The 560,856-nt window shown below is 40.6% G+C and overlaps 2 protein-coding genes across 5 annotated transcripts; one reads left to right on the top strand and one right to left on the bottom strand.

Moving 5' to 3' along the window:
• Nucleotides 1-114,241: 114,241 nt before the first annotated feature.
• On the top strand, nt 114,242-448,134 carry AFF2 (ALF transcription elongation factor 2). 3 transcript variants are annotated; one of them, XM_065643139.1, is made up of 21 exons: nt 114,242-114,378; nt 201,062-201,182; nt 207,877-208,767; nt 296,655-296,699; nt 319,085-319,171; nt 321,947-321,983; nt 322,271-322,322; nt 358,549-358,600; nt 372,963-373,000; nt 411,521-411,683; nt 412,215-413,234; nt 415,367-415,488; nt 422,245-422,479; nt 425,016-425,155; nt 425,718-425,781; nt 429,188-429,324; nt 432,297-432,368; nt 432,725-432,818; nt 436,259-436,308; nt 440,191-440,405; nt 444,916-448,134. In XM_065643139.1, exons 1-21 carry the CDS (start codon nt 114,332-114,334, stop codon nt 445,035-445,037), a joined length of 3,804 nt encoding a protein of 1,267 aa, XP_065499211.1. In that variant the 5' UTR covers nt 114,242-114,331; the 3' UTR covers nt 445,038-448,134. The 3 variants fall into 3 exon arrangements, with proteins under 3 accessions (XP_065499211.1, XP_065499209.1, XP_065499212.1); XM_065643137.1 differs by having other exon boundaries at nt 415,364-415,488; XM_065643140.1 differs by lacking the exons at nt 436,259-436,308; nt 440,191-440,405; nt 444,916-448,134 and adding an exon at nt 433,590-433,636 and having other exon boundaries at nt 415,364-415,488.
• A 102,329-nt stretch (nt 448,135-550,463) lies between these two features.
• IDS (iduronate 2-sulfatase) lies at nt 550,464-560,064 on the bottom strand. Of its 2 annotated transcripts, XM_065643462.1 has the most exons (9): nt 559,926-560,064; nt 558,915-559,051; nt 557,699-557,876; nt 556,742-556,830; nt 555,272-555,472; nt 554,502-554,672; nt 553,404-553,530; nt 551,727-551,900; nt 550,464-551,026 (listed from the first exon to the last, which is right to left on the bottom strand). In XM_065643462.1, the coding sequence occupies exons 1-9, from the start codon at nt 560,062-560,064 to the stop codon at nt 550,539-550,541; spliced, it is 1,704 nt and encodes a 567-aa protein (XP_065499534.1). In that variant the 3' UTR covers nt 550,464-550,538. The 2 variants fall into 2 exon arrangements, with proteins under 2 accessions (XP_065499534.1, XP_065499535.1); XM_065643463.1 differs by lacking the exons at nt 551,727-551,900; nt 559,926-560,064 and having other exon boundaries at nt 558,915-559,121.
• Nucleotides 560,065-560,856: the final 792 nt, after the last annotated feature.

The raw sequence follows: 560,856 nt of genomic DNA, 5'->3' as shown, positions 1-560,856 counted from the left end.
CTACAACAGCTTTCCCAGTTTTTGAAAACTTCCAGTCAAGTTTTGAATATGTCTGAGGACAGAGACTGGACAACCTCTCTGGGCAACCTGTTCCAGAGTTTACTGTTTGAACCCTCGCAGTTAAATAAATAGATAGTATCATGTTCAGGTGGGATTTTGCATCTTGGTTTGTTTCCCCTGCCTCATACCCTGACACTAGACACGTATCTCATGGTTTTCTCTTAAGAAAATGTCAAGTTATTAGAGTGACATTTGGAGATTCATCATAGACTTAAATAGGGAAAAAGCCAAATATTACCATGTTTTGTCTAAAACAGCAACTCCTGTTACATTGCACCCTCTTTTTTCACCAACAATTAAGACGGAATTGTTCTCGGACACATGCAATCGTGCCAAAAGTGGATGTTAAGTTAGCAAAAAGAAACCATAATCTAGAGCTTAATGGTTTAGGTCTTCCTGGTATAACTCAGCATACTTCCTTTGCTTTCAGAGACTATATCCCATTTCAGAAGAGCTGAATTAATACCGATATGAAACCCCAGAGGGAATACTTGTAAGCCACCATGAATTCACTTTCTGCTTGTTTGTGCTTGCTCGGAAGCAAGCAGGGCTCAGGATCAAGCTTTGAAATTTTTCTTGTAGCCGAGCAGCTCCCCATTCCAGTGCTAGGGCAGCTGTAATTCCTACGAGCTAGATAACTTTTGATAGACAAAATTACTGTTCAGCATGGGGCCATCAGAATCTGTTTATTATTAATGTCTAAATAATATTCCTTACTTGGGCCTATACATAATATATATATAAAAGACATTTCACTATAGCGAGAGGAAAAGCCGTACAGTGAAAATTATAGCTCTTCTGCACATTTTTAGGACAGATACTCAAGCAAATGTTAAAATTAAGTATTCAGCCGTAACTGCTTGTTTTCTCATCCCACTTGAGCTTTTATTATTTGGACACTAATATCAAGTGCTGACGATTTTACAGAATTATTTGTTCATAGATTAATTAGCTACTTGAATGCTCCTGGATGTACAACATATGTCTAAAGAAAATGCAAACACTGCCCTGGGAGCACATGCTGTTTACCTTGTAGGAATCTGTTGACAAAATAGGAGCACTTAGCAGATATCAGACTCATGGCACCTGTGTTTCTGGAAGGCAGTCACAGGCTGCATGCTTGAATGGTTCTTATCTGGGAGTTTTATCTTGAATTTCACTGGGAATAAAATGAGGCTTTAAGGAAATGCTGCAAAACTTATGAACCAAAATAGATAAATATCACTGATTTGCATTATTTTGTCTCCATTCTTAAAGAAGCTTCTAAGGGACTTTGAATTTTATTTTTTTTCCCCATGCCCTGGGCCCACTCAAACTCCAGTTCCTTCTTTAAGTAACCAAGTACTTGGGCTATTTGAACTCAGGTCGAATTTGAGACTTGGTCTTTCTCACCTGAGCTCATTTCTAACACCTACTTTTCTCCATTGTATTGCTGGCTGACATACATACCTGCCTCTTAGAGGCCAATCTCTGTCATCTTTACCTCGCTATATGTCTCAGAATGATTCATAACTAATGCAAACTTCTGCTGACTCTACAGATATACAACTGATATTTCGAGTGCTTGTGCTTGCAGCAGGAGGATTTTTGACTTTGGGGTGTCTGCCATTCTGTTGCTTTGCCTGTTTGCAGAGAAGGTAAGCATCAGAGCACGACCAGCCCCAGCTTATGATGTGCTGCTTCTAAATGGAGAAAATACAGGCAACTGACATATTTGCAGTCAGTGAGGGGAGAAAAGACTAGAAAAAAGGTAAGAAACTAATGTGCAAACATAAAAAATGAGTCTTTCTATTTTGAAGCTACATAAAACAGAGAATCGATTTGACTTATGGGAAAAAAAAGCTTATTAACGCCCCCGTATTCTTTCTAAAGACATAGTTAGAAAGGACTTGGACTTAATTTTATTTCCCTTGCTTGGGAAGCTCCATGTAAAACCTGAAGCTGTCCTGTCTGGGGATTAAAAAAGAAAGTCTGTGCATAAAGCCCTGAGCAGGGCTTGAGCAGGGGTGCCTGAACTTGAGCCCAGCTCCGCAGGACACGAATCCTCTCCTGGGCAGATATACCGAGGAAGGGAAAATCAGGCTTTTCTCCCTCGACTCTGTGGTTATATTCCGCTACTTTCTGTCCCTGCTCCCCACCGAAGGCTACTATATCCATATGAGTTAAAAGAACTTGGTTTGCATTCTTCTCCTCTTTGGCAGGAAAGCAATGCCAGCAACTGCCAATAAGGAGCAAAAAAGGTGGCAAATGAGATTTAGGTGCAACCAAGCTATCAGGCAGGTTCCAACACTGCACACAGCCCATCCTGGTCAACCCAGAACAGGTTTTTAGGACTCAAGGTCCTGAGTGGAAAGAAAACCCAGAGCATCAATAAAAAAAAGAAAAGTTTTGAGGAAAACTTGATTTCACTTTGTAACATAAATTAAATAGAAACAAGTGAGGAAACTTCCTCCCACTTGCCTTAGCTCTCAAAAATCACAGGGAAAACGGAGACAAAACTGGTTCTTTTACCATTGTCTTCAAAGACACTTCTACCACAAAGTGATGTTCCCTACAGTAAACAACTGACTGCCGCACTGGAAATTATACCTATGAGCAGAAATGAATTATCTGAAAGATAATAGGGAATAAATGAATGAGAAAAAGCAGATTGTAAAGAAGAACAAGTAGAAATGTGTTTGTGTGGGACAGACCTGGAGTTATGCAGTAAGACACAGACAGAACGAACTAAGTAGTAGGTCTGAAGAGAATGAGAGATGGGCTGGGAGTGTGGTTGGGAGAAAAGTGAATTAATTATTTCTAATACTTCTGAAGTGCAGTGCATTTTTTTTAATGTATAGGCCACATTACAGCTATGCAAGTGGTTTAGCATTTGATGTTGTGAAGAGTTTCAGCATATGTGTATGTTTTTATGGTGATGGGAAAATGTTAGCTTCACAACATCAAAATCATTAAACTAAGATGGAATGCGTTAACTGCACTTTATTTTTCTAAGGTGGTAGTTCATATCTAATGGCTAATGCTATAGCTTGGTTAATGTGACAGAATTGTCTTTTTGTGAGGATTTTTTTTCCCCCATGTGTTAAACTTTTGCATTACTAAGATGATAGTAGTCTGTGTGGGATCATATACATGCACGTACACGCACACATAGATGTTACCAATGCAGCTGCTCAGCAGATGGCTATTTGCTGTGGAGTTTCACATTTAGACAAAACCTGCTGTGAAAATCTCCACATTGCATCTTACACTGTGCACAACAGCTGACGTTCAGCATACAGATAGCTGTACTGAGTCATCAGTGACTCTGAGAACAGGAGGCAAAGAATTAACATAGAATTATCATAAATTTTCTTGAAAATGAATTAATATGCGTTCATTTTGAGAGAATTCACATTAATGTTTAAATTATAATTTCTGTGTTTTTTCACAGCCAGTGAAATTAGGAGTGTTGCTATCCTACTATGAATTGTTTTTTGTTTCGTTTTTTTATGAAGTGATTAACCAGATGCTAAATGGCTTTAATTTCCAACATCATATATTTGAGTTCTAGGAAAGGAGTAATCCTATAACATTGTAACTTTGAGTTTTACCAGTTTTTAGAGACAGTCAACAGAGGATATGGCTTTGAAAAGCATTCCTTTAATGAACCTAAACCATGCACTCTGGCTGGAAATTCGTTTGTTTTCAAAGTTATACGGTCATTGTTTCTCTTGTGTGCTACCAACATAGCACCTCTTTTCTCGAGCTGTGTTCTCTGATGCTTTTGCTACGTCTATAACTCTGCTATCTTACCTTATTTCTCTGTTTTGTTAGTCTTCATTAATAACAACATGCAATGACAAGTAGGTTAAGATACTAAAGGTTAGGAAAACACAGGTGCAATTAACTAGTGCTATGTTTGAATAATATTGTGTAGGTTTTTAAAATAGAGTAAGAATTAGAAAAGTCTTCTTTCTGCTGAAATTCTAGTACAGCTGTGGGAAGCAGGGCATAGAATTTGGTTGACTAGTTACTGGGAAATTTCTGGTCATGGTTGCATTATATGAATCAAACGGTGAGCTGAAATTCATGAAGAAAATGTAAGAGATGGGAAAAGCTTATTGTAATGCTTTTCCTGACCTCAAGCTGATGATGACGAACTCTTGTGATGGTCCTTGAAATCAACTGTCGCTTTGCGTGTCTTTTTCACTGGAGCTGGGATTTCATGGCTGAAATCCAGGTGATCTTCTCTAAATTCCTTCTCTGGAAATCAGCCGATTTCACCTGTCGTTTTAATATGTTGCAGTCCATGTGTCAATCCTTTACGAAGTGCAAACAAGGAAATAGCTGAAACTATGCAGAAGAAAAGAGCACGTAAGGATGACCTTACAAGACGTTTACTGGAATGACTTAAGAAAGACTCTTAAGGAGCATAAGAACAAAAAAAAGGTAAACTAACCTTGGAGTTTTCTTTTGTTCTTCCAGTTTAGGATTGCTATCTTATATCAATTCTGTATAGAATACTAAACATATGCAGTACTAAATGCCTGTTGCTTCTCAGTCCAGTAGACTTTGTCAAAAGGCACTGTTTATCAGGGATGACCTTCAGTTTCTCTTGTGGGACAAGTAATGAGTCTGCAAGAATTTGATCGCTGTCCAGGGATGCTAAATGACAGCAGAGCAAGCCATGGACACTACTACAGTCCGAAGTTTAAGCCCTCTGCTATTTCAGTGTTCCTAATCCCATGTGCAAACTGTGTTGGATGGGAAAGTGGAAAAGCAAAGTAGGGTTTTGTTGCTTTTTAGGAAATGCAGATCCATTTATAGGCACTGAGAAATCTGTCCTCCTGTAGGGATAGGGGTGTTTCACAGCTGACATGTTCACATACCTCCACATCTTGGCATTCTTCCTTAATGCTGAAGAGCAGTCGAGTACTGAAATAAATGTAATCTGAGAGGGAAATGCTATAGCTCCATGAGCCAGAAGACAGGGATGGGGAGCAGAATGAAGCCCCAGCAATCCAAGGGGACATGGTTAGCGACCTGCTACCCCACTTGTACACCCACAAGTCTATGAGGCCAGATGGGATACACCCAAGGGCGCTGAGGGAGCTGGCGGAGTTGATGACTAAGCCACTTTCCATTATCTGTCAGCAATCTTGGCTAACTGGGGAGGTCCTAGTTGACTGGAAGATGACTAATGTGACGTCCATCTACACGAAGGGCTGGAAGGATGATCTGGGGAACTACAGGCCTGTCGGTCTAACCTCGGTGCTGGGGAAGGTCATGGAGCAGATGATCTTGAGTAACATCACACGGCACATACAAGAGAACCATGTGATCAGGCCCAGTCAACATGGGTTTATGAAAGGCAGGTCCTGTTTGACCAACCTGATCTCCTTCTACAACAAGGTGACCCACCTAGTAGATGAGGGAAAGGCTGTGGATGTTGTGTACTTAGACTTCAGTAATGCCTTTGAGACCATATCCCACAGCATTCTCCTGGAGAAGCTGCAGCTCATGGCCTGGATGGGTGTATTTGCGATGGATAAAGAACTGGCTGGAGGGCCGGGCCCAAAGAGTTGTGGTGAACCGAGTCAAATCCAGTTGGTGGCCGGTCATAAGTGGTGTCCCCAGGGCTCAGTATAGGGGCCAGTTCTGTTTAATCTCTTTATCAATGATCTGGATGAAGTGACTGAGTGCACCCTTAGTAAATTTGCAGATGACACCAAATTGGGTGGGAGTGTTGATCTGCTGGAGGGTAGGATGGCCATACAAAGGGATCTGGACCGGCTGGATCACTGGGCTGAGGCCAATTGTATGAGGTTCAACGAGGCCAAGTGCTGGGTCCCGCACTCGGGTCACAACAACCCCAGGCAGCGCTACAGGCTCGGGGAAGAGTGGCTGGAAAGTGCCTGGCAGAGAGGGATCTGGGGGTGTTGGTGACAGCCGGCTGAACGTGAGCCAGTGTGTGCCCAGGTGGCCAAAAAGGCCAACAGCATCCTGGCTTGTATCAGGAATAGTGTGGCCAGCAGGACTAGGGAAGCGATTGTGCCGCTGTACTTGGTGCTGGTGAGGCCCCACCTTAAATTCTGTGTTCAGTTTTGGGCCCTTCATCATAAGAAGGACATTGAGGAACTACAGAGAGCGCAGAGGAGTCAATGAAGCTGGTGAGGGGCTGGAGCACAAGTCTGATGAGGAGCAGCTGAGGGAACTGGGGCTGTTCAGCCTGGAGAACAGGAGCTGAGGGGAGACCTGATCGCTGTCTGCAACTGCCTGAAAGGAGGTTGGAGCATGGAGGGGGTTGGTCACTTCTCCCAAGTAGCAAGTGACAGGACAAGAGGAAATGGCCTCGAGTTGTGCCAGGGGAGGTTCAGACTGGATATTGGGAAAAAATTCTTCATGGAAAGGGCTGTCAGGCATTGGAACAGGCTGCCCAGGGCAGTGGTGGAGTCACCGTCCCTGGACGTGTTTAAAAGGCCTTTAGATGAGATTCTTAGGGACATGGTTTAGTGCCAGAGTTAGGTTAGGTTATGGTTGGACTCGATGATCCTGAGGGTCTCTTTCAACTGAAATGATTCTATGATTCTATTTACTCCACGAGTGTGTCAATCTATAGCCTACTAAAGGTGACAACAAAATCAAGTGTCAGTGAGGTCATTAAACAATAAGGAAATACTAGAGGGAGGGCATTGATTTGGCAAATTAGTAAAGATGTGCCTAAATCTGGTTATACTGATGTTTAGTATTATTTTTTTCCCTTTTTGTGTAGAGGAAGATCCATCTGATCTTGAAGACCTTGAGCAGAAGGCCACCAGGATTACTTGAGTATGCCCTAGGAAATGAGATGTTTTGTTTTAGTATCAGTAATACAATGTTGTCAACCCTTGATAATGCTACTGATTTTGCGATGGAAGTTCTTCACTTCTGGTTTCTCATGCTCGTTCCTTATCTCCTGTACAAAAAATCTGGTAACACTGAAAGGCAAAACTGCTCATTGCAACTCCTGAGTAATAAAGCCAGTCTTCTCTTATTAATATGGCATCTCTGTGGAGGGACATAAAGATAGCAGATAAATGTCCGTCTCAGTTTAGAGGTCAGTCTTAGAATATTATCTGGATTAAGAAGAGAGTGTTGTCACTCATTAAATTGATAGCAAGCTTTAAAGATAAGCTTGGCAGAAGTACAAAGTACTTGAGGAAACTGTGGTAGTGTTTTCTCTGGCATTGTTTCTCTCCACGATATATTGCTGCACCACAGAACTTTCTTTGTTCTTAAGATGACCTGTCTCCCAAGGTAGATGATTTCAAAATGAAATTTCTTTCTGTTTTTCTGTAGAGTAACAAAAATAAAAGAAACAAACATGTAATGGTTTTCAGCATCTGACTGCAAAGTAAGAGTGGGCACCTGAAAGAATGTCAGTAGAAATCAGTATCACACATAACAATGCAGTCACCAGTCATTTTTCTTTAGATCTGTAAAGTCCATGTAACAGAATTTCCAAGAGCTACAACTGGGATTAATGGAGCTTTGCTCCTAAACTGGCAAACAAGTATTATGAGTGATTCTTATAAACTCTGTGTACTTTCAGGATTCTCCATTTAATGTATTTTTCTTAGTTTCATCAGTCATAAAAAAGGCATTATTTAAAATCCAAGTGTAATAGGGGTGGAATATGTATACGTGCAATCTCATGAAGTTGTGGGGGTACTTACTGATAGACATAACTATATGCAGGAGCTTTAAAACCTGGTATTGCAACCATTGCCAGTAGCATTGTATTAATATTACAGATTATTTCATTATAATTTTTTAAGCAAAAGTATTACGTTTTTGTTGTGGAGCAGCAGAATGTGGACATTGAATAGGGCTCTGTTTGCCTTCCAAATCTGATATGTACTTGCTGTTTCTCCACATTATTGTTATGAATGGTGAAGTATGTATACAGACATTTTGACAAAGATAAAAACAGTTTCCTGCTACATCGAATTTAGGGGCACTGTCACAGCTGAAATGTGCATGTGACAAACCACATAGATCTTCATGGCTGATGGTGATTATGGAGAGAGCTGTGCTCTGGAGAAAGTTAGGCTTTCATATGGTGCTTCATGATTTTGATTTGAAGGGTATTGATTTCGATTTGAAGGGTGAAATTCTTTCTGGTTCTATGTTATTGGCAGCACAACTACCTTCAGTGTCATATAACATTCTGACAAAAGGACACATACTGATGAAAAAACTGTATTTAATAGTAAGCAATCAGTGCATCTACAGTAACTGTATCTGGCAGCACCAGAACAAGATGAGCATAAGCAAAATATATGCGCTATAAGAGGAGGAGGTGAGCTGAAAAAGACACAGCAAGGGTTATATTCCCCCGGTGAGACAGTGGTCAAGAGCATAGCACACGTCCCTTTTCCATGTAGCAGCTTTGTTCTAAAGATGTTCTAAAAAGCTGGAAGTTTTGTTTTTCGGTTAGAGAAAACAGAACCTCTGATTTTAAGTTGTAATTTTTGTAGTATCTTGACAGTTCATTGAATCAATAACTGTCAAGCATGGATATTGCATAAATAGCTGCAATCTGTGCTTAAAATGTCATAATAGCTATTTCGTTATTATTGCAGGTCAAGATTATCACCTTAGGGTCAAATCACCGACATTCATTCACAGGCCTGCGTGTGATGCTAACTTTGCTGACATTGTCACATAAATGTGCATGTTTTGCTCAGCTGATTGCCTGCTTACTTCCACTGGCAGATATTTAGATCCCTCTGACAACATTTGCTTGTTTTTGTATTCCTGGACCTTAGCATACTATGGAACAATTTCAACAGGGGGTTACCCCAGATCTACCTGGAACATGTGTCTTCCCCAGTGCCTAAACTTCTGGAGTGTATCTTGTACACCAAGCTGCACGTTGCTGAGCCAAACTCATTTTTTCTTTCCACTTTCTGTCACTTCAAAGACCTCGATTAGCGCCCAGGTCAGCTAGAAGAAGGCATAAGCATTTCTTACAAGGCTCCTCACAGGGCCTTTGTGGCCAGCAAAAGAAGCTGCTCAGGGCAGCAGAGCAGACAGACCTTCCACTTGCCAGGCCAGGAGAGGAACAGACGTCGTGGTAAAATCAGGGACCACGAGATGGTGCTGCAGGAAAACATTTTTCCCTTGGTGGTTTTGCTCACCGGAGAACTTCATTGATTTCTCCCTTTTACAGGGTGGTTCATCAAGTCACAAAAAGGCAGATAGTGTACAATAGAGCAATGGTCACTCAGTAAAAAAGACAACATAATACAGCATATGATGACAAGGCTTTAGAGGAATTACAAGATACTCAAACCATTGCTTGTGGCTTTAGATCTGCTCGCTCTGTATTGAACTGATACAGAGTGAAACAAAAGAGCGCTCAGTGGAACATCCCTCTTTATCTTCACAAAGATTAAATAAATACAAGGATAAACAACCCGCCCAATGCACAACAGCTGTGTCCAAGAGTGGATGCTGCTACCCTAGAGACAGGAGCTACGATAGGGCTTCCACAGGAGTACAGCTCTTTTATCACATTGCTCGGAGCCTGCACCATGTCTAATGGCAAAGGATTTGTCTCGCTTTCTGAAACATAACCCACACCTTTAACCACATGCTGTAAGATGAAGAGAAAGAGTTGAAATGATTTTTGGAAAGCTTTAAAGCAATATGAAATGGCTGCATTACACTGTAGGCAATTGTGGCAATATCTGGCACTTCTCTCCATCTGACCTTTAGAAAGCTTTCAAAGTCATAAGAATTAAACTTAAAAAATAAGTACAATGAAATGAAACCCAGGCTTCTCAGAGTTATAGTGAGAGAACAGGTTTGAACCAGAAAGCTCAAAAATCCAAAGCCAAATACAAATTTGTATTTAAGCAAAATCCCCGTGACTGGGGAACTGGTCTCATATTTTTGAAGACTTGAGGTTCAGTTCTGAGGCCTATTGTTCCCAGCTGAGATTCATGTAATGCCAGGTAGTGCAGATATAGCAGGAGAATGTACTTCATCTCTCAACAAATATTTTCCCAGCTTGTCTCCATGTAAGGGGTGCAATTTCGAAATGTTATGGTTCTTCTGATCCTTTGTCGACCTGGGCTTGGGTGCACAGCTAAAATAAAATGCAAAGGTCTTCCTGGAAACCGTATTTCATGTTCAGCTGCAAGGTCCCAGTGGAGCAACTGCCTCTGTCCAACTCAGTTTTGCTTCTGATCTTTGTACTCCAAAACTTTTTTGTTCTCACAAAACACTGGAAAAAAAAATTTTTTTAAAAAAAGGTTTCTGCCAGATGAAAGTGAAAAACTGTCCACAGCTGTACTATTGTAGCCTTCTAAGTTTCATTGTACTGCTTCCAAGTCCGTTCACAAAAGGCATGTTTCTTACTGCACTGCTTCCTCACAGAATCCAGTATCCTACGTCCACCTCCCATCCAAGTGTATAAATCTTTGAGCATGTGTGTGTGTTCTATTCAGTGTGCAAGTGGAATAGAGCTTCACTCTCGTGCTGGTATGGGGCTGTGTTTTGGATTTGTGTTGGAAACAGTGTTGATAACACAGGGATGTTTTGGTTCCTGCTGAGCAGAGCTTACATGGAGTCAGGGCTTTTCTGCTTCTCACACCGACCCACTGGTGAGTGGGGGGGGGGCACAAGAAGCTGGGAGGGGACACAGCCGGGACAGCTGAGCCCGACTGACCAAAGGGATATTCCACATCGTATGACAGCATGCTCAGCATACAAAGCTATGAGAAGAAGGAAGGGAGGAGTGTTCGGAGTGATGGAGTTTGTCTTCCCAAGTCGCCGTTACCCGTGACGCAGCCCTGCTGTCCTGGGGATGGCTGAGCACCTGCCTGAGATGGGAAGTGGTGAATGAATCCCTTGTTTTGCTTTGCTTGCATATGCAGCTTTTGCTTTACCTGCTAAACTCTCTTTATCTCAACCTTCAAGTTTTCTCACTTTTACCCTTCTGATTCTCTCTCCCCTCGTTCCAGGGGAAGGGAGTGAGTTGGCGGCTGTGTGGGGCTGAGTTACCAGTTGAGGTTAAACCATGACAACTCTGCAACAGCTTGTTTCTCTGTAGTATCAGCCACTAGCGCTATCCTGGTAGCTTTGCACGTTTGCTAGTGTCAGCAGCCATTCAGGCAATGTGGGAAATATGATGGCACTTCTACAAAGAGCTGCCCTCTAAAAGGGAGCATGGCTACGGATGCTATAGAACTGCTGCATCTTACTTATCTCCCTGATTTTCAAGTATGTGATTTTTTTCAGTCTGTAAGACTAGAGCTGTTCAATATTCTGCCTAGTGCATATCATCGGCTGAGTTGAAATGAAATAACGAGAACAACCTTTCTTTAGAAAAGGAATTTTCTGATTCATCTGCTTGGCCTGCCATTTAGCACTGCACTCCTGTCCAGGCTCCTGTTAAGGTTTTTACTGACTCTCCAAGCTTTTACTGTTTTCTTAAAGGTGCCTGATCCAGCACTAACATGCATGATCTAAATGTGAGATGGAGGAACTACGCCAGCTAAAACAACAGATAACATCCTGTGCTTAGGACTTACTGCACAGAGAGGAGATCTGGGGGGCAATACACAGGTATAAAATGCTCTTACGTACATTTCGAAATAGAAAGCTGTACCTCAGTTAAATGTACCACGTAGGTAGCAGCATTACTGAAAAGCAATTTCTTCAGTAAAACATGGCCTTATGAATTGCAGCAGCTAAACATATAGGAGTCATCATTGGCTTTGTGATGCATCTTTTCCCATCATCTTCAATGAAGGGCAGGAAAAAGTTCATTCCAATTCCTAACATTGGGTGCATTGTTAGCTGATATTTCAAGTTTTTTGAAGTTATGTTTCTCAGATACTAAACTGATAACTTCAAAGAACGGTGGAGTTCAGTTTGAAGGAGAGGATCTATATAAACAACTATCAGAAGCAAAGAAACCTGAGAGCCTGGAGAAAAAACAGCTATTGGGATGGTGTTGACCAGTTGTTTTGATGACACAGTAGGTGACTGAGATCTAGCTTTTGAATAGTAGATAAGTGTGGCAAATTACTGTTATGGTCTTACTCATTCATAACAGCCCTAGAATGCTATAAAACGACTGTGGTTAAACTGTGAAACATCTGGGATTGGGGCCCATCAACTAAAGACCAAACTGTGCAAGCCTGAAAGAAACAAAAGGAAGATCATGGGAAAAATGGCCTTGTGAAAAATGACATGGAATCTTTTACCAGAATGCAACAGAATCTTATTCCCATTTGGGTTTTGCAATTTATTTTTGTTAGCATGGTCACATATAAAAGTCTGTCAAAGCAGCTCCTACAAGCATTTGTCTTTTTTTTAATCGATAGGCTTTTTTTTCAAAAAACAAAAAGAGCATAACTACAATTAATCATAACTCATCAGTGCAGCTAGCTAGGAAGCAAAAGGTTAACAGCAAATTCTGTTTTACTGGTTAAAGATGCTGCTATAGCAGCATTTGCTCAAACGGTTGTTTTACACATGCAGTGGCGTCATCCAGTTTAAATCCTGCTGTGTTTCTTTCCCGACAACTGCCAGTGAACATTTGCCCACCTTCCCTGCTGCTGAGTAGTATCAGGATTAGATGCAGGGAGGCGAGCAGGCTTACAACTTCATCTGTTGGCACCACAGGAATGCAGGAGCAGAACAGCATGGCAATAGGGAAAACTTTCAAAATCATCAGTTTTAAGGTCTTACCTCAAAATGGCTATTTCCTGGCTGAGGGAAGGGTATCTTTCCCCAAATGTGCAAGGAAAATGAAAAAAAACCCAAAACAGCAAGAAGAAAATCTTTTTTCAAATAAAGACATGATGGACATTTATTTATTATCCAGCCTAGCAGGTGGGTTGATGTCTGCAAAACTGTACTGAGAAGCAGATTTTGACATGGGAGGAGTGCCTGTCAAGAAAACACTGGTCTTATCTGGTTCTGTTGGGAATAAAAATTTGGGAGTTTCAGTACATCTTGGGCTTTTTTCAAGATGATAGATAGCTTGCAGCAACGGGCATTTTGCTCCCTTCACCAAAGGAAGCCACTTTTCCCTCAGTACTTAGCAAAAGTCTCTTTAAATTATGTGGCTATAGAGAACAGCATTCTGAGCAAAGAGACCATTAGGAACAGAGCTGGGTTTTCTGAGCATTTATATTAGCTTTTGCCTGCACTCGAGAACAGCTGAAATCTGCTTTCTGAACTCCATACATTCCTTACCTGCAAAGTTATGCACTTGTATCTGACCTTCTCAACCACTTGTCTGTACTTTGGGGGCAGAGGAGAGGAAATGTGATGTGCCGACGAGCCAAAACACAGGAAAAAGTGGCATCACTCTTTCCATTGAGTTCCTGTGCTGGCAGCACTCAATGTACTGGTTAGGTCCACACTTGTTGCTACAATGGATGAGCTGGACGGCACCCCCTACCCAGCAAAGATTTAACTGGCAGCTGACACTTGAGCTGGGAAGTGGGGATAGCAAGCAGATATTGCTTTTTAACTGCAAACATAGCATTAATGGTTTCATGTAGGTTTTTCGAGTAGCTGAGTACAGAGTGAAACAGAGAAATAATGTCTCCCATCCTCTCTTTTCTCATCGTTTGTCGTCCGTAAACACATGGCAAGCATCTCCGTTATTAACTTTGAATTTGAGTCCCCTGTGATTTATCTGATGATAGTGATGCCTGTTCTGCTTAGTTGCTTTAGTATCTCACCTCCCATGCTCAGACAATGCTCAATTATGGCACCAAACAATCAGCTTAAATTGCACATTGGCAACTACAAAGTAATTGAGGTTTTTTTCAGATTTAAAGAGGTTGTGACAAACTAAACTGACATCTCCAAAGCAGCTGTTATGGTCTATAGTGACAGTGGTGTGCATTAAAGAGCTCTTGACCAGATATTTGTGCAATAGACCTAAGAGCTCTAAATGAGTTATGATTTATCAATTAAGTAATATATACTGTTAAGAATGCACAGAGAAATCCAAAGGAATTATTGTTATCAACTGCAGAAGTTTTCATATTCTTATAATTCAACAAACTTTTTTTTGTAGAACAATTGCTTTTCTGTTTGCTTAATGCCTTTAATGAGAAGCATACAGCCAATACTGAATGACATGCTTAGGATTTGCAAAGTCTGCACAAAATACTGTGGTGAGTTTAAAACATCACCTGTAGCTCATCCTAACAGGTTAGAGTTGTTACGGCACGAATCTCACATTTATGCAATTATTTGGAAGAGTAGAAAGAGGTGCAACAAGTAACTAAATTTTCCTTATTTTATGGGCATATCTTTACCATCCGGAGGACTGTTCACTTTACTGTGTTCTCCACGTGGGTTGATGTTCAGGGCAGGATATTCAGGTCCTAGCACTAGTTTTGTGAGGATAATAGCTACTTTAACACCTGCTCCAGCTGTTTTGCTGTTTCAACACTACTTCTAGTTTAAGAGCTGACTTGGTGCGACCTGCAACACCAGTCCTTTGGGTTTCCAAACTTTTTGATCACGTGCCCCCATCAGTAAAATATTTTTAAGTATGTACCCCTACTACTGCTCTAATATATTATGTACACTATAAAACATATACAAAAAAACAAATTAAAAAAGGATGAAAGATGGAATAAGCATTGCTTTTCATTCTTTTTTGTTTTATTAATGGAATGAAAAATATTTTCTCCCTTCGAATGGATTGTCTTGTGTACCTCTTTGTGTGCACACACCCCACTTAGGAAACCACTGCTTTAGCATAGTCCAAGGACAGACCTCACTTCCCCCTTCCTTAAATATAATCTTCTGTGCTTTAATTCTCTTTCCATTACTTGGTTCTCCCCACATAGACCTCCTAGTCATACGGGAAACAATGACCAATGGGACAGGTATATGACTTTTTCTTTCCCATTCACTCTTCACCTTGTTATTTAAACATGTAACAGATATAGCAACTTAATGACTACTGTGGGTAGATCATAATTATTCCTAGTAGCTCATGTGGTCAGGCTGCTTTAGTAAGCCCCTATAATCTGTAATAAAATTTGCTTTGACTCATCATTACAGGGTAGGGGAGGTATTCTCTAGTCCTGGCCCGAAGTTACGTATGCAGTCAGCTGCAGAGTCTTGTCGTTTGCTCCTCCACTACTTTATTTTAAGGAGAATTTGCTCATACTTCCCCGTGAATGGGAACAACACTTGCCTGAAACAAGTAGTGTGCTGGCAGGTGTTATACATCCCTCCAACCAGTGTCTTTCTCATCCACACCTGGCTGTTAATTGTCTTCTAAGGCATGAACTAGTTCATCTACACAGATGATCACTGAACATTAGCCTCCTCCTAGCTGTCACCTTCCTGAGCTCAGTGACTCTGGTTAAATGAAAATTCTCAGGCATTTAAGAGAGCAGTGGCTTATGTCACAGGCTAAAGTGAAGAGAGGTAGAGCTTCCTCTATGGCCAAGGCACCTGAAGTGGCAAAGAGCTGCTCAAATCTGTTTTATTCATATTTGCTTCTACTGAGCAAGAGTAGAATTCTGCCAATCTGGCTAAGTTTAACCTCAGAGGAAAGAACAATTATTTCTTGATTCATTCAGACAACCAGCTGAAAAAGGTTTTGTCTCCCTTCAGATTTGATTGCCTCTTTACAAATGCTGTGGACCTGTTGAAAGCAGTGTTGGCAAACCTGCTATTAATACATTTCCCTGGGTTTGTGATAGCCTCCTCCTTCTATGTCAGTCATGGTTTGATGTATTGGAAGAGTACAGTTTGAAACTGAGTGATGCTTTGGAGGAAAAGAAACCACATGCTAGCTCCAGAAAAGGGCAGTACTGAATTAAGGTTTTATGGAATTCTGTGGAATTTGTGGATACTATATACAATCTTAGGTTACTCAGTATATTCTTACATTTTGCATTTTGTTCAAACGTATCAGGTTATGGGGTTTCTCTATTAATTCTTGGTACCTTGTCTTTGAAGGTACGTTAATTATGTAAAAGTATTCTTGAAATAAGAGTTTTAAGAAATAGTTTAAGAGATTGACATTGCTGCATAGACAACATTTGCCAGCAGCCATTTACCACTTAGTGGCTGATGCAGGTGATGATGATGAACCTGATGATTAGGCCACTGCACCTGAGTGAAAAGCAAGTAAAGAACAAGGTAGCAGAGCAAAACCAGGATGGATTGTGCAGAACTGGTAAGCAAGACAAATAATATAAGGTGGCGGTCAAGGTAAGGCTGTTGATAACAATATGTTTTTCTGTCTCTTCTAAAGTTTGAAAACTATGTTTAGGATCTGTGAGACTGGATATAGCATAGTTGATGAAGAAAGGAGAGGACAGGGCTGTTCTTTCTGCTCAAGACTGTGAGAAGGAAGAGGAGAGTAGACAGAATGAGCCTGTTTTGCCTGGTTTAGCCATGTGCTTCCCTATTTTTGTTTTTTTGTTTTGGTTTGGTTTTTTTGTGGTGTAGTTTGTTACTTGCTTTATCCTGTTACTGTTTCACAAAGATGAAAGAGCAGCTTGGTCAGCATTAGCTAGGTGGTGTGACTGGCCTCCTTGACAGAGCAAGTAACAGTGGGAAGAAAATTAAGCCTTGCTGGGAAGAGTGAGAGAATCCTCCTTGCTGGAAGATGTGACCAGGGAAGAAGTGTACCAGAAAATACAGAGGTTGGACTGTTGTGGTGTCAGCTCCGGTATGTGGTAGAGTCCTGGGAGGAGCAATCTGTTGGTTTGCCACTGTGGAAAGGTGGAGTGTTAGATCTGTGTTACTGAGGGCTCTTTTTCTCATGGGGAAAAGCAGAACACTGGTTGTGTATCTAGAGAAGAATGAGCAGACTTGAGGCGGCTTGGAGTCTGCTCTTGGTTCCCTGGTGTCAGTTAGCAAGCTCTGTGGTGCAATGCAAACCAATTTGTGACTACAGCAAACAGAAAGTGGGAAAGTCAGCTGTTCTCATCTGTAATTCAGGATTTCTTACCATTTCGGTAAGTGGCCTTCTAAGATACCTGATACTTTCTGGATTGTGACGTGTAACTGTGAGACTAAAGCCAATTAAGAGGAAATCTGAGAAGGGATGATATGAGGAGGGAAAAAAGTATTTGCATTTCTATCATAATGCAAGCAAAAAAATAATGGAATGTTGGTAAAGGTTTGTGAATATCTATTTTTTGCTGTTAGTCATTATCATTTGCCCCTTTGTTTAAAAAGATGGGGCCTGGACTCTAAGACTGCAGGGTCTGTGTTCAAACCATGCAAACAAGTTGACTGGTATCATCCTGAAGTATAAAATCCTGCAACAACATATGTCATTCATATAACTGGGAGAGGGTTTCATAAAGACTATTTTTGCATATGATTTCTCTGGAAAAAAAACCCATAAGTGTAGACCATCAAAGCTGTTGCAATTAGGGTTTGGCTCTAGATCCAAAATATTTATGAATTGACACTGATGTTGCAAGTCTCTTACGAAACATTTATTCACAAGTTTGATTACTAAAAAATGTAATTTACAGAAGAAATAAGTTATGAAGGAATCAAATTTCATACAAGAAACCCTGGAAAACAAGACCACAAATGACAAAACATACTATTTAGAGCCCAGATGGCTGCATAAAATAAATAGCCATTTCCTCGGTGGAAGCATAGGCAATTTGGCTGTGTGAAGCTACAATTCCAGCAGCGATTCTTGAAACAGATGTTGATATTGCTTGTGCATGGAAACTTTAGTAAAAAGCAAGATGTTGAGGTAACGTGAATGTAATGACTGACAGCCTCAGATTTCTTTCTCTGTAGGAGATATGCACTTAAAACCATAATGTGACTGTTACAGAGCCTGGAACATAAATATCTGTGTGCACGTTATGATGAGCTAACGCATGTGGCTGCCTAGAATACTAGAGACATTTTGGTAATTTTTCTTTTGCCGTAACTGGTAGTCCAGTGAAATATTTTTAAACAAAGAAGAAAAATTCAAGCTGAACCTAAATATAGATAGATAGGGATATGTAGATATAAGAATAAATATCAAGGTATAATGTCTTTACCTGTATAGAGCAGAAACAATAGGTTAATCAATTACCTTCTTTGTGTTGGATTAATTTAAAAACTGTTTTGTGTTAATGTGTTTGTCTTTAAAAGTCTGTGTTGTTATTTCTGATATACCTGGTCACACCAAGTAACCCCCTAATTTTAGAAGGAGCAAGCCCTACTCCTCTTTTCCTTAGATGCTTACATTCTTGATTCAACTCTTATCCTAAGAAATGTGAATGGCAGAAGTATGTGTTCTGGAGACAATTCCAAGAGTTTCTCAGCGGAATGTGCTTTCTCCATATAGTGAGTGGCAATTTTGGGGGGGCGGGGGGGGGGAAAGTTGGTCTTTGAAAGTTCTCCTGATTTCCATGTATTAAGTGTGGTACAACAGTCTCCTGATTGACAGCAGCACAGTTTTTATGGCTTGCACTTATGTAACATTTTGTTGGTTGTTCCAGTTGAATCCCATTTCAGGAGACCCTAAATACAGAATTTGCACAATGTCTTAATGTGTCCTTGCATACAAGACCAGGTGGCAAGGTCCTTGTTTTGAATCAGGAATGAGCTGCAGAGCTTACACCACCTACCAAACAAGCAAAAACTTAACATAGCTATGTTAATACTGCTGGACTAAGGGAAAGACTGCCATTTACTCCATTAATTTTGAGTGAGCTGTTTGGACATCAGAGAGTAGGGGTGAAGTCTGACAACAGGTTGTTTTACCCTTTCCCCTGTTTGAAAATACATTTAGGAGGAGAGATTATAAGGAGAAGCCTTTACACAACAGCTGGTGGTCAGAGCACATACCTGGACTATGAGAGATTTGCATTCAGTTTCTTGGTCAGCCTGAGGTGGTTCAGCCCTCAGCAGCCTATTCTGAACCATGGGTGTTCTGAGGAAACCTGTCATCTGCACAGCTGTGTTCACAATTTGATGAAGAAACATTGGAGTTCATGGCAGTAGGGTCAGCATTCATGCTAGTGTTGATAGAATGTGGCCTATCCCAAGGTTTAGTCAGTAAGAATTTAGTATTCTTGGATGTGAAGAAGACAGTGGTTCTGCAGGAAGCCATGGTATCCGTGTCAGTAGCTCAGTATTCTCGTTGTCATGGATGTCTGAGGTTTTCTGGTAACCTCCCAAGGTTTGGGCTGATCTCAAGAGGTCCCCAAGGCAAAGCAAATGCAAAGCATTTAGCAGTTCTCTGGGTAAGACAGGAGATTCCACTCTTCCTCTCCCCTCGTAAGGAATATGAAATTCTAGATCCAAATTTTCATTCACCTATACTGGAACAATTTCAGTAGAATACAATTTTGTCTTCACTACATGGTTCAGAGCAGCAGATTTGCTACTCAACTGTGTTTACTGAGTTCAAGATACCCTAGTAATCTCCCACATCAGACTAAGTTAACTTATAAAAAGGCAAAAGAGAAAATACTCTGTAAAAAATGAAGGGTGGAAGGACCTTAATACTTGAAGACAGATGAACAGAGTATGTAAGCCATTGCAAGAGATTTGATAACATAGTTGGCAGAGAGCTACTGTTATCTTTGCTGGATGGTGTTGAAACTGCTCGACTTGAAACCATATCCTCAATTGTTTGTGCTGAGCAGCCTCCCCCCTGAACAAGCAGTAGACATATGCTCTCATGATAAAGGAGGTTCTGGAATTCTCCCCATCCTTACAGCCTGGTCCTGAGTCATGTTGTTCAGCTCAGTGACAACAAGCAAGCTCTGAAAGGATACTGCTCATTGCAACAGTAAAAAGCCTTTGTCTTCCAAGGATGAGCGTGTCTTGGTTAGAGCAGAGGAACGGGAGTAGAACATCGTAATTCAGAATCCTAAATCATTCACTTGGCTGCTTTCCTTCTGAGTAGCTCCATCTCTGCTACATTTTTCCCATCTGTAATAACAGACATATGCCTGTGCAGGAAACTGATATCTTCAGCTAAAAGTCTAGTATAAAATATACATTTTCTGAGAAAGCACCAGAAATCTTTCCAAAAAGAAATAGCTTTACTTTATGCTAAATTGCAGTGCCTCTACTGTCATATGACACTGCTTCCCTAACACACCTAAGTCAGCTGAGTCAACGAGCTAAACACCACACATCCCAGTATTAATTTCAGCAATCTTGACACCTCTGTATCACAGCGTTACATTTCTGAACTTGCCTGTCAGCATGCAGTAAATGTGGTGGTACTGTCAGCCCACACAGACCAGAACTTTGTATCACAAGGAGAGTGTTTTGTACACTCACTCTGATAAATTCCATTTTTATATTCTTTCTACAATTACAATAACAGTGAACCAGATTTGCCACTCTTCTTAATTAATGCCTGTAATAAACTGTGATAAACAAACGTTTGTTTACTGATTCTTCCTCTCTAAAGAACCCTTTTGTTGAAATAGAACCAAAGAGGTCTGAAGTCATTCCTTCAGTTTCAGAGGCAATGCGCATCTACTGGTAACTCTTGCAACTGGGACACCTGTTAGTCTGACCGATGAGACAATAAAATCAGACTCAAATTGCTTTATTCAGTGAAGATAAGTAGATAAAATCACAGAAAATAAAGTCACAGTAAAGTAAATTCTTGAACCATTCACAGCTGTTAGCTTAATGGAATTGCCTCTCTCATGAAGAGCACAGCTGCTCCAGCCCTGCCTGCAGCATGCACGGCTGCATGGCTGGGAGAGGGCTCTGGAGCTGCAGCAAGACTTGTCCTATGCACCAAGGTCTGCCTCTAAAAGTGACCTTCGTTAAAATGTGCATCTAGAACTAGAGCAAGCTGCTGAGCATTTTGACCAAACCACGCTGGTGCCCATTTGGTTGGAAGCTTCGCCGAGGGCTTGTTTTTTTTAATTGCTCAGCACATGTTTGCTGGCAGACCAGTGTCTATCAGGCTGGAGTAGATCTTGTGCAATTTGCTGTATTCTGCCCCTTAGTAACATCAATACGTTTCCTTGCTACAAGTGAGAATGTGTCCTCGCAAGCTGGTAGAGCTTTGCAAACCAGACTGTCAGCCTTGGTGCACAAGTGTCATTGGCATCTTGTGTTTGCAGATAATGGGGCCCACATCTTTGCGGATTCTATTAATTGTGTGTAGAAATGCAGTGTTAGACATGGACCCAATTCTTCAATTTGTGAGCGTGGTCGGTAGTTAAACATGTAGGGCTTTTTTTCTCCCCTGTACTCACTTGGCTTTTACTTTAGAACTCCTTCTACGGCTTATGCCAGTCACACGATAGGACTCCATGCCTTAGTTTGCCATTTCCAAATGAGAATAAGAAACCCCCTTATCTCACAGGGAAATTGTGAAAATAAGTCAATTAGTGTATTGGAAATGGTCTGATACTGCACTGGCAAGCACAGAAACAGTGCTGGTTTCAGAACCTGGACTAAATAGTATGCAAAGAACAAGTTTCTAGACCACTAATGAACAGTGACAGAAGGACAAATTATTGGATTGTTGCTCATTTAGTGAATGTGACTCCTGCTGTGCACTGGATGAAATTGGCCCTGTGGGTGAAATAGAAAGACTAAGATAATTCTTACAAAAAGAGAAATGACTTATGTGTGCAGAGACAAGCTTAAATTTAGTATTTCCTCACTTTTGAGTGATAAGCATGGCCATCCAAAGACATTTTGGAAAATAGTGTGTGAGTATTTGATTTGGGTGATTTTCTAGCTTTTGAAAAGAGCGCTGAATATATAGCAATTCTGTCCCGAGGCATTGTCCTAATGTCTACTGGAGGTATTGGTTGATTGAAAGTGCTGAAATGCCTAAATCCACTGAGATCTCCCTCACTTCAGCTAAGAGAAGCTGCCCGGATGCTATTCTGTCACCCTCTGCATGGGGAAATCATCTTGAGGGGATGTTGGAGCTTTGTCATGAGCAAATGGAACTTCCAACCTGGTGGAAGAGGGAGCTTATGGTGGAAGTCATTGTACCTGGGGGGACAGCCAACAGTATCTACATCTGGTTCTTCCTTACTTTTCACCTTCATTCCCTGGCTGCACCAAGCTAAGACTTAGACCACCTTTGACGAATAAATTTGTTTGTGAAAACTAGAATGCCTGATAACTTCCTAAATGCCAATTGATTTTCATAGGGGCAGCATGAAGCAGCCTTCTCTTAGATTTCAAACCTTTTCCAAGATGTGTTTTCTGGAATGTACTAACTTGCATTCTTTTTAACGTTCAAGAAGAATTGCTAGAATTTCTTGACACAGATGAAATACTTGACTTCCCTTATCCCTGGAAAAGGCAGAAATGCTTTGGCTGAAATTCTCTAAAATGACCACTGTGAAAACTTCTGTCCAAATAGTTATAATCAAGATAAATTATAAACAATTGAATGCAGGATCTTTTAATGAGAGATGCCAAGGAATATTAATAATAGATGTATTTTCCAGCTATGCCTGTAATAATACATGATAGGATATTTAAGGTAAAGAGATGCAAGCGCAAAGTGAGGCAAATTCATGTGCTCATCTTTTACATTTTAATGGAACTAATTAATGAGGCTGGCATGCTTTTGAAAATGCTTTAATTTATTCTTTGATTAAAAAGTAGAAGTCTCTCATTAGTACAAAAATATCTTTTCTGAGTTATACTTCTGGAGTGTATAAAACAGATCACTGCTGATATAAACTGGGAATTTCAAAATTATTGTTTACATTGCATACTATTTCTGCATCATTCATTGTGGATTTACATCATAATTAGTTTGCTCTGTTTTCCCTGCAGTGAGCTTGACTTGAAATGGGAAACTTCTCTGGATTTAACTGTTGCACCTGATTGCTTTTTTACTTTCAGACGTCGCCTTTAAGGCGCCTTTTTTTTTTTTCCTATGAGAAGGAGAAAAAAATCTGCTTCTGTATTTGATTTATCAAATGACGACTTTTCAGTTTTGCTCAGTTTTCTGTAAGGTGACCTTTGCCTTTGTGGAATGGTATTTTGATTATAAAATGCTGCTTTGGCTAGCTCAGAATTTTATGTATATACCTTAATTTGCATTATTCCCCTGCAGACCTCATTTGGGGAAAAAGGGATCTAGTGTAGCAGTTATTCTTTAATGCCAGGTTGCGTATTAGTATCCTCCTTCTACTTACAATTTTGACAAGGATATTAATTGAAATTAAATAGAGTGAGTGCATTGGGGAGGATGGGGAGTGTTCCCCAGCTGAAGCTGGGGCGATGGTTCCAGAGGTGAATGTACTTGCACCTTTGGGTAAATGCATGATTCTGATAGTCTCTGCTTCACTTTGATGGATGAAATTGTCCCCATGCTGGCGAGTTTATGAGGTCTTTACATTACTAAAACATCCCGGAGGTAAAGCTAAAATCCTGCCAGCTTTCAAGAATTTTGTCTAGCTAGTGAAGAATTTGAATGTGTTACATGGGCATGGAGCAGTCCTGTAGCTCCCACACCGGCCCCCTGCAGGTTGTCCTTGTCCCGCAGGTGGAGCAGGGCTGTCCCTGCTCACGGCTCACTGTCACAGACCTTCTGCTCAGCAGCCTTCACCTTTCTTCTCTGCGTGGGTGAGGGAAATTGGGGTGTAGACCGAAGGGTTCCTGCTTTGCGCCAACCTGCTCACGTTCTGCCTGTCATCCTTTCTTGTATCCCTTCAAATCGGCAGAGAAGTGAGGAGGATAATGGTGTGGTTACCCCTTCTGGAGCACCGAGCTCAACCTCAAAACGGCTGACACCACTGCAAACCAAACAGTGGTTTATTGCTTTTAAGTTGTCCCTTTTTCAGCTTTCTGCTACAAAAGGTTCAGGCTCTCAAGTAGTTGCAGCCTTCCCCAGCCTTGCTTACCCCTGTTGTGTGGCTGGGAAGATGGATGCGACAAAGGTGGAAGATTTTCCTTCTCGAAAGGCAAGATAAGATCCAGACCATCTTGTTGGCTAAGTGGAACAGATGGGAACCATACCGCTTTGCCCTCCTCAGCAGGTTAGAATCTGGCGGCTTGTATATGAGAGTTAATGTGGATATGAATAAATAATAGAGAGAAGGGAAAGGAATACTTGCTCAAAACAGAGTTTACAGAATGATATGCTCTACTGATAAATTAATCCAAAAATACTTCCTTGTCAAGACCCATTTTTCAGCTCCTTTGACAGAAGCTAATGTCCTAGTTTGAAGGGCTCTCTGTGGATTTCACTCCCAGTATTCCTCCTTTTCCCAGCAATGTTACACCTCCCAGTTTTACTAACACAGAGCTCTTGTGTAAGGAAAATAAATTAGCAATTTAGAAAGCTTGACCAGAGACAACTCCTCAAAGAGTCCAGAGCTGTGTGAGTGGCAGCACTATCTTACAAGTTCTATAAATACTTGGTGTCACTCCATGCACGTCTTCCCTGGATTTTGCATTTATTTCTCCCTGCATTATACACCAACGTGGGTAGCAAAATATGAAAAGGAGGCGACAGAGCGGAGATTAGGGGCTGGAAACATTTTCACAGCAGTATCTTGTCAGCTTTCCAGCACACTCTGACTTATCGAGATCCAAACACTCACAGCTGGTGCATATTTTAATGCCAAATGACTGGCATGGCTGAAATTGGAATTCACAGTCTCTCAATGCACCGTACTAGTGCATTTAGTCAGCACATTGCTTTTGTGTGACTCTTTTAAAGTTAAGTTACATTTCAATGAGGTATTTTTATGGAGGCACTGTGAACTTCCACGGAAGAATGCGTGGCTTGGTGTGCCAAGTGGCTGTATGTCTGATTAAAATTAGAAGTAAAACAACATGAAAAGCCCTGCTAATTTACTGCCTTAAAATTGTCAATTAGAGGAGTGCCAAGCAGTCTGGCAAGAGCTCCAGTTCTTCCAAAAGGCAGAAGAGCAGTGCCAACTCTGAGGCAAACGAAAGCGGAGGAAATATTTGTCAACTCTATCCAATAACTGGTCATGTAATAATTGGGCAGTAAATTCTCCAACCTGAGTTTTTTGGCTCATGGTTGGAACAATGCCTGCTTTTATGTTTGTTTTTTGTTTCATTGGGTTTAATTTTTAAAAGTTACCCATCAATGCATTCTTTTTCATTGGTATTGTGATGGTTTGCCATGTAACTCTGTGCTGAGCTGCATGTTCTACATTGCCATGTTTCCTGAACATCTCAGTATATAATGTTATGTTGTCTGTGAAATTAGAAATAATCATCAATTTCTTACAGTGACCCTAGAGGGAAGAAGTGTTTCGAGATAAGCTGCTTCAACAGGGTGATAGCTGGTGTATATCAGTCCTCTGAAATTCAGCGGCCAGAAAGGTGAAGGCCACTTACCATTTGGGAAGTGCAGTTCAGTTCTGTGGAAAGATCTTGCCTTGATTTTGTTTCCCTGAACATGGCTAAAAGTACCACTGTGGGATGAGGGTCCACTCGAGAAAGGGCCTCTAGCACAGCTAGTGAGACTGTCAGCTCCACGGGGGCACCTTTGTGATCATCCTTCCAATGATATTGCTGGAAAGGGTTGTGTCATGCAATACTGCGGTGTTTGGGGGTAGGCTCTCACAGCTTTAGAAGGTCCCAAACACTGTCCAGATCAGTCTAGAGTCATGGAGCAACTCAGATTTAATTCATTAAAATACTTACTAAACTGTGAAATGAAATGAATTGAATCCAATTCAATTCAATGGAAGCAAGATCCCATGTTGAGAGATGCTTTTGAACTCTCCAGACCTACAAGAGTTTTCAATTTTTTTCATGTGATCCATATGTTCACAAACAATTATCACACTGGATTAATTTTGCTCAGAGGGAGGCAACAAATCAGCCAGTACTTCTATTATAACCCAGGTTTTGTGGGGCTTTATTTTGTGACCTGCTTTCTCTGCTTTTTCGTTATTTTGAATTCTAGTTTCTGGGTTACTTTAATGACTGCAATAGACTCAGACTTCAAGGATGGACAAAACAATATATAGTATATGTGCCAGCATTAAAAATTGGTTAATCAAACATAGCAAAAAAAAAGCTAGGGAGAGGAACAATATAGAAGGTAAGTTAAGTCTCTGTCAAGAAGCAGAGCCAAGTCTGGGCAGTTATTGATGAACAAAATGAGCAACAGGTGGGATAGGACACCAAGTGGAACAACAGAGTTATCCAGACCAACACTCTGACATGCTGCACTGGACAGGGTGAATAATTCCTGCTATTAACTTCTTTCTCTCCTCATGTAAATGTGCCAGGGCAGAAGGAGATGTTTCAAAGGGTGATGGGAAGACATGGTCAAACACTGAAGTAGGAAGGGGAGACAAAGGGAAAGAACATGAAGGGGTTTTTTTGGTTTTGTTTTTTTATTTTTTTTTTTTTTTACTTAGCCTACATTACAGGTTTGGGCTGGTGTTTTCTGATATTATCAAACAATTTGTTAAGGTACAAAATTGTGAGAAGAAACTGATGAATTATTTTGCACCCACTAGTTGTAATTTTAAAAAAAAAAATTAAGAACAAGTTCTAGTTCTTTCACAAAGACATCTCTGGTAGTCAAGAAAAGCTGAAGTAGCACAAGGACCAAATGGTCCATCTTCTCCACTTGCAGCCAGCATGTTTAGTCTTGCAGGTCTCATCCTGGTTAAATGCAGAAGGAATTATTTAGGTTCAAAAGACCAGGCCCCTACCAAATAATAAGAGACAGCTGCGTCTCTTATTCCTGAGAAGGAATAGGGCCCTGGTGGGTCAAAATAAAGTGAAATCATCTTTGGCTTAATCGTTTGCATTTTACTCTTTATTTCAAATTCATGTTGCTTTCTCAAGGCTCTCATTCCTGCACTGATTCAAAGACAGGATATAGGCCAACTCTAGTTCTTTACATGTTTCTGGTATTGCAGATATTTAATGAGTTTTAACATAATTTATTACCAGTAGAGAGCAGCCTGAGATTAGAATTAATATTGGGCATTGCATGAGAAAAATATCATAGTTGAGCCATACATACAATACACACTGCAGACTTAAACTGATCAACTTTTAAGCATACATCGTATGTACTGGCAAAAGTAGCTCATTTTTGCTAGTTGGCTCTTTAAAGAGCACATACTTGAAACTTTTGAATATAGCCTAAAATGAAAGAAAACACGGTAGTGTTCTTTACAGTTTAAATATTAAAGGTGTTGCTGCTGGAGATCATATTTTTGTTTTTCCCTTGCCTGCTTTAAAAACAGATCTGCTGTAAGTAATATTTACAGTTCATGATTTTTCTTAGTTTCTAGGCTTGAAACTTGCCTTGATGAATGGTGAGAAGAATATTGCATTGTTGCCTTCATTCCAGTTTGCTTGAATTATTTTTATTAATTTTCAAATTACAAACATGAAGCCTGTTTTTCATCAGTAACTTCATAGAGTGTTTCATTCATACTGTTGAAAGATGTAAGAAATACAAACCATTGCTAAAATCAATAAGCTGAAGTATTGACTTTCAATCCTGTCCTGTTCAGAAGACATTAACCTACATACTAAATCATGTCTTCATTACAATTCTGTCCATCTTGTAGTTTTCATAATTTTTTGTACCATGTCTTCTAATTATACTACTTTTTTTTCTTTTAACTTGGGGGGCTTGTTTTCAAATGCTGTTTTGTTTGTTGTTTCACCCTGTAGCATAGTCAGTGCTCTAATCTTACTGCATGATCTAGCAGACCGATGGGGCTGTTAAGGGTAAATCTCCAAGATCTTTACCTCCCAATGTTAGTTTTTCTGGAGGTAAGAGCAGCATCTTACCTAGCCATATCCAAAGAAAGGTATGTTTGTGCTGTATGTTAAGCCTCAGGGCCAGGATCCGAACATATATTTATTATTATTTTATATCTTTTTTCTTAGACTCCTGCTCTCTTATGACTACACCTCGCCTCTTGTGCACTTTTCTTATGGTTGCGTGGCTGGACATCCATGCAGCTCCCTGTGCCAGGATGCCCTGTCATCCTCTTCCAGTTGGGCAAGAACTCTCCTGCTCTATGCAATGAAATGCTGGGGAAGGAACTGCAGGGCTCTGATTAAACCACCTCTTCCCTGCACAGGGCAGAAATATTAAATGAGTGTAAAGCACAGCTAGGACTTACTCCTGTAACCTAAGACAGGTTCAATACAGGAATAAGTGCATGGCTGAGAGGTTTATATATGGATAGTCAGGTGGCTTGGGCAAAAGAAAGTACATAGGAACAGAGCTGAATCAAGTGTGTTTGAAGAGGTGAAACAGTAGGTGTGTACTGTATATTTTCATTAAGGTAGGAACAAATAAGCATGTGACCCATCCCTCCGAATGTCTAATCCAATTCCTTTCATCATTGAAGAGCCTTTTAAGACCTCTCCCACAAAGTTCAACTTGTTTTCAACTTCACTGGGCATCAACAGAGCAGTGTGGGTCTACAGGAATCTGAGTGTAAAAACTTACTAATAATGACAACTTCATTAAAATGGGATCATTTAATCCTAAAAGCCAAAGAAGGTGTGCATGGCCTGCCAAGCACTAGTGCACAGCTCTCTTTGGAGGACTCTGGTGGAGAAAAGGAGGATGAGGGTGGTTAATTTGTGTACTTGATGATGTTGAAATGGTAAGGGAAAGCAATTTGAAATGTGAATTTGATTCATGCTGTGGTTGTCTATAGAACCCCAGTACACTAGTTAGAGAAATAGCACATCTTAGAGACATGTCGAATCGTATTATTTTATTTTACTTTTTGTTCATGCTTTTAGGAAAAACAATCAGGAAACAGCATAATGTTAAGGGGGCAATGAAGTTCTAAAGGAGCACAGTTACAAAAAAAAGAAAACCCTAATGTTAAGGGAACTAACAAGGCTTTGGTTTCAGGCTGAATTGAAATTCAGCGTTTGGTCCTACCATCATTTTGGACTTTGCTGCTGCACACCAAAGATGTACTGTACTGGGTTTTTTTGTCTCTGTTAAACTTGCACATATGCAAACACAAGCTTGAGATGCCAAGATCTTTTTGCCTTACTGCCAAAAGTACTGGTGGGCCAGAGACACCAAGACTGAAAATTTTGCACATCTTAACTGTGCCCATAGTCTTGTGCTAATATGCTTGTTAGCCTTTAGTCAGAAACTGAGTTTGTCACAGTCTAAACTTTCCTTACACAATGTGCTTGGTATGCTATTTTTTAAATCTATACAGAGTATTAAATAGATATTTGCTAACCACTTTTGATTCCAGACTTCTTGTCTATGTATTAATAGGTTTTCCTATTTGAATGATACAAATAACCAAGGCAGAGACCCAGCTTGCAAGAACCTATCTGGGTCTCTATCACTGAGCAGACGCTGTCACTTCATGGGTGCGGTTCACTTATTTCTTTCATGTATTTCTTGTTCTAGCGTCAGCCAAGCCTCATCCCATGAGAACTTGTCGTTGCTGTTTTTCTCAGTGCTTCCTTATCTCAGGTTCCAGGGTTGTCTTTTTTTAGCTCTCTTGTTGTGTTGCAATCTCTCCATAGACTCCCTGAAAAAGAGTGCAATAGGACAGTTGGGGGGCATTGTTTGGCTCAGTTATGTTTTACTTCTCTGTTTTTGTGGGGGAATTGATAATTAAAGATGAGAGTCGTCTTGCTGTAGCATAATGCAGGAATACTTTAGAATCAGAAAGCAAACATCACAGTACTCAAGAGGAAATGAAAGTTCAAGAATGTCCGCATTATTTATCACTCACATTGTTTCTCTCTGTGACAAAAATAATCTGTATTTTCTATGGCTCTGCATGAATATTTACATTAAAAAAAACCAAACCAGTGTATTCTTTTAACACAGTTTCGTCTTAATAGCATTGTTGTTCTCTGGACACCTATAGGAATCTCACTTGAGGAAAAAAGATTTATATCTGAATTCTCCATCAATAAAATATCTGTTTGAAAAGATTTGCCTTAATTTGATGTGTAGTCTATAGATTATAAATTCTTGGAGATAGAGATTGCCTTTTATTCTGTGCTAGTAGGGTACCTAGAACAATAGTGTTATTGTAAGTGACTGTAGGTAAATAGATATTGAAACCTAATATTTCAACAGCAACAGTACGCAAAATGTGTTTTGAAAGATGATATATAAAGGCTCTATTGCAAGTCTGTAGTTTGTAAACAATATAAAAATAAAAAATATGACACTTCTCTTGCCTCTTCTGTGCCCACACAGTCAAAGAAAACATAAACCACTAAACCTAGGGAAACCAGTGTTGCAAAATACTCTGCTAACAAGAAATAGTGTGTAGTAATTTAGCTTTACCCTTGTGTATGCGCATCTTAATCCAGCCTTCAGTTAAGGCTGAATGTGATATTTCCTCACTTTTAAAACAACGGTGAAGCATGTTTAGCATAGTTTTATTTAAATATGGAATAAAATAGTGCACATAAACCCAAGGTTAATGGCAGGAATTGCTGTTCAGAGGGCTGGGTAACAGAAACTGTTCTGGAGATGAGGTAGTGAATTTGTTTCTCCAGCCTATGCTAGGAGGCAAATATTGCATCTAGTAGCTGGACACAGCTAATTCCTCTGCTGCCTTTGCTCCTTTTTTTGTCAGCAGCTCATTTGCAGATTGCTAACATATAAGCTTGGAGGAAAGCAGAGAAGGAGGAAGGGGAAGCAGGTTACAAAGTTGCTTCCATGGAAAAAGCTCCTTTCCCGCTGTGTACCCACCTAAGCATCATGAGCAGAAGCACTGGGAAGCTCAAGACATCATGTCAGGGCTGAGCTGAAGAGCAGCTGCTACGTGCAGCCTGCTCCTCGGGCAGCGTGGAGAAAACCCAGGAAGAAACATGTGCCAGATTTATTGTAGCAGTTCCCCCACTTCCCTTCTGTAGTATCTGTCCTTGTCAAAGATGGCCAGCCCCTTTCATGGTCCATTGGCCTCAAGGGAACTACTTGTCTCTGGAGAATTGCGTCTGTCTCCTCCATCTCTCTCCAACTCACACTCATCTATTAGCATGCCAATAAGTTGAGTTTTTTTCTTTGTGGGATATTATCTTTATGGACTGCCCTTTTGTGTATGGCCCTTCCTCTGGCCATACCCCCTCCCCCCCATGCATACTTTCTCCTTCCTTCCTAAGGACTTTCCCTAAACAATGAATAGAAACAGGAAGCCACTTGTGGCCTCTTTTCCCTTCCCTTTCACTGACAAGCATTAGGGCTTTTTACACAGTGACTTTGAAGTAGCCTTCCTTTCCCAGCTCAGGCTGGTAGTGGTGATGCACGTACCTTTGAGGGAGGACAAAGACAAAAAGGAGGAGAAACAATAAAAATGAAAAAAAATAAAGAAAAAGAGAAGAAAAAAAAATCTACCCCAGGCTGAGGAATTCAGAGATGAAAAAGAAAAAAATAAAAAACACAACCCAAAAAAGCAAGGAACCCAGTTCACCTGTGTAGGCTCAGCTGTCTCTGAACAGCTGCCCCATGGAGATGCGATTGCTCTGTATTATGCTCTATAGGTCAGAGTCACTGGGTGACTGAGAGCTTGCAGTCAGATGCCTGGGGCTTCCTCTTCCCACAAGAGCAGTAGGGAAAGAAACAAGGGGGTTTTTTTTTTAAACCCAGAAAATTACAGTTTTTTTCGATGGGCTTATCTTAAAATGTTACTCCTATCAGTATCAATGGAAGAGGCTTGAGTAAATTATGGCCATTTTCAGGAGTGCACACTTATCCAAAGGTGTTCAGCTTCACTTTTTCGTTGAGTTCCTGCTGACAAAACTGCTCTGTGTAATGGCTGAGTGTCAATCACCAGCGGACGCTGTTGTGTTCTGTGGAAAGTACTGAGCAGCTCTAAGAGGGGGTGTTTAAAACACGAGCAGCCTCAAGGAATAACCACTGTGTGTTCCTTATTGTGATCTTGACTTTGCTTTTCTATTTTATTTGCTTATTAATTCCACCCTCTAAACTGCACCATTTAAAAACACATTTGATAAAATACCTTTTCAAAGGTTATGATAATGAGCAAATTATACGGTCTCAGAGCACGTCAAGTACCAACATGTAAGGAAGGTACTTCACTGTGTCTTTGACACACTAAAAGATTATTTTCCTTGGACAGGCGAGGACAATGTTGACTGAATGACTTGACAAAGTTGTCAGGTGTGTCCAACAGAACTGTCTTAGGAACTTGTCTCATAATCGGTTCATACCCTGGCAGGAATATCAATTAAATACAGTCTTTTCCATTTCTTACAAACGATGTTATTTGAACTTTTCTGATTTCATGGAGTTGGGCTCATTTATCTTTTTTCAGTTCTATGGTAGTGTGCTTTGCTGGGTCTGTGATGGCTTCCATCTTCTTTCATGCAAACAGCTGCATTCAGGAAGCAAGCAAGGTAGGAATGATCCTTTTTGCCTCCCAAACCACAGAGATACAAAATCAACTGCCCCAAAAAGTTTGCAAGTGAAGTGAAACACTTTTAATTTCTCCTCCTTGCCTTTGGTGTTCTTGACCTGACTCCATACTGATTTTATTAATTTACTCTGTTTTCTTGATTCCCCTGTCGTAGCTCTTCTATAAAGGAACTGTGGCTGATCCTACCGAGCTCTTGCTGGAGATGGTTGTCTGCAAGACTCAGCCCCGCACCCTGGATTTAAAAGCATGCAGGACAAGACCTCTGATTATCTGATCTTAAATACAATCTGGGCTGTTCACATGCCTGTTACCCAGTGTGAAGAATTTATTTGTATTCCTGAAAGTGTCTCCTTTTGAAATGCAAGGAACATTCATGTTTTCCATGAGGCACTCTCTTCTCTTCCCAGCAAAGCTTGCATTTTTGAAACCGGCTTCTTTATGCGTGTGCTATGGAGAACCTGTTGAAGAACAATTATATGTTATCTAAGGTATCATTGCAATAACTTCTAACCCACAAAAAGCATGAATGCCTCCTTTCTTGATGCCTTGTGTTTCTTTCAGCTTTACATCCAATGGATTTCCTCATTGTCACTGCACATTAAGTTCAAACCTGTAGTGATTTTTTCCATTAGAATCTTAACTTTTTCTGCGTCAGTTTAGCAAGTATTTCCCTCCCTCAGCTTTTCCAATTCCACCAGAGGTCTTTGTCCTTCACCATTCCTGTTAATTCAGATTTCTTATGTGGGATCCAAACAAAACAATTTTTGCTCTTTCCATTCTAGCCAATCTGCTCTCATGGTGATACTTTTCTGAAACCAGTGGTGAGCAGACCTCTTGGCATTTCACAGAAATTAATGAGTTTGTCATCTCAGCGTTCCCCAGAGGCAAGAAAACTTTGTGCAAAAAAAAGGAAACTGGGAATCCAGAGAGATTAATGGATTTGGTGAAGATTACAAAAGAGGTAGCGGCACAGAGGTGACAAGCTCTGATTTAGCTCGCAGTCCCATCCTCACACCATGAGTCATCTTGCCAGGAAAACTGCGAGTGCTTAGTAGTTGGGTTTTTTTTAACATGGACTATAGCTCATGTGGCTTCTTATAGAGGAAAATAAGAAGCTATTTATCCATTCCTGAAGAAATGGATAATTTAAGGAAATAGCAAATACAGAACACAAGAGGAGTTGTCTTTATATTTACAGGTGTCCAGGGAGAGAAGACAGGGCAAAAAAGCCCCAGTTGATGAGTTCATCTTGCAAGCTGACTCATAATAATGGACAAACCCTGATAACTATTGCTGATGTTGAGGCGAAGGCCAAATTCTGCTGTGCACTTACATACCCTGGAGATACTGGAAAACAGGAGATTTCTCTCTCAGTGCATCAGGTTTGTCCCAAGGTAGATGTTCAAGTAAATCAGAAAAGATTCTTGTAGTAATACAGAGAAGCACAATGGTTATTTGTACATCACTGAGCATGTTTTACTCTTACTGATTAGAAAGTATTTCTTCACAAAAAGAGATTCTGTGTTTCATCCTTTCTCAGCTACCACTGTGGTGAATACAATTGAGTGACCCATATAGAAAAGGAATGTGGGGTTGAAACTTATCTCTGGTTATAATCTGTTCTGACCTATCAGTACATATTGTGACCCTTCTTATTTACACAACATTTTTTCTTTTTAAGAGCTTGAGACAGTTTAGGAACACCATTGCTTTCTGTGAAGGTAGGATTAGGCACAAGTGATGCAGTCTACTTTGTGGTGATTTTTAAATGACCTTTTCAAATATATCCAATTAATAAAATTAATTTTAACTTATCCTGTATCACTGATTGAAGTGAAGAACTTCATTTTTGCCTTGAAGGTGGAAAATGTACTGAATAGCCCTTGCTGAAAGCTTTAATCAAATTTGGGTGGGATTGCCTTTTACTTCTGTACTGGCACAAAAAAACCTTCCAAATGTCCTTAACTATTACCTTTCTGTGACTGTCTTTTTCTGGGTCTTCCTGGAAATTCTTGATGTAGAGTGGCAAGTTTCTGTGACATCCCCTGGGCCATCTTTGTGAAGACAGAAGTCTGTCAAGCAAATTAAAGACCTTCACTGAATTAAAATACAGAATTTAGGAATTAGTTATGTAACATTCAATTCCTCCTTAGCCATTGAACAATTACAAAGTAGTAACATTTCTCTATACTTATACTATGAAATAAGTGACATTTGCTCTCTAGGCTTGACAGGTGACTACTCTAGTCTGGTTTATATAGTAGTAAATATTAAGTCTGTTAACTTTCCTGGAATGTAGATGTGGAGTAGGTGTTCTCATTTGAAAATACCATTAAGTAAGTTCCCCTGTTTTGTCCACCTCATTAAGATTTGTCAAAAACAAATGAGGCCTGTGTTCAGAGAGAATTGCTTTATTTCCTATGCCAGAGGCAGCTTCTCTGATGCTAGATGAGGTCACTCATGATGTTGTTCGTATCATGGTCCCACACAGCTTTGCATGAGCAACTTCTGCAATATTAAACTGTTTTGGAATTCTGTCAAAATTTAGATTTTGGGTACTTTTATGCATAATGAATTCTTCCTCCATTTAAGCAATTCCTATACTGCTTCTTACAACAGGGATGCAAATCATCATCACACCCACTGACTCCATACTGCCCAAGTTTTCTAATTCTTATACTATTTTGTTCTTCTCGGATTTTTTTTATTTTGCGGGGGGTGGAGGGGTAGTTTTGGACAGCTTACTCAACTTGCCAGACTTTATTGCAGCCTATTTTAGTGTTTAGTCTGATCCAGATGGAGCTTTCATTTACAAGCTCTGCTGTCCAGAACAGTTAATTTCTCAACTAGAATTCACCGTTTGCAACTGAGATGATAGACTTTTTTTTTTTTTTCCAGCAAGTGCATGTTGCCATGAAGTAGTGCTCTACCTTCCCTCTGTCTGTCTTGTGGTTTGCCCTCATGCCCTATTGTTGCTCCCTCTGAAAAAGGCACAAGCAAACTGTGTTGTGGTCCTTGTGCCAGAGTGAGAAGAAAAAAAACCCACCCAAATATCAACTTTGATTTTATGTTTTCCTTCAGTTTTGCCTCCCTGACGTTTCTCTTTGTTCATTTATCACCTGTGTTGTTTGGTATTTTAGTTTTTCAAATGCGTCTCATGGCAGGAATGAAAAATGTGTTTTTCTGAGCGAGGCCGCAGCTGAAACTGGCTGTGCAGATCCTGCCTAAACCACTGAACACGCGGGTGCAAGGCAAAATTATCACCCATCCTCTCCCCCTCCTGCTTGCTTTGTGCCCCTTGCAGAGAAACTCGTGGGGGGTGGAGAGAGGCTGCCGGCACGGGAAAAGCTGTCATGGTCGTGGCGGGACTTGTGGCTCGCTGCTGACCGCTGGCACCCACCCCCGCGTGTGCGCGCACCCCCGCGTGTTCGCGGCCGCCCCGCGGAGCTGGCCGAGGTGCTGAAGCGCGGCAGCGGGTCCCCGGGAAAGGGACTGCTCGGGGAGTTGTGTTCATCCCGTGTGACATGCCGGGCCAGGCAGAGGTTTGGTGCTGTGCTGCAGAGGCCCGGCTGTAACGTTAAATTAGTTCATGTGATAGAAAAATGTACATCTGAGATGCTAGAGATATTAAGATATTGGCACGTTTTAATTATATTCAACTCTTTAGAGAGACTCTTTGTGCAGAAAAAAAGAATAGATTATGTATTAGATGTTTTACTTCAAAATATTTCTCATAAATAGTTTTCAGACTTAATGAAATCACAGTTGTTGGGTGGTTTGTGCATGGTGGTTTTTTTGTTTGTTTTTTAAAAAGGATAAATGTTTAAAAAATTCTAAGCATATAAGGATATTCAGAACATGTAGCACCTTAACTGACTATGAAATGGATCTAAGCAGCTGCTTTCAGAAAATATTTATTGTGTATTTGGTGCCCTATTTTTTTCAAGTATTAGGAGACTGTTCATACTAATATAATCTATCTGTAGGAAGCAGAAACCTAGCAGTAGGAAGTGTTATACTAATCTGGATCTTCTCTTGCCCTGCGAGGTAGTCCTGCTATTGCAGCTAAGCAGAATGCTGTGATCCTGTAAACACTTAGGGTCACAAAATAGTTCCATAATACTTTGGAACAAGAACTTAACATTCTAAAGTATGTTGAATATTCAGAGGAATATTGATACATCATTCCTGTATCTCCTGTATAACTGGGCTTTTCAATAGAAGAAGTTAAAAATCAGATTGCCAACGTTCCATTCATACACCTCTCAGCCAACCTGAGAGATGGTTATTTATTACACTGATCTTGCATGGAGTCATGATGGTGACCGAAGGGGGATGCAATGACCTCCTTGTCAAACAATGGTGCTGGCAGAGCTAGAACACCTCTATTTCACCCCCATCTTAGGTAATCTTGCCCAATTACTTATAAATATACCACCTGTGACCACAGTGCATCAGTAGCAGAATGGGAAATAGAAGCCTGACTGAGATTCTTCTACTTTACTAATTGCATTTTCGCTTCACAATAAAGAATGTACATGAGGGAGCTGTAACTTCCCTGGTCCAGCCAATGATTTTTTAATCTTGATGAGTGTATTTATTCACCTATGATTCTGTCCTGAGCTTTTGTAATTTTATTTATTGCTATGCTTATTTGTAAAAATGAGAAAATCAATACAGTATTGGGGGAAGGGAGGGAAAGGAAAAAAAATCACACAGAAGCACTACAATAAATTTACTGCAGGATAGAAAACTCCAGAGACAAAAAGTAGATAAATGCCTGATGATAAAGACTGAAGGAAAATCTGAATCATTCATTGATTCATTATGTCTTTTCTTCAGTATTTATAGAGAGCCAAACAAATAAGATAAAGGCAAGAGATAATCCCAGTTGCCTAATGAGAATTTTACAGTCACCATAAAGACCAACCTTCTGAGAACTGAACACAGCAATGTGCTCTATAGATTTGTATTTAATAAGGAGCTAGAGGATGTTGTGGACTCATCTGAGCATTAGATTAGCTCAGCTATCTTGGGAAACCTCACTGGTTGTAGCCTGAATTAACTCTACAACCTTGGGGTATTTTTAGGATTTTTAAGCCTTATTTGTTTCAGAAATGAGGTCATGTGACCATGTCATAGAAACCTGCTTTTTATTGCCTTCCTATTAGCTGGGTGTTTTGACTATTTTTATGAAACATAATAGAAAAGCAGAGGCCTCTATGAAGTATGGTTACAAATTTCATTGATCTACATGGTGAGGAAGACCATGATGATTATCCCACTTAAAATAAAATCTGGATTCTGAAGCTCAATGACACATCGTCCAGAAATAAGAAGTATGTGAATCCCCCATTCCTTGATGAGACAGTTTTAGTTAAAGTCTACATCCATCTAAAGACGACAAATCCACAGGAAGTCAGTCAGTTCCACTAAACTAACAGTTACAGTACTATTTGGGAAGATTGTGTGTGTGTTATTTTTGTTTGTTGTGTTAAGAGAGGAACTTGTGTATTTTCATTTTTTTAGGACTAGTGTGTCATTTAGGGAACCATACTTTTCAAGAAGGCCAAAAGTCAATATTTATTTGTACACATAGCTTTGCATTCCTTTTCGCTGAGGTGGCATATGTGGTCAACAAAGCAGTAGACAATCCTTGGCCTGAATAGCTTGCAGACTGCAGAGACAGCCAAAGTAAAGAGGAAAGGACAGGCTCCAAGATGTATAACCACTATGGTAACTGGCAAAGTTCTCTTGGTGTTTATTGTTTGCAATGGACCTCTGCCAAGTTACAGTTTTTGCCTGTGAACAAAACAAGAAATGAATTTTTTTTTCCTGGCTGGTGCAGAAGTGGGACTTTCCAAGATGACAAAGGCTGAGAATACTTGACTGAAGTCCTCTGCACTGCAAATCTTTTCTTAGCTCTTCTATTGCTGTTCTGCTGGTTTCACTCTCTTGCAGTGCATTCTCTTTTCCCAAGTCCTCACAGAGGATTTCTTAGGTGCTTGAAAAGTTGTGATGGGTTCTGCTGAGCAACATCAGTAAACAGAAATGTCTTCTGATGTTACCATGCTGGCTTCACTGTGAACTGCTGCCTCTGTGGAGGCCCTGGCCCAAAGGAGTGTGAGCGGAAGGCGTATCAGTTTCTCTAGAAAGGCTGCTGTTTTGCATGGAATATTTGGCAGCATTGAGCAAACTTTTGGGTCTCCCAAGGATTTCTTTTTTTCTTTATTCTTAACATATTCTTTTTCTCATTATCTGTGCTTGGCTTTTATATAATAAACAGTTACTAGTTTAGGGACTGGATCTAAAAGACTGCTTATTTTCTTTGCTTATGCACTCTGATTCTACAGCTGAACCAAAGCTCTTACTTTCCACAAGATTTAAATTGGATTTTTATTCAACAGCCAAATAATTTAGAGAGTTTCTCTAATCTCTGCTATTCTGTCTCATTAAGAGCAAAAGAATTGTCACTTCCACTCACCCTCATTGAGAAAACAGCCTGTAGTAACTTTGCATGTAGCTTGAAGGCTGCTTTTGTTCCCCAAAATTAGTTTACGTTTAGCCTATATTAGTTATTCCCCTAGATACCGTGTCCCAGAGAGCCCAGTATTCAAGAGTCCTTGCAAATACAGAAGAATAACACCAAAGATTCTCTACAAAGACCTCATTGTAAGACTAAAAGGATTTCCTGTGAATAAGGGCTACAAATGGACTTAACACTGCTGGGAGCAAGAACATACAAGGAGAAACCAACTACATAGTGAAGCCAAGATATTACTGGTTTTTAATGATTTCTTGCTAGATAGGGAGAAGAGGTCTTTTCCCAAGGAGCTCATGACAATACAGTGTAGCCAAGAACACAAGGGAGAATGTTGTATGGAAGGAAAAAAGGGAGCCTTGAAGGAAGAGAGGAAGCTCTGAGCTTTCTCCTTCTTTCTGTTCTATTTTACTCATTTAGATGAGGTGTGAATATAACTGATAGGCAATGCACACTGCCTCATCTGAGGATGCCTACTTCTTCTCTGTCAGGTTAAAGGTAGGACTGTCAGGCCTTCTCATATCTTTTTGTTCTTTTCTGTTTTATCTAATGACACCTTGTTTATGTTTTCTCTTCCCTAAAGCTTTAGTGATGAATCTTGTAGCTGTTGCTCCAAAACGATTACGTGCTGAACTGCACTGATGTAATCTGATTCTTTCTCTTTCCTTGACCTTTTCACCTCTTTCCTCTATGCATTCAGCCTCTCATTTTTATAAGAAAAATTCATACTCGAATCATAGCGACCTCAGAGCCTCAGTTGGTGAGAAGCTACCTCGTTTTGCATTCTAAGCCATAATTAGTGTCAGTCAGTGTCAATGGCATGAGAAACAGTTACATGCAGGAGAGGTTAGAGACTGACTGTTCTTTAGGCTGACCACTAACTGAAATTAGGTGTAGATGAGTAATCTAACAGGGTACTCGACCTCAGCACGTAGTTGCCAGGTACAATTTCAGATCATAGTTTTTTTCATGTTACAGTATTAGTTTTGATAACCATGCCGAGACAGATGGCTTTTTGTTGGCTTTCCAAAGCAGAGGAATAATTTGCCGAGCTGTAGCTAGTGTAATGAGAAGCCAAGTAAGTTGAAGATGAGGTAAAACCAAAGCATCTGTCAGTCCTTGTGTGCCAACTTTTAGATGCCGCAGACAAACTAATATTTCCACACACACACAAAAAAATAGTGACTGATATAGATTTGTGTAAAAAAGATGGCATTTGATAACAATGCCACAACAGATGTCATTGAGTCCATGCTTGATTTTTACTACTGCTCTGTGCATTTTTGGAAGAAATACTTGCTCTGCACAGCTTGTATGGAGTATGTTCATTATAAAATTTTATTTTTCAGGAAACAATGAGATGGAAAATTTGTAGCTAATCTGATATTGTCCTTCTTTATCATGCTTCCTTAGTGGTTAGGGAGAAAGAGTTGATTCTTATTTGATTCCTTTTCAATCCTTTTTATTTGAGAGAAGTGTCTATACATATAACTATATACTGTATATAATATAAAAATCTTAAAAGAGAGCTCTCTATTAAAATACAATGAAAAATTTGAGGTTACTTGCATTATCCAATATTACATTTTCTTGCATGTGTCAGGGAAAATGTGTAATTATATCTTCCCTATTCAAAGAAATCCTTCTCTTCACCTTAATCCTATTCTTTCTCATCATCTTTGATGAGAGAGAACAATGTTTCAAAAGTTCCCCTTTAAGAGCAAAGCTTGTAAAAAGAAACCCATGGAATACTATAGCCTACTTGACTCGTTCTCCTTAGTAACAGCTGTGGTAACTTAATAAAAGCAGCTTCTATCTAGGTCAAAATTATTTGAGGCATGCATACTTCACCTAAAATATATATTTTTATTAAATACCTGCTATGATGTGGCATTGTCTGCTTAGTTTGCATTGTGTGTTGAGAGTGCGAGGGGCCCAGTGAGAGTTGGTGAAGGGGAACACTTATTCCTCAAAGGTGTGGACCTGGCAAAATCTAAACCTTTATGTCCAAGTCCTCAGAAATAGAAAAAACAGGTCCACAGGTCAGTGAGAGGGAGGCTGAGGAGAGAAAAACAGCACTTGGGAGAGAGTAGAGAAGGGAAGAAGGTTCCCCCAGGTATAAGAGCATCCCACTACAGGCCTGTGTGCAGCTGGCTGTAAATTTCAAACAAAGGGATTCAATGCTAAGTAGCTGCTTATTTTTATTGTGCTCCTGCTGCTTTTTGTTTGTTGGTTGTGAACAGCAGTGCAAATGTTGTTTTGCTGGGTGCAGGGGTGGGGAGGAGGGAACGCAGGTGAAGCTTCGTGTTCAGTGGGCTGCCAGGGAGCAGCACTGGCCTGCTCTTGCCAAAGTCTATTGGTAGGACTGAACCATAGCCAAGAGTCAGAAGTCCAGTTTGAGGCAAAAAATGGTAACTGGTAAACTGTATAGAGGTTGAATATGAGGGGCAAAGGCACAACCTGTTGATTAGAGAAACAAATAGTGATGTTTGATTGATTCTTTTTGCTACCTGAAGCCCAGAAGCAAGGAAGAGCAAAACTCTGAGGTTATAAAATGCTTGCACCGTGGGTTAGCAGATGCTCGCAGCCAAGGGAGTACTCTTAGACCTTGCCAATTCTTCAAAACACTTTTGTTTGCCAACCAGCATTACTTCTGCCTTGTCCATGCTGAACTGAAGTCTAACATGCTTTCATCCAGTACCAGATTTTTGCCAAGTATTGTAAGAGCAGACATTTTTCTCGCAGTAGATTTAATTCACTGTTTTTCTCTCCATTTCATAGCATTCAAAAGGGTGCTTAAAACACGGAGTTAGAGACTAAAATTACCATATTTTGTACAATTATCATTGAGTTTAAATTGACTATCCTAATGGAGATCAGTTATTTTCAAAATTCTGCTGTCTCTCTGGTTTTACAGTGCATTTTGTAGATTGCTAATGCCTTATAGCTCTACACAGTATTTTAATTGTATGTGTTTCCTTATGAATGTGAAACGCTATCTCATGGTTTTGAGTATTTAAACCAAACCCTCTTAAGGACTGTGTTCAGTAGCAAATATTAGTACACAGAAAGTCCACTAGTGTGCAAGAATGGAATAAACAGACTTGAGCTAGAGAGAGAGAGATAGAGACAAACACCATCTAACTTCTTGCTTCTGCACCTCTGCAGGAAAATCTGGCTCATTCAATGTTCTTTATTGTGCTTGAATGTTCATTTATCCAATATAACTTCTACCTGAACTTTGCTTTCTCCCAGATACTCCACCCCAAACCTTCATTTAATAAAATCAATGCTGATAATATCTTTGGATGTTATCCTTGGAGACAGTTTGGGTTTCTTTATATGAAATAGCCTTAAATGTTTGCATAAGGCTAGAAATCATGACAGCCTAGAATATGTATGTCTTTGCAATGTGGAAACTGAAATTAAACGGGAAGATAAGTAGGGGTGTTCATGATGGTCTGGAAGAAAAATTGGTGCTGTGTGTTGAGACACAACAAACTTGTGTTCCGTTCCCAAGCTGTCCAAAGACTTCTTGCAGAATATTCAACATTTTTTTCTCTTTGATTTTACCGTGTGTGTGTTTAATTGGAAAATGTTTTTTATTTTTCTTTATGACACAACGAGAGGCTTAAAACCCTGAAAGTTCTGAAAGCCTTGGATCCAACAAGAAAGACCAAGCCTGTACTATAGCAAAATGTACTGCAACATCTGTCTTCAGCATTGCAGGTTAGTTTTAAAAACAAATAACCGAAGACATAAAGGCAAAGGCAGCAAAATTAGCTCATCATGCTGGGAATAAGTGATAATAATTGGAATCTTGAATACAAAAATTCTAGGAAATCAAAATACAGATTTAAAATTTGCAAGTTTAATCGGTATAAGAATATTTTTAGAAAATAAGAAGATGAGCACATAAATATCATACTTTAAACTTGATATCATTAAAGATGATCCAAGAAGCTAACATAATTTTGTTCTGTATCACTTTCCTTAAGTACTATTTTGCTTTAATACTGAGCATAATAGATGACTACACTTTTGGTATATCATAGATTACATTTGTTAAAATAATATTCTGATGAGCCACTTGTACGGTGCCAGCCTGAAGTAGATTTAATCCTTTTTCTTGAACTCTCTATCATTCTTTTGCTTATTCTCTGTGTTGTGGTTTCCACTGGCCCCTGTTTGTTAATGATACATTTTATTAGTACCAGTTAGAATAAATTGATCTGTTAGGTTTAGAGCTAAGATATTAATAATGTTTTCAACCTTAACACAATGAATATATCATGCACATTGCTGTGCGTACACTTCAAAATACAGAGTCACTTCAATCTATGCAGTTTCTGTGATTTGTGAGTTTGATGTAATGTTTTATTAGAATACCACTCATAAACCACTTTGTCATCCAGAATGCACTGTTTCCTCTTTCAGGTGATGAATTTCAATCAGAAAAGTGTTCTTTACACCAAAGATTAGGGGGAAAAAAAAAAAAAGCCCACAACAACAACAAACAAACAAAAACAAAAAAAGCCCAACCAAACAAAAACCAAACAAATGGAAACAAGCCACCACCACCACCAAACACACACAAAACCCCCACCATGGACAAAAAACCCAAAACAAACAAACAAACCTCCACAAAGATAATATTTATGGGCATCAATGGTTTTCCCTTTGCTTCAGCAGGTGCTTGCACTGTGACCAAAGCAAACACTGACACAAGGAAAAAGAGTAAAATGTAGCTCCCTCTACTCACATATTCATGAAGTCGAGCAGGAATATATGAAGATGAGGACTAGGCTCACATCTTGTATCACTCTACTTAACGCAGTGAAGTTATTGTCAGTTGATAAAAATGCATATACAGCATGAAAATTCTGTCCATAAATTCAGAGTTTTAAAATTAAATGAAGAGTTATGGTTTTACTTAAATATATGTATGTCTACTATAAAGTATTAATTCAGTTTTAAACTCTTCCCCACAAGATAGTATTTAACTCATATCTGGTAATTCTTGTCTCTAAATTGGATTAATGGCACTACAGGGAGGTTCCATTGCACCTGACAGTTAATCAGTTAATGATCTGAAGGACCAGAGGAAAGCATTAGGGTGTTTCAAATACTGGACCTAGCTGCAAGCTGTTGTAAACTGGCATCAGCTGTGCTATTTTTGTTCAGTGATGTCTTCATGGGTTGCTCTTCTACTGTTTAGAAATGTTTGTTATCTTTTTTCAGTTTGAAGTGCAGTTTATGGCTTTCATATCAATTGTATTTAGCTGGGAAGAAGGCAAAGTTCTAGCATCTCTTCACCTCCTGCTGTATCCTTCTGGGGACTGTGCTAGGTGTACTGTCTCTCTGGCTCACCCTTCTTTCCCTGATCATCTCCTCTCATGATAGGACCATGATCTCCCAAGCATAGAGGATACTTTTAGATTTTCAGGGTTATTTTATGCCTAAGAATTGTGTAGGTGTGCACTTTGTGTTCATTACTCTGAGATGACTCAGAAGTATGCCCTCACGGCAAAGAAGGCCAACAGCCTCCTGGACTGCCCAAGGAAGAGCAATGCCAGCCCCTCAAGGGCGATGATCTTCCCATCTACTCAGCACTGGTGAGGCCCCATCTGGTGTGCTGCATCCAGGTCTGAGCTCCCCAGTACGAGACATGCACTTACTGGAGAGAGTACAGCAAAGAACCGTGAAGATGATTAAGGGATCGGAACATCTGTTATAGGAGGAGAGGTGGAGAGAGCTGGGACTGCAGCTTAGAGAAGAGGAAGCTCAGGAGGACCTTATCAGTCTGTATGAATACCTGATGAGGGTGTAAAGAAGACAGTGGTGCCCCATGACAGGACAAGAGGGAATGGGCTCAAACTGAAATACAGGAGATTCCATTCAAGCATAAGAAAAAACTTTTTTATTGTGAGGGTGGTCAGACACAGAGCAGATTGCTTGGAGAGGCTGTGGAGTCTCCATCCTTGGAGATACTCAAAACCAACTGCATGCAGCTGGCTCTAGCTGATCCTGCTCTGAACAGGGGATGGGACTGGTTGATCTCCAGATGTGTCTTCCCACCTCAACTGTCCTGTGATGAGACCCCAGACCCTGGTACTTTAAGTAGTAAATGCAATACTAGATCTCTGGCATCCTATCTGCTCTTATGCTCATCTGCTAGAATGGCATTATGCCCACTCAGAAGGTGCTATGCCAGTTTCAACAAGGCACAGGTGCCAACCAAACATAGATTTAGAAAGATACCCTGCATAAGATCCTCCTGGTAGTCAGTAATGCCAAATTAGGCCCACATGCTTCATTATGAGGGACCACATCTGTTGAGGCTTGTGGGTATTGTACCATCAATTACAGCCTTTATCCTCTCTTTCTCTTTCCTGAAAGGTTTAGTGAATGGAAAGCAAAATTTATGAGCCAATCAAGTGCCTTGAGAAAATCTGGGTTTTTCCCTAGTGATGTCTATCGTGAAATCTCAAATTTCAATCTGCTTGTATTTATATGTGTCTGTTAAACATACTTCACTATACACTAGATTTGTTCCTGAAGACAACAAAAGAAAAGATACTGAAAAAGATATTCTTTCTTGCCATTTAATTCCACAAGAGAAGGATTATGTGCAATTTTTTTGATACCTGTTAGACCCTGAAGCGTTATTTGCACTGGTACCTTCTTTCAGTAGAATAAAACACACTTCAAGAAAATTTGGCCTCATAGATAAAGACGAGTGGCAAAGTGCTGACTTAGGGCTACCCAGCTCACTCAGGAGCAATTATCTGTGCCTGGGGTAGTCTGTAGAATATCTATCCTTCCTGTCACATAGGCTAACTTGGAAGTCTGCTGTGCGAGGAAGATACCTCCTGAGTCTTTTCACTGTTGGCTCTGAGTTATCTTGACCTCTGCTCAGTGGGTTTCCTTCAGGATCTCCCTAAACTAGAGCTTGTGATTTAGCATGAATTAAATAATTTAAGCAGGACTGAGAAATGCTAGAGTGGGGGGTGAAGAATGCGATGCAGGAAACTGTCTAGAGCAGAGGAGTCTAGATGACATGATTAGGACTGACAGCCTGGACTCTCCGTAGTGTTTCATGATTTACCTCAGGGTGTAGCTGAGGGGAGGGCGGCACTGCTTTATACCTGCCTACACCTTATAGTTACCCCGATGGGAACTGGCTTGCATTAATTAGCAGTCAGCTTAATTTGAGTTGCACCAGCCATTAAAGCACAAGCCCAAACAAAGCCCTGCGATCCGTCGGTGTGTGCTGGTTCCTCGTTCAGCTCGTGAGGAAAGGCAGCGCTGCCTCCCACCCCTGCCTGCGCAGGCAGCGTGGGGCCGGGGGCCGCTGGAGGTTCAGGCGCTGAGCTCCAAGTGGTGCCACGTTGCTCCGACTGTGCCTCATGCCGCTCCAGCTGATGGGCAAACCAGCTGTAGTGCGGGCTGATAACATAAAGCATCATAATTTTGATGGTGTTTATTCCATGCTTACATCATTAAGAGAAATATGTTTTAAAATATTGGCGATTCCTACAGACTGAATTTTATTCTCGTAATGATACAAATATTGATATCCGAACACTTCATTATTTATGCACCATTAGGTATTCTGCTCGTGGCCTTTCCCCGCGTCTTTCCATCTGAACCTGGAGAACATGCTGTCATATGGTTTGCCTATCCTTAAGAGTTAAAGCAATAAAAATAGCACAGCAGGGTCTTGTCCATAAACAATGGAAACATTGCTCTAAATTCAGTACTATTTCTGTTTTTATTATGTGATCACTTCTTTGTTGTTAATCACTTGCCCTACTTAATTCATTCATTATACTCAAAAGCTTTGAGATTAAACCCCCAGGCAGGATAGCTTCATATGAATCCTTTCTTTTTTATCTGTTCCAAGTTAGATTAAGTCTAGGTCCTGTTTAATGAGGTGCCACTTGCTGGCTTTTCATGCAGAAAGAATTCCTCATACTCAGCGGTATGTATATACCATATAAATTATAAAATATTTTACATTTTTTCTGAATTTCTAACTAATATGTCCTGCAGAAAACACTGTTATTACAAGTTCCCTGGGATATGGGTGGTTGGTTACTTCTGATGTGATTTTTTTTTTTCTTTTAGTGATGAATCTTGCTGTTTATTTTTCAATTATTTCATTTATTTTTGTATTTAAATTATGTCATCTCATAGCAATTTTGTTATTAATGGGAGTGATAAGACTTCTTATTTGTCTGTGCCTGCAACTCAGTAAGTCAATTACTGGAACGTCTTCACCAGCCATACAATGTCAGCAGCCTGCCTATGCCTAATGATGCTTTGGTGTTTATGGTCTAGGAGGGCAAATGTGGCTTAGGCTTGGCAAGTTTATGGTCAACAGTAGCTCAGGTGATGGGGCTCTCACTTCACAGTCTGAGAGATGAAATACTTGACTGGAGTTAGGCTTCAGCATGGGTCTAAGGCTGGAACTTGTACCTCTGCATCTTCACTGAGATGCCTTTTGTCGTGGCTTAACCCAACCTAGCAATACAATCACGATAGCTGCTCATTCCCACCCCCGCCAAATAGGGGAGAAAATTGAAGGAGAAGGGAGAAAGTTGGATTGAGGTAGACACAGTTTAATACAATAACAAAATACTAATAAACTACTATTAAATATATATAACTTAAAAATAGAATATGAAGTAAAACATACTCAATGCAATTCCTCACGAACTCCGCCCACACCGAGCAGCCAGTCCCAGGAAGCAGTACCTGGTCCTGAACAGACGATCCCAAAGACAGAAAAGGGGAAAAAGGCAGAAAAGCCCAAAGGCCTCTGCAAAATGGCAGGGTGGCAAAAAGGCCAAACTAAACACCCCAAACAGAGCTCCCCTGGCTCCGACCAAAATAGCAAAGAAAAGATAACGCACAAGAGATTGACCAGAAGATCCTGACTCTCCTTAAACATGAAGCGTGATGCTAACGGGATGGAATACTCTTACTGATCAGTCTAGTGCTCCATCCTTGCCCTGCCTCCTCAATGCCTCACAGCTGTGGGCAGAGCGCTCAGAACATCCTTGGCTCTCAGACCAGAGCAATTCAAAACATTAACTCTGTTCTGGGTTGTTATCTCTTGTTCTCAAACTATGCCCAAATAATGACTGTGCTAGCTATGAAAAAGAAAGGTTTCTAACGGCATGAAGAAAATTAACTCATTTTCAGTCAAACCACCACACCTTTGTTGCACTGCTGTTGGGCTCCTTTGCAGTCTCACTCATGTGGTTAACGAATCTGTTCTACATTGGCAGATTCCTGTTTCTAATGGTACTTCTTCTAGGTGCATCTAACTGTTTGTACTGATCCAGCTTTGACTGGTGATTCCATGCTGGACCTGTATCCGTCTTTTTCACTTTTGTACATTCTTTCCAAAACCAAAAAACTGGTTGAAAATGCCCTGCACAGCACTAATGTCATCCCCTACATGTATCTTTACACATGTTGCAGGTGGCTTGTTTCTGTATGCTAACCATGAGTGTTGAGATATATATATAGAGAGATATATATATATATATATATATGTATATACAAGGAGAGTCTGGCTATACTGCCAAATCGCACCTTTCTGAAAATTTAAGATATATCTGTTTTCACATGTTTTTATTTCAAGACAGGGAATCAGAAAACAAAACCAGAGTTCAACTATTTTTGTAAAAGCCTGTTACAGATAAATGGTAGGTTATGTTAGCCATGAAAGAGCAGCTTTCTCCTGCTGAGAGAAAGTAATCATAAATACTCTCTCTCGTGAAATGGCTTCTGAAAACCTTCTTTTCAGAATTTAAGACTGAACACCTCACAGAAATGGAAGGTGGCAATGATGTCCATCCAGGACGAATCATGTTCCACAGTCTCTGGAGAGTTCTTATCCTGGTTTGCATGCTGAGTTTAGGAGCTTGGTTACCTTATTTCAAAATAAAGCTGCTTTCCTCAGTACTGGATAACTTTCTTCTGTTGCGAAGCTATTGCAAGACCTCTTTTGGACAACTTTAAGTGGAAATTGTGACTTGCTCTGTGTGCCTCCTGGGCTCTTCTATCTTGTTGTACTCCTTGATGCAAAGTTTTTGGTTATTTCACCTTAAGGACAGTTGAGAGTCGGGTGTTAAGGAATTTGCATACAGCAAAATAATAACTAATGAACTGGTAGCACTTGCATTTGACTGTGACCTGGATTAGTTCTACAGACAGGAAATGTTTTTCTTGTTACCGGTACTACTATTGATATTCAAAGTCAGAATCAAGATAAAGCTTCGTATTGAAGATTAACATTCAGGAGAAACAGGAGAAGGACATTACATTTTTTTTCAGTTCTTAACCTGTTGGTAACCCATTTTGAGAACACTGATGGAGACTTAGATGGGAGACAATGGAAAAGGAGTCTATCTACACCTAAATACTTGGTGTAAGAAATGACTTACAGTTTATTCTTTCTTCCGAAGCAGTTGCCAGTCAAAAAGAGTCAATATTAATCACAGTAGAAAGGATATTTAACTTGGACAGAATAGTAGACTTAAGTATATTTTTGATAATGCTTAACAGAATCTAAGGTTGAAAACTTCTTAATACTTTTCTTTATATACATGAAGAATATGCAGAAGAAGCAGATGGCTCAACATAGTTAAAAATTGAATAATTTCACTTTTCTGAAATGCCTATGGGTATTCAAACATTATGAATGCAAGTACTGGTACATAAATATAATTTCCGAATAGGTGATAGACAGTGCTCCCACTTGTTAATCAATAAAAAAACCTGTCTATGTTCATGACCTTTAAAAAGTTGGAAGTAAAAAACAAGTTAACCATTTGTTTTCCTTCCTTCTGCCCTCCATCGCTAGTTTGTACCACTTGTCACCTGTGAGACATCCAGACCTGGAACAGAAATACCAAAGGCAATCGCAATGCTTTCAGTTCAAGGGGCTGGTGATGTTTCACAGTGGGTTTGCCCCCCACAGCCAGCTTTAGAGAAGAGATCGGTAGCTTTTCAACTGCTTAGTGTGATGTTATCAAATATTTTGAGCTGTAATCTTGCAATTACTATTAATGTTGCATTAAAAGATTATTTAATGAAGGAGCTCATGCAGAGAACAAGCAATATAATGGCTCCAAGGAGCTTGCCTCCCACATACCTGGAAAAATTCCCTGCTGCTACAGAGGGAGGAAGAACAGTTAGTGCCGGTTCTAAACAATAGGTTTCGCACTATATCTGTTAAGACCTGTTGCTTTTGGCAGCAAAAACTGACTCAAAGGCATGAATTTAAATATTAAAAAGTGGTGCTCGATGATTAAAGACAAACACGGAATATTCTAGTTCTGCTGTGCATTGTTTAGTATTCAAAGGCAGTTGTGGAGGTGTTGGCTGTCTGGGCGTTCCCTTCCACCGTGTATTGTTTAACCCCTCTATGCATTTCAGGGCCGGATCGTGTTCTGACAAAAGTGCGGGTAACTCAGAAGCAGATGCAGTTGCTCTAGTGCAAAACTTGTTGGACTAACAGAAGAACTAAGGCTTTAGTTCTGCTTTCGAATTGAAATGTGTCTCATGTTGCGAATTTACACGTCTGTTGCTTTAGCGCTCAGTTGGCAGGACTCTAGTATAGCATAACTCACTTTGGTATCTGTGACGATGGCTGCTGGGCATTTCCTTAAGCTTTCACTTCACATATCTGTTTTTTTCTTTGCAACACGCTGAAAGCTGGGTAAAGTGTGGTGACGTTAACACACGGCTAAAATCTAGACGTCAGTAGTTGCACAGGGGGTTCTAGATTACAGACACTTTCAGAAATTGGTCCACATTAAAGAAAATGTGAAACGTGGGCACATTATAAACCAAATAACACACTTGCACCCATTAAAAAAATTATAATCAAAATAAAATGTTACTGGGCCTGGTGAAATTACAGCTATGATGGTCTGAGATTGCAGGCAAAGCAAGCCTTGTAGGAAAATGACTATTTCTTTATGTTTGTTTTTTTTTTAATCTTCCAACACAGAAAAACTGGAGAAATGTTCCATGCGAACTCTTCGTTGTGTCACACTTTGCTGATGTGCTTTGGGCAAATCCTCCATGCTGTTCCATTCTCCAATTAAGCAGGTGTTAGAGCACAACACCATGTTTCTGGCTTTGCAGTAATGTTACAGAGGGCTGTGCGTGAAACAATGTCATGCTCTAACACCAGGTGTCAGAGTTTTTTTCTGTGAACTAAATAACATACCAGGTTGTGACAATGTGAACATTTTAATATACTGGTTGAATTCTTACTGTCTTGTATGTCAGTACCTCACTCTATAAATATCTGCAAAATGGTGCGATAACTACATAGTTGAGAGTCTACTTAGTTTTGGATATCCATCCCTTTGTGTTTTACATCAGTCGGGTTTGGGGTGGTTAATATCTGGAATTTCTCCATCTTAACAATTGTAGGTTGATCTTTCCTGGCTTTGTTTTTTCTTCGCATAAGAGAATTCAGACACAGGATGACCAAAATGGCACATTTCAATCTATACACAAGAAAGGCCAGGGATTTAATGAGCCATTAATTCTTCACACGGAGGGAAGTTGGACCTGCTCTGCTCGTGTCCAAATACCCCCAGTAGTAGCTGTAACCCAAGAACTAGCCTGGACTTCACCCTCACAGATCTCAGTGGGGTTGCTGGGCAGCACTCATCCTGTACAGAATTAATAGGAAAAGTCAATTAACAAAACACACCTTCACCTCAATTTTTCACAGCTTTTTTCTTTTTTACCTTGTATTCTGCTCACTGTGAGTAAAGATACTATGTGTAAAGCTATTTATACAAATTTATTACTAAGCAAAAGAAAATCCTATCTCTGACAAAATCTAATTGTTAGACTGGATATATGAGCGTTCATATCCATTTCTTCACATGTTTAAAGTTCAGTGTTTCCATGCAATTCATTAAACAGTAAGCCTGCTTTCCTCTCATCTTTGTTTGCAATTTCATTTACAAACCATGAACAATTAGAAGTAATATTTGAAACAAAAGCCTTTGGGGCTATATTAATCAAGGAAGAAAGTGTTACTTCTGAAATTTATGGGATAAGCACAACTATCAATAGAAGATTGTTTCTGCTGCACTCTTCTTTTTTTCTAGGACTCCTAGTCACATTAGAAATGCAAAATTTTGCAGGAAAAGTACAACATTTTTTCAAAGTATGGTGTATTTTTTAAATGAAAATAATATTGTGTTTAACCTCACAATGTTTTGGGGGGAAAGACTGGTTTAATTCAACTCCTTTTACATATGAGAAAATTGCTTAAGTGATTTTCAGGGCATATGGCCTGGAAAAGGAACTGCATGTCTTGAATGAGTTCCAGCAAATTTCATGTACTCTTCTTTCACTGCAACTTTGTTGATACAGAGGATAAATTAATTCAGTCTTCCAAGTAAGTAACCCTGAGCAGATTGAAAGACTGCCTGTCTCTTCCTCTATAGTCATAATTTTCCATGGTATCTATATTCCACTGGGTACCGAAATCTTCAAAAATAACCATAAATTCCAAGCTATAACCCAATTTCTTTTTGAGTGTTCTTTTCTATGATACATTTTTCTCAGCAAACCACTGCTGGCCATGTGTGGTCTCTTCTCCTTCCTTCCCTCACCATTATAGATAAAACAAATGGAACAGAATAAACAAGTGGAAGAGAACAGCATACTGAAGAAAAAAAATCATAGAAATACTTAGGGAAAGAGAAGATTGCAGAAGAAACCTGTAGCACAACACCAGTTTTCACCATCTGTTTATTAATTTCCAAACTTAAGCAGAACACATAAAGTACATAGCAAAAAACAGAGTAGTCCATTGTGGGAGGTGCTACTGAACTTACTCAACATCAGCCTTTCAAATACAATCCTGTTCACTTTCTTCATGAGCTTTGGAAGGTAAGCATTTGGGTTTACAAGTCTAGAACCACAGTTTTATGACTCTATGATACTGCAGTATTTCCTTCTCTTATCAGTGCAACTAGGAGGAAGAGCTGAGCTTTTAAAATTACTGTCTGCAATGCATTCAGCTTCCGGACACTGATGTATTTTGCCTTTGTTTTTAAGTACCATCCAGTCTCTTAAATGCTTTTACAAATCGAGCTTGAATGCTAGCTTTAACCACTATCTGCAGTGCAACTTATTATTTCTAACAATCCCTCCTCCTCTTTGAAATGCCACTCAACTTCTCTTTACTGTAACCATTAAATATAGCTAGACAAAATAAATAAATGAGAAGATTATTTCTAGTGTGCAGACCTTGACAAATGTATCAGTTATATTTCAACAATTTTTCAGTTGGTAATGAAATACTTATCTCTGTTTTCTTTATGCTACTATGCTGTATCTCATGATGAAGCTTCCGGAAGTTTCTTTTAACACTGTTGGTGGTGCTGTTACTGGGAATCTGTGTTAACTAATGAGTTTTACATTTATAATTTATTCTAAGCAATCTAAACTGTTGTTGGAAAATAGTCAGTGCCTACTGAAGCTTTATGAATATAGTTGCAGGTATATGAATAATTTGTAACTATATATTCACTGATTAGACAAAAGTAATGGAAGTCTTGATGCTAGTTCTTGCTGGAGTGACACCTATTTAAAACATCACTTTCTTTTTGACCTAGTTATTGTGTAGACAGTCAGTGTTTTTCTATGAACATTCGACAGAAATCCTGTTTCATAGTAAAGCGTCTCTTCTACAAATCCAAAAGAAGCAAAACGTAACCTTTCTTCCATTCCTTAAATTGAAATATGCTAATCATATGTTAATTAATTTCATTAAAAATTAAGAGGAAACATGCAATTATAGTACACAGGTGCAAAATTATTAGCCAAGTTTTCAGTATTATATGCAACTTGAAAACGGCGCCTCTTTTCATTATTTATTATTGGCAACCATGCAGTTCCTGGATGCTTACAGTTTGCGTAATGCAGTAATGAATAAGGAAAAGCTTTATATTCTGTTGATGTTTTAATCGCTTTTCTTTATTTTAGTCTGTGATCTGGCTATGTCCTCTGTTTTACACAGAGGCTTTGTTCTGAGTTTTTATTCTGAAGAGTTATGGAGCTGAGCTGCATAACTTCCAGCTATTACCGAGAAGCATAACTTGGAAAGTGAGTTTCTCAAAGTTCAGTACTGTGTTGTTATGCCAAAAGAAAGTATTTCACACCAATTAAGTTTGGGCACACTGAATCAAGAATCTGATATTTGTACAGGCGTTTACATATACAGGTTTAATGGACGCTGCTCTCACTTCTACCCTAAGGTCAAAAGCAATAATCACAAATACTGTACTCAGATCACCAGTCTGACAGTCAGTGATGTGGAACCGAGTAGGAATGTTTTATGAATTATGTAAAACTAAGAGCCGCTGAAGTTTAGGTACACATGTTGTCACTATTGCCCTCGTCCCATGTCTGTAGAAGATTCAAGTAGGTAAGAGGACATGAATGTCATAGAAATTGTACAGTTCCATTACCTGCTTTTAGCATTCTCTGAAATCCACAGATAGGGTTCTTTTGCAAAGAGCTGAAATTAATTCAGGTATAGTCATTAAAAATAATGACTGTAAAATAGGTTTGCTTCAAAACCTGTATCTATCTGGACTCAGACTGATCTTGACACAACTCTGAAGTGATGCTATTTATGCAGTTTTTGAGGATTTTGTACCCATGCAACAGAATGGAGAATCACAGGCAAGCTTATTTTTCTTGGCTTAGCCTGTCTTGAACCTTTCTGTAGAACAGTAAGAATCTGGACAGTCACTGGCTAAGTGTGGGCAAGTTTGCATATGTGCATATTTAAACTGAAACCTGAAACCTTCATTTCTTCCAATAAGACTTTTGGGAAGATCTGCAGAATTCTAAGTAGACTTTATTGTAGTCTTTTTAAATGTAAATGTGATTGGTTTTCCCTTTGTGAATGTGTAGGTAGCTGGAAGAGTCAGATATTGTGGTTCTGTTTTCCATTGTCACGCTCTGTGCAGCTTTTGTTTTCTATAGACTCTTACAACCTTTTCTGCCAATCTTTGAGATTTACATGAGGGAGTACAGACCTGAGTGGTATTGCAGCCAGGGTCCCCCTCTAAACAGCATTCCAGTATGAAAGATTTGATTTTCCTAAGAAAATGGGTCAAATTTTGCATGAGAAGAGTTGTTATAATGTCAGCCTACAACTGGACTTCAGCCTCTTCTCAGTAGTCCTAGAAGAAATTGTGAGAGTGTAGTTTACACTTTTGGAAACAATATTGACCAGCCTGTTTGCTGGTGTTTAACTCACCGCTTTGTTCTTCCAGAACCTGAGGTCTGCGATGTGTCTGTGCTTTCTGATCTGCCTTGTTAGGTGTCTCATAAAAAATTAAGAGCTGCTTTTTTGCCCCTCTCATAGCTCACTTATGAGATTTCTTTTATGTTTCTCCTACTCTTTCTTCATCACTTCAATAGCCTAAGGTGCATTTAATTGCAACCTAAGTAGGTGGCATTCCCCTTGCATGCATTGAAGAGTAAATTCTGAATGACTGGACATAAGTAGTACTTGTCATAGTAAATAGCATATTCATCTCCTCCACAGTCAGACAATTTCATACTGTGCAACTTTTCTGGTTTCTGAAATGTCATCACTTAAACTGTGGCATGATTTTCCCATGAGGACACATTGAAAAGGCCTTTCCTGAAACACAGGTTGGAAATGTAACCTGCACGTTACATTTAAACCAATTTTATGGCACTCAAAAATTGGATGAATGTGTACAATAGCCACAGAGTAAGAAAGTGTGCTTGCTTTTTTTTTTTTTTTTTTTTTTTTCTCCTAGGAACTGGTCCTGGGTTTAATGAGTTTCTCCAGTTTGGAGTTTGATTTTTATTTTGAAGTCACTTGCCTGTTTTGTGAAAGCACTTCTCTATTATTAGGCTTCACAAGTGCAAAAAGAGTTACTTTTAGTTATCTCTCTGAGGTGATATACATCATAACGAAAATTTAGGTTCTGCATGTTTCATTTCCTAAGCTTGAACTGAATGGCACCAAAGTCGTTCTGAAGTTTAATAGTTTCTTGGATCACGACTTTGCAGGGGAAAGCTCTTCTTTTGCTGATGAAAGATGATGAGGTGTTCTTTTTAGAAAGGACTCTATGAATATGGAGAAAGGGGGAAATGAATAATCATATTTAATCTGAAATGTGTTGATGTTTGTTTCAGTTTTTAAACGAACCATACAGCAGTGTGTCTGCAGGTAGACAGATGCACTACGATACACAGCAGAGATGTCACAGAATTACAGGATGTTAGGGATTGGAAGGGACCTCGAAAAGTCATCTAGTCCAATCCCCCTGCCGGAGCAGGAACACCCAGATAAAAAGCCTCCTTTCATTCTTAGTGCAGTATTTCATAAATCCCAGAGAAACTACTTGAAAGAGTTTTGAAAAACTCACCCGGAGGAAAAAAAAATCTGAATTAATTAAAAACTACAGATTGAGTTAAAAATACAAATTGGTCAATTACTCTCAGCTTCGACCGTGGCTGTTAGAACTATTGGCACCAGAGCCCCCAGCACGGCCAGTGCCCTTTCCTGGGGATGCCCAGGGAAAGCTGGCACAACTTGGACAAAACGTGACCTCAGTCACTGCCAAGTAAGACCAGCATGGAATTTCTCTTGAAATGCCTAGTGAATGTCAGATTGTGCCAATAAAGAATTTCAGTCCAGAACTATTCATCATAGGCAGGGCTTCTTGATGCATTTGAGTATATTTCTCCTGTATAATAAAATGCAGAAAACACACACTTTTCAATGTTTGGTGTTTGTTTGTTTTTTGTTTGTTTGGTTTGTTTTTTGGGTTTTTTTGGTAATTAATGAAATTGAGCCACCATATTATTTTTCTATAGCACTAAAAAGGAAGACTGAACATGCTTTCTCTGCAGTATTTATAAATTTTCAACTAAATTAATGATTAACGACCAATTGTTGCACACAAATATATGTTGGTTTGGATTCTGTTTTGGTTTTGAGGGTCGGTGTCAGGCAAAGGAAAAGTGTTATTTTGTAAAACTATATATGAAGTTGCTATTATTCCATATTTGAAGATGAGTATCATGTCATGTTACATGAAAGCAAAAAAGGAACACATTGTGTGTTTGTATTATGTATAAGTTACGAAGGCATAGTTAAATAAGTAACGGTCTTTAATTAAGGCTAAATTCCACCTGACATTTGGAGGCCTACAAAGGACGAAACTGTATGTGGTTTAGATTAACAGTAGTCCTAAACTGCTGCAAGTCAATATGCTAAAACTGGCTGTTGGCTTGTGCCTCCGAACCCAGCGCTGCACAGAAAAGCCTGCCCGGGCGGCTGGGCTGCACCGAGGGGCTGCGAGGTGGGGACACTAGTGGGGCCTGACCCAAATAGTCACTGAAAGACTATTACAGTGTCGCCTGGGGGTGTAGCTTGAATAGCACCCTGGGCAGTGGGTGCCCTGCCAGGCTGGGGCACCCTGTGTCCTCTGGAGCCAGCTCTTGTTTTGCCCGTTTCCTTGGGTAGCTTGGGGTGCTTCATGCTTGACCTCCAACGTTAAGTTCCTGTCTCCTCGGTAAAACCGAGGGAGAAGTCAGATTAATGACTTTTGCCTGTTTGTCCATTTTTGACAGGAAGCAGTTACAGCTGGTGAATAATACATGGTGTCCTGTGTGTGCTTTTACTTTGTGTTTATGGTTACCAGAGGAGATTTCCTCTCAGCACACTTCCTTTCACTGGAGGAAGAACAGTCTGACATGCAGTTAGTCCTTGCTAGTTTAGTCATTTAACCGCTATGGTATAACACTTATTCATTTTCTCTGGATTTATTTCTTCTCTCCTTTGTGCCGATAGCCGAATACCACCAGTTACGTGGTTATGTTTCATTAGCTGGAGTTTAAGGCGCTAGTGTTCCTGGCTTTAATGGAGAATCCAGTACTAAAAACAAAGGGGCTCGTGATCTTCTTAGGAGCCTGGAGCTGGGAGGATTCAGAGGTAGCAAGGAGCTTCAGGCAGGAATTTTTAGGAGCTGTTGTCTAGCCACAGGTTTGGAAGCAGGTCGATAGCCCATGAAGTAGAAATTAGGGGTGTGGTTTCCAGAATCGCTAAATCCTACTCAAAGCAAAAGGTACTTATACTTCTAAGATTCTATCTGACATGAAAACAATGTAGCTATTGCCAACAATGAACCTGAGTTAGTGTCCTTGGGCTGACACCGAACACCCACAACTATATAGCTTCTGCAAGAGGTTGGGATGACACACAGTATGTTATCTTGCACCCTTGGGAATCTTACTCTGCTCTTGCAAAGTCCATGGAAACTTGGCAAACCAAAATTTCCAAAGATTCCTACAATTGCCAAAGCCTCCATCCCACGCTCCAGAAAATGTGCAATCAGATGAGAAGAGGTTTGCACTGTATTATTCTTTGATATTAACTACGCTACTCACCCAATAATGTCAATAACCATCTTGGAGACATAGTGCTGAATTGAATCAAGGACACTGCTTCTTTCTTTACCTTCTCAAACCCTCTCAGGAAGCATATTCTCCACTTGTATGTGTGCCACATGCCACATACTGCAGCTGAACCAGGTCTGCAGAGTTCAGGACCTATTGCCTGCAAAACATATATGGATGTATATTCACAATGCATGAGCTGGTTTTGCAGTGCAGACAGCCGAGCCAGAATTTCAGTGATAGCATCAATGGTTGTAATCTAAGCAACAAGCTCCACTGTTTCAGTTTCCGTTGTATTTTTGTTTCCCCGCCTATGCATAGGTCAGCTAACCTGTGATAAAAGTGGTAGTTTCATGCGGTTTTTATTTTCCCCTTGTCTTGCCTGAATGCTATAAACAGTACTGAAAACGGCAGTGAGACTTCCAGTTTACTGTGGTTGCAAATCCACTTCTGCATATTACTGGGAGTCTTTTAAACAGAAAAAAAATAATTTTACTCTTAACTGCAAATCTGCACTCGGGAGACAAAAAAGAAAAAGGGTGGAAATATGTGGGTCTGATTCTGCTTTCAGTGTCACCCTTAGCAAAATTTGTGCAAAATCCTAAAGGAGCTTGATGCCGACATCCTGCATAAAGTGCACTGTATTTGAAGCAATTAAGTTAATGTTTGAGACTCTGATAATCGGAAAAGTAGGTTGGTATAATTATGTTAAGATATCTCAGAGTGTCATGTACTTTGCAAGACTGAATTTTAAACTGTTGATTTAAATTAATAAAGAGTCAAGAGTTTATAATTTGTTTATTTATTGAAATCAAATGCAGTTCATGTTTCTAACTAATTGAAAAGTATACTTGTGATAGAAAAAGTATTTAATTTGGGCAGGCAAGCTACCAGACTTCCAAATAAAGATGATGAATTGCAAATTCTCAATCTTAATCCCTGTAGGCTGACAGTTACCCGTTTAAAAGCAGCATTTGAGTGATATACTATAGCTGGTAATAGCACACAGCTGCAGAGTAGGAAATCCCATTGCTGTTTTGCAAAGCTTTTCTTTTGCCTCATTCATTTATTTTTCAAAATCATGCTTTCCTTATTTAGAATAAAGAACTTTTTGCCATTGCAATTGGACTGAACCTTTAACAAACAATTGCCCATTTGTTTGCCATATGTAAAAATGCCTGGAGATCAGTTCAGAATCTACTTCACTTGCATGTAGCATTTTCATGAGCATAAATGCATTTGCAATTTTGCAACCTGTTCCCCCTCCAAGCATTGAGGACACATTTCTGTTATATATCTTAACAGTCAGCATACAAGATCAAATGCAAAGAGGTTTTTTCTGTCTTTAATGTATAAAGCATGTGTCCAACAGCAGAAACAAAATCCATGCCAGAAGAAGCAGTCCATAGGGAAGCAGTAATTTGTGTGTCTGCACATTATTCTGTGTCTATGCACATATTAACCCTGGTATACAGTAAATTGTGTTACCATGGCAGCCCTCACATGCAAAGTTATAGACTAGTAGAGTATCTCTAACAACCACCGACAGGGAGTATGCATGTTCTGGCAAATGCAGAAGGGTGTAGGCTTTTTCTGGGAGGAAACAATGCACAATAATTAAGGATGGGAAAACCAGGTTGCAGAAAGGAAGAAGCAACTCAGTATTTACCCCAAATGTAAGAGTTGAAAAAAAAAAAAGCCCTCAGAAGAACTCCCGCTCTCCTTTTTCCCATGCATCAGCACCACCATGACTCCCAAGGGCTGGAATGCTGTAGCCTTTATTCAGACAAAGATGCCATTAAAATCCTGTCTTATGGTTTTCATTTTGTATACTTTTCATTGAGGGTTTTACAGGGCACTTTGCTTACATTAGCTTTTGTGTCCGGTTTTGTGATTGAACTTCTTTATAATGACGCTAGTTTGTCAAGGGTGAGATGTTATCAGCGATGCTTACAGTTCCTCAACACTGCATGTTATCATATGCTGTGTTATATTTATAGTTGTATATACAACTTTGCCAAACTTCAGCTTTGCAGCTGACATTTTGAAACAGATGCTATTTGCCTGAGATATTTCTCTCTTTTTTTATGTTTAAACAAAAAGGCTTCAACTATTTAGAGGAGTCAGATTAGAGGAAAAATATTTTTTTAACCCGGTTAGAAATTTTGCTGACAGTTCTCCTGGAATGTTTAGGACCTGCTGGTTTGAATTGAAGTCTTAACATTAGTGATACGTAGATGATAGCATCACTCAAAGAGAAAGTACAATAGAAAAAAGAGACCATGTCAGTGTTTTACAACACAAAATCCAACACTGAGTAGAGTGAACGCAGGGTCAGGACTTTGGGTGAGTCATCAGTGGTTTAGAAAGAAAAAGAAAAGAAGAAAGACATGACAAGATAGACTCTCCCAAGAGCTACAGGCTTCTTGTGGTGGCTGAAGCTTAATGGAAAAGCGATGCTCCTGTCAGCTGTTGTACTACATAATAATGTTAACACCACTACAAACAGGTAGCAGTTTATTGCTTCAATTTCTTATACACTAGCAGGAGAATTAACAAGATTGATGCATTAGGATCTTAGATCTCAGTCAAATTAGGTGACTAAGAGGGTGATGAAAAAAATGCTTGTTCTTTGAAGGAGCACAACTCCATCAGAAACTTGTTACATCCTAGCATCAGACCATTTGATGAGCTGCCGATTTAACAGCACACTTAGCAGGCAGTAGTTACATTGATGGGGCAACTACTTAATCAGTGCTTTAAAGATATTATGTTCAGAGTGATTTAAAGGGGTATTGTGCTTTAGTAAGTGTGCCGTGAGTATGAATACGTTCTGCATGAAGCGAATGCAAAAATGAAGTCACAAGTGTCATTTATACTGTGAAAAAAAAAAAGAAAAAGCGAGTAAGTACAAAACAAATACTAGCATTTTGAAGATGTTACTTACTGGAAAGAAATAACAATTAGTGGAGGAGAACAGGGAAAGAAAATAGAAGCTATCACATTGTCTGGATTTGCACGGTAGAGAGAGAAAATAATGGTTCTGTAAAATATAGGAGAGGGGATTTTTGAAGATGTAACAGCGAGTGAAGTGACTTGCAGGATTTCTCTCATCATCATGAATGTATTAATAACTAGGAATGCTGACTAACTGTCAATACCTGCCTTGTATAACGGGTGGCTCAAAGAATAAATCTTGCACCCCTTACCAAACAAGGGCAAACCAGCTTTGTACAGAGAGCTCTGTAGTGCTTGTAGATCCGATACTGCATTTTGTATCTGATAAATATCTGTGGAGAATCAGCATGAGAATTGCTTTCTGAAGTCTCATAGCCAGCATTTAAAATAACAGACAACAGAAAAAGTGAGGAGGCAGTATCAATGTATTTGAAATAGCTGATGTTGGAGGATGGCTGAGGTAGAGACTGTTTCATGCCAAGTGACTGATCCAAGTCTGAAATGACGGTGACTCTCACACAGACTTTGTCTTTACTTTTGGGCTGGTGACTGTTCTCTAGTTTACTTGCCTCAGTTTACAGGGGTCTGCAGATCAGTTCCCTTTCTTGCCCTGGGGTCCACATGATGCTCTGCTTAAAACCCCCACAACATGCTGCAATTAGGGAAAGGGGCCAGAAATTAGACACCCTCATGCTGGCTGGTTCTTCCCAGTAATATCCAGTCACTGCTGGGGCAATGCAGTGCAGGCAGCAGAGCCTGAAGCCCAGGATTCTGTGGATGGCTGCAGCATTGCAGCATCCCAGGCTGATGGCGCGGAGCTTTTCCTCAGTGTTGAATTCATTAACTTTTGAAAATGGCCAGATCTTTAAGATCCATCACAGCAAGCACAAAAATAAAGGAGGGAAAATAAAAACAGGCTTTGCTTAGGGCAGGGGAGCTATTCATTTTGTTGAGGAGAAAATGAGGCAAGGCAGAGTCATTAGGAGGGCACCTTATGAAAGCAGGAGTTGCTTGGGAAATTACGGTGTCATTTGCTAGAATACATCGAGTACAAAAGGGAGATATAATAAGAGGAAAGTAGTTATGCACCTAAGCCCTGAAATGTAGCATTACATCCATCCTGAGAGGTAATCATTCCTGTCATTACTAAGCTGTAAGATCACTCAGTCCTATCATGGTAGAAATCCAGCAGCTCAACACATCAGTCAAGTAACTTTTCATAACCCCCTGCTTCTGAGGCTCAGCTAGAGTTCAAAAAACCCCATGTAGTGGCATTGACTCTTCTGGCTGCAAGCAAACCTTGTAAGTGATAACTCATAAACCTCTCTAATTGAAATAAACTAATCTTTCTCTTCATTACTGTTTTGCAGAGCCATTTGAAAGTGTAGTGGTTCTTGATCAGGAGCTGATCCATTGGTACTTGCAATAGTGGCTCTGGAACAGAAATTTTGGGGACAAGTGATATATGTTATAACACAGATTTCTATCTTCTTTAAAGTCACCACAGGTGTTCCCCTTAATTGCTACAGCTGTGTTTTGTTTGTTTGTATATGATCTGTATCACATAACTGAACCGTGTGTGTAATTGGTATAACAGAAGTGGCAGGTATCACACAACCCGAATGGTGATAAAAGTAGCCAGGGGTGATGACAGCGTACAGAGATGTGACATACTGTCTACACTAGAGATTGGCAGTAGAATAGAAATCCTGAGCACAGAATGACTGTTTGACCACCATATCGCTCATGTGCAGCCACTAATGACTTTACCAGCCTTACTCATTGAAATTATGTTCATTGCTGTAGAAACCATTGAAACTGTTCCTAGTACTGCCTCACAGATGCAGAACATGATATACTGACTTGGAGAAAAGGTCCTGCACTCTATCTGCGAAGCAGCCAGAGAAATAGGAAAGTAAATGTTTGAGGTATTTACCACAAAGTTTGACAAAATACAGAAACTTCTGACATCCTTAGAGAATTAAAAAACTCTGACAATCCCTGCCAAAAAGACAGTCTTGGAGAATGAGATGGAAAATCATATGTTTCGTTGAAAGATCCAAAGTAACACTGTGACAGAAAAGATACTGCGTAGTAGTGCAAATAATTGAGGATTTCTCCCAAAAGATGCCGAGGCTCTTAAAATAGCTTGAACCATTCCGATGACCTTCAGATTACTGGCACCACAGAGCCATAGACTTGCCCCCATTCATTTCTGTGTCCAGTCTTTGCCCTCATGTTGTCCAAGAGCACATCCTGGAAAACACACAATCTATTTTTAAAGAACTCAAGTGCTGAGGAATTCATTCCAACTGTTGATATATAGTTGTATCACTCCATTTATTGTCACTATTTATTACCAGAAATATAAAAGCTTCTTTCCTCTTGACACAACAACCTAATTTCTGTGTTTTCACTAATGCCTCTTTCCTAATAAGGATTATTCTTACTTATGGATCATGAGTGAATCACCCGTTGACCTCCTCTGGCACAACCTAATTGGCTGGAGTTTTTCGAGTGTCCAACTGCAGGATGGCTTCTGTGGTCTTGAAATCTTTGGAAAAGTGTTTCTGGATCATTTCCAGCTTGTCAACAAGCTCCTAACATTTGTGCATTGAATACTTAACACTATGTCAGAGAGTAATTTACTAATTTCCTATTTTATGTCATTTTCTTGGGGGAAGTGTTAATGAATATCCTGGCTGTATCTGTCCTTATCTGCTGGGATGCATGCAGTATAGTTGGGTTTCCCAGTCACCAGAACCTATAGATCAGGCAGGTGTCTGCTCAAAACGTTTTGGACTTTCTGTTCAGTCCTTGCACCCCAAAGCATCTTTACTCAGGAACCAGACGTGCCTGCCCATCTGGTGATCAAAACATAGTGCTCATTGTTTTCAAGTGAGACTCCTCTCCATCTTGTGCCATGTACTAGGGAGAGAGAGAACATTTACATTTTGCTTTCTGATGTATACATTGAAAACATTGAAAAGATTGCTCACCCAGAGAAGGAAACTGTACCGAGGCTTAGCTCTATAAACGATATCAGTCTTGGATACTTGTCATCACTGCACCTCGCTTTTAAGGGCCTGACTATCTTTTGAAGCTGTGAATATGAATTAAAGTCTTTAAACTGCTTTCTACGGGCAAAGAAGGGTGTTCACTGAGCAAAAGCTACTTCTGCCAGCTGTCAGCAAGGCTGCAAAGACTGCATCTTAGCTCCCCAAGGTGACAGGACACACTCCGTGCTTCAGGCAACTCCTAGATAATTTTTTCTCTATCCTTTCCAAATATAACCTAATGTAAAATGTCTGAAGAATGTTGGGAGTGTAGACCAAAAGTCCTACCCCGCTAGTGTACCCGAGTCACGCATTTTGTAGTTTCCTTCGTCTGGAACAGGGAATTGGAAACATTTTCCCACAAAGAGCTGCAACTTCAGTTTTAAGAGTGGTGAGTCCCAGAGCCTAGAAGAGCCACTGGTACTCTTACAAGACGTGAGAGAGGATTTTAAATTCCCTTTCCTGAAAGTCTGTTTAGGAATGAAGCTCTTCTGTGTAAGTGTCTAAATTCCACCCATGTTCCACTTCAGGCTTATTAGTCCCTCTGTGGTTTCAGGTCTGGGAAAATAAGAGCCAGGATGCAAGAAGCACTGGACTGTACTTAATAATGAATCTCCGAGCAGAGAACACACGGGCTTTGGTTTGAGGTCCAGCCAAAACTGGAGTCAAATAAGAAGAGAAAACACATCTTTGGGGATTGCAAATCAGCAAATAGGTGCTGAATAGAAAGAGAGCAATAGAGAAGAGGCTGAGAGAGAAGGAAAACCTGGGACTTAGAGAAATTTGTCCATTCTCTCAAAAACATTGCCAACATTTTCTACAAGTGTGGGCTATTAAAATACACACACTCAAAGATGTTCTGTTTTGTTTGGTTTGGAAGCGATCTCAAAATTGCAATTTTTATGTATGATGAATGCTTAGTTAGAAACTGCCTTATTACACTGAAATCTTTCACACCTGTATTTCATATATATTTCTTTATGCAGCTGCTTTCCACCAAAATGGCTAATGAGGTGAAAACTTGGAACCTCCTATCAGGTTAGTTTTATATTGTGCAAAGAAGAGAGGTTCCCATTTCAATGGAAGGAGCAGTCACGGTCACAGCAAGGTCACAGGCAATGTTTACCCAGTGTTTGGCACAAAGCAGATATAGACCAACCACAAATGCCCAGCTGATGTTTTCCAGCTGGAAATCGCCATCCAACATGTACTTCTACCCCCTCTGTACTGTTCCTGAACATTGTTGCCTGCAGTTACAGCAGTAGCCTGCTTGTGTTGAATTGAGGCTAGGAACATCTAGATCAAAAGTGACCTTTCCACAACCCCAACTCCCTTTGCCTTTTTAATATAGTGAAATAAAAATAATAATAGTAACGGTATTAATTACTATGTAATCACCAAACTAAGAACTCTGTTCATCGCTATGTGGAAGCTCAGACTGACGTTCTAGCTCACGCTGAACAACACTTTAAGCTACAAATGAACTTGAATGAGGGTAATTGTACAGAAAGCAATTACTCAGCCTGCAAACCCTGTGGGACAGCCACCATCTCTGCTCTGTGTTTGCATAACGCGTAGGTGCACCAAGGTCCACGTCTCCTCTGGGGGTTTGCCATCTGTGCTGAGATAAACTCTAACTAATCTCTGCGGCTTAATGCCATCAGCACTATAGAGTCTGTTTTCTCTCTTGATTTCTCCTCCACCATTTATTCAAAGACCTTAAGCAGAAGAAGTGAGATTAACAAACGTATAAGGTTATGTAGAAGAACTCTTTATGTTGTGGGTTTTTTTGGGGGTGGTTGGCACAAAGGGGCAATCATCTTCATCACTATGCTTTCCATCCTCATCAATTTTCTGCCATTGGCAGAAACCTGATTGAACCTAGGATAGCTGGGCATCTCTTTCACTCCACGATTATGAAATTTAACAGATCAGAAAAAGATTAGAGAAATTATTTCATGACTAAGTTCTAAAAAACAAGCAGAAATGTCAAAGGTGTTTTGGGAAATAAAATGCTAGTTGTCTTGGTCACTGGAGAATAATTTAAAAGCTATTCTGTTTTATGATGGCTGACTGTCATGTGTTTTTCAGTGACTGATAGAATGACTCTTTATGAGAAATACTGCACTTTTTTTCCAACAACAATGCCACACTCTATTCCATTTAACCAATGAAGAGGAGCATGAATATTGGAGGCATTGGGTCCTTTCACTATTTGGGTACTTCTACTTTTTGCTTTGTAACTCTTCTATTATGGTCGTAGATCCATGCCATAATTCCAGGATACTGTGAAATTCAAATTCATAGCAGTTTCGTAGTTGTCTTCATAAATTCAAGTTATGGCAGCATGCACATGTTATGGGGAGGATTGGAACTAAATTGCTCTGGGTGCTGAACAAACACAAGAAAGGTGATTCCTCATTCTCAGTATGAGTCTATCTAAAGAGGGGATGGAAATACTTTCCTATGATTAAAATGACCAATCGACCAACAGAGTTTAAAACTCGAATATGGTGTTTTGCAACTGATCCTCACAATAAAAGAATGTAAACAAGTTAATATATGTACGTATTGTCAAGTTAATTCAATTGAATAATTGGAGAAAATCACAACCTGTTTACGTATACTTTATGAACAGAAAGTGAAGCTATATTAAATCATGTAGATTATTCTCTGTGAGCTGTTTACTCTTTTCCAGTAATGATGTTATTTGTCACCCCAAGCTCCTGTATGTGCATGTAAACCAAAGCACTTGTTAGGAAAAGGCAATAACTACACACAACATGAGCTTTTTCTCTCTAGAGAAGTCTAGTGCTGTCCATTTACCTTGTGGCCTTAATTAAGCAGTGATTGATGTTTATTTAGAGAGCTAAAGATAATTACCACCTTTTCCAATGTGAGCTGGCTATCCACTTAACCTCAGTATTTCAGTCAAAGGACCTTGTGGGGATTACATTTCTTTTTTAATGCAAAAGAAAAAGTGCTCTTTTGTGTTCTCATCTTTGGTAAGTTTTGCTCCTCAGAGCAAGACTCCTTCCACCTGCCAGGGAGGTTTCCTGGCTCCTATGGGACACAACAGGAGGAAAAGGTACTTCAGGATGATACCTTCTTAAGATGAAGGAAGATCTGCCTACAGCCTGCTCTCCTTTCATGGGAGGAGAGAAGGAACATCCCAGTCATTGCCTGTTGCTTCTGGCACTTGTTAGAGTGGCTACAAGGGCAGACACAGATTACATATGCAATTTCTTCATAGGCGGCTTTCAAATTTTTTAAAAGCTGGAGCATTATCACTATTTCCTTCAAAAGAGCCTTGTTAAGCTTCTTTACCATCATTGAAAATTTTTCGCATTAATACACAGGTGTGTTATGTCCCAATTTTATGGGAAAAAGAGAATTAGAAAAAGATTAGGAGCATGATTTCTGTCATCCATCTCTGTCCATCTGATTGCTTGCTGACAGCAAAAACATAAACTCCTCTCAGATACAAGCTTTTCTTTTTCCTTGTTCTTTTCCTTTGTTGTTTTCCATGCTGACATGATGTGAGGCCCTACAGTGACAATCTCCAAAACTGTTGAGCTCCCTGCCTTATCTTGATTTACATCACATGCAGCTAGATGGGCTTTATTTTAAAACAGCCATCTGGAGAGATTTAACCACCTCCAGCAGGCTTCATGCTTCAAATAAAATATGGCGGATACCTGGGCAATGATCTGATGACACATTTTATCATTCCAGTGGAAGTTTCCCATTCTGATAATGACAACTTTGCAAATGCCATCATGCCACCAAGAGTGAAGAAACAATTAATTTCCATTCTGTCCAAGACGGTGGATTGTTTTTTGTACAACAAGCTATAAGCAGGTTAATTGACTTCTGCGTATCTTACAGAGACATAAGAAATCTTTGTGCAAGATATTTTACTCCAGTGGGTGGTTCACATGCTCCCCTCCATGGCAGCACCTGCTTGCTTTTCTGAAGTGCTGCACTGACAGTCTAAGAAAACACCTCTTTTCAAAACCACCTTGGGAGATTTCAAATGGTGTGATAAAACAACTGTGTGATAGAAATTAGAAATCATACAGTAAGTACTCAACTGGGGGTGTTTAAAAAAGCGTCGAAGTACATGTGTATGCATATGGCATCCTTAGGAACTATCTGAGTCCCTTTCTGATTTTCCTATCTTTTTCTTAAGTTCTTAATTCCTCTGTGTATGCCTGAAACAAATATATGGGAGCAAGAGCAGCAGATCCCAAAGACAGTTAGGAAAATGCCAGTCGCAGCCCCATCTCCTGTAAGTAGAGAATGGCAATTGCATTTTACAAGCAATTAGAGAAACTTCTGAAGTTTCCACATGCACTCTGTGATTTGGCAGCATGGCAGAATTGGAGAGATTTTAATGTTCGTGCTGAAAGATTGTAAAATCATGCCTTGCGATGTAGAAAATGGAAATTCCTTTGAAAGCTGCATTAATGAGCTCATTTTACTAAACTTCATTAAACCAGCCATATAATCTGTGCAAACTTAGTCTGCTTCTCAATTACATGGAAATGGAGTGCACTCTGACGAGTTAGGAGCCAGTGGCCATTACTGATTGTGTCACGCCGGGGAAGCTAAACTATTGCAGATGTCTTCTTTTATGATTTTTTGAAGCTGTAGGTGAAGAAGAATTTGGCTGAGAAATGCAACGCTTGGTTGTGGGTTGATAAAAGACCTGCGCTGTGCATCCATTTGCAGGAGAACTGTGGTCTCACCAACACTGTTCTCTGCTTTACGGGGAGCCGTATGGTGTAGATGTTCTCTATAAAATGTTTCATTTCATGTCCTTGAGAGATGCCAGTATATCAAATCCAAAATGTTTTGGAAATAAATTAGTTTTTATGGAATTTCAGAACTCAAAATGTTCCTGTCAAAATATGCCCCTACCGCTAATGATCTTCTATTGGGAAATTTAGGAGATTAACTTAGAAGTCGAATGGAGGAAAGAAAAAGAAAGGACTGAAATAAAAATATTGAATTAACCTGAACTGCTTTACAGTTTTCTGTTTTCAGTTGGCAAACAATTCCGACAACTTAATTTTTCATCCCATTTCAGGGATTTATTTGAAACCTGTGACATGGGAGACATCAGTAAGAAAACACTGGAAAGAACAGATGCCTTATGATGTGTTCTAGACCTGTCTCCATTGATGAGGAAGACTAAATTTGTGCCTTGTACCTTTTGATGGACTTCTGTTTAATTACCTGTTTATTTAAACTCTATTCCAAGCCTAGTATATATATTATTGTTAATCAAAGAGTCCACTTGTCAGAAGCAGATGTGACTCACTTGCCTCCTTTCCTTTTTATGCTATCAACCTGTCCTTCGAGTGTCCCAGTGTTTTTCTTTTAATTGTGTGCCATATTGTGTCTTGTGGGACACTGTATCAATTAACACCAGAACATCACAGCTGACTCAGCTTTTATTGTTGAGGAAAATAGTGTAAGTCATAAACCAGCAGTTCTGGGATACCACTGACCTCCTCTAACCACAGTCAGTGGAATCAGGATATAAAAGAGCTGGTGACTTTTTCCAATGTTTTTTGATGTGACTTAAATTAGATTTTTAAATACGATAAAAGTGCTTCAAAAATACATTTAAAAAGTCACTCAACATGTATAAATCAGCTATTGGTTTAGAGATCCTAACCTGAGGCATTCAAAAGGGAGGCAATTTTTAGAAAGTTTTAAGTACTTGTCCATCAAAACAACTTGCCATCACTACAGTGCTGAAACAATGTGTGCCCTGACTGTGGTTAGAAATACTGAAGAGTGGCAGATGATTTACAGCCCTGGTGGCCACCACTCCACCAAATCATGGGCAGATATACCAGAACATCACCAGCCAAGACAGACTGCATATTCAGACTGGCCATGCTATCCGGATAGTGTATGTATTATAGAACATCCCTATTAAGGCTTATAGTTCCTATGCTGCATATGGTCCCTCATTATATCATAAAAACTTGCTGTAAATGTAGTTTGATCTGATGCAAATGTTTGAAAAGGGGCTTGTGGTGGGGTTATGTAAACGAACCGGCTATGCCTGTTTTGCCTGCATGTGAGATGATGGGTTTGAGGCGGCATTATTTCCAGAGGAAAGGTCACATCTTGCAGAAAGTTTGTGAACAAAGATGTGTTTAAGGCCTACCTATAAAATTGTGTGTGTTGTTCTACAGGCTGGGGAGATGCATAACAATATAGTCTAATGTTGTGGCATGAATCATAATATTAACGTTAGGACAGTGACAGCAAAACTGATTTTGGAAACACCACGATGCCAACAGGACAAGAGGAACCACGTAATGTATGGACAGGAGCAGTTTAAAATCCTTTTGTAACTGAGTTCTTGCACATGGTTCTTTGCATGGAGAGGGTTTTAGGAAGACTGTTTGGGGGAAAGTGATGGAACAGAAAGACTGAGAGGTGGCTCTCAGGGTAGCATGGCAGAAATGAGGCAACAGAGAATCTTCCTTAAATCATTCCAAGGTTTGCGTTGGGCCTGGCACAGACTGGTGTGTGAAATGGGGAAACTGTAACTGGTTGCTGCTATTCCTCCAGCCCCCCAGGCTGAGCAGATCTTGTTCAGAAAAGGTTCTCGTTGAAGGCAGTAATTATATGGTAATTAAATGATGCTGTTGCATATGGTAGATTTCCAAAGTGGGATTGTCCTGGCTTAATATAAGCCTGTATATGAAGAAGGTGAGCAAAATCTTGCCCTAAGTCTTCCATCCATGCTTTTGCTGTGTGCTTTTCGTAATATAAAGCCAATGTTAAATGAAACTATAAAGTGAAACTAATCAGCTATTTGGCAGTGGTTCAGGCAAGAAATACTTTTTAAAAACAAATTATATTATAAGCATGAAACATCTTTTCTGAGCTGTTGTGTTCAAGGAAAAACAATAGTCGTAAAGCTAGTAGCAAGTGCATAAGAGGTAATCCAGCATGTATAGCTAAGGGTTCAGTGTGAGTAAACTTTGGAATCTGATATGTTAGATCTAGTGGTTGAGGAGTGTGAATAAGATATTAAGAACCATCAGAAAACTTCTCCATCTGCAATTTTTCCAGTGCCCTCCTGGAATAATTTTTTTTTGAGCAAAAATAGCAGAAGCACATGCATAGGTTAGTCTACAGACCAAGACATGTTAAGAGTCAAGCTAGCAATTATTTTTGAACACAGAGTGTAAATTTTCTCAAGGCAACGAGATGTTCAAAGGCTGGCCTCAACCTGCCATTAGAGCATTTTTGGTGGTTTCTAATTTTTGCTTATTGCAGAAAGCAAGTAAAATTTACATTAAGGATCCATATTATATTTCCCTTTGTGTACCTTTTGCATTAATAGTGCATCTGACAGAAACTTCTTTTTTTTTAGCATTTGCATCTATGTTTCTTTTGTCACTTTGAAATAGTGACAGGATTTTCATCATTGTTGGATCATTTTTTTTACCTTTGAGAAAATCCGTGTGTGCAGTGAGGGGCAGGGTGTGATCAGGAGGTTTAAAGTATTGTCCTGGTGGGGTCTGAATCAGTGTGTGGAAAATTCTGTTACAATCTGAGGATTCAGATAAAATGTTTTGCTTGAGGCCAAAAGCCTTTCAGGGATGGGTCAGTTCTAAAGATGAGTCACTGGGGTTGAGAAAAGGCTGACCAAAGAACAGCCAAATCATGCTGCTGATGCAAAAGTGCGTAGGGAGTGATGACAGTTTGGGTTAAGAAATTAGGAGCGTATTTTTCTCCAGTCCAATTTTATTCCCAAAAAGCAACACTAAAAATAAAAGTTTTCTCAAGAGTTTTATTCTACTGTTCCTATCCAAAACAAAGTAGATATGTTGCTACTGAATAAAACCTATCTTTTTCCTACATTCTGCAGTGCAGTTTTAGTTTCCCAATCAATACAACCCATGTTCAGAAAAGGTATAATTTCTTCAGGTGTTGGCCATAGTTGTTTTGTTCCTTATCACCTGTGGAGCACAATACTACTTCAAAGAGACAAAAACAGTCCTGCAAGCCATGGGCTGCATTCTTGCAGTTTGCTCTCCTTTGCCATGCAGGATTTATGAAGGCCTGGGTTTTTTTGTACTCTGATGTGATAGGATATGGAATACGGCCGGGTTCTCAGAGTATTCTACAAAGCTGTGCCCATGGCCCCCAACCTGCAAGGTGTCTGTTGATAACCCATGTTGACTGCACCAAAGGGGAAATGGGGTGAGGGCAGGAGAAGGCCTGAGCTCTGTTCCCTGTTGACAACAAAACTCCATCAAAACTCTAAAATAAGATTATATACACCTCGCATTTATATTGAAATTGTCGTTCACTTGGATTGCAATGGCAGTTGATTGGTTCTCACTGAAAGCCTTCCTTTCACTCAACCATCTTCTTACAAGTCAAAATACTTGTCTTACGGATCAGAAAAGCTTAAAGTTGGATTTTCATCAAGGCGTACCTGCACAGCTCTGGTAGGAGCAGAGGTCAGAGGACTCCAGAAGAGCTTCTCTGACCGTCCAGAGGGCTGGATAGAAGAGGGTGGGATGTGGATTGTAAAGAGAAGGGGGGTCTGAGTCTTGCTCAGCCCTCTGTCAGAGAAACAATGGTTTCCCTGGAGATTTAGGGAGATAAATTAAACTCTCTGTATTTTGAACTTCATTTTAAGACTACTTCCTGATAGTCTATTTTTGCTTGAAGAGTGAATCTGTACAATTAATTCTGGTGCAATATTTTTTGTTGCTCTATTTTCACTTGTGTAGCTTAAAAAATGTAGCCTCGTAATAAATAACAGCTCAGTAAGCCCTGAGCTCCCTGTCAGTGAATCTCTTTTAGTGCCATCTGATTCATTTCTAAGGCTCCAGTTTCTCATTGTGGCTTATTATTACATTTTACTGTTCTGAAAGATGGTGTAGGTAATTGCACTGGTCCTTTAGCTAACTATAGATTCTTTTTAGTTTCTTAATAATAATGAAATTGCCATAGATGTCTTATAATATTTTTCTTCAGAAATAAACATTTGAGTAGAGGTTCACACAAAGTAATTCTGGGCTGCCCTGTGGCAACAATTATAATTAAAATATAACTGTTTGATTATATAATTGAAATTGCTTCCATTTGATTAGCTTGGATCCCTTCCATGGCCATACCCCTCTTTTTGAATAACTCAGCCTTTGTACTCTGTGCTGCAGGAACATTATGTAGATGCAGTCATGGGCTTAAAAATACATGCCTGTTTCAGTCCACAGGTGAAGAAAACACTTGATTGTAATACTAATTGAAAAAATCTGGTTTGTGTCTAATTAGATGGCTGCACATTCCTGCTAGAAATACAGGGCCAGTGCTTATAATAAAAAAAAAATCCACCAGAAAGCGAAGAGCACTCCCTCGATGATCAGTCTAACAACGAGCTCATGGAGTCACGCTCACCCTTGCTCATGGGTGTTTTTTACTCTTGTGCATATTTTTCATCAAAGTAGGTCTAGAGATAACCCTGAGACCTTGTCCATTACTCAGTGCAAATAGCAGAAAATGTATGTGGTCTGCCTGGATTTCTTTCAGGTCTGCCTCAAGAACACTGGTATGATACAGTATGGCACAGCTTGGCATGGCATGGGGTGTCCCCTGCAAGGGAGTCAGAGACAGACATCTGCTTTGTGCATCCCAGGGAGGTTTAGGGAAGAGAGAAACACAAAAATGTGCACTTTTGGGAAGACTGAGGCATTGCTGGCAGTGGAGACCTTCCCCAGGGAAGCCCAAGTGGACGTCACGTTTTTCCTCAGCAGCTGTGTGGTGAAATGTGGTGATGAAAACATGCAAGGTTTAGATATAAGGGCCTGAAATGGCAATTTGGCATATATAACTCACCCAAAATCATCCCTGGGAATAGCACCAAAGGGCAATTGGTATTCTTTTACTGCAATACAAGTGAGTTCAGAAGCTGTGAAAGGGCACAGCATGTAGAGAGTAGCTGATTATTTAATTTACACAGTTTGCAATCAAGTTGGGTTTATCTGGTAGCAGAAACATAAAGCAGCCCTAAATATTGCTAGAAATGCACAGAAGAAATAAAATAAATTTGACAGTATAATTACAGCTTCCTTTTATGACTCCATCATGATTTAAGTGCACACGAACCTGTGCTTTTACAAAAAAGCTTTATGGAAATCCCAAATTGTATTGAAATTTGGGAGAACAAGGGAAGAAAAGTCAAATTCCACATGTTTATTGTTTTATAGTTAATATGCAGAGTCCTATTGTAGTGTACTGCATAGAAAGCATGACATTCAATTAAAGTGTTGGTTAATGATTTTTTCGTTTAGTGACAATCATGTAAGCAGCAAAGTTGGAACATAACAAATTAAGGAAAGGACTGTGGAATAAATTTCAATTCAAGTTGAAAGCTAATAAATTGAAATGTCAAGTCAATCATTTAAAAAATTAGAATTCAATAGTTTAAAATCATTTAATCATTTTTATAATTATTTTGTGACATGGAAAGAGCAAAGGGTCAAAATACAAAACTGTGAGCATATTTTGGCTAATGTGAATATTGAAATGAATGGTTTGGTTGCATTTCACCTGGAGTACATTAGCAACTTTCACAATGATTATTTTTCTTGCTTTCAAGGAAATTAAATAACCAACTAGCCAAGACAGTTCTAAAATAAGCAATTGACCTGTCACGGAATAGAGGGATTGATTATTCTATAGTCTTCATTTTGCTTTACTAAATACACATCAGAGCAGACTTCAGGGGTGTCTAAAGGTTAGTTCAGCCATTTAGAGCCCCAGCCTCAAGGATGTGAGTACATTCAGTTTCCACTGAACTTTATAAGAGTGAACCATGGCTGATTAAGCATCAACCTTTAATCACCTTCAGACAGTGGATGCAATGTAGCACAGCTGTCTTTGTTGAGGTGGGACAGGAAGAGTGTGTCAGAAGCACTGAAGTCCTTTGCTCTAGAAACAAATATTAACAGTTTACAGCCATGCTATGAAATCCGAAGATGCCGAACCACTACGGGAGTCACCAGGTTGCTTATTTTGTGGTTATTATCTTCTAAATATGACAGGTGACTAATGGAGGAATGAAAGGCTTGGCTAATCTTCAGCATGAGAGCATGAGAGAAACACCATGTCAGCAGGTTGAACACCTATTACGTGATGACGGTTTCCTAATGTTACGCTCAGTAAGAGCTGAAGATCTATTTTTAGAGAGGACATTGATATCACTGCAAAACTTCTGGAAGCTTATTTGTGCTTTCGCAAAAGCATGGGGACAATTTATTTTTGGTAGGTGCCTGTACGAGAGGGTCAACCACAGTGGGATCTGCTGGGTCTGTGCTCTGTGTGCAGGACGTCCAGGGAATCCAGAGAGAGCTCCGTGAGGGGCTGATTGTCCAGCTGAGATTTTTCCCTGCTAGGGCTTTCTGTGTCCTACAGTATTTACAGAATAAATACCAGAGAACATCAAAATCATGCTTTGGTTTTATTCTGTTTGGTTGGTTGGTTATGTTTTTTCTGTTGTTGTTGGTTTGTTGTTGTTTGTTTGGGGGTTTTTTGGTGTGCTTTTTTGTTTGGTTTTAGGTGGGTTGTTGTTTTTGTTGTTTGGTTTGGTTTGGGTTTTTTTGGTTTTGTTTTGCTTGGTTTTGTTTTTAAAGAAAACGAGATTGTTTTCCAAGTAATATGATTTCTGACTACAGTATTGAGTGCTGGTGGTGATACTGGGTTTTTGTTAATAGTAGACAGCAGGAAAAATAGTCTGCTTGCTTCCTGGGTACTGTGTGATATAATTTAGGATATAACCACAAAAAATAACTGTCCTTAAGGGCAATTGTCTAAAGCCAGACTGGTGACATCAGTACCCAAGCACAGGAAAGCAGAAATGACCAACTGAGACAATAAGGTGAACAACCTGAGAAAGTCTATCAGATACTACTCCACATGCCATCCTCGAGCCCAAGACAGTCTCTAGCATCCCAGAAGAAAATTAAATTCTGTTGTACAAACCCACACTGACCAATAGTCTCAGAAAGGCTTGTGTTTGTCTTGCTGTGGTCAGCTTTTGGTAATTCACGTATCTTCTACAAATGCTTGCTAAGTGTGACAGCTTGCAGTCTGCACCCAGGAATGACAGGATTTAGAGGTGGAAATGAACTGTTAACCTTGCCCCCACGGGACTGCTCTCCACTTCATATTTTAATGCAATGTGCATTTGGCCCATTCCAGATGATCTGATATAGATGTTACTGTCACTTTCCCTCTTAGAAGAGCTCATCAGTGACAAAGGAATAGATTATGTTGCTGCCAATAGGAGAAATCCCTGCTGAAAATCCGAGCCATGACTCTATAGGTTCTTTTGAAGGAAAACAACTTAATTATAAGGCTAGAAAATTGCCATGGAATAATTAATATGCTCGGTATTTACACTTAGAAAAGTGATTGTAAGGCATAAAATACAGTATTAAATTGGAATTAGCTACACTTATTTCAGTTACTAATACAGCCGCCCTCCACACCACCTCTTGTGGGACCTCTCCAACATCTGTTTGGAAAAATGAAACCAAATCAGCCCACAGTTTCTGCATGATCTAATTGTAAATCTCCAGTAACTTCTTGGGCTCTGTCCAAAACAACATGAGTTCCAATTTTTCCAGTTTTTCCTTATGCTGGGAAGTAAACTACCCATGTTATTACTGGGAAACATGACCCTGTGTTATGTTCCCTCACTGAGGTCCTTGAGTTAATAATCCTAGCAGTGCCTCAGCTTTTTTAGAAGTCCTGTTCTCTTATTTCAACACACTTTACTCTTGACACAGTGCCAAATGTTACAAGTTTTTAGAGGTGCCAGAGTTATGATAATTAATGCTAAGAGAGTTGTAGAAAGGATGTAAAAGCTCATACCTCAGGGTTTCAAACATTTTCCCACTCTTAGAGATTAAGATCAAGGGGGATAGATTGTTTCCTTTTTGCCAAAACTGAGATTTCTTGTGCTTTTGTCCAAGGCATCTGGGTCTGGCTGCTATCAGAGACAGGAAACCGGACTAGGTGGACTCTAGCTCTAATCTAGTCTGGCAATTCAGATGCTGGAAAACAAACAAACAAACGAAAACCAGGGACAAACTTGTTCTGTCCCTTTGTCCCTAGCTTGTGGGGTTTTTATGTATATTAGCATGGAGATGGCCATGGCAGCTGCTTCCACAGAAAGGAAACTAAACAGAGCAAGGCTCTGCCCCATCGAGATTTCCAAAATGAAACTTCCAGTTTCACATCAGAGCGTGCAGATCAGTACTTTTCAATTCCCATTCTAGCCACATGTTTTGCATGTTTACAAGGTTTCGCTCAGAAGACAGCAACCAGAAGTAATTCTGTGAAAAAACAAACCCTGATTGAATTTTACGCAAGTCAAGATCCTGTACCCCTTTTCCTCAGCCGTAGTTGTGAAACTCTTTCTCTGAAACTCCCAGTGCCTGCCAGGACAGGAGCTGGAGCAATATTCCCTCACCAGGAGTTTGCTGCCTTCAGGAACAGGGTTAACAGACATTTTGTGTTTCTGTTTCCACTTTGTGCCTGTCTTGCCGAGTGTTGAGCCCTGGAGCAAGTCCTGGTGAGGATGCCATCCTTCGCAAGGTTTTGGTGACGAAGGACCCTGGGGTGCTGTGCTGGCCTGGCCCGCTCATGCCCCAGCCCCGGGCATCGTGCGGTGAGGATGGACCCTCCATCGTGGGCTGAGGGGGGTTAATCTCTTTGGAAGACTTTCATTTTATGAGAGGTTGAGTTCCAACAGTTTTTCAGCATTGAGAAAGAGGTTGTGACCCTCTCACAAAATTTTGGCTGCAAAATGAAATTTCCTTTCCATGCAGGAAACCACTGGAGAGAATATTTCTATAATACTTCCATTCAAATAAATCCAGGTATTCCAGTAATTGTATGGTCTCCAATAAAAATATCAAATAAACCTGTCATAGACTTTTCTCCCAGATGCTTAGATACTGTCTGCTTTCACTGCTTACCCATGTAACACAGCCTGAAATGCTAACGGACATCCAAGGTTACGCTCCTGTGGTTCAGGCTCTGTGGCTTGTCCTGGGAGGAGACAATGGTCTCACTATGCTTCGGGGTCTGCAGCTCCTGCTTGCCCAGTAAATGAGGTCAGAACAGCACTCGCTGCTAATATCTTGGGTAACAGGGCCTCTTGGAGAGAGCAGTTTGAACATGATGCAATCAAAGCTCATAACTATATAATTTATTAACTTGCTTTGTAAGGCAAAAATGGCACCACATAGAAAAGGCGTACTCTGTAAGGAATGTACAGCAGCCACGACAGTGTAACTGTCTAATAAAATGTTTGTGCTGTTGGAAAGGTTTGCTGCAGAGGAAGATAAAAGACAAAGATCAATAAAATGTAAAAACCTTTACTTGGAAGCCTTCTGTCTTAAGAGGAGACAGGACTGCTTAGCCAGTGTGCGGAGGGCACGTATTCTCACGGCTGCCTTTGTTCTCAGCCTCAGATCTGACTGCTTCTGCTCCTTTCCGGTCCACAAAAGCTTGTCTTCACCCATGCCAAGACCTTCCAATGTCACCCCTTGATAGAGCTGTCGTCCGATATAGAAACATTTGAATGGCTGTTGGTCATTTACTTCAATTTGCCTCCGCAGCAGACCCCTCCGCTCATCGCCCAGCTGCAGAAGGGCATTTTCAGCCTTTTATATGTGGCTCACAGCCTCAGCACAGCACCATAGACTCAAGCCCCCCAAACATTTTAAACAAACCAGAGATGAAACGCTAACACGAGTAGTAAATCTCACAGACAGCTCAGTGATAGCATGTGCCGCTTTAGCTATGACATACAGTAGCTTAAAAAATTAGAATTAGTTACGAATAGTAGATTTCTCACACTGCCAGACTGCATCATTTATCTTGCATAATTTACTATATCATTTTCTGACTTATAAACAGCTCAGAAGCCCACAAATTGGTTAAAACAAAACAAAACAAAAACCAGAAATGGATTTAATATTTAACTGTTCCCAGGGGACCAAACTTGTTCCTGGTAGAAGTGAATGAGTTTGACCCAGTCTGGGCAATTCCCATCACCTTCAATACGCTTTTCTCAGGGCTGGGCTCCACCCAATCTGCTTTTTAGCTCTTCTCTGGATGGCGCTTTATTAAAATTAGAGTACCTTGACCTCCACTGGCAAGAGACAAAAAACCAATGTATTTTTCTTACTAATTGGCATATCTATGATGACTTTCATTTAAATGCAAGCACACTGGAAATATGAATTGATGAGTAGAAAAGTTCATTGATTAGAGCTTGTGTGCAGGCACCTCTCCTCCTGGTACAATTTTTGCACATAATCACTCAGCGGTAGCCAGTACTTACTTATCAAAGACACATCCAGAAACATATGGCTGAACATCTACATGCAGGAAACATTTATCTGACCACATATTTGAGCATTAATTTTACATACAGGAAGAGGGATTTTTTTCCTTTTGATGGTGATAGTTCCTGTAACAAAGAGATGGAACGGTCTGAACAGTTTATACTATTTATTATTACGAAATGGGCAGAAGAAATTGAGTGACCTTCTGGGTTAATAAGAATTTTGAGCAATGGTTTCATTGAGATATAATTCAGTGTTCAGGAGGCATAAGTCTTATATCTTAATTAATAATATATAGATATTTTAAAATAACATTTTAGAAGTATTAAATCTATTATCACAATAAGACACTTCAGAGTGTGAACTGGTGTGAATTAATTCACACCTAGCTGTATGGATGGTTCTTAGCCCTTTGGCCCCATACTTGACAATATGCTAGGCTTGAATTAATGCACTGTAATTCACAGCTTGTCATGTCTTATTGCTGAAGTGTATCCCTGAAGTGGCTTCACCAATATATAGGCTGGCTTCACACTTTCTCAGAGAAGAATGGCTTCAGCTCTTCACAGTCACAGCTACTCTCCAATGCTGTGACCTCTGAGAAAGGTGTCACAGTCCCCACTGCCATCAGCTGGCATTCCCCATTCACTGACCTATTACTACTGCCTCGATAGCCTCAATGTCTGATGCACAACACACGGCTCAGGAGCAGATCTTCCTGGAAAAAAAGAAAAAAAAAAAAAAAAGTACATTCGGCTTCCTTGCTTCCAAACATGGATATGTTTGTTTGGAAAACCTCGGACTTACTGAAAGACACCTTACAACAGCTTGAGTTTGACTGCGGAGTGAAAAGCTGGGTTGCGTCAGCACAGTAGTGGCAAATATGAGGGCTCACATACAGTGGGGAATAAGATTTCTCCTCCATTCTTGCTGAACAGAAATAATTCTGAATAAACCAGGCAAGACAGACAGTGACTCATCCACTGCAGGAATTGCTCAAGAGAACTCTATTTCAGCGCGTGGGAAAATACTACCCCTGTAATATTGCTACAGACTGCACCATCTTGATTTATCCTCCTTATAGAAGTGGAAACATTATTTGTTGCATCCACCTGGATGGTGGCCTCACATAACCTGCTTAGTTTTTTGCTTATTCATTTGTTTGGTCAGTTAGCTGTTTGTTTTTCAGGTGTTTTTGATCCCAGTCAACATTTCTGATTTGGAGCTTTATGTGGGAATACCAGAGCTGCTCCAGCAATCCAAAAGAATAGAAACAGCCTCAGTTTTGTAGTGAGCCCTCAGAAAAACAGCCAAAGTGATGAAGTTTGGGAAGTAAAAAAAAAGAAGGAAAAAAGACATGTAAAAGCGAAGAGCCTGATAGGTGTGGTGATAAATCTGAATAAATAAATGAGAGTTGCTGCAAGACATAGAGGTAGCAGTTTTGCTGAGCTATGTTGGAAGAAAGCCCTGATTGTGTGCCAAAGCAAGAGAGCAGCTGTGAGACGCTGGGTGTGGGTACTCAGCAGTAATCTGGTTTAACCCTGTACATAATGATATAATGCAATGTCCAGCCCATGCTCAGTAAGTGGTAAAGCACACTAAGAAGGTGCCACACAGGCATAAAATATGCATAACCTGTGTCTTTTGTTCTGCAATAATCCACATGAAGACAGTACTCATTCTTCTGTCCATCTCAGGAACCATGAAAAGATGAAGCTGAAGTCCTAGTGTGATTAAAACTTCTCTCTAGACCAGGTCACAGGGCTGTATTCCTTCCCGGTGTCATCTTAGTGCTCTTTTCAGCATTTCCCTTGCATGAATCACCAAAGCTACCCTTCATTGTCAGAGTGAAGACAACTAGAAAGTTGTAAAATACAACTACAACAACAGCTTATTGAGCTGCAAATTCTACAGAAATGTATGTTTCCCCAGAAAAAAAAAAAAATCTAGAAGATCTCAGTGGAATTATCCATATTTAAGGGCATTCCCATGGTTGTCAGCTCTGGTGTTTTTTCACAGTTGTTAAGATCTTTTTTCAGATGTGGCTCTCCAAAGTAATTTATCAGCACCTTAGTATAGATGGCATTTTTTTTCCTCACCTGCCACAGATATCACCTATTCAGAAAACAAAGGCCTATTTTGTTAACAAAATTAACTGTGTATTTAGGAAGATGGTATCAGGTATTTCAGTTTGAAAATGTTGTCAACGTTGTTTTGGTTTCAAGACACATCTCTCGTAATACAGCATGCATATACAAATCTGATAAGTGACTATATACATCATGTCTGAATATATAGAGAAGTTCAATATTTCTATTTACAGGGTAAAGTAATGGAGTCAGTCTGATCTGAGATAGGTTCTGCATGCAATTTGAGGGAACCTATGTTTAATTTAATAGGTCATGTATCTGTCTCAAGTGGGGATTACAGTATCTGCTTTAAAGTGATCTACAGTATCAGGCTTATTATGTAGCTTTTATTTTTAGCAAGGAATGGATTTAACAGTTGACACTCCTCCTTAAGTATGAAATACATCAAATTTACAACCCAGGCCAGCCTGCTGGCTGTACTAGACATACCAGTTTGCAAACAACCTTGGGACTTCCACTCGCCAGGTAGCTGGGGCAGTGTGAAGCGACAGGCTGGAGGCATAAAACCATCACGATCCTGCAGCAACCAGGGATTATCTATGGAGCAGTATTGTGGTGAGGTTGTAAAGCTGATAGGAGGATGGGTTGATCACTGCACTGGGAAAAGTTATGGAGCAAAACAGGGTAGATGGAATCCAGAGTGAGAAGTAGTTCATGCTCAAATGCCCCGAAAAAGTGTATCGCATGCTCTGCTCTATACTTGATGAGTGCTAATGCAGCCAGATAGTGGGACCAGCAGAGCTAGTCTGCAGTGAAGGAGGGGAAAACAAATAAGCAATAAAGAAATAACACGAGCATCAGATTTCTGAGGACTGAACAGGAATATATAAATGGTCGCAACGCACACTGAGGCAGAATGAGATTTTTCACATGATACTGTTGTTGCCGGTTGCAACGTTTAAATGATTTGGATACAGCAAGAGATCAAAAGATTGTCATCTTTCCTGTGATGATTGGCTGCTCCGTTGATCTCTCCTTGTCTGTACCTGCCTGGTCTTCACTGCATCCATCACTGGAGCTGGTTTCCAGCTAGAAACCAGTAGCAGGAAGCTGAGTGCTGGTACAGTTTCTAGCATAATGACTTTCATTTTGCTTGTGTAATAGGAGTGGCAAAACAGAGGTAAGTCATAAGGAGCTTATCTGTATTCTAATTAACTCAACTTTAGCTTCTGGCCTGGTCTGTAGGTTTTCTTGGCACAGGAATGAATCCTCTCAGGTGCAGAGAAAGAGGAGTGTAATATCTAGTCATCATAATTGCACCAGTGAAAGCTGCTATATAAACAGAATTATTCTGCTAAAATTGCACTTTTCCTAGGAAGCCAATTCTACTTATGCAAGTGGCTTTACTGGAGTGATACAAAACTTTCCTTGTATGGCCTGGCTGCACAAAGGCTGCTGTGCCAGGACTGAGCAATACCAGCATGCCTATTTGAGCAAAGGCTTCTATAGCAGACATCACTTGGGTCACTGAGCTAAAGCTTAGGATTTTTTTCCCTTTATTTCAACTCATTTATATCTAGCTGTAAAATCAATATCATGACCAGAAGTACAGCTATAAAAATTCCAATAAATCTATTTTCAAGTGCAAGTTTTGCGCCTGAAAACGATGCTGTAACAGAGTCATCACACAGTTCTGTGTCCGTCACTGAGCAAATCTGCTTCGTTTGCAATTAAAAGTTAGGCTTTCTAATTGCCAGCTCTAGTAGCTCTCTACCTGAGCTCTGGCAGCCCAGCCAGGGTCAGCCTTCCTCACACACCCTTACCAGCCGCAATGACTTTGCAAGCTGGATTCTGTCCTGCGCCGGATTCCCACACAGATGCATTGAAACAGCGAGAATGGACCGGAGCATAATTTTGCCTTTCGCATCAGTTTTGTAGAAAAGGGAGGGAACCTGGTTCAGGCGGCAGAATACGTGCTGAGTTTGCTTCTCTGGCCTTTAAGATTTATTCACTTACACGTTCATGCGGGCACAGTCTCTCCCTGGCGTTGACGCTTTGGCATATCACAGACAAGGAGGCCAGGCTGTTTCCACAGGGTGGTCATTTTGACAAGGTCAGTAATGTAACCAACAGGAATATTTTTTCTTTTGTGTTCGTCTTTTGCTCTCCCAAAGGATACAGCCCTCAACTAAACTCTGCCTTCCAAGCCACTGCACAGCAAGTTGGTTACCTCCGTAGGCAAGGTGGCAGGTTAGTGGCAGGAGGACACTGCCAAGCCGATGATGTCCAGGAAAGTTTAATTGGCTCCCCACAGGTCCTATACTTCCAATATTGCTTTTGTAATAAATCTAAAACGTCACTTGTTAAATAACCTGAGACCTTACTTGTAATCACACAGGATTACATTAGAACATTAAATCAGACATAATTGGACTGTCTCATATAGACATAATTTTAAGGTAAAAATAAAAAAAAAAATTCAGACAGTAGTCTATTATATGTAATGAGAAATTTATTGCAGTTCCAAAAATATCTTCACTGAAAGTATAAAAGAATTTATGGGCTAATTTTTTTTCCTGAACATAAAAAGGACTAACTAGAGTGTTTTAATCTGCAGCCAGTGAAGGAAGCACTCTTCTGACACAAAGGGTTTGCTTTTACTAACGTAATTAGATCTTTAGTCACCTGTAGAAGAAAATATTCAAACGCTCTGTTCTTCACTGGTCTTATCTCTTTAAATTACACTTTCTACTTGGTCTTGAAATAGCATCAACATAACTTCATTGGCTTGGATATTTTGACAATACAATCAACCTCACAACTGGTTTCTCAAATGAAGGGCTTAGAATTAAACCAGAGTCTGTTGAACCAAGATGTATAAAAATATTAATTTCCTTTCTGTTAAGTTTATTATTATTTATAGTCAAATACGTTCACTATCAGAACGCTTTGCTGCAAAAGGCACCGAGAAAAGGCAGAGTTACTATCAGCATTGCCATTTCCCTGGAAATTTATGTTCTGCAGCTATGTTCAGAGAAGTTTTTACAGAGAATTCCCACCCCAGAAAAAGAGGAAAATGATCAGGCAGTAGGAAACTACCCGGGCTGCACAGACCTCCTGCCTATAAGGCAACCCCAGCAGCTCGTGTGCGTGGGATGTGGGCGAGTAAATAAACACGCGGGATGAACGCAGGGTCTCACCCCAGGGACGCCGCTTCCTTGTGAGGCTGCTGTGTGCCCCAGAGCTCTCCCCTGCCACGCAGCCACTGCCAGAGCAGGGCGGGCAATGGGTGCCCGAGGCGGTTCACGCTCCTTTGCAGCGCGTTTCCCCACCCTGCTGGGCTTATGCCTTTTTACAACTGTAAAACTAATATATGTGCAGGAGGTTTTGCTTAAGATCTGATTGAAAATAAACATGATCTTGGCATGTTTGTATAGTGGCCAGTCTCAGCCTTCAAACAGTTTTTGTGGTAATATCCTGCTCAGAGAAAATTTGTGCTTCAGGAAGTGTTCAGAGACTTCAACCTTTATTTCTCATGCTCTGTCTTTTGGTGTGCTTTGCACGTGTTTTAAATGAGATGGTTTGGAACTTATGGATGGTGTGCTTCCATCTGTGTTTTATAGTCTTAAGATTTCTAAATGCAGACACTTCATATTCATATCATAAAGATCTCTAATAACCTTGTGTTATTTTCATTTATTCCAGCTTGACATAAATCAGGAGGCAAACAAAAGGGAGGACAGGTTTTTCTGTGTTTAACTAGGTTGCTTCACGTTGCTTGACATTCTCCATGACTTTATTCAAAAGCTTCCCTCCAGCTTCATTAAACTGTCTTTCACAGGCAGCAGCTTGATATACACATGCACACACAAATACGTATACATGTATTCATTTGAATTTGGTCTCTTTCCCTCCAGTCTCTGGTAATTATGATTTGTGTCTGGAGGGTTAAACTGTCTGAAAAAATAATAAATAAGAGGCTATGAGAATTGAAAGGTAGCGTTCAGGTTCATCTAGAAAGAAATTAAGCAAATCAAGTTCAGGTTTATAAAGGGAAGGAAATTACCCTGGGGTCTCCACACACTGGATCAGAACTGACTTGACATATTTAATTATATTGTAGGTTCCTGCCCTTCTACAGAAAATTGCAGCACTCTTACTACAGCCACCTAGGGAGGTGATAAGGAGGTTATCAGGCAGTCTAGAACTGCTGCAACAGCTCCTTAAATACACCCAGCCAGGGAGGGCTCCTCTTGCTAACAACAGCTCCTTATACCAACAAATTAATGCCCAGCTGGCCACTAAGCATCTCCAGCAGCTGATTGAAAGCTTCAGCCCTTCACAGGTGTGGGTGGGAGGGAAGGGCTTTCTGGGGAGATAAAGGAAGGGGAGAAGCTTGGGAGCTGGTGGGTGAGAGGTTGTTCATCATATGGAATGTGCCCTCAAAGCAGTGCTGGGTCTGGTGTGGAGGTCGCTTGTGCTGGGTCTGGGCAGCAGCAGCAGCTGCTGGATTCACAGTCTGCTTGCAGATGCAGCTCTTGGCATGCCTGGAATGTTGTGTGCCACAGAGGTATGCAAAAGAGATGACTCAACACCACTCTGATCATGATCCTACAAGCAACTTGGGGATTTGGTCTTGATGGTGAGCTGATTATTATTTTATCTCTTACCAAACTGCATAACTCATAGCAGTCTAATGTTTGCATGTTTTCTTTGTAAGTCACTCTTGCTATTTCATTAGTAGCTGTGTTAAAAGAGAAAAATGCCTTTCCTGTCCACAGAACTACTTACTGTCTTTCATGCAGACTCCTCCCATCTCTTCTACCTCTCCACAGAACCCTGAGCCCACTTGAAAGGTTATATTTGTGTAATCACTAAAGAATCTATTTCAGTTGAATGCAGAAAACCATCTTTGATTTCCATTTCCCTTCAAGTGATTTAAGTAGGCTCCTGGTTGAGAACAGACTTTGCGAAGGGTCTGGAGTGGTTTCTGAATTCAGCCACCCAGATGAGAAAACCACATTTAAAGATGTTTATGAGTGTGCACAATGCCCCCTTGCACACCTGCAGCCACAGGCTGCAGCGAGGAGTTGATTGCCAACCTGTGTGCACATGTGTTGCTGCTGGGGGGCTCAGGAGCTCTGTAGTGTTTCCACCACTGGCTATTGAGGTTTTGACCCTGCTTTGCTGAGAACTTGACTGAAGTAAATAAATTATTGATATGGTAGGTCTTTGCACAGTTACCTGGAATGAAATCCAGATTCTGACTATTTAAGAGTTTGATTCTTGTATAGTTGTTTTGGGTTTTTTTTTTTGGGGGGGGTGGGGTATGTTTTCAAATTATGATCTGATGTGTTAACTGAAACATTGCAAATATGACCACTCAGGTAGAGACTCACTTGTCTTGCTTCAAGGAGAGGAAGGGATCAGACAAGTTATGAACCTGCATGTTCTAAAGCTATCCAGGCTGGATTGTTGTGTTTCTCCTTCTTTCTGTTAGTGATTATGATAATCTGATGACACCTTCTTTAAGCTGTGAATGTCTGCATTGATAAACAGCAACTGATAGTTATTTCAGCAGTATTTACCAGCAGCCAAGGATGTGTAATACTCAGCAGGAAGGTCCCTGTCCTGCAAGGTGCTTTGCTACAAGACAGAGTGGGGTTTTTGCTGAAGTTGTTGCTTGTTGTATTGTTTCTATAGTGTAAGCAATAGCAGTTAATAATTTTCCATCCAAAAAGCTGTTGGCTGCAGTACAGGTGACAGGGTCTGTACAAAGGGAGGAATGGTGAAGAAGTGTCGTCACCAGCTGTAAGCACAACTTTTGGATCATAGTTGCTTTGGCGGGGCTTTCAGACAAACTGTGTCTTGATACCACATGTGCTTTGGGATGAACTGTACTTTTCTCAGCCTTCTTGGCTTCTGGATCTTAAAGTCACCTTTAAAAGGTGTGCAAAACCTCTCAGCCAACCTATCCAATGGTTATTCAATCTGTTTATACAAGAATATACATGGAAATACTTTGTCTAAAGCAGAATGGTAGTATACATACAGAACCAGCGGTCTCAAACAACCTTAAATATCTCAGGGGAGTCCTCAAAAGTTTAACTCCATTACAGAATAGAAGCTGCCTTCAGCTCGGAGCTTGGGTCTTGGCAAGCCATGGGGTTTTCTCTTGAACCCAGTGAAGGCTGCAGTTTGAAGAGACTGACCCAAGTGTTCACAGTGAGGCCATGCAGGTACAACACGCTCAGAAAATTGTGAGCAGGATCACCAGGTTAGCTAAGTGCACGCAAGAGGATGAACAGGTATATTCAACAGGGATGCTCATTTTAGGCCATGTACAGCAGTTACAGCAAAACTAGGAATCGTGGCCTACAGAACTCTTTTGTTATTTTAATAATGATAATCTATTATATTGGTAGTGCTGGAGTACTTGTACCTGTGGAAGTATGAACAGATGCCTTTACAGATTCACTTAGAAACATGCGAGTTGATGCTGCCTCCACAACCTGTGCAGTCTATTCCTGTGGCAACATGCAGCAATAAAGATGATTTCCACACTGTGCAACCTGGCAATGAATAAAACAGCAAAGTGCCAACCAGTAGGTGATACTGATAGCGTATCAGATAAGAGGCTGGAGGAAAAAAGGGAAGGGAGAGGGGTGCTTGGGGAGACTGCTGCTTGAGCAGCACGTGCTGAGACACAGCTTGTATGATGTGGTCCTGAGGACAGGCCAAATCCTGTTTACCCTCATCCTGTGGTTAGGAGCAATAACTGATAGCAGAAGAAGAGGCATGGGACTTAGCCTGGTATGCGTTGCTTTCTTAATGGGAAAGTCATTTGGCTGAATGACAATCAGCTGCTACCGAAGGATTTGGAAAGCGATGCTGTGAATGCTCTGCGTGCTGGTGAGAGGGGAAATAGGAAGCTCCTTCTGAAAACTGTGTTGCTTTTTGCTGCCTTCTTCAAAATTGTCTCATTTCATTTGTTCATAGAGAAGTATTTCTCCATTTTTTCTTTAGAAATAATACCAAAAAAGGAGTAAAATACTTGAATCTCATCAGTAAGAACCATGTTCTGTTCAACTTAGTCTTTCATCCTTTAAACATCACGTTTACTGTGTCCCCTATAAAATGTGTTTAAACTATTCCTTTGGGTTTGGAGGGGTTTTTGTTCTGAACACTTCATGTTTTTTCAGCCACAGCTTGTGACAGTTACTAGGCGTTCCTACTTTACTAACAAACAAGACTTTCACTTTAAAATTCCTTACCAAATTGTGCAAGACACATTCCTTGAGACACTGAGTTAGCATTTAAAAAAAAAAAAAAAAGGCAGTGGAAAGACTGTTATAGTTGTGTGGAAAAAAAAAAAATCAGGTTGGGAGGAAATAACTCACAAAAGCATGAACTAAACATCTAATTAAAAGTGTTAAGTCTCATTTTAATATTCTTTAAAACACCCAAGACAGAAAAGCATCTGCATGCCTGAAGAATGCAGTATGATAGGATCCAGTTGGGTATGAACACAGAGCTGATACAGAGAGCTCAAGGAAACATATTTACGAAAAATGTGGTTTTTCGGGATCCTTGATGACATGATTTACCACAGAATAGATGTTTGTAAGGACTGCTAATGAAATGGGTTCTGAAATGGCTGTGGTAGAATGGTGTTTTTACCTAATTTCTGGCGAGCAAATATATATTAGCTTCATTTTTTTCAATTAGCAGGCAATACTCTTAGGCATAATCTTGTGCCGTGTTTCTAGTTCTGGACTGATGGGTTCACAGGGGTCTGACATAAAGGGTTTGTATTTTTTAAGTGACTACTTTGAAGATATGCAGTTGCAGTGTCCAGCAAGCAGTGGTTTGAAAATATTAAGAAATAATTTTGATCCTTCTCCAATTAGAATTACAATTCTAAGCCATAAAAAAATTATACAAAAAAACCCTTGTAATTTTAGAATACTTTTTTTAATCTTCAGTGTTACATATCTACTTTAAAAGAACATACAGCGTGACCTACCATTGTTATCTATTGTCCAATAATGTAACTGGACAGTCTAATATTTGCTCTATGAATATGAAAATTGGAATGCTAAATTGCTTGGGCCATTTCCTGTGATTATGGGGAAAAAAGCTCTTTGCCTAATTACAATTGTAATTCAAAATGTATTTTAAAATATTAAAAAGTTATCTGCACTTGCAAAACTCAATCTAACCAGAAAGAAATGTGTTGTACTTGTATCCCTCCCTGTGGGCTGTATTATGTCCAATGCTGTTCAGAGACATAACCAGTGGAACTGTATGAAATGCAATTCTCTCCTTATTTCAGCCCTGAACCATGCAAAAAGCCTACCTGTCCAGGTGTTTCTGCAAGTTGAAAGACTAGACTTGGATCTGCCCTCTAAATTAGTGGTTTTACATCGGAGCAGCTGGAATGGAGCTGCTGATTTACACCAGTTGCTCAGAATTAAGAAATGGGCTTTTGAAATCAAATATTTCTTTTTGTGTCTGCCCTGCAGTTGAGATGGCCCCTGTGCAGAGATTCCTGCTGAAATAATTGATGCTTCTAAGGAAGCAACAGCAGCAAGAGGCTGTGTACAGCTTTGCTGAGAGCCAAAGCACACATGCAGACTCACATGGGTGCTGCTGCAGTTGTGTGTGGTCTTTCAGTGCAGTAAGAAGCTTTTTTCTTTTATTTGAAAACGCTCGTGTTTTGCTATTTCCATTTGGGAGAGACTAAAGAAGTTTGTCACTAAATTTCTGGGCAGGTGGTTGGGCACATCTGGGGGAAGCAGTTTGATCTCAGCTTGGAAGAATGCATAAGCTTATTTTTCTTTTATGTGATGAGAAGTTATAGGGCTTTATTTTTTTTATCCCCAGAAAATATCTGAGGTCTGACAAAATGCACATAAATTGGTACACAATTACCACAGTAGCTCTAGGTGTATTTTATTCCAGGCTTGCAGGCACTGAAACCTAATGGGCCAGGTTTTTGGGTTTATGCCTTGCATGTCTGAAAAGCTGAGACTAACAGTGAAACTGCAGAGTGGAACAGTTCTGCCCCAGTTCTTCCTTCTCCCCGAGACGGTGATGCAGCCGCCTATGGCTGAGTGTTCCCGTGCGTGGCTTGGGGAATCGAGCAGAGCAATACATGAATTTCAATAAGTATGCCCCACTCTCCATCCACAATCCCACATGCCTTTCTCTATTTTGTTCCTGGATGGAACAATTAATGTGCACGGACAATGTGAAGCCATGGGCAGCTAGAATATGGGTGTAATTTAGCACTGCAGATGCAGTACTCATAGACAAGCGTGTTCTTTTGTTACAAAGTTCCTGAGCACTAGTCTATACAGGTACAATATGTGCATTAAAATGCATTTAACATTACTGTGGACCATTCTTTAAAAATACTCTGATCAGGTCCAGATCTATAAAGAATGCCTTGTGATGTAGCTAGGAATCATTGTGCATGCCTTGGACTAAGAAAGGAGGGAGGATTGTGGTCCAAGGAAAATCAATGAAATATTTAAGCAGAAAAAAGTAATTTTGTTGCTTTGATTTTTACCTGTCAGCAACTGAAAAATCCATTTTTAGGAGCCTTTAAAGTACATTTAATTTCTCATTCACTGCCCCAAAAAAAGAAGAATTTCTCTGGTTATTCATAAATACAAGAGCAGTATGAAGTAGTTACTCATTTATTCACTATAGTATTGCACAACAGTGTTCTGAAGTAAGAGGTTTAAAGGGGCTGGAAATACAAAGCATTGAAGCATAGCCATGGTAATATTTATTTTCAGAGGGCAGAGGTATGTGACTGCAACAATTGAAAGCTGGATAGTGGGGAGATGGGTTGGATAACAAGATCAGGAACTCATAAGCTGAACATTTCCCCCTACCACCACAAAAAAAGAAAAACAAGAACTCAATAAAACAAACCAGAGAAAATGCTGAAATTAAAAAAAAATAAAATAAAACAACAAACCAAACAATAACCAGGAGAGGGGTGGGAGTCGAGAATTGGCTAAGTCAGCTCGAGAAAGGGAAATGTGATATGAGACAAAGGCTGGAAAATTAATGCTACAGTGAAGAGAGCTTTCTAAGTTAAAAAAAAAAAAGAAAAAGAAAAAAGTTACTAGAAGACTCCAGCCCCCAGTTTAAAACCCAGAAATATTTCTCTGCATATAAAAGCATACTTGTGTGCACATGCTGAATTTTCTGCTCACACACAATACACATGAGGCTTTGTAGCTGCTGCAGCAAAGGTTGAGCAAACAGCCGGTGCTGCAGACCTGGTGCTGTCTGGAATTCAGCCATTTGTGTTGCAGCCCGGCTCTAGCCTGGTCAGGCTTCATGTGCTGGCTTGCACTGTGGAGCCAGGCTGGAGTGGGCAAACCGGCTTCTCTTTGGTGGCAACTCAACTGCGATGTGGCTCAGCTTGGTCCAGAGACACTTCAGAAGAGCCGGGCTGACCCGAGCTGCCAACACAGTCACCCCAGCATGCAAGCAGGGGGTGCGCTGCTGAAGGTCTTGTGCTCAAGTGTAGCTGTTTGGGGTTTGGTCACTTGTAAGCTTGTCCGAAGGTGATCAGCAGGGCTGTTGCTTGCAGCTGATGAGGCTTCTGCACATCTTGTGGTTTGGGTGATACTTATTTTTGGCAGAATGATCGTGTCTGCTTTCACCCCTCTCGCACTCAAGTAAAGGGCTGATTAAAATGAGACTACTGCGACCGTTTGTAAAATGACAATTGCTGGGGACTGCTTGTACTTTATGGGGAGTTAACCTATACATATTTAAGTCGATGAAGTCAGATGACCCTGATAAACTTGCCTTTCACCCACATGTTTATACAGAGAGTAATGACCAGTCCGAGTTATTAAATACCACACCACAACAGAATTTATTTTAGGCCAATAAGCTTTAACTTCTTGTGCATCTGTACCTCTGTGTTCTGTCTTCATCATTACCCAGAGGACACTACTCATAAATTGCATGGCATTTGTGAGAAGGGTGTTAGTTCTGTTAAGAGTTGTGTACACTATCAGAATTTTAGTTTGTTTTATTTAGAGTCCAATTTGTGATTAAGAAAATAGGAGTAAACTAAAATATACTGGAAATAGTTAGCATCAGTGCACTCACTATTGTGTAGGAAACCACCAGGTCTTTACAGTGTTCTCCAGGCATTTTATATCTGTTCAGAAAAGGTGGCACAGGAGGCTCTGTACCATTTGTGGCACTCTTTATGTAAATGAGCACAGCTGAGGATTGTGGCTATTAATATATTTTTAATTGAGAATGCATTGCGTGAAAAGAGAGATGCTTACTTTACAGAAATGCTACTGGCAGTCTTTTCTCCACAGAGCATCAACCAGGAAAAAAAATGGTGGCACAATGGTTTCATAACTTAAAGATAAATTTTGAAGTAGAGCATAAAATTCAGGGCAGGATAATAAAAGCAAAAGTTCCTATTGCTTTGTCTTGCTTGGGCTGTCCCGAAGAGAATGCTGAAGGTGCTGGCCTGGCATGCAGAGCAAAGGTGCCCAGAATTTCCCAGCACTATGTGTTTTTTGTCATAGTGTTTTAGCTTCTGTTCCCCAGCAGCAGCGCTTTGTGCTAGCTCCCCGTCTTCAAGAATACAAATAGTTAAATATCCTTAAAATGCTCTATGGAGAGCAACAGTAATTTAAATTAAGCCTGATCCAGAGGACAAAGGATTGTAACATCACTGGGCCAAAACCGGCTCCCAGTTCCACCAGTGAAAACACCAGCATCATGTGGCTGTGCCTGCGGAGTGCTTTATTACAGCTAATAAACCTTAATGAGCGCCGCTGAGTCACCTCGCGCAGGCGGCTGTGCCTGCCTGCATCTGGCTGCCCTGTGCCAGTCTGGGCTCCTCCACTGCGCTGCGTGTTGCGTGGCGCATGTACACCCGAGGTCAGGCTTTATGTCTGTGGATAAAATTGAGAAGGATTTTTTCCCCCGAGTCATTCTACTTAAGGAATTATTTCAGCCTGTTTAAAGGGAGTTAAATATCTGATAGATGGAACTTTTATATCAATAAATATGAAAATAAAATCTCGATAACCACCATTATCTATGTGTCCCATGTCTTATCTAGCATGAAAGAAGACATTACTGTTATTACTTTTTAAAAGTATATTTTATTCTTAAGACTGTAGATTACTCTGTCATTTTGGTTTTTAAACCATGAGAATTTTATAAGATTATATTTTCCACCCTAGATGGAGGAGACTGAGTTGCCTCTGACACTGTGAAATGAAGTTACAGAAAAGGCCCCCTCAAAACATTCTCTTAATCTGCTTTGAACTATAGGAAAAGCAGAATTCCTGGCAAAGTGCAGGTGGGGAGAGGAGTAGGGATGTAGCTGCTATTGGGATGTAGTTGGTTTCTTCTGTGCCAGGTGGGTAGGGAGCAAATTATTGTGGAAAATCTTTGTACCACGAGATCTGAAAATGTAAGCAAAGAAGCACTCTCATTTTCCAGTGAAACAAATATTCACCCTGAGTACTTTAAAAATTAGACTCCAAGTGTGGAAAGGAAGGATAAGTGCTCCTAGCATAATATCAAGCTTCAAGGACAACATTGTGACAGGTATGGCATAAGAGTAGGGAAAATGATAGAAAGACAAAAAAATAATATTTTCTTTATAAAATATTCATGTTTATTTCTGAAACCTCCCACAACGCCACTGGGGCCATCATATCTTGGTTTAGTTGCCTCAATAGTTGGACTTGCTTTCCAGGTGAGCTAGTGGTAAAATGTGTGTTTCAAACTAGAACTGGTCCTACAGTTCTCCACAGCTGGAACTATCTACAAAGCAAATGAGGCCCTGGACTAAATCACAGTGTATGTGAATAAATGTCCTCTCTTAGCGTTGGGGTGGCTACATCCAAAACACTGCAAGTTTTGGGAGCAGTTTGATCCACAAAATCAGTGCTAGCTCTGTAGGAGGAAATGAGTGTGATAAATCAGCCCATGTAATTCTTACACAGAAAGTGTTTATCCAAAGGATAACTTCCCCCTTCCCTTATTGGAGAGACAGGTGATTCTGGGGAAAAGGGGGACAGGACAGAGCACTCGGTACAATGTTCAACACTGGATATCTAATAAAACTTAAAATTAATGCTTTGCTATGAATCACATGGCCCCAAATCAGAATAGCATGAAATAGTGGTACTCAAGGGATACTGAAGTGGGACTTGAAGGAAGTAGAAAACTCCAGCAACAGAATAAAACATAATCAAGTAGAAGAGTTTTGCGTCAATGTAAAGAATAATTTCTAAACTGCCACAATATTTTGTTTAAGTGAGAAGAGGCCCACTAACAAAAGGGAAGAAAAAATCCTGGGTTTGTCAATTAATTCCCAAACCATGGGACTTTTTGGAATGAGAATAAAAGAGGACCAAACTTGAAGGGGGTAAGGGAATAAAGAAGTATTTATGCCAATCTGGGACTGCTCTGTATCTACAGCTGAAAAGTAGCCTCAGTTTTATACCATTTGCTGCCGTGGTGGTGGTTTAAAGTAGTTATATCTGCACTACTTTGGCCTTTTATGAAATGCTATCATTTCAGTTTGTACTTCCGTTGTTTAAGAAAAGTTGTGTTACTTTTTCTTGATTCAAATGCTTTGTCCTCCTGGAACTGATTTGTCCCCCTGATTCTGATACTGTCGGAAATTAATTTCCCACATATCATTTGTAGCTTTTAATTATCTCTGGGTTAATCTGCCTTCTTACAGGGGAGCCACCCAGTTTACCCGAGCCAGGGAGCAGAAAAAAGCACAGGTTGTATGACCCATCCCCTGGGCTCTGCTGGCAGGAGGAGCATCAGTGGTGCTGGTGAGGGGACTCTGCTGCAGGGACATGGGGACTTAGGGCAGCAGTGGCACTGCCACCCGCTTCACCCTGTGCTGGCTTTCCATGCATCCTCGTGCCCTGTCACTCATCGTCATCGCAGATATTTTATTACTTACTCTGTACCTATATTCTGCTCTGAAATGACAGAAGGCAAGGTAAATGAGTCATTAATTTTATCCAATGCTATGTGACTGTGCAGCTAAAGAATTTATTCGGTGGAGACGCTGTGAGCTAAAGGTCCTTTTTGGTCTGTTCTTTCCCATGAGCTGAATTTTAACACTATGCTCAGTTCTTTAAGTCTGTATAATAGCTGATGTGCTGTTGGATGGTTCTGGATAAGGCTGTGATAGAAGAAGCCACTTGCAATTAAAAAAGGTTCAAGATGTCAAGCAGGCTGTGATGGAACCAAGTTGCCTTGTAAAGGACAAGTTTTCTTCCCCGTAATCCTAATCTGAAAACATTATCTGGGTTTGTTTTTCATATATTTATCCATTAACTATTTTTAAAAGGTAATAACTTCCTGAAGCAATAAGATAATAATGCTCTTACAGTTAACAATAGGAACATATGAAGTGATGTAGCAATGGCTGTCTGAATGATAAAATGCAAATTTCCATCTCCAGTGCTACTGGATGCACCTTATGACAGGTAAAGGTAGGCATGATATTGTGAAAACAGTAAGTTGATTTGCACTTTGCCACAAAAGTTCTATCTGTAGCAGTACAGCATCTTAAAAGTATGGTGGAGTTAGGAAAACGATGCATTTTATGGAGTGAAAATGGTGACTCTGCCTTTACCACCAGTCATGTCAGTAGCTTCATCTCCCTAGAAGCAAAGAATTAAGTCAAGAAGCAAGATACTTGAAAAGTCAATCAGAATTAATTAAGAAATTACAAACCAATCAATAATATCCCAAAAAGACTTGGTATGACCTCAGTTACTTGTTTAAGCATAAACAAGATAATCGGCTACATTTCCTGTCTAGAAATAAGATCATTGCCAATTAACTTAGGACTTAATTAACTCTCTAAGGTACTGAACTTTAGATGCATCATAGACTGTGTCTTAACATTATTATTAGTTATTGCAGTGACTCCAGTACATTCTTGATTTAGTATTATTATATAAAGTATTCCATTTACACTTATGATGCTATTGAAAAACAAAGCCTTCAATATCACATTAAAGTTAATGCCACGTAAAGGACAGAGGAATTAAATAAAAGCAGAATTAAACAGACGATACAAGTTTACATTGGAAACCCAGCAGTCCAGTTTCTGGTTTTTGCTGGGAGGCATCAGCATACGAGTTTATATGTTTACAGGTATCAATTTTCCGTTGCCCAGCTATAATTGCTCTGTATTTCTAGTTATGAGCCCTTGGATTTGCCAGCCTTTTGGCAGCTCAGAGAAGTCACAGTATAGCACTGTAATGTAATCCCTACCTGCTTTTGAAGATCTTTCCTGCTTGTCTCTTCTATAACAAAACTTTGGACAATCTTTTTTTTTTTTTTTCCCCTCTTTTCTCTCATGACATCTCAGCAATTTTTTTTTTCTGACGCCCCAATGACTCAGTATTTTTTTTTTTTTTGCTTTTCTTTTTCTGTTTTAATAACTGTAAGTTGCTCTTTTTCCAAGGCTGAGAAGAATTTGTTCCGTGTTTGCCAGGAATAAACAGTCCAGTGGAACAAGTGTTCTGTCTGCTGAATAGAGTGAAGAGAGGAAAAAGTTGGATCAAGGCAGACATTTAAAACTGTTCCTTTGCTCAAAGTGCATGTTAATGTCAGTTGTTTGGTGGCATATGATAAATGTCTCCACAACACTGAGTGTCTGGAAATAAACCTGCACTATAAGTAATATGCAAGTGTAGCTATCGCCTTGCGAGCTGGCAATAACAGCACCAGCGCGCATCTTTTGTAAATGGGTATTTTGTCTTTTTTATGACCCTAAAAAAGTCACTACGAAAGTATTCCAATCTTTCATTTCAGAAATACTGTCACCTTGTCTATAAGTCAAATCCTTTTTGTGTGCTTTTATGAGCTCTTTCCACCACGTAGAACACTACAATGGAGTCTTCATCTTTGAGTTTACCACAGCTTTAGCTGGCATCTAGGCTTTGGCTTCTTTACCATTTTATGACTGACCTGGTCAAATGGGGCTAGGAAAGCCAATGTACCTTTTGGCACTGATTATATTTACAGCAACAGTGGGCTAACAAGCAGTATTTTGTTTCATGAACGAATCGTTTCAGCTTTAAGAAAAGCTCACAGCTCCCATGTGTATTTTCTTTTGGTCTGGGGTTTGTTTAGGGTGTGTGTTTGTTTGTTTGCTATGCCCAAACTTCGGAAATAAAACAATCTGGTATCTGCTTCAAATCTGGCAGCCTCAGGACAGGTGGATTTAGGATTTGCAGGGCTCGTTTTGAGACAGAAACAAGCTCACAGAGAACCCTTTGAGAGGACTGTCCCCCACTCCTTTATGGTGTCTGAAGATCACGAGTTTCCTTGTCCAAAACACTTGCTCGTACCTGTTTTGTGACTGACTTACTAATGATATATGCATATGTGTGGTGGTATTACCACAAGACAAACTGAAGCTTCTGCGTCTTTCCATCCGCCGGTCCTACGCTGGGACTGCAGTTGAGATCTCCAACTCCACAGCATCTCTGATGGGTGCTATGTATATTTAATACTTCACCCACACATTTTACTTTTTCTTGTCTAGGTCTGTCATGTAACATTTTACCTGGATCTAAGAATAGGTCCCACACAATATAGGGGGTGGCTACCCAGGGAAGTGGATTTCAGAGTCTTCCAAATATAACAGGTGAAGTATTGTTTCTAAAAAGGCTAAAGGAATCCAAAATGAGACTCTTTTGTTCTAGAATAGAAATATCCATCCTGGGAGTGTCTTTTCTGGAAGCAAGCCAGGAATAACTCCTTGGAATAAAGCCATGTAAGGGCTCACCCTTTTCTGTTGTCTCATGGGCTTTTTCCTTCAAAATGTGAAGCAGTCAACACAAAAACCTAGTGCGACATACAGAGATATGCTTGATTATCTTAGCACACAATTTTTTTCCCGGTTGCTTTTGGACACACAAACACTTTCACAAAACTGGTGTTATCCAAATTCTTCTATTGAGCACATTTTCTATAGAAGCCCTGTTTTTGTTTCTTTGTAGGAAAAGAGCAAGCAATGAAGAACGGCTTTTTCTTTTCAGATGTAGTCCTAGCTGCTAAGGATATCTGGCTAGAGTAACATTTTCATAGGATAAACGAGTCACTTCTCACGTATGTGTCTGCCTTGGTTTGTGTGCACGGGCTTGCTAGCAGAAGGGTGGCTGGGAGGAGATTGAGGAGAACTGGTGGTGCTTGTGCAGAACTCACTCCATTGGTATTACGGCTCTTGCTCTGGTGACTTTCTTCTAGGTCCTTCATCCCTTCCTTGCCATTCTTCATTTCCCAGAGGAAAACCAAACCCAGCTCTGAGGGAACCGTGACCTTTGCTCCTGGCAAGGATCACATCAGCTCTGTGGTTCAGCTGCTGCTTTGCCTCCGCTTGGCCCTGAAGCCGGGCTGAGCAGGGAAGTGGCTTCTGCAACGTGCATCTCCAGGCTGGCTTGTCAGCGGCTTCCGATGTGCAGGGAGAAAATGATGATGCTATCGCTGGGTAGTGCAGAAATACAGAAGTACAGATATCTTTACAGACACTAAAGAATTGAGTTATGCCTGGGCATTTTCTAGTTACGTACTTGCTCGCAGTCACGCAAACAGCCTGTTCGGAGGTGGAATAGGGCACATCTACTCTGCCTCTCTTTCCTGTGATTTAAAGGACACTCCTAATCACGACTTTATTATGCCTGCCACACGCTGCTTATAGTTCTGAAAGGAGCTTGACTGAGAGTGCTGACATTTCTTAATGATATTTTGATCATTTTCCTGTAAATTATCCTGTTAGGAAACGTGCCATGAGGAACAGAGGAAGGAGTGGAGAATTTTACTTGCAGCCAGACTTAGATGAGTAAACCTTGCCACAGTCTTGTGTGCTCAAGGTCTGAGGTGTGACTTAAGATATTAGGGGCCACATTTGAGACTTCAACTGAATTTAAATAGGCTTTGGGCTAGACCCTTGAACACTTAACCATTGCGTGGTGGTGGTGGTGTTGTTGTGGTTGGTTTGTTTGTGGTGGTTTGTTAGTTGGTTGGCTTGTTTTTAATAGAAACTGTAACCATACTGCTTTTGTAGTTTTCAGCTCACCAAGTTCTCATAGCCTCCTGAGCAAAAGTAACATCACCACTACTGTTGCTCAGGAGTAATTATTGTACTGGGTACCACCGCACAGAGTTAGGAGATTAATCTCCCCGTGCTGAGCGAGGAAGGAGGCAGCCTGTGATGGCAGGTCAGGCTGGTGGCAGTTAATGGCCTTTTCATCATATTCAAGTGCTCTGCTCTGTTTCAGTAGCTGGTGACTTAGGCAGGAGAGATTAAACTTCTGGGAGATAAAATATAAGGGAGGGAGAAGGAAACAGAAGGTAAAAATATGAAATGTGTGACACATTGCAATGATGCAGTTATCTTGGGAGTTCATGAATGACACAGCAAATCCCAGACACTCGGTAGTGTATTAAATCTGCGGGCTGTGATTCAGACTCCTCATGTTCAGCCTACCCAGATCAGAGTTTCTATCACTAGTAATTGTCACAGACAGAAGCCTATGCTGTTAAAAGCAATCAATGGCAGGTGGCACTGGAGCTTGCAGCAGCTTTGGAAGGTTTCATTTATTTATATTTTGCTCCATGATGTTGTGTGGTACTGTGCATGGACCAGAATCTGGAGGTTCATTCACAGATTTACCACGTCCCCTACCCAGCAGTCTTTAATCCTGGTGCAAATTGACTTCTCATCTGGAAAGGAGAGAAATCCCCACTGACAGAAACGACTTTGCAAAACAGAGGGCAACAGCTAAGAGGGTCCTTTATCAGTAACACACACTGGATGCTAGCAAAACCACGAGCCTATCCAAAATAAGTCAAGATAATATTTTTCAAAACTTCCTTCAGCATCACCCTGAGACTGGGATTTTATTAGCTTAATAAAATGGTCTTTTGTTTTCATGACATGACTTACAGGACAGACTGCACAAGCTCACTGGGCTTTTGGTTGCAGCCTGTGTGGCCAAGTCTTCATTGTGTCCAGCCCTTGAGTAACCAAGCAAAATCTGGTCAAACATGTTGATCCACACTGCAGCTCCATTTCCGATTACACTATGGGTCAGCACTTACAATATGAAATAGTTTGTTTTACCTGGTGAGTTTTTCAAAGAAGCAGCAACAACTTAAACCCTGACATTTAAGTTCTACTTTCAGATGCTTTCATAGAACTACCCAGCTCAGGCAATCCTACTGAACTCATGTCCACTTAATGGCATTTAATTCAGCTGCTTTGTTGTTTTTTTCCCTCCATAAGCAAACATTAAACCTCTCTGTTTCTTCCATGACCTCAATTCTGAACTATAAACCAGAAAAAGCTACAGGTAACTGCAAATTTAAGGAGCAGCTGGAAAATACAAAATGTAACTTTTGAACTTCCTGGTGGATAACATAAGGATATCACACCTGCAATTTTTCTGTCCCTAGTTAATAATCCTATTGACATTTGCAAGTAGTAGTTTAGCCCTTCTGCTTCAAATTTTTTCGATCAGGTATACAACACACTCTTAAATTGAGGTTATCTGAAACAAAAATTGCCCCTTTTTTTCCACCCCTCCCCGCCCCCCCGCCTCCAAAATCTTTAAAGATTTTAGGCACATATGAAAAAGAGCTTAGCAGAACACACACAGTTATGAGTGACGAGAGCAAATCCATCTTAAAATCATCCCTGGAGTGCATTAGCATTTCCTTGCATGTGGGTGCTCTCAAAAAGCAAGTAAATTACCTGTTTGGAGAGATTAAATATGGTGGTGTACTAACATGCAAACTAGAATTTAAGGAGTCAAAAGCCTTTCTCTCCCCATCCTCTTCCACAGAAATTAACAACTCCAGTAGCATAATGTTTTTTGTACTGCCACTCTCTCTACAGTAAAACATACTTTATTACTATTTGGAGGTTTTATCCCTTTATGACAACCAGTATCAAGAGTAATATTACACCAATAACTTGGTTTGCTAAGTATTAATACAAGGGAAATTATGCTAAGAGCACTGTGTGAGTTTAATTGCAATTCACACTTTAATATTTTGATGCAGCTGTAAAAACGTAGAATGAGAAACATTACAATTCTATTAGATACTAATAAATTGTGTTGTGAAGGAGGATATGAGCTGTTCTTGCCATAATGAAGCACATTTTACTTCCTATCTCTCTGTTTTGATCTTGCATGTGTATGATTTCATAGAAAGGTTCAGCAAAGGGACTACAGAACAAGTAAGAAATGAATGCAGGGTTATATATTTTTATTTCCCATAATCAGAAACAAAGTGAAAATAATGTAAATCAACTCGCTTGTGAAGTGTTTGTCAAACACTTCATTTTATTTATGTAAAATGTGAGATTGTTTAGAATGAATCCTACCATGGTGGGTTTTGTTTGTATTTATTTATTTTTATTTATTTATTTTTATTTCCCAGGCTTAAGCTTTCCAGGTTTGGATGCATCTAATAAAGTGGCATTCTGAGAAATATTGAGAGTCATAATCTTTCAGTTTTTCCTAACAGAAATGATATTTTTAAGCTGCTGTGCTTTTCTGTTATTTCTATTCATGAGGGATGCCATGTGGCAGCAATGCTTCTATGGAGTCAAAACTTGCTGGCCTGCTCAATTAGTCCCATTGCATTTCTCCGGGTAATCATTTGCTGAAGGCAACTGTATCTTTGGCCCTGCACATAGTATCTGAGGCTGTGCTGTAAGAGTCTTCAGAAGGAGAAGGCGATCTGTGACGTGTATAGCACAAAATTACGTGTGAGGTGTTTGAGTTGTTGACTCCCTTATGGTGTTTCCATGTACCTCTTTTTTGGAGGTATGTGTGTGTGTGACAGTAATCAGGTATGCTGCAGTAAATCACTTGCTTTCAATCAGCCGTATGTGCCCTGGGTCAGTTGCTACAAAAGACACTAGTTCTCATGTTCAGTACTTCCAGCTCTCTGAGAGCTACAACCAGGATCGAGGACTCTGAGGCTGGACGCTATAAGATAGCTACAAAGAGAAATGGTCCCAAGTTAAAGATCGTTCAGTTAAGGCTAGTAAATGACTGATGAAGGTAGACTCCACTCTAAGATCCCGAGCTCCCATGTCTTGTGTGCTCTGAAGTAACTTGGGGGTGTTCAAAGCATAAATCCTGTGGGGTTTCCTGCTATCAGCGGCAACTGAAAGGAGACTGGGCTAACAGTTTAGTCTTAAGATCTGACATCCAGACTAAAATATGTAGAACTACAGGACTTCAGGCAAATCACTCAAGCTCTTGGCTTCTGTTTCAGCAGCTGGGAATCAGAATTAAAAAACGTTTCTCTTCATCCCCAGCATATATTTCTGATTAAATAAGAACTTGTGTCCATTTTGCCCCTAGATTACTCTGTTTTCAGAGAAGTGCATGTACAAATGGGAATGACCCCACTTCTATGCCACTCATGCAGAGGGAGCATAGTCTCCTGTAGCAACACCTTCCTTAATTTGTCAGTAACAAGGACAAGATTAGCCACAAAACATTTTGATATCGGGGCTTTGGTGTCACCGTACTGACAGCGATACAAAACTTCATGGAAGTGCTAATAAAAGACCCAGCTCACATCCTCAGGTAGGACAGCAGAGCACCACTTGGAGGGGTAGAGATCCACATGTAGCTCAGCTCATCTACGTGTAGCAGATATTAAAAAGTGGCTCACTGTCATTTTGAATGTATTGGAATAATTGTGCGCAGGTAAGGGATGATGTTAGATTGTTGGTTAGTTTGTTCTCCTTTGTAAAGTAGATAATAGCAATGTTTACTTTTTCTTATCATGTTTGATTCTCAAAGGTCAGTGTAGTTTTCCACTGGCCTCAGTGGATTTTTTTTTTTTTTTGGGGGGGGGAAGGGGGGACAATTGAAGTGAACAGATGTTTGCACAGCACATCGCCAGCCCAAGTATTCTCACCAGCAACTTCTGTCCTTTCATGTCTCCTAGCTTGTCACACCTCGCCTTTTCCCCTACAGCTCCTCCTGCCTCTCCTGATCTGGGTATTTCCTTGTATCTGGTTCTCTGCTGCACTCTCAGGCTGAACACAGCTGACTGCACATTTCTCTTGTTTCCGAATATAAACCCATCCATGTGTCTTGAACGAGCAACTTGCCCTGGGATCTTCTCAATTAAAGTGTTCACAGAGTCATTAAACTAACTAATGGTGGAAACTTCAGTAGAAATAATGCTGTAATGAGACAAGCTTTCATCATCTCACTGAAGAAAACATATTTCACCCGATTCAGATAAATTATATGCCCCTACATATTACGATCAATATTTTAGCAAGACTTAGCATTTAACTATGTCATTTTTGAGTAATGAATAATCACATTGAATATGTGAAAAATGAGTAATGACAGATATCACTGGACTGGTATGTTTTTTACATCTCAAAATTATGTTTAAATTTTTTACAAAAATGTTGTATGAAGGATTTGATGGCTCAGACTTGTTCCTTCTAATATGTGTATATCATTTAATACTGTGACTCCTTTCAAAGTACAGGTTAACATAACTAATTCTAAAATATATTCAAATACTTTAAGGAAAATGGAACTCAGTTGTCAGGAAATGTATGTGATAAAACCAGATTTCAGCAATTGAAGGCCTGAGCAGACCTCTAAAATTATTCTCATGTTGCATAATGGCAGCCGTACTCAGTAGTTCATGGCTACTTCATGGCTTTGCAATTATAGGAAACATGAGAGGTGTAAAGTATGTCTATCAGAAAGAACATATAAAATAATCATTTTTAAGTAACTTGTGGAAAACTACAGCAGCTGTCCTGACCTATGTATGCTTTGGTTTGTTTTCTTTATTTACTTGACTTTGCTTACTGTATCACACTTTTATGTACAGTCTTCCCAATGGCTCCTCCCCTGATTTTTAAAATGTTTATGCCTGAAATTGTATTCTTAAATGCACAAGCCAGGACCAAAGGAACTGTTTGATTTTCCTGTAAAAACGCCGATGCATTTTCAAGCACCTACTTAAGAAAATCTTTGTCTCTTCTAAGGCTTGTTGAATGAACATCAATAAATGCATACAGGTCTTAGATCAGAAAGCATTTGTCACTGCAATCCAAAAAGAATTCTCTCTATTCATAGGATACAAGTTTTTTCTCAGTCAAGTAATCAGTCACTTGATTACATTGATCAGTGGTTGATTTTTATTTTTTTTTCTTCCTAAAACTGATCTGTCACGCAGTTTTAAGATTGCAATTGGGATGATAGACATTGTTCTTTATTTTCAATATCCTTAGGCTGTAGTTGGCTCTTCTGGTTTTGATTGACTTCTTTTTTTCATGATGTCTAGCAGGTGCCTAAAACTAATTTACAAGTATGACCACTGGCTTGGTGACTTACTCTTGTAGTTGGGTTTAGTTGTGCAATGTCGTACTTCTACCTTAAAAAAAAAAAAAGGTATTAATGAATATGCCATATTTTAATTGCACCAAAGAGATGCATTATTGGCCTCGAGTGTTATTTCCGGGCCTTTAAAATTAGAACAGAATATTGTTCAACAGAAGGGTCCATGATTTCTTAGGTCAACTCTTCTGTCAAGCAGCTCCTTACAGAGGCTTGCGTTGTTATCTGTAACAAGCACTGTTTGGTTTTAGTCACCTGTAATACACAAAGAAGTCTCTATTCCTAACAGAGTGGACAAAAGGCTTTTCAGATGTCCCCTCAGTGTAGCTGGCTGTAAGGTTTCCTTTCAATATTTAGTTATTTTAGCATAGTCCAGATAAATTTCTTATGTTTCCATCACTTTATGGAAGAACAGCATCAAGGAGAACAGCTATAATCTTCTCATTATTTTTATATAAATACTATTCTGCTTTTAAACTCCTTGCCCAGTGGGGCTTTTTCTCTCAGAAAGTGAAATTGTCCCTTTGTCAATATCAATGTTTTCCTTAGGGATGAAATAGCTAATAACCGATACTATATAATAGGAAAATTCACATTAACACTATCAGAAGGATGATGATTACTGAATCTTATAGTACTAGTATTCCACAATGACAGAAAGGCATTCTAAAATGCGTTTTCATAAATCAGGTCATATAAATCAGTTAAGTATGTAAGTCACGGTAGCAAATTTTTCACTTGGCAGCTCTTCATTATGTGGACTGGATTAATTCTGATTTAAGAATTCTTTTAAGTTATTCACTTTTCTTTTTTCCTCAAAACTTTATTTTAGTAAATGTGGTGACATCATAAAATGGTATAACATCATTTGGCACCACCCACCTCTTCTAGCTGTGGAGATGACTGCACTAGGCACAGTCGCGGTAAACCAGGAGCGTCAAACTCTCTGCTGTAAACAGTGGAATGACAAGTGAACTAGCTAAGGGACAAGGCAGCAGTTTTCCATAGGGGATAAGGGGAAATAAGAAAGTAGGAGTGGAATTGCAACCCAGGCCCAATAATGGGAGTTAATGGAAGTTACACTACTCACTTTTGGAGATAGACGTTTAAAGCGCATAAGTCATTTAACCACCTTTAAAGACTTTGGGGTGCCTCGGTGCTAGAGCTGTACAAACACACGGTAAAAGCCTCTGCTCCAGTGAGCTTCATAGCCCTCTCGGTTTCCCCCTGGCAATGCCATTATGCTTTGACCTTCTTCTCCTGTGTGGGATGAAGGCCTCTGCCTCTTCCTCCTGATTATTTTAACAGACTTCTGGTTAGCGCATGGAGCGAACCCTCTAGACTTTGCTGTCAGCGCTACAATCCTTTCAAAGCTCACCTGGCAGGTTTCCCAGAAAAGCAAGACATGGTTGTTTAAGCTGGTTGCCAGGAAAAAGGCTGAATAATGCTCATTCTAGCTATTTGTTTGGGATACTAGTTCTCAGTTTATGAAATAAATATGATAGTCATTCATCTCTTGAATGAAAATAAATTGCTGCAATGGTCTTGCACGACCGTCAGCAGAACTTTTCCAAGACCTCTCAAAGACCTTTGACAGACCATCTCGGATGTTGTAAACCTAACACTGTTTCTGTATGGAATATCAGTTTCACCAAGTCTTCCAGGGCTTGGATGGAGTTTGATTGGGGAGGTTTCTATATCCTTGCCTTGTAGATGGGCCTGAATATATTTTTCTGAAGTCAGAGGTGGCTTTTGTTTCATGTAAAAAGCTGGGGGGTGGTATGAACACCCAAACCCACTAACTTTCATGCAGTGCTCTGGGCTTGCTCAAGAATGGATATTAGGGCTGGTACTCTAAAGGTATATTCTATACCATAACATTTGTTACATCACAGCAAACATCATAAGATGTAACAAGTTTATAGGATCCATCCATTAATGGTGGAAGTGTCTGGATGACTGGCTGTGTCTGCCTGTGGAAAACAGATGCTTTGGTTTTTCTCACCATGCAGCCAGGAAGAAGTTTACTGACTCAAGTCTGGTGGCCACCCCACGCACCAGTAAAACACTCTGACATCCTGTGAAACGGATCAAATTTATAAGCAAAAACTCCAGATACCTTCAGCTGGGTATGCATTTGTGAAAACACAGAGATCCTGCAATTAAGTTGATGTAATTCATTCATGCTTTTTACTAGAAAAGAAACATTTCGTTAGTATTTATCAACCTGCTCTTGGGAAAGTCTCATCTTACATAAATTTCAATTTCTTCTGACCTCTTCATTGTGTACATGAAATAGTTCATATACATGGATGTTATTTGCACTTTTTAATACTTTGTATTGATCATCAAATTCCTTTGCTTGGTATCGGACATCTAGACAAATACTCAAGATGTTGCTTGGATTATGTTGCTTCCTTATAGTAATCCCAAATGGCTATGGGACCTGCTCCTAACATACTTGTTTGAGATACCATGCTCTAACATTAGTAGAAAACAGGAAAGTTGTTTGGTGGGGTTTTTTTCCTAACATAGAATCAGCAGACAATTGAGGTTGAAGGGGATGAACGTTAACAGAGTGATCTTATCAGAATAACAGAAGAAAGGGGGGAAAGAGAAAGGGAACAGGAGATCAGCTTTTCTTGTCTAATATTCCACCTCCGTGCCATATTCCATCTATCTGCCATATATTATTCTTTTTGTTTCCTTCATAAAAAGGAGGCTTTGCCTAGTCTTGTTTCTGCAAAGTGCATTAGAGAATATCATCATAAAAATCACTGAAGACAAGACAGTACTTCAGCAGCTTATATATAGACATCATTGCTGTAAAGTGCTTCTGTCTGTTGAAAGCAACATGGCAAAAAGGAGGAAACTTGATGTGAAAAGCCTTTTTACCATGCTTTTGCACTTCAATTTTCTGGCTGCGTTTGTGTTTCAAAGTTGGTATGGTAGTTTTGTTTTACGCTATGCATTAGCTTTGGTTCCACTCATAAGGAACATATGGTCATGCAATCAGTTAAAAAGCTTCTACAGGGATTGCTTTTGCATGCCAGGCTAGGAGAGGGTAAGAGCCATGCTGAGGCTGGAAGAGATTGGCTTGGTTAAAGGAAGGGATTGCACCAGATGGCTGCATCCTTAGCTGCTCACTTCGGCCCATCATTTACAATCATTTGGTAAGCACGATGTAAAATTTTCTTCCTTAAATCTTAGAAGATGACAGCTAGGTGCTTTAAAACCTGCAAAACAAAGTACTGGTCATAAACTGAACATTAAAAAAGAAGAAAAAAAGGAAGGAAAAAGTGGAGGGCGGATGGGAGAGAAGGATCAAATTATCATGATCCTAGTTAATTAATGAAATGTCTATTTGAAAGTTGCATTGGGTTTGATTTTTTTTTTTTTTTTTTTGTCGTAGAGCCTTTGTACATCTGACCACTGGTACTCTCCAAATTCCCAGTTGTGTAACCCTTCCTCTTGCTTTTCACAATTAATTTGCATCTGTTTTCCAATAGATCTTTTTGATGACTTGTTTCTAAAAAGTTGCTTTCTCATAGCTTTTGAATACTGTGTCTGTCTTAAGTAGTTCTGAAAGTTTAGCCTTTTCTGACAGTGTTTTAAGAGTTGCCTGGCTAATGTGCAGAGTGACAGTAATGAATAGGAATCTCTTTATTAGTGCCTTTTTTTCTCTTGATTATTTATTTTTTTTCTGACGGTGGCAAAACATCATACTGAAGCTGTGCCTCGGTCAGGTAGGGTCACACAGTGTCTCAGTCTAAGCACTGCAATACTTCTAACGTAATTGCTGGGGTTATCTGTGTGCATCTCTTGAAAGCATTAGTTTGCAACATGTATTAGGGAGCACTTTCTTACCACTGGAATGGCATTCCTGGGCCTTTGCTGATGTGGTCAACATACGGGGAGGTACCAAAAGAGGGAGCTGAAACCCCCTGTGACCAATCTGCATCTGACTATTGTGGGACCTTATAACATCCCCTTGTGCACCTTAATGAGCAGAGCAGGATGAAACTGTGTGTTCCTGCATCTATCTGTTGACATGTGTTAATATGTGATACATAAGAGCTTGCCGTCGTGAACTTTCATGTAATAAAAACACCAAAATACCATGTTTCCTAAAAGAGCCTAGAAAAACTTATTGAAGGAAGGATTATTCAGCAGGATATGAAAACGTTCCCCCTTCTCACAGTATGAAAACTTCATCAATATATTTTCAGGAGTGAGTATTTTATTAAATTATTGTTGTTTCATAAAATAAGAACAGCAATGCTAATAAGAGAATAGCTCTGCACAGTTAAATAAATCAGTCAGGCAGTGTGGAGATGATAATTACAATTAAGATGGCAGGAAAATGAAGATTACCTATACAGATGCACTTGAAACTGAGTAACAACATAATTTCAGTAACTAAAATAGTTATTTACTTCCAATTGGGAAATTTAGCCATAGAGATGGCACATGATGGGTTTCTACTTTATATACATATATATATATACACATATATATATGCACATCTTCATGGTGATATTTTTTCTGATGCAGAAGCTTTAGGATACATAAGATTTATGCACTCGTGCCAATGGCTCGTTCTCAGAGTAGGGCTTAAATGTTCTTGTGCTACCTTCAAAGAGATGCTAATGTTAACTTAATTTTCAATGTATTAATGTAATCTGTGTGCTTTATCTAAGGTGTTATAAGTTTGTTCTCTATACATGTTTAGTGCAGTATGAATGAGACACAGAAAGAAAAATCAATCATTGCTTCACAGAGAAATATGAACTCTGTTAGCTTCATTTTTCACACTGTGAAAATGACTTGACCTTCCTTTCCCCAGAAATCCAAATATCTCCAATCTGTATTCAGGAGCATAGCTGGGCACAAATTTTCCATTAGCATTTTCTGGATAGAAAACTGTGATTTCGTTCTTGTTGTTTTGTGGAAAAATAGGGTTTTCCGTGGATCAAAGGGAGTATTCTCAGACGAAAAGGTTTCCATGCTGTCTCGCAAGGGTTGCAGTTCAGTTACCTTTTGCCTCTGTGGCTGTGGACCACTGGCCTCAGTCTCTCTTGCCCAATCCACCACGGCCACAGTCCTGCCACTTCTCCTCCAGGAATACGGACAAGAGGGTGGCTCGTGTCAGCTGCAGCCTGGCTGCTGAGCCCTGCCTTTGGAGAAGAGCACTGAGCAGGTCCTCGTTACAGCTTCTCCACGTCGTCTTCATTGTCTTTGTATATCCCTTTGCATATACCACACATATGTGCAAAGCCTTTGGGTAGCAAGGTTAGCATGGGACATATGCAGGTTTGAAAGAGAAAGGATGAGGCTGGGGTGCTCCTTCCCTGCTTCAAACTCTGTATTGTGCTCTTTGTTGCTGAACCTGAAGGAGCAAGTGGGGAACCAGACCACCCTGGTGCAACCTCAGCATCTCCCTTGGCTGTACACTGTTTTCAGCCCTGTGCTTCCACCCATGGCTGCTCAGTCTTGACCGCAGCAGCTGCCCAAGAGGGCCAGGCACTTGTGCCTTCATCAGAGAGGTGCCCTGGCAGGCAGCCTGCTCCTACAACCCTGAACAGAGACAACTGCCAAAGCCACTCACCGGGAGCATCTTGCCAAAAAGCCACCTCTGGGTTTGTAGAGCAGGATGGTGCAGGGCAGGGGCAGGTGAAATGGCAGCAGGACTCGTAGCCTGCAGTCTCCATGGCAAAACTGGAGCCTGACCCGTGCTGAACCATCATTCCCCTTCACAGCAGACTGCGGGGCCAGGTGGTTGTGAACGGGGCTGGGAGGTCTTGCTGATCTTCCTGCCCCTGTCCTGAGCTGTTGCAGGTGCTGGGAACCACAGCTGCATTTTCCACTGTAACTGTAAAAGAGGTCACGCTGAGGCTGGTTGAACTTTCTATTCCTGGCAGTTCAGGTAAATGAACCCTTTGCTATTTGAAGCTGGAGCTGCAACAGCCTCATGCTTGTGCTTGCCCCTGAGCTGGCGGTTCACAGAGGCTGTTTGCTCCCCGCTGCAGGTGGCCACACACTACGGGAGCACACGCTGCCCCGACACGCTGCCCACAGCCCTTGGCTCCTGTAGCCCGTGGCTGCGGTGAGCAGGCAGGGAGCTCGGCCAGCTCTCGCTCCGGCTGGTGCACATCGAGGTTGTGTGGGGCCAAGCGTGGCTGCTGGCAGCAGAGTGTGCTGTGTCCCCGGGGAGGGCTGGGGAAGGCACCCCCTCTGCCAGCCCCCGTGGTGGCAGACAGCATGGCCGGTGCTGGACACCAAATAAGCCTTGGCTGGGTGTCTGCAGTGGTGGCACTCAGGCGTGTTCTTGGGCGGTTTGAAACCTGACCGCAAAAAGCCAATTCATGCACAAACTTTCTTGTGCAGCTGAGGGCACGGAGTGTTTGAGGAGTTCCAGATGCCAAATGTAGCCTCTGAGGAGAGGGATTCTCTCTACTGTCACCCTTCATGGGAAGAGCACGTTTGCTTGCTTGTGCAGCACCTCCCAACCTTTACCTTTGCTAGAATGAGCTCTGAAAGGCTTTTCAGAAACTATTTTGTGCAGCTTTTGTTAGTTTCTGAAGAACTGAAAAGGGTTTACTTTCTTGAAGTGAAGGCACTAATACCTGCAAAGTGTTTTTTCTTTCTGCTGGGTAAGAGCAACTGCTGTCTCTGATCCTTTTGGTGCAGGTGTGGCAGGCTGGCAGCTACCAGACCTCCAAAAACCGGGGGAGCGGAACTGCCAAATCCTGCAAGTTGCAGTGCATAATGCATTTAGTAAGTTGTTTAGTTCAGTTTAATGGCTCAGGTTCAAAAGGTCAAAAATATGAGTTATCAGTTGTAAGTGATGAGGTGACAGAATAGGCTTTTGCTTTTATTAATAGTATTTTTTAAAAAAAAAAAAAAAGAAAAAACACTACCTATTTCTGGAGGAAAGTTTGGAGAGTGTGACCCCACCTCCCATGTTGGTTTGAAGGATTGGCCACAAATCATGATTTTGAATGGAGCTTTTAAAACCAATGCCAACACTTAAATAAGAAACGGTAGAGAGAGGGGCCTGGCTCATATTTGAAAGCTCGAGACCCGGAGCAGTGTGTTTCACTCTGTGGAGAAAAAGAGATGCTAGAAAGGAAATGCTGCGTGCAGCTGCCTGCCCGCGGTGGGGAGAGGAGCAGTGCTTTGGGTTTGGATGGGTGCAAGTGCAGACTGTCAGCAGCACAGCCTTGCCTGGGCTCCCTCCCTTTTGGGGGCCCACAAGACACACGATGCAAACACGAATCTTGCAGTGAAGCCCAAGTCTGGCATGTTTGACTTCCACTGGTGACAGTTCCACAGATTTTTCCTCGGCAATATTTTTAAAGCTTGCAAAACAATTGTGTACTCCTTAGGAAGTCAAATATCATGGATTACGTTGGCTGCTTTGCTACTGTTGTGCTTTGTAATCTTGGATTTGTCTTGTAATTCTCAGGAAACCCATAAAGATGGTTCTGTTGGTGGGTTCGTTGGTCTGTGGTGGCGGAGCTGGCTGTTGTGACTGGCTGGCTGAACCTCCTGGGCCTGGGGCACGGCTGTAGAGATGGCACTCCACCAAAGCAAGGGTCGTTTCAAACTTTGCCAGGTTCCCAAGATTCGCGGGCACACAGGGAAGTTCAGGTCCCATGGAAAAACAGAGCCAAAATGAACATAGCTTTGGTATTGTCTTTGCAACTTGTTTGCTCAGGGGGTATGTGTATTTGAAATTTAATATTTATAAAACGGATATAGAAAATAATAATATACTGGTTACTGTTTATAAGGCAATGGAGTGTGTTGACCCGGGAAGAAAATAATTTGGTTTAGGGGGTGGCGGGTGTAGCCGGCTTCTTTTCCCTTCTGTCGTGTGTGTGGGCAGCCTAGGACTTGTGCTTGGGCTCTTGCTGGAGTGTGTGAGGGAGAGGGATGGGTGAGGGGGCGCTTCAGGACACCCCTGTCCTGCCTGGTGCCCGCAGGTGAGCTGTGCCACTTCCCATTGCTCACGAAGCACGGGGCAGGGGAAGGGCAGCCATCCCAGCTGGTGAGCAGAAGCTGCTCAGCTGGAGCAAAACCCCAGGAGCACTGGGGAGGATCCTTCTTGTCCAGCCCCATCAGGGCTCCCTGGGCCCGTGCTTTCCTTTGCCCTCTTACCCTGCATCGTGTATGTCCCCACTAAGGCTGACCCAGAGACACGGCACGGACAGCGCTATGCCACCTCTTGTGTCTGTGGGAACCAGGTTTGTTTCCTCACAGGAACTGCCTTTGGCAACTCAATTATAGGTGCCTATTTTATTTATTTATTTATATTTTTTTTTTTTTTTCACTCCCCCTTCTGCCATTTCTTTCCCTCCGTCTCCGAGCCCAGCCAGGACGCTCTCCCATCACCCCGAGGCGCGAAGCCGCGCCGCTCCCCCCGCATCCCCGCCGTTTCTCCTTTTCCGCAAAACTTCCCCGCGCACCCCCGGCCTGGGAGGGGGGTGAGCGCGCTGCGAGGCTCCGCCAGATCCCGGCGGTGCAGCCGCGGCGGCTCCATGCCGCGGCTTCGGGCCGCCCCGGCTCCTCCCCTCGCGGTGTGTGTGTGTGTGTGTGTGCGAGTGTGTGTGTGCGTGCGCCGGGGCCGGCGCCGCCGCCGTGCCCGCCTCTCCCAGCCAGGCAGCAGCCGCGCCGCGCTGCTGGCGGCGGCCGGAGCGGGCGGCGGCGCTCCGCGAGCCCCGGGCGGCTCCGCGCGGCCCCGCGGCGGCCGCCGCTCCCCGCGGCGCGGCTGCCCATGCCGGCCGGGCAGCTTTAGCCGCGCCGGCTCGGCTCGGCTCTCCTCTGCTCGGCGCGGGGCGGGGAGGGGGCACCACTTCTCTGAGTCTCCCCACCAGATCGTTATGGACCTATTCGACTTTTTCAGGGACTGGGACTTAGAGCAGCAGTGGTAGGTTTTCCTGGGTGTTTTTCGTTTTATTTATTTTTTTTTTCTTTCCCTGCCTCTCCATCCCTCTGTTTCTAACGGCTGCCTCCTTCCTTTCCTTCCTACTCGCTCTCCCGGTGCTTTAGCCTTTGTGGAGAGGCGAAGCGCCTGGTGCCCGCCGGGGAGCCTCGTCGGGGCGGCCGGGGCCGGGGCAGCCGGGGCCGGCCACGCTCCGCGGCCGCGCAGCCGGCTCCGGCGGGCGGGGAGCACCTCGCGGTCCGCCGGCTGCGGGGGACCAAGTTGGCCGGAGGGGGAGGAAAAGCAGGGAAAGCGCTGAAATGTGCCGGGGTGCCGGCTGAAATAGCAACAGCAAACCCCCTCTCCGAGGAGGGAAGCGGTGGGGAGCAGGCGATGTTTTCCCCGGGATCGCGGCTTTGCTAACGTTGTGTTTACTGCTGTCAGTGACAATATTCCCGTCTCGGGGAGAAACGCAACTGTAGTTTTGCAGTGTGGCACAGTTCGAGTGTAGCCCTGTCCAGTGTGGGGGTTTCTGTTGCCGTTTTTGCTGGTTTCCTATTCTGAATGAAGCGTTATTTAAGTTAGTTTTGGAAGTGGGAAGGTCAGTTCCCGTGATGTTATAACAGGTCCTTTTTAAATTTTTTTTTTAATTTTCCCCCTTCTCTCTGTCTCTCTTCTTTTTATTTGTTTATTTTTAAGAATGGGATTTTAGTTTTCTCTTGCTCTGCAAATAGGTGCACACCTTGAAAAGGTCAGTGCATCTGTTTAAGTGTTTTGTAAACTTGTTACCAAAGCGAATGTTAAGGAATTTTCAATGAGTGACAAGCAGCTGGGAAAGTTAGAATTTGGGTAGGTATTCAGTCACTTCCCGGCTGGTTTATGAGATTATGTGTATTCTTTGACTGTTTTTATTGGTTCTTTACTTTTCAATTTCGAAAATATAGTTACAATTCTTTAACTATCCATAGTGAAATTCAGTGTTTGCTTACTGCTTTTTTAAAAATAATTTTAGGCTGGAGTGCAGTTTGCCAAGAAAGAAAGAGACTAAAAATACTGTATTTTGTGATCCCAGTCTCTAAATGTCACACAGATTATATGTGCGTATGCATTTGGACCTCATGTTTTGCAGAGGGTTTACTTTACTTTGTTGATAATATAAAGGTATGTCTAGGAAAAAAGATCATACATTTAGTTAATAACTATCATTTTGCCAAACACATTCTAACAGCCGGGGTTGCAAATCCAAGATAATCAGAACCAAATACCTGTCACATTCTATTTTACAGCAATTTGGAGTAAATCCTTGGAACCATAAATTGCACTGTATCAATATTAATCTGTAAGCAGGCGATGTGGATCATGCGTGTGTTTTATCAGCTCTGCATAAACCATCATATTATATCTTTGAATAACTATGCTGTTGTTATTTAAAAGTAATAATCGCAATAAAATTAGTGCTCAATTAAATATTATGCTTCTACCACACTATCTTTACTCTGCTGCACTAATTTATTTTGTAGACAACTGATAACCACCGTATTACTACTCAAGTAATATTTGCATACAATTTGCCTAATTTATAGTGTGGGTAACAGCTTCTATTAAATTAATGATGTTACAACCCAATATGTGGGCGTAGTTCAAATACTAAGCACATTATAGGTATTGAGTTTCAATGTTTGCTTAATAACTTACTTTCATTTGACTATGGTTTTATGTGGATTTAGAGATGTGCATCAGAATGAAGGGAACTCTTGTGCATCTGTTTTTCCATAAAATATTAACATATTGCTACTTGTTCTAGAAATTCCACTTGCTTTCTTTTGTTCAATGAAATTTGGTTTTAGGGCCCATGAGGAAAGAATGTTTTTATTTTGACTGTTTCAGAGTGTTTGATATCCACACAAACTCTGTATGGCGTAGGCATTCACACACACAATTATTTATTGCAGAGATCAAGTTGGATTTAGCTTTTAATAATCCAATTAGTATATGCATGTGCACACCTGGATAATACGTAGCTACATAATCTACATGTATACACAAACATTACATGTATTTTATTGTACATGTGAAGGCTTCTGTCTCTGACAAGTAGTTACGTTGCTTAAGGAGAGATGAATTTAGCTCATCTATCCATAAACATGTGCATGTGTATATATGTAAATAAGTTATACATGCGTCATCTCTACACACCCAGAAATATGCATGCTCACTCATCAAGATTTATTATTTCTGTCCATGTGTCAAATATTGTATGGTTACTTTGTGATATTTCCAAATATGTATGTGTAATGCTGTGTGAATTGCTGCTTCTTAGTTTGAAACTGTCCTCCTTCCTTCTGCCTGTAAGCTGGCCTTTGTAAAACGTGTTTCACAAGCATTTATAAGGCAATTAGAGACCCTCTTCTGCATTCCTTGCAAACCCAAAACTTCTGCTAATCTGTGCTGCAATCGCCAGGAAGGCAAGCTCAGGCCTACAGGGTGTGTGTGTGGGTGTTTGTATGTATTATCTGTATGCGAAGTACAGCAGAAACATAGTTTGCCTGAGAAATATACATATAAATATGTATTGCTTGAGCAAAGATTTTTTTTTTCCTCCCAATGAAAAGGTATAAAGGTAACACTTTCTGTGCATTGCCATTATATCAGGAAATGACTCCCCAAAAGTTTTTGGCTGAAAAATACAGGTTTTTTGGTGGGGTGTGTTTTGTAGTGTGTGGTGGGTTTTTTGGGGTTTTTTTTGTGTGGGGGGGGTGTGTGTGTGTGTTTTTTTTTTTTTTTTCTTCTTTTTCCCTCCCTCCAACGGGGCTGCATCTTTATGTCACTTCTTGAAACTTATTTTGTCAAGAACTGTCAAAGTTGCAGCGTGCATTGCGGCTACATGTGTTGTTAAATTCTCTCCTGGCATCCAGGATGATTAGTTGGAGCTTGGTGGTATTAGGAGCTGCAGAATCAGCCCTTTAGTTTCCCATATTAGGAGAGATCACAGTAGTGTAAGAACGAGGTGTTTCATTGAACCTTCATCAAGAATGTGGTTGGCATGGTAGCCAAAGGCTAGTGTGGGGTTTTTTGTTAACAGTTGGGTAATATGTGTAAAAGAAGGCCACAAATATCCCAGCAGATGTTTTGCAAGGTTTGAAAAGCTGAAGAAAAAACCCCAAACAATTTAAATGAATCAGAACTCTGGCTGAGGTGAAAGGGCCAAAGTCTGCTATGATTCCTGGATTAATAAGACATGCTCACCTGGGCTTGCATTTCATATGAGCCATTCTATGAGGGAGAAAAAAGGGGAGATGGATATAATGAAAAGCTTGAGTGCCTGTGTGCACCAAGGGGACCACTTGCTGTTAAAAATCAAATTTCATCTTTTAAATCACTTTCCACGCTTGTCTGTGGTAACCAAGTAAATGAAATCTTGAAGTGTCCTGGGACCATGTGGCTGGATTTGAACCTGCTTACAGAGTAAGGTGGTGCCATTAATCAGCAGCTGGGAAACAACAAAACCCAACAAAAACCCAGGCACCGCAGAATATATATATCTCCTCACTAACACAAAAAAAAGCAGAGAGATTCATGGTTTATGTTATATCTATTGTCATTGGTATTAATATTTTTTAAGTCCTCCAGTCTTTAAAGACACAGAAGTGGAGAAAGTAGCTGGTGGGAAAACGCATATTGAGGTATAAAAAATAAAGCTTGGCAAAGGGCAAGAAGATCAGCAGGTAAGAGTATCACTGTAGCTGAGCGGTTGTGATGGGGAAGACTCACAGCAGAGAAACGAGTCTCTTGGGTTTTTTTTCTTTTTTTATATTATGTATCACCAGTAGCCTAATTACAGCAAAACCAGCAAACTGCCAGTTATACAGGAAGAGGCTTAAACTCACTAAACTGTTTTATAAATAGAAAGTTCAAAGGTCTGTTTGTGGCTGACAAAGCTGAGAACGGGCCATCTGCGGGCCAGGTTCCTCTCCTGTACGAATGCGAAAACATCCCGCACGCCACAGCCGCGTGTACTTTCAATGTGGTCCTCAATGTGGAGGGGGGGACCCTGCTCTCCAGACAAAGGTGAACTGTTTCAGTTCCAGCCTTGGATATTTCCCTTCCATCACGCACCTTCCTCCTTCCCTCTTTGCCTTGTGCCCCTGCAGAAGACCTTCTCAGTTGCTGTTCTGTCACCAGAGTCTGTAGTAGCTAAATGGAAAGTCTTCTGAATGTGGAAGCAGTGTTGTGTTTCTGATGGGAATGTGTGAAATAGAGTAAATAGCATCTTGGGGAATTAGATTTTTTTTTTTTGGCTGATGGTGGGAGTATTAGTATAGGAGGAAGTCACATTTTGAGTGGATTTCTGTAAGGTTTTTCTCCCCCTCCCTTTCTTCTTAAGAAATATTACAGTTGAACTGCAGTTACTTTTTGGATTTGTGTTACAGACATCCCCGAGTAATTATTTGAAAACGTTTCATTTTCAATTTGCTTTGAAAGTGTAAATGGATAGACTGTATGGCTGCTGGTGGGTGGGTGAGGGGGATTAGATGCTGTCAAAACAAGCAGCTGAGAAAGGCCTAAAATAGTCTTGGACCAAAACCTGTACTTGAAATACGTCCTGATTTAGGAAATCTTCCCTGGTTGATATTGAACTCCATGGAGTATAAATCTTGAAAGAATTTGGCCATTTGCAAACATAAAGCTCACATCTATCCTATGAGGCAAAATTACACTCAGTTTAACAGCATTTGAATTGTTTTCCTAATGATTCATTCAAGAATGTAATGACTTCTGAAATATATGAATTGGGATGGAGAGTAGATACTTCAGATAGTGTTCAGCTATTCTGAAGCCAGGCAGAACTTCAGAGCATTTAAGCACATTGTACATGAATGCCCATTATATTATGTAGGATTTTCTTTTTGAGTGAAATATTGTGTTATGATGCAGGTCCTTCAGTCAAGCAGAATTATTCCTGTTGTCTGTCTGACCAGACTGTCACTGCAACCTGGAATTTAACCAAATAATTTAAGGGGAAAATGTAACATTCTGTGAAGTATTAAGTTAAATATGCTAAATGATCTCTGAAAATGAGTGGACACTGCTGGTCTTTTTGAGCTTCTTAGGACTGAGACATGCTCCAGCGTTGTGGAAGGAGTATTGTAAGGCTTTTTTGTGTTATGAGGCCCAAATTCCGTTTTTTATCCGAGTCAAGCGAAATTCTTGTCATGCAAGATGGGGCAAAATTGGCTCTAAGACTTAGAAAAAAGCACGAGGGCCTTAATATAGCAGGGTCGATAGGCAGGTATGTAGCTTTAAGCACAGAAGCAGTCCTATTGAAACAACTCTGATTTCAAGTTAAGTTTTACTGAACTGGGTTCTTGATCACTCCCAAAATCAACAACGTATTTTACTAATGACTAAACCTTAGTTCTCCATGTATTTGGTAATGGAAACTGATGTTGGTTTTGACTGTATAGTACATACAATTTGCCTGAAATCTATCAGGAGTTTTACATATTTACAGAAATAACTGGGTGACCAGAAAGAATGCAAATATTAAATCTCATGTAAAAAAAAAAAAAAAAAACAACAAACTAGAAGAATTCTAGGAAACACTTTTTACAATGAACCCATGAAGCATGTGGAATAAGCATCTAAACAAATAGACCTCATCCTGTATTTCCCTGGTTCCTTTAGTTTGAGGTTATGGAATTTCTTCGTGTAGAGGACTTGAAGGATTTGGCTCCTGGACACTTGTTAAATGTATATAGTCAATAAATACCATAAAGTACCCATGCTTTCCTTCAGCTTTGGCCCAAGCCAGTAGCCAGTGACATTGAGATGTTCCCAATTGACTTCAGAGAGTACTGGATTTGACCCTGTTTTGCCCAAAAGGTGGATTCATGAAATGGGGAGCAATTTTCCAATGACAAGGATCAGCAAGGCACTTTGCACACGCCTAATACTCTGCATGTGGAAAAACTCCACAGAGCCCAGTTCTGAACATGTCTAATTCAAATTTACTGCCTTTCTTTTGAGAAGAAAGAAAAAAGTAGAGAGGAAATATTTTCTCTTGGTTGCAGTTAACAGAATAGATTTTTATAGAGCCATCAAACATCTATTATCACTGAAAACTGAAACTATGCCACAACTCTGGGTTTTGCAATGTTACAAATTCTTTCTTAAGCATTGAAAAAGAAGATAGTAAATCCGGTAACATGTCAAGTTAGTATACTTCCAGACCACTCATAATATAATGTAGTCAGGAAGTCACAACAGTGACTCAAAAAGACAGCTCTTTCATCCTTTTATTGTTACTAAATGTTCTATATTGATGCTTTGCGATCAAAATATTTGTTTAAATTGTTCTAATAGCTTTGGTCAGAGAGCAGAAGGTATGTTACTTCTTACTAATGAATGACTCTAGAGATAAAAAAAATGAGAAAAAGAATGGCAACGTGCATGTCAGTAGCTTTTAAGCTCCATTTTGAATAACTTCTAATGAGACGGTTGTTTGACCAAAGATTCTCACAGAGGATATGTGATATTCAATCTGTGTTTGTGAGTGAGGATTTTGGGGAATGAGCTGAGTGGTTTGTTTTCAAAAACTCTGTACTGGAGCCTGGTCTTGCAGAAACTTGAAAAGAATTGCAGTCTGCTCCTTAATTTCAACAAGACTGCTGTTGAGTGCAGTCAGTACGATGGATTTACAAGGTTGGGCTTGTAGTGCTGAAAAAATAATATGGAACTAGAGAGCTGAGGTAAGGGAATAACCCAAAACTTCCTGCAGTTAACATCTCAGCTGTTACAAACTGTTTTATCACAAAGAGGCTGTTTTTCGACTTGTACAGTGCAGATCCACACCATGAATTATTATGACTGTTAAACAAAGGTCTAGTTGGTAGTCTCTTCTGTAAAACTTTATGTAACATTTTAATGACATTTTATGAATGTGTTCAAATCAAGCCACCAAGAGAAGAAAACTGAGTTGGGGAACTTCTTTTTGTGACTTCAGCAGTAAATCTGTGTCCTTTGACTGGAGACTATTGATGAGTCCCTGTTCCAGGTGACCTGAGATGATGAGGTTTAAGGAGAGTTGGAGACGATACCACAACTGGAAGTTGATTTTCGTTGTAGGTGACACAGAGAATGGAGGAATGCCATTTACTGTGTACAATGTGTAAGTCTTGTTTTGTGAGGAGCTATAGTCAGCAATTCAGATTCCTGATTCAGATACTGCATGATCCTACCAGTTACAGTAAGACATGAATAGCCTGCTCATACTTATATGTTTTTATAGGGATGGGGTATTAACAACCAGTAAAGAAGAAAATGAGATGGAACGCCAAGTTAAAAATCAGTCAGTTGTTCCTTTGACAAGTATCATAATAGCTATTTTTTTATTGCTGTGGGTGTACATGGTGTTGTGGAATAAGTAATTTCTATAGCTCTACACTGATTCCAGTGCATGGGACTCAGACCTGCAGAAGTCTTTCTACTGAGACTGGTGCTTTTTCCTTATGTCACTTTGCATGGACTATTGTCAGGATTCAGCCATAGTTTAAAAGTTTTCTATCTGGTCCTTCAAGTGTAGTACATTAGGATGCAGATGCTATCACCTGTCGTACAAAGTGATAGACACCTAAAAGTAAGAGTTGGTGAAAATGGAGCAGTGGCTTGGGATCTGTGCTGAGAAAGGTGTCTTCAAAATGGAATGTCTTTAATTTAAAATATTTTTAGGTCTGAGGGTAACAATCCATTATGTAGGTCTACTTGTTCTTTTTTAATCCTTTACTGGTTTAGGTGAAGATTTCATTTGTGACAGAAAGCAGACAACAGTCAGTAGAGAAAGCAAATGCAAAGCTTGAAATATAAAATCAGGAAATATAGAATGTTGTTAAGGTTGCCAATCCCCACTTATTTTAGTCTCATGTCATGAGGTAAACTAAGATCCTGCAGTAACCCAGTGCTTGGGTGAGTCTGTTTCTATGCTGCTGTCAGTAGCCATACTTATATTTGAGAATGTCACATTCAAGACTTGGGAAAATATCTGCCTGTTGATTATGGATCTCTGTTTGCGTCGAGGCCAGAGTGAGACATGATATCAGGGGGCTTATTTGCAGAACGTTGTACATTTTTTAGGTCCCTGTCCTGAACTCTCAGGTGAGACACCCATAGCCTGGGGTAGCCAATTCCTGTATAAAAGCTTCGGGCTGCTCTTTTGAATGTGGGGGTGATTTTTCTTCTAGTTTCTTTCCTGCAGAACAATGGAATGACATTCTTCCTGGTGTTTCCTATGAAGAATAATGATGAGGAATTATCTTCTCTGTCTACAAGTGTTTAAAAACTCATTAGTTAGGGTCCCTGAAAGAACTCCAATACAAGTCAGTGGGTGTGGTGAAGCCGATTGTAATGAGAAGCGGACTGAGCCCTGGGGCTGGTGGTCAGCAGGGAGGCAGAGCTGTAAAGAATACAGTGCATATGCTATGGTAAGCATTTTCATAGTTCTCCTCTGTGGGAGAGGACAATGGCTTTGGAGCTCATATTTACTCAAAAAGCAGCCCTTTGATTTTCATGGCTTAATGCTTCGTTGCACATTGGAAGACCCATTTGTCTTCACCAGGTCTTTGAAGAGGGATAGGTGAAGGAAGGCACTGAGGCATTGGTCAGAGGCTGAGGGTAGTGGTTGCTTGGAGCAGGAGCTAGGTTGCCTTGCTTGTTTTGGTAACACTTGGCAGAGATTTTTGTCATCTTTTTTAAAGTTTGCTAAACCAATGTGAATATATATTTAGGAATAGAACATGGATTCTCTTACCAGCTCTGTCACTAGTTGCTTTACTGCCTTCGTAAAGTCACTATGTTTCAGTCCAAGTGGGGTAATGCTATTTATATCTTTAGCAGTTTGCCCTTTATTTTTGTTCAAGTGGACAGCATGAGAGAGAAGGGCCAGCTGTGTAGCTACCTTTATCTGGTGTTTGTTCACTTTTTTCCATCTTCCTGGGGGTCAGCTGGGAGCTATTTTGGACATTTTTCTCTACTCTGAACTTCACTCTAGCTATATGGACCTTAACTATTTGTCTTGTACTGCATTACCTACGAGAAGAGCAGTGTTGACACAGATTGTCTGTGGCATAGCTTATGCATTGAGACCCTGTGTTGGATGCTGCTTTTCTGCTGATGACACCAGACACATGCTTAAAAAATGGGAAGATACTTCTGGCCACAGACCTTTCACGCAATGTTGATTTACGTCTCTCTGCTTTACCTCCTTTTATAAAGTGAGAGGAATAACATCTCAGAATTTTACTGGTAGACTGAGGCATTTTGCAGCAAAGTTATTGTCGTTATTCCTTCTTATCCCTGGGAGAGTGGAAAGAGAAGAGCAGAGTGACTTGCAGAAGGACTTGGCGTTGGTCAGGACGGCTGTCAGCTGAGTTCCAGTTCGCTGCTCGCCCACTCTGATGGGTATATCTTCCTATTCCACAGGGGTGTGATGAGGTTAAGTCCCTTAATGTTTATGAATGTTTATGGTGATAGAGCAAGACAGGAACCCAGGCAGATATATTAGTAGTAGGGGGAAAGGCAAGCTCGTAAAGAGAAATGGTAGGATTTGGGCAGAGCATATGTGCAAGAAAAGGTAATAAAAGCAGAGAAACTCTTCTGAAGGGCAGAATTTATTTACAGTGTGCATACTTGATATAATTTACCTTGCTCTCAGCTGGATGGTGAAGGCCATGGACCTTTCAGAGGCAGAACAGTTGTGTTATTTCCTGGGTCTCATAGAAGAGCTTTGTATATGCAGATGTAGCTTAAGTGAACGTCATGTCTTGAACGCTTCACTGAATAGTACATCCACACTTTTTCAGAAGCATTGTTGCTTGTTGAGCCAGCTGCCTCTGTTTCTAGCAGATCGCCGCTGTGTTGGTTAACTCTGGGCAAGAGTTTTCTTCACATATGTTATTAGACTGAACATATTTTCTATTTATACCACTTGGGGATACAAATTACTGTGTGTTTAGCAAAGACTAGGAAGAGAACATCTTTGATGTTAGGAAAAAAAAAAGGCAAAATTTTATTCCTTTCTTTCAAGGGAAAATAGACAGCAAAACCAATTGGTGGACTTTGTTTTTACATCCCAGAAAAGCAAGGAGGTATTTGCACATATGTGTTTTAATAGATTGTTAGCAGAATTTGGTTCTGAAATTAACAATGGGCTTTTGAAGAAGGGAATGGATTTTGATGAACTCCTGTGTATCGCTTTAAGGCAATCAAAGAGATTATTAGCAGTGTACATACTTAGAAGTGTTACCTTTGTGGCTTTGATAATTGTCTGTGGGCCAGTAAAGTTGCACTAGAGGGCCGAGCTGAAGACCACTGCAGGTGGTCAAAGTTTTTAATTGATTTAATAAAGCTCTAAAACATACTTAGCCAGAGCTGCTTTTGCTTTTTGCTTTCTGCTTCCATTTCTGGAGAAGATGACCTTTACCTACTCTGTGGTAGAGCTCCAGAAACATTACACAATCTATTGCAATATTTTTGTTACTGCTCAATCTTTCCTTCTCTCTTTAAAGAGCCCTTGTCCAGACAGACTGTTCTTTCATGTGCACATAGAGGATAAGGGAACATGACTAAAGAGGGTTTTGATATTTGTGTAGGAAAACGCCTGTGTGTTCGTTCAGAATCATACAGCCCCATCGACAGGACATTGAGCATGTGTGGGTCATAGACCATGTCTAGGTGTTACCCTCATCAGGATAATAAATAATACACTTTCCTGTCGCTTCACTCTGCCTAAGTTCTTTCCTTGTTACCCAAGACAAGCTGTTATGTGAGAATTTTGCCTGGTTGTAGACTGCTCATGAATCTTGCAGTACATGACATGCAGATATCCAACAAACATGACTAGAAACTGCATAAAATACAGAGACATAACACAGAAGTCATATGTTTGAAGACACATTAGAACTCCACAAATAGCCTGATATCTAGAAGGCTTTTTCCTCCTGTATATCCATAACCAAGAGAATTCTGCTATCTGCATTTCAACCAGAGGAGGGTTATTTTAGATTTTGTAATGATTCTCACTTGTGTAAACTCACACAATCTGCCTGCAAATTCAACTTCAATGATAAAAGGTCTCATCAAAAAATTGAGGCAGGCTAGAATGTTTGGTTAAGATTTAATCTTTCTAACTAATTATAATACAGTGTCAATATGTGCTCTAATATCTGTGGAAAGAAAAGGAACATAAATGATACAGTTCCGTTGCAGTAGGTCTTCTGTAAACAATTAACAGTTAGGTGGGTGTCTGGAGCAAGGGCGAGAGAATTGATAAACCTATTCCAAAGGGCTTGAAAAGTTGAAGTGAATTCTAAATGTAGATTAGGAGCAAATGATGACAGCCAAGCCAGCATTACCTCAGTTGATTAATTTAGAAGGATGCTGGTCAATGATTTTAACCAACAGCTATGCATAGAAGAATCCTAATGGGATCTGTCTGTTAAGATTACATAAAGTAGAGCATTTGATTTATTTCATAGCTTTCCAATGCTCCACTTTAACTTCATACAAATAATGCATTAGTCACACTGGATAAAATGGCGTATTGAATAAAGTTGTGATTTTGTCTGCTTCTTATAATCTGATTTTTATAAAGGATTAAATCTGTTTTAGTAGTTTATTCATGTCATAAAAGAAATTGTCAGTTGAATGAAATCTTTACATCTGCCACTTTCTGTCTCATTAGAAAAGACAGTAACATAAAGTTCCTCATTTCCTCCCAGTCTGTTTTATCCCCTGGTGCGTCTGAGCGTGTATATCTTTTGTGCATGTTTGTGTATTACAGTGTCACTGTGTTTTTGAAGTTGTGGTTAAGACTGTGTCACAGCTTTTTGGGGGGGGTAATATGAGGGGTTATAAATGTGCTGGCAGAAAAAATACCCAGCCAGGAAGAAATGGGGGGATGCAGCAAGGGGTGACTGGTGCCATGGCCACGTGTGGATGCATTGCCAGGTTCAGCTGGGTAGTTAAGCACACGTGGTACTTTCCTGTGAGCGTGTCTACGTCAGTAGGCACAAGTGCATGCTTAAGGATAAGCTCATGTTGACTTATGGCTGATTTAAGAGGGCATAGAGGTAGGGCATTCTTCTGAACTTAAATGTGAATTGTCAGTTGTGATCAAACTGTCCAACTGTCATTCATCTGTCATGGTTCCAGTGGTTTTTTTAAAACATTCTTCAAATTCAAATGCACAGTTGTTGGTTTTAAGCTAAATATTGAATGCAAAATTACAAATTTAGGCATTTTTATCCGTTGTCAGAATGTTGTCTTGTTTGTGTATTTTATTCCCCTTGTTTAAATGTGTGTCATTGACAGGGTGCTGCTGTTACAGCTGGCAGTTGTTTTCACAGAGACCTTTAAAGTCAGAGCAGATGATCTTTTCATAGATGTTTTCTTATTTGTATTTAAGATTCTTACAATTTCTGTTTAATCCCATTAAGTGTTTAGGGACAGGCTTGGTCCTCTCAACGTGAGATTCTCTTGGTTTCTGATGTTGAGCAGAGATGTAGTATCCAGCTCTTCTAGTTGCCTTTTTAGTCAGAGAAGCAGATTCTGAGGATCTCAGCTCTCCCTTTTGAGGACTTGCTGAGGATGAAACTTCTTCATTCACATTTTCATTTGTTGCTACATGTTACAGTTTCTCTAGCTCTGTCATTTCAGTCTTGGCTCCTTTTCCCACATTCTTTGAATCAGTAGGAGTATTTTGATATAAAATGTGTAGTCAGCCTCTTCTGTAGAGCAGGGGGCCACTTGCAAGCTTGGGTTGCAGAGGCAGAGGGAGCAGCTGCAGCGCCTGGGTGGGCAGGGGGCCTGTGCTGGACCCTGCTCTTGCAAAGTGCCAATACAGGGTTATACCCCTTGGACTCCCAGCACAGGATTGGGCCCAGCTCTGGCTCCAGCAAGCTTCTCGAACAAGACTTTAAGAATCACATAGCGTTCGTCGGCTCACTTTGTTTGATGAGAAATGACAATGGGACTTAGCTCTCTGCTCCGCGCTGGCCGTGTTCGATGCAGCAGTGGTGCGCTCACAGACTGAGCTGTGCAGTCACAGCTGAGTCATTTTTTGCTCAAATTGTGTTCATTACTGAAACCGAGGTGGGGGGAAAAATCCCTTTACTTGTCACGAAAGTGTTCTTGGTCATGAGTACATTCCCATGATGCAGAATGATCCTCAGAGGGGCAGTAATGTTTGCTGAGATGGAGGTACACCCCACGTTGTAGTTTTTGGGGCCAAATCTGAGGAGTGTGCACGGGTTGGTTTGCGGAGGGCCAGTAGTTTCCATTTGACCTTACTGAATGAACAGTGCCCACTTTTTCAGTTAAATTTAAGTAGCCTCTGCATTAGGTTTACCTACGTACATGAAGCAGCTCTAATATATCTGACCTTGCTTTAAAAATGGGTAGTCATAAAAGCAGACACAGCTCCAGTGTGCACTGGTGCGTGGCTCTAGCGGCACTGGGGGAAAGCGGGGGTGGTTTGCAGGTGTTTTGGTAGCCAAGGGAGTATTCCCGGCTTGCCTGCCCGCCCCCCAACAAACCTGGGGTCAGCCTGGAGCTGTGCGTGGCTGGAGCACACATCCATCCCTGCTATCAGAGAATGTCCAAACCTGGCATCATCTGTCTGCACAACTAGTTAAATATTTGTCAGCTTTCTCACATACGTAGTAGCATAATTTCAGGGGCAGAAAGCACATACTGGTTACATACAGTTCTAGTTGCTATTCAAGAATGTGAGCTGGTGCTGGACCCATGGTTCTGTAATACACTGAGGACTAGTGCAACCTTCCAGCGCTCGGTTAACTAATTATCCTGTGAGATGGTTATGGCAATATGACACAGCATAAGTATTAAAATATGAAAGAGCAGCGCCACACTGTTAATTTTCTGTGCGGAGAACTGACTGTATCTCTGAATAAACAGACGACAGCCTTTTATATGGGAGATTTTTGTTGTGTTTGGCAGCTGTTTGTCTTAATAGGAATTCTTCAGTAGTATTTATTGTATTTTGTGCTGGTAGTGGTGGGGGGAGAGCCAAAGTAGAATCGGAGCAGTTATACTTTCTGTACTTGTGAACAAAAAGAAACTATTGCTGTATTAATTACTGTTGTGCTTTATTGGCAAAAATAAAGAGTTCCTATAATATGAAATTGCTAATATAAGAAAGGCTTTGATTTTCTCATTAGCACAGGATATTTTGCATCTGTTCTGGTTCACGAGTGCGTTGTCGGCACTTTAAATAATAATAATGACTCAGTAATGAATAAGAATAACAACAAATAGGCATCTGAGTATGCAGGCAGTCAGGCACCCTCCGGTGTTTATCAGTAGGTTGGTTTTAGAGGTCTTGCAAAATGAGCTGTTCCCATATGCCCATTCAGATTTTTTTTAGATCATTGCACAGCCTGGAGATTCATTTCACTGCTGGCATAGCTGTCTTATATATTATACAAGCACTTTTTTCATTGTGCGTCACAAGTGTTAAAGTTCTCACTTGAGATGGAAAACGTTTCTTCCACTTAGCAACATTTAAGTCTTCATTTTTCCTCTGTTCTAGTAGTATGTGTTTTTGTGTGTGTGTGAATAGTGTCTTTTGAATTCATGAAAATATCAGAGCTCTGGATTGTTCTATGAGTCTTTCAAGTGTGTTCTTAAATGTAGCCTGGAAACACCTTTGCTACAGTTCAACTCAGTTTGTATCATATTGTCCCTGCTTCTGTAGTTACAGTTAAACAAACAGATAATGTGAAGCTAATGTTATCAGTCTGTCTTGAACACTGAAAAGCCTAGGAATCTAAAATTAAAGTTCAAATTCTGTTTTGACTCTTAGTTTATAGCATTGTCTGGCCTTCTATAAAGTTGTCTGCCTGTATAATATGGCACACCGTACAATTTATGGATTTCATTTTTTTCCAGGTCTTACCTAATGCTGAATAGTTAAGAACAGCAATAAGTGGAGGATAGCACAATACTCCATTTATTGTTAAAGCAGTGGCTAAATTCGTCAAAGAACGTTAACTTTTAGCCTTATTCTCAAAATAATTCGTTCTAATGATGTGGCTTGATGGTTCTGAGTTTAAGAGAAAAGGAAAATGCTTAGTTCGAGTTGAGGAGAAAACCCAAGCAATTATGCTTCGAGTTACTGTTTTCTTAAAGCACTATTCTGTGTTGTAAATTATGCCCTTATGACCCTGCAGCGCAAGAGAAAGTAATAAAAAGGTGTGTGTGTAAGCAATGATCTGGAATATGACAATTCTGGTCAAAATATTAAAGTTCTGGGCTGATAGGTGAGATGACATCTCCTGTCTGAAGGCTCTAAATTGTACCTGCCATTAAAAGTCTACCTTGAAAAAATTTACCAAAAAGTGGCCCTATTGATTGCTCCAAGTGATACTTCATTTAAGAAGTCTGCATGTGTTAATGTGCAATTTAACAGTATCTGTGAAGGAAAGCAAAAGTGTTTTGCTTTTTTTTTCCCTTATTGAATGACATTATTTGATTAAAAATTTTTTGTTCCGACAGCTATAATGGCACAAACCTTATGACACATGCATGGCTAAAATAAAACAATAAGGAATGAATTAAAAACAAGCAAACAAAAGCAATCAAACAAACAAAAACCAACCAAAAAACCCAAACAAACAAACACACCCCTCCCAACAAAACCCCAGAAAAAAACAACAACAAACCCACAACAACGTTTCCCTCCAACTAAAACAGTTTAGCCCTGGATAAGCCAAAAGAAATTGGTAAAGCAAGTAGTTTATCAGCACATGACCTGTAAAGTACTTAAAGTGATCTGTGAATGGAGGCTACCCTAAATCTGCTTCTTGTCACAGTAATTTGTCTGGCTTAAGGGCAAAGTAAGTGGGTCTCCTTGGCAGTACAAGACTAAGTAGATCACCAGGTAAGATCAGACAGGAGCCTCTGATGGTAACAACAGAACTACAACAAAGCTCTCTTTTGACACCATTTCTCCTGCTGTTACTGCTGTTAATAAGTGTGCTAATTATCATGAACCTGATAATGCTTATATTAATTGACTGAACTAAATGTAAATTCTTGTTAAATAGAGACTAGCTTGATAGACATGACAGGTGCTGGTTTGCTTACTGCTGTGTTAGAGTAAAGGAGTGCTTCAAAACAAAATAGCTGTATTTTGACCTTTTAGATTTTGGGGAGGCTTAAAATGTTCAGTTTTGACTCCTAAAACACATAGAAGAGCTTAAGGTTTTCAGAATATCATCTTCTGCCTTTCTCCCCTGTCCTTTGATACTTTATGCAAGGGCAATTAGTTCTTACAGTTTTTGTATTACAGTGAAATCCCTATCTAGGCGTTTGTTACGTATTTGCATGGCGCAGAGTAGTGTGGCCTGTTTAGTCTCTAGACACTATTGCAGGAGTAAATGTTGGATAATAAATAACGCCAACAACCAGTCTCGTGGCTGTAGCCCGATGTGGAGCTCCAGGTAGAGGGCACTCTGTGTTGGGCTTTAGGATAGATCAGCTCTAACTCTACATGGCTGCAGAATGGATATTGTAGTATACACTTGGCTTTAGAGGTGGTTTAGGGCATGTCTAGTGGTTGTGAAGATAATGAGGTCTTCCAAATATCTTTCATATGTCCAAGCAAAACAGTATCAGTGTTAAGGTGTTGTTAATTTGCCTGGGAGGAGGGCATTCCCTGACTTATGGAAGTGTTTAAATGCTCAGTATTTTAGTGTAGATATGGAAATGGACATGGAAGAAACAAACGTGATACCTCTGGTAGTAAGTGTTGCAGACATTCTTTCAAAATCCTGGAATATTTCCGGTATATTTTATGTATTCTCTTATTAGGTATTGCCATTAGTGCACACGACCTCTTTTAATTGTCAGGAAAGATGTCACACAATAACACAAGCTGCAGTACGCTGCAGGAGCGATCAGCTTTCGTCATTTCTCAGCTATGTTCTGTTACTCTTTAGAATGTTTTAATTCTTTTCCCCTGTTCAAGAAGTTTATTCCCTGTCATCCCCCTTTTCCCTCCAGTAAACATCATGCTCATGTGTAATGCTGACATCTCTGTGAACCGGTGTCCCCGGCCTGCAAGAGGCCTTGACAGAAGGAGGTTTTTCCTCTGTGCTGGGGTCTGGCTGCTTCCAGAAGGAATGGGGGTATTTCAATCCCCCTTCTTCCTGTACTTGATGCCCACCGTAATATGAATCATGCTTGCTAGAGACTCTTGTGTTTTTCCTGCTATATAATACTCTCCCACAAAAAAGCACTCCCAAAGCAATTGCTTACCATGCCATCAAAAGGCAGATGTATCATGAGGCTTGTGCAGAGTTTCAAGACTCTGTAATCTCCCTGTGAATGGGTCTGGAGTGGTACCTCAGAGTTAGTTTTGATGCGCATGGGATAAAAATAGATGTGTGCTTTCTGCCCTGTGCATGCCACCTGTTCCAATGAAAAGAGGAAGCCTTAGTTGCTTATAATGGTCATGAAACTAGCTGCATTTTACTGAGACATACAGGTGCAAATAACCCCCTGTTTTAAAATATGTAAGGTAATAAATTGACTGTTGAGAAATTAGAATGCAGCTGGACTCATTTGCAGGGTGAGGGTGGCTTATTTCTCTGAGTGCTCCCTTTTCTATCAATGCATGGTAATTACCAGACACTACTCTTTATTTTGGATTACAAGATCATCAGATGCTTTTACTACATGCAGTGCTTTATCGAAGCTGTCCTGCATTATGTCTACAAAGTTTTAAGACAAAAGAATACGATTACTTCCTGCCTGAGGAACATGCTGCAAGGCTTTTTGTTTAGTTTTGTTTTTAGTTTTGTTTTTAGTTTTGTATTCACTAATTTACTGTTTGTTCTAGAGCAGCAGTGAGTGGGAGTTAAACTTTAAGTGCACATTTGGCTATTTAAAAAGACATTTAGTGTACAATTACTGCTGTTTACCATCTTATAATTGTTGTGTGTTTAGGCTTAGTCAGGCTTAGGAAGATGGGTATCTGTAATCTTTGAGGGCTACAACCCCCCGTCCTAGTTTTTACAAAAGAAAAAGTAATTATAGATATTGAAATAGATACAGAGATAACACAACACTTTGTGCTGTGATGTTTTAGTGATTAGTGTAAAATAAACATGTAGACTAAGAGAGAGGTTGTAGTAAAAGATGCTGAATGTGGCTGCAGTTTCATTCAATGATATTCACTGTGATGCTCACATCAGGTCTGGGAGTCAAGACTTCTTCTTGGTGTCCCCAGATTTGCTGTTCCGTTGTTACACAGGTGCACAGTGTGCAAAACACTGGGTTTAAGTAAGGGGCCGTATTTGTAGTAACAACTGAACGTTATACCACATCAGAGTAAAACTAACGAACTGTAGTCATGCCTCAAGTGGCAGCCCAATGAACAGGGCTGTCAGCACATCCAGTGATATAGAGAGATATATTTCCATTAGCTGTTTGTGGTGGACTTTTTTTTTTTTTTTTAGATTAGAAATAGCAGAAAGGTGGATGAGTATGTATTTGGGAAGACTCAGATCTGTATCAGGATCTCAACAGTGCTTGAAGTGCAACTTATGGGAGCAACCAAGAGTTGGAAGATTCAGGTTTCCCAGTTTGAAGTCCATCACAGGAAAAGGACAACTGCATGTTCCAACATTGTTGCTCAGTAAAACTGTTTGTCTTTTCAATAATATATGCACAAAGCACTTGAGAAATATAGCTGAATCCAGGTGTAAAATACATACAGTAGTATTTCCATTTTACAGGTCTTTGTGACTTGGCAAATGTTACTCTGCAAACCTATGTTGTCTGGATTTTCTTAATAAGGACTTAACATCACTGAGGAATGGACTGAGATGGGGATGTGATGTCCACAGTGAAAATGTAACTTAAATTGTATGGTTTTGTACTTGTTTTGGCTGGGATGGAGTTAATTTTCTCCATAGTAGCTGGTATGGGGCTGTGGTTTGGATTTGTGCTGGAAACAGTGTTGATAACTGAGGGATGTTTCAGTTCCTGCTGAGCAGAGCTTACACAGAGTCAAGGCCTTTTCTGCTCCTCACACCACCCACCAGGGAGTGGGCCGGGGGGGCACGAGAAGCTGAGAGGGGACACAGCCGGGACAGCTGAGCCCAACTGACCAAAGGGATACTTCACACCGTATGACGGCATGCTCAGCAATATAAAGCTGGGGAAAGAATAAGGTATGAGGGAACGCTCAGATTCCTGGAGTTTGTCTTCCCAAGTCGCCGTTACCCGTGACGCAGCCCTGCTGTCCTGGGGATGGCTGAGCACCTGCCAGAGATGGGAAGTGGTGAATGAATCCCTTGTTTTGCTTTGCTTGTGTGTGCGGCTTTTGTTTAACCTGTTAAACTGTCTTTATCTCAACCCACGAGTATTTTCACTTTTACCCTTCCAGGTCTCTCTCCTATTGTACCGGGGGGAAGTGAGTGAGCAGCTGCGTGGGGCAGGGTTGCCGGCTCGGGTTAAACCATGACAGGGTTAATTTTGCTTCAAGCTTGGGTTGGAAAGACAGTTGTCTGAAAGCAAATGTAAAAAATGTTTAACTGAAAGTGCCATACTGTTTGAAAGGCATGAGAGGTAGGTAGTTAAAAAGCATCACTAGCTAAAAAAAGTATCTTCTTTAATTCAGTTTTATAACCTGCTGTAATTGGAAGACATAGCTCCACTGTTTTTCTTTAAACAGGAGAATATTATTGGATTTCAGGCCAGTCATCTGAAAGTTTTCACTTCTAAACATAATGAATGCTTTCAGCTGTATTTGTAAGAAATGTTTTTGCATTACAGATGCTCTAGAGAAACAAATCTGAGGGCTATTTTGTAACTGAAAGCCTTTGAGAAAATGTTCCTATCATTCAAAAAAGATCTGAAGCTCTGAGTATGTATTTTGACTGTCATATTAACTTTCATACTTAGAATGCAAAGGACAACTAATCCTTCCCTTCTTGGTAGGAGTCGTATGCTGCTTTTCAACTTTTTTCACCATGTTTTATTTTTAATGTAATTTGAATGGAAAAGGTGGGTCTGGCATTATAAAGTGGTTGTTTGTTGCTTCTCTTCTGATGTCATAGTGATGGGAGTTCCAGCAGTGTTACTTTTTTTTTTTTGGAATAATATTGTATACATTCTGCACGTAAACTTTGATCTTGTGTTTAGTCCTTCAAGTTGAAACCCGCGACACTTTGCTTTGGGCTTTATCTGTAGCCTTTTAAAATCAACTGATATTTTTTTAACAGACTGTAATAGTCTCTGGATTGAGACCACAGAGCTTGAGTACTTGGGTGTTACAAAGGTGGAATATGGGGAGGGAGGTAGGGAAAATCAAATCCACCCTCCTGTTTAAAGGGTGGAGATAAAGCCTGATAGAGGACCCCACCTCTCCTTGATAAGGCTGCTCTGTCTGTGTTAATGCTGCTGTTCCTCGCCGTAGTGAACTTCACCCACTGACATTAAATCCTCTGTCATATGTGATTGGTGTACAATCCTACTCTGTGATTTCCAGGCATGTCAAGGGATTTAGCTGTACAAGGTTTTCCTTGTATTTGAAATGCAACTTTTTGATAGTAATAGGAAGCATGGATCAAAATACATGATTCATCTTTTTTTGTACCCATAAAATCCTGGAACAACAGCCAAGCTAATGAATACAGTTAATTTGTTCAGACTACTAACTAATAGGAGGAAAAAAAAAAACCACACAAACCTCACAAGCCAGAAATCCTGAAGCTTATCTACTTAAGGTCTGTTTTTTATGTGACTCCTAATTTTTTTATAAGATTGAACTTTTACATAGGAAAATATATTTTCCTATAAAGTATAAAATTTCAGCAATTTTATGTCAGTACTGGCAGAAAATTTTTTAATTTAAAAAAGGATCATTTTTGCCAGTGGAGGAGCAAAATTGTTTTACTTTAAGAAATAAATCTAGGAATCTCTTAATAAACACTAACATTACTGTGTTTTTATCTGTATGTGCTTTCATAAAAGGTTCTTTTTAGTGCAATACACATTTGGTTAAATCCTGCGGTACCTTAATGCCTTTCATGCTAGTGCGTCCCAAGGCACTTTACAATTTGTAAAGTTAACATTAGAAATGCAGCACATAAAATTCCCTAAGACAATCCTTTTTAAAATGCTGAATAAAATATCTAAACTGTTAACTTTGGATTAAATGGCCCAGCAGTTGGTGCATTTTTCCCTTCTGTGGAAAATATGTTTGAAACAAATGACTGAAATGAATAAAGGCTCTGTAAATAATATGACTTCAAATGATATTCATGGAGGCCAAAATCTGCCATTCTGCAGGAGGAAGTCTAGACATGTACAAAGTTCAGCTCTGTTAATTAAGAGGGAGCAATACGCTGCAGTGAGTCAGAGCAATTTTATAATCCAAATGCTGCTAAAAGGGACTCTTGTCAACCTCAAAATCTTATTTGTTTTATAATCACTGGGTAAGGAGACTTGCTGGCTGAGGAGATACGTGTCTCTCATCGGTTTGAATGCCATACAGCCTGGTAGTGACCAAAAGCTGCTGCCATCTGAAAACTGTTTGTTAGGCTGTGCAAAATAATTGTAGTCTCCATACAGTTCCTAGTGTCAACGTCACAAAACCCACCCCCACGCTTGGCACTAATTATTGCCCTCGCTGGCAGCCAGTGCGAGAGGCCAAGGTTTGACTGTTGTTTCCCCTTTCTGTGCTTGCAGTGGTCCTGCTGGGAGTGTGTGTGTCTGGTTTGTGGTTAAACGGTGGAGGCTCTGCTCTCTGCAGGGCTGCCAGCCTGGCATCTTTTAGAAGTACTGATTTTTATCATTAAGAAAACAAGATCCTTCATCGTTTTTTCGCTCTACCTTTAGGTTTGCTGCAAACTGATTTTATGTTGCTGCAGTTTGTTTGTTTGGGTTTTTTTTGACAAAACAACCCCCCCCCCAAAAAAAAAACCAAACCAAAACAAAAGAAACCCGACAAACCAACAGATCAAAACAAAAGCAGTGGCAGGTATGAATTTGTTGTTCAGGATGAAGCCAGAAAGAATTGGTGCTTTTATTTATTTTTTTTTTTCAAATTAAAAGAAATAAAATATACGCTGGAAAATAAACCCAAGAATAACAGCCAGCTGATAGCAGTGGAATACATAAGAGGAAAAAAACCCAGGATTATGCAGCCTCGGAAAGAGCTAACAGATGTTCAGGGCGGGTTAGAAAAACAACATGATCAACAGTATGAAAGCCGCGACAGATCTAAACAAAACCCCAAAATAGATGCAATTCTAGAATAAGCCTGAAAAAGAGAAAATCATTATAGGCTTTCCTCAGCACAGCCGCTGGTCTCTGATAAAACAAGACTGAAAATTCTCAAAAAGGAGATTTATAGTGAGGTGGGTTTGCAACTTCATTGCTAGAGACTTCTCGTGCACTTCTGCCAGTGAGTAAATTGGAAACAGGATAAAAACGAGCAGTCTGTTCCTCAGGCAGGAAAGGTGCCTGAAGTAAGAGCTAATTACTGACCCTGTAACAGAGTGGCACTTTTGTAGGAACTGGGAACATAGTTGTTGTATCACTTAAAATAGGGGTTTTAATTTTGCTGGACAACTTGAGCTGGAAGGAAGTCCACACAGACCACGTAGTCGTATAAAATTACCTCTCTCACCCTTAATGTGGTGGTGTGCATTCCCATAAAATGAAAGAAATCTGAAGTGTAGGTGAAGGCAGATCAGTGTTCAGTAGTGTCAGGGATGCTGGTGTCCCTTGCTATGGACCACGGCCACTGCTCCGAGGCTCAGGTCTCTGTTATTGTCTGACTTAACCGTCTTCCTCCCCCAGCACTGGAGAAATTGCTTTTTGGGACAGAGCAGAGAGCAGGCTGTTTCAGGGGGGTTTGGGCTGCCATTGAGATCCATAACAGCTTTTCCTCCAACACTGGTGAGAGGGGAGTGAGCTGTGACTAAAAAGTGCCATTTCAAAAAGGCAGAGATTGACGGGTCTGGCTGTTACTCTAGATTTTAATAAGATAGGATATCGCCCTATTTTTCTCATAACATTAGGGAAGCACCGGAGTGACGTGTCGTGATTTAATGCCACAGGAAGGGCGATGGCCAGGCGGGTGCCTGCTGCCGGGTCCCATGGCACGGGCACCACGTTGGGCAAGGTGTGTTCCTGCGGCTTGGCCTCACGCCAGCCTGCTCTGGGCCCCAGGAAACCCTCTTAAAATGCCAATTATTGAATCTACATGAATTTGTATAAATTATGCAGATCAAGTAGCAGTCGCACACTGCCGTGGTTTAGGTGGATCTCATGCTGTACTTACAACTTCACGTTGGACTGATTTTATTCAGTACAATAAATGGGTTTTCTGTGGAGTGTTTGGAAAGCAGCTGGTGGTGATAACCGGTTGTAGGTCACAGTGGTGCAGTCTGTTAGCATTTATTTAATAATATGTTCTTCAATGGAGAAATCTAGAAGGTCAGTGAGCTTAACTCACTGAACCTGGCTTGAACCAACAATACTTGGACTGTTTTTCTGTAGGGAGACGTTTGTGGAAACATTACATTGATTGTGTGTTTTATTAAAAATAGGTAATTCATTTGTCTTTCCTCAGGTTTAGGAAACTGTGAAGTTAGTGTGGAATCCTACAGAAGTGGGGCAGTTTTCAGTAGCTGCCTTGGTTTGCAGTGTTGCCCTGGCTGTGCAGCCCTGTGCCACTGGCTGCTTCCCCTCCTGTCCTCTGGTGACACCCAGCATCTTCCCTGAGCTCCGGGCATGCGTTTGCAGGCGGAATCCAGCTCTAGCTTTTCAGATGAAAAGGTTAAAGACTTTGACACAAGATAATTATAAAAGGAAAATTAATCTTTTCTTGAATCAAAAATTATTGTGTAAAAGAGTGTGTAAATTATGGCGTGCAAGTTAAGTAATGGCTTTTATACTGAAATCTGGAATTACTGTGATGAAGGAGATGGTGTCAAACTGGGGTAATTTATTTCGTTTTGGTTTCTCAGATCTGCAATGAATTTAGGAAATTCAAATTTATAGCAAGTGGGTCTTTGTAAGAGTGTCTCTGCAAGAATGAGAATACTTTATGCAACTTTCATTGGGGTCATATTCATACCATTATTCTAGCTAGGACTTCCAGTTAGAAAATTCCCATGTATGATTTGTTCCACTGGCTTCTTTAAATGGATTTTTCAAACTTTTAATGTTACTTTCATTTATTCATTTACCTTGCATCACTGCTCTTCAGTGTTTGAACAGGGATATGATGATGAGCATAATGGAGTATTTTGCTATTAAACCATAAAACCTTCCACTGTTTACCTTTTTTTGTAGAAGGTTTTGAAGTTGATGAATTTCTTTCCAAACCATGCGTAATTATAGCTTTTGTTATTACACTGGAGTACTAAGAGCCCAATTTGAAGTCTTCTTGTAAAGAAAAATGGAAGTCCTTAAAGTTGTATTTTTGGGAAATTAAGTCAGGTTAACTCTAAGGGCTTAACTTTGTTCCCAGTGGAGGATGGTTATGAATTGGTCATAAACATAATTCACCTTGGTGTTGCAGCACTTCATACAGAAAAGTATTGTTGATGCTGCAGAGCATATAGTCTGCCCTGCAGTAAATCTAAACCTCGCGTGTAGAGTCTTTCCGCGTGTGTTTAAAGAAATGAGCAGGCTAGATATCTGCAGTATCTAAACTCTGCTCTTTTGTAAACAGAATGGCTATTTTTGAGCCTCGGGCAGGATGTTTCTGGTGAAGGGATAATGCAGATGGATCCTTGCGTGCACACAGATGCGCACCCATGTTCATCACTTGGTGAACGGGCTGTGCGGATCATCCATTTCACTGGCAATTCTTTTGTGGTGTCAGTAGCATTTCCTAGCAAAACTGGCTGAAGGAATTGTTTCAAACACAAAAGATGTTTTGAACTGGCCTAATTACTTGCTCAACAGCCAATAACTTTGGGAATTGTTTTCTGTATGAATTCTAGATACAAATTGGGATATCTTTCCATTTGTTTAAAAAAGATTAGGCCAATAGGAGGAAAAAAAGGATCTTTACCCATTTTCACTGAACAGTGAAGTTTGAATATACAGCTTGCAATTGAAACTATTTTTTTTCCCAAAGCCTTTGAGGCCTGTTTCTCAGTCTAGTGTAAACAATTTATTGTTAAAGTCCTAGAATATTTGCATTTTAATTAAAGACAATTTTAATTAAATACAAAACTTTAATCAGAAAAGCAGAGTTTAGGCAGATAGTGTACTTGCATGCTAAGCAAGTGTATTCTGAGGGGACCTGTACTCTGTATAAAACTGGTTTGCGTGGTAGTTTAAGCAGCAGAGTTGTAAATATATGTTTCTTGCCTAACTTACCTACAAATAGTAATCTCCCTCCTATGTCTCTTATCTTGCAGTAAGATATTCTTCCTACAAGCAATTAAGCAAGAGAGAGGGTGATGCAGAAATCTTAAAGGGACAGTGAGCAGAAAAAAGTTTATTTTGAAGTCATAAGGATGCCTATAAAAGGAAATATTAAATTTACTGTTGCATGGTTTTGAAATGTTCTTTTTCAGTGATGTGTTCAAACTTTTTTTTTTAGAAGCATAGGTGATACTGTGACCATTTGATGTTGGACAATAAATGTCACATCTGGATTTGCCTGTACTTGACAATACTTTTAATGCTGATGCTATAACAGTATCTTGAGTTATGACCCATTGGTTCTGCCCTGTTTGTTGATGAAGGTCTCTGTGATCAGTCATACAATTAATTAGGGCCCTAATGGGCACATGTATAATAGAAAGTTGAGGTCTACCACGATATCATTAAGTAAATCCTGATATCTAACTGGCAAATGAATTTGTGGAGCTTTCCTACTTCGTTATGGTGATGAGAATTTGCTCAAGCCAAGACTGCATACCAGGATATTGGGAGTAAATCCTTCCACGGTGAGCTATGAACTAGTCTTCTGAGAAATGCAGTGGTAGCTCAACACTGAGACGTTTTGATTTGTGATTGTTGTACGTGTTTGTTTTTATATATAATGTTTTAGTATCCTAAGGTAGTCAAGAAGCAGGTGATCTTCTGTGCCCCTGTTGGAATTCACTTAATCCTTTATGAAATAACAACGAAGAACTAAAATTAAAACCAGTCATAATATGAAAAGAGGATATTTCATGTTTAACTGTAGCTACACATTTTGAAAGCAGTAATTCTAATTAAGGTCTCATCATTGACAAACTGCTCAAAAAATAGAATGCAGGTGTCACTCAAGATCTGTTTAAGACTGAGACTTCAGCTGTGATTTAGTATAATATCGGCATCGTGTTTTAATTCAAAATGTATGTATAGCATGCATATAAAAATATTTTATCTGAGGCTTAAAGTTACTTGCGGTAATGGCAAAGCAGTTACTATATTACCTTTGCTAACAGGAAAAGTGCTGCATATAAATATTTTTAGTCAATAATGTATTTTTAAAAAGGTTTCTCAGTGGGATCAGATTTATGTTGTCAGAAAAATTTATTCAGCTGCCAAGCGCAGATGCCCGGCACGTCATGTATTCGAAGATTTACAAAGCAGTTTCTTCCTGGCCGTCAGTTGGATGTGGTTACGGCAGGGTTGTGTAGAGAGCTGGGGAATCAGTCCAGGACTCCTTTTGTGCAAAATCCTGCCTTAGATTGGTAAGATCCAATAAACCTCTGCCTCCACGTGTCCGTAGCAGCTTCTGGTAGCGTTAGATACTCGGGTCAAGAAGGGGCAGAGCACTGGAGTCAGGATCTGTGGTATGGATCTGAGAACAGAATTTTGCCTGAAGCATTTGAGATTTTCCTTATATATTAAATGGGCCATTTTTCTCCCCTATTACCTGTGTGTTGCTGCCAGCTGCAGTTCAGCTAGGTAGAAAGTGTAGCTTGATTCTTTAGTTTTCCCAGGTAAAAATTGGAGTATAATAGTACTTGTGCATTAGATTTCACCAAGTGTGCATGTTTCAACCACTATTGTTAAGAAGCCTGCATAATGTTTGTTGTACAAAATATGTATATAATGAGAAAAATATGCTTGAACAGAGATTTCATGTTGCATAGAGTAGCCAAACTGTCTAATGAGTGAAAAAGAACAATGCGGCTTAAATCCACTTTAAAACTAGTGATCAAAAAATAATTGAATTTCAACTCCTTTGAAAATTAAAAGCCTTTAAAGTATTTAAAAAGTCGTAATTCCCATTTGTTGTTACAGTTCGAAGATCAGTTTGTGGACTTGTTGCATTGGTCTTTATACCTTCTGATGGAGCTGTATTCAGTTACACTGAATTTGATCCAAAAATTTTAAATGGTTGAATGGAATCTCTTCTCCTATGAGGTAGCTAAAGCCAAGTAGGTTTTTAGCTGCTTAATTAGCCTGGTTCATTAAATGATTTGGTATAGGGGATGTCAGGAAGAATTTGACATATCTGTGCTGACTTTGAAGTAATCCATCAATTTATCAAATAAAGAGCTGGAATTATCATGGTGTGTAGTTAGTTTTTTTGTTTTGTGGGGGGTTTTTTGTGTGTGTTTTTTTGGTTGGTTGGTTTGTTTGGGGTTTTTTTGGTCAATAAGTATAAATAAGGAGGACTTTTCTCCTTCATTTTATGTCCTTTCTGAGTAATTTTAGTTATCTAATCAGCATAAAATTTGCACTACAGTTAAATAGCAATGCTTGATTATACCTGATGATACACTTCTATTCTAAAATAAAAAGAATATAATAACAGGATTCTGTATTGATTGTGCTGCTAATTCTGCCTGGTAGCACAGACTGGCAGAAGGCAGGTAGCTGAATTGTGTTTAACGGTTTTATTGTGATGTGACTAAGATGGATGTGACATCGTCCTCTATTATTCGTTTGAGAGTGTGGACACTAATGAAGCCATTAGCCGAGCTAAGGCAAGTGAAGAAAATAGGGAAATTACCATTATTCTGAAGCCATTAAGTTGTAATCTGCCACTTTCTCTCCTTACTCAAAAAGGCATCTTCTTTTTAAGGCCTCCCTGACTGTCCTTTAAAGATTCATTAATTCATTAACTTTCCAAAGGAGATGGAGGAAACACAATTGAAATTTTAATCAGCTCGGCATGTCATATTATTAACATTTGGAGTGTATCTGTATTCACTGTTGCACCACATCAGGTTAAGGTTAAATAAACTACATTACAGCAAATAATGTTCTGTTTCATACCGTAAAACATAAAATGTTGAAGGCAGAAATTGGTTTCATGGTTAAATTAAATTACGATCCACAGCTCGTATTATAAATTCTGTTATTCAAATGTATGTTCTTTGGAGGAAATGCAATATAACCTCCATGTTATCAACATTAATATTTTTCAGAATATTCATGGTAAGCCTATTCTGCGAAAGGATATAGAAAGCACTACAAAACTTTTGTTTTATAGATGTCTGCTCTACTATATACTCACTTATGATCAATGCTTTTAGTTTGTCTTTTGTAAAGTGACTGACTTACTTGAATGTCTGTAATGGGTCATTCAGACATTATGTACAACTACAGCTGCAAAATTTTCTTTGTTATTACTTTCATTTAGATACTATGGAGTGCTGTTTTTATCCATCTTTACTTTCTTATTAAAAAAAAAAAAAAATCCCTTTCGCTTCAGTTGGATTGGAGCATCCCGGAGCAGCTTTTGGCCTGTGCTGTGGAACTGATTGAGATACAGCTGTGATAAAATGGATGAATGCTCTATCTGAACAACTAAAACACCCCAAATGTACAGAGGGGGTGACTCGAACCTGTATATGAGAACATTCTATTTTATTCCAGCTAACCAAGAAACTTTTTCTGGGGGAAAAACACCCCCCACAACCTGTTTCATTTTGGGCTTTTTAAGAGCCCTTTTATTAATGGCTCAGTTAAAAGAAGCCTGGTGTTCAGATGCTTTCTGGAAGATGCGTGTTTTAAGGGTTTGCTTGAAATTCTTTGAAACCATTCCAGGGATAGGGCTCACACGTGAGTAAGGATATGGTGGAAAAAAGATGTAGGAACAAAAAATAGAGGTGTACCAGTAGGTAAGATGAGGCACAAAAATGAAGGGAGGGTAATGGAGGCCTGAATGTGCTGTTGCTTCTGCGACCTTAAAGTTCCTTTCTAGGTTCATCAGCTTTCGTCTTCCTCCTCTTCCTATAGTTTTGTTTGGAAACACTTTGCTTCTGGACCATTTTGCCCTTGTGCTGTATCAAAGAACTTTTAAGCAGTTATATAACAAAGGCTGCGTAGTTTGATGTTAGTATTTATGCTAGGCAGGCAAGCCTGGTATAAATCTGAGGTGTTTTTCTTTTCTTTTCTTTTTTTTTTTTCCTAGCTGTGATAGTGTCAGTTTGATATATCACCTTTCATGTTGTGTTTGTACTTGAGGTCAGGAAACTTCTGAGTTGTGCGTATCACCAGCATTGTAAATACAAAGTAGCCTTTGGCACCTTAGTGTGGTGCCTTGCAGTGGATTTGTCAAAACAAAACAAAATCCTCTCCTTTGTTTTCCCCTGGAGTCAATTACACTCAGGATGAAGCGGTTAGTGACACCAAGGATAGCAGCTGAAGCATTGCAGGTTAACCTGCTTATCAGGAGTGCTGGCATCGGTATTTTCTAGTATCACTCCCTGGCTTTACTGGTCCTTGGAGAACTTCGGCTTTCACCAGCACTTCCAAAACTCAGTAGAATTTCTTGGCGTATTTTTGAGCTTCCAAAAAGTACCCACCTAAATAAACTGATTCTTCCGTGTCAGTGCTGGCAGTCTTTCGGGGCAGGACCTTGCTGCTTTTGCCTATGAACAAACCCTTTGATCAGGGTCGTGGAGCGGTGGTCGAGTCTTCCAGCCCCGTGCCCTGTTGTGGGGACAGGGAAGACACGTGTCAGCCCTTCCTGCCCTGCCCAATGGCTCTGACATACTGGCTCTGCCACTGAGCGCATTCTGCACATTTATCCAGGATACACCGTCCATAGACAAGTCCTGAGTGTGTGCTAGGAAGAGTTCTTGGGCTATAGAGAACTCTTCTATAGCTGTACATGTATGTGTATACACAGCTACATAGGTGCTGGTATTTATATGTTGTATCATAATACAGGAGATACATATGTATTATGGATACATATACACGCAGCATGTGGCATGTATATTATCCTGTGTGTACAATATACCTGTGTGTCCTTAAGACGCTTCTTTGCAGCATCACACGGGATGAGGCAGCTGCAGCTGGTTTCTCCACGCACTTGGAATATGGGCGGGTGAGCTGCAGTATTCCTGTGTTCAGTACAGCCGTGGCGTAGTAATTTATCAGCCATTGATGTTCTGTGTCTTGGATTTTGAAATGCCTTCTCCTATGCTGAGGTGTATTTAACTTTATAATATGAAATAATCTAAATAGACCTATTTCTGAACAAAGCTTTTGCTATTGTGCAGGAAAAGTTTATTTTGACTCCCTTAGGTTAGATTGTTAATTTTGTTGCAGCTGCAATGGCATTGTAAATGTGGCTCGGGTGTTCCCATACTGCCGTTGCATGTCAGATACAAGCTGGCTTCTCTAAGTAGTTTCCATATGCAGGATTAGATTTTTAGCCATGTTCTGAAAAGAATAAGGAGTTCAAAATCCAAATGAGAAAAATAACTGCATGCTTCAGAAGCAGCAGAATGTAAATCATATACTGTTTTCATGATGAGATCAGTGGCTGCTCATTACACATCAGTAGATTAAGAAACTACTATTGTTTTGGGATGAGGTTTCCAGATTTATCTGCTGACAAATAAGGTTTGGGTCCCAGTCACCTCTGCTGTGATGTTCTTTGCTTGATCAGAGCTTTCTTCCCATCTCCTTTCACTGGCTGGAGATTACCATAATATATTTGAGTACAGTAAAAGGTCCAGATATCCTGGCCAACAACCAAAGTATGCTCTATACTTAATACTGCCTCAAATTTCTCATAAATGGTCTGTGATTATTCCAGTCACAAATAACATAGGGAGGCTTCGAGATAGACTTTGTCATAGGGTTATGAGTTCTTTTGTAAATAAAGCCAGTCCTCAGGAGTGAGCATGAGTAATGGTTGATCCTGAAAAATGAGGAACAGGACTGTGTTTTGAAGCTGGGTGAAAAATCCCACATGTTGTAATTTATTTATTTACTTGCATTACTCTGCACTTCTCCAAGCACTGAAACACAACCAGAACATAAGAACTTATTGCAGATCTGCAAAGTCCTGTACAGCGGGGACTGCTCTTAGTTATTGCTATCAGCAGCAATAAATGTAATAAACATAAACCTCTCACGACAGCCTCATACATCCCTCAGTCTGTGACTTCCCCAGCGGCCAAAAAATAGATGAACTTTGCAGCGGGCCTGAAAGGGGTTATCAGCAAACTCTGGGTCTGCAGACTTGAGGAAAAGATCAGGTTTCAGTGTCCCACGTTCTTAACGGAAAATACTGTGTCATTGGGACCTTTGAAATTTTTGGGATGCTCTGGTCATAACTGTTGCCATCTTCCATATGAGGAGTAGGAGACTTCTTAGTAGGCAAAATCTAAACTGGCAGGAGTGTTAGGAGCTAAAGTCGACGTCTAAGAGCCTACATCAAAATTAGCCCATGCAGACTTTGGAGCACCAGTGGCGTGTGTGAAGTGGGACTGCAGACGTAGGTAGCCCCAACAGTGTGCGCCGGTATCTTATGTTTCACCTCAAAATACAAAGCATGGCTGAATCTGCAGAAGTCTCAGTGACGGCTGTCCTGAGTCTTTCCTAAGGTCCTTACGAAACTCAGACCCTGCTTGTCTTCAAATGGTGTGTCCGTGGTGACCCCACTGTTCCTGACTGCACTGCAGCATCCCTCTGTAAAAGGGAGGTCCTGGGATTTGGTTTTGTTCCCACCTCCCTTAAGCGTGTGTAGGCAGGGATCTTGGTGCTGTGGGGTGGTCACCTGAGCAGGCTGAACTTATGAAATGCGTTCCTTGTGAGCTTGGTTTGAGCTGGAAATACATGTGAGTCAACAATGTGTATGATTCAATTCTCCCTCTCGTGGTCAGATGAGGTCCTTCTCAGCCTTCAAGTACAGACATATTAGATGTTTCTGTTCGTTAGATACAGTCTGCATCTTTTTGAAGTCTCCCATGTTTGTACTACAACCAGAATTTAGTGGGGAAGTTACTGATAGTTCCTGAAATACATATATTGACTTTTTGCCACACCGTGAGTGGACAGATTGGAGATCTGAACTGAACTGTGACATTTCATGGAATTGTATTAACCTTACTTACATACACCTCCCCTAAGCGTCTCTAATTTGTCTCTGCTTAGGTGTTAAAGTACTGAACCATAGCTCTGTTTATCATCCTCCTGGCACTCCTGTTGACTCCAGTGGGTGATACAGTGTAAGCTCTGTTGCTTTTAAAGGATGCTGCAGTGTCGTTGACTTTCATAGGAGTACTCCTCTAAATAGAAAGAGTAGGATTTGCCTTTCTGTCTGGTATAAATACCGTTGTTTGGTAAGGAAAGTCTTGAGGGCTTTGTTCAATGATATTGGTCTCCCCAGAAGCAAAAAACCCCACAAAACAACCCACCCCACTTAAAAAAAGAAAAAAATGCACATATGTGCAGGATTAAGCATTCCAAAATCAATTCTTAATTACTGTTTAATTGATTTCAGATATAAGAAGGAAAAAAAAAAAAGAAAAATTTCAAAGGTGTTATTTACACAGGGCTTAACAGCCATTTTCTGTCAAAATGGATGTTAGAACAATACCAAAATTCCATCATGGACAAAGCCACTGTACACCAATATGCCTTTTGTTCTGTTTTTTCACCAAGGAGCAGAAATTTTTATTTATTAGTTTTTCTGGTTTATTTCACAAATATTTTCCCTTACATGCATCGCTTTAAGTCCTGCTAACACTTATTTTCATCCACTAACATGAGAATGTAATGCCACTGTTTTTAGAACTCCTGTTAAATTCCAAAGCAATAAGTTTAATTGCTTATTATGTATTTCTAAGTAGTTGGTTTCCTCAAAGAAATGGCTAAAGATTTTCCTCACACATCCTGACTCAAATGTTGTCCTTTAGCAAGAAAATATTGATTTACTTTTGTTTGCCCCCTGTGGAGAGCACCTTATCTCTGAGACTGGGTTTTGTTACGATGACAGTTGACAGAATTCAGGTTTAGTCAGGTAAAGTCTGTCACAGTCAGTAAAAACGCTAAAGCATAGCAGTAATAAAATATGATATGAATTTGGTGATTTTTTAAATTTTTTTTTTAAATCAAAGTCAGTTTTTAATGATGCAGAGATTTTGGGGAGTTCAGGCTTACTGAATTAATTCATGCTAATTGTTTCATCTGCTTAGTATGTCATTTGTCTTTCATGAATATCAATGCCTACATTCATTTAATCCAAAATAATTAATACCCAAACAATTAATAATGAGAGAGAATCTGAATTGAAAAGAACTTTAAATGATGTTTAAATATATTCATGATTGTTAAGACGGAAAATAAATATTACATTATGCTTTCAAATTATTTTATCAGGAAAAAAATATGAACAATTAATACAAAATTGTGTGCATCTCTTTGTTTTGCATGTCAATATTATTGTTTTATTAGCAAGTATATTGTGGCAGGTCAGGGACCAGACGTTTGTGCCACAGTTCAGGCATCGTGCAGGCTCAGGAAAGGGGTGCTGGCCGTGGCTGGATGGCCCGGACGGTGTCAGTGAAGTGCGGTGGCTGCCGAGCTGATGTCAGCAGGGAGGTAGGTGCCTTTGGAGAGTGATTCAGCAGCTCTCAGTGCTGACTAATCACTGGATTTAGCCACTAGCGAATGCAAGATCCACGGTGATGTCTGAGCTCCTGCCTTTTAGGGCTGGCATAAGGCTCTGACTCAGGGTTGTGTCTGCCCACTAATGATCCGGTGCCTACAGCTCTCTTCTGATGTGAGATAGCTGAGCCCATCTTGTTTCATTAGAACTGGCAAAACCCTCAACAAAATGTTTCTGCCTTAATAGCATTTTGTAGCTTTTCTGTAATAAGCTGGCGACAGAGAGCATGGCTTTGGGGCTCTCAGCATCCTGAGGGGCCAGAGCCTGCTGCCCGCAGCTGGGAGAGGGTCTCCCGGAGAAACCGGCCTCCATGTACCTGCCTGAAGATGAGCTACAGCACAACCGAAAATGCAGCAGTTGCAGCACCAGAAGTAAGTCGGATCCTGCAGCCTTGTGGCCTGGGATTGACCTGCAGGGGGTTGGTTTGGTCTTTGGTCTGTTCCGGGGAGCCTAGGGAAAAGAAACTTCCTTACTGGTTTTCTAGCAGGTGGGAACTGGAGAAAATAACCAGGATGACTAGTGCTAGTCTTGGCTGACAGATGTGAGCTGCCGTTTTAACGTGGGAGGGTATGTGTTGCACATGAGATTCAGCAGGACCTATGTGACCGTGGCTTCACACTGTGGCGGGGTGGCTTTGTGTCCAAAGCACTAGTCATTTGCACGAGAGTCATTTGCTGCTTTTTGTTTTAGCAGATCTTTCATGCTGCTGAGGAAAAGATGTTAAAAATATGAAGATGGATTAAGCAGGTTTGGAGGCAGTGGCTGAGAACCTGTCTCTGGCTCCCCAAACCTGCTGTGCCCATCAGTGCTCCCAGGCGCACTGGTGACATGGGGATGTAGAGGCTTAGCCAGATGTGGCCAGTGCTGGAATATGACCTGCTACACAATTTAACTGACATCTTTCTCCAGTCAGAGGACAGTGCACCCTTGGTCACCTCTTTCCGGAATGTTTTAGGACATTGGCCTTCTTCCTCGGCAGCTTTCTGGTGGTCTCTACACTTCAGGGAATTATCCCACCAAGCAAATTGGTGGACTCCATGAGTGTGTTCCGTGGATGTTATTTAAGTTAATTTTCCTTGCTACAGGTGTGCCTACAGGCTGTAACAGAGCTGGCATATTTGGCCATTCCAGTTCTATAGTTAGAACTATGATCTGCTGCCTGGTCCAGGGACCATGGTGATGTTGTTAGTTGCTACAGTGATATGTTTTGTAGGTGGTTATCTGAGCTAGAGGTAGTTTGGATTTCCAAAGGTGAGAGTTGGAAAGTTTGAAAAGACGAAGGAGATAATGAAACTTGGATACTTTTTTAAGCAGCTGTAAAATATCCTCAGCCTGGGCATTGTCAATTGTAGGTGTGTTTCTTCATTCACTTTAAATCTGACACATACACAGGCTGCCAGGGCAAATGCTGTCCTGCCTTCCAGCTGTCTTCCTTGTGCTGGTTCTGGCTTTTAGGATGTCATGTTGTGAATCAGATCAAGCAAATAACCCTGCTGAAAGCATTCTTTTTTTTTTTTTTTTCTTTTTTTGGGGGGGTGGGAATGGGAGGGAGGGAAATTACTTTGCAGCCAGATGACTTTTGTGGTCTATCTTCCTGTGCAGTTGCATGAATGCCACTGCTAACACAAGGAGGAGAACAAAATAATTGCTAAATTAAAATGTTTGCGGACTGCCATCTTTAGATATGAAAAAATAAGTAGGGTTACTCTGTTTATTACTTTTTTAATATTACTTTGCTCTATATTTTGACACACTATAGGCTAGGACCATATGTCTGTAATCATTAATCACTCTTGAAATGTAGAGTAGTCATCGGGCATGTTTTGTGGCTTCTCCAAGTATGTATGTGTACTGTGGTATTCATTGTTTACTAGAGGAAATACATTTATTAGTGGAAAACCGTAACTTGACTTTGCACCACGATAGACTTAGCACAAATGATTATGCTGCTTTTGCTTGATGGCGTTAGTGCTTCTTCAACACGTTATTCTAAGATGTTTTATCCAATTCTGACTGTTGCAACTCTGCCATTTGTAAAGGGTGAAGATGCTGAGTAACTCTGTGGTCTGAGCTGGTCCAGTGGCTGTGGCTTCTAATCTTGCCATTACTTTTTCTATGTATTTTTTTCAGTTTCTGTATATAAATTTACCCAGCACTACACCGAAAAAACCTGTTTTACAAAGTGATTTACGTTAACATGGAATTGGTATGCTATATTAATGTTGCTATTATAGAAATCCTGTTGTAGAATTCTGATTGATCTTTAATCAATGACCTGCATGTCAAAAGTAAATAATGAGTAATTCTGGTATATATATTTTAATTCTGTAAACATAATCATAGTAGCTTGGTCATAAAATTCCTGAAGCAGACAATTGCTTCAAATATAGCTTATGCTGAAGTGAATATATTCCTCATAAATGTCTATCTGTTATAAATTACCAGCTTCAGGTAGATGTAGTGAAATACTTAAATCCATTCTGTTCCTATATTTTCTTAGTTTATTAAGACAGTATGACTTCAGTGGATGTGGGAGGCAGTAGGGGAAAAATCTTGAATGCATGTGAATAAACAGGTTTCCAGAGAGGATACAGTGTTTTCTTCGCTCGTAGTATGTATTTCAAAGTATTAATTCACAAAGTACTTAACTCTGTAAATTCAGTTAGTGTTTTATATGCAAGATTCTTCTTGACTTTTTTTAAGCCTTTATACACAGAAATCACTCAGTTTACGTGTATCTCTGCATAAATACCAATAATGCTTTAGTTTATGGGTGTTTGCTGTTGGGCTTTGTTTAAATGAGTTCCATCCAAAAGGAATCAGAACCTTCTATTCTTGCAGAAAAGAATAAACCACGAGGTGAGTTTTCATACAACCAGTTTCAAACCTGGAGTTTCCAGGGTGTAATTTAGATATTGCATTGGTGGCTTATGACCATATAAAGTGTAGGTGTGTAGGTAGGAGGTTACATGGATGTACTTGTAAATGGCTGGAAGCGACGAGGCTGAGTGTGGTCTCCAGCAGTGCGTATTTCAGCTCACAGTTTCACATCTCTAACCTAAAGCGTTACATGTTACTAATTCTCCAAAAGCCAAAGATTTGTTTTACAGAAGAAAATTCTGATTTGATTAAGATATTGCTTCAAGACCTAATGTTCCTTTAGCAAATCATGCCGCGACTGAAAACCTACATGATTGGGAATAAACTGCGTGTTATCTGAGAAAGAGCGAAAGTGCCTCATGATTTGGAATGATCCTGCAGAAGCAGCGTTTAGTGTAATGACAGTACACTTAGATTAATTATAGCGCTGCTCGCAGGCGCCACTATATACTTACTGTTGTGTCAGCACTTTTGCTGTTAACCCTGTGGTGCAAAAGTTTATAATTTAGCTCTAAAAAAGGAATAAATCTTCTAGTTTGAATTCAGGCTTTGTGCTTCATGCACAGAATCAACTTTTACTTAGGGCCTGAGTTTTATTCTTAACCTTTCAAAGTATATAGCTGTAGAAGTAATTGTATCTATTTAATATTGTGTATGTTTTCTGCCATGCCGAATTTTGATGGAAAACTTAATTTCAGTAAGTACCTAAACTGTCTTGTGGTCACTTCAAATGGTCTGAAATAAAGCAGGGAGATATTTGACCTTGAAAATTTGAAGGCGTATGTATGAAGCCACTGTTTTTCTACTCAGTACATGAGATAAATTTGGCTTAATATGTACTTATATGATTAGCTACAATGGCTCTGAAGGATTGTTGTGGTCTGAAATAAGCCTTGAACATGGCTTAAAAGGCTGTTTACAAAAAGTTGGAAATACTCTAAAGAAGCTGTTATCATTAGTTGTGTAAACATTACAGGGTGATTTTTAAAAATAAACATTCAAAATATACTATAGTCGTAGAAACCACAGTGAAATTAAGTAACTTCTTGACTAAGTCATCAGAGTGCTCTTCATCCTCGTTTTACTGTTGATGAGACAGTAATAAAGGCTGAGCAAATAAACTTGCTTTTACCTAGAACATCTCATCCTGCAAACACAGGAATCTCTGCACATTTTTCTGGCAGTTCTTGGTCTCCTATCCTCTCCTTTCTAATTTCCATTCTTAGATTGTATTTTACTTTTTTTCTGAGTAGTGCTGGCAAGTGGATTTTATCAAGAACAAATGATGCCGTAAATCACGACCAAAATCAATGATGCTGTGGGGCTGTATTAGCGAGATGCGGTTATGTGGGCCTGAGCATTTTACCTGCCTCTGAAGCCAAGAGCGAGGCCCTGGGTACTGTTCCAACCCTTGGCTTCTAATTTACTGGCAAGTATATATATTAAAATATAGATATACAGCTGTTCTGTCTCAGTCTTAGAGTGGAGATATCAATATTAAACTCCTGTTTTAAGATGCCTTTCCTCATAATGCAAACAGTAAAAAGCAAGTGGGCATTCATGTTCAAGTAGAATTGCATAAGAATTCAGAAAACACTTAATCCCTCCATCCTTAATACTGCTGGAGCAGGATTTATGACCAGCAGGACTGGCTGAGGTGTCTGGCAGCATATTGGTGCTCTTTTTTTTTTTTTTTTTTTTTTTTCTTTCAAGCCTGTGTTCTGTAGGTGCAAAGGATACTGGGTGGTCAAATAGCAGGACTGGTTCCTTCTATGGGAGGAAGGCTTATTTGCCCAAAGCAATAGAATCCTTAACATCGTGACTGACCATTTCTGGCTGTAGTTACTGCTCTTCTCCGTGATAGGTGGTAGTATAAACAAGGAATGATTTGTGCTGCTGGAATAAGGCCATGTGTGTTATGCCAAATATAAAATGAGAGGGCTGATATGAGTGCCTCTTGGACATGTCTTTCATTACCCTTTACGCTTCTCTTTCCTAATAGAATTTGGAGGAACCAAACACATGCTGTATGCAGGGTTTTATTAGAGTGCTTTGCCTCGGGCCCTTAACTCCTTTAGCTGGTCGTTACCTGACCAGTAAAGACCTCTAAATGGGTCATTAATGCTTTAAGTAATAAACTGTTTCACAAGACTGTCTAGTACAGAACCTCTTCTATCATTTTTACAGTTACTGTTTTATAGATAAATCAATGACCAACAACTGGATATTCTTGTTTTGCTACATAATCTTGTAATAGCAGCCGCGGCAAGTAGGCAGTGGGTTCAATTCACTGTGTTCAGGAGAGCTGGAGATGGCCACACAAGTGAGACCTGGGGTTATATGTAGGGTAAACAAGGAATAAGGTGAGAATGAAGACACGTTCTGCTGTTAGCAAAATAAAGAGGGTGTTGGTGTTTATGGTTTTTTGTTTGCTTGTTTAGTTTTGGTTTGTGTTTTGCCTAGTTTTGCGTTTTGGTTTGGTTGTTTGTTGGTTCCTTTATAGAAACTGTATGATTTCAGTAAGGTGGCTTTTTCCCCACTGTTGTTTTAGGGACAAGTATGCCTCAGCATAGTCTAATGTTGGCTGAGATTTCCTACTTTCACATAGCTTTTCTGCACTAACAATTACTTAATAATTTGTCCTGCACTCCTCTATACCATACATCAGTTGACTTTGAGTTTGGCATGTATTAAACGTTTTCTAGATATGACAGTAAAAGCTATCTTTGGCACGCATTTTTCTCCGGGTTCTTGACGTGAAATTTTCAGGCGCCCCCTTTAACCAGCATATCTCTTAAAACAGGTTTCTCTGCATGAAGCTCTTTCTCCCTGGAGAGGCGGAGAGAAAAAACGCAGAGTAGGTACCATACGATTTTTAGGCAGATCACCAGGCATTTGATATTTCCATCCTTGTTAATATCAGCGTATCATTGATTGACTGCTGAGCGCTGGAATAAGCAATCTGGTCATATACATCTTTTCTCATGTGAGCCTTTGAGGAGTGCCAATCTGTACTGGGACTGAGGGAGTGTTTTTGACTTCGGATACTTTTTTTTTTAATGATCATAATGCTTGAACATTCTGAAGTGAAATGAAATTTGATGCTGAAAATGGTTCTTTTGTAGACACACAGTATTTTTAAATGATAAAATGGAATAAAACCTCTGCAAATTGATGACTTCTAGTGTGATTAGTGCCCACAGAGCAAACACTTGGTAATTATTTTTCTAAGAAATTGAAAATGTGTTAGTTATGGGACAAGTTCTCTGACAATGTAAAACAATGCTGAACAGCTCTTTCTATGATGGGACTAACTGTTTTGCAAAAAATATAACATTGTGTTTCTCTATTCAGTTCTTCTAAGCTGAAGTAGGAGTTTTGCATTTGGAGCTGCCACCTTAGATCTAACAAGAAGAAAGATTTAAAAATATGAGAAAATATTTATTGAAGGAAGCAATACAAGAAGTGTGTGGTTTTTTTCTTTTCCTTCTCTTTTTGAGGGAAAAAAAAAATCTTTTTGGAGTAAAAGCCTTAACCAGACCCAGCGAGGACTTTGAGGTGACTTCAGTCCTGCACTTTGTTGTGCTACATCCTCAAAGATGTTGCTGAAAGTCCTAATATTATATCTAGTGGTACAAGAACTGTATGCTGATTTACAGCTTAACTAGGGATGAACCTGACACGGCACTTTATTCAGTTTACAACTCTCATAATATTCCTAGCACCTGCAGAAGGATTTTAATTTGTTTAAAGCAAAATCGCACCAAGGCTCGCATAGGATTAGGAAACAGATAACACTTCACAGATTGCAACTCCACGGTTATCCCGTTGGCAGCCTTGCTGCTGAGCAGACAGGGCTGGTGCCGTAGCAGCCGTCGCGAAACCGGAGTTGGTACCGGGTGCCTCCTTCAGCCTCGCTGACAGAAGCTGTCCTGGGTGTCACTTTGCTGTGTTAGAATGACATCAGGAATCGGTTTGGTCCCATCTGCAGTTGCCTAATATAATCAACCTCTATTCTGTTTAGTTCCGCTCGCTACCTACCATAAGTACTTTGTGTGTGCATGAATATTAAACTTTCCAAGTAAACGTGAGTGAATATGAGTTCACTATAAGAGAAAGTTATTTATGCGCACTGCAAATGAGTGCTTGTTATTTCTTTTTAATGAAAAAAACATTATATTGCATCATCATGGTGTGAATAATGATCATTGCTTCCTTTTTCTCTGATAGGGGAGAACAGTAGATTCCAAATAACGTCTCTGTATTACTGCTTTCTCTTCTGGCTAGTGTAGTCTCTGTTAGTTAGTCAATTTGTAAATATTTTCTTCTCTAATTTTTTTTTAAGTCAAACCTCTGTTAGAGAAATTTTTCATGGTTCAACAGCTCTTAGTCCTATAAAAAAAAAAAAAACCCACACACAAAAACCCCACAAACTGAGTGCAAGTATATTTGTCTAGTGATTACAACAAGGCAGATACAATATTTACAAGCCTTAGCAATTCCTGTGCCAATGCTGTCTCCAGAGAAGGGCACGATAACAAAGCAAGCAAACATCACAGTTATCTAAATAATAAGAAGTTGCAGGCATTGGGGTGGTGACTCACAATGTGGATGGGAACCCTGGAGTTTTAGAGTAATTTATGGGGATGCTGAGGAGATGGATTTCGTTTAAATACAGTAACTGCTGAAATATTTCTAAGTTAAAAAGTCAGCTAGTGGTTAAGTAAATATCCTCTTGACCCCTTTTAACTCTTGTGATGTACCGTTGTTTTAAAGTATTTACTTTGAAATGCTTGAGTCATAAAATGACCCAGGAGAGATGAATTGACCACAGATAGTTAATGCATAGGATTGAGTTGCTTAAAATTTAAGCCCCATGCCCGTTCTTTATCTAATCTATTGTTCTTTAATTGTATGAATGAGGTTATAAATGGAGGGCTGTGGAGTCTAAAAAAAATTAAAAACAGAAAAAAAATAGTTTCATACAGTACTGCAAAGAGCATTAGGGGAAAAAATTTAGAGAACAGAGATTCCTTCTTGTTTCTATAGAAACCAATAGTGATCAGGAGGGGAGAGGATTTCTTTCAAGTGCACATTTTAGTGAGGCCAGCTCAGCACACTGGAGGGCCAGTGCAAAAAAAAAAAAAAAAAAAAGTCCACAAAACAGCAAACCATTAAAAAACCCTCTAGCGGCTTGAGATGTGGTGTTGATGGCCCTGCGATACCAGCTGGAACGAGGGTAACACATCCCTGCAGGACTGGTTGGTGCTGTGGGCGAGGGGAGCTCTCTGCACCCCCGGGAGCGCAGCCTGGCAGGGGCTCCACAGCCGAGCATCACTGAGCATCCCCGAGACTGGGAAACCAGTGCGAATTGGATGGTAAAAAGGGAGAGAGGACAAAAAAAAAAAAAAAAGGAAAATGCTGAAGAGGTGTGCTGTCCTGTGTCAAAATTAACTATGCTAATTGCTTTGAGGCAATAATCTCCTTTGGTTTTTTCATGACAGAATCAAGGCCACTGAAATGCTGTGTGTCAAAATGATTACAGCCAGGGCTCAATGACTTGGCTTTTGAATCATGATCTTCTTGCTAGTATACTACATAATATGTAATCCCCTCCACAACAGAGTTATACTCTTAATTATGTTCTGTTTTCCTAGTTTCACCTAAGTGTTGCCGTGAAGAACAGATCAAGGAAACATTTGAAAATCAAATTCTAAAGCAAGTCTCAATACTGTACCTTTAAAATAATTGCAGGATTCCTCTAAATGAAGTTCAGGTCAAATGCAATGTCAAAAATAAGGCAATTTCAATTTGCTGCAACCTGACAGGTCCAAGAGAAGTGACTGAGGAATATCTAGTAGGTGGCAAAGACACCTCTGTATGACATTTACTTTCGCATGTAAACAATGGAGCACTGTATGTTGGCATCTGAATGTATTAGCTGGTGGTGATCCAAACCCTGGTATGAATTTAGATGGTTTTCCTTTCTGTTTATAAATACATTGTCTTGATAACAAGGGAACATTTACTGCAATCTTGCTCTGCAGTTGTCAGAGCAGAATGAATCATTTTGAAACATAAACCTCCTCAGATCTCAAAAATATAAAGAAAAACATAAAATATAAGGGAAAAGGATTATAAAATACAAATAAAAAAAGGTTCTTAACATATTTAGAGGCCTATGGGCTGTAAACACTGTAGATTATCATTAATGAAACTCTCTGCCAAGTACACAAACCACAGTTCGGTAGCAGCTGTTAAGCAAGCATTGTTCAAAGCTGGATAATCCCTTGAACATTACACATCGTTCCTCTGTACCTCTTCCTATTAGTGATCAGATAATTGCCTTGCATTTTCTGTTACACATTTCTTTTAAAATTCAGTTTCATTCCTCTTTATGTTGAAAAGCTTTATCTTGCAATAATCACTTAGGCAAAAATCCCACAGAGGTCAACAGGCAGGGCTGCGGGCTCCTTTATATTCTGGAAATCCTGTGTAATACAATTCAGTCCTGTGATGTTACTTTGGCTTTGCAATAGTAAAATGGAGAAGAATCCCACTCTACAAACAAGGTGCTTTAATTGTATTTTAACTTAGTTATGTTGTTTTTTCTTATAAAATGGACTCTTCTAAATAATTTGGGAATTAATTAAAAATAATTTCTGCCACTACTTTTTTTACTTTAAAAATATGTATGCTGTTACCTGTTGGGAGGAGCAGAAGGTATGGGACTTTCTGATTCCATTTGTCCAGGAGTTCAGACCTCATGGGAAGGCTTCCCAGGACATGATACATAAGTATCTTGCAGAAAGAAATTTGGAAATGATGGCAACAATTGTTGTGGGGTTTTTTTTTTTTCCAGTACCAGAATATCCTTAAGTCATAACACAGAAATAGTGAGCCCCATAGCCCTGGTAATTGTGAGTTCCCTTGAGCTCCATTGGTTATTAGGGTTGAAGCAAGAGAGTAGCTTATCTTGCACTTCTGGAATTTCTCATAACCCTACAACAAAGCACTATTGATTTTTCTCAGCCGGGCAGGAGGGGAGGAGGGACCGAAGAAGGTCATATGTAAATGTGCCAAGTTTGCTAAACAGCTGGACCAAATAATATTACTGAGTCTAGAACCCCACCTATGCTAAGTAAATCCATTTGATAACCCCTGAATTATGCGTCTGCCGTTTCCCCTCAATTAGCACATCGCGTCTCTGCACTGGAGTGTTTAGCCTGACAATACTTACTGACACGGACCATTCAGTTTAAAACCACCACATCTTTTTGATGGGCACTGGCTTCACAAGCTCTTGGCATCAGCTTTCTTTGTCTAAGATCTGGTTCCAATCCCAAAAATCAAAGCAGATGGAGATGTAATTCAGAGAACAGAAAGTATGATTCATCCTTAAACCTACAGGGTTGCAGGGACTGTGTCTGTCTAGTACTTAAAATTATTTTACATCACATGGTAAAAGTGGAGGTTTGAGAGATGGTGTCACGCCCCCCCATGGGCAAGGCATAATGGATATTTTCTACCTAATGTATCTCTGTACACATGTAAGAAGGAGGAATTGCTTTTTTAAAAAAAAATTGCAACATTTTGTTTTCAAGACAATCTAATGCTTTCTGTTCATTGCAGCAGCAATATTATTAAGTGCCAGTCAGCAGGGAAAAACAGAAAAAGGATGGTCTGAAAGACAAAAAAAAAAAAGTATTTTGCCCCCATTTTCCAAAAAAATAAATTACCAATGAAGCAGGAGCTGTCTTTAGGCAAGGTTTCAGGAGGCAGATTAGATAGAAAACTATTTCTTTGTTCTAGTGAGAGGCTGTTCTCATTGAAGACAGGAATTTAAGAGTATTTCTGAGGGGAAAAAGGTCTTGCAGCAAAACTGCAAATTGGGCAGCCCTGTGCATAAAGCAGCTAACTCACTGATCCTCCTAGCAAAGTAATACCAATTAAAAAGCCATCCATAACCAACAAAGTACAAATGTACTCATCTCAGTTGCTGAAAGGAAGACATGTATGGAACAATATTATTATTCTAAAGTGCAACTAAAAGGTTTGGTGAAAGTGTTCCCAGTTGCTTTGTTGTAAGAAGCCCCACACTGTGCAGAGTGTCTGCTGACAAATTTCTTCTAGCATATGTATTAATTTCTAGCATACGCATTAATTTCTAGCATACTCTAGAAAAAAAAATTCTGCAAAGATTCTGACTTTTGGATGATTTTACTGGCATCAGGATGCTAATATTCTATTTTTCCAACACAGCATTTTGACCTCTGTAAGAAGGTTGTGACAGCAGCAGGTTCTGTGCCCTGTTTGGGGCTTCCTGCTGTGATCCTGGGCTTCAGATTGAAAGATTTTCTTGCCCTTAATCATCTTTACAGTTGCATAAAACTCTTGTATTGTCTTGGCAGTTGTGTGTCGGTTTGGATTTACATTTCTTTAGAATGCAGAATGGGTCAGAATCTGCCAAACTGAGCAACACTGTTACCCAGAAAGGCTAAATAGCTGTGATTAACTCCACATTCATAAGAGAGTTTAGCGTGCCAGTGGCATGCAGTGGTTGGGGGAGTTTGCAGGTAGCTGTTGGGTACAGAACATCAGCTCCAATGCTAATGCCACTGAACATTAATTTCTGTTTTATTGTTAGAGTTAAAGTTGACCAGCTACAAAGGTTCTGTGGTCTGATGCTCTCATTTTATCTTACACGAGCACAGTAGTCATAAATGGTCTCTAAAGTTCAGGTAGATGGACAATTTTGAATCATGTTAATCTCTTGGTATTGGGCATGAATATAAAAATAAACTGCTTTCCTTTGATATTCTTAATTATTGGCGTTTTGCTTTTATAAGTGCGAAGGGCAGAAGTGCTATGGAAAACAGAGGAGGGGAAAACTGGGATAAGAGTCAGATCCCGTAACTAATCCTGTTGTAGTTTTCAGAGAAGCTGCAAAGCAGTTGAGTAGAGTAACAGGTTGAACTGTGGTCATCTGCCAGTTCCTCCCACCCCGCTCCTTCTCTTGACCCAACCGTGCTCTGAGATAAAACATTGTTTCGGATAAGTCTAAACCTGGTAACCAGGAAAACAGATTTTAGGACTTTTCTTGTATTCTAAAAGAAAACAAAGCAAACTGTTCCCGGTTTCCCTCGGGTGGTAGCTGGGAATGCGTGTGACTCCAGGGGTGGAAGGCTCAGAGCTCTGACCCCGGCCCGCTCAGCTGCCATTTGTGATTTGGGCTGCCTGGTTTGGGTGTGATGAAAGGACTGAAAATCTACATCTTGTTCGAGGGGAAAAAAACCCCTCATTCTTGTAGTTGACCAAATGTGTTGACTTTGAGCATGGAATTCTTATTAAGGGATTATTCGCATAAGATAAACAAAATGCTCTGACTTGCCTACCGAAGATAATTTGAAAAAGAAAATAGCTGTCATAGAATGGGATAGGACTTACACTTCAGAAGGAAAAAGGGTAGAAGATCCACGGTAAAATTAAGATACGGCTGTAGGAAGGCGCAATTATTTAAAAAAAACAAAAAACCAACAAAAAACCCCCCAAACCAACAAACCTCAAAAGACTATGGAAAAAGTAAATCTAAAAGGAAATAGGAGGGGGAAAAGCAGTGCTTTCCTGCCAATTTGCCCCCTTCTTTCTGTGTTTAATTTAGTAAGGCAGCCATAAACCTTGCTAAACAGTCAAAAAATTAAATGTTGCTGTATAATTTATGGCGGTTACAGGATACATGAGAGTGCACTTTAATTAGCAAATTGCATGTTTATTTTATTTGCTTAGCATATAATTTAGATTGGATAAATGCGCTCTGACTGGCTATGGCACCTTGGTATCCTCATTTGGTATAATTTTTAATCACATTGTTTTGGAATTTTATTGCAACATTATACAGTTGATATAACAGTGCACAATTAAGTATGCTCAGTTCACACCTTGCTCTTGAGGAAATTACTTTTTATCTGTATTTGGATGGAGCACTTTGTATGGCAAGTGAGAACCTGGGAGTAATAAAGAATGCACACTGCGGGCGCTAGAGCTGCAATCTGAATAGTAAATAATAAGAGTAATGATGGTGCCCTGTTAGTGAAATGTGTTTGGGAGGAAGATAAACCAAAACACAGACAAACCCTGGAAATAAGCAACTGGAAATGATTATTGTATTTAATAGTGTATTAGCTGTATCATAACCGTGTCTTGATGTTCCAGCTAAACTGAGGGAGGATGAGGATTGTGTAGGTGCCGTACATAGCCAGAGCGGGGGGAGATTTACATCCATCAGACATCAGGAGAGGAGGCAGATGTGAAGAGGGGTAAGTAGGTGATATAGGATGTGGAGGATTATCAGACAAAATTGCCATCTCAGTCCTGGGTCCTGCTCCACCGTGACCCACGTCAGGATGCAGACCCGCTTGTCGAGTGTTAGGAGTGCGAGGAGTTACCAAGAAGAGACACGCACAGCACGGTGTGTGTTCCGGTGGTTCTGAGACTTGAAAATATCTTTGCACTTTTTGGTTTGTTTACTATTGTGTGTTTGATCATGCTCAGCGAGAATCAGTCTGGGATCTTTTCATGGGATTAGGACTCCAATAGGCTTTGGATCTGGAGCTCTGTTTTCCCTGATGTTCACTTGGCTGATTTATGTGGTGATAGGACTAAAAGAAAGTTGTGTCCGTGCTTTGGGGAGGTTCAGATTCACCTTGCCAACTGCATTTAAATCCCCACTTTAGGTAAAAGGTCAGCAGCATGTTGAGATATTCTGTAGATGTTACTGGAGGATGTAGCAGGGCTGCAACTTGGAGGTTCTGGAAAGAAAAACATAAATACTTTTTTCTTTTTTTTTTTAACAGAAAAATATTCCCTGAGCATATAGACATTAATCGAGAATATTGTTTTTGCAGCTAAAATATGGAAGAAATACAGAGCACTTAGTTGAGATCTAGAATATATCTCAGGAGTGGCATTTTATAGAGTGGTTTGACTTCAAAAATTTGGCAGAAAAGCTATCATTTTCTCTTATGTTCTATAGACTTTTTCCACAAGGCCTGCCTGAGTATTACATATATGCCAATCTGAGATCCCAAGCTGACTCTGTGCTGGTAAGATTGATGCTGGGCCAGATTATGCTTTGGGTCGCAGGGGTATAAATCTGGGGTAACTCCATTGTTGGGCTTCCACCGAGAGGAAGATCTGGCCCCTTTCCCTCTCTGCTCTGCCTCCGAGTCATCGGCCCCGTAACATGCCCCTGATTGACGCTGATCGCTGTGACAGGACCTTGTTGGTGGTACGTACTGCTAGAACACCGGCATTCCGTACTTTGTTACAGCGTGTTTTGATAACGTTATCTATAAAGAATGTTCCGTGCGCTGATTATGGTTATTAAAACATACAGAGATCAACAGATACAGCAAACAGCTGCTTAGTCACAGCTGATGTGAGGAATGTGATTTAATGTAACTTTGACAATTTGAAACTATATCCTCTAGAAAAACACAGGCGATTAATCCCTACTGCATGCGAGTTAGTTGACTTTGTTTAAAATAGGATTATGTCAGGGTGATAAAGAGAGGCTAGTATTAAAGCACCTTTTTGAAGATTGTTGAAATATAGAAGAAAAAAAAAGCAGAGAGGACAGTGTTTCTGTTTTGGTAGTGTGTTTTTTGTGTGTGTTTTTTCTTTTTTTTTACTTTTTTTTTTTTTAACTGATGTACTGGAGTGTTTAAATAATATTTATGGGACCTATCATGCAGATGTCATAGTGCTATAAGAAAATATCTGTGATATTTAGAGACAATGATGCAGTCCTTTTAAATATCTGCATTGCTCTGTAGAGGCAGACAGTGCTTCCCAGCATTCCTTATGGAACACAGGGAGAATGGCATGGACCTCTTGAATAATTAATATGGTTTTCAGAGCAGTAGTCATGGAAACCCAGGCAGTGTCACATATATGGATTTTAGGAATTAGGCACGTTTTGAATTGCACATTTAGCCAAAAAAGAGCATGCTGTAAGTCCTAAAGATCAGAAGCATTTTCTCAGTGACTCTCCTGTTTACAATGCAAATACACATATATTATATATTTTTGGATTTACATGATATTTGGATGCTTAAAAATTTATGTGGGAGCTATCTAAAGGACTGCTAAAGGCACTAACTACCCTAAGTCATATTTTAGATGTCTTACTCTTTTTTTTTTTTTTTCCTTTTATCCCAGACCCCTGAAAATATTAGGATGTAGGTTTTCAAGTGTATATCCAATTGCTATTCACTTAAAGGACCACAGCTTTACTACTAAGTTGCTAGGCCCTTTCTATTAGTTCAGTGATGTGGCTTTTTTATCTGTCTCAAAAAATGTCTCTTCGGGATCAATATCGTCATTACCTTGGGTGTGTATGTGGAAGGAGTCAACCAGGCAGCAGTGAAAAGCTATCATCCAGTCCTCAGTAATATTGTACGTGTAAAGAATAAAAATACATGGAAGTTATTTATAGACCATAAACCTGCTGGTTTCATAAACCATTTTATACTATTATTTGTCCGAGTCTGCAGAGTCTCTCCTGAGTTCACGGCATACTCAAAAGCCTCTGTTCTTTATTTCTGGCTGTTTGAATTGGGAAATTAATTAGAAATACACTTAGCAATTTATGAACATGAAAAAGCCATTTGGCCCAGTAAGCCTGCTTTCTTTTACCTTTTTTCATCCTCATTTTATTTTGCCGCTTTCTTTCAATCTACTCTCTACTAATAAAAATATCAATCTGTTTCATAAACTCATTGAGACTTTGTGGCAATAATATTACTTGGCAGTGTAATATGGCAGATTCATTACTCTCTAAGCAAAATGATTTTTCTTAACATTTTTTGATCCAGATGTCTTAATTAGATGCACGCTTGCAGCTTTCCTTGAAGTCAATGAGAGTTTTATAGCTGTCGCTGGTAGCAGATACTGGCTCTTTATTTCCAAATGTGAAATGAAGCCCACGGTTCTGTCTTGTTTTTTATTTAAACTGGTAATGAACAGGTTCTCCCCTACTCTGACATCTCTGTGCTATATTTAAAACATTCCTAATATGAAATGAAATATTTCTGTTCAGGCATTTCAAAGTTATCTCTTTCCTCGCAAGAATAAATTCAGTCGCATTGGCCTGTCTTGACAACAAATCTTTAAAAACCTTGAACCACCTTGGATGCTTAAATGTTGCACCCTCTCTACAGTAAAACTGACTTACCTGTATGATGCTTAAAACTATGGACAGAATTCCAGCTGTACAGTAGTTATTAGAGAAATCATCTCACTTCCTATGATTTGTATTGCGGCATTTTGTTGATGCATCTCTGTGTCCTTGTTGCTTTTTCTTTTACTGCAGCCATACACAGAACAAATGGCTTCAGAGATTTTTCTACACTAAGCTCTAAATACCTTCCCAGTTGCTCTGAGCACTGCTTGGCTGTTCCTTTTCATGTATATTCCCTCTTTTCCAGCTTACTATGCTACAGCACTCCAAGCTAAGTTGTCCGTCTTTAGACCTTTAAAAAGATGTACGTTAGGGACAGAAATAGTCATAAAATCAAGGGGACCAACTCAGAAAGCTGTGTAAATATCCGCCGTCTGTTGGAACAGTCTCATAATTACCCAAAGACTTTCAGACTTAACTCCAGAAATCCCATGCAGTTGATAATCTTCTCAACTGTAGTGTTTTCTGGGAAGAGTCGCAGGGAGTTAATTAAAATGCTGAGCGTCCTTCAGACTTCTAGAGTGATTAGAGAAGTTAAAAGGGAGCAAGAATATGGCCCAGGACTGTAACTGCATGCAAGATAATTTACTGATGAGTCAAACTGACGTTCCCACAAAAGCATCTTGGGTCGCATAGGAATTATAACCAACTGAAGAGCTTGTCTTCTGGGCATGTTTGGCTCCCCTCGTTTTCTGCTGCCATTCAGATAGGACTCCAGTATGTTAGTGTTACATACATTCCTTCTTTCATTGTGAACTGATACATTTGTGGTACCAGTACTATACTAAACTCATTCCCACGCAGGTTTGTTACACTTCCCTGGTCGTAGAAGTAGTTATCTTAATGACAACTTTTGCAAAAAAATCTGGTTCTCTCCTAGTTTTAATGCAGAAAGTTATTTAGCAGTTATTTTGTTTCCTTCTCACAGAACTATACGTGTATTCTTACATACAGAGGTACACACAAACCCTTAATATTAGTCTCAAACAGTTGATGCTGTCATATGTGCAAGTAATCTGCAGTACCACCATTGCTGCGACCTTTCAGACCGCTGAATGTAGATCAGATTCTTACCCTCTGATGGTCTCTGTGGCAAACAAAAACTACAGCTTGTGTTCCAACAGTGCCTATCAAGTCAGATGACAATGCAAGAAGCGTATCGCCGTTCTGGTTGCACTGGCATATTTCCAGCGCGACACCAACTGCAGTGTTTTACAGTGCAATCTGTGGTTTGCCGAGGGAGGTGTGTGTGCCCCTCTGCTGGCTGTCACAAGCTCGCTCATAACCATTGTGTTCTCCCCGACTTCTACCCCCTGTTGATGGAAATCCCTATTCATGCGCTTAAGCCATCAAATCTTGAAAACATTATTGGCTTTGTGGATTTGGGTTTTTTTAGATTGACAACAACATCATGCCAGGTAATCAGTGGAAGATACCATATTCTGCCAAATTTGCGTCTTTCCAGGAACGTTGTGAAGTCCAGGCAGCTGTTTTAGCACTTGAAAATTTTAAGTAGGGTGCAATGCCGGCCCCTGGGAAGAAAGCAGTGCAAAAAGCAGCAAGTGTGGGGTAGTACTGGAAATTCTCCTAGTGGGCTATTAAAATCCTCATCTCCTGGCATGATCCGTGGAAGGATGTGTGCGAGTTAGGTTCTCTCCTGCAGAAAGCTAAGTGACCATGATCATAAGTTTCATTCCTTGCTAAAGAAAGGCTATGATTAGGCTGAGGGAATGAAAGGATCAATAAATATGATTTCAACAGAAATTGGTAGGTAGATGAATGAAGAGCACTATTTTTTAGTTCACCTATTGGTGCTTTGCATGTGACTGTAACAGCAGCAGTCTTATCATATCTCACCTTTGTTAGACCTTTCAGCTTTATAATTTGTCAGGTTTTTACCAAAAGGTCAAAGAAGGATGAACATATTTGTGTAAGCTGATCTAGGCTTTGACCTCTGGAGTCTTGGTTCTCAGAGTACTCGCAGAGCACGTGGGCTTGGATTCTTACAATGGTGTTCACGGCGTTGGGCTTTCTTTGGAATCCTCTCAGACATGCAGTGGAGAAAATCAGGTGGGAGACTGATAGTCCATCCCTTTTCTCCTTCTCTGAAATTCTACATTTAAGTGTCTGCAGGAACATCAAAACTTAACCAACTTATTTTGGCTTAATAGAAGAAAAAATGTGTTTGTTTGGATATCTTGGTCTTCGTAGTCTGTTTTCATCATCTGTCCAGGATTGTGTAAAAAGGATGGGTATGAAGCTAGATTAGAGTCTGAAAGCATAGCTGATCTATCTTTTAATATGTTGTCCGTAGAAGAGACTGTCTGAATGCTGCAGCGGGCTTTAGATCTTGGTTCCTTCAGCTCACAGTGGAGACCAGGTGAACCACTGTACCTCATAGAGCAAAAGAAACTGAAACCATGGATCTTTGCCACAAATCTACGTGGCACACGGCCAGCTAAGAGCTGAAATAGGTTGGTATTAGCGGCAGGGAAGTCTGAAAATGCTCTAATCATACCTACCCCAGCAGGGCTCTTAATGCAATGACAGGACAATCGTCTTGACAGACTTGGAGAACTTTCTTCTTTAAACACATCGAAAATGGAGGGGGGCTGAAAAGAGGAGGAGGGAGAGGGGAAGACAGAAAAAGCTTTAACTCTGCTGATGTGGCTTCTTTAATTTGCTGTCAGTGATGCCACCGGTGTTAATTCTGGCAGGGTTAATTATGAGAAATTAAAAAGCTGCTCAGAACAGACTGTACCCTTCGTACTCCAATAAAGAGGCAGCTCTGGCGTGAGAAAATTTCTTCATTAATATACATCCCCAAAGGGCTACTGCATGCAGCTTTCTGAATATGAATCATAAACTCCCAGGGATCCTGCAGGAAGCAGGGGAGATGGGATTCAGAGGAGATTGACTGTGTTACTTTTACTGCTTCAGGAGAATGACGCTTGGGTTGGCAGGAAATCACCATGCCGGTGACATTTGGAAAGAAGAATTTATTAATTTGCATGTTGGCATGTTACAGGCTTTGAAATGTGGTTTTAAATACATTCTGTACGGGCTCTGCTGTATCGATGTTCGGTTTGTCAGGCTGTAATACGTGCAGCTGTTAACATGGAGCTTAGCGTAAGCATTGTAATTGTTTACCATTTAGTATTTTGCAAAAGTGGCTTTAGGGCATGCATTTATTACTCAGGAAAATTTCACTGGCTTGTCACAAACTAGGCACTATATACCCTTAACCTAATACATTATACTAAATGCCAATGTGTTTATACCAGATACAAAGTAGAAAGTAAACCGAGAAGAATACCACATACAAATTGTGCAGCTCTGAAATATAAGCTGAGAAAAGAATGTGTCCCAAAACAATAACCTATAATTTATATTAGTATAACTTGGCAAAGCCACATTACCAAGCAAATTTAAGTGCAAATGGAGCTAGATAAACATGAAATACCCCAGTGATATTAACTTTAATCAGAAATAAAGCCCTATTGTTAAAAAAATTGTGCAGTTAGACCATTTGCGGTGTAACACACTGATGCTGACAGGGTGTTCCAAAGCGCTTGTGCAATTTTTAAGTCTCTTCCCTGGAAAGGTATTACGATGTGTGAGTCATTGCAACAAAGAAAGCAGTTAAATAAAGTTGACTTAAAGCACAAAGGTCTAAAAGGAGGCCAGAGATTTAATTTTCATAAGAAAACAGGTCTTTTTTTTTTTTTCTCCTCTAATATACAGTGAAGCACCGATATACAGCATGTAACCTTTCAGTCAAGAATCTCTACAGTTTTCAGAAACATTAATTAATTAACCCTAATATAATAGCAGCTATAGTCCATGAGTGTTATTTTGAAACTTGTTGTAAATGGTCATTCAGAGGACTGATAAAAATCAATTGAGATGGACCTCTAAGAAAAATGAAACATTATTTATAGCAATTGAGAGTACTTGGGGACAGCCTCTTAGGAGAAGAAGTTATTTAAGCAGATTGCTTTTTCAGAAGGGTTACATTGTATTATTGTGCAATTAGCAGTGTAGCTTTTGGCAGGAACAGTCTGGAATAGGGAAACCTCTGGGCATCAGCAGTCCCAGGGTGCTGCGATCTCTATTTTGACAGCTCTTTGCATAGCAAGTTAACCCTGCTTATCAATATTCTACTTTTTCTGATGGCGTTGTTAACACGGAGCTAGAGGTACAGGTAGACTAAGGGCCATGCACAACGCACCGTGACACAGTACTGCTGCGACTGAGGAGCAAAGTCTGGAAACCCGGTGGCCATTTTCTTTGTTCTAACACTGGAATCCCGCTTTCTACCTATATAACTAAACATCTGCTATCAAAACTAAGGGAAAGATTAGGTATGTGCTATAAAAATGGCATTTCCTCTGCCGCTGAAAAATGACTTTAACATTTGCAGGAATAAAGACCTCCTTTGTTTTCTTGGATTCTAATCCCTGTCTCCAATTTCACCTTAGAAGTGTGTGTCCCTCCCAAACCCTGAATCCCTGCTGTCACCAGCTGTGCATTTCTTGGCAAAAACCCACTTATCAATGTTAAGGATGAACTTTGAGGCTCATTGAATCATTCATTGTAATCCTCACATAACAAACGTAACGTTTCAGCGAGATTTCTAATTACCTTTTGACTGTTTTTTTCATAATGCCCTGTTGCTGTTGGAATGGCTCTCATGGCATACACAGAAATAACATTAGACTGTAAATCTATCGACTGAAGCAGTGGTAGGAAAAAAAAAATGTAGAAGGGGAGAAGGTCATTTTTATAATTAGCGTAATATATCAACATGCTAGGAAGCTGCAGTGGAAGAAGTTGTTAGAAATGGCAATTTGACTGAAAGTGAAAGTTCATCTGTGAACCTTTTCTTCCCCCCTTCCCTTCTGTTACCTTACTCTGCAAAGCAACCCTTCTGACAGCTCCTGGTGTCCTGTTCTCATCGTCTGAACCTGCAACCCAATACACGGGCAGGGTCAGCTGCTGGTACCCTCCTGCAGGACGACTGCTTTAAAATATTCACACGGTAGAGATGGGCAGTGTTCTCAAAGGAGCCCAAACCGCTGCTTCCAAAGCCCTGAGGGGAGTAAAGCAGCAGACCAGTGCAGGACTGGGTTATGCAGCCGTCTTTATTTCCCATTCAGGTCTGCACAGATCAACTAGAAAGCCTTGTTTGTGCCCAGACCTTGCTAATTGGTGACCAGTGGACACCCAGTAGTTCCCAGCATTAAAGGGAGGAATAAGCAGCATGTGTGGGTCTGAGATCCATGGTGAGCGTGGTCAAGATCTAGTCAGACGAGATGAGCCTTATACACATATCACTTGGGAATCAATATACAGGCTTCTGTGAATGGGAATGGCTGCCCTAAAACCCTTTCAAAATCTTTTGATTTCTAACAGTCTTTCCCAGACATCAGCGTGTTATTTAGGCAAAGATCATGAAAACTGCTCTGTTTTCAACTGGATTTTTCATCTAAAATGCAGCTCACTCGCAACTTGTTACTGTCTAAAGAGAATGCTAACACTGCCACATTTCCTCATTAGCTTTGCATAAGACAGACTCCTGTGTCACAGCTGATGGAGCCTTTATGAGCCTTTTAGCCAAATGACTGATGTTTCCCTCGTTGTGTCAGATCTGAGGGCACTGCTGGCATCTTTCTTTATTCGCTGTCTAACACCATCAATCGAGCAGCTGCCATGCACCCATGATCAGGCTGATTATTAAAATGTGCTCAGGAGGCTGCCGACACCAATTTTCTTTCATCTGAAGAGGCCAATATACACTGGCTCAAGCCGACAGTTATGTACGTGGAATATTTAGTGCAGGAACCAGCAGGTAAGACGGAGGCTGATTCCTTACAATCCGGATCCAGTCCGTTGGGATTATCATTAAGATGTTATAGAAACAATGGCGGTGTTTGTTTTTGGTTTGTTGTGGTGTTTTGTTGTGGGTTTTTTCCCTCTCCTTTTTTAAATAGGGAATTTGTTCTTTTTGTTGGGGAGCACTTTTCTAAAGCGTAGCTCTTCCTCTTATACCTAGACATCCCTGTTGATGAGGGGTCACAGCCAGTGAAGACCTCATTAAACTGGAGTCCTAAAAACAGGCTCTTGTGGGGTTGCTCACCCCTGAGGCTTATAATACTAGTTTTGCTCTGTTCTCTCTTCACTCATTGATATGTCAGTCTCTTTCAAAGGGAGACAGCCCTTGCCTTATTTCTGATGCTAGTAGTAAACAAAGCCCTCTGCAAACAGTGTAGTTCAGAGCCATGGGCTGACCCAGTGTGGCAGGGATTGATCAGCAGCTCAAGCTCACCTGGACTTTCCAACAGCAAACACAAGAGCCTGGCTGCATGTTCAGCTGTGCAGCTGGAAACTCTCCCGTTAACCCGCTTCTGCTTTGGGGTGTCTGATCTCGAATGTCTTCATCTCCAACTAGTGAGTTCAAATCTTTATTTCTAATGCACTTCTCATTTTGATATTTAAGGATGACCTGTGGAGGTTTGTGTTTGTTTTTATATATATATATTTATTTTTTTTAACCTCAGGGCCGTATGTTTTTTAAAGGACTATTTTAATTTTAGTGCTTATCAGATGTAGTTTTGTCTTAGTACAGCAATGTGGTTGAGTGTGGCTAAAAGGTGTAGCCAAATATGCATGTTATATAAAAGCTTTATACATAGACTCACGTACCTAATGTGAGTAGAGTTTAGCACAAGAAAAGAAGTAGGGGGGGAAAAACCTCTTCAGATGTCTGGACAAACCAGGCTGCAGAGCAAGGCTGTCGTTGACTTTCACCAAGTTCTTGTTGGGAAAAAGGGGGCAGAAGTATTTTTATGCTCAAATGTGGTGGATCCCCTTCTCTTGCCCTTGTACTGCTCAGTGTGTTAACCTGCCCAGGCCTCTCTTTCTCTGTGTTGTCTCTTAAATAGACCAGTGTGTTTCAGAAATGGTTTCTGCCTTCATGAGACTGTTCCTTCTTTCCAGTTGCTGCAGTGTTTAAACCCAAACTATAAGGCGGTTGGAGAGGAATTCTAGGAGCTGTGCTGCTCTCTGTTTGAATGATGTTGTACTGTCTAGTCTGGTCCTGCAGGAAATGCAAACCTGAGCTGTATCACACTATTTAAATATACACATTTTTCCACAATTCAGTTTTTATTAAAAACAAAAAAAAGAGGGGGGAAAAAAGTATTAAGCTGCCTGTATTCCTTGGGGATGAGGATCCCTCATAGACCTCATGATAATCGAAACCACCCTTAAACTCTTAGTACTGCTAATTAGCTACATAGCACTGCTGAGCAGTTAACACTTTTATTGTCTGTCTCAAGTTCACACTGAAGAGGTTATTTCTCTTGAAAAAGCCCTCTCCTTAGGGAGAGACTAGAAAGGACTAGATAAGAGTGATTGAAGCCCCAGTTACTTTGAAACTTGTTTCGCCCCTAATGTACCAGTAGGAGGGTTTGCTGCGAGAGGTGGTGTAGGGACTTGTCACAAGACAACTGCAGAAAGAATGTCTAGTTGTGGTCTCAAATCTCCAAACATCTATGTATCTGTGTTGCCTTCACAACAGTAATTTTGTATGACTGAGGGTGCATGTATGTATGCATGGTCTGTGTGCTGAAAATTCAGACTCTGATCCTGTGCAGTTTTTAAACTCTTATTCTGTGAATGCTACAGAATCAACATGGATTCTGATAGCATGGTACTCCGTGGCATTAAGTGAATATGTTTTCCATGGCCCACCTGCTAGTGTAACTAATTAACAGTCATTCTCATTAATTACATTGATCAGGATCATAAAATAGTTTCAAATTGCAGAACATGATCAACAGGAGTAAAATGGTTTCACTTTAATCCCTTAATGATTTTTTCATGATTAATCAAACCAAATATATGTAGTTATTTGATGCATTTTTTTCTTCTTGGAACTGCAACTCAGGGCAATTACAGTAGACATAAAGTTGGTGCAAACAGAACTACATTTCGTTTGGTAGCTAATTAAGCAATAAGGCACAACAGGATAGGGGATGTGTGAGTGTTGTGAGAAAATCACCCCCTTGAGGATTTAAAAAAAAAAAGTACACATGAGGACCTCTGCTCCCCCAGGAATCTGATTATCTTCATATAACTGTGTACCCTGCAATTGCCTTCTTGCTAGGAGGAAGTTCTGTAAGATTTTATATGAAACCAAATTAGTGTGTGTGGGGGAGATCAGAGCAATGGTGAGCTGCAGTCGCAGTGTCTGACTGGAAGGCTCACCAAATCAGATGTCGTTTACAACTTGTACATACCCATTCATGAGCTTTTCTCAATAAAACTAGCATCTACTGCCACTTCTGAGGATGTTGTATAGATCTGTCTTTGACAGTTTGTAGCTCTTTTTTGATGTGAAAACAAATATGGCCTTTGTTCACATTAGCTTCAGACAGCTGGTAAACCCTGAACTCAGGCTATTGAACTGGAGTGTTAAATATTGGTGGTTAAACTGTAAAGAAGCTTTGGTGTATGTACATGCACCAAATAACATAAGAATCTGAAAAATATTTACAATGATGTTTGTCGTAATTCATTATACTGTTATTACTCTTCATTATCCCATCTTACCGAGACATTAACAGTGCTTTGCATGGTCACAGAGCTAGAATGGTTTATAGCCATACTGAGATAGCACCGCGTTTCTGTACATGGTAATTCATAGATATTGAACATGTATATATTCAAAAAAAAAAAAAGGATGGCATCATCCCTGATAGTTATGTGCACATGAGCAGGTGTTCCGACTGCCCTCTGTCCGCAATATTAGTTCATTTTCTACATTACGCCATTCAAATACAACTTACTGGTCTCAAATCCTACTGACTTCCCTATAAAGCCACAATTAGATTTTTTTTTTTTATCTCCTCACGACTTACAGATGTGAACTTAGAGCCATTTAGATTCTTCCAACTTTGGCACTTTAAATAAGTGAGTTGACTGAGTGATGCTGCTGGGGAGCCGAGGGGGTTGCGCTTGGCTTGCCGTGTCCTCCTGCGTGCCAAGGAGAAAAGGGGTGTGTGATGGCTGATGTTGTTACTGGACCTGAATGACCAGGCAAATTCAGTAATTTGTTCCTGTGGAAACTTTACCAGGTGAATGTTTTGTACTTAAGGCTTGGAGATTTTTTCCTGATTTGACAGCTTGTGGTTGGGCTTACTGTGGCTTACCCAGCAACAGAAACACAATAGCGTAGTCTGTCATGATAATGCTTTCTGTGTGGTCATAAAGATCCACAGTATTTAACCTAGTTTTGCATGAAATAACTAGATTTAGATCAATCACAGTCATTTTGTAGAAGAGAGAGAGAATATTAACTTGGTCGTGAAATGTGATTAATTCCAATTTGCTGTTTTCAAAGATAAGCGATGCTCACAATCCTGTTAATTAAAAAATTTAGAGTTTTCCATTTTACTTCATGCACTATTTTTAATGAAATAAGTTTGTCTTTGTGCTTCTTATTATGACTGATGCCCAGCTCAACATGCCACAGGCTTCCTGAAGGAATAGTGTGTACTTGTTGTGACCCTATGAAATGAAGATAAATGGTCTCATGCAAGATACATTACAGGCTTTATGACATGCATAAATATACAGTAGATTGTATCCTTTCCATAAAAATGTTCTTAAATTTCTAATATTGTGTTTTAATGCAGTTTTGTTAACAGGATGACAAATAGGAAAAATATGGAGGTATTAAAATAGGATCCCAGATTTGCGTGCTGTTCATTCAACTGTCAGCAATTGCTGCTTCTCAGAGAGCAGTCTGACTTTGACCTTGCTAAATATTCATTTAATGTCTCTACTGTTGTTTGATTAAGCCAGGCAACTTTCTGTATGTAGCTGTACTTGGCATGAGTCTGACTGCCATGTGGAAACACTTTTTTGGTCAAGGTTAGGAATGAGCAAGACTGTGTTAAAAACTAAACAAGCACAGGAATTCGGAGATTTGCATGATTGAGAAACACTGGTTTCTTATGAGAACTACTGGTTTTACATCTTATCTTTAGTGCACAGCAGTTGTCAGGCCTGCATTATATATTAAGAAGAGGAAATGTCAGTTATTAACATATTGTAAGTGGCCTAGCTAGGAATACAAAATGACCTCTCAACTAAAAACCACAAAGAAGGGGAGGGAAAGTAAAACATAGTTTTACTTCATAATTGGCTTTAGTATTTTTATTGGGACTGTTTGGCATTTGGATTTTACATCCTGCTTATGCTGCTAGACTCAGCTGCTAATAAAACCAATGATGACAAAACCAATAATCGTCCTTAAAAAAAAGTTTTACTGTGCTGTGAGTGTACATGGGGCGTGTGTGCAGGGTGTTTTCTGTCTGCACCCACGTTGCTCAGTCATTACCTCTAAAGCCTGGTTTATAAACCACTGTTGTTAACAAGCCACGCTGTGCTAAAGCCACCCATTAATTGACAGGTTGTGGGACAGATTCTGAACATGCAGAATGTTGTGCATCAAGTACTCCACAGTACTCAGTTGAGTCATGTTGTTTGACACAAGCTTAGTGGCTGATCCTGCATCTTATTTGGAAAATAAATCCTAAAGCAAACTGTGTGTTTTTAAAGTTGGATTGTCTAATTATTGTTGTTATTGAAGAAGGCAACAGGGTGTAGGAATGTTTATACCTGTAAATATCCAGGTGTTTTGCTCTTTTGAAGTAAGCAGCAGTCAGAGTTGATAAATGTCTTGGCTGGAATTTAGCAACACAATGAACCTCTGTATAGATATCCCACATGGTATCAATGGAAGCTCCATTTAAGACCTAATCGTTGGCCCATACAAGCAGAGGAAAGCTTGGCTAGACAGATGGAAAGAGCTGTTTTAAGAAGGGATCAGAAAAGGCATTGCTACTCGGCTGGCCTAAATCCACTAATCTGATGTTATTATTAGCGATAAGGAGCAGCGACCAGGATAAAATCTCATTCTCTGCAAATGTCATTTAAATAGGACTCTGGTATTTTCCAGTCAAGTAGACAGGCTTTAGTCAAATAGTGAGCACTTTATTTGTAAATGCAGGAGGAAAAGAAAAGCTTTAGTTCAGCAAGTTCTTAAGATGTCAGCTTACCAGTATTGATTAATCGTTCAACAGTGGCAGCTGCTTCTTTATTAAAAGCGTAGCTCTCCATACAAAAGATATCAGATGTAGGAAATGTTTGTTGACAATTTACCTTTTCTCACAATGTGGCAAGAGCTCAGTCTGTTACACATTCCCCTGCTTTCTGGCCCCGCAACTCAGATAATACCCATGAAGGAACGTATTAGTCCATCTGCACAAGGTAGATTGTGGCAGCTGGATTCCGCTGGAAGCGTCGATCTGTTTGAAACAGACCTGCAGCACCGACTCCCAGCAGGGGAATTAATTCATGGAGAGCCAGCACTGCTTAGGAAAAACCTTTCATTTGGCTGCATATGGATGTGGTTGGAGTATATACAAAAATACGGCTTGATGAAGCTAGAGTGAAGAATGAGAGGAATGCCTGAATTTCACACAATGAGGGACATGACATAAGGTACATCGTTGCCTGTTTTTATTCCAAATGTTTGAAAACCTTTGATTCCACCCACTACTGAATCAAATGGTTGGTCTAGTAATTTGTCACACCAGACAGGCACCTGCACAGGTGTGTATGGACATGGGGACTTAGGCAGCTGTGCACAGAAAGGTGTTCCAAGATGAGTATTTTCTTCTATCTCTTTGAATACATTTCTTCTTAGACTCAGGACATGGCTGCTTTTGCTGAATTTTGAATGTCTGATCATGTGGACTTCCTCTATGGAAAAAGGTAGGCAATTAGTTGCATTTCAAGCTGAAATGGTTGACCTTTGGAGTCCTCCCCTTTGTTGTTTAGTACAGGGGAAGCCTATGTGTTTAGTGTGGGCTGCTGTCACCTCATTTCTTGAGTGTATTTCTAGAACTAATGAAATCGAATCCCACTATTAACTGATTGTGGAATAGTGGAAGCTAATATTGCATAGTATACTAGGAGCACAAACCAGGCTTATTCTTTTGCTTGTATCTTCTTTTCTTGCCAAATGCATAGCTGAAGAGAGAGTTGCTTTTCTGAGGGATTAGAAGGGATCTTAAGTCACGTCAGCATACATAATGTCTCTTCTTATAACATAAGTACAGTTAATAACCAAATATTATTCTGGAAATGTGAATAGTTTCTGTGCTGTACGCCACCCTTGGCTGAATCTCCTGACTCCTGTTTCTTCTTTTGGCTGCTTCTTTCCATCTGAGCTCTCCTGCCGTGTTCTTCAGAAGTAAAGCAATTTGATACCCTCTGAATTTGTGCTCAGCTTTCATGGAGGCAGGGGAATTAATATGGATTAAAACCCACAAAGTCTTGTTTTACTTTCAGCAAATACGTAGCTATAGAAAGAAAAAAGAAAGATGCTTTTAAAGCCTTGTACTTATTGAATGCCAAGGACTCCTTGGGTTAGTACACGGGGGTTTTTTGTATGTCAAAGGCATCTCATGCTAGTGCATGCTTGATGAGAAAATGTCCAACCGAGCTGGACATATTAAGTGGAGTTGAAACTATTTGGTATCTGAGCTATAGCTGAATAAACCAATTAAGGACTTATCCAAATCTTCGCTGTCATGTCCAAGTCCTTGGGATACAGTAACTTCTTTGATACCTTGTCCTTTTCATTTATGTGATTTTGTTTTATGCAGCGAGCCAGCTTCTAGTAGATATTAGATGGATGAGCTTTCTCCTTGAAATCCCGATGTGTAGTTTCTTAAAACTTCCGTTCAGATGAAAACCCAAATTAATTTTCGAGCTCTTTAAGGTGTTAACCTGTGACTAATTGTCCTAAACAGTTTTGCAGTAGGTGGTGAAATATTCGTTATTAGTCCCTGATCCAATAACTGCAGATTTCCATACAGATTCTGTGATAGTATCTGTACTTTTAAGGTTTCAAAAAGTGAAGTGGCTGTGTCAAAACACTCAGACCAGATTTCACTTGTCTTCTCTTGCGACTGAGACTGTGATGTTGTTTGTCTCAAATGCCTGTAGGTATAGTTTGAGTTCTAGGTGTTCTGAATTAGTAATTTATAGAGTCATCCAGCAGTAAATTCACCCATTGACCTTTTTGCATGCTGTCTAACTATTTATGGTTAAGAACCCAACTGGGGCGATCTGGGGATAATGTATGTTACTGTGATGTCAGGCATTTCATTTCATTTAGAAATCAGATTCATTTGTAAATGGTGTTTGGAAAATGGCATCTTCTACACTTACTAACTCCATTTACTTACTAACCTGTTATATAGAGATCAGTGGGTGACTCTACCATATATTTTTTTATTCAAGATTTACATTTTTAAAAGAAAAATAATATTAATCAAAATGTAAATAAAACTGTTCACTATTGATATTATGCTAAACTGAATAAGCAGTTCCCTAGACTTGACATTTCTTCTTACATGTATAGACTCATGGAAGTCAGAGTTTGATATAGCTTTATACAGATACGGCTCAACATCGGCCATATAAATTTCATATTTGTCTTGCAAATACTGTTCTCTTGTTGTTAGCAAACCTGAACAAAGACAGACCAAAAACCCCCACCAATCCCCTCCCCACAAACCTCCCAAGGCCCCCAGCCAAACTAAAACCAAACACCATCAGTCCCCCAAAAAACTGAACCTACGATCACCTATTTAAAATGCTAAAGTTGGAAGAATCCAAGTTGCTCTAAGGTCACATTTGTAAGTCATGATGAGACAAAAAATCTAATTGTGGCTTTATAGGGAAGTCAGTAGGATTTGAGACCAGTAAGTTGTATTTGAATGGTGTAATGTAGAAAATGAACTAATACTTCGATCAGGACAATAGTATTTAGGCCAAAGTTGTGTTCTCTGGTACATGTGAAAGTTCTTTGTTGCTGGCAATCCTTGCCCACAGGTGACTGAGAGCAGCACTTAGTCTGTTTTTGCAAGAGTTAGATATGGCAGCTTGATATCCAGCCCTGCCCTCCAAATTTCACTCCCCGTAAGAACTGATAGTTTTTCATTGTTAAGAACAGTCATGACTGACACCAGTTACCTGCTTTTAAATATGCAATATTGTAAGTACTAAGATAATGAAATGGAAGAGGAAGAAAATGTGCCAACAAAATATTTGCCCATTGTTTTTCTGTGGCACTCCCAAATACCACGTGTGAGCTCACCTTTAGTAACTGTTCGTGGCGTCAGAAAATGCTGAAGTTTGGGGAACCTTCTTTTCCTTTTAATTAAGAAAGAGTGTTTAAAATATACGTTGTGAGGGCTGTGTTTTAGTGGCTTGGGCACAATTTGACAAATACCTTCTGCCAGCAATGCCGCTTTCTAGTAGGAGGCACTTCATGGTGTCCAGTAGGGAATGACTGCGGGCTCGGGCTGATGTGAGAACACAGAGGGATCCTTTGCAACCGGTGCTGATGGATTTTAAAGACACAGTTGTGTATTATTTTCGAATTATCTAGAACATAAGATGGTTTCAGCGTTAACTCCTAGGGACCACGGGAATGCAAATTGAGAGAGCTGTATTTATAAAATAAAAATAGGTGCTGGTCTGAAGCTGTATGCTAGAGTAGAAATGAATTTTAAATTACATGTGCCTGAGGCTTTACTTTACTTGCCGTGGGCAAGGCAGTTCCTCCAGCCATGGCACTGTATGCAGAACTGTGCTGCTAACAAAACACTGCTTTGGGAATAACTGAACCTATACATTTTGTAAAGCTTTTCCTTCTGCTGAAAAAAATACTACCAGATGATTTTTTTATTTCCGTTCTTCCTGCTTTTTTACTGTCATGCTCAAGTTAATGCAGAGTTAAACACAAGGCTGAACTTCCACTCTGGCTGAAAGCGGTGCTCTGCTAATGCCATCTATGAATCTGAAGCCATGAGCCAGATTAATGGAAATGAGATGTTCCACTTTTCCACCAGCCCTAAAAGTGATTCTCTGCCTGGCGGGGTGAGTGCAGAGGAGACTTGTTTTCTGCTGGTGTGATTATAAAATCCAACCAGACCAGCAGCACTTGAAAATATCATTTTCCAGAATCAAAATATCAGCCCAGTCTTGCACATCCTATTTTTTTATTTTTCTTGGAGCTCTTCGGTGGTGCTTGTATTTTTGAGAGGAGGATTAAAAATAAGTTTTCATATGCTGATTACATAGTTTTAAAATCACTAGTCATATGTGGAATCGTGTAAGCAGGAAAAAAATGCAGTTCTTTCAGAATTGTTTTGCTTACATGCTTTTCAAAGCCTGGTAAGCAGTGTCCCTGCCTAATTGGAAAGATGCTGCAGCTGCCCAGTACAGCTGTTGGCTTGAGTGGGATTGCTCCTGTGAGTAAGGGCAAGTTCAGGCCTTTTTTGTTATTTGTGGCTCCGTTTCCTAAGAATATCAAATGTCTTTCGACAACGGTAATGTCAAATGATGAAACTGACACTGGAGAGTTTAGTATTTACAAAAATTCAGTTAAAGGGCCTTAGAGAGCTGATTCATCAGTCTTGAAAGCAAGTATAAAAACCCCCACATCCATGAATGAATGTATGTTGAGAAGAAATAAAACAATTTAGATTTTGCCTCTTTTTCTGCTTGTGCCTTTAGGGGGCTGTAGTAGAAATGGAATACATAATGTATTGACAGGAGATGTATATTCCACTTGTGAGTAGGGCTCTGAATCCTCTGGCTTCTCTGTTTCTGAATCATCATGTCTTTACTCAGTGGAGAGATAAATATGGCATTCACTTCAACCCATATAGCCCGTTACTCATTTGTATAAAGCAGGACCAATTAGGACATTCTTTTCTGTATTTGCACATGCTACATATGGAGCAAAAGGGAGTTAAAAATATCTGTTGCAGCAAATGTGACAGGATGCTCTTTGAATACTTATCACGTTACTCCTGGAGCTCCACTGAGCAGTGAACTGAGTTTGGGAACTGTTGAAATAGGCACATGTTTTGGTTTTATGTTTGCTGCATTTCTGATGTATAAGGGCCATAGTCACCCACTCACTTATGTAAAAAAAGTGCTTTCCTTCCACTTTCGCAGCTGCCGGCTCCTGAGCAGAGAGCACATAGGCACGGACAGAGGCACAAGCGAACGCAGTGTTTGGCGGCAGATGTCCGTATTCCAGGAGGCTTCCATATTAGGTAGCACTAGTGTATCAGAATGAATTATTTTATTGGTATTGCTGCTTTATTTCAGAACATGTGTTCTGACTTTTTGTTCAGTCTTTGAGAGTTTGAGAAGAGAATGGAGTTAAAAATAAAATAATAAAAAAACCCTAAGAAATTCCTGCTATTGCAAGCTTAAGGAAATAAGCCAAAATATACATTTTCAATTCCAACAACATTTCAGAGTGGTATAAGTCTCTGTTGGCTTAAGTGTTTCTTGGCACAAAATGCTGATTATATATGTCTCAAGGAGACAATCGGCATGTTCATACAAAAGTCTCAATCCCTAAAATACAATAACATGTGGTTGCGGCTAAAGATTTGCTGTCAAAATAGATAAGAAACGTTCTTGTGGATTACGATATGGGGCTTTACATTGAAAAGCTTTGTTTTGCATTAAAAGGTAGTTTGTGGCATTGTGAAGTGATGAAATGGTATGCAGCATAATACAGTTTGAATGGAAAGGAAATACAGTAAGATATAAACAGGTTTGATGGTATTTTTCCTAGCAACTCAGTAATATTTAACTATTGCCTTGCTGCCTGAAACAAGTCAGTCCAGTCCTTGCTGAGGAGGGTGCAATGGAGTGTGAAGCTTTTCCCCAAGGCCTCAGGCAGAAGAGGCTGTGTGGGGAATGGCAGCAGGATGGCCCAACATATTTTGGTGGATCAGAACGTATACGAATAACTCCTGTCGTGTGGACCAGTATAACAACGATGAATTCAGGCGCGTCACTTTGCATCCTTTGCATCTGCTAGGCTGAGTTTTATGACATAGGCTGGAAACTTCTGATCCTGCAGTTTTGTTGTCGTGCCATGCTGAGTATCGTGGGGTCAGAAGAGGCCGTTTATGAACAAGTCAGTCTCTCTCAGCATCTCGGGCCCCAGGAGCACCCACAGCACCTGGAGCGAGGAGTAAGGACAGAGGAGAGCGGTGCTGCGAGGCTGCCCAAGGCTCCATGACATCCCTCCTGCCGGGGCTGTGCCAAACCCCCGTGCTGTAGCATGTCTTCAAGAAAGACTTCAATGCAGTGAATCCCCTGCTTTTCAAGTTAAGTTGCTAAAGTAGTTATTATTTTGTTATTGTTGAAAATTGATGCTGCATAAACTGGTTTGAATTTGACTGGCTTTAGCTTCCAAGCACTGGATCTTGTTACACCTTTTTCTGCTAGATTAAATATCCATCTGCTCTCAGCAATCTTTTCCCTGTGTAAGTATTCACAGGCTGTGATCAGGTTGCTTCTTAACCTTCTCCTTTATGAACTAAATAGACTGAGCTGTAGTCTCTCCTTGTAAGGCAAGTTTTTCCAGGCACTCTAATAGCTCTTCCAGCTTTTGTCTGAATCCTTTCCAAGTGGTAAAGGAGGTAGAGAATCAACCAGCTCAGCAGAGGAGACCCACTTGTGTGTGTGTGACTGGGCAGTTCGGTATCAGGCATTGTGAATTCCTGTCGAGAAGACTGAGAGGTACATCATGATGAAGAAGAAAACCAAAGCAGTGTGTTTCAGCTGGCAAATGGAGGGAACTACCTGCCTGTATGTCAAGCATTACTTTTCTGAGAAGCCTTGTCTTTTTAGTCATTAGCAGAAATTCAAACTAAACCTGTAGTTGTTTTTCCTTCTTGATCCCTCTGTCATATTTCCCAACATGTCCCAGTGTTGACCTGTGTGGATCAGGTCTCATGACCTGTGATCCTACCGAATGTCTGGGCTAAAGTTTCTACATTTGCTTTGTATAATGCGAGAATAAACATTAAAATGCGCGCGAGAGGTTCCCGGTAGGGCTTTGATAACTGCATGATTTTCATTCTTTTAAAATAATATACGTATTATTTGTTACTTTAAATACATGTAATGGACCATTGATCTACTTGTGCAAAACAAGGCATCTGTATGCACAGCTTAGGTGACCTATTAATATGTTTTTTCTGGCCAACTTCAGGGCACAAGGCAGTAGTAGTTTATTATTTGATATAACTGTAAGACAGTGAGTTGAGTGGGAACATTTGTCTCCCTCTTTCTGTTTTTCATTTTCTAAATAGTGGAATAGCTACCTATAGGCAGATGTGACTATATTCTCACGCTATACTATTAAATAAGTTTTTGTTCTGTCTGGCTTCTATTTAGTATAAAAACCAAATATGAATAATTGAAGATTTTAGTGAGGTCTTCATATTGATTGTATTGCCAGTGGTTGGTTTGTGCCGAGCATTTGAGATTCAGTAGAAATACGTTGTAAATATGTTCTGCTTTGACGCTGCTCACATTTAAATGTGGTACATTGTTAGGATGAAGCCTGAATTATTGAAGACTCAGAAAAACTAATCCTTGATAAAATCAGTATGCTTTAAAAAGTTTAAACGAATCCTTTGTCCTTCAGGTTATATGACCTGAAAATAAAAGTATGCAGAAGGATTTAATAAAACATAGGCTACCCTGTGTGAGAGCTCTCTCAAGGCTTTTCAAGGAGTAAATGGTTACCATTACCAGAGGTAATGTACTTCATTTGCTTTCCTAAGAAGCTACTTTGATATTAAGAGAAACTCCTGAGCTAGGATTGGAATTTAAACTCCTGTAGGGCATTTCATCTTGCACCCTAACAGACGAGCAGCATGTTCAATTCTGAGGTCAACTGTATTACTGGGCATCAAACTGCCTGTAATAATGTCAGAGTTACTTTGTTTGTTTGTGCACCTTCAGTAATGATTTTGAGCTGTTATGTGCTGTGATTACAGAGTAGCTGATGATGGCTCTGTTCAGAGTTTCCCATTTTAAAAAAATCCTACATATGTTAATAGTATTTTTATCTCTCACCAGTTCTGCATTTTAAGTGCAAACTTTCTTTTTGTTATAAATATGAAAACATACATGGTTTCTTTATTGTAACACAGCTGTAGTTGGCTCCTGAGAGTACTTCTCTGAGCAGAGTTTCCCAAGGGAAACATGGGTGCTTTGAGAGTGAAGAGATTTCCCCTTCCCCTTTCTTAATGACAATTCAGTGGAAATAGCTATGTAAAGAAGGTACTCTCTATATTTTTAAAAAGAATTTATGCTAGTGTTACATTATGTATTTTGATGTGATTTTGATAAATACTATCTATCTATTTGCAAAGTAAAGCCATCATTCGAATGCACCAGGGCCTAATTTAGCGTTTGCTGAGGTCAGCACAGAGCTTCCACTTCATTTTGAAGGGATTTCGTTCTGGTGCTCAAAGGGGGAAAGCTGATCCATAAGACTGAGCTGTGCTTGGGATAGAACGAATAAAAGCTGCACACTGGAATGCAGTACTTGCCTTTAGGCACCTGGAGGAGATGACCCAATGGACCTAGAAACAAATATATTCTTGTATGTTTTACAATTTCGGTTTCCATGTTATATGAGAAAATGATCGCACATTAAATGCGTTGCTTCATCTGTAAGCTGCTTTTCCTCTCCTTGCTTTAAAAGGTTGCAACAGTTTCAACACAAAAGATACCTGTTTGCCTCCTGGGTTTCTCAAGCAGTTACATGTATGATTTTTACGTGATATGTTTCTTTTAAATTTCCCCTTCTGATAGCCCAAGTGGTGGGAAGTGTAAGCTCGGGGCATTTAAGAAATTGGTGCGAAGTAAACGCATCGACACATCTATACCTGCTCTGAAATCTGGCTCAATATAAAAACAAAACAAAACAAACCCCAAAAAACCCAAAACCCTCAGCAAAGACATCCTCTTTGCTTGTGTTAAGTGAAGGTATGAACACTTCAATGTAACCATCACCTCTCCTTCCATTGCTTTTGACACTAAGAAATGCCATTGTCCTAATGTGTAAAATTCCTATGTTTGGCATGGAAGACGAGTTTCATTTTGGCAGGAATATGGCTGCTTTTTGTTATAGGCATACATTGATTTCATTTATTTGTAAGTGTAAATCAGAGACTGGAAATTCATCAGGTACCATACCCCCTTGGGTTTGTTTAATTGGACTTGCTGTATGCAAAGGACTGGCAGTTAAATGCATTAAGTATTCATATTGGATGCCATTTTCTTAGGTCAAAACAAAAACTATTTGACTTCCAGTTTATCATGGTCAGGTTGCACATTAAGAAAACTTCTAGTTGATGAGTGAGGGATTATATTATGACCTGCGTGTTGGTTGGTGCTTATCGGTTACTTAGCTGACAATAGGTACAGCCTAATAGTTCACGTTCTTATGCTACTGCACAAATAACAGTATTTCTAGTTCTCACAGATTATGATGATTACCAAAGTGCTGATGACTATTGTTTTCATAGTCTTTTTGCTGGAAAGCTCTTTTTTTTTTTTTTTTTTTTTTTTTCAGCCATAGGTCTCTGCATGCTTCCTTATAATCCTACTGCTCTCCAATAAGGTCCTGTCAGTGTTTGCTGGATTAGCAGGATAATTTGCTTTCCTGGCATGTTTTGCTTGTCCATAGGGACAGGCTGCTCAAAAGAAGAGAGACCTAACCTGGTGCATCAAGACGCAGAAACTAGTATCTATCATTAGTTCTGAGTTCGAACCTCCAGGCGCTGAACTGCGTGGTCTTCAAGACAGTAAGATTGATGTGTCTGTTGGTAGTTTAACATGCCAGCCTAGCCTGCTTCCAAACTGAGTTGTAGCGTTATTATCCTTCAGTGACAGATATGTGCCGGGATGGTGATCTTTGACCTGCATAAAGTAAGTCAAAGGAACAAAGCAAAACTTCAAAGAACAGGAGTGTGCCCAGCACTTTCAAGCTTATGAGAACAGTGTATTGCTAACGTGAGTATTGTGGAGATTTAATCATTTCATCTGTACCTTAGCATGTTTTTGTAATTAGAAATCAGACAATCTTTTTAATTTTAGAGCTAGCATTTTTTCTTTTTTTTTTCTTCTCAGAAATCAATCCTATGCGTTGATTTTTCTTTTAAAGTTTTGCATATTATATGCCCTGATTTATCACAAAAACGGATGTTGCACATGCAACTAGTAAAGAGATGGTCCTGTTTTTGACAGAACAAGTCATTTGAGCCAGCTGCAGTAAGATTTTGCTGATTCAGACCCATGATCAGGAAAGTGATTTCAAATTCCAGAATTTTTTGATGTAGCAGCCAGCGAACAACTCTAAAACCTAGAACCAATGCATCCTAGAATGTAGTTTGTTCATTAATTTCATACCATAAAGATAGTTTTATTTTACTCAGAAGTTCATTGTCATAAATAATTAAAGGCATTCTGCTATATTTTGTAATGATAATGAAACTTGAGTGATGCAGGACCTCTCCACAGCATCTTGATATCAAACGTGTCTTGCAAACAAAATAAGGAGTTGGGCTTATGCTCTTTTAATTTCTTTTTGCTATTTAAATAGGGGTCGAAAGCTTGTTTTCTGCTTCTCTCCTGTCTTTCCCTTCCCCTCAAGATAAAACAGGGGCCTAATGCCGTTTCATGTATCAGAAGTTCACACTGTTAAAAAGCAGCTCTTCATTAAGGCTCAGTATCCTGCACTTTTTAATGTATGACAGCTTGTGGAAGGCATCTTAAAGAACCTTTCCAAAAATTCTCTGCAAGCTTATGGGGAGCATCACAAATTTTGCCCACTAGCTGCCTCTACTATCACGCTAAAGGAAAAAGGAATAATCAGAAATACAATTAAAAAGGTCTTTGCAAGTCACCTGTAAAGTCTTTATGTGCAAATTATGGCAGATGCGACTCAGAGGCTCTATAGTAGTTTGTTTCTAATGGTGTGGTTTTTGGTGTGTGTGTGGGTTTTTTTTTTAATTTTCTCTCCTTTCTCACTGGTGATCTGTTTAAGCAAAAACTATTGAAGTAAAAGGTATTTCCTTGCAGAATTAATGATTGGATGGGAGGCGTTGATAACCCAAAGTACAAGTGAGGACCATCTATCCCAGCCCATCATTAGTCTCCAGAAAATGCCCTGTACTGATTCACTTTTTTTTTTTTTTTCAACCTGAGAAGAATGAAGATCAGTACCAGTTTGCTCTCTTAATTTTTAACAATGCTCAAATATTGTGCTTAGATTTGATCTGTTTTAGCCTGGTAGACTGATAGGATGATGTACATGCTTAAGAACTTGATAAATAACAATACATGGAGCGTTTATCAAGAATAATGCCTTTTAACTAGCCAGTTGGAGTACTTTAACATTTGTTAGTATTTTACTGATTTGATAATTATTAGTCTCTTGAGTGTTAAAATCGAAATCTTTGCTGGTGGTGGCTGTGGTGCTATTACAAATAGAAAGAGACAAACACTACAAGTAGCATGTTAATGGTAACATTCAGTTTAGGTTTTAGCCCTTACCATGTGGTACATGGGGGTTATATTTTCTGGTAGGTAGTGCGAATAGAGATGCTCTCGTAGTAGCTCCTTACCATTAAAAATGGAGGTTAAACCAGTTGTAGATAACGGGACCAAGACATAGGTGATGGGAACTGGTTCCACTCCTGCTTCTGCCACTGGTTCATCCTGTGGCCATGAGCAAGTCTTTTAATCTCTCCATGCCTCTGTTTCTCAATTTGGAATGCATGTTGCTAATAGCAATTAACTGCTTAACTAGTCTTTTCAAATTGTTTTGAATGAATAGTTGTCAGGAGAGCCTTTGTTCCCCGTTGTTCATACCAAATTTGTAAATATTAACAGTGGAAAAAATGAGGGACTTATTAGATGAATCATAGGTTCTCATCATTCAGTGTGGTAGTCAGTCCAGTCTTCTCCCTCTGCCTGGTGATTTCTGTCAGCATTATGAGATGGAAGCCTGTAAAATATTAAATCTTCTAGATCAGATCTGTCTACAAAATCCTATTTAGTCTAATGCTCCGATATGATTGTGTTGTAATCCAGTGAATTAACAGGATGATTTTTAAAAGGTGAGCAAACTATTTTTATTCAAGGAAATACTTAGCCAGAATCTGTGCAGAACTGAGGAATGTAATTGGTACAGTTTCTTCAGGAGGGTTTGTCCTTGACAAGTGGACTCGGCAGGAGCCTATGAGGTCGGTAAGTGTTGCTAGACCTGCTCTCCATAAGGGCAGGCTGAGGTATGGAGGGACCAAGACTACTTCTGTTCAGGTAGTGAAAAAACTGAAACAGAGGAGAAAAGAATCCAAGGAGTCATATAAGCAGATTCTTCTGTATTTATAGAGTATATTCCTCCTGATATTAATTTGGTACAATACCAGTTGAAAGAACATAAAGCTATAGTAATGTCCTCTGACCGCTGCTTAATGTGTTTAATACTTGGCCCGTAATGGTGAAGAGATCCACATGGCTGTGGCCAGATGACCTCCTTGAAGCTGAAATCTTAAAGTTATTTAAAAAATAAAAATAAAAAAAGTACAGGTTGCTGTGCAATGTGGCTATATATGTGCGCAGCGTGGGGCTCACAGCTCACGCAACGCCCGTTGCGCTGGAGGCCGTCAGTGCCAGGCGCTGCGCTCTCCTGGCCGATGCGAGGCAAAACTGCATTTGGCCGTGGAGATGAGCTAACTTAGAGTAAAGGTTGATCCTTCTTGTGGGAACTGTACTCTGTGTTTAACCTAATGTTACACTTGGTTTGTTTTGTTCCCGCTATCAGCTTTTTTAGGGCACGTTGTATGATGTGGGCATCTGTGGCTCAGGAGGCCAGCCTAGGTCTGTCAAGGCCCTTGGTTTTGTCTCTCGGGCTTGTTTTAACCAGAGGTCGGTGTTTTGTGGCTGTAAAATCCACTCTGTAGGGTTGTTTGCTTGAACAGATGTTACATTGGCTTCAGAGCTGTAATTATTCTTTATTTATGTCTGGTTACTTGAATCTGGCATTTAAAGAATGACAGGTTCTGGGCTAATACAGAAATGTTGGGGGGGTTTGAATTACATACAGTATGTAAAGTTAATGTGAGGAGAATAATCCACACTTGTAAAAATCAGAGAATCCTTCCTAGACCGACAGTAACATACACTTTTTTTTCAGGCTTTTAGTGTAGCAAGACTTTCAAGTGGAAAATTGTTAATTTACTATAATGAATTGAAATGTGAAAAAAACAAATATTTAGTTAATTGCCTCATAAATCTGTCTGTTACTATCAGTGGAATTAAATTGATAAACAGTTCTTTAAAATTAATTTCCACATGGCAATGTGCCGATTTTATTTTATTCAAACCTCATTAGGTATTTGTATGAAAGAAAACATAAATTTGTTTTTTTGTCACATTAAAGAGCGTGTGTGACAAAACACATATTTCCTACCATGGGTACTGAGGTTTTAATATATTTGGCTCAATGAGGAAAGCTCAATGTTAGTTATTCTGAAAAGCAATACCAGCTGAAAAGTGGAAGTATATCGTACTTTCTTGATTATGTCGTGTTGCTTTCCCGTCAATACAGCTTAACTCGGAGTCCTTTTTCTGTTGGGGCCAGAGGGCGGGGGACAAGGTGCTGGAAGGTTACATGCGGGTTTGGGCTGTTGCCAGTGCTCAAAGTGCTGGGTGGAATGTGGGCTCTCTCAGGGGGGCTATGGACCTTATTTGTGGTCACCACCGGAGTGGGAGTTCCTGGTGAGAGGAGGAGGTCGGTGGTTTATGATACTGGGCCCATATTGCCTCTGCACCCACAACTTTTCCCGGTTTTGAACCTGCTGCAGTAGCACTTGTGGGCTCTTGGTATGAAAGGAGGTGGGAAGCTGAGTGCTCTTGTGCTTTAATCACCTAATGACATTATGCCCTGTACAGTATCAGTTTGTCAAAGTAAGTGGGGCACTACACAAAATTAAATCATTTGATACACTCCATCCTTCCAGCAAATGTAATAAGAACATCCTTGCTGACCTCTCCAAGTGACATTCAGCAGGAGAAAACTTGTCTGGTGGTATATGACCCAGTGTTCTGGAAATGCACATAAAGATAATTCCTTCTTGCTCTGTGGTATTGTTAGGTAGTCTTAAATTTCAACTTGATGGCTATCATCTCAGAGTTTAGTGGTGGATGAATGGTTGCAAGTTACAGCTGGTCTTACAGTGAAGTTTAATGCCTGAGAGTCAGGACTCCTCAGTTTTCTTCCCACAGCCATCTCTTACTTCTTGAATATGACTGTCATCAGCTCAAACTTTCATTCCCTCAGTTGTTTTGTGTGACAGTGGTTGCTCCTTCCCAGAGGTGTAGTTGGGCATGACATTCTCTGATTCATAAAGAGCTTTGAGATGCCCTAAAGAAGCCAGCCAGAGGGACAAAATATTAGTGATAACAGTGACCTGTAAGACTTCAGAGGAAGGAGGTTTCAAACACATTTTCATTTAGCTTTAATAATGCTTTAATAATACTTTAATAATCAAAAGAAGAAATGTTATGTTTAATATTTAAACAAAATTACATTCACTTTCTGCTCATGTTAAGTGAGTATTAAAGCAGGATGGAAGCTAGTTTACATATTTTTACACTAGGCTATTTTATTATTAAATACTGAAATGTGCTGAGGTTGGCCAGCCTCCAATGACTGTGACTCAACTTACACTGCATTTTAATATTTGCATGTTACAAAGTATAATATTTCTATTAGACAAATGGTTGATGGTAGAGAATTTAAAAAGGATGCGCTTAAAGAACACATTGTGTTCATGTTATGAAAATAAGTGATTTTCACTTGCTGATGGACAGCAGAAGGGCCAAAAATACAAAGGGTTTGGACTGTAAATAACTATTCTTCGGGATGCAGCAGTCCATGTGTTTGATCTTGAAAATGCAGGGTAGAACTAGTACTGTGGGATGAGACTGAAGAGCACAGGAGCTTCCTGTTTGCCTGTAATAACTGTAGGCACCCCAAAATAGAGCATGTGAATTCCCCTCTCACATATTCGGTAAAATATAATCTTGTTGAATCAATCGGGTTTTCAGACCTGTATGAGTGACAAACCTAATTTGAGATAATTTTCAGAGGAGTTGAAAAACTCCTTGCCACAGAGTATTTTGTTTGAGAGCATTTGTTGGATAAAAGTCTTCTAGAGATGTTAAATACAAAGATATCAGGTCCTTTGTACTTAAAACATAGCTTCGTGTGCCAAAAATTTCTCAGGTCAGCGTCGGTATTTTGGGAAGTGCTTTGCTATGTTCCCAGGGGCTTTACTGGGCTGTTGGCTGGTGTCAGAGGCAGGGTGGCTTCAACAGAGCTTTGGTCTTACTTTCTTCTGGGAATTTGGCCTTAAGCGGCCGTGTTTTCTTCATTGTGATATTTCTGTCATTCATGAAGTCCATGTGACGTTACAAACACGGTACATGTGAGATTTCAAACATATTCAAAACATAATTGGAGAAACAGAGTTTGTTTGGCTCTGGAAACTGCAGTTCTGGGATAATAATTTGCATCACACCCACCTTAAAAATTCAAATAATTTCAGACATGAGGTTGCAGTCTTGGCCAGTCTAAATAAGATTGTGTTTATGATTTTGCTCTGTCTAGAGAAGTGAAGTTATTTTACATTTGGTTTTAGGTGCTCATTTTAGCATTTGAATCCCAGGGCACATTTCAAACTTGTGTCAGTAACACCTACGTGCCATATCCCTAATAGCACAGCATTCCCGTGTCAAGTTAAATTTAAGAGTGTTGTCTTTTCAGGGAGCATGGTATATTTGCCTTACTTTTTTTCAGTGACAAAGTCTGTGATCTGCTGCCGTGTGTGTGTGTCAGTACTTACTGTGGGATAGAGGGAAATTTGATCATTCCACAGTCAGCGCGTTTTCATGTGTACAATCTATAACATCACTAAAAAAAAATTATAATTGTGCTTTAGCTCAGAGTGATAATGGCCTGTAGGGTAGATCAGGAAGATTTTTAGGTTGATCACTTGCTTTATTTATTTTTTTTTTTAAGAAATTCATAAATTTCATTTAATTTGCATTTGTCAACCAGGAAATCTATGCAGTCAATTTCTGTTGTAAATAATGACCATAGAAGCTCTGGCATGTGCTGGTTTGTACTTAAGACTTTTTAAACTGTTGGCAGTAGATAAAAAAAATTCTGTTAGCATGAGGAATATATCAGAAAAGCTAGTTAATACCAATAAATTGCTGCTGCTTAGAGATGGCTATGTTATGAGACCAGGCTTTTTTTGTCATTATTCCATGGCAAGGCCTCATCCAACGTTCATTGAATTCACTGGGAAAATTGCCAGGAGCATCAGTTGAAGTTGAACAATACCCGTAGAGAGGATGTAAACCTCAGCAATGCTGATCAACTTTGTGCTGCTTTGGTTAAATTATTTTGTCATACTTTATGCTCTGTTTATAGATGAGGAATAAACATATGTTTGCTGAAGACATAAGCAGTATTTGTTATAGGTTATCTTCCTCACTAGAAGCCAATGATGATGACCTGCTGACTCTGAATCTATTTTGCAAAAATAAGTATGAAATATTATTAATCTTTCCTAAGCTCTGTGTAACAGGCACCTTGTTGCTGTGAGGCTTTTTGAGGTCTGCTTGGAGTTTGGAATGTTGTAGGTTCTTTCCAAGTTGATGACCACTAAGTCTCATGAAGCTGCAAAATCATTGCATCTCCTGCAATTTGTTAGTGTCCAAGATGGGCAGTATATTCCACAATAGCACTGAAAAGGGGATGCATGTTTACTTGAAGCGAAAGCACCTTGCATTGAGTTGATCACCTCTTTCTTTTCTAGTAGGTATTACTCCAACAAATGGAGGCAATTATATAGGATTTGAACCAAGAGAATAGTTTAGTTAGAAGATAATTTATCTAGTCTCTCTGTGTCCTAAATAATCAATGACATTTTATAGGCTTACAGTACTATTTTTCTGTACATTGGGGTCTCTGAATCACTCTGTATGTGCACTGCATACAGACCTGTGTGCACTTCTCGTTCAGTCTGGTGAATGAATGAATGAAATAGCCATCCTACTGAATTCTTAATTTTCCTGTGGTGGTATTTTTCAGCACATGTGAAGTTTAAGAACATGTGGTTAAAGAGCTGCACAGCATGTGAATATGCTCAAGGGAGCAGAGGTGCCTGTTAGTAAATGAAGGCATTTGTTAGAGCTGTAGGAGGAACACAAAACCACTTCTGTGATAAAACACTCAGGCAGTTGAGTCTGCTGATTCATCTGTCTCCAAAAGGTGGTGTTAATCAATGATAGTTTTGTGATGTTTCTTAAAAGGCTACATTTATCTCTGTTAGTTGTCTGTTGCAAATCATTGCCAATATTTCAAGGCAATAAAAATGTGGGGACTCTGTTTTTAGGGAAGCTTCCTCCAGGTGCCCAGGAAAGTTGTGAATAGCAACACTAAAGAAAAAATTTACTTTTAAATATGAAAAAAAATAAAGACACAAGTCGAGTTCCAAAATGTTTTTCAGCTTGGGTGTAAGAATGCAATCTGTACCCATTAAATGATAATAATTTAAAGATTCTGTGTTTCAATATATTGAAATACGTTTTAATCTTTAAGAATGGTTACATATACAAAAAGAATCTTGGACTTTTTATTGTAATTTGAGGTATCCATGTGAAGGAAAAAGAGACTGTAGCAAGCATTGTCAGAAGATCTTTGATTGCATTGAATTAGTGTCATGACTTGGGAGTACCATGTGCAAATATACAATTTGTAGCAGTACTACACCATGTTTGTGTATAAAGAATAATGCACAGCATGCAACTAAACACAACTATATTTATTTCTACCACATTAATACATAGAATGCTGGTGCTGACGGGCATGTGAAGTATGATGGAAGCTTGGAAGCTGTTAGGAAATATGCTGTGAAATATGTTTAAATAATAGTATATACTTTGGCAAAGACTTAACGTCTTCATTGCCATCAATGAATCTGAAGAAACTTGAAATTCCTGGAGAGATCAACAGAAGTAGAAGAAACCAAACCAACAAAAGAACCCACACACAAGAACCACACCAGCACCTGTTACATCCTGTTAAATTCATAAGAGCAATGAAATTTGGAATTTAGGATGAACCTCCTCCCCTATTCAACTCCCTTGTAGTAATTGGAGTCCCCTTACAGTCACACCACATTACCCATCTAATAAAGTTCCTAGTCTGGCTCCTGTGTCCTGAATGTAATTCATTTGATACCACAAATGTACATAAATTCCACATTTATGTAAGTTTGTTTCAGTTTGTCAGTGGTTTAGTGCGAGTCATACCTAGAGTAGTGGATTCCAGGTGTTTCTGGGAAATTGATGTCAATGCCTTAATGTGTATTCATTTTATTAAAAGAAAAAAATAACAAAATGACCCCAAATGTTATCTTAACTAGCTCTTTGATTTAAGTGTCAGATGTTTACTCTTAGAAATATTGCATGTTGGAAAGCTATTTTATGTGACTGTTCTAATGACTATTTATCTTTTAATGTCCTTTTGGAGCTGTGGTTATAACCATTTTTCTCCTTAGTTGTGTGTTTTGGTTTTGTTTTTTTTCCCCCTCCCTTTCCTTCAGTTTTGCTTTTGTTTCTCATACTGCAAATCTGAACTGACAAGAAAACTGTAATGTGACTCCAAAACATACCTTGAACACATGTTATTAACCAAATTACAATCGCTGATGTCATTTACACATGCTGCTTTTCAAAGGATGAGCATGTTCATTTAATTTGCTTTTAAATATCCATAACTGTGTCCCCCAGCACTTTAATAAAACAGAAACAGTTAATTATTGCTGAAAAAGGATACCCAAATATAGTGGTCTGCACCTTTTAAATATATCTGACAGCACTTCTCTCTTGAAGAGAAAATTGTGTAGATTGCCAGTTATTATAATTTTTAATAAATAAGTGTTATCTCGACGCTGTTTCTCCCTCTTTCCCACCCCTCTACAATACTGTTCAACAACCACACTTGCAGTGGGACCATTTCTATCACAGAGTGATTGAGCTCTGATTTACACATCAATTACCCAACTTCATGGAGATTTTCATGCTCCCCTAGCTGACATCAATGAAGCATAACTGCGTAAGTGCTTTATTTCATCCCAGTTTTTGATAACTCTGACTGATAACTAATCATATTGAAAGACAATGTGCTATGATACAGGAAACAATAAATGCTCCCCTTTTAAACCTCATCTATTCTTTATATGCTTACTATTCAGAAGCTTATCTCTGTCATCCATTCCCCCAGAATCGTTCCTTCCAAATTCACCTTAAGGTAAGGTTTGGGGCTGCATAATACCAAAAAGAGGAGAAAACTGAGTGAAAAAACCATTTTTTTTTTTTCTAGGTACTTGGAGGGAAGGAAATAACAAAAAAGAATGAAGAATATGACGAATATAAGCCAAACTCTTAGCCTCCTAGCTTAAATTTCCATAAATTGCCCAGGGGTCTCCTGGGTGTTATTTTTTTCAGAGGCTTTAATCTTCTGTATTCTCTATCAAATGTGCTACAGGAATGGCATTGTTTTTAATGCAAATTGTTAAGAGATTTAGCTCATGAGGATAGATAACCAGTGACCATCTCAAGCGTTTCTCTACAGAACTGTTGAACATCAAAGGCATGATATTCTATATTTTAAAACAAATCATTTATCTTGAAGTGCAGTCATAGATACGTTCTGTGCTGGATACTTTCAGTAACTATTCATGTTAGGAAGAAGAACACAATATCAAAGTAAATGTTAAATATAAATGATAGTGAGGAGCTGTAAAGCTATTCTGTCTTGGTTTGATTAGTCTCTGTCAAGTAGTGAAATTACCAGGACAAAGATTCGGGTTCAGTGGTGATAAACAGAGGAAGAGGGATTTTGCTCTTTTAAGTGTGGTATTGCTTATGTTGTGTTATCATTAAGTGAAACAAAGACTTTAGATGAGCAGAGAAGATATGGTGAGTTGGCCATATTTCTGCTTAAAGATAAGGTTTTCAAATACACTTTATTTACTTAATATATATTTTAAGCTCTGCAATGGAATTTAAGACCTGAGGGTGGTACTCTGCTTTTGCATGAAATCAATGCAGTTATGGTGAGATACATCTGGAGTTATGTAGAGGTGAATTTCCATTGCAATGTATTTGCTAGAAATAATCTTTTACCTAGTTTGATTATCAGGTGAAATGTCTTGTGTTGCATTTTTACTTGCATTTAAAAAGAATTGCCCTGGTGTGGAAAAGCAAGCATGTATTTCAAACGTGGGAATATTCTCAAGGACCTGAGTTGGATTTCTCCTGTAAGTCAAATACGTTCATGAGTGTGTTTTGATTTGGGATGTTTAGTAGCTTGCGCAGGCACATGAATTAGTTTCAGAGGAAGCCCAGTTTTCTGAGTTTGCCTCACCACCTTCCTGAAGGGCTTATGGTAGAGCAAGGATTGTGTCACAAAGTCAGCACTAGGAAGAAATAACCTTGTGAAGGGACGTTCAGTTCTCAAATTTATATAATTTTGTATCCACTGTGTCTCAGCTTAGAAGTTTCTGTTTATTTTGTGTTTCCACAAATGACAAACGTTTTAGCTTGAACTCTTTCATCGTTTAGGCATATCCGATATTTTTAAGGGGGTTGGAACTAGTACGGGGGATATTTGATCGTAGTGTGAGTTTTTGTAAATTTGAACATGTTATGGAGAACAACAACTACTCCTTCCCTAACTTGTGGGTAAATGCTGGGTTTTTTCAATGTTGTTCTTTTATCCTCATGAATGTAGTCTGTCAGTACAATAAAGCCTCTCTGCTCCAGCTTTTTTTATTGGTTCTTTCCCTATTGGACTCTTGTTGTTTTGACTGAATCAACAGAGCAGTGCTGATGATTCTTCCGCAACATCAGATGTTTGGTCGTCGTCGTCTTTCTTCTTCATGTTGCAGTGACTACTCCTTCAAACTTGTCTGGTCTGACTTCTTTCTCCTGTCTTTCATACTCTTGTCTGCCTTTTTTAGCCTTTCGTGCTTTGGGAGACTATTTCGATGGCTTTAGTTAGTGCATCTTTGAAAACTAACCCCACGTGTTAGGTCTCGGCCTTTAGCTGTTGGTCTTATTTCTTCAGCTTTCCTTTAACTCCTCCCTTTAACCTCTTGCTCTGTTGCAGTCTGTCCTAAAAGGTTTTTTTCTTTTCCCTCCAGATCTTTTGCACCACGTCCTCTCACTTTGAGCACAGATGATTACACTGTCCTTTCCAATGCCCCGAATTTTATTCATTCTTCTAGTTCCCACTTTTGTAGACAGTGCATATCTGGCTTCCATCTCTTATCATCAGATCTGCATTTTTAGCATCCAATCCAAAGCCTACATGCATGCCTGTTATCTTTTTGCCTTGATATAATCTCCTCTGGCCTCAGCCACCTTCTCCCCCTTTCTATTCTGTGTCTGATCCCGGTTGTCCCCGCAGCGGATGTGGAGGGTGCAGCGTCGTGGGCCTTGCTGACCCTCTGCGGATTCGTACAGGCTCAGCACCTGGCCAGGCACATAGCTGAGAAGAATGACAAATGGATATATGCTGGTCTGATTTTGAAAGGCTTAAGTATCAAATGCTGTTACTCAAAATGCATTTGCAGCCTGCCTCAATCTTAAACATGCCAAAACAATAACATAGTCATGGTTACTATTCTTTCTGCCATATCCTACACTCTGGTAGTTTTGTCGATCAGTGGTCTCGTGTGCTCTTGTAGCGTTTTTACTGCTTACCGTTCCTCATCTTCTTATGTACAGACTTCCCTGTTCAAATTCAATCATTAATCTAATAAGTGGTAACAAAAAAAATAAAGCTCGTCTATTTAAACTACATTGTCACGTAATAGCGATGTCTAGGGAACTGGCCCTCTTGGATGCAGTGAGTATCATGGCCTGCAGCTGTTTTCTTCTCAGTCTCTTCTTAAAAAATATTTGCAAAAGTCTGTATTTATGATTTCCTACTCTCCTGGCTTTAGAGGAGTCATGAAATATCTCTCGTACTAATGAGACAGACTGAACTCTGGTGTTCCTCTTGGTATCTGACTATAGTTTTCACTGACACCTTCACCACTAATCACATATCTGTATTTCACAGAACATTAGTTAAGCTAAATATTAAACATAAGTCCCAGAGATTGCATCGTGGTTGCATTAAGATTTTCTGGAGAGCATCCCATTAGATTCTCACTGCGCTGCAGCCTTAAGATCTAATCAACATCCCTCTTTGGATTACAAGGAACCCAAAGGAGGTGTTATCCTAATCTGTGTATGATCTTATAATATTTGACTTTCTGTAGCCACAATCAGTGCCCTGTCAAGCATTCCCATAGCAAAAGTACAGAGAAATAAGCCAAGTAATTGACCTGAGAAGATGAGCAACCACTTCCTTTTGAATAGATACTTTGTACACTTAAGGCTGTCACGTGACTGTGGGAGTGGAAAGTTCAAAATAAACCTCTTTTTTTTTTTTTTCTTCTTTTGTAAGAGAGTATATAAGAGAGCTATTTGGATTGATGGAGAGGCAGCAATTCACTCAGGGCTTTGCTTGTGTTGTGAAATGGATGCTCACAGTTTGGTAGTCTGGAAACATTGCTGGGGTCCAGGCTGTGAGATGCGCTTTTGTGCTCACCTCTTGGGAGCATGAAATGGATATTTTTCATAAACACATGCACTGAAAAAGAAATACTTCAGTATTTTGCATTAGAAAACACTATTTTTTTTCAACCTTTTGCTGTTAACATTGTAAATACTGTCTTAGCTTAAGTTAATGTCTTTTAAAGTGATTATGCCATTTTGAATTACTGCTGTTTTCATGCTGTTTGGAGGAGTGGTTTTGTCAAGTGTCACAAAACATACCTAAATAGTGTTTGAGTCTTTGCTTTTTCTCATGTTATTGCATAAGGCCTGACTTGGTTTCCTAAATGCTTTCCGTGCTTGAAACCAGAGCGAGCTTTTAGATAACAAAGCGCTGGAACCTGGCATGAAGGGCGAGATCTGTGCTGTTATCTGTGATTCTGTTGTCTGTGTGTTCAGTGGCCGGATTCAGTTGGATTGGAATGGGCCTAGGATTTCACCCTGAAATTCCAGGCCAAAGTTGCCATGGGGAAACTGTAAAACGCAGCTCGGACTTCCATGAATAATTCTTTCTGAAGTGGCGGTGGCTGGGATAGGACTTCTCCCACAAGCAAAGATGTCTTATGCAGGATATAAAACCCTGCTTACGCTAGATCCACTCTGCTGGTGTCGAGACTGGGCTTTTAACTTTCTAGTGGTCTGATCTGTGACCCAATATATGGGTCAAACTGCCAAAGAAACATCTGGAAAGATCTCCCATGAGAGGGGTGAATACAGTGTGTTCCTACTGTTCCTGGGCTAAACCAGCCCCCTATTCCAGATGAGTTGTGGGGAGAAATGGAATCAGCCTTGTTCTCATCTTCAGGTACCAATTTGGGAAGCAGTTTGTACTCACTTATTGCCATACCTATGGATTTTAATCTTGATTTGGGATGCAAAAGGGAGACTTGTGCTTCCCTTCACCTTTCCTTCACCTTTTAGTGGACGGGTCGCTCACGGTTTGCAGTATTGTGTCAGCAATTTCCCTTTTGTCTCCCTCAGGAAACCAGCAAATAGTACTATAGGTTCTCCAAAAATACCAAGAATGATTATAACAATGTTCTGGAACTTAATGTTGGTGTCAGTGATGTCACTACATCAGGAGGTGTTATAAATAAATCAATAAAATGTGGCATCTTTTCAGCCTTCTAACTTATAGAAGGAAAATGTGGATGGAGGTCATTCAGCTCAGCCTATGTAGGTGGCTTTGCATTCTGTTTACAAGGCATAGTTGAGCCTTATTCAATCCAAGCCTGAGTGATCTTGAATTGCTTAAACCAGTTATTAATGCATGTTTTTTATTTAAGAATCTCGTTGTGGCATTGGTCTGTATTTTTTTTCTTTCTCTGTACAAAAACAAGTACATGAGTGTAAGGATACATGGAGTCATCAGGCAACAGACATATGCTTTGCTCTGCTCTCTGCAGGGCTTACAGGTTCAAACGCAACCTGCCTGAATCATAAGAACTTTAATTGAGTAGATAAAGAGGTCCTCATAATTATAAACTGCAGTAGGTATAACAAGAGGCTAAATACATAGCTGTGGTTTTAATTAGCTGGTGCTTCAAATTAGTAATTGTGGTTTCACTCAGAAATCAGTGACTTTATACACTGTTAAAGCCTCATCACTGTGCAGTTCATTCCTCATTATATCTCTCGGTGTGAAGCTTTCAATACAACATCATGCTGAGCTAAAAAGGCAAAAGTTGTAGATATTTGGTTATCTTCCAAGTGCAGTTGAGCTTTATGGAGATTTAATTCGTTTGTGCCAGAGACAGGTGAACTAACTGTTCTTTGTTATATATGTAGTATGTATGTTTGTATGTATGCACTTGTACATAGATGTTGTGCTAGCATGTCCAGAATTGATCAGGGAAATGCTGCCTACAACAGATAAACATCAGCGCGTATGCTGAATCTGCTATTCAAATTGTCGTCTGGAATTTGGTAGCTAATTAACTGACACAGAGCAGAGCCAAAAGCCTCATAACAAATCAAATATGGGTTGAAAGCACAGAAGTGTCCCTTAATGCTTGTCACATGAGAGGTTGTCAGTGCGAGTTGAAGCATGCATCTCTTCCTTGCCTCTTCCCTTTCCTATTTTTCCCCCCTTCCTTCAGGGTTTTAATTATATCTTTTTCCCTCAGAGGAGCAGGAGGTATTTTGTGAAGCCAAGAGACCAAAGTACTTGTGTGCTGTTCACAGGGAGAAGTGAATGTGGTCTCTCAGCTTGTCATCTAGGTCTGGCAGGTGCACAAAGTAAGCTGACATGTAGATAAGTGCCACTCACCATGGCTACACTGAGGCTCTAGATCCTTTTCTGTTTGTTTGTGTGTAGAATTATCTGATACTGGAATCGACTATCCTAAAGTCTCTTCTGAGACCCTGCTGCAAACATGCTTGTTTAAAACCCCCTTGACACCCACAATGAAGCCGTACATAAATTTTGACAAGTACCTGGGACAGAATTAGGTGCTCTAAATCACACGAGGCTGAACTGGAGCATTGGGATGGATGCAGACAAGTGTTGCACAGTTAAATAGATATGAAGATGCTGCCGTGCTTCCTCGACTTTGCACTTGCTTTCTCTGTGCAGACACTTTCTTTGTGGGCACAAATGTGTGTGTGTGCACGTATTTTACAGGCTGTTCATGCAAATGCATCAATGTGTATTTTATTCTTCTGCATAATGCTCTGTTAATTTGAAAAGAACATTTTCGTCAGTTTTTATTTTAGAAGTATACTGATTGTCCTACTGCTCAGTTTCACATGATGCCAAATTTACCCTTGGGAAAATTATTCATTGGCTGCTTCTTTCTTTCAGAATCATCTTCAGGAGTTGCATCATTTCTGATGTTTTGCTGCTCTTACTGGTAGTAATGAACATGTAACTAAATTATGAGGAAAATAATGTCTTGTCTTTTTTTTGTCTTTCTCTTCTTCAGTCACTATGAACAAGACCGGAGTGCACTTAAGCGGAAAGAATGGGAGAGAAGAAACCAGGAAGTCCAGCAAGATGAAGATCTCTTTGCTTCAGGTTTTAACCTCTTTGGGGAACCCTACAAGGTAAATTGCATTGTTATGCTTTACATTTTCTAAATGTCTTTTATTTTAATGCATTTTACAGATACAAATAAAGCTTCTCACCACTTGTAAGAAATGAAAGTATTGCATCTGCCATGGTACTTATACTCTTGAATACGCTGATTACCCAAATCAGCATATGGCAGAAGAGCAAAAATCAATGCTTTGCCCAACATTACATGCTAGCATTGACAGAGTCAGGAATTTTGGTTACAGTCCAGTTCAAGATTTCTTCCTTTAAACACACAGCAAAGTCCTGCAGTAGAAGTATGTGCAATGGATGTCTTTACAAGTGAGTTTGTACCTACAAACCTAGAACTCGGTTCTTTTCTTTTTAAGAAGGAAATATACCTGAGTTGTTAAAACCAATGTCTTCTCTGTAGATAATGAGTCCATAAGCTTTCTTGTGCAATCATAACCTTCCAAAAAAGGCTTTTGGGAGACTCTCTGATACTTTGGGGAGCATAACAAGGATATGAAAGGGACTTATGACAAGTCTTATTCTCTCTAAGGAGCTTTGCTGCCTGAGATTTTCATCACCAAGGGATGTCCCCTTTTATGATTTCTGCTGCTTTGATTTCCAGTAAGTCATTCCCTGAAGAATTCATCAGAATGTAAATTTCCATATCTCTTTCTCCTCCCAATCAGTGACATCCATTGAAAGGTCACCACTTCATCTTTCCATTTTACATTGTTAGCAGCTGTAGGGAGGATGAGGGCTCTTTGAAAATCACCCAAAAAGGAGGAGGAAAGACTGGCATTATCAAATAGTGTCTAATAATTATGGACTGGAAGAGCGTAATGGATACACTTGACTCCTAGCTGTATTTTGGTTCAGGCTGACGAGGGAGCATCAGGCCTCACATCCTTGGAGTGAACTTGAGAGCTGGAAAGCCGTGGCTCAAGTGCAAGGAAGTGAAGGTGTCTTGAAAAATATTTCGAAAGGTGGTTTTAAAACTCAAAAGTGCAAGATAATTGAAGTACAGAAGAAGATATCAGAGCTAAAATGAAGACATCTATCTTGTCTGTACTGTTGACTAGCAACCCAACTACTTCACCCTATAAAGATCACCATCAGGATGGGCTGAATTTGAGCTCTTCCGGAACTGCAGCAGGACTGTATGCCAGGTAACTCTCCCTTTTGAGCAGGAACACCTCTCAAGGGTAGACATTCCTTACCTGAGGCCGAGACCCTTCCTTACCTGAGGCCGAGACCCTTCCTTACCTGAGGCCGAGACCCTTCCTTACCTGAGGCCGAGACCCTTCCTTACCTGAGGCCGAGACCCTTCCTTACCTGAGGCCGAGACCCTTCCTTACCTGAGGCCGAGACCCTTCCTTACCTGAGGCCGAGACCCTTCCTTACCTGAGGCCGAGACCCTTCCTTACCTGAGGCCGAGACCCTTCCTTACCTGAGGCCGAGACCCTTCCTTACCTGAGGCCGATCTTCAGTAAGTGACTGATAACATGCTGAATTAGTGGCGCAAAACATTACTATTTCAGGTAGCTACTCAGTATTCCATTAGAACTAAACTGTTGACCATGTGTGAGACTAAGACTGGAACCAGCCACACCTAGGCTCCAAAAGAAGTTTAGAAAGCAAGAGGGTCTGTTCTGAGCCTCATGACTCAATGGGAAGGTTCTCCTTGTTCTTTGTGTCCCTAGTCTCTGCATGAATCATTCTAACTTGATTCAAAGTCAATTTTCCTTTGTATGTTTCTTCTATGCAGTAATTAATAAGGTGAACCTTGCCATCAAACTTATTGAACCTTGTCAAACCACTGTTAAACTGGGTTAAATTCCATCAAATTTACTGAACTCCGTCAAATTATTATTTTACCTCAATAAAACATACTGCTACTTTTCTCTTTTGAGTGAGGTACGTTCCACTCATCTGTGACAGAGACAGCTTCAGCCAAATAAGTACTATGTACTAGAACAGTTTGTTAGTGGAGTCGTTTTGTTTTTATGAAAATCTTATCAATGCACTTATTTCTGCATTGGACCACACTTTAGCACTTTTTGGGGAATAATAACTAACTATGAACTGATTTTATTGAGACTTCCTGCAGGTCACGCAAATGTTTTTGTTCAAGCGAGTGGTCATTTGGATTTCGGTAGGTAGACTAATATGCACATCACTGCAAGGCCTGGTTCACACAGAAAGCTGCACCCATCTTTTCTTTTCTGGTTGCTCTCAGTGGGAGCAGAATGAGCTAAAGCACTGCCCAGCAAAGACAACTGTTGTGGCCTGTGATGAGCACAAGGTCAACATTCTCAGCTGGGCTAGCTCTGCTAATGAGATCAGCTCAAGGGGTGGCTGGTATGTTTCTGAAAGATCTGGGAGTGTGAGGTAAGATGGAAACTACAGTGACAAAGGGAAGGCTGGGAAAATCAGGTCTCAAGAAATAGAAAAAGTCTCTTTTCCTTTCTTTTATTCCCAGACCTTGTGTCCTTACTTGTTTATCATTCCTTTCTCATTTGCTTCAACAGTAACCCAGAGAAGGGACTGTTGGGGGAGGGAATACTACCACTGCTGTTCTGATGTTTTAAAGACTGAACACCTGGCAGTTGTTTTAAGATGGCTTTAAAATTGGGGTTATTAAAACTTGCTCAAAGAAAGGAGCCCAGATTTTCTCTTGGAGCGTACTGCCATTGAGTATCACAAGATGAGTGGAGTATCTGCCTCCCCCTATCATGTCTCTGCTCTCGCTCTTAGAACATCTTTCTTTTGATCTCTGTCAAATAAAATGTAGGTTATCGTTATGGTTTTGGACAAGTGCATGTTTCTACATCAGTTCTTTGTAGCATATGTATGGGTACACATACATGAAAAGAGATGTTTATTTCTGCGAGTGTATAAAATATATGCTTATTAAAAGAGAAGTGTTCCTTTGAAGCTCCACCTTTGACAGGTTGATGACATCCAGCATTATTTTGGGAAGGTTGGGCAGCGAGGGCCGTGTTGCCCTTTAATGCAAGTGAGTCGAAGGTCTTGCCTTCGAACTCCGGTGCAACCTGCTATTGCTTGACTTAGCAGAAGTGATCAGGGAAGAGCTTGCGGTATCATGACAACAAACGTTTGAAAAAGCAAAGTCAGAGTTTTCCTGAGAGAAGCTGCAATTTTACTACTGAATTGTTGATACCTTTTGATGTTTTGAATTAGTAAAGAGTTTCAGAGATGAGTATTTCAGAGAAAACAGTAGGAGTATTTTTGTTACTTTTCAAAGGGATTGCCTCAGAAGAGTTCAACTTGAGAAGGAGAACCCAATAGGCAGCATTTGCATGGGGAAGCCTTTGGTGAATGTTAAATCATTTATTCCCTCCACACTATTCAAGCTTAGCATAAAAAAAAGAGCTCAGCTTCTAATCCATGGAGGTTAGTCTAACCATGAGGCATGAGAAAGTGAATCAATTATGAAACCTCAAGTTTCATACAAATTTTCACAAAACTCTTGTAAATTGGGCCTAAGAGTTTGAGTGCATTAGTTCTTTTCTTTGTAAAATTATAATGCAATAGCTAGGTAGCAAATTAGTCTTCCAATAAGATTCTATTACAGATCTTTTTTGAAAGCAATAGAAGCAAATGTAGGAAGGTGTACATTTCCTAGAATGAGGGGGAAGGCTGCTCACCATGAGTCACAAACCAGATGTGTAATTTATGCCTTGGAATACTCAGAAAATGCTGCATTTCCTTGATAGCAGCAAAATTACTATTCAGCATGCTGTTCAGAAAACAAGATGTACAGAGGTTTCCTTTAAGAAATCAGCCAATTATCTGGAATATGATGGTAGAAATTGTCCCTAATCTAGAATTAAGAAAGAGCAACCAGAAATTGACTGGATTTTTTGTTCGTCTTGGTGGTATCCAGGCTTGTCAAGAATATTCTGCTTCTCATGAGAACCCCGAATTTGTTGAGGAAATAAAAACATTGTTATGCTTGATGTCTTAAATGCAGGTAGTACACTACACTACACACCTGAGCTTATTCAAGTTGTGATGCATAAATCTGGTCTTAGTTGCGTGTGCTCTAGTGTTATTTAAACATAAGCCAAATTGCCACTCACATTCACAATGTGTGTTTTGCATTGCATTCTGGTCCAAGAGCAATAATCCTTCCATTGACTTCAATAACTATTGGATATGAGCTTTAGCGCACTTAAAATATGCTAAGGATGTTTAAATTAATTTAATCTCCATGCTTGTCAGGAAATGTATTTTTTCATTAATGCTTCCAGTAAATGACTACAAATAATAATACCTAACATGCAGTGTCTTTGATCCCCAGGATGTGAACATTTTGCGTAAAAGTGTTAATATCAAGCAAAATTGTATTATCGTTATGTGCCATGTAAAAGAAAATCAGTTGAATTGGATACCTCTAACATAGAAATGATTGAAAAGTGCTACATTCAAATTAAAATATTGATTCCCTTTGTGAGGATCTAGACAAGAGCCGTTTAATGTGCCGTGACGTTGAAGGGTTACAGTGATGATATGTTGTCAGTACTTTTTCCTTAGTGTGTTTTTTGTGGTTTGTTTTGTTTGTTCGGTTGGTTTTTTGGGGTTTTTTTTTGTTTTAAAAAGCACCTTTTGCTTTCTGGGAAGTAAGCCAAATGCACCCTGGCAGTGTAGCTGAAGCAGAAGTGAAGGTTGGTGGTCAGGCTTTTTTTGATACTTGGTTGTTTCCCCATGCTCTATCCCATAAGGAGTTAAAGTGTTTGGGGAAGGAGGAAACTGAACAAGTATGTAAGTGTTTAGAGTTCGCATCATAATTCCTGCCGGGCCCTTGAGCACAATGGAATCTCCTTGTTTTAAATTTGGGGGTTGAACAGAGAGAGACTGGTTTTGGCTGCTGCCCAAACAGCTCATTGTGCAACTCAGTTGAAGGAGAGTGCTCATATACAAAGAGCCTATTCTTGGCTTAGCTAGAATATAATTTTTGCCATTAAAATGACCAACCTAGGGACTTAGTGAATAAAAGTGATTCGTGGTTCTCCACAACTGGGGTTATTAACTGTGTCAGTTAGGAGCACTGGCAAAATGTATATAGATGAGAACAACATTGAACAGTTAATTTTTAAATCACTGCCTCAGTGCAGTGGTAATATACGTTACAATCCCTGAGAATGAGCAAAAGGAAATTCGCATTTATTATCTTCTTTTTCAATGTTTTTTATGGCATGTGCAGTACTAAGGAGGAAAAAAAAATAATTCTGCAATATTCTTCTTATCTCCTGACTAGTTCAGCAATGGGTAGTAGAAGCAGATATTTCAGAAGCAATCCATGCATAGAATTTTTTTTTTTGTCACTTAAACTTCTGCTTAATACTTGAGGAAAATAGGATCACGGGCATAGCAGGATTCCTCATTGAGCAATGAAGTGCGACACTCTCTAACCAAGTACAAGCTCATAGTGCTGCCTTTCCCCATCTTTGTAGCCTGGTGTTAAGGTGTCTTTGGTCACTGGTACTACTTGCTGTATTGAGTGAAAAAAAAATCTCCAAACATAAGTAAAAGTATAGTTGGCTGTATCCTGAAGTGTCTTATACCCTGCAACTTCCCGACTGTAGAAGTTAACCATCTTCTGCTTGAACAGGATGTATGGTGTTGTAGTTTTGGTGTTTTTTCCCCCAGCCCACTTTGATTCTTGTAAAGTAATAAGCATGGGTAATAATGTTTTAGTTCTCTGCATAAAGGTCAGTACATAAAGGTCAGTAAAGGCTGGTACTTTGGGTCTTTGTGGGGTTAGAACAGGAAGAGAAAAGAAATTAGCCAAGTATTAATTAGAAATTCTAGCTTATTTGTCCAGCTTTTTACAAGTGAAAGGGAAAAGGAAAAAGAACAAAAAAACCCAGTTCATGCTTCAAAAGAAAAAGTATAATAGCAGTGAAACACCAGTGAGTCAGTATTTATTTAATAATTACTGGAATTCAAAGAAAAGCACAATTCACAAATACATTCAGCCTGCAGACAACAGAAGAATCCCAATACTTAAGAATGTGGCAATCGTTTCTATTTATGTTCTATAAGAAAATATATTTGAATGATCTTTTATTTGACACTACTGTAGCATTTGAGTGGGTAGAAGCTTTTTCTTTTCTGGATTCAGATGGTAGATACCTCAGGTCAAACTGAATCCTCTATAGAAAAGTAATTGGAGTTACACTGGAGTGAAGAATTTGGCGCTCTGCTTATTACAGGCTGCCCAGCTTCTATTTATGGCAGGACTATGGGTCAAGGGGCTGATAGAGCAATAACATACTTAAATAAACGGTGCGATTGCAATTCAAATGCTCAGTAGCCAGTAATTGCACGTTCGTGTTTTGCACGATAGGAAATGTACAAGCCCAACATCTCCGACATAAAACCAGCTTATTTTGCTCTTAACATCCATAACTGATGCAATTTAAACACTTCTGTGAGAGCATATTTAAGAAAATGGGAAGCAGTAGACAAGTGTTACTCATGCAAGCCTGTTTCAAGAGATTATTTGAACACAGTTATTGATAGGTTTTTCTTGCATAACATATGCAAAATGTAATTGAAATTAAATTAAATGTCAGCGTGACACCATTAAACAGCTAACATTTGCCATGTTCTAAGACAACTGTTCTGAGCAGTAACTTCATAATCATGAATTTACTCACTCTTTTCCTTTATTTTTTGATATTTTAGACAAATAAAGGCGATGCCCTTGCAAACCGTGTCCAGAACACCTTGGGAAATTATGATGAGATGAAAGACCTGTTAACCAACCATTCCAACCAGAGCCACCTTGTAGGAATCCCAAAGAATTCCATCCCGCAGACACCCATTGACAAAAATGAACAGAGCTTTTTCCCAGAACCGAGAAACAGGATGATCCCATCTCATCAGATCAGCGGCCACTCGTCGACATCAATGCCTCCACCTTCTTCATTGTCATCTAATTCTACTTTGCTACACAGTCACCAGAGCAGCAGGAAGTCGAGGACAGACTGGTCGCGCGGTGGTCACAACTCTAGTGGGGCCCAGCCAAGCCAATCCAGTAGCCAGCAGAGCCGGACAAAGCACAGCTCTTCTCACGACCAGCCACAGGGCAGGTATGAAGACCTTTATAATTGTCAGAGTGAGCAGCATAAAAGTGGAGGAACCGAGGAAGCCAATTCAATGGCAGCATCTTCGCATTCGAGGAGGCACGCTCATTCCAAGTCAGCAGCTGGAGAACATACGTACAAAGAAAACAGTCATTCGAAGTCACCCACAGAGCTTGAGTTTGCAGGTCACGGTTCTGGATCTCCACTTCCTTCCACTTCTTTGTTATCTGCAAACAACAGTCTTTCGACCCAGAATTTCCCCCCAGGACTTCACTGTAAGAACAGCATGGTCCAGCAAAAGCCTACAGCATATGTCAGGCCTATGGATGGCCAGGACCAGGTACCCAACGACTCACCTGAACTGAAACCTCCCATAGAGATTGAGAGTGGATATGGAAATCAGTCCTTTGGAACACTGCTGGAAGGAAAAGTGAACACACCTAGTACGAAGAACAAAGTACCAAAGCTCAACATTCCTCCTGTTAGTGACGTAAGTAGTTTAAAATGTCTTCTCTCTAGTACCGCTTGAGTATTTCGTGCCCTAAATATTTTTCTCTGGAAATATGCAGTTCTGTTTCCTGGAATTGCAGTCTAAAACATTCATTTTTTTCTAGAGCGTGCATGACTACTTTTGGCTAAGTTTGTTGTGATTGTCCCAGTAGCAATATTTAATGAAGTTTTAAAAGCACAGTTTGGAATAGTAAAATTGCTTGTTTCTGATTAATATTAAAAGGCTAGATCTCTGTTGGGTGTAACATATTTATACCAGCTAGAAGTCTGGACAGAGGACTCTAGTATCTCCCTTCATCCGCAGTTTTCACTCTTGCATTTTCAGTTAGGAGCTAGTTTGATTGAAAGATTGCTGGTTTAAATGCTAAGGACAAAACACAGTGTTTAAATTTCAGTGATACTAAATAGTTCCACCAATGGGGAGTTTATTTGCAGAGTTTGCTGAAGTCCTATTGCTTTTAATGGAATTTATGTGACTTAAATTCTAGGTAATGTGTATGAAAATGTGTCCCATTAAAGCTTTTATGCATTTCGAAGTGCTCTTAATATCGGGATTCGGTCCCAATCTCTGCTACCAACAGTTTAAGCTGTTGAATTTTGTACTGCTGGTCAGTACAGTAGTCCTGTGAGGAACACTTTGGTTCATATTTGTGTCCATTCCGAGCACAGATGTACAATAAGGATACCAACTGAAGTATTTATATTCTGTATATTTTTTTTCTCTTATTCTGAGTTTCCCTAAAGCAGTAAGCTTTGCAAGGTAGGTTTATAGCATATGTACGAGCAGAATTGCAATGTGGGTTTTTCATAGTTTTCTGTTTTCCCAAAAAAATATTTCCCTGCTTGGTAATATTTTTATACTAGGAATGAGGAGCGATGCATTCTTAAACCACTTTATTGCAAAAGGTCAGCTTTTTCTATTGGAATAATTGTTTCAAGCCAATAATTTGTTTGACTATTTAAAAACTTGATGTTATTTATTAACATTCCAGGCAGCAACAAAGACTGATGTGTTTTGCAGTAGAGCTTGGAATAATTTTCTGGGAACGGCATCTGAAAACAGTAAAAGGCCTATTTATATCAAGTGGAAGCTGAGGGTTGCTTGCAGATGGTGTTTTATTAGAAAATGTATTTGTTAATAAATGTAGCTTTGTACAAGATTACTTTACAGATGTTTCTGTTTATTTTTACCTTAGGTTAAAAATCTGCCGATGTAGATGGCTTCATAGTCTGTTGCAATTTGTCACTAGTGTTGTTTGGCGAGTAAATAATTGCATGCAAAGGAAATAATGATGTTGCAAAAGCAAATACATTTTTTTCCCTTTTGCCATCTATTAGCACTATGAGTCAACAGAGGTGCTTTAAAGTGCAGCATTAATATGAAGTATTTTTGGAAATAGAATGTACCTTTTGCAACTTGTATCAACTCTTCAGTATGCGTTTTTTCTTTCTTTAATTTTTGAGTGAAATCCTGGCACTGTTAAAATCAATTGAGTTGTTAGCAATGTTTTTTGGGTGCAGAATTTTACCCGCAGTCTTTTTTGCATAGCTCAAAGAACCTCTGATGTGAAACGTTGTTTTTGGAAAGACTCCCAGTCACTCAGATGAAAAATCACATTGTGAAAAATTACACAGATGAAAAATTACATTTGTTGCTATAGCTGCTTTAGTTTATATCCTGTGCAGTAAAAAGTATAGGTGTATAATTAATTTAATTTATGATCTGTTAAATGGTAAACTCTAGGCACTCTAGAAATGAATGCAGATAATAATCTCAAAACAGTCTGTGTTATAAGAGCGAACAATAATTTGAAGGGGGAAAGAAAACCCAAAGCTGTGTTAAGGTGACCAATAACTTGCCTTTCCTATACAGAACATATGACAATAGCCGGACTGATGGATCTCTCACAGGCAAATCTCCTCCTGAGTTTGGAGGGTTGGATTTTTTTTCACTTGTGTCAGGACTGTGAACTTTAGCCCTCTGTGTTTTTCCACAGATGTGTATCCTGAATTTGATTTACCCTGCGTTCAGTAATAAAACTCCTTCCAATCCAATGTTATAGATAACTGGTTTAGTTTAAGCTTAATCAGAACTGACAGTGCACACCTGTGAAACCCATAACCTTTGCAGAATGACTGCAGCGAGTGGCTCTGTTGTAATCTTTATACAATTGATGTGGAGGCTTATGATCGTTCGGTGGTGCTTATCAATTTATGAACCTTCCCCAGCCACCTCGAGCCATAGCAATCCGCTGGAAACAATTTTGCTCCTGCTCCATGGGTTTCCATCCTGACACTCTTCCAGGTGGTGATGATCCTCTTCAAACTAGCAGTAGGGAATTACTTTTTGGGGTGTTTCTCTGTTATTTGTTCTGTGGCTCTCCTGTATCTTTGAGTCCATTTTTTTCAAGTTGCCAAGTGTACACACAGAGATTGCACACCAAACGTTTTTCAGTGACTTCTCTCAGAATTTTGCGTGCCCTTAAGATGAGGAATTCTGTGAAGAAATAAAGTCCCTAGGTGCTGAACCTGCAATAATGGCTTCTATTAGGACATGTCAAGTTGAACAAGAAAAAGAGTTTTTGCTATCTTAAGTGTGTGTGGGGGGTGGGAAGAATAAGTAACCAAATATTTGAACAAGCAGATTTAAAAGATGAGTTCAGGCTGATGTGGAAATATGGTCTCATTTATCATGGCTTAATGGAATAGGATGTTGAATGCCCTGGAAGCATTCTGCCATGTATAAGGAAGTGATCAATTTTATAACCTAATTTGTGTCACTTGAGGTGTTGCTCTAAAAATCTTCGCTTGTTCTCTGGGCCCAATTCTGCCCTCACAGGTGCCCATCCATCTTTCAGCTCCTCTGGAGTGGACAAGGTTGTTAATGCCTTGCTGCTGGCACGTCTCCACTGTGCAATGCATTGTGGTTTAGTGATTTCTGAGTTTTCAAGAGATTTGTGGTAAGCTCACACAGACGCCCAGGCTGGGCCAGGATGTGGTATTAGCAGCACTTAGGCACCCGTGGACTAATCCCAGCCCTGGATGGGGGTGTGTGATTTCCAGACCTTGACTCTCACCCACCCAGAGCTCGCTCAGACCTGTCTGCACCATGAATGGCCATTTCTGGGAGAAAAATTCTAACAGACTTTTAGGTATGGCCTGGCCCTGGAGCTGAGACTGATAGAAAAATTGATAGAAAGCCACAAGCTGTAAACATTAGTTCCTGTTCCTTTCGTATTAACTCTCATCTCTTTAGTCTGTGTTTACATACATACTTACATACACGTATATATTAATTTTGAGCTTGTATTTAACATTTGGTAAGCTGTGGCAAGCCTGGAACATTGCAGAGGTTGTGTATTATGTAGAATTCCACCTCCTTAAATTGCATGATGGCAGATGATTGTTACCACTCAAAGAGAACCGCATAGTTAAATCCTATGCATTTCTTCAAAAAAGTAGAGGTTAGAGACCACAATAACAGCTGATCTTCTCTCTGCTGCTTTAAAATCCAGCATATTGATTCATGTATGTATATTTAAACCTCTAGGACTCAGATGCTTACAAATTATTTCAAATCGACTAACTCAGCAAGAGATAGCTGAGAGAAAGCCTGTACTTTTCAGACTGGGCTTGAACACAAATTACCGAGTGTACCGGGTAAAGCAGAGGGTTTTAAGGTCTATGGAAACATCAGAAGATGCTTTCCTGGAAAATTTCATGTGCAGTTCTCCAGAACAATGCATGGATTTCCAATAAATGTTTAGGGACAGGATATCAAGGGCAAGCGAGGTGATGTTTGATTCTCAGGTAGAGTTTTTGAATCTCACTGCAAAATAGTCCTCATGTTCCTACAAAGTAGCAAATGCTCATGTACCAAATTTTACGAAAAATACAAAGCTAGGAACAAATCCAAAAGGCCTACAACATCTATGTCACCACCCACTTAAGTAATAAAAAATGGAGAACTTCTATTTTGACTTGACTTCTAGGAAAATATTTTGACGGGTTCAGTATACTGCAAAGTGATAAGCTTCTGTTACGTGTTTCAAATCATTCTGTTATCGCTGTGTGTATTGATTAGCTTAGTACTCTCAGAGCTAGCTGTAAACAAGGCTGCTCACTTTCTGCATTAAAGAGCAAGAAAAATTGACAGGTAGATAACCATATTGATTGGATGTAAATAGTGAATGCAAGAGGCTTATATATGAGTTATAGTAGTTTTTATAGGAACCAAAGCCAGTTTAATATCTTTTTTTTTTTTTTGTAATTGAATGGAAAGTAGCTGTCCTTAACCACCCCTACACCTTTTTGATATACATGCTATTCTGTGTGGCCAACTCTAGTACATAACCATAGCTGTGGGCAAATGACTTTTTTCAGATGCAGGCTTTAGGTGTCCCCCAGACTTTGAGCTCCGAAGAAGAATGGACTGAATCATGCATTAAGCTGAAATCCCTTTGCTTGGTTCATATTTCAAAAGTCTGAGGCCAAAAACAAACCTAAAGAGCAGTATTTCTTGTAGTATTACAGGTTACAGCCATATGTTTTTCATTTGTAAATACTGTGAGAAGTAATGTTCTTGTGATACTTCTAAATGAAGACCATATGACGCCACTCAACTCAAGACCTCTTATTGTGGCCTTTCTAAGGCTACTGTCCGATAGGCTGGACAATTGCTAGAAAAACTATTCGTATTTTGCAGGGACAGCAAGAGGACAGCTTGCCTATTTTAAATCAATCATAAATAAGCATATTTAGGGCCTGATTTTTGCACCACTGTGACCAATGGGAACTTTGCAGTTCACATCAGACTGCAGAAAAGGGCACTATAATTTAAGTCACCTTAATAGGTGTGGTTAAAAGAACTGACCATGTATGTTTGATTTGGAGAAGGAAGGGTTAGACAGCTGCTTTCCCATTGTGTATTTGTCAGTGGTCAGTCAGTTTCATGGCGCTTTGAAAAGTAGGGGGTGTTTTAAACGTTTTGAAATTCCCAGTGCCAAAGTAACTCCTTATAGCTGGTTTGCTATTGGTACAAGTGTAAGAAATACTGTTATTCAAATGGTGTCATACGAAATGTCGCAAAGTAAAATGACTTTATAGTCTTTGGGGAGAGCAGTAGTAGAATTTGTTGAGCTTGAGCAAAGATGTGGAGGCATCTTTTACCGGCTGCAGAGGGACTGGAGGGTGTATTCATGACTCTGCCAATAGATTTGGTGTGTGACTGTGGGACAGTCACTTTGTTACTTCTCTAAGTCATTATAGCCAGTTTAATAGAGGTTTTTGAGTCAAACAGAAGGCAGAAATCTTTATCAGTCCTGTTTCTTGTTTTGATGAGTGGTCCTCAGCGCTTTGGTGCATCTAAGAAAGGGGGTTATTATATTTGCTCTTCACCTTTAGAGGAAAATTGTTCAGATATCTGATAGAAAAGTGTTATTATAGCTGCTTTTCCATAACTAAAATTGATTTTTTTATGCTTCCTCACATTAATTTAAGGAAAATGTCATAAGCCAAACAAAACCAGTGTTAAGTCATGTGTTACCTTCACATTGACTGGTTATGTACTTTTTGAATAATGACCAGGAGCTGGTAGAGCTAATTCTTCAGCATCTTGTTTCCATCCATCTGCCATGCAAACGCATGAGGAAGGATGCTCTTGGATCTTGATGGTCCACTTAGTTGTCAGCTAACAAGGGGGTTGACCAGTCCAACAGGTATAACCTAGTTGGAGTGTTTGCACTATTTTTTTGATACTGTTCTGGAACATGACCTGCTCTAATAAATATCTTCTCTATGAACCGTGAAACAAAGAATGTTCATGTAAGAAAAGATGAGAAAAATGCCATTTTCAGGTATTTGAATTTTTTATGATGTGTGCTTTCACTCTGGGCTGTGATCAGCCCTCGAGTGAACAGCATGTGTGCTACCTACTGAGAACAGGACTGCAGGTATTTGGGGATCAGCGTTTGGCTTTCTGTGCTAGAATGAGTGACTATTTGTAAACTTTACCATCAGCTATGTCAAGTATTATTTTATCTGACGCAAACCTTTAAAGTAACACAAAGCTATTTACTGTCACTGCCCTTCCAGATATTTTTTTGATAAATCCTACTGTTCTTTTCCTTGTGGAGAGCACAGGAATTAAGGTTTTAAATAGTCTGAGACACAGAAGTCAAGTGTTTTTTAAGGTATGGGCAAGGCAGTATGCATACACTTTTGCATGGGCAATGACAGCTGTTGTGAATCTTTGCTGGGACTGAACCTGGGGCTTCTCAGGACATTCTCTGCTTCTCGAACAGGAGTGGGGACCATTGCTAGGAGCTGCAGTTGACTTTCTCCCAGGGCCACTCACTTAGTGAATATGGGGAAAACATTACATCCAACACACACCTGTTAAATGTATAAAAACATGCATAAATACAAGAAAATCAGTGGGTGTAAAAGTAGACTCAGAGAAGAAAGTTCTAATCCTGATGAAAATGGTAGTCAAGCAGAAAAACTGGACTTTGCTTTATCTGGTAGGTATAGATCAGTAGGAAACAACCGGAAAGCCATCTTGCAAATGCCAGGAATATGGGCAGCTGAATGGTGCAGACAATGTGATTAGCTATTGTGGAGGTAATGGAAAACCGAAGACAAACCACTGTTCAGATGCTATGTTAGCAGTTGAGGCTGAAATACGGCAGTGAAAGGTAGAGGAGGAGGGATTGTCAAATTGAGTGAAGATTTACAAAGAATATTGCAACAAGAAAAATAAGGCCTACGGAAGGAATAAGAAGAAAAAGTTACTTATGCCACAGAGGTGTGCTAGACCTGGAGGAGATGTAGGTGTGATCTGAATATCCAGTGAAGCTTTGCTTCAGCTTTCAGGAATAATGTGGTGACCATGAAGCAGGGGATGGACAGTGGAAGTGAGAACTGGGAAACTGGACTCACCATCGGGAAAAGAAAAACTACAGTACTCAGGTGTGGTCGGCTTTCTCGTGGGAATCACAAGAGTTTAACTGTTCTAAAGCTCATTTAACTCCATCTTGTGAAAAGCTGTGTATGATATGCAAGCAATTAACCCGTGATCCAGAAGGCAGCCACCTCCCGCTCTGTGTTTTTGCATTTTTACATGTGTAAGATGCTTACTCGCCTGCGTACTTCTGGGTATTTTGCATGCTTAGTTTGTTGAAATGCAGAATGATAGTCAGATTTTAAGCCATTAGAGTAATACCATATGAATCGTATTTATAATGTACTTTCAAAGTGTGAAAATCAGAGGAGGGTCTTACATGAGTGTTTCTGGCTTTACGGCCAGAGCCACCCCACTATGAGCCAGTGGAGTCTGATTCAAGTGTGGAAAAGCATTTAGGAGCTGCAGGTGAAAACATCATATGGGAATACTTTAATAAAAAAAAAAGTGAAAGTTGAACATATAACTTGGCAACTCTCCATGAACTGCAGATATAGGTTAAAGTTATTTAGTTGGCAAATGATTGCTGGTGTATTAGCAAAGTTGGGGGGGGGTGGAATCTAATTTCTGTATTTTGGCTTGTGCAGCAAAGAAATTTCTCCTACATAAATACGTTCATTTCACCTTCTGGGAAGTAAAGAAAGGAAACTGTAGCCGCAGTCTGTTATTTAATCTTCCTGAAATTAGCATTCGGTGCTCAGGAAGATTGAAAGATTTAATGCCAATGCCTTCCTCAAAAGAAAGAAATGACACACCACATATGTTTTAGTACTGGTTAGACTGTTAAATGGAATTAATCAAAATCCATGTTAAAATATTTCCACGTGTTAATTAGCAGCGGTTTGGAACATTAAAATATATATTGGCTTGGGAATAAATTAGTGAAGGAATATCAGATTGAGTTTGTGGGGTTTTAATTGCAACATAATATACTATGTGTTTTAGGAAGGTAAATGTAAATACACTCCTATGAAGTGCTATGGCAATGTGCATTTAAAAATTGTGTAATAAAACTATCTAAACCAGGCTTTCGTTATGGTAGGGAGAGTGATACCATTTCCCATTTTAAAAGAAACATTAAATCATTCCCTCATATAATAAAGTGAGAGAAAAACAGTTTAAAAATGCCAAGAGTTTCATCTCAGGCCAAAGGAAGTTTTAAAATTTCTCCTTTGAAAATCATGATGATGTAGCTAGTACCAACACCAGGTTTCCTGTTGTGAATAGAAGAATTCACTGTTGCCTTTCTGTTCCTTTTGGGTCACTGTGAAGTTTGTTTCCCATTCCCTCATGCTGAGACTTGAGAGCAGCAGAATAGCATAAATTTAGTTAAGTATGTAAATGAGACTGGACAAATGGGTGTATTCATACTCCTAAATTAACACACAGAAGGAAAGTAGAGATATCTGTGGTAGCGTTACAGATACCTCACGCCTGAGGATGGAGGCCATGGTTGGTTCACAGATGAGGGAGGACCCATTTTTCTTCTTAGGGAGGGAATGATCATTTTTTTTCCATGACAAAAGAATGTGTAGAAACCATCTCCAAGAGGTTTCCTGAAGCTGCATCCTGAGGTTGATCTCCCACAGTCGCATAGGTGGGGATGGTTGTGTGCGCATCCAGTGCGGGGAACTTAAGAAGAAGGTAGGTGTTGATTTTATTTTTTTGCTGTGGTTGCTGTTCCAGTAGCCATTTGTAAAATAACATTGAGTGTAAAGAAAAGGTTTGGGGAGCAGAGGGAAGAAGAGGCAAGGTAAGTAAAGATTCAGTCACTTTCCAGGCTAATGAGCCTGGTTTTGCTTGGATTTGCCAAGATCTCTAAGAGGACTCCAGTGATCGTAGGTGTAAGCCTCAATCCCCATTAATACTGCCAATTAATACTGCCAGTCTAAACATATTTCAGTTAATACATGCTGCTTTCCCTTGCATGTTTCTTCAGAATAATTTCCCATTGTTATATCCCCCAGATGTGTAAACTCGCTGGGTTATATTTCAGTGAGCTGCAAGCTGTGACACTTAAATCCACAAGACAAGCTGGCAATTACTGCTGCTGTTTGTAAATATCCAGGCACCCATTTACATTTGCTGGTATTTTAAATGTAAACATTGAGATAATTCATTGTTAAATATGTTAAAACGCTGACATGTACCCTTTGTAAACTTAGAAAGCCATAAAGATCCACAGGTCACTTGGAGGAGTCAGGATTTGGATTTTATTAGAGTTTACCTGAATGAAGGCTTCACGTCCTGGTCAGTAATCTATGTCTGTGGGGTTTAATCATTTTGATGTCAACAAACCCCAACTTCCATGTCATCAGAAACTAAAAGCATCTCAACTAGCACATGCCAGTGACACTTCAATTAGCCTAATTTTGAACCTCTCTTTACATCCAGGAGGAGCTTTCTTAAGCAGCTTCCTTGTGAAGTAAAACTTTGCAGTATGTTCTACATCGGGAAGAAGGAGAGATTGTAACATCTTCCATTCCCGTCAACACATGCAGTTACACATTGACATGAAATATGGCATAAATTTAGCTAGGGGAATATTAAAAAGAGTAACTTTTATTCAAAGCAATTATCCTAGCAACCACATCATTTGCTGCACAATACCATGATCACAAAGGTCACTGTTTAACATGGTTTCATGGTGAGGACCACGCACTGTGGTGTCGTGGACCGCAAATGGTTTGCAGATCCAAGTTTGGAAATTGGGGATTTAGGGCTTTGCCAATATTTCTGAAAGCAAAGCTTTACCATTAGAGTTTCCTAAGATCTGTGAAGTCACAAAAAGCCAATGAGGGGATAGGTACTGTCTGTGCCAACAGTTGAAGTTTTTTCATTGTCACAAATTATTTCTTCTACCACCAGATAGAAAATGACTGTACAGAGTAGAAGGGAGGTGGGGCTGCATGTGTATACAAAGAAATACATTTAAATCCCACTAAATTTGTGCTTACAACTACTATTGCTTTTTTCCCCTCCAGGTAGTGATAAACTAGTTCTTGCCGGTTCCTTAAAACATAAAATACCCAATCTGCTGTACTCCAAAGAAACAAAATAGGTCGGACTGAGGAGCAAACCGTCCTCTAAGGAATGCAGATGGGATTGCAAAATACAGCCAGGTTGGACCTGTCTTACCCTTTGATGTTGGCATGGCTGTGCAAGTAACCCCACTAATTCCACATGAGGACTCAGGCTTTCTGATTTTGAATAGGAGCAGCAAAATTGGGCCATAAATGATCAGTCTGAATATGACTCATTTAGGACTAGCAGGGATATAGAGAATTATTGCTCTTCAGAGGAGAAGAAAAATTAAAATTTGCAAATGCTGTTTTCATAAACACATTTTATTAAGATGTAACTGCACCTGCATTTCATCAAGAAAATGGTTTGCTACAGTTTTTAATATACTTTGATATATTGAGTATATTTTATTTATTTTTATAATAATGCCTTTTTTATGCTTTTATTAGTATTTGACATACTTTAACTCTCTAGTCCCAAGTATCAGATATTGAGAGAGATGGCCTTTTTATTTATAATTCTCATCCCATCTTTTCAGAACCAGTGTTTTAACTATAATGGAGACTTCAGATAAGCAAGCAGCTTATCAGCTAAATGAGGAATATCATATTACTATTGACTTTGCTTGGTTACAAGAGCCAGGTGCTAGAAAGAAAAAGGGTGCATTTCTGTGAGCATTTTATTTTATCTTAGGAGCACACTTTGGAAACAAATCTGATCTTCTCCAGGTGATGCTCCTTGGTTCATTGGGGAGTGGGAAGCTATGCAGGGATGCCCGTAACATGCTCCAGGTTCTCTCTGGTGCTCAGGAGAAGTCCGACTAGTGCCACGCAGCCCCTTTTGTCACCTCCTGTCCCCGAGACACACACACAGTGTTCACTGGCTTCTTGGCATCAACTTTTCCTCTCCACAGATTGACTCCTGTTGTGTTGAGCTTCTTACCAATGTTGATACAGCTTAATTCTCTGGCACTAGGATGGGTAGTGACTTGGGATAAAATTAACTGTCATACTGTCATAGAAAGGGTGACTGACTTCTATAGCTTGCCTGTTAGAGCTGTGAACACCTATATGAGCAGGTGGCAAGAACAGAGAAGACTTTGCCTTCTCACCGTGGGCTGCACCTCTACAGGGACAGCCAAAGTCTAGCTCTTTGAGAAGGTAAAACTTCTGTAAGTGGTGGAGGCAGCTTCCATAACTAAGCACCTTAAAAGGGAGCTGATTTTTACAGCCTTGTGTGGGAGTTTTTCCATAACAAATCTTGCATGTGGCTTCCAAAGTGGGAGCCCAGAACAATTCTCCATGTTCTCGGCTGCTCCGATCATTTTGGTTTCTAGGGTGAAGCACATGTCAGGTCGCGGAAGGACAGAAGGGAACAAAGGCATGAACAGAGAGAGGGATTTCCCCTTTCATTAGCCACAATAAATGTTTGTTGAAGAACAAGTAGCTGAAATAAGAAGACATGCAGCTCTGATGCTGAAGAAAAGGCTATTTGTGTCAAATACATAGGAAATATTGTTCACAGATAAACCATTGTAAGGATTGTTCTTTAACGAGGCCAAGTTTACTTGGGATCCTGACTATGCAAAGGCCCTGTATTTCATTCTTTTTCCCATTAGCTAACATGAGACATTGCATGGTGAGTAAAGATGTGATTGCAGTGAGCTGAGCTTTAAACTATTTCAGTAGAGTCTAGCGCTTTACTGCAAGCTGCCTTGGACTTTGGTGCTGTCAGAAATCCTTACTGGGTGGAATTTCCAGCTTTAAAGTCAACAGCCAGAGGCAGAAAAAAGAGATGCTATTTCTGTGGTATGCCCTTAATAAAAAGTTTGCTTGAACATAACTCCCTAATGATAGTGAACCTGTGTATAATGGCGCGAGTATTTACTTGGCACTCTCCAGGATTACTGGTGGTATTTGGTTGTAATGGTGGAGAGGGAGAGAGAATTCCAGAGAGAGACCAAGCCTGTGGCAGTGGAGCGGAGTGGGGGTTGGTTCTGTGCCTGTCCCAGGCAGAGACGTGGCACAGGGGCAGCTGGGCAGAGGAGCAGAGACGGGTTTGCTTTCACCAGTGGACTTGGACCCCAGGCTGAAGGCAACTCTGCAAGTAAAAATGTGGCAGTTTGTGTTGGCAAACCAGGGGACTCAACCAAGAGCAGCTGGAACTGAAGGCATGAGCTCCAGCAGGAGTCTGTGGCAGAGAACATGGGAGACACCTAAAACGTGCTGAGGGTGCGATACCTGACTTTGCCAACTGCTGCAGCCTCTGTCTGGGCTTCTCCAGAGCCAGACCCTTTCTTCTTTTGGGGGTTCTTGCAGCTCTTATCTTACTTGCCTTTCTGTGGGTACCTGCTTGTTCAAAGTACTGGAAATAAAGTTGAGTTCTGCACTGTTCGTGAACTTGAGCTTTTGCGGACTTTATCGATGATTATTTTTCTGGCAGTGGTATCATCGGTTTGTCTTCTATGTGTGTGCGTATGTACAAATTCAGCTGTAAAACTGTAGATAAGCAGTACGTAGTCACATAATCACTTAGATCTACGTGCACACTCGCAAAATACAGAGGCTGAAAAGGCTTTCCCTGGCACAGTTGTGTGGTTTCACAATAGGTTACTCATGACAAAAGTGGAAAGGAATTACATATTTTGTGGCCTCGTCTCCTGTGACATAAAGCCACGTGGAGATCTTCACCGCATCTGGTTTCTGATTTTGGCCCTGAACACAGACAAATATCACAGGCCCTAACAATTGTAGTTTCTGGTCCTCCCTCCAAAAGTGAGACCCAAGGGAATTAGTTTTTAGCTGAATGCTCTCTGTTCTGTTCAGTGCTTGAGTTTACTGGCATTAGTTGTTTGTCTTTTGCCGAGTGGGATCGTACAAATACTTCTTAAATTCCTCTATGTTCCCACAGCTACTTTCACACTTAGTCCCTCTTGAAACGAAGCGAGATCAGCTTTGCCCACAGTGCTGGTGTCCCGTGGTTCCCAGCGCTGACCAGTTCCCCGCCGCGGGGAAGGGTGCAGGTCTGCACCGGGGGAGCCGGAGGAGGGAAGGAGAAAAGTTTAGCGCATTGCCCATGGTGTAGGGAGCAGAGCTGTGTGCAGAGGAAGACACTGCACTCCCTAGGTAGAAGAGCAGAAAAATGAAGGCGTCAGCTCATGGTGTAGTGGATGTGACAGAAAGATAAAGGGCCTGAGAAGGGGAAAAGTGCAAGGGAAGGACAAGGCAGGTGTTCCCCCAGGTGCAGGGTGCTGGACGCTGCCTGCCTGGAGGCGGTAGCAGCAGGAGCGCCCACCTGGACAACTGGAAAACCTGGGGGCTCTTCCCTTGGCTGACTTCTCAACTGTCTCAGCCTCTTCCCGTGACTGGTCTGCACCATTTGCAGGGTGTACCAGTGACTGCAGCAGTGAGCTTTTAGATCAGAGACTTCTGCCCAACTGCAGTTCCCTATTATACCCCATCAGACACATGTTGCAAATAGCTGTGGCTGCAATAGCAACACAACCTGTGCTCTGTTGTCATGGAAAAGCCTGAACATTTTAAGTGACTGTTTGGTAAACCTTGAGGTGATCATAGTACACGTGTATAAGGTGTGGAACCAAAGCTTCTGTGTTTGTGTATAAGAGAAGGTATTCAAATGAGTTCTCCCACCATTTTTCGTGTGTTTTTTGCAGAGGTGGTGGCTGGACTTTGCATATCCAGCATCCTTCTAGTGAAGCCTCACCTTGGATTGAGTGTCACATTGGGCAAAGAATAAAGAAGATATTTTGGAGCAGTTTACCTTGATGAACGATCGCTTTCTCTCTACTCGGAGGAAGGGAAAAAACCAAAAATGACAACAAACAAGCCCAAACCCACAGGACTGCATTTACCACAGCTCTGTGTCTGAGCTAATAAACTGTGCTGAGAGCTTTAGCTCAGCCTTACACTTTTTTTTTTCCCCACCCTGAAACACAGGTTGAGATAACTCGAGTCTGCCCACAGTAGACAGCACAAATATTCCTTGAAAGGGTTCCAAAAGTTTCAAGGCCTGGGTAGCTATCGCAAGAGTTAGTATGTGTGTATAAAAGTCCATACTATATAGAACGTCTATAAAGCCACTTGAAAATCGAGCAAAATGTACACGCAGCTCTATTGAGATTGCTCTTAAAAAAAAAAAAAAAAAAAATTAGAGATGCTTTTATTTAAAAAAAAGAAAAAAACACGAGAAGCCAACACTGGCATTTTTGTATGTGGCTCTTACACAAGTCTCTGTAGGGATTACCTTTGACGCTGGGCTCTTAAAGTTGCAGCATCTTGCATAACGAGCTTGCACAGCAAGCGCTGCGCTTGGTGGGGAGCAGGTTCAGACCCAAGGCAGAAAGCAGCGGTCACTGCTGCTGTCATTGTCTGCAGCTTTTTGTGACAATGTTCTGAACCATTCCAAAACCGAAGGATAGAAGATGGAGTAAAGGAGACTGAGGGGAAAAAAAAAGTCCCTACAGCACATCAGTCTTGCACTTTGACTTTAAGTAAAAGAGAAACAAGTAATTATTTCAAAATCTGGTGTCTAAGCTTTTGAGTTTATTTACTAAAAAGGAAAAATGAATACATTTTCTCCAGGAGGATCAATTTGTGCTCCAGCCGAAATCAGTGTAATTTTTATTTTTGGCTTCTGTGCAAATGATTTTTGGCCTTTTATAATTAAGTTTAATAGATGAGAAGTGTTCTCCATTTTTTTTTTCTTCCTCTCATACATCTATACCTGCTCCATAATGTGCCAAACAGTGAGACCCACGTATGAACCTACTCTTCTGCAGAGATTTTATTTTTGAAGAACTGAATTCCAAACCCATTGTTGCTTATAGGAAACTTGTCATTGGCTTCAGTAGTGTTTGAATCATGACTTGTAAAATAAATTCAGAAAGAACCACTCTGAAATTAGCGCATACAGATGACAACTGCATTAGAGATTGGGCTGGACTGAGTATTTGTACTATGCTCTTATGTAGCACTTCAAAACACCACAACTTTCACTGAAAAAAGCTCTTGGGAAAATAAGTGGAGAAGTTTTCAAATACTGTAGCTGCTTCAGTATTCATACATAATAAACCCAGCTTCTGTAAATAAGTCATTTTATCTGTCAAACATTGCAGGCACATATGCCACATTAACTGTCACTGGGGTCGTAAATAAACAATGTATCTGTCTACACATTACTTATGTCTGGGGGGAAATGAACAAGTACACAAGAAAAACAGTAAGGAACATATTTTAATTGTAAAATAACATGTTGATGTTGCTATTGCTAATTATTTTAAATACATCGGAGCTTAAAAATACAGTTAATAATTCAATGCAAGATGCAAAAGGGTAATATTCAAACAAAATTGAGTTAATAATGCATCTAGTATGTATTTCTTAAATGCATTTCTACTCCCAGTCATTCATGTACAACTCTGGGCGTATTTTGACTCTTCATTCTTAACATAACAACAGAAAACAGCTCCCCCCTCTATTGCACAAGCAGAGTTTGGAGCCACAGCAGTGTCTGTAACTGATGCTCTAATGATGCTTGGCTTTGTAGCTGGAATCTTCTCAAAATGGCATTTGAGATTTGGCTCAATTCCATCAGGATCAATGGCGTTTTCTGTATATAACCATGTAGAATTTACATTTGGGTTTGAAATGCAGGTCCTGACTCTGGTTTACTGTGTATCAATGAGCTGAACTAACTTACATCTCTTGAACATTGTCACAATGGACTCTCCTTTCCAAGAGTCTGTTTGCATGACTTCTGCTTAGCAGTCTGTGCTGTACCGCTTGGTTTTGATCCCATTGTGGCACCAGAGAAAGCAGGAGACTTCTAATGAGATGCCAAAATATCTGGAATCCACCTTTGACCACTGGAGTATCTTGGTTGTTGAGATATGTTCTGTATACTTTTAATTTTGCTTTCTGTAGGCAGCATTGCCACTTATAAGACCAATTTCCGAGCCTTTCTTAGGATAATTTGTTTCTTGGTCTGTGTTTGAAAATAAGCAAGTCCAGAACCAACAAACCCACAGATTCTCTTCAGCCCCTTGTAAATCTGTTGTACTTTTGGGGGTGGGATAGGGATAACAGGTTTGATTTATGATAGTGTAAAATTAAGTTAAGCCTGTCTGAGCTGAAGTGGTAATAGATCTTATATTTATATTGTGTAGATTATATTGTCATTATTAATTATAGAATTATTATGACTTAGTGTCTGTACAAACCACTAATCCTGCAAGAGAGACAATGTTTTAAAACAAAAAGCCTTTATAAATTCTGTTGATTGGCTAAAATACACCTTTTATATTAATAGTCTTTTACCGAAGCTAATGAGCCAGAATATTAAGATTTAAGACATTAGTGATATTAATGTAATAGTTAATGATGATGAAATTCAGCTTCTAGATATTTCCATGGATGTCTTGCTAACTTATGGGCAGAATTCAACACTACATGCTTTGCTAAAACACCAAAATACCACAATAAAGGACTAAGGTACATTTAATCTGGGATGATGAAGTCACAAGGTAGCTACGTCTTTGAAAAGAAACATATTCGCTTCTGCTTGGCATGCATGTAGCAAGAATCCATTGTGTGCATCCATATTATTTTTATATTGACATTGTTAAATACTTGGTAAGTTATTTTCTGCCATGCACAACATTGCAAGTGGCGTGCTAGAAAGCATATATCATCTATAAGGATCTCTTGTTCCTGGATTTAAACAGTACATTTATGGGAAGAATTCCAGCGCAGACACCTCTTGTTAACAGCCCTTCCATAGGTGCTTATGTTCAAATTAACTGTTCTGAAACCCAAATTAGAGTCAAATCTGATGTGAGCCAATTTACTCTGCACAACAATCACGGGCAATGAAGAGTGTTCTGTGAGATTGCAGTTTAAATCGGATCACTATAGCTCCCTCGATGGGAAAGTACTGTGGAATAACAATGGCCAGCAGCTAAATGTAATTTAATTATTGAGTTTACATATTGGTTAGTTCTTGCATTGTTTAAAAAGAAACATTTTACGGCCAGGTGTGCAGTGTCTGGCCGATGTTAGAAATCATTATAAAAAGCTGGAGGAATAATAGACTGATGATCTACCACATTTAAATTAAGTAAGGTCTGATTGTTGAATGTTGAAGGGTGGTGAGTTCATTTCCATCGAGGGCTGACGTTTTATCCTTTTTGTATATAGCATTTTTAATGTTATAATGCATACAGAAATATGCTGATGAAAAGCCTGAAGTTTGAAAATAAATCTTCCGTAGGGTTGAAATATCTGTTGTTCACACAGCAGCTTTTCTGGTTGAAATCACATGGTAAATTTGAGACCCTCCATTTAATATTTAAAAACCAAAGGAAAAGAGAACTAATAAGATCTCAGTTCATCTTTATCTTTCATCTGTCCGTTCGACTTTTTAATAGCTGAAAGATACTCCACATTACTGAATGTAAAGTGATGTTATGGCATCATTCTTCTAGTACTGCACTTTTTTCCCCCAAGTTACTCCTTTTGTGTGGTAACAGCAAAATTCCATATCACATCATTGTTTGATATGAAATCGCGTGGTAGCATGTGATGACACATTCATATTATGTTAGAAGCATAATTTAACTGCTCCATTTTTTTAAACCATTTACAAAAGTGCCTGGAATGTGTGCATTATAAAATAGGGTCATAACAGCTATGGTTGAATTGGCATTTCAGTAATAAACCCTTTGCAGAGGGCTAGATGTTAATGCAAATCTTTTATCATTATAAATACGAATCGGTCAGCGATAATACGGAGTTACTTCGATAAGTGGATACTGGAAAACCTTATTTGCTGAATGCTGATATTGTGGATCTCAAAACCCTAATGTCATGCCACCAAAATGTTTGCCGGGGTGGTAGAAGTCCAGGATGTAGCTTGTTGGTTGTTGGAAGGAGGATGGGCTGGTGCCCTGGGTAGGAGCGGCTGGCATCTACCGTGTGTGGAGGGAACAAGGTGACATGGGTTGGCGTCTTCTAAACGTCACCTCAATTTGTGCCAAAAGCCTGTCTCATTATGTGCCTCTGTGGCATCGTGGATCCAGCCTTCTGTCTTCACTGAAGTGAAACCCCTTGCAATAAGTATTGGGGTCTCCCAGTAGAACTGATACAGCCCTTTGCATTCTGTTTCACAAGAAGTGCCTCTGTACTGCATGTAGAGAACTGGCCGGATTTGTATGCCAGAGTTTCTTGTCTCATTCCTTTCCTGTCCTTTCTTTCCAAGGATGCGCTTCTCTGAGGGATAAAAGACATCCCCATGGGAAAGTGAGAGCATCTCCTGTTCGAAGAGGAGGCTAAATGCTGATCTCGGGTTTGGATTTGAAGTAGATTAGCGGATACCTGAAGAATCCTTCCAAGTGTGGCTCTCTGAGAGCGGAATTCCCATATACATGTCCCTCCTCTTTTTCCTGAGGCAAGAGATGGAAGGAGCAGTTACCTCAGCTTCAACACCAAAGCTTAAGGTCCTTACTTAAGGAATTTAATTGGCTGCATTGTCTTAGCTCTAATCAGGATTTAGAATTTTGGAGGTCCATATTTGGAGTACCTATTACAAGCTCAGGAGGGACGCCAGTGTGGCTGGAAACCCGAACACTCTCTGATTTGTAGAAATTTTAACTTTAAAATATCTAGTTTTTCTTACTGGAAAGGCTCCTGTAGTGGAAGCACATACCCTGAGTGGGTACCAGTTATAAATGCAAATGGCGTTTCTCAATTTTAGTTCATTTTGTTTAATGTCAGAGTAGTGTTGCATGACTTTTTGAATGTTTGTTCACTTAATAGGCACAGAAAAGTCCTATTTGCCTGCATAGTCTGTTTACCTTTTAGGTCAGATTTGACACGTATATATGTTATTTCAGGAGTGTAATCACTCAACTTGTTGCCAGTTTCGAGGAGTTCTTTTATACTTAGGTCCTTGTGAATTGAATTAAATGGCTAAAAGATTTAATTTGTTGTGGCAAATAAAAAGATTGATGGATATTATGCCTCTAATTAAACAGTGCGAACCAGAGACATGGTTCTTTGTTACATTTCTGTCTGGAAGGCCAAATGTTCTAAGCGTTCGAGCCAGCCCTCCTGTCTTAAATTTTAAGGAGCTGAAATTAGTAAGGTTGTTTTAATGCTGGTGGAGATGTGCCTGACCTCTGAGGTATTTGCAGTTTATAAGCCAGTATTATTGAAACCTGTAGTTTAAATGCAGTAATTTCTCCTGTTGAAAAGGAACAGAGCATTTCCAAAATTATAATATTGTAGTATGTATATGCAAAATCTATAGGTGTTCTTGATGAATAACAATGCTTTCTGACGGCAAAGAATCAGCACAGAAAAATTAGGTCACAGCAGCTTGCTTGCTCTTTACACTGTCATGGTTGATTGGTTATTCTCATCACCCTTTGTTTAAAATCATTTCAGAATTAATTGGCGTTCATTAACGCAAGTCTTTGTAGCAGAATTGCAGAAACAGTCATTAATGTAGCTAATAAACATAAAAAAGAAAAAAGGATCCTATTACCGGGTCCCTACAGGCTGTTAACTAACATTTTGAATAAGAATACATAAACATAAATTAAACATTTTTACAAACTGCTAAGGATATGGGAATTTAGCATGGTGGTCTGTAGTAATGCTTTGAACCAATTTGTTACATTATGTTGATTTTTTTAAGGTTTCTGCTATAAAGATAGTGGTGCTGATTAGCTTAGATTTTCACTGCAGTCATGCAGATTTCTTAAGAGGTCTGGGTACCTCTGCCAGCTACTACAGATGAGGCTCTAATTCTTCTCCCCTGGGTTCAGTGAGTTTTTTTTCTTGAGGAGTGTAGAGGTTCAGGTTCCTCTTGTGATGGTTTAAGAAAATATGGAGCAAACTTAGAAGCCAGAAGTTTTGGTTGAGGGCCCAACAGCAGATGCTGACTGGTTGCAAGCATCACCTGCTTCATTTGTGTGGGCGAAGGTTGATCGCTGACTTTATCTGGCTTTTCTGCTGTCTGATTTTCACGTTAGCTTGAATTAGACCAACTCAGTAAAATGTGCTCTCAAATTTGCTGCGTCTTAATTACAGCATTTCTCTCGTTTGGGCTGTCGCCCTGATTTGATGGAATACGTCATTTAGAAGGCACTACTGTATCTCTTAACCCCCCACAGCTGTTTTTTCTAATGGATCTCCCGAGGATAAGGGTCATTAGTGGTTGGGTACAACACACCTGGGGAAGTCACCTCTGCCGGTGCACCCTGGCATGTGTGGGAGGAGCGGGGGGATGTGATGGTGCGTGCACAGCCATGGGTCTTGGAGCATGTTTCTGCTTGACCCCTTGCAGGTCTGTGGGGATGCAGCAGATCTCAGGGGCTGAGCTTGGGGCTTTTTGAGGAAAACCCAAAGAGTGGAGCATCTCCCTTATGAGGAAAGGCTGAGGGAGCTGGGTCTCTTTAGCTTGGAGGAGACTGAGAGGTGACCTCATTAACGTTTATAAATATGTAAAGGGTGAGTGTCAGGAAGATGGAGCCAGACTCTCCTTGGTGACAACCAATGATAGGACAAGGGGCAATGGGTGCGAACTGGAACACAGGAGGTTCCACTTAAATATGAGAAGAAACTTCTTCACGGTGAGGGTGCCAGAGCCTGGCCCAGGCTGCCCAGGGAGGTTGTGGAGTCTCCTTCTCTGCAGACATTCCAATCCTCCTGGACGCCTTCCTGTGTAACCTCATCTGGGTGTTCCTGCTCCGGCGGGGGGATTGGACTGGATGAGCTTTCGAGGTCCCTTCCAATCCCTGACACTCTGTGATTCTGTAATTCTGTGAAAACAGCCTCATCCCTGTTCTCACGGGTACTTGTTACCCAAACCAGAGTGAGGTTGCGCTTGTACTGCTTCCTCCTACGTGGAAGGGAACCGTGGCTTTTCAAAGGGTGATAAAAGCAACCGTGGTGTTGGGCTGGCTCTTGGGGAACTCCTTCCAGCCTCGCGCTGCCCATCCGTTGGGGAGCGGGCGGCGGGGCTGGGCCAGGCCGGCCCCCTCTGCCGGGCTCTCCGCACCTGCACCCGCTGGCACCGCTGCCTCGCGGGCACGTTCTGCCCTCCGGGGAGCCTGCGGGACACCTGGGCCCCGGTTTGCAGGCACGACGAGGTACCTGAGCAGCCAAGTGAGCGTGGCCTCGGAACGAGTGAATGGAAATGCCAGATTATTTATCCGGAAATGCTGTAGACATTGAAATGGAGCCCTAGTGAGGAGCAATTGGAAAATGTGTCCCCTACTACTTAATTCTTAAATGTCTTTGCTACAGCTTGCAGAACGTAACGAGGGTAATTTACAGACAAATCACATAATATCGTTAGTTGGTATATTTTGAGGCCACTGTAATATCCGAACAGCATTGACTGCCACACCTTTAACTTTGGTTAAATGCAGAGTCTCCATGCAAATGCAGTCTTGGTATACACAGTAAGTTACAAATACATTTCAAATACAGATGCAACCAGACAAATATATTGCTTTGTACCTCTGACTTTTGATACATGGTGTCTGTGTACATTCTGACATATACAGAGAAACGTGAAGACTTACCAGTGATCCATATACATTACTTTTTATAGCTTACAATTTCAAAGAATTCAAGCCTTAAGTAGGATACAATTGGTAAAGGGACAAAGAAATATATTTACCCCTACAATTAAAATACAATAACAGAAAGACTACAAATTGTTTTAGTCTAACTTTTGCTTACTGGCTAGAACATATAAATGGCTTTAGGCACTACTAAACAATAAAAAAAAAGTGGCTCACTATTGGGTCTTTTATCCATTTTAATTTATTTTGATGCTGCATGCAGTTTCTGAATATCTTTTGTGGGTTGTAATAAAATAGCCGCAGTGCAATTTTGCATGTATGTCAAGCGGTGCGTGACCTGATATGCAAATTTAATACCAAGGTGCCAAAACTGAATTCATAATGTTTCACATCTACAGAGCTGTTTAAGGCAGTTTAGAAATCAATGAATATGTAATATGAAGGTGATAAGACCTAAATAAAAACCCTATTTATCTACTATGAAAAGTATTTATACACAGAATATTTAGCACAGGCAGAAAATGGACAGAGTTTCCAATTATATGGTTTGCATAAACAAATGTTGAACCATGTGCTTAGAATAGATAATAACGTAGCTAGTTCCTTTGCATTATGCTTTAGAAATGTTTACAGATGTCTTTCTCTTAGTGTATATATAAAATGACACACTAAACTGAAGCAGCTTTTGAAGAAAACCTCTTTGAGGTCTCTTATTTATTTTTAATTTACAATATATGGAGTGCTTCATTATAGGTTTCTGTTACCGGTTTTCAAGTTATTAAAGATCAGTGAAATAAGATACACTTTTGTGAAGTCTTGTAGTTTATGGTGAAATAAGGGACATAAATTTAACTGGTAATAAATAAGAATCAAATGTTTTCCATCTGCTTACCTTTAAAAGCAGAGAAGATCTAATTTTGGAAGCATTTTGACTTTCGAGATCTTTTCCTGAATCAATGAACTGATTATTTCTATTGTTTTGTCCAAAAAGTTAATCTAATAAAGTTTCAGGAGTTGACCAAATGCTACTCGTGAATTAGATTGGCCTTTCACTCAGCATACTTGTATGTGGAGATGGACTAGGAATCCAAGACCTGATTGATGGCAATCAGTCCCAGCTATATCACTGAAAATATATACTGTCTCCGTGAAGGAAGAGGATGTGTGTGTGTTCAATTGGCTTGGCTGGATTGTTTTACAGCACCCTGCCAGTCTGCACAGACAGACATTTATATCTCTTGGCTTGAAATAAGTTGCTACAGTAATGACTACCAATGTGTTGAGCAATCAAGAAAAATATAGGGGTGCAGTAGGTTTTGAAAAATGTCCATCAAGCCAGATGTGCGCTGCTGATATTTGGAAGATTTTGCAACCACCTTGCTGGAGGCCAAGGTCCATCATAGTAGAAGCCAGAGCATTAGACTGACAGATGAAATAATAATTTGAAATAGATACTAATTAATCTTTATTCTTGTTCTAAAGAAAACTCAAACCCCAGAAGTATATGCGCTTTTTTTTTAACGCCTAATCTTAAACCAGCTTGGGTATAGTTTTCCACTGTTGGTCAACGGCCTGTTGACTTGCTGTCTTGAACCTCAACGAAAGTGTGAAGTTCACAATAAATTTGAACACCTTCTTTGTCTGATCAGATACAGATGAGCAGAACTGGGAGGTAGATAATAATGCAGATGATCTCAGGTTTTTGTCCTCCGTGTGGCTACTACCCTGTGAAATTGCTCCCTCCCTCTGAGAAATGAGTGATGGGGTCATTTTCTGTTTCTGCATGACAAATTGTCTGTGTTTCTTCAGCAAGGGCTTGAACCATTCATTTTTATGAAGTTTTCTTATACTTGTGCTACTATTTATTAATAAGAGATTGTATAAAAAAATAATAGCCTGCATGTGGTAAGTGTTATAGTTTTCTGGGCCTTAGTCATGTGCCAAAATGTTGGGTTAATTTTCTGTACCAAATATGCTGCATTAACTTTCCTTGACTGAGGGGATGGTGCCACATTCCTTGAAGGGGAGGACATCTGAGTTTCTCTTGCTCAGAGCTGCCTCGTAAAAGGTTTGTTTTAAAAGGATCCATATGGAAACTTCCATATGGGAAAGAAAAGATCCCTGAGGTTCCCCTTACAAAATTCTCTGCATTGTCTTCATGGTCCTGAGGGGTACTGAGCTCTTATAGGAGACCACATCCTTTCCTGTCAGAAAAGAAACCTGGAGTAAAGGTCTGCATTTGGATGAACTCTGGAACTGTGCTATGAAGAGATTTATTATAGCTTCCTCCTCCGCTGGGACATGGTGGCTTGTAGGAGCTGTGCTATTGTGTTCCCCTTTGGTTGTTCAGACATAGCCACTGAAGGGACTGAAAGGCCAAGACTTAAGAATTGATACAGTAAATAAATGAACCGGGATATACTTAGTTCAGTAAATAAGCGAAATGGTAGTTACTATTTTTTTTCCAAATTCGAAGCAAAACTTAGGGCATTCTCAGAAAGGAGTATTTCTACTTCTTAAATCTTTTTCTGGAACATAATATCATAGTATTTATGAATTTATCTTTAAAATTAATGCACATTATGACTTCCCTGGAATTTTTATATTGCTCTTGGCTATGTTTTACCCTTTCTGAATTAGAAAAGATTTTTTTTTTTATTGTTCTTTTTTAAAAAGCAGACTTTTCCATGAAATGCAAATTCTGGTTCCTAACAAAGTCACAGAGCACAGGATGATATTATAGTAAGCGGATTGGGTTATTTTTCTCCAGAATTATTACTTCTGTCTCTAGCCTCTTTCACAGAGCATGGAGGAAAATGTCAGGAAGAGTTGGGGGTGCAGATAGAACCAGATGGGGCAGGAGAGCACCACTTTGTGCAATTTCTGGGTTCCCACCGGAGTCTCTGGGCTGTAATAGAGACTTGAGCTTTCGCTCTTTGTTCCTGGGTTCAGCTTTGAGGTCAGATGAAAACTCCGTCCTCTCACCAAAACAGAGTGGTTTTGCATTAAGCTGAGCTACTTAACCTTCCTTTATGCAAACCCTAAAGCAGATATATTATGTGGGGCTTTGAAATTTTCATAAATTTTGGACGAGCAGTTGGACATGGACCTGCGGTGCAATGACTGATTAGTCAGTGCCTCTAAAAATAAATGGGAAGTCTTAGTCTACCAGTGAGCACTGGGACCTTATCTGACACTCGGCTTCCCTTGGGATTTCTTCCTGTACAGAATGATGCAATGCACCTTGATAGTAATGTTGGCATAAAGACTGAAGCCACCAGTTCAGGGAAGCCTATACTCAGAAAACATATTTATTTTAAGTTCATTTTGTTATCCTGAATTTTCATCTGCTTCATTATTCAGTGGTTGTGAAACTAAGAATTAGGGAAACTGATCTCCTTTGGAAAATATTCCTAAAATTTGGAGTCTCTTTGTGTTACAAGATTTGTTTTAGTGATAGTTTTGATGCTTTGGAAAATACCCATCCAGGAGAACTCTATTAATAAAGAAAGCATTCAGTACTTAAACCCCTGAATTTCTTGGCAGCTTAAATGTCTTTATTTGTGATTTTTATGTCTGTCTTTTAATCAGTGTCATGCTGTGAAATCTGCCATTTTTGCCATGACCAACCCATGAAATTTGTCATTGCTGTTTCTGTGATTTTCATGGGGCTTGCTTTATGATTAGCAAGTGAAGTTCACAAATGCGTGTTTTATTTTCAGGGTGCTCTGCTCGTCAAAATGCATCTTAATCTGGCCCCCAAACTAGACTGTAACTCAAGGCTTGATATTTCTAATATTAATAGATATTTTCAGTGATAGTTATGCTCCTTTCTGGAAGTGGTTATTAGGTTAGGCAATGTGATGCTGTCAGTAGAGCTTACCTTAAATTCTTGGGTTCGTTACCTTTATTTTGCAGCTCACTCATATTTACTCAGTTTGGCATATAGGGAAGCCACACAAGCTTGCTGCAGAAAAGAATTCAGACACTTTAAGAGTGTGTCGTACAGCAAAGCAGATTACCATAACAGGCTCAGCTAAGAGTCAAATCCCCAGTTTGGAGTGCAAAATCTGTAGGAGAAAGTGAGGCTCTTACTATTTGATATATAGTAATTATATAGTGATGTATAGCAAATTATATTTTTTTAACACTGAAGCACTATCTGATGACGGCAGTTTAGTTTAACAAGGAGACGATATTTTGACATTTATTAAAAAAATAGATTTGGCTTTATTATAAGTGTGTGGTCAGAGTGAATTAATTTGCTCTTACTGGAAGAATACTTATGATAATGGCTTCATGTGGTATCCATGTGCTTGTCACATGTTCTTTTTTTATACACATCCCTCTAATTCCATTTCAATGCCACTTTAATTTAGCATTAGTTAATGGACTCCACGTAAAGGTTGCTCATTTTTTATCAGGATTCTCCAACTAAATTTCTCATATTTAAAACTGTTAAGCTGGAGAGGAGAGCACTAAATATTAATAGCAGCACTTTGAAAAATTAAACAGAATTATCTTCCTTTTTGTCTGTTGATTCCCTTTTACTACTTTACACATTACCTACACGTACCAGTCATCAATGGCTCTTGGGCGGCATGGGAAGATGTGCAGATGACCACTGGTGGGCATGGTAAAACAAGAGTGAAGAGAGACACCAGCTCAATAGAGGAAAGGTGCTTATATTAGGAGCCCAATTCTCTGTGCTTGCTGTAGCTGACAGAAGGAACCACTTGCTGAGGCTGAATTAGGAGCCTAACTGCCCAAATTATATGATATCATTTCTGGAGACACCTGTTTGCCTTAGACACCCACCTAAAGCTAAGGTGGGTAGTGGGTATATCTTCTAATCTATAAAATCCACAGAGGTCCATGGGAGTCATGCAATTTAATTTAGTTGTAATTAGGTTTCACCCACAGACTGAAGACCTGAAATTATTGAGAAGTTTTTGCATTGGCTTCACGAGGTATTGGATGAGGTTGAATGGGCCCATGGTTTGGTGTGAGACAGCACTACACAAGCCAAGGTAGAAAAGATCTGTTATGATAGCCAGTCAGGAAAAGAAAATACTTGAATGACTAAATTGGCTCCAGTTGTTTATTATCTATTATTTATTATCCCATAAAAGGGTTTTATTCAATAAGACTGGAGCTGAATTTTCATAGGACATTTCAAACAAAAGTGGCTTCATGTCAAATTTATGCTGGAAAGGTCAACATTAGTTTACATCAAAGGTTTGGTTTGTTGAGAAAAAATAACATAAGGTCATAATTTCAGCTTGTTTGAAGAGCTGCAATGAGCTGTTTGCCAGAGATTTGATCTCTGGTAAACAGGCCCCTCCAGGCTCACTTGGAAAAGCTTGCAAATGCACTGACGCTCTTTGTCCGTTAGGTTCAGGATGAAAAGCAAGCCTGAAAGCTGCCAGTATTTATACACAGAATTTGGTTCTTGGTTTGTTTTGGTTTTAATCTTAAGAGTGAAATCACTTGGAGAAAAACAAAAAAAAAAAAAAAAGGAAGGTGGAAAGAAGAGGAGTAGGGAGGAGGAAAGGGTCATGATGTTTACACACTAGCTTAATCTAGCTTTACAGGTGCATGGTGCAACTGAAAGTTGCAATAAAAGTTGTTGATCCTAAGGGGCCTTTTAAAAAATATGTTATAAACTACAGGCTGGAGCCCCTTTACATCAGGCTGAGAATGGGTCAGAATTGAAAGCTTGCCTCTATAAGGGAGGAAGAAGCCCTTGCTTAGCTGAGGGAGGGTCTCTGAAGTGCCGGACCAGCACCTCTTCCCGAAGCTGGAAGGAGCCAGTTTGGTCTCTTCTGAAGGCTGCCCATGGCTGGCTCTTGGGTGCAGGGGTGCCCCAGCCTGCGGTGATGCTTTTTTTGGAGGGTGGAGTGCCCGTGCTTTGCCGTAGATTTGCCCGCGGGCTGGTGGAACTGGTGCCCTGAGTGCTCAGGCAGGAGCAGGTGAAGGTGCTGCCCTGTCTTTACATGGTCAAGGCCTCTTTCCATCCCCTGAAGAGCAGCATTTCCCTCCCCTCTGATTATCTCAAAAATGAACCTTTCAATTGCTTGGAGACCATTGAAATGTTAAAAGGACCTTGTCTAACGCAAATGCTGCAGCTGTTTGTCGGGCTTTAGGAATCCATGTGTCCTTGCACATTTGGTTATTGGAGTGATGTAATTTCCATGCTTTCACACACATGGAAACTATAATATCTCATTACAGATGTAGGAGTCCAATGATTATCATACAGAAGGAGGTTACTTGATTCCATGCAGTTTAAGAACCACCTTTAAAAAAAAAAGGAAAAAGAGAGAAATACAGAACAATAGAGTTGAGATGCTGTCTTTAACTCTGAGTGAACTTCGTGAGCCTCGTTTATTGGGGTTAAATATTGAGCCTCTGGGGCTTGTTGAAGCCCATAGGATCAAGTGACAGGCCTTATATTGGGAGTATTCAGTATCCTAAATCCTTTGAGTACTGTTACTCACTGTTCTGATTTTTACTCTAACATTCCTAGTGGTACTAATTTTGAAGTTCTTCACTGACTTCTATTCATTACTCCTCAGTGATGTGCTAATTAGAGCAGCCCAATGCTACAAATGAGTCTGTGTTTGCGATTTTTCAAGGATTGGAGTCTAATAATTTTCTCTACCACTATAAAGATGTCATGAGGTAATATGTAAAGTTATGCTGTGGGAAACCAAACAGAGAGAGGGTGATAAAGCATTCAAGGGTGTCTGATTTAACTCCTCTGAATACAGTCATGCTCATGCACTCTGGGCTGGTATAGCTGGTGCGCTAAGGGCCTTGTGCTTTCAGTTGCATCAGTGGGGTTTTCTTCTCCTAAGAAAGAGACATACTTTAACACTAATAAACATTTATTTAATTGTTTGAGTCTGGAAGGGGGCACCTCCAGAAAGGCTCCACACAAATGTTTGTTCTTCAGCACAGGCAATAAACAATGTCTGCTGTTAGTCTGCCAGAACCCAGGATCCACCTAACTAGACAAAAATCTATGAACAGGGAAATGCCCAAAGAAAATACATGGATTCATTCTCTCTTCTCCTAAAATACTTTCCACAATAAAGCAAAAAGAATCTGTTTTCTTTTACAAACAAGCACTCCAATGCAGAAACAGTTTTCCTGCAAGCCTAGCACTAGTGTTTTGAAGCAGCTGAGCGCAGTATGGCAGCTCTGTGATACGTGGCAATTCCATCGGACTTGGGAAAGCGTAGGATAACGAAGTTCTGCTATCTGAGGTTAGATTTAAATCCTCACAGTGTGCTTCTTCCCACCAGATTTTAGTTCATAAAATGTAAGGCCTTTTGTCCAAGACTAGGTTGTCTTCTGAAATCGGATGAGAAAAGTAGGTGGGAGATCTCGCGTGCCTTGTGAGTCTAGCTTATAACTACATTTCAATGTATATTGACCTAGTACTGTACCTTCCAATAAGGGTTTGCAGTTTCAAGGACGTTTACTTGTGGGAAGTGGCATCTTCTTTCAACACGTGCAGTTACTCGTTCTGTGTGAACAAGGCGGGTGGGATCTGGCCCCCAAAAGGCTATCGCTGACACTTTGTTAGTGGGGTTTATCTGTGGCTAACCTAATGGCACAGAGCAGCTTTCTATACATAATAAGTTTTGAATTTTTTAGCAGAGAAATAATCCAATGCCTCCACACAGAGTGGAGACCTCACATTTAATGCATATGGAGGCTCGCCTTATATATATCTACCCCTTACTAGAGTATTATACCTAATGCACAACAGGGACAGAAGTAAAACCATTTGCTCACCCACTCAAGGACTGAATAATACCATTCCGAAAAAGTCATCCTGCTTTTCTCGAACATAGTGGCAAAAATTGCTCTCTTCAGCAGTTTAGGATTAAAAACTCTCCTCTCCACTGCCCTTTTTGTGTGTTCCTCGATGCTTTATAAAAGGGTTCAAAATTTGTTCTATAACACTATTTGACTAGATCTATGATGATGTATGCCAGAACATGTCAAAATAATTGTGTGGTGACTATTCTGGGTTAAAGAGAATCATATTTAATGTTACTAATTCTCACATTATTTCACCCATAAAAATCTTTCTAGCAGCAAAAGTTTTATTGCACTGTATTTCAGAGTTTCTAATTTATTCATGGGATAAATGTTTCATATAATGAATTTTCTAGTAAATGTATTCTGAAATTCATGCAGAAGCAGGACCACTGTAAAACTGCACACAGTTGTGCTAAAAGAGATGGATTTTCCCCATTGGAAAGTTTGGAGGGCTTCCTGCCCTTATAGCCCTAGTTCATTAAGGTTTTGCAGAGCTTAAACAGCTTTGTTGGAAAAATGCTACTGCCACATAATATGCAAGTTAGATTTCGAGTCGGTTTGGATGTGCAGTCCTTTGCACTAACAGAATATTATTAACCATGATTCTTTCCTCGATCATGAGACTTAACCATATCTTAGTGTTTACACTGAATTGGTTTTGTTCCTTTTTCACATCTTGGCACTCACAGGTGGGGAGCAAGAGGTCTTGAAATCTTATATATGTGGGGGTTTTTAGAATAAGGCACTCTGTTGCAGACATGCATAGCGTTTGTAAAAGAGGCAGAGAAGAGCTTTATCTTGCTAATATCTTATTCGTTTTCTGCTAAAAATGACACCTGTATGAAGTAACGTGTACAGAGCAGCACAGAGATCACAAGGGCATAACCACAAACAATATATTAGTGACCTTAGGTTTCTCCTTGAGTCACTGTAAAGTCATTTGGCTGTAAACTGTCTCTTGCTGCATGCACCAGGTACCAAACCCAGTATTTCTAGCTATCTAAAAACCTCACAGTCCTACAGCAGAGAAGTGTGCAACAGATGTTCCTCAAATGCCTCACCCTTTGGCACCAGACAAAATGCTTTACCTTAGAGATTAAGTCTCCCAGGTGTTACTAAAAAGGCAGCTTTATCCATATTGTGCTGCATTGGTAAAAAAAAAAAAGTGGATAAAACTCATTTTGAATAATAAAATTATGTCACAGGGGCCACTTATCCTGAAGCTGAGTAAGTTTCAGGGATGAATTTGTTGCCAGTCCAATGGGTTATTAACAACTTGTGGCAGAGCAGATCTGCCCCTCTGCTGTGCCGTATAAAGCATCCACAGTGATCAACTTTGACATAGTCATTAGCTGTAGTTACCTCTCTGTACAGAAGTACCACCCATGCATTGCTGACTCTAGATACGAGAAAATACTCAAGTGGCACTATTTTAGAAATGCTGTCTCTTTAACAGGAGTCAAAATAATAAGAAATGAGGGATCAAATCCTAAACAGGAGTTAATCGATGTCGGTGGTCCTAGTTCAATTTATCAAAAACTCTACAGCCCGCTGTTCCTAATTAGTTATAGTGCTGCACCATAACGTTCAATATGGTCAAGGCAAACACTGAGTGGTGCTCAGGAAAAGGAAACGTTACCAGGCTCTGTGGTGAATGGAGTGGACGTCTGTAATCTGAAAGGGTATGGGTTACTGATGTCATTTCTTTGAGGCTGCTTCTTAAATAAATGTGGTAACCTTAGCCTTTTCCAGAGCTCTGTTTTAATATTCTTTGTTGAGTATGGAAATCTTAGGATGTGAATCTCTGAGCGACCAGATGCGTAGGAGCAGGTATTAAATTGCTACAATCTAATTGATGTATGCTGCCATCGGTTCTGACCCAGGTAATGGCACAGCTAAAACAATTTCAAGTGGGTCGGAACATCCCCGGAGTACTTACTGCGGTGATATAAAAATCTTGAAGCAATGTGTCTGAAGTCCTGTAAATCATGTTAGACTTAATGAAACCTTCTGCAAGAGAATCCTGTATCTGTGATGCATTCTACTGCACTCTGTTGACATTTCGTATCTGGTTTTAAGAATTATGTAAACTTTTGATGATGTGCTGTAGCTGATAGGATTGAAAAATAAGGATTGCTTTTTAACGGCTCATTTTTGTGGAGATCCTGATAATTGCAAAGGAAATTCTTGAGCTCCAATGTATTTCATCCTAATGCTGTGATTTCTTTTGCCCAGAGGAATTTTTCCTTATGAAAACTTTGAAACCAGAGATGCGTCTGTTGTGTACACAATATCTGTTTCAGCTGGTTTGATACAATTGAGTCAGACCAACTTCATACTTGTGTTGTTTCAGTACATAAAATTTATCTGCCTTATATTTACCAGTGAGCTATAAATGTTGTCCTTTGGAAGGGAAGTTACTAGATAATGACAAGAGAAGGATAACAGGTAAGACTGCAAACATATAGGCACACGCTCTTCCCTCCATATGCACACATAAATCCTTTTGACTTTAATGAGGACAACATGCATGTAGTGAAAAGCAGACACGACTCCATAATAAAAGTTATGCCATGTGAAACACTTAATGCCGTATTAGACTCTCTGTTTTCAAATATTTTCTTATCATTATTACTGAGATTAACATATAAAAAGGTCTTAATGTCTTTTAAATTAGGGTTGTGCTAGGGATTTTCCGAATTTATCCTTCCATAGTGTTTTTCATTGGTAGTAGCTTACTGCTGGAAGAGAAGCAAGTTTGGCCGTGTTATTCCAGAATATACCTGGTGTAGATGAATTCAGCAATTCCAGGAAACTTTGTTGTGTTCAGAGTTGCAGAGCTTCGTTGTGGCTGAGTGCTGTACTCCACTCTAATGCACACTTCTGTCTAGTGTATTCAGATACACTGGGCAATGTCAAATGCTTATTTTAGGAGGGAGTAGAAGCAGCTAAGGGACCCTAAAAAAAGCCTGAGTTTCACAGAAAACAGTCAGCAATTTTGAAATGGAAGTTGGACTTCCTCTAGTTAAGCCACACAGACCAATAATCATTTTGGAAAATGTGGTTTGTGATGCCAGAAGTCCTAGCCTGCATTTACAACCAACCATTTATCAAACTGGATGTTGTCACCAACGAGCACTTAAAAAAGAGACAGACAAAGGTTCTTTCTCAAAAAATCATGAGACTGGAATAGTTATCTTGACATTTAAAAAAGTAATAAGGTCTTATGTGCTCTTATTTGCTTTCTGGTTTCCAAACGAATAAGGGCAACATTCTCAAGCTTTTCTCCGGGACTGCGTAAGCTGGAAAGCTCTTAAATAAATTGAAACTAAGTTCTTCATGTGAATAAATGATGTAGTAGCTTAGGCTTTAGGAGAAACACCGAATGTCTCAGAAGTCCATGTAAATCTGGTGGGCTAGCACTGTTTCTTCCAAGTTAGTAGATTTATTCTAATGCTTGCTAGGTAAAGGTAAATGCCTTAGAAAAAAAAGTTGTTGCTCTCTTAAAAATGTCAAGGTTCTTACTTCTGTAGTCAACCTGGTAGCAAACAGATACTGTTTGATTCCATAAATAAGGTGTTTGGTTTTGTAAAGGGTCTTAGAATGCATCTTTTAGAATATTTTTTTTTAAATATTTTTTCTTCCATAATTACCTTAATCTTAGTGAACATATTGTTATTTTACTGTGTAACTCAAAAGCTGTTGTATGCTGGGTTGTTCTGAAAGGAACTAGCATGCATGTGCAGAGTGGACTTCAAAGGGTAAGGTACAGAAAGAAGCTGCCATTTCGTGGTATTAAACATTTTGAGCGTAAAGCTTTCCAGTCCTATAGATATTAAGCTTCATAAAAGCAGAGCCCACACTTAGTTTTTCAGTATCTCACTGAATGGTGTCTTTCTAAACTCTTTAGAAAAACTGCTAGTCCACATAACCCTGTCTTCTTGTCAAGAGTAGTTTTTCTCTTGAGTTCTGCTCACAGGCTTTAAAAAGCAAGGGCCCTGGCTTTGCCTGGTTGAATGTGGAAGGGTCAGAAGAGGGAAGCAGAAGCAGCAGAGCCCTCTATGTTGTAATGCAAGAGGGAGCACATCACAGCCCCACAGCCCTTGTTGATAAGCCTGTAAGAAATGCTGACAGCTGCCACCACTCTGTGCTGTCTGGAATTCCTCTCTGTGTAGCCTTTACTGTCGTACTACCTTCAGCATTGTTGTTAATCGAGTTGGTAAATTATTACAAGTCTTGAGCTACTAGTAGCGTACCAGCTAAGTCGGAGAGAGAAAAGCTCAGTTTGGTTTTCCTGAGTAAGTGGAGCGCTGAGCTCTGCTGGTTTCTCTCTTTTGCACAGCTCGGTGGCCAGAGCGCCTGGCTCGGGCTCTGCATCTTCTCTGGTCCCCAGGCGGGCAGTGGCTGTCCTGCGGCCGGTGGCTCTCCCGGGGTGACATCCTGCAGTGCTCCGGCTCGTGCAATGAGTTCGGCACGTAACGGAGCCTGTTTGGTGTCACGGGGGAGTTAGGGCGCCGAGTCTTCTGCCGTGGTCTGTGCCCAGCTGCAGCTCTAGCAACAGCCTTTATTTGGAAACAAAAGTACAGTTTGCTTTAATAGTATGTGAAAATGCTTTGGAAGAGAGGGGTTTAGAACAATCCACATGCATTTACATCTCACCACGGGGCTTATTATTCCTTTGGAGCAATCCAGGCTGGCCTAATTCCTTTAGTCACCTTCTGTATATGTAAAAGTTGATACAGAAATCTGTTTGCCTTGAGCAGTTCCCACGCTGAAGAGAAAGCCTCTTTCTAAACGGCAATGGTTTTGTGTTCCTGGCCATTCTGGGTGAACCCTGTCAAGTATGCTTACTGGAGATAGAACCGTTGGCTCTCAGCACATCAGTGCACTGTGCTGCCATGGCTGACCTGGAGCATTTTCCTTTCTTTGCTTCTCCTGTGTGTTGACGTCACCTCACACAACTTGAATTGGCTTGATCAGACCATAAAAATTGTGATTGAACAGTGTGGTCAACTTAGAATATCCTTTCCATTTCCCTCAGGTTGAGGTGCTCAACAGATGGTCTTGGGTGCTCAGATCTTTTTTGAAAATCTCCCCTGTGAAACGTGCTGATGCTGAATGCTTTTGAAAATCTTATCCTTGTGAGAAATGCACAGGCCCTAGAGTAGAAGTACTCTGGTGTAGGGTTGATGTAATGAGTATGTGTTGCTGTGCACACCACCAGGTCACACCGTGAGTACAGGTGTAAGTAGATTCCTTAGCACTGTCTACTGGACACCTGGTTGCCACTGAGTTTTACAGTATCTGGTTCAAGCCAAATAAAGGAGCCGTCCCAAATACAGTTATATGTGAGAAAGGTGTCCAAAGCCATGTTGTGGTACTGCTTTCAATACATGTCTGAAGGCAGTGAGACTTCCTGGATATATTCCACCTTTTTTAGATTTTTGTCAGTCAATGCTGTTGATAGCTACGGTTGTTCTCTTGTCTGCCCTGAGTCCCTGCCAGGCTCGCAGCGCGGTGACCTGGGGGGACAGGTACTGTTCAGCACAGGTGGAGACAACCAACATCTCCTGCTCCATAGATGCAGAAAAATGGTTTGAACATGTTCGTACTAGGGGTAGTACCTATCTCAAAACAGAGCAACACTGTGTTCTCTTCCCTTACTTGGGACATCCTGTGGAATATAATCACCAACTGAAAGAGTAAATCCTCCCCAAAGCCCATTCCAAAGGAAGTCTGTCCCACTCGGACACTGTAAACACCAACCTCCTCCTCCCAGCCCTCCCTACATACCCCATCCCCATCTCTATCCTCTTCTCCACTTACGATATCCATTTTTATCTTTCCTGTTACATCACTTCCACCACACTGTATTAATCATCTGGCCACTATCACATTACACTTAATAAATGAACAAGATCTAATACAAAAATCCCTCCAAACCAGATGACTTAATACTCTTTTATGCTTAACTCTTTCTTTATTTTATTCCACAGATGTGCTGCAAACACTCATGACAGTTCTGTAGTGGATGAAATGCTTTTACCCATGATAGTTTAAAATATATGTAATTTATTTAAGCTATTTTAAATACTGCTATTCTTTTCCATTTGATGGAGTACTGTACATCCTGTCTTTATTGGAAAAAGAGAGAAAATTACTATTTTTCTGTGCAAAAAGGACAAACCTCCCAAAGTTATAAGCCTTGTTTAACATGTGACTCTAAGGTTAGGGGATGTTCTCAGGGCAGTCCATGTAAGAGATGGGACAGGCACCACTAATCATAGCCACAAATTCCCTTTTAACTGAAAAAAAACCTGTTTTCAGGGGAAAAATGAATTGTCTTTAGGAGCGCAAGTTCAGGTCTGCTGGGAGCCCCCGACTGAGCCTGTTTTTTCTGCTTTCATGCTCCCCGACACAGCATCATCTTCTCATGTGTGTTTTGTACCTCGTGCAGAGTTGAATTTGCTTTTGCTATTTCCTGGCCCTGCAGAGCTCCCATGCCCAGATGAGGCTGCCATCCCCAAAGCCAGACCCTGGGCTTTGATAGATGGATCTGATATATCCCATTACGCCCACAGGACCTTGCGGTCGGGCTCTGCAACCCCTTTCTGGCCCATTTCCTTTCCATGGTGCCCCAGTTGTTCATTTGCCCGAGCTGATGGGCTCCCTGCTCCAACGAGCGGGTTCATATAGGTGGTGTTAGCAGGTCTCTCTCCTTAGTCTTCTACTGTCCCCTCTCAATACACCGTATTGATACCACAGGTGCATTTTGGTGTTAATTCCAACTCATCACCCCTTGCAATTCCATCCCAAAACGGGTGTAGAAAGAAGCCTGAGACAATAGAGCTATTGTTCTGAAACAGATACACAGACAAGGCCCCAGATACCCAGAAGTACTAACGAGCCCGGTGTGGATGTGTTCTGTGGGCTGTGACACATCACCTGTGCTATGGGAAATAAGCTGTTAATGAGAAGATGCCTAGGAGAGAGAAGTAATAGAGTTTTCTGAGCACGGTTTTGGTACGGTTATAATAGGTGATTAAAAAACCCTCCAATAATCCCTTTTATTTACTCACAGAAGAGTCTTTACTTTCATTTTTCAAGAAAGAGGATGGGCATTTAAGTGAGACTCACAAATTTTCACTGTCTTAGATTTGCCTGGGATGTCCTTGTATTTGCCTGTCATTTGCTAAAATAGACATGAATTTTTAACTTTCAAATTGCTATTTGTTCACCCCAAAACATTCTATAGAACACATTAGGTTTCTAAATTGAAATAGTAATGACCCTTGTATAACTGTGAGAGATTAAGCCCTGGGTTTTGAATACACCAGAGGCTTAAAAACACTGGTAAGTAGGTATAGCATTAGGTGATTAAGAGGAAGAGGTTGAACTTTGCATCTGGTGTAGCTGCCATAAAGCTTTCCTGGAAAATGTAAACCGAATTACCTGAGTACTGGAAAATTGCATTTGAAAATAATAGTGGTTTCATTTAGTTTTATCATGCAGACTTGACAGCTGGAGGAGACTCGGTCTGTTGCCGAACCTCCGAATCAACAAGTTTTGTTTCTTGACACACACGGGGGTGGGAGAAGCTGCTCATTTAAGACAAGTAAACAGCCACTGCTCTGAATTTCTAATCCTTTCATTGGGTCTCGCTCTCTCTGATTGTTGGCTACATTCGCTTTCCTTTCTTATAATTCACTATCTCTTAAATTATAATAATTGAAAACACATTAGGACCAAGAAGGGGAATGGAAAAAGCTAAGCAGGCAATCACCTTGTAAACATCTTGTGATGGTGATGGCTATTAAACAGGAACGTTCAGTACCAACTGAGGCACAGGCGAGCTTATCCAAGCAAATCAATGCAAGTTAATCTTTCAGTGTCAGCTGGCTGAGTTTTGGACTAGTGATGAATGCCTCGACTGGAAAGATGAAATGCTGGAATGCCAGGCGCTGCTCTGACAGCTACAGATGGTGCCAATTACTGCCAGTAGAGCCTGTCCTGCTGTGAGCCCAAGATGTCTGATTTGTGGTCACAGAAAAATGAGAAAGAGGTTTCCCAGCTGGGTCTGTCACCTGTCCTATATTGCGCCATAGCAAAAATGGTATTCGTATTCTAAAATCAAATTTCTTTGTATATTTATGCTAATGATCCCACTATGCTAATTACCAGACATATGCCTTGGAAAGATGCAGACACTATTAGAAAATAGAATTTTCCTTTCCCTTGATTAAAATAAAGTCCAGAAATTATACAAAAGTTAGAATAAAATGCAATGTTGAAATAAAGGAGAAGGAGGTTAAAGGAGGAGGTACAAGTAATTCAATAGTGCAGGCAGACATTCTGTGCTTAGTTTTTCTCCGTGCGGTTGAAAGGGATTTTACAGGCTGTAAATCAGAACAGAATCTACCCCATGGTCTCCAGTCTTACTATACCAAGGTCGAATGTTAATGTAAGATTTTATTTTTCCTTTGTATGTATGAGCCTTTTTTGTGTTTGTTTTTCATGTGCCGTCTTATTCCACTGCTACCTGAGCTATACAAATTGTCATTTATTGCACTTTCACATTATTTCCTGCCTCTGTGATATTTAAAAGGATTAGTCTAGACATCTGTGATCTGTAATTGGCTTTTTCCATGAAAGGGGATCAGCTGTAAGAACTTAAGCAATCCAGACTTATTTTACTTCTGATACTTGAAAGCCTTCTGGACAGAGCACCTTTTCTGCAATGATTTAACACCAGGTTACTCGGTGTGCAAATGCAGCTTCAGTCAGCCCTTTGCCATCGAATCCACTGTGATTCTATCCACCTGAAAACAGCCCATGTGTTTTAATTAAAATATATTTTGAAGTAACTGGTTCCAGGTTTGGCATGCCTTAGCATTGTGCTGTGAAAGGGGACCCGACAGAACACTCAAACTCAGAAATGTATTTCCATCCTGCTTTTATTTATATATTACATTAACAATAGCATGTAATTATCCTTATTGGAGCATGAAATACAAATCTGCCTCTTTTTCCCCTGTCCTTAGAACTCATTTACCACAATTTGCCTAATTGTTAAGGGCTAGTAGCTGGGAGTTGGGGGGCAGATGACTTATTTCCATGTTATTAGACTCAACCTTTGCTAACGATGCTATTTTTCCCTCAACTTCAAGCACAAATGTTTAAGCAAATTTTAGAATTCATTTAACAATAGTAGTAAATCAGTAGACAAACTGTGCTATAAAAATAATGCATACAGCAGCTGCGGAGTGGAGTGGGCCAAAGTACCTCTAGGTCTTGGCTTGAATCACCGAGTATTTGGTGCTTTCAGATTATCACCCAGTTGCCAGTTGTAATTCCACCAAGTAACTTGGGAGAACCTGCCCTGGGAGCTCCCAATAGCTGTGAATGATAAACGACAAGCTTTCAAGTGATTGTTTCTTTAAGTATTTGAGAATTAAATGCTGATGATAAATATGGTGATGGTAAATGAGAGATGGGAAGAAACCACAACTTCTCTTAATTTTTATCTTTTCACCTTTTTCCAAGTGATGAGAAAGGTTGGGACACATGGGGAGTTTGGAAAGACTTTCAGTATGTCCATGAATTCCTGTAGCTTTCATGTACCTGTTGTCTGAGAGTGCCATTAGGTTGCAATCTTTTATTTGTTGCTGTGTTTGCTTTCCTCTACTTGTAGTTATTTAACAGTTGAAACCAAATATACAGGTTTTGCTGCCAAAGGTCTCAGCTTCTTCTAGAGCCTCTTGTTTTAGCACACACCAGTGAGCTTGCTTGCTTTTGGTGATTCCCTTCTTTTGTGTAGGTTAACAGTGCTTAAAGACATTGTCTTTAATATAAATGCAAAGAGAATTTGCTAGACTAGTAGTGGGAAGGACCACATAAAAAGCCGTTATCTGAGTGGGTAAGATCTATAGGCTCATTCTCAGGTATAGCTGTGGGGATTATAGATTTGATAACATAAAAAAGTCTCCCGAGCTGCTTTTTTTTTTTTTTTTTTTTTTTATCAGCAGAGCAAAGGTGGTGAATAGAGAGACACCGCACCTGGGGCTCACTCCTGCAGCTGCTCCAGGTGCTGTGAGCCCTGGACGGGCAGCGTGGCCGTCGGAGGACGCCCGGAGCTTGGGTTGCACAGCGGGGTGAGCCCGGGGCAGCTCTCCCCAGTCTCTGGTCAGACAGTGCCCTTAGGCTGCAACCTCTTATTTGTTGCCAGGTTTTCTCTCCCCTACCCCTAATGATGTAACAGTTAAACCCAGATACAGAGGTTCTGCTGCCAAGGGTCTCAGCTCCTTCTAAAGAAATATTTCGTTTGTCTTCTGAACCGCTTTTTCATTTCCTGACTGCTGGGAGAAGAAAGATAAAACGGGTGAAAGCCACAGCAGTGGGCCCCCCGAGTACAGCGTTTTTGGGGGCAGATACACTGTTTTGTGTAACATTAAACCTGGGGAGATACTTAACCACTTTGCCTCAGTTCAGCATGTCTAATACTTGGCACAAATCAGCGTATTCGTGTTTCGTTCAGCTTGGCTAACAGCCAGCATAGAGACTCTATTTTCATTTTTGAATTTCACTTGGCAGATCCTTAAAAGTCACTGGAGAACTTTGTCTGGGTAATAAAAAGCAACTTTTTTATTGAAAACTAATTATTTTTTCAGCTCCATGTGCCAGCTGTTTAAAAATGTTGTGGTCACGTTAGTGCATACTTTAATTACAGAGTTCTAGAAAAATGCAGATCCTATTGTGAAATGTTCCTCACAGCAGTTAATAAACCACTTATTTTCAGCCATGTCCAAACTGCTAAGATACGCAGAGAGATATATATGTATATATTTTTTTTTTTTTTTTTTTTTTTGCCTATAATTGAGTATCATTAACACTAAATACACAAATACCAGGATGAGGCATCTGCCTATATTGGGTTGAAAATTGTGAGTTTAAGGCTAGAACATTAAGCTCGTGCATAGGTGTAAGGCTGTGGATAATACCGAGTGAGGTTTTCAAAAATGCTCAGGACTTTCCAAGACACTAGAAACACCAGACTCAAGGTGCTTTTGAAATTTCTTTTATTCCTAAGGAGATCCCTTTAGGCATCTCTCTGCACCCCTAGACACCAAAATGCTTTTGAAGATCAGGCATGAAGAGGCTCCTGCGATGCTGTAATGGGCTCTGCTAGCTCAAGACACAGCACTTGGCTGGGGACAAGCCATGGGGTGCAATGACACCGGCCACAGCGCCGGAGACCCAAGTGTCTTAGCAGTTGTGTCCCTGAGTTGGACGGGGTTTGGGTCTCAGGAAAAGGAGTGAGAACAAGAGGATCAGCAGGGAGGACGAGCACTACATCAGCCAAAGCAGGAGGTCTATTCTCCTTTGAAGTGAGCACCTCAGGGATGGTGGGTCCCTTCCAGCTTTCCACATTCATCCTTCCCGTGCGACCCGGTTTCCAACACACTGTGTCGCATGAGACTCCGTCTTTCACAGTGCCAGCGTTTGCAGAGCATTTGGCCTGCCAGATGCTGCTTCAAATTAAGGATGGGTCTGAGCCAAAATCGTGGGTTCAAACACCTTCAACCTTTGGGAAAGTTTGCATCCCGGTTTTATGGCTTTGCTGTATCCCTGCTTCATTTCATTCTTACCTAGTTATAGTTTTTATATTCTCCTGCAATCAGAAGCTGCAAATAAATGTAACGGGAACAGAGTGGGTAGATGTTCCATAGGAGAATAGTATAACTTTGCCTGGCTGGAGGCGTGCTCACTTTTCTTGGTCAATTTATTGAACATATAAAAAGGATTATTCAGTGGACAAGACCAGTCCTGCATCCCTACCTTTTTTATACTCTGTTTTAGGTCATACCTTTCATATAAAAATAAAGTACCTTTTGCCTATTATATTTGCCTTGTTCTCATAAAAACTAGTGTATTGTGTGTGTATATATATATATATATATATGCAGATTTTTTATATAAGTATATAAACACTAAGGGAAAATGGCAAAACAGATGGCAAGTAATAAAGCCATTTAAAGGTATTGTTGGACATACAATACCAGACGTGTGTTTCCTCTCCATTACTTTTTAAATTACTCTTTGAGTTTGTTTAGGTTGCATCTGATATCATTTGTCTTCTCATTGTTTTGAAATATATTGAAGATCCGTTTCACCTATATTCCCACATTTTAAGTGTAAGCATGTAGTAGAATATGTTACCACTGCAAACAGTGTAGGTACAATATTTGCTTATATTAAGTGTATCTAATTTGTGTCCTTAGAGACAACTGTAGCTGTTATAAGTAGCCTGTCCTAGAAATAAAATTAAATGGAAATGTCAAATCATTCTGAACGTGTGAATTTCAAAACCATTTCTTGGACCACAGAATGTGTCAGAATAGTGCAGCTATGGATGTCTTAAAAAAAATGAAAAACCAAACTAGAGTGGCTGTTTTGATACTGTGCAATTTGACATTTTCTCCCAGGAAATGGTGAAAACCAAGGAGACAAACCAGTTTAAGGTGAAGAGGGAAGAAACAAAAAGTACATTTTAATGAGACATTTACAAATTGTTCAGCACAGAGACAGGCACATTATGCTAGCACTTTGTCACTGTAAATATTGCAGATGTCGTTCCTCTGAGTTTGTCCTGGAGCATTACTAGAACAAAATATACAAACGTACAGCCAAATGTTTTTGTGTTGATATTAATGCCTTTAACTCAAGCAGGTTTGAGCAGGGAATCCAGACCCACCCCACCATCAAATAGTCGTTAGGGCCCAAGACTAATTGCTATGATGATTAATTCCATGCAGACGCCAGTACTGGCGCAGTAGGTATCGTTTGGCTGTTGATGGGCTTTACCTACAACATGGGGAACAAAAAGCAAAATCCTGGGGGAGCTGAAACCCACAATAGGTGCGGATGGTGGATCCCCCAGCCCGGCAGGCTGCGAGCAGCAGGGCGAGCCGGCAGGTAGGCTGGGCTTTGCCCAGGAGCCCTTCCAGGGGATCAGGCTGATCCTGACCTGCTGGCTGAGAGGTGGCTTGAGAACAGGGACCCAGGAGCAGACAGACATTCGACAGCCACGCTCCTACCTGCACAGCACCCCGGCCTCTCACACCCCCAAGACTGGCTGCTGTCGCAGTCGCACAGCTGGCTCTGTTGATTTGGCCAGAATGACGTTCTCACTTACTGCTTGTCAAATATCCCTGGCCTGTCACTGCGGGCAGACAAAGCTTGGCGAGCATCTGGGCTGACCAGGCGAGACGCACGGCTGCCGGTGGCTCCACCTGGCCAGTTGTAGCGAGGGGGCTCCGCAGGCAGGGGATGAAGGTTCGAGGTAAGAGACTCACATAGGACCTGGCACAAAAGAGAACTGGCTCCAGCAAGCCCTCATGTAAAGAGGGGAAGGGTCCTTCTTGCTGGGGAAGAGACCTTTACAAGCCAGCGTGTCTCTGCATCTTTAGCATCCCATCGCTCAGCAGAACAGCACGGTGTCTTACATACACCAAGTCCATGGCTTTACTCATTTATTTCACCGTCCTTCCACGCTTCATTACCAGCCTAACAGATCTTGTTGTTGTTCCTATCACCCTGAGCCATCAGTCCCCTTTGCCTGTTTGTTTCATGGCTGTACTGGTTCAACTGGATTCGAGTGATGTTGAAAAATGTGCAGGTGGAGGCATAAGCAGGCAACCAGGAGCCGGGATGGAGGATCTGCCGGTGTTGTCCATGCGGGTTGCTCGGCTGGCTGCCTTTGGCATGACTTAGTGTTGTTTAACGTGGCAGAGGGCAGCACGCGTGCTTTGGGGGAGCTTCCACCTGCACTTTCTCAGCTGGTGCATGTCCAGGAGGTCCTGTGGTGGGTGGGTGTCTCGCAGGCAGCATCTCTGGCTTCCCCCCACGGTAGGTGACAAAGCTCCAGCTGAGTTTCACGGGGCTGAGAAGGATACTTAAGAGAAAATAATGGTTTTGTTGTGTTCCTTCTTATCAGACGCTGATGGTTTCAGTGAGAGCTATCAAAACCAGAGTATTCCTGGTTGTTTCAAAAGCTCTATTTCCCTCTTCAGATTTTGCCAGGAAGCACAGTTGTTTTTCTCCATGCTATATTTAAAAAAGGCAGTTGAGCAAAAAGTCCATATTTTCTTAAAACTCAATCATTCTTTATAAATTACTAATATTTAAATTTTTTTTTTGGCTGCTAGGCTTTTTTGGAAAACTGCCATCTTCTTAATGTATCAGTGTGTATGTGTGCACTCCCTGCCACCAGTGAATGTAATTAATGTTTGAAAATTGTGGCTTTCAGTCTTGCAAGCATAAAGAAATGTTTTAATTTGACAGTATGGCTGATAAAATACTAATTTGTTTTGGGAAAGACCCTCACCTAGTTGCATGGAGATAAGCGCAAATGGGAGGCAAAGACTCTCCAGAGTTTCCAGCAGGAGTAAATATCAGATTGGAACCTGTATTTAGAAAACATCCATGTCCATTATAATTATGCATTTGTAGTATTAGCAATTTCCAGTAGTATAATTTGATAAAACACTCATGGTAAAATTAACTATTAGGGAAAAAAAAAAATTAAGAACAGTCTTAGAGAAGCATTAGCTTCTTTTATTTAAGACAGTTTGGTGTGCCCATGAAAAATAAATATATGTTCCATTTATAGTAAAATGGACTAAAGTAGAAAGGCTATGCAAGTGCAAACAGGGAAAAATACAAATTTTATGAATAAGATATGATGGACTACTTTCAGGAGTCAAGGTAATTGTAAAAGATCTATCTGGGCTAACGTGACTGCTTTATATTTTTGTCATGCCTTTGTAACATTGGAGATCATTAGGAACTGTCTCCAGGGAGAGAGACCTGTGTCTAAAATCAGTTTGGGCCCATTATCTTCAGTGAGACACTGTCTATACCCCAGGCATCCTGAATCCTCTTTTTACTGGGGGAGGAAGCACGTTATGTAATGGATATTAATACAGTGGGACCCCACATTTCTAGAGCTCATTAATCTGAATGACGGGGAGAGCTGAACATCAGGCTGTTGCTGCCTCTGCTGCTCTGCAGGGTTCTTGTGTTCCCTGCCCTCGCTTTAGTTATTGTTTCTTCTGTTTCGTCTTGTCCTGAAACGCTCAGTCGCCGTGAATAAAATCTTTAATATACAACTTAAAGGATGCGTACTGGCACAAGCAGGAGCCATGGGATGAACTTTGGTGACAGCATCCCTGAGTTTTGCTGTTAATGAAATTCTTGTGCTGTTGGTTGCATTACACGGAGGGGAAGACCACAGCGGCACACGCCTTCCTGATACAGCCGAGCTTGTGTAGGTGTGGAATTCCAGGTTACCAGCAGCCTAATTTGGGATGTGTTCATGAGGCCAAGTTTCTTCCTTTGCAGTAAGCTATTCTGCAACACGTTATTTTTAAGCTGTTCCTCTAAACACAGTGGTAATGTTGAAATAATGCAGCACACAGATATACTCTAATGTAATCTAAAGTAAAGTATCACCGCGAGATACTAGCAGAAATGTAAAACTAACATTTTAAAGTATTATTTCAAAAATTTATATAGCGTTTGAGGCTTTTTACGTCCCTCAGAACACAACTTACACGTGAAAACAGTCAAAAGCTAGAGGTGACTGTTAAAGATCTGACTTTTTGACTATCTCTTTGAAGTTTTGTGGTTTTCAAACAGCTGAGAATGTCTTCTGCTTTTCTTTTGAGGGTGAAAATACTATGAATTACAAAGTAAAATACTTATTAGTCCCTTGTTCTCTAAGCAAAATCTGTAAGAATTGGTACAGTGTTAGGGAATCAACATTTAAAAACATAAACTTTGAAAGACTTTTTTTAACAATCTAAATATATTTCTTTATGTGCCTCTAAACAGTTTTTGATAGCTGTGGAAATAGACCTTTAAATGTCATGATGTCTTTAAAAACTACGGGTTACGTCATCTGGCACATTACAGGAAGGTGTAGATAACATTAAACATACGAGCTTTATAATGACTATACAAATATGTACAAATGATACAACCTGAGATCACACAGAAATTAGATGTGTAAGCATTAGATCGATGTTATCTCCAGTCCAAAAATTACCCTAAATCTGGTTAAATAGTTATTCGCCAGAAGTACAATAAATAACTCCTGGGTTTATCTGTTACAAAGATCTGTTCTGAGGTCGTCTGTGCAGATGTCTGTGCTTTCTCTTGTAATTTGATGACTGCGTCTCCATAGGCAGAGTCCTGGGAAGTCTTCGGTGCCCTTCTGACAGGTGCTGAGGAATTGCAGGATTAGTGAAGCCTCAGTTAATTGAAATGTTGGTGATGCTGCTAAATTCACTCATCCCCCGTACAAGAAGAAATTATAAAGCTAAAAAATATGCCCCTAGATCATTTTAATGCTGGAATATGCCTCGGTGTGATCTTATTTCTGTCTTTAATTCCTTATCCAGATGATTCTGCTAGTAGCATAATAAAAATAAAGCAGATATAGGTATCCACATGCCAGGCAGACAGGCACGTTCTTATCCTTGTGTAATTTTTAACATTTTAATTACACTGGTAAAAGAGAAATATGTGTTCAGCTAAGGCATGGGGTGCAGTCTGGCAAGTATCTGGGCTGTGGTTTGTCCGCGCCCAAGCTACTATATTAAATGCCACCCAGTTTTTGGCTTATCGAGCTAGTCTGCTCTACCAAATACGTTGTGAACAAACAAGCAGACAAAAAGGACATTTTGATTTCAGTAACATCTTTGTGCTCGTAGCTCCTACCCTGCACATGCCTGTCCAGAAATGTGAAGTCCCATCTTCAAAATTCAGTGCTCCGAGCTGATTTCTTTTCTGCTCTAAGAAGGCGAGGCTCAGCAACTTCTAGTTGTCTTTCTTAGCTTTCAGATCGAGTCCAAAGAAAACTCAAAACTGATCTCTTTGGACTTATTCCATGCTACTGACCTCATGTCCATCTGCTCTCATACCCTCTCCCAGCATGGCCACCCCTGTGTGACAGTTTTCCTTCTTGGCGCATTAGCTGGTGCACTGAAGAGAGGTCATTTTTCCTCTTGAGCTACCCTACAAGTATGGGCCGTGGTCTGCCCACCCCCTTCCACTGCAGAACAGGATATTTTCTTTAAACACCATTTTCGTTTTCCTTTTCTTTGCAGCTATTTCTACTTTTCCCCCCCTTTCTTCCTCTAGTGTGTCTGTGAGACTGTGTCTTCTGAATACTACATAAAATAAAGTGTGTTGTATTGTAATGTTGTAAAGAGAGCTGCTGCTTGAATGAGGTGCTTCCCAAGGAGTAACAATATTTGTCGAGCAGATGTTATTCCATTCTGAATAATGGAAACCATTTGGTGTCCTTCAAAATCATCATGAGGGCAGTAGATGGGAATAAAAAAGATTCAGCAGAGACGTAACAGCTGGAGAATTTCTTCCCCCCTCCCTCCGTACCATGAATAGTAGCTATTGCAGATGTTTCAAAATGGCCGAGGTGCTGTTCAGGAGAAAAGCTCCACAGCTTTCCGCACCATATGAAACCATGGAACTGGCTCCTGCACCCTGCCGAGCTATTCAGTAGAAACTCAGCTGGGTCATGGAGTTCCTGCCAAGGGGCCAGAGGGCAATTCCTGTAGAGAGCATCAAAATCAGGGCAGGAAACTCTATTCCCTGCACTCCTCGGAGTCTAATGCAAAGTCTCCCACAGTGGGCAGTTTTGTTTTTATTAGACAGAAATTCTTCTCTGTGTCAGGAGATCATCAGTTAGGTAATTTAGCAGGTATGGTTACACTTCGTTTACCAGTCTTATTAAAGAAAAAAATAAAAAGTTTCCTTCCCTGCCATGGATCAGAGGAAATGAGATTTGCATTATTTTTACTTTAAGAAGCTCTTAAAATATTTAAAACTGCAGAGCTGATTGGCAGCTTTCCGCCAGCCAGATACTTGCATGCTTTCCTGAACAGGTATTTGTGAAATCTGGAACTGCTGGGCTGTTTTCTAAGACAAGCTCTGGGGCTCTGCGGTTGTGTCTAGTTCTATCTGATGGAGAGGGATCAGAAAGTGCTGTAAAACAGAGGCTGGTAGCTGGAGTGTTTTGTATCAGGAGTCTCTTAAGAATGGTTGCATCTGGTTACCCTCAGTGTTCATACACCAGCTGAATTTGCAAAGATTAACTTGGTTGCGTGTAATAAACAGTATATTTGCAAACCAACTTCATACCTGCTGCCTTCTGTCCAGGAGTTTGCCGTATAAAGAAGTCATAACACAAATTTGTGAAACCGGCTGGGACCTTTTGGTCTCCTGCAACTCAGTTGTCCGACGAATCTCCAGGCTGTAATGAAGTGCTTCAATTTTGGGAAAGTCTTTTATGTTATAGGACAGTACTGAAATAACAGACATTTGCACACGCCTAACTACAGGATCACAAAATACCTCCTCAATTAAGAAGTGGTAGAGCAGCTATAATGTAAGAAATATCAATCTTGAGGAGATTGTGTCAGAAGAAATGACTGCTTTATTAGCAAAAGTCTGATGATACTACAGCCACTCAAGTACAATATTCATCTACTTTAGATCTATTCTTAATTAATTCCTGAATACTTGACAGGCTTTTTCATTTAAAATTCTGTTTTCCCCCTTTGAATATCCATCCTTGTTTGTGCCTTGGTACTTAATTTTCTTACGGCTGAGCCTATCCCGTCTTTTCAAGCCTTTTTCTTCTTCGAATTAATACTGTTGTATCGTCAGACTCTCACACAAAAGTTCCAATGTGGTTTGAAAGTAAAATAAGAAACTGATGTTGCTTTACAGCAGAGAACAAGTCTTCTGACACAGTGTGTTTCATTGCATCGGCGAGACTAGAGTCCAGGTCATTTTCATTTAGGAAAAAAACCCGAAGCATGGACAAGTGTGATTATTTTACAAAGTCAGACTTAAAGTAGTCTTTGATAATTCCATTTCCAACTGGTGGTAAAAGAACCAGTTTAGGTAAGATCAAAAAGGGACCTGCCTCAACTTTTTTGATGGCTGAAGAAGTGGAAAAATGGAAAGCCAAGGCTGGACACGTTTCCAGAACACAGTTTCTTTTCTGGTTTGTGTCTCTATTCACATGTATATACCTGGCTTTCTTGTGTTCCCAGGGCAACCTGTCCTTCGCTGTAAATCCAGAGATCCCAGCCTAAGGCGGTGGGCAGCTGGGAGCAGGGACATTCACACTGCTGAGCCTTTCCCCCGGTTTAGTGGCTAATTTGGGAAGAGGGTCTCTTTGGCTTCCAGAGATCAGGATCAGCAGAGATGGGCTTCTCCGCAGGGTGAACTGGAGCAGCTAATTCAGTTCCTGATCCAGATTCATCTCTGGAGGGGCCTCTCTCTTCCTACAACTCTCTAGGGAAGGTGGGGAGACCAGCACCAAACCAAGGCACCGGCGTATGGTCTTTAGGGATGCTTTACATGAACGCTCCCACCCTGTAATAGCACCTTGATATTGCATCACAGCCAAGCACATGGCCCTCTATGCTTTTAGCAGAGCTACACATGCATGGAGGAGGCAAAGTTGCTCTTTAGAGTGAAAAAGATAAGCAACAGATATTTGTAGGCATGTGTGAGCTGTGTCCCCAGGGCTTTGGAGAAATCCCGGCTCTCAGTCAGGTCCCAGCTTCAGCCCTAAACCAGCAAAACTTTGGTAACATGGCCCCAGGTTAAGCTCCCTGTATTTGTTCAGAATGAGCATGGTTGAATCCTAAAAGGTGACTGTTTTGATTTTCTGATTTGTTCTTCCAAAGACAAGGAAGTTTCCTTACTAATTCTTACCGAGTCTCCCAGCTTGTTGTTTATGGCTTCTGCTGTCATTTTCATTAACGGCAAATTGTTCAATATGATGCTAAATGGAGCTATATTAGATCAGCTAGTAATCTTTGTAGGCTCTCAAAGCATGGACATTACATATTCAAAACAGGACCTAATGTTTCAGAGTTTCATATTCTACTATAATTATATGGTTCAATGCAAGTGATTATATCTCTTCTTCAGTATCGGACTGAAAAGTTTTGGTTTGCTGGCTTCCTCATAATTTACTGCCGAGGCATAATAGGCCAGTCTTGCGGAAAAAAAGATGATAAATGACGCTGGCAAGGATTCATGGATTTATTAAATTTCTATCAAACAGTGCAACAAAAAAAAAATCTGCTTAAGTTAGAAATGGGCTCAAATTTTTTAATCAAAATTCATGAGTCCTGATGCTTGGTTCAGTGGGTCCAAGGAAGGCTTGAATTGAGGACTGATTAAAGAAAATAAAAGGCTTATTTGAAGTAATTTTTCAATGACGGCTTTTAATTGGATGTTAAATCAAATTCTTATCTGCTTTTCTGCAGATAGCACATTATATAAAATACAGTTAGTGGCACTACCACTGTAACTGATACACTGAATAACAATTGACTTCTTACTTTACACCAAGAGGGTAGAAAGACTGCGGTTGTCAACCTGTCAGAAATTAAGTATGTAAATTAATGCTTAAGTATATTAATATGATTTACAAGGAAGCTCTGAGTGCTGTTGTTAAAAATAGTGATTTTTTTTTTTTTTCCCCCCTCCAAGGTTAACAATTACTCACTGACCGTTAAAAATTTGGGCTATATTTTTTTCTTTTTCTTTTTTTCTTTCTTTTCCCCCCAGTGGTATGATGTTCCAGAGGGCTCAATAATGGTGAAATAATCTGAAGTAATCTGTCATGTACAAGGAGAAGTATCTTACTAATAACTATTATATTTCATGTGTATAAGGCAATATATTGCTAAAGATAATAGACTTATTATTTAGTTCAATGGTTACAGTATCTGTGGAATTTGTTGCTTGCTTTCTTTCTAGACTGAATTGTAGGATCGCACTATTTATGACAGGGATGTATTCTTAATAGGCTATCCATTAATTTTGTAATGTTTTACTGCTGAGAATAACATCTGATTTCTTGGCCTTAAGAAAAAAACCAAACCCTCTATATCACCTAGACTAATCAGGACCTATGAAGAAAAGTGAAATACGCTGTAGAATTTATGCAGTCCAGAGTGTGGGAAAAAGAGGAAAACCAGCAAGGTTTAAGCTTCAATGTTACACTTAGTTTTTCTTCAGTAGGAGAAATGCCTATGTGTGGGTTTTCTCTGCTGGAGTTTGCATCATGCACAGTATAATCGCTGTGCTGAACATTATGATTATTTGTACCACTGGAATTTGCATCTAGTTCTTATGTATTCCCCTGCCTATTCTTCCACAGAAGTGTTCCCAGAGGAAATAAAACTCCATATTAGGAGATCCTCTATGAGATTTGATTTTAAATTCGGAGAAACTGTCCTCCAACACCAGAACAGAACAGCTTCTCCGAACAATTGAACTTTGCAATGTATACCAGCGTTTTTCCACAAAGAGGCAGTATGGAACACAAGGTAGTGTATCTGAATTGTAGGATTCCCAGGCCCAGGATGGAAAACTAGACTCTCCCCATGGTTTCCTTGTGGTTTCTCATGTTCTCCACATCTCAGATACCTAGCACCTTGGGATCCCGAACTTCTGTGGCTCGGACAAGAGCACTAAGAAAGAAAGGAAAGCACACTGTAAAATGCTAAAACGAGGTTAAGCAACTGCAGCTTCTCCCAGTGCCTTGTAAAACAGCCCCCCTGAGCAGAGACAAACCATCTTCAAAAGATTCTGAAATTTGATTCAGATAATCGTCGAGAAATTCAGCTTTTTCAAAGCTTTGAAGTCCCTTATTAGCCATGCCCCAGAGCACGTGGAGCTTCACTGCCTTGTGGGCTTCTACAGGTGCCTCACACGTCACAGCGTGTAATGGATCATCCTGCTTGGGCTGGCAGCGACCAGAGAAGGCCGCCGTCCTCCGGCCAGCTCCAGGGCCGTTCTGCCAGCATGGGTTATGAAAGGAGAATCCATCTCGTTTCCATCGGAGGTGACCATGTGTGGCTGCCATCTGCTCTCCGTCAGCACCAGCCCCTCTTGTGTCGGCCCAAGGAGTCTATCAAAGGTCCTCTCCGAGCAGCCGCTGCTCAGAGTTTTGGAAGTCCTCGATCTAGTTACTTGCTCAGCCACCTGTTGAACTCTAAAGTGCTGTGCTGAATCAGGCTCCACTACTTTCCAAAGCGAGAGGTTTGTCACGATAGTAATTTGTATTTGATTTTCAATGTTCTTCGTACGTGTCTTTCTGTATCATGAAAACCCCCTGCTGACAGCTTGTGTTCACGAACTGGTGAGTGTAAACTTTATTTTTGAGGCAAATTCTTCTCATTTCACTAATTCCATGGTTTCTGCAGCATAAGGCGTGATATGGATGCCCTATTTCATTTCCTATAGATTAAATTTGGGCTCCCTGCAGCACTTCTGGCAGGTTTCCCATGTTGTACTTTAAATTCTGGGCTGTTTCTCAACCAGTGCAAATTGAGCTGTGCTGGCTTTAAACTTGCAGAAGTCTGACACCTTCATGGAAGCGGGCCTGGGTTTGCATAATTGGAAGAGGGACCTCAGTCATTGTCCCTGTAAAGTAATGTAAACATATGAATATTTCAAGTTATTTGTGGTAGGTAAATGAGTATCAGAGAAGAATCTTTCAAGGTACAAAGGTGTAAACATTTTTCCACTTTATCGCAGTAAAATTCATCTTCTTCCTAAATCTGTATTTTTTGGTAAATACCCCAATAAACACTGGCAACAGTTCATGGGCAATTTTTCTTCTAAGAGCCTGAAAGACAAATCATATGTTGCTCGACCAGATATGGTTCTAATTATAGCGTTTGCATTATACTGTTTTAATTGTCCTCTTAAATGCAGTTTTTGACATCCTGCCAAGAACTTCTCAATGATTTCTTCATTGAATAGAGGACGTTCAGTCATCCACTACATTTCTTAAGACCATAATTTTCAACAGCATTAAAATCCACTTTTTCTTCCTTGCCTTGTGCTGTAGTTAATATTATTCATCTCAACACCAATTGTCCTGTCACCCATTTACCTGGGAAGCAGAGTGGTCTATTTTTTTTTTTTAGTAATCCACAAAAGGCAGAGATGGAGCAGTTACGGAATGAGTAACTCTGCCATCTTGCTTGGCTGACATCAGGGAGGTGGTGATCATGTAGCTTTTTGCTCCTGGGATAATAAGGTTTTAATAAGCAGGAAATCGACAAAATTCATTCATTTCCATCATTTTCATACTTTGCATTTTTAATTGTTTTTTGTATGGAAGAAGCTCTTCTTGTTTTACATAAAGAAAAAGCTGCCTTAGGGTGACACTATTTTAAATCCTCCAGGAGCAACTCCGAGTAGACACTATTTTGCTACTTGTCTTAGCTCTGTGGCTGCTTTAGAGTTCATGTTTTTTGCACAGAAAATTACACACTATGAGGTAAATTTTAAGTGCGGTTATAAATTGCCAGAGGAGACTGCTGCTGCAAATAGTAAGAATGAATTTAAGAGGCAACTCAGGAGTTCAGAGCAGGGGGCAGTGCTGAAGAATTAGGAAGAGGCATTTAAGGTCGTTCAGAAGCAATCAACCTTCAGCAGTCCCAGATACTTTCGTTGTGGGTTTTTTTTCCACCTCAAAATATATTTAGGAAGCAGGGGCAACATGTCAATGTTATTCCCATTGCATTCATATCAATCCAGAGGTACTCTCTTGAACAGAAGTACCTGCTGTTGAATTATGGGTTTAGAGAGGCCTCTGCAAAAGGCTGGATTTTATCTTGTCATACAAATTGACTAACACATTTACTAACGTTTCAATTATTATTAATCTACTCATGTCCTCAGAAAACAAACATTTGCAAAATGAAAAAAAAAAAAACATGTTAAATCCCTATCCATTTTTGTTAGAAGTCTACAAATACTTGCCAAATCAAGGTCCTAATGTAGAAACACATCTGTTTGGAAGAGCACTCAGCCCGTGCTTAAATGCTTTCCTGAATCAAGACCTTGTTTCTGAAGAATGTATTTTCTAACAGATAAACCACAATGAATTCTAATGGCCAACTCTGATTAGGCAAGAGCTCAGGTAACCACGTCTGCAGGAGAAGGTAGCAAGTGTCCTGAAGTTGCTCCCACTGTTCATTTTTTAATGGTGTTTATAATTATACAGAGATATTTCAGTTTTAAAATGTACATTATGCATTTATGGTAGACGTTTCTACTAATGTGTTTCTTTTAATCGCTGGTTCAATCATTTTATTGCATGCTCTCCAGGAAGCACATAGAGCCAATATTCATCTGCAGATGGATGTAGTCCAACCCATTTCAATAAAATGCATTCATTTATTAGGATATTTGGCCTTGTAGGTAGACCCTCACAGTGTATGTCCTTTCTGTTTCTCCAGTCTGCAGAATGGTTTTCTGGTAGCAGTAAGCATCTGACGGCTTTTGACAGATAAACTAAGCCAAAATTAATAGGTAAATTTACCTGTTACTCCCAAACTATTGCTGCAGTTTCTCTTCCTGTCTGTTGTTGTTTGATAACTGAAGTACTCCTGCAATGATATTATAAAGTCCTTGTCAGCATACACACATCTCCAGCTGGATTATTTCAGCAATGAACAATTAATTGGAGTTTGATCACTGAAATTCATTAATTGTAGCCTAATTCGACACTAGCGAAAGCTGGCAGAGATCTGCAAGATCAGCATAGTTCTGGCAAGTTTAAAACAACAGTGAATTTGACCCATTATCTTTTGTTGTTAAAGCTTTATTTCTTTTGAAGTAGTTGTATCCTTTGTCCATAGTTAATTACGATATTAAATTGCAGAGGAATGTTTCCATTTTCTCCAACTGCCTAATCTGAGCCTTTGGTCTGACACATCAGATTAGTTGAGATTTAAACCAATGACCTCCTGGCTCTGGATAATGTCATGTTGGTTCCTATACAAAATAACAGGGCTGTCCCTGTTCAGGTTACACTAAATCACAAGCTGATGAGAGGTGACGGGTTCTGCAGCAACTCTGAATCACATGTTGTTTGATTTCTGCCTCTCTGGGCCAAATTCCTCCAGATAAAGGTACAGAAGGTCACTCCCTGTCCAGAAACACTGTGCTGAGATCACAGCAATATTCCGGCAGCTTATTTTTGTTTTGGCAAGTAAAACAGAAATGTTCTTATAAATTAAAAAAAAAGAAAAACTGTTTATATAAGCACCAACCCAAACAATGCTTTTGTGTGCATCCCATCTCGCATTTATAAATAATGGAATGAAGTGATGATATGTTGTACGAAACCACTTTTAGGCTTAGTTTTTCTCTAATGCCATAGAGTAGTCAGAAGATGCTGTAAATATATTCTGAAGACAGTGGCCAGTCAGAAGCGCTTACGTGCCAGATGGCAGACTTGACGTGCTCAGAAGTCAGCATCTAAGACAGCAGTTGGCACGGATCAAGTTGGAAGTCTAAATGTCAGTGAGTGGTAAGTGTCTAAATTTTGATCTCTCAAGTCATTAGGTTGTTTATTTGAGTGCTTGCCCCCTGAGGTGGACAGAAATGTCAGGAGAAAACTGTTCAAAGAGATGTTGCACCACAGAGCTGTTGGGTAATAGTTAGTGTTGCTGAGTCTTGACTATGACCATAAAGTTGCCATAAGCATTTTTTTAATTTTATTTTTTAGTATTCAAATGAAAATGATATTTTGTAGCTTTCTAATATATCCTAGGGATTTTATATTCTGAAAATTATGTGCAATCGTTTGTTCTTTGTGAGTCTTACAGCAGATGGGTGTGTGTGGCTCCTCCTGTGGGGAGGGAAATGGGGTCTGGGAGGAGATGGCAGCTGAGAGGCTGCGCTAGAAACAGGCTCTGGCTGGAAATCCAGGCTTCTGCAACTGCACAAGAGGAACTGCCACAACATTTGGGTACTTCAGTGAAGCATTCAAAGTTTCAAGCCTTATTGGTCAAACTTCTTTAAAAAGAGAGGGTTTAATGTGTGTGGTTGTGTCCATATGTATCAAGGCTTTTGATATAGTTGGGTAATTTCAACGAAATGTCAGTGAAGCTGTTGAATACTGTTAAAGTTGCTCTAAGTTTTGTGAAAGCGGTAGGATAAAAGACTGTTTACCAGCCCTACTAGCAGTAGCCCTGGAATATGAACTCAGTTTATGTTGGACGTACGAGAAACCCCTCCCAGCCGTGCCTGGAGACCTGACTCCACAGCCAGCCCTCACTTGTCATGGTTCTGGTGGAAAAACATGTTGTTCCAGGATGTGAATGCAAGCAAGGTCAGACACAGTGGTCCTGGCAGTATCTGAATCGTGCCTCTGCCAAAGTGTATTCTCTTGCTACCTCCAGAAGAGCTTTGTCAGAAGATATGGCCGATGGGTCACGTCCCATTTTAGTCAAAGCCAGGGCTAGCCTATGCTCTTGAAGTTTTTCCTGCAATGAAGGTCCTGCAAAACTCAGAATTTAAATACGTCTAGATGGCTCTAAGTGTGAGACTCCACTGAAAGTCTGGACAAATACAGCAGAATTACCCACCCACTGTTTCTACCTTACCTTCTTCCCAGGATGCCCACACAGTGTTGATGTGCTTGATGACAGAAATCTCTCTAGACTATCCCCAAAATCTTGGCTTCCAGACAGGAAAATAGCAGGGAGATATGTTCCATGTTAGTCAGAGATAAAATTATTTTTCCATGCTAAATCTCCTTTTCTGCCTACGGGGTATCATTCGGTATTTTCAGTGTGATCGGGTTCAAAGCCCATAAAGGTCATGTTTTCTTAGGAGTAAAGGGAGCAATTAGGGCAACAAGTTTTATTTCATTTGATAAAAGTTCCCATACTTTAATAATTACAGTAATCCTTAAATTAGTCAGGTAAAATATTAATTCATTTGGCACAGTCCTGGCGTATGCTGTCATAACAGTGCCTGACAGGACTAGCTGAAATCCTGTAGTTACCTTTTTAAATATCACAGAATTTCTTCATTGTTGTGATAAAGTACAGATGTGGCTTCAAATGCAACTTGCATGGTGAACAGAAATAGAATATATAATTAGAACAAAGAGGGCTTAAATCAAATTAATCTTTATCTGACAGGAACATTTACATTTACATCACTGAGTGCAAAGTCATAGCCAAAATTGAAATTAGAAACAGATAATTATGATAAGAGGGGACACTTAAGCTGACTTTTCTCATGTATAATTGGAAAGCACACAAAATGCACTGCTTGTTAGAATTAGTGTTAAAAATACACCACTTTTGAGGAATGCTCCTTTGTTGCAATAAAAAGTTGCCTGAATACTTTTCTAGTAGAAGCACAAGTTGGTTCTGATTAGAAGATCATAAAGAGGGCAGATGGTTTAAGAGCTTTTCAAAACCAACAATCGTACAAATGGACTCGGTAACATCTTGTCCAGCGAGTTCTAGATCTTTGAAAGCATAGGTTTTCTTGGTGCAGGGCCTAAGTCCATGCATCTAATTACTGTCAATTAAAAATTGTAAGTGTGCCTTATGAATGGGTCAGAACTCACTGAGCAAAGCGTTTTCCACACCAGGACTTGATTTTGAGAAGAGCGAGCTTCACTTTTGTCGATCTGCAGCAGCAAATTAAAGGTGCCCAGCACCGGGGAGGATTGTGCCTGCCTAATACCCATGCAACCTACTTTTAGTTTACTTTTCAGTACATGTATCTTGAAAGCATTTCACAGATGCAAACCTGTTCCCCTTGTGAGGAAGATGCTGCTCATTTAGCTTACTGGGAGGTTTGCTCCTGGCTCCTTAAGTCGCAGGGAAGAAAATACGTTTTATGAGGTCGCTGTAAGAAATAACTAGCTTGGAACTATGGAGGGTGTCAGTATCAGAACAAAAATCAACACTGAAAATTTTAATTAATTGCTTCTCAACTGCATCCTTGCTCTGTAGATCACTTATCCTTTTACATATGGTTGCAAATTGGACGGCTAGATTCTCAGTTGCTGTTAATCCAGTACAACTCGCTGGATATCCTCAAATTTGACTGTTTTCCCAGGCAGCTGAGGATCAGAGCCTGCACACGTATAACGCTATGGATATACACACGTTTATGGTGTTTGGAAACAGCGCTATAATTGCCGCCAGCTGTAAAAAAAAAAAAAGAAAAATCCCGATGTTTAGATTTTTACGTTTCAAACAAGGTATAGCTGGAGCTCTAACAATGTTTGTCTGCTGAACACCTCCTTGGCATAAGGGAAGCCTTTTCCATGACGTTAAGGATGATGGGAAGTGCTGGGATATGAAGTTCAGCCGTTGAGTGGATTCTCCCAGGCTGGGAGCAGCTCCTCCTTTGGCTTTCACTTGCAACTTTTATTAATGAAATGGATCCAGAGGGTCTCTGGGAATTCACTACCACAATAGTTTAGCATGCTGTCAGAAAGTAGCTTGTCAGATGGCTCTATTGTGCTGGGATGTGATTTTTAGTAACATGTAGGATTAGGGGAGTGATTCATGTATTGTGCACTGTTGAAAAGAAGGGTAATTTGAGGTAGCAGAAAGGATTTTCAATGCCAAAACAATAATGATAATTCATCCTGTGGCAAGGAATTGTTATGACACGTTTTCTATTATTAATCTGGTTAGAGGGTCTAGGTTAAATGACTGCAGTCGATTAAAAGATACATAGATAGAAAAGCTTTATGTATTTATTACCTGCTTAAAGAAAAGGAAATTTATCTGGGAAAATTACAACATGGAAGAGTGCACAACTGTGATTTTAATGAGCTGCCTTTACATGAACATCTGGAATTATTATTATTATTATTATTATCGTGATGATTATTATTTTACATAAAAACAAAATACTGACAACTATGAATGAGAAGCGAGCTTTTTATGTTAGCTATAACAAAAATAACCAGTGTGGTTAAAATAAATCTAAACTGTAGCATTTCTGTGGGCCCTGTGCTGCCAGAACTGCTGTAAATTAGTGCTTTTTCTCCTGGGGAGCGTCCCACTTAAACCAGGGAGTGCAAAGGCACTTGGTGCAGAGTTTGTACATTGTATTCCCTGAATGATAAATTTGAGCTGCTGTAATTTTGAAGAAAACACTGCTAAAGGAAATAATCTAGCAATTAGGAATTTCATTCAGCTGATGCCAAGGGATGGTTTGTTTAAGGAGGTCAGCTCAGAGTATACACAGTAGTATTAGCTCACCTAAAGCCTGGCTTTTGTCAGGCACAGTAAAGCATAGTCCTAGCACTGATCTTCTGCATAAAACCAAAATTCACTCTTGCATACACATTCATTTGCCCAAAGCCTAGAAACGGCCACATGTAAATATATACAGCTGCTTCAGGAAGGGCTGTTCTTTCAATTAATGCCCATTCCCCTATATTTTCCTCCCAAATACAGAACTTTACTGTAGCTGTAAAACCTAAGTCTATACCTAGGCACACTTGTTTGTGATACTAATCTGTTCATTTTCAGTGCCTTTTATTATTACACTAAATAGATGAGTTTAATCATAAGATTTAGTGTGATTCTGAAGTATTTAGTGTAGAAGAGAACTGTAGAGACAACGTGCTGCTGATCAAAGTTGCCTTTCAATTTTCTAAAGCATAAGACTAGCTACAAATGATATGTGAAATGCTGTATCCTTATGCTAGCAAAAGAGTTCATTGGTCAGAATGGTCTATTAAGTACCTGCTTTTCTTTAAAGCAGAGCTCTTAAGTTTGTTGGCTTTTCAAATTAACCTTGCTAGGAACCTGTGTTTTAAGGTATTCTGTAAAGAGCTGAGGAAGATAAATGTAAATGAAACATGGCTAGAGTAAATATGAATGTTAAACCAAGGCATCTTTCTCTTTCCTTCTATATTCACCAGATTTGCCCTGTGTAGTAAGCTGTTGTGAACATATTTATTTTTGGTTGGAAAATAGGACAAACATCCACTAGGTAAATGTAATATCCAGTGAATGTCCCTTAAGGAAAATTATATGAATCTTTGTTACAGTGTTTCACAAATCAAATTAGAGACTCAACATTAACAGATTTTGATTGACACATCTGATATTAACCATCAGTGCCTCTATGGACTTCAGCTCTTCGTCATTAAGTGAACTATAAAATTCCACCTCTTGATCAGGAGAGTGTTTCTTTGAATGGAGCCAAGGGCATATCTTCAGCTGACATAAATCAGCCCACCTCCATTGAAGTCAGCTTAGGTACTCCAGTTCACATCTGCCTCAACAATAAACTCTGTACTTCTGATGGAATTCATTTTTCAGGACAGGACTTCCTAATAGCACAGCTGAATATCTTGGGATTTGGGTTTATCATATACAGGTAAAATTGTGGCAAACCAGATTAGCACACTTTCAGAAAGTACAAGGGATTTCCACGGTGACACGGGTCCCTGTTTGGACAGGAGAAGGCCACCCTTTTGGTGGAGAATGGTGAGGAACCAGACCCCGTCCAGCAATCGGAGCACTCAGCTGGGATGGGAATGGCAAAGCTTCATGCTCCCGCTCAGTTGAGCTCAACTCAGAGGCTTGAACCTTAACCTGTCACATACCTTGTCAGTATTGTAAACACCAGGGTGGCCTTGGTTACTAAGCCCCTGTTTGCCAAGTGTGTTGGAACCGTTCTTCTCTGTGCAAGATAATTAAATATCAGCTGGGGCTGGAAATTTGAAATCAGTTGCCTGACTTGTAGGAGACTATTTTAACATCGTTGGCTGGTCTGGTGTGAGTGTGAAGGAGCAACTCTTTTGGCTTTGTCCTCTTCAACTTGAAAATGTTTAATTTCCAGCTTCTCAAGAAAGGGGCCTCAAAAATACTTTGAGAAAAAAGAAAACCAGAGGAATTAATAGCAATCAGGCCTGCTTTCAGAAAAGTGAATCTTGTTTAGATGCTACCTACTGGTTTGTGGAACTAAAGCCTGAAAGCCGTGAATCTTTTAAAGAGAAAAGATGACATAGGTAGGGAGAGAATCAATACCTAATTTCTTCTCTGGAATTGCTTAAGAAAAAGAAGGAACACGGAGAGTAGTGTTGCTATCATCATAACCACATTGTGTTTTTCTTGAAAACCATGTATGCAGATGTAGATATGCACAGGAAAGTAAACAATAGATACTGGTTTTGCTAAGCCTTCATTTGTTGGACTTCTGTGTTACACAAATTGTGTTTCCTTGAAGAAAATGATCTTTTTCTTTTGATTTAGTTTGTGTTTTCCTAACATTCTCACCTTTATGGTGATTATGAAGGTGACTTACTCCCTTAGGAGTAATGTCTCGTATGACACCTGATGTGTCTTACAAATTAAGGTAGATAAGTGGGTGATTTATCTCTGCAGATACCTCTGCAGAATCATTTTACTTTACTGACCAGTACTTTAAGCTTCTCCTTTGCTGGGTGGGAGGCTTCTCAATTTCTTTTACTGTGAGCAACATGCTGGTTAACCCAAAACAAATGTATATGATAGATGAGACTAATTCTCCAAAAAGGTACTTGGCCTTATTCCTGCTGCAGACAGGTTTGTGGCCAACCTTCCCTGACAGAGCTGGTGTGAATTCAGCTTCAACAAAGAGACTGGAACATCTCTGTGCCTCCTTTAATGACTGTTATTTTTAGCACAGTTAAAAGCCAGCTATGCAGCGTGAAGGATATAAAGGAGTATGGAGTATGTTAGATAAGAATAAAAATATAATAACTCTGACGGAGGCAGAGGCGGGTTTCTGTGTGTTACCTGCAAAGCTGCCTAGTCCCGCATGAAAGCATGTGTACACCGATGTTTTTCTCAGAGTGTATGCTGTTTCCCTCATGGATAACTTGATCAGATCATATTTTTAATAATGCAGATACATTTAAAAATGAATTGCTTTGGCCCTGGTTCTTTACATAAATGTCTGGATTTGACACCGTTGACTCTGGTGACTTAGCATGAGTTTCTCATGATTGCATAGAGTGCAGTCCATTTCTGTGCGAGCCTTCACAGTGCTCATCTGGCCGAGCTCTCCCAAAGTGACCGGCGTTAGGACCATCGGCAGAGCAGCTCCAGAAATCAGAAATACATCTGCTTCCCGCACTAATACTGGTACAGTCTTCAGCACTGTGGTGAAACTGTTTACGAGACATCCGTGTTTCTGCCCCAGTTCTGTACACCGGTATTAACGCAATGCTTGTGTTTAAAAGTTTGCAAGTTTAATTACAGATTTGTTTCTACTGGGATTACCATGAAGAAACTCTGGTGACTTCCGTTTAATTACTTCTGGTTAGACCTCTGGTGCAAGTGAATGCAGAATCAAGCCCAGTACAACCCTAAAGGTTATTCTGAGTGATCCCAAAGCAGAAGCAAAGGAGAGGCATTCTGAGACGTCTCAATAATACAGATATATTTTGGCATGTGATGTAAAGCAGATTTTTTTTCAACCCATTTGTTGCAGTGAGTACAAATGAGGCAAAATATAATCTAAACTGGTTACGTGAGGTCCGTCAAATATTAGAGGTGATTACTAGAAATGAAATGGTTTAAATCAATCAAAAGGAGCATCATGCACAAGTCAGTCACAGGCAACCAAAGTTGCATGCTATTTTTTTTTAAAATAACTTGAAGTTTTTGTTAGAAAATTTCACAAAACAAGAATTTCAGGACATTTACAAGATTTTTATCTGTATTCATAGACAGCCGGGTCAGATCTTGAGCTGAAACATTGACTCCAATGGAGGTTTACCCTACTAAGGACAGGTTACAGATGACAGAGAAACCAATGATGAATTATGAAATGCCCAGTAAACAGCAGGGTAATGGTGCTCTTTGTGGATTCTCTATTGCTTATTTTCTGTGTCTTGTTTGCTGTTTAACCACTCATATATGGTGTGTTCTTCTGCATAATTTTGAAGAGACATTTGTGTGTGTTGTTTGTATATGTGTGTTGAGTAAATAGTGTGTATGGAAGGTAAGAAGACAATAACATTGCAGGAATGAAAAGGATAGATTTCATGTTTGTTTGAAGAAGATACCTGCAGAATTCATGCTAGATTGGCCATTGCCATGAGCCTGTTGGCCCTACAAATGTGGTTTTTGACCCATAATAGGTTACAGCTTGATTTAATAGGTCACATTTCACTGCTTTTATGGACATCTTTACATCTTCTTTTCAGGGTAATTATCTTTACACACATCTGATGTGGCAACGTAATTGACTGCTGCGTTTGTATGGCTATAGGTTAATGAACCAAACTGATAATTTTTTGAAAGAGAATAAATCGCTTGCGTGTTGTTTTTGAAATGATAGTGAAGCTGTTTGTTTAGAGGGCTGCTTTTGATTTAGCAAGAACACTTACAGAGAGGCAGCCACCATCTGGGGCTTTATGCACAATGCACAGAAGTGTCCTGGAACGGTGCTCCTGCCTCCGATGGGCCAGATGCTGCAGAGGCTCATACCCTGAAAGCTGAGCTGAAGTCAATAGAATGATGGCAATTCGCATCCACACAAGTGCTGAACTAAACTGACCTGAAGACTGGATGGGAAAAAAATTCTAAAAATCAGGAATTCATTTTTCTAAAACAAAACCACGGCACCTCTAATAAACCCCTAATATGTCCCTTTTATTCCAAAGCCAACATTTTTCTTCAAAATGTGCACCAATGTGAGTCCAATCATTTTTCGGTTCCTCACGTAGTAAAGTGTGCATAGATGGCAGTTCACCATTTTCAATGCTGGTTTGTTTTCATAAAATTTGAAAGGCCTCTTTGATTAACAGTGGTCATTTGGCATGATTTCTTAGCTATTTTAAAATCAGTGGAAGCGCTAGAGCAGGAAAAGCCAAGTTTGCAGGTGCCTTTAGCACTTTTTTGGATTTTAATGGGCAGTGGGGCAGTGCACAATGTCATTTTGCCTTTCTTTTTTTTTTTTTTTTTTGCTATGGCCTGAACAGAATCCAGCAAATCCTGTTTGGTTGTTTGGTTGTTTGTTTTTATGAGAGGGGAGGGATATATTTATTAAGGGGGGGAGGAAGAGGGGGAGGAAAGCATGCTCTGATATGAAATCTTCCTGTTTTCTGAGAATGGGCTCCAGCCCTAAAACTTGGTGATGTCCGTGTATGTTAATTTTTTAACTTGCAAAATTTTACTTGTACATTACTGCTATTCCTCTCTGGCTTTAAGGCTCAATTCTGTATCAAGCATAGGCCACAACCCGTGCACAGGGTGTCAGGTAGATGTTTAAAACTGTCCAGATGGACTTCAGTGCAGGTTTTCTGCAGAGTTATTCGTGTTTATTAAAACGGTACCTCCATCTCTGCCTCAAAGTATTTTTGAGGTTTTGATTTTTGCGGGGGAAGCGAAGACAGGGAATCCGAGGCGAGAACATGCTTTTCCAAATGTTACTCACATGAATGGGCCTATTAACTCGAGACTACCTGTGTGAGATAAGATGACTCGTGTGAGCGAAGACCCTGCTGAGGACCCTAATTAGTTAATGTGTGAAAGCAAAGAATGTGCTCCAGGAGCCCATTCTCATTACTATTCAGGACATGTTGGTCTGTCTTAATAAAGATGTCACTTCCACTTTACTATCCCTGATTTACTTTATTACTGATTAATAAATATCTGATAGATGAATGGTACATAGAGTGCCAGAGCTTATCTGGCCTTTTGATTATTTTGTGTCAGAAAGAAGATGCAAAAGGGTCAGAAACCTCTGGATCTACCCAGCAGAGGACATGTGCTTTAAGTAGGGATGCAACCGCGTTACCTGGTGGTATTCAGTACCTTAGTAGCCCTTGGGGGTGAGGAGCATCCAAGAGTTTTGAGCTTCCCTGAGGATGAAAATGAATGGAGTTACAAATGGCTCATTTACATCTCTCCCAGCTGCTTATTGGGGCATAGCTGAAAACGTGGACACCAATGCTAAACATCCCATTCTTAAACCTTGCTCATAGCCAAATCACTGAGTTCCCACTACCTGCTGGTAGGAATGGGGTTTGCACGATTGGGATCGTCTCAGTGTGTCTTTTTTGCCCACCTAGCACCTCTTGAACGATTTCCACCAAATTTGGAAGAGATGGTAGCACTCTCAAAGTTGAAAGTTGCGTGAAAACGAGCAGTCAGCTAGGAAAGTGAGAGCATAGCGAGGCTGTGGTGGGGAAAAGGGACATATTATAGTATGAGCCCAACTCTCATCAGACATTAGAGAATCCAGTCACAGAAGAAAGGACAGACAGACGCGCACACACATAGAGCTGTAGGAAATCATCCTTACTTGCAGTGATCAAAGAATCGCTTGCTTAAAGCTTTGAATAAGCTATTCAACCTTCGTTTTTGTACTATGGGATATCTTTACATATGAGACTTAGGAAGAGTGTACTGTAAAGGTCTGGTACTTGATGTTTTGGAAAGTAAAACTTGGAAAATATTCTCCAGAAGCAGTGTCTGAATGCAAATCCAACCACTTTCTGCAGTTTTCCCTCACGCCCTGGTCCATGTTGCAATTCAGCTCTCTGAGTAGACACAGCAGCAAGCCAACAATTTCATGTACAAGAGCAGACCTGCTGAGTTGGAAGGAACTGGGCATATATATGTAAATATTTGTATGATCAGGATCCTAAATATTGCATGGAATTTGGCCTGGCTTTCTGCTTCTCTTTAGGATTTGACCTATTGTTTTTAAACACCTCCATAATGGGTACATTTTAGTATTGCTGTGATGCTATCCTGAAAGGCAAATGGGAATTAGCATACTGTATTTCATTATTTCATGACTTTTTATATATTCATATTTAGACTGAGCAGTGTTAAAAAGAATATTTGATTTCATTATGCAATTTTTAGTGAGCTTATTATCAGTAATATGTTTAGCATAAAATTTATTAGTGACATGCCCTTTAATTTAGCCTGTCTAATTGGTGCTAATTTAGTTAGATTGCATTAAATTACACCCTTTAATGTAGCTATGTGTGGGTCAAGAAATCCATTCCAACAGGTTAGGTAATTTTTCATGCAGCTGAACAGTAAAAATGGTATTAAGGTAGCTGAAAAATGCAATCACATTCCAAAATAATAGTTTTCCTGGATATGATTATCAGCGAAACAGGATTTTTGTTATAAGTGCTCTTCCTTTGAAGACTTACAGGGTTCATCTTCCATCTAAACTCATGTCCCCAATCCCCACAACAAAGACAAAGGGTGGGAATTAAGATCATTACTCTTACGTGAGAGGGAATTATTAAGAATGATCTTTATTTCAGCCTTCGTTCCTTCTTTATCACGCTCAGCACAAAGATAACAGTGAAAAATATGTTGTCCCTTCTTTTATCTGAGTTTCTGCTTTCTGCTCCATTAGAATTACTTTGGTCAGATGGTTGGAGTGGAAAGTAATTGATTTGATCTCAGCAGTGCACAAAGAAGCAATCTAAGCCTGACAAAACAAAACAAAAAATCTGACCTGTAAGAGTCATCGATCTGCAGCAGTAAGAGCAGAGGGCGGCAAGGCAGGACTCCTGGGGCAGGTCTTCAGGAGGTGTAAATTGTCGCAGCTGTTATGACTCAGTGGTGTCTGAAGTCACCGGCAATTTCACCAGTGGAGGTGTCAGACCCTGGGTTCGGCTCCCAGTTTCCTGTACAACCTCCAGAAAACTCCTGGTCCTCTCTGGTCCCTGAGCACGTCGCTGTCTCGGCTCTATGGAGCAGCAATTGCCGCGCTCCTTTGCCTCCGAACTCTCCCTCCGTCCCAACTTGCCTGCTGGGAATCTAGACCAAGGCAAACTTCTTCGGTCTGTGGAGGTGTTCTAATGCATAATTTCTGTGCATCGGGAAACCCCTTCACGTCTTGGTACTATCTGTAGCAATGGTTCCAAGAAAAGGTGGGGAGGAGGAAAAAAAGACATTAAGGTTTTCTCTCAATGAATATGTGTCAGTCGTGGCATGTAGAGAGTGTGCTCTCGAGCCATGAGAGATCAATAAATAATCTCCTCCCAGCCGCCTTTTTCCTTACCCAGAGAGCTTGAATCTTGTATAAAAGGGTCTGACAGGTTTTGAACATGCTTCTAGGGATGGCACTTGTAGCATAATGGTTCACCGACCTGTTTTTGCGGTTGTTTGCTGAGGTGATGGTGTGGTGTTGTCATCATTGCTGAAGGAGTTATGTTGTTAAACTGCACTTTCCAGTTTTATCGTCATCATTCTGTTCTTGCTGAGCTTAGTTTTACTATAGACTGCCTGAATAAATGGTAACGCTTGCTCTGCTTTCCCATATAACCCACTCCTGACATAGCACTGTTTGTAAAGCTTTCAGGTTATAATCTCAGTTTACCCACATCCTCGGAGGGTGTCTACACAACCAAACACACGGGAGCTGGGTGAGAAGGAACATTCAGTAGGAGCTTAGATGCAAGGAACCACTGTGGAGGAAGAACAGGGGTACTGGCTATTTTTTTTACCTTTACCAGCAGATACGATATTATTGCAGCTGAGTTGCAAGTTGTTGGGATTTTGCAAGTAACTGGCAGCATGAGCTCAGAAATAAAGCCATTGCTCATTCAGCCCCTGGCCTGTCCCACATATTAGCAGTTGCAGTTTTCCCCTGCAGCACCAATGGGAAAAATGACTTGGAGGAGCAGTATTCAGAGCAATTTTCTCTTCCTACTAAGTGCTAATCCATAGGGTATCTCCTTGGCGAAAAAGAGCCGGTTATACCAAAATATCAACCTGAGCTTCCTAACACAGCCAATTGAGCATTGAGAAAAAAGCTAAATGCCCATTAGGTCTGATCCAAGAGGCTTTTAATTCCTTGGAAAAGGCTCCCATTCAGATGCTATAGCAGTTGTAGGGGATTTAACCCCTAGAAGGCATAGGAGGAGCACCTTTTTAAGAGCAGTTCTCTGAGCTAAGTTGATACCTGTTTGATTTCTGGAAGGATGTGAGATCAGCTTTGCCTCACAATCCAGCTGTAAGACTGGCAGAGAGATAGCAGCAGCAGCTTAGTTGCAAACATCACACTGTTTTGGATAAATAAATATAAAAAAGAATAAGTGGAAATCTTCCTCTAATAGGAAAATATATCAATGATACTGTAATTAGAACCAACATTATTCAACTGTAATAAAGTATTTATTTCAGTGTGATTACAACAGTTGTTTATTCTTGGGAGCCGTATCCAGACGCAGAATATCCAGACTGGAAAGGATACAGCAGCTGCCTAAAACAAGTTTCTTAAATCTGTGCTTAGCGGCTCAGTTGATACTTGTCAGTAGAGCCTCAGGACAACAGACCACACAAGTTCGCCAATCCAGCTGGGTCACAACACAGTTACAGCCCCGTATCTCAGAGCGTGTACCTGGATTTTAATGAAAGTTCAGCTCGAGCACTGTGGAGGGAACAGGCAGAATAGCGATACAGCTGCACAAGGAATGAGTCTGCTCAGGCACTGCCTTGGTCCTGCCATACATGCAGCGATGTTAGATTTTATCCCAGAAACGAAACTTAATAGTCTGGGTGGGTTTTCAAGGCTTTAAGGAAAAGAGTGGATTTTTAAAAGTATGTATGTTTATATATTGGCTTTCAATTTAGAACAATAAACACTGGGTATCCTTCCAGCTATTTAAACATTCCCAAACTAAATACACAGTTTAGTCCATTCCTGTGCTCTGTCATCAGGAGAAAATGATCAGAAAATGATCGGCTCCAGCAGCAAAGCCCTGTTTACAGCCAGAATAATGGGTCTGATCCCAGGCAACCTGCTGCATCCTGCTCAGTAGCCCTTCCTAGAGGGCAGCGACTGAGGACGACACAGCGGCTGGACCGACTGTCCGGGTCGGGGGATCTCTGCTGAGGAAGGGAGAGAGCAAATGTCTCTGTTCCATGGACTCCTGCCTGCAGTCTGGAGCCCCTGATAATCCCCAGTGATCCAAAATATTCTGAAACATCACCAGGATGTTGTAGATAAATTAACTGCATAACAGAATGTTGTAGATTAATTCTGAGGTTTCATGTTGATGTAAGGGAAATGAGCTCTTCAGTTCTCTCTGTGTCCTCCCCGCTTTGCCGTGCCATGGGGCTACTGAACAGGCTGGTCACTCTGGCCCTTGTTCTTTGTGCTCAAAGCACGAGGAGCAGCAGTGCCAGCCCTGCTCGTTGTTCTGATAAATGCAGAGTGTGCTAGGTCTGGTGCCAGTGCTGCGCTTGCCAGCACTAAACTGCATAAACGGGGATGCCGGGAGGTGATGCAGGGTCGTGCTGGGGCACGTCTACAGACATCTAGGACATCGGTAGCGTCCTTGATCTCTTGTGATGTACTAGACTTGCAGCTTTTGGTTTCTTGCCGTAAATCCAAGGCTCTCACAAGGAGATGCTCTGTGGCTGGTTTTGTACCTGAAACTGAGGTGCTGGTGTAGGGAACTGTGAAACGGCTTCCCCCCGTCAGGCGAGACGTGGCCTTCCCCGAGTCCCTGTGCCATCGTCCTGGCCTTCGGGTAGAAGCAGAGAGTCAGACAGAGAGTCCTCTGGGCTTGCATGAGAAGCACCTGGCAGAGCAGCGAGCTGAGCTGAGGTTTTCCAAGAAGTCCATGACACATGCCACAGCCATTCTGGCGTGGAGTCAGGCTTTGGGAAAAGATGCAAGTTGTCCTGAATTGGTTCGTATGGCCTGCAAGCGGCAGGCACCAGCTCTGGCACTTGTTCGTTGTTTTGAGCGCTGTTAGGTGGGACACTGCCGGGATATTGCAAGCCAATACTTTGTATGATAGTATTTAGAGAGAGATAAGAAGAACCGGCTTTTCATCTAGTCTCATTCTTCCCTGCCAGCCTGTGCTTTCTTTCAGCTCAGGAGACTGAAATCTTCTGTTCTCTTGTAAAAAGAAGTCACTCTGTGAGCAGAGGAGCTAATGAAGCCTGGCTTGTAATGTCTCTCTCTCATGTGGATCCTCTGATATCTTACAAAGGGTGAGCTTTATTAGCTTCTCCTGTAATGGGACAGCAGTAGGGTCCCTCTCCTCTCCCCCACTGCCTTCTTTTCAAACTCTGAAGAGTTTCCGTATCTTTTGACCTTGATGCTGGACAGCAGGGGCGAGTCGAACACCCTTTTTGTATGAGCACAAACACACGCGTTATTTCAGGCTCCAGTGACTGCAGTCTGTGGGTGTCTCATTTCTGTCAGGAATCAGGCTAAAAATAAAACAAACAAGCCCCCCGAAATTAAAAAGAAGCGTCAGTGTTCAAATGACTTTATTGTATAAACTGGGAAGTCATCTGAAGAAATTAAAAATGAGGGCTATACTGGCTAAGCTGAAATCCGCCTGGTCGTAGCAACAGGAGTTGATACTTTATTAGAAGAGTGGGATGTTGCTCCCAAAACTTATATTCTGTCTGTTAACGTATACACAAAATAGCCCCATGGTGTGGCTTCTCTTTTTAGTCCACAGGTCAGCTTTCCATTTTTTTTATGGTTAGAACTGGTGAGGCAGGAAAAGATTGGTTCATCCTGTCACCGACAGTCAGAGAGACAAAGGAAGCTGCATGGGTTAAAATCAGTGCTGGATTCCAACATCAGGTTTTCCTTGTCAGTTTGTCACAAATGCAGCCATATTTAAATTCAGCTGCTTGAGTTACACCCAAAAGCTATCATTGCACTAATGCAATTATGGTAGTGCCTCAATTGCTGTAAATCACAAAGCTATAGATGGGGTGTAGTTGTCATGTTTTTTGTGATTAGAAGATGTAGAATCTCTAATCACTGCAACAAGAGGCTGTCATCGATAAAGGGAATCTGCAGCTGGAAAGCAGTATTGATTGTGCTGAGGAATTTGCAAACTCTATTTCTCAGTTTTTGCACACTTTGAACAGCTTTTCAAGACACACCATCGGCTTCACACCCCCCCGCCCCGGCTCTGACCAGGGCTGGAGTAATAAATTAATAGGTTAACTACTGCCTTGCTGAGTTTCACTGGCAAAAGGGTGTTCAGGAGATGCTAATTTTTTAGCAATTTCTTGTTCAAAAGGGCATGCCATTTGGTAGATCACAATTAGAAACGATCCGCTGTATTTCCACGTTGGAGGGAGTAACGGCCATTCCTGAGCACAGTCTCACATCAGCTGCTGATGGGGGTCTCAATCCCCCCAGCTGCACTGGTGCCAAACCAGTGTGAGCTCAGTGCAGCTGGGAGAGGCCAACTGGGGAGCCGGCGGGGCTGGCCCCAGGTGCTGAGCCCGGCTGCAGCACAAGCCAGAGTTTTCTCCATTGTGCCTTGAAATATCTCCTTGAACTTTTTTGTAAACTATATCACTTCTCAGCCCGTAACTGAGAATCAGGCTTTCCCTTGCTCCAAGAAGATGTCAGTGCTTATCATCCACGTTCCTCTTCTTCAAAACACTAACCAAAACAAGCAAACAAAAAACAACACAACAAAACCCCCCAAATAATTTATGGCCAATATTCGTAAATTATTTACATTCAAACCGTGGAATTAAAGGTAAAAATTAATATTAAATTACCAAGTGTGATGAAAATGGGAGGACAGCACTGGATTGCCAGGCTGCTCGGTTGTTTTTCATGCATTGGGCTGTTTGCTTTTCCCTTAAGAATCTCCATGGATCAACATACAAAGAATTTATGTGATTTTTTTTTTATTAATATGTAGCATATGGTTTGAAAGCTTTTAGACATTTATAGCTTTCATCCACAATCACATAGTTCCTTGTGTCGGTGTGTCTGCATGTAGATGTTTGTATGTACACAAATCTGTGTTTAAACTAATATTCTTTGTATAGAAATACTATACCCTCATGTTGCAGTTTCTCTGGTTTTCACCACTCTCTTCTTTATGCTTGGGTGGTCATATTTTGAAATTTCCCCAGGACCAGTTTTTCATGCAGTCACGTTTCTCATCACATCTGAAGGATGTTGTGCTTCGCATGGTAATTAGGTCCTCTTTGTTTCATCTGCTGAGCTGCTCTCCGTTACTTCCTGCAGCACACTCACGACTGGAGGCTATTGCTGAAATGTTAGAGCAGTGGAAATTCTCTAGGAGTAAACAGCTTCATGTAACTTGGCTTTTTTTTTTTTTTTACTGCTGATTTACACCCTATTTAAACCTTGTGCAATTATATTTATTCTTGCTGCTTAGAGTAATGCCATTTATTGGAATAATTTATTATTGCATTGTGTGGCTGGTGGGTGTGTATGGAAATCATCTGAGTATTTACAAATACATATGACTTTATGTATAAAAACACACAAGTCTCAGTCTATATCCCTAAGGCTTGAAAATGCTGACGGCTTAGCTGGGAGTGCGAGTTGCTGTCAAGCTTTACAGAGTTTAAGCTTTCATGACTTAAAAGAAAGCTCTGATTGATGGTTTTTCAGGCTGAGGGTGGCTTCAGGCTGGGTTTGGTGTCTGGGAGGCTGAGCTGGGGCTGGGGGGCACTTTGCTGTGGGAGCCGCTCTCTGCAGATGCCGGGGTGGGCACCACCAGCCAGCGCTCCTGCAAGCCTGGCCAGGCCGCTCTCTAAGAACGGGGTTTCTTCCAGCGCAATTTTATACCTCCCTTCTATATGTCAAGTTGAAATTGAGAATCAAGCCCTAAGTCTTTAGCCTTTGTTGTTTAGAAGGAAACTTTCCCAACCTGCACGGCCCCTTTTGCTGGCGCAGCCAGGTCCCGCGTCTTGGGGCTGGCAGGTTGCTCAAGCTGGAACCAAAGGGCAATTCGTTGGAGGCGGCTCAGGCCGTACTGCTGCGCTTGCAGATCCTGATGGTGCAGAGGAAGGCAACAGGACCAGGTCGGGTTTGCGGGAGGCTGCTGGGCAACCCCTGCCTGTCGTCCCTGCAGAGAGCAGCTCAGGGCAGGAGCACTGAAAATGCCTGCGGTCATCTCAAGAAACTGGAACTGATCTCGTAACTGACCCTGAATTCCCTTTTAGGTGGTACAGAGCTCTGAAATGACTTTTTGCAAAACATAAACCGATGTTGTTGTAATGGGGACCGTCACACTGAGCTACCTGCCCACGGGAGGGCTGGATGGGCAGGAGCTCTCCCAGCAGCTCGCGGTGCCAGGGCAGGGGTGGCAGCAGAGACGTTTTTCACCCTGGTAGTTGAATAATACCCTCAGGTTGATACACGTTGGGTGCGCTGCCCACCCAAGTGGTGCACACATACATACATGGAAGTGTGGATGGGCATCAGAGAGGGAGAGATGCGAACTCTGATGATAGACAGCAAATACTTCTGTCAACATGTGGGGTTCCTACTGGTTGTTTATCTATTTTTTTTAAATTAATAATGCCATTAATACTCTGATTGTAATGATTGTATATCTCTTTAAGTGGTATCTAGATAGAGGTTTACATGACATTTTTTCCTTGTTTCTATGTTCTGCAAACATATTAAGAAAGTCTCTAATATAATATTACCAAACGTCAAGTAAAATCCTGTCTCCTGAAGGGCTGATGAGATCATATGCCTATGACTGTGTGTTATCTTGCCCTGACACATGGAATTAAGTCTTGGACTACCCTCACCTAGGAAGACATCATCCTGCCAGCTTTTTCTCTCTTCTGGCCATTTCAGATACGAAAGCTTTCTTTTCCTTTTAGCCAGTTAAAGCGGGGCTGCTCTCTATAAAAGCCAATAAGAAAAAATTGGCAGTGTGATAATTTCTAAGAGTTTCTTCATTTCATTTTGTTGAGCTTACTGGTAGCATGCCTACAGGCATTTGTGTCAAAAAAAAAACCCCAACAGCTCAGCCCTGTAACAATTCTGTGATTTTAATGAACTGAGTTGTATGTGGAAGAGAAACTGGATTTTCTGTTATTCTGCTGGCAAAGCTGCGGGTGAGGGAATCCTGAAATTCATCCATACAGCTCTGCAACTTGGGGAACTTAGCATCTACAGTGGAAGATCAAATTTAGCAATGCTGCCACAGGCGTACTCTTCACTGGGTAAAGAACTGGCTGGAGGGCCGGGCCCAAAAAGTTGTGGTGAACGGCGTCAAATCCAGTTGGCGGCCGGTCACGAGTGGTGTCCCCAGGGCTCAGTATAGGGGCCAGTTCTGTTTAATCTCTTTATCAATGATCTGGATGAGGGGATTGAGTGCACCCTTAGTAAGTTTGCAGATGACACCAAATTGGGTGGGAGTGTTGATCTGCTGGAGGGTAGGATGGCCATACGGAGGGATCTGGACCGGCTGGATCACTGGGCTGAGGCCAATTGTATGAGGTTCAACAAGGCCAAGTGCCGGGTCCCGCACTCGGGTCACAACAACCCCGGGCAGCACTAAAGGCTCGGGGAAGAGTGGCTGGAAAGTGCCTGGCAGAGAGGGATCTGGGGATGTTGGTGACAGCCGGCTGAACATGAGCCAGCAGTGTGCCCAGGTGGCCAAAAAGGCCAACAGCATCCTGGCTTGTATCAGGAATAGTGTGGCCAGCAGGACTAGAGGAGTGATTGTGCCACTGTACTTGGCACTGGTGAGGCCCCACCTTGAACACTGTGTTCATTTTTGGGCCCCTCACTACAGGAAAGACATTGAGGTGCTGGAGAGAGTGCAGAGGAGGCGACAAAGCCGGTGAGGGGCCTGGAGCACAAGTGTGATGAGGAGCAGCTGAGGGAACTGGGGCTGTTCAGCCTGGAGAACAGGAGCTGAGGGGAGACCTGATCGCTGTCTGCAACTGCCTGAAAGGAGGTTGGAGCATGGAGGGGGTTGGTCTCTTCTCCCAAGTAGCAAGTGACAGGACAAGAGGAATTGGCCTCAGCTTGCGCCACGGGAGGTTCAGATTGGATATTAGGAAAAAATTCATCACGGAAAGGGTTGTCAGGCATTGGAACAGGCTGCCCAGGGCAGTGGTGGAGTCACCATCCCTGGACATGTTTAAAAGAGGTTTAGATGAGATTCTTAGGGACATGGTTTAGTGCTAGAGTTAGGTTAGGTTGTGGTTGGACTCAATGATCCTGAGGGTCTCTTCCAACCAAAAGGATTCTATGATTTTTTTTTTTTTTTGAGTTTTACAAATTCTGCAAAATTGCAAAAATCAGAAGCAGACATTTAGGCATTTCCCTAATTGGCATTTCATTTTTTTTTAAACAAATTTTGTGTTGTTTCTTTCTGGAGCTCCTGCCATTGTTTTGTTTTGTTTTCTTAATGAAAGTGTTTTACCAGGTTGGGTTCACCTCCATTTTTGTCACAATGAAGTTTTTTTTTGATCAATGAAAAATGAACAATTTCAAATTTTCAGCTATCTGGAAAGTTTTTAAAATGTTGCTTTAAGTCCAAATCCGAGCAGTTCCTCTTCCTTCCTCCAGTTAAAAATTAACATTAGAGAACAAATTGCCCATTGTCTTGCTTAACAAGACTGGTTGACTCTTAGTTTTAGATTCAGCTCTCCAAGCCACTATCTGATGGGGAATTTATTCCCCATCTGTTTCCATTTCTACACTGCAAGTTCAGCCTGACACATGAGCCGCAGCACAATTGTGGGTTTTGTGATCCATATTTAATTCACCTAACTTTTGGTCTTTAACTGAGATGCTCTGTTTAAGCAGAGTGGTGACCTTGGCCTCTCTGTGTCGACAGTGCAGAAGTGGGTTCATCCTGAAAGTGACTTTGCCCATAGAAGATCTCAATTAAATGTCTAAAGAACTACTTCTCTAAGACCATGCTGCTGTATGCTTTAAGCAGTTCCACTGAAAGAAACCTCGCTGGCTTTTAGAGACACGCTGATAATGGGCTCATTGGCTTGTTAGGTCAGACAGCAAACGGATGCTGGGAGGTCCTTGGGGCTTAAGTACCAAGACATCTTTGTGTTTCTGGGGAGATCATTGCATTTCAAGGGTGTGATGTGAGACATGAGACTGCAAAGTTGTTCCCAAGCTGCATTTATTCCCCTGAAATGCTCCATATGTCAGACTTGATTTCAGTTTTAAATGGAAATAATAGATAAAAAAGGTCAAACCGTTTATTGAGGACTGACATTTACAGCAGTCAGGAATCTCCAGTTGTATACAGCTTTGTGTATATATGTCACTCCTACATGACACCATCCTGCTGAGGATCTCCAAACCACTGCTTTCCTGCTATAACTGGGTGGTGGCTAGTTATAGATTGCTTATTGTGTTTATACAGATGCATAAAGAAAGAAACCCAGAACTGAATGAACTTCACCAAAGTTGCATTATACCTTTAGCAAAACGAAACTATAAATTCCTAAATCCTCTCTGTCTCTTTGGTTTGAAAATTCTTCTATTTTTTACTTTAATAAATTTTGTCAGAACATTTACTGTAAAGTTTGTCAAATAAAACTGTTTGAAGTTACCTACATTTTCTATGGAAGCTGAGTGTTAAAGGGCATGTGTCCTTGATGCCATTGTAGGCACTGGCAGTTGTGCATTGGATCATTGACTGGGTATGTGGATTGAGTACAGTGCAGCAGACTGTAGATGGAAGGTAATAGTCCAGACAGGGATGCAAAGAGAGATTGCTACCTGTGCTCCATCAGGACCTGGCCATGAACAGATCTACCGTAGGAAGGGTCACACCGTGTGTGTGAAATAATGCTAGCAGCAGCCCATGGATCGGTAGATCATCTTTGCCATTAAGATCTAAGTAGGAGGAAAGGGAAGGAGAAACACATACACAGTTATTAGTACATGCACACACGCCCATGTGCACATACACACATATCGTATTTACTTTTTATTTGCTGTAGTTTTCATATTGCTGTTTTCTTCCTATTGCTCATACGTTGCTGCAGCGTTATCTCTCAGTGGTTGGACTTAAGGGGCTAATATACCGGCACTAAGGATTAAAGGGACCTTGTGCAGATATAGAGAGAGTATAATTTATAGAGCAAATACCATAGTACTCTTGAAAACATTGATAAAATAATCTGTCGTTACATATTAGGTATTAGATCCCATGTTCCCCATTCCCCACCTCTGCTCCCAAAAAGGAAACTTTTCAGCTCTGGGTAAGATGCCAAGTATTACTAGTCAGCTCCAACTGTAAAAATGAAGAAAAAAGACATCTAGGTTTTAATGAAACATGTCTTCCAAGTTTACTTAAATGCTTGTTTAGATTGCTTTTGAGATTAGTCTAAGAATAATAAACTGTTAGGGAACTTCCTGGGCAGCTCCAGAATATCAGAACAAAGGATTTGCAACTCACTGACTACTTTAAATGGTGATGTTATTTTCAAATACAGAAGTCTTTTTTCCTTTATGTCAACCTGTTGGTGAAGAGGAAAAGCTGTCTATGGGTCCTTCAGATTCTGGAGTTACTCTTGATAGTGTAATACACATGGATCAGTTTGTTTAGCTTGAGTTAGGAGCTTTCACAGATCTGCATTGTCTTGTGTGCAGATTTATTTTTCTGCGTACAGCATCAGTCAGAATAAACAGAGGGATGGGATCTGCCCTGGCTGCTGTAGGGAACTTCCCTGAAGCGTCCCCAGTCTCCTAATAAATCAGTGTCTTTCTCAGTCCATTTCTGATGGGACCCGGCAGCAGGTCAGCATCCTTGGGTAAAGAAAGGCTTCCTGAAGTGAGCAGCAGTCACAGGAAGAAAATTAATGGAAGCTGGCATCTGCTGATCTCTTTGACAATACGGAATTTCGCTGCCAACACTTAGAAACCATTGGAAATGGTCTCCATTGGAAACCAGATTTCGACTTACTGCCCTGGGCTGCCAGAAGTATTTCAGCATAAAATGCTAAAGTAAGTTGAACTTTCAATTATAATTTCAATGACTGTCTAGTGAAATGGATTAATGCTCTGGCACTGCACCTTTGAGGCTTTGGCTCGAATCTTGTAGGATAAAAATCTGTCTGCTTTGACAGTTGAAAAGGTCAGAAGTGAAATAATGTCAGGTGGTCTTAGCCCAATTCAATGTCTTGATTAAGAGGTAGATGTAAAAGTTCTTGATGTGGGATATCATATCAGATCCTTTGCAAAAATATAAATTTTATTTACATTTTATCAGCGAAATTAGATGCAGACAGCTGCATTCTAGAGAGGTGGAGATTAGTTCGGACATTAGGAATACTGGATTTCATAATGAGCGAAATATAGGTTACAATATGCAGTATCTTCAGCTTAAAAGCTTGTATCTGTCGTGAAATTGATTTCCTGATGCCTGGCTGTGTCAAGCATAGTTCTCGCTTAAATATTTTTTTAAAGTTCAATTTGGGAATTTTTATTAGCTGAGAGTGTATAGAAATAACATGCTTTTTCTCACTGTTCAGGCAAGACAAGGAGCCCCTTCAATTTACTTTTTGAAACTTCTGCAATTCAATTCCTAAGCCTATTAAATACGATTGTGGTTAAGGAGCAAAATATGGGTATTTGCATAATGTATTTTTCTCTTATTTGGATACACATGTATTTTTATATGATGATAATGTATAAATATAAATTGCTTCTCCAGACATCCCTGCGGAAAGGTCACTATGGCAAAAATAACAGGAATTTCATTTGGGAAAAAGGAACAAGAAAGGGTGTGAGGCTGTGTCTGTGGTGGGGCTGGTGGCTGACACAGCTGCAAAGCACTTTTGCTGCCTTTGATTTATCCCAGCCCCACTTCTCAGCAGCTCTCCTGACGCATCCCAAGGCCTTGGCACTGCTCTTGGCTGCAGATTGTTATCAATAAGAACCACACATACATGACAGTGCAAATTGGAAATCAGCTGTCATGGCATGTTACATAAATTATCCAGTTCTGGTTGGTAATTTATTGCAGATGATTAAATAAGTGGGCAGTTATGCCCATTTCAGCATTGGTAGGCATCTTTGTTTTATTCAATTCCCTGTTCCTTCTCTCTGTGTGTATGTGGTGTGTCGTGGGGTTTTTTTTCAAGTTGTGTTTCGGTCTGGAGGCAAAGAAACCACAGTCTCCATGTGATCATGATGCAATGACAAAGCTAATGGAACTGTACATATGTTGTAAAGATTAATTGGCATTCAGTTAGGCCCCATAAAGCATGGCATGCCATGCGTTATCCTCTATTCTGCCTCCAATTTATAGTGTGGTTCAGTTCTCATAGTGGACGCAGACTGAAAAACGTGTATTTCTGAAGTATAAAATGTGCACTTTTTAGTAGGCTGATCTTCCCAGTGACAAAACCTTGGAAGATCTTTAGAGATCCAGATCCGCCATAATTGTCGGGCAGTCGTAACACGGTCTTGCTTTTCTCTGCTGAGAGCTACTAAGTGGGGCACAGAGGACCATCGAAACCACAGAATTATCTTTTATTTGTTCTATAGATTTTTCTGACCAAAAAAAAAAAAAAAAGCCAAAAACCCAAAAGGTGACCCGTGGAAGCCGCGGGGTCGACGCGCGGTGCAGAGCCAGCAGCCGTGGCTGCGAGGGCGCTGGGCCACGCGGGGCCGCGTTCTGCCGAGCGCTGGCGGGAGCTGCCGGGGGAGTCAGAGAGGCCAAGCACCCTGATTGCAAACCATTATTTATAAGAGAACAAAGTGGTAATTTTGCAACTATCAGGGCTCAAAAGTGGGACCATTTCCCTAGTAATAAAACTATTACTCTGTAACTGTTTACTTATCAGGAGACCATTACGTGATTGATGACCTGAAAATGGAGGTTATCTTTCGATTCATTTGAAATGCAAACTGACTAGAAAATCTATAGTTATTGCAGCATATTTTTAAGCAAAACCAGGCACCTACATTGACCTCCTATTTACATTTCTTTGAGAAGAAAAATCACATAAAAGCTATCAAGAAACGCATTTCACAGCAAGCAAATTAATTGGTTTTACTGTATTTGAATGGAGGGTTTGTCAAATAAAACATGCCATGACAGTTAATAGTGTCATTTAGAGGCAGAAAATTATTGGCTTATTTGTTATTGGATAAAAGGAAGGCAAACACTTTGTATTAGGAAGTTTTAATGTGTTTAAAATCCTCATTAAGGATTTATGGACATTCTTGCTTAGCATAGCGCCTCATTAATTTGAGGCTAAACAGTTACTTCTGTGTTTCCATTCCAGTTTTTTTTTCCCCTTTTCTTTAATTAGATCTCGCATTAGAGTTTGGTCTCTACACCACTGGAGATGTAGAATTAATTAATGTGATTTATAAATCTAATGGAAATGAGTTATTCTTAGATATCTTTTCATTTTAGTGAGCGGTTTAACTGCACACAGCATAAGTGCGCACAGATCTAAGAAATTTTGGGAGCTCAGGAAAAGTACACGACTTCTGCATTGAATGCATCTAGCAGCGTCCCTTGGCATTAATAGATCAAAGTGTTTTAATTAGAAATGTAACTAAAAGAGAGGCCATAAAGATCCCATTCAAAATCAGATTTTCTTTGCTCTAAGTTCCGTACTGTCCAAAAAGTGTGATTGTAGCTCTCCTTTTGTATAATAACCACGACATTCAGTGGCAGTTGGATAAATGGTGTATTATTACTTAACGAGCATAAGATCTGGTTCTTAATGTGCTTTGAATTTGGACCAATCCAAATAAAGACATAATCATTAACTGTACTATTTTGCTATTATCAATAAAAAGAAAATGTCTTTTATTTCATATAGGGATTTCATGCATTTGATTGAAGTTTATGTAAAATATGTGTGGACTAATTATGCTAACAGGTAGTGTTGGTATTTAAACCCTAAGATACTTCAAAATACATTTGGTTTATTTCGCCCTAAGCAAGACCACGTCCTTGCCCTTTGAATTCTGGCCCTCTCTTTTGAAGACAGTCTGAGGACACAATCTGCAAGTTGTGACAGTAATGGGGACGTCGGAAAACAGCAAATTTGCAAACAAGCTCTGAGCACTTAATTTGGGTCCCACCATTGGCCTTGCAGCTGTAAACCACTGTATAAATCAAACCCAGGAGTACATTTTTCAGTGAGGACGTTCCTACCTGCTTTAAAAAAAGCCGTGGAATGGGTAGCCGGTGCAGTGACCCCCCCGTCGTCTGGTAGCTACAGGAAAGGTATCGTCAGATGTAAATAGATGCTTTAAAAGGTTCCTCTTTAAAACCTCAAAAGAAATATTGCAGTGTGAATTTGTGAGGTCAATTAATGCTTCAGGTTACACTGATGCAACTTCACTGACATCAGCGGAGTTTTAGTTGTGTCACCAAGGCCACCGCCTGACCTGGCGACTCTGCTCCTATTTTAGCACGAAGTTACACGGCTCCTGCCTGATGCTGCTCGCTCTCGTGTCGGGGTGGACGGAGAACAGACACCACGTTCCACTGACGCGAAATAGATCTAGAGATCCAGTTCCAAGTTATATTAAATTTAGACAGCTATGTCTGTTTAGTAAAGGGATTTTGAATGCTTTCCAAGAGGTTCTACTCAAAGGGTTACACTGAGAGTAAATATGGTGTCTAATTTATATCCCCCTAACTGAGGGCAGACTCGGAAGCTGAACTCCCTTCATATTCCTTTTATACTTACACTGGTTGATTGTCTTCGGAGGAGTTAGATTTCATTCACACTGGTAAAAGCAAGACGAGAAACAGACACTTGATCTTTATTTCTGCCACACCATATATCTCACCACATCAGAGGCTGCACAGTCTGTTAGGTCAGGCTTTGATGTTGCAAGTGGACAAGTGCACTGTGGCATTTTAGGTCAAGGTAGGTTTTATCATCAATTTAATGGAAATGTATAAGGTAACCTCTTCCAGAATAATGTGAAAATACCAAGGCACATAAGAACATGTACTTATTTTATGTAAGTAAATAAGTACTTGCAGTCATTGGAGGAGGAGGGACAGAGAGAAAAGAAGGAATAAATGAAGAAAAAAGAAAATGAAGTTCAAAATTTCCTTGCTCTTTGTCAGGATTAAGTGGTTGTAACAGCCTTTATGCAAGCCAGTGTTTTGGTCACAAATTAAGTACTGCAAGTGCCACTTTTGTTGGCACCTGGCTGAATTACCAGTTACTCTGGTATTATCATCATGATGAACTTCTAAAATACTATATTCAAAATATTCCAGAAGTAAAACATGCAGGCTTACCTACATTAAAAAACTCCCAGGAGAGCTTGAAGTGAGAGATCACTTCATCAGGCTTCCCTCTCTAATAGCATTTGGCAATTTACTGCATGAAAATAGTGGAGAACCATTGATTTTAAATTGAACGTCAGCTTATTGTGCTTTCACGGAGACTATTTCATGCTGATCAACATTGAAATGGTATTGTTAAAAGAAAACATCGAAGAACTGAAAAAGAAAAAAATAGGCTAAATACAGCATACACTGGGAAGAACAAGAAAAATATAGTTGTCACATCAAGGTTAGTCTGGTTTAAAAGTTTCTGTAGCAGAACAAAATGCCAGGGAAAAAACCTTGTCCTTGCAGTTGGGGTTGCTCTGACTGGGAGGTCATTGTAAACTGAGTTCGTTGTAGGGAAATCAAACTGTAATTCCTTCCGATTTGCAGGCACCCAAGTGTCCCAACCTTTTGTAACCACCGTTTTGTCCAGTTCCTAGGTGACTGGAGAGGAGCATTTTAGAGTCCTTGGCTTCTGTGTGAAACCGAAGGTACTCATTGCGGGCAGTTTTGGCTTCTGAACTAGAGACCTTTGGGGAAGTTCACTGAAGTCAGTGGGAGTCTGATTCAGTCACACTTTGGACCACACTAGTAAGTTGTTTTTCCGAGCTAATGCGCTTTACTCGAGGGAAAAGGCATAAACTTCTCCATCCTCCGCTAGAAGAGCAGCACTGACTGCAGGCCAGGCTGTCTTAGCATAACAAATGGATTAACTCGGTCCACTTCTTAAAGCTTATTCCTGTTTTCAGGTTCTCCAGTAAATGCATATTAGATACAACTGCTTCTGCAGTATTTGTATTAAGAGGGAATTTTGTTTTATGCAATAGTTTTTCTTTCACTCTTCATTTCATATATATATATATAACGTATATATTTTCTCAGACCTTTTAATAAGCCCCAGGAGATATTTCAGGGATCGGAATAATGGGAAATGTAGTCTTCTCATGGTATTTTGGTTCCAGAATGGTGAGGTACTAAAAGAAAACAGTGGATATACATTATTTGAGGCCCACAAATGTCTCCCTTGAGAATGAATAACCCTGTGAAAAACATGTATATGTATGTGAATACCAAGGGAGCAATTTTATTGGGGTTTTTTGAATACCACCATGTTTGACTTCATTCAGTTTCTTGAAGACCTCAAACATACAGTCCTAATATATGTTGGTGATAACTTCATGAATGTCAAATACACCAGAAAAAAAAATACCACTCAGGCTGCAAGATTCATTCCTTGCTCTTTTGCTGCTGGGATTCTTAGCGATTTGCACTGAAGTTAGTAAGGAAGAGCCAAGATCCTCCCATCTAGTGAGATTAGTTTGAGATCTATTTCAGGTGTCTTTAACATGAATGACCCTTTGGGGATGAAATATTAGATAGGGAACAGACAAAAGCATGAACTGTGCAACAACTCAAGGGGGTTTGAACAATAAATGTGAAACAGCCTTCCGCAGGAGGAGAAACGTGTGGTCAGATGGCGGCAGAATGGCTGAAAAGGGGCAAGTCCTGAAGAGATGGAGGGAATGACTGAAGAGGGGAGATGAAGCCTGAGCATGCAAGGAAATGCTGATGGCAATCAAAGGAAAGCTGATGTTGGAAAGGTGTGGGTGGACACTCCATTCAAGGGCAGGCGAAGTACTGTGAGCATATTGCAAAAATTGGATGATAGATTCATACAGGTTGGAAGGATGTTCAAAGGTCATCTAGTCCAACGTCTTGCACCTGGAAACCCTTCTATTCTTAGTACTGCCCAATCCATTTCCCATTTATAATAATCAAAATAAGAAGCACCCTCTTAATAGGAAGCCTGGCAGGAGGCGAAGGCATTCATAGGACCAGGCTTCTGCTGACACACCTGGTTTGGCTACTTCTGGTTTTCTAAGTGTTTTCATCTTATTGCTGTGTAGTGCACACTGGAAATGATCAATCAAGGCTCATGCACAGGATCTTTTGCGCTAGCAAGTGAAAAATCTATTTGCGTTCGACGGAGTAAACAGTAGTATGAGCTTCATCTCCACAGAGTCAAAATGGGTTCCTTGATAAAGGAGATGACAATGAAAGCTGGGGTTTTGATTTGTAAGCACATAGGTGCTCATATGCAAGGATTGAGAGTGGGTTCCTGCATTCATTTAACATGCTTCATTTATCTTTCGAATAAAACAGAGATAGGAAGAAGAGATTTCTTGTTGAACGCCAATTGTGCATCAATAAAACCAGAGGGATTGTTCACGAACAGTTTATCCAGATGAAAATGTAGTCGGTCAGTTCTGGCAAAGACATTATTCATTGTGTATTTCTGCTTTCTGACACTTCATTTGAATTTTCAGAACTATCCTGACAAGTCTGTTGGAAGATTTTTTTGCTAACATTTCTGAGAAATGCCTGCTATCAGATGTAAATTACAGAGAAAGAGAGTTTATATGATTTTTCTGTGCCACAAAAAACCAAAATCTGATCTCATGCAGGTTGTAAATTGTTCAGGAGGTAAGAATGGTCGAGGAACTGTTGAATGAAGGTTAGATCAACATGACTCACCAGATATTGTAACCATTCACCCCATGTCATTTGATCTGCCTAACATTAAAGGCCACTATTCCCTCACTCTTAGATTTCTGCCTTCCTTCTCTCTCTTTAAAGTTTAGCACTGAGACATCCAAGCCATACATTAAACCTTTGGTTCCACATCATTTAAGTTCTGCGCTCTCTCTTGTGAGACTGAAAAGTAAAGAGAGTCTTATAACACTGGCTTGTATTAGGTGGAATATTTTGACCATCTGACCTTTCCTTTTTTCTTCTTTCATTTTTTTTAGCAAGCAATATTTAAAAGTAAACATAAACCATTTTGATGCAAAAGAATTTTGCCAGGTTAAAATGAAATTGGAAGATGAGTTCAGTGTAGCACGTAGCTGTTGTGAAATCTTTTTGTTTTGATTGAAGTTTTATTACCTCAGGATGTCTGTCTGCAGCTTATGTAATAATCACTGTTCTTCAGTCTGGGATTCGTGAACGCGCTGCCGGCCGAGAGAAGAGCTCATGATGTGAAATGCAGCTACTTGGTCCTACAGAAGCCAAATTCTTGGAACCTGCCCTTTCAGCTGAGTTAGATCATGCTGAGCACAAAGGAAGAAAAGCACCAAAAGTGTGCACAAATGCAGGCTGTGCCCTCCTTTTTAGAATCTGATTACTGATGAAAGCTGACGAGGAGGTAGAGAATCACATAATGGGTCCTAAACTACTTGATTTTTATTAGATTAGGAAGGTAGTGGTACAGAATGGATGACCAATCTTGACTAAACTACAGGAGGAGCATGGCATTTTATTAGTGGCAATTGTAATAATTTGTTATAGCACCAGTACTCGAGAAGGTGACGAATGTTGTATCTGCTCTATTTCATTCTGCCCTGATGAATCTGTGCTTGGATGCCATGGTGTGCCATGTGGGCCTGCTTGCACTTGTTAGCTGAATGCAAATGTTTATGGACAATTAAACTTGCAATTTTTGATTTACTCTTTGAAAGGCTGAGAAATTGTTTTTTCTTTTTTATCTTTTTTTCTTCCCAGGATAGACTAAGTTTCTAATAGATCTATGCCTTTCAAGTCTCTTAGAAGGTGCAACTGTAGCATGAATTTAGAAAAATTGTCTCATTTCTTAGAAATCCATTAATAGTAATGTACTGAAAGACTCTTACATTGATCTTCTCTCTGATAGCTGTGTTGTAATAATTATTCTTTTAATGTTTTCACCAGTCTAAATGTTTTCCTATTCATGCTAGCTCCTACTTGCATCTCCCTATATGACAATCACAGCACTTTGACATCTTGCATTGCTTTAATACCAGAGATTCAAAACAAAACAATGCCAAAGGGAACAAAAGTTCTGTCAAGCCATTAAAATCTTCTTTGCCATTAACACAATTAAATTGATGCATGAACATTTAAAGTTATTAGCAAGTGCTGCCAGCAGAAGCCGGTTGTGATTGCATAATATATAGTGGGCTTTATTAAAGTAAAATGGTATGTTTATTGTTATTATCATCGTTAGTTCTGAAGTAACATAAACTTACACAGGGCTGTGGATCGGGAGAGGACTGTGAAACAAGAAAGAACGTGCTCTGCCCTCTGTTAATAGCCAGGGACACAATTATCACAAATAAGACATTTCGAAACAAAGGAATACACATGGTGTCTTGGCTAACCATTGCAAATGGCATGTGTAATGGTAGGGAGGGGTGTGAAATAAAGAGAGGATTTCTGTGTCTCTGCTGTTCTCACTCTCCCCACTCTGACTCACTCGGCCAGATTTTGGGCTGCTCGTGTTGCTGCTGCGAGAGATTTTGTGGCTGGTGTGTACACTGCAAGCTTAGTGGGGGAGTATTTGTTTTATTTTCTCGTATTCCAACATACTAATTTTTCAATGAAAAAAATGATGGTTGTATTAGAGACATATGTATTCCCACTATCCCATTGCATGCTGCAGTTAATACCTGTGCTTGCTGATCTTTTGGTTAAAGTTAACTATATTCCTCGCTGAATGGAGAGTTACTGTGAGATATCGCAAATACAGATTAGAAAAGAATTGTCAGGTGTTGAGAGGGAACAAAGTGATTTAAGTGAAAAAGTAGGGAGATGAAGGAAGGTCAATGAAGTGCTGGGCTATCAAGTCATGCGGTATGAGGGTGGACTGCATGCCTATGGTAGTGGATGCTGACCATCCACTGGAAGTTCTCAGCCTAGGTTCGTCAGGTAGAATTTGAGCTGAGCAGAAGCTGGGGACAAAAGGCAAGGCTCTTTTTTTGGTCGGTTGAATGTTTGTGAGTGATATTATGGCAAATTATAATCTCTATTTGAAGTAGATAAAAATCACCAATATCCGTGTAGTGTAGTCGTATTCACTTGAGTACTTCTTTACCAATATATTGATGAACTGTTGGAAATTCAGAGAACAGCGATGAAATAAGCCAAAGGGATGGAAAATCTTGTTTATCAGGAAAGAAGGTAAAAGTTGAACATACAGCATTTGAGAAAACTAGAGTATAATTCTACATGCCTGTGCGTGGCGTAAGTGTGAAGGGAAGTAATGAATTATTTCGAGTAGTGGGAAGAGCTCTAGAGAAAGGCCGAGGCAATACCGAAAGCAAAATTTTAACAATTATCACCAAAAGGTTCAAATAGTTTACAACGCTGTTCCATATTTTATTAAGGAAAGGGATGGGAAACACATTTCCCTGCGGGTTTTGGGTCAGTACGAGAAGATATGGGGAAAATGTGCTATATTAGCAAAGCGTGAACTTGGTGATCTAATAGGTCTTTCTGGTCTTAGACTTTTGTAGCTGTGTGGATTTATTCTTGAAGCTTAGTGCTGGCTGAAACACAGGAGAAAAGCCATGGTCAGTGCTTTTGGTGGAGCTTTATAGCAGATTAGGATGACAGGGATTAAGTTTAGTCATGAGTATCTTTTACCAAACTACTTACAAAGGGCAATAAGGTAGAAGCATTGGGCAGAAAAGTCTTGCTGAATATTTATGGTTAGAAGCACTTGCCTGCTTTTTCAATACCTTCCTGAATATTGTCTCTTTCTCTTCTGCTGTATTCCCATGATAAGAACCTATCATAACTACGTGCAAGTGCTACGAAATGGTTGTACATACAGGTCATATCTGCCTTTTGTTTATATAATTGTTCAAAGTATGTAGAGGTTTGTGGCTTTTTCATGTCCTTGCAATGAAGAATTGTAGCAAATGCTGCAAGTACCATTTTAACAAGTATTTTCGATTGGAAGATGTTAAGGGCACCACCGTGTGTGTATTGTTGTGTGCATAGACATATCTCATATTTCTTCTGGGAAAGGGAATATCTGTCAAGCCTCTCGAGGTGGATTCCTGTGTGCTGTTCAGGCTTCAGAGGATACTAAACCTGCAACAGGCTGATGAAGTGAGGGACAACAAAATCAGCAACCACCCTTAAAGTCCAACCAGTATTTTACTACAGTATATGTTTAAGTTTTAAGAGCTGTCTTGGCCGTTAGCCTATTAAGCTGTAGGATAAGATACTTGATGATAACAGTGCTCCTGACTGTTATCACCTCTGCCCTTCGCTGCAGCTTGCAGCAAGTTAAACCAAACCTCACCTCCTCTCTGAATGCTGCCGATAGAAGTAACAGTGGGATCTTCTTCAGTTACACAAGTTTCAGGCAATTCCAGTGCCAGTTCTCAACTGTGAGGAAATCAGAGTACTTTATTGCTTCAAAAGTGTTGTTAGTAGCACAAAGCAGCACAGGAGAAAAAAAACAACTTTTGACAAAATGGGTCCTGCTGATGATTTACGTTGATCTGAACTGGAAGATTCGGTAGGCAGCAAGCGTGGATACACCAGTCTTCAAACAGAGGCAGTTGCTTGTTAGCTGTTCACCTGTGTGGTTGTAGTCACTGAACTTTGCATCCAGCACCTGACTAAACTTTTATTTTTATTCTTTAAACCTAGGTTACCCTTCCCAATGATTCCAGCTGTGTGGAAGAAATATTACGGGTGAGTAATACCCTTTGCTTTTGTATCTTTTGTAAAATTGTAGCGCTGCTATTTCATCTTTCATGGAGAAGGGTCGTATGGCTATCTTTAACACTGTAGCTAAATAATAACATATTAGTGGGTCTGTATTAAAGAGACACAGCCAAGTGGTAGGCCCAGGGTGCTCCTTAGTGAGCAAGGTCAGTTCACCTAATACTCTGCATCTGCCAGCTTGTCTCTGTCAGGATTTATACACGTTCCTGTTCCTTTTTTAAGCATTCAAGTCTCTGTGAGTCTCTCCAGGACACATTTCTCTCCTACCCTGAGATGGATTTGCCTTAATTCTCCCACTCACAGACTGAGATACAGTCTTCCTCCTTCTTTCCCCAAACTACAGTTGCCCGTCACTCATGCTTTTGTTAAAGACCTACAGACGTTTTGTTTTGTTTTGTTTTGTTTTGTTTTTCCTGGGAGCTCTGGTCAGTGTTTGAATACAGAAAGCCACTCCAAACTGAGCTTGGCTTAATTGCAGTAAGATTGTATAACGAGAAAAAAGAGAGTGTGCACATCCAGTTGTATAGGTGTAAATCTGCCTTACTGTAAGGGTAAGATGGGCTTCTCCTTAAACACCCCGACTTTGGGATCCCCTGTTGGCAGTGAGATTCGTCTGGGGGCAGGGTTGCAACCTACCACTCCCTATGTGGGATTTAGGTTTTTATCTCTGTGGGTTGAGTTTCCCATCTGTCAGAGCTACCTCCCTGGAATTGCCAGCCAGCCTGCTGGTTTTCGGTGTAGAGGGGATAAGATTTCAGTGGAAATTCGTTCTGGCCATGTCGCTATCACTAGAAACAACTGGTGCAAACTAACCCAGACCTAAAAAGGTGTAACAGTCATGCCAACTTGCTTGCAAAGGCATGGACTTATTCTTCCTTATAAAATAAAATAGGCTTCTCAGTATTCATTGCAATCCAGAGTTAAACTGTCTGGGAAACTCGCTCCTGTTCTGTGTACACACATTATCTTGGGATGCTATCGATGTCCTTATGGGTTGCCAGTATGCATCTGCGTGTGCACCCAGCACCAATGAATGCAAGGAAATAAATAAAATTTAGTTTCAACCTTTAAAGTGAGCAGGGCTTTATTACCTATAGGACTCTAAGGGAGCAAAAGTAAAGAAAATGTTGAAAGACTGTGCGAAATACTTGGTACATTTTAAATGTCTTCTTCCCCTCTTTATATATTTCAGTTAGATTCATCAATATAGTTGGAATGAGTGACTTGTTAGATGGGGAAAGCAGTTGTTTTCAGTAAACAGCATCAAAAGGAAATGTGATGTAGTGAATTTCAGGGATCAGTCATCCAGGTGACAGTTTTAATGTGGGAACAATGCACGTAAATCACAAGAAGCAGAAATGTCTTTTTTCTAATCAAGCGGAGATGATCCTGTTTCCTACCCCACGACTGTAATTTGAACAGAGGCAAAGTGTCCCAGGCTTCCTTCTGAAACTTTCTGAGTTCAGTGCAGGACTTTCTGTTGTCTTCGGAGGACGGGGATGACCTGCAGAGTCCCTGTGGCTGCAGGCAGCACCTCCTGCTAAAACTCGGGGGGACTCTGGGGGTGGACAGAGCAGGGACTGGGCAGGTTGGCATGTTTCTGGGGATCTGTCTCACGAGAGCAGGCGATGGGCACCCAGGCTGCCAGCAAGGCGCTGAGTGCGTGGGAGCAGCAGATCACAGAGCCGCTTCTGGGGCTGCCCATCACAGGCCCAGCAAACCCCAGTCCCATCTGGCGGCCTTCAGTCGCAGCAGTTTAGGCTTTCAGCTTCATATGATGCTGAAGCACACATGGAAGTAGAAGCACCTGAGTTTTGTCAATGACTTTGTTCTTCTCACATTTATAATGCAGAATAAGCTAGTGGGAAATGGATTTTGGCTGCGTGCAGAGTATCATATTCTAACTCGATAGTCAACAGAGAGAAAATAAGAGAATGTGATGCCCAGCAGTGGTCAAAATCCAGTTTTCAGGCTCCCCTTGGAAGTCAGGTGTGAGGAGATTCAGCCCGTCTGCTCCAGATGAAAGGATGACCCTTGGTTTCAGCAGCAATTTGTGCTTTGAGAACCCGATGAAGTTCCCAGCCCTGACAGGTACTTTCTGGCTTTTGGAGGCCATTGACATAGACTCTGAAGAGCCTTTGGGATTGTGGACCTCAGCTCCCCGGGTAAAAAACAAACAAAAAAAAAATGGCTATTAACATTTCCTTCCTGTGAGGGATGTTGCAGAAGTAAACAAGGATTACAAGACAGTCAAGTCCCAAAGGTGGACAGATGAGGCTGCAATAGTGAGCGTTTTGACCAACAAGACCATTGCTGTGTGCCCCAAAGTGCCGGGGGAAGGTGCTGCCGCCCGCCTGCCCGAAACCCTTGAGACCATTTCCTGCTATGAAGTTTGCTTTTTTTTTTTTTTTTTTGAATCAGGGAATTAAGTGACTTAACTCAGTTTCGCCTCTCAGAAAGACACAGTAACTCTTGCAGGTTTCCTGCTAGACTTTACGAGGAAGATGGACCCAAGCTAAGATCTGTGACCTCTGATTTTGCAGAGCTTTTTTCAAGCTGAACTTGATTAATGTTTTTTTGTAACTGTAGAGGTTTGCAAATCTTAATGTCTGTATTTTTTTCATAGAAAAAAAAGGTTTAATTGAGTTCACGGTCAAAACTTTCCAACCAAGGGGAAAGGTCTTGAGTCTATTCAGACCCCTGAGTCTTCAGAGACAAAATGTCACAGTCTTTCAGATTTCCTGAAACACTTCGCCACTTATGTCATCATCAGTAAATGCTTTAAGGACCGTTCCTGATACTACAACCAAAGGTTAATGGCAGACCAGTCTCCTGTTGATTTTGCTTTTCTAACCAGGATGGCTGAGAAGGTTGTTAAAAAAAAATAATAATACTAACAATAATAATATCTCTTGTACAAGTAAGGCCAAGCTGTAAAGGTAGCACAGGCAATTTGCATTTGATGCAGGTTGCTAATACCAAATTGAAAGATCAGGGTGAATACATTGGTGGTCAGTACACTTTTTTCTGTTCCAAAATGTGGCTTATTTTTTTTAAACCAACATAATAGCTCCAAAAGCATGGGTAACATGGAAGACAGGCAATCAACAGAGTGTGTGTGTGTGTAATTCACGTTTTATTAATATGGATTTAAATAAAGTTGTCACTTGCTGCGTTCAGCCGTTGAAAAATGAGTTCGTTGAAATGTTGTGATACCAAGTGCAAATGGGGCAGGAGAACTGACATTTTAAACCCAATATTCTGAAACTGTTACTTGTGCCGCTTGTACCGGTGCTTTACACCAGTGTGCCTTGCTGTCATTGTGTGTTACGTGACCTGCCGTGCTGGTGCAGGCACAGGGCTGTGCGGAGGTGACACAGTGCGAACGAGCAGCGAACCCTTTTCTACCTATAGAGAGCAGAGAAGGGACCTCCCTGAGCACTGGTTTACCTCTGGCTAAAGAGAGGATGAGCATACATTACATAGGAAAGAAAGGAAATTTTATTTAACTAAATTTTCTTGAGGACTTGTAGTGTAAATTGAAATTGGGCTAGGTGTTTAGGCAATCGATTAGACATAATCCCACAGAAGTGAGGCTCTGCTTTGTACACATAAAGCTTTCGTGTCTGTGCTGTTAACTGTCTGGGCAGGCACTTCTGTCTCAAAATCTGTCCCTGCTTAGAGGAACAAAAGAATTCTTGTAGGTTCATATTTACTGTAGTTAAGGCATGAAGTAACTAGATGAACTTCTGATGTTATGTGGACAGCTGTGATATTAATTAAAAGCTTTCTAGTCTGGAAGCAAAACAGAATCCTAAATATAATTCAGATTGTAATTAGTATAAAAATGACTGAAGTTAAATGAGCAAAGTCTATAATTTGTATGGTCTTCTGTTTTCCTGATGACTAGCTCATGTCTAATGACATTGGAGAATATGTAAATTGATCAGCAGGTGAAAATGCCCTTGACTGGGCAAATTATGTGTAGTATTGCCTTCCTCATGCCAATTGAAAGCACTAACAGATTTATTATGTACCATCCAGAGCTGAGGTGAACTGTTCACAGAGCAAAATTAGACTGTAACAGATATAGCCCATTATTTGCCCCTCAGTAATCGTTTTCTCTTCTAAAATACAAACCAACATTGAAGAACGATGCTAAACCTAATTATAATAATTGCAATTTAAAAAATTCAGGTACGCTGTCTAGTGTGGTTACTTAGTAGCTGACAGGCAGTTTAAGTATTTTCATGTGGAATCTGGGGGCTTGCTAGGGAGGACATGATGTGAATTTAAAATGATTATCCAGACGTCACTGGACAAGTGAATAACGAGCTGACTGGCCTAGTAAATCATGTGAACCTGTCAAATGTGGGAACACGTTGGGGAGGAGATGATGTCAAGTAACAGTAACTTAGCAACCTGGCATTTAGCTGTCCAGAGAATGAGTAAGAGTAGCCACTTTTAAATAGCTGAGTAAATAAATGAATTCCTGTATGTCTTAGGTGTGCTATAAAAATAGCCCAGCACCGTATGTTTTGTGTCAAGCTGCTTCTTTCTCCAGGATAAGGTGATTTATTATTTCTATTGAAAGGAAAAAATGGATTGAAAAGTTAACCCACGTGTAAATGTGTGTCTGTGGCCTTTGTCCCTCATCTGGTGTGCAGCCTTTGGAAGCGTGTAAGGAACGAGTAATAGCCTGCTTTGAAAAAGGCAATGTGTTACAACTGTAGGGTTGATTATTTTTTTTCTTTAGACTTTGCTTATGTACATGAAGTTTTAGATGGATAAAACCAATTAATTTCTTAGCAATTTCCAAGCCATTGCATTTTCAGCTTTTCATCAACATTTTCTCAATGAAGCCACAACCAGTTTCTGCTCTCACCTCAAAATAAATCAAGGGGTAATTCCACTGACCTCTGATCTCATTTGAGTTCATTGAATTCTTCTTCCTCCCACCCTGGTATGAACTGGCAGTACTTCCACTTACATTGCTGCCACTGTTATTAAATAAAAAGGAGTTACCCCTGCATTTCTGTAGGTATACATAAAAGCAGCAACTAGTCCTTTGCTCTGATGACTATCTAGCTGTAGTCTCACTCCACAAAATGGAAATGCTGAGCAGTTCTTTGAGAACGGCTCATTCTTGGTTTGGTAGGTGATCAGCTCAATTCTCATTTCAATACCACCACAACCACAGAATCACAGACTGGTTGGGGTTGGAAGGGACCTCTGGAGATCATCTGGTCCAACCCACCTGCTAAAGCAGCTACACCTAGAGTAGATTGCACAGGAATGTGTCCAGTCGGGCCTTGAATGGAACCTTCTGCGCTTCAGTCTGTGCCCATTACCCCCCATCCTATCGTTGGGCACCACTGAAAGGTGTCTTGTCCCATCCTCTTGACACCCACCCTTGAGATATTTATAAACATTGATGAGATCCCCTCTCAGCCTTCTCTTCTCCAGGCTGAACAGACCCAACCCTCTCAGTCTGTCTTCATAAGAAAGGTACTCTAGACCGCTAATCATCTTCACAGCCCGCTGCTGGACTCCCTCCAGTAATTCCTTATCCTTCTTAAACTGGGGAGCCCAGAACTGGATGCAGAATTCCAGATGCAGCCTTAGCAGGGCAGAATAGAAGGGGAGGAGAACCTCCCTCGATCAGCTGGTCACACTCTTCCTAATGCACCCCCTCATTCAACAACAATTCCAGGAAGGTCAAAAGAAGCTTTTTTCCAGCATTTTGTGTACTGTCCGGCCATATACACACAGACACAGTGAGATCAATACTTGGAGTCATTTGAAGACAGCCTGGTGTAGGCTTGAAGGGCAAAAGGTGCTTTGGGAGTTGGAGGATGCAGCCTTGGGTCTTCCCAGTCTAGAGCAGACCCTTAACGCAGAGACTTATCTTGGCTGCTGTGAGTTACACCTGAACACAGCAGAACAGGATTATTCAAGTTTTTGGTGATTCACCTTTACAGTGACAACATTATGGTGCCACCCATGAGAAAGGCACCTCAGGAGCTTTATCCAAAAAATGTCTATTAACTCAGAGGTACAGAGTATAGAAAACTCGGAGCTAGCTGCGTAGGAGGTTGGCCTGAGTCAGTGCTCAAGTACTTGGCTTACGTAGTTGGTTTTGTGGACCAGTCACACTGCTGGCGTGGCACTGGGTGAGTATGAGAGGAGTTCACTTGTGATGTGGGTATATGCTATAAATCTACTTTGTGCTGCCAGATCAACGCAGAGCAGATTTCACGCTGATGGGGACGTGATGGGGAGGAAAGGTTGCCTGTCTGATCTGACAAATGCGCGTGGGTGTGCAGAGTTTCCTGTGTGCAAAAGGTGGTGGTTTGCACCTGCCTGGTACAGGGATAAATGCCTCTTCAAGATGCAAGGCAGCAAAAGATTAGACCTTTGTGAGGACAGACAAGTAAGGTCTGATTCCAGCCTGCAGGCACATTTATCAAATAAAGGTTTTATTTTCATAGCAGTATTAAAGAAACTATTTAGCAAAGAACTTTGAAATGTAAAATCTGATCATTATTTAGGTCTATTGCAGCCTATGTACACTGTAACAATAAAAAAAAATTACAAAAGGTATTCGGGAAAAGAGAGAGAGATCACAGTACACCCATTTCACACACACTGTTCAATTCTGTTTTCTTATCTCCTTAACCATAATATTTGTCTTTTTGTACTGCCAAATTGAAATATTGCTGATTTCAGTAGTATTACATAATTCTACTATCATTGCCAGATTTGCTACTGAAATTACTGTAAAGTGAGCTGACATCACAAGAGTTTGGACATGTGTTACTGCTCCTGAAGAGAATGAAAGCATTCCCAAGAGAAATTAATGACTAAATGAGAAAGTGTTAGTTCTTATCTGTTTTCCAAGCTCTTCAGCATCTCTTTTGCACCAAAACAACCAGTTTTAGTTTCTCTTCTGCACTAACAGTCACCGCAGAAATGATCCACTATGTCTGTTACATGCTTGGCATCCTCACTCCAATTCAGTACTCTGTTATGACAAAAATAATGCTACTTTTTGGGAATAGAGTAAATAATTTTTCCAAAGCCAGTTCAAACAGGAGAGTAATTCAGGCGAAGTCATTATCTTAGAGGAAAAGATAAGAAGTTTTGCAACTTTTGCAGAAGATAAGGTGTACCCTCTGCGGTAATTAAATTTTGGTCACTTCATATACTACTTTTTCAAATACCTCTAAGTATCATAGTTCCAGAAATAATTGGAAGTGAAAGAGACAAAAAATGTGGGAAAATGAGTTGATGAGGTCTTGTAGTTGAGTGAAGAGTATCTTAAAACTAAGATTCCTACTCCAGATTTGCTGACCCATGGGACCTGACTTCTCATCCCCCTTCATCGTTGTAAATTAAGAGTAACTCCCTTATCTTTGAGTGAAAGTGTGAGAGAGAACAGACCCAAGGAATCTGGGATGTCGTGTCAACTTTGACCTTTTGTATGCTTCCATGAACAAAAAAGGCCTAGAAGCGCTGAACTTGATGGAAAATCTTAAACGCTTCTACACTGTTATAGTGTTTGGCTCTAGCTGTACCAGATGGGCTCCCTTAAGAACCCTGTGGGCTGAATGAATTTATGGTGTATAAAAACATGATTGGGAACTTCGCTTGTGTGCCTGTCCCTGGAGTGCTGCTGCCGATTCCAAAATGACCAGTAACAACAGCCAGTGGCGCAGTACGCTGTGTGGTCGAGTAGAAAAGCCATCTGAAGCTCCTCTGCTCCACTTACACAGCTTACTGCCAAAGTATTAAACAAAACATCTAGTCCTGTTTTGAAATATAGGTAGCAGAATATTCCTCTGGTCTCAGATTAATCATTTCTGTTATTTCATCTTGTCCTGTCAAAATGAAACATGGTTAAATACAGGCACTGAGTGTTTAAACTGCTAGCAATGTTACCTTTCTTTTGGGTAGATTAATAATGAGTACTCTACATAACAAATTGCTTTAGGCACAGAATGAAGACATTGAAAACATATTAAAATTGAGTTAAGCTTTGTGAAATGAATGCATGCTTTAGAAACAATTCTGGTTTGAAATGACCAAGTCTGTAGCATCTTCTGTGCCTCTGTATCTCACAAAAGGCAAGGGCTTCATTTTTGCAGCCCAGAGGGCAAGTGTTGGGGGTTTTAAGTCCTGGTGGGAAGCCTCCCCATGAGTCAGCACTGCTGAAGAAGCGGGTGGGACCCATGAAGGATAAGTCGGCCATATGTTGTCAGTCAAGAGGAACAGAGCTATGAAAGGCTGGACAGATTGCAGTGTCCAAGGGAAGACAGGGCTGGAAGAAGTAACTGCATTAATCTTCAGGAAGAGTTTCAAGAGCTCTCCTCTTTGAAATTCTCCTCTGAAGTTTCAGCTGGCCGTGACGATCAAAACCTAAGAATATTGGTTGATGGTTAAAAAAATATATGTAAAGAAAGAACTAGGGAAATGAAAAAAAAAAAAGAATGGACCAACAAGGGGCCAGATACTTGAGGTTTGCTCAGTTTCACCACCATATTGCAACCTTTGATGCTTCACTGCTTTTGTGCTCTTAGAAGGAAAGTAAAGAGAACAGGACAAAGATGACACCTGGAATAAACCTGAAGTTAGAATTTTGAATCTCTTTCTTGCTCTCAGAGGCAATGGGTGGAAGTGTACTGTTACAAGAGATACCATGAATATTTGTTGCCATTTTCTTCATGTACTGCAGTCTGAATTTAACCCAAGTCATTCCTAATCTCTTCTTCTTAAGGCAATAATACAGACACCGAGTTACGGGTCAAGAAGTATTTCCTCCTGAGAGATCCCCTGGATGACCAGGTGGACTTTTCCTTTGGAGGAGTCATGTGGAGACACCCCATCAGCCTTGCCAGCCTCCATGGGTTTTGCGGAAGCAGCCTAACATGGGAAGGCAGTCTTGCAGTCATCATCTGTCTTAGGTTCAAGTTATTCTGCATTCCGTAGGGAGAATAATTCATTCCGTAGGGAGAATAATTCTGGAAGCCGCCCTTTTGAGGGGAGCAATTTATGTCTTTGCTACTTGCTGTTTATCTGTAAGCTTTAAGCCTGTCATGCAGCTTAGTTAGTGGAGATCTTTCTGGAGGTGTCTTCCTTCTCACCTGTGGAAATTGTTTCAGCTGTCAGTGTCTTCAGAATATACCACTTCATACCTGCCAGTAAAAGACTGGTATGGTCCATCTTCCCATCTCTTTGAACATCCTCTCGATAAACGTTTGAATACATAGACTCAGATAAAACATCCTACCTTTAATCATCCTGTATAACCTTGAGATGCCCCTTCACTCCACAGTATCTCCCTCTATGAAATGGGGAACCAGAACCTCACCCACACTGCCATCATGCTGCGCAGTTAAATTAGTTAGTAGCAAAATGCATTGAGGTCCTCAGCTGGAATTATTGGTGTTATAACTGTGCAAGAGCAAGCCTGAATCAGATATTTAAAATTATACTACATACTGTGGCTTATCCATTTCTATAGAGAATTTCTAACATTTCTTTAAAGAAAGCGTGTCATTGAATTTAATGTTCTGAGAAACCATATGAACTTCCAATCTATTTTAGCCATATATTTCAAATTGTGCTTATAATTGTGTTTTTTATTGAATATGTAAGTTCCTTTCAGTTTCTTAATACAGTACATGGGTTTTAATACACATTTGAGAAGAATGCACACTGTGGATAGGAGGCACTTTTGAGCATTTTTAAATTGTCACAGTAAAATTGTCACATTTGTTTAATTAGCCTGTAGATCCTGCCACATTGATTTATGTCAACTGTGTAACAATTTCTTTGGATAGCTAAAAAATCTGACCAGAATGCTTTTCTTTTTTTTCTTTTTTTTTTCTTTTTTTTTTTTTCCTCCAAGGAATTTCTCACATTTCTTTTGGATTTAAAAGCAGTCATACAGGCACCCAGCCTTGCAAAATTTAGCTAAAGAAAATGTCAGGCTGTAGCATTAGAAAGGAAGATGGTTTTATTAGTTCAAAGCATTGAGGTGTTTGTTGACCACTGTTCGAAGGCAAGAGATAAAACCTGACTACAAACATGAATCTGAAGTTCAGACCTAATTGACCCCATTTATGTTTGTTCAACATTCTGCACGGACTGTTTATTCTACCTGCCACAAGTGTCCCTGTGTTGCTTTCCAGGGCAAGGAAATTTCTCTGCAACATCTAAGCAAACATTTTTGGGGGAGAGGTGACAATAGTACCTACTTGTATTTTGCAGGGTGAAACAGGGACAACGCGGACACGCATGGACTTAGGAGACTTGCATGGGTTGCTAAGGGAGAAAAAAAAAAAAGGGCAGGGCGGTGGTCGTTGTATTTGATGCTGGTTGAGTGGGTGATTTAAGGCATCAACCAAATTTCACCTCTGGAGCCAAGCCGGAAAATGGCGAGTAGTGATCTCATGTGAGGAATGCTCTGAGATCTTCTGATGGAATTTACTGCACCAGCACTGAGTGTTAAAGGCCCCTTTGGACTTTGGAGCCCATTAATTTCTTTGCCATGAGTATATCTTGCTAAAGAATATGTTGTTTGTGTACCCCAAGGTACAGTAACCTTTAAAAATATTCTTCTGAGCCATAGAAAAGAAAAACTCGGTGTTTGGTTTGTAGGGGAACATTCCCAGGAGTGATTTTTTTTTTCTTTTTTTCTTTTTTTAATCAAGCCCATTAATCCCTTCCTGGTTATTCCAGTATTTTACCATTTCTAGCCTCTTGAGTCCCTAATCTTTTTAATAAGAGGTCTGAGCTGCCAGTTTATCTGAAAAAAAAAAAAAGAGTATCATACCAATCAAATGAAAACTAGTGCTCAGATTTTTTTAAAGAGCAGCCCCTTGTCAGTCCTGAGTTCAGACAAAAACAAAGAACACAGCTTCAACAGTGAGGCGTTCATTGGAGGCTTCTTTCCGTGAAAATAGTCATCACTCCTTCTTTTCCATGGCAATTGAGTTATTGTTGCTTTTAAAAGAAGTTGTCATGATCTCCTCATTACCATTTTTCTTAATATGATAAGTGTAAACTACAAGAAAGCTATCATGTTTGAAAGGGTACAGGAACCCTAAGGAATGTTATACTGTTTGTGCTCTTTGAAAAGGCTTAGACTGGGAATTTGACTAAATATATAATTCTGTCTCCTTTCGCAGCAACATTGTCATTTTATAGTGACTTTCACATGTAACACGAGTTACCCTTCAAAAAGAATGCCGTGTTACTGCATCTAGCCTTTGTCTCTCAACAACTCCTTTTGATAGTCGCTTGAACATAATAATACATTGCATTTCGTACTTTAAAAAAAAAAAAAAAAAGAAAAGTATTCTTTGGCAGGTTTATTCCAGTTTGTCTTTGAATGATAACTGGTAATTGTCAGTGTTTGACACCAGCTGGAGTTGCAAACAGCACTCGATGCTCAGAGCTAAGCATGGGTCTGCTGGGTGGTCCTGGCTTGGGGCTTGTGCCAAGTTTAGTCCAGATTGCTTGCATGACCCCTGATAAACTATTACTAATGAACAGTTTGCTCTTCCTTTTTGGCCATCTAGAAGCAACAAAGACAATACATGTCATCGTCTAGTAATGTAGATCTATAGTTTTTAAATGCTGGAACACCACAGTTACTGCATTTTAGTGCTGTAGATTTGCGTCCTATTCACTGGTTTTCCTGTGGGAAACGAAGTAGTGTAGTATTTGGAGACAGGAAGGTTATGGACTTTGCCCTTTTCCAGCCCTGTTTTTAGGAGTTCATTTGTTTCAATGTAGTTTGTTGTCAGAAGGTTTTAAAAAATGCAGGCATGGGAAGAGACTATATTAATCTGGTGTATAGTCTGAACATGCCGGTTTCAGACATCAGGACTGCTCTGTGTGGGACCAAGCATCCTCAGCTGTCACACGTCTTAGTTGCAGTTCTGAGTGTTTAATGTTTCCAGCGTCAGACTTACTAGCTTTGTAAGAAAGAACGAGCTAAGAAATGAGGAATGAAATGCGTGCATGTGACGGTGGGGACCTGTCTACCAGAAATACTCTGAAGCCTCCATACCTTAGGGGAGATCAAAGAAGACCTCAGCATGTTTTGGCTTCGGTTTTCTTTACTCTTTAAGCTGACTTATTTGGGTAAGGCTGACATGCCAAAAAAAGTATATGTTGTATCAAAACATCTTCTGTAACATACATCCATTTTTTCTACACCTGTTAGCTTAGCAGGAGTGGATCAAAGGGGAATGTTGGCGTGATTTACAGGACACACAGATGCAGGAACAGACCTGCTTCAAGGCACAAGTGAGGAAAAGGAAATCCAGACTGAAATGCTTGTTCTTTTCCAAAAGCTAAGATTACTATAATAAATGCCAGGTCGCATGGTAGGGTTTCAAATGGCTGCTTAGGTCTTTCTGGAAGAGAAGAAATTAAAGGGTGGAATGTGAGAGACAGCAATGACTCTCCCTCTCTGTTACAGGCCAGAACATATTGTATATTTTTTTGCAAATGTGCTAAGCTTTTGACCTTACAAAAAAACAGGGTGCCAAATTAGAGAATCCAACGTTCAAGCTTCAGTTTGAAGTTTTCTGTCCCTCCAGGGCTCACTGAATGCTGATAAAGCTGGCTATGTTGTCCACCCAGGATCTTCCAGACGATATTCACTGTTCCAAATTTCCAGCCAATATTCAGATGTTCCACCACTGCCCTAAGTATTGCATAAGACAAAAAATGAGACAGTCTTTGCCCTCCGAGCATTCATAGTCTCTGATGTAGGCACTGGGAAGATAATCATACTCCGTGGGGGTGAGTGCATTATTCATACACTAAGGGAGAAGCAAGTTTTCAACTGGGACACATGGTAGGGAGAGCATCACAAAAATGAAGAAAAGGAGATAGTGAAAACAGGACCACTTTTGTAAGGGCAGGTTTGAGCTTTTCTAGGTGTTCCCTGTGTCTTTGCTTCAGCCTCTGACCACTGTTTTAATGGCATTACAGCTGAGGCACTGATGAGACAGTGTATGAGGGGAACACTCCACATTAAAAAGAAATGCTGCCCTGGCACAAGCACTTAGGAAAACCCATGCAGCAATACTGCTTGTGTGGTAAGCAGAATAAAAAAGATCTGGCAGAGTCTTGGTTTTGAAGGCAAAAAACCAGCTTTTGTAAAAGATTTCAATGTGTGTTGTACAGCAGTGTGTAGTAGCTTCTTTGTATTTGAGGAGCAACAACTTGGAGTCCAATTGTAATGAAAGCAAATCATGGCTAAAGCAAAAGAATTCAGCTTTAAACTCAAATAAGTTGCCTAACCCGGTTTCTTTATTTCCCCCATATGCTATTTCAGATAATTGGTGGTCCAGATTTAAGACTAAAGCTGGAGTCTTCTGGCGCAAGTTGCTGCTTTCAAATTCTTGATGGTTTTTAGAGTCAGTTTCATCATATTGTCAGGATGTGGGTTATAAGCTGGGTACAAGGGTCCAAAACTTAGTGCACAATGTAAAACTGAAAAAGTTTCTGTGCTAAGCCTACAGAATGAGAAGTTTTGTAGTTTAGTACTTTAATTTTGCCTGATGTTGAATTTGGAGATTTTATTTTTTTATGACATTGGCATAAGTGGCTCCAGAAATTAAATGTGTTTTGTAATAAATTACATGGATAAGGTCTTGTCATGCGACTACATAATTCGCTGTTATATTTTGTGTGAAAAAAAACATTAATTGATTACATCTGGCAATGTAAAGGAGATGGTGTAATGTATTGTATAAATGCGCACAGTGGAGTGCCTCGGGGTAGGTGCAGTCTTGTTTTGTAACTAAATTATAGTTCTACTCTCCTCTTGGTGTGAACCCTAAGTTTCACAGAAGAAAACAGGCAATTCAAGACATGCTTTTTTGCTTGTGAAGCTCAGGATGGATGGAACAAATTACCAGATTCCCTTAAACAAGTGCCAGCAGTGAATAGTTTCAAAACACAGTTGCTTATTTACTGGGAGAAATGTTGCCAATGTTTTTTAAATTGCAGAGATGAAATTATATGTTGGTATTAGTAACTTTTGAAATAATTAGGTTTTTATTACTTATTGTGCCTTTGTTTATATTATAGTGTTGTACTGCCAGGATGTTATGTTGCATTTAACAGTTCAATGCATACTTCCTATCTCTTGGGCCCCTCATGAACATTAGATGTGCCATCCCTGGAGGTGGTTACCAACAAGTATTATTTCGAATAAATAAAATCAATGGGATATGGCTGTGCATCTCAGTGGGGATGAGAAGCTGCCAAGAATGGGAGGTATTGCATTGGCCATGCTGGCCACAGCAAGACTCTGGTACAGCGTATTGGGCAACTAAGTCATTAGTTTAGTTACCGGGACTGACAGATGAAGGTTGCACTAGCTTTTGGGAAGTGAGTTTAGTACTTGTGACTCCAAGGACCCGAATATTTATGGACACATCATTAATTTTTAGGACTCTAAAACTGGTGTTTGCTGATGTTAACTGAATACCCTGTCCTGGAAGCAGCATTAAACAGATAGGATCTCAGTACAGCTGAGTATTAGTAAGTATGGAGGACCAGGATTTTACCCTCACGATTGCTTTGATGTTCTTGAAATGCTGTGTGAAACACACAGCACCGACCACGGTCCGCCAGCATCCTAGATAAGCGGGACCCGAGTCTGACCCATTCTGGCAGTCAGTTCCGTGTTCCTGACCCATCAACAGATCTGTCCAGAAGAAGAGTTCTCTGGGAATATGGATATACGTCACATGGCCCAGCATCTCACATGTGCTTGGCAAAACGTCAAAGCTCTGGTCATCCTCTCCTTGCATGCAGCCGTTACAGCCTGTCCTTCACAAACCCCACATATTCTGCAAGGAGAGAAGACGCCTCTTGGGTAGGAAGTGGACTTACCTCAGTGTCATTATTCCTGGTCAGTACACGCCTCTCTTTGAAGGCTCGTGGCTTGTTACAACGACGACACCGGCTCCTGCTCATCTCCTGGACTTTCACTAGAAAGCTTAGTGAATGGTCAAAGACAAAGACAGTGTGGGTCAGAGAGACGTCTGCCTTGGACTTTGTGATTTCTTAGGCCTCTTTTTTTCCACAGAACTCTTAATTCTGTCTCATCATATAAAACTTGTTGAGAGGGCTCTCCCATGTGCTTTCTGGAAAGTCCTGTTTCGTTTTTTGACACAGTGTGATTCTATTTCCCCGATTATGTTCTGTGAACCCCCTATGTCCTTCCTGCACTTTACTCATACACATAACCTAACTCTGACAAGGGTAGGGATCCAGCTGCTACAAATCTCTTGTTTTGTTGCAGTTCACCGTAATGATGTGTCTATAGTAGAACCCTCAGGGAGTTCTGCTGCATATTCCTGAAAATGCCAAGAACATGTAAGAAGATGCTTGAGGGCACAAAACCAATTTGGGATTGAATTGAAGGACTGTCCCGGGCAGCATGAGCCACATTCGGGACAGGTTTTGACCATATAACCTTCCTGAGGTGAATCCTGAAGAAAATTATGGTGATCCACCTTGGAGAGAAGTGTCCAACCTGTTTCACGGAGGAGCCTTTGGAATGGCATGGACCACTTGGGGCTCAGGACCCAGCAGGGAGCTAAAACATTTGCGGTGTAGGCACACTATTATATAGGCTGTGGTTACTTTTAGGATTGTGTTGGCCTTGTTAAAGTGGAAATCTGGTTGTGGGTTCATCTGGTGTAGCTTCATTACTCTCCTCCTAAAACAGCCTCTTGAGCTGAGATACCTTCTCACTGTAATAGAACATTGGTTTTGTTCACATACACAAGATGATTTAGAGCAATAAGTACATCAATCGTGACTTGCTATTTTTTATTGTCTTCTAAATGCTCTAAGCAAAGAATATGAGTGCCATTAGTTATAAAAGCTACAGTGTGAGGAAAATATATTGAAAAGTGTGAGGTATATGGGAGTCAGAGAGTATTGAGAAGCTCAACAGAAAAAGATGTTCATATTGCTATCACTGTCTTTGTGGATTTCCAAACGTTAACAAAGTAGGAAAGGGAAACAAACGTTGTAAAGTTTATAGTCAACAGCTGTTGGGTTCTAAAGCAATTTCTGTATTCATTTTCAGTGAATATAATTTTTGTCTGTCCTTCCCCTTCTTGTTAATATGGAAAGGAATATTACTTTACTGTGGGAGGAATGGAATGCATCCCATTCTTCAGTTGGGTAAAGGAAACTTATTTATTGTCATTGATAAAACCCACAAGGTGAACACTGTTGTTTTAGATTACGGTCAGAGAAATGGTTGCTTTTTGTAGAATAAACTCTGGCTTTTCTGTAATAAACCCGTGTGTATATGCACCACATTTCCAAATGGCTTTCTAGTAGTTTTTGGTACAGTAGCAAGATAAATTTCAGTATGACAAAGGCATCATCGCAGGTGCCGCCACATTATTCCTCCAAAAATACTGGGCACTAGCCACTGGTAATAAAACCTTTGCATGAGTAAAAAGTTTCCTGCTTTAACATTCATATTGGGAAAACTGTCTTTCTCTTGGAGGCCATCAGGCCATCACTGAAGTCTGTTGTTGTTGTTGCCCCTTACAGGAAAATGATGTGGGATCCCTTTGATGCTGAGAATTCTTTTATGTGCTGAAACATAATAATCAAATGCATATCCATGAATTTATCTATCATGTATCTGTCAATACTGAGGATGTATCAAAATCCCTTCCTCAGGAAGCCTTTGGCCCAGTATAAAGCAGGCCAGATTACTGGTCAGAATATTCCCAACTACTCATGCAGATTTTCCATTCCTTCACAAGGAATATGAATGAGAAACAACCCCTAGTTTTATTGCCTTTGTGTTCCTTTAGGCTTTAGTGTCATTTGCTTGAACATGTATAAATATATATTTATATATTCATTCTTTCTTTAGCCTTTTCCCCAAAGATGAAAGGGGTTGAGATGTTTTGTAATTCAGTATGCATCACACACATAAAATGTGGATACCCCTCATGCATTATTGGCTTCCTAGCAGAGAGAGTTTGATCAGGTTTGTATAAATGCAGAAAGATACTGTGAAAAGAGACTCACTTTTTATTAAGATCCCATTGATAAATAGTTAATAAAACTTTAATAAATCATTAATAGAGGCTTTAATAAATGGTAATTCACTTGGTTATCTTTATTCCATCAAGGCAGTAGGTTGCTTAGCATGAGCTGTAACATCAAGTTTGTAATAACCTTAGAACATCTGTTCATCATATATTATTTTTTTTCTGAATGCAACTCTAAAATACTGTGTAATCGAAAACTGGAGAAAGTTTAAAGCAACAGATTTAGCAAAGAGTTAAAAGGACTGAGAAGGGCAGCTGACAGAGAGAATACCACAGGTAAGGTCTCTTTAGCAGCAGTGCATTTATTACTAGTAATCTGTGCAGGGCTGCTCCTCTGGCTGCCCTCGAATGATGTGGGCAAAGCGTTCGTCCTTAAACTCTTCGTGGACTCTAATGCCACAGAAGAAAAACACTGACATTGTCGCTTTCTTCTTCTGCCTTTTTCTTGGATCTCCTGTCCACAAGGGAGGCAGTAAGGGTGGCATTTGGCCAACAGAGATCTGTCAAACTACAGAACAAGGAAAAGGGCTGGGAAGGATCTTAGAGATCTCATCATCTACTACACATCCCTGTCCCAGTGCAGGATTCATTTCTGCCTAAGCCATTCCCGACTGATGTGTGCTAAACTGTTCTTAGGTGTGTTCCTCCAAAGGAGCAGTCTGTAGCGCTCTGCACAGGCTGTTTCAGTGCTGCACGGTCCTTACCATTACAGAGCTTTTTCTTACGTCTAACTGGAATCTTGCTGGCTGCAATTTAAGTTCATATCCACCATAAAACTGGAGAACAGATTAATCTCTCCTTTAGCAGCAGCTCTTTTTGTAATTGAAGACTGTTCTCATGTCTCCCCTCAATTCTCCCAGGGGAAGTAGCATGAGCTCTGTGTCCTGGGAGACGTCAAATTAGAGCAGGCTGAGGAGTTGAGAGCGCTGTGGGAAGGGAAGCTGCTTCAGTAGGGACGCAGAGTACACAGCCCAAGTGCTTTTGTCTGTGTTTAAAACACTGCACGCTTTCTTTTGAACAAGAAGGAAATGATGGAGAAATGAAATACAGAGCAAGGAAATAAATCTTGAAGGTGGCTATCAATTTTAGGGTCTGGTTTTGTAAAGCTATTTACCATCTGTACTATATCCCCTGTACTCAATTCTCTCGCTCTGGCCTTTTCCTTAGAAACTTGCAAGTTTAAATCCTTCCCCAGCCCTCTCCTTCCATTCAAATTGGGATTTGGCCTTGTACCTCTGCAGCACTTAAAAAGTTTGCTTGGAGTAGTTGTATTTTGGTGATTCATTAGATTGCGTCGGCATGTGTCCTTCTTAGTTACTTACCTGAGGGCTTTTATAGCTGAAAAAAACAGACTTAGCTGAAGAGATGAGCGTGCCTAATTCAAATAAATAAAGCACATGGAGTCAATTAAAACAATGTTTAAATAATTTTCAGAAAGGAGAATGCTTGATGTTATATCAGAGGACCACAGTGACTTTTAAGCCAACAAACTGTGCAGGTTTACTTTCTCATTTAATCACCAGGTCTATAAAAAAAATACATGCTTCCATAGCAGTCGTCTACCCACTCCAACAGTTAACATGATTTTGGAATTATTTTAAGTCCAAACCATGTGAAAATAAATCCTAACTCAATTTTGTGGGATTACTTTGTTTCCATTAAATTCCTCTTTAAAGCATTGCATATGCTTGGTTTTATTATTGTTACTTCCAGGAATTTCTAAATACTTCCAAATTTGGATTGATTAAAGTTTTTTAACTTTTCCTGGGGAAGAAGAAAAAAAAATGCAATTCCCTGCCTACTTCCCTGGGTATTTACAAACCAAGATGCTTATATATACATCTTAACCGATGCATACACAACACACACGCTATCTGTGTGGTTCTTTATAGTCATAACATGTTAGAAGGTAGGTAGATCAGATCTCACAAGTTAAACAAAATAGAGCTTAGTGAGTATTTAGATATGCGTGACCTCTAAAAGAAATTGGGGCGTAGTGAAGAATGGTGAAGTCATGTGGATGATTAAACAAATGACGTCCTTTCTGCTGCTTGTCCGAAGTAATGTGCGTGTGCTTAAGGAACAGAGCAGAGGAGAGTTCAGCAGACAGTCCCACCTCTGCAGGATGCGGAGTTGGGGTTTTGCCCCTTCACTGAAAAAACCCAGCGTGGGTTTTGCATGTCAGGCTGGAGCTCAGTGCTGCTCTGCGTATTATCTGCAGCTGTGTAGTGTAGTGGTTGGTGTGGGGTTGCTGCCCATACATTTTGTAGGGACATTTTTCATTTGAGTAAACTCAAAACTTTTTCAATGATCGTTCAAGGTTTATTGGTTAACAGTGCTATGGCACCTATCTGTACGTAGATGTAGGTCTGTCTCTTTAAGTAACTATATATTAATGCTTCTTCACCACTTCCACACACAGTGCTTGTTTATACGCTGAGCTTTTAATACTTGTGTTGTTTTGCATGTGTGATCCTATCTGGAATTTTCTATCCAATAATTTTGATTACACTGATAATTGAAGTGAAATCCTTCAATGTAGTAGCTTGAAACTATGAAACGGACTTTGATGCTCACAAGGTCACTCTGTAAACACATAGATTGGATAGTCCTAACCTCATTGTAGTTGACTTTTACCTCTGACCTCAGTGGAGTCACGATTTCTTACCTTGTAATTGAATTTCCTCAAATAATAGCAGACTCATTTTTCCTTTTCCTGCTGTTTGTGTTCAGGTGTCCCCTAACAGGGAGATGACTGGATTTGCTTACACTTAACCCTGCTGAGTTGGTACACAGTGGACACTAGATGCATTATGCCACTGAATATTCTGAATGTTTTGCTGGCATCACTTTCCCATGAATCCTAGTCTTTCTGTCCAGCCTTTTATGCATGGGCAAGAAGAGACTGAGGCCAAGCCTATAATTACAGTTCTAGAATATACTTCGCTTCTGCCTTCAATCAGGCTGCCTGCCCCTCTTTTAATTATGTGATATAGTCTCTCTTTCATCATTTTGCTATGAAGAGATTTGCCACAAAGCAACCTCTATGGCATGGGATTTGGCAGAGGCATGCAGGATTTGGATTATATTATCTCACAGAAAAGTTCACCGAATGCTTAAATCTTTTTCTGCTTTCCTCCGTGCAGGGGTCAAACAATCAGTGCAATATAATAGTTACTTCTTGTCTTTGCACTGAGCTGCCGCAGTCTCACCCACCAGGTGGGATGAGCTGCTCATGAACTGCCTTTTTCCTCCTCATTGCCACCGTTTGGGCTTTGTGCAATGAAAACAGGCTCTGAGCTCTACAGGCAGAAAGCCAAAAGCTCTTTCAAGAGGGCAGAGACCATCTACGTTCTCCCCTGTCCCTGGGTCATCTGCACAAGGAACTGGCAAAGCCCCCGGCTGCGCTGTCTATAGCTACGTGGCCCTTTAGCTGAGTCGCGTGTCCCTGGTGCGCTGGGCTGGTGGAAGCTGAAGGAAAGAGCCCAGCAAGGCTGAGCTGCTGGACCAGCCCGGCTCTCTGCCAGGGCTGGCCGAGGGCATCTCTCCATAGCAGTTGTTCCTGGGCTCTGTCCTTTGTGGGGCTCAGCCAGACCTTCCTGCATTGGCAGCATTGGATGGGCTTCAATAAAATACCAGAGACTAACAGGAGCTTGGTGCAAGTTTATATGTCCACCTGTCCCATTGATTGAAGACCATGGTGTATAGTTTTCTTTTCTCTCTTCTGACCTCCTATATAATACATGATTTGTGGGGTCCAACTGGAGACCTGAAACTTGCTGGCTGTATCTGCAGTGAATCACACATTAGCATGCAGCTGTAGCCACCCATTCAGCCCAAATGCACCCACTACTCTGCCCTCTTGACAACAGTTAGATCTTCTTTAATTAATTTTATTATGTTATATTTTTATTTGGGGAGCGTCTGCAGTGGTTGCCACGTTACCTGCAGAAACTTGTGTGTCATGAGCTTTGTTGTAACTGGCCCTGGGCTTGACCAGTATGAAATAGTAGCTGGGAAGTTTAGTTTGCTGCTGTCAGGATTATGGCCGTTGCGTGCAAAATTTCCTAGATCAGACCTTCTTTTGCTCTTTGTCTCCTGTGTCTCAAGAAATAATCCTTTCTGAGCTTTGTAGGCAAAGAAAAACAACCAAGACAAAGATAGATTGCTGGAGACAAGTGTTACTGCCTCTCTGAATATTTATTAAATTAAAGAGAAAGATAAGAGAGAATGGAGCAGCATCTACCATAAAACACACTCATTAGCAGCGCATTTACAAACTGTGCCTAAAACAACATTTTTGCTATTTCTCTATTTTACTGATTTTTCCCCCTCCTCTGAACACAAGCCCCAGTCTGCTCCCGCTGGGCTCAGTGGCGGCAGTTCCAGGCTTCCTTGTGAAAAAGCAGGGTGTGCACTGTCTCTTCTGCTTGTGTTTCATAGCCATGGGCACCCAGGTGACTTCCTTGAAGACAGCTGGATCATGCGTGTATAAACGATGAATTAAAACATCGATACAGAAAATGGGCCTGTTGCCTAGATGGTCTGGTAGGCAGGTCTTCACCAGAGACTTGGGTTTCCTAGTTAAGTACGAGCTTTCTGTGTAACCCTGTGCAAATCACCTAATCTCTCAGTCCCTCATTTTAAAATGCTGTGGCATTGCACACCCATCAGTGCCTGTGGCCAGTGCTATGAGAAGATGCTTTGATGCATAGGACACTGTCCCCACTCTCTTCTACAGCAGGCATTCATGCTGCAAGCCTGCTCCAACTTTTTCTAGACCTGCCTCTGGTTTATTTTGCCACTATACAACCTTGAATAGGGTTGTGTTTTGCCACCGTGCAATCCTCTGTAGGGTTGTATCCAGTGCGGTACAGGAGGGATCCCCTTCCTGCGTGTGCTTTACAGGCAAAACCCTGTTCTGTACCTGTGATGGCTTCATTCCAACAGCTTGACAGGCTGGTCACACAAGTGGTGTCAGCTGCCACCTGATGAAGACATAGATGGTCAGAATTTTCAAGAGTAAAATGTGTCCATACCCTCGTTCCCAGGATGTGCTGCCTGTTGGGTAGTTAAGTTGTTCGTCTTCCACATAAGGATGGGTGGTGATGCTTTCTTAACCAATGGCATCTCCAGGCTCAGTGGAGAATACATGATCATTTTTTTCCTCTCTTTCTTCTTTATGTACATGAATTTGTTTTCCAAATCATATTTCTTTTTCTTCCCTAGGAGATGACCCATTCCTGGCCTCCTCCTCTTACTGCTATTCACACTCCTGGCAAGGCTGAGCAGACCAAGTTTTCTATCCCAAGCAAGGTACAAGAAGGCTATTAACCAGTGACCTGATTAACATTCTGTTCTGTTGAGTGTTCTTTGCTGGAGAGTTTATTTGTGTAATTGTTTCCATTTTCAAAAAATTCTGAGACTATTTTTAGTTGGAAATTCCCAATTAGACTGTTGTTATTAGTAGGACTGTTTATTTAAAGCTGCAAAAGTTACAGCAGAGACAAAATGAACTTTGTTGTTATAAAAGCCTTTCTACAACAGGTACAATATATTCTATTTGTTTGGGTTTGTTCCATTATTTTTTATGCGATGCGACGGCTGAAATGGTCATTTGTTCCTACTTAGTGACTGACTGCATGATGAGGGTTGGGCTGCATGATCAAATCACGGTGACTTAAAATGTTCCTGCATGTGAAGAGTGTGATGGCATCTGTCTGTGTGCACGTTCCAAGGGCACACAAAGTTGTGCAGTGTGATCCTCAGCATTGGCTTTGTTAGAAGCACACACTCAGCACTTGCCACGTCAAAATCACGTGCCTGAAGAGCACCTGCAGTTCACCTGACATGTGGTGAATCGTTAAGTCGTATGATTTGAATGTGCCTTTAGCCCGAATTCCATTGTTGTCTTCTAGCTATGGTTCTAGTAGCACTGTTAGAGATCGAGCTTCTACCCCGGGCAGTTATTGCCAGAGGTGTCTTCTGCTGGCACCTGAACAACTGTGAGCTGATGATGTCTAGGGAAGGGGAGAACTTCCCCAGGGGTGGGAAATCTACACTAGTCTGACATTGAGCTACATAAGTTTCTTTCTAAAGGCAGGACCTTGGAAAATATCTTTATAAAAGTGGTACTGCTTGACATTATGGTTCAAGCGATCGTATCCTGTTTTAGAAACTGGAATGTGATTTTTCTCTTACTGATTTTATCTGTTTGGCAGATATTTCCCTGTCTGAAATGCAGCCTCCATACTTAATTGGAAATTTTATGAAATTAGCAGTATTTGTGGCTTCTTAAAAAAATAAAGCCAGTGCCCAGAATGCCTTATTTTAATGGAATGTAATTGTTACTGTCTAGCACTGCCAGTGCCTCTGTAGTTAACTGCTGCAGCATTAAGAATCAGAAGTCATAATCATACAAGAGTATAATTCTCATTGTAAATTGGGTTAAAGTCAGTTGAACCCATTTAGGTGAAAGTAGAGTCTGACTTGTGTGAACACAGTGGGAGCAGAGGGTTTTGCCCACTGGAAGCGGTATTTTTTTTTTTAATTATGCCACCTATTAATTTAGTGTTCTGTTTTTGATGGGCCCTACAGAAACTGGTCGAAGTCCTGCAGGCTGCCACTATCTCTATTGGCAGCAGTATAAGCATCGGTTCAGAGAAGCTAAAATTTTGTTTTGCTTTTCTGTTTCTATTAAGTTTGCTTTGAACTTTTAAGATCCACATCAAAGTTAATTTCTGGGCACATTAGATGTTGATCGTAAAATTCTTGACCATATCACTTCAATACAAAATATAAATTAGTTGTTTGAGGGGTTTGTTTTGTTTTGTTTTTTTCAAACTACATTTCAGGAAATAGGCAAGCACATAAGTGTTTCCAAGTTTACTAGTTTTACTTTAAAAAATACAACAGAAGTGTCTCTTCAGAACATCACATTAAATCAATTATAGCTAGCCAAATTATAGATCTTGGACATAATATGGCTAGATTATGCAGCCATATAAATCAGAGACCGGCACTATTAGAAGTTCTCAATTTAACTATTTAAAAAAAAATATCCTCATGAGAAACTTGTTTTAAAAGTGCGATAAAAAAGGCGGAACTTATCAGAACAATTTATCCTTTTGACATTCAAATTTAAAGTGCCATGTTTACTCTTAGGGCATGATTTACTTCACAAGGGACTGACTGACATCGCAGTATAATATTAGGAACTAATAATGCCCTAAGAGGAAGTGCAGTGAGAGCTTTAATGACTTTAACGTCCTACAGAACTAACACTTCCAACAAAGTAGTGCCTGGCTGTAAGATGAGGTTGTAAATAACACCTTAATTTTTAATGATCAAACTCTGCTTGGAAGGAAAGCTGATTACAATCACTGTGGACTATAAAGGCTAGAGAGAATCTAAGCGAGAAAACACTGTGACATTAAGGAAGCAGCTTAGTTATTGTGAGCCAGCAAGAATCCCAGCATTAGCATACTCCGTGTGACAAGCCAGATTCTTTGCTGGTTTGAAGTTGTTGTACTTCCATTGATTTCATTGGATTTGGAACATTTTCCATCAGGTGATGATCTGCTTCCTGCGTCTTTATCAAATCCCGTGTGTCACAGTCCAAATCAAAACTGCGACTATCAATAAGCGGTGACTGTGTTTCCAAGCAGTGAGATCAAAAAAGAAAGGCAGTGGTGCTGCATTTAATGCATAGTTGCGTTTGTGCTGCAGTCTAAGTTGTACGTTCTAGATGGCTCATACCTGCATCCATGGCCAAGCCTGGAAAAGGCTGGGGCCACTGCGGGTATAAATCTGGGCAGTATCTCCATGAAGGGGTACGTAGATTTACAGCAGCTGAGGACAAGCTCTTGTCTGAACTGTGGAAAGGTCCCTCAGTGGTGCTCTGTCTCCACAGTTAATGGTTTTTTAAACTAGCGTCACTGGTGCTGCCTTAGCAATCACACGATCCCGTCCCCATCCCATCTCCTGCCTGTCTGTGCAATGCCAGTGCCCTTAACCTAGCAAGCTAAGATACGGTTTCCCTTCTTCATCTTATTTAACTAATGCTGACATTTCGTGTGCTCTTCTTTGTAGGACTCCCAACATCTGACCTCAGGATACAATGTACAAAGTAGGTCTTTATCGTCCTAGTCCTAACAGAGTTGGATGTTTGTTTTTTGGGGTTTTGGGGGTTTTTTTGTTTGTTTTTTGTTTTTTTTCCTGCTTACCATTATTAAAACAAAGGCTAAAAAATTAATTTCTGTGGTGCTAAAGCAGATCAGTTCCATTTTTTATTACATGTTATGCATTGTGGCATGTTGTGAAACCAAGTATAATTAGATGGGCTGACAGCTTTGGGTGCATTTTAATTCTACAGTAATCTTTTGACATTTGAAAATGTGTTTCCTTTGTTTGCAGAGTGGAGTGATCCAGCAGGGAAAGTTGCAACAAAGTCAGTGCCACAAAAGTCGTAAGTATTATTATTTCCAGCTTTAAGTCTCACTTTAAATTTATCATAAAGAATGAGCTTATTTCTCCAAAGGTAACTAAAATCTAGCTCCGCTCATAATCTTGTCCTGGTGTTCAGGTGTTCTCAGTAGTCCTTAAAAATTAGCCGTAAACCAGTTTTATATTTTCAGTGCTTATTACTGTTTCTTCTTTTTAAGCATTAGCTAACAGAGGTATGTGTGAAAGATGAGTTTATTAAGCAGAAATAATGCTGATTTTAGTCGTACAGCTTGCCAAAATTAAATCACTTTTATGGTTCTCTCATCAGATACTAAGCCTCTTACAATAGAAAATGCAACCCAGTGAACAGATGATGCAGGAATTTTTACATTCATACAGTGAGAGTAAAACACATCATACAGAAAGATTGTGCTAGCTGGTGTTGAAAAGCGGGTCTTGAGTTTCATACACTTCAAAACAGCTGAAAATCACAGATGATCTATAAATATGACAGTTGAAAATTGTGGAAGAGCTAATTCTCCATTGTGTTAAACCATTTTTCTCTGGTGCTTCTCTGGTGTAAGGCTGCAGAAATGCAGCAGTGAGCTGAGACTGAACTGATTTTTTACTTTTACCCCAGTATCTCAAAGTAATTTTCAAACAGGAATTAAATAACAACTTTGAAAAGTAGGTTGTTGGGTTTATAGTTATGAAAACGTGTGGGTCAGATTTCAATTCAGAGCTGCTGTTCTTTCAAGTGTTTTAAACCACTGAATACAGAACTGCATTGGCTTAACTGACATTTGTGTAAATACAATATCTTCATTTAAAATTACTTCAAAATTGTTCTAGCAGTTCCCCTTAATCTACTAAGAACACGATTTTAAGTAAATCCCTATAGGGGAAGAAATTCAACGTGGAGATACCTACATAGATTTTCAAATTGTATTTAAATATATTGATTCTTAGTGCAAGTTTGTGTACAGGAAAGGACTTGTTGGAGCTCAGTGATTTGTCTGTGACTATGTACGAGTTGCAGGATTAGACTAGATGTGGGTGCCAAATCCCTTGATGTACTCACCAGGCTCTGAAGGTCCAGTTCTTTATTCGTAAGTTCAAGTCATGGAAGTATGCATTGAAATAAAGTTTCTTGAGTAAAGTTTTACAAAATTATGGTTAAATGACTAATTCAGTTTTAAAATGAAATGGCTTTTCCTCAGACTGAATAAGAATTGGGTAGGAATGCTAATGATAAATAGATTGATTTACGTAAATAGCATTTATTTATGAAACTTAATAACAAATCAGTTTTCGCCCTTTGCTATTTCATTTCCAGTAATGACTTTTTTTAAAAAATAACCCAGCCAACTAGACCCAGTCTTGTTGGTAACAAAATGGGTGCATTCATGTTTCAGAACATCTGAGTGATCCAAACCTAACATCAAGCACATTCCATAGCAAAAAGAAAAAAAAAAAAAAAAAAGAAGAAAATATTATTTCATCTTAAAATGATTTTTCTCCTTAAGCAAGTGTATGTGGATTCCACTGTGAAAAATATTTTAGTGAGTATACCATAAAATACAATATTTCAATAGTTTGTAACCAACAGTAATAGACTTGTCAATCATGGTTTATAGTTATAAGCTGAATTTCAAAAGAACAGTGCTTCAGAGCTCAGTGGTATATAGTGCATTTAATGGGACCAAAGCTCTCTATAGGAAGCCTGATATAAAACCTGAAGACACTGAGTATATTTTATGAACCAGTTGCTCTCTGTTCTGCTGCTTGATCTAAAGTTCTGGTACTATCAATCAGATTTCTGCTGCAATGAACTGCCTTCTTACGGTAGGTGATAGATTTTACACATGAGAGATCAGAGCTGCAATAAAGCTACTTTTATTTTTAGCTTCCAAATGAAGATCAGCTAACCCATTACTACCACTTTTTCTCTTTTACTGCAGAAAAATTGTTAAGGCAGCTTCTAAGAATTTCCACAGGGCTTTGGGAGGTTAGAAGGCAGTCCAATGTGAGACTTGGTATTACAAGGCCAATTTGTTTCCCTAGATCTGCATGTGCAGTTACCACCACTTTCACTGGGAATTAGAGTACTTGATGAGATAATGAGATTAAAGCAGAGGGTGGGGCAGAAAGACGTAGTGGTATGAAGCAGACCCGGATAGTGTGATCCAAATAAACCCCGATAGATTGACAGCTCCTGCAGTCATTGTGTATTTTAATAATAGAGTATTTATCAGATTGCAGTTGTACTTAGAAGGGTTTCATTTTCTAACACTGGACAGTTTCAAGGTGTATGAGTGAAATTAAGAGTCCAGCTTATCCCCAGTAACATTTGCCGCTCCAGTCAACCACACAGCTTGATATTACTGACTTCAAAACTGTATCCCTCACAAATTCCCAATATATTTTGTCAATGGGATCTGTTACCTCTATTTCAGTTTGATCAAATGTGACTTGATTTGGGTTTGTTCATCTGTATGCTTTGTTAGAGACCTTTTAACCTGGACATAGAATCACAGGATCATAGAATTGTTTTGGTTGGAAGAGACCCTCAGGATCATCGAGTCCAACCATAACCTAACCTAACTCCAGTACTAGGCCATGTCCCTAAGAACCTCATCTAAATGCCTTTTAAACCCCTCCAGGAATGGTGACTCCACATGTTTCTAGATATTTCCCAACTTTTTTAAGTTTACGTGCAATTCAAGTGCAATTCAAGTTATATTTTCCATTTACAGTGGTCCTAGTGACAGTCTTATAGATTCCGTTGACTTTGTTAAAAATCCCTAAGAATCGGTAGTAATGTGCTGCATTTATAGCATGTGACTGCGTTCACCATGTGACTGCGTTTATAGCACAACCAGCTCAGGGATGCGTGCAGAACAACAATACTTTACCTTCACGATTCTATATCCTTCTCCAGCAGCCAAGCTGCCTGCACGTCATTACAGAATTCAGATGCAGAAACATTGGCATCGTGGAGCATCAGACCAAGGGATGTATGATCTTTGCAAGATGAATTTTCAGATGTGTGCTTTTAGGGGGCCAAATAGAGGCAACATACTGCAAGGTGGATTAATTGATCAATGACTTTGTAGATGGATGCAAGATACATGACTTGTTGTCTAAGTAAAGCTATCTGAAATACAAATTTCATCCTTTTAATGCTATTTCAATGTACTTTATTACATCCATGTGCTGGAGAAACCAAATTCCCAGTGCTTTGCAGCAGGTAAAATAGAAGATAGCATAGTTGGGATTGTGTCTAAATTCTGCACCTATGTTGTATATGAGTGCACGTACGTGTAGTTAACCTCTGATTCCAATTTCTACTCAAAAATCCTGCAAATGAAATTTTGAACACTGATGTGCACACATGTGTGTACACTGTTGAGTTTCTGTAGCTGAAATCAGGCGATATAAAACTATGGCGCTTGGCTTCCCTTTTTTTAATGTCAAATTCACTGTTAATCTCCATTGGGTGTTGTGCAGTCAGATTTCAGCGCCTCTGCTCCGATTAGTTTATTATGAAGCATAGTAAGCAGGAACAGATAAGGTGCAACCAATTGCATGAGAAGGATTTTCTGTCAACTTCCATGAATCTGAGGGTAAGAACTCAGCTCTCCGCTTTGGTTTCTGTTATATAATTACCATTGCAAGTGTGTCATCCTCAAACATCCAGTCCTTTTGTTCTGTTTTAGTTGTCAGCGTTTGGCCTCTGTCCAGTTGGAAACTACCCAGAACCTTTTTAATCAAGCACATCCTGTGTTTCGAAATCATACTGCAGAGTAGTCTTGAGTAGTTTCCATAAAAGCCTAGCTAAAAAGAAGAATGTAATCATAATGGTATTCTTTCCTTGTCATAAAATTACTTCCTATACTTACTGTATTAATACAGTATTAAAAGGCCCTTCTCGTGGGCTTGGTGAACTACCGGAAGCCATTAAAAACTTAGAGCAGCAAATTTTTACGGATCAGACAAAACCAGCTTGTTTGATCTTTATAGAGTTTTTGTTATCCTTCATGCTTAATGATACACAACCCGCGTGGGGGCTACAGAACAGCTAGATACAGTGGGCTCAAAAACCAAACAAGCAGCTGACACCCTTTCTGTGATCTTTCAGCAAGGATTTTTCAAAGGGGGCTCACCACTGGTTTCACTTGGGCCAGGATTTTCCTTCACGGTTCTAAAAACATTTCGGTAAATACCAATACTTTTCTAATCCCAAAGATTATCATAATACTTGATAGAAGCCTGTTTGAAAATGGAAATGTGCTTCATGACATCTAACTACTTTTCCAAAGTATCTAATGGCTTTTTGGAAGTTCTCCACTGTGTCAGGGACAGCCACCTGGGAGCATGGAAAACAAAACTTGGCAGCATGTTCAAGCTATGAATTAAAGGTAGTTCACAGTTTGAAATGAGTCAGCGTGAGGTCCTTATGAAGAGTAATCAGACATCAAGAGGATTTTATACCAAGGATTGTGTATTGGATAATGCCACAAGTAATGTTGTTCAGAACGCTCAAATCAAGATGCACTGATGAATTCTTAACATTGAAAGGCATCGGTTTGAAAAACCTAGGATTCACTCAATGTTGATGCATCATTTTCAGTTCAATCACATGAACCAAAAATATTAAATTCATCTCCAACTGGAATAGGAAGAATGTTTCTATTTATGTATCCAACTCTATGTCTGAGTTCCAGTCACAGGTGTAACACACTGAAGAAGCTGAAATTTTAGTATTTCTAATTACAGTTTTTAATAAATCATATTAAAGCCTAAGAGCATCAGTTGATCCCACAGTGTTGAGAGCCTGCTTTCTTTTGTAGCATACATTCATTTTCACTTAGCGAGTGTGGCAAGCTTTAATCATGAGACTAAGTACTGCCTGTTTGTTAGAAGTAGGTAGTTCCAAAGATATTCCCTCTGGGTAAACTGGGAGAGTCATGAATACAAGGGACTTACACTGCCATGTACAAATTATGATAAGTGAAACAACAGTGGCGTGTAATTGCAACTCCATTAGTCTTTAGAGAGCTCCGGTGCACCCTATTAAAAGGACAAATAGCAAATGAAAATAGAAGGGTCTGTTTTGATAAGGTGTCTTTCATCTTTCATATTTACTGTTCTATTTTGTTAGTCAGAAGTTTGCTTTGCATCCTGTTGCCTCATAAGTTCTTGGATTTGGAGCAATGATAGTCGAGATTGTATCGTTTTGTTCCTCACTGCCGTAGGCTTTTCCTTTTAAGCAAAATACTAAGAAATGGGGACTAAAACATATGAGCATTTCCTATGTACAGTTGCCTACAGAAGCAAACTTGCAAAATACTTCGACTTCTGTGAAATACATTAAAATCCAGTGTCATAATTAAAAGCCCTGTATCCTTGAAGATAAGCCCATTATTCAAAATAATTTCTAAATTAGACTTTTAATTTGTTTTCATTATTCAGCTGGATCACATACAGTTTAACCTCCCTGTCAAAATAAAGTTATTTCCTAACACATTCTTTTCCATGATCTCTTTCTCCTGACATGTTTATAAATCAGTTTAAAAGATTGTGGGAAGAGAACTAAATTAATTCTCTTATGTTTTGCTGATCAGTGTTAAATAATTTTTCTTAACTATCAGAGACTTACATAATTACTGCCTTCGAGATTGCCTGAAACAAGCTCACCAACTGCATTCTTGCCAGCGTTGCTGATTGCAACTCAAGTGAGCACTGAACCTTTTGAATTTCCTCTGGTACTGTATAACCCCCCATTAAAAATTCAACATTCATCTGCCCTAAGTAACAAGTAGCAATTGAAATACTTTGTTCTCAAGTAGGATGTGCTACTACGTCACTGCCAACTCTACGCAACCACTGGACTGCAACGATCGAAGTGTCAGTATTAATAAAGACAGGTAGAAGACACGCATTAACACGTTTGGATTCGGGATGTATTTCCCTGACCACTGCGCATCAGTTCCCATTTTGGAAACCAGTTAGGCTGCAAATCTGCCACAGGTTTCCCTGCAGTTAAAGAGTTTTTCCACAGCCTGCAGCATATTTTGTGCCTTCATGGCTTAAGTCCAGTCTCAAACCAACCTTCCAATTTACATTTCTGTGGGATGGAATCACTTCCGAACTTCAGTGCAACTTCAACATTCATTTTGAAAAACAAACGTACTCGGTAAATCTGAAAATGTCAGTCAGGATAGAGCAGAGGAAGCCACCGCACTCAGTACGTCTTCCACCCGTTTGTTTCGTGAGCTGCGTGTTTGCCAATAAACAAACTTGCATGTAAACTGACTTCTTCCATGGCTTTCTGGCCACCAGAATTTGGACCTCACTCTGTTCCCTGTTGTCTGAACTCTGACCCGTCAGTAACTTTCAGGTTCAGAGCTAAGCCATTTCTGGCTTTTTCTTCCTGATGCTCTTTGCTCTAGCCCCTTTCATTCTTGCTGTCATATCTTACTGGCTTTGTAGATTTTAGTAGCCTGAGACAAACTGAGAAAATTGTCACCCAGATTCATCTGCATCCTGCTGCAAAATAGTCATGTTCGGAAATGGGTGATAATCCTGAAAGAAGAATGGCTTTTGCTGGGAAGCTTGGCATTCATAATACCAGAGTGGGCTTGAAACTCCCGATTTGTGTCCTAAATATCCTAGGTAAGACTAACAGCCACTTTTCCTAATATCACAAGTTAATCCTTTGCATCTTTCCTCTGGATCACTCTGACAACCCCAATAATCCATCACATTTTTCTCAGCTTTACACTCTTCATCCAGAGGAACATATATTGCTACCACTATCCTTTGGGCTGAGGGCTCAGCAGTGCTCCAAAGCCTACCAATTTTCTCGCCAGAGGGCTTATTTTTTATGAAGTTCTCTCTACACCCCATGGGGCCAGGCCATGCTCACTGCGTTATCCTCTGTCTTGGATAGCTCTTGGAGCCACAGATTCAGAATAGCTTTGCCTTACAAGTAGATCCTTCCAAATGGTGAAAAAGGAAGATATTCACCACTGCTGGGCTAATTACAGTTCCAAACTGCTGGACGAAGAGCTGCTTTCCTGACTGGTATCCGTGCATCTTGGAAAAATGCATTTTGAGACTGTCTAATGCTATAACCACAGCTTCCCAAAAAAATGATGTAGCCCTGCTGGAGGAGGGAGGAATCGCCTGTAGCCTCACTGCAGTAGGTGCAAACCAATTGTTTAATTAAAATCCATGTTACGGAAAACATAGGAGGGGGCCTAGAAAGTTGGCAAATAAAAAGTTATTTCCTAATTTCCACAGGAGCTTTTTATCCTTCAAAATAAAAATAGTAAACAAAATCCAAAGGTAGCTTAGGTTTCAGGAAATCGTCCCTTACTGGAAAGTCTTGTTTAGTCCAAATGCTTCACAAAGTGATCTTTACAGGATTCGAAAGAAAGATGTTGACTCATCTACCTCATATTGACAAGAAAGACTTAAAGGCAGCTGTCAGGCTTATTGGAGTCTGCAAAAATTGTAAATATCTCCAGTAATCAGGGGATTGCTTTCACAGCTATTTACCCATTAGACTCTAATGAATTATTTGCTTTCTGGGTATTCCTGTTAAGTTACATGCATGTAACTGTGTTTTAAGGACATCTATGTGCTTTTCTGCAGAGAGAGAGAATGCAAATCAGTGCTGCCCATATTTGATTTAGGATGAATTTCAATAGTTCCAGACAAATTTGAAAGCCTGTACAAATCATATAGCTTCAAGTCTGGCTGTGTGCTAGACTAGAATTTTTTGTTAGGTCAAACCTTTATCTCAGCTTCTTTTTGTGGCTCTTTATGGGGAGATTGAAGAGGAACTGAAACTGGTGACCTGTCTTGACCTTTAGTACTGGATTAAAATTCCAACTTGCTGCCATGGCAACAGGGCCTTGAAAATTAGATCCTGACAGAAGCAGGGAGAAACTTAAAACTGCAACTGCTGCACTGAACTGAAGAAAGGTTGCTTACAATTGGCAGTGACAAGCTCTTAATTGAAATAATCTGCCTTTCCCTGTACCTAAAAAAAAAAAAAAAAAAAAAAAAAAAGAGAGAAATGGGACAAGGGGGGAAAAGGTGTTGGGGTTTCTTTTAGGCAAAAATCTGTTGTCATTTGAAGTAAAGTGCGTGCTGCAAATTTAGCACAGACTCTGATATTAGAGATGGCAGCAAGTGAACCTGTGTGGTGAGGAGGGAGCCAGACGTGCACTTGCAGAGTTCTAAACCACCACTAGACTGGCAGCAGGAGCCAAACAGTGGCCCATGTTAAATCACAGGTTAACTTCTGATTTCTTTTTTTCCTTTAACTTGACACCAGGGATCAAAAGAGACATCGGTGTCGTGTCTGCCTCCCAGGATCCATGCAATTATCTGTTCTGTAGATGTAAAGGAAAAAACATAAGCTAGATAGTGCTATTTCAGATCAAGTGTGATAGAAGTTACTCATTTTCCAATCTAATCAATGCAACATTCAGAGGGAGATAATAGTACAAGTCCACTGTTAAAGGAGGTTAAATTGTTTTTTTCCCCATGGAGAGCAGAATGCAGTTGTAACCTGAAGGGAGAAGGTGCTGAGTGTCACCTAAAGTATTTCCTGCTGTTTTCCACTTTATTCAGGAATCTCTCTCATCCTAAAATCAAATAAGCTTGAAGATCAGGTTGCAACACCTTCTCATGTTAACTTGTAGCTTTCCCAAACACCCAAGTGTCCTGAGAATGCTCTGAGGACCCTGCTCCCCTTCCCAAGGTGAGGAAGGACCAGAAATAACTCCCACATGACACAGAGGGATGCTGCCTCCTAGCAGCCACTGGTCCCTCTTTTTTAAAGTCCCTGTAGGGATTGCTGTCTTCTTCACAAAAAAAAAAAAAATCATAAAAATGTAAAGGTTTTACATATCAGATAAAGGAGGTTTCTTAATGGACAAATAGATACTGCTGAATTGGGTTAGATGCTCTGTACAGCTAGATAACTGCAGCAAAATCAGATTGCATTGTAGGTTGTGTATATAGCTAAAACAAAGTTTAGCAACTGCAGGTAGATGGCATTAAATTTTTGGAAGAGATAGTTTTGTTAAAGCTGAGTGTCCAAACTCACCGCAAAATCCTAAAACCATGTTTGGAGTCTGAGTTTAAGTAGAAGGTGTTCACAGAAAAATACTGCCTTTAGTTTTCTTCAGACAGTACTACCAAAGTATTGCATTTGTTGTGTATTGTATAATTATAGGATAGAGGAAATATTACAGATGTTCACAAACACAACATTTTGGACAGTGTGTTTTGTGTCATTCACTGCATCGTTTAGAAATAACGTCTATCACTAATACTGTGCATTATCAAGGGCAGGTAAGCATTAAGCAAGTGCAGGTTGCATTGAAATAATGTGTTGTATCATCTTCATAAAACACTGATTTCTGGACATGATTATTGACTCGATACACGGCAGAAAGTTGATGAGTAGATGAGCAGTTTCTCAGGCTCCGAGTTATGTGCTTCAGTAGTGTCAGACAGTTAAAAATAGAGCCATTATTTGAAATTTCAAGTGTTAAATTAATTCCTAGAGTAAGTTAGTTATTTCAGAGGAGTTACTGGCAGAGATGAATTTGGCCCGTCCTGTTGTACACTTGCCACTGTTACCATTTCCTGCAAAGCACCACTAATTCTGCCTTAATTACGGTCAGACTGGACTATGGAGCCCTGGAGTATCTGGCAATAAACTTGTGTTTTACTGGGAGAGAAGGTAAAGTAACATTTGAATAGGTTTTTAAAATAAGCGTGAAATCTCTGAAGATGTACTGTTGTAGTGCATGCTGTATATCAAAATATATAAGCATCTAGTTGTAACAATGGCTTTGTAAACACATTACTGAGCAAACTATGAAAAGTAATCCACCAAGGGGCTGTTTCCCTAACTCATAAGCACTAAGTTAAGAGATCGGAGCCATAAAGTAGATATGTGCTGTTAAAAAATACTTCCTTTTATGTGAGATCATTTTGTGTTAAGCCCAATAGATGATTCCTTTTTTTATTTTCAGATGCATATCTTTTAATGCTTGGAAATATTTGTGTTTAAGGCTGTCTCCAGAAAAATCTGCGAATAATTCATTAATATACGAACATGGGGCAAACAGTGCTTAAGGGAGTCATGGGGTGCCCACGTGCACCTCGCGTGGGCGAAGTGCAGCAGCGTCACTCAGTCCTACTGCAGCTCTCCGCTGGCTTTTTGTGCAATGACAACATTGCGATGGATAAGGAGAAAAGCCTTCAGCACTGTCATTGCTTTTAGCAGCCCGCAGGCATGGCCTCGGGGGTGGTTAGAACACCCCTCCCGGGGCACACGGAGCCTCTGAGCTCTGCGGTGGCTTGGTGAGCAGGGCTGGGGGCTGTTCACCCAGGAGCACACAGTGTCTTCTGGCCCTTTGGGGGGCCACAGTTTCCAACTAACCTTGTCAAAGCTGTCAATCACGTGTGCATGTGCACCCCAAACCAGTTCAGAGCAGCCTGCTGCGAAATAGAAAAAGGCACGAGGTAAAACCATGCCGTGGAATGAACCGTTCTGATCTCTTGTTGGCATCTTGCCTCGTGCCTGGCTCAGGAGCCTTCCCACCACGCAGCGTTTGTGGATGATGTCAAGAAGGAAGGGGAGATCACAACCAGAGGATGATCTGAATTCTGGGTTGATAAGCTTTTCTGCATTTGCCTATCATGTCTTCTTCCAAAGCAAACAGGAGTGTTTCTGGTGACTACAAGGGGAGTTTGCTCAGCTAGAGCGCAGCTCAGTCTCAGAGGGATTTTGTTCAGGAAATTGCAAAACTTGAGTAAGAAAAGGTGTTAATTGAATTATATACAAACTGGATATGGAATTAATCTGCCATAGCCAAAAACCAGTAAAAGCTCATATATTGCCAATTGCTGACATTTGTTGCAGTTTTGTAAACTGTGCAGCTATGCAAACAGACCTGAAAGTCCAATATCACCTTCCTTCTCAAAAATGCAGAACTTTCGGTGCTATTTTGTTTTAGCCGAAGTGTTGCATACTATTCTTATTATTATTGATTCCTGTGAATTAAAAAACAAAGAACCAAACAAGGATTGGTATTGCTTGGATGCTTGATAATATATGGTACACGGCTCAGACTGATTAATACCAGTGAGAGAGCATTCTTTCATTTCGCTTTGTCTCAACAACTACAAAAAGTACCTATTTAGGGGACTGGAGAAAATGTATGTAGTTGAAATCTCAGACATGACTGGTCATGGTGCTGGTCTTAGAAGTAATGGGAGATTGAGACTTTTCAGAAGAAAAGTCGATATGCCTGGTTATGAAGATTTTGCAGGACTCATTTATTAGTATAACAATATAGTGTTTCAGCATTGTTGGTTTTTAAAGACTGAAGGCTTTAATAAACAGCTGTTGTTCATCTGTAGTGACTTTTCAAAAAGTCCATTCCGATAAGTGAAATTACATGTAGTCTACAGAACACACACCATGCATCCTATTAAAAAAGAATAAAGCAAACACAATGAATCTGTTAAATTGTAATGGCTCCCAATCGTGACAAATTTGCAGATTAAAGCTCATTGAATACACATTTAAATGATAAATGATAATGGCTTGGAAAGAGCCATTATGATCTATTTCATCAATAATCCACATTTTTTGCCTTGTAACTACACCAAGGATGAACATAATGGATAATGCCTGATGAAAAAAATATTTTGTTTATGAAAGAGAATCAGAGAAAAGAAATTCTCGGATTAACAAATTTAAGTGCTTGTTGCTGTTTGTGTATATGGTTTATACATGACAGATTTTTCCCATTATTAATATAAATCATTTACAGCTCCAGAGCTTGTACTCAGAATAAAGCATGTTTAGTCTTAGTATCCCTCAAACTGCAATTGATTCCACTGAGTTTTAGAAAGCATAAGTAAGCAGAATGAAGAAGGGATGCAGAATTAAACATTCGACTTTTTTGACTGCGGATTGTTCAGCACTTGTGAACACCCAGTACCCCACAAAGTTTGTGAGCAGCATTCACTGGGTTTGTCACAAACCTGTAATGTTTCCCAGGCAGAAACACGTGCATGTTTCCTTAATTTCCTGTGCTCTGGGATTTTCTCTACCTGCCCAGGACAGCCTTCAGGGTACTCCAGGAGTTCCCAAGTGCATTCAGTTCAGTCCAGATGGTGCCGACGTGTTTTGGCTCTCACGGGCATGCACCTGTAGAAGACACGGTAGCGGTTTGTCAGCAAAATCCTCAAATTGTGCTGAAACAAAATTTCCTGCTGAAGAGAGTGGTCTTGGTTGCCATCTCACGCACGTGCATGTGATCTCATGCCTCATCAAGTCAGGACTTCAGTGGCAAGTGCCTTTAGGACTGAGTTTTATAAAACAGCAGCAAAACTCTGTTTGGTATGAGGGGTGACAAAGTACGTCTTTGTGGGGTATTTTGATTGGAAATCAGCAGTTAACTTAAAGCTGAAATTTTTGAAATTGAGTGCATGTTTTCATATGTGACACCCAAAAGCTAAATCTGCTGCAAGTATGAACTGTGGTGGATTCATTTGCTTTACTGTGTTGCTGCATAAATTGAATGAGTTAACAGCGGAGCAGGATCTCAGTATGCTTAGTCATAACAGTAATCTCAGTTAAGTTGCTAGAGTCATTGTTCTGAAGGACGTGAAGGACCTTTGTAAGAACCACATTTGCCAAGTACTTCTGGGCATTTTTTTTTCCGGTAACATAACATTGCAGGTTAGCACCATGAAGCCGTTGGTACATTCTGGTAACATACCGGAACAAAAGAGCAAGATCGAGGTCTAGGGCCTAGATAGCCCTCTTAAAAACATCCACGATTTCGACAGTACTCTTAAAAAAAATTACTTGTTATTTCACTATTCGATGTCACGTTGCACACAGCTCCCAGCCTTCACCTTAGATATTTTCACCGGGAGCGAAATACTCCAAGTGGCTGTTGTCTCAGGCAGTTGGTATCTGTAACAATCCAGCATTAATAGCATCCCATACTACCACAATATTTTGAATTATAGAAGAGAAAGTGGAGGACTATTTAACTTTGAACACGTCTTATGTAAATTCTCAAGTAAAACATAGGCTTACAATGAATTTTGCAGCCCTCCTCCTCCTGAAGACCGTATGCCAAGATATCCCTAATGCCTGCGGCTGAGCCTCTGGGGCTGTGGTGATGTTCAGAAGTGCCCGTGAGGGTGAGAGCCGTGGGGACAGCTGTGGTGTCACCCCACATTAGAGCTCCCCAAGGCAGTGCTGGGGAGCTGGCGCGTCCCCTTGGCCCACGGAGGCCTCAGGCAGCGGTGCTGAGGTGTTGTGCGGTGGCGGATGCTCGACCGAGCGGCGTGAAACCCCGCGCTGCCTCTGCGTGGGCACCAGTTTGCTCAGCATGACGTAAAAATCCCCTCACAGCACACCGTGGTGCACTGCAGACACGGCCTGAATTCTTCAGGGGCGTGAAGGTAACTAGGTGTGGGAGAAGCTGATTTGTCCTCCTTCCCCAACCCTCCCATGGGTGATGGTCTCAGCGACCTCCGCAGAGGCGAGTGCAGAGCTGGGCCCGGTGTCCTGATACTCTGGCGGCTCCCAGGGTGGCCTCTCTGGCCTCCCAAATCCCTACAGTCGCATAAGATGCTGTTATAGCCAAGCTAATGACTTAAAAACTTCTCATTAAATATTTGTCCTGCAAAACTTGATTGATAGATGTTCTCAGCATAGAAGGGTAGGAAGGAAGCTGTGTGTCAGTCCTGAGTGTTAAAAAAAAGCTCTATTTTTAGGCCTTTTTCCGTAATAAGATTTTCTTAAACGACTTGCTGCAATAAATGGGTCTTTTTAAATTTGAAAAGTTCAGTTCTAAGTTCGGGGTTAGCCCTTGGGCCCTGTGGTGGAAGATCCTTCTACGTATTACAGAGTGATTATTGATAGAGTTTAACTTTATTGACCCTGCTCTCCTAATTCCTAACAAATTTTCTAAATGTGCTCTTTGAAATCCCTGCACAGCGCTGCAGACTTTGGGTAATTCCAGAGCTGCGTCTGAGATTATTGCTTTATTACCTTCCTTCTTTCCATCCCCTTCCCCAGACAGGCTGGTCCTCTGACATGTCTTTTTAATATATTCTAAGCAGAAAATGTGTGTTTGTCCTTCCTATAGCTTTCCGCATAGCATTTATCCAGCACATCTGATATGCTGTTGATTCAGGCACTTTCCACTCCTGCTCTACCCCATTTCAGCAAGGTACTTGCCTATACTAAATTTGCAATTTGATAGCTTTGCCAATGGGTTCAATGAAAACAGATGACATGTTTATTCCTGTATTGACAACTGGAAATGTTCTGGAAGTCTGTAAACTTTCTACCTGTCCAGCTTCCCTGAGCAGACTTGCATCTCTCCTCTTCCCGGCACCCGCCATGATACAGTTTCTTGCGGGAGGGTTGACTTGACTCGTTTTCCCCCGCTGTCAAGCTTGCACAAGTGAGGGATAAGAATCCTGGTTGAATCAGAAAAGAAAAACTGAATGTTTAATTCCTGCACAGGATTCTAGGGTTGATAACTTACAGCAACGCATCGTATAAATTAAGTGCCTTTTGTGCTTAAGTGCTTTTTTATTAGATACTGCTGAGATTGTTAATAGCAGGTACATTCTTTGGATTTTAGAGCAAGTTACTTGCTCTGAAGTGACTGAAAATTAAGCGATATATCTATCTTTAGGTAGGAAATCATTCTGAAAATGAGAGGACAATGTGTTCTTCCTTATTTAATGTTTCCACCTGCCTTGGAATGCATTGCATGAATACACAGTATGCCTTGCAATTCACCAAAGCATTTTCTTAGTCTCATTTTTTTGCTATGATGGCAAATTAGGTGCTTCTTATAAGGGTTAACCTTAATTCATACCAAGTTTTAGAGTTCCCTCATGTGTGAGTTAATAGAAAAATATTGTCTGTAAAACATTGCCTAAAATTTTAATTTTTGTCATAAGTTTTCACAGAGTGTTCACCTGAAAATGGAGAGGAAATATTTACTTAGAGGAAAAAAAATAGATACTTTGGGTGTCTTCTTGCCTCCTTTCCATTTTTTTCAGAAAAAAAATTAAAAAGGAAGAAATCTTAGGTTAATTACACGAATTCTCCCTGATCCTGTCTAAGCAGGATGTGCAGTTGGAGGCGTAGAAGTGTCTAGAGGAACTTCTCTGGGTGGTGGTCTGGTTCCAGGTCAAATGTGGCAACGCGGGAGGTACGAGTCAGAAGATGTTTAGAAAAGGAAGCAGGGGAAAGTAGGAAAGAAAACTGAGGAAAATGAGCGTAACTCTGCCCAGTCAGCGTCAGCTCTGCTCCTGTTTCTGTTGCAGCTCTCTCCGTGGGGCTAAGGAATGGCCTGGGACTGAGTGTAGGTGGTTGATTGGTAACGGTTATTGTGCCAAACTGAACTGACCGTGGCCTGAGAGCCCCACTCCTGCTCCTCACAAGTGGCTTGTCCAGGTGTGCAGTTTGGGTGTGTGATGCTTTAAGTCAAGCACTAGTCATGTCGCTCACAATACTAAAGAGAGATGTTTAAATGGTGGAGAGATGAGCATGGAGTATGGTAGATAAAGCAAATAATACATGGCAGGGGAAGATGAATTTGTTGTTAAGGCACTGGATTGGTGCTCAGGAGAATTCGGATTATATTCCAGCTCTAACAGGGACTTCCTTTGTGACCTTTATGGAAATTATGTCTCAGTTCTCAGTCTGTAAATAGGAATGATGTTTTTTCCCATTCCCTGTCTTTTAAGTTCAGACAGTACAGTTGCTAGAGCAAGGGCTCTTATACTGTGTTTTTGTACTGACCCAGGACAAGGGACCATGATCTCTCGGGGTGCAGCCACATGTGTATGATATAACACGAAGATGTGGTTAGAGATAGGAAGGGGAAAAATGTAAAATTGCGGAATGGATGTGCATGTCACTGGTTAAGAATTTGTGGAACTTAATTTGGAATGTTTGGGATAAATCTAATGAAAACATTGCCTATTATAGACTAAGATTTTTGTAATTTCTGTGAACCTCTGTACTGTGAGAGGCTTCTGCAAAAAAAAAAAAAATCTGTTACTTTAATCTCTTTTAAACTCTAATAGGACTTTTTGCTTAAGCTGGTTTTTAGCATACATTTGGGATGAGTGCATTACCCATGAGTAGTGAACTCACGAGTGAGTTATGCGGGTAATCCCAAAAAAGTGCCAATAAACTTTTATAACACATAGCATCATTATGGAATTTGTTTATACCACATATTTTACACAGGAAAAAAAATTTTGGTCATATGTTAGAGAGTTTATCATTTTTTTTACTGGTGCTATTTTTCACATCCCTCTGCCTCTAAAGCCAGGCCAAGCGAATGCCAGCAATCCTAGAAGGAAGGGATAGTTAGATGAAACATATGTGTGAAATCTCACTGAAAATAAAACAAGGGCCAGATTCTAATATCCTTACTCATACCAAACACCACCTTGCTCCCTGAATAGCCCCATGGATTTCTTTGGGGCCATTTGTCAAGTGAAGTGCTATTTGGTATGTGCGGCAATACCCACAATTGGCTCAATCTAAACTAGCTTTTTCTCCAAAGCTTGCTGTCTTCAGTGGTTAGAAGCACATATTTATGGGTTTTTATGGTTTCAAAAAGAATAATTCTCACACTGCTTACGTGGCTTGTTTCAGCCCCTTTTTAAGAGACTTGGGTGGTGCGAAGCAGAATCCCAGCACTTTTATAAAGGTGAGACAGAGAAAAGCCCTCCTAAGCGGGTGGCTGGTAGCTGAGCTTCCCACCCCATTCAGTAGGTTGTGTTTGGGCAGCAGAGATTGAGGAATTTGTGCCTTCCGCTTTCAGCAGCTTTACAAACCCCACTTCATACCGCGGATACACCAGGTGTAAACCTGTTGCATTGATGTAATACCCTTCTCCCCATCACTTTCAGCATATTTGCTGCCATGCCCCGTATTCATTTCCCCTCCTCTTGGGAGCAGTTATTTCACCTTAGAGACTTGAATCCCGTATCTTTCTTAGCGCAAACACAGTGCCTTCTAAGAGAGAGTTTTTATCTCTCTTCCTTTTGTTTTTCTGCTGCGGTGTTAATTTTATTGTCAAGATCATAGATCCTGAACTCGTAGTCATAAGTCAATGGAAGAACTCGACTTTATTGAGAGCAGGATCAGACCATAAATGTCCTGGGTTTGTTCTTTTGTCTCACACAAAATAACTCCACCGATAAAATGGCCTGTCTGATGATAGCTAATCAAGGATTGCTGCTTAGAGCTCCACACGTAACCTAGCTATCTCCACATTAACCTCCTCCTTTCATTTCCTTGGTTATGGTGAATAGGAAACAGTTATTGAACCACAGTTGTGTTCATACAAACCATTTGATTAATTGACTGTGTTTTGAACTCTTGTGACCTGAGGCTGAAATATAGCTCAGACAAAAGTGACAGAAGCCCAGCGCTGGGATGGGGCTATAAAAGAGCACTAGTAAACTGTCCGTGAGCAGCCCACATGCATGTTCATGTTTATCCTTGTGGAACTTGCTAAAAGTAAAGACAGATGTCCAGCTTATCTCATGGAGTCAATAGCAATAATATGTATGGATGCTGCTCACTGCGAGTTGAGCCTACTCCTGCTGTCACTACATCTTTATGCATCCACAGGGAGAAAACCTGGAAGGCGGGGGGAGGAAAAATAGTATTGCCAGAAATCCCTGTAGGCTATCTGAGAAGGAGTGGATGTGTAAAGCATTTCTTTCTGCATAAACATTTAGAAATCAAGCTCTCATAAGTCAGGGATCCACCAAATGTGGTGTGAAGAGGCAGATGAAGCCTGCCTTCTGGCATGCCAGCATTTGCTGATTGATTTGGAATGCAGAAGGGCCCTTTTTATTTTTATTTTAAAATTTGAACCACATCTTAATACAAATCAGGTGAAAAATAAATTGAAAAATAGCAAGCCTGAGATTACAGATGTGCCAGCTTCATATTGTTCAGTTTAGCTGAGGTCATAGTCAAACCCATCAAGTTCACATCGTTTAGTGTACGGCCACTGAGGTAATATTCAAACAAAAGAAAAGCGGTCAGAATACTGATACGCTCCTACTTTGCCAGCTGGCCTCATTCGGCTGTACAAAGCACACTGGCTTCAGCTATGTAAGGAACTCTAAATCAGCAAGGAATACAGGTTTTTAAAAGGATATTCTGTTCCAAACAGCCTATCCCTGCTCCAGCTCTCTGACTTTACATCAGTCATAAAGAGGAAATACCTCTCCTAACATGCAGTTTCATATTCTGAAATTTAAAATGTAAGAGCTATGCTAATGATGATACAGTTAATTTAGACAGACGAATTTTTCAACGGGGACATTTATATTCTGCTCAGTGGTCTAGAAAAGCTCGAACTTCCTAGAAAGCCTACAAGTAGAATTACTGGCATCCGTCCCTCCTCCATACTGGTGATGTTACCATGCTGGTTCTCTGCACACAGGTAGAGATTTATGTAGATTAATTTGGTATAGTACGGTGAATTGCCACTATGATATATATTTTAGAATTACTTCCTAGCACAGCCTAATGGCTGAAATCAAATAAAACATAAAAGTAGATTTATATAGATTGCTGTATAAATCAGATAAAGCTTTATGTTACCTACCATTGGTAATGGAAGCTTTTCCTGCAAATAATGTAGAAGTTGTTCATGTAATATTTTCATTATTTCAGTGAGAGTAAAGCAACAAAAAAGAAGAAAAGAAATAAACAAGTCTGTCGGGCTTAGCCACCATTAAACATCATTAACTACAATTTTGCCTGACAAGTTCTCTCATCTGGTGATGGGTGAAATGGGAGAAAAGTAGACTGAACAATTGCATAAACCCAGATGAAATATGCCCTTGTATTCTAAGTGTGCACAGTTCAGTCAATTACAATAGAGCAATTTATTATTCTTTAGCAGCTTGAGCTTAATCTGGTTTTAAATAGATCTTTTTTTTCTTTTAACTTCTTGCTGAGATTTAACTGGTTCGAGAAGACACATGACGTAGTGTTACACAGTCTCTTCCTCGCTCTCTCACCAGTTTGCTTCGAAATAACTTTAATAGAGTACTGACAATGAAAATATTAATAACTCACAGGAAATGTAGATGACCCTTTAAACAACAGTGAATATATTTGTTTTGTTTGAAATTGGTGGAAGTACAGGAGGTTCCATCTACACATGAGGAGAAACTGCTTTGGGGGTTCCAGAGCCCTGGAACAGGCTGCCCAGAGAGGTTGTGGAGTCTCCTTCTCTGGAGACATTCAACACCTGCCTGGACACATTCCTGTGCAATCTACTCTAGGTGTAGCTGCTTTAGCAGGTGGGTTGGACCAGATGATCTCCAGAGGTCCCTTCCAACCCCGACCAGTCTGTGATTCTGTGAAAGGCTTAATGAATGAGACAAGAATACAGAGCCGAGAGCAAGGAGATGGATGGAGCAGGCAGCAGCACCTCCTGGGGTTTGGGGATCACCCCGGCAATGGTGTGTGACATAGGGCATCCCCTTCTGCTGACTTTCTTGGGGTTAATAGCTCTCAGCATTTTGGGGCCAGCCTATCAAATTTCTTACTGGTCAGTTTTTAATATCATACTGGTACTGTGAACTAGTCTGAAACACTTTGCCGTATTGGGCACCCATTGTGAAAATGAGTTGGGAATGTTTAGCAAAACATACGTTCTTCAGGGAAAGGGTTGTCAGGCCTCGGAACAGGCTGCCCAGGGAAGTGGTCGAGTCACTGCTCCTGGAGGGGTTTAAAAGACGCGTAGATGAGGTTCTTAGGGACATGGGCTAGAGGTGGATTTGGCAGTGCTATGTTAATGGTTGGGCTCTATGATCTTCAGGGTCTATTTTAACCAAAAGATTCTATGATTCTGTCTTCACATAATATAGGCAAAGCTCTCACCTGCCTGCATTCAAAGTGTTGAGGTGCTGTTCCTCGAGGCGGGGAATACATAACCTTTACCTAGTGGAATATTTTGACTGTAGATATTTTGTTTGATGCTATGCTATAGTTTCCCACTTATTCATTATATTCCTCAGCCTTTGTGGTTTTTCACAGGTAATTCTGTAATTACACCAGCTGTGATAAATAATTTTGAAATCTTACTGGAAGAAATTTAGCTCAGTCCCTTTGCATGCGGAAGGAAATAAGCATCTTTGTGTTTGCAGTGTCGATTGACACAAGCAACCATGCCAGATACATGGGTAATTACTTGTGCATTTATATTAGATACCACAGAAATGGAAGACGGAAGATTTTTCAGGAAATTTTGTGTGCGTGTGTAAGAAGTTCAGCAACCAAGTGACACCAAATTCTTCTTACAACTGGGAAGGAGATTCTGGCTGGCACAGGCTGCACTAACAACAGGATGATGGGACCCTTTCAAGGGGTTAAATTCAGTTAAATTCAAGGCAGATTTGTAGTGAACAAAAGTCATTACTCTCTCAGAGCTCTTCAGTGGCCTGCGTGAAATGAATTGAAGTCAGAGTCTAATGAACATGTGTCCAAATGCAGAAGCTGTAATCCTAATTGGAACTCTGGTTGATAGTGACTGCGTAGAGGCCAAGGACTGAATGGGCACACGGACTGAATTTACTCTCCTTGTCCAGAGCTGGGTTAAAAATCAGTAGAGTAGATGATGCACATGATATGAATGTTTTCTGGATTGAGAAGGAGCTGCAAACTTCAAAAGCATTCATGGAGTCTTAGGTCTCCTAAAAAGCCCTAAGCTAAGTCATTGGGTTTTGGCTTGGTTGTTTTTTTTTTTTCACTTAGAGAAAAAAAAAGCTAACGATGTTTGTTGAGCTGGCTGAAGCTTTGAGGTGTCTCAACTAAGAAAGCAGGGAAAAAATGTTTTAATTAAAACTCAGAGAATAACAGGAAAATCAGTGGAGAGGCTGTATGTATTGTTCCTTCTTATGAATGACTGTTTAAACAGAACCAGATTCCCTGGTCTTTAAAATGTATTTTCCTAGAAGAAATTTGCTCTTTCCTAATACAAAGGAAAAAAAAAATCCCTAAAAAAAATAAAAGAATACGCCCCCTGAAGCAGCTCTATGACTATGAGTATGTATTGTGATCAGAGACCATATATTGCTAAAACTCCTTGATGGAATGAGTTTTAATTTGGTTTACAGAAAGCTTTAGGGGATATGGATTTCTACAAATTAGACCACAGGAGCTATAAAATGAAGGATGTCCTCCCTAATTAGAAACAGTGGAGCAGCCTGGTGTTCTTCCTAGTTAGAGCCTCGTGGGTACTCTCTCACAAGTGAACTCTGGGCAAGAGATGCTTCTCTAGGAACTATTTTCTGTCTTTTTACTGGAGTTTATCTGTCGTCCAATTTTCTGTCTCCAGTTCTGAACACACCTTTCTGTGTAGCTGTGGGAATCTCTTAACTGAAGTTTTGAGTGGCTGCTGCAAAACAAACAAAAAAACCACGTCTTGCTCAGTGATTAGCCACCGCTACCAGAGTAGCTTATTTGTTTTAGATACTAGTAAATGGTTCTCAAACTCAGGTGAAGGTGACACTGAGTTTAGGGGGTTCCTCCTGCAGTGTGCAGCTGTACCAACTCTGGCTTCTCATTCCTGTTTTGTTGAAGTTAATGAGAGCTCTAAGGAGAGGAATATAGATGGACTGAAAGAAATTATACTTTATAGCAATCAAATTCAGTTTTCCAGACACATTTTTTAACAAGAAAGTGTTCATCAAACTGGGATCCAGGACAAGAAAATAATATAGTTATTTAACTATGGCTAGAAAAAAAAATGGTGCCTGCAAATCTAATAGTGGGATGTCTACAGCTTGTCATTTGTGCCAAATGAAAAAACCGAATTTAAACATAACTCAAGAGCATTAGGCATAAATATACAAACGGAAAAAATCAGCTACAAATGTGTTTCCAAACTGCCTGTGACTGGAAAGCTGAGTGTGGAGCTGAGCTGGGAATTATTCTGAGACTGTGCTTGGGCAGCTGTAATTTGACTTTTTTAATTGTCTGCAAGGGAAGATGTCCAGACTCTTAATTCATCAACATCTTTTCATGTAGACTGAGATGGAGTAGGACCAATGACTGGTCCAATGAAATCTTTAATTTACTTGTGACATATTGTTTCCACGAGGAGTTGTTGTAGATCAATCTAAGAACAATCACTAGGTGAATAAAAGAGAGGGAAAAAAAAAGTCAAGCATTGCTCTGGAATATAAGTGAAAACCAGAAATTTAAAATCAATCAAAATATTTATTTTGCTGCCCAGCACAAGGTATTACTGACAGGAAAGGGCTGTATTTTTAAGCGTGATTGCTGTTTAGATTTTAGCAGAATATATAACCGAACATGTCTCATGACCGTCTTATTTTCGTGTAGTATTTCATCCTCTGGCTTTGTGGGGGAACTTTGTGCCAAGAGAACTCACTGGAGACTGAGTGACAGATCAGGCTGTTGTCCCACATTCCCTTTCTACTAAATCACAGTTTTCTTTAGATGGAAGGTGGCTATTGTGAAGCTGTCAAACTGAGGAAAGTTAAATGGGCTGAAGTGAAGGCTGGTGTTAACAATAGCAGCTATCTCTGTCAAATGAAAGCTCAGCAGACAGTTACAAGGCAATTCGGCACTGATGGGTGGTCGATTAAAAACAACAAAAGGCAAGATGAATGAAAGGGGAAAATCCCTATTACTTTGTGGTAGGAGCAAGGGGAAAACCAAAAATAAAATAAAAAGCCCACCTCACCCAACCCCGTAGCTATTGGAACAGACTTGTAGTTAGCATGACCTTCATCATCTCAGATATGGCACAATAAAACTGACAAGATTATTTTCTCTTCAAGCAGAGCTGAGGTATTTTCATTGGCAAAAATCCGGAAAAGTAAAATAAATGCAGAGTTCAAGGCAATTGAAGAATTCTTGAATCTGATAACGGCTGAAACATAGTGCCACCAGGAAAAATAGCTAGGTTTTGTGCTAAAAAAAATATGACTTGATCATTTTTTTTCAGTGTCATATCTGAGATTTTGAAGGTTACACTAGAGACAACCAGGAGAGGATTAGAGAGAAATTATCTTTGAGCTCAGGGGAGCACCAATTTAAATTGGATTTGAGATATAACTTTTGCATTACCTTAGGAGATGAAAGGTAGTGTTGTGCCCTGGTAGTTACCCAACTACCAAACCATATGTACCCACTGGATTAGTCTGTAGATTAACGGCTCACACACCAAGTACAAGGTGTATCACGCAATTTCCTCTTCGTGGGACTCACCCTGTTTCTATTAGACATCAAAACTCAGCAAAAGTGGAGAGGGCTTTGGAGCTTGCATGTCAGACACAAGCTAAAAGTACACACTGGTTCCTCAGAAAATGATTGTCACTAGGACTTAGACTTGCTGCAGCAGGTGTATAAATTCAGATGAGAAAGTACAAAAGTACAGGAAAAAAAAAATTAATGTCCTCATAACTATCCTGATAGAAAATCAAGTTTTGAAACCCTAGTGAAGTTTAATGGGAGGCAAGCACCTAGATCCACTTGGATCCTATGAAATTCCCATTCCTTTTCTCACAATTTAAATTCTGGGAGGCATTCTGTGAAATTCAGAAATTAATTGTGCATAGACAGTGTCTGTGGGTATCTCTAACCTTTTAAACCAATAACTGAAGATTCCTGTCTTGGTTCCTCTCAGCTTCGTTCTTCTAACATTGGAGAGGGCTCTGCAAGCACAAATTAGCAGGTAGCTCAAAAGTAACCTGGGCTTCTGAAGGAATGTAAAGCGCAGAGAGTATTTGTATGTGGGGTGTGTGTGGATGTGAGGAGATGGTGGCTTTTCCAGAGTTACACCATTTGCAGTGATACTGAAAAAAATAACCTCTGCAGATTTCAGGCCAAAGTGTGGTTTAACCATGTGGCACAATTTATAGGGTAAACAAACTTTCAGTAAGAGCTAACTATATCAGAAAACTTGTTCAACATGCACAGAAGGCACTGTTAAATTATTGCAGTGCCATAATTCAAAATGCTAAGGAAAAATTCTGCTGTACTGCAGCCAGTGCAAGATTGGATCTATAGCCAAGTACATCAACATAAATGTTGGGCTGTCTGGGGAAATACAAGTCTTACACTGTTACTTAGGGGAAAATGTGCACAGACATGGTGGAGCCCCTTATGAAACAATCCTCATTTTGTTAAACAATAGGATCAAATTTTCAATCAGGTTATCAAGCATATTACATTCTTCAAGCTTGCCAAGCAAAGAGAAGTATCAGCATGAAGACGGATACGTTTTTACAGAATTAATGATGTATGAAATCTAGAAGTGGAAACATACATTTTCATTTTATCCTCTAATTTTTCTTTTTACATTATAAGTGAAAGGAAATGCTTGGAAGTATTTGCGGTAATTTATATCTGTTTATCTTAAGAGTGATTATCAGAGCAAACAATGTCAGGCTTTGTGTTTGGATCTGAGCCTGAAAAATAGTGCTTGCAGGAGCAGGGATTACTTGCATGAGTCAGTGTTCTCAGGACTGTGCTTGGTACTTGATTTCTATCATGCGTATTCAGTGCCTTATAAATCATCCAAATGCAAAAATCATTTAAGCATTTCATTCATTTATACCTTCTATTTATATTAGTTTTATTCTTGCTTGGTTTTATCCCCTCTATTTATGTTAGGTTTAGTACTGCTTGGATTAATCTGTTTTTATGTTTTTAGATTGATCAACAGAATGTTCATTTAAGGATAGAAGTGAAATGTCTTCCTGAAGTTTCATTTCTTTTTGCAAAATTTCTATCAGGTCTGTGGGGTAGATGTGGATTCTCAATGTAACATTTTGCAGCTACAGGAAAAGTGGCTTTAAAGACTGATCAGAAATTCAGTGCAGTGAAAATGAAGCTCATACCCCCAAGATTGCGGTTCAGCCCTGAACTGCCTCATGTACCAGGCATGGTCCAGCAGTGTATTTCAGAAAGATGTAATCCCTTTGCGGCATTGAAAACCCCAGTCAGTTCTCTCACACACACATGAGCCCCTGGTACTTGTTCATCTTCTCTATGGCAGGTCCCTGCTCTTTATGCACCGCCAGCGGGCCGGTACACAGGACTTGCGTTCCCTCTTGGAATCCTGCTTTGGTAGTGCACGCTTCTCAGCTTTAAGTCAAGCACTAAGCTTAAAGCGTTCTTTAAAAATCCAACATGACAAATTTCATTTTTCTCTATATGAACAAACGCTACTTCTGCAGCTAATGTTCCCATTCTCCATAGCCTGACATATCGCTGAGAACCACGTCAGGGCTGCATTGCGTTGCCTTTTCAGTATCTGCCACTGGAAGACCTCCCCCTACCAGTCTTTATTAAATGTCTTGCGTCTTCCTTTTGAACAAATAAATACTTTATAGCTTTATGAAGTTATTGTTCATTTGCACTGAAACGAAGCAGCCAGAGCCCTTTATTAGGTTACAGGACACTCATCCCCAACAATTCGTTCTTGAGGACAAATTGACCCCCGGGCAGGATTCAAAAACCTCTCAAACCTGAGAGTGCTGTCAGAGAGTCTTTGTTGCCATTCCTCCAACTCATCTGATTAGTTAGGGTCTGCTCACACGGAACTATTTAAAATACAAGGACATTGGTCACACTGCAGCTTTTTTAGAGGCTAGTGTTGTGAAAGAAACTCACAGGCTTTGCCTTCAGCTTGCTTCTTACCAACTATTCTTTATCCTTTCTGTGGTGGGATGAGCAGATCTCAGCAGTGCCTGAGCTTTTGAGGATCTCTGGAGTTCATTTTAGGAGTTTGCAAGTTTCCTCACATTGGCGAATACTGTAATTTGAGTAAACTTGTTCTAAGGGTGAGTTAAAAAAACCCGGTGTTTCTACTAAAGGAAAATCTGCTTTGTATTAATATCAGGAAGAAGAGACCATGTATCTGCTCCTTTCCTATCCCTTCCACTCTTACTCCATCCTAAAGCTGGCACAAGCGCATATTCTTCAAAAACATAGTGAGATAGTTGGGTTTAGTTTGCCTTTGGCATTTTCTTCCTCCTTTTCTTTCACTTCTCCTTGTCTTTTCTGCTTTTCTATTTCTACTTTTTATGGGATTTTCATAGAACCATAAAATCATTTCTTTCTCTGTTTTCCGCAGTTCTTTTTGTCCCTGTCTCCTTAACCAAGACATGACCCTAATGGCATCCGTGTTTAAGCTGGAAAACTCTGATGGACCCAACACCAGATAGAAATAGTTTTTACTAGACAGAATAGTTTTTCCCTTCTATATATTTCTAGAAGTCCTTAAGCTATGAAAACTGAGTGAAAATCTCCCCATATTAGGGTGCTGGTAACCCATAGCTGGTGATATGTCTGCACTGGAGGAACATTAACTGAGCAGTGCCCTTTTGCAAACCTGTGTTTTGTTTCAGGTCGTGAACACGTATTGGCTATGAACACAGTTCAAAGACTTTGTTAAGGAATGGAGGCTTTGGAGGGAACTAGTTTTCATGTTAGTTGTAGTCAAGGAGTTGTTGGACCTTGTTATGGCTAAATGAGTTTAAAGTGTGGAAATTATTTGTGAACTGGAGATAAATTGTCCTCCGTTGAACTTTTTATGTACTTGACACTCGTTCTCAGCATCCAAGGCCCAGGCAGCTGCTTTGATTTGCTCACTCAGAGCTTTCTCTGAGACTCTTCTGGCTCTTCAGATCCACCCTTATTTGTGAAGAGTGGATCAAGTTGACTCATCTTACGGAGGAAGAGTGGAAAACCACCCCATCCTCCTGAGGGATGTGCCAGGGCAGTGAGAAGAAGAAGGAGGCAGAGGTCTCCCTGTGTGCATTATGCTGCATATTGGAGGTGTAGGACACCCAGTGGCTTCATTGGCTACTGTGAACAGGCTGTGCTTGAGAGGGGACAGGCAAATACCAGCCCCAGCGTCACGCACAGCTGGTGCGGAAGGGCTGTGGATGCCAGCGCAGCTCACACACTGGAGCAGACCGGAGTTTCTCTTCCTCGTCCCACTGCGCAGCTCTGACCAGCCCTAATACCCGTGCCAGAGAGCAGCCGAGTGCTTCTCAGTCCATCCTGCCTCTGGAAGGCCCCTTGAGGACTTGGTGTCATTCTGATCGCTAACACTGAAGTGCAAACTCCCTCCACGATGCTGAACTCTGCAGACAGCAGTTCAGAATTAGGGGCAAGTTGTTCAAATGGCAGAAAAGAGCTGCAAAAATGCATCAGTATAAAGGTTTTAATGAACAAAAAAGCTGCTTCCATTCCAGACCAGGTTACTGAAGCATAACATTTATCAGACACAACTCATTTCCAATCTGCAAAAAACAAAAGAACTCTGCTCTTCAGATGCAAGATTAGTCTATGTAAGGGGAAAGCAGTGCACAGAGAAAGATTTGTGAATGCCACGTTGGTACTAACAGCTCATCAAACAGCTCCTTGAAGGACTCATTTTGCTACCAAATTAAAAAAAAAAAAAAGAAAAAAAAGATAAAATAATATAATCAATGAATAAAATTAATGTTCTTCTATATGCACTGTACAACATTGGGTAGATGAGCCAGTCGTATGTTATTTGTTCTCTGTTGAGCAACTCTTTTTAATATATTTTCTGGTATGATTTTTTTAAAGTCACCTTCGCAAGTTGCTATAGAATTATCAATCATTGTTTAACTGTGTGCTAAGTTCCCAAAGCTGTTGTGTGTAAATATGCCAACTGGAGGCTTGTTTACCAGAGAAAATACTGGTGCTCTGGCTAGGAGACAGTTTTAATCAAATATGGTTGCAGTAAGCAGGTGTTTTTCATGTGGAATGTATTGGGAATGAGTATGTATCACAGAAATGGCTCTTGGGCTGTATATTACTCTTGATAAATGGCAGAACTCAAAATTATATCAACCATTGCGGTTGATCAAAGGGAAAATAATAAAAGCTTTGTGCACATTGGCAGAATTAGGCACACTAAAAAAGGTGGGGTCCTCATTTTTATTCTGCAGATTCTTGGAGAATACAAGTTTTACACTGGTGGTTTTTAGAAACTGTTATTAGTCCCTCCCTGTATTTTTCCTGCCCTCATACTTTTCTTTGTTCTTGTCTCTCCTTTCTCTCTCTCTCTCTCGCTTCACCCCCACCCCGTCCCGACTTTTACGTCATTCTCAGTCCTTCCCAAGCAGAGGTGTGTTGTACGGAGGAGTCACTGGACAGTGAAGGGGGCACAGTGTAGTAGAGATTGCACTTTTATAGACAGAAGGTATAAATGGTGTTATTAATGGTATTAAGACAAAAATATCAACTCAAAGCTTGACATTAAAAAAAAGCCTTTTCAAAAAAACCCACTACTATGTAAGTATTTTGACCCAACTCTGCTCCCATTCTACTGGAAGTGTTCTTCGGGAGCAGAATTGGGCCTCAATATGGACATGAAATTATTGGATGTGCTACAGTATTATTCACGTAAAGCATACAGATTTTCATCTATGCTTATAATATACAGATAAAATTTGGCAGTAGGTTTCTCCCTACTCCAAAAGTTCTTGTCTCAGCTTTAATGAAAAGCAAAATGTCTGTCAACAGAGCAGTAGTTATAATGCACTTAGTAGCAACTTAATATTTTAGTTGCCTTGAAGAGCTTTTTATACATAGAGATTAATGGATGGCTAGATAAAGAAATTCTTCTACTGAAAGAATTAATTTTGCTTAATTCTTTTGAAATTAAGAGATGATGCGGAGAGATGAGTAATGAAGTGCACTCTCTGATTGTGAGGTACCTAATAGATAACCACAGGGGTTACTTCTCTCTCACCAGCTGTAATTACACTAATTACTGATACGGTGCCAGGAACGCTAGGGCAGGCTGAGTGTGACAACATGAAATGGAGTGTTTCTTAGCAAGGCATCTTCCTCCATGAGCTGGGCCGGAGGGAGGCTGATGTGTTTTGGGGCTAATGTGCGGTTCCTGCTGCGGGAGGGCTGAGCCCAGGGACTTTTATTGCTTACAGGCTTCCCTGCGGTGAAGACACGAAACTGGACTTGAGTTCTGTCTAAGGGGAAGCAATTTCAGGCCAGAGTCTCAGGACTTGATCTGTCCTTAAGCAAATCAGGCCTATTCAGGCCACTGAAAGACTCGAGTGAGTAGGAATTACTCCTGTGAGTAAGAGTTTGCCAGACCGACCTCATCATTGCCAAGAATGTAATGAAAGAACATGGTGGATGAGGAGAAGGAAAAATTAATAAACTATATTTAAGTACGTATAAAATTCCTGGACAAGTGGCCCTGATTATTAAGGTAAATGATGCTTGTAAATTCCATTTAATCTTCTGAGATTTTCATTTACCGTAACTCCTACAATATCTCAGAGGAAATATTTTAAAGATGACTTGCACATTTCAGCAAAAGAATGAATATCAGTTTTCAAGATTTATCGATGGGATGTTTTAAAACAAAAGATCTTCTTTTTTTTTCCTTTGGAATTACTCTACCATTTATTTTCATTTCCCTATTTTTTTTGTCCACCGAATTATGAGATTCTCTGGGGAAATCTATTGTTACATGTTTTCACACGCAGAGGCCCCCTTCTTCCCCCTTGATAAATGATAAAATTGTGCTCCGATGTGTGCAACACATTCTCGAAATACATCTGAATTCCATTATACAGTTTGTCATTTGCATGATACCTTTTGAGTTACCACGCTCAGAGAAGTCTTATATACTACGGAGAAATGCACTCAGAAAATGAAAAACAAGTTCGGTATAAAGTCCATAGGGTAAACCGGCATAGATTGTGTTGAACTGATGGCCTTATTTCCATGAAAGATCGAAGCAGAAAAGGTTGCATCTCCCTGCTAGTCACTGTTCACATGGCAGAGTTCCCTCCGCATAGGTATTGCTGCAAACAGGCCTGTGACAGGGGCTCCGTAGCTCAGAGTGGTAATGTAAGTTTTTTTCACCTCAAAGACATTTATTTGTTTCTTGCCTGTTCTGGGTTTAAGTCTTATTAAGTATTACAAGTGAAATTTGCTATTAATAGTCCAAGCTCTCTCTTTAACATCGGACAGAATAACTAGTTGTAGCACATGCTGCTCCAATCTATATCACACAAAACTTCATTTAATGTTGTCCTTTTTATCAGGTGGAAGGTTGGAGCAGGAGGGAACTTCACCCTGGAGAGCACCCACATCCTCAGGGTGCTTCCCACACCAGCCGCTGCTTCTCCTTAGCACTGCTTTGCTGTGTCTTTTGTATCACTGGGCACAGTTTCACCCTTACCTTTACTTTTCAGCCAAATTTAGGCAATACATCCTGCCCTGCTAATGGAACACAAGCATGGTTTGCCCTTCGAGGTTTACAAAAACAGATGGGCTAAATATTTTGAAAATTAGGAATCTTATAAATATATTCCCATTTCACCAGAGACAAACCTGTCAAGAAAAGAATGTCAGGTCTGTATGTCTGGTTATCGCCACTGCCTGTCCTCCTGCCTGCAGAAGCAATGCCTGTGTTCGTTGTGATATGGCCCAGGTGGGATATGTATTTTGCACAAATATGGTTTGACATGAGTGAGTTAATTTTCTGGGTAGCCCAGGATTAGGGAATTGCCCAGTATTCCCTTCACTGTCTGCTTGCAACCCTCTCTTCCCTTTTCTCCATCCTTTTAATTCCCACAGGAATTTTTTTTTACACCTGAATGAAGCTCCAGTGCAGTGGTGAACTGATTCCACAGCAAATTAGAAGTGGAAAACCTGGATCCTATTTAGGCTGTCTTTTAAGCGCCTCTCCTTGGTGAAGCTGTCTCGCTGGGCCTCTAACATGTTATTATAAACAAAATGTACTCCCATCATAGTCCTGTACAACCAGAGCAGGAAGACGTGTAGTGTTTTCAGAAGTTTCCTGGCAATCTGGACCTTACTCACTTGTAAAAAGCATTTAAATATGTTATACATGAAATCAAACGAAGGCTGTTGAGCTGTGAAAATATTCCTTTAAGAAGTTCAGTGTCTTCTATAAAAATATCTGAAATTGAGTTATATCAGGGAGGAGATTATCTAATATCTCCTAATCAAATCCTTGCTTGCTCATTCACAGTATCCCAAACTATCAGGTCTGGTGTGCACAGAACACCTGCTGAACTCACTGGTAGGGCTGGGCTACAAGTCCAGTTTCAGTGTGTGTGCAGCTGAGCTTGGTGACACCCCAAGAAGTTTCAGCCCACACGCCGGACCTGAGTTGAGGTTCTGCTGCCTTTGCTCCTTCCAGCACTGATGGGCAGAAAGCCTATTTCAGTGACGCCAAAAGTCTCACCGAGTCCTAGATCATCTCACCCTGCAGCTTTGGCCTCTCACTGTTCATGACTTCTCTGAAGTGGTTAAAACAATGTGCTTACACTTAATTTTAATGGAGTAATTCATGCTGTAACAACTGTCGGGAGTGGCCAGAGGGACTCCGTGACTCATTCATGCTGAGCATGGAGAGGAAAATGGTTTAAAACAGAGTTTGTCCCACTGAGAAACAGAAGCCATGGTGGGACTTGCATAATCTTTCGACAATATCTGTTAAGAGAATAGATACACAGGGGTTTCTGATTATGTTTAAACTGGTTTATTTTCATAGCATATTTTTTAATGATATTTTTGGAAAATGTGTGAAGATTGAAAGAGAGAAGATAAAAATTTAGCTTGCTACGCCAAAATCATAATACACCGTTACAGAAATAGCTCATTTTGATTTTGGTCCATCTCATCATCTTCTGAGGCCCAGCACAAGTTAAAGTCTTCTAAAAATAATATTTTGTTGTTAATATTTCTAGTGAGATTTTTACAGAACTCGTCCTAATAAAGCCATTTGTCTAGTTAAATTTGTAATGTAGGAACAATCTGCTTTGGGAGCAGATTCATCCCTGGAGGAAGTGGGTAATGTAGTCAGTCAACGAGATTGCCCCTACTTACACCACAGATAAATGTGTTGCTTTGTCCCAGTGTTTTTGCTTAGCAATAATTTCATATTCCAAACTATAAACCTCTGAAAATTGTAGATTACAAAAAACGTGTTGACACAACTTCAACTGTTACAGTAAATGGCATTTCTCTAATAATGAAATAAAAAATCCTACTTAATCCCACTCTTTCCCTAAAGTGGTGTTTTGCATTAGCTATGGATGAAAAGACAAACAAGTACATGTATATTCAACAATAATGTCAGCCGGGTCAGAGAAGAATAGGAAATAAAATGCATTCATAACTCCTCTGGAGATAGTTTTCTGATACAGGCAGTTTTCTCTTTGATTTGCCCTCACTGAGACATTCATTATAACTTTAACATATCTGCCAAACTGGCCTTTATTAATAGCTGTCCTGATCTTCTTAACAAATATACTCTGTAATCTCCAGTCTGAGTGTTTCTGAGGTTACCGATTACATAGAGTAGAACAGCTCAGATGCGTATGGGGATCTCTCACTCAAGAGGGACTAATTTCATGTTCAAACCGTCCAGAGAGTGTTTGAGAGAGCTGTAGGTACAGCTCTTCTGTCTCGGGGCTTTGAAGCTGGAATAGGTTCTAGATATGACAGTGAAATAGTCGCCTTGGATTAAGGTTGCTAGCAATCTTCTAAAGCCCTTGTTGGACTTCAAGTGTGAGCAGATGCTACTTGCTTGTAAATGAGAGTTAATAGAAACGTTAAACGGTACAAGCTCCTGTGACCCATGTCTTCAGAATATTAATCCCATGTTAAAATTGTGGAAGACCATCTAGTCCTCTGCTTTCCATAAAATATTCCCTCTTCCAACCAATATCCTCTGGGAGCAGGTTATTTGAATTCGCTAGTGTTCTACTTTCATTTGCACATCCTGTGTATTTTTAATTTATTCTCTCAGTTCTCCGGCTACCATATATTTATTGTTGATACCATACTCGTTTTCTCTTTAATTATTCCACCTGCCAGGGAAGTGTGATGCATTTTAGAAGCTGTGTGGTTTAGTTGTTTAACCTTTGAGTTTTGTAACTGAATGGGATGACATATTCCTCATTTAGCAGAGCAGGCTAAGAAGAATTATATGCTCCAAGTGATAAGCTTGGAACTGCTAAAGAAATACCAAAATCCAATTTTTTTCCTCTCCCTAGTCGCCTAAACATCCATTAGTCTCTTGAAGGGAGCTCATAAATCCTGCAAATTTAGTTTATCTGAAACCAACTCTAACAGTTGTCCTTCCTACTAATCGTGTTCTATATCCATTTTATATTTTTCGATATTCAATAAACATGTCTTGTGCTTACTGTACTTGTTGGAAAGTGTCTGCAGTATAGGCTGTATGAGGACAGTTATTAATCAACCATTTCAGATGACTGTTTGGTTAGTTTAGTAAGTGTATTCATTTATCTTTTTTATGTTTTCTTCTTTGTTCTTTCTGTTTATTCAATATGGAATTTCCTTTGTCCTTTTTGGTTTATTTCTAACAGGATATGTCAAAAAGGAATTTAACATACAACAAATAATGAAAAAGGCAATAGCTGGGAAAAACAAGCAAACAAACACCCTTTGGGCTTTTGGGGGCTTTGTTCATGAAAAGATCCTTTGCATTATGTCCTCTTAGATCTGCATTAAAAATAATAGAGCGCATTATATAGCAGTGCTGCTTTAAAGCAGTAGATTATTTACACATTAAAGTGAGATGTAGGTTTAAAAGTAGGAGTGTAGGACTGAATTAGAGTTAGCAGTCAGAATTACATAGTCCTGTATGAAGATGGTCTTGGTTTCCTGGGGGTATTGTCCTGGTGTGTGATGAGACTCGCAGATAACAATCTAGGGCTGTGGGCAGAGTGAGCGATACACTGAGAATAGCACAGCAAGTAATGACACTGGGGAAACCAATGAATGTGCCTGCCAGATAAACAACATTAAAAGTTCCTGTTCATCACCAAAGTCCAGGCCTCTAAAGATTAATATTTCCTGCAAAAAAAGATCTGTAGTGGGTTTGCATGGGAAGGTTTTGGTAGCAAGGGGGGCTGCAGGACTCGTGAGCTTGTAGGGGACCCAGGCTGGAGCTGTCTGTTCCTGAGGGTGCACCCATGGTAGGGACCCACGCTGGAGCAGCTAGTGAGGAGCTGCAGCCCGTGGGAAGGACCCGTGCTGGAGAAGTTCATGGGGGACTGTCTCCTGTGGGAGGGACCCCACACTGGAGCAGGGGCAGAGTGAGGAGTCCTCACCCTGAGAGGGAAGGAGCGGCAGAGACGACGTGTGGTCAACTGACCACAACCCCCATTCCCCGTCCCCATGTACTGCTCAGGGGGAGGAGATAGAGAAATCAGGAGTGAAGTTGGGCCTGGGAAGAAGGGAGGGGTAGGGAGAAGGTGTTTTTAAGATTTGGTTTTATTTCTCATTACCCTACTCTGATTTGATTGGCAATAAATTCAATTAATTTTCCCAAGTCAAGTCTGTTTTGCCCATGGCAGTGATTGGTGAGTGACCTCCTTGTCCTTATCTCAACCCATGAGCCTTTTGTTGTATATTCTCTCCCCATGTCCATCTGAGGAGGGGAGTGATAGAGCAGCTTGGTGGACACCTGGCATCCAGCCCGCCACAAATTCTTACTTTTGGAAGATTCCTTATCCATGCTACGGTCTTACTTTTATGGGTTCACATACTACAGGGAGGCATCTGCCGTTTATCAAGATGTTAATGACTAGTAGTAATGTGTCCAGATACTTTGTAACCACTGAGCTGCCCGACAACAGAGGTCACTGAAAGACAGATGACTTATAAACCAGTTTAAAGATCTCCTTGCACTTTCTCTTTTTAAGAGCATGAGCAGAGCTTTGAAGCTCCTGATATTTCCACATTGGGTTTATTGTCCCCTCTTTAAAATTCCTGATACCAGGAGGCTTCCATGATTTACTGGTAGTCTTCAAACAAAAAAAAAACCCTTCCTAACAGAACATCCATTGATTGCTACAGTTATTTAAAGGCTAACAATAAAAAAATCATAGACTTCAGTCTCCATCAAGGCAGAAAGGAAACAGTAATTGCAATTTGTAAGGCTCGTGCCGTGGGTAAAGGAGCTCAGGCTGGGAGAAAGGAAACTCTGCAATTTTAGTGGCTGTCACAGCGGATCTGGGAGAGATGTGCCAATTCATTCATACGTCATCCCATGATAAGAGAATTTGTCAAGGTGAAAAGATGGGTATGAGGTACAAATGTGCTCAAAGGAATATCAGCTCTGAGGAGGACCACCAGATAAAAACGTGAATTTATGGGAAGCTGTACAGAAATGTATTTGGTGGCTGCTAGTCATGTCTCTCTAGGTAGACAGACCTTGAAAGACGAGGCCTTTTCTGCAAAGATGTAACAGCAAATAATATTGTTTCTTGCCCCATGTGTTTTGCTATGCTCAAGTCTCGCATAAAAAAAAAATGTAGTATGAGTGTTAATATAATAATATTCATTATTCAACTCTTTCTTCTGCCAAAGAAAAGGAAGAAGGCATTGAGACAGCCACATCTTTTAGGAGAAACCCTTCCTCTTTAACTAAGGGCTGGGAGCAGTGATATGGCATTTCCCTGTAATTAAAAAAAATAGTTGGGGGGAGGCAGGGAGGGATATGAACTAAAGGATTCCTAGCTTGGAAAATGTTTGGTCTGCCTTTAGATACTAATAAGAGTAAGGTCCCATCAAACCTCAAAGAAGCTCCTCCTCGTCTTGCTGTTTTCCACTCTGCATTCACAGCTTCATAAGGTGGTGATTACCGCTGGCCTCAAAGATCAGTGATGTAACATGGAGGACTTTTTCTCAGTTGTTGGCAGTCTCAAAGCTGACTTTCTCTTCCACCTTCTGATTTAGAAATACCCATAGGTGTATATGGACTAATCACCATGAGACAATGTGCCAATAAAAGAGGACATGGAAGAGGACCTGACTGACCGACTTTATGATGGATGAGTCCAAAAGTCATTTGTTCTTACCTAGCATCACATAGAAGGACTAATACATACATACACGGAATAGTCATCAGTTTAATTATCACAGATCTGATTTTGGTGTTGTTGAATTGAACAGGAGTTTTCCGCTGACTTTGCTGAAGGGTAGATTCAGCCCATTGTGTATGAAGTTAATTCCTTGAATGTAATTCTGTATTGTCTCTCCTTTTTTTTTTTTTCAGAATGCTTGAGGATGATCTGAAACTCAGCAGTGATGAAGATGACAATGAACAGGTAGATACATCTGATATAAGTGCATAGACCATATAATCTGACCAGGTTGTTTTATCAATTGAATGTGATTGCATGTTGGTTTACTATATTTGCATCAGAAGCATTTGGAGGTGCTGCAGAATCCATTAGCTTAAATCTTTCTTGTGCATAGATCCTCTGTGGAAGGACACTTATTCTTAAATAGGAATGCATTTTGTCAGGTTTGCTGAATTAACTTTGTGAAGCGGATTAAATTAAACATGATTTACTAGCCTTTGAATAAGATACCACATGTGGCATCACCCAGGAATAGCTAAACGTGCTCTGAGTTTCTGCCCACCATTGTACCAAACTAACTGTGGAACCGTTTCCACTTGTTTCACAATCGGTTTCTGAAAGCAATGACCTTTTTGGACTTGAGTGCAAAACGACCGCATCAAACCACTATCACAACTGCAGATTTGGTTTGCACTTCGCAGGTTATTTGCACAATTGCACCCAAGAACATTGGGTCTGTAAGTTTTGTTCCAGTCAGTGAGTAAGGGAATGGGAGTCCCTCCATAGTAACCCAGAGATTCCCATTTGTGAGAAGGAAAACCCTCAGTGTGTAGCTGTAAATCAATACAGAAAGTCTCTCAACATACTTGGGACGTTAATGAAGAATCATTTTCAGTAAACTGGCTCATGTCATTCTCTATCCTTCCCACTTTAGAAATATTTATGGATAATGCTGGGAAATAAAGCTAGTGAAATTCCTACTTATCAGGAAAAAGAAAAGAAAAAGATACTGTTAAATTCATCCTTCATGTTACTTTACATATGCAATAGGTCCAACTGTGTAAACAGCTGCAACAGACAGGAAGGTAATGGTAAAATTCAGCTTAAGATCATCTGTTCAGGCTGGGAAATATTAATTATAAGTTGATCTATCTTATTAATTTTTAAACCACCTAAATGTTCTCCTTCAGCCTACCTAATCTGCTCTTTAGGGTCATGCCAGGAAAGATTTACCTTCTGGTGTCAGTTGATCCCTTAGTTATACAAGTCAATATTTTTTAGCACCGAAATAGATTCGCACTCTCATCTGAAGCCAAAGGATCAAAACCCTGTACTTGTGCAATGCTCTGTTGTACAAACATGGTGGCTCATGAACCCAGCAGGTTTCCTGATCTGTTGGAAACTTGCCCAAATAGTCCTGTAGAATGACATTGTGATAATGAGATGCCCAAAATATAGAAATGGAACTATATTATCAGGTACGAGTTACTTTTGTTTCCCTGCAGTAGTGATTTTCTAGTGATTTCAGTAGGATTATTCCAAATATATACAATTTACACTGCTAAAATGAAATCGTGCATCATTACTGAAAGAAACAGCAAATGCTTGGACCAGCATTTGCTTGACATCAAACAAAAAGCCCTCGCTGACTTGAATAGGTGTCCTCTCTGATGTTAATCCCAAGCAGGAAAGACATGGTTGTGTCTACACTGCACAGCGGAGTATTGACAGCTCTCAAAACATCCGTGCCGTTGCGTGGTACCTGCGTGCCTCTTACCAAAGGCAGTGTGATGTTCTTGAGCAGTGTCACATTGCTCCCAGTTCAGGGGCTGCAGCCCGAGTCCTTGTTGGGTGGTGATGTGCCCGAGCTGTAGGAGGACTCAGACTGCACCAAAACTCCATGGGACTTTCCAGTAATTCTGTTCATGGCATAAGCAGTGGACAGACAAGAGAGCACAATAAGGACCATTCATGTAGTTTCTCAAAATTTTATTATGCATAGAAAATGTTTTCTTGGCAGTTCGAGCTTCATCTCACTCTGAGTGATTAGAATCGATTCAGATCTCCTAAGCTCTTCCAAATATCTTCTTAAGAAACAGATTATGGTCTGTATATTTAGGGATTCCAAACATGAATGCTTCCAATAATGTAACAAATAAATGACTTGTCTGCACAGGAAGCACACTGAGCATCTTTCTTAAATGTCCTGCACTTAAGGGAAACCTTCACCTTTCCTGTGTACCCCACACATGTATGATTGCATCTCTTCTATTACTAATAGAGGGTACAGACAAAGTTATACATATTATACGAAAGAATCCCACAGCTTTTTAGGTTTCCTGAATGAATGACTGTACATGTCTGTCCTTTAGATTTTTGTCGCACACTAAGGCCTTGCAAAGTGGAGCAGCACAGCTCTGCTCTGTCCCTCAGGCATTACACTGCCAGTGCCTTCACACTTTAGCAACTTCTGCCCTATCTCTTTAAAGAGAGGAGATTAGAAATGGAAAGAAAGGTTGATCTGCAAAGCTCTGGACCATACTGATCTTTGCAACAGAGCATGAGGCAAGTTACAAGTCACTCCACTCCAGCTGCAAACTCCCGTCATCACTTTCTGGGCCTCGCTTGGAGAGAGCGCGGTTATCACCTCCGTCAAACACATGTAAACACACCCCCCAGTATCTGCAGTGTAGACACTTTGGAGCTGGCCATATGACACATGCTTTGTCCCCTGATCAAAATGCTGATTCTTATGTCTCATTGCGGGTGATTTGGGATTAAAGACACACAGAAAACGACGGGTTAGATCTGGAATCAATTTTCATTTACAGCTGAGAAGCAGTTATTGATGCTGTGCTCACAGTTCAATAAAAGATCTAAAGATATAGACCTTGTGTTTCTCTTTCAATATAAGCAGCATAATCAGTCTCAAATGTTTTTACAAAGAAAATTGTATTGACAGTTTTATTAAAATTGCTGTCTTTAAAGTTTTAAGTTATCCACAATTTTACCTGTTTGAATGGTTTTTAATATGCATGCTGACCAACACAATAGATTTTTAGGTCGCATATTTATAATACCAGGTACACATCTGTTTAATGTATTATTTGAGAGATATTGTTACATTTAAGCATTGCCTGGATTGTAAACTCTCGTAGTATTGTCACTGAGAGGAGCACTGGCATATGGATCAGCATTGCGTTCAGAAGTTCTACTGCACAATATTTTTAGATTGACTATGAGAGATACAGTCAAGGCAGATGACAGACGTGTTATTAGTAAAACCATTAGATGACAAGGCATTTCTGAGATGCTAATGTTAACACTCTTCTGTGAGGAAGGACAGAGGTTTTCGATGGCTTTATTACTCTGTTATTAATAAAAAAATACACCAGAAATTAGCAAGAGCAGTGAAGATTTTTAATTAGTAGCTCAGTTCAGCTAAAAGAGCATAGATAAAACACAGGCTAGTATTTTTGTTCTTTAAAGCACCTCTGTATAATTCAAATTAGCTTTGAGCTCAAAGGCATCCAAATGAGTTGTGCCTGGATACAGTATTTTAAGTAGCTGTAGTGTGCCAAATTTTCTTTAACCAGCTCCTCTTTGTTCTTCTGCCTAAGGAACAGTCCTGTTAACCTTTGAAATGTGTACTTAATTTAAAGCACATTGCTAGTGTTCTATGTGGTTTTGAACCAAAGAAACTTTGATACTAGTTACAGACCTGCTCCATTTTCAGTATTTTATGTATGTAGTGTTTTTGGCAGAACAAATCAATAAGATTGTTTTCTTTTCTATTTTTTTTCCTCCTTCTCTTAATGATTGCTGCTTTATTGCCACTTCTCTGATAACCATACCAACACAAGACATGCATATGATCCATGGCCCTGCTCTATCGTTTGTATTTTAGACAAACATAATTCTTCTTCACTAGGTTAGTATTAGGTAATTACATACAAAATTTTTGCCTTTGTAGCTGAGTCTAAAAAGGTGATGAGCCATAGGTTGAGCTTTGAATTCTTATAACACATACTGAGCTTTCAAAGCCTTTACTCAAGGTAAATTTTTTGAAAGTTTATGAAATTCTAAGGTGCAGTATGCCTTCATCGTATAGTGTAAACACTTTTTAAAGTGGAACAGTGACCACTTTCCTTGCAACAACAGATACCCTTTCCTGTTGTATTTTTTCCCATGTTTAGCTGGATCCTGAACAAGCCGTTTACCTCCCCAAGGTTTCTCTACATTTCCATTTACTTTGTTATCAGCAGAAAGGCTGAAGAACAGCTCTTCAGTAATGACATCAATACTGCACACACAGTGAGAGAGGTCATCTTGTCAAAGCTATAGAAAAATCAGATGGATTAGGATGAAACTAGGTACAAAATAACTTTGATAGAGTCCTTTAATGTAAACAGTTTATCTGTCATTGGGTTCTATTGAAATCCCAGGGTGATGCAGCATCAGTTGTAGCCACAGCAGCATGTGTTTTGATAAAGAACCCACATTCCAGTGTTTAAGACCTGCAGTCATGTTTTATAATTGTAGGGAAATGTTTTCATTAAGCCGTTAATGAAAACAGAAGCTATTACGATAATAGAGTCATTCTCCAACCTTGTCAGTCTATAAGCATAAAAAATCTTTTTGTGAAGATATGTCTCTTCTTGCTAGCTCAGTCCATTGTAATTGATATTCAAATCATTTTATTTTGCACAACACGAGTTGAAACAATCGTATATCATCAACTGTGTAAAATGGATACTCTGGCTTCTGTTAGACAAATCTTTGGTAATAAGAGATTTGATGGCTGACATGTCTAAGGTCATAATTCACATGGTAATGACGTAGGTTCATATCAGATATTCGTTTATTATCTGCAGAAGCGTTCGGTAACCACAATGAGATCTGGGCTGAGCTTGCTGCTATTATGGGCAAAAAACATGGCATACCACTAAAATACAGTGTTATCAAAAGCTTTCAACTTGTTCAAATTCACAGAATCTCACGTAATTGTTCCCACACGTCTTGTTATTGTGGAGGTCATCCATCAGTGAGGAAGGGGATTAATACAACCCTGAGGACAGACGGTTGCTGTAGAGTGCACAGGGCAGCAGATCAACAACAGTGAGCTTGCCCCTGCAGGTTGCAGCCCTGTTCTTACCTAGGCTCGGGGGCAGCAGCTGCCCAGACCAGCACCGAATCACAGAATGTTCGGGATTGGAAGGGACCTCAAAAGCTCATCCAGTCCAATCCCCCCGCTGGAGCAGGAACACCCAGATGAGGTTACACAGGAAGGCGTCCAGGCGGGTTTTGAAGGTCTCCAGAGAAGGCGACTCCACAACCTCCCTGGGCAGCCTGTTCCAGTGCTCTGTCCACAAGGCTGGATGAGCCCTGTCCCTCCCACCAACTTGCCTTTTCCATGGGTTGCCTAGTACGCACTGGCAGCCCAGTGTATCAAAAACTCTCCATCGTATCAGAGAAGATAATATAGTAAAAGAAAATACTGGCAGGCAGGCAGCCCTAATGAAGGGAGAAGGAAATGCCTTAATTGATTAGATGGATAAATAAAGATGGAAGAAGTCCTCTCCTCACTTCCCCACAAGTAAGCAGGCACTTCATAGCTCCTCCGCGCTCTCTTAGGTGCTTCTCTTGAGGTTAGTTTTTCATGCCACCAACCTGAAGCGGCCAGGCTCTGTGAGCCATACCATCACACATCACACACCTGAAGGAGAAGCTTTAGAAAGACATGATGCCTCCATCACTAATTAAATAGAGGTGGAAAGGCCAGTTGTTCCTCAGTACAGCCGCAAGGACCGGATGCTGGAGATCTGCCAGCCTTTTTGGGGTGGGAGGGAGGAGGGAGATGCAGCTTTCAGTCCACAGGATGGGTCATGTACTCTGTGTCCGTGCATGCTTGTGTGCAAATTTTTTTTGCAAAGGAGTCTTTATTATAAGCATGGAGGAAAAATATATTTCCTCAGGGCCCCTTGCTATGTATGCCACTTATGTAAAAGCCCTGTGTTGTTTTGGTAGCAAGCAGAGGCAGCAGCAGGTGAGATAATCAACATCAGCATTGCTGTTGCTAAGAGAAAAGCCAGACTTGACCATATTGTCCTATAAAAATAAATCTGAAGTCTTGGTATCTGTGGGCCATCTTAGTGCTCAACACTTACTAATCCGACCACATAGGAAACATTTATCTCCCTTTTCTCCTCAAAAGGAGAGTGTGATTTTTATCACGCATGCCTTGTGAAGCATTGTGGTAAAGAGAGTGTCTGGCTTTCTTGCACTGGCCATCTGCAGTGTCGCTCTTTTGTAAAAGCCCAAGCAAACATCCGTGAACTTCAAAATCTAAATTCCTGGGAGTTTTTCACACCAGTAGAGGATAGTGCTAGTGCTGGCTTTGAGACTGGAGGGGATTGCAAAAGTCTGAGTGGCGGGACTCATAGGTGGGCAGAATACATGTAAAGTAGGTGATGAAAAGGGCATGATAAATCCAGTAATTAGCTTCTGTCAGCCAGAATAGGGGGAGAAGAAGTGAAAGCTGATCTCCCCTGGAGATATTCCAGAAGGAGAACAGTAATGAGAACTAAGCACCTTAATTTTTCTTACGATAAATGCATCTGCCACTGCAAGGTTTGCTGGGGTTGGAGATGCTCCATTCTGTGCCAGCAGGATGAATCTTCCCAGGACAGACCTTCTGCCCGCTCGTAGGGACAGGTCAGGACCACACTGTGACAGTGCAATTGATTTGGGCAGTGTGCTCTCACAGAGAGAGTGCCTGCTTTACAAAATTACCGATTTCGTGGCAATAATATTAAGTATAATTGGCTAAGTCAGCTGAGTAATGTACTAAACCAGATCAAGGTCATCAAAGAGTTATTTCACGTGTTTACCTCTGTTACCTCTGCTACCTGTTCATAATAGATTTAACATTCCGTATAAATGTAATGTTCAGTTGAAATTAAAATCCTTCAAGTCTTTAGTCCTGCATGGGAAATAAGTGGGTGGCATGAGCAATAGCAACATCAATTCACATCTTTCCAACACAGCCACTGCTGGTACTCTTTGCTCCTTTCCTTCTCAAGTCTGGAGAACGGAGAACTCTTCATTGATTCAGAGTAGGGAAGAGGCTAACGACAGGTTGGACTCCCAAAGGAATGAGATAAAAGCCTTTGCCACAAAGGAAAATCCAGGGGCATAAACTGCAAATGAGCAGGGGTACAAGGGGCTGTTTCCAAGATATCTGCCTATCCTCCTTGCCATTTTGACGCAGCAAGTTATAACTTGTGTGAACACTGCAAAAGTGACAATGGGACATTACACATTAAAAGTACACCTCAGTGTAAGATCTCAAAAAGTCAGCACTGTTCAGGTAAGTTTCAGGGATAGAGATACAAAGAATTACTCTCCTGCTAGAACTGGGAAATGGAGGAATGCACAGGCAGTGGACACTGTCTGCAGCTGCACTGGGAGGTCGCGGGAGATTCTTTGAATCGAGCCTTTTGCTGCTTGTTTCTTGGGGGAAGTTCAGAGGAGACTTTTTCTTTCTCTTATATATGTTTCTTGACCTTTTCTCTGTTTCTTTTGCTTCCTCAAGATTTTCAATCATGTGAATAACATGTTGAAATGCGTCTATGGACTACACTCAACAAATAATGGATTTTTTTTGATTCGCTGACCATCTGGAGGGCTAATAAAACACACCAAACACACATTTTAGAAAAATCATCAGGAAATAAGACAAAAACAAATACTGAGCCTTATTCCTAGCTAGATGTTTTATATTTTCACAATAGGATTATCATCTGCTAAACCTAGGTCATTTGTGGTGAATTTGTAACAGATTATTTGCTAGGAAGTGATGATTCAAACCAGAATTTCAATTTAGAATTTTTTTGTTTGACATGGACCGTTCAGTATAATTTCCCAACTTTTTCTGTCACTGAGGCTGTATATTTGTTTTTCAAATGAAGCAATTCTCATGAAAAGTCTGGCCTCACTGTAGCCAGGAGTTCCGTTCTCTGCCACAGAACTCTGCAATGACCAAGTCAGTTGGTATTGTCAGACCACTTAAATCTACTGACCTCATGAGGCATTGATTAGCATTTAGTAAAGCAACTTGAAAATGTTTTTTAGGACTGCAAAGGTTGAATCAGTAGAATTTCTGATGTCTTTCTCCAATTTCTCCTTTGTTGGATGGAGGAGTCAAAATCAGGACAATTAGCAACTTCTCATCAAAAGCATTTTTGAAAGAATCCAGTGTGTATCAGAATGATTGGGGAAGGAAGGTGCTCTTTCAAGCCTCTTCTGTCAAGGTGCATTGGTACTTAAGTCCAGGCTGTGCCTAAAATAACTGTGCATGTTGTGTGAGTTACCTCTGAGATATGTCTGCTCACTGACAGCCATAGCAGTCTGTATTGTAAAGTTCACCCAAGACAGTGAGTAAACTGAGACCTGTGCCGCAAAAGCAATAATGTTTGTAATACCCACACTAGCCAATTTAAAACCAGCTCAGGTATGTCTACACAAGCAACCAGTGCTCCTCAGAGTGTAGTACGCACTCAGTGCGTGTAGCTCTTTTCTCCATCTCTTAAAAAAATATGGAATAACCCTTCAAGAATGGGAAGTGGCCACATTTTATTTGCACACTTCCTTAGTTTGATTCCCACCATTGGCCTGATGGAAATGTAGGGATTTGGGAAAAAATGCTGATAGAAGTCCAAATATGTCTGTGGTGTTGCTCAATTAAAAGCAGTTCACTGATATCAGGGATGAAGGTGACTCCTGACCCACAGACAGACTCGTTTAGATTGGGTCGCTTAAGCTCTGTTTTTCATTTTACCCAGCCTCCACTGCCCCAATTGAAATTAAATTTCTAGTATTTCAAGTATTCTCGAGCATCTCACTGTGAAGCCATGAAGGTTACTGCATAGCTCAAAGCGATGATGAGAAGCTCTCTGTGGTTTACACACAGTGAGAGTTCAATGAACCGTTCTGATTTATAGATACCACATGATTGTTGACGTGATATTTCAAAAAATGGATCTTATCTGATCCATCCCACATGTTTGGCTTCTGAAGGAAATATGCTTATTTTTTAAAATCATGACATGATGAGGAGAGTATCTTCTCCATTATTTCTGGTCCTAGATACAGTAACATTGGGCTTTTTGTCCTCGAGGTGAGACTGACCCAGAATATTGCACACAGAATCTCAAATACAAGGTTGTCAACTTCATGTCAAAGGCAATTAGCAAGAAAGAGATACAATCTCCTCTTTTGACATTAGGGGACAGGCAGAGGAGAGTGTGACCAGTGACGTAAAGAAGAGGAAAAAAAAAAAAAAAAGGACCACGACTCACATATTTATGCATGCAAGTTTGTGCTGTCTGATTCCCAGCACAATTCTGGGTGGTTTGTTTGCTGCACACTACGTTCTCCTCCTCCCCAAGAAATTGTAGTTAGCACCAACTGTGTCAGTACAGAATCAGCACAGTACAGTTCAGTCAATACATAGTGGGTTTTGGTTTGTTGCTTAGGATCATAGGTAAAGCATTCTGCATAAATACGAGCATGGAGACAAATTATAATCTACAAAGATATATATATATACACACATAAAACTATCTATATAACTTAGTTAATAGGGGAAGTTTCTTTGTTTTTATTGGATTGTTGAATTGGGTCTCCAGGGATTCTCTTCTATACCTACAGAACAGGAGGACAGGGTGGTGGGTTGTAAGCTTACTTGTGCAGAGTCACTTAGCTATTCACCCAAGCATACAGAGCTGGTTACAGACTGGGAGATTAACCTGTTAGAGTTAGATTTGCAGCAGTTCATGGAAGAAGTTAAAGGATGGAGGCCTTCCTTCTGCCAACATGCTCAGTGGCATGAAGTGCCATCTGTCTCACCCTAAGAGACTCTTTGAGGCTCAGCAATTGTCATCTTAGGTGGCTGATCAGTCCTTCTGAATCAAGATGGTGAAGAGGCATTCTTAAAAAATACTTTTTGCCTAATCTCACTGTATCAAAATGAAATACTTTTCCCTGAAAATCCTGGATTTTAAATTATGCAATGGAAAATATGTATTTTCTTTGCATAGCAGACAGTTCCCCTCTAACACTTGGCCAAAAATCTAGTGTGCCTTCTGCAGATGCTAGTTATTTCACTTTGATATTTTTGAGCCAGCCGCTTGTCAGCTCATTCTCCTCAGGTCTTTGTGATATAGGAAAGTTGTACTGACTGGAGTAATTTTTTTCTGGTGCTTTCTAACCAAAAGCCCGTCTGGTAATTGATAGTGATGAAGAAAAGCATCATTTTTCACATTTTGTTTCCACAAATGTAGAAGCAATTTCTGCTTATTCCCATGTTTAATCTTTTGTACAATAGCTAAATACTTGCTAACAAAAAAGGTTTATGGGTATATCCGCACTGCAAATCAAGTAAAGCAAGTGCAGGTGGTTCTTGAACTGATGCTAGAACAACCAGCATCAAAATCAGGTGTAATGCAACATAAGAGGTAGGAGTCATTCGCAGTTATGAAAATCATGGGCTAATATCCATGGGCAAATACACTTTGATGGATGATCCTCTGTATCTTACTGCTTTTCATGTATTCTTCATCTTCTTTCTTCATATTCAACACAAGAGTCAGCTGTTAAATTAAGGTCTTAGAGAGCAGAGGCACAATTATGGAAAGGCCATAACTGAAAAAAAAATCTGAAGGAAATTAGAAATTAAAGTGGAATGATTGTCTAGTTCACTCTGGCTTCCTTTTTCTAATAATCCTAAATTATTTTAATGCATGTTTTCAAGCTCAAAATTAGCAAAGGTCCCATGATGTAATTCTCCTAACACCCATTGAATATTACATTATACCAGTTCGATTTCATTCCAATCTCTTGCAGCATCATCTCCAACTCGGGGCACATGTATCATGGTTTAGGGACCTCCTACCTGCTCTGTTTCCAGGTAGTTCTTTTAATACATAAAGTTTAGGAATCGTTGTGGAGTTAAAACCAGTTCCTTATTTGTAAAGGCCTAGGAATATAAGATAAAAAATAACTCTTAAAACATGTTTGTCTTTGAAATATCTTAAATTAATAATCAAAAGCTCTCATCAAGTCTAAAACAAATCAAACTCAGTCATGAAGATGAGAAACAGGAATTATTAACGGAGTAGCAAGGCTGATGGAGACTCAATGAGATCATTTTGTTCAAAGATTAAAGGCGATGAACACTGAAATAGTTGAGGAGAATGGCTATGAACACATCTGACTAGAGCTGCTAAATTCAGTAATGATCAAAAGTTAATTATCAAAGCAGAGAGAACTACTCAACACAGACAATTTGAGTCAATAGCTACGCAGCCCAGAAAAAAAAAAAGTAATTTGGAAGAAGTATTTTCCTATAATGAAGTTATATAAAAGACTTGCATTTCAAAGAAACCTGCCTAAAACAAGATTGCATTCTTCCTGATCAGAGAAAAATAATTAGCTGTAATTGACAGACCTGCTGCACACCAAATATTTTCAAACAATATGTTTCTGCATCAAAGCTTAATGTGTAGAATTACTCAGTGCCACTTTGATTTTGCCTTTCTTTATCTTCTGCCACTGGGCATGCTTATGAGAGCGCAACAAATACGCTTTGAAAAATGAATGAGCCACACCTACAAGACAAATAAAATCAGGAGGTCAGACCCTGCACTTTTTTCTCACACAGAATCCCTGCCATGTATTCCGTGCTGTGTTTAACATCACCATGGTCCCACTCAGAGGCAAACAGAATCATTTGTAATGCTTCAAGGTCCAACAGATTAACCTGAGCATTTGCAACATTTGTTTAAAACTCTATATGACTAAGCATGTGTGTGAAGGACACTGTCCCTCCAGCATGTGTCTCTTCTGCAGAGTTAGGAAAAGTACCTTATCCCAGTAACAAAGAGAAAAAAACGTGGAAATTCTCCGTGTAAAAATCTAAGGAAAAATATACACTAGAATGTTCATGGTCCAAGAAAATAAAATATATCTATAATTCTTTGTTCCTAAAGGTGCCACATTTCTTTCAGGGTAAACAGTTGCCATCAACATAGCTGAGCAGTCAAAAATCAAACATCCAATTTAGATTCTGCTCTTTAATATTCAATGATGTTGACGTTGCCAGTTCTCACTCCTTGAAATATCTTCATCTTCTTTAAATCTTCATCTTCTTTAACCTTTCATGCAAACAGTTTAGCTCACATCACCATGGACATGCTTTCCAGAAGATCTTCTGCTTTACTTTGTATTAGAATCAACTGCATTATTATTATTAACTTGTGATGCTAGACACTCTTCACTTTTAAGTTTTCTTTTCTTTATCTATATTTTGATGTCAGTTTTTGTGTACTGATTTTCGAATAATTCAGGGGAACAAAAACTGATCTAGATGCAAGTTTCACATGCTTGAGCCCACAATTGTTGTAGTCCAGCTATTTAGCATATTGACAGGTCAAGCAAAATGTCACTGTACAGTAAAAAAAGAAACAAACAAAACCACCACAACAACAACAAAACAAAACAACAACAACAACAAAACAACTTCTGCCAATGTGGAAGGCTGTTTATGAGCTTTGAAAAAAATTTTAGTTCCCTGCAGGATGGGAGTGAAACTTGGCATTTAGTGGGAGGCTTGGGAAACTGAAATGCCATTTTTGATGGCATTTTAATCTGCTTTAAATTAAGCATTTGTGTGTTGTTACATGTAGTTTATTACTCAGAAAGATTTCTTAATAACATGCTTCTGACTGCATTTGCACGTGGCAGCTGAAAAAGGGAGATTTGGGAAAGAGGCACAACTCACATTATCTAGCTAATGAGGCAGAGACCTCATTTCATCATAGGCTTGTTTGAGAGGGCATAATTAGGTTTGGGTTTGTAACACTTACTTGCGCAATCTTAAGTTTAGCATTTTGTGAGGTTTAAGTGTCTTATTTAGCAGCCCTACTGTACAATTAATATAGTTGTTTCCTATCATGCATACATTGATTGATTCTTTAGATGGAAAGCATAATCCAAATGTAACAAACACATTTTTCTTCGCACGCTGGGAGCCAGCTGTTGCCCCATCTCAGCTCTAATTCTCCCACATTTTAAACTCATAATTAGTTTTTTTCCAGGGTTTTAAACACAGATTTTATCTTGGCTATGATTGGAGGCAAAAGTGCCAAAACGGCAGGTATTTTGAAAAACTCTCGCCATGGCGGAGCCCAAAGGAAAACTCATTCTGGCAAAATTTGGAACCCAGTTGTGCAGGTCCCAGAAGTTTCAAAAATTAGTCAGTTTTCGTAAAGGATTCAATTCCTCAAGCGCTTATGTGAGCATTTTTCAGGACCACTAATATTGGCAGTTTCTATGTGGGAACCATTTTATTCCTATCCCTAAGCGTAGCAGAGATTCGAGTGCCTCACCAGTACCCTTGTCTTCAGGTTTGGTAGGCTTTATAAAAGTATCTCTGAAGGTAATTAAGCACTAAAACTTTCCTTACTATAATACGTTTATGGATCAGTTGTCGTAATTCTGCCTTTCGCTGCTATCCGTGCTTGTAATCTCACTAACCATCTAACCGCATTCCACACTTAAATCTATTAGTCTGTTCTGCAAATGTGAGGAGGAATTCTCTGAAATGATACGACAGCACTGGTTTATCTGAATGTGATATTTCAAGCCCTCTTGCATTAAAATGTTATTTACCTATTCTGAAAAAAATCAGAAGGGGGATGCAAGGTTGGTTCAGATTACATAATTATGCCACAGAAGCATTTAAAAAAAAATCTCCGGTAAAATCTCGAGCAGCTTAAGCCGTGTGATAGACTGGCGCGGCTCTGCCATCGGTGCCCCCAGCTGTGTTGCTTAGCAACATTTTAATTCGAGAAGAATCGAAGGAGATGAAATCCCCGTGGAGAGGGAAACAGAAATAAGAGGGCCGTTGACAGATGATCTGAGTTGTTTCTTCTAATATACTGTGAAGATCACTGGCTCTTTTCATGAATGATAAATGGACTGTACACAGATCAATGGGTTCAGCAATAAACTGGAACCAGGCTCCATGTCTGAGGTGGTGCAGGCCGAGAGGCCCAAAGATTTACTCATTCAGATGATTTGGAGTGTGTTTTCTCAAAGGTTTCACAAGAGGAAATTGATCTGAACATTTGGTCATCCTTTGCCCTTTTCTGTTGTTGGCAAATAAAAACTGTTTGGGAAACGGAGTCCATTCTTCCCTTTATTTTCCCCTGTTGTTCCAGATATGGACAGATAGCTTGTGACAAAGGGGACAGACCTCAGAGCGGGAAATGAAGTAATCGCCCTGAATGAGCGGTTCCTAAATACTCGTGGCCATTATGAACAAACAAACCACACTGATAGCACAAGCCGGGGCAGAAGTATTTAAAATCTGTAGCACTATCCCTCTGAAAGGGTCTGGTTCCTGCACCCCCATGCCTCGGTCAGGGCCGCTTGGGCGTGCACGTCTGAAGAGCATCCATGGGTTGATGTTTGCTCATGGCTTGGTTGTGCTTTGGCGTGTCGCTTAACTGTTTGTTTTCCCCCACCCTTCTTCTGTTTACAGGCTGCTGAAAAGACAAAATTGAGAAACATTCCTGTGAAGTAAGTTGGTTTTATATCCGTTTGAAAATACAAGTTTAATGAAGTTGTATGCAATCACTAAAAGGACTAGGGCAGTAAGAGGAGCGATGAAAGAGATAATAGAATTCAAGTTGCCCCAATCATAGCTATCAAAAGGTCAATATCATTGAGGAAAGCTTTCGATTTCTCATGTGTCCCTAATGATTGCACTCCCCGAGTTTCATCCAGTTTCCATAAATTAATGTGTTGTCTATGAATAACTGCCAAATAATATCACAATCATACTACATACAAAGTGCTCCTAGCCTTGGGGAGGTTTGTACATGCTAAAAAGATTGTGATTTTTAATTGCAATCCCTGAGAAGGTCTGACAGGGGGTAAAGAACTAGGAATGTGCCAAATGATTTCTAGACATATGGAAATATTTTGCACCTATGTATCAAGGCTTTGCCATCCCGTTGATTAAGAGCTCTTTCTCACTCTGTGTGTGCATCTCTCTCACACATATACACACGTATGTTTCTGCTCTTTACAGTAGGGCTCTGTGAAGGATGAGCAAGCTACCAGGGAGCAATTTCCAAGACATTTTATGACAAGTTCTTAAATTCTAGGGCACTAGCAGCAACACTCAACCATATATCATTGAATTAAGAAAGTTGCTATATAGATGTCCTGGCTCTATGAGAAAAGGCATTTTCAGTTAAAGCTACCAGCGATCGGCGATTCTGTTTAAATAATGAATACTCCAGTCTTAATGGGTGCTTATCTACCAATAAAACACGTATTTTTAGCTTCAGTAGGTGATCATTGCAGTTTAACTAAGTCCCAGTAACAGTATATTCCCATTACAGACAGAGGAAACATTCTTCTTTTCCTAGTACTTTGCTGATCATGCTGGCTTTTGGACTGGAGTGGTTTTATATTTGTAAGAACATGCACTGACAGGACTCACAAATCACTCTATTTTAACACACATAACAAAAGAATATAGCTCTACTTCTCACTTGGCTTCCATTGTGTATAGTCATTTACACCTTATACAGTGAACGCAAAATGTGTACGAAGACTTGGAGTGATTAGGCAAGATGCAAGTTAGTCATAAACCACTCTCTCTTTATGTTTCATTCAATCTGATAAAAATTAGAAGGAGGATCCAACAGGGACCTGGTAGCACACGAAACTTCTAATAAGACAAGGGACATTTCTTGCCTACAGAGCTAGTTCAAATTCAGTGCAAGTTGAATTAAAATCCTTGTTAGCTGGCGATTGCTTAAAGAGAGCATGAAATGCGCTGTGTTTTCACCTCACATTCTAGAGGATCAAGGAGTTTCAAGGTGATGAGACTCCTGGGGAACAACGCCAAAAAAATCATTTGTGGTTCATTCACTTAAAAATATATATATATATTTATAATCAAATTCTCAGGAATGTTTCAGCTGAATTGAGTTTTCCCACATATTACAGGGATATTGAGCCTTGCAGTCATTAAACTGTGTGTATGTGACACTGATGCCCAATTAATCCACCAGAAAGATGTGGGAGGTGGGGGGAAGAGTGATTTAGGATAAGTGATTCCTTTATGGGACTTGAGTAAGGGCAACATTTTGCAATGGAAGAAGGCCAGATGGACAGTCTCGCTCTTTCCACCTACATGTGCATATTTCACCCTGTCATATTTCCCCCAACTGGCTGTTTAACTTCTCTTTGATTATGTTCATGGTGGCAACTTCAGTTAGTACTGTAGGGAATCCATTATACATATTAATTACACTCTTCATAACAAAACAGCTGAAAAATCTGCCTAGTATTATTCAGTGACATGTAACTATTTAAGGTACCTGTATACAATTATGATTGTATGCTAAAATATTACCTCTCAGGACAAAAGTAAGAATAGTGTCTTTAAGATAGCAGCAGTAGATATGGATTGTGTTTATATAAGCATCACAGCCACACTTAGTACATCTCAGGCTTGTCTTGCTTTTAGTTGTTGCTTTTGTACTTCTCAAATGTCAGAGAATTTCATTTGAATTTTAGTGTTCTTCAGCTATGCGAAATAAAGTTAGTAGCTTCCATTGTCATAAGGGCTGAAAGCTGTACTGATTCCTTCTACCATATGTGACTTATCACGTAGGTTTTTAAAAACACATTTCTGTTATTAAGACATATGTGATAGTACACTTCTGCAAATGTGAATTGCTTTTGGCTAAAAGCCATGCACTAATAAGTTGAGTTGAATCTAACTGTAGTTGTCATCTGTTACAATATATCTATTTTTTTACATATACAAATATATATATAAAATATTCATGGCTGTCATTAGCATAAAAAAATTTCCTTGCTTTTATGCTGTGCTGATACAGTTGTTGTGTTCCAAAACTAGAATCAGAAATCACTCATTTTTAAAGACTGTGGTTCTAGAGAGTCCTTGTACAGGGCCTAATAGTGCCACTCTTTAACATATTAGTTTAGGAGCATGACAAAGATTTCTGTAGAAATGGTCTGTTTACTTTTCATTGCTGAGTTTATTAATGTTGCTGGTTTAATGTTTGGGAGGAAGTTTACTGTTCTTTTTTGTTCTATTGAATCTCTCCAGCACTGATGGAGAGAAAAAACAAACAAACAAACAAACAAGGACATTTCCTTACCGCAGCTCAGTAAGGCAGCCAAACAGCAGGTTTCTTGGTGTCCAAGTGTCTATAGGTGCTTAGACTAACTGGTCTGAACTTCCTGATGGCCAAGATAGATGGTGGTGGCTTTTGGCTCCTTCAGACTTGGTCTCAATTCCATGTTGCTCGTGGCACTGCAACACGCAACATATCCATAGGAACTCATCTTTATGTGTTAGTAGCATCATCTGACGTGATATTACTATAAATAAGCACACAGAAAGTAGCTAAGAAGTCTCTGTGTCTGCAGAATTGTGGGGGTTTTTTGGGGGGGCGGAAATAGTGCAGTTACTTTTCCAAAAACATAAGACCCTTTGCTGTCTGTATGTGGCACCAAGGTGCAGAATCCGTTACATTTAACTTATTTATCCTCTTCTGCCCTTGTCATATAAGGAGCGCTTGCTTTCTCCCACTGGTTTTATCCTAATTTACATTGAGAGTCTGTAGTAGAAAAGAGATTTCCTGGATAAAAGTCCTAGATACTTTCCTACTTAATTGCTGGTCCTTCTCATGCTGTTCTTACCCCTGAGTCTGAAAGAGGTAACATGACTTAAACAAGTTTACCCTGTGGACAGTTTATGATTTCTAAAGAGCTGTTACATGAGAAATGGTTTTGAACTAGGACACATCCACAGGAAATAAAATTCTATATACCCTGTGATTTGTTGGAAGATAGAGAGGACGGCGACATTGTTAAAATTCAATAGCAGCTTTGTTCTGAAACCCAACTGATGATCACTCCTCCCAGTTTTTTTCCAGACTTGGTAGGTAATGGGAGCCCACATCAGCATAAAGCCTAGAGGAATCATGCTCATGTTGACTTGGACCGCATCACTTGTCTTTTAGCAGTGGGTTAAGTGACAGGACCACCTCAGATCCTGATGTCATCCAACACTATGGAATACAAAAGTTTTGTAGGAGAAATTAGGTTTTTAAAATGGAAAATTAATGTCTTTAAGACTGGTTCATGTAGTCCATGGACTGCCGTAGAACTGTGAGAATATTTGAATTGACTTCTTGCTTCAGGGAAGAAAACATTGCTTTATGTGAGTGTCCTTCATACTTTCTTCTTTTATAGTTCCTTAAAAAAGCCTTCAATAGAAAGCAATGGCATTTTCCCCAAACACCTGCATATACTTAAATTTGTTATAGATTTAATGACTTCCAGATACATGTTTTGGGATTATAGCTTGTGTTAAAGTCCCACTGCTATATTTTCAAAATACATTTATTTTCTATCAGCCACAAATTTGTTAACCAGAAAGACTTCTTGTGTTTGTTGTGTTTTCTTGCCATAAAACTCATCTTCTCCTCGGAAGGGCATCTGACTTGACTTGGTATGGTTTTCTGTCCCAACCATCATTGTAAATGCAATCCATTAACATTTGATATTTTGACATTTCAATTGACCTCTCATTTGCAAAGCGCAGTGGTATTTTTCATGGCCTTTTCATCCTTGATTATACATGGAATAGAAGTGACTGTTTCTACTGTCTGCACTTTAAAAAAATATCTTTGCTTTACCAGCTGGAGTGGCACCTTGTTTTTCCCTCTTTTATTCTGCATGGAAGGTCTGGGGTCTAAGCAAGTCATGCAGAGCCAGAGGATTTTCTTATTGACTCACTAAGCGGGAGGGCAAGCAGGTCAGACTCTGAGGGTCAGCTAATGTGTGCTGTAATAGCAGTAACCGTCAACAGATCTTTGCTCCTGTTGGCAAAAGTGCAGGCCAGTGGGCTAGGTCTGGAGGTTGGTTTGTTTTTAACCCATCAAATCAGGCACTTGTAACCAACGGAGGTACAAACGGGGCGGTGTGCTGTTGGTACGCGTGCTCAGCTCTTCCACTGCAGGGTATCTCGTGTCCTGTATTTAATAAAAGAAGAAAAGAAGCTTGTCACCTCTACGTTGGAAAAACCTTCCTTTCATGGATATTGAATGGGAGGATGGCCATATATACATATAGATATTTGTGTATATATGTACATACATGCATACGTAGACACCTATGGACCATAGGTACCTATGGACATTTGTGTATGTGTACCTAAAGGACATTTACTAAAGGACTTAAACCACTTTTAAAGGAACAAAAAGGCCAAACTTGCTATAGCTCTCTTTCTCAGTAAAACTCCCAAGAAATTTCCACACCGCCCCTGTTAGTCTCTGCTTCTAAACCTTCCCTCCCATTGTTTCTCGTCAGACTATTTCTGGCCGACTACTAAATCAGCCAGCACCAATTCAATTAGTTCTAAAAATCCATTACAACGCAGTGCCTAAACTGCCTGCCCGTACTCATTTCTCAAAGAAATCCATTCATATTTATGTTTTAATACTTTAAGTCTAGCATGTGAAAGCACTCAAATCCCCAGCAGAAATCTGGGAAAAAGCCTGCTTACAGTCAATTATAGACACTGTTCTTTAGCCCCTGATCCTCCTGGTCTGTCCACTTAGGCATCTACACAGGTGCAGAGTTCCTTCAATGGAATCAGTTTATTGCACCAGCAATAAAGTCCCTCCAAAAATTCTCAAAAACCCCAAACGCCACATATTCTGCATGTTAGACCACATGGTAGAGTCTGTACAGACACGCAATACTCGTGACAGGGTCGGCACCTGGCATATCCCTATGAAAACCAATCCCCATGTGCTACTGTTGGTTTCCAGTGATTTTTATTCAGGGGGACTATGTTTCCTCAGCAGAATGTGAACTCTAGAAATGTTGCAAAGGATTATTTTACTCTTACAAGTTAAAGGTTAGTGTTGGAAATGGATTATAGAACTGCTGCTTTTAAACTGTTTGCAAAGAAACGCACACATTAAATCCTTTTTGATGATATCGCGTTAATCCTTAAATACTGATTTTTATGTAAATTTTGACTCTTGCAAAGCTCTGACAATTCAGCTATCCCCATGTGGTTTTATCAGAGCTCAATTGCTCCTTTAGATCTTTTTTCCTTTTTGCAGTACCTTTTGCTTTATTCCAAAGTCATCACGGCAGCTGGAAGATGTAGTACTTTAGACATAAAATAATAACTCTACTTAATATTTTACATTTATTTTCTGAATTTTTTCATCTGACACATCTTCTTAGATATATTTTTATCAGTCCAAAGGATAACCACAGTAGGGCTATTTTTATTTCTAGGAAAATGATGCATGATAACTACTGGCAGAGCCCAAAACAGTAAATCAGTCCTGTTCCAACCGCATAATGTATTAAAAGTGTGTAGCCTGTGGTAATCAGTTATAATTTAGTTGACTAGCAGTTTGTTTGGACTTAAAACTGTACAAATGAGTCACATTGGCTAAGTCCTGAAATATAGAATAGTTTGTGCTTTATTAAGGTTTTCAGCTACCACCACAACAGGTACCTAGAGAGAAGGCCCATTTTTCAAATGGGCACAATACATTTTTATAGTGAAATGCTTCCGACTTGATTGTATAATTTATAGTAGATGGTTAAATTACCACACGTCCTGTGTAGTGCACAGTGTTTGCTTACAAGACAATGAGATGAACAGACTCTGAGAGCTCATTCATCTAATATCTTACAAATCTGAGCACGCACCGTCAATACCGAGCACCGCCGGCTGTACCCAGCCACGAGGCGCCCGCGGCTACCAAGCCAGGTGTGTTGCTCAGAAGCCATCACAGAACTTCAGACAGCTCGAGAAACCTTCTCCTCTGTGTATTTTTATTTACAAAGACATGTCTATGCCAGTTGACCCAAGCTAATCATGCATTTGTGTAAAATTTGCCAGGAGCCTTGCACCTGGACAAAAATGAGTGTTTTCATTTTAACGGGGTCACTTATGTGATTTTTCAAAACCACATTTTTACACCTTCATTGTGATACAGCTTGTCAAGATCAAATTTGGGTCAATTTTTAAAAGCTGTGAAAAAGTGAAAGCTTGAGCCGAACAAAACCTTTTTTTTTTTTCCCGATTTTTTCTTTTGACAGAAAAAACAGTCAGTTAAGGTCGATATTTTTTTTTCGGTTTTAGCATGTACATGCTGTTGATCAAAGGAGTGCCCATTCTTCTCTCTTTAGTCATGCTGTCATTTTGATTATTTTAGATTTCGTCTTTGCCTTTCTGGTTATTGTTATTATTTTTAATTTTAAGACACTTAGTATTTATTCAAACAATTATTCTAAGTGTTTGCTCTGGGCATTGTATTAAGTAACAGCTGTTTTCTAACTACCTGTGATCTTTTTTCAATTAATGCTTTATAAATGTGTTTCTGAGCAATTAAGATATTACAACCAAGCATCAAATGCTGGCAAAACTGAAGAAAGGGCCTCATGCTGGTATAAACAGGAGTACATGTTCTGCTGGTTTCAGTATAGCTGGATGAAGCCAGCATCGGAACCAGCCATCAGGTCTCAGAGCCCTGAATTTCACTGTTATACTCTTTTTGTGCTGCTGGAGGATAAATAACCTGAGCAAAACTGTAAGTAGTGTTAGTTTACATATATGACTATATAGTTTATTTAGGTTTTAGCATGTGCTAGACACTGTCCAGATGAAAATCCCTGCCTTGGAGAGCCGGGTATGTGGGTCTACTGAGGTCTACTGAGGCTGTCAACAGTATCTTTGAAATCTGTAGGCCTATGCCTGCTCTCTTTTGGATTGCAAAACTGGCATTTCTCCTATTTTTACCTTGGTGTGAGAGGAGAAATGAAAGTTTCCTTGCTCTTTCTGGGTTGTGGCCTCACAGCCATATCAGGTAGGTTTCCTCTGCCTTGCAGGGTCATGGAAATAGGGCGGAAAAAAGGTGGGCTTCCTTGCTATCACCTTTTAGATATCCAAAAAAAAGTGCCTACCGTAGAGCAAACAGTCCTTTACTTTGGCAGTAAGTGAAATAAAAGAAAATCAGGTGTCTTTCAAGCGTTTATTTTTTTTAAATACAAGTACAAAAAAATAATGATCTTGTACTGAGAGAAGCAGAGAAAAAAATCCAGTCATTTAGGATCGATGAATACGAAAGAAAGGCAAAAGCTAGATAATGTTTCAGGAAATAACACTGCTACAAGGTTAATTTTGCCTCGTACAACATTTCCTAGTATTGAATTGCCTGATATACTCCCTCAGGGGTTGCTCCTGCGCTTGCAATAATCGAGCCTGATTTTATTGGAAAATCACCTCTGGATGAGAGACATACTCTAGAGAGAACTTTGCATGGGTACAAATAGGTTTTTGGTGCCAGTGCCATGTTGCCCAGGCCAGCACAGTTATAGTTCCCAATCTGTCTGTGCATTCAAGCAGCAAATTCATTAGCAACCCTTCTGGCAGGATAGAAAAATAGACATATTAGGGAAATTTACTTTGAATTGCTTTCAGGATTTGTTGGATAACAGTTCAGTAATCAAATTGCGCCTCCTAACAAGAGCATTAAATATTTTTATTAATAGTGGCAGGGAGGCTGCAGATATTCCTTTAAGTGCTGTAACGCTATGTGACTTGCAAAGATCATGGATGAAAGAAGAGATTAACACAGTTGGAGCAGGAGTGCTCGTGATGTCGGAGCCGATGTTTGGTTTGTGTTGTGTGTCGAGACTGCGTCGAGTCGCGTACCTCTCACATCACAGATGTAACGTGTGTGCAAGTATCGGCTCATCCATCAGACCCTGCCGGTTTCCTGGCTCTTTAACTGTAGAAGCGGACCATATCTTGACAGCGCTGAGCTCGCTCTAACTGTGGGACCTAAAAGTTCAGATATACGTAGCGGCTTCCAGGCCTTGTCAAGTGGAAAGTGAGCATATTGTAAACAGAGCGCGTTTTGCCTCCGGCCGGGGGGAGGGACACGTGGAGCGCCCGCGCACCAGGGCCCTCCGCTGACCTTGGAGCGACTTTGAGCGTGAGGAGTCTGGAGGAGCGCGGGGAAAAGGCTGATTCAGAGAGACAGATGAGTGAGAAAGAAAAATCAAGGAGATTGGCACAAGGACGATGGAAGAAAATCTTTCTAAAGAAAGCAGGAAATATTTTTACGCTCAAGGCCAACACCGAGCCCTTATAATCAGGCTCGTCTGGCCACACACAAACAGTAGCAGGGGAAAAAAATATTGAAGGTGGGTGCAAAAGCTGGTGTTCTGCTGGGGGAAGAAAAAGAACGGAGTGAATTTATTAAAGAATAAAATACATTAAACTCCAGGAATTGATAGGGTTAAAAATTAGGATTGTAAAAAATAATCTGTACGCTCTGTTTCCTAATTTCTGTTGTCTTTGTGATTGTTTCACTGTGAAGAGGGGAGCCACCGTCCGTATCAATCACAGTAAGCTAGTTAGACACAGAAGTAAGTGGCATATGGCTTAGCGCTTTTGGGTCTAGCAATCAAGTAGCAACCTTCTGCAATACAACTGTAGTTCAGTTCCCAATGGGCTTCACTTTGATGATGAGATATATTGAGTTCCCTGTGTCTTTCAAAGACAGCAGAATTTCATACAAGTTGGTGTTAGCTTCCTCTCACTTCATTTCAATTTTCAATAACCAGTGTCATCACATGTAATAGTTTCTTCGTAACGGAACTTCATCTCGAATCAGATTTGTCTTTCAAGTGAAAGAGCTTCTGAAATACTGATCTCCGGAAAAACTCTTACCGCAGTGAAAACAGGGAGGGATTATTTATTTCTTTCTCCTAAAGATGCTTAGGTGCCCCATCCCCAGATCATTCAGGAATACTCAGAAAAAAAGCTTTGGTAGTGCATTTGTGATGGCATTAGCATTCTTTACAGGACTTAACCCAGGTGCTTGCTGAAGTCATCGTTGTGCTAAGCAAACAGAAAATATTTGTTTCATATTTGAAACTGAAAAAACGGTGGTATTTAAAGCCAAGTTCTGCTTAAGTGGCATTATATCGGAGGAGAATTTGGGCTTCAGATATTAATTGATCCCTCTGTATTGCAGCACAGCAGTTGTTAAATATTAACGTGTTTCACTAATGCAGAACTGCTCCTTTCCTGGTACTTACCTTCTCTCCATTGACTCAGCCCCTGTCCCTGGGCAGGGGAGAAGTGTCTGTGCAGGCAAATGGAGGGAGCCACGTGCTCTGCCCACCGGAGCACGAAGGCAGGGGCCCCCCTGGAGGTCAGGGTAGAGGGGAGAAACTCAAAGAGTAAACAGCCCACAAGGTGCCTCATGGTGAGCATAAGCCTGCAAGTCAAGTGTCTGCCAGATCTGTCAGGGATAATTCAGGAGAAATCTGGTATCTTGGAGAATTTTCTACCCATGCCAGTGCTTGAAGCGATATCCTCCCCAATGGGCTGCAATCTCAGTTCTCTCTTTGGTGCCTCTTCTCCATAAGGCTTCCAGAATGGAGGAACTCTTGGAAGGTCCACCTGTGTCGCACAACCTGTACATTGAGATTCACCTGGCAGCTTACCATGTAGCGACTCCCAGCGTATGGATTGTGCTTAGATAGCATAACAGCACAAGCACTATTTTTAAAAAGTGAATTCTGGGTCATGCTTTCACGATGAAGCACTTGCTGTAATTCACAGTTAGTCTTAATACGCTGTAAGGAGAGTGACTGCAGATGAATGTCTCACAGCCTTATCAGCCCGACATTTAGCAAGCAGCAAAGATGATGTGGCTGTCTGTATCACATATCCAAGACTGCTCATCCCATAGTTTTATTTCTTGGCAATTTCCTACAATTTCGTGGAATATTTTTGTAATGTGACAAAGTCACTTCAATTACACAGTCATTATAAGTTTTACCAAGGTTGACTATGGATCATTTTGTGTTCATTAGAGCACAAAATTAGAATTTTCATTGCAGCAACCGTAAACAGTATTGGCTCAAAGGAGTTGAGCTTTTTTCCCTCCATAAAATCTTGGATAAGCTATAACTGAGGACTTCCATGCTTTTTTGACAGATTTTTTTTTTTAACTGCCTTCTGGATCGTTGGATCTTTTACTTCTTCTTCCTACCCCTTGATATATTTGTTTAACTGAATAACCAGTTCTCTTCAAAATGATGACATTGCCACTCTATGCATGAGCAAGCAGGTGCAGTCTGTGTGTTTCTAAGGCTGTGAAAATATTATTTCTTCAGCTCCTTAAATGTTATAGGTTGGTGCTTGTCACTTTAGACCCAGTCAGGGTTGTAAAAGCCATAAATGGTCTTCAGGAAACAACTCTGTTTCAGAAAATACTTCATCATCTTCTGAAGTCCCAGTAAGTCTCATTAAACTTTCACTTAAGTAATCTCAGAGTTATTACTTAAGTAATAATTAACATTTCTATTTAATATTCTCATGAATTTATGGATATATATGATTGAGATTGCTCATCATGCTGTTGTAAATATAAAGAAATTGCATCAAAACCAATCATTTTATATATGCAAAAGTTACGCAAATATGAAATAAATCCAGCACAGAATGTTTCAAGCGATGGTGAAAGAACAGAAGGGTTTCCAATAAAGTCCAAGCTTTCAAAAGCTATCTGGAACAGATGAAGAATAGGAATACCTCCTCTCGCCTGTATTTAGAAAAATAAAAAGGTTCCAGAAAAGCGTCTTGGAGAGAATGAGATTACATGTTTCACTTGATTTTTATAGTAATTACTTTTAGGTTAATTCAACTATCTTATTGCCGATTTAGCTCACTAGAAACAATAGTGTATTAAGTAGTGGGAGACTGCTTAGTAGAAAATGTAACCAAAATGTCTCATCTGCTAGGTTTTTGGGCTGAAGCTGAATCTACACTGCTCAACCTTCCTCCTCTGTCTCGTAGGATTAGGGAGTTTGTGCTGCTCCACATTTATACTTCACTTGGAGGAATTTCCAGGCTCTGTTTTTAACCTAATGTGCATTTACAAGGAAGGAGAGACGACAGAGGTTATTAAGAAAGCAGCAAAGAACTTCACCAGACATCGCTGTCAGAGCTGGCGCAGCAGCAATCCTTTGCCTTGTCCTACAAATCCGTGGAGTGCGTGCTTGTCTTGGCATGTGGCATGCTCGTGTCTTGCCAATGGGATGCCCAGTCCTTAGCAATTTGGGTTTTTTTAGATATAATATGCTATGATATTGTCATTCAGGATAAGATATGTCAGCAAATGCACCAACAGGCTTTATCAGCTTATACCTCTTAGCAAAACCTGGAGCTACACTGAATGGGGACAACAGATACACAGCAAAGTGTATCATTTCTCTTACTCTTAAAGAAACGTGTTTAACAAGATTATGTACTATTTGCATTCCAAATTTGCAATTAGCACCCCATGAACACACAATGAAATCATCCAGGTGGCAGATAATGTGTTAGATATATGTAGTTAAGACTTTTGTAGCTTAAACACACTATTAGATATGTGGTAGCACAGCTACAGTAATACATTTTATAGAAATCAATGTAATCTGAATAGTGTGAGAGCTCATTGAAGCCAGGTTCTCTTATTAAACCTGTGAGGTATGTATGTTTGTGAATGCACGTGTGTGCACGCAGGAATGCAAATTACTAAGTGGAAAGATTAGCAAATTGTGGAATGTGGAAATCTTACTGTATACAGTAGAAAATTTTCCTCCAAAGCACATATAAAGGTTTGATTCTGCAACTTCATTTTCAGCCCTATAATTTCACACTAGCTGGCATAAATTAGCGAGCTAGAAGTCTAAATATGTGTGTATGACATGCCTCTCAGAAGAAATAAGATGAATGCACATGATGAAGCAGGAGTAGTATGTGTAAAATATCTATGCTTTTCTGCACATGGGTTACATTTAAGTCAGGGAAAGGAAAGAAAAATCCTTCAACTGCAGTTTATCTGTGTTCTTTGTAGTCTGGAGTTCTCTGAATATATTTCTTTTTAACTTCAAGGACTTTCAGTCTGTAAAGAAACTAGCAATGCCAAGCATTCCTTCTCTACCAAATGTGAGAATTTCTGAATCCAGACAGTGGTTTACTTGCATTAACCTGCTCAGTGGTCTGGTGGAAATCGGGAAAATGATGAGACACCGTGAAGGAGGAAGGCGGACCTTCCACATTTATTTATTCTGGATAAACGCTGCCCATTAATCTATCAGAAAAATACGGAATTAGCAGGGAAGAAACCACAGTTGCAAATTTGGCAGTTGCTAGCATGCACAGATGGTCTTTCAGTGTTTTAAGATTTTCCAGTCTTTTGATATTGATACCAACATTGAAAAGTAGCCTGTGTGTTGCTCATGTTTATCTAAAATAGCCATAGAAAAATAACATTGTATATTTTGGATTGTTCAATCTCCTCTCGGTGTATTTGCATAAAGTTTTTTAATCTTAAAGGTAAACTTTTTATGCTTGTCTGTCTTCGGTTATTTTAAGAAGCATAACTGGGAGTACGATTTCCTAAAATAAGAAAGACAGCCAGCATATCCAGACAAAGGCATTAGGAAGAAAGACTCTTATATGTGAATTAAGGTTGGTAGTCCGCATTGCTTTTTTTCTGTTACAGGCAGCATGCTACTTTGTAAAGCGGTGTTCTCAAAACCAGGACGTTGAGTGTTGTTCATCCTTCTGCTGCTGACAGGCACGAGTTGCCGTCACTGTTGCTCCCCAATAGCTTCACCGAAGCTGGGAATCTGACCCTGGCAATGTCTCCATTTGATGTTTCAGGGCATGAAGTCAAGAGGGAAGGATAATGCCATTGCTTAATTTGCTTTGGGAATGTTTTGTTGAGTCTTTAAAGATCTTGTTGAAATATTTCACGGAGGAAATCACAGAATAAGTCTTGCTGGCTTTACTTGGAGTTTATTTTCAGCTGACCCAGAGGATGCAGTACCTTAATGACTGCTCTGAAATGGGTCTCCTCCAGCACTGTAGTTGTGTACACGACCCGCGTGTGCATAGGACAAAGACATCTTAGACTGCAAACAGCCCAAGGTACTTCATACTAAAAATCAGTAAAAACTGTCGGGGTGATAAATAAATGAATAGATAAATAAATAATCTCCATGCACCATGAATTTTTAGCTGGTGATAAATGAACCGAGATGCAAAAGTAAGGTGAAGGTTTTAGATGTGTGACAGAAAAACTGTATGGTGCCGTCTCCAGTGTATCCAGATGTGTAGGTCTCATTTATATAGATCTATATGAAGACAGATAGACAGACAGATGGACAGTCAGGCAGACAGGTAGATCTAGATATCTAGATACAGGTATGCCAAAACTATAGGACATTAGGGTATATAGGTATACTTTTAAGACTTTTTGTTTTTAAATGAAAGAAGGCAAATGAACACTCTCTTGCCGGTATCTACCAATGAGAGAAACATTTCTGAAGAAATAAATATTAGGTGCTAACAAGAAAATTTTCTAATTACTATTCAGCAGAAATCTTCCTTGGGATCTATGTGGATATCATAGACCAGATCCAGAAGCACCTTGCTGCTTCAGATAGTAGTTCCCATCTTTGATCCACATAGCCAGATTTCCTGTACAACCTGAGAAACAGAGCTTGGTTTTGTTTTACAAGCAGGGAGGCAAAATGTAAAGCTTTATTTCCCATCTTGCCAACAGCCATCTTGGGTTAACACGTAGTTTAGCTTAAGCCATACCTGTCATATAGGGCAGAAGAATTATGCCATATAATTTGCAAGCTACGCTTCTTTGTATTCATCACAAGAGAACAGTTGCCTTTTCTGCAACTACCTGATACTATTGACTGGTGCTCGGTGTGTGATCCATTATAACTATCTGATCTTTTTCTAGAAAGCTACCTCGCTGGTCATTCTCTACCTTCTGTTTTTGCTGTTGAATTTTTCTGATTAATTCTATTACCTTGCACTTGTCCACACTGAATTTTATCCTGTTTCTTCAGACCTTATCTGCATCAGGATCATTTTGTATTCTGACCCGTCCTCCAAAACACTTACACACTATCTTACATGGGTGTTATTTGCTAATTTAACAAGCATATCCCCTGTTTCCTCTTCCAGACTGTTAATGGTATTTTAAAATGTCCATGTCTACTGTATAGCTACTGTGACAGCAGTTAGGCTTTAGTCTTGACAGGTGCTTCTTGCCCAATCTATAATAAAAATGAGATATAATACTGATGAAGATTTGGGCTCTTTATGTGATCTATAATGGATCGCTTCTCAGAGTGGAGCAACCCTCTAAAATCTTGAAATGGCTGCACATCTTGCAGGATTTCTTACACAAGTCTGAAGATCCCGGAAGGCATGAACTTTTCAGCTTTTTTACACATACGTGTAACTTTCATTTAGCAAGCCACAAAAATGCACAAAGAAGCTCCCCGCAACACATTTTTCAGTCCCTCACCAGCAATTAAAGGCTCTGCAGCTCTGATTATCTATTTGCTAACCCATCACATATGAATTTCATTAAATACTGCCCGCTGTCAATGTTCTTGCAGCACTAGAAATTCTTCAGTTTTATATGTTCCTATTTTGTCATGAAAATTGTGTTGAGGAAAATCCCAAATTTCTTTCTAGTCTATGCGTCATTTAAGAGAGTAGCACAGATCCTACACCATTGAGGGACAGAAATGCAAAATAAAGCAAAAATTTGAAGTGACTGGAAGCAGAGAGAAAGAAATCAGACATCAGGCTAGACTTAGAAATGAGTGTACAAGATTGTTGTTGTGTAAGCAAAAGCTGACCCTGGTCAGCTCTGACTACTGTTTTCTTCACTTATTCCAGATATTGCTAGAGGAATTTCTTCATTTGTTTGGTATCAACTAGACTTCACTCAGCAGTCGTATACAATCATGTCGCTCATGGACATACTCCAAAATCCATCCACACATTTCAAGTATAAAGCCATGCACCTAATAATATATGTAGAGGATTGTTCCGGGCATATACTTTATCATATGTACTTCAGTTTATCTTTTAAAAGGAGCCATTTAATGTATTTTTTAAACACATAATAGTGCTCTAAAAGTCTTGGTTGTAGGGTAAAGGATTCCCCACTCTTTTTGTCCTGTGTTCTCCAATGCAGTGAATTTCTCAGTTCCTCTCCATAATTTGCCCACGGACAGGCGAATAGAGGCCTAAATATTGTCTCCACTCCAGAAGCTGAATATTAAGTGTCATTCTCTGCATAAAAGCATTTCTGACGAATTTTTTTGCTACAGCTCCATCAAAGATTATCTTTTTCTTGGCCCATAACTTTTGCACAATGATCAATATTTTAAAGAAAAGTGCATATCCCCCAACACCAAAGCCCAAAGAAGTTAGTTTTGTTGTCAGCATTGTAATGTACCCAGGAGAAAATCCATCCTCTGCCATCCTTGCGAGTGAGAACTCAGGGAACAATCTCACATCCGTTTTTCCATTTAGGTTCCCAAGTGCCTTTGTGTATTTGCTCTGACCTTTTGTTGGGAAGAGTTACAAGTTACTAGCAGTCATCTTCTCCATATTTTTTCCGTGACCATAATTCAGAGTAATGGAAACTTTCCAAGACAATTAGAAACACAGTCCATATAGCAACCTGCACTCAAAAATTCACCATAAAATACTAACCTTCCTTAAAGAGGCAAACCCTATCAAGAAGATGGGGTTATTGAAAGTCCTGAGTCTGTTCTTCATAAGCTTTACACTTTGTTCATATACTAGACTGCATCTTAAATATAAACCTATCATCAGGTTTAGCAAATCAATACCCTAAGAGTGTGAAATGGTCCCCAGAAATCTCCAGAATGCCATTTCACAGTAAAAGCAATTGAAAAAGAAGCTGCAGTGGAATATCTTATGAGATAGCCATTTAGATCACAAAAGGATCATAAAAGTCAGAAGCAGTTTGTTTGAAGCAAGGTTCGTAATATAACCATACAGATCTTGCTGGGAAGAAAGAGGAAAATTGCAAACCAATTTGTGGTTACGGCTTTTTCTGTCAATTCTACAGGGATTTAAAACTTGTAAAAGGTGAAACTTCTGCCATCTCACATTGCTCAACTAGAAAGAGATAGCTATAATCATAGTAGCTAAACAAACACCAATTATTGAAAGGCAATATAGTCTTTATTAACTTCAAAGCAATTAGCACTTCTTTAGTTCGTTTGCTACTGAGCAAGGTGGTGTCAGACACTGGCATTTGTCAGTAATAATCTGAGCATCTTTTGAGGCTTACCTTCCTATATGCTCATAATATTCTGTCAGTGAAGTTTTGATACTTTCTCTTTATGTGCAGTGAAAGCACTAATGAAAGTATTAAAATGAATGTTGCTGTGAGCAAATGCCACCTGAGCGTGCCACCCTGTTTCAAGTATCTTGTATCACATAACTGTATATTTCTTAGCAGATAATTGTGTCCCAAAGCAGGATAATAGAAGCAGAGCATTCTGGAGGAAGCTGTGTGTCATAAGGCAAGATAAACACCATAAATAAATAAATCGATTCATTTCGTCACACTCATTCAATTCTACAAGCATCTTGTACACACCCTTTGAATTAATATGTAATCTTTATTCTTCAGTAAGAGCTAACAGATACCCCGGCTGAGTAGAATGACTCAGGTCAGACTTAAACAAATCCCTCCAGTGGCTGGAAACTTAATTAGGTTGCGTTTACAAGTCCTTTAATATATTTTTTTAGATCGTTATGATTCATGTTGATTAGAAATTAATATGGAGCCAGTCTACCTTCTTTGCTTCCCTTTTTTAAAAAAGCCCAGAGAATAAAAATAGTTTCTGTTTATTCTTCTGCTAACATTTCTCTTTAAAGAGTGGCACTGCTTTAATAAAGATATAGGAAATGAAATTTCAGCTATGTTACACTCAATCAGATTACTTTGGACAAATGAAAAGTAATACTGCCGCCTTTAATACCATTAGAAGTATTGATATCGCAGAATTCTTTTCAGATTGCAGCGCGCTGATGATTAGAGGCCTGGTGCCGTTTACCCTTTGGTGACACGTGTGTGCCGTGTCACTGGAAAGTGTCTCGGTGGTGAGTTGTCGACATGGGAGGTGGAGAGCTCACCTGCTGGGATGCGCTGGGAGCCCTCCCGTGGTCCTGGCACTGCCACCGCAGGATTATTGAGTGATGCAGGATCAGGTTCTATTTACAGTATCGTTAAGTGATGGTTGTCCTAAAAAGTTCACATCTGTATAATGGAGTGAAAACATGTAGGCTGTATTTTTCCTCCTGCCTTCTAGATGGCTGACCCTGACCCATTGCAAGGATGCCTGGTTAGCCAGCGCTGGGAGGACCACGTGGCTGTCTGGTAGTAGCAGCACACCGGGTTTTTGCTGCCTGCCTCCGTGCAGTATTGCCAAAGAGTCCCTTCTCCATGCAGACTGACAGTTGCCGTCACGCTGGAGCTCCTCCGGCACCAGGCACGGAGCAGCACAGGCCTCCGATGGTTCTGCAGTGGGACGTGCCATTGTCCCAGGATCAGGCTAACATCAAGTTGTACTCTTGATTTCCTAAGCTACTGCTGTTCACTTCTCTGCAGCCAAAGTCCTGGGCTGTAGAGCACTAAATGAATGCTCAAAGTGATTAGGCAATATTTATCTACATTTATGAATGATGCATTTCATTCATGTCATCATTTACTGCATATATTGGGAAAGTTATTGGGCTCTTTGAGCAACTTCTGTACCAGGAAGTGAGTGTGGCATTTTTTTGTCTTGCATAACCCTCCATTTATCTCCCAGAGCCTGCTTACCGGATAGCCACTATTTTTTTTTTTTTTTTTTTACTTTTGCACATATTTTTGTGTCTGAAACAATGAGAAAAAAATGCACATTAAAACATCTGTTCTAATCCATTTATCAGAGAAGGAGAATTACAAATAGCACTTTACCAATTAATTAGAAACCTTATTTATCATATAAACTCAGCTTCTTTTCCTTTGCATGATTTGCACCATTTTTGTCAACTAATATGTGTGACGGTGCTGAAATAAATTTCTCAACACGGCTCAGAAGGACAAAGGCAAATTATCTCTTTCCCAAAGTGAGTGTTAATGAGCGGGAGGCTGGTGTGCATCATCTCTACCACTTCTTGCAGTGTCCCTTGTTGCAGGCTGGAAAAGAAAGAAATCTTAATTATTAAATCCACTAGAAAATCCTTTGTCCTGGTTTGCGGGTAGCCAGAGCACTCTCCTAGCACAGGGCCCTTGGTCTCTGTTGGCCACATCGGGAGCAAGGTCATTGCAGGGCTGCAGCTGCTGGGCTGGCTGGGCTGACCAGCACGTGAGAGGAGTTCACAGTGTTTAGTAACAGCAGCAAGTACTCCTGGCAACTTAAAATCATCTGCAGGCTGGAAGCAAAGGGACACAGATGCCGCTGATAGCCGGTCTGTCACTACAGACATAATGCAAAGCCTTCAGCTAGTGTAAAGCAGTGTATCTCCATTTACTTCATTAGGTCAGCATCATTTTATACCAGTGAAAAGTTTGTCTCATGAATCAAAACCTGTTCTGGGATATCTCTATTGATTTCTTTGGAGTTACCCCAGCAGATAAATTTGCTCCAGAGCATTACAAAAATAGAGAAAACTGACAAGATGAGAAGAGGGGCTAACAGCAGAAGCCATGAGGTACAAGACATAGAGAGAAGACAGTTTGTTGCTTTGGGTGAGCAAGTTAATTCCCAAGATGAAAGACTTTTATTTTTTTTAAAACCTGCTTATTTAATAGAATGTAAATAAAGGCTTGTCTTACATAGCTAGGCTTATCATAGCATTAGACTCTCTGAGTAGGAACAGGAGTCAAAGGAGGCTCGCTGATATAAATTCAAAACAATTCAACGTTAGTGAAGGAAATATCTGTTACTTTTTTTTTTTTCTTTCTAGCTCAGTGTTAGGAATTCCAGTCAAAACAGACCTCTTAGTACTAACATTTGCTTTAAAAGATAGTATCAGCAGTGAGAAATGGGACTAAGGGACTATGTCAGTGACATGCAGCTCTTGCTCATCTTTAGAAGTTCAGCCACTTTACAGCCACCAGAAGGATTTTGGGAGATCTCATAAAGCTTTGAATAATTTCAGTAAAATTGAACTGAAAGAAGGAAGAGTATGATGCTTTCCTCTGAAGTTGTGGAAGTTTGGTGTTTTTTCTTTACTTTTTTGTACTTCAGAGCAGGGATACGGTTTAGGATCAGCTCCAACTCTCAGTCAAATTAACGTGAGCTGGATCAGTTCCTCCACGACTTACGGTTGGAGTCGAGTTCTATGTGGAAACAAGCAAGTGTGATTGAACACATGCCTACGTGTATCCCGTGTCCCAGGCAGCTACGGAGGGACCTTCACACTTCTCATTTTGCAAAATGCAACTCTTCAACTAGCATTTTAAAAAAGCCTTTAAAATGTGAAGCGAGTATAACTGATACAGAAGTGTCTGTCTGACTTGTGAACAGACTGAAACTACTCTGAGATGCAAATGATACTTTTCAGTGCAGTGAGGCCAATACAGACGACAGGGACGCTTCAAGGATCAACATCTGTTACCCAAACAGTCAGCGTGGCCGGAAAGGAAGAAACATCTCAAGGAGATACAGTGTGGGCGTTTACAAGGTGAATCCCCCCTGTGCTGTGGGAAGTGAATCTGTGACAAACTATCAGTATGGAAGATGGTCGTGGGAAGGTTAGGCGTGAATATGTGCAGGCATTTAACAAGATATAAATGGTATCCTGGGTGTTCCTGGTTGTATTTTACTGCAACAGCATTCTAAGAGGAGAAAGTAGGAGAAAATACTCTGGTAAAGTCTAGTCCAGTGGCCTAAAAACAAGACTTGAAATAGGAATAATAATTTTCCATGCTTGCCTTTTTTTCTCTAAAATCTCTGTAGTATTGGTAAGATAATTCAGAACTTTCCAGCCTGTATGCCAAGATTTAGACATCTTAAAAATCCTTATAGAAACAAGAAGTACTAGAAGTTTTGCTTGGGATTTGGTTAATTGTTGTGTGAAGCGCACAGGAATTTGGAATAAGACATTTTGTTGAAGACTTCATATATTAAATAAATGTATTAGGTATTCTCATAGATGTGCAGTATGTACATTCTATATGGCACGCTAGCATGATGAAGAAAATCACTCTAATAGTTACATCACTGCAAAACCTAGATGTGGAGAAGAGTCTGGAAACTCGTAGCAGATTCTTCTTGTGAAAGTATGTGAAAAAACAGCTGCTGTTCGTGTGTAAGAATGAGGAAAATTCTAGTGTAGTCTGAAAAACTGACAATTTTTTACAGAAGAGAAACAAACATATGAATTCAGCTATATTAAGTGCTTTTTCATAAATATCTCAAATCAAATAAAATATTTTGACAGTCTTGAAAACAACATACTTTTATTAAATTGATCGAAAGGTTCCATTGGCTTTGCATTGCGCTGGGTAAGACATCCCTCACAGACAGGATGCAGCCAACTTAAAGCTCTCAGCAGGGACTGCACTCTGGGCTTAACTGATTACATAAAACATTTTAAGTCAATTTAATGAAACAAAGTATTTCATTGTAGATGAAATTAACTCAAAATATTTTATTTGAATTTCCCCAATGGAAATGCGTTGCTTTGGAGGGGAGTTTGAAATTTTCCTGCAGGTAGTAATGCCAATTTTAATAAGAATTTGTTTTTGTCAGGTTATCCTGAGGGAGAATTTTGAAGAGCTCTGCTATGTTTTCCATAGAAGAGCTAATTAGGATTACACTTCTCAAATCCTGCTGGGGGGAAGATCTGTGGTGCAACCTTCTGCATCACCAGTGGAGCACCAGGCGCTGCCCAGAAGTTCGGGTGGGTTGCAGGACCCCCTCCTGGCTGCAGGGTCAGGATCAGCCCACGGGCCACTCGGGCTGGTCCTTGGGGCAGCGCCTTTAGGTGATTTGGCTTTGCCAGCAGTGGAAAGGTGAAGAGCAGTGCAGATGCTCAGCTGCTGTTCAGCAAAGGCAGCTGGAGCTAATGTGACTGAATAAAGAGGATTTCTTTCAAGCCCATTGGGCCTAGGGTGATTACTGAACACTACAATCAGGGTATCGGAGTCTTTCTTTCTTTTTTTTTTTTATTGCCCTCGTGTGAGACTGGAAGGCAGAGAAAGGGCTGTGGCAGCGCAGATTCCTATGATCTCCCCTCGCCATGTAATCAGAAGAGCTCTGCAATTGAATATTTTGCAATAATCACTACATTTTCAATGGGGATGATATAAAAGCAAATATCAAGGCCTCTGGCTGACAAAAGCAGAATACAGAGGGAAAATATGAAAATAGCAACTTACTTCAGCAATAAAGAGAGTATATTATATTCTATACTGCAGTTTTTCTTTTTGTTAAATCATGACTTTCTAGTAAATGACATCCCAGAAGATATTTATCAAAGCAGGAAAGCACTAGAAAGGAGCACCCTGCATTCACTTTAATATTTCTCCTTTTCTTCTGACATTTTCTTGCCTAGAGATCTAATTCCATTAAATATGTACATTTTTGACTGGAAGACTTCTTCATGTATCTTTCAGACGAATCTTAAAAGTACATAAGGTCTGTAGGGCAGGTTTTTTTAAGTGCAAATGAGGCGCACAGTAGAATATTGTCTATGAGGCTTTTCAAATTATTTATATTCCTGCAGCGCTTTACCTTTCTCTTTCTCTGATAATGATAAGGAAGAAGTGAGACTCCAATGCACCTTCTGTGGAACACTGTCAAACAACATTAGTCATATTTAATATCTGACATGCAGGAACTTACTTTGGTTGATATCCGTTTTTATTGGATTTATTAGATGTTAGCATGTCTGTAACTTGCTCTGATCCCATAGCGCGTTGAAGTGTTAAAACCCGTTAAGCCCATGACTGGTCAGTGTTAGAGCCCTGTTACGCTCTTGTGAATGGATATAAATTAACATTAACTCATTAGGCCTACTGCTGCTCCAGATTTGGTATAAAGCGAAGGTCCTGACCATTTGCAGTCATTAACGATTTCATTGCTTTCTCATAAGAATTTGAGGTAATGGTGTTAATCTTGCAGTCCCAGCCAAATTGCTGCTTAAGTAATTTTAGTCTGCCTAAATATCTGCCTCTACTGCTGCTAGTGTCACCCTTCTCCCGTTCTCTCTGAGCATCTCAAGCCTTATTTCAGATCCCACATTTGAATAACTGTGATTCTGTGATCCTCACCATCATGCAGTGGTCTGAGCTGTGCTTTACCAAGATATATACAGAGCTACACTGACGTAAATATTGGGATGGTAAGACTTTGCTTTCTCTGATTATGTTGACGAGATAGTTAGTGAATTAAACTTCTGCAGAGGAGGGAGGGTCTTCGTCAGGACTAAGGAGTGACAGAGTGATCTGTAAGTCTCTCTAGCAGGCATCTGAGAGCTGAGTAAGCCTTTACAAAGCTTTTTCTGGACCAAATGTTTATACCTTCCATAGTGTTACCTAGCTATAATACTTCAAAAAAATCATGTGGTCAAGGGCTATATGAAATGTAAGGCAATCTCTAGTCCACAAACTCTGGTCTACTCATTCGTGTCCTAATAAAAACTACAAATTATTAAACAGAGCCTCTCTCCTGCCCTGGCTGTTGCTACTTGTGTGTTCTTGTATCTCAGATTTCCTCTCGAGACCTTCTAGTTCTTCTGTCCTATTGCAGACTTTGTCTTGCTGCCCTTTTCATCAGTTACTTCTTTGAACTCTTCTTTTCTCTTTTCTCTCTTGGACTCTTCCTTAAAGCCACACTTGCAAAATAATCTTTTATTGTGTTTAATGCCTCCCACATCTGACATTGTGCGTCTAACCTCGACCAGCACCGTGGCAAGGTGTCACAGGTTTGAGGCATGGTGTGGAGGTGTGTGAAGGTATTCCTTACACAAAGCAAGTGCTCGCACTTACCTTCTTTTGAAGGATAAAGTCCGTTTCCCCTCATATGTTGGCCAGCTGTACTGAAAAGAAAGAAATGGCTGTGGCAAGTTCTCATGCCTATCCCACTTAAACATCTGTTCTCCTTCAGATGATTAGCAGCTCCCCAACATATGAGCAGCAGCTACTAAGCTGAGCAAGGTTTTTTTCTCCCGAGTGTCTCTAGTTGTTGTACAGAAGTGCGAGTGCCTGTGGGGATGGTTGTGCTAAGTGCATATATGTATGAGTTGAACAAAATACAGCAAAAATCAGTACTGTACCTAGTAGCAGAGACTTGAAGTATTTCTCTTGGAGCTGATACTTAGACTTTTGCAGGAATTCAGTTTACTGTTTGCTTACAAGTTTTAGAATATAAATAAGGCTGATTTATGGTCACCACTAAGAAAGCCTAAACCCCAAATAACTGACAAACTCCCAGTGAAAAACAGTACCCGTATACAAACTCTGTAGCTTTGTGGTTGCTCTTGGAGTTCAGCTTCATGTTAGACTTGGAGCTTGAAAGCCTGGGTGTAATTTTGGTCTCCACCTTCCCCAACAAAACTCCTTCTGTTTCTCGTTCTTGCATACGTTGTCTTGCTGTTGAGCTTCATTCAGTGTGTGATCTGCTATGATAATAGTGCCTTCACCTTAAGTTCCTGAAGTGGTTTTGGACTGACGAGTGCACTCAGCTTCCTTCACCTTCACTATTTTATTTTTCCTCCTCCTTTTCCTTTTTTCCTTTTCCTTTTTTCCTTTTTTCCTTTTCCTCTCCTTTTGCTTCTCATTTTCCGGTGTGTGACTAACTGGTCTCACATCTGGAAGGACATATCCATTTCTGCTCAGATTCCTTCTGGTTCCCTGGCGGAAGGAGGATACTGCCATTCATCACTGAAGTCAGACACAGTGAATAGGATGCCACTTTGTCCTCCATTACCAGCTCAACCCCCTTTAGAAGTCTATAGGCTTATCCTCTGTAAATATATCCTTCCTGGTGTTATCAGCCAGTTTCTAACATAGTAAAACCCTCAGCCCTGCAGCCCGCTGGAATCCCAAGCCTTCTTTCTTGTAGGCCTTATTTTCCTGAAGTTCAGGAAAGTGGTTGCCTTTCTTTAATTGTTGGTTTGTTGTAAGGGATTATTTTCTCTTCCCAATTCAAAGAATAAGTCATCAACTTTGGTTGCTGAAAGTTTTGAAAAATCATATTGCAGATGTTGAATTATATCTGAGTCTTTTTTACCTGCTCAAGGAGTTCTTGTGCCTGCTGACTTCTGCAAAGTGTTGTCTAATAGCATCTCCCATCAGCTCGATATATTCCCAGAAGTACTTGAACTGTTGCAGTTTTAGCTGCACTGCAATCAGTGTCGGGAAGGGGCGGGGGGTGTTGAAAAAAAGTACTTTTCAATTTAGCATTGAGACTGCAAGAGCTTCCCCTCCATGTTTGCTTCATTTGGGCTGCCTGGCTGCTGCTCTTCACACACACACTCTATACCCAGATGTTTTGATAACATCTCTGCTGATAAGTACTAGCAATACATCAAGAAATGAAAGTGCAAAGTAAATAATCACTGTCAGCAGAAATATATAGCCAAGACAGCACGTTTTGAAATATGTAGAGGTGAGAGTCTGTGATCCCTTGAAGAGCCAGGACCCATGTACCCACTGCCATATGGCTTCAGGCACCTTTGGGATCCAGTAAGAAGACTGTCAGCAGTTTTTCATTTGCACTCACATAGCAGGATGCAAGGTGCATGCGTCTCTTCATGTCCTCCATGTAAAACACCTGAAGACAATGGGTGAGGCGTTAGCAGGATAAATACATGGCCAAGCCCCAAAGGGAGAAGACAGATTGGAGCTAGGAGAAAAAATTAAATTATATTTTATGCTTAAAAACCTGCCACAGGAAACTGGTTGAGAGGGGGAATGATGCTAAGTGTGAGAAGCAGTTCCTTCTTTTCTCATAAGATTTTCCTTTCCTGCATCTCAACTAGGCAAAAAGAGCTTCTCTAAGGCTTTTTGTCCCCACTAGATAATTGTTTTATCCTTGTTTTCTTTTGTTTCTACTTCTGCCATCGATAGCAGCCTGAGGGAAGAGGGGCAAGGAAATATGTTGCTTCTGCAAAAATCATTGTAGGAAGAATAGCCAGAACATAAAGGATACTGTTTTGGCTTCAAAAGGGTAAGCAGGTGTCTTAGGAGTCCCAGAAGAGCAATGTGCAAGCTTGTACAAACAGCCTCCGAATCATGCCTGTTTGTTATTCACACAAACAGAGTTGAAACCGTCTGAATTCCTCAGTTCCCAGAATTCAGATGGTGCACAATGGCCCATAATGAACAGCACCTGTGCTTACCTCAATTACTACACAGAGCCGAACAACAGCAAGAAGGGCTTTCGAGAATTTTTTTTCAATAATAGATTTAGTTATGTCTTTCATAATTGGATTCAAAAGCTCAAAATTTCATTTTGCAACTTGTTCATGAAATTTGTATGAAAAAGTCTGGCATTTATTCAAAAGAAATACTCTATGAACAAGAAATTGCAAAACAGCCAACTGCTGGTAACTAAGCAGCCAAATTATAGTCCAAGCACTTGGCAAATACACCGTCTTTTTTATTATATCAGTAATTGAATTTCTGTTAAAGCGTGGAGCATAATTTAACATCAGGAATTTATTTATAATACAATAGTGTTTCAGTAATAAATGCATTATTATTGTCACTTCTAATGGAGTCTTATGTATTCCCTCAGAGACTATGTGGCAGACTCTGAGACAACCACTGCATCAATGTTGTTTGTAGACAATTGAATTAATTGGAGACAGGGTCATTAACTCAACCTGAATACCTCTGATTGCTTCTGTAAATAAGGTTAGAGAGCAAATGGCTAATCTTTGTTGTCATTATAGATTCTTTTTACATTTTCACACTGCCGTGTATATAAAGATCATTTTGCTAAGCAGCTTTTCAGGCTGTCGTCATGTTTACAGTATTGTCTTGCATGGCATACAACCGTAATTGTACCAGACTTACATTTCATTTCCCGTATCTATATAAAACATGATACTAGAGAGAGACCTATTCTGAATTGCAGCACATAAAAACCATTGGACCAACAAATTAATAAACCAAAATGAATAAGCTGTAGCATTAAAAAATAATCAAATCACAAAACAAAAGTTGATTTTGTTTGCTTTTGTTTGAAAATTCCAACCTGAGAGACTTGCCAGGCATAATACAGTGAGTCCATTACTCAGTTGGGAACATGACCCACAAGGCCAGTTCTGTGTGTACCAGCCTGTGAGTTAAATGTTATCCGGTCTTTTGGCATAGATTTTCTTGGAAAACGAGCAGCAGGCTGTCATTTAAGCGCAGATAGAACACAGATATTTCTCAAGGAGAGGTCCAAAAAAAGGTTGTGAGCACATTGTTCCATTTCTCAACAAACTTAATAAAGAATGTAGCCTGAGAGGCCTCGCAAGGCATGCGTCAGGAGCAAGAGATACCCTAAACTTGAGAATGAGGTCAGGTTCACATTGAACTCAGGGATACCAGCTTGTCATCACTCCCATATCCCACCACATACTTAAAAAAACACACTGCTTTCTCAGAAACAGTCTTGTAAGTGGAAGAAAACAGCTGCCAGTGTCTTATGATATGCCTGGTATTTGCATGTATTTCTTTCATTCTAAATTTATATTCAAGATGGGCTTGAACCCAAACCCCAGATATGCAGTGTGAGTTATCCAGACTCTGGAGCCAAGTGTGGGATCCTGAGTCCATCTGTAACCTAGACGATAAGTGATGTTTTAAGAATTCAGATTCAAAAATAACAGCCTCTCCACTTCAAAACTAGCAAGTATAGCTTTCAGCCTCAAAACTCTGCCCATGTCAAACTCCCATTGACATTCTGTTGGTGCAGGAATCCAGCCTGACTTGAGCGTGGTGGGAGGAACATGCTGCCACACTGTGTTTTCTCTCGGCAGCCTCTGCACAACTCACTTATAAGAACATTTGGGGATGTTGTTTCATTTATAAAGCAGTGGAAGAAACAAAGCATTGAATAGATGCTGAATTGTTCCAGGGTTTTGAAGGCATCATCTGAACTTACAGAACTGGCCTTGTAGGTTTTGCTCTGCGAAAAAAGAAGCGAGACAGATCAGCTGAACGATGTTATTCCTGAGCAGGATCCAGCTTAGTACTGGTCTGAAATTCAGGGTGAGCCATTTAGGTCCGGGCCACAGAGCCTGTGTGTCTCCCTGTGCATTTGCAGGGGGTGCAAGCGCTGCCGGTGCTGACCTTGGAGCCCTGCTGCAGGAGCAATCCGTCCTGCTCGGCCTCCTTGACCGTTTGTGCTCCCCGCTTCTGCGGGGGCTGGCTTTTGAGCTCTGTCCTTGGTTAATTTAGCTTTATTTAAGTCCGTGATATCCCAGATACTTCAGGCAAAATTAAAGAGGGTAGGGGGTTTTTTAATTCTAATGCAGAAAATAAGTGTCAATACTTCTCTACTTCTCTGCTAGTAGAGTGACACCTTTCTACTGATTTTTGTCATTAACGAGCAAGAGAGGTTCAAGTTTCATGTAACAGGCAACCACCATACCACACTAGAGCATTGGGAGATTGATGCTGCCTGGGCAGATGTGTGAAGAACACGTTTGCACCTTACTAAAGGAATGATTACCAAGTTGAAAACAATAAAAAGTTGAAGGGAGATCAAACTTTGCCTCTTTACCTCTGTATCCATGAGGGGTTTGGGTCTTCCTGACCTTTGCTTGTCAGCAGACCTTCAACAAATCATTGCCGATACAATAGCCTTTCATCAGTCTGAGGAAAATTGAATGGTGGTAATGTTGAAAAATCCATTTCTTATAACTCAGGGACATAAGTGCCCGAATGAAAGCTTACTTAGCTGGCAGGTTTTTAAGAAAATATAATTTAACTAGTCCTAAAGATCTAAATCATTTTGTCCATACTGAAAAAATAGACAAAATGTTACTTTCTGCAGCACCTCACTGAAAAAAATCCACTTTATATTCCAGACTGTGGTCACTCCACTTGTTTTTTCCTGAACCCCTCTTGGGGAATACAACGTTCATCCGCAGACCTTTCCAGGTCAGATTTTAACCACCTCTGCCAGGCGTCCCAGCTCCTCTCAGCCTGGGTTAAGAGAGCAGATAGCGTGGCAGAGGGGATGAAGTACTGAAGTAACACCTCAGGAGGGCATCCGGTCTTACAACTGTTACTTCTAGGGATCCCATTTAGTCTTTCCAGTTTAAGTTAGAGCTGGCTCCAAACTCAGCCTCAGCACGCACACCAGCAGTGCAGCCCTTCTATTTGCAGTGTTTTGACGAGACTCCTGCAGAGCCCATCCTGAAGGTGCTGAGCACCACCAGCTCCCTCTGGAAGACATGGCAACTCTGTTTGCCCACAAGACCCTAGTAAGTTGGTGTGGAAGCTAATATAGTCTTCCCTTTATTTTGGTGTTGATGAAAAAGGCTGAAAGGCAAGATTCTCAGCCAGATAAGGTTAAAGAATTAAGGATTCTCTGTTTCCTTTTGCTGTCATTCAAAATAATAAGCATAGAAAATTCTGTTTAAAATAGCTGAGCCTTTTGGCTTAAAGGGTTTTCATGTCGAAGATTTAAGATGTCAGGTTTAAACATGACACTGATAGTATTAGGCAAAGTATGGGAGCAGATACTTGTAGTAACTGTCATTTTGTCTGACTGTTTATTAATGGCCTTTTGTGATTTATAGTGAATGTTGTGAAGGATCTTCAGGTCCATTTATCACTCAAAGCAGCACCTTTTTTTCCTTAATATCTACATATGTCATAATTAACGGTGGATGCTGCTTCAAGATTTATCTCTGTTCTTAATAAAAGATCCTTCAAGATGATATTTAATCCTAACTAGATTTAATGCCTTTTTAAAAAAATCTATAAAGCAGTGTATTATGTAACTGGCAAAAATCAACAGCGTTAAAAGGAGCTCACATTAGACAGAAATACAGAAAAGATTTTGATTTTTGCTCCAAATTGAGATTTTCACTCCATTTTAAAATAAACTGTAAGAAAGGCACCTATGTTTCAGCATTGAGCTTTATTAATATTTTACTAGACAGGTTCCTTATTCAAAAAACAAGTCATGTGCTGAAGTACATCTTTATATCCATGAAAGGCTCTAGTGGTGTGCCATAAATTCATCATGTGCCTTTAGGAATACTTCTTTAAAAACTATTTCAGAGTAATTGCTCATTATTAATAGTGATGATTCTTTTTTACTGTTATGGCAGTAACGGTGAAACTGTCTGCTTGTGGTTTCCTTAGTGTCTGTGTACTTCTATGGCCCCTGTTATCCTACAGCTTAAATCTGATGCACATAAATACGCTTAGAGTCTCAATACTATCTGCATTAAAAACAGGCAAGAAACACCAGGAATTGAATTGTTTTGCCCACAAAATCCCAGAGAGACACAGGAATCGAACCAGTTTTCTAAAGGGTCAGACCAGTGCTATGACCATAGGGTTGTCTTTCTTTACGAAGGTGCAGTAGTCATCTCCACAGAGGTGAATTATTTGCATCTTAAATCACTTGAGGACATGCCTACGAGCCACTCCATGCCTCTAGCACCAATCCTGCCTTTTCACGCTTTGTACAGTGTATAATGCATGGAGATTGCTGTCAGTTTTTGAGCAGCTGAAGCTCATTTAGTAAAATATTAAGCAATTCTGATTGTACTCAGTTTTTATCTGTGCCCTTTTCTCTATTGCTTGTTTTGCTCCTCATGCTCCTGACAATATCCACAGTTGGGGCAATCGTGGGCATTTTTAAAATAGGGGTGACTTTAACAGACTGTAAGAGGCTGTTTTCCCTTCTCTGGCTTGCAGAGACTCATGTTCCCAGTTCATCTCTTTGCTCTGGTCTGGAAGGGATTATAACGCTGATCCGCTCCCAAGGGATTCCCCTGGAGAGTAAATCCTCAGGTGGTTTCCTGAGCTGACGTTGTGACACTTGTAGGTAGAACATGGGTGTGAATGACTGCGAGTGTGCTGTAAAGCTCTGGAAAATCAGGATACACCTTTTGGCACCTTTTCAAGCTCAGAGGTGTTGTCTTATATGGGGAAATAAAAAAAAAAAATCCTAATTTCTCCTGTTTTCTGACTACGTGGTTTCTCAAGATAGTAAAATTAGCTCACCACAGATAGCAGATGAGACTGCAAATGTTGAGGATTTGGAGGTGTCGTGTGGATCCATCTGCACCAATGTGTTTCAGTCCCATAGCTCCCAGTTCTCTTCTCACCAGGCTCTGCAAGCTGGATTCTGTTTTCAGTTAAAACTGAAGTACAACTGAGTTAAAACGAGCAGGGTAGTTCATTTACAATGTTATGTGGCCAAGTTTCTGCCATACACAAATGAGAAAAAAAAGCCAACATTTTGCTTTTAGAGGTTCACTTTGGACATTTTTTGTCATGACCACACTTGGACTTTCTGCTGCAATAAGTAAAATCAAAGTGCAAAGAAGTGACTTATTAAAAACATTTTATGTTGACTTAAAATTATAAATCAGTACAGGGGTGAGTATGTACTTCTAAACTTTCACAGAAGATTCATAAAGTGTACTGAAAGATGCAGTATTCCGCATTTCCTTTGTGGAAAATAAATAAGTTCTGATGTATCAATACTCACATCTGTCTTGATTCAGTGAGGCAATATTGATACAATGAAATGGTTCTATTTACATCATATGAGGCCCTTTGGAGCCTCACGGTAAGAGATGGTATTCTTTTTCTTCCAGATACCAAACAAACAGTAGCACATCAGGGCATAGTACAAATAATGCTCTTTGACACTTGAATCCATTCACTAAAATATTGTACATCAAAAAGGCTACATACACTGCACCCCCTGAATAATATCCTTCTCACAAAATTGTTTCCAAACTCTGATGTGAGCAGAGTGATGCATGCACAAATCATGGATACAATATTGCTTTTATATGCAAAGTCCCCTTCTCTTCCGTGTCGAGTGTGTATAAGAGTGCTATGAAATCGGAAGGAGAGCGATTACCATACCAATAGTTCAGAAAGTTTTTTATGTGCACCGTTAGTGATGTGCCATTAAAATTCCTCCTCTTCTGCTTGTTTTTTTATAATTCCACAGACAGTTTGATATGTTACACCTGTTCTTTGTCACAGGTGCGATAAAGAGTCAGAACTCACTGTAGTCCAGGAATAAAACCAGGAAAAGGGCCAGAATAGGACAGTAGAAACAGTACCATGGGTAAAGTCACATTGCAGATGTATATACACAGTTCCACCTAGGATTTGTGGCTAATGTAATTCTTTATTGGAAGGCTTTGACCTTGTTACAGATTCTTGGCAGCTTTTCTCCACTCTATTCATTACTAATGCAAGCTGTCAATCACTTTAGTTCTGCTTTGACATAGATTGTGGCTCATAGGAGTTAGCTCTGTCATTCTTTTTATTTCTTTCATCTTTACTATCCTTTTTTATGGTCTTTAAAGCTGGAAGTATAAAAGGGTTATATGTATATGAAAAAAAAATCTGTTTCGGTGACTCTATCAACCTTGTTATAAACAGTCTTTGATTAAAACAGTTACTTTTGAACACAGTGAAATGATACTGTGGCTTTTTACATACAATATCTTGTAAATTACCCTTCCCTGCAAAATAAATCAGAACTCCTATTTGCGTTACAGTGTTCAGGATTGCAACAGGCAGATCAGCTGCCACATCCTGAGTAACACATTAGAGAGGTTTTCCCTTTCCATGTGTTTTGACGTGAGAGCGCCATCATAAGTGATGTCTTACTATGCGTGCTAATGTTAGCTGAAGTAACAATTTCCACGCCTTATTTCATTTCATTGACCAGGGTGCTGATTAATATTTTAAAAGGGCTTGATACAGGTTTTCAGTTCCTGTGTCAGCCTGATCTTTGAAAGTTTAGATTTGAATCCTACCAGCCTGATGATAAATAATTTACTAGTAACCAATGGAAAGGCAGTGAACAAATCATTCTGAGCAATTCTTTTCTTTAAAAAGCAATCTAATAGCAGTCATATATAAGTTTGAAGATACAGATATGAACAATTCATTATAAAAAAATGGCAGCTCCCTTTCATATTAGAAAAGAATATTACTTCCTGATAATGGTGTAAGAATAGAAGAGAAATAAAACTTCGTTGTTGAACAGTTACAGTATTAAATTCTGACACTAAATATTAATCTGCTAGGTGCTGCTCTATTATTATCTGCTAGAATAATGAAGCGGCCTATTCTGAACAGTTACACAGAATTCAGTGAGCCCAGTATCTCCTGGTAATGCCCCTCAGGTTCAGAGTTTTTCCTGTAGCAATAGACTCCGGAGGAGAGGCTGGGTCAGCTTCTGAAAAGCTGAAGCCGGTTTGTTCCTCTGTCTCTTCTCCAAATAAATTGTAGTGAGTGAGAGAACAACATTATCTCCCGAAGAGTGTGTTACCCTCTATTCTGGTAGATGGTGTAGTGTGGTTGAAGTGCACAAAAGCCTTACTCAGGGCTGGGTGCCCACTTTTCAGCACCCTGTGCAGAGTCTTTGTTCCAAGGAATCCGCATTTTAAATAGACAAGACAGATTAAGGATAGGCAACATAGTCTCTCTTTTACTCAGCAGGATCTGATGCACAGATATATTTTCTTCTGACACAAAGCAAAATTAATCCAAGTCCCAATCCAGTGCCTCAACAGGAAGATCAACCACTCTGTCAAATCTGTAGTTGCTTTTCCAGCAAAGACCTTCCACTTTCCAGATTTCATTGGTTGAATTTTCCCTAAAAATAGGCTTGTGCAGTAAAGCAACCTTTGTAGAGTGCCGCTTCTTGTGGAAATACATTGCCGGCATTGATATACTGTTGACTCACTGGTCAGTTCCCATCTACAATTTCCCACTGCCCAGCAGTGCTGCTGTCTCAAAGTTTACATTTTGATTTCTGGGTAGAGCAATGGAACAAATGGCCAATTCATCGTTACCCTAAAAAGGAAGGGTTGGAATGAATAAACCTATTGTTGGAGGACACTGTCTATTTGCCAAATTCGCTTCACAGCAGTTAACATGACTACATCTAATTGCTGAAAAGTTCAGGGAGATAGCTAAGGACTTGTCAGGAACTTTTGTTCCTTGATGAGTTTTACTGCAGTAGTCTGAATTCTACGGCTTTTTTTTTTTAACGTATGTATTTACAGGGTAAAAAGTTTATTATTTTTCTTAATAGAAGTTAATGAGTCTTAGTGTTTCACATTATCTTTGTTGTAACCACCAGGTTTAATCCTGAAAACCATTTATTAGGGTAAATGATGTGTTGAAAATAATGTAATAATAGTCTAGATGACAACAACAACAAAAAACCCATAAGCCGCATAGTGTGCCTCCAGTTCTCTGGGCAGCACAATAATCCAGACACATAATAATGCCATGTCTGCTTTAATTGGTTTTGGGAAAATAACCCATGAGTTAGAAAACAGACAAGCTGCAGAGAGACATTTAAATTTAGGCAGATCACTCATACCAATGAATTGCAGTGAAAGAAAAATGGTTGGTGTGTGATGAGCTCGAAGCAGTTCCTCACCGGGAGCCATCAGCAGCCAGCTCCAGCGCCAGCTCTTGGCAATGGCACACACCTGCAAGTCTCAGTTGCCCTGCATTTAGGCTTGAGCTCAACGAGTGCTGGTAACCACTGTCAGGTGCTGGTGGTACTGGTCTTTGTCTCCTCCTTCAAGACATTTCTAATCTCATACTTAGTGCCCACGCTGCACGCAGTCGTGGTGCCAAGCTGCAAGGGGCAGGGGAAGTGCCGTGTACTGCAAAAGCAGAAGAAGGGAGGTAGCTGAACATGCTGCAGAAGAGCTCCCTTCCAAATTGCTTCCAGATGTGCAGGTCTCTTCCCTCTGCTTCATTGTTTGATAATGGGGAGGAGACCAGCTTACCAGTCTGCAGGCAATTAAAGCCTTCATCATTGTGGCCTTTGCAAGAGATAGAGGTCTGGTTTTCCTTCCACCTACAGTGTGGGTGTCACTCCAGTGTCTCTCATCTCCTTGGCACAGAAGCAGCTATTTTGGAGAGGGGTAAGCAGATGCTGATCCATCTGGTCTGAGCAGTGGAGATCCTTGCTGCTGAGCCGTGAGCGTTTTTCCTCCCGGACAGCACGCTCTTGGTCAGGGCTCCGGGTCGGGGCAGAGCACGTCTGACTGCCCTGCAGGATTCAGCTGAGCGCGGGGCTTGGAAAATGGGGAGGAAAAAATGAAAAGGGCTGCAAAACTGATGTTTCCATTAACTGCAGAGAGTCCTCTCACTTAGAGAATTGGACAGGTCTGCACTCAGTATGAGGATTGTGATACCTCCAGTGTTTGCTCTGTGTGTTTGGATTGCAAGCTCTTTGGCCCAAAGGCTGTGTCTCATCATGTGTTTACACAAATCCCAGCACAGCGGGTCACTGGTCTCAGTAGGGGCTTCCAACCTCAAGTGATAATAATGAACTGGCTTTCTGCTAAGTGTTATTTACCCAAACAATACTGTGTTCCATTGTGCAACATTGTTTTTATTAATATTTCTTTCCGTTCAAATGAAATAAAAACCTTGTCCACCCAAACACTGAGGAACAATATGAGTGTTCATCTCCTGCTGGGAAATAAAAATTCAAGAGTTTCAAATACCAGTGCTTCCTGCTCTCTTTAGTCACTTTGAGGACTTGTGTCTGATGATAAAATGCTTTAAATCCATTTTAAACCTTGTCTAGGCTGGCATTCCTTGTCTGGATCTTAGCAACACAACAAAGCTTGCTTTGAAAGTCTCTTAGAGAGGCAACCCCCAGTTCATGTAGTTGATACTTACGTGAAGAAGCCAAATTTATTTGTATAACAGCTGCTTGAATGCACATTTGCAGGATCTATCTCGGCATCTTTTAAAATGTGATTTAACTTTAAAGGTGAAGAAGTCTTTGGGAAGAGTGCAAACCAACCTGTTCTTTTGAACTAAAAGACACATTTTATTTAAGGAAAAAATGCAGAAGACAACCCAGAATCTCTTCACTAAACTCATTTTTTTTTTCCATGAACTTGTATGTGAAAGGTCTCTGTGTTTTCTTCTGTTCTGCTGAACAGCATTATTAGCAGTTGATTGTGCATGTAGCTGTGTGCAAGATCTCTCTATCTTTAATATGATGAGATACTAGGAAAGGCATTTTGCATCTTATCTGATTGTTTTGCAAAGCATCCAAACAGTTACTTTCAACCCAAACTACATGATGAAATGTGAATGCTTCTACTTTAAAAATGTAGATCAGCAATGAAGTCTTCAGCATGAAACTGCCCAATGTAGCCAAGGCATAATTTTATTATCCCAGATGAAAGACAAATGTGACCTCATTGCGGTTTGTATGAAAAACATTATTTTGAGTCTGTCTGGTTCCTGCAAGCTTGCTGAGCTGTGTTATTCAGTAATGTTTGGCATATGATAACTTTTTTCTGAGGCAAGAAAGAAAATAAGGACAGGTTGGAGCTGCCATCTATTTCCATGGTTTTGTTCTTCCCCTTTGAGTTCTTTGTCAGACAGTTACAGTCTGCTAAAGTACAACTCCAGTTGTTTTGTGTAAGCACATCCAGTGACAGTGTCAGTTCTCTTCCAGAGTGCTGAAAGATGTAGGTTGTGTTTAAAGGCTGGAAAGGTCTGGCCTTAGCTGCTGGGACACTGCCTCTTCCTTCTTTGATCTATTATAAGAGATGATTTTCTTTTAAGTCAGTTATCTTAATGAGAGCAAACTTGCCAGCACTGACAACAGAGCATTTCCTTAGGCAGAACTGCAGAGAGGTGTGAACAGCCCCACACGCATCCTGCGGTCTGGGGGTTGCCTTCCATTTGGGGGTGCAAACAGAAAATAGACGTGAAACAGATGAAATTCACAGATGTAGGAGAAAAGTAATTTCTAAATTACAACTTGATTGTTCCGATAATTCCATAAATAACATTTTTTTCAAGGCTGATGTTTCGTTTTGGTATTTTAGAATGGAGTTGTCGTGTTTGCCTCCTCAGTTTGGGAATCCTTGGAGTTTTTTTCTATTTTTGTTCTTATTATTTCTTCTTGGGAACAATTGTAATCAAGTAGGAAAACTTGATTTTCATCTACTTTTAGTGTTTTCCAAATAGAAAATATAAGACCAAAATTACAATATACTGAATTGAAAGACAAACTCCCCCACAAACACATTCACTTTTTCTCCATCGTTCTCTTTCCTTGTTTACTGTAAAAAAAAAAAAAGAAAAATGTATTTCCCTACACTTTCATGAGCTTCATTAAGAAGGAGGGATAAAGAAAGAAAAACAAAAATGCACACACTAAAAAGGAGAGATGAAGAAAGAAAAACAAGTGCACAAATGGTTTTCAAAAATAATGACATTAAATACAAAGTGTAAGATCAATTTTTTTAATTCAATAGTGTTTAGTTTTCCATAACACTTTTGTAAATGCCCAAATTTTTAGAAGTGCCTGTTCTTTCGATTTACCTGCTACATCCAGTAGAAATTTTTTAAGTAGCTCTACTTGAGTCAGTAGAGTGAAGAGTCTCTAGAAGAAGTGGGGGGGGGCGGAAAAAAAGCATGTGCACTTAATGAGCAACAAAGTTCGTGATCTGTAGCAATTACCCAAGTGAGTAATTTGGTTTCATTAACGCACCCTAAAGCACCAAGCTGTTCTGTCAATGGGCACTGCAGGGCCATTGCAATGCTCAGAGAGACAGTTACGGTACCAACCGCAGAGTAAGGGATGGGTTTACCAACAAGGAGGGGGAGAGAAAGTAGCTTAGCATAAGAAGAAAATTAAAAACCATCTATTATTGTCACCGAAGCCGGTGGCAGTACGCGTAAAGACTCTAGCAGGGTCACACATCAGTTTTTTCTGGCTTTTCTAACTTCCAGTTTCTTGGTTACCATGGTTTTTTAAGAGGACATCGTGATGCACAGAGATCTCAGTTTGAAAGGGGAAGGTGGGCATGTACCTGGCTTACTTGAATCCTTCTCAGGGGAAAGTAGAAAAACAGCAGAAATGAAAACAAAGCTGCATCATGACTTCTGAGCATCTCTGGATCACTCAATATGGGACGCACACAGCATATGATATATTAAGGTGAAGAATTGAATATCCATAAAGGACTACTAGCAAATGGTGTCAATTTTCAAACACTTTGCTTTGTCAGCTTCACAAATTTAAAATCAATCATCAAAAAGTCTCTGTATAGATCAGCTGAAGAGACATAAAACCTTATGGTTATCTCCCTGACAAAAAAGTTGACATTAAAGATGAGTTTATAAAGACTCAGGCTGGCAGAATTCTGTAGTGCTAAAAACGGGTCATCCAACCTCTCAGTTTACAAATAAATGCTGAGGAAAAACAATGACACCCAGCGCACTGCTAATAAATACATCTTGGAGGCCAGGTGAACACGCAGACAAATGCATTTCACAGAGAGGCTTATTTTCAGCATGACTGCCATTTTCTCACTGCATTATCATAAACATGAGAGAAAAAACAGCTATTAAAAAATTCTTGGGCAGTCCCTGGAGACTTGTCAAAAATATGTAGTTTTTGTACACAGCGGTGTAAAAGTATTCATGAAAATTAATTTTTAAAATGCTCTGTCCAATATTAGTTGCCTGATGTCCTTCCTTTGATCATAAATTATAAATGAACCAGCAAAAAATGAAGAAACCGTGATTCCATTAATAAATTATTTAAGCACGATTGTTAGTTTTCACAATCATTGGGCTAATAAGCTCAGGCTTGTGACACTGAAACGTTTCTCATTTGAGGGTGCTGATGATGGTAACGTTATTAATGCCATTATCAGTGTGTCCCATGTAGCGTAAACCCAACTGGGTCTTTTGGTGGCTCCGCGGTGGCGCGGCCGGTGGAGCCTTCATTGGGTCTGTACTGCAGAGGAGGGGTTTGACACTGTGGAAAGTCGGTGTGAGCAGGGTTCGCTGGGTGGTTCCCCCCACGGCAACACTTTATTAAAGACAAGCAGCATACTGACACAAGAGGATCTTCTCCCCGCAGCAGCCTGCCGGTGCCGGCGGCACATGCAACCGGCTTGGCCCATTCCAGTGGTGGCTCCGGGAGCTCCAGCGAGTCCGAGAGCAGCTCCGAGTCCGACTCCGACAGCGAGAGCAGCTCCAGCGACAGCGAGTGCAACGAGGAGTCGCGCAGTGCCACGCCAGAGGTAAAGCCAGCTCTCACCTCCTGCCCAGCGGGGGCTCGGAGGGGGAAGCCTGGAAGGGAGCGAAATGCTGCTCCCTGTTAGGAGAATGTTGGAGTTCTGTGCCGTTTGATACTGTCGACTTTTTTCTCCCTTTACAGTTTTATGTGTATGACCCACATACTCATTCTAGCTTTTGGAAGAATCCTTCTGGCCTACATTTGAATTGCTTTAAAGAAATATTTAGATTTTTGCTTATAGCTAGAGAAGATTTTATTGACACAGTATTCAGCTGGGACTAAGGAAAGGCAACATGACAAAACTATGTCTTCAGGGACTAGCTAAACTTTTTAGTTGTACTAAATTTCTCCAGGGCGGCATCGTAAACCAGATAAGGAAGCCTAATTAACCATAAATACTCCATAAATACTCCCATAAAACTAGCAGTCACCACGAGTTGACTGAAATAAAAGGGTATGTTAAAAACGTTCTCATTTAAAGGGAATAGCATTGCTTCTGTCTGAGATTTGTTCCTTGTCGTTCTTCAAACTGCAGCCTGAACCTCCCTCAGCAAACAAATGGCAGTTAGATAAATGGCTAAATAAAGTGAACCCCCACAACAAGACCATCATCAACAATCAAAATGAGCCTCACAGCGAGACCAGCTCCCAGGCCCAGAGCAACCAGCAGGCTGAAGGGCAAAACAAAGGGAAGCTCAACAGCAGCCTGCCCCCGACCGATTCCAAAGACCGGGCGATCCTCAGTCCTATCCGAGAGAAAGCCAAACCGCGGGTTGCCCAGAAAACCCCAGAGTCAAAAAGCTCCAAGCAGAAGTCACCAGCTCATAATGAGCCAACTTCACAAAGGACTACTTGGAAAAAACAACCCAAAAAGGTAGAAAGGACTTCCAGTGTAGAAGAGTATAACTGGCCCAAACCAAATAATACCAGCAACACTCCCAAAGAAAAAGACACACAGGAACCCCCCGAGCAGCCAAAGGTTCGAACTAAAGCAGCAGTTGGGAAGACTGCTCCAAGGAAAGAACCACGAACTAGCACAGGTCTCACTTCGGAGAAGAAAAAGTACAGAGGCCCCAGCAAAATTGTCCCTAAGTCCCGGGAATTCATTGAAACGGACTCATCTACTTCTGACTCCAATACAGACCAGGAGGAGAGCCTGCAGGCCAAGGTGTTGCCAGCTTGCAGTGGGCCTGCCAGTGGCGTCAAAGTGAAGGACTCTGGCAGTAACATCCTCAGCGTAAGTAGTTTAACTAGCAACAGCAGCAACACATCCAGCGACCAGACCAGCAACGACTTGGAGGAGCAGCTCTTTTCTCCTATCCCAATTGTACAAAATGAACTTCTGTCCCCACTGAGAGAATATGAAGAACTCAAATCTCTTTGGGTGAAAATAGACCTTAGTTTACTCTCTAGGATACCTGGACAAGAGCCTTTTGAGACCACATCTGTAAAAAGTGAACCACGAGAGGCAAATGTGAAACACAGGCGACCATCTCGAGAGTCCCCTACCCCAGCAGCTGAAAAACTACCCACAAAATCCAAAAGGAAACACAAGGTAAGCCTTTTTCATCATTTGGAGGAAAACACTGAATTTCTATGCATCCTTGAGGTCAGGACCACAGTCAGTAATTCCTTGCTGCACCTGCAGCAGGGCTGTAAGGAGGCGTCATAACGCTAAGGCTTCATCATTTTTACGAAGGACATACATTTACAAGTGCCTTACAAATTAACATCAGAAACTAGTAAATCACAAACTTCAGCTGACCAAATCAATGAACAATGTATTTTTTGAGATCTATCTTATAAGCTTTTTCACTGTATTTGCTCGCTTACTCGTTAATTGCCAGTGTTCTGTAATCTGCAGAAGGACTCCCAGTGCTGAGTTTGTACTACTATGAGTTCTGCCATACTCAGAAAACATTACTCCTTTTTGGAAGGCAGCGTTTTATTGTCTGCAGAATTACGGCACTTTCACCACTGGCTTAAACAAGCATAGCTTCACTAAAGTCAATGGAATGGTGCTTGCTTATGCTCCTGGTGAATTTGGTCTTTATATTGTTTTGTTATATAAACAAATGTGATTCATAGAAATATCATTTGCTTAACTAGCTGCTTTCTCAACACAGCTACCTGAAAAAGCAAATGTTTTGACTTAAGGCATTATGTTTTGTCATGTGTTTTATGTTATTTATGCCCAAGGGTATCCTATCTTGTGAGATATGACAACGCACTTCAAACTAAACGTGTTTTCAGAAAAGAAACGGAAATTTTGTATCATAAATTAATTTTTGTAGTCAGTTTTTCCAGCTGAAATGGTATGCTCTGGTCTGTCTGTTAGAAGTCATCACAGCGTAATTTTTTTTTATACCCCGAATTTTATAAATCATTGTGAATGTGACTTCAGCCATCTGTTCGTGAAATCCTGAGTTTGAGCAGTCTAGTGGTACAGGAGAGTTAATACAAAACAAAACAGACAATGCCAGGCAGACACGGGGTCTGCACCCCTGCCTACACGAGTCACTGCAGCGGCTCCTTTCCTGTTGAATTAAGTAGAAATAATCACGAGTAAACTCAGCAGGTTTTTATTCAGTTTATATTCTAGCTGTACACTAAAGGCAGAGATGTAAGAAGGAAGGAGAAGAAAGAGGAAAGGGATGTATGAGTGTTCCTGCTTATGTGTATGTATAAGTACAACAGGGTGCGTATTAATTATACAGAAAAACATCTTGCGAGGTAACTTAGTGGAGTGTTAGTATGATGATGAAGGAATCTTGGCTAAGACAAAGTATAATATTGACAAGTAAACTGAGAGCTCCTGGGGAAAAAAAAATATATATATATATGTATATAAAAAAAAGGTGTTATGCGAAAGATGGAACCTCATAATTTCATTAGTTGGGACTTTGAATCGGGAAGTAACAAAATGAGGAATCTCGCTCTGGGATTGTACAAACATAAGCTACGCCCTGAAACAGCCCGTTCAGTTGCTGTATGATTGCTCACTGCTTCCCGGGGGAAACAAACCAATTAGAATGACCTGAGGGTGTATCAACAGTTAAAACAGGGTAGGGACAGCCTGATTTGGGTTTCTAAGTCATGCTATTAAAAGATTTATTTTACCCATCTACTAGTGGGCTTGAAGGCTGATAGGAAGGTTCCAGTGACAGAGCAGTAATCAGCTTTGCTTGTATCATTCTAGTTCAGGCACAAAAGTCATGCATCAGGGAATCTTTCAAAGCAAATTTCAAACCAGCTATCGCTGTTAATGACTGCCCAGCTCAGTCCGGTAGTCTTTCAGTCCTGTGAGGAATACTTACTCAGGGAAGTTTTCCCATCAATTTCCATTAAGTCAATGAGTAAAAGCTATTTACTTGAGTAAGATTTGGTGCTATCAAGTCATCCCATCTGAATTATTAATTAAATTCCAGTGCACTACAGAAGATATCTATAGCACATGAGGCATTTTGCTTCCTAATTATCTGGCTATGTCACTTGTTATATAACTTCATGTCATGTGTTTGGAGCACATTTAGCCCTGATTTCAGGTGACTTTCACTTCTCTTAGACCAGTACTTTAACTGCTGCTACTGTAAAGGAAATACAGAGAGATTCCTGAGTTCCTCTTAATGGTAAGTGAAATCGTGCATAGATGCTGGATCTTTCAAGCTTTGCCTTTTTTTGAAGCAGCCAGAAAGCCTGGATACCTTTGTTGAAAGCAAGAAGCAGCGCCTGGAGGACCCTTCAGCTTCATGCCTGCTCCCACCTTGTATCTCTCCGATACCGAATCACAGATTAACCAGCACTAAAGAGTAAGTTCTTTTTTTTCACATGACATTCATGAGGGATTTCATGGTACTGTTCTACAAATGTCTTTGCTGTAGAGCCAGATGGGCCTTATGGCCCATGAGCATAAGTGACCCAGCATTGCTATTCGCATCCATCAGGAAGAGGATCCACATGGTTTTGGATGAGATTCATTCATCTTTCTGATGGACTACAGGAATTCAGAGTGCCACCACAATCCTGGTGTACTCTTCTACCCTCATACTGCATCCTTTCAATGTTCTTTCTTGCCCCCATCATCCTTAACCTGTATGGCCAGAGAATCCTACTAAAAGTGGGCTTTATTCAATTGCTTGGAATTTATTTTTTAGAACCGTTTTCACAAGGGACAGCTCCCAGTTTTATTGAACAAAATAGTGACTTTGCCATTCACTTCAGCAGCTCTTATTCTATAACTGCATATACAGCAGTGCTGGGGTGACCATCCTAAATGCCTCAGATATACGTGCTTTGTATTTCAGCAGCCGTATAATTAAACAGTTTGTGCCTTTCAGAGTGTCTTTGAGAGATGGTTATAATGCTTGAGCAAACAAGTGCCACGTAAATAATGATTCTGATTAGTATAATCACAAGATTAACATTCTATAAATAACCAGAGAGTCCAGGTCCCTTCTGTCACCCTTCTGTCATCAGTTTCGTGCTTTTACGATTTTGAGATGAGGCACTTCTTTGTGATTCACACAAGGATAAGCAAAGAATCAAACCCACAACGCGCTTCTGAAAACAATTTGGTTGTAGTAGTATTTAAATTCGGATAAAGTTCAAAAATCATTTAAGAAATAGCACACAAATTTTAAAATTCATAAAGAAGATTAAGCATCATTTTATTTATACTGGTGCAATTACAGAGTAACTTCAGTCCTTGAACTAACTCCTCGTTGTACCATTGAGAAAATCAGAGTTGGAGTCTGGAAAAGGCAGATGAGCTGAAAGTTACAGTGGGATCTGTAACATGTTGCAGATTTGATAAACATCATGATGGGTGTTGCCTGATTGTCATTGCTAGAAATACAATGAGCAGAGATATATTGCAGAGGGAATCAAGGATTATCCATCCTCAACACCTCCACAATTCGTTAAAAAAACCTTTCTATTTTTGTCGCCAGCAAGCCCTAAGGATCCACCCCCAACCTGATGTTTCTTAATTTGAGCTTGTTTTCCAGGTCATTAATTTGATTCCTTGGAGCTTTCAAGCCTTTGGTATTCTCTGTTAAAATATAATTGTGTCCATCAATAGTTATTTCCTTATGCTAGCTTTTCCTTTCATCTGCCTCAATTTTTGAAACAAAATTTTCTCACTTCTTTTCCACTGCAGTGATTGAGACCTGGATCACGCTGCATTTGTTATTAGTGTCTTCTGAGTCCACTTGAAAAAAATGTAATATTGTTTGATAATTCAGGTTTTCAACTGCCAGAGATGTGCAACTGAATATAGAAAAACGTATTTCCCAAAAGATTAGGGAGCTGGCTGAACTGTGTGATGATAAATTTCTGGAGAGCCCCAGATTGTTTTTAAGCGGTTAGGAGTGATTCTGTTCTCTAGAGGGTTAAGTAGAGTTTTATGGGGAGGCAGAAGAAAGGGAAAGCTGAAATTACACTTTTCAAGGGCATGGGGGAAAATAACACTTCAGCGGTAAAAGGTTGAAAGTCAGACTTTGCCGTTTGCTTCTTTATTCCCAAAGGTCCCACGTTTTCTTTCAGAACTCCTAAGTCTCTACATAGGACTTTGAGAAATGAGGGTGATCCAGCTACAAGTGTGATGATCATGTTCATCCATAAAGAAGGTGCTATGTCCCATGGTGGATGTTCTCACTCGAAGGAAGATTAGGTCTCTCCCATTACAGAATCACAGAATGTCAGGGATTGGAAGAGACCTCAAAAGATCATCCAGTCCAATCCCCCTGCCGGAGCAGGAACACCCAGATGAGGTTACACAGGAAGGTGTCCAGGCGGGTTTTGAATGTCTCCAGAGAAGGAGACTCCTCAACCTCCCTGGGCAGCCTGTTCCAGTGCCCATCACCCTCACTGAGAAGAAGTTTCTTCTCATACTTAAGTGGAACCTCCTGTGTTCCAGCTTGAACCCATTACCCCTTGTCCTATCATTGGTTGTCACCAAGAAGAGCCTGGCTCCATCCTCTTTACACTAACCCTTTATAAACATTAATGAGGTCACCCCTCAGTCTCCTCTCCTCCAAACTAAAGAGACCCAGCTCCCTCAGCCTTTCCTCATAAGGGAGATGCTCCGCTCCCTTCATCATCTTTGTTGCCCTACACTGGACTCTCTCCAGCAGTTCCCTGTCCTTGATCTCTGTGCCAGCAAGCCAAGTTCCCCAAGGCAGACTTCAGAGATTTTCATTGGGCTTTTTTATAGATACAAGACTCTTTGACAGAAAGACCATGATCTCTGGGCTAAAATTTGGAGGCATTCAGGAGTCTGGAGGAACCAGTAAAAGGCCACACCTGTGCTTTTGCAGCTCCCACTGGCTGCCTATCTATGGTTTAGGCATTTGAATATACTTTTCTCGTATTCTTTCCCTAAATATATGGGGTCAATAAAGCAAGTAAAGATGCACAATTAATTTTTAAAGGGTTACATGTCTAATATGGGCGATTGTATGCCTAATTCCCACAAGTTTCTCTGGCTTAGGTCTGTAATTGAGTATAGAAATATCAAATAGTTCATTCTGAACTTGAAAACCATTTGCATAACCAAAGAGCTGGTTTGTATTATGTAGTCATTGCATAAGCAACTAGTTCCCTCTCTGTTTGTTCCTTCCCTCATGCACACTGGGGCTGATGCCTTTTCCTAAATCTGATATGACTCTTAAAATAGAATTATGCAAACTACTTCTTCTGTATTTTCCTTGTTTCTGATATTTCACAGCAAATGAAAGAATAGATAATACCATGTTTTGTTCAAGTAACTCATAATACCTTGAAACACTGCTGTTAGGGTACATTTTTGTCAGATCAGCTGCCCACTTTGCAGGAGAGGATTATTTATGTATTTACTTGCTTGCCGGACCAATTTTTATTTAAGCATTAATTGTATGGGCTGCTGAATACCAGTTATATCTGAATACCTGATGGGTAAACCCAGTCCAAACAGAGCACTATTCACCAACATTTGGCAGTTTGTAACAACACAGAGAGTTATTTGCTGGTGCAAACTGAGAGTCTGAATCTCAAACTAGACTCAAACCAGTGAAACAGGCCTGTCGTCTAACAGGCATGCTAGAAGTCTGTCTGAGGCAAGCATTTCAGTCTGTTTTTCAAGATTTCCTGTTCCCTTTTGTTTGACCTTTAGTTAAAGATGCACCTGTACCTCGCAACATATATTAGCCAATCCCTCGGGTAGCCACAACAGCGTTCATTGGGGTTCATTCACGATGGAGGCAGCTTTCTGCATCTATGACAATGACTTCAGCTTCATTCAGTTGCTGCCATATGGTCCAAGCTAATGCAGGAGTGACCTTTCCCTGCTAACCCCCTGCAGAAAATCAGATACACCGTCAATGTGCAGCATTTCATTGTGGACAGGGAGAGGAGAGGCCAAGGAAAGCCAAGCGACTGGTACAGACAATGGCTTTGTCTCACTAATAGGCCAGAGATACCACAAGGAGTGGAGAAAGGAAGGGCAAAGAAAGGCAGCCTGAAATGTGAGGGTAGATGGAAATTCTCTCTCCTTCTCACTCTGACCTCTTGTTGCCTGCCTGCTTTCTTTCTGCCCTAAAAGAAACCAGGCTGAAAAAAAAAAAAAAAAAAGGCAGATGGGGATTCTTCTTATTCATTGATAATTGGCCTTTTCAGAGACAAAGATTAAACCCTGCAGCCACAAGACCATCAGTTCTGCTTGTTTTTTCCTTGCTCTTTTATTGTGTTTCTCCCTAGATTTTAAATATAGTTTAAATAACAATCATGTCAGCAAATTAGACCGTTGAGCCCTGGTAATTATTGCAATAAATTCATTCAAAATTAGCGATTACTGCAATCAAAGACCAGCTTCTTAGCCCATTAACAGCCCAAAGCAAAGTGACAATCTGGTTAACTGCTGGTAACAACCTATTTCATGGAGGTTATTGTTAACAGAAATACTTTGGCTTAAATCTGAGTGAGGTAACATTGCTAAATAAATTTTCAGTTCAGTTCCTCCAAAAACACATGAGATTATGTGGGCAATAGGGAAAAAAACAAAAAAAGAAAAAGAAAAAACCACCACCACTGAATGATAACCTTAAAGCATTGCTGGGTTTTTTTAGTTTGAGTTATACAGAAAAATAAAAATAAAAAAAAAAAAAACAAAAAAACAAACAAACAAACAAAACAAAACACAAAAAAAACCCAAACAAAAACCAAATAAAAAACCAAACAAACAAAAAAACCAAACCACAAAACACTTCTCAAATGCATTTTCCTCTGTGGTTAAGTCTTCCCACCCACAAAATGACTTGTGTGCCAGAAATGGGTAATTATGCCTATATCGTGGTTTGCCCCGTCTTACATTTGAGCCCAAAGATGAAGTGAACTAGTGAAGTTTTAACTATGGTACCTGCAGCCTTCTTAATTTTTTCTTGTACTGCTCTCTTAATCTCTCCACCTCCATGTAGCAGCTGAGAAATGTTGCTTTGATTGCTTTACACGTGCTTTAAATTTCCCCATGCAGTGGCAGAGCCTTGCATTAGCCCTGGCAATAGCCATAGATGTGCTGAGGAACATCACCAGTGCTGCAGGGTTGGATCCTAATGGGGACTTGGCCAATGGCTCACTTTCCGTTTTTCTTCTTTTGAGATAGATTTGTCAGAATCGGTTGCTCTTCCCTTTGCAAAGCTGTACCAGGGAGAAAGAAATGCTCCACACGCTTCCATGCACAGGGGCACAGAGAAGGACTTTGCTCTTTGCTCCCACCCGTATGTGCATGCTCAGGGTTCCCTGTGCAGGACGCTTGTCTGGGTGGCAGGAGGTTTGGATTCTGCTCCCGGGTGTTTCATTAATTGTTTGTGCTTTGCCTCTGTACAGTCCGCTAACACACGCACGTTTTCTTGGGGTAGTGCTTACTCTCCTTTGGAAAAGTTCAGAGTATTACTGTGCTATAGCTATGGTAACTTGTCTGAGTTCAAAGATGCCTTTTGGGGGTAAGAAAGCTAACTAATGGGGCTTTGAGTGGGAACTTTTTGGTGGGCATGTTGCAGGAGCACGTGTGCATAAAATCGGTCTCCTCGGAGAACTGCCAGCCTCTTCCAACCTGGTTGCTTTCCTTTGATTTTCTTCAGGCCCACCTGCTTTTTGAGCAGGACAGCATCCATATCAGTCCTACTGTAAGGCAATATGAATTCTGTGCTCATTTTATTTCTTTGGTCTGATGATCTTTAATATCAGAGAGTTTCAAATAAGACATTTTTAACTCTGCTTCAGTCAAATTAAAGTAGTTTTGAGTAGAAGAGCTGTAAAACCTGAAACATGGGGATTTGGGTTGATTCCACTCTGATTTCCCAGATAGGCTGAAATATTTTTGCATCTCAAAAGGTCTGAAGTAGGGGAATGACCAGAGCAGGTGTAGATATTGATACTGTTGGTGAAACTGCAAAGGAGACCAGACTGGAATGAGAGCGAGCTCCAGAATGAGTAGTAAGGAAGCTTGGGGTGCCTTCTCTTTCCCTGGTTACTTTAAGACAAAGTAGATCTATAATTCCTGACGCTGACTGAAGGTGCCTGGGAACAAAACATAAATTCTTGTTGACTTAATCTGTTATTGAAATTTTAGTCAATAATCATGAAAAGTAAATGATCGTGTAGCGCAATATTAGATGTCTAACAAAAGATTAAAATTCAGGTTGTCTTCATTGACTGAGCTAGGACAGTACATAAAATAAAAATCTATGAGTAGATTAACATGTTAAACAGACAGTGGGGTATTGGGTTTTGTTTTTTCTTTCTTGATGGATTTGAGGGGAGAAAGTTCCAGCACCTTTTTTTTTGTTTTTACTGTGTATCACAGCTGCCATTTCTAGCCAGCTAACAATTTCTGTACATAAAACAGACAATAGATTATCATATTACTTGAGCTTTCATGTCAAAACCACATTCATTTTCTGAATCACATTCAATTCATCAACCAATATTTGCTCAAGGGCTTTTGCCAGCTACTAGGTATCATTTTAATATAGTGTTGAACATTGTTTTTATTCTAGAGGTCAAGTAATTATTATCTTGTTATTGCTATGGTTATCATTTTGTAGTAGTTATAATTTTTTTTTTGTTTGGTTCACATGCCATGTGCTATTATGTTTTCTTGCAAAGGTTGCTTCTGTGGGCCCTAATCCACCTCTTAAAAAGATGCTTAATGTTAAACACAGAAATAGTCATACTTGATATGAAAGGAACTAACCCCATGCATAAAACTTTCCAGCACTTTGCTGAGTCAGAACCTCTGTGACCTCTCAAATGAAGACTGACTCAAATTAGCATTTAAATTGGGTACAATTTGTACTAATGCACTGGAAGTCATCCTCCAAAGGAGGAGGTTTCTGCAGCCATTGAAAAAGCAGAGGTGGCTGTTCTGTTTTCACTGCCTGTCCCCTTTTGACTTAGCTCCTAGGACGTGGGGACTGCAGGGCATATTTGAGGGTAGAGATGGCTTCTTCAGTAAATAAAATATAGAGCTTTGTGCTATGGAGGATTAACCAAGGTTATTGAAATGCAACTGGTTCTTACCTGTGTCCCAGGAGCAGCAGTAGCTCAGTGAAGAAGGTGGCAAAGAAAAGAGAAGAGAAGCTGTTCCCTCCTCCATTATCCCCCCTCTTGGACGAGCATGTGCACCAGCGGCACAGCAGTGACAACAGCTCCTTCAGCCAAGAGACCAACATCACAAACACCTCTCAGACCAGCAGCTCTTCCTCCTCTGTTTCTAAACACAGAAAGAATGAAAATAAACCCTCTTCTAACCCCAAAGGAATCTGTGTAAGTAACCGACCTCTGTTGCTGGAAGTGAACAAGATAAAATAAAAGTAACTTAGCTGTGTTCTATTTGATTTTTTTTTCCGGTATCTATTTTTAAATGCTTCTGTAGCCCCACTCAAGAGCAGTGAGGAATGGATCTTTGCAGAGCTAGGCATAAGCAACTGTCCTGATTTTGTCTGGGGTAGAATTAATTTTCTTCCTAGTAGCTGGTATAGTGCTGTGCTTTGGATTTCAAATGAGAAGAATGTTGATAATACACTGATGTTTTGGTTGTTGCCAAGCAATGTTTATAGCAAGACAAGGACTTTTCAGCATGAAAGCTGCGGGTGCACAAGAAGCTGGGAGGGGGCACAGCTAGGACAGATGACCCAGACTGGCCAAAGGGATATTCCATACCGTATGACATCATGCTCAGTATATATTTGGGGGGAAGAAGAAGAAAAGGGGGGACCTTCAGAGCGATGGCGTTTTGTCTTCCCAAGTAACAGTTACGTGTGCTGCAGCCCTGCTCTCCTGGGGATGGCTGAGCACCTGCCTGCCCACGGGAAGCGGTGAATGAATCCTTTGTTGTGCTTCACTTGCGTGTATGGCTTTTGCTTTACCTGCTAAACTGTCTTTATCTCAACCCACGAGTTTTCTCGCTTTTACTCTCCTGATTCTCTCCCCCATTGCATGGAGGGAGAGTGAGCGAGCGGCTGCGTGGGGCTGAATTGCTGTCTGGGGTTAAACCACGACAGCAACTCTTGCAAGTTCTGGTTTTTGGTCAGCATTAGACATCTACCTGGTGTTGTGTATCACTCCCTGAAAAACCCAGTCCCTGAGCCTCAAAGGAGAGCTTTTGCAGCCACCAACTAGCTGCAATCAGTCTCTTAACTCTATATCTACAACATACACATTTTGAAGATCAAACTTCAAGAGTTTTGGTGTCTATCACCTGAATAATTACCCCAAATTCTCAGCCAGAATGAAGCACTGTAGTTATACCGAATACTGCAACCTAAACTAAACAGATAATAAAAATATAACAGAAAGCTACCTGTCCATAGCACACTCAACATGGAAATATCTTTTCTCACATTTGCAGGCTCCCACCTTCCAGCAGTAAGGTTTATTTACACCTAATCTCCATGAGTTATGTATGTAAACTTTTAGATGCCAGGTAAATTTCCATGCCCCCACACCCCCACCCCCCCCAAAAAAAAAGAGAAAAAAAAAATCTATTAGGGCCATCTCCCCATCAGTGGTTTTCACATAGATAATTCTTGCTTGCTTGCTTTTCACCAGATCCAGGTGGGTTTTTGAAAATATAATACATAAAAAAGAGCCACGAAAAGACTAGAAGCTGCGTAGCAAATTCACTTAAAAAAGAGTAACATTTCGGATGAGTTTATCGTCCTCTTTTGGGTTAAACAGGGAAACTTCAGGGTTTTGGCCAATTTTTAAAAATAGTCCTCCCTCTAGAGTTTCAAACATATTATTTAGTATAAAACTGTATCTTGCTATGACTGTCAAAATTAAAAGACAAGAAGAAAATTCTGCCAGAGAAAAGGACATGCATAGCCCAGTTTTTCACAGTTCACCGCTTTGTGAGAGGTGGTTACCCTGCACTGTAATAGTAAAACTCACAAGTTGCGTTGGATCATAGGTGACAAATCACTTCACCTTATTCATTCATCCCTGTTGCTTTCTGATATCATTGTGTCACTTCAAGCTGCGAGAGTAATACACATGCCTTCAACTGAAATCAATGCCAAAATGAAGTGCATATGTCAGCAAATAAACAATGCTAGGTAAACAGCAGGGATACTTCCTCTCACTCCTAGCATTTCTAGTCAGATTTATCCTTGGTTTGTCTATTATCCTCATAAATGAAATATTTGTCTTCTAAAATATGTTAGACTTCTTTCCCTAGTTCGTTGGTTCAACTGTAATTTAGTTTATCTGGTTGTGGACCTAGCCTGCAAGTTGCAATTGCCTGATTTAAATGCTTCTGTTATGCTTCTGGTTTTATTCAATGCAAAGTCACAGCTCCTGCCTTCTGCTTTCCATTCTGCTCCCTGTTCTGTATAGCAAGGCTGAGGAAACCTTTCCTTGCTGAAATCCAGGCAGGCTTTTCAGACACCTTAGGTTTAGCTAATAATAATACAGAAAAAAAGGTTACATTAGTGTCATACACCTTGAATAGAGTTGAGTTTACATCCACTCCTTCTGCATTAGGTCTCCTCAGACTTGCTTTAACCCGCATCTCTAGTCCATAACACTGTGGTATCCTCGCCGACTTCACCTCAGAGTGTAAGTTAACGAGTTCAGGTTAATCTATTATAATAGGTTTATGTTCTAAAGGATGGAAAGGTGGCTTTGTGAGGTAACCTGGATGTAGCTGGGTGTATGTGAGTGCTACTTTGTGCCTTAGCCTTTAGGTTTTCTGGGTTTGGGGGGGTTGTTTGGGGGGTGGGGATGGTGGATGTGAGCACTTATATTGTTGGAAGGTCTTTCTTTGAACTACGAAGAGTTAATAATAGTCCTCTTTTTCTAGGAGGAAGAATCTCACAATACCCCAACAGCCAACACTCTTCTTGACACCAGCCATCTAGAAACAGACATCTGGTCTGCAATGCCAACGCTTTCCAATGGGAATTCTGAGCCCAGAAGACCTAAAATAACATTTGATGATGTGTAAGTATTATTGGATCTCTGTGCTAGCTGCATGTTATGTAGTGGGGATTTTTATGCAAGCAGAGCTCGCAGTGAGAGTATCTCTGATTACAATGCCAGCATTGGGCACCTGTGTGGGTAGCACTGCACAAAGGCACACACAGTTTTAATCTTTACAAATGAACTGTTGTCACTGATTAATGAAGACTCTGCTGATAAATGTTTTCAGATCGTGAAAGTTGGTTCACAGTAATTCTTCTTAATTTTTTTTTTTTTAATTTTAGCTCTTCTAATGGAAACTTCTTATACTTAATTAGTTTAAAATATTTTTCCTTTTCCTCTGTTCAGCACACATTAATGGGTCCTTTGGGTGGCCAGTTTCTACAGCTAGTTGTTTTGCATTTTGGTCACCCATCATATCTCTGCATGCAGCAGCTTCAGATTAATACCAGGTTAAGATTTAAAGAGATAAGTGGGCGTGTATGTTGAAATTGTTCTTGGCAGCAATCGGCAATTTTCTCAAACAATGTTTCTCCAACTGTATAAAAACAAAGACTTGAAATAATTGATTTTGTCTCTTTAGGCTTCACAATGCAGATTATTACATGCAAGAGGCTAAGAAGCTAAAGCATAAAGCAGACGCATTGGTAGGTCGTCACAGGTTTTTTTTGTCTCTTTCCACTATGGAGCTGGGTGTTACGAAAATGTACATCCTAAATGTCATCTAAAGCCTAAGAAACAAAGAGGAACCCTGCTATTGACTAAAGTATGCTTCAAATTGTACTCCATAAACACACTGTCCATGACAAGTCAAACCCTGAGCACCATTTCTAGCATTTAAAAACTAGTTTATAAAAAAAAAAGCTCCTTACAATAGCTGGTATCTCTTCCAAGGAGGAGCAACAGTCGTGCTGTTTATGAAGGATATAAGATAATTTCATGAAAGATGATGTGTTTTTGAAATTTGTTTTCCTATTCACTTTGAGTCTGAAAGTGTTGAAATATTCCATAACAGAAAGTCAAGAAAGGCAAATCACCCTCCACTCCATTATCTTGTGGTAAAACTGCTTGATATTTATAATCCAGTTGTTTCAAATTTGCAACAATTGATTTTTAAATAGTACACTCATTTTTATTGCATGCTTTTAGGCTGATAAATAAAGACTCAACACACTTTTTCCCAAAAAAAATCTTGCAATAAGGTACTTCAATTCTGGGAAAGCTTTTTCTCTCAGTTTACCCCAAGTGGAGCTCTGGTAAGATTGACCTAATTTTACAAAGTGTTTTGATTTGGATAAAACTACTTAACCTGACAGATTATACTCTATCATAGTTTGTTTAATCCAAGCTCCTGCTAGCCCTGAAGTGCCTTTAATAGCCATTTGCTTTGTAGGTAGGGACTTTGCTCCTGTATGCTACCTAGAATACAAACCAGCAGCTCGTTTAGGCAGGCCTAGTGGAACTTGACTTCTCTATTTATTTAAACTGAGATGTCTGAGGTGAAGTGTGGCCGTTCACTTCACCCCCCAAAATCACAACTGAAGAAAAACTGGGTGATTATTCATCTCTGTCTTTATTGTTTGTGGGGTTTTTGCCTGCATATTATATCATTCCACAGCAAAGATCTTGTCCTTGGAAATAAGTGGTTGTCCAAACAAAAAAAAACCCCAAGACAATCACATGCGATGTTTAAAAAAAATAAATAAATAAATAAATAAAAAAAAAACCAAAACAGAATGCCATTCCCTCCGCTGTTGGGGAGCTGAAGGAAGGCTGACAGGTCAAGCTGCTTGCTTCAGCTCTCCAACCTCCCTTATGACTTGGGGCAGTGTGTTGCCAAGTGTGTTTTCTGAAGGGGTGGGTCGAGGTTTTTGGCAGCTGCATGGCTGTCGGTGAGTTAGCAGCCATCCCTCCCGACCTGCCCGTTTACGGGAGGTGGCCTGTGCTGATTCCTGCGGCCCAGCTCAGCAGAGCGTGTTCAGCCAGAACCTTGACATCTGCAGGCAGGAGAGGCTGGCAGGAGCAGACTGACATCTCCCACCGCTGATTGACCTTTAAAGAAAATACACATGGCTCTGGCACAGAGATGCCTGCTCCACACTAGCAAATATTTACAGGGTCAGGCTCCTGATGATCTCAACATGCCGTGTCAATCCACTGCCCTCCACGGCCTGATTCACTCAGAAAGTGTTGACCTGTCTCCCGTCCTCTTACCTTTGACGATGCCTTGCGGAGTCGGGGCTGTTTCTCAAGCGGAACTAAGAGGAGCAGGCACAGCACATCATGCTGCTGCCTGCAGGCAGACCCTGCCTGTCACCCACAGTTTGACACCCCAAGTGCTCTTATGGGAATGTGAGGCCATCTGCCACAGAACAACTTGTTGGCAGACATAAATACCCACGAACAAAGTATCTGCTTTTTCTTTCCGCTATTTGGGTGTCAACTCTTTTTTCCACCCAATGCAGCTGCACGCAAATTATCTCCGTGTAACACATTTGCTGTGCAATCCCGTAGTGTTAGTTGTCCTATGGAAACAATTGCTTCTGGTTACTTGGTGCTGACATGACAAAGCACACACGGCACAGAAAGATGTGTTGCAGTGGCTGGAAAGATAGTGGCATGTGACCTCAAAATGTGTCAGCAAATGTTAATGAGATTTGTGGCAATGCTGTTCCTGAGCTTGTACAGAAAACAGATTTCTAGTGAAGGACAGGACATTTTGTGTCCTACGGGAGCGACCCCATGAAAACCTGCCCTTGTCTGGGACAGCAGTAAGGAATCAACTAATTTGGATGGGCTGCTGCACTGGCAACTGACTGCACCATATGGAAGAGATCTTGGAGACCTTGCTCTGCTTTCTGCCGAGCCGTGATGAGCTGGAGTAATTGCACCCACTCCACTAGAGTCAGCGTCAAGCAAAGGGCAGGATCGGATCCCATTTCTGGTTCAAACCTGTGTGTCTGTACTAAACCTGCTTGCAGCCAGATTCCTTTTTTATACTACAAAAGTCATTTCAGGAGGCTCAAGGCAAGGAATTTTAAGAATATACTGAGAAGTGGCCATTGGAATAGAGAGAAAACATTTAGAAATATTTCCCTTTTTGTGATCATTCAACTAATACCTGTCCGTTATACAAAGGCTTTGTACATCATTAGTGCACAAGATCAGAACTTGAAATTAAAGGTATGCAGAGGGAACTTGGTATGCGGATTGCTTAGAAGTAGCCTCAAAAGCAAATATACTGTTACCTTGGACAAATACTAAACATTCTGCTTAGTATGTTGCTAGGATAGGCTTCCATTTTGTGAGTGGAAAACATATGCAGATGCACCAAAAATATTTTGATAGAGACATAGAAAGAAATTTTAAAATTATTTGAAGTATATAGGATCTCTTATATCAAATGCCACATTAGTAGAATTCTTATATCTAGCTATCAAAAATTGAAAATGTTAAATACTGTTATAAAATACTTACTATAAAAATGTCATCTATAATATTCATTACACATAAAAAAAGAAATCAGTATGTCTAAGTCAGTTTAATCACAACCATTATAAGGGCTAAAACCTTTTGCAATAAAATCCTAGTAAAATAAAATATTTAACAGTGCTATATTTTCTCTTTTTTTTCCTGCTCTTTCAGTCACCACATAAGTGATGAGATTTTTTTGGTTTTTTTGGTCAACAGTTAACACAGAATGTGACAGCTGACAACTGGCATGGAGTTGTTACTTAACCCTTGCATAGTGACATTCGAACCTAGTTCATATATTGAGGAGCAATGTGGATTTATTCAAACATGCTTAGTGTCCCTCATTGCCTGTGTAAATCCATGCATGCCAAAAGACGTACATTGACTTTCCTTTGTGAACTGTCTGGCTATAGACGACCTGAAAAGATTTGGTAAAAACGTAAACCCTGCCTTTATTACTGTATAAATTCAGTCTTAACTACCAGCATCACTTTGCTCTCATCCTAATGCTAGTGTTGCTTTGTATTATGATTTATTTACCTAGAATTTAAAGCTGAAGGATTTTCATTCTCATTTCAGCTGGAGAAGTTCGGCAAAGCAGTGAATTATGCTGATGCTGCCCTCTCCTTCATCGAGTGCGGGAATGCTATGGAGCGAGATCCATTAGAAGCTAAATCTCCATACACCATGTACTCAGAGACTGTGGAACTCATCAGGTTAATGTCCTTTCTGTGATCATTTTCATAATCTCATTTCAGTCATAATTAGAACCTGCTATGTTTTAAAAAATACCATTTCGACGTATTAATGATTTGTCCAAGGCATCTTCATCTCAGAAGTCATCATAATTAGTTCTTGCCATTTTATTAATGTCATGGAAAATTTATAATTGATGGACACTGCTTTTATAAATTATCCCCTTTAGAGGTTATAATGTGAGTGTTATAATTTGCAATATTCATAAAACTAAAATTGAAATGTAGTGGGTGGAAGTAAAGTATAGTAATTTCACTGTTTGGCAATGACACTTGTCTTTTAAAAGGTGTAGTTTTATAATTCAAAACATTAAAGTGAGTCTATCAGGATTTATATTACAGACCCTGTTTTCAGAGGTTTATAACTTGGCTGTTAAAAAAAAAAGGTTAAATCGGCACATGAGATCATAGCCAGAGAGGAAGCATTCCGCATGTATTGTATTTAAAAAGTATATTATTTAATGCTAAAGGAATGTGAACCAGCTGAATTAGTTTTAATACAGTTTTGTAGACTCATAGGCGAGAATGTGAATGAAAGAGCCTTTACTTACTAATAAAATGTCTGAATTATTATTTTAAAACCTGTTACTGTTCCCTATAGCTGTTTCATAGTGTTGACTCTGTAGAAATAATGGTCTCCTGAGTAACTAAGGGCTTGTTTGCTTTACTTGTGCAAATTATCAAAGTGAAATCAAACAGGATTAAATTTACCTGTAAGTAGAACAACAGGATTTTTCCTCTTCACTGTGATGCACCTTCGCTTTCCCCAGTGTATACTGGGAATATCACCATTAATGTCAGTGTAATTACTGGCAGTTTACACAAGGGAAAGAAAAGGAGGCAAGTCAGGCCCTAAATGTTTGTGTTTTAATATGTCAAATGCGGCACTTTTTAACCTGCAAGATTTTAACATGCTGGATTCACTATTAGGGACTGCCAAAAATAATGCACGTTTTACACATTGAATAAGCTGGTATTTACATAGTAAAATATATCAAATCTTAAGAAGCTTTTACTCTCAGGTAAATAATATGCCTGTTAAATATTTAAATACATGTTTTTACATTTTACACTTCATAAAGAGAAGAAAATCTAAAGAGATTGCTCAACAAAAAAATGATGATAAATTGTATTTAAAGAAATTTTTAAAGAAGTGAGTGCTTCTTCACAGGAGCCTGCATTTATTCTTACATTTTAAGAAAACGACATGTCACAGTTGAAAATGTTGTTCTTCAGTCCAACAGTCTGTTCAGAAGTGGATGGACCAAAAATCTTCACTTATTCAAGAGCCACAGGCTACATGATAGATTGACCTTGGCATGGAAGCAGCAACTGAACTGCTTTTGGATTGCTTTTTGAACTGCTTTTGGCTATAGAAGAATCTGGAGGGCTTTATTATAGTACATCTCCAATTTCTAAATAGCTAAAGTGAGACTAATTCCACCACCTACCATCAAAGGTAGAGCTTAATTTACCAGTTCTTGTATAGCACCTTATAAGCAGCCAGTGAGAGACTGATTTGCCCGTTTAATTGCTGTCAGTGGTCACACATGGAGAAAGGTGGTTGCCCAGATGAGCTGCAGGCTGGTGCAAGTTCAGTAAACTCCGCGGACAAATACACAATTCTTGTGGGCTACAGTGGGTGCTGAATGTACAAACCAAATATGCAGCCATGCACACACACCTTCTCAATGTAGCTCCTAATGTTAACATAGATTTTTACTGTGAGATAAGAAAGAGAAGGAGATATTTCTTATTTTTACTCCTCCCTTCATCAGAGGCACCGTTTTTCCTTTTCGTATTTGTTTTCCCTGAGCATCTTCATCAGACACCAATTTGTGAAAGCAAGTGAAGTATCAAAGAGATTTGGAATACCAGATCTGACCGACAAAGGTTGTTTAAGTTAATGGTAATGCTAAAATCCGTGACATAATACTGAAAATCCCAAAGAGACATATATCTTTGTGTTTGATCCAATTCATTCAGTATGACTGGAAAAACAATACCAGAGAGCAGGTGTGATAGGACATGGAAGAAGCACATCAGGGGGTGTGCTACAGCTGCAGGAGGATGATGGGGGTGATGGGAGGAAGGCAGAGAGAGAGCAGCACTGCCTGCACTCCATTACCTCCGTGTAAATGAGAACTCATCAAGACTGCCTGGGTACCTTAAAACTTTCTTACGCAACGCTGAACCCTATTACTTATTCTAACACAAGTACCTGTGAAATTGCATTAGGGCTCAGAACAATGATTTTATGCGATGAATTGATTTTCAAGAGGCTAAATGCATGGAATGGAGTGCGCTTAGTTAAAAAAAAAAAAGAGAGAAGAGGTAGGAATACTCAATCTTTGATCACCCAAATGCTGGACAGAAGCAATTAAATAGAGAGGTAAGACCAAGTACACAAGACTCATAAATTAATGGACTCAAGAATTCGAAAAGCTGCAAACAAGATCTTTCCTATATTTAAAACTGTTTTCTATATAAAATATATTAAAAGCTCTGAGGAAGCATTTATGAGAAGGATGTTGAAGGTATTATTCAAGCCCGAAGTAGTATACGTAAAACCTGGTTATATATTACTCTGCTCTTCAGTACATACATACAGACCCAGGATCTTATGCTTCTGCCCAACGCTCATCACAATGTTTGCAGGAGTCAGCCTGATGGCTGGCTGTGATACATTAATATGCCCAGGAATAGTTCTCCTTGTTGGCCTAGAAAATGGGTTGATGATTTACTTTAGCCCTTCAGATTTTAAGTGGTTCTTTCTGTCGAATTTTACATTGATCTAATCGTTATAGAACAATGTGGTCATTATTGCAGTTGGAGAAGAATATCTATGTGTGGCTGTTATTTTTCAGAGTGTCACTTGTATTCCTGGAAACATCTTAACTCTCAATTTCTTCTCTCCCCACCTTCCTGACAAGGTATGCAATGAGACTCAAGAATTTCACAGGCTCTTCTGCCACGGAAGGGGACAAGAAATTAGCAGTTTTATGGTAAGTCCCATTGCGACAATGAGACAAGCAGCTAAAATCTTAAGGAGGACTTTAGAAGTACTGAATTACTTAAGCAGCTTACAGAAGATCATTATTCTTGTTTTCCATTAAACTATTAAAGGATAACTAATGGATTTCTTCAGCAGCTGACTAAACATTTATTCTTCTAATTTATACTCTTATCAAGATGGGATTTTAATGCTTTTGACCACTTTTTTTTCTTTCTCCATTTGCTTACATTTCAAAATCTAACCTTAGAACAGAAACTGCAAAATATAGGTCAGCATATTTTTTTTCACAGCCTATAGGTTTCATTAAGCAATGGAATTAACATAATCCTTTCCTAATTACCACAGCTACCGATGCTTATCACTTCTCTACTTGAGAATGTTTAAACTAAAGAAGGACCATGCTATGAAGTACTCCAGATCTCTGATGGAATATTTTAAGGTAATCTTTATTCCATTTAATTTATTGATGTGAAATGAAATTCATACCAGCACTGAGAGCTCTCACAAGTATAACTGCAGTACTTAAAAGTCCCACATTTAACCTCTCCCCTGGGAAATGCAGGCAGGATGACTGTCAGGGAGTGGGGACAGAAGTGATTTGGGGGATTTTTGGATTAGTCACTTGATTCAAAGGACCATACTCAGTAATTCTACTAAAATAACATTATTCTCAACACCATGTAGTGTTTACGCAAGTTTCTGTAAAGGAAACTGATTCTTTCAAGATTTTAATGTGCAGGTGATTATGAACTGACCTCCAGTGAACCATAATAAAGCAATTAGTTAGGCTTTAGTTAGTTAAATTTAGATTTTCAATTCAGTGATATTTGCTCAAGCTTATTGCACACTCAGAGATTTCTCCTTTTATTTCTGTGGAACTTCAAATTGCCTTATCCACATCTTGAAAGATTGCCCTTACCTTGAATTGAGTGGAGATCAGCTGATTGTCATGACTCGATGATGTTTTCCTTTACCTTGTCAAATGCTGTTTACCCAGTGTAAGAATGACAAGTCCTCACCATTCCTAAATTAATAGCGAAACAGAATCTTTCTTCAGCTCTGCCAAGGTTTTGATGTTTATATTTTACTGGTTAATGCTATTTGAAGCATACATTAATTCTTGTGCTTTATTACTACATATTATTCTGTAATTATGTAATTATACTGGTTTGTCAGCCCATCAGTCTTTTTTTGTTGGGTTTTTTTTCAGCCTCTGTGAATTTGTTCCAGGCTTTGACATATTAGTACTGCAAACCGGTAAAATGTTTAACACTGCAGTTTTAATATTTTCATGTAAATGATGCTAAAATGGTCCTTCTGCTGTAAACCTCCAGAACTATCACGCTAACAACCACCACTTAGTCCTGACATCCCTACTGTCCTCTGTGTGTGTGTGTCTCTCTGTTAACTTCAGCAATGTTACTCCTGATCTTCTGCTTAAATTGAGGCTCTTCTGAAGTCCTTAGGAGCGCCTTTGTTGTACTCAACAGCGTTTTCAGTCAGGGATTTGCACAACAAATTAAATTTGAACTAGACACATTTGTAGCCTCAGCATTTTCATGAAATATACTCCATCCACTTCAGTTTTTTCCAGGATGGATGCAGGTTGTCTCTTAAAATAAGGTTATTAGACAAATCATTTGATAAACTTTTTCTGTAGAAAGTAATGAATTATTTAAAAAAAAAACAATAAAAAAGAAGGCAGGGGGGATTCTTTCATCCCTTAAAGTCACTTTCTCTAACTGTGCAAATAGGTACAATGAAGAACATATTACTACTCCCAGCATAAGACCATTTTACTGCATCCGCACAGAGAAAATGTCTTTTAACCTAAATAAAAATAAGAGAAAGAAATTTAAAATGTAATAAAATAGACAAATCTGGAATGCTGGTTTTAGGCATCCAGTTGGAGCTGAGTATTTCGGCTAATGTTACTGTGTGTGCGCTATGGGCACTGTAACTCATTTGCTAGAAGTAGTGTTTGAGTGTGTGCAGATTATATGTTCAGGATCTTTTTGTAGTAAAGGCGTAGGAGGGGAAAAGAAAAGAAAAGAAAGGGAGCTATTAACTACACGTTAGTTTTGTGTTGCTGCACAACGTTCTCTGTGTTCACTAGAAAGAATCTGTAATACGAATGAAATAGATTAACTATTTGAATAGGGTTGTTATTCAAAATTTTGCACAATTTTAACTGTGACAAGCAGCTCACTGGTTGCAGCAGAGCTGGAGAGGAATTTTTTGGCAGAATTGTTTTTCATACTTTTCCTCAGAAATGCTGCTTTGCCCAAATTGAAACCGTTTGTGGACAGAACTGGTTCTGATTAATTTCCAATTAAAAGTTTCAAATTTATATTTTCGACATTTCAGAACACAAAATAACCATTTAATCATAAAAGCAGTTTTGAAATTTAGAGACAATGTGGAGCAAAATATAACTAAAATGACAAATTTTAAAAATTTAAATAAAACTTTTTAGATTAGCAAAAGTGGCATCCTTTGATGTAATTCACCTAAAAGTTTGAGGAAGATTTTTATGGTTTTGAAAATGTGTTGTCAATAATCATTGGCAAAAAATATTTCAAGTGTTTTCATTGTCAAGTAAGTATCTCCAACCAAGATGTCTCCTTAATCTTGAGAGATCTAGTGTTTGTCTCCAGATACTGTCGGAAGCAATCCCCAGGCAGTAGAAACTAACATCGAAGCTGCTTCTTCATCCCTGAAGACTTTTCAGGGGAGTTTAGGATTTCCCTCCTTCTTACGTACCCACTTCTTTGCGTGGGTGGCAAAAATATAATACGTACGACATACGCTCTGTACTGCAAAACACCCGATTTCATGCTCACATCTTCAATGAAACACAGTGTTGTGCTGTATAGGCACACACAGGTAAAGCCAGTATCGTGGTTTGGTCGGTGTTTTCGGCTTTGGTCAATAGCGTTTGGCAAGTCGAGCTGTGTTTTAGAAGCCACGCGTAGGATTTTGCTCCCAGAGCCAGCTGTGTGACCTTGGGCCATGCCCTGGACTGCTCTGTGCTCCACTGAACCTCTGTGCCTCAGATGCAAAATAGCAATTACAATAACCAGATGAATCTTGTAATAGTGATGGTAATACTTTGCAGAGAACTTGTAAAATTGGATTGAATTTTCACTGTGCATGCTGACTCCTTTGCAAGGGAGCTCAGAGTGATTGTTTTCAGAAAGCAAACATAGATAGCTGCAGCCCTGATGCTATCACTTTTTATGGGAACTAAGTAAGGTACCACCCAGTCTGAGCAAAACTGGAAAAATCTGGGCTTTATTCTTGCTGGGCGATCTTTTTGTACAGGGTTGTACAAGGTGCTACACAGACGTGAAAGGCAGAATGAGTAAGCAGGTAAGGAAAGTCAATTTGTGCAAATAAAATACATAAAAACAAGGGCATTTAAACAGATCCTTACTAAAAGTTTTATTTCTACTGCTATCTGAATCCTAAGCCACCTTCCCTGGCAACTTGGGAGGGATTAATTTTGTTAAGGCGTCAACCCAAATTCTTTTTGTTTCTTACTAAAAGATTGCAAGTCCCCCTAAAGATAAGTCATTTGCACTCTGAAGAAATTACTTTGTAGAAAAAGTTTCAGTAGTAATTAAACCACTTCTTTGTGAACTACTTCTGCTTTTACTGGAACTTTACTGTATTCTGTCTTTCATCAAGTGACTTTCAAGCTACTGGTTGGAACCTACCAATCGTCCACCAGCCATTTAATTATGGGACCGATGTGCAGAGCTGTTCTGCTACGTACGCTATAGGTCTTGCAACAAAACCAGGGAGAGTGGAGCCTTGTGTCATCAGTATTCATGTACTCGCGTCACCTTTATTTACATTTTGGTTTTGTACTTACAGAACTCTTCAAAAGCCTCACAGGCCCCCTCACCTTGGGGCGGCAATGGAAAGTGAGTATTTTCTGCTGAGTGCTTCTGTCTGGGAACAAGTGGTTCCAAGAGGGGGGGGAAATGTTTTGGTGCCTCTAAAGGCAAAGGACAGGACATGACTCAGTGGTTTTGGAGCTACAGGTATGTTTCAAATACGTAGCAGGTAGAAAATGTTCATCAGGGCTACAGAACTGATCTTACAGCTGCCTTGGGCTTGTGGGGGTGAGGGGCTCCCACTGGACTGAATCACGTACCCATGTGAGCCGTCCGGTGTGGGTGGGAAGGAAGAGCTGAAACACCTTCATCTTTGTGCGAAAATCAGCCATGCTGGGTCTGTGCTGAATTCTTTGACGGTTTGCTTCTCGAGCCAAATGAAGGCCATAAAAATATCTGTTAATTAGCTAGCAAGTACCATGTCATTTCAGGAAGCCAAAGTAAAGTTAACCTTCATTGCAATGATTTTTCAATGATTCGTTCAGTAATGAAAGACCAATGAATGTTTCACTGATATATGGTAAGTGCTGAAGGTGTAATAGTGGTGAAAATGTGAAGGCACTTAGTCAACCAATTATCAGTGGCTTTATTCTAACATTAAAACACCTTCGCCTCAGATATGAAGTCGGGATAATGCAGTTAAGATCTGCTGTTCAGTGGAGGTGCATTGCTTCTGCAACCTTGCCTTTATCTTGCAATGTCTTTTGCCACCTGACATATCACTCCTGCTCATTTCTCCTGGCCACATGTAGAGATAGAGCTAAAACAAAGGTGAAGGACTTTACCTGTCTTTCCTTCTTTATTTGAGTAGGCTGAATTCTAGGTGAAAATCGTTATTGCTAATGGTCTCTTTCTGGTGGTTCATAAGAAGAAAAGACTGCTGGACATTTCTGAGGAACCACATAAAGAAACAAAGTAATAAAATGGATTGAAGTTTAGCACACAAAGAATTGAAGTTTTCCAATAGACTGTGCAAAATCAGGAATGACAACGTTTTGCTTAAAGGAAAGTATTGTCTTAGATAATTCAAAATATTTTGGTGAGTGTATACACACATACCCTAAATACACAAAGTTATTTTGAATATGCGTGTGTATAAAGATATTCCGGTATAGATTACAACACAAACTAAAGTGATGAAATACAAAATCACTTTAAACAAAAACCAAAAAGATAATTTAACATTGGAAGAACAACTACTAATTTAAATTATTCAATATATGCTAGTTTTTCAAGGCATTTAAATGTCAGTGAAACCTTGTATTGCAATAAAAATACAGTAAGGTCTACATGAAGTTTTAGTGCCTAAATAGACCACTGGAGCATTACAACTCTTTTGGTCTCTAAGGAAGTGACTCATACCTAAAAATGTCATGGAACAGAAGCTACGCTTTTATTCCTGTCCTATAATAGACCCCTATGAAGTGTGTGCTCTGCAGGTGATGACATCTCCCTTGCTATTTAAAGGAGCTGGTTAGATGTCCAGGATTTAGAATCAGTGGGTTTTGACTTGAGGGGAAGAAAATTCTTGTCCAGCCACAATGTAGGCAGCAGCAGCCCAGCATTCAGGTCAGCATCACTTCTAACAGAACACCCAGCTGATCGGTCTCTTCCCACTAACTTTGGAAATAAGGAACTAAAGCTCTGAAAGTGCACATCTCTCTCTTTTGTTCGGAGAAGGAAGTACTTGATGTGTAAGAATAACTGAATATGACAAGGCCTTGTTATAACGGTGTTATTATGACACACAAATAGCACAGTCCACACTCAGGTCTTTGGTCCCCTCTGTCTGGAGTCTCAGAAGGAAGAAAAGCTCTCCAGCTAGCTCAGGGTTGCCATGTATCTCAGCTGTCTCCTGGTGGCCCCGAGGATTGTCATGGGCCTGGTGCTGCCACTGGCAGCATGTGCTCTGCCTTCCCCCCTTCCCCGGGGCTTCTGGCTCTACACTTTCCTCTTATTCTCCTGTAAATTTGTACCAGATGGGAGGAGAAGTTGCACACCACAGAGGAGAGACCAAACACCATCTGGGTGTGGTACCACTGGAGACAGATCGGCAGCCTGGTCCAGAATGGAGAGACAGCAGGGTATTCTTAGGCCTTTCTTTGAACAAAGCAAAACTTATCCATTGCCATGAAGTGTAGTCTGCTCAGGATCTCAAATCATCAAAAATCTCAGCTTGGCTTACTGGAATTTCTGACCACTTTTGTTTGAAAGGGTTGTGAACCTCTACAAAGTTGGCCTGAGTTCCAGGCTGGCAATGAAACAAATTTTCCCTGGTTTCATTACAGAAATGTTTCCCACCTTTAGCGACAGAAAGCACAAAATAGAGAGATTTAATAGACTCGCCACAGTAATAATGGCTGTGCACAACAGGGTAAATCCAATGAACAATGTGCTTTATTTGGCAGAAGTGCGTCAGCTTGTTGTAAGTGGCTCTAACAAAATGCTCCTGGTCCCCTCAGATACTTATGGTTTTTAACTGCTCCCAGGCCTAATCTAGTATAGTTCAGCTCTTCTGTGCATTAAAGACACTGTGGCGTGTCAAGTAACCAGGATGTTTTGAGACTTAAAAATAGAACATTTGTGCCGCAGGATATGCTTACACTATAACACATAAGTTGTGTTAAAAACTACTAGCTGCTGAATTAACACGGTCTCTAGCTCTGGAAAAATAATCTATCGCATCTTGAGGAGCCTGTTGTTGAGCGCAGGCGATAGCAGGGCACTGCTGGAAAACCTGCAGCAAAAGCTGCTGCTGCAAATGCCTTCCAGCCCAAGGTCGTGCCGTGGCAGCAGCCTGTCCTGCAGCACCTGCCGGGCACCAGCACAGCGGGTCTGTGCCCACGCTTCGCGTTCAGGACCATCGACGGTGGCTTGTAAAGCCAAGAGGAGGAGCCTTTGTGCCCTGGGTTTGGATCAGGCCCGTGATGAGGCTGAGTGCTCGATGCTGTTGCACAGCACGAGGCATCAACAGCCGCCCGTAGAGAGGAGCTGCAGCATCCCCATCCGGAGAGTTTTGGTGTCTTTGCTTCATGCAGAGAGTGCCAGGAGCATCTTGGTCTTGCCTTTCAAGTGTATTCCACAGCAAATCGAATGCATTTGTTTAGGTAAGTGGTTCCAAATGGGGGCAAGAGAAGACATTTTTGGAACTCTTAATCTTATTCACTGAGACAAATTTTCAAAGAGAATAGCTGTATGTGAGCGTTGAGTGCTGCATAGCAATAAACATGAGCTTGATGTGCTGACCTCCGCACTGCCTGCAGCCAGCAGGTGATTCGGAATTGCTGGTGTTAGAATTAAAGGAAAATCTATATTAGAACATTAGTGCTGCACTAAGTAGGTAACTTTAAACACTGCTCTATACAAAACTGAGCAGATGAACTGTAGGCAATTAGAAACAAATCTCCATAGCCAGTCTTAAAGAATCCTATAGAGATATTCATAATCCTACAGTACCCTCAGCTCCTAGTACAGCTCTGCAGGGTGCTTTTAAGACTTGCACTTTACTTATTGTGGTGACTGTATTTGGAGCAAACTGTCATTGTGTTTTCCACAAAATGCTTTGATAATAAGCCAATATTGCACATTGAGTGTTTTCTAACTGCCATTGCAGCTTCTGGCAGCAGGTAGAAAAATCATTACAGCTATGAGACACTTCTTTCTCTGAAAGATTGCTCTATTTTTGTGATAGATTTTTTTTTTTAATAACAGGTTCATTTATAGGAAGAATTAAATCTCTCTTTATTTTCAATCATTCCCAGTTTGTAAGCTCTGCTTTCTCATAAAACCAGGAGATACTACTGCACATTCTCCCCTGACTAGGATGTGGAGCTAATTTTTCAAGTGTGTTTAGGATAGTAATGAAGTGGTGTGCGCGAAGGGGACTCACTCTCCCTTTACCTCTCACAGGAGCACAGAAACACCATCGCCCATGTCCCTGAGCCCGTCTCCCGTCAACTCTGCTGGAAGCAGCGCGGGCACCGCCAGCTCCTCCTCGGCGGGGACCATCACCATCCCTCAGCGCATCCACCACATGGCTGCCAGCCACGTCAACATCACCAACAACGTCCTGCGGAGCTACGAGCACTGGGACATGGCCGACAAGCTGACTAAGGAGAACAAAGGTGCCTCGCTCAGCTTCTTTCCTGTCCCCTTTGGCTCATCAGCGTGAGCTTTCTTTCCGTTCCTGTAGACGTTGTTGGGAATTGGACCCAGAACTACCTCATCTAAGAGCACAACTGTGACAGCTTGAGCAAACAGACCAAATCTGCTCGCTGGTCACTGTAGCCAATGCGTATCTTCTCTTGTCAAGCACAGAGGGGGGATGTGTAACACACGCTGAACATGGGATTATCAGAGCAGCTGGCAAAAAATTTAGCAAACATGGGCCCCAAGTGATGAGAGCTTTTGAGTCTGCAAATTCTTTCACGGTTTCAGCTTCTTGTAGAGCACTGAGGTTATTTTCAGACGGCTCTGTCAACCGGTTTAAGATTATTAAAATGCTAGCTAGGATAATAAGCAAACATCAGATGTTATGTTTATGCAGGGAGTCCGATTAGGAGATGTCCACTGAAAGCCATGACCTTGATTCTCCTATGGCTGGATTGAAAATCTGCTTGTTTATTCCTAACAACAAAATGTAACTCTTTACCACAGTCATTTCAAAGGAGTTTTGGCAAGCAGTTTGTGACTGGGTAATATCGAATATAATGGAGTGGCTGAGATCTAACTAAAGGACAATTTTGGCCTGTTGTTGGCCAGCTGTGAACTTCCCCATGATAATGTAATTATTCAGATTCCCGCTTTGGGCTTACACAAATCATTGACAAAGCTTTCTTTGACGCTGGAGGTGCAGAGTCTAACTGGGAAATACTGTCATCATGAATTGGCTCATTCTCTAAATTATACTGAGATTTCAGACGACTGACTTTTCCTGACAAATGTGCTCACTGTATGCAGTTTGATCTTACTCCCATTAATGTCGGTGGCAAATTTCCAGTGATTTAGAGAAACTAAGCTTGAGATTTATAGAGTTTTATGTCTGAATGGTTGGTCATAATGATCTATCCCTGGATGAGGAACAATAATAGAAGTTCTGTCCAGTCCTCCCCACTGCTTCTTGTCTTTGTTCACATTGGTTAATTTAGTAGCAGTGCAGTCATTTTGGATTTTTTCCATAGCTGTATCCATTTTCACAAAATGTGGAAGTGATTCCCTGTCAAATGTACAGCAGAATGTTACAGTGGGGATGCAGAAGGATGCTCTGATAGGAGAAAGAGATGGCGATAATCTTGTAATTAGCCCTGTGTGTTGTGGAGTTGTTAAATGTTCTACTTGGTATTGAATCAAAATAGCTCAGGCACTCAGCCAGCAGACAGAAAATGTACCCAGCCACTGCTGTTGTCAGTCCTTGAGCTGGATGAGAAAAAACCTGCTGACTCTCTTTCTGCATTTTCGCCCCCCTACACTCTTCTTTGTTCTTGTTTTGATTTACGATCAAATAAACCCCATTCTGCAAAGCCATGTAGGAATAATCTTTATTCAGATGAGCAGTCCCTTTGACTTTGGTGGAACTGGATGCATGAATAAGGGTTTCTCACATAAGCAAGACATCTAGGGTTGTGCTCTGTTCTTTCATACGTTGTTTTACAAACTGCGGCCATTACAGGGAATGGAAAGTTCGTGTTACTTCAAATTTCATTTAAGTATTTTAAACCATTGGAGAGAGATCAGAGTTTCGCACATGCTATAGAGTCTCTCTTTACATTTTGTCTGGAAAGATACCTCATTTCTAATTAAATAATCAATTTAAAGTTGCATGCTTAAATACCATTAAACTGCAATTTAAAAAATTAATCATGTAACAAAAAAGTATATAAGAACTGCTGTGGTACTCTGAAGGTCTTTGTCATGTCACGTGATGGAATCCATTTACAGAGGGATATGTTTAAGACACTTTGACCAGAGAAATGTTACAGTGTTTCATGAAACCTAGCTGTAATTATTTCAGTAGATGTCATCTGCACCTCTCCGGTAATTCAAAGCACCTATATCTTGCTGCCTGGGACAGGACTCATCCCTTTGCCCACAGCTGGACCAGCTGTTGCAGAGCCCAAGCTCTGGTACGCTGGCATGTGGATTGTGAGCTCAGAAATGCCCCGTGACAGCAAACAGGGCAGGTGCAAACCCCAGGCTCTGCCTTCGGTCCCAGGTGAAGGACAGATCTCTTGGCCTCTCTCTCAGGGGTTTGAGTAGTCAATTTGTCATAAAAAATGACATTATTTTTTTTTCTTGTCCCCAAAAGAAGAACCGTCTCAAAAAACAAGGAAACAAACCCAAACCCACACAGAAACTCATGATTAGGATAAAAAATAAATTTTCTTATTTTTTTTTTTTTTAAAAAAAAAACACCACAGATCCAGCAGATCCAGTCACTATTTTCTTTTTTTTTTTTTCTTTTTTTTTTTTTTTTGTGGTCAGCTCTCATTGTTTCTGTTGTCTTCTGAATCACGGGGTGTGTCTTGCCCAAGAGCACGTCCCTGGTGAGATAATAGAGATGGGTATAAAAATGTGGCCCTATTGTTGTAGTGTCTAATAGCCTTTACCTCTGGGTCTTGCTGCCGTCATAGGTGTTTCTTAGGTCATGCCCATGCAGACACAAGAGATTTCTTCCATGTTGTAGGAGCTGTGCAGCCTCCCCTTGTCCACGATTGTCCGCTTAGGTTTTGTGCTCCTCTGAGGATGCCTGCACACTCCAGTTTGGACTTGACCCATGTCCAGCTGGCTCAGAGATGGAGACGGAAGCCTTTCTTGTCAGCCTGACAAAAGATGTGCCATTAAAATAAAAAGGTATAGCAAGAGGGTGAACAGCAGAACTATGACCCACCAAGCTGATCTGGTTTGAAAAGGAAAGCAGGACCATACTGCTGTGTACCTCTGGTCAAATCTGCCCTGGTCAGCGAGTTGAGAGTGTATGGGAGAATAGATGGAGTTTGTCATAAGCTCGGCATTTGCAGCAGGCTGAGCTAAACTGCAAACTTCCCAAAGCCAACCCGTGGGCCAGTTTATGTTGGATCACGTAGGCAGTTGTTCAAACTCTCACCTGACATTACAAAATCAGATAATTTTTTTAAGCTTCCAAAGATAGCAGCACTTTACGGTAGAAAGCTATCAGCTCTGTAGTGACAAAGGCCTGATCTTTCATGTTTAAATTTAATAAATGGCTTCAGTGCTTGTAGCTTTTTCAAGAAATGTTAAACTGAAATTAGACTTTAAGGCGAATTCTCAGTGTTTAAAGCAATTATTACTTATTTGAGGCTAGAATGAGATTGCTGGAATGCAAGCAAGACACTGCATTATTTCACTTCTAAATGTATTGATTTTACACTGGAGGAGGGGAATAAAAGACAGAGGAAGGAAGATTAAAAGTAACTGCTGGCTGCAGCATCTTAACCCGACTGGTGATAGCCCTGAGATTTCGTTGTGCTTGCCTCCAGCCAAATCACCTTGTGCTGTGATACTGCAGTAGCTCCTGAGCTGCCTAGGGTCAGGCTGTCAATACTTGGATAGAAAACCTCAAAGCAGCACTTAGTTGCTCAAGAAAGTACCGATAATGATTTTGTACCTGGCATCTGCTCTCCCGAACTGCAGCCAATACAGTGTTTGCTGGCTGAGTGCCGTGCACTGGATTTTAGGTAGGGTGAGAATGTGAGGGCTCAGCCACTGCTTATTGGGATCGTTGGTTGTTATCTGAGCTCTGAGGGGCATTTAACCATGTGTGGGCTCACGCTTGCCTAAATATCGTGTAAGTGTTGTATATGTGGGAATGCCTGTGTCCCAGTGAGCAGAAAGACAAGCGGTGGGAGAGTAGAGGACACAACCCAGCTCTCCACCGAAAGCAATTAGGAAAGGTCTGTTGGCCCTAACAAAATTAGTCTTTCACCCGGAGAGCATCTAACACATGGCATAAAGCAAACTAGTGTGTTGCTTCCTAAAGGTGGCTCTCTGATTAGTGATGTCCTCTTAACCCTTCCCATCCCAGTGGCCTTACCCATCTTTACCCTTACAGGTTCCCATGTCCTAGATGCTATATTTCTGCTGTGTTGCCTCTCTCCTCTTCCTCCTTCCCTCCCACCCCACACACATCCTCTGAGTCCTGCAGCTGCAGCAAGATGAGCAGAGAGCCCAAATGGCTGCAATGGCAGTAACAGAAATTGGAGGGTGGGAAAAAGAGCAAGCAAGGTCTTCTGCAAGATCCAGACTAGATCTTCATACCCAGGAGAGGGTACAGCATGGAAAAGGAAATGCCACGGTTCATTGCCAGCTATTTGAATCATGCAGTCAGCAAACCTAGGCTCAAAAACTGAAAATGCAGATCATCAGAGCTAAAAGAAGACTATTGGCAACCACTCGTACCATGTTGTGGTTGACTTCCAGCATAGATAATCTAATTTGGTCTGTTTAAATATATTGTTGCCTTTGTTTAAATTCTTTCCTACTGACCATGTGCTCATGTGCACAATGTCTTGAGAGCTCACTAATTGCACTTCTGCTACTGAGTGGGAAACCAGGGTAATTCACGTATTTCTGTACCACTGCCTGAAAAAAATTACTTATGTTTCTTGTTTATTGCAGAGTTCTTTGTAGACCTGGACTCAGTGATGGGACCCTTAACACAACACAGCAGTATGACCAATCTGGTTCGTTACGTTCGCCAAGGACTCCACTGGCTCCGCATTGAGGCTCATTTGTTGTAGTGACTGCTGCCCTGTTCATAACATCCCCATTCTTCTACCTCTACCAGCGCAGAGACGATCACTGGTGGAACTCCACTCATTTCTGGAAGTTTATTCATGTAACTTCATTTTTATTGCCTTTTTTAATATCCTATCTGTTGGAAGTAGAAGTCACCCTAAATGGAACTTTTGACTCAAGAGCAGTATGTGTTGTACCATCTAATCATTTTCAACAATTTTCTATGCCTTGTGTCTCCTGGATCCTGCCATCCTTATGTGCTTTATGGAACGGTACATTCCCTGCAGTATTGTTTTAAGTCCATGCTGCCTTCAAGTGAAAACAAAAAAGCACTTTGAGAAGATATGGATTCCTGAGAAGTAGTACAAAGCATCTTAAATATTTGAGGGTATATATGAGAAATCCCTTCTGAAATAAATTAGTAGAAGTTATAGCTATTCATTCAAAATCATCTTCTGAACCTGAACCAACCTTTTTGATGCTTAATTCTGGCATCATTACCTGACACTGTACATTCCTAAGATTTCATACTTCCTATAGGCTTAATCTCTAAAAGAGAACATTGAATATCTTACAGGTACATTATGTAAGATCACCAAAGGTGTTAAGAGGTAAAAAGGCGAAGGAATGCCTCATTAAAGAATGATGACACACTATGCAGTGAGGTTTTGATATTCCATTCTTCCTGTTTATTGTTGGCTTAATAATTTCAGTAGGCAGCAGAATTTATTGCAGTTTTTAGGCAATTTCAAAATATTAGCTTTCATAGTCTAACCTGTCATTCCTATACTAAATCTGTGAATTTTCTTTCAGTTGTACTCATCCAAGATTTTTCTTCATAGAACAATCTCTCCTTGCATAGTGACTCAGTGAAAGCAGATTTTAACAGGACCGCTACACTCTAAGCATTGATATTGTATGTAAAAGTCCATTAATAAGTGTATGCAGATTCTTCATGAGACTCTCTAGAAGTTTAACTAACCAGCTACTGTTGAAACATTATAATTCCATGTGGCATCAATTTTCACCTGTTTTGTTCATTTCAGAGCATTAGAAACGTACAGTATTATCTTGCTATCTTGAAAAAATGTCAAATTAAATAAAATCACCAGATTTACCCAAAAGCAATATAACATTTGTTTAATAATGGCCATGAATACTTCGGTCAGTTTACCTATTTACCAAGGTCTGCATCTGTTTGCCCATGCTGTCATGTTTTGGACCATTCCTCTAATGCGTGAATAATAATGAGACAATGCAGATAGAATTTCAAAGCAATTGTGAATAAATTACACCATTTCACATTTGCTCTTTCCTCTTCTTTTTTTCCCGTTATAAACTGCACTGCGCTTCGGGTGCCACTGCAAGAAGCGCTGGTGCGTGAAACAAAACAAAATGAATTTCTATCAATAATTCACAAGACTTTAAATGGTCTCATCTCATTCTTGATATAACGCCTGCACACCTTACTGAACTGTAAATTCAATTTCTATAAACAGAAAATACTCATAGCAATGTAAATATTATTCTGTCTCATCTCATTGAAATAACACAATGTGTGTATTAAATGCCATCCAGATATTAGTTAATTGCAATTACCTTCTGCTATATAATCCTGTATATCCTTTAATCTGGTGAGTTATTGGATTCTACTCACTGGGTTGTAACCAGATAAATAGGACAAATTTGCATTTAAAAGGTTCATACTGTTATGATTTTTAGAGCAGGCCTTGGATATTTGCAATAAGAACAGTTTAAGGACTCTGCCTAGTGCACATTTAAGACAAACATTTCTGTAGCTGTTGTATATTAGCTCCCTGTGGTACTACCTTTTCTTAAAAATCAATAATTTCTAATATTTTATTCCATGAGACAGTATTGCATATGTAGCCAAGGTGCATCATCAGAGAAATTATCCAGTTTAGGGTTGTCTGCAAAGGACATTTGCAGAACATGCACATCCTGTGTTATCTGCACATTCCTGCTCCTGAAGTGGTCGATACACCCTTATCTGTTCTCCGAGGGTTGGGGTAATGTGGCTGAAACGTGAACCTGACAGCATTGGTCACCCTGATTCTGGCCCCGGTAGCTAGTGAATAAAACCATAACAGTGAGAACTATTCAGAAATATAGATGAATGGTGGTTGTTGGGTTGTTTGTTTATTTGTTTTAAAGAAAAAGGAAACAACACACTTGAAATATTTTTTTTTAAAGAGGGTGAGTACTTGAGATGAAGTAGCATTGGGGCGGTTTTGTCATAAGCCAGAGTTTTCCATTCTTTTTGCAAGATTTCACTAATGAAATTCAGTAACTATTTAGTCTAATTAAGTGCATTGTCGTCACTTGTTCCTTTAAAGTAGGCTGAAATCCTAGACTTCCCGACATTTATGAAGGATAGATATGTCTTGAAATACAATCTTCAGACACAAGACTGTTCACTAGGTGCAGTCAGTCAGTGAAGACAAAATGTTATCTTTTGCCTATAGCTTGCAGTAAACAGACTATCTCTAAATTTACCCTGCATTCAAAATCTTTTCCTTAAACAGCTTAAGGAATTAGCCCACCTGATTTTGTATCCTGTGACTTAGTTTGAAATGTACGCGGAATCAATGGCGTGATTATAGTAAGTCCAGCAGTCAAGTCTAGGATCACAAGCCAACTTACTATTTAGCAGTCTTGTTTCAAAAGCGGCTTAGAAACGAATTAAATATGGAGAGTGAATTACCATCTTATCCCTGGGGATGATGCTTCTTTCGGGTTAGTTATTAAGGATTATTGCACTTTTACAGGCACTATACTCATCTCATTTCAAATGCCAACATGTCATCTTTCTGGAATCATTTTACCCCTTAAAATATTACTTCCAGCGGAGTTAATCAAATGAGATTGTTTGTTTCGGTCCATGGGGAAGCATCGTGTGTTTGCTTGGGCATTTGCTATGTCTGCCCTTAACACTGCCTGCTTCAGGCATTCAGAGTCATGAACAAGCACCAAAAATTACAAGATTGGCTTCAAATTATGGGTTGTTTGTTTCTTTGTTTTGGTTTTGTGTTTTTGGTTTTTCTTTGATTGGTTTGGGGGTTTTTTTGCTTTGGATTTGTGTGTGTGTGTGTGTGTTTTGGTTGGTTGGTTGGTTTGGGTTGGGTTTTCTTAATAAACTTTTTTAGTTCTTATATTGCCTTTTGAATACTGAGCTTGACTTCATGACACATTTTCAGGCATTTTTCAAGGATGCCAAGGGGCAGAAGTGACACATATGTTTTTAATAGTGATAAACTGGGACAGTGATGTAATCTCTTGGTTTCTGCAGCTGGGATTTCAGAAGGACACTAAGCTTCATAAAAAATTGCCAGAGCTGACAAGGCTGTCATTTGTGTCCTATGCTTCAGGAAGTTTGGAGCAATATCAATAGTTCAGCAGTGAAGGGAGCATGCAAGTGAAGGGCTAAATGCAAGCTCCATCGGTACGAGATCCAAGGGCAGCAAAGTCCTAAGTGCTCAAGCGAGGCATTTCCATAGCACTTAACCTCCATGTCAAGAGCTGCAGCAGGTCTCAAGTGAAGTATTTGACAGCGTGCAGGCAGAATGTCCTGCCCTGCGTGCAGTGAGTATCTGTGGCCATTGGGTCTTGGAGTGCAGGGATCACAGGGAAAGCCAGGGATGATGTTTCCCGTGTGGACCATGTTCTCCCAGACCATGTCCTGCTGGTCACTGGCCTCAGCTGGGCTCTTTGGTTCCTTTCAAAGGACGAATCACTCTTCCCATATTTAGCAGACTAACAGTGTAAACGGTTCACGCTGAGTTTGGATAGCCAGGTTGGGTCCAGTATTTGTGCTTTTTATTTTATTTCGTGTTTATTTTTTTAGTCCTTCTGGTTTAGCTTACAGCCTTTTTGTTGATAGCGTTGGTGGCAACTTTCACAGCTTGCTTCTTATAGCTTAATTGCACCTTTTTTATATGGTCTTTGAATTTTTTATCATTTAAATAGTCTCTGTGAGAATACATTGTCTCATTTAAAAATTACGTCCTTTGAAAGAGAGGGGCAGGTCTGTTGATATCAATGTGGGGATTTTTTTAAGAATAAAGATCGAAATCTTCATTCCTCTTAAAGAAACAATATCTGAGAAATTGAATCTAGACTTTAATATCTATGCTTTTTTAATTTCATAGATTTTATTATGTTCTTCCATTATAACAGGTTAGATAAATTGACAAGTTTTTAACTACTTTGGAAGAAATGTTTTCATTGTATTTTTATCGGTACTTAATGCTGTCTAAATCAAATTATTAGTTTTGTGAGTACAACTTCAGAGATAGCAAAAATGGGGCTGGTAAGCATTCTGACGTGGGTATTAATATACTTTTTTGCTTTGAGTTCAGGAGAAACTCCACTACATACAGTATTGAAGCAAGCACGCACATGCGTGTGTTTGTGTGTGTGTGTACACATATGTATGGATTTGGATGTGGATTTGCAACAGAAATTCCTTGCTTCTTACTTTGTAGCGCAGGAAAAAAGATGCAATAGTTGTAAAAACACTCACTTGACCTCACCAGTATGCGCTGGGAGAGAGGCAAAGGGAATGAAGATGAGAAACCAGTCCGCTGTCCTTATGATATCTTCCAGCTTTACTTTGCTTACTATTTTATAAATACAAAGAAAACAAGTCTTGTTAATGTTGGGAGGGCTCAATTCCTCTATTTCTGTTACTCCTCCCGGTCTTCCATGGTACAGCCGGTCACTATACACAGCAATGCATATAGGCATTCTGTGTATTGTCTAATGAAATATAGAGATATATATCTCACTAGATATAGTGACATATTTTAGATATATCACTTGATATTTTGTAGCCTTTATGTATAGGCCATAAGCTCGGTTAGGCTCTGTATCATTATTGAAACTTCTCTGCTGCTGAATGCAAAATGTTCCTGCCTGACTTACAGAGCAGCCGTCTTCTCTGCAGTATTCTTGTCAGACCTGCCTTTCTGATGGGCTTGGTAACTTTACTTTAGCCATTCTGTTTCAAAGATGTTTTGCTATTTCTTTTGTCTTCCAAGAGCTGTGATTCTGATCATCTCACGCCAGTTTAAACCCATGGTGGTAGCTGTTGAAGTCAGAAGAGGTTGAGTTCAGGTCTCATGGACAGCCAGGGGGATCTCGTGGCTCCACAGGTAGAAATGAGAGCAAATTCAGGTACAGATGAGTTGCTGCATAAAACTGGTGTCAGATGAGGATCAAACCTGGCCACATCAGGAGGCACTGCAACAGAAATTCTGTAAAGATAAGCTGTGCCCAGAACCACGGGATATGTAGCAACATCTCGGGCAGCTTATTGATGCTGTAATCATATTAGGTAATGGTAAATATGTCAAGAGTGGTTTAAAGGAACTGGAGCAAGTTGGTGTGGTCTGGCATTATGAATTTAACCTGTTTGTGCTTCTTGGGAAAGGGACCTCATTACTGCTGATATGTCCTGCAAAATAACACCTATACCATGGTATCCTACAAAATCCAAATATGGCACCGTCCCATCTAATTCCTTAATCCACCTCAGGGTGCCACCACGTGTCACAAAGAGCTAATGGTCGCAGTCGCCATAGAGTTAAACCATTTTCCCTTTACAACTCCAGCAAGGACCAAGCCCAGGGACCCAGCGGCCAGCTCAAGTAGCGATGTGTGTCCTCAGTGCTTTGGAGAGAGGCTGCAGAAAAGACCTGACCTTGCTGTGGAGCCACACGGAGCTCCCGGAGCCCCCAGCCTGCTCAGGGTGTTGGATTACTACAGGTCTATGCAGTGTGAATCCCTACATAGCCCTGGCCACAGTATTGCTGTGCAGGGGACATGGTGGGAGACCAGTGCTGTGCCCAACAGGGCTGAGTGACCCCAGCCCCACCGCCTGGGTGCAGCAGAGCTGTGGCTCTGTGTTGCCTTTAGGTCTTGGTCCTCCACTGCTGCAGGTGGGACTTGGATTTGAGCACTCACTTTTACTTGCGCTGCATCTGGAAACACCGAACAAGTTGACAGAAGCGGTGCATGCAGTAACATCGGAAAACTAAGGCAATATTCACTGTCTGCAGAATTGCAATTTGAATTGTAGTCTCCACAGGACTACTCGTCGTTACTGGACTCTAGCTGAGTCCTGCTGAATGGCCAGTGGTCAAAGCCATGTGAGTGGATGATGCAGCTGGTTGAGACTTGTTTTCTTCTTTGATTGTAACTGAGTTCTATGCAAGTCCCGTAAGCTCTCTGTGCTGGATGTTGTTGTATGTTCACAGTTGTGTGAGTGTCACCCTGTTGTAATTCCATTGCAAAACTCATCAAGTAGAGATAGCCTTAATTTCCACTCAGTTATTTCCTTCTCTGAATTAGGAGGAAAGTCAGATTCTGAAGTGAATTGACTTGTTTTAATGGATAACAGTAACTACAATGGACCAAACTCGGAGCTAAGCAAATGTGAACTTGCCTCAGCTTGTGGAATTCGTGGGACCAAATTCTGCTGTCGTATGGCAATCATGCAAGTCTTACGGAGCTTGCTGAGCACTGTTTATCACAGGAGAAGCTGGTTAACAAAAATGGCATAGCATTACCAGAGTTAAGTTTATTGGGCCAGAGCTTCAGTTGCATTAACCAAATTAATTCAATGGAATTACACTTCTTTTTTTTGTTCTGACTGAGTACTCCCCCTGCTGAAATTAGTTCAAGATCCCTGGACTAGTGCTGGAATAACTGCAAGCAGACTTGCTCCTCAACCAGACCGTATGTTGGCTCAGCCCTTGCTCAGGGAAACCACCATTGACTTCAGTGACAAATGACGTGGAGTTACGGACATGAAGAAGCTTTGGCCACTGGCAGGAGGCATTTACCCTTGAATTTATGAATGAATAGTGGATAGCAACATATGTGCTTTATTTATGACAGAGGTAGAGCACAAGTTCCTCAACTGGTGTAAACTGGTATAAGAGTACTGATTTCAGTGGAGTTAATCAAATGTGCACACACTGAGGAGCAAACCCTTTAACCCCAGACTAGTTTGTGCCAATATATCTCTATGCAGATAAATTCCCAAAGCTTTTATCATTATGCCTTTTTTTACTGATCATGCCCATGAAATGATTAATGTACCATAACCCTTGCCTGTAAGGAAATATTGTAGTCTGCAAAGCTATGCAGTATAGAGCACATCATAAAACAGCTTTAGACCACACAGTCTGGAAGAGCATTATCAGGAACTAGACTAACGGAGCAGCTTTTTATCTGATGTCGATTACACTTTCACTCTGCACTTCCACCACTGCAATTTTTACATATGGAGTGAATGACGGCTGGATGTTTCTGATGACTGTGGGCCAAAGCTTCAGCTGATGTGCCTCTAAGTAGCTCCGTAGATGTCAGTGCTGATTTACACCAGCTGAAAAACTAGTCCTCTCCCTTTTCACACTGTGCTGTGTGCCCTAATGCAGCTTTATAAATACATAGTGAAGTGGAGCAGATATTGAACCGTTCTGATTCAGCACCAGATAATCCCTGCTGAAAGAACTGGAGGGTAATTTCTGCCTACCATCTAGGCTTGCATATGTTCTGTTTTAACTAAAAGGCATGTTGCAATTTCATTACCTCTGAGTTTAAATATTTACTGGCATCACCATTAGCTTGCATAGAAAAAATGGCAAATAAATTCAAACGAGTCATAAATGCTCTCAGTCTAGAGGTGGAATCTGTTACTTTAGTTAACAGATATTGCAGCAGGCTAAAGTGTTTTTTCCTAAGCCAAATGGGTTTTCTACATTTAAAAGTCATGGCAAATATTTATGTAGGGCCAATTCTGCTGTTCTTCCCCTGAGCATCCTAATGGGCAGGTTGCTCCACTGATGTCCACAGGTGTAACTGTGTAAATTCATGCTCAGTGCACAGATTGCAGAATCAGGCACCGAAGATGTTAGGTTGATGCAATCAGGAGCTTAATTTTAGCCATATGTATCATTTGATGACACTTAAAAATTATGTATATTTTATACAAACTGACAGTCCTTGTAATTCCATAAAATATTGTATAATTTATTCCTGCCTGTATGTTTGACATCTTTGGATTGCATATCTTCTACTGAATCTCAAATGCTGTTATTTTAAAACCCACATTCAAAAGGTCTAGGACATATCATCACACAGTATGAAAACAATTCGAAAGACCTGGTTATTTTTTGCTTTGGTTTTGAGCTCTCCTTTGGTTTGTGTTTTGTCCTTGGCTGTAGTACTCCTGGTATTTTAAAAACGACTCAATTCAAGTTGCCTCTTGTCTTCTGGAAAAAAAGATCACAATACAACTAAGGTTCAGGAAAAGCAATCCTGGCAAACTCAGTGGATGTTTGCTCTTTCTAGTTGTCTTGGTTTTTTAATGTAGCCACGTTGGGAGTAGTCTAGTATGTGCGTTCTCTTGCCAACCATTTCTCGCTGTTGTGGCAAATACTATTTTTTTCTTTTATTTTTCTTTTGTGTGTGTATGTGTGCGTGTGCACGCATGTATAATTAACCAAAATATCAGGAAAATTTATATATGCTTTCTTCTAGTTCCTGGAAATAGAGCAACATTATGACCTTACGGTCTTCCAGCAAAAATTAGATTTAATTTCTGCATTGCAGTTCAACTTAATTAGCTATTGGAATTAGATTATGGTTTACTGAATGACCCTTTACCTTACATTCTTACTTTTTATTTACTATTGAAGTAGCCTTTTTTTCTCGTGTGTGCAAATATCATATGAATAATCATTGCAATTCCACACAGTGTCTTTGTTCTGAACAAGCATGTTATTCTTGTAAAGTTTTAAGTATAAGTTAAGATGTTTTGTACAGACCAAGGTAACTGTTAAAATGTCAAGCAATTACTGAAATGTTGTATAGTTATTAAAGTTTGATTTCTTTTGCTTTATATGTATAAAATTGTATCTTGCCTGTTTTGCTTTGTATTTCCAATGTGTTGCACAATTATGCGTTTTGTTTACATTTGTTCCTTCTTCAGAAAAAGAGAAAAAGAAATAACAGTAATACTTTATGTACAAACATTTTAAATGTACTTTTGTTGTTTTTAAAAACAATGTCTCTGTATAAATAATATTGGTTGAACTGGTACATTTGTGTCTCTCATAGAGGGATTAATTATACTGCCAGTGCATTGAATTATTTAAAAAAAAAAAAAAAGTAAAATAAAATTTTTATGAAAATGTAACCCATTTTATCACTATAAATTATTCTGTCTTCTGCTATTTTCTCATTCCCCTCCCTGGATACAATAAGTATGGTACTGTAAGTACTGTTTGTGGGAGAACCGTCATTGGTTTTAATTTTTAATCAATGTGTTTGTGTCATTGCGGAGACTTAAAATGACTCGATGGTAGAAAATAATGTAGTGCTGATACCAGCTGTGAGGTAACGGGATCAATAGTGTGTTTTCCCCATCCCTGAGGGGCCTCAGCTGCAAGACAGCTGCCTAAATCCTGTCTGTCCCAACCCCGGCCTGAGAAGCGAAGGAGCCAGGCTTCACTGGCGGGGTTTTTGCGCTTCCTGACAGCGACCCAGGGCTCTGGCGTGACTGAAGCGCTGAGATTCAGCGTGTGACCCTCTGCGCGGGGCCGCGCTGCTCCCCGGGGGCTTCCCGGGATGGCAAAACTAGAAGCGCCAGGTTTTATGTCATCATTGCAGAACTAGCTCTAAGAGCCAGCGCCAAGATTACCGGCTCAAAAGAGACGTAAAAAGCTCTCGGGAGATGCCGAGCAGCGTGTGATGCGGCTGCCCGGTCGGTGCACAGCTGAACACTCGCTGCTGCGGAGTGCGGAGCAAGGGAGGTCGGGCTGCCCGCCGGGGACGGATGCGCTGCAGCCACACAAAGTCCAGCTCAGGCCACCGTCTCCAAGGAAAAGAAGCTGTCGCCATGTCACGTTTACAGTCCTGCTTAAAGCCTTTTTATCTTAATCTGGAGAACCGTGTGCTCTGGAGGTTCCACAGGAAGGCACAGCCAGGAGGTGGCTGGTGAGGGCGACTTAGCCCAGACAGTGTCGGGGAGAGGGGTGGTGAGCCCAGAATACAGATGGTGTTGCAGAAGGATGCCTTGAGAGGCATTACCAGTAGGCGTTAGTCTGGATTTGAGGCTGAGTATTGTAATGTCCTCCTTAAAAAGAAAAAAGGGTCAGTCGCTGATACCCTTCAGCTTCTCAGCACCACTCTGATCACACAAAGTGGCTTAAAGCCGTCCGGTCCCAGCAGGCTACGGCTTTTCCATTGTTCCTCATCCCCCTGGTGTGAATGGTTACCCGCAAAGCAGGTGCTAGAGCCCCAGTCCTTCTTAGCAATAAGTCGCTTCAGAAGAAAATCTGGAATGGGGTATTTGGAGGTCGCTTTGTACCACGTGTGCCCATTTTGCATTCAAGGAGCCAGAAGTCATCATCTGAATATCTCGGAGAGAGATGCCTTTTGGGTCAGCGGGAAGGAGGGCAGGTGGGATGCTGTGTGTGCCGTTCATTCCCTGAGTCCTCAGCATCCTCTGGGTGTGCCCAGAAACCAGCTTGAAGCTCCACTTCAGACAGGCAGCTCATGTCATTCCCTGCATGTGTACCCTTGTAATCGGCTGTGAAGTGTTCTGTGATCCCAGCTATGAATGATGAATGGCTCCGCAGAAACCCGTGCTGTATGGCACTGCTAGTGCGACTGCACAACTCAGAAAAAAACCCTCTGGAAAAAAAAAAAAAAAAAAAAGGATAATTATTCACATAGCCAGTACGTGGGATTCCCACAGTAGCAAAAGCTGCTAGCCTCCTGACTAGACGGAGAACTGTCTCCTCCAAACGTGGCAAAGATGGGGATAATAGAAGATGGGTGCTCGGATGCTCATTTTCATAAAAAATTTCACAACAACCTCAGGCAAGGTGCTGTGTGCCCTGTCCCTCAGCCAGGGAGATGTTTTCCCTCCTCCCTGGCTGTGCGGGGCTGAGGCAGTGCAGGAGATGTTGGCGAGAGCTATGCAAGGCTCAAGAGAGAGGCAGAAGTGCTACAATTTCTCAGCCAGCTAAGATGACTTAACTGCACGACTCCCTCCGGAATGAATCTGGCCCATGACGAGCTGCCCTAGACCACAGGATGTTTGGTTGCCAGCACGAAAGACGTAGAGGTTGTGAAGCCTTATTTATATCTGAAAAGTCTGGCTGCAGCTTCCTGCGGCCTGTGGAGCTCAGGAGTAAGAAGTGTAGCCTAAATCCTTTCACTAAAAGGCTGAAACTCTCTTCAGCCCCTCCTACATGGTCCAAAGGGAAAGCAATGCAGTATCAGCTGCACGTAATAGAGAGGAATTTCACTTACCAGCTGCATTTCAAAGTGAATTTAGGCATCCTTTTATCCCTTTGATTGAAAAAGGACATGTGCATGGGGAGTTTCAGGGGTCGTCCCCGCATCACCACCACCATACTGTGTCCATGCGGTTCGAAGGACTTTATTACAGCTAACGTAAATGTGTTCAGCACACAAACCACATGTGAAGCTAATGTTAAACAGAAGTTTATCATCAGATGAGCTACAGAAAAGTCCTTGTTGTTATTTCTAGGCATGTGTGTAGAGTGGCCTTCTGGAAATGAGATGTTCCCTTCTCTTTTGGGAACCTGTGCACCTATGGGCAGATGAAAGCAGCTAAACACAAGGGATGAGTTAGTAGGTTAGACCTCAGGAACTGGACCGCAGAAGAAAAGATACTACCTGACAGTGTTGGCTTTGCTAGGCCAAAAATATTGGCAAATTTGGGTAATAACCTTTAGGATCAGTTTTCCTTCAAGTTATATGTCATTCATCTGTGAAACCAGCTTTGGAGTTGTTCTCAGCTGCTTTCTGGTTATATTTATCACACATGAGTTTGTCCACAGCCCTGGGGCACCTTGTGTGTTTTGCTGGGCTCAGCGGAGATTTGCAGTTGCTGGCACGCAGTGGCCTCATCCTGTGGCTGCTGGGAGTTTTTTGGGGGGGATCGTGTAAAGATTTCCTCCAGAGTTTACATTTTGAAAGGAAAATTTCAGTGGAAAAGTCAAAAAACAACAACAACCACCAGCACCGCTACCACCCACTCCCCTTTTTGCAGGCAGCTCCGCGTAGGGTTCAGCCTCTTGGCTGGGGGATGTTGTGAGAAACGGGTGCAGTGAAACAGGACAAAGCCACAGAAGAACTGCTCCATCTTCTGCTTCCTAAGAGAGCTGAGACCTGCCGCCTGGCTGCCAGGGCAGCAGCCCCCCCTCTCGCTCAGCACGCCAGCTCGAACCCGCTGCAAGATCAGATCCTCCCAGTGTTTACTGCGTCCAAAGGGTGATTCCCACCTGAAGCAGGGGCTGCCAGAGAGCTCAGCGTACACCTTAGTGCTGACTGTGGGCTTTGGGCAGCACCACGAGCCTTGATTAACTCTCCATCCCAAGGAATTTCAGCCTCATCGTGGTGTAACAGAGAGAAAATTCTGCAACACTTCTTTTATTTTTTTTTTTTTTTTTGGCAACTCTACATTCACTGCCTATCAAACAGGCACTAAATAAAAAGGCTGTTATTGTGCTTCAAGCCGTCAATTTAAGAGCAATCACCTATGCGTTCGTGATGTGCTGGCAGGGAATTATCTGCAATGAGAAGCTGCTTGCCAGTCAGCATTGCAAAAGCCCGTTGGCTTTGGCTGTACCTGGAAGGGGCTGCCACTCATTCAGTTCAGTGTAGCACTCAGATCTCAAATGCCCTCTACCGTTTGGGAGCTGATTAGCCAAGAGGAGCCTCCTCCAGACAGGTGTCCGGGGCATCCCGGCCCCAGGCAGAGAAGAGAGTTTCTCCCTTAGGACTCCTGTGACTGAAGGGCGCACGGTTGTCCAGAGACTGGATACAGACATTTTGGCAGCAGGTTCTTTTCTACACTACTCAAATAAAGCCCTTCTTGGCTCCACTGAGCTGGTGTTGGTTCAAGGACAGACCCATATTCTCCAAGCTGCCCCAATGAGGTGGTGATGAGGGACCAGCCTTGCAGACCATCTAATTACCTCTGTTCTAGGCAGGAGTGTCCTCCTCACTGCTTAGCTCAGTGGGTTGCTCCCTCCTTTGGCCGTGCTGTCCTTGTCACTGGTGGCACTGAGGCTCTGCAGATCCTCGCCACAGCTGCTGCCCTTCTAAAGGAATGGGCTTGTTCAGCCAGTAAAGGTTGACTTGAACCAGGACTTACCAGGTGAAATTGAGCTGCCTGTTGGTATTCAGGAGGTTAAAAGGAGATGACCACAATGACTAAAAAAATCTATCAGTTTATTAGTCAGGTCACCCACCATCACCAGAGTTTCTTCCGGAGCAAGACAGAGCCCGAGCCTAATTCCAGGTTATTTCACATTGACTTAACACGTCAAATGCCAGGGTAAGTGAAATCAGATTCCAGCCTTCAGACTTGTAACACCAGCATGAAAAACAATGCAGCTGCATTGACTGCTTAGGGTTTACACAGGCGTAACTATGATTTCACTGTCAAAACTGGCATCTCCTGTGGTGAACGCTGGACTCTCTAGGCCTACAGAAATGTCACCTCCGTGTCTCAAGAAGGCATTTCAATCTCAATCATCCCTGAATCGATCAATGAAAACAGCACATCTATTTTAATAATGAAGCACTGTGGGCCAACAGAAAAACCTCCCGGTGTCTGGCACTGGGGCTGTCGATGCGCTGCCAGCTCACGGCTCAGACCCCAGTGCTCTAATCGCCTCCGTCAGTGCTATCAGCCCCCCAAAGTTGCTGTTGGCATGCGATTCCAGGAGGGTAATTTATTACTCTGAAGAGCCTGACTCTTCTCTCCCATCTATCTATATCTCTGTGTTATGTTGTTTATGTTAGCATAATCGTTTCTCACGGAGAACGTCAATAAATGCTGCAGACAAAGGCAACACCAACACCACCAACAACAAAAAGCCCAGCTGCTAAATAATTCCTAGAATGAGTTGTCAGAAACCTTTTATTTACTGATTTCGCGTATTTCATTTATTCCTGGCAGCAGGCCAACCTTTCTGACAGTTAAGATTTATTGATTTAATTGCCTAGGGTAACCATGCAATAAAATCATCTCAAAGATAAATTTTCATGGCACTGTGCAGCATTGAAGTAATTTTTCAAGTGCTACGGCTATATTTCTGCAGGTTACAGGTGCAAAATTTGCTTAAAGCAAAAATGTCTCATTATTGTAACCCCAGCACATCAGTGTGGTCCCTCCTGTGAAACTTCTTTCTTTTTTTTTTTTTCCCCCTCGCATTTCCTTCCCTTTCTTTCTCTCTGTCACTGGTTCTTTTTCTTTCTCCCTTTCTCTCTCCCTTTTTTTTTTTTTTTTAAGGGGGACAGCACAGGTCTCTTAGAAAAGAAATTATATTTTCTTAATTGGTTCATATATTCAATGCCCAGGAGAAGTGAAGCTTCAGTTTAATTAGTAGTGGGCTTAGAGGTTATTTACAATGTTATACAGAAGCATTTGTTTCCAGCTGTGTGATGCTTTTTAACACAGAGGCCTCACATGCTAGATGATTGCCTTTTGTGACATTATAGTTTATTGAATCTTTAGATCTTTTTATTTACACTGTTAAAGGGCTCATTATAGCTCAGAACAAGGAGCAAATGAAAATCTCTGATAAATTCCCAGGTTAATGTTAACGTCTGAAGTCAGAGACAGTACAAACTTTTAACAATGTGAAATGTTTTCTTATCTCTTGTGATTTATTTCGGGGGGTGGGGAGGAGGAGGGGGATGTTGTTCAGTCTGAGTGTGGTATTTAACCGCCTATTGCTCTGGCAGCCTTGGCAGCTCCCCTTGCCAGATCTGAATGTTTAATTTCACTCTCCTGCCCCATTGAGGACATTTGGCCAAAGCCGGCTCCAAGGGGCCACCAACACACCGTGGGCACCCAGCCTGGCGCTGGAAAGGCTGGATGCTGGGAGTCCTGTGGCCTCGGCCACCATGGCCTCTGCGAGCTGTACCAGAGCTGAGTCCAGAAGCCCAAACGTCAGAAAATAAACTAGGAAATAAAGTAAGGGTTGTACTCTGCCAACCTGGCACAGAAACGTAGTGAGGACAGGAGGTAGCCGCGGTGTGGTGATGACGAGCAGCTGGCTCCCAGATACTTCCTCGGGGTGATGCTGTCACTTGGGACCTGCTGTCCCATCAGACTCATGCTGCTGTGGGCCCGTGGACCTTCCCCAACACCTCTGACAGCTCCTGGAGCCCTTGGCAGGGCTGCCGCCAGGTTTGCCCTGCTGAGCTCATCTTGAATGACTTTTAGTCCCGTGTACTAATGGACTTTCCCTACACTGATCTCATTCTGCAGCTTTCCCTTTCTTTCTCTTCACTGGTAAGCACAGACCCAATATCTGTCCCTTAGCACTTCCCCATGCACTCGCCACTGTGCTGCAGCATAGCCTTCTCCAGCTCTCAACTGCTGTTGCCATGTCTAAACACTTATCCACGGAAAACTTGTTTTTTTGTAAGGGTGCAATGAATTTGCAACCATCCGTGGGGCAAGATGCATGACCTGGTGGCCACCATGCTGCACAAGCATGTCCACTGGCCCTTCCCTGCAGCGATCAGGTGAGGGTGCAGGTCCCCCAGAGCAAAGCACCGTCCCACCAGGACAGCGCTGCTGCCTGCGTGGACACCGACACACACTGCTGAGCACTTCTGCTCCCACTGCACCAAAGAGCTACACTGCACGTAAAAACTGCCCAGTCAATCACAAGAAAAAATCCTATATATAGAAAGTGCATAAATGACCTATTAAAGCTGAGTTTACAAGCAAGCTAGCCACAACTTTGGTCTGTTAACTTGAATTAGCTCCAAGACAAACAGCATGTGAGCTGTGGTCATATCTGTGAGGGAAAATTTGCTCCCTGTTTTCAGAATCATACAGTCTGAGATGGGCAGATTAGGGTCTGTGTTATCATTGTTAATCCGCGAATGGATCAGATGGAGAGTTTTGCAAAACGAGCTTATTTTAATTCAAATTGTTAGTAATAAAATGTGAAATTGGTTTGACGGCCAAGTTTTTCTGGTGAAAAGGGGAGCTCAGCTTTGCAGATTTGCTCCACTGACAAGCTTGTGGATGTCACATAGCAAACACTGACTTTAAAGCCTAGGACCTTTACACTTGCAGTTTAACCTCTTCGACCTCTACCCCTCTGACTTCAGTCTTTCATTAGGTGAAATACAAAGGTAGGTTGGATACATTAAGAAGAGTATTAGTGAGAAGAGAGGCAGTTGAATCAATAATGTCAGTAAAGGTAGACCTATTTATAGAGAAACAATGTCAGCATATGATAAACCTGTGAGTAAATTGGCTGAAAGCCCAGAGCTTTGTACTGACTTGGAGACCTTGAAGGGGTCTGAGCAGCAACAAGCACAATCAGTAATCCTGGGGCTCAAAATTGTCAGCCGTGCCAACTGGGATCGGAAAAACCAAAAAAAGTGTCCTAGAATGGGATAGGAAGGAAGTGGGGGAAATGTGCATAGTTTCAAGTATTGCCAAAGGGAAATGCCAAGTCCTTAAGGCTGGACAGTGATGGTGAAAGCTGAGGTCCATGTTTTCTCTCTTTAAAACAGGGAGCTGAGCAGGCTGGGAGCCATGCAGACCTCCCACCCAGTAACCACATATAAGCCTCCAGGCACCTAAAATCAATAGGTGCCTCCAAATTCCAGAAAAAATCCTGTCTAGGTATTCGGGAAAAAACATCCCACGTTCCGACTTGAGGCACAAGTCTTTCCATTGATCAACATGAGAAGAAACTTGGCAAATTCAGTGAATCTGATTCACCTGAACCAATCTGATACTTGCATTTGGTTTCTTTTTTTTAAGGTAAGAGACCACTCAAAGTAATCTGAATACAATATTGACTCTATATTAAACTCTACAGATAACTACCATTGACTAGGTGTAACATCCTATTTCTTTTCATTGCCTCTCTAGAAAGTCAGGGGATGTGAGCTTTATTAGAATAAAGTTGACATTGTAGACGCCAATCCTAAGGGTCATTGGGGCCTACTGAGGAGAGTCACATTCTGAACATACTCTTGGTAATTAGCATTAATTGGAAAGTTTAAAAAGAACATTTCTTTTTCATGTGAGCGTTTGAGCAACTCTTGTTCTAGTTCCAAAGTGAAATGATTTTTTTTCCCCCAATTGTAAAATTTCTCCTTCTCTGCACTCCAACCCTAAAAATTCCCAATTTGGGGCAACTCCTTTAGGTTCTTCCCAGAGCATTCAGAAAACTTCATTTTATCATAGCAACCTGAGTTACAAAGGGTCACTTGTTTTGGTTTTGTTTCCTTACGTTCTGAGATGGCTTCAGTGAAGCAGGGCACAGCAGATGATGTGGTCGGCTACGTTTCTGCCTAACTATCTGTTTCTGTGGTTTTTTTTTCCTTTCGCAATGCATTGCTGCTATGGGCAGACTGACGACCCAGGAATGTAAGAGTACATGAAAGACGATAGACTCATGTTTGTGGGAGGAGGTCAGCAATAGCAACCAAACCAAGGAACCTTCAAGTGAACAAAAACCCATTCAGAAATACAACCAGTGACACAGGTGTGTAGAGCCAGATGTGTACCATATAAATGTGTGGGTTCACTGTATGTTCCTGATAAACAAACACAGGAGTAGATGGGCCCACATCAGACCACACAGATCACTTGAGCCCTACCAAAAATCCACAGTACTGAGACCTTCCAGGAGATCTTAGTCATCCTCGTTTGACATAAGAAGTGGTCAGGCAAGACAACGGGGAAGGTATGACAGGTTGCCAGGTTTAAAGGGCCTTGTGAGTCGTGGTGTCTGAGAGCCACATCCTAAACCACGCTGGGGCTGCTGGTTTTGCTGCAGTAGACCCAGTGTTCATTCTGGACCCACACTAGCCCGGTTCTGGTCGCAGCATGGGTGTGTGCTAGATGTCCCAAACAGAACAAAAATAAAAAGGGAAAGGGCTATCAATCATGTGAAGACCCCCTACTGACACACTGTGCTCACACACATAGCAGAAACACATCTAAAAAGCTTATTTTTTAAAGAACCAGAATTACAAGCTGTTTCAAAACCCTGCACTTTATTAAAATTGAGAATGCATCCTTTGATATAAACTCTTCTAGAAATGATTCAGATGAATTAGCACAGGAAAATCTTGCTGACTTGGAAAGCACTGAATCAGAAGCAGTCCAGTCAGTGAATAATGAAAGTAAACCATCATTCTGGAGTATGACTAATGGTGACATGGTCTGTCTAGAACAACAAATAACCAAAAGACATAACACTTGGCCCCAAAACTGGGCTGAACATTTTTTGAAATGACTCCACTGATGTTTGAAGACTATTAACAAAACAGCAAACCCTGCCAACTTGTGGACTACAAGTCCAATGAGGGAGAACTTAACTTGTCCACAGGAGAGACAGATGATTCACTTTGTAAAGGAGCAGGACTTACTACTCTTAGAGGCAATATTAATAGATCCATCCAAAATCATCCACGGAACAGATCTATTGACAGTGCCAAGATCCTCAGCTGAAATATGTGTAGAGAAACTTGAACCTGCAAAGTAGAATGCTGCAGTGAAGTGATTACATTTTGCAGCACCTAAAATGCTTTTATCAAAGGATGACTTGACAAGACATCAAGATAACTAAATGCTTAGGACTGAATGCCAATCAAAAACTTACATGTATTATACAAGGTGCAGACTGAGCTTCACCTAAGCAAAGGGAAAATACTAAACTAAGGCTACAGAGAGTATGTTTGCAAAAAATGGAGGAGATACCTTTGGCAATCTAAGTACATTCATTCTGCTTCTTGGGCTAGGTGCATCAGATGCGGCTTCACCAACTGCATGGGAAATGAATTTCACCCATACCGTCTCATTTAGGAGGTGGGGTGAATACATTGTCTAGGCACGCTGTGGTTCCAGGACCCAGTTAGGGCTGCGGCGGTTTCAGATCAGTGCTGACAGTCCAGCAGCTAATGGATGCCAGTTGTAGCACGCAGTAAAAGAAAAAGCTGCCATCAGGAAAATGTCTCTTCCTTCCAACAAGAAGGCAAGAACAACTGATCTGTGATTCAGATTTAGCATGGTGATGCACCATTTGAATGCTCCCACACCAAAGGATACTCTCCACCAGTGGGAAGGAACCCCCGCACAGCCCAACATTTTAAAACCCTAGCACAATCCGAGACCGCCATAACTTACCCATCCAGCATCTCAGTGCATGTCCCCATCCTCAGCTTCTCTGGGATGTCCAGGAAACAGTCAGCTCACATTTTCAATGGTCCCCAAAGTCCTGGTGAAGCTTAAGTGACCAGCTCTCGGTACACAGCCTTGGTTGCTGACCACGGCAGTGGTCACCAAGAACACACAAGTCCTGCTCGGGAGTGGGACGTACAACTGAAACCACCAGATTGTTTTCCATCATCAGAGCTGTATAAAAGGCATGAGCCTTATGCTCGGTCCTGTAAAGCACCAGAATGACAATCAATCTCTAGCTTAAACAGCAAAACCAGCCTTCTTACAACAAATGAACAACTACAAGATACAATTAATGTATCTCTATGCCTTGATGCATGTACAAATAAATATGCTTTGTAATTGTGTCAGTGTCCTAAGGGTTACATGGCTAAGAAACCAGGAAGATACATATTATGCAGTCCGTGACGAACGTTTATAAAATTCCCAGTAATTCCAATGGCATTGTTTCCTATAGACTTCTCAGAGCATCTGACACAAAGTTACTCATTTTACCACCGAAATTATCAAAATAGTGGCAAAATGATGTGACAAAGAATCAGGCAAGGAATTGATGGCAGCACAAAGCCCAAGCTTGGGAATAACCCAGCACTGGTCACACAAAGGAGGAACACATACTTTCGCTATCCTTCCCTCTGTGTGGCCCAGCTGAAAGATCACCTGGGAAAAGGACAGGGTTCAATTATTGCACTATTAAAACCAGGAGTGAAACAAAGGTAAATATAGCCTAGTGCTTGATCTGCCATCTCCTTGCAACTGTCTAATTGCCTTCCATGCCCAAAGGGTTTGCAAGGCAAGACTGGTAGCAGAATGAGATGAGATACCTTAAGAGATACCTTAAAGATGGTAAATATATTTATTAAGGGGAAAAAAGCAAGTTTTCCTATAGGGCACTTGTATCAATTAAATCTTTCAATGGGGAGACCTCTCTCATGCTCCCAACATTAGCACTGGCTGTGTTACATAACTCTATTTACACCTCTAGTTAATATGAATGAGCAGTTACCATAGCAATTATTATATTTTATGATGCACATAAAGTTCTTGATACAGCTAGGAGATAAGGTCAGTGTTTAAGCTTAGCTCAGCATTTAGCAAGCTTTCTTTCCTAGATGTTTTGATTACTTAGTAAAGCCTTAACCTCTACAACATAATGAAAGACTGGGAAGTTGTGGGGTAATTTGTAGGAGAAGGGGTGTGTATGAGGATATAAAGCTCAATAAATAATCACATGAAATCGCTGGCATTTAGGGCCCTCCAGAGAGGAGCTTTCCCAGCTGACTCCTGATCCCTCATACTCTGAGTAATTCCAGATTAAATCCACTGACTTTGTGGAAGTGTACGTGACATCAGAAACCCGCTATGTATTTCCAAAATGCACATTAATTGGCTCCAGACAGTGGCAAGGGGGTTGTACATGGCTACAACTGTGGGGCTTCAGCTCCTCCATCCCCAGTGCAGCTCAGAGGGAAAGTGGTGCAGCGCACAAATGGCCAGAGCTGTGGGAATGATGTAAGATGTCTTCCACTTGCATTTTATTGAGAGAGCCCATAAAATTCAAAATCCAGCTGTGCATGTTGGTTCAGTCTGCCTATTAAAAGGGCGGCATTTTCTCATGCCTGTGATTGATACGGTTTTAGGCACATCTGTGTACTCACTTAACCCCCTTCCCTCCGTCTTCTCCATCTCAAGCCACTGCATAGACATGAAAAGTGGGAATTTGTCTTTTGTACGTGAGGGTATAAAAGGCTTCTTGATTTCTACTGAAGAACGGTAAGTGGTAGTTCACTTTGATGCCCTCTCATTGCTAATTTTACCTTAGTCTTACCCAGGGAAAACATGGAAACCAGCACCAGAGCAGTCAGACCTTTTTCTTGCTTAACCTCTAAGGCGTTGGAAAGGGGCAGCTTGGAAAAGTGACCCAGACACATGTTACAACAGATAATCAATGGCTCTAGTAAAATGCTTGTGAAAGCATTTCAAGCCTACATTTCAGTAAACATTCACCAGAATCTGCGGCTATTTATCAAATATGAATGCTCTTTTCAGGATGAGGATCTCTTTTCCTCCGATGTTTTTATTCCAAAAATAATTGGAAGTGACGATACAGAGAAAGATGATGTTTCAACTTCATGTTTAAAATAAATATAAGGCTGTCATCTGAGCCGAGCTGTCTTGTGAAGATCCCTCTCACTGGAGTCAACAGGCAGCTCTGCTGATAGAGAATCGTGTTCCATTATTGATTAGCTTTTAAGTTCTTGTTACATATTAGATTAGGATCACTGTATGCATAGGGAATGAATAGCCCAATTACAGTCTAAAATAGCTCATCTCAAAGTGGCTTAGGATTTTGATATTATAGAAAGTATTTTAAGGAAATTACAGGGTTTATTAAGAAAGCCTTCAAGGCAGATATTTACATTTGTATTGCACAGCTTTTTGGGATGGGGAGTGCAAAATATTCCTCCTTTATTACATATAAGGCTGCTTTTAGCTCCCTCCCAATTAGCTTTTAAAAACTTTGTGAGTTTTTGTAAGGGCTGGTTCTACGTAGAAAGTACCAGAGTTAGCAGCCCCAGAGTTACACCTCTGGACTCCCCCAGTTTAAGGAGAGCACCCCACACTGAAATGAGCACCGGGCTCTGCTCTCAGTGCTGCGTCTGCGACTCCTGGCCTTATTTTGGAGGCAGTGGTGGTTCTCAGCAGAACCCGGCAGTCAGACACTCAGGATCTGCCATTTCTTACTCTTTTGTGCAGGAGGCAAATCTATGGATGGTGCTAAAACAGCCACAGCTCCCTGAAGCTGACCCTCAAGAGCACTGACCACAAGTAACTTAGAGCAGTCTCAGGGCTGCTCGAGCACATCCCAGATCTCAGCAAAGGCACCGAGCCCTGTGACCAGGGCTCTTGTAGACACGGGATCAGCACTCTTATAATACAGTATTCCTGAGAGTGCTGCTTAATCTGCTTTGGTGTTGCCAATTTTTATAAGACTGGAGCAATTCCAGGGAGTTATGCTTCATTTTCAAAAAAATCTGGCAACCTCAAGGCCAACAAATTTTCAAGACAAGCATAGGCAAAGCCATAGCAGATATAGTCTGGTGTTGGTGATGCCCCTCTTCAGGCAGGAGATGAGACCTCAGACCTTGAGAGCTCCCTTCTAGTTGGTGATTTGTTGCCCTTGCAGACCCACTGGAAGGGCCTTCAAGGTGCTTCCCTGGATGAGGAGAGGGTAGAGAAGCCCAAACTCATACCTGAGCTTTCGGTATTCACTCATCACGGTGCTGACAACATTGCATTTCAGTTTGTATTCTGTATAACCACCCTGAATATTTCGGTATAGAAAATAACTGCTCTTTTACTGCAGAGGGTTTCCAGCTTTCTGCAAGGTAGAACAGCTTTAAAAATTGAGTTCTCCCTCAAATTTACCTAATTAATCATTCCCTTTGTAGGTTAGTCTCCCATATGAGGCCAGTGTTGACCACATCTCCAACAAAGCATGGAAAAGGTCACCAAAAATAGATTTCCAAGGCCTGGAAGGGACTCTGTGGGCAAATGGTTGCCACTATCCAACAATGCAAAAATGTGATAAAAGGTAAAAGGGAGAACCAGGTGGGAGAGTTGCATGACCCCAGAATCCTTGCCAACGAAAAACTGCAGTGAAAACATTATTAAGTACTCCAGGCCCACTGACTCACTCTTTTTGGAAGGTAATACATTAAAACTTCAGAGAAAATTTCTGCTCACTGCCTTGTACAGCACTTATAGACTCATAATATTTGTATTAGTCTGCTACATAAAGAGGCCCAAGTTCCCTTATTTTTGCATGGTTGCAAGCAGTGCAAGCACCCAGAAGGCTATCCTTCAAGAATGAAAGTCCAAGTCCTCATATATATCTGTGCACACAAGGTCACGCTGGCTGCTCAGGTTAGATATCTCTCTTTCTCACTCCTCCTGAACTGTATGCTGAGATATCCCACATGAATTTATAATTCCTTTCCAAATAAGGACCAACTCTGTGGGATGCTGAATACACTAGTTTAATCAGGAAAGTATTTTCTGAACTGAGACTATTCACATATGTATAAAATCAAGCAGTCTCAGGACAAATTGCCTTATGCCCCACAGATGAACACTTGCTGGCTGCGAAATCTAAGATACAGTCCTAATAGATGTCTGCTCCACTTTGTGCACATCTGCAATCCAATAGGGAAATCTATGGTTTCATGAAGGAAAAATACAGCTGAACCTAGCAAGTAAAAAGGTTGGTTTAAGCCCATGTAGCTACTTTTTTGAACCTGGGAACACTCCTGTCTTGAGTCCATGAGTACAGCTGCAGATCCCAATGAATGGGTAGTGAACATGCCAGAAAGAGCCAAAATAAATTACACTGACTAAATGAGAGACGAATAGCTGGATCAACCACTTGTTCTCCAGTTCTGTAAGTTCAAAGTGATCCTTGGCCCAGGACAGTGTGCAAGGAAATGCCTTCCGAGGTGCACTGGGTTTGTATCCTCCTGCAGGGAATGGGAATTTACCCTGTGCTCCATTGAGACAGACCCACTCAGCACAGCAGAAGGTCCTGCCTGAGGCGGTAGCTGCAAAATCAGATGAGGCAGGTAAAACCAGGCAGTTGGTGCTTTTCTTTTTCTAGGGTGATGAAAAGTAGACAGGGAGTATAGCTGCATGGTAACACAGAGCTCAGTGCAGGGATGTTTGGATATCTGGAAATGTGAATCAGTAAGTCCAAGCCTGGATGTCACGTGCCTCAACTGACCAGCTCTAGGCTTGAACTTACGGAGGAAAGCTGGGCTTACTGGCTAATCGGCAAGCACCACAGCAGTGCCAAGCAGGCTGCAGACTACCTGTGGGGGTGCCAGGCCACGCACCGCCCACCCGCCCCACACAGCCCCAGCAGACGTGCTCCTGCTGCCTCTGTCCTGCACAGGGACCTGCGGGGACTGAGCCAAAGCTCCCATCCCACCGCCTGGTCCAGAAGATGCTGCATCACCCAGCAGCTCCATTAGTCCCTCCAGTCTTGTGTCCAAAAACCCCTTTACTCAGCCTACAGTGAGGACAACTTCTGTTAGACAATGAATCTTTCACAAGCAAACAGACCAAGCTGACATGCATAATGGATAGGCTGAACTCTCACTGTACCTTCAACAGGCTACATGGCCCATCATCTACATAAGTTTAAACACGTGCAGAATACTTACACGTCCAAGTGGGGACAGTACTTTGTCGCTAATTGTGCATTTCGAAGCCTTTAAGCAAGACCAGGGTGCTGTTTAAAAAAAACCAACAAAACAAAACCCTAATTATCATTGCTACTGCTAATACCACTTTATACCTAGAAACGTTTCTTTGCTTTCCTTTACCGCAGTAAAGCAGAAGCAATTATTTAGCTTCATCCATTTCTCTAAAGGGCTATGGAAAAATGCCACTTTCAAGAAAAAAAAAAACATTTTTTTTTTACAAATATATAAAACAAAATACTCCAGGCATTTTAAGAGGCATTCTCACATGTTGCTGAAATTACATGCAATGTGTGAAAATTTGCATAACAAATGTGACAAGATGGTTACTTAAGGGACTGAAACAGAAGGAGTAAAATATATATTAGATACCTCAGCCCTCATTAATTATTATTCTAAATGAGAAATAATGCCAGGAGCAAGAGGGGTGCCAGAAGAAGCGAGGGGGAAATATATTATAATGTATTTTAAAACCTTTAAAAGGCATAATAATAATTAGGAAATTATTGCACTAGTGATCTTTTTTAGTAGCAGAGCAACTACCTGTTCACACTTTTATAAATCGCTTGCCTGCCTCTTCCTTAAAGATGGCCTGTGAAGATCTTTAAAGGAAAAGCTACCTGAGTAGAATGGAGGAGAAAGAATTCATGCTATGTGGGGAAAAAAAAAAAAAAAAAATCCCTCTAAAAAGTCATAACTTTAATTAAGAGTCACACGTGAAAGTGCAGTACTATTTTAAGACTGGTTTATAGCAAAACATAATTTGGTTTCGAACAATAGCGATGGAAGAAAGTGGATATTATTATTATTGATTTTGTTAATTTGCTCCAAATGCCCTGCCTTACCCAGCTTTGTCTTCCTGGTGATTCCCACAACACGGGTGGTGCGGAGCTGTAGTCAAGGCAGCCCTGTGGGACTTGCTCAGCACCGGGTGCCCAGGCCAGGCAGTGGCCACAGGAGCTCTGGTCTCCTCCGCAGCGCCCGGGGCTGGTCCCAGCAGCACGCGGCCTCAAGCAACATCCTTTGGAGAAGTTGTTGCTAAGCCAGGAAACTGCAGCCTTCCTATTTTGGGAGATAATGCCAGTTAATGTATGTTCGTTGTCAGACACACATTCATCTCCTGAATTACACTGCTACGTGCTTGCCAGTGTTGCACAAGCCCCCACTGCTCATCTCGCTCCTGCCTGTGGATGGATATGAAAGCGAGAGGTGTCCTATTGCTGGATTGATCCCTTCCCTGCTGCTGCTGCAGAAAGGTGCACACCATGGCAGCAGCACTGTGGGCGTTCGTGCACACCATGCTCCATAATTACGGCAAGCAATTTCACAAGCATTTCTCATCGTTTCCTCCTTTAGGCTTTGAAACATTTATGCTTTATCTGTCCTGAAACAGAGAAATCCATTTTTCTATCAACCTCTTTCCTTCAAGCCTCCTGTGGAAGCAGCACAGAATACCCTATTTGCTCTTTGCTGCAGTCAAATCCTGTCTTGGCTGTCCCCAGAGGTTTTGTCTCAGGCCTTCCCTGGAATCAGCATCTCCCACAGGCAGCAGCTTTGCTTAAATGCAAAAGTCTGTGTCTATTTTCCCCATTACTCTCCCTTATGTTTCTTTTTTTCCATTCCCTCTCTTGAACTTTTTCTCTCCCAGCTTCACCATTTGGAGTCTATTTCCTCGCCATCTGGCCTTGGGAACCTCTTTGGAGGGTTGCTCCTCTGCCTGTGTGCTCCACCCAGGAGCTTCTGAACTCAAATATGAGTCAAGCAGGTCACGGTATAGGTACTTCCACCAGTCCCATATCATTCCCCTAGTCCACTCTCACATGGGAGAGGGATAAAGCAAGCTCAGTATGGACAGAAATAGATGAAAGTAAGAAACACACTATGCAGTGGCACTCCTGGCTTGGCAAATACCTGTTACTATTCCTCATGCTCCTGGAAACAGCTCCATTCCCTGACATTTCTTTCCACTTGTAAGCCTGACAGCTGGGTCAGGCAAGCTGGAGGGTGGAGGAGGTGGGGAGGGAGACAAAACACGTTGCACACCTTGAACAGGGTCCTCTTCTGGTAAAAGACAGAAAGCATGCCGGTTTATTGTGCCATTGCACAATCCCACTATGAGAAGACCCGTGTCTTCACCCTGGGCTCTGTGGCATAGCTGTGTGCCCTCGCCTCCTGCCAACACCCCGTGCTACACTTGGCGCTTACACCAACATGAATTCTCAGCAGGGTTTGCTCGCAGGGCAAACATCTGCACGCTGCACCACAGGGGCCACACAACTCTGTATCGGTGGGCTAGAAATGGAGTTTCATTGCATCTGCCTCCCATGCTGTACATGAGTGCAGCAGTTAGTAAGAGCTAAATCCATTTAAAATCATTTAAAGAGGAAAAATAAAGCCCTTTCTGGAAATATTATTTCTAGTCATGTTTTACTCTGCCATTAATATACTTTTGGAATGCATCAGAGTTCCTTGCACCCAAGGCAGGTAACAATGGTCTATTAAAAGACACCATCTCTGTTTCCTAAAGCTCTATCAAAGGTTCATTGATGAAAATAGCCATCTGACTGCTCTCGTCAGCTTTAAGGAATTCCAGAAAAGAATGAAATACGCTTTCCTCATAATGGCTTTTGTATAAGATTTATGGCAATGTGAGTAACGGATAAACTGGGTACTTGCTGAACAAGACTCAGATTTAAGATGTGCCAATGCAAATGGGAAAGTGTCCAACTAAGAGATGCATTTCTTGGGAGAAATTTGAAAGTGTTTGCAAGAGCCACGAGTTACCACATACAGCTGGCTACATGCACTGCTGGTGTAAACCAATACAGCTCCAGGGAAGCCAAAGGTATGGCATCGGCTTGCTCTAGCGGTAAATTTGGGTCTTAGAGGCCAGTCACCTGAACATCTCGCAACTGAGAAGAAGACCTTGACAGCATCTGGAAGATGTCCTGGGTATAATTACACAGCTGATTAAGCAGTAGCATGGTTTTTTTTGCCACCTGCACCTGATGGTGTATGTGTAAAGAACATCACATGCTTGGGGGAAAAAAAAAGAAGTCCCTTAATGCCTGGCAGCACTGTTGATTCGCCTGCCAACAGTAAATGCGTCACTGGGAACAGGCTGTGCGATCAGTTTGGTGGGATAATTATATCCCACTTGCCAGATCTTCATCTGGCTTAAACAGTCAGAGGTGCAATGGTCATCGCTGTGCCTGTTTACCATTATGTCAATAATATGGACTTACGAGCTTTTGGCTCCAAGGTTACCTAAAGACAGGATTGACACTAAAGAGAGTATTTATTTCCAACTCTGCTAATGGCTTTTGGTGTTACCTCCCTTTTTGGCCTCAATTTTTCCATCTCCAGAACAGGAATAATGATTCTTTGCCCAATTTCGTTGCTCTTTAGGAGGTAATGAGATACTACAGATCTAAATGTTGCTTAAATACTTGGAAACACATCTGTATCACTCTATATAGTAAGGCAATCACTACAGTCTCACTCAATGCAAACAAACTATTCAGTCATATACAGTGAAGGTCTAAGATTGTTAAAGGATCCACATTTCTGAGGTTTCACCACCTCTATGAGCGTTTGATGTGCTCACCTGTGTGTCCAGAGTAAGCTCAGAGGTAGCCCAGTCACACACAGAACTTGAGAGGAGGTGGTGGGCGTCGGCTGGTCAGCATGAGAAGATGGGAGTAATGTGAGGTTAGATGCTTAGGTTAGGTTTTGAACCTAAAAAATTTTTAATATGCTAAAATCTGAGTCTATACAGATGTGCATGCTCTGCTCTGTATGCACATGTGGGTGCACACACACACTTTAAGACTTTCAGCATGACCCCATTTGGGTATTATTTTCACTCAGAAAAGCCAATAACCAGCATCCAAAATTTTATACCAAAGGTTTGAAGCTTGTCAGAGCTGTAAGTAAGAGCAGAGTGTAAGAGGGGAAGAGCCGGCCATTTTGGTAAGTCAGTACTACAGCCATACTCTTAACACCCTAGTTATTCATTCAGCTTCTCTTTTTCTTCTTTTTTTTTTTTTTCCAGCTAATTACACCAAGCACATTTTATGGAAACTGTTGCCAAATGTTTAAAATGAGAGCAGTTCAGTTATAATTTCAGTCCCAGGTTACTATGGTAAATTGTACATGCTTACCTCGTGCATTCATTTGTGAACGTTTGACATATCAGTGATTAATTAATATTAATAGCAGAAATCATTTCAGACTTGCTTTATGCTAGAAATCACACACAATCCTGGCTCTAATCACTCGGCACATAAAGAAAGTTTAATTGATAACCCAGGTTTAATATCCATCAGGAATAGATTCTGTAGGAGGAACAGAGCAATGTTCCCTGTAATCATCCTAGAGGAGATAGAAAGCTTGTTCTACCAACATCAAAGAAGATTAGGCAGCAGACGCCTGATAGTAAAGTAGCAATTACGGAGGATTTTTTTTTAATTCTGTGCACCTGCTTCATCAAAATAATAGGCATCTTTTAGCAAAATAACCTGAAACTCAGTTCACTGACTTTCAATTATCTGATGCTGGGAAATGCATCTGGAGAGACATGAAAAAAGGTGATAGACACACAGAGAAATAAAGAGAAAGGGAAAATTAGAATGGGAGAAAATATGAGGGCCTATGTAAGTGGATGTTATAAATATCCTGTGCCTAGGGCTGATTATAGGATGGGAATACTTTTGCTGAGTTAGGATTATGGCATCAGGCACGTTTGACCAAATCAGTCCCTGGTGGAATATGTTTGACTACAGTAAACAGCTTACATCAGGGATGGATTTGGCTCATTGCTTTTAAGGGGAATTGTAGACATCAAACCTTAATGCAAGCAAGGTAAGCACACAGTAACTTTCCACAAATGTTTCAGGCTGTATAACTCAAAGCAAAAATTACTGTCCTCAAATTGCCCTGTATCAGGTGGTCTTGCTACAAAAACTAGGAATGACCACATAACTTTGTTTCAAAAGATAAGTCTAATGTTAGATCAGACTTAATCTTTCCTGGAGGTGGGAAGGCGAAGAGAACTCAGATGCAGTCTTGGTTTTACTTCAGGGACTGCATCCCCATTTCTGGAAAAGCACAAGGCAAACCCTCAGACCCAGACTTGAGAAGCCTGCCTGGGGCTTAGTACCCTTCCTTCTTAGTCTCTATAGGTGTTGTGTTTTTTTAATAAATCCCAATCTTGTCTGAAAACACTCTTTCAGAGGACAGTGAGCAATTCACATAAGCATTTCACGATCCGCAGCCCTGGAGCCTCCACAGGCAGAGCACAGCAGAGCTCTTACCAGAGAAAAGCTGCATTACCAGCCCCATTACCAAGCAGAGTTCTTGCCAGGCTCAGGACAAAATCGAGAACATCACTTTTCCACCTTTTTTTTTTTCAGCTTTACATCCTTGTTGAATTCACTGTGCCCTCTCATGCACATCTCACTCCCTCTTCCGTTACACACAACCACCCCCGTCTCATTCTAACTCAGAAATTATCCCCACCTGAATGCTGGACAGGAGAGCACCTTCTCCATATTTTATCTCCTGAGCCTTTGTGGCTTGTGTTTGAGCTCCCAGCCCCCTGCAGGAGACCCCAGGCAGAGAGAACTGCCCACCACATCCTCACCTGTCCACCTCCTCCTGACTCTGCATTTCCTCCTGTTTGATCACAGCTCGGTCTTCAGGGCTCCGTCTCAAAGTTGGTGGCCTTGTGAGGCAGCCCCGTGGATGAACCTCAGGGCAGGTCTGGGCTCGCACTCAACCAAGGTGCACAAACCAGCTGTGTGCGAGGCAGAGCAGCTGCCCTCCCTTCAGCCCTGCTGCATCCTGCCACATCCAGCAGATGTTGCTCTGTATGCTGGAGCCTGGAGCACAGAGGATCATGAACCACCAGCCATGGTCAGCAGAGGCTGATCCTTCAGGAAGAATCACAGCCACATCCCACCTCATGTGAACGAAGTAATTCCTTTGTAATTAAATAGGAATTTTTGTGTGAATTCCAAATGAACCTTTGTAACATTATCATTAGTTCTCAATACATCTCTTATTTTACCTCATTAGAATTATTGGTAATAAATGGTAGTAACTGGATTGTAATTAAATAGGAATTAAAATATGACTTCCTAATGAACTACAGCAAAGCAATCACTATTTCAATATACATTAATTGCTGTACTGTTAGGAATACAGGCAACTTATTTTTAATGAATTGCTGCAAATTACTGTGAATATATGGCCTGAGCATACAGAATAGTCTCACATCAGTAAGAGTGCCTGGTAGATGTCAGCCAGCTGTGCAGCGAGCTGATCTTCCCAAGGAACTTGGGACTGGCAGCGTGCTAATGTCAGTAGAGAATACACTGATATATGACATTTTGACAATAAACTTTTTTCAGAAGGTGGCAATTATTCTACAAAAAGGCCAGACAAGATGCCATTAGGAGTGCCATTGGGAAAGTGGAATAAAAGGTGTGAGAACCCAATAGCAGTAACACAAGACTGGGTATCTTTATGTTATTGATTCCTGTTTGATTATAATAAAAGTGCTTTGTAATATGTCCCAGGGTGGTAAACTGCATAGAGAAAACCTGATTTTATCATTTATATATTCTCTCTCTGTATATAGAGATATGTATAATATATGTATGAATAAAATTTCACTTCTATGACTGGTCTAGATTTAAATGCCATAGAGAGTGTTTGCTTCTTCGTATTACTGTTGAGGATGTAACAGGTGTTTGGTATAAGAACATGCAAGCTATGTGAGGCATGTTTGTAACATGAAGTACTGGCTTTCTAATAGAGGGTTTATCTACACATCCAGAGTGGGCTTATTCTGCTTTGGTGGGATGGTGCATGCATGGATCTGCTGAAAACACAGCTTTTGCTTTCACTTGGAAAGTTGGCAGCATGTGCCCCACCAAGCAGCCTCTCAGATACACACCCCAGTTACCTTCTGCCTCCGGAGTGACTGACATTGGGCTGAATTTCTCTGGCTTTCACAAGGTGTGATTTCACCCCGTTAACTCCTGACGATTTTTTTCCATCCAAGCTCCTCACTTTCGGTCCATCATCGTTATCTCACACTGTTGATTTCCAGGGGACAACAGCAGTTGGCCAACACAGACGTGTGAAAGCCAGTTCCCCTGGGCACAGCGTGAGCCATCCACGCTGGCATGATCACAGGGCCTGTCTCAACATGGTTTTACAAGCCCGGAAATATCTTCATGTCTCCATTTGTTCTCCATCATTATCATTTTACTTCTCATCATACTGCAAAATCATTGTCTGACCCTGACATTTACCATCCCTTTGGACTTCCAGACCCAGCAGGGAAAATTCAGAATCAGGCTCCGGACGGGATCTGCAAAAGCCACAGTCACACACGTGGGCTCGAGATGGGGCAGCTCGTTCCTTAGGCACCATTGTTATACCAAAATTTAAATCACAGAGATTGAACAGGGCAAGCAAACTCACTTTTTCAATTTTGTTACCTAATCAAAAGTCTGAAGCTTTCTAATGCCGGGGAGTGTTCACATATCATCCACTTTCCATATCCAATGCTGACAAAACAATAAGGCAGGAATAACAGAAGTCGTGAGAAAACTAGTCTGTCTCATAAATCTTCACGGGAAAGTGGCTGCTGTTTTATGTTATTGCAGTGTGTTGTTTCCAATAAGTGATTACTGTTAGATGTATTTTTAAATTGCTTTTGGTATTTTTAAAAATACGTGACTTTGAGAGTGATAGAAATGAGATTGAGTAGCGGTAGACAGAACCTACGATATGATTAACTTTTTCCCAGACCAGCTACTTCTGAAATTAAGGTTACCAATGCAGTTATTGCCAACTTTCCCCTGGCTGAAAAGGGCTCATTTGAGTCTGTGAAATGTTTGTAGTTATCCGACAGCCCACCTAAACCCTTGTCTTGCTTCAAGCACTACATAGGCTTGCATTCTGCTTCAAGATGTTCAATTAATAATCACTAGTGTTATTTTAAAGTGCAAATGTGCATGTTTATGTACTAAATCTGTGTAACACAGAGCCTCAAGTTACATCCCATTGTGACTGAGAAGTTGTGGTTTCTGTCCATGGGGGGGAGGAACAGCTTTGTGTATTAACAGCTTCAACCAAGGCACACACACACACTTCCAAAAAGGCTGAGCTACATTTTAGATAAAGTTCATTTGGAAGACATTTAAGGGAATAAATACCAAGTGAGAAGTTTTCTCAGGGCTTTACAACTCATTAAAACTCCAGGTAGATTTTGCCTACCAAATGCTTCAGCTGTGGCTTGTTGTCCTTTTCCTGGATATTGTTGTATCCCTTCCCGCAGGTAATGAAGCCTGTAACCATCCCAGTGCCCACCTCCAGGGTCCCTTGGGTTACTGTGTGCTGCACAGACCAGGCACTACAGGGTTAAGCTTACTGAGACAAGAGGAGACTCAATAAGAGGCAAAAGGAAAATGAATTAGAGGAAAATCAACAGGCAGCAAAGGAAAAACTAAATTACATTTCATGTACACACATGCGCTCTTTTGGCTGGAGGGGCAGAAAATGTAGCCAAAACCAGGCTGTTTTTATTCTAAACAGTGCATCAAACCGTTGATTAATTTTACACTTTGTTCCTTATGAACCTGGGCTGGGGCCATCAATGCTGCTATGAAAAGAAGAATATAGCCAAAAAGGAACTCTTAAAAAGTTGGCAGCCGTTTCAAGGCAATGTGTCTGGCCAGCAGGAAGGAGATGGCTCCTCCAGGGAAGTGTGTGGAGCTGTAAAACCATTTGTGAACCGGCTCTGCTCAGTTTATAAGGTGTGTGGCTGACTTAAAGTCAAGTTTCTTGCACAAATTTGTGACTTGTAAATCGAATGATAAAAGTAGTCTTAAGTATCATTTTTCCAAAAGGGCATTACAAGATTGGTTAAGAATGACTGTATTTCCTCACTAATACCATTAACTTCAGAATTGTTTCCATCCATTACTGAGTTGAACAAGGAGGATTTACCGTAAATTGCTACATGCTGTATGGTTCAGCTGGTCAGCTTTATGATATAGGAAGCAGAAATAAACCAAAATCAAATAAAGGAATACAATAAAACACCATGGACCAATTTCGACCTTGGTGTAATCAAATGCAAATGCAAATTAATAGAGTTGCACTTGCTCACACCAAGGCTGGCACATTTCTTGGCCACAGAGCAAAGGGAGGCAGCTAATATCATGTCTCCATGTTGCTTCCCAGGAACAGCTACGGTGAACAGGAGCAGGTTACTAGCTCATCATTTTCCAGTTACCAGCTATCTGCTGCTTACACATTTCCTGAAAAGCTTAATTTTTACCTAAGCATTTCCCTTCTGTAAGTGCATATTCCCTTCAGTAAGTTAGGAAGTTAGGGAATTATTTGGGAAATGCTCCTCAAATCTCTCCAAGATAAGCCAAGAGTGACTTTAAGTAGGTGGAGGTCTGTGTAAGATCTCAAGGAAATGGGACAGAAGAAGGGGGGAATTCTGCCTTTGATATACCTTATTCTTCATCCAGACCACATTGATTAGTGGGGGATATGGCCAGGGGGTTCCATTCACAGGAGGTTCAGGAATCCCATGGTACTGTTTATGTTGTTTGCATCAGGCAAGAGACAACAGGAATCCCACTTACTCACAGGGAAACTCACCTTCTGTAGAAGAGTAGCACAAAGCCAGGACACCACTCAAATGCCTTAAAATAGGGACCTGCAGAGGTTCAGGGCAGCGCAGGTTCCACACCAGCAATGTGATTGTTCCTCTAATGCACACACACACGCTCAGCACACATCCTGGCATCCTCCCAAGGGGAGAACTTGGCTCACTGGTGAATTCGACTACGTGTTGAATTTTGGCAACTGCAATTAAAAAAAAAAAAAAAATTATACTTAGGTGAGTTTATAAACCATTGCTCGTCTAAGCCACCAAGCTGCTCCTGCTTCAGTTCTTTGACCACCTGACTTTCAGACCTCCTAAGTGCCCACAACCTCAGCATAAACACATCTGAGCAAACAAGGGTCAAAAATCCCTACACAGAACCATTTCTTCCCTTTCTCACTGTGTTTCAATATTGCTAATTAATCACAGACTTTACACAGTCTCCCCTTTCCCAAGTTTTACAGTTAAAGTTTTGTTTGAACTGTGCTTCACCCAGCTGAACAGGGCTTGAGGGTCAACAGAGCTATACAATATGCTGTGAAAAGTGATGCTTCCTTTAAGAAGCCTCGTTATTGAAATAACTTTTGAGTTAATGTTTGGAAATAACTTTGAAATGAGGACTTGCACAGATTTGTTTTCTTAGTGCGGCAATTAGCTTCATGAGCAGCGACTGGCTGCAGCACCTTCTGCCATGTCTGACACATTAAATAAATTATTCACTCAGTTCATCAGTTGGAAATACAGTTTGTAATACCTGCTGAGTTACAGGACATGCAGTAAAGCCACAGAACTTCTCATATAGAAAAATGAAGTCAGGTTTTGCTGCTCTCACGTAAGCAAAAAAAAAGGACAGGAAAAAAGGTGGATAAAATACTGGTTTTCCTACCACATGGCTTAATCAGTTTCTATCAGAAAACTGCCCCTCTGCCCTGTTCCCTTTTTAACGATCAGATTACAGTTCTCTCCCTCTCACCAGGGTGGACTGCCTCAGCAAAAACTCCCATTGCTTCTGGTGGAAGTATCCTCGACATTGGTTACTTTTTAATGAAAGTACGATGTCACAGCCTCAAGAAACAGCTTATTTTTTTTTCTGCCAGTCCGCCTCACTGTTACAAGCAAGATTGTTGCGAGTCATCTATTCGTCAGGCTTTACATGGGCAGGCAGCAGCAACAAGAGGCCTTTGTGGAAGGGTGGACGCTGGGGAGGGGAAAACTGTGGGTTTCCCTTCATGCTTGCTGGTCTCCAGTTGGTGCACTGGGACGGACTCACAGCACCGGCTGCTCCCATGGGAGATGGGATGAGCTGTGGAGACAGCACCTATTGCTCTAACAGCTTTTCACCCCCCACACCTCTGCACAAGCAGGTCCACGGCTGGATCTGCAGCTCTGAAGGGTGAGTGAAGACACAGCTACTGCTGGTCTGAGCTGCTGGCACCCAGACATGGCCCCTGAGGGGCTCAATCTGGATGCAGAAGGTGGAGCTGGACCCAGCTGAAAGCACTGGGGCTTTTCAGGAGTTGGTGTGTAGAGGGCACTGGGTAGAGACTGCAAGGGGCCACCCAGACATGCAGGTCTCCCACCCTCATTACTGTTCAGCAGCCTGTGCATGCAGACAAAGCCCTGGCCTGGGGTGGTACAACATCCAGGATCTTACCATGCAGGGTCTGACATTTAAAGAGAGAAGGGGACTTTTGAATACCATTTAGCAGTTGGGCTTAACTAGAGATGGCAGGGCAGGAGGATGAGGAGACCTTATCCTCCCCTTCCATCCTCATCATTCAAAGCAGCCCTAAAACCAAAGCCCAGATCTCATCAGCTTCAACTACATCCTTGAGTTCAAGATTTCCTCAGCCAAAAGAATTTTCCTTTCTTCAAAGGCAGTACAGCCAGTCACTAGTGGTCAGGAAACCCCATGCGATGGAATGAGTGGGATTCGGTCCGGAATGCTGGGGTGCATCTTACAGAGACAAGTACCTGTAATTAAGCTCCTAAATACATATGCAAGTATCAAAATGGGTGACATGATTTTGCAGAAGTGCAAAGCAGCGACGGCCATGGAGGCACCAAGGTCAACACCAGCACATGTGGCAATCGTGCTCAGCTCCAGCAGAGCTGCCACCCTGAAGCAGGCCTTGGATGACCTTCTCCCTTTATTTTGTTCTGTCAGGTTACCCCAGGCAGAATTAAAAGGTTCAGCCACTGCGGGTCAGCAGCACTCTTCCCAATCACATACCATGGATGACACAGGTCTGCTATGCAAAAAACATGTTGTGTAAAGAAGAGGAGAAAGGAGAGAAGAAATCTAATAAATACTTCATTATTTCCAGCATATATTATGCAAAATTTGGCATGAAATCTTTATCTCACATAAACATGAAGGTCACTTATTTGTTCATTAAATTCTCCTCAGTCTACATCATTATGCTCATAGTTTTTCTTATACTTAATGTAGTAAGGGCCTGCCATACTCATTAGACATCAGCTGATAAATGGGTTTGAACTCACAATCTGCTAAAAATCACATAGGCACATTAGAGCAATATTTCCATGACTTAGACACCATATACATTTAAATCTTCCCAGAGAGGATTTTGAGCATTTTTGATCCAGTGCAGCAGACTCAACACATAATTCAAGTCTGCTTGCTGTAAAAATTTACAGGCTGGGATCTAAGTATCACTAGTCATAAATCAAAGCTACACACTTAAAAAATGTGGTAGTGGCAAAACTGTTGGACAGGGTGTAAACATCATCAAGCTCATTCTTATGCAGCACTTGCATTGGAATAATAGGGGAAAATATTGTTAAACTATTTTCTCTCTTCTGGCAGAATTTGTACATATAACATATAACCCTGTGTAATTTCCAGCCCGGGCCAATCTCTAGATGAGAAAGACCTTCTGAAGCTGTCCTGGATTCTCACTCTAGTGCCATGACTTAAAATAATCTTTTACATGAAACATGGACAGAAGGAAACAGGGGGCATGTTTATTCCGTAGTTTATGTCTCATTTACTCATTGCTCTTTATTGTAATTTCCCCCAACTGATGATAAAATGCTTATAAAGCATTGGGCTGATAATTTGCAGGCTCTCCCGCTGCTCTGTTTGTTATAAAGCTACTCATGTCTCCAGGAGAGTCTTTCTTCCTTTTGGATTTATGAGCCTAATGAACCACTGTTATTCTGCATCATAGGAGTCAGTGATGCTGTGACATTATAGCAGGAAGATTTGAAAACTTATGAGAAAGCACTTGAAACAAACTACTGCTCTTAATAAGTGCCTCTTGTCTTCAGTGTGGTCTGAGGGAGATCTGAGCAAGCTAATGAATGAAAAGAACAGAGTCCTGCACTAACCCTGCAAGCTCCGCTGCAGAGTAAGCAATGAGAGTGAGACAAATCCTCTGCTGGGACGAACAGCATTTATCAGTGGCAGGATGCTCACACAACTGCACCAAAGGGCTCACTGAGCATACAAGGAGCCTCAGTCCTCCTTAGATTTTCCAGATCAGGGTTGTTGGATGTATGAGAATAAATAATACAATTAAATTGAACTGCAATTAAATTTAACTTCCACCTTACTGAAAGGTGTTTCACTGGAGCTCAGCTGGATGACTAGACAGCCTTTCCCCCGCTAGGATGTTTAGATTAACTCAAACACATTTTTTCTGGGCCATTCTTGACAGCCACAAAATTCAGGTAATTTCAAACAAAAGAAGCAGAGTTGGGGGAAAGAGACCACTTTCTGAAGACTATCTGCAGACCGCTGGTCACCTCGTTGTTTCCATAAAGAAGCACATTTCTGCCTACCGTTACAGGACACAACTAAGAGAAAGGCAGTACCATGGATAGGCCAGCCCCAGGCTATTTAGGAAGTTATAGGTCATAACCCACACCTTCATCTCCACCTGGAGACCATTAAGAAGCCCATGTAAAGCCTAGAGCACATGGTTCATTGGCTCCCAATGAGATGCCCAGAGTTAAAAGCATGTCCTGTTTAGAGCTCCATTGTGCAAGCTGTTGTTATCACAGAGACAGTTCTTGGACCCAAAAATTGACTTCAGCTAAGAAAGTGTGGGGAGCAAAACAGAAGCAGCTGCCTGGTGTTAAGCAACAAGTCAACAGCAGCGCTAGACTTAGAACCCAGGCATCTTGGCTAGGAGTGCAAGCAAGACACCAGTATTCTTTGGCAAGGTTGCTGCTGCCTTTGGCTGTTCTGCTGGATTCCCAGAGACAAATGGGTTGAGCCAGTTGAGCCATGCTGCCTGTTGGGGCAGAACTTGAGATGCTGCCAGTACCTCCCCACCCTAAGTGTCCCTGCCTGCAAAGCCAGCTGGCTCCCTCCAGGCTCAAATCAGAGTGTCAGACAACACCTCCTTGGTGCTGTTGATCATCGTGCTTACCTGTAGGGCAACCCTGAGCCATGGGCTTCTGCGACAGTCTTGACGTACCCCTTGTTGTCCAGGGGGCATGTTAGAGGTGGCTGGAAGTTATGCTCGCAGGTGAGCACACTTGCCAAAATAATGAAACCTCCCTCCACACGCGATGCTTAAGAATGCTGTCAACTCAGTGCATTATTCATAAAAGCTCTGCTGTCTTCAGCTACTCTGTAATCATCACATCTTTCATCATGGCACACATATCTCAGCAATTGTACTCATTACAAAACCACCATGGCATAATAGGAAACAATGACATGTTCCTTCTTTTTTTCTGTGATACGGTGAGATTGGGAACTCAGTGCAATAAAGGTCATTTAACGAGCAAAATATTAGTGGAAGATGTATGGTGACATGCCAGTCAGTGCTTTGAAAACCTCAACCTAGGTGACTGTTTGTTAAAAAGTATTCAAAATCCCCAATTACCATCAGTTAAAAGCAATAAGCATGCAAATTATTTTAAAACAAACTTTAATTAATTTCAGCATATGTTTCACTTAGGCTGATTAGTCAAATCTGATTTTCTGAAAAGAAACAATAAACATCTGCTAATGATGATTTACCTATTACCGCTCACATGGCCTGCAGTGTGCTGTGTGGCGGTGGAGGTTCTGCGCAGCACAAGGCAGAGACGTGGTGCTGCGCCAGCTACCCCCAGCCTGCAGCCATCGGGTACAGAAAGCGGCAAAAATAATTCTTTGCTAAAATGGCTATACGTGCCCTAAAAGTACATGATGGTGTTTGCATGAACAACTGTCCCAGTAAAGGCTTTCCTTTCTTTTAAGTACTCTTTGGAGAAGAAACAGGTAAAGCAGCCTGAAGCTGTGGCTCACAGGACACCAAGCTGAACCTCTCCACAGCCTGACCTTGGTGCAGACCCGTACTCTGAGATGCCAAGTGAGAAGCCATTCAGGCAGCTGCATTCAGAATAACGAGAAGGGCTTAACCTATTGTTCATACCCCACTTCCCTCTAAAATCAGTGGAAAAAAAAAATCATTTGCTATAAACACATAACTTAGCCAACACAATCACTAATTCTCTGTTCATTATAGAGGGAGACAGGATGTGATAATCCTGCACAGTCAGGAGGCTAAATCCCTCTTTAGGCTCAGGACTCCATCATGGGAGGCCTAAATACAGCCCCCTCATACCTTTGGGCCTGTAGCCCACAGTAACGTAAATATTTAGAAGTCCACGACATTTTATATTAACAAGGCAGATAATGGAATAGCTTTAATATCCTTACAATGCCAAATCCAGATTAATGTGATATTAGTGGCTCCCAAGCAGTTTATTAGCACTCATATTCAATATCTAGTAATCCTAGAGTAGAAAAAAAGGAAAAAAAGAAGTCCTGCCAATGTATACTGCACACCAAGCTGCAGGATGTCGTATTCCAAGAGTTATTTCAGTTGTAGAAACCATGTGCCACCATTACTTGGCACAAAGAGCAGATAAAGAGAGAATGGTCTATGACAGGTGTTGCTTTAAATATTTTGAAGATATGAATCAGGAAAAGTTCATAAAAGTGCTTCCAAAGTAGCTCTTACACCCACTGGGCTTGGCAGTCCTCACTCTTAAAAATATGAACTTGGCGCGGTAGTCTCCTAAATCTTTTAAACTAGCTTAATCCTCCCAGTAATGAAACGTGCACTCAGCTAGATGGGTGCATTTATCTGAAACTCTCTTATTTACAAGCAACTAAAACATGAAATTAGCTGGTCCCGGAAGGCAGCTTTGTACTTCCCAACTCCTCTGCTATCATAAATCAACCCATTCAAGAGGGTGCCACGTTTGTTTTTCCCATTCTCACATTCTGTATGGAAAATCATTCCCTGTTTAATGCCAAAGACGACCCTCAGGAGATGTCTCCGCATGATTCTGTGATTTCTGGCTTCTTTGGGACTAGAAGTGTGTGTGTGTTGGCAGACATCAGCAGGTTTGCAATATCTGGAGTTCTGGGAATGTTTCAAAAGAGGTTCTTTTACCAAGCAATGCTGCTGCAGTGTGGGCATCCAATGTGAGTGATAACAGCCGGATCACCTCATTTCCACCAATTACCTCTCTGCAGAGAGCAATCCAGCGAGCAGGAAATAGACCTGTACTTCAAATGTACACTCCTTTTATACCAATATTGCTGTGGAGGCTCCTGTGCCCAGACAGACAGCGAGATGCACTCATGACAACCACCCAACACTTTCTGGGAATACGAGTTCTGCAGAAGGTTCTTGTATTGTCTCCATGGTGAGGGAGAGGAGCCCTAATTTATTAGATGTAGAGAATTCCCTCCCCAACCTTCTGCCCAGCTTGGTGAAATAAAGGGTGTTCCAGGATTCCTCACCAGCACACGTGTAACTCTGTCCTTGCTCCACTATTCTATTTCTGCATAACAAAGTGTTCAGCGGACAAGTAGCATCAATATAGAAGACATCTTCAGCTTTAGGATTCAAAACCAGTATTGAATCTTCTCTTTAGGCAATTCCGTCCAGAAATTACACTACCACAGCAGAGATCACTGGTTCACAACTGCAGAAAATAACACACCTTGGAAGGAGGAAACACCAGAGCAACAGGTCAAAGCTCACAACTGGTAGCTGAAAACACCATCACTAAGGCAGCCAGGCCCTGGGCAATCACAGGGCTTCTCCACGCTTCATCGCTGACTAGAGGAAAATGGCAGTTGGCTTCTATTGGAAAAAGTAAGAAAGTCTTGCAAGGTTAAAACATTTCATGCAAAGTGACCTGAAGATCAGAATTGGGCTTTTATTGTTCTTTTATAATGTGGCATATAAGACAGTTTAAAAAATTAAAAAGGATGCTTTTCTCACTTACCTGAAAGAATGGCATATTCATAAATATACCTTCATTTGCCTTTTTACACCAAATTATCACCTGTTACCTGATTGTTTCAGCTGTATGACTGCTGCAAGGATTTCCCTTTATTCTGGAACATTTTTAAGTACTGGATTTAAAACAGCACAAAGAGCAGCACCAGGCTTGAGAATGCAACCAGGACCACAGAAATAGGAAAGAATCTGTTTCTACAGAAACTTTTAGAAAAGAAACAGCAACTCCCCATTCATTCCTATACCCTCTTTGAGGTCTGGAGTAAAGACTTGCTGGGAAAATGAGTTACATGCGAATATACCAGATGATGAGTCAGAAAAGCTCTGGGCAAGAACTCAGCAAACCTTGGTTTTACCAGCGTTCACATGCTTCTAAAACAAGATCCCACGTGGCTTGTTGTCAGGCTCAGGAGAAACTGGGCTCACTGGATATGTGGCTTTTGTCAGCCAGAAAACTGGATACGTGTGAGATGGAGGTAGCTTCTCACAAACTCTGCTCTCCCCTAAATATGGGGGTCCTCAAATTTTGTTGGCCTGGGAACAAAACCCATTCTGCCAGAACCTCAGACTTTTCTCATCTTGTCTGCATGAATTTGAACATTTTAATTCCCTGATGATACAAGCAACACCAGAGGGTCTCAAAGGCAACACAAGAAGCCTGTGTTGTAAGAGATGAGCTCTTTTCTGACAGGTATCAAATAACACCTCCAACCTCCTCTGGAAAAAGTGGAAGAGGGGAACAGGATAAAATATACAATGTGATAGCACAGCTCCTTGTCTTTGAGAGCAAAACTCCCATCCTGTGTGAAGAAAATGAAGGAAACAGATGTTCCTGTGTGGAGCTTAATGGCTAGATTGTTAAAGGGATAACATGATTTCTCCTATCTGTGTGTGCCTTGCTCAGACTAGTACAGTAAAACCTCTTCCTCCTGACATAATGATTCTTGATTGAGGACCAGATTCTGACCAGTTCCAAGGTAAATGAGCAGAAATAGCCTGTTGGCACTTCCTGCATTATAAGCTGAAATATTAGTCCGTGTGCCCAGGGGAGCACAGACACCTTCCTCCGTAGGTTTCTGGAAGCAGGGATTTCTTGGTAGGAATAATCCTACCAAGGACAGGACAGAGGTGAAGGGGTTTCTGGGCAGCCTCCCTTCCTGACTTGTGACTATAAGCAGTTATGTTTTGGGGTCCGCAAGCTCACTTCAGTTGCAAACCCCGGTGATGTAACTGAGTTTCCACCAAACCGACTTTGAAGTGTTCTGATCACAGACAGGGTTTCAGCCCTCAGCCCTGAGAACCAACAAAGACTGCAAGTCTCTCAGATCCCCTGAAAAAGAAGGGTACACAGCACTAAATCCTCTGTGCTGTGCCATGCTTCCTCAATAATCTTGAGGCATTAATTGACAGAATTTGCCCTCTGGAAGCTCACAACTGAGATTTGACTACCAGGCCATACACCCTCTCTCAGGTTTTCACTTTTGGTTTTGAACAATTGTATTGGGTACTTTTCGGGTCAGCTCCTTTACTCTTGAGTTAACCCTGATTTCTATGTACAAATAAAACCAGAGAACACCAAGTACATTGCTGGGAAAGTCAGTAGTTAAGAATCACCTACACGACCATGTTACGTCCACAAGAGCTCCTAGAAAAAAGGTCACCACGTATTTATCTGGCTACACGCTCGGTAGGAAGTGTGCTTTGTAAGAAGTGCTTTTAGCAACGGTTAACATTTTCAAGACAATATGTCAGCTAACGGTAACCTTTGAGAGGTGGGTTCAAAGAAAGGTTAAGGGAAGTTAACCTAAATAGCTCAGAGAAATAGAGACGTGTTGGAGGTAATTAATACTCGAGAGGAAATAATGTAAAGGAGAAGAAAGACTTATTTGAGGTTGGCCAAGTGCAATGTACTACAAGAGGTAATGGCTTTAAATTAAAGAAGGGCAAGCTTAGATTAGATAACAAGAAAAAACTTTCCAACAGGAACAGTAATTCAACAGCGTAGCAGTCTGAAGAGAGAAGCAGTGCAAGCATGATCAACAGACACATTCCAGCTGACACCAGCTAGCACTCTCAGAGGGAAAAAACCTGGGATAAACCGCAAGAGATCCTGGATATTTGACTCAACAATCTATGAAGACCATTCCAAACCCAACATCTATGATCCTGTGATTAACACACACACATCGCCTATTAATCTTATATGTTCCAATGGCTACCACTTCCAATTTAAAGCATACCCACCTGACATAGATGGATGGTGAATTGTAGAACCATAATGTAGCCCTACAATGGATTACTGGTCTGATCTTTCCCTCAGCCATGCATCACATCTCACCTCATATATGTTATGTTACAGTAAATTTTCAAAGACCATCCCCTTCCCCCAGAAAAGCCAGATGCAAGAACCAAGTTGGAAAAGTTAAAAAGTGTTTCAGATATTGATTTAGCAGCATGTTTAGCTGACCATAGTTTGTAAATGTGCTGAAATGTTTCAAAATGAAAATGACCAGATCGTCTAACAACATGGCATCAGCTTCTATTTTATGAGTTTATTTGTCATGATCTTTATAATTCTGGAAGATTTGTGTTTCCTTGCTCAATCTCATAATTTTCCTTCAGCCTACAGTATCATCTGTTAACCTCTTGTTTGTTTGCAAGTGCAGTTGTTCAACCGAATTTCGAAAAGATTTGATGGCTTCAGGCAGTGAATAGAAAACACAAGATGTTGCATAGTCTGAAAGAGGAAACAGCATAGGATCTCATCTATCACACACCATACCACGTAATTAGCAGAAGCATTGTCTCACTCTGATTAAAACCATATTCCTCACAGCACAGTTGTTCTGCTGTGCGTGCCTTTAAACCCAGACATTCCCCCAAGTTTAAAACTTCTCAGAGAAGTACAGGGAAGTTGAAGACATCCTACAGGAAACAAGTAACTGGCTTCAAAAGTACAGTAGTTGTCCTCAGCGGGGCAAAGAACTGCAGGATTAGGGCCACATCAGCTGTCATATTTATGTGCTTAGCCACTGCTGAAATCTGAGAGACACTGACCCATGCTGGTCTAGAAAGACGGAGTCAGAAACACAGCCATGAAATTAGGGCTGCTGGGTTTTCTTCTCAGCTCCACCATTGACTACCCATGAAGTTGTGTGCATAATAAAAATTTAGTGCAGGTTTAAAGGGTTAATTTAGGGACTTCAAACCACTTGACTTAAGGCTAGGTTATGCCTTCCCTGCAGCTGCAAAATGTGGCAGAATGAAGCCTTAAAGGGTTTGCCTGGGAGACTCGGGAACAAGATTTGCAGTCCTGGCTCTACAGCTGAGGGTTGAACCCCCAGCTGGCTCCAGAACCACAGTTTCTCACAGGCTAGTTTAGCCTGCTGAAAGTAGAGGCTGTATCTCTGAAGCAGTTAGTAACAAAATCATCAGCCAGTAAGAAAAACACTAAGCTTCTGATAGCCACCTATCCCTAGATGCTTTTTCAGTGGTTGCATAATTCATCACACAGGCAAAGTCTGTATTGTGTCTTTCTCCTCGTTATGGAGCCGATTCTCCACTTTTAGGCAGAGTTTTGTGATGGGGAAGAGGGGTTTGCCTTGGACTGAGCTCTGATGGGAACAGTTACAGTTTTCTTTTCAAGAAAAACTCTACTCAAAAAGCTAACAATACTAAAATCTTTGGATTACCAGAAAAGCATCAAAAATTATGCTTTACTATTATGATATTTCCCTGGGCAACTTTAATTCTGCTTGCTATTGTACATACATTACTATAGAGTCTTATATGAATGGCCTCACAGATACAACTAATTATATGTGGCCTAAAAATCCATATCCATCCTAAGTCTGAGGTGAATAAAGGAACAAGAAGACTGGATGTTCAAGTGATGGATGTTAAACATCTTATTATTATATATAGATATAAAAAGTTAGGAGGAGAAGTGGTCAAAAACAATTCTGCTATTTTGCATCCATAGTATTCTCTTAACGTAGTTTTTAGAGGTGACATCTATAAATCACATGTATCCTCAAAAAGTTGCCAAATACATGGTCAAAAGTAGTTCTTCCTGTTTATTCCCCAGTCTTCCTACTTCTCTGCTTACCAGATCTAGATATGATTTCCGTCACTAAAAAGTTTGGGTAGTATATCTAGCTATATTAGTCAGACCGAAAGATTAGTGGCAGAAAAATTGTCCAGCATTCAACATCAGCATTTAATCTTATAGCTGCAATGTAAGGTTCTCCCAATACAATAAAAAGGGACTCTAAAGACTTCAGAAAACTTTAAGAAAAAAGGAAGAAAAGACCATTGATTTATTATGCAGACTCTCAGATATACCCAGGTCTAGATGAATAGAATTCAGCTTGCAAAAAGAAAAATTTAAGCTGAATAAAGTTCAGTAAAATAAGTTTCACTTCTGCACAGGAATTCATGGACCACTGCTACTGGTCAAGACTATCAACACAGCACCTCATCACATGTCTCTGCTAAAGAAATTGTTGCTTTTATAACTTTTATTGCCAGAGAACAGGTGTCACATTCTGCCTTAGCCCTGTCACTCTCCACGGAGTATTTCACATGCTCCTGTTCATCCTTAGAGTAACTAGAAGCCTTCACAGGAAAATGAAAGAGAAAACCCCACAGCTCCAAGTTCCCATGGCAGGACAGACACACTCCCTGATCTGCTCAGAGAATCAGACATTGGTGCTGAAGTACGAGATTCTCCCTGTAAGTTAAATTACCTTCCCTCTGAGGAAAAAGAGCTGCATGTATTTGTATTAAATATAGTTGTCTTCAAAGACCATGTGACCATACATTTGCCAAACGTTTAATAGAGCTAAGTTGACTATGAAGTATGAGCTGGATATTTGAAGAGGTTTCGGCTCATCAAAGGAAGAAGGTATTTAGAACAGCTGTCCAACAGGGGCAAGAAACCAAACCCGCTTTAAGGTGGAGCTTAATAAATGAGTTAGAGAAATTGCAGGATTGACTTATCTGCAACAAGATCATATTTGGGGAAATAAATTGTTCTTGTAAGTCATTGATTTGCTTCCTAGCATCAGTTTCAGCGGTGTCTAGCAGTGTTACATGGTGATCTGCAATTTCTAAGTGCCCTCACAGTTCAGGTTAAAGGTTACAGGTAACATGGCCTTCCAGAATAAAAGCTGTATTTGTGGTTATAATCCGTTTAGACTTTGCCTGTTTGTTTTGGTTTTTTGAATTCCTGTTCCCTCATCTAGCTCAGATGCTAAATGCCTTGCGCTGCACCAATGAAAGGCAGGAGTCAAACAAGCGTTAGTTGATGACATTTCAGGTTTCTACATGAACTGTCCCGGAACCCACAGGCTACACACTGTACGTTGGATTTGCAGCCACCCACCCCACACTTTCCTACACCCACACCCACCAACAACAGCACTTACCCTGCTGCTCCCAGCCAACGGTGGCTCAAGCCGATGAGACACTTTCTCCATGACTGCATTAGGCACCGGCTTTGGCTCTTCCTTCCCAGCAGAACGGTAGGAGTGACGTGACTAATTTGTCTGCTGTTCCCACAGCACAGCCCGTGCCTGGGTGTACCCGATGCCTGCCCCGAGTCCTGGTGACTTCAGTGGAGCGTGGGTGCGCGGGGCTGAGCCTTAGAGCACGGCGGTGGCATCATGACACTCTGGAACAACGGAGCAAAACGAGCAGCAAAACTGCCTTTCCATAGCCACTGGCAGCGCCTATACATCACGCATATATGCATCTACATGTACTATTTTTCTACACAAGTGTGATATTTTGCCTGCACAGCCACACGAGCCCCTGCCACTCACGTCCCCCGGAGCTGCTTGCAGGAGTCTGGAGATCAAAACTCATCCGCTGCCTCTAGTCCCTCATCACACACCAAAGGCATTCAGACTCCAGAACAGATTTCTGTGAGCCTTTTATTAATACTGTACGTTTCTTGGGTGACTGAAATTATGCAGTTTCCAGCTTGCTGTCTTACAATTCACAGGGGCTTGTTATTAATGGCCCAGTAAAACAATACACGGCCTGTTGTGTCTTAATTCAGTAGTCAGTAATGACCAACTTAGAGAAATCATTTTAGACCTATGGGTTTTCTAAGGGCCTTTTGAAGGTAATGGCAGTAAAATATGCATATATTAATGTTACTTGCAGAAGGCAGAATATAGTGGCAGTATAAGCAATAATACAGCACTGTGTAATAAAAATTGAAAATTCTTTTCCCTAAGTGTAAATAGAAAATACCTCTGGGGGACATATCTAAAGGAAGAGTGTTTCAATAACACATAGTTAAACTCAAAATTATATTTTTCAAAGCTATCCAAGTATAGTCTAATAAATAAACCATAAAATAAAACAACATTTTACAAGGAAGACTCATACTGTATTTCAAGCTTTTTGCCACTCTTAAAAATCATTATTTAATATAGACAGTTTTAGTCACAAAATTTCAAAAGTTTATTCAATATCTTTTATGTGCTTTACAAGGTTATTAGAGAATTTATTTTCTCTTTCCCTTACAGATTGGAAGGTGGGCAGTGATATATGAGCTTTCACATTTTATTTATTCACCAAACTGTTCCAGATGTGATCCCATCATTTATCCACTGACACATCAAACCTGCTGCGTGACCTTTACAGTGACCTCTTTACAACATTTGCTTTCATGCTCTTAAAGTTATAGCAGCTTAACAGTGCTTGCTTCAGTGGGAAGACAAGAGAACTGATGGGGGGGTGTATAATTTAAAAATAATAAAAATTTAATTCCTCTCCTACAATATGAAAACCAAGTCCAGGTGGTAAACTACAACTAGCCAGTAGAGTTATGTTCCCAGAAATATTTCAATCATATTTTACTCCAAACAGTATTTCACTCCATGGACTTGGAATGTACTGGATTTGCACAGGCTGAATTTAGCAGGCACTAAGTCTTTCTCCACTTCTTGTGATTTGTCACAGCAATAGGCATTCTTGGGGTGATATGCCTTTCCTTGCTATACATCAGCAAATAGAATGAGGGTCCATCTGCAGTTTTCCTTCTTAAAGGGCAAAAAAAAATCCATTATCATGCATCCCAAATTTCCATTAAATAAAAAATATCTACATCGTCATGACCTTAACATTATGCAAAAAAAAAAAAAGAGTTTTGGCATAATGTCTTAGGGAGTCAGTGAGTACATGAAATTATTTCAGGTCCACATCACTCATTCCACCCAGCTCCCAAAGCCCAGACCTGGCCAGCTGAGAGTTTCCAAGTCTGGTGAACTTTTACTTAGTATTTTTTTTTTGATTCATGTGCTTCCACATTTGGGCTGATACCAGCAGTAGACATGCTTCCATTGTGGTTCACACAATATTTATGGCCCAAGGGGTAGCAGGGAGTATCAAGAAGCAAGCACACATACACACATATACGTATATACCCCCCCACGCACAGTCTGAATCCAAGAGAGTTCTAGCCAAGGGATTGAGCTTTGATAGCAGGAAAAAGATGCTGCACGCCTGCTAACTAACTACTCCCCACTCTTTAATTTCACTTAGAAAAATTCCCACCGACTTAAACAGAAGTGTTCGAGTAATGCATAAGTAAGATATAAGTAAAACCTGCAAAAGGCTGTAGTGAGAACTTCTGGATGGCCTCTGGGTTTCCATGTGCTCAGCTCTTTGCTCTGCCCGCTGCAGATTCATTTCACAGGAATGTGTGGGTTTTTGAATTCATATCAAAGCCAAACCTGAATTGTGAAGCGCCGAAGAACCAACATTTTTCCTTGTCCTTGTCTCCCTGCCTCCCTCCTGATCACAAAGGTGATGGGGATATACATCAGACATCTGACCAGCCTGAGGTACCAAGTCACCTGAGCCCACACTGCAGAATCACCCTGCAAGGAAAAAAAACAGAGGAGCAGAATAGCCTCTGCAACTGTCTTTCAGCAAACCTGCCCCAGAGCTATATAGGCAGACACCTATGGCTAACCCATACCCAGGCTTCTATTTCAGTGACTTTTAACACAGACCTAAACACCGAGCTGAAGCTGAGCCTGTAAGATTTATGCTCAAAGTAGAAAATCAGATTCATTCCTGCCATGTTTTCCCCCTCTGTAGCACAATGTTCTGAAACTTGGTTTTACTTTTATATTTATATATTTATATATAATATAGATATATAAATGAATATATATGTAATATAATATATATAAATATATATATACTTTTATATTTACTTTTATTTTTTTGTAGAGTTCGGGGTAAGATCTTAAATAGCCCTTTTTTGCAATATTAGTTCATCAATAATGGAAAAAATGACATCAAAGAAAACATACTTGTTTCTTTAGGTGTAAATCAAATCACAAAGCAAAGCTGGTAGAAAAAACAATGCATTAACCTCATGTGCTCTGAAAACAGATGAACAGTACAAATAGTAGATCTGAAGATGCCAGCAGGAGAAGTACCGCTTCCAGGTTAAGTGATCACAGAAAGATTACAGTAACACACCGTCACTACGTGATTAATTCTCAGGAAAAAAAAAAAAGGAAAGGTGCAGTCTGTTCTGATCACTTTAGTTCACAGACTTACATTTCAGCTGGAGTCATACTTTAAATAAACAGAGATTTGAAACTTTTAAAATAACACTCAGAAATAAAATTCAAGTGAGCTCCCCTGCTTGCTTTCTATCACTTATCCCTGCTGGCAAAGGAAATGCAACTGTTGGCTTTTGAAAGCCACAAATTTGCAAGGGTCTGGGGCGTGAGCTGGCAGGAGGCTCAGGCTCCTCGATGTTTGTAATTGGAAAGGACATGAAGTAATGAAGTAATTTCCCTGTCCCTATTCTCCATGTTTATCAGAGGCCTGTCTGCAGTGGAGGAAGGGTGACAGAGTAATCTGAGCCTCCACGGCAAACCTGCTTTTTCTCCAAAGTTATTTAGATTTCCATGAGCGCTGGCAGAATTTTGGAAGGCATCCAGGCGAATGAAGGAATTTGGCTGCTCTGAAAATATCATACAGGAACTTTAAAAATTGAACTGATTTATGCCCTGTAATGTTTTCAATACTGTATAAATTAAGTTTGAGTTCCTAGCCTGGATTTTAAGAAGAAATTTTATATGTTATGAGCCATGAAAGAACTAGAGGAGAAAATATCTTATTGTATGATAATTCCACCTCTCCTATAAGAAGTGCTAGACTTTGCATATATAATGTGTTCAAAGGAATAATATGGAAAATGCATTACTTGGTAGCATCAAAGGATGTTCCAGAATACCTTGAGGTCCTGACAGCTATTTGGAGTTTGCTAATATCACACAGCACTGTGAAATATATTAGCAATATAAAGTTTATCTGTTCTGTTCACCACTGACTAAATGTAGAGCTGGGCTTGGGAACTCTGTAGGCTTCTAAAGTGCAACCTAATTGGAGGGAGAAAATTATCTCCTACAGATGACTGCTTAAAGCCACCTTTAGTCTTTCATGTGCAGATGGCAACGTCTGGGCTTTTTTTTCCTTTGTGGACATGCTAGCCTATGTCAAATCTTCCAAAAAGCAACTTCCATGGCATAGTTTCAGGAAGTCCTCTAGCGTCAATAAACAGCCATGTGCTTTCTGAGGCTTTATGATAAACTGTGAGGTTTTTCAAAGGGACCACAATTTGCACATCTAACAAACATAAATATGTTTATCCATGGTGCCTTGTCCTCAGTCAGAAGGAGATACAGCTGTAAATAGCTAAATATATTTTCCTCTTTTAATCATCCATGGACACAATCTCAGCTGGGGATCTGAAGGTTGAGTCACAGTTGATCCCTGCTTTGATTAATCACTGGCCTCCTCTGAGGTTTGAGCCTCGCTTCTGGTTCACAGGTCAGCATGTACAAAAGGCCATTACCAGGGAGCCGGCTACCTCCGTGCTAACACACACACTGCAAACCAAAGCCGCAGCTGCAAACCTGCAGAATATGCAGCCCAGTGCTCACGCTGGTCCCCAGCTCCTGGCCCTAAGGAGGAGCATCCCTGGGCAGAGAAGAGGTAGCTGCCATTCAGAAGTGTGAAAATAGAAGCTTAGGAGGAGATCACTTTCTTCTGGAGCCTAAAAGAATAATTGGGAAGTTAGCAGAAACCAACACAGTCACCAGAGAAGTGAAATCATAAAACTAAAGCTGTGCTGGCTGCCAAACCTCCCTCCAATAATTTAGGAGAGTGATGCAGGTGAGGAGCCATTCACCAGGCAGTCAGGGAAGAAAAAAACCAGTTATTCATCAGGCAACTCTTTCATAAGCAGACATGCATCTTAAGCGTGCAGACACACGTGGGGTTGTCAGTGGCATTTCCTACAGAGTGGAAGGGAACGGAATCTGATGTCCGTAACTGCTGTTATGCACCACCGCTCTTCCATCCCCACACTTTGAGTCATCTTCTCAAAATAGAGCCCTAAATTTTCTGACTGCAATCTTTAGTCCATGATTACTTGTAACCAGGATCATCACCTGGCATATATTTGTGTGCAAGCATCCAGCTCCATGTCTTTCCATGTGCAAATGAGACAACAGTTATACTGGAGTTTTGGTACAAATGCTTGTGCATTGGCAGATGGGCAGATAAAAAAATTAACAAGAGCTATGCTCTTCCAGGATGGATGTTTCTCTTTCTCTACTGTTTGCCATTCATGGTGTTTAAGATATATGTTGTCACACAGCCCTTTGATTCAAGGCAACAACCCTTCTCTATTTGCCTTTTGTGAGATTAACAACTTCAAAACTCCTTTTTGCCTGCAGGGACAGGCAACAATCCCACTCTTTCAGCAAGCCACCACACTAAGAATATACTTTTCTCTTTTTCCAAAATGCACAATTTCGCCCCCCCAGCTACATGTCCATAATCCTGGCATACCTAAAGGAAGAACGAGAACTAACCCAGGACCAAAACCACCTCTTATATCTGTGAAAATTGAACAGCCATAAAATCCAAAGCTGTTCTTAGTTCTGTGGGGAAACCTAGAAATTTAACCTATTGGGAACGGGTGTTTCCGCAGAGACTCCCAGCAGAGTGGGGAAAGCTCCAAATTTACAATGCAATTAAAAGTACATTTTTCCACTCTATTTTCCACTGTGTGACGCCTTTTTTTTCCCTCTGCTGTAGTGTTCCACAGGCCTTAAAGAAGTGTCCCTGTATCTTAGTACACAGAAGTCTTGGAATATTGCTTGAAAACAGTACACCAAGAGGAAATTGTGCAATCAATTCCATGAGAATGCCTCCCTCAGCAATAAACACTGCCTGTGCCAAATAAATGGGTGATGTGCGTCATAAATTTCCTTTTCCTGTCAGAGCAGCCACAAGAAATGGATGAAGTTATGCACATTTGTATAAAAATAAAAATGTGTTATTTGCTCTCCAGCATTCTGCAGACAGGGCACTGCAAGCACCGGGGAGCTGCAGAGGGCAGAGCTCCTCACACACAAAGAAAAGCACATCCAGTTTTTCTCAGAGTCATATCATGCCAGTTCCAGCCTAACTGGTCGCAAATGATGAAGGAATGCCTTAATTTTTGCATTCAACTTAAGCCCCTATCAAAGACCTTTCGTTAGAGCGGAGGTGTTTACCACTTGTAGATCAGACCTGGGCACACAGGCTGGCTGAACTGCCCAAGCTTGACAGTCCAAAACCACTGGCTGCTGGACTGAGAAGTCAGGATGTTTTATTCTCTTTCTTCTAGGTAGTATTTTTCCCACTGACCGAGCCTACAGAGTGAGAAACTTGTTTTACATTTACATCAAAAGGACAGAACCCACCACCCTTACACACTAAGTTCAGCCCCTCATCCGGCATAGATAAGCACAGGACACCAATTTTAATGCCACTCGGAAAGCTCACTGCAAATGGGGATTCAGACTATGGCAACAACACAATTTTGGACTTCTTTATTCTATTTATTTTACTGTTCTTTATTCTACCCCATTCCAGTATTGTTCCTAACTGCAGAAGAATGTTACCCACTGTGATCACTTGAGAGACCATCTGACCCTGAGCTCCTCCGTGTGCCCATGCAGTGATTCCATCTGCATCCCCTCGCACACCTCCAATGACCGTTCCTGCCCAGGACACACACCGCCGTGAAGGGGTATCATCTATGCCTCTCCATCGCCTCTGCTCGCACCCGTCCTCAGGACACAGCTCCTCTTTACCAGCCACTTCCATAGGATTCCTGGTTCAATGAGGACGAAGAGAGAGTTGTCAACACTGATATATTAGGAATACAATTCAAGCAGCTGCTATTTGTGTTTTATTTTTAGGTTATTTTTTCCCCTCAGACTGATCTCAATTTCTATAATACTACCCTTTCTTCTAGGTCAAACAACATCTGTTGTATAAAAAGGAAAGTAAACTCATTTGCGTTATCAAGTTTACATCTTTATGTTTTACTATAGGAATTGTCTTGCCCTGCCCTCCTGAGCTGCTGGGTCCACAAGATCTTGGTGTGACGTTAGCATCAAAAACCACTGCACAGGCCTTAACCTGGTAAACCACAACTGCTCCACAGCAGGATTTACAGGCTGTGTACATGCCGCCCTGGGAAGCAGGGAGTAGAGCAACAACGGGTGCAGCACCCTCCTCCCGCTCTTGCTGTCTGCTCCGTAAGTGCAAGGGACTGCATGGAGAACCTGCCCTCCTGCTGCTGCAGGGATTCGCTCTGGCCATGAAAAAAGTCAGTGGTGACTGCCTCTAACAGTCAGTGTGGGCACAACTATAATCTGTTCAAAAAAACATACAGAGATGTAATGTCAGCAACTGTAAACGAGGATAATGCTAAAGCATCAGCCGTCAGCTACACCAGCTGGGCGCCTGGCCATAGGACTGGTACCAGCGAGCAAGGGTACTCTGTCCTGTTAGTGCTCACAAACAGTGAACCAAACCAAGCCAGAAAGTGAAAATCAAGTTCCTACATCTGAACCTGATTTAGGACAGCAAGAGCTGTCCTAAAGAGCTGACCCTATTCAAACTCATGGAGGGCTGTGCAGCTCTGGCTCTGGCCTCTGTGCCTGAGGACCACTGGCAGCACTCAATGCCTTTGTTTCGCTCTTCTACTTCTCAAAGAATAGAGCCAGAAGAAAAAATAAATAAATAAAAGGAAAAATTGCAGCAGCTCTTTGGAGCACAAGATAAAATCAATGGCATTGATTTGATCCCAGCTGGCATTTCATACACTGAAGCACCAAACTCTTCCCCTCCAAGTCAAAAGGAGACAAGAGTTAGAACAAGCAGGACAAAGAAAGATAATAGTGTTTTCCCAGATGTGTTCCTCATGAGCAAAGATATTATTTTCGTATTTGGTCACTTCTAAGAACAGCAACTGGGTCAGACGTCAGAGGACAGATCCACACAAGACCCAATGAAGAAACAACTCTCTTGTCTGGGGACAGGTAGAGACCTCAGGAAGACAAAGAAAACTCTGATGAGGCCCCAACATTTTTCCTGTGGCTCATACCTGACCTTTGATGCTTACTTTCCTCCTCTGCTGATTCCACTGCTTTCCAAGCAATAAAGAGGATGAGAGCTGTAATAGTTTGCATCACATCTTCCATTAAAAAAGACGCTTGACTTTTCCATAAGGCTTTGCTCTAAGAAAATGACAATTTACAAACATGAAAATCTTTGCTGGTACTTCTTAAGGTTAAGAGAAAAAAAAAAAAATAGGCTATCTCCATATGTTCACATTTGTTCTTTTAAGTAAGGAAGCATGCTCCCTGTAATTCTACTAAACTGCTAGGATGTGATGGATTTCCACAGCAAACTTTCTCCCCCTGAAGACAGTACAAAGAGCCCTCATGCACAGAAAAGAGCATGCAATGGGAACAAATTCCTGCAGAACTGATTTTCATTCTGGTCTGAACCTTGAGTACATTTCTGAGGAGCAGCAAAACCCTTACTGCTGATCATGAGAGCAGTAATTTTGTTAGCACACAGCTGGCCACAGGAACACCCTCCCAGTTGTTTACGCTTTCTGCTGAGGATGCAATCTCAGAGCAGCACACGAACACCTCTCCGAGCCTTCCTCCTCCGAGACACAGCTCAGGTAGGAACATGAAGCCGTCCTAACTTCACTTCCAGAGGCAACATGAAGGACACTTTCCTGCTGAAACACAGAAGTTACTCCTCACAACCACATTCCCTTTGTGAGACCAAACTACGGTAAGTCCCGTGGGCGCAGGTACAACCTGCCTGCCATCTCGCTGTAGCACAGGTGGTTCTGAGTGGGAGGACAGAAGCAGCTGCACCATGTCTCATGCTCAAGGGTTGCTACCCAACCCACCGAGTGGCTTGTACCCAGACAGGTGAAGTCTTGCAGGACTTCGGTCAACACGCAATCCGAAGGCCAAATGTCTGCAGACATGAAATGTTCCAACCATCATCTCTTTCACCTAGATAGTTGTGCTGAAACCTGATAGGGAACAGGCACTTTTGCTGCAGGCGGTAACAATCAGAGCATCCCGCACCCAGCACTTGCCCTTTTGCTCCACTGTCAGCTCCATCCCACAGCAATGTATGGACCTCCAGACTCTGTCACGTCCCAAGTCACCCTCTGCCAAGACACCCCAGAAATCAATGGGGAGGTTTCAGAGGAAGATTGTGGACTTGCATCCGTAGCCTAGAATTATAGTGCTCCTGGTCTAGAAAAAACTGCTGGGACTTGCAAATGGGTGGAATTTGTACAATGGTTTGAATAGTTGATAGTTCTAGCCTAGTCAAAAAGCCTCACGAGAAGAGCCTGATTTTCGAGCTTAAAGTATTTCTGTTCCCAAAGGGCACTAGGCTATGGAGAATCACGCCACAGTTTTTACGGTTAACTGAACATTTCTTTTCAATCTCTGAAGGGCTTGGGGTTTGTTTGAATTGTGAATGATGGCTCGTGTCCCAGCTCTCTGTGTGACATACTCCTCTAGTGACAAAGTTCACACACTGAGCCTCAGTCAAGAATCCACACGTACCCTGAAAGTTGCTGGCACCCACAGCATATAATTAAGATCATATGAGACTTGGCATTTCTTTCCCTTGCCCAGCTACATCCAAGAAAAGGGCCAAATGACTCTCTCGCCCTTAAATATTTGGAAGGTAAATCCTATCATTTGGCTTTTCCACGCCTCCATTCCTAGCTGCAATTTCTATTTAAATGTTTCTTTACACTCTCCACAACAACCATTGTCATGGTACACTATGGCATGACCATTTTCCACAAGATAGCAAGGCAATATTTTCAAAAGCAGTTAGAAGAGTTAAAAGCACAAGTCCCCAGTCAAAATCTTTCCGGGACGAATGGTTCTATGAGCAGGGAAGTTACACAAGCAGCACAACATGGATCCTCACCTCAGTGGTGCCAAGAGGTTATTCTGGCAAGTTACTCTAAAGACCTGAATTTAAGGGGATAAAAGGTTGGTTTGGCAAGGTAAAACAGCAAGGATAATTCCACAGATTTTATAGCAGTAGCCAAGGGGATTTAAACACCAAGAATAATAACAAGTTTTCCTTTTCGTATTCAACATGTATTTTATCATTTTGCGCATCAGCCTATTGATTGTTGTATCAGTTAATGAAGAGAAAAAAAAGCACTATTTTAGAGAAATATTAATTGGTGGTGTGATTGTGACTTTTATCTAATTTATACCTAACAGCTTAAGGTACATACAAACCTAAAATATTCAGCCTTCCTCCAGTGGTCAGGGCTGGTTAAGAGGGGAGCGGAAGCAATGGGTATTATGACAGTTTGTCAAGTGCATTTCTTACCTGACACAACTGTGTTGTACTTACTGGCTCTGGGCATTGATTGACAAGGTTACTGTAATCTGAGAGAAAGTAAAATAAGATTGTCTCTTGTACAGCTCAAATTAAATCAGCTGTCCTCTATAGCTGGGTAAATTCAGAGCAACTTGCTGAACTTGCTCTGAGTGTACACCAGTGAAAACAAAGGAAGATTTCAGTACTGAATTTTTATGATTGGAAACAGCCATAGGATTGTGAACTCCTTTGAGTGCGGAACGAAAGCCACATCTGAGAGTTTCGATGGTCAGTTTGTGTAATATTCCATGGCCTGCCTTTAATTTGATTGCTGAGCTTCTCTTCTTCCACAGAAACGATTTTGATTTATTTTCATCCAAATCTGGCGGGGGGGGGGAAGTATTCTTCACCTTCCTGCACAGTTTGTAGAATTTGCACTACTTAAAGTTACAACTCCTTCATTGGAGATGGGGGTCCTTCAGGGCGACCAGAAGACTCAAGGTGACTTAAACAGTCTCACTTCCCAGCCAGGGGTAGAGGAGAAGCAATGTATCAGGGAAAGACAAACCAACCCCCGGACTGGGGGTAGGAGAAAAAGAGGGAAGGAAAGAGAAAAACCAAAAGACAAAGAAAAGATGGAGGGAAGAGAGCAAGAGAAAGACGGAGAGAAATAAATTATCTGGAGAAAACTGTAACTGACTTCAAAATTCTCAGCCTCCATTAGAGCTTGAAGGGAAACTCTTTGTGCTCCCATTTAGATGATGTATGGACAGAGGGGGTGGAAGCCTGTGGAGAAAAACCCAGCACTCTCACCTTTGTTCACAGGCTGGGTTCTGCAGGGCTGGTCTTTGTTGCTGTATGCTACAGTGGCAAACACTGCTGACAGTATTCCAGGTGGGACCTAATGCCTTTTACAGCAACAGATATATCACCTCTTTTGGTTTTTTATCATGTACCTCCATTAAGGCAGCCTTGTCTCTTGCTTGCCCTTTCACTACAGCTGTGATCTAGGCTGACAGTTTCAATGATTTTTCCAAAAGAAAGTAACCCACACACACCAAACCCCTCTCTTAATCCATCTGCTGAAAGCTTGCTCTGTTTAGCACATCTTCACCAATTTGCTTCCCTGCTTCCAGATTAATTACTTCACATTTCTCTGCATTTAACTCCGTTTTGCCATTTGTTAGCAGAGTCGCCCTGGTGAACCTGCTTAGATTGTGCCCCGTCTTGGGAACCAAATTATCTCTTCCCTCAGCCCACTGCAAAGCTGAAGTAACTTCTCAGACACCAGCAGCTTCACATTTACACAGTTTCTGAGGAGCAGGTTTGCTGTTTTCAAAGCCCAACAAACAGACTGGCCACTCTGCAACACGTGGCAGCCCAGCAGCACTGGCAGCCCCTCGCCATGGCCCAGAGACACCAGTGACTCCAGATTCATTCCAACAACTGCCCCCATCCAACAAAGACATGGAAGGGCTCCTGGCTGATGGGGCTGGGAAGTCAGAGGGAGGTCTAGCTAGGATGCTTGGCTGCTGGCGGTGCCAAACCTGGGCTGCCTTAGCGACACAAGCATGGTGGGGCACCTTTGTGCTCTCTGGATCACACATGACAGAGGTCCTGAAGCAGTCCCAAGAACAGCCTTCTGTCAGCTTGAAAAGTTTTCATCTGTGCTTATTGTCTCATACCTGCCCTTGAGCTTGTTTTGATCCAACAGCCTCTATTACCTCCTCTTCCCTTACCTTTTGCCTTAGCTATTAATCTCTGATGTGGAACTTTGTGAAATGCTCTTTGAAACTCCAAGCGCACTGCTGAATTCCCCTTATCTAGCCTGGCAGTAATATCTTCAAAGAACTCCAGGAGGTTAGTTAAGTATGACCTCCTCTAGCTTCAAGCTCAGCTCCCCAGCAAGCCTTTCACTTCATTGCTAGAGATGAGAGGAAGAGGACGGGGAACTCTGGGACAAAGGGGCACATCACTGTTACAATAAAGCCCGCAGCAGACACAGCACCGCTCCTGCTGCCCAGCACATTTTTAAATTGTGTTGGTGACACCACACTCTCCAACTGCACCTTTTGTTTTACAAGGACCCAATGCAAATTGTGCCTCATAGGCAAGCTGCCGCTGTCCACATAGGGGAGAGCTTTCAAAAGGGCACCAGGGATTTCTGAAATAACACTGGTGACCCAGCTGCACATCATGCACCCTTGGATGCCCCCTCAAGCCCCTTTAATTATTGCCTGTTGTCAGGTTCTCAGCTTTCACGCTCTCCCATCCACAGAGCCATTTTAGACTTATTTAAGGTTACAGGAAATGTTTTCACCATGAAGGTGCCCCAACACTAGAACAAGCCTCCCACAAAGGTATCTCCACCTTTGGAGATACCTGAAAATCAGCCAAAGTCCTGAGCAACATTGCCCAACTTCAGATTTGACCCTGATCTGAGTAGGAGGGTGGACTGCAGGGTATATTAGAATAAGGCTTATTTGTGGTTTTTGCTTCCCTTTGGATCCAGCCCCATCTCCCAGCTCTTAACTGGTGAGTCCAGTAACCAACCCTAATTGTAACCTGTCCGTTTCCCTTCCAGAACTTCAGCTGGGATTAGATACAGTTTGGTGAGTTCACTCCCTTCTGCATCAGCCCGAGCAGTATTTAAAGTTTATCTCTACGATGAAGTGAGTCCACGTTTTAATTCCACCTCCACTTGCAATGTACAGAATTTCCCCTTGCATGGTGCTTCCTGCTCCTTCACACAGCACCTTGCTGTGTTTCCATTCACACATCATCTCTTGCTGCTTTCTCATTTACATCATAATGCCGGAGTTGCTGTTTACACTGAGCTGCACAAAGGTATGTTTTACATCTTACTGTGGTGTGATCATTAACATCACACTGCTGGCCCCAGGGAGTTTCATGACTGGATTCAGATCCATCTGTCCTGTGTTCCCAACAGGGGTTCCCCCTGCAGGCCTGAATATTTTGGCAGGAGACAATTCAAAATGCGCAAAACACTACATGTCAGGCAGAACGTGTTACCTTAAATGATGATCTATTATACAAATGTGCCTGTTGTTTTGTATCTTACCTCTGTAAAGTGCAGCCTCTTCAGAAATCATGGTGCAATCCATGCTCCATCACAGTAAAAGTGCTAGGTATCCCTGCAATGAGGTAAATTCCCTTAACATTCTCAATGTATAGATAAAATCCCCCCAAAAGAATAAAAAACAACAGCAGGAGATAGATTTCCTTATTTACAACTGATACAAGGTTAGTAGATTTTGGTGCATTGTCTTTATAGGTTTGCATCTCAAAGGTGCATATAAAGTTTCTATGACCCGTTGTCTGCATAGCCTGTCTGGAAACTAAAACAAAGACACGTATGGCAGTGCTTTAGATTTAACCCACAGAGCCAAGGACTGATATCGCTCTGAGTGTTAATCACGGGGGGAACCAGGTGTTTCAAATGTGCTAGTAGCCGTGCTGTCCACAGGCAGAAGGATGCAGGCAGGGGGAAGGAGACATCTGTTTTGGAAGTAAACATCCACCTGGCAACCTAGGTGAAAACAACAGCTACAGAGAAAAATGAGGATGGTGAACACATCTTTTCCTTACAGGAAGGCCTGCAGAGGTTCTGTCACTTTGAGGATGGTTCCAGTAGGAGGTAGTTCTTTTTTATTTCTCTTCAGTTGCATTAACACCTAGGGCTTACTGCAGCTGCCCTTGAATTCCTTTCCACTGTGCCTACCTTCCATTTGCTCAAGTACATTAGATCAAATCCCTCAAGATTAGATTTTAAGGAACATGTGTGGATGGACAAAATCCAGCAATTCTTTACTTTCAAGCATGAGAACAGAACTTAGCTCACTTTCTGCCCTCTCTTCCTCTGCGTCCTTGAAGGGAAGAGACACCTTCATCCGCACTGGTAGGAAATGTCTCTTCAGCTTTGAGGACAAAAATAATTCCTGCCACTTGGCACAGAGCAGGCTCAAAACTACAGCCTGAAAGTGGGTTCTGTGAAGGAAATATGAAAAAAAAAATTACTAGCATGATAAAAATTTGACAGAACTTACCCTAAACTGTAGTAATCTCTGTAGGCTTCTCAGAAGTTGTGAGGCACACATTTGCAAACAGAAGTGCCCTCAGGAGAGATCCACAACACAAACTGGGCCCCTAGGCTGGCTTTGGGCTGCATCCTTTCATCTGTAATACACAACTCAGGCTGACATTTAACTAGGAAAAATAAAAAAGGGAGGTGACGGTTACTGAGTCACACAGAGGTGGAAAAAATAAGGTGTGAATTACGATGGGGAAGAATGGTGAATATTTAGAAAATCCTTGGAGGCAGAATATTTTGAGAATGTTTGCGGATGGTGCAGACACTAGCAGCACTGGTTTTGCAGAACTGGTTGCTTTGGTGCAGGTTTGCCACTGGGTTTCCCTAGATTTTCTCAGGATAGATGCCTGAAGAAATCCACAGGCCTTTTTTAAAATCTTGGTTCCTTATATGTTCCCACAGTTCTTCAACAGCTGTGTAGCCTTGAATTTATTTAGCATTAAGTGCTGCTACAAGGGTCAGGACAGGTATCTGTCCAGGAAGTTGCTGGGTCCAGATCTGGCAGATTCGGGCCCCAGGGTCTGGCAGGGAAACTCTGTCTTCCCCTCTACCCACCACTGCAGGTAACAAGCTCAAAGAGAAAGGGAGACTCCTCAGCATCTGCCCAATGCTCGTAGATGAAAAATAATTTTAAAATCTCAGAATCGTTTTTTTCCTTCAGCTTAGGACTACAAAGTCAATATAATAGTGTTGCCTGGATTCTCAAACTGGCTTTAAACAAGCTATGGTACTGCCAGCAACAGTGATGTTGGTAGCATGTTATCCAGCATAGGCTAAATAGTAATCATCACCAATCTATTCACTTTCTTGGGAGGTCTTTGCAATCAGTGGTGGCCACTGTCTACCCTTTACTACATTGCTCACCATACATGGGGTATGTGGCCTGCAGCTAGCTAGTTCAGCTGCACTTGTATCTACTCATGCCTACGGGAGGAACAGAAAAGCCCTTCCAGCTGACTTACCTCCACACATATCATCGACTTTGCAAACTCAGACAGAACTCCAGGATTCCTGCCCTTGCTGACATGCCCAAAGCTGCCTTTACTTGAGGCTGCAAGTGAGAGCCGGGAGACTGCGCCTGCTGCAACGCGACTTCATGCCAGTCAGAAGAGTCGTGTGGAGGAAAAAAAAATCACCAAGAATTAATCAGGCCATCATCAGTGGCTCCAGGTGCAATAGCTGTACAAGGAAAACAAATAAATCAACCCATGGTTAAAAATAGCCCTTTTGATTACTGTCTTCAGTCTTTGTCTAAAGACAGCATAACGACATAACGTTCTCTCAGGAACTAACCCTTGTCTAATATTTTACTGCTCCTGCCCTTAAAGCGAGTCAATACTTGCAGAAGATAGAGAGGTAGAAGGTGTCTGTACTGTACACATTTGCACTTGCTGGGCCCAGGACACTGCCCACGGGGGTCACAGGAGGGATCCCCAGTACCCACACAGCCTGATGACCATGCACAAGCCTTCATGGCCAAAAAGCCACGTCAAGCGAGTCCAGTGGCCAACCAGCCAGTCAAAGGCTGAGAGTACTTATTTTGGACAACGGACCTCTCGGGAAACATTTTTATTGATGTCCACGTCTCACAACAGGAACTGCAATCCTGCACCTCTAGGAACTCGCACCTTCCTACCTACCTGCAAATTAATGTTTAGGAAATACATCTTCAACAAGCTGTGTTGTCTTCGAGGCAGCTATCACACCTGGTAGTCTCTGCTAATCCCCAGGTTCTAATAGTATTGATAAAACAGGAGAAATATAAAATATATAAATCGTGAACATAAGTAATACATTGTTAATTTTCTAACTCCTTTAGATTCATCTTTAAATGTTACCATATCCACAAGAGAAAAATCACTTTCATTAGTGTCACCATTTCTAGCTGATTCCCAACAAGGTTCTCTAGCCCAAGTAGAAAATCTAAGTTTAACGCTTAAAAAAACCCAACCAATGAATCAATCAATCAATCAATCAGATCTAAAACCGTTTGCAATCCCCATCAGTTTACTGGTGGGATCTGTGTGCGTTAGTTATCCATGCGTGCCTGGCACAAGGACTTTCCAGGCTGACGAGGAAAATCCAGCTCTGCTGCCAGGAGGAACTGGCTGGGGGGGACAGCGGGGAGCAGCAGGGGACAGCAGGGGCCAGCAGGGGACAACGGTGACAGTGGGAACAGCGGGAGCAGATGCCGCCACTCGCTGCGGCTGCCCTGCGCTGCAGGCGCCGCGCTCAGGCCCTTCCCAGGCAGCAGCGGCTCCAGCTGGTTATTTTTGGGGAGCCGATGTTAAATCCGCTCCCTGGGCCTGTAAAGTCTCTTCCACGTGTGGACAGCACACGTGTAAATAAACAGCCCCAGCTACTCCCTCATGGTGATATAGTGCAGGTAGCTGCAGGTGTTCCCATTGTCCATGTAAAAGTCTAATCCTTTCTGGAACACTGCTAAGTTCATGCCCTCAATTAAATCTTGAGGCAGTAAATGCAACAGGTTAATCACAGGGCTTGTTTCCGAAAACCCAAGTGGCCTCGGTTAATTTTAAAAGTGGTATCTTCCTATTTCAATATCTTATTGAGAAAGGGCAAATGAGCAACCAGCATCGGCTTTCACGCTATTCAATATTTTGATACAGTCTTTATTATATTCCCTTCATTACTCATCACAATTATTAGTTGGCCCAGACTTTTCAGTCTCTCCTCACATTAAAGTTTTCACCTGAATCCAGCCTGTGGATAATAAACTCCCACCTTATTAAATGAAGTGTCCATCATTTTTAACCTAGCCTCACTCCTGCCGGGGATCACAGTGGAGTACATCAGCCCTACTGACCCAAACATTTGCACTGCCAGGCCTTATGTATCCCATATGGTCAGCTCAAAGGTGCAATCCTTCCTTTCCTGCATTTATTCAAGCAATTTAATAATTGCACCATTACCCAGAACCATCTAAAACTCCATTTCTAGCATAACACAGGGCCAGCTCCTCCTTCTATTTAAAGATGAGAAATCCCTCTGGTTCTTGCTTGCAGTTTGTGTTGGGTTGCTCCAGCATTCATCTGCAGCTCAGTGTTTACATGGGATACGCACCCTGTAAATCTAAGATTTGATTATACAGAAAGATGTTCCAGGAATGTCACACATAAATAGATGGCCTCAGTGCAGTCTGATTCATACAGACTAATTTTTTCAGACTTCTGACCTCACATCATTTGCCTAAGAATGTTCTCATTTGTCCAAGTACCATCAACACTGACAGCAACAAGTCCTCGCCCCAAAACCGCCTGCCCTTCTGCTGGCACCTGGCTCAAGGAGGTTCAGACAATTATGAAGAATGAGAGTTAGAACTTCTCAGAGCCTGCTGAGAAGAGGTACTTGGTCCCTACAGGAAAACCCCGAGTAATGGGTAGCTCCTCTGAAATCATGCTCCCAAACAGATCTTCGGACTCACTACATAGTAGGTCACTGACCCGGCTCCACAGGAGAGCCAGGAACCACAATTCTGTACTGCCCAGGCCTCCTTCAGTGGCTCAGCGCACCACAGCCCGCCCACTATCAGCAACCCCATACAGCCAGAAACTCACTGCCCAAAAGCCTCTTGATCCACGCCGTGCAGTCTCTTCCCTTACGCCAAGTGAGTCATGTTTATAGATGGTGTCTTGCATTCTTCCATCCTCCATCCATCCAGGACAACATATTCTCCTGGTCACCACCACATAATTTGGCAGAAGTGCTAAATTCAGTCCTAAGATAACGGAAGAAATTTAACAAAGTAACAGTTAGACATTTCCACAATATAATAATTACTAGCGATAGTGTATCATGGTGATACCTCAGACTCTGAGAATGGACTGGAGCATGTGTGAGTCTGGTTGCAAAAAATCAGCTTGTAAACAAGCAGCAATAAACATGCAGTTTGACATGAGCATGACAACAAAGTCCTAATGTCCCTAGGTTGCTTTTTGCTTTTTAATCTATACAGATTGATATAACTCATCTTTGCTGTACATATCCACTAGCATGGCACTTCTCCTCTAAATGTTCGTGAGAAGGGCATCACCCTATACTTCTACTGTTGAAATATAGATAGGAAAAAGTGCTTTTTGGAAACACGACTCAAGTTTTCAACATGGCTTGAAAACTACTGGGTGAAAGATACAGGGTGACATTTCCAGAAACATGTCCATGACACATGAGTGTGTGAATTAAACCAACAAAGGGACATGGCTCAGATCTTTCGTGTTCTCCCAGAGGGCTTTTATGCCATTTCATGGGCCACGCTCTGCCCATAAACCCATTTTCACAAGCCTTCAGTAGCTTTCATCATTTGTGTATTTTAAATTAAGACTGAAGCAATCGAGCTTGTGAAGGAACCTACTGCTACAGACTAAGGCACCACCATCTCCTCACTTCTGGACACAAGTGACTCAAAGGAATCCCGCACACAAACAACCCCACCAGACTTTGCCAAGTTACATGCATTTCTTGCAGCAGCCTCCCATTGCCTGCCTTATCTGTTAAACCTACGGCAATACGCTATTTCTAATGAAACTGTCATTTACCTTACCCAAATTCACATAACTTTGCTTCATCAGAGAGGACTGAAGCACAGTGATCAATGATCCCAACTGGCAGCTAATTTCTTCTAACTGAGGCCTGCCCATTCCATGGGGTGCCCATCTGTGGGTGGCACGGTGGCCTTGAAATGTTGGACTGTCACTACCTAAGAGTGTGGGCCTCATTAAAAAGAACGGGCCAACAGTTAGAAACGTAACCACAGCCTTGCAAAAGACTAGTTCGAGCTCATGATCTGCTAAATATAGCTTGTGTAGTGTTGGGGAAGTCATTAAACTCCAGAGTTTTCAGGTAATTAATGGTGCAGCTAAGCACCACCTGGGATTTGCAAAAGTATCAAGGTAGTTGTTAGAAAAAAATGTCTCTCTTCTCAGTGGCTGCATTTTCCAATGGTAAAAAAGAACATAAAGATCTTATCCCACCTCATGGGACAGCTGTGAACAGAAACTCACTGAGAACTGTGACACTATGGTAATGGAGATTATTTTGATTTTTGGCTGTTTCCTTCACTGATGGACTTATTAATGTAAAAAACGTGCATGAAGGAAAGAAAGTACAAATATTTATCTGTATCTTTCCATTAAAAATTCAGAACATCACTGTTATTTTTAGCTATGTTAAAAACATCATGTATTTCAGAGTAGGATCACCTCTCCATCTTTATTAATAATTCCCTATCGTGAACAAGAAGAGTATCATTTTCCTTACACCTTTAGGGAACAAACAATTTTCCCGTTTTCTGCAACACTAATATACTTCTAATGGCTGTAAATTGTGCACACATAAGAAGTGAAAGATTTCTACAATTTCAATCTACATGAAAGTTTCAGCTGCTGCATTTACCTTATTCTGACTCTCTGATTTTAAAAATTATATGAATGCCCTCACAGATCTTTTGAATTAAAATAAGATACAGCTTCTGGTTTAAAGTGTGAAGTTAGCCTTCCGAGGTAGGTAAATTGCTACTGTACAAATCCAGATTCTAGCATTTTTTCCACATTGAAAGGGTCATCGCTTGAGGAAATCTGAGTGGTATCCACACTCCACACGTATCAAATGACATGACTTGGAGCAGGACTTTGATTCATCACCGCAGCAGGAGCAAGGGTAGCAGAATCAGAAATGGAAGATGGGTTGAATGAACCCACCATCCAGCAGCAAAGGAGAAAGAAGCAGCTGTGATGACATCCAAGGCCACACCACTCTTAGGCTGCAGCATAAAATCACACCCTTTGTGAGAATTAATGTTGCAGTCAGAGGCCAATTTAGTGTTACCCTATTTGTTACAGCAGATCTACTGCTGCAGCGTACAATCCAACATTAGCACATTTGTATCTCTGTTAGCTGTCTGTGACCTAATGGTGAGACACCAACTGCTACTAATCAAATTATTAGTAGCTGGAATACATGCACAGAAATGGCCTATCCTAGGATTTTTCTGTTAGCAAGACCTTGTTGGAGAAGAGAACATGCAGCTGTGCGACAACAGCATGGAGAACATGTCACTACCGAGTCTCAGGCCTATGGTTTCCAAAATTTCTGCTAACACCTTCTTGCAGCCTCCACATTGTGGAGTAACACGTACCCAAAGAGAAGCAAGCAGGCACAGGATATTTGCACTCAATGCTCAAAGACTCTGCTGCTGCATTGAACCAGTGTATTTTTACTAAAGGTCATTTATCAAGTGAAATGTCAAAACACAACTTGTCTTCTAACCTGGTGGTCCAATACATCCGAGATGTACATAGGAAACCTCCCTGTGACCGAGGAGGAAGAGCGTGTTCCATTTTGTTGAGGGGAAAAAAGGAGGCAGAGACAGATGTCACCATACAGCAGATAAATTCAGAAGGTATGGCTTCTGGAGGAGAACAATACATTCATAATACAATTATGGCAGAATGGGAAAAAGACTGATAAACTAAATAGCCTTAACTCACTCCCAAAGTTGTAAGTGGTGATGTGCTCACTGGTTTAACTTTCCACCAAGATTACAGCTGTGTGACATTGGAGCCTATGAATTTAGATAGCTCATTGGTTGTAGGAGACTAAACACGTACCCATATCAAGTATGTTTTCAGATCCTTCAAACATGAGGAGAATTCAGGTAGAGTATCATGTACTGCTGCCGCCTGGAGTCTCTGACACAACTCTGAAATTCTATTACAGCTTTTATACATAACTTTCAGACTTCATTAATTCTGGTGGAATTATGATTCGTCTTTCACTTTTTTTAAGGTTATGTGTGACAAAAAAATTATGCTTTCAATTTGTAAAACCAAATACCTACGTGGGACCTGTCGCCACCAACAGAAGCTCCAAACAATCACACTGATGGGGTTAATTGGCATTTTAAAATAAATCACTGCCTCCAGATTGATTTATTTCCCCCCTTCTCTTTACACAACATTACTGCGTTTCTCTGTAATTATTCAATGCTAAGTTCATGGTTTAGAAGCAGACGACTGCAGACTTAGGAAATGGTGTTTGATTTGTTGCCATGGAAACATCTTGCTGTAGATGTACTCTAATCCCATGACAACTCTGTCTCTTAAGAACCATTTTTTCTGACATAATAAAAATCTGATCAAGGTCAGATTTAATAACAATCTCAGTTCCCAGACTTTATTTCGTAAAGGTTTAGAGGAGTTATTTTTTTTCCAAAGGGATTCTCTGGAAACTTTGTTTGTTTTCTTAGCTGGATTGGAATTTGTTCCCTAAAATACATAAACCTGGTGTGGTGTCATGTTAATTTACAGTGCACCTTTTTTTATGGTATAATTGCATCATTAAAAGAAAGTTACTTATAATTGTTTATATTATCTTGACAGATGTTAACATTTTACATAACATTGTTGCCACTAATACATACATTTGGGATATCAATAATGCTTATCGTTTCCTAACAACTGGTGTTTACATAGTAGCAAATGCCAGAGTAGTTTAACTTTCATTTCTTACTATAACGTTTTTCTGAACTGTTTATCACAGACGCATTCAAACCTGGAGGACTGGAGACAAGTCCCGATGCTTTATGTGTTCCACCAAGAAACAAAACCAACATATGTACGGAAGAGTCATATTAACATTAAAAAAGTGACTTGGCAATGAGGAACTTGCCAAGAACTCAGGTATGACTTTGGGGAAATATTTTCCCTCCTTGGCACAACTGCGTTTGTCCTTTGGCAGTTGTGTCTCCACTGAAGCCTTTCAACAGAAATAGCTCCATAGGAAGAAAGACTCAGCTAGTGCAACTCAGCTATGCACTTAAGGTGGGACTTTCGAAAGACAGTTAGCTGCTGACAATGCTGATAGAGAAAGAGTCTTCAGAAACACCTTTTCATCAGTTCCAGTCAAGCCTCTAGGCAAATGAGTGCTTATGATTATATGGTCCCAACAGGTCAGGGAGGAACCAAACTTAGATTGACATGGGGGACTTCTCCATTTATGCTACTTGTCCAGTATGAGAGAATTTACATGTTTGTCTCATCTTAAGGCACATATCAAAAAGAGATCAGACAAATCACAGCCTAGAAAACACACCATTTCCATTGATTATGAAAGGAATACAAACTAACTCAGAGGCAAAGGTCTCCGATCTTCTGTCCTAGAAGCACTGTCTGCAAGCCAGGTCTGAGACAGTGAGGAGAACATCTGTGAAGAATACACTCTTCCTACAGCAAGAATTTATTTTCCCATATCTATTTAGTCATATGCCTATCAATTGTTCTGTCAAAGAAAATATATAATTAACTCATTCTGTCGACAGGAATAGTGGTCCTGGAACTCCTTAATACATTGCATCGTAATTTTTTGCATCACAGCTACCCGTATTTCTTCTTATTCCCCCAAGCACAGCTCCACATACATAGAAGATCTCTTTGTCTGTATCTTTTTTAACCATCCAACACTGGACTACGTGATCTGTTCTGGAAATTGATATCACATCCTTGTAACTGGCGTTCATCAACCTGTATGACAGTAATGTTTTGGATCCACTCACAGGCCACAGTGGATTACGCAAAATACTTCACAAGATACATAACAGAAAGTCCACACCTCAAAAGGATGGGCAATGGTCTCTGCCCAGTATGGCCTCTGGCAATCAAGTTCAACTAGTGAAGTAACACGGAAAAGACAATTTCTGAGACCATTGTAAAAACGTAAGGAGTTTGTTCAGCAAATGTTTCTATTGCCATGCAATACTACAACCAAGATATATGAAGCCACACAAACTGTCATTTAAAGTAAGGATTGCAACAAATTTTGTACATTATTAATTTGATCAAAAACAACAGCTTTTGCATACTGATTTTCAAGTGTGACACCACAGGCAGAATATAAACCCTTCTTATAGTCCAGAAAAAACTGAGCTACATCTGTTCTTTGACATTACAGGTGATAAAGCATCACTTTGATGGCTCAGCTGAGATCAGAGCACATCCTAGGTACCACATAGACACACACTAAGATACAGCATCTGCCCTGCAGAGCTTTCATTTTAAGTACCATAAGACAGAGAGAAAAAGGAATTATTCATATTCTGTACTACAGGTCAGGAAGCTGAACCCTGGGCTTCGAGTATAATATTGTCCTTCTTTTTGCATTATCAGTATAAACAAGGATTATTGACAGTATTATGACCAAATAAGAGAAGATGAGACAGCTTCAGTGAAGATTATATTGTGGCATACACATTATTTAAAGCATATGCGCTTGGCCCATAGGCACGGAGACAGAAAAAACTAATGTTACTGCTGTCAAAATTTAAGGTACTGATCACAAACCCTGCGCCTTTTCTGCTGGATGTTGTAAACATGCATACGCTTACACACACCAAAAGATGGTTTCTGCTCTGGAAAGCAAAGGGTCCCATGAGGTTACAGCTGCAAGATCCATGCGTCGGTAAATACGGTGTCATTGTGCTGTCAGTCCTTCAGCATTCAGTCACCAGGTGAAAATGCAATATAACAGAAAAGGCCACCCCACAGGACAAGTCAGACACTTCACAGCAAAGGGGACAGTAAATCCCCTTCACCCAGGCTGCTGAGCCACCTTCTTCAATAGAGTCAAGCTAAGGGATTTGAGCTCTTCTCCACACTTACCTTCAAGTCCAAAGACAGAGGTTTTTAGCAACTTATTGCAGTGTGGACCAATATTGCACAATAACAATCAACCCTTGGCTATTTTTACTCAATCTTTTTCTACTGAAAAATAAAAATTACTGACAAAAATCTGAGTGGGTTTGTTGGTTGTCTCTTTTTTGGGAGGGGGGCAGAGAAGGAAGAGATTTCAGAGTCCATATTTAGAGCACTAGTAAAAGCAAAGTTGCCTTGACAACTGTAGCCATCTTTACATAGTAATTCTCTTTGCAGAGTAGAAGGCTGGTTTAATTCCTCATTTTTGCTCTCTGTCTACAAGAAGATTCCTCATTCCCTTCCACTCCCAGGTGAGGTTCTGTGGTATACACACTGTTTTTCCTTCAGTGTATACCCAGGGTACAGCCTGATCTCAGTCACTAAATCTGGAGTTTTAATAGATGTTATTTGACTTCTAAAAGCATTTCATATTAAAATTTTCAGATTTAATTGACGCATATTCAATTTCAAAGTCTTACTCTCCTCTTCATAAATTGCTAATAGCATTTTATCCGAAACAGAGCTAACCTAATAAACAGACGAAACTTTGTTGTCATTTCAGCTGCTCAGAGCTCTGGGCTGTATATAATTGCTCTCTTCATTTTACAGTTCCTCTGCTTCAGATTAAACTTTTTCAGGATGTTGCAACGCCAAAACACGCATTCTAGCAGGAAATCGGCATCAAAGGTAATGGGCTCACAGACATCTTTGATGCTTTGAAACCAGAGGAGGAGAAGTAACTGTTTAATTTACAACAGTTATTGCAGAGGAACAGAGGAGGGGAAGAAAGAAAAAAAAAAAAAAAAAAAAAAAGGAAAAAAAAAGCGATTAAGGGGATACAAAGAGGAATTTAGCGCTGATACCCAGCTGCTCGGTGCCAGCCAGGAGCGCCGAGCCGCCTGGCGTGTGACCAGGGCTCCCTCTGGTGCCCGGCGGCACCATAACAAAATATAGACCAGCCAAATAAAATATCCTTTATGATAAACATTTCTTCATGGAGCAGGTCGAAGGGGCTTCGAATAAATAATTTGAAATTTTCAAGGAGAACAGACAGTTTTCACCAGTCCTTTGCTGCAGTTTTCACAGAATCACAGACTGGTTGGGGTTGGAAGGGACCTCTGGAGATCATCTGGTCCAACCCACCTGCTGAAGCAGCTACACCTGAAGTAGATTGCACAGGAATGTGTCCAGACAGGTCTTGAATGTCTCCAGAGAAGGAGACTCCACAACCTCTCTGGGCAGCCTGTTCCAAGGCTCTGGCACCTCAGAGTAAAGAAGTTTCTCCTCATATTCAGATGGAACCTTCTGTGTTTTAGTCTGTGCCCATTGCCCCTCATCCTATCGTTGGGCACCACAGAAGGGAGTCTGGTCCCATCCTTTTGACACCCACCCTTGAGATATTTATAAACATTGATGAGATTCCCTCTCAGCCTTGTCTTCTCCAGGCTGAACAGACCCAACCCTCTCAGTCTCTCCTCATTAAGTAAAATGTTTTTCATGGATTGTCTTTACATAGTTCTAGTTATAACTGCAGGACTCACACATCTTCATGTTCACCTTTACAGAAATCAAAGTATAAATTCATAACAAAAGAATTGGGGAAACGTCTGTTAAAACATGGGGACTACACCCTTCCAGCATCACTCCTCAAGGAATAAGTAATGACCCAAGGGTGCCAAATTTTGTTTCGCACACACAGTCCCTCAACCAAAAAGTCAGATGCTGCATTATGATACATGGGTACACACCTGCTTCCTCCTCCAACACCAGTGGCAGCACTTTGAGAATGAATTTGTACAAAAATCTGACCTTTACCACCTCAATACGCAGAACAGGCAACTTTATTTCCTCGGCTTAAATGTTTAAGGCAGATCCTTATGGGTTTGTCAAGTGAAGTAGCTGGCAAATATGGTTAAATGGGATCTTCCCACCACAAGCAAGCGCACATATTTGCCACCTGCAGTCAGAAAGACCCTGTAGGGCACTGCTGGATCCCCGCACACTGTTGGAAGAAGATAATGCAGCAAAGGTGAGGAATGAAGCAGAAGTAGATGTGTGCATGTGTGTGCACACACATAAACACCAACAGAAAAGCAGAAACGATTAAGCACATGAACTTCAAATATAATTTTTAAAGACTCAAGAAGAATTGTAAAATGTCCTGGTTAAAAAACATTTTGTTTCAATGAAATAATTGATTGCCATCAGATTTTGAAGAAGCATGAATTTATTTATGGCATTTTTTTCCACAGTGAAAAAGATCATGGGCAAATATTCCCATTTTTTCCATTTACAAAACTGTGGACTATTTATTTTCATTGAAATTGTTATTCTTGGTGAATAATACAAAAGTATACTTATATTTTTATAATCCTTTTTAACCACACTTTAAAACACTTGAAATAAAAACTGATCTCTTTTGAACTGGATAATGATGTCAAAATGATTTTCTTTTGAAAATGACTTTTGTTTAGGGTCTGTTCTTCTAGCAAATAGCAAGGTAATTTTCAGGATGGCCTGAGAGCTTTGACTCTGATATGTTGTGTAACCTACTACAAGAAACCTATCGCTCTGAGCCTCAGTTTCCCCTGTTGTAAAAGTGTACAATCACTCTGAACTTAACAAGCACTCTAAGGTCTGCAGATGAAGTAAACCACACCATAATTGCCATCAATCAGAACAGCATCCAAGCAAATAGCAGCAAAATGTGGCTCATCTCCCAGATTAGTATTTGGATAAACATATACAGAAACAAATAATCAGACAAGAGAAACCCATTTTCATTAGAAGCGCATGTAATAATGAGGATATTAATTATATTTTTGGGAGGATAAAAGAAAATGAAGACGAGTGGGCACACATCTGGCTTCTCTTATAGAATTGTATCTTGTTTGTAAAGTCAACTGGCCCCTATTCCTCCTACTCAGAGGAATCTTTGATAATTCACATGTGAAATTAAAGGCATCTTATTTATTCAGTTATTTATTATTCTCTGTAAAATGAGTTAGGAATTTGTCCCCGTGAATAATGTTAGCCATAATAGTTAATTTACTCCTATTCATTGGCAGTAATAAAAATGTACAAGGGGATGCAGAAACATTATTATTTCTTGCTTGAAGTGCAATTTCATGTGGTGAGAAAAACATGCTAATATGCTGCAAAGTGCTACAGGAATTTAGTTCTCAAAGGAATGGCAGTATTAAATGTATTCTGACAAGAAGGGGCTTTGGAAGGGAAACATTTATCTTCATAAAGTCATTAAATTTACTGAGCAGCACCGCATTCTTACTGCAATCTGCTCACTCCATTAAAGGCAGAGCTGTGGAACGGTCTCTGCTGTATTAGGAGCATCTACATTTTTGAAAATTGTAACAATGGGGGGAAAGAAGACTCAAGAAGGGGGAAATAATATATCCTTCTTTAAAAGAATCCTCTGCCTTAAAAAAAAAAAAAAAAAAAAAAAAAAAAAAACAACCCACCCTGAAATCGCCACTCAAAAAGAACAAGTTTCACTACTTACGTCTGGAAAGAAACATATTATAGGGGAACTTTGAAAGATAAGACTTTAAAACACTGAAATGAGGACTAATGGCTTTGAAGACATTGGCAGTACAAAATTGGCATGTGAGGAACGCTCAGGGTAAAGGTCTGGGAAGAGCAGCTTTGCACGTTCTTATATGGCCTGTAACCACCTGCTCCTGTTCCAGCTTATGGCAGTAAAATGGAATTAGGGTAAGTAGATAACTCTTGAAATTGGAGATGCTGTTCTTAGTGTCATTTCCCATGCAGTTGGTTAGTTTCTTTTTCTTTATCCTCGATAGCTAGATAAAAAAAGATAAAACTTGTGTGTATTGCCATGCTTCAGTAACATTTTGGGTGAAGTCTACTGTGCCAGTTCAGACAACTCAGTCCAAGGGCCTGGGTCAAAGTCACACCACAGTGATCTTCATAACTGAAGAAAGTCCTTCCTTCAGAGGAAACAGGAGAAAATTAGCAATGGTTATTTTAGAGAGAACTTAGTACACTTACTCCAAAGAGAAAACAGTTCAGAAATAAGTCATACCTTAGATATGAAAATTGTTGCATGGAAGGCACTAGAACCAGGACACACATGTCATTGTTTTCTAGTCCCATTGTAACTTCTTTATTGACCTCCAGTGCACCCACTGGAATCTACCTGTGCTTGCTCTGATTACACCAAACATCAAGAGAAAGCTAATTAAGTACCAGCGAAATATGACAGTAATGCTTTAAACCCATATTTCTGAACAACAGCCAGAGCCATCGATGACATCTTTACTGCAGGCTTTTTATATCAATGTCACAAGGTGCCAAAGCTCTCCAGGAATTCATTTCAGAAACAAGGCCGCAGAAAACCATAACATTAACAACCAAAATCCACCTGCCCCAATAACCAAAAAACAATACGGCACAAAGAAACACCTCGACAAGAACAACTATGTGAGCATCAGAACCTGAACCTCACACTGAGCATTTCTGAACCTATCTAAAACAAAGAGCAATACTCTTAATGCCCCTATTCACTACAACAAGGAATATCATACCTCCTTTAATTGATTTTGTTACCATCACATCCACAGACTCTCAAAAGCTCATAAATATTTTTGCCTGGCTCATGAAGGCAAAACAAGATGTTGATAGAACTAATCTACCCCATTTCCACAGAAGTTGAATGCAAAAGGTTTCAAATGGTGCAAGTAAACGTCTCTTCAAGATTTTCCTCTGTGAACAGTTCCCATCAAAGCCCAGAAAACCAGGTAGTCACTGATTTATGGATCTAGTAGGTCTGAAAAATGACTTTCTAATGGCTTTACACCACAAGTGCATCAGTTCTGCAGATTAGCATTCTCCCACACTTAACAATATCTAGGTTAAAGGTCTGAATCTCCTTGGCTTTGTTCTGTCTCTAAATGTGCCAGATAAATATAGCAGGCAGAAGTTAGATATCCTGCAGAATAACTGTACAATCACACCAATTTCTAATATACTTGTAGGCAGTTGCAACCTTGCTGTAACACAGAAAGGGGAAAAAAAATACATCAGGAAACCACAGACTTCCCTAATGGGTTACAGTGCATAATTGAGTATAAAGAATAGTTATTGCTTGAACTACAGTTGAACTGAGATTTCCAGCTTCCCTGGCAAATGTTCTGCTACTGCTGCTAAGCTGTAGTAATAATTTCTAATTGTGTGGGTTTTAAGTGAAAACAGTAAGAAATGCTGTTCGATTGGTTACCGTAAACTATTCCTTCCAATGGAACCAGGTCACTGGAACAAGCCCTGGAAATCAGAGGTCTTTTACCTCAATAACACTAGCAGAAGCTGGAAACTAATGAAGCAATGGTGCAGTAGCATCACGCCCATTACACGATTAGAGGGACAGCATTGGGCACCATGAGATTGTCACACACCTTGCTAATGAACCATGTTTTACACACATTTAATTAATTAATTATGGCTGAAGTCATTCACTGCTAGCCAGCAACTGCTTTATTATACACAAACCTGACCACCTTACAAATACCACACTGGAGTGCTAATGAGCTATTAAGTGGGACTGCATGTTACCAGCAATTTTGTGGGAAATCAAGTAATAAGAGATCAAATATCAAATAAAAGAGCTTTTAATCCAAGTGAGATAATTAATTGCACCTCGTGTCTCACAGCTTTCCTAGTACTTTACGAGAAAAAAAGAGCCGTCTCATCAAGTTAATTTGATCCTATTGCCAAAAACTTTTTTAAATTATGAGTGCCATTTAGCAAGTATGACACGAATTATTATTTACAGAGTGGTTTCTCCTTGGGATTCCAATATACCCCAGAGACATTGTTCAAATGCCCAGGGAAAGGAGGTCGGTAAGCCCAAGGAGGTGAAGAGAAGGGTGAGGGAGGAAAGAGGGAAAGGTTACAGTTTCTGCATGGGAGCTAACAATACTCCACCACTTTCCCACATCTCATTCATTTCTTGGCCATCCATCTGCTTCTCAAAACCATGGAGAGTATAAGCAGGGTGCAGAGAACATTCCGTGCACTTTGCCAAAGGCCAGGAAGAACTGCAATCCTTGTGCTTAAGGCAGCTCTCAAGGACAGCCAAGGCAGGAGAGCCGGGGAAGAGTCTGCTCCTCCAGCACTAGAGCTTGGTGGACACTGCACAGAACTGTCTGCAACCACCTCCATGTCCTGAAGTCCCCCTACACCTGCAACGCTCTGTGGACTCCCAGGACCTCTTGCCTCTGCACATTCCAGCCTGAAATAAGAAGGCATTTATGCACATATTTCCTCATGCACCAGTGACATTTTAAAACAAGCCACCAGCAACACCATCCAACCTAATTTTAGATGCTTTCAGACTAATCAGGAATGAACTCTGCCTTTATTTTTCCCTTCATCATAAGGATAATCAGAAGACAGTTCAGAAAATGACAAGAACATTTGAGGAACATTAAAGCAGGCTGATTTTTTGGAGTCGGGGAATCAATATCTGAGAAAGCTCCAGCTCAGTTTTGTAGCATAAACAGTGTTCTTCTGCATTCTTCTTTGGCTTGCACGTGTCTATGTGCAAATGTGTTATAAATCCCTGGGGCCTTGATGAAGCTTTTTTTCTACAGTTTCCGCTAAACATAGGTTGGCCATAATTTCCATAACCCCCATAAAGTGTCTGAAGTAACATGATGAAAGCATACTTCATTTCTCTCTTTTTAGTTCACTGGCTCATACCATCATATCTGTTATCCAATTATTTCCTTTCTATGTGTTTATGGTTCTATTTTTTACCGTTGAACTTTCTAGTCTTTCAGCATTCTACAGCTCATCATTAGTTCATTTCTCTTGACTTTTATCATTTGTACTCTCCCTAATTGGTTTGTCACATTCCTATTTCCTTTTCATTCCCTTCCCATTTTTATTTTCCTACATTCTAACTTCTTCCAATTTATTATCCTCCTACATAAACTATGATTTTTATTGATGCTGAATGCAGCCCGCAGGCCAAAAATAATAGTCAGTCCAAAACCAAGTGACCACAGTTCTTCAATTTTTCACAGATTAATTTCAGAAAAGAGGTTCTGTTTGGCTAACTTTCCTTTTCTATATTTCTAGCTACTGAAGAAACTGCACTTCCAATAAATATTTAATAGGAAATCCCCTCCAGCTGAATTCAGGCCCCACAGCATCTCATTACCATGTCTTGGAATAGCATCCTCATTGTCACTTTCTTAATTATGATAAGAAAGAGTTGAATTGTGTGGCTGTTGGGATCAGAAAGTGATTAAATTCATTTGGCAAGACTTTGGATATCTCATTATGATCCTCATTTAGCACTTCTAATTGAGTCCATTTTAAATTTCTTTTTTTTCAGTTTTCTAGAATCATGATTTGGGAACATCTTTCGAACAGCAGCAAATATTTTGTTAGTTTTTTCCTTCTTTAATACAAATTTCTGACATGAAGAAGAATCATATAAAGATTAAAAGCAATTTGATGTCCTAGTGCACTACTAGTCTTTTTGAATGACTGTAACCCTTACAGAAAGGGGAACTGAAACTCCTTGGAGTAGGCACCTAATTTCTGATGGACTTATCTTTCCTGTGCACTAACACTTGATGAGTGTATTGCCCTCTATAAACATTCATAAATGACAGCTTGCTCCCAAGCAATCCCCCTGATCACTACTGCCTAGCAGTTTCTTGAGAGCTTGTCTCCTCATTTCAGGTTGCAGCATCAGCATTCTGAGGGTGAAGATGAGGATGCTGCTGGGAAAGAGAGAGTTTCTGCTTTAAGAGTCACTACCTTGCTTGCAGGAAATTCCCTTCTGTGAAGTAAGGCAGCAGAAGGGCTAGGCATCATTTCAATCACAATTAATGCATCAAAAGAAGATTCAAGTGATGCACAAGTGCCAGATACCTGCACAGGGGGTTAATTTCATCCTAAGAAGTCAGACGACAAGAGGGTGCTCTGTTAAAATTAACACACATACAGTTTACCAGCATAGATATAGCTCTCATATTAGTATTAGGGAAGCATCTTAAGAGCATCCTAAGACAAAGTCTCATAGCAATGGCTACGTACAGTCAGAAATAGGTTGTTTACAGACTAGGTTTTGTATGAAAATTTCCAGGAACTGCATCATGAAAATATACCTTTGTGGGGGTAACTTCTGTGCTAATTGAGTCCTATCCCAGTGCAGAAATACTGATGAAAATCTCTTCCTCACAATGAGATAAAAATAACATACCTATTGCCTCTGAAATTAACCATCATTAAACAATGAAAGGCTTTGAAGGGCAAGAATAAGGACTGGCTATGCTAGGACATCTCCCACAAAAAGAAAACAAAATAAATACTTCCTACAAACATCCTTAGCAGTCTTTACAATCAATAGCCATAGCTGAACAGTGATTGCTTCATCTTTGTTTTGTAGACATGTAGGCAAATGAAGGAAGGTACTTTAAGAAACCCTGGAGCAATTCTGCTGCAAGAGTAACAGAAAGAAGCAGTAAGAAATAAGGAATTGTGAATCATCTCAGCATTCAATAACACATGTACATAAAAGATCATTTCTGGTTTATATACACAAAAAATATATATATATGGGAAAAGGTTATGTAACTTTGCTGAAGCTTAAACTGAGAAACAGATCTTTAAAGAAACCCTTGTCCATGCAGAGCCCTACTAGAAGACACATGCTCTGACTCAGCCTAGCACCACCAGTTTTAATCTGCTCCATTACCTGGCATACTAAAATGGCCAAATATCCGCTCCCAGGTCCCATCCAGAGAATACATACAGCAAGGGTACTTAATTTTCCCAAACCTACTAATTTATTTCTTTCTTAATTTCCCAGTAGAAAGACTTCTTTTTTTTCACAGAATCTCCCAGGCGAATGTTCCTGTTTTCAAGAAAGAGAGAAATTTTAGAGCTTCTTTCTTTGCAGGGCTGAAATTACCCCAAGAAGGTCAATATCTGTCCACCAGAGCTGAGGATTTGACCCTTTACTTTCAGCACAATGGTTGCCACAGAAGAGTTTCTCTCTAAGAGTTGCATAACAACATCCTAAAGATATCCTTGGCTACTCCAAAGCCCAGATTTTGGTGACTGGTAGTCTTGCTTAATTTTGTGAACTATGAAATATTTGCAGGTATAAACATCTCTTCTACCAGTTCTTTAAAGTTTATTCAGAGAAACAAAGGGGGAAAAAAAAAAAAAAAAAAAAAAAGAAGTGGCAGAGAAAAACTGAAAGCCTCAAGGCCATCATCAACCCAAGGATTTGTAGTTCTTCTGAGAGCATTTTTTTAGTGTCTCTGTTCAAGCTGGTACAGGAGATTGACTTTTAAGGTTGATGGTATCGATCTAATTCACAGCCCTATACTCATTTATCATGATTCTCTAATCAATAGTCCAACCACTTAAGATACTGGGAGTTTGGGTCCTTATTTATCTAGATGACATTTTGATAGTACCTGTCTCCTCAGGGGCTCTTGTCTTTTAGGTCAGCGCTTCATTTCACCTCATCTTTCCCCAAGGTGTGTAACAGTGGGAAGACATTAATGTCACTCGTCCCAGTGTATGTTTGGGTGTGGCAACACCACCTTCTGGACTCCTCAGCAGGTTTTATCATCGTCAGGTGCTGAGCTAGTGAAAGCTGACATCCTTCCAGCAGAGCCACACTGATTTTCACCAGCCTGAACTCTCCCCTTCAAAATCCACACAGACCCTTTTACTTCTAATACAAAAAGGAACAGTCAAAGCTTAACCAAAATATTATCCCAAGTACAGAAGGCCTCATTGTTACATCTCTTCAGCTCTTCCTCCCTTAGCATGAAGATCAAGCAACAGGAGAGAGTTTCCTGTCAGCATCTTCAATAAGAGCTTCAGTTCTTCAGGATGAACCAGCTTGACTAGAGCAATCAGTTGTCCCTGGTTTGCAGTAGACGCTCTCCACTCCTGAAGTTCTATCAAAACACATGCTGGCAATGAGATTACGACAAAAATCACACTATTATATCGAAGCACAAGTTCCTGGTTCAGTTATTCATTTTAAAGATGATTTCTACGTTGATGTTTTTTGTTAGGATGGATTTTTGCTTTCATTCCGGGAGGAGGAAAAGGTTAGTTGGTATTTGGCTTTCATTGCAAGAGCAATGCACCTACACTGCAAAAGACTATGGAAGACTTCAGTAAAAGCAAGCCAAGAATAAAAAGGGACCTGCTGGTTCTTCATGCTGGAAAATAAACCATCTCTAAGTTTTGAGGCATCGAAGAGCTGTATGCTGCAGCCCCAGTCCCGCTGTACAGCACTGCATCCTCAGCTGGTGTGAAGCTAGGGAAGAGACTTCAGTTTCACAGCTGAACATCTGGTCCCCTGCAAACAGGCTTTGCATTCCAGTAGCTGAGTTTCTTTCAGCTACTGCATTATGCAAGATAACGAACACAAGGGATACAAGCTTGAGCCTTGAAAGCGAATGTGGCTGCATCACGAACCCCCTCAATATTTGCCTGTTTCAAAATTGAATTCAAGTGTTCAATGTCTTGCATGTCTCAGAGTAAGCAAGACACAAATAACCCACAGTTTTTTCCACAGCTAGGCCCAGCCTTATCCACTGCAACCTATGCAATTCTCTCTGACTTCAGGCAGACTGATGTCAACACTTCCTGGTCTCGAATCTTTTTTGCGACCAGCTGGGAGAGGAACAGCTCCCCTCCCCCAAAATATAGGATCCACAAACTTCCAAGACATGAGAAGTTGCAGGGGGAGGTTTCTGGAGAGAAAGTAAGATTCCAGAGACAATGTATTTTCATGGCTCCATGAAAATTCACTTTATAAACTTTTGCTATGGCTTACAAGAAACCATTGATCTACAAAAGAACCCCAAGATTCCTAAAGCTTACTTTGATTGGATACATGTTAAATACAATTAATTTACAAATGTAAACAAGAATAAACACAATTTCAGTGGTGCTGGTCTCATGCTGAGCACTACTTTGTTTTGGAAGTAATTCTACCTGTTGTGGTGGTACTCCTCAGGAAGCACAGTGCTACTGCAACCCGGGGCTGTGGCATCCCCCCGTTTCTTCTGCTCTAGACATGCATGTCTTCTTGCTAGAATATGGTGACTCTGCAGAGTTAATATCTGCATGGCTGCCACTGAGTTTTCTGTATGTCACCACATTGACTGCATGCCACCAAAAGACTCAGTGAAAAGTTTCCACATTGTTTCCCTGTCACTATGAAGCCTTCCTATCCCATAAACTTGCTTGTTCAACTTCACTGTCAATTATGACAGAATTATACCCACCAAGGTCTGTAAAGTTACGGGGACATAGTACGGTCATGCTGCATCCAGTCCTCATGTAACTATGAACTTCAAGTCATTTGCATCTGAAAAATAAATCTCTTCTACTGCTTTAGAAAGAGCAGCAAATATAGTCAATACCCAGTGACAGATTTTCCCTAAACCCACCATAATGCTTTGGATGAAATCTACTCCTGTACACAAGGTCTTCACATTCAGTTTCACCTTCAAAATAGGTTTATCTAGGAGAGAAGCAGAGCTTGAACCTTCTGCTGAGCTTCTATACAGAGGGGTGAATTTCATCAGACTACTTGCCCAAAGTCATCGCTTCCCAAATCAGTAGAACAACTACAGCTGCTCCCTGCCATGCACAGAAGTGTTGTCTTTAAGAAGGTCTGCTGCAGCCTGAATCTCAAAGGCAGAATAAGTAATGTGGGATGACAGATGCTTTCATAGCTGGTTTTGCATTGTAGAACTGACACTGCACATACATAAATATCTCTACTACACATGTAATAAAGACTTTATTTACACGTTTCCTTCCTGTCATATTAATTCACACACACTCAGTCTGCTATGTTCCAACTTGGCCAAATCCTTGTTCACCAAACTATCTTCCCTCAGCACTGCAACATCCTAAGGGCACACAACTGAGAGAAGAGGGAAAGCCTATTAAGTGATGAGGATGCAGTGTTTATAAAAATTAAAATGTGTCCTGGGTGTTTAGGAAAGAATGAAAAAAAAAAAATCAAGAGCTGCATTGAAGTACGCTGAATAATTTTAAAATATTAAATCAAGGCCTTAATTACTATGTCTCTAATCTCATATGGTCACACTTCACTTTGAGGCAATTTGTGATTAAATAATAATACTTTAAGGCAAATAACAACACTTGGCACTTTTATAGTGCTTTTTGCCTAATTAGTTTGGGATTAGTTCCCTTGCATTGGGTATGGGGCTTTGAAGATATAAAGTGCTAAGTATCATTATGACCTGAGGATCTCAAACCATTTTACCCATATGCATTAATTAAGCCTCAGAGCATTCCTGTGAGGTAGGTAAGTATTTTTATATCCCTCCGTGTTTGTCAGGCCCAAATGGAGAGAGGATTGGCCAGTGTTTTCAAACTTGCAGACACGTTCTGCAAGCACTTAGATGCACAAGCTGCCTTCCTGGACTGGGCACGCTCGTTGCCCACCAGCCAGAAGAGGATTGACATGAGATCTTCACATTTAGCTGTAAGGCTCTTCTATTGGAAAGCTCTGCAGTGATGACAGGGAAACTGCTGGGAAATCAGATCATTACTTAGGAAAAAGCCATAGGAGTTCATTCCTACCTGCAGGAACCCCAGTGAGAAAGCCACCCTCATTTTTTTGGTCAAAGTCTTACAGAGATGAGGAGCGAAACTGAAACATTCCAACAACTCAAATCCAAGGATTTACATGGTGGGGTCAGATATGAAGTCATGGGCCCCGTTTCAGGTTGCACAGCCCTCAGGCCTTCTCCAGGAACATAAGTTTCTTTTCTTTTGTTTGCTTCCTCCAAACACCAGAACTAGGAGGCAGTCGAGGGATCACAGGCTGTTAGCAAAGCAAAGAAAGGAAACATCTTCCTTTTTAGTTCATCCATTATAAAAACATAAATCAGCAATAAGAAGCTACAGAATCTATATTCTATTTATAATTAATATTGTACCTGAAGCAGTCACCTGCAGAAGAAAGAGGTATGAAAGGATTTCAACTTACTTTGATAATTAAGGGTATTTAGTGTCCTTTAAACATAAAGTTTAAAAAAGAGGAAATCCAGAATCTGCCTGAATGTTCTTAGTTCAACAAAGTCTTTGAGTTGACAGCTAATAATTAATTAACAATGAATGGTGTCTTTCAGCCTGTCACCGTGATTGACACTATCATCTTCTGAAAAGTGAAAGATTTGTTAATGTGGCAGACTACAGTCTGGGAAACATGAAAGCTTCACAATTCCCACTGCCTTCAGCTAAATGCCTGACATGACAGGAGCGAGGAGGATGCAAAGAGAACAGCAGCAGCCTCTGCTGATGGAAGCACCACTTCCCTTCCGAGCAGGGATTTCACCACAGATGCAGGAGAAATTAGGGATAAAAATACATGACTGGCTCTGAAAATCCTGATTGCTGTAGGCTGGGAAGCATCACATTGCAGACCTGTGCTGTGCTTGTAGCCATTCCTGGGATGAGCCCTGGGCGACCCTGGCTGTGATCGCCCTTCCGTCTGCCAGAATTCCTTCACTCAGCAGTGTGACTCCTGGTTCATCCCGGCATATTCATCAAATAAATACAAAACAGCTGTCTAAGACAGTCAATAATTGGGAGCTCGTTTTCAATTATACATATTTGTTGATTTTTTTTTAATCCTATTTTTTACAGACACTGCCAAAAATCATGAAAAATGTGTTCTAACTTAAAATAACTGACCTAATTAAGCTAATTAAGCAGCAGAGAGATACTTCATTCTAGTAAACAAGGAGTCCTATCATCTCACCCACTCAGTATTGCTACTGTCTACCATGGATCCAACTCGCATCAACCTTCCTCTTCAACCAACTCTTGACTCTCCTGCAGCTTAGCTCTCAATAACAGCAATGTCTATGCTGATGAGCCACCTGTGCTGATGGCCACCCATCTCCTCAGCCTCACATCTGCAGGTCTGGCTTGACCCTTCTCCTGCAGAGCCCTTGTTCTACAACTGCTTTTATTAGCACTATCTGCTTTCTCCACCTCATTCCTACTTCATGTCTGTCACCTTTTTCACAACTCAATTGCATCAGGTATCTAGTACACAGGAAAAACTTTTGTTTGCTTTCAGCCCCCTCCTCACTGCCTTCCTTTCTCTCTTCCATTAACAAGGTCTCTCTTATTTTTCCAAGCTTCTACTCCAGATCACCTCCATTTACATCACTTCAGCTCAGCTCGTAGAGGAAAGAAGCTCCAGCAGAATAATGGAGACCCAAGTTAATTCCTCCATCAGTTTCTCTGGCATCCCACTAGCAAAGTTTGCTTTTTTTGATAAAAATAAATCCAACTCCACAGTTCATTCTGCCTCTTATTCTTTATCCACACAAGCCTTTGCCAACTTTCTACCAAGAAAAAAGGACACAAGGCTTTTAGACATTTGCATGTCTTGCTCTTCCTTCTGCCTTTTTCCTCCTCCTTTCCCACCAGACATAATTCACTTCTGCCAACTCCTTCGGCTTTCCAGGAATTCTTCGCATTCTAATCCCATTTCTTATTTCCCTCTGTGTCGTCGTACACCCAGCATTACCATATTCAGTGTATCCCTGCTTGGAAAGTCCCCACATTGACTCTGCTTGCTTCTCCACCTGTTGATCCATCCCTGCTTCAGTCTTCACATCTCCATTTTGCCAATTCTATCTGCATAGTTATTTTTCCCCCTGCTTTTTCACACAAGAAACAGTCTCTTCTCTCTGGCCTTCCTAATGCAATCTTTCCCCAATACCATTCCCTCCATGTTGCAAATCCCTTTTCCTGAGCTCATGAGTGCTGTTTTTCCCCTTCCTCCTCGTGCTCTCCCTTCTCTATTATTTATGGATTGCTTGCCTTGAGTTTTGAGGCTGTTCATGATTTACTGACACATCCCATTTCCTCTCATCTGTTCCCAAGATGTCAGTTCTTGCCTCCAATCAGCCCTTGGCACCAAACTTCTCCATTTGCTACTCTATAAAATTAGGACTTTCTTGCTTTCTTTTCTTCCTCTTATGTTGTCCCCTCACACAGGAAATAACCTAAAAATTAATTCTTTCTGGTTTTCAAAAATTTTCCTTTCCATTAGTGTCTACAAAGAAACTGACAAATATAGATCATTTTTTCCTCACATCTCTTCACCTAAAATACTTTTTCCTTCTACTATTTATGCTGCTACCTACCAGGAATGGTCAAAATCCCTAAGTGGATCTTCTAGTTGCTATAGAAATATACAAAATATACTAAATAACAAAACCAACTTGGAACCAGAGTAGGCAAAGTACACACAATTTATACCATTTGCTCCTTGCAGAGAAAGCTCCAGAGAGCACCTGCAAATACACTAACAGCCCCACATCCCTAGCAGGATTACACGCCAGTATTGATGATGGAGGACACTCAAGCTCTAAACACTAGTTTACCAGCCTCCTTCAGGTGTTGTTTTCTTTCTTATTTCAAAGAAAGAAGTGCAAGGGAGAGAAGGGGGAGAGCATTACAAGACACGTCCCCTAATATACAGTCTCTGAAGATGAAACTTGTGGAGCCTTGTATGAAGTACACTAAAAACACTGCAGGCTAACAGATGCACAAGAGTACAACAACTTGACTTCCGTGGGACTCCTGCAAGCACAGTCTGCTTAGTAAAGGCCTTAATTAACAACTTTGCAAAGGACAATGAGATTATAACAATTATTCACTGCAGGCAGCCTGTTTTTCCCTCCTCCAGTCTCCAGCATTTTCTTTAGCCTGCATTCCAGCTAAATATTTTATTCTGTGCAGGCAGAAGGTTCATTATGTAAGTGACAAAGAGAAAGCATCAATTGCCATATACACAGATCCTAATGCACCTGGTTAATGTAGTTATAATATGTCACTGCAAAACATCTTGTCAAAATTTTGTAATTAAAAAAGAAAAGCTACTGCAATAATAAAGGCAATGCATTTAACAGAGACAAATATCACATGTAAGATGATCTTTCAAAGCAAAAATAGACATTACCAAAGTAAAGCCTTGATAACCTTGCCTTACATACTTCAGTACCCTTGAATGCTCTTTGGCCCAATAAAGTACCCTTTTCCTCTCTACAATAGCACTATTCAGATAAGTAACACTGACCATTCTACAGGGCTGCAACGTTTTTCAAAGGACAAAAAGCATTTCTTTCCCATTGAGTCAGTAGGATATTTATTTCCTCATAACAAAGAGTTTTCTGAACTGCTGAGAGATTTGTCAAAATGGAATCACAAGTGATACATTAAACAACCAGAGGGGAGAACTTATTATTAGGCATTAAAAGAGAAAGCTGCAAGTTTACAAATAAGAATAGGACTGCGTACTTGACTTTGTAAATTCTCAGTTAATGAGAAATTAAACATGAAAGGCAAACATTTAATCTAGAGTAAATATAGTCATTTAAATCACAGCGACTCATAATCCTGCTGTCTTACACTTCATAATACACAGCAAAGGGCAACTGGCCGGGCATAAACGCGTGCCTGCTCAGTGCTCTGGAATATGCTGCAGATATTTAAATATGAGTTACCAAACCGCCAGAAGGAACTTTATGCTAAGAAAATGCCATCTCCCAACATTGCGATCTAGCCCATAATAAAAGGCAGGCCACTGAACCAGCCACAGCAGTTCCTGGGGCAAGACAGCACCTTTCCTTTTCCAAGGACATGCCCTGCTCACAAGGCTGGAAAGTCTCATTGCCTGCCCCAGGCACAATGAGTCCTGGGTGGTTAGTTGCAAATGCCCAGAAGGCCACAGCGCACTCAAGGGACTCATGTTTAAGACTTCAGGAAGAAAGAAGAACAGGCCAACCACTATATCAAATCTGGGTGTCCTGCACCCCAGATATCAGCCACGAACAGGGAAAGGAGAGAGCAACTTCTGCTTCCTCTATTAGCCTGAGTATCAAGTACTGTATTTCAGCAAGGGACAACGAGATACAGCAAGGACTTCTTAGTTGTGTACACTAATCTGACCCTGATGCCTTCTTGCTGGCACAGCTCTAGAGAAATAGGATTAAGATTTGCCCATTCTCAAACTTTTCCCACTACCTAAACTAAGTCCCTCCCTGCTCAGCCAGCCCTCTATCCAGTGTCTACTGGGAGGGATTTAACTTTTCTGGCACATCCTAAAGCCCCTGGGAGTCTGGTCAGGGCAGTGGATTGTACCCCAGGAGCCAGGCAGCTCAGTGTTCAGTGCTTGCTCTCTATTAATGATCCTGATATTTCTTACATACAGCATAGGGCTGGAAAATGCCTCCTGGGTCACCCAGTTTACAAAATCATAGTACTGGAAGACACCCCAGAAGACCATTTAGTTCACCCTTCTACCCATAATGAGATCAACTGTAAATATGGTATTTGTTTTTAAAGATCCGCAATGAGGCAGACATCACCACTTCCCCGACAATCTCTCTCCAGTTTTCACTCTCCTTTCCATCAGTAAGGTTTGGTGGTGGTGGGTTTTTTTTCCTTAATATCTATCTTGAACTTTTTGCTTTAGTTTAAGGCCATTATTTCTTGCCCTTTCTCCACGGACAAAAAAAAAGAAATATATTAAAAAACAAACAAACAACAACAACCACCAACCAACCAAAAAAGCTTAAGAATAGTGCACTTATATAGACAATATAGTCTGCATAAGCAGAAGTCATACACCTACCTTCTTCTAAATTCGACCTATTAATCTATAACACTAACAGAGGTGGTTTTTAGAATGGAAACTCTTACTTGTTTTCAAAACAAGTACTATGTGGCATAAGAACATAAGGATCCAAGTGCTTTTTGAAAGATTTTTGCAGAAATTTTTATGGAGAAAAGAAATACAAAGATGATTCGAACTTTTTCCTCATATTTGCCATTCACCCAACTACCGATGTTATGGAAATCTAAATGCCTAAAGATGGTAAAGGGGGCATATGTATCTTAGAGATGGAGAGGAAGATTAGCAATAACAGAATTGTTATGGTTCTTGATTTGAACAGTTTCTTTTACTGAACATTAAAAAGGGACTCACCTCACCATTTCAGAATTTCAGTCTCTGTGGTTGAACCATGTCCAGGATTATCATGCACTAACACAATTACCCTGCAGGCAGTCAAACACGAGCCGCCTTCTCCTTTCCTGCTCATCTCTCATGTACATCCACAAGCACACACCGTGTTCCTCTCTAATTTGGTATCCTCCACCACAAGCAGTTCTTCATCCATTACTGCAATCAAGGCTGATGCTGGAGGATAAAACAAAGAAAGAAAAAACCGTACTGGAACTCGAGGAGAATTGGTCTATGCTGCGAACTCCTATTGAATAACAGGAGGAATACATTGGTATTTATTGCAATCTGCCCATGGCTAGAACAGCTGAATGGTCTGTGTTATATGTATATTTTCAGTGTTTATGACTTTAGGAAGAGCATTTATAAGAATATATAGACTATTTCAACCCATCAAAGATTCACCTAATAAAGAATTAGGATGCGGCAGTGGGAAACATTTCCCTGGTAGGGACTCCCTCTGTCCTAGGTGCTTCACTTGTTCCAATAACATTTTTCATAAGGAATACTTGGATTTGGTGGCTTTTTTGTTATTTTGTTTTTGAAATCTAACATGTCTCCATAGCAGCAGATAGTTAATCTTTAATTGATGAGTGCAAAAGCTTAGAGAAATCACAAAACGCACTTTTCAGCATGTCAGGCTCACAAAGGAAGTTCTGGTTCTATCAGGTTTCTATACCACATACAGCTGCAACATTGGTTTATATTACTAATCACTTGCAGTATTTGTGTCTTGGGTTGTAACAGATGGTGTTTGTGAGGCATGCAAAAGCTTCAGATAGCCAAATGGTACAGCAGTTGAGATAAGGAAAAAAAAAACAAATCCTCAAAACAAAATATCCATCCCTACTGCGGAGGCTGGAATGTGAGCAGTGTTTAAATTATTCCTGGTCTCTGCAAGTATAGTGGATTTACAAACTCTTAAACATAAATAGGACTAGAATCGATCTTCCATATTTCCTTACCTCAGTTAATCCACACACCACCAACTAATGGGTGGGAAGCACAGCAACACAAGACAAACCACAACACAGGGACGTTCTGTTCCTGACACTTTGAGAGGCCTGGGCTCCGGATTACACCAGCACAGCTCAGGTCTAGCTCACAGATGTTTTGGTAGCATCTCAGTTCTGATGGCAAAAAGTAGTACCCCATATGCCAGGGCACTTGAAAATTCAACATGATGCTCCGTCAATTTAATCTAGTCATCTGTAGAGAGTGCAGTAACTTGCTCTGTAGCGGCCCAATAAGATGTAATTCTCAGTGCTGAGCTGTTGGTAATTTTTAGCGGACTTCTATGACCCCCCCCCTCTGAGGAATCATTTTCAGCCATGAGCTTTTTTGCCTGGCTTAATAGACATGGAGTGGATGAAGGACACAATGCACACCTTCATACCAGCACTAAACTTACTGACATTTCAGGACATCTCTCAAGAGTTTCACATGTTTAACAAAAAGAAGGACGGTAGAGCCCAGGGCAGCTGCCAAGACTACCTAGGCTTGTTTTGAGATGAAAGAATAGAGACAACAGAACTAATTTCTGTCAACTCTTTGCTGGATTCAGGTCAATAGCAGGTCTTTCTAATAGCATTCTCAAATAATTCAGTAATAAAATTATGACTGTAATGCAATAATAAAATTATGACTGCCTATTACCTTTGGTTAAGTAATGATCATTCAGCAACACAGCATGGGTATTAGATGGGGAAAAAAGCCTATTTAATAACTAGAAATTGTAGCTGATGTTGTACTTTTTTGGACAACAAAATAGCCCCTCCCCTATTTCTATCGTTCATTATCTTCCTTTTACATTAAAAACATAAGAACAAGACAAAGATTAGTTTTTCTTCATTCAATGAAAGAGAATGCCTCTAAAAATAATTTGGAAGTCCATTTTTACTAAGTAAAACTTTTAGGAGATACTCTGACCACTGCTGGATACCACCATGGAGAGCCGACTTGCAGTATATTGAACACAGCTAGACTCACTTATTTCTCTATTTCTAGGGGTTGTTAGCACTGAAAGAACAACCTGCGTTGCTTTTACAACTCTTCCAGCGCACAGGCTTCAGATTCACTGCTGGCTAGTGGGCTTAATTTTATGGTGATATTCATGCTGCCTTTGCTTTTAAAGCTGCCTAGTTTTGCTTAAATGACAATAATATTTAAGCACAATGCCAGTCTGAACAGCCCTTACTAAAGGTTTACATGACCTTGACATGCAGCAGCATTGACATTTATTACCAGCAATACCTGGATGATATTTTTGATGTCTCACTATCAAATTCGTAACCACTGAATAGAAAAAGATTTTGCCATTACTCTTCATTGAAGCGGGACCAGTTCTGTAGAAGGATGCCCAAGAATGTCACCACAGAACCTTGTTACTGCAGAACACAAAGAATTAATACAGCATTAGAATACGGAAAAATGTGCTTGACTGGGCTGTTTCAGATAATGCACAGGTGGAAGTGGAACACACCATTTACTGAGGATTTATATGAGCACCTAGAAAAACACACCTGATCACATCTTTCTGCAGTAGCAAAGCTACAGGTCACCTGCCCAGACAATCAGCACTTGCCTTTCTTCCTCAGCATGTCAGGCTCACAAAGAAATCGGTTATCTGATGCTTCCCTGAGCACCTTCAAAGGGCCTGATCCCGAAAGAAGCAAGTGTTTTCTCAGGTCTTCTCTCAGAGAGGCCAGAAGAGAGTTGAGATAAACTTCAGCACTGCACAAAACAGGCATGTGATGCAGCTCTGTTTGCTTCTGCTGCACCATAAAATTATAAGGAAGTCAACGCAAGTGGAAAAAAAGGTCTCAGCACACATAGCCCACAGAGAGGCTCTTGAGAAACGCAGTACCTACTCCTAGTTGTGCCAGAGACCTCATAGATAACTTCACAAAGGTCACTTCTTCTCTTCCTCAGGTCTTCAATTCATCTTGCTATAAAATTATAGTGCAAATCATCAGCAAGATTTTTTTTTTAAATGATCACCAGTATCACAGCATCTCACAAGGATTTACTTACTTCCTCTCATTGCACAGTGCAGCCACGGGCAGAAAAAGCAGAGGCATGCTCTGTCAGACACAGAGAGAGCTCTGGGTTAATGCTAATTACTCCTGCAGCAAGCTCCATTGCATGCATTTAAATGGCAATTCTCATATCTAGCTCCTTCCCAATCTTTTTTGTTCCACAACAATCAGAATAATTCAGTGGTTGATTGGGCAACACTTCCATCAGTTGTGTTCTCTGCCGCTACCATTAATGACTGAGTGAGCCTATCGAATTTGGGTTGAAAGTCTCTCTGCTTGTGGAGCTGGACGTGGAACTGACTTCTGCCATAGGAATACGCCAGATATTGAACTTGAGGCTGCTGGCAGTAAAAGCAGAAGGTCTGAGCTGGAGGTCTTTTACATGGCAGACTTCTTCCAGCAGACATATCAGCATCTTAGTTATACCAGTCACTAGAAATGCAAATTCACGTGCTACAGTAATGCAAGCTACATTTTTAGTGTTATTAGGCAAAATCCTGGGAGACTTGATTTCTATTAATGGTCAAACAGGGAAACAGTTTCTCAAAGAGGCAATCAGTCTTGCTAAAGTACATGAGCACGAACTGAATCAGAGCTTCAGAATCTCACTTTACATTTTGTGTAAAAATAGAAAAAGTTATATATGCAATAGAGCCATTAAAATGCATGTGCATTTCTGTGCAAGTTCTCTTTCTTCTCTTCCTTTCCTTCCAAGCTTGATAACTATATTGTTGATAGGAATAAAATATCAGCCTTTACTTGTACACATAACCGAGATCTTGTAAGTCATTACAATGTGTTTTTGAGATTTGCCACTTCACTGCTCTATAAAAAGCTTCCTGAAAAAGTATTAACAGATGGCCTCTTACTCTCAGAGACTGTTCGCAATACACCAGATGGCAACCTGAAAGAGAAAATCCAACTTACATTTTCAAAACTGAAAGAAATGTGACAATATCCTCACAATAAATATACAGCATGAAGGTAGCAATAAATGATCCGTTTGAAGCAAACTGGCTTGCTTTATTTAAGCAGTGAATCCAGCCCTCATTTTATAACATATTGCAGAATGCTTTATATCCAATGCTGGAAGTAATTTCTGATGCAAGCAGAAAGTTTGCTTTAAATGAGCAACAGATTTATGAGAGGCAAGGTTATTCAAAAGAGTGGGAAAAAAATGGGCCAATAGCCTCAGGGGTTAAGACTTTGTTTACTGGGTCCCTGGTATCTGGTTTGTGTCCGAGAACTAGTCAGTAGGTTGCAGTGGTTTTGCCATTAATGTTAGAAGTATTAAACTCAACTTGCCAGTCAGGCTGTTGCTAGGGGAAGGTAATAACTGTTCCAGATATTGCTTTCAGGCTTTCCAGTTCACCTGCTAGACAGCTCAGCTCACAAGAACTGGAGAGCTCTGCTGAATACAACCCGCCCTTCTCAGCGTTACTAGCTGTTCTTCAGGGCTGGGACTATCACTTAGATGAATCACGACATCCTTTGGATAGAGGGAGTAATCCTTACTCCACAACAGGTCCCACTGAAACACAAGGACCACTGGTGGGGTTAGAGATGCCTTCCAGCACACATCAGGAAACCTAAAGAGAGGTCTTCATACTTGTGCAGTAACAGCATGATGCGGCTTCTTTTTTTGGATAAAGCCTTGAGGTGTCACTGCAATTTCAGTAACATTCATCTAAATTGTGATCCTCTTCCTAATGGCAAAGCCCCAAAGGATTCTGAAGAGATCGAAACAATTCTTAAGGGGAGGACAGGCAGCTTTGCAACTATCTCACACCATGAATCAGTGTAATTGTTCCCAGCAAGTTCACCTTTCACATGCAGGACACACGTGGAAGGCCCACTGATTTCTTCCTCCAAAGCCTCTCCAAAAATGTACCTGGAGACTGGCAGTGGAAGCAAATGCCTGCACCTGCCTTCATGGAAATATAGAGTTATTTGTTGTGCCATCAGGTTTTAAGCAGAATTCCCTACTGAAGTCAATATGCCATAAGCACGAAATTGCCTGTAGGACAAATTACAAACTAGACAGCTGTCCTACTATTGCCCATAAAAGGAAACTATTTCTATAAAAGTGCTATTTATTATTAATAATATTAAATATTTATCATGATACCAGATGTATGAAAATTGTCACAGAGAGAATTTCCCTCTTTGCTTTCTCATTGGCAATAAGCCCATTTTCACAAGCTATAAACAACAACAAAAACAATTCTACGGAGGTAAGACAATAATAGGACTAAAGCTGTGCTTTCTGTGCAAGTGTACCACCATGCAGCTAAAAGACATTTTCTGTTAGTCCAAGACAGTAGACTGTATCAGCAGATTGGAGAGTCTTATTCAAGAGAAGAAAACTGCTAAGCTCCAGCCCTTTAAAGTTAACTGTAAAATATGCCTCCAGATTTCACCTGGAGCTGGAACAACCCACTCACCCTAAAGCAAACATTGTTTTAGTTGCCTGTTAATATTGTACAACTTCATCATTTTCTGATTAGACTATACATGCATAATGGTAAAAGCTACACTGTACAAAAATTAATCTTCAGAAGACGACAGGATAAAGCAACATCCCCATGTGAACTTCATTACTGTTTTTCCAGTTGTTATCCAAGTCAGTGTGATGCTTAAGTAGCAGTGTTTAAATGGTCTTTTGCGTCTGATTAAAAATCTCAATATTTTAGGATCTTGAGGCTGTCCAATTTGGAACGTGATAGTATCAGATCCCCCCAGTTTTATTACTCGTTAAACTGCTGTTCATGATACGAGCTCACCTCATCCAGTTCCCAGCTGGTGCTCCTCTCCTTCTGCAATCAGGCCAGAATGCCACCTTCACCCCTTGCAACAACGCACTCATGCACATCCCCTAATTGCACTGCTGCCTCCTTACAGCTATCGCGCTCTTTGCAAAGCCACTTGAAAAGTTCAGATACATTGTAGGAAAGGGAATGGTGATCGCATTGCTTTCATCTGTCTTCTTCACGCAGGTGCTAAGCTCTGCAAGGCAGGAGCTGTGTCTCAGGTCACACGCTCCTTCCTGCTCTGGCACTCCTCAACTTCTGGGTGAGCTAAAGCAACAGAAGAAAAAAAAAATGAAAATAAAGTGGGTTTTGTTGTGTTGTCAAGATGAAGCAGCTTCCAGGGGATCAGAGATGCACCAACAGAAGGGTGAGGGCAGAGCCAGCCAGGTGTGCACAGCAGCAGGGAGGTGGGACCGCGCTGCCCCCTGCAGCCAGCTCAGCCACAGCACAAACCCCCCGCCATGGTTCGCACTGTGCCCAGCACAACCGGGCCCTTACCCAGTCACACTCCTAGAGTCTCCAGACCCAAATGAGAATGGGAGACTTGAAACACTGAACATTTTCGGGTAAAACCCACACAGCACCACTTAAACTAGAAACCTGCCTTTGCCATTTGAGTGAAACAATGCAAACCTGTTAGCCCCAGTGGTTTTCATGCAGTCACACCAGCAGAGAACTTGATTTATCTTATGAAACTGGTTTAAAAAAAACCCAAAACACACAATCCCTCCTCCCTTCCCCCCCGCAAACCACAGAGAGTTCCCATTGCATTTTGTTTCCCCTATTCATTCAGTGATTAAATGCATGAAATGAGTTTCTACCCCACAAGCTTGGGTTTCCATTTTAAAACTGATTGAATGACAGGGGTAACAGATGATGACAGCCTGTCACCGTTCACTTCTGAAGCTGGCAGGCTGGAGTGAAATGTTTGCCAATGTACAAGCTCAAGAAACAGAGATACCAGACCCTGAGAGATGCCTGCACTGGGCTTTTAAACCTCAAATCACTGACTGCTGTCTATGTAACTGTTGTTAATAATATCCTTACAAAACTAAATACCAGCCCGCAAGCTCATCTCCATTGTCCAGCCCATAACATTTCCACGGCATGATCATTTCTTAAAACCAGCCACTTTCAGACTAATGCATTTTGCTGCTCCACCACAAGAGGTCTCCTGTAGTTGCAGCTCACAACAAGAGCCCCACTAACCTGGGTTTGTATCTGCAACTTTTCAGTTCAAATTACGCCGAGAGTTTCTTAATGCAAACATTATATTATCCCACCTATACAACAGGCCCCCTAGGAACTTGTCTGTACAGAGAGTAAGCAGCCTGTACTGTGACAACACAGGTCTCAGAGACTTTGTTTTATTCTTTCTTATGCTCCTGCTGAATTTAAGGAGGGGGAAAAACAAACCAACAAAAACCCCACATGAAACCAGAGCCAAAGTACAGAATCCAGCTGAAATTAAGTCTTTGGCTCAGTTTTTAGCCAAGCTCAAGAGAAACCTGTGTTAGAGAGCATAACCACCTTTCCTGTCTTGTTTCAGTAAGAGCTTTTTGAAGAGCAATGAGCTGGGTGAAGTTTGGAGGCTCTAGAGCAATGACAGGCCTGTTACTCTTGGTCGTCATTACACTGAGGAAGGCTTGCATCTCTTATCCTGATATTATTCATTAGAATGATGGCATTCAGTATAATTGTTAATATTTTACATTTTAGAAATAGTAGGTCTAGTTCCACTCTTACTGACTCTGGCATGAATCACAATACAGCTTGCAAATGTAAAACTGGTGTGAGGGAAGGAAATAGGACTTGTGTAAGAAGACTATCAAAATGCCTTGGCCTGGGTTTCTTTATGCAAGGAAAAAAAAAAATCAGCTTAGCTGAGACAAGAATGCTGGGAAACAGCAATTTCTCCTTCACAAAGAGTTAGAGCACAGCTCTTAGGAGTGCAGCATTCACATAAGAATCAGCGTTTTAGCTGGAGACAAATGCACTAATCACGGTCATGAACACAGCTGAACTAAATGTCTTAGCAAAACCACTCAGTAATAGCATTAGTCATGATAAAGGAAACAAGTATTTTCAGGATAGGACACACTCAAAGAATAGAAACAGAATCCTTTGTGCCTGTTTCTATAGAGGAATGATTCAGAGTATGTATTTGAACAACTTGCTCCTAAATTCCAGCACAGTTCAAGACATCCTTTAAAGAAATGAGTCTGGAAGAAAAGAGCTGCTCCATAAATTGTTTTTGATTGTCCAGATGACCAGTTCCTCTATGACCGAGCAGGAGGAAGAAAAAAATGAAACACAACAAAACACAACACACCAGCACCACAAACAGGCACAATAAGGGTTATTTTTAAAGTAAATTGAAACAAACTAATGAACAAAAAGTCTCTACCTTTAAGCATTCCTAAACTTACCCTTTATTAAAAAGTGACTGTCTATTCTATACTCTATGAAGTTGTAAGGACATGATAAATAGGACTTTGAGCCTATTTGTAAAGCAATCTACTTTTAACTGCCTCTGCTTCACACAGATCTTTTCTTCCAAGCACATTAGCAAGCACTGTGTGAAGAAAATGTCAATGCATTTTAAGAGATTATACAAAGGTTTAGCAGTAAAAATTCCTTGAAATCAGATTTTTTCTAAATTACATATCACATAGAAATTTCCAACTTGCTATGTAAGAGCAAGTTACATTAAAAGGGTGATGGTTTTTCTTATTGTTTAAAATTCAGAAGCACTACTTGCAATGTGCTTCCAGTAAGAAAAAATAGACAATAGAAGCATTCCACTACTCTGGTCACGTATCTTAGTGACTTATAGCTGCTGATGATTAACCATATCCCAAATCTTCATCTCAAATGCAAAATTAAATGTCTAGCGGTAGCTAATATCCCACAGCTTATGATTTTCTCTCGTGTTCTTTGATGTGTTACTGACCTCTAGTCGAGGAGCTCTGGAACTGCAGGGCAGAGCCGCTCCCACGGATGCAGATGACATCTGAAGAACTTTTACAAAATCCTGACAAAGAAGTGAAAAGCTGGAAGACTTTTGCCTCCTTTCAGCTGCGGTCATGAAGAAGAGGCAATGCCAAGTGTGGGCAAGCCCTACCTGTAAAGCACATGGAAGGTTCCCATTAGGTTTGCGTGGGATTTGGTGTAGGAACACCATACGCTTGCACTTCCTAATTTTTAGCTTTAATGTCTTGTGATTCATGTAAGCTTTTCAAGGAACATGAAGTGTCATTGATCTGAAATCAAGGATATGAGAAGCTTTGAGAAATCCAAACCCGACTACTGTTTCAAACTAATCAATGTGAGACCAAGAAGAGAAATATGCAAGAGAGATGTATGAGCCTTATGAAGCCTAACAAGCATAGAAATTCCATCCTGTGCTACCAAAACCTTGCCACATAAATCCAGTATATTCCTGAAAAGAGAAAACTGACTTTAAAACACAGATCACCAAGATATTTTTTTTCTAGCAGAAATCTCCCTAATACTCAGTTACCCACCCAGGCAGGTCTCTTCAGCCCACAGGCTTCCTTGGGCATCACTAGGATGCATGTGCCACAGGCTTCTGGCGCTGGTCCAGCAAAGCATTTTAAACACACATGTAGCTAGCACACTTCAGTGTTTTACTGAATAGGAACGTACTTAAGTGCATGGCTTATCGTTTTGCTAGGTCAGGGCCTGTGTTTCGTAAAGGTAAACTAAGGTTAGCACTTATTTCTTTCACAAAGTGAATATTAAAAGAATTCTTAGACAAAACATCACTTGCAAAAGCAGTGAAAAATTCTCACCTTATTTGCACGGGTTTACACCAGAAATAACATCATTGCTCTAACAGAATAATGTGGAACAAATATAGAAAATGCTCAAGGTGTTTCCACCAACTATTATCTTGGAAAAGAGCAAGTGCAGGCAAATAACAGTTAGGGAAACAAATAACCCTCAAAAGAAATGAGGGTTTAAAAATTCTTAAAATATGAAGACCCATTTGAAGCAAACCCATCACAGCTTCCCTGTCCAGAGTGCTGTACCTCCAAAATAAATAGCTTTAATCTCTTCTAATCTTATTTCAGCAAAGAAAAGCTAAAGCTGGTGACAAGAAAATGATTATACTATCAAGTTCAATAAGCCAATCTTTTTGTTTTTAACATCCTTGATCTTGATTTTGTTTACTGAAAGAAGGTATCCAAGTTTTCCAGCAGAGCACATAGAGAAAAAAATGAGTATCCCACAGCTGCATGTAATGAGGACTCCCTAAGTAATGGATCACATCCTTCTTGCTGTGAAATATTCGAAAGGGCTCAAGTAAAGAGAATAATTTCCTTCAGCGCAAGATCAAACTCACTTTGAAAACGGGAAAATGTGGGAAGTATTAGGCTAGGCTGTAGGTTCAATCAAGGATAGATATTATACACTTCATACCTGCCAAGATTTGTCTTCTAGGAATTATATCCTAATTCTATTACAAGGAAAGTATTTCAGAAAAGGCTCTGTTCTTTAAAGCTGGAATAGCAGACACAGAGATCAAAACAAACTTTTTTCAGACATGATTAATAGTTGCCCTTTTATCAGGCAATTTGTTGGGAGAGAAAGCTGTGTTTAAAATTCACTGCAGCTCTCCAGCCACGGGAAACGTTTCTTTGGCTCTGCAGGGGCTGTGTAACCCAGCTTTCCAGCAAGGAGGAGGAGGAGAAGAGTCCTTCCAACGCAGGATCGGGGTGAGCCCACGAGGCAGTGCCACAAAGCTTGGCAACGATGGGGTAGCAGGGGAAATGGAAGGAAAATCTGCTGCTGCTCCATTTGTCAGAGGAGAATGACCACTGGCCTTTTCCAGTTGGGCACCTTTTCTTTCAGGCAGAGTCTCTTCAACTGGGAATACTTTGTGTCATCTGCAGGCCACATTCAGAAAGCTTTGAGAAAGCAGAAACAGCCTTGGGTTAAAAGCACCAGATAAGGAATCAATGTCTGCTCACAATTCTTGTATGACCTTCAGTAAGAACTTCAGCTCTCCAGGCTGGAGTCCCCGATCTGTAAATCGGCAATAATCTCCCTTTACTGCCCCTCTCTCCTTTAGTCAGAGCACGGGGCACAGATCCCGCTCTCTTTCTAGAGCACTGCTGACAGAAACGGCCTGAACCCAACTCCTGCCTTCAACACTGTGCTGATGTGAATAGCTGTTTGTGAAGCCATATTAGAATTAGTATTTTTAATGCCATGAGAAGCTACATGAATTGGGATTTTTCCCATCACCTTCTTTTTGCCAGTATTTCGAAGTTTTCCCATGCAACAAAAACTACAAAAAATTCTGGTTTAAAACCTTGAATTGACACTTGTGGAGTGAGCCATTTCATTTGACAAAGGTGAACACTTTCCCTCTATGAGGTCAAAATTTTTTGATTTAACTTTATTATTTTCACAAAGTAATTGCATTCTCATTTATTGTAATACCCTTTTGTGTTATGTCAAAATTATACAATATAACAAAAATTGAAATGAAATAGAAGTGAAGATCCCTGATTTTATCCAAGCAAAACTTCTCAATAGAAGTGTCACCAAAGCAATATCTCTACGTAAGACAATTTGATTTAATCAAATAAGCATTTTCCTGACAAAAAAAAAAGGCGCGGTCGGGTGATACTCAGCCAGCTCTTATCTCTACAAAAGGCATATAAGCAAGACCTTTTTCATAAGACTTGCAGCCCCGCACAGCCCTGATGCACGACCAGGCTCTGACTCTTTTTATCCACTTTACCAAGCAGCTTCAGTGGCTACCAAAGGGGAATCCAGCCCAGAGATCTGCTGAACCTGTAGTGCAGCCTGGCACTTTCAAACAATTAGGAATATTAACCTACCGCTCTTCAGTGACACAGCAAGAAACAAACTGGGAATCCTTAGACTTTGATTCTGCAATGGCGTCATGACCAAAAGAAAGCGTGAGGAGTTTGAATACATGGATAATGCCAACCTGAGTACATTTGGGACAAAGTCACAGCACACTGTCCAGAGGCAGATTTTCAGAAGTGCTTCAGAGATAAATTCAAAAAAATTGTGCAGTCAATCACAACATGTACAAAGCTTAAATTTTATACCTAAAACACAGAAATAGATTAGAGCAGAAACAGGAAGATCTGAGTAGACCTTGATATTTGCAGTGCCTAAAACCAGAGATGTAAAGTATTTCCCTTTCTAGTCTTGCTCTCTTTGGATTTCTGTTCTATCTTCTTCCTGGATCTTAATCTTTTAGATCATGACTTTATATCCGATTTCACTGTTCGTTACATCTCACTGTTCCTTTCCTCTCTGCTGCTTCAGTCTATTATCCCCACTCCATGTCCAACTGTACCTACAGAAATATCACGAACTTTGCCATTTTCTCTTGCTTCCTCAAAGCTCCATTATAGCTGGGGCCTTCACATGCTGCTGGATAAAATGGTTCTTCTACTACTCAGCATTGGGCTAAGTGTTGAAAATAGAGGGCAAAAGGCTCTTTTTACTGCTTCATATGGTGGATCTTGACATTAGTAGTCTTTCTTCTTTCATAAGCAGAACTCCCACGGACTTTAAAAGGAGGTCTGTGCATGTAGGCAGAGAAGGATATTGGAGTCAAGAACCACCCATGCAGATCTGAAGATAATTTTGATTAGTTAAGAAGTCAAACACAGAGGCATAAAAAGTTTTGACACAGAGTCATCTGAATTTGGCTGGGAGTTTCTAATATGAAGAGCAAGAGGGTCTATAGCCTGGAAAAAACTGTAAAGTGCTGGAAAACCTAGTTACCAGGAGAGTAATTTCATTCTTTATGTAGCATTTCACAATTGAATGCTAAGTAACCACTAGAGGGGAGAAAAAAAAAAATAATAAAATACAAATTCCACATTCAACAGAGGATCTCAGCTGCAGTCACCAGTCTCTTCCCAAATATAGTCTGACACTGCATCCTCAAGGTCTGAAACGCAAGCTGAGCACAGTGTCCCCCAAAAGCTGCTGTTGACCATGACATTATGGCCCTTTTGCCAATGGTGATATTGCTGCCTGTCAGAGAAAATACACGCTAACACTAGGAATTAAGAAACATCCCTGATAGTAGCCTCATATTTATAGCTCATCCCTCATGCTGTGGAATAGTCATTCCAGCAGGAGACTCCACTTGACCAATACAACACAGCAGCAAGTCACTAATACATAATTAACATGCAACAGTGATTAATTAGATAACATCTGACCAATAACCAGGACACTCAGCTGGCGTTGCCTGACTCACCACACAAAACCATTTGCAACTTGCACAGATAGCTCTTAACTCAAAACATACCCCATCTCTCCCAGCAAGCGCAGAGCCCAGGCCAAAGGGGGGACTCCAATCTGTGGCACAGCACGGTATGTCGCTGCAGCATTTCCATACACGCCACTGTGCACAGCATGCCTGAAATTAGACCCAAATCCTTTCTCCGCAAACAACGCATTGTAAACATCCAAACAGAGTGCTACAAAGTACACCCAGAGACACAGCCATCTCCATTTTTTTTTTTTTTAAGGTTCCTATTACTTCTTTATACATAGTGGATTTTTTGCTTTGATTTAAAAAACTTTATTTCTAGTGTGCAACATCCTAAAAATCAATGTCATGAGTTATGACTGACTGATGTACAGCTGTTCAGGGGCCAAAATTTTAATTCCACTCCTGTACATTACATCATTAACAGAGGCCTGTTTATTGACTCAGCCGTGTGCCAAGTGCTTGCAACAGCTACTCTGGGGTCCCCAGTGCAATCTCTCCATACGTGTACCAGAGGTAACAATTCCTGCTGCTGCAGCATCATGCCGTTCTTCCAGCTGTTCTGGTGCCATCCTGAGAGACAGGGTCAGCACTGGCATCTCATTTATTTCCTGATGCTTGGCTTGCCTCTTTTTCCCCTCTAGACAGAGCCTGTTCACAGAGCACTTTTATTGCTCCAGTTAAGCTCTTTTGTTCTTCAGTGGAGGCTACTCAGCCTGGCAAAGCCCACAGCTCAGGCTCCTCCAGAAGAAGCAGCAGCATTTTGGTTGAAGAAATGCGCCTTCTCTCTTTGTCTCCACTGGTTTTGCATTTTGCACTACCAATTCTACAACAAAACAAACTCCCACAGCACTTGCAACAGCAAAGCATCTCATATTGCCTTGCCTTCAGCACATGGGTACCAGTCTTGATTCACAGGCTGTCAGAGACTATTCTGTTTTGTGTCTCCTCAAAAGATTACTGGATTTTGATTAAGGAAGGTCAAGGACAGATTTCCCCTTCCAATATAAAGAGAAGGACCTGAGGGGGAAAAAAAAAAAAACCCCACTCATTACCTAGCACCAGGACTGTTATCTCCACTTGAAAAATTATATTGCCTGAACTGATGTGAGACTTAGGGCAGGGTATGTACAAGAATGTTTTCATGCAAATAAATTCCTATATAATTTATCTGCATGCTATAATTTTAAGTCTCCCCCAAAAAAAATCTTTTTTCCTTTTTTTTTTAAACAGGTGTTTTAGCAGAAAAACAAAATGCAAAGCTCAGGTAGCCAAGTCTAAGATAATACCCATTTGGCAGAGGAATTTTAAATGTGCATTGTATTACTGACCTAGCATACCAGAGATTTAGATTAATCCTTAACACTCCAATATATCCCCCTAAAATAACTTTCCCAATATTTGATTTTCCTTTGAAGGAAAGTGTGTCAGAGATATAATTAGCTCTAGCTGCAGACTCCAAATCTCTGCCTGGCACCGTTTTCAATAAAACACCTTTAACCAGTGTGAAATTGGTATAGCTACACTGAGTCTGCTACACCCAACTGTGGTATTTCACACCAGCTGAGGATCTACATATACACCCATAAGTGAGGGAAAAATGTTTTCATCAGGAGTAATAATGCTGCAGAACACGCAGCATCTTGGGCTGAGTAAAACAAATGACAAGTTCATAAGAAATATATTCTTCTAATTGAGTTTAAGGCACTAAATAACCACTGCCTTCTAACAGAGAATCAGATTCATGGTGGGTATCTCTACATTAATTAGGAATAAGACTGTCACATGGATTTTAATGAAATAAAGTTATGTCTGTGGCTTCTCTAGGATATTAAAGTCAATTTATCTGAGGAAGACAAGAAACTGTTGGCTTTTTCTTTTAGCAGGAATTGGAGCAGTTCATTGAGGAAGGCAGCAGGACTTAGCACTGTCTGAACAAGCTCTTATCTGTTCAGGTACAAACTCTGAAAGCCTCCATTACCAAAATGGAATTGCAGAAATCCAGCAGGCTGATAGAACACAACACAAATTACTGCCATCACGCTAGGGCACAGTGTACCTCACTGTGAGCATAACGTACAGACAGCACTTAAAAAAAAAACTCAGCAAGAACATTTTTCTCAGATACACACTCTCAAGCATGTTTACCTTAATGCAATTGGCCATATGGAAATTTACTTACCAGAATAACTTGGGACAACTAATGTTCCACATCTTGTGCTGTTTAAAGGCCACGCTACATGGGAAGTTTTCAGCTATCCTAGTCCAAAACCAAGACTGCCAAGCCCCACTTAGCACCTAAGAATGCAAACATTCAAGTTTCCATCACTGAACAACCCTCAAGCGCACTGAGCAACCAGCGCACTACAATAGGTTTCCACCACTTTTCACTTGTGGGGCTTCCTTGGACCGATCCTCATGAAAAAACCCACAGAAGAGCACACTAGTGATACCTTAACCCCCTCACTCTTATTTAGTGCTTCAGTGATTAAAGCACTCATTTCGTACACATTAAAAGTGCAGATCCCCTCCTCTATGATAAGCAGCATGAATGTCTAAATTAAAGCTTTTATTTTGAGAGAATTAAATTTTGAATGAAACACATGAAGTCTCTTCTAGCTCTAGTCAGAGGCAAGGCTGACAACAGCAGACACCTCAGTCCTCCACCACTATCAAACATCTCCTTGACTACTCCAGCCCCAAGTCTCCCATGTGAAGCAGACAGGACCCTTTTACAGACACAAAGTCTGAGCACAGCCTTTCCAACACCCAAGTTTCCCTTTACCTACCTTTCACACCACCAGGTTTAGCTTAGATAATGAATTTTAATTCTTCATTCACTAGAGAACAGAAGACAGAGATGCTTCACAATACGGGCCTGCATACCTTGTGTGGCCTTTTCAGAAGTGGTGTGAGCTTGTGTTTGAAAACACAACCGCAGAAGTTCACTCTACTTCAGTGTAATCAGGGCTGTCACAAGACAAAGGCAATAGCTAGTGTTTTGATACAAACAGGATTTTAATTAAATCCAAGTGTTTTCTGTACAACAGAAAGGTTTTATACAAAAAAAAATATTACTTCAGTTGCAAGAACATACAGAAAGTTTCTGAACTCTAGTGCTTCAGGAAGCCAAGAATTTTTTTGAAAAAAACACCATGTGAGGTATTGTTATAAATGTTATAATCCTGGTTTGGATCAGTCTCCACCATGTACAACTCTCCTGCATGGACATCCTTAAAGTTGGCACTGAAGTTGTTCGGATTAAACTGAACCCACACAGTATACCTGTAGTCAACTGTACGCATGGAATAGCCCATGATTCTGATGTCTTTCAGCTTTGGTTTGTCAGAGTTCCACTGAGGAGCGTCTGCAGGCCGGGGATATTGGCTGAAAGCAACAGGTTCTTCATCAAAACACCTGTAAGTGTCATCACACCCATCCTTCTCTTCAGAGAGATTAAAATACCGGACAATGCTTGTCCCCTCAATGCACAATGCAACATGAAACGAAGTTTCTGGGCACACAGGAGGAACTGGCAGACCAGCAAGTTCAGCAAGCGTTGCAAACAGAGACACAAGCTCAACCACTTTTTTGCTTCGCCCTGGAAGAAACATCAAAATACAAGTTATGGAACATGATGGTTTGACAGACACTGGTAGAACAATTCTGAAACTTATTCTGATAATTAAGTTGATGTTTTATTGGAGGTGCTTTGTACTGGATTTGTGGGGTAACAAAACCAAGGCAATTAGGGTGTGGCAGTTAGCTCTGAAGATGCTGGTCCATGCATTATTAATGTATTTTTAACATGAATTGGTGTGCTTATGTTTCTCAAATGCACAGCCTTCAAGACAATAATATTAGTTACCTGGAAAGAGAACTCTTCAGAAAGACAAAGCAAATTCCAGTGTCAGTAGTTTAACACAAGAGTGACTCCATTAAAATAGTTTCCAATGCCACCATTTCAAGTATAGATACCACACAGAGCATGTTTACTAACCACTGTTGGAAAGACAGCAGCCGCCACTACAAAAGGTAGGTCAAGTATCCTTGCAGGCATCTACATCACATAAAAATAAATCTCCTGCTGTGTTTACACAGACATCTAGCTGTTTCCATTAAGGCAGATCTAACTAAAGCGAAAGTTTGTGTTCAAGGATTCCCTTCACCATCTTGTTCCTCATCAGTACAAGAAGCACAGTCAATGACACTGACTCAAGCCGCCTGTAGGCAAAGTATCTTTACATCACCACTTCTTTACATATATCCACTGAAAACCACAAATAATGGCGGAGGTTTACCTTGAGGTACCAAGCCTAAAGCATGGCTAAAAGGGTCAAGGTAGGGGAAGACTCTCTCTCCTTGACTAACATAGGAAGTTGTCATTCCTGGTACATAAAACATCAGCGGCACACGGGTAGCAACATCAAAATTGCTGTATTTTGCCCATTCACCATGTTCTCCCAGGGACCATCCTAGATGACAAAGAATACAATTCAGAGCAGATACCAGGTTCTAATTTAGTAGTAATTTCTTTTTCACTGTGAATTGACCCTGGCTGTTGAGGCCACTAGTCTGTTATCAAGGTTATATTAATAGGCAAATAATATGTATTTAAATACAACAAGATTTTTCTCTAATGTGAAAGTTATTTCAACAGCCACCTACATCTTGCAGCTTGATAGTCTTTTATATATAATAACACCTTTCCTTATTTCCCCTACTCAACATTAGAATTAGGAAATCAGCATTAAAACAGCAGGAAAGAAGAACTGGGTTGTGTCACAGCGCCTGCAAGAGTCTCCAGATCCATTCCACAAAGGACTCATTTAAGTTTTGGGTAGCTGCCAGCTTTGCAGTACTCCTGTTAACACTGTAACTGAACATCCCTTGGAGACAAGGCTGCTATCTATGCCAGGCTGCATATCAGGATGTTACCCCTGAGGAAGCAATAGAAATCAAAGCTCTTTAGCTCTCCTCTTCCTCTTGGAAGAGATGCCAACATTACTTCCTTCCAGGCAGATTTATTGCCAACTTCACTTTGGGGGAAGACAAAGGACCTCTATGACAGCTATGTTAACATATGATTTTTTTGGATCACTTTGCTAGCCATGGCACTGGGAACACCAACTGCTTACAGTTAACCGCAGCAAGGAAAAGAGGAATTCAGTTTACAATGGAAAATCCAAGTGGCAAGTCAAAAAGAACATCTAGAGTCACTTTAGTACCAGAATTATTAATCCCATTGCTCTACAACTCATAACGGCTTATGTATACACACACACATTCACAGAAGTCAACCCAAATTAACTGAATATGTGATGTTAAATTTTAGTTAAGCCATATCCTAACTGATTTAAGTCAGCTAAGTCATCCCCCAATTAAAGGGATTGTGGCAGGGGGTGGTATTTTAATGAATATTAGAGTATTGAAACAAACATGAAATGCTTGAAGTATTTGTCCCATGATTCAAATGCAGTTTGTTACCACCAGGATCCAGAGTGTGCAAGACCTCAACTATGACGGGAAAGCCCTATTGCTGTCAGTTTAAATGCTCTGCAAGCAGCGACGACAAGTGCAAGAAAACACACTTCAGCAGTTAACAAGAAAGCCACTGGAGCAGATGGCCCTCTGCAAATTGTAAGGGGGAAGGAGTGGTCGCTATCCTCTCGCAGCACCGTTCCCAGCAGGAGTCACCCCTGGGGTAGGAGGTGGGAGCACAGCGAGCTCAGCCCTCTGTCCTGGCACAGTCCCAACACCCACAGGCAAACGCTCCGCCTGATTAAAGAGAGCTGCCTGCAGCGGGACAGAACTATGCACCCACAGAAGTGTCAGTACGTTAGAGACAGAAAAGCCAGATATAGAAGGTATAGTAGCTCTGCTGTACATCATATAAACACACACTTGATTAATGCCCCAGCACTGAGCTGTACAATTAAGTTATTAACAGTGAGCTGGAGAACAGTTTAAATGCTCACCATGATCAGCAGTAAAAACTACTACTGTGCTATTTGAGAGTCCTAAATCATCCAAAGCATTCAAGAGGAGGCCAACTTGCATATCCAGGTAGGAAACTGCTGCATAATAGCTCTGACGAATCTGCCGCTGCAAGTTAAGAAAACAGTGGAGAGGAAAAAAACCAAAAGTTAGCTTTTCCCCAAACACATACACAGAGCCACCCACTGGTTCTCCCGTGTAAGTAAAGAACTGAAGGATTTTACTTGCAAAGCTTTGTCATTTAAGTGTCTGTACCCAGAAAAGGCAAACAGGGAGGGGACAGTTAGAAACTTGTATCTCCCAGAAGTTCTTTCGAGCAAAATGTTACAAACCAATAATTTCTGCTTCTCTCTGTCAAAGAATCATAGAAGTGCTTTGGTTTGAAAAGACCTTTAAGATCATCAAGTCCAACCACTAACCTAACCCTGCCAAGTCCACCACTAACCCATGTCCCTAAGAACCTCATCTCCGCATCTTTTAAACCCCTCCAGGGATGGTGACTCCACCACTGCCCTGGGCAGCCTGTTCCAACACCTGGACAACCCTTTCTGTGAATAAATTTTTCCCAATATCCAATCTAAACCTCTCCTGGCACAACCTGGGCCCGCATCCTCTCGTCCTGTCACTTGTAACTTGGGAAAACAGACAGACACCCTCCATGCGACAACCTCCTTTCAGTCAGTACACCTTATTTTGGCATAAGCACTGGAAAAGCAGGAAAATCCTGCAAAAGAAGATACACTGACTGGTGGCTTGAAAGAGAAACAGATTCAGACAATGAAAACAAACACAGCATCGGAAGCTGCTACATACATTCCTTCATATACAAACCAGGAGCACATACTATAATACTATCACTAGTTGATGGCTGATATCTTCTCCCCCCACCAGCCTGACTGCACTTACAGTGAAGATTTGCCTACAAAGCTGGAGGTGACAATATGCAAGGCAGGGAAGTCATAGTATTTGCAAACCATCAGTTGCTGAATACCTGGGAACATCTAAGAGCAGCCACCTGCTCCCTTGCATTTGAACAAGCCAAGGCGGTTTGAGATCAGCGCACTGCACTGACAGCTTACCTGGAAGTCATCTGGAAGTGGTCCATACGGGAAACTAACATTTAATGCCTTCACATCGTCCCTCTGTCTGATGTCTGTCCAGGGGTTGTATGCCACAGAAGGCAGTTTCTCAGGCACCCAGGGATCTGGGGCTAACGTGATGTTTTCCAAGGGGTACAACTTGAGAAATTCCTTTACAATACAAACACACAAAGATTTGCCTCACCTCTAAGGTCTATTGTAAACTTTGTGTTGTAAAATAGCAACTGTCTCCCCTTGCATGACCCTCTAATACTCTTACAGTTTACAAGACTTCACTCGCCCTCCCCCAGAGCCTACAAGGTAACAATACTATGCTGGTCAGCCCAACCAGTTCCTGAAAAACACTAAGTACCTAAAAACAGCCTCCTATATCCGAAAGCAACACTTAAGAGATCCAACATCGCTTCCTCTGAAATGAGTAGGAGTTTTGTCACCCACCCAAACAGGGAATGGAGTACAAGATCTTTAAGGCCTCATTATGTCACGCTCCATCAAGCTGAGCATCACCTCCACGCAATAGCAGTCGCTACCGTGGTGGTGCAAGCCTGGCTCTCGGCTGAGCGCTCACAACTCACTCTCATTAAACATTTTGAAATGCAACACAGGCAACTGCCAAAGTGACGCCAAACCAAGGCTGGTTTTCAGCTTGCTTTCCAGAAACAATAGCGGTAAAGCATCTGCGGAAACAGCTTTGGAAAGCAAAAGCAATGTTTGTCTAAGGTCCTTTCCCCGCAGGCTCGTTTCCTCACCTGCGGGTACCTCAGTGGGATATGTGGTTTGTGGTAACCGACAGCCAGGAAGAATTTTTGCTTGTTGGTTTTCATAACATCCAATAAGCGTATGGCCTCTTCAGTGCTCTGAATATCAGGCAGAGTACCACTGGGCATTTCTGACACATCCACTGGGCACACCAAGTTAGCATAAAGCTTTCCATCTTTCCCCCTACAAGTCTTTAAAAAAAAAGAAAGAAAAACACACACACAACAACTTTAAGTAACTTCTGTAAAAGCAAGGAAGAAATCTTCTGTTCCATAAGTTTCAAAACAATTTGTTTCTCAATCCTTCTACCAAGAAAAACCTGCAGATCGGATACAAACAGGAATTTCACAATTTCTATGAACACTAAAGGTGCTGTGTACATTAATGACTGAGCAGACAGCTTCAGGAGTTGAAGAACGCAACCGCCATGTCTCTGAAAAAGCAGAATCCTCTCTAAAGCTGGGCAGAAGATTCAATCTAGTCATATAGGAAAACACACAGCTTCTATGTTGAATAGAATCTCTGACCTATTGGCAAGAATGCAGAACTTGGTTAAGCTACATACACTGGTTTTTAATCCTTCCGATCCCACGAGCTCACAGAAAGCTGCCTGGAAGCCACTGACTTAGTTTCTGGCAAATGCCAGCAGTGACTGATGTATCATCAGTGAAGAAAGATAAATTAGACTAAACAGTTGCCAGGGAAAGGTGGTCTCAGCAGGGCATTTGGGAGAGTTGCGAAATGAACATGAAGGAAAGTATGTCATGGACGCAAATACTGTTATTGCTAAAACCAGCCTTTTTCAGCAGTAAATGCAAGACCAGAGCACCACCCAGGCTGTCTGTAGCCTCATGCTGGAGCTCCCAGCTTTGCAGCATGTAAACTCCAGCACGAGTCTCTCAGAACATTTGCACAGACGTAAAACAGATTCTTTTTGGCCACACTTTAGCATAACAAACATTCTAGAAAACTGAATTCGATAAAGTTTCAAATTAAAGATTGTTTTAATTACGACCTCCATTCACTCAGCCCTGAGCTCTTTATTGAATTAAGTTCACCAAGCCTACTGACAACATTTTATCGCTTACTAAACAGTGGAAGATTAGTGTGGAAGTTGACAACTGCACTTTTCAGATAAAGGAATTCATGACCTAGACACAAATTAAGATGAGTCTTTCTTGCAAGTATTTATGTCTCAGTAACTTAAGTTTCCAAATATTAATTTAGAAATACTTAAAAAATCTAAAGGATGGGCACATGAATTACCATGACATACCACTGAAGAGACAGACCTTCTTTTGGAAGACTAAGAAACAGGGTATCAAACTGGCTAGTTGTTTTCCTGCACACAGTTGCAGTCTCAAAAAAAAAAAAAACAGAGTATAGCCTGTGCTTGACACAAGCAACTTGGTTATATCCCAAAACCCCTTCTTTGTTAGGGCCCCACAAATCACCCTTACCTTATCATTTTCATACTTTTCAGTTGAAGGATGAAAGGGTGGAATGGACCAACTGTATGGATAGTCATCACTGTAATTGGATGAAACCCCTGAAAAGGTAAGGACATTAGAAATACTCAAAAAGTTCATTGAAACAGAAAGAGCTCAAACACAATTTTAACATGTTTTCAGGCTGGGTTTTGTTTGGTTTTCATTAATACACTAAGTGAAGAAACATTTCAAATTATCTTTGACAATTGAGAAAAAGAAAACCAAGAAATAAAAATTTAAAAAGTTTAAGACAGACTTTTTTTCCCCAAAATACACCTTTTACCGGTGAGGGACACTCAAGCCTCTTGAAGAAACTTACTTCAGGGAACAGCAATAACAACCAAAAAGAAGGGTTAGTAACAGTCTTCATGTATGTCCTTAATTAGCTTTACTATCAACTGAAAGTTCATATCCACCCAAGTTGAGCTCTGAGGTAAAGGATTACCAAAAGAGGGTCACTATTGCAGTATTTTTTAACTCAGTAGTGTTATTGCTTTTTAACTAGTGAACTAATTTCCTATTTAAATGCTAGTATTACTCATACATTCTATATCTCCTGATTCAGACAGACAGCCTATTATGAAACATGAAACCTGTATATGCAGAACTAAGAGAATGAACCTGTTCAATTATTTCACCTTCAGCAGATACCTAACTTCCAGACATGTTTTTAGAATGTTAGACATTCATACCCACAGTCCTTAGAAAAGATGTGAAAATATTCCTTAGATAAGAATCATCTAATCTATTCACCTCTACTGCCTTAAGATTTAAAATTAAGATTCAAAGACAACCTATTTAAGTTATCCTGTTTAAGTTATCAATATAGACAAGAATCACAGAGCTGATACTTATATGTAAAGTCTGTTCGTGAGAATATACACATTAAGCATGCGTATGCTAAGCAGATGACAACTCAAACCATACCAGGATGAAAAATTTTCCCCACAGATAGGGTCACGTAGCCATTCTCCTTGAAATACTGGGGCATCGTGGAATAGTTTCCTGCATGTACTCTCCAGTAGGAGTAGAAATCATACAGTCGGGTGGTGTCAGGTCTGCGTCCAGTAAGAAACGACACTCTGCTGGGAGCACACACAGCTTGCTGAGGAGGGAGACAGCCAGAAAGAGAATCAATTAGGAACAAAAAGCAAAATGCATGTGCACACTGACTAAGGTGCAGCTGGGCAAAACATCCAAAGGCTCAGGAACTGCACCCAGAGTGTTTCGTATCACTTCAAGCTGGAATCAAAAATATCCTGATTAAGAATATCAATTCCCAATTGCAAGCTTTTAGCAAAATATACATTTACCTATCTATAATTTTTCATCAAATAACCAGTTCCTAAGTGCTAAAACCTTTGGTTTATGCAGCTGGTAGCAACGAAAGAAAAAAAAAGTCAGGTTGCATTAAAAACAGTGCTTTTGAAATCTAGCAGCTCACACGAAATTAAGCAGAAGCAGCAGATGGACTGTGCTGACAAAAGCCCAAAGTCTAGTTGATTCGGACTGACTTAAGAATAACTAAAAGGATAAACGTATGGAAGGTCCAGGTTACACTCCAAAGGCCTCAACAATTCCATTTCAGATTGGCAACAGACAAGAGTTATTGCTTTCAAGTCCTAATCCCTAGTCAGAATTAGACTCAAACTTCTAATTTATCAGCAGAGAGAAACTTGGGAAGGTAGGTATCCTATGCAAGGTATTCAAGTAAAGAGCAATTAGTGAGACTGAGTCCTGTATTTAAAAGTGATGCTTACCACACAAGTTGCCCCTTCATAGAAGTCTACAGAATAAATTTCCTCAAAATAAAAAAAAGCATAGTCTTTTATAAACTGCAGGAAAAAAATTCTAATTTAGTAAACCAGCATTTTTAAGCAGCATTTTGCTGCTAACAGTGAGAACATTTGAGCGACATTACACTCCTCCAAGGGCTACATAAATATCATCATTGAAATGCCCCATTTTCATTTTTCTCACTGTAGTAAAGATAGGTTCCTAACATACAGTTCAGCCCAACCATTTAAATACTTCAGGTTAATAAATACTTGCTTTTCCCAATGGTCTGCCCAGCACCTACTGTGATAAAATCAGTAATTATTTTGCATAGAGAAAACATCTTTTTTTAATTAAGTTACCTCACCTGTGCAAATGCATTGCTGAACACAATACTTTGAGAAGCAAGTTGATCAATGTTTGGAGATTTCACAAGTTTATCTCCGTAACAGCCCAAAACAGGACGCAGATCGTCCACAACTATCAACAGGACATTCATGCTATCTATGAAAAAACAGAATTAGAATATATTATCTTGAGCTCCAGTAAGTAGAGGCTACTTCATGCAGATTTATTTAACAGTTTTCAACCCTGAAGGATACTTAAGAAAAAAATAAATAAAAATCAGCAAAAACATCTAATATCTTTGTAAGGAAATGTAAACACAGAGATTAGCTCCTTCAAAATAGAGGAACTCTTATTTGGCCTAGACAGAACTATAGTGGTTTTCATTTCCTATCTCATTGCTTCCTCCCATAGTATTTTGTTGAGCGGCCTTCAGTTCTCTACACAAAGGTGGTGTGAAATAGAGGGTTTTATAGTTCTGCCTACTACTGAACTTCACAGCCTACAAGCTTCGAGAGGGGTGTCAGGCCACAGGTAAAACCCACTGTTAGGCACACAATCCTGCTCCAAAGAGATAAAGAGAAGACAATTTTTTAAAAGTTAACTACAGATATATTTCTAAAAACGCCCTCTCAAGGTGGCAAAGCTACATTTCGGCTTCACCGGCACACAAACAACATGCCAGGGATAGCCGGAGCCTCCCCGACACCCCGCACCGGGGGCCGCGGGGGAGACGGGGCGGCCGCGGGGGAGACGGGGCGGCCGCGGGGGAGACGGGGCGGCCGCGGGGGAGACGGGGCGGCCGCGGGGGAGACGGGGCGGCCGCGGGGGAGACGGGGCGGCCGCGGGGGAGACGGGGCGGCCGCGGGGGAGACGGGGCGGCCGCGGGGGAGACGGGGCGGCCGCGGGGGAGACGGGGCGGCCGCGGGGGAGACGGGGCGGCCGCGGGGGAGACGGGGCTCCCCCAGCACCCCACGGCCGGCCCGGGCCTCCCCTCCCGAGGAAACAAGCCCCACCCGGGGCCCCGCCGCACCTCCGGGCCCCGCCGCCCCACCGGTGCGGAGCCCAGGGGCCGCCGCTGCCGCCGGGACGAGCGCGAAGGCGCCGTGCGGCAGCCCCAGCAGGCAGAGGCAGAGCCAGGCGGCCGCGCAGCACCCGAAACCCGCAGCCATCTCCGGGAGCTACGGGGCGGAGGACGTGGGCCGGCCGCCCTTAAACCCTCCCCGGGGGCGGGGCCCCTCTGCCGGGCTTTAACCCTCCCGGGTCCGGCCGTTCCGCCGTGCGCGGTGTGTTAATCTCCAGCATCCCCGCACGGTGGCTCCGCGGCCGCAGGGGCTCCGCAGGCTTCGTGCGCCGCTCGTAGCCTCGGTTATTCCTCCCGTCAGAGCCTGTGCGTTACCGCGGTGGCTCCCTGGGAAAGGGAAGAGTTAATGCCATCCTGACAATTCTTTGCTTCTCGTGCAAATAACGTTGGGGAATGAGGAAATGAAGGTTTAGTATTTAGAGAAGCTGTTTCGGTTGTACTTCAACCTTATTTCTTAATCAGTTCTACAACCGGTTCTTTAAACAAACACTGTATTTCCAGGTTCACCTCAAGATCTAGCAAGGCCAGGCTCACGCTGTCGGTGAGAACTTATGTGCTGTAGAGTGGGCAAGGCACTGATACTGGTGTTCTGCCTGTGATTTACCATTTGTGAGATCGGAGATTCAGCTGGGTTTGCTCGGCCATTATATTTCCCTGCACCCAGGCTCTCTCTTCTGAGGCTACATGGCAGGCAGGACCTTGCTTTCAAGACAATTGACTTCTTTTTTTTTTTTTCAACTTGGCTGCTGTAGTGGTCTAAAGGGTCAGAAAAGGACAGAGAAGTTCTGATAACTTCTTCAAGCAATCCTTCAAAGTTCAGCCTTGGCTTTGGCTGGAAAGCTGCATGTTGTCCCTTTCTCTGTAACATTAGAAGTTTCAG

This window comes from Caloenas nicobarica, chromosome 12, assembly GCF_036013445.1.
Source record: "Caloenas nicobarica isolate bCalNic1 chromosome 12, bCalNic1.hap1, whole genome shotgun sequence".
NCBI lineage: Eukaryota > Metazoa > Chordata > Aves > Columbiformes > Columbidae > Caloenas > Caloenas nicobarica.
Note: the sequence above shows the minus strand (reverse complement) of the source record. Positions and strands in the feature narration are given on the sequence as shown.

What these genes read in the sequence shown, in the direction of transcription:
- AFF2 (XM_065643137.1), top strand. Translation starts at nt 114,332, where the DNA reads ATGGACCTATTCGACTTTTTCAGGGACTGGGACTTAGAGCAGCAGTG. An exon ending in ATGAAGATGACAATGAACAG is followed by an intron (nt 358,601 to 372,962) that starts GTAGATACATCT and finishes TTCTGTTTACAG; the next exon opens with GCTGCTGAAAAGACAAAATT. An exon ending in GCTGACTAAGGAGAACAAAG is followed by an intron (nt 440,406 to 444,915) that starts GTGCCTCGCTCA and finishes TGTTTATTGCAG; the next exon opens with AGTTCTTTGTAGACCTGGAC.
- IDS (XM_065643462.1), bottom strand. Translation starts at nt 560,064, where the DNA reads ATGGCTGCGGGTTTCGGGTGCTGCGCGGCCGCCTGGCTCTGCCTCTGC. An exon ending in AAAAGTATGAAAATGATAAG is followed by an intron (nt 555,473 to 556,741) that starts GTAAGGGTGATT and finishes TTTTTTTTAAAG; the next exon opens with ACTTGTAGGGGGAAAGATGG. An exon ending in TCCCACTGAGGTACCCGCAG is followed by an intron (nt 554,673 to 555,271) that starts GTGAGGAAACGA and finishes TGTATTGTAAAG; the next exon opens with GAATTTCTCAAGTTGTACCC.